At 41.7% G+C, this 545,885-nt stretch overlaps 13 protein-coding genes across 13 annotated transcripts; 7 read left to right on the top strand and 6 right to left on the bottom strand.

Annotated features, from left to right (window-relative positions):
* The first annotated feature begins 100,498 nt into the window (after positions 1 to 100,498).
* LOC118779082 (cadherin-4-like) lies at positions 100,499 to 321,925 on the top strand. Its single transcript, XM_036530960.1, has 17 exons — positions 100,499 to 100,685; positions 102,699 to 102,810; positions 200,723 to 200,746; positions 248,299 to 248,456; positions 256,408 to 256,584; positions 281,500 to 281,655; positions 286,358 to 286,502; positions 290,797 to 290,969; positions 297,268 to 297,405; positions 306,199 to 306,384; positions 308,860 to 309,113; positions 315,150 to 315,292; positions 319,210 to 319,443; positions 320,174 to 320,407; positions 320,851 to 320,990; positions 321,192 to 321,356; positions 321,678 to 321,925. Exons 1-17 carry the CDS (start codon positions 100,629 to 100,631, stop codon positions 321,882 to 321,884), a joined length of 2,703 nt encoding a protein of 900 aa, XP_036386853.1. The 5' UTR covers positions 100,499 to 100,628; the 3' UTR covers positions 321,885 to 321,925.
* Positions 321,926 to 341,575: 19,650 nt separating this feature from the next.
* taf4a (TAF4A RNA polymerase II, TATA box binding protein (TBP)-associated factor) lies at positions 341,576 to 357,740 on the bottom strand. The gene is made up of 16 exons (XM_036531088.1): positions 357,507 to 357,740; positions 356,391 to 357,359; positions 352,680 to 352,834; positions 352,176 to 352,295; positions 350,718 to 350,840; positions 350,453 to 350,575; positions 349,484 to 349,573; positions 348,838 to 349,074; positions 347,872 to 348,001; positions 346,564 to 346,678; positions 345,683 to 345,852; positions 345,478 to 345,608; positions 345,135 to 345,260; positions 343,798 to 343,854; positions 343,554 to 343,673; positions 341,576 to 341,785 (listed from the first exon to the last, which is right to left on the bottom strand). The coding sequence occupies exons 1-16, from the start codon at positions 357,736 to 357,738 to the stop codon at positions 341,618 to 341,620; spliced, it is 3,066 nt and encodes a 1,021-aa protein (XP_036386981.1). The 5' UTR covers positions 357,739 to 357,740; the 3' UTR covers positions 341,576 to 341,617.
* A 2,295-nt stretch (positions 357,741 to 360,035) lies between these two features.
* On the top strand, positions 360,036 to 363,844 carry LOC118779018 (protein LSM14 homolog B-B-like). The gene is made up of 8 exons (XM_036530841.1): positions 360,036 to 360,156; positions 360,410 to 360,573; positions 360,704 to 360,836; positions 361,761 to 361,949; positions 362,308 to 362,385; positions 362,527 to 362,688; positions 363,275 to 363,413; positions 363,679 to 363,844. Exons 1-8 carry the CDS (start codon positions 360,036 to 360,038, stop codon positions 363,842 to 363,844), a joined length of 1,152 nt encoding a protein of 383 aa, XP_036386734.1.
* Positions 363,845 to 364,796: 952 nt separating this feature from the next.
* Positions 364,797 to 369,043, bottom strand: LOC118779187 (proteasome subunit alpha type-7-B). Its single transcript, XM_036531155.1, has 7 exons — positions 368,807 to 369,043; positions 368,218 to 368,344; positions 367,997 to 368,121; positions 367,606 to 367,728; positions 367,088 to 367,207; positions 366,254 to 366,316; positions 364,797 to 364,964 (listed from the first exon to the last, which is right to left on the bottom strand). Exons 1-7 carry the CDS (start codon positions 368,900 to 368,902, stop codon positions 364,878 to 364,880), a joined length of 741 nt encoding a protein of 246 aa, XP_036387048.1. The 5' UTR covers positions 368,903 to 369,043; the 3' UTR covers positions 364,797 to 364,877.
* A 406-nt stretch (positions 369,044 to 369,449) lies between these two features.
* Positions 369,450 to 377,202, top strand: LOC118779578 (calcium-responsive transactivator-like). Its single transcript, XM_036531746.1, has 11 exons — positions 369,450 to 369,599; positions 370,788 to 370,864; positions 371,055 to 371,139; positions 371,642 to 371,786; positions 372,342 to 372,527; positions 373,152 to 373,316; positions 374,728 to 374,829; positions 375,307 to 375,399; positions 375,799 to 375,921; positions 376,055 to 376,182; positions 376,590 to 377,202. Exons 1-11 carry the CDS (start codon positions 369,531 to 369,533, stop codon positions 376,614 to 376,616), a joined length of 1,200 nt encoding a protein of 399 aa, XP_036387639.1. The 5' UTR covers positions 369,450 to 369,530; the 3' UTR covers positions 376,617 to 377,202.
* Positions 377,203 to 380,689: 3,487 nt separating this feature from the next.
* On the bottom strand, positions 380,690 to 394,181 carry LOC118779019 (cadherin-like protein 26). The gene is made up of 17 exons (XM_036530842.1): positions 394,118 to 394,181; positions 390,347 to 390,469; positions 389,778 to 389,927; positions 389,293 to 389,437; positions 388,658 to 388,821; positions 387,995 to 388,126; positions 387,155 to 387,337; positions 385,520 to 385,839; positions 385,213 to 385,355; positions 384,660 to 384,884; positions 383,815 to 384,036; positions 383,221 to 383,342; positions 382,752 to 382,859; positions 382,321 to 382,410; positions 382,125 to 382,166; positions 381,780 to 381,866; positions 380,690 to 381,222 (listed from the first exon to the last, which is right to left on the bottom strand). The coding sequence occupies exons 1-17, from the start codon at positions 394,145 to 394,147 to the stop codon at positions 380,995 to 380,997; spliced, it is 2,514 nt and encodes an 837-aa protein (XP_036386735.1). The 5' UTR covers positions 394,148 to 394,181; the 3' UTR covers positions 380,690 to 380,994.
* Positions 394,182 to 403,984: 9,803 nt separating this feature from the next.
* LOC118779020 (cadherin-like protein 26) lies at positions 403,985 to 414,529 on the top strand. Its single transcript, XM_036530843.1, has 15 exons — positions 403,985 to 404,014; positions 404,108 to 404,139; positions 406,024 to 406,108; positions 407,802 to 407,946; positions 408,270 to 408,442; positions 408,945 to 409,076; positions 409,633 to 409,815; positions 410,132 to 410,436; positions 410,595 to 410,737; positions 410,874 to 411,098; positions 411,599 to 411,820; positions 412,289 to 412,410; positions 412,772 to 412,873; positions 413,432 to 413,518; positions 414,024 to 414,529. Exons 1-15 carry the CDS (start codon positions 403,985 to 403,987, stop codon positions 414,243 to 414,245), a joined length of 2,208 nt encoding a protein of 735 aa, XP_036386736.1. The 3' UTR covers positions 414,246 to 414,529.
* A 1,961-nt stretch (positions 414,530 to 416,490) lies between these two features.
* LOC118779913 (dysbindin-like) lies at positions 416,491 to 435,647 on the bottom strand. Its single transcript, XM_036532246.1, has 4 exons — positions 435,367 to 435,647; positions 419,027 to 419,176; positions 418,576 to 418,719; positions 416,491 to 417,332 (listed from the first exon to the last, which is right to left on the bottom strand). Exons 1-4 carry the CDS (start codon positions 435,407 to 435,409, stop codon positions 417,070 to 417,072), a joined length of 600 nt encoding a protein of 199 aa, XP_036388139.1. The 5' UTR covers positions 435,410 to 435,647; the 3' UTR covers positions 416,491 to 417,069.
* A 30,535-nt stretch (positions 435,648 to 466,182) lies between these two features.
* Positions 466,183 to 467,717, top strand: LOC118779933 (ataxin-1-like). The gene is made up of 2 exons (XM_036532270.1): positions 466,183 to 467,023; positions 467,180 to 467,717. Exons 1-2 carry the CDS (start codon positions 466,373 to 466,375, stop codon positions 467,576 to 467,578), a joined length of 1,050 nt encoding a protein of 349 aa, XP_036388163.1. The 5' UTR covers positions 466,183 to 466,372; the 3' UTR covers positions 467,579 to 467,717.
* A 3,098-nt stretch (positions 467,718 to 470,815) lies between these two features.
* Positions 470,816 to 476,350, bottom strand: LOC118779022 (interferon regulatory factor 4-like). The gene is made up of 8 exons (XM_036530845.1): positions 476,177 to 476,350; positions 474,757 to 474,946; positions 474,547 to 474,614; positions 473,232 to 473,340; positions 472,518 to 472,628; positions 471,787 to 472,173; positions 471,372 to 471,490; positions 470,816 to 470,970 (listed from the first exon to the last, which is right to left on the bottom strand). The coding sequence occupies exons 1-8, from the start codon at positions 476,348 to 476,350 to the stop codon at positions 470,893 to 470,895; spliced, it is 1,236 nt and encodes a 411-aa protein (XP_036386738.1). The 3' UTR covers positions 470,816 to 470,892.
* A 6,173-nt stretch (positions 476,351 to 482,523) lies between these two features.
* On the bottom strand, positions 482,524 to 499,987 carry LOC118779023 (bone morphogenetic protein 7-like). The gene is made up of 7 exons (XM_036530846.1): positions 499,588 to 499,987; positions 489,232 to 489,424; positions 486,694 to 486,842; positions 485,338 to 485,535; positions 483,910 to 483,983; positions 482,780 to 482,890; positions 482,524 to 482,673 (listed from the first exon to the last, which is right to left on the bottom strand). The coding sequence occupies exons 1-7, from the start codon at positions 499,985 to 499,987 to the stop codon at positions 482,524 to 482,526; spliced, it is 1,275 nt and encodes a 424-aa protein (XP_036386739.1).
* An 8,702-nt stretch (positions 499,988 to 508,689) lies between these two features.
* On the top strand, positions 508,690 to 515,635 carry LOC118779346 (mRNA export factor-like). The gene is made up of 13 exons (XM_036531406.1): positions 508,690 to 508,762; positions 509,365 to 509,477; positions 509,646 to 509,750; positions 510,205 to 510,297; positions 510,541 to 510,627; positions 510,762 to 510,848; positions 511,387 to 511,458; positions 511,973 to 512,080; positions 513,245 to 513,351; positions 513,596 to 513,671; positions 514,111 to 514,308; positions 514,615 to 514,700; positions 515,347 to 515,635. Coding segments are annotated over exons 2-13 (1,104 nt in total). The 5' UTR covers positions 508,690 to 508,762; positions 509,365 to 509,393; the 3' UTR covers positions 515,348 to 515,635.
* A 2,689-nt stretch (positions 515,636 to 518,324) lies between these two features.
* LOC118779986 (RNA-binding protein 38-like) lies at positions 518,325 to 534,804 on the top strand. The gene is made up of 4 exons (XM_036532368.1): positions 518,325 to 518,861; positions 523,551 to 523,674; positions 526,125 to 526,179; positions 533,517 to 534,804. Exons 1-4 carry the CDS (start codon positions 518,652 to 518,654, stop codon positions 533,812 to 533,814), a joined length of 687 nt encoding a protein of 228 aa, XP_036388261.1. The 5' UTR covers positions 518,325 to 518,651; the 3' UTR covers positions 533,815 to 534,804.
* Positions 534,805 to 545,885: the final 11,081 nt, after the last annotated feature.

The following is a 545,885-nucleotide window of genomic DNA, read 5'->3' on the forward strand; positions in this document are numbered from 1 at the left end:
TCATATATAGTGAAGAAAGTTTTAAAGAGGTGACTCTTAATAATACTAATACTACTTATGGTAATAATATGAACAATAATACAGTGTAATGAAACAGACTGGGATCCAGATGCGGTTACAGGTTTTAATGACAAAATCCAAAAACATGGTCGGGGACAAAACAGGTCTGCAACAGGAATCAGAAGCACTCCAAACCAGAATCCAAAAACAAAAAGGCAAGGTCCAAAAACAGGCAAGAGGTCAAACCACGGTGGAATGGCAGAGAGCAGGCTTGGTAATGAATCAGGGAAACAATACCTCACAATGAGGCAACTGAAATAGAGAGTCCTTATAAAGGCAGGGCTTGAGTGAAGGAATGGATCACAGGTGGGCTTGAGTGGGTGTGGTTGAGGCAGGCTGAACTGGGCGTGGCTGAGCTGACTGAACGGGTTGAACTGGGCGTGGCTGAGCTGGCTGACTGGGAGCGGGTGTGACATTAATGGGTGGAACAGCATTCCAGATAATTACTTGAAACAGCATTAGAAAATGAAAATTAGAAATTATACAGGTAATCTGACCTTGTGGGCCTACCTGATTCATTTTTATTGAAAACAATAAGGTGTGGAGTAATTAATTAGTTTGATGGCTATGATCTTGTTTCAACAGACATCTGTAATCATTGCAATTAGAAGAAATTAAGAATTAATGTCTTGAGCTTAATTAGTCAGAGTTTTCATTGATCATTTATTTTTAATATATCTAAGTGATTAGTTTTGATTTGATTCATTGTTCAATTAACACCTCCATATGCTGCTCTTTAAGGCTGAATCAAAAAGGAACTAGGAGAAGTTCCTGGCTTGCAATGCGTTTATTTTCACAATCACAAAATAAAGCAAAACAAATTAGCATTTGCAGTTTAGCTGTTCACAAGAGCAATCAATTAAGCTAAAACATCTTGCATATTCATGAGACGTGTTGCGTTTGGCATATGGAACTTGCATTGTGAGTCATCTGCTCTTAAATGCCAAAGACGCATGAAAGCTGAGGCTGATGAAGATTTTCATGCCCTATTAAAAAGTGTGAGGGTAAACTTGCATACAGCAGATGAATGTTGGTATGTGCCACCCCCTCACTTCCTGACCCTGAGACAAATATGAAATGTGTTAAGTTTGCTCTGCAAAATAACAAAGTAAAAAGTGAACTTCCTTTCTTTACTGCAAAACTCACTCTCATCATAATTCTGTGACGGTAGCCAAATGGAACGTCGCCTGCTGAGCCAGATTCTTCTGAAGTTTAATTTTTTTTTAATTCGGTGAGCAAACGTTTGCCACAGTGTGTCTGAGGGATTAAGCACAGTAAACGGAGATGAGAGGCCATGCTGTGCTAGGGCTAGTGAAGAAACTTGAAACAGCACCCTTCCATATCAAGCTTTTACCTCTAGTCTCAGCACCTACTCTGCTTGAACGTGATCGGTGGATATGGGGAATTCAGAGTCCGGAGTGGCTAACATTACTGAAAGATCAAAGGAGAGTTTCTCCTCCTTGGTACAAATTAATTTTAGAAACTTATCTTATACCATTGACTGTGACTCCATTGACTCTCTCACAAGCAGTGACCCAGTCCTATAGCTGTGGTGTGTGCATGTTGTTAGAACTTGTTGTTAGAACTTGTTGTCCACTTGGTTGTATTATTTATACCAAAATCTGACAGTTCTTTGTCAGGCCTGTGCTCTGAGTTTGCCTTAGATGTGTGATCCAGTCCAGTTCCCTCTATTTGATAACAAAAAGGCCTTGCCAGTATCAGTGAATGGTCATATTTTGTTCAGTGATGAATAAAGTGTACGGAGAGCTGCTTTTGTTGCTGAGTGCCCCTCCCTAATGATTTTCATATCCACTGAAGTCCCATCAAATGAAAGTTTTATAACTGAAGTTTGGCAAGAAAAGGAATTTTTATATCTGTGCCCACTCTCCCCAGCCAATGTAAAACAACTAATGGTGAATATAAAGCTCTGACTAACATCTCCTGTTTACATGAATTACTTAGCAGACATCCTTAATATTCACAGGAGCCGACAAAACATATATAGGGTCATGTACTGATACAGATAGAATTACATACTTTGATGAAGGGCCCAGCAGTGACCCACCTAGGAAACAAACAGACAGCCTCCCCATTTGAGGCTTACCGTCTTAATGCTGAGACACTTAACTTAAATTGCCCCAGTGCACAATCCGGAAGTATAAACGGCCATATGCAAAAATTTAAACTATAGTAGTTACCATGGAGACAACCACTTGCAAAGAAATGATGGAAGATTTATGTCTGTGATCAGAAGACAGAGGGAATGAATAAATGAATATGTGTTCAAGTTCCAGGCATGGCCTTCATCAGTCATTTAACCTCCACCGGTAGACAGCATTGTGCATTGCATTAAATGTGATGTTAACATTAGCACATTAAACCTGCTGTACCTTTGTCTTTCCTACTGTTTGTGCATGGCTGGTGAAGTGAATGTTTAATTTCTGAGATATTATGTAGTTTACGCCTTCATTTAAGTGAGTCTATGTTTGTGTCCGTATGAATGCACTAAGTATGCATGTGCTAGTGTGTCTGTGTGTCTTTGTGCAGGTTTGTCACAGTGAAGGTCCAGAAGATGCTTTGAGCTGCAGGAAAATGAAAGAGAATAACTGTGAGTCAGTTAATGCTGATTCTGTGGAAAAGAGGCAGATGCTGTGAATGAAGTGTATCCAGTGCAATGATGGAACATTTGCCCTTGGTGCAGGTCTCTTGTGTGGTCACTGCTGTGGAGACTTCTCCATAATGGTTTATAATAGGTAAAAACACAGCATATGCAAAGCCTGGCAAACCATACTAGACTCAGACAGCCTGATGATACATTATTAGTGTTTTAGTAAATTATGATATCATTAACATACAGTGACATATGATCATTAGTAATCACAGACATAATAATTCATAATGATTTTTTTGTAGCTATTCAGAATTCAATCCTTCATAATTGGTTATTCTGTCTGAAGAATATTTTCATTTCCTAGATCATTCCATCCTCACTCAGATTTGCTGGGAATGATTTTTCCAAAATAATCATACACAATAAGAAAAATTCTACACGATGTGCCACCCTGGGTTTCTGCAGGTATGATGTTGCATTTTACATTAACAATAGCTAATCTCTGACATAGGTGTTGATATCTAGCATTGGAACATATGGCTAGCTAGGTGATCTATGATGAGGACATGTGGATAATTGTGTGATGACGCCTAATATGTCTGTGTGTGTGTCCATAAGTGTGTATGTGTGTGCGTGTATGTGTGTGTGTGTGTATGTGTGTGTGTGTGTGTGTGTCTATAGATGTATTGTTGCAGTGTAAGTCATGTTCTATACTGCAGTCCCACTTCCTATTATTACATAGCTCCAGCTCGCAGACAGAGGTTGTTTCCCTTAGTGACTACCTCACTTTTTAATAGTGAACAGGGCAGAGTGGGGCTACATCATGCTAAAAGGCTTTCCACCTCCTCCTTATGATAACAAAGTGACATTTAAACCCAACACCATTCTATATTTATAGTCCAGACGGTCTCTTTGTGGGCTGAACTAGATTCTCAATCTGATGTTCAAACATTTACTATTAGTGCCAAATTATTAATTTAACTCCTTTGTGCTTGACATTTACATCTGTTCTTTGCCAAATGAGTTTGGGAAATATTTGGGTACTGTGTCCATTAAGGTGGCATGGCGTTTCAATACCAGCACTGGTACTATGATTTAATCATATTATCAATTAAGTCGATTGAAAACCTTTTCTGGCTATGTCTCATTCATCATCAACACCTACAGCTGATTTCATTTTGATGCTTTGGCATCGAAGAAGGGGGATCACCTCATAATGCCATTTCAGGGATTATTCATGCAAAATGATAAAGTACATACAAGCATGTGTGAAATGTATTTTGCAGCTCATGCATCACAATTTCAAGTAATTTACCTATTTGATATGTATTCAAAGTGCAATAGTATAACAATAACCTTTTGATGCTAGAATAGATTTTGGGCTCATAGAAGGCTGCATTAAAAGGCTTCAAAACCATGCTTTTACTTACTTACCATGTGATGCTAATATTTTTCAGCTAGGCAGTTCATCAATATATCACAATTTCTAATATATCATCTACTTTTGTATCCTTTGGTCACTTTTGTTTTTTTTTTGTAAAAGCAGGGACTTGTTCCAGCTAATCTGATGGGAAATGCAAGATGCCTTGATGAGCTTTACACCAATCCTTAAGCTTTCACACGTACCCCTGTCTTCTGTCTTACAGCTTTCACACCTCTCCTTGTCATCTGCCTTGTAGCAGACCGCTCACTACTCCATTTGTGAATGTGAGAGGGCTGTATATAGCAGATCAAAATGGCAATAGGGCAATGGCTGTCACCTCCTGCATGTGACATTGATCGGAGTTGAGTCTGAGATGGCTTCGGAATACTGTTCCAAAAATCCTTTCCATAAACCCTCCAACATATCTCTCTTCATTGGTTTTTTTGGAGGTTGGTTGTAAGCCACCTCATTCTTGTGACCACTGATCAGAACTTTCTGGAAGCATTTGAGTACTGTCTTCTGAAATAAGGGCTCCAGAAACCAGCCTCCAGAACATAGCCAAAGCTCTAGAAGGAAACACTGCTCAGTGATGCAATTGCTATTTGTGGTGCATAAGAGCAAATGGACAGAGAGGGCATACAGACTGTAGATTGTAGAGATTGTGCCTGTGTGTGAGTCTTTGGCAGAAGGTTAATAATATCAGCTTAACCTTAGATTTACCTCGCTTGAATCTTAATGACCAAAACCTATTGTTTGAGCATTAAAATACTGTAAAGCCTGTATTTGCCTGTGTTCTCAGTTTAATCACATTGTGAGAGTGTTGTCTATATGACAGCAGCCAGGTAAATAACAATAAGTTTACCTCATAATATTTTGTTGAACTATAGCAAGAAAAAAATAAAAGTGTACAATGCAAAAATGTAGGCTTGTGCCATATTATATGAAGCATGAAGAACTCTTGCTTTGTTACCTAAATATGTTTTGGTCAAATGAAGGAGGAATCTCAATTAAAAGTTCTCTCGATAAGTAAACATTGTCTTACAGTGGACATTGATCCCATCTTCACTCATTCAGCACCATTTCCCTGTGGCCTCTGTGTCGCTTCTTTGTTTCTTCAAAGTGAAATCATTTGTGAAAGATTATAGTCTGCAGGATCACACATCTCCTTGGCCTCACTTGTTTTTTTATACTTCCATTGCCCCTTCTTTAAAGTGTTACTCTTGTTTCTGTAATTATATATACTAAGATGGTTTTTTCTACATTAGCTGATTTCTGAAGTGTTTTCATATTTTTAGTACTTTAAATATTACAAATAACTCTATAAGAATAACTCCATTAAATCAAAACACATCATAATCCATAACACAGAGTAACACAACACAGAAAATAGTTTCTGTATTTTCACGATACATTAGGCAAATGCACATGGTATGCTGCTATATAAAGCAGTAACAACATGGTCATAGAGGTGTTTTGCATGTCTTATGTAGGCCTTATAACCAAAAAAGGTGTCACCAAAAGAAAATATAACGGATGAAAAGGGGTGTTCAGGACATTTGTTTTTCAAGCATGTGGTTCCATCTTGCCTGCCTCAGCACCTCAGGACTTTAAGACAATTAAGACAGATTCTATTAGTGACGGACAATTGGGAAGAGTGACAGGTACTAACATCCTTGTACACACCCTGCCTCACCCCTGCAGAAACAGGGATAGGCTCTGATCTATGCTCAGGCTCAGACGCCATCTTTCAGCCTAAGGAAGCAGGGTGACCAGAAGACAGTACTTGCTGGATGCGACACCCGTCATGAATGTCAACATAATGTCTTAGTATGTGCTACTCAGAAAGCAAGCAGCACATTTGAATACGCCCACTCCCTGACATATCTCCATCCCCCCACCTCCAACTAAAATGGAGTGATCAGGCAAATGTTTACCACACAAATGTTTGTTCATTTTCATCATAAAGATCAGACATTGATGAACTTCTAAGCCTCAATTTTAAAGTCACCAGTGTCAAAACTTTGCTTCCTAGCCATCTCATGTCCCACTTTGACAGTATGGCATGTTGAGGTGCAACAGCGGTCTCTACCAATAAATTGTCAGCTGTATTCTGGGCTGTGTGTTCCAGCACGTCTTTATCAAAGATTATCAGCCAACACTAGCTGACTATGCCACTGGAACAGCTCAACTACAGCAAGAAAGAGAAGTTGCAATGTTGCAACAGCACATGAACATATGGTGTATTTGTACATAATATAATATGAGCCTCTATGCATCATGGTATCATATTCTTATGTCTGTATGTGTGTTGTCCCTTGAGGAGATTCCATGTCCATGTGAAGCCATAATTGTTGTGTACCATTTTCTGTGTTAATGATTGCCTTAAATGCAGTAGAGCCTTCTTATTTCCAGGCATTAAATGAAAAACATCTAGAATGTCTCTTTGCTTTCAAAGGAAGAAAAAAATCTTTAAAGAATCTGACGAATCTCCTTGTACGTCCAACTGTCTTCCATTTCTTGAAGAACTGATGACAGTGAGATATTGAAAACAGGCTGACTATTTTGATCATGCAGCCGGTGTGGATGGGTTCTTGCTTAGGTGGATAATTGGGCAGATACTGACGATGACCATGATTGCAGGGGCAAGGACGGGATGAAGTGATTAAAGCCTGATCCATACCTGCTGTGAGTTTAGCCCCCAGCGTGATGGATGTGCCTAGTCCTTAATTGGCTCTGTTGCGTGTGAAAATGTTACTTCTTTGAACTGGAGGGGGGGGGGGGGGGTGAAAAATGATGTCACCCCTCCTCATTGATTCTGTCCTGAACACCCCACTGGCTGGCACAGGGTGGAGCTGGGTGTGAGTGAAGTGAAGGATTGGATCCCCCTCCATGCTGTGCAGTGAAGAGCTTGATTTCCCCACACTGTGAAGAAACACATTATTAAATGAAACGATTTAGTATAGTGCCATTTATCTTTTGATCTCAAAGCCCTTTTCTTTAGTAAGGGTGAAGGGTAGCACTGTGGTGTGGTGATTTGGGAACAGGGTTTATAAATGCAGCTGGTTGCAGGTTTGAATCCTTGGTGGGGTACTGTTTTGTAGCCTCAAAAAGCAATTAGCTAACCTGAATTAGCATAGTAAATATGCATGTGAATAAATGAATAATATAGGAAAATGTCAGCTATTTATGTTACTGGAGCATTCGCCAAACAGATAGTAAAGATAAAACTACAAATTAGAATTAGAATTACTGGGGGACATTAGAAATTAGTTCATCTGAAATTTATGGTTTGACATGCAAAGGAAGCATTCATTACATTTCCAACATGAATACTGCCAAACATGCTTTAGGAATGAATATTAGGCGGTATGCCTCCGATCAGTTTCTTCATTCTTCACAGTGTCTGTGGTCAGGATTAGGTGTGGGTAAGCTGATCCTGGATCGATGGCTGAGAGAGCAGGCGCCAGGGCTGAGACCCACTCTCCTGTGAAGTGCTTCAGGCAGATTACTCAGAGTGATGAAACCCATCACCTTATTGGGTTTGCAATTGCTCTCTGTGCTGAGGACTGCTTAACTGTTCCAGTGGCTGACTGTCTGAATGGTTAACTGTCTAATCCCTGCTCTTGATAAAACATTTACCCCACAAGGTGTTTGCTTTTTCTCTGTCATCATGTCACCCAGATGGAAGGCAAGAGACTCCTTGTTGGGAGCAAGGGCAATGGCAGAGGAATAAAATAGCAATAATCATATAATTTCAGGGCCATGACAGCACATCCAAAACTACAGGCTGAGTACCTGGGGACATTCCCAAATGGCTGACTAATGCAACCAATGGGAACTTCTGTGAACAGATTTAAGTGCTGAACATATCCTAATTTCACTGCTTCAAGGGCTCCACAGAGGTGAACTACAACCAGAAGAGTGATGTTTGTTCACTTCCAGTAACTTTTTACATAGTAAACAAACCCTGTCAAACAGGATGGTCAAAATTGATCCATAAAGTTGCCCTCTGAGAGGGGGAGGGGACTGGTAGAACAGAAAATCTTAACACATGGTGACTACAACATTACTACAATGTTGTTGCAGTGTTATGACACAGCCATGATTCTCCAGCTGCCTTCATAGCATTTTATGAGTAAGCATGGTTCCCCTCACTGTGGCCAAAGTTCCTAAGTGGGTGTTAAAAACAGAAAGATGCTGAGACGCACACACACAGTGCTGAATGGATGTCACCATATTACTGCTGCTTGGAAGTGTTACCAATCTGATCTTGCCGCATTAAAATGTATTGCAGCGCTTGATGTCCAATTATACGAGTGACAAGACAGAATTGTTTCTGAATTTATACAAAGGAAAACATGATTAGATCATCCTCATGCCACATCTCCAGGGACCAATCAGCAGATTGCCATGCGAACGGTGTACTCTGTAAGCCAGTAATGACTGGAACGGGAATGAAGTGATACTGTGTTATGTGAATACACTGGGGGTGGGTGGGCTATTTGTGCTTGGCTTGAGGAAGAAAGGATGCCATTTTCCCTTCTCTGAAGCATATATTTCACAATCCATATTATTGGTGCCACCTTTGCCTGAAAGAAACTGTAGGTTTTGAGTTTTTTTGTTACTGGTGTTCGGCCAATCCAATGATGTTCAGCTCCTGAACTGTGTTAGACTGAGGAAGGCATTGCACTTTCTGGTGCCACCTCAGAGCTGAAGTCTCCATTTGTCACTCACTGTAGCTGAAACATGCCCAGCTGAGTTCTGACTCCCCCCAGTCCATGCACCCGCACCACACTCCGCTGGCTTACTTCCTCTGTGCCCCGCCCCTCCCCCAACCCATTCAAAGCCACTCACACTGTAACTGTCAATTGCATCCAGAGCAATAGCTAATGCTTACAATGAAAATGGATCAAAGGTTGAGGACGTTATTAATGTATTGTTTTATAGTTTTCAATCAAACACTTAAACCTGTCGAATGTTGCATCCATTTATTGGTTCAGTCGGCATGCTGAATTATTCATTGTGTAATTAAGTCACGCAACAGCAGCGATCTCTTTCCATGTGGGACAGATTCTTTAATCGCTGTTTATCAGACGGGCAGATGTCCCAGATCCTCTTTATCTCAGCGGCATTTATATGCCAAATCCTCTACTTCACTTCAGCACCCCACTTAAATGGAGCAATAAGTGTGCTGTATTAATTATGCTGATACTCACGCACACACACACACACACACACACACACACACACACACACACACGTATTCACAGATTCAGGCACGCACATACAAACATATACACACACACCCACACAAGCACAGCAATGCATACACACACAAATGCACACATACACCCCCCCCAATACACATGCTGAGATGTACACACACACACCATAAACCACAAACATATACACACCACACACCCCATGCCTCACGCACATTTTCACAAGGCTTCACACAAGTCCATATGCTTTGATAGGACAGGGTACTGAACCACTCATCCATTTTGTGCTTCTAAGCAAAGGGTGAAGAAGAATAGCTCCTTTGTCCACTCATATAGCCAGCAGAATGCACTCACATGTCTTTTTCGTGTCAATACATTTTCTGGTTAAAAAAAAAAAAACATTAATAATTATGAGCATGTGAAATAAATCATCTAATTCCATTTTTTAAATGTTGATGCCAAATATCTCTAATAATACTTATTGATTGACTTTTTCTGTCAAATATATAATAAAAAAACTATATTTTATTTTCCCCAAGGGAGGTATTCATATGCAGCACTTATAAAATACAATCCATATCTGAATAATAATGTGTATAGGTACATAATGTGTATATTTTACAGTTCAATTTACATAAACGGCTAGCAGCATATGCAATAGGCGGTAATTTACTGTGCTTCCAAAAGAGCATCCATAACTCAATAGTCTCTCAAAAAGCAATATACAAACAAATAATGGCTCATAAAGCAAACATCCAGTATAAATTTTACAATTCATGTAGTCTGGTTCAGACAGCATCGGTAACTCCAATGTAATGAAACAACTCATTTGAATAATAATAAATCAAATAATGAGAAAGGTATATATTGTATAACACACAAAAATGATTTAAGCATACAAGAAACGGCAAGCTGCTCATATGTACCGTGAGGTATAAATTCTTTATCAGCCACTTGAAACTTGAAAAATGTACATACGGTGGGAGGACAAATTGATGGAAATACTAAACAATACATGAATAGTCTAATTACTAGTAAGGACTTGGACCACCCTTTGTCTTTGCCAACTTCAATCATTCATGGAATGTCGTTCCTTTGATCTGTTATTAGTGTGATATTTGACCATTCTACAAAAAGGAAATCCTTCAGTACTTTGGGAGATGAAAGAGGTGGAAATCTACTCTGCACTTTAGGTTCCAGAGCTTTCCAATCAAAGCTTGATGATGTTTCGATCTGCCGATTGAGGAGGCCGTAGAGGGTGTTTGATTTGACATCCTGGTGTTCATGAAACCACCCTTGAATACGTTTAGTACTGCGTTGGAGGTATTATCTAGGAGTATGGGAATATCTTTATGCAACAATGTTTGCACCATTGGGTGCATGTGATCACCTAAAATGGCCATAATTCTATCAGGCAGAGTAATTATCAGACCCAATGACTCATGAGATGGCTGCCTATATCATAACAGATACACTACTATGTTTAACAGTTGGAACTGTTGCGGTGTTGTACATTGGCCTTGTTTACAAGGGGTTTCTGAATGGTAACCCTGCCATTAATATCAGCTTTGCGAAGCTCACGATGTGTAATTTCTGTTGACACTGGGTCACAGAGCTGTAGGTTTAGTTCTAGTGGTAATTTTTGAGGCTGGTGTTATGTGGTTTTTTTAGCAACTATTCTGTCAAGTGCCTGTCTATCTCTGTCAGTGAGCTTTGACCTGCGACTGGTGTTCATTGCTGATGTAGGTTTGGGTCAATGCTGTCATGAATTTTGACACTGTTTCTCTTCACACATGAATTAGTTTTGCTGTTTCTTTGACTGATGCATCTATAATTTGGGCACCAGCTACTTGACCTTTTTCAAAATCTGTTAGCCCTCTCATATTACTTTACAACCTCACATATTAAAGTTTTGATTTTGAAATACCTTTTATAGCAGGAACATATGTGTAGACTCCTTTTTAACTGTGATTTAGTTACTTCCAAATAAAAGTCTTTTTTCAACCACCTGTGCATGCTCGCGTGTGCACTCACACACACACACACACACAAATGATGAGAATGTCAGTTATTACATACTGTAATAACAACAAAATCAGTCCCACAGAATGTATTATGCATCTTTTGTATCCATTCAATCATCCTGTTTCTTTCCTGCCAGTTTGTTCTACTGTCTACCACTCTTAAACCTCTCCATTCTTTGGTGTTGTCTGTCATGTGATGCATTTCAGCACGGTAATGGGAGTCTTACAGGAAAATTCACATGTTGTCCGTGTTAGAGGGCAGATGAGATCATTGAAAAGTGTTTGATGTTATGTGCACTGACTAAGCACATAACATTAAAAATGCTTATTTAGCTTTATGTGTCCACTGCAAGACTGTGTGAAAACTATTCAAAATCTTCTCATTAATAACACATTAATACCATACCCTGTCCAAAACATGTAATGTATTTTTGTTTTTATTCCTTATTTGACTTTCATTTCTGAAAGTATTTATCCAGTCTATTGGCTTGACTGGCTGGGTGCCTTCAGAAAGACGTAATGTTTTCAAGCAGCTTGAGCTCATGGAGCTGCATCACCTTTAAGGCTATAAATGCAAATGCAGCCTTGAATAAAACTCCAGAAAATAAAAATCCAGAGCATAAAGCCAAACAGAGCTGAAAACCTATCATTTGCCCTGCTGTGAAAAAAGGTATCCAGCATAAATGTACAAAATACAACCCAGTAGTTTATGTGATTATTTTCTGTTAGACGTAATAACATGTATGGGTGTTCTGTCTTTATTTACCAGGATCGATCAGCCTGTGGCAGCATTTCTGGGTGAACGCGCACGATGTGGAAAATTGAACGAGCTCGAATCTGACAGCAGAGCCAAATTGAACACGGCCAACTTTGAACCTTCTCAGTAAATCCAAGCTTGTCTGAAAATGGTACACAAGCCTATTTGTTTCTTTCGCTTGGGGACATAACAATGCGGGGTGCATTCATGGCTACAGCCCAGTTGAGTCAACTCAATCTTCACTAGCCACCAGTCAACTCAATCTTCACTAGCCACCAGTCAACTCAATCTTCACAATCTTCAGCAAGGGTCAGTTTGAGAATACCCACTAGGTCCAAGCAAAATGGTGCTCCAGAGAGGTTCAGACAGTAAAAAGCTCTTGTTATTAGTGCAGACTGAGCCCTATGACTGGGGTCCAAACTGGCTGTATCATCTGCCCACAGCAGTGAATCAAATTGGCTTTGTCCTGCTGGGAGTAGGAGTGGGTAGGTTGGCCAGGGCTTGCTCTTGGCTCTGCTAGCACCTTGTAATTTACTCAGGTGTCTCTCAGTAATTAATAGCATTGGATTCATTGGGTGTTCAGGAATAGTTTGGTCAATTTAAAAATAAAAAAAACAATATAAAGGATCCAATCAAAATGGCCAAAATAACATAAATAAATAAAACCTTTCAAATTAAAGATGAAAAGGAGAAAGTTACTATGTTGTAATATGGTGCCAGACAGTGGTACAGACATTTATAAAGCTTGAGGTTTAATTATCTGTTATTTCCTTAAGTAATTAATTACTTGATAAGAAGAACATGCGCAATTCTATCAATTTAAGCATAGGGGCCTGTGACACTGGGTGGAGTCACCCCTGTTGCCCTACGGCAGAGCCTTAAAACGTTAGCAATAGCACCGCATTTTCAGCATTACCAAGGTTCGTTCAGTTGCATAACATGCCTGCAACTCTATGACAGTGATGGATTGCTGTCTTGTAGCGCAGTGGAAACAATGAGGTGATGATGGAAGTTCATTAGCGTATGTGATGGTGAGATTGAAATGACCGTGATTAGAGTACACACTGGTGGGAGAGTAGAACTGACAGCTGATTGGGAAATTCCTCATGGTATGCTGGAATGACCCAGTGGGCAAGGAGACAGTCAATATCAAATATTAAGCACAGAGACTGACCATTGGAGCTCCTCTGTAAATTGGACAAAAGCAATCCTGACATCTCTTCACGACTGTATCCATAGAAAAGCCAAAGGGTACTTCATTACTACAAAAGCAATAAAGGGATAATTGAGGGAAATTTGACTTGCTTAATTAATCTTTTGCCAGTTCATAATAAACACTTGATTTTTACTGGGTTCTCCATTCTCTGATGTCTGTGCCTTTTGTATGACCAGGTTGAATTTCTACACAAGGAGAGAAACTGCCATTTTTTCGTTGTCTCACTGATCAAAGATTCTTGTCTTACCTCACTGGAGAGCTTGCCCTGTCAACGTGCGTATTTTCCCCTCCTTCGTTTTTTTTGAAGTTCTGTGGAATCCCACCAAAGCAAACATTTGTTAGACTGCTTCAAACACTGATACCTGTTTGTGCTCACATCAAAACAAATGTCACCCGGCACTTCTGCAGATTCTGCACTCTGTCATCAAGTCAATGGAGGAGTGACAGCAGTTTTATCACACCAAACCAAGCTGCCATTTAGGCTAAGCAGGAAACACAAGACTTTGGTGTGGGGGTAAGTTGTGGGGGGGGGGGGGGGGGGGGGGTGTGCGCACGCTTATTGCTACACTAATTTTTGAAGCTACACTGCCTCTAGTACGAAGTTTAAAAAACAAAGTTCAGAGACAAAGGGTGATCAGAGAACGGTGATTACATTTGTGTTTTGTATCTGCGTCTCTCTTTCTCAGTCCCCACACGCGTGTAAGTTCAGAGCACAGGGGTTTCAAAGGAAACTTGGGGAGGAGCGCTCACCGACTCAGAAGCGCCCTGACGTGACCGTCTCCCTGCCTGCTGCCATGTTTTGTTCTTCTCATATTGCTGTAATGAGCATCACGCTGTAGCTACTGCCTGCTAATGAACTTCATTATCAGCACTGCCTGCCACAGGTTTCATTTATGTTGCCCAAGAGTTTGAGTTATTTATTTAAATGCTACCTCTGTTCATTTATTTCTGTATTCCAGCTGGAAAAAAATCAATACTTCTGTGACAACACAATCCGCATCCCAAAATGTGTTTTGATTTAGTGTGAGCTATTCGGCAATTATAAAGTTATAAATAAGCGAAGCGAGACAGGAACATAACAAATTAGTTTTATTGTAATTGTGACTTTCTTAAATTGCATATCAACCTCCTAAGTGAGCCCTGTGTCCAACCTTGACTCTCCTTTGTGTGTTTTTTTTTTCTAGTGTTCAATCTAATTTAAAATGGCAATGCAAATTTATAGAAGTCACACATTATCAGCTTTTCAGAAGTCAAAATGACATTCTAATTAATTCACTCACACTTTCAATTTTAGCTTCAGGCACAGTGTTTATAATCCCTCAGCTCAGTCTACATGGCAGGTGATTTGGTGCTCTCAGTTAAGTCTTTGGGATCAATAGTCTCTCATTAGATAAAACAAAGAAAGTATGACAAGAGCAAATAAACAAACACAGAAACATATGCTGCCATTTACAAAAGAAAATAGATGTAGTTATGACAAATATATATTAATATACATTATTATACTTCTCATTCTGGTGGTGGACACCTGTTTTTGGTATGATTTAAGATGCTTATAGTTTTTCATAGCTGTTGTAAACCTTCATAGAAGATCATCTGCTGGAGACACATTTAAATCTACTTTGGAAGTCACCTGTAAAGTGTTTTAATGTAAGCTAACAGTGACCTTGGAGAAGGACAGCTGATGAGAATGCAGCAATAAGCTCTGTGTGGGTCACTGAGGCTGTCTAGACCCAGGGAAGAGAACAGCTGGCAGGCTCCAAAGGAACATGTGAGTGCAACAGGCAAAATCGGTAGCACTTACTTGGCTTCATCGTTGTGAGAAACTCAACAATTACGGGCAATAGGTGTAGACTGCGCTGTGTGTTTTAAGTAGATGTTACATGGGTCAGCGAGTGAGCGAGTTTTGAACCTGGGTTCTCACTGCTCACTGCCAACCCCTTACGGCCAGTGTTGCTGCCAGTTGAGCTAAAGGCAAATTGCCCCTAGCCTGTCGGCAACAACGCTAGTTAACCAGGTCTCAGGGAGTGATGTAACCGCTGCAACCACTCGGCTACTTGCTACCCGCTACCCCACAGGCTTTACGCAAGGCTCACACGAGCTACTCACTTACGCACATACGCACCTGATAGGGAATGATAAAATTTAAGTGCAACTGTTCAGCAGCTGATCTGCTGCTAAACGGATTTAGTTCGTCAAATGAAATCAAATTACAATGACTCTTACGGAGCCAAAACTATTACCCATGATTTGTACAGAGGCTTAGAAGAAAAGAAAAGAAAAGAAAAGAATTTTCCTATCACCAAAATGGGGTGCAATACTGGTGAAAGAACTAGAGTCGTATGCAGAAGGTGAGTGAGTTCAAATCCCATTGTTGTCAAGCATTGCTGGTTTTACAACTTTGACGATTCTGCCAATTCAGGAACTATATAAAATGTGGCTTCCTTCCATATGTCTTCCATTGGAGCTCAGAGAAGGCATGAGGGTCCAGAAGATAGCGCAAGGCAGCTGCTTTTTTTCTGCAACATATTCATCTCATCGGCTGTTTGAGTTGTGTGTGTATATATTTTTTTATTAAAATCGACTGCCCCTCAGTTCAGATTCTTCCCAGGGCAAGTGCAAGCACTGTTAGAACAGAGCGGTTAGGTTGCCATGGAAGGCCCACGTTTTCCAGACATTGTGAATATGAGGAATGAAAATCGACAAGATAATAATTTTACGGTGTGGAAAAAATAGTCTGGTCTCATCTGCATCAGAGTGACTTAAAATATTGTGCTTACGGGGGCAAGAGTGCTTAAATTTTTGACTTAAATATTCATGGATTACTTCAGCTCAGTCTGGGAGCAGTAGGCCCATTGATAAAAATCTGGTTCAGGTGTTTAGTGCATAGTACAGCAGAGGGCCTCCTCCAGGGGGCAGCAGAGCAAGCAGGTTACACTCACCTACCTGTGTGAGGAAGACTACACAGTGGGATCCTGCTCCTGGTAATGCAAGAAGGAACTGCCTCAGGCGCACGCCTCCCTACATACTTAAAAATGGAGGAGGTGAGGGAAGCAAAGGAAGGCGAGAGTTAGGAGATGGAACATTCCAGCACATCCCTGAGAACATGTTATCTCTGCAAGCAGGTTTGTCTAGAGGGAGGAGAGCAGAAAGCAGGTTCTGGGGTTTCTGAGTGTGTACAACTCAAGCATGCTAATAGACCAGTCCTCACACACAACATGGCTGGATTTACCTGTATAGAACCAGAGGGATATTTGCTACTCAAGGCCTGTATGTTATTATCAGGATGCATCCTTAACCCTTTGATCTCCAGTGACTCGTACATGCATCATTAAAGAGCTTCATGCTTTCACTGTTCATTTTCTCATGTCCATTTTCACTGGTCTTTTTTTTGCTGTTAATTTAAACTAAAAGCAAGAGTGACATTCTGTGAACCATGGAAATCCATCAGCGAACGATGTCTGTGTGTGTGTGCGTGTGCGTGTGTGTGTGTGTGTGTGTGCATGCTTGTTTCTATTTTTGTGTCTGTATCTGTATGTGTGTGAGTGATTATGTGCGTGCATGTGCATATTTGCACACACATGCATACATTTAACTCTTTCACCTCATGCCCTCCTGCTTAACTTTTTATTGATCCAAATACATTAGGAAAAAAAAACATAGCTTCAGATCTGATTGAAATAAAGAGAAGCCTCAGGCTTAGATGCTACATGCTGGAAATGTCACATGTCACAAGAGAGAAGCACGTCTTCAGAGTGGCGAGGCTGAGAAAAACCAGGGCTCCCTTCCTAAGCGTCTCTTAGGGGAATAAAATCACTCTACTTCCTCAGAGTAAAATAAAATCTTTCATTATCAGGAGCAGCATGATAAATCACATGGCAATGTCACGGATCATTCTCCCTGTCTGCACTCATCACTTTGATTCCATGGCTGCATGGAAGTTATTCTTTTAGCTTCAATATTTAAAATTGTTTCCTTTTTTACAGAGGGTGGGGGGGGGGGGGGGGGGCTCATAATTAGTGTCAGCTAACATAACCTTGAGAATAGAGCCAACAAAAGATTTCCCTGAGCGTCTTAGTAAAGATAAGAAAAATTCATCTGGCTTTCCAAGAAAAGGGTGGAACTGTTTGTGTTGTATGGAATGTATGATCCCACATCACATAATATGCTGTTTTCCCTGCATATTACAAGAAACACCAGGTTTCGGTGCTGATAAGGCAGGGCAGAGACAATTTCTTCTCCTGAGGGGTTCAAAGTGACTACACCAGTGGCAAATGGACATACTGACTCTGTATGATTTCACCATTGGCAACACAGAAGCTCTGCAACTGCATAAGGCTATGCATTCTTCCAGATAAACATCACATCAACAGTGAATAATCAAAGACAAAATCTGATTGAACGCTATTTAAATTACTCTCTAACAACCAACGTTATATTGTTAGAATTAACTAAAAAATTATTTGCGATGGACAGGGAACTGATTTTTCTGTTCCTGACACTTCACAATGAAGACATAAAAGACAGGGCAAATACCATTGAATTATTTTTGCTTTAATTCAGGTCCTTCAGAACATTTACAGTCCTTAGTGCCAATACTTACCTTCAATACCTTCTGTCTCTATGAAAACATTTTATAATAAAAAGGCATTCCAATAAAAACTCAAACCAACTGCAAAGCTGGTCTTATTGAAGGTTCAAAAGTAATACAAGACTGTATATGTGTGTGCTTGTGTGTGTGTTTCTATGTCCACAGGTGAATGCCTTGCAGAATTCAGCTGGTGAAGCTGCTTTGGTAATGACTTCAATTCACTCTAATACTTGCTATGCATACACACTGACCGTAACTCTGGTGCACTAAACACACATTCTACCAGCCACTGTGAGGAAAGAAAGGGGACCAAGGACTTAGAACAGCTCAGAAGTGTTCTTTCTTAAGTGCCCAGATTTATCATAAGCACAGATAAAAATTATCCATTCACATTACACAGTAACCCATCCTACGCTAACATCCTACACACAATGCTTTATAGTGCTCAGAGGCGCAGAGCAAGAACACAAAAACTGCAAAAAGTGTCAGCCCTAAAAGGAGAGAAACTCTGGTGAAAAAGCAGGATTTTGTAAGGATAAAATGAGCCACAGCAGAGAAGGGTTGAGAGTAAGCAGGCACTGGAGTGCATTTATTCTGCCTGCCTGACCGGTGTCAGCGCACTGCAGGATGAAGTGCTGGGTATTTGCGAGGTGCTTCTCAAGTCTCTTGTGAGTGATGGCACCTCTTGTGGATCTTTGGGCTTGTTAAACCCTGTGGGAAAAAATGGTTTGTTTGCCAAAATCAAGGAAGCTCTCAGCTTAGACACTTTATCAAATGCACAAACTGCAATTGGAGGGTGCTTGTCGCATCAAATTATAGTCTAAGGCAAGCCTGCGGAAATGTTTGATAAATCATTCGCTAAGGTAAGTAAGGTTATGCATTTATAAACTTTCAATTCTTTTTTTTTCCACTGACTCAGCATTTTAGAGAGTCTGTTATGATTATAGCGCCACATTTTTATCTGAGCCACCCCCGCCCCCCACCAAGGTCAGAGAACTAATTAACCTTAGTCTTTGCACTGGAGCAAACCGCAACAGTGGAAAGTCCAGATTCCATTATTTGAGAGTGTGCCTGTATTGGATGATACAGCAATAGAAAGCAATAGAAAAAATGTCCCTCCTATTGCCTCTTTGAGAGATTTCACTGTTGATTTGGGAGTCTCTGGAAATGTTCTTGTCAGAGAGCTCTTAATGCATAAGCTCTAACTGTATGTGATTAAACTGCATTTATCCAGTAAGTCCCTCTCTACATAACAGGTAATTCATACACTCAATTTCTGAAACATATTTTGGACTGTCTCTGGTAAAAGGACTAAGAGCGTGTTTTTTGAGGTCTGTACTGAGGATACGGCTTCCTGTTTTGACCAATCAGGTGCGGATTTCTATGACACTAAACTTATGCTGTCTTTCACAAACAGATATTTAACTCACTACTTAATGACCAAGGTAGGTCTGTTTCATGTCATTATCTCTCTGTCTCTGTCTTTCTCAAATAGGCTTAATTCAAATACTAACCTCAGAACAGTTTGGCTGGTGTATTTGCTTAGGGAGGCACAGCTGTACATTGCAGTGCAAAACAGCATTTGTCCCATGCTACTTAAAATAAGCATTCTCGTTTTAAACAATATAACAGGTTAAACATTGTTATACCAATCTGGTGTTGTCCAACCCCATTGTTTTTGCTCTATTCTTCACTTTAGATAACCTTTAGTCAATTTAGTTACTTCCCTCTGCTGCCATACATATAAAAGTATTTGTTCAATTCCCAGTTCCTGAAGAGGGCGCCAGAGATGCCATATTATAAAAACAGCTGGGGCCAACAGTCCTGCTGTGATAGATGAAAGATATGGAGCACTTGTACTGTGTGTCTGTGTGCCTCTTTACTGAACCAAAAACTATTAAAATTGTTTTGATACATAGCATTTTCACAATTGTTGTCACAAAGCAATGGACAGAGCATGTTTTGTAGGGAAGTTAAAGTTTAATTAATAACACTAACATAAGTTGAAAACAGGGGAAAGGTTGGAAATTTATTCCCTGACCCTGTAAAGAGGTGGCAGGAAAAGCTTCAATAAAAATCTGAACAGGATATAAATATGAGCAAAGAAACAAATAAAATTAAATTTTAGAAACCAAATGACTGGATCCATCAGGTGACTGAATAAATCCTGTGACCGTGGAGGATGGCATGTGGCATCCTATTAGGGCAGGGGTGAGGCGATGAGGCATTGGGGATCTGAATTAACTGAATGCCTATTAGTTGGAGAGATTTTGGCGCGCTGTAATATGGCTGATGAATTGCATCAAGCTATCAAATTCCTGGATGGCCCCACTGGGAAAAGTCCAACAGGAGATGCAAACATGTTCATCCGCCTCACTGTGAACACACTTCCCGTGTCTTCTCTGCACAGTGAGGATAGAAGGGCAATAAAATATTCTGTGCAGTCTGGAATCAATCTGCTTGATTTGAGGCAGAGTTCGCAGCGGAGATGAGGATCTGGACTCACAAGACCAACTCACCCTCTGTTTTCTACCCAACATTCGGGCAAATGAATCAGTCAACGGCCAGCAGATTTCTCTTGTCCGTGTGTGCAGCTGCCAAGATTTTAGTTCTGTGCACTTGCTGCTGGAGAATTTCCAAGAACCGTAATTACACGCAGGCAGAGGAGAGCAACAGAAAAAATCAGGCACTGGCTGCCTACCTAACTGTCAATTAATCAATGAATCAATCAATCAATCAATCACTCAATCAGTCAGTCAATTTATCTATTGGTCTATCTATCTATCTATCTATCTATCTATCTATCTATCTATCTATCTATCTGTCTATCTATCTATCTATCTATCTATCTATCTATCTATCTATCTTTCTGTCTGTCTGTCTGTCTATCTGTCTTTTTCAGCAATTTCCAGTCTGACCATCTATGTAATTATCCTTCAGTTTAATTAGCTCAATCTGTCTCTCCACTTCAGCCAATGTGGCCATCGTGAGTGCCATGAAAGGCACTATAGAAAACTGCAATCAATTATTGAGATGATTCATAACAAACTGGTGATCTGTGTTCCTCTGCACCCCTGTGATTCTCTGGCTTCCTATATATTCCTATGGCTTTGATCTGGTAAGCTGTCAATCATTTTGTAAGGCTGCCATGGAAACTAAAGTTGAAGTCTAAAATAGCACAGTGTAAACATTTGTCCTGATTAAAATTGCTGAAGGGATGGGAGAGAGTGGTGGCCAAGATATTGAGAACACAGGATATTTAGACAAAAGCTACACCACTGTGAAGCTTTGTCTTGCCAAATTATTTACCAAGTTTCATGCAACTTTATTAGATGCACTCTGAAACGCTGAGAGAAATAGGAGTGACTGCTTGATGTGAAATATACTAATGTAGATTGGATGCTCTAGCCCTGGCATAAAAAAAGTGTAGACTGCCATTGGACGGCTAGCAAGAGCTGCTCTGTGCTCAGTAAAAAAAATATATATATATACTGTATATATTCTGATTAATGCTATCAAAAGCATATTTTATATCCTGCTATTGAATCTGAGTTGCAGCCTCGCAATTTCAATTAACTTTGCTGAAAAGGTCACTGTAATTCCCTCCACTGCACTGTATGGGTTGTTATATTCCCCTGTATGAGTGATGAACTGCCTGTGAAGACAGACAACACTGTGTGAAAGATGAATCCAGTAAACAATGATCTGGAGATGTAGATCTGTAGAAAGATAAAATGTCATATATCGATCATGGGAATGAATTCCAGTGGCTCCGTGGCCTAACTACGATACTGTATGATTATCAGCACAGAAGAAATTGCTGTGAGACTCAGCACAACCTCGTTATTTGCATCATGGTCAAGCGGACTTGGCATATTTCAGTTACCACAGGTTATATAAGAGCTTATATTAATAAGCACATGAGAAAACCAGTCCAAGAAAACACATGAGATCAAATTTTTTCTGCTTTGTAAAGCTTTTTTTGATAAAGCTTTTTCAGTCAACAAAACAGCAATCGAGACAATTCATCTGATCAGCCACTTTGAGTGAAGTTGTTGCAATTAAAAAAAATCACGAAGAATGCACGAAAAGCTGAGGAAAAGTGTGCTGGGCTGTCCTTTAATTGATGAAATCTCTGTCCTTTAATCTGTGGAGCTCCATCTTTTGAATGTGTTTTAAGGAATAGGGATATGATTAAACAAGCGGCGATCAAAGTTTCCCAGATTGTGTGGATGGAACTCGTCCTTCTTTCATCGTTGTTGTGAGGAGGCTCGTGGCTCAATTAAGGGACCGCAGCTCTGGGTTTCTGAGGAGCGGCTCATGATTGCACCTTTGAAAAGGTATTAGAATGCAGTGAGCGTTTAGATCCACAACACTTAAAACCAAACCCTCAACAGCCTTGCTAAGGAGGTGTGGAGGGAGAGAGTGGGCCGGGGGAAGCGAATCTTTTTGTAATCCTAAATAGCACAGACATTGACTCAAACTGCACAAGTTTCTACATTGAACCGAGGGATTAAATGCAATGAAACTTTTTGCTTGTTTCTGATCTTAACATTTATAACAAGTTTAAGGCCCATTTTCTCCTCAATTACTTACTCATGGCTTCATCTTAAACGTGAAGAATAAAAATTTGCAATTTATGAAAATAAAAACATGAAAATGATTATTTTTACAAAGTTCATAGGTATTCATTTGGCAGATGGTCTCCTCCAGAGTGAATTATAAAACCTGCATTCAATACGGTTACACGTGTAGCTGTAAAGATACTGAATCATTAGTGCCATACTTGTACGTATGTAGCACCATTTTTAGAGGCAATCCCACAATAAGTGTGTGATAAGGTACACAAACATACACTACAACCGCCATTTTCAGCTGTCAAGCTTCTACTACAACAATCTTGTACTGCCACAAAGTTTTCACCAAGTGTTTTGCCACAGCAAAGGAATACACTATTAGGCTGTTGAAGATATCATTCTATTATATATTCCACTATACTACTTATTGGCAAACATAGGATAAGGATGTTTTATTGTCATTCCTCGACATGTTGTGCATGACAGGGAACGAAATGAGGTACTCAGGTCCCGGTTCGGAATAATTATGATAACAATATCAGGAAGAAACATGTATGGCAAACATGTATGGCAGATCAGTGAATGCGGCACTTAAAGTACCTAAGAAAACAAATTAGGCCATTGTCATGTTGGCAAAGTGTCACAGCTGTGCGGTCAAGATGTGTGCTGCCTAGAGGGACTCCAGCACGAAGAATAAAAAACTCTAAGGAAAACAATAACAAGACTCAACCATCACATTGAGAGAAAGAAGAAGACAGTCAAACACAAGTGCTGAAGATGAAAACAAAAACCCCTCTTTTTCACTTGCACTGTTCAACTACTCTTTGGATCTTACAATGCCCTAAAGGGTACAGAAGGGTCCCCTTAAAAAGGAGATCATACACTGAAATGTATTTGTTTGGCACTTGAATAAAACCCACAGATGTCAAGACTTATAAGATGGAAAGTCAATTTAGGGCATGTGCATATTGCAAAAATATTAATATTAAACAATTAACAAATATTATTATTAAATATTAACAAAATATTAAACTGGTACTGATATCTCACCCATGTTGCCTTTAGTACAGCTTTAAATGTATATTACTGCGGCCTTTCACTACTGTTACTGAGATGGAAGGATTTCTGTGAACAACAGAGTATAGAAGCTCCAGCAGAAGACCCCAGACACACAGAACAGTCTGAATGGCCTTTCGTGCTCTGCTGCATGTGCTGTAGTTGTTTTTCCAATAAGAACAAAAGAAAACAATAATAAAAAGAACATACCTCTTTGTTTCATGATGCACTGAAATATGAAATATGTAGTAACTCTGGACTTTTGTCTTTTCTGCAGCTGAAACAAACAAGCAAACAAAAAAGAAACCACGTACGGATACATGCTGTCTGTTTTTAAAGAGAGGCCAGGAAGGATCAAATGCAGGTGTGCAGAACCGACCAGGCTGCTGTTGATTTTGTTGAGAGCGAGTCTCAGCAGGGAACGTGCAGTCATGGGTAGCACACGGGGCTGAGCTGGTGTTGGTGGGTGTGGATGTCAATAAATCGCACATGCTGTACTTATGGATGTTGCATGCCCTTCACTCATCCCCCATGAAAAATCCAGAAGCAGACATGTCTAAAGTGACACACCTTTGGAACTGTGGATAGGGCTGTGTGGTAGCCCCCCCCCCCCCCCCCCCAAAAAAAAGCACGAGAAAACGCAAATGTACAGTAAGACTCAACTCATCTGAGACAATTAAAAATGGCTCAAGTTAAGAGTTTCTGCTGCCAGATATCTTTGAACAACTCCAGTGCACATTCCATCTGCCTTGGGGTTATTCAGCCAGAAAAGGAATGTGTTGGTATCTTTTCTAATGACTGCTGTGCGTAATTTACATTCGGCATCTGTTTTTCTGAAGGTTAGCTTGTCTGATTTTATGCCAAAAGCAGAATCTCTGGAAAATTACATAAACATGAACACATTTTTACTCTTACTTCTGAAAAAAGATCTGATAAAAAATATTCTCAAACTTTTAGAGCAAGAAAACTAACATATAAAATACTGGTGCTGGCTGACTTCTGATATCCTGAAAGTACAAACAACTGAGAGAATCTAAGGAGCCTCAGAAAACTTTTAATTTTATAATCTAATAATGTCATCTCATTCATTCTTTGGCTGGTCAGTTCTCCATTGGTATATCACAGTAATAGTCCAGTCCTTAAAGATCACCCATACACATCTATACTGGAATCAAATCTTTTCCCCTGAGTAGAGGCTGTGACCCCTTGCCCCCGGCCCCTAGCCCCTCCTATACTTTTAGGTTGGGGGTTGATAGGTTCATATGGCAGGATAACTGGGTCTTCTGTCTCTTTTTCTTTGCTGCATCACCAAATCCTTTGTCTAGGGCTTTCTCATGAAAGCTATATTAGCTATAAAAGCAGCAGGAATCTGTAATTAGACCACGCTTCTTTTTTTGGAAGACAAAAGGTCAGGGGGAGCTAAGGAACAATTCTCACCTTTTTGGACACTGTGTTCTACCCCTGTGGATTTAATTGGCTACAAGTAATCCTGATGTGAGTCTGAGTGAGATTCTCACTTCTCCTCTTATCTAAAGCCAGCACTCTGAATCTCTAAACCGTTTGTCCTCGAGGTAGTTTGTGCTCTTACCTCTATCTTTTCACCACTTTTCCACACCAGTTAAGCCACTTTGCTGTGGATTTGCAGAAACAAGACGATAGTACAGTAATGCTCCAGAATGGGTGAGTGGGAACAGGGAGGTGCGGCTGGTAGGTCATCCAGTGAGATAGGGGAAACATGGCTAGGACTTGGTGAAACAGGAAATACCAGACCATAAATCAAGTAGACACTGTATTCAGATGTAGCATTTCTTCATACAAAGGACTTCATCAACACCTCAATGTCCTTGCACTAGACTTAAAACAGGTGATGATGGAGATGCAGAGAGAGGCAGATACAGACAGAAAGGAACTTCATCAAAGTGAAATAATATTATGCCTTTTAGAGCTTGGATTTATCTTTGACAGTTTTATGTACTTGACAGAAATCAGGAGGAGACACACCACAATAAAACAGAACATTCATTTAAATGTCATCTTTTGTATTTTACAGCAAAAATTTTTCCCTCTGGGTGCTAGAAGTTTTTATGGGGGGGTTCAGTATGTCAATACAACCACCCTTTCTGCATAATACGTATCCCCTATGCCTAGTGATCACCATATGATAATGCAAATCACTAATGAAAATTCATCAGGGGGACATCTGGTTCAATGCCTTCACACATCTGAATGTATTTTGTATTTATATAAAGGTTACAAGTATCTTTGGGCTATATTTGAAACATATTGTATGATACATTTTATGCCAGTTTAACATGCTGTCATAATGCCTAATGAAGTTGTTTTTATAATTGAAGAGTTTACCTTCCTTGTGCAGTCATGGATAGAGCCCTTGGTCTTTCTCAACTTTCTTGTTTCCTTGCTTGTGCTTCAGCCCTCCAGCACCAAGAGGCCAAAGTAGCCTTTCTTCAAGCCACTTGTTAAACAATTATCTGATTGCACCTCCCCAATCAGCTAAGTTGTTGAATTAATTGCGACGAATTAATTACAAATGACAACAATGTTTGGATCTGACACTATCAGATTTTGAATTCAGTCCAACTACTTAGAACCATGGACAGCGCAGATGTATGTAAGTTGTTGTGCAGAGGTGCACTGGAAACAAGCCTTGGAGGCTGTCATAAGCTTAATTATACAAGTTGCATTACTGGACATCTGCAACTGGAGGGTGATTCATGATGGCAAGGTATGCTGTGCCAGCAAGGATGACTTTCAAATTGTGAGTGATGCATTTTACTTGCAGAACAAATACAATATATAAAACATAACAGTCTTTCTCATCTGTAGATTCATCATGATTTGCGGATATTTGCTCTTATGAACGCTGTAAAATTATGAATGACAGCAGATACTGTTGCGCTCTTTTGCTCAAAGATATGATCTTTGTTCTGGATGTTCTTGGCATTCCTTTGTAAGGTGGGAACGGGAGACGCCTGACAACATATGGACTGTGGCATACTAAAATAAGGGACTGTTGCTCAAGTAAGCATTCTTGGGCCATAAAAGACAAGGAATGTGTCCCCGCTCCTCCACACCAAGGAACTATATGACAGGATGGGTCACCAGGGGGTAGGGAGAGTCAGAGGGCACGGGATCTTGATGATCCCAAATCCCTCAGGGACCCTTCCTCCTGACCAGTGGTGAAATCCCAACCTGCAACTATCAACTATTATTACTGTATATTCTGTTTGGTTCAAGGTACACATGTCTTGTTTGGTCTCATTTTGATCCATACAATGCGAGTAGCAAAGGGGTGATAGTTCTATAACAGTAGAGGGTCTCCTAACCCTTAGTCTGAAAATCCGCTCAGCAAGATGAAAGAATGAACACCAATGCACATGCCCCAAATAATGGGACAAGAATAAACACCGGCACCAATCAATAGCCAGATAAGGAAAAAACCTAGTGGGGCTCGGTCCATGACCCCACCTCATGTGCTGACCAACTCCTTATGGTTTGGGTATATAAAGGGAAAGATTTCTTCACTCAGGGAGCCTGTCAGAACGGCCTCCTGCGCATTCAGCGTATAGCCATGTGACTCCGTATAGGGAGCCCGTCAGAACGGCCTCCTGCGCATTAAGCGTATAGCCATGTGACTCCGTATAGGGAGCACCGTTAGCACGGACTTCTGCGCATCAAGCGTATAGCCACGTGACTCCGCATTGGTAAGCTGTGTATATTTGCCATCATTTGCACTCTGCCATACTGTTTACTGTAATGCGGGAATTTCTACTTGATTGGAATACTTTTAATTGGAACAGTTTGGATTAATAAAAATATTAGCCTTAACCTTGTTTGTGACTTCTCATTTGGCCATTTCTAACGACGCACGTAGCAGGATTCGAGGTTTTTCCGTATGTTCTTGCCGTACCGCTCAAAACCCACTGATACTTACGCTCATAGTCAGTCTTAAATATTGCACTATTCTGACGAGTCTGCAGTCCCTAGGTGGGCCGCCTAATGTATATTCTATAACTTAGAATATAATACGCCACATTTAATATAATAATAATATTATATTAAATGTGCTGGTACGGTATCCTACGTCGTGGACTATGTAGCCTGATCACCTACAAGCCAAAGCGAACTAAGAATTCCTGGGATGCTAAGTAGAATTGGGAATTGGGGAACTAAAACGCAGGTTGGAATAAAATGGAGTCAGATTTGATAGGCAGATTTTAACATCACTACTTCCAAAGACGCAAACGCACGCATCTGCCTTCAACAGCCACCACTTCCCTCATTGGTTGTGACTGGCTGTCCTACACCTTCTTGGGACTCCTTTTCCTTCCTCCTCCCTGTAGTACAAATCATTGCTTTTTGAAAGAAAAATGATTTAATAATTAGTTATGTGACTGTGCTGACAGATAGTTTTGCTTTAACACTATTGATAATTGACTGCCTATGGCGAACAAGGAGGATAATGATTGAAATACAAGTTTAAATCCCAGAGGGTCATATGGTTGAGAAAAAAATTAGGGCCTAGTCATCCAATATTCTGTATCCCATGTTCTTTGTGTAGGAGAGTGATTGTGAATAGCCATTTGTGAATAATCTTGAGGTCCACAGATTTCACCAACTGATTTCTTCATATTTATCAATGCAAATTTGTAGTTTATTGATTTGTCACCATTGTAAAATGTGTCCAATTACAAGTGGAACATTAAAAATGTCCAAAGACAGATACAATAAAACAGTATGTAATAACAAAACAGCTTAGCACAGTCCACAAGTTTCTTTTACAAAGCATATTAATATGTACAACAATAATAAAAAAAAATACTTGCATAGAAAAAGGTCTTGCAAGAGGTCAGGGCTGTTCTCAGAACTCAGTTTAGAAGAATAATGTGCAGACTAGTAACCCTGTGGTCATTTGTGTTTTTCCCAGACAGGTTCTGACCTCAAAAACAAAAACATCAACACAAAAAAAATACTCGAACACAATCACCATCTGTATCAGGCCATGTCTGTTTAGAACACAGCTAATTATATCACAGACAGCCTGACCTATGTATGTGCGTGGACGAGGTGCAGGAGAGGAGCAGGAGAGGGAGCCCTAATTGGCAGCTCCTTGTTTCAAGTGTAATTGCACTTATCTATAGGAGCACTTCCAAGGGGCCATTCAAACTGAGTGGATTAATTGAGAAAGGCAAGATCAGCAGGAAGACTGCAGAGCAGGCCTCAGCTCAGCAGTCTAGAACCCTAAGTCAGTCTTCTTTGTGTTACATGCACTGTGTACTGTTTATTTTACTTTCTGTCATGTCTATAGGGATATATGAGACCCCAAATAAGTCTGTTATAAAATAAGGATATAACAGCAACGAAGGCAAAGAGGAAAAAGTCTTAATTGAGAAATCATTCACCTACGCCAGACAAATATTGCTATATTGCTCCAGCAATACCCATATCCATTTTTATAGATGAGCGGGATTCTGGGATAAGACACAGAACCCACCTGTTGTGTTACAATGCTAGTCATGTTGCGAGGGAACTGAGAGATGCCATATGCAGGGATGTACAGAGCATGTGAAAACACAGAGCATCTCTTTCGCACAAGTGCCAATTTGATAACCAATGCAATATTTTCCCTTTGCTTAGCTTTGATTCACTTCTATAATGTCATGTCCACATGCTACCTTTCATACACTGGTCAGAAAAAAACACACCACCTAAACGTACAAAACACTGACCCCTGAATGTGGCTCACAGACACACAGCCTCCCTCAAGCCTACTGTATAGACAGGAGAGATGGGGACAGAAAGGGAGAGGTAAGGGAGTTGTAGGCAGAGAGAATAGAAAAAGAAAGAGAGCGGAGGGAGATGTAGAGAGAAAGAGAGAGAGAGAGAGAGAGATAGAGAGAATAATTACTGTGCTGATAGCTGATGATAAAGAGGTCTAGCAGGATACCACAGCATCTGTCTTTGATCAAAAATTGAACAACACCAAAGTGTCTGTGGAATGAATGAACTCGTGCATTCCCCTCTCTCACAAACATGAGCGAGTGTGCCCTTTTAGCTGTGCATAGGCTGCCCATCAATGTCTCTCTTTGGCAACAGCGCAGAAAACAGATTACCCGACGTGTGAGTGAATGGATATGGAGATTGTGGCCTGTGTCTGCGGGGTGGGTGATACACGCCGCAGGGAATTAAACACAGTCCAAAGGAGGAGATGAATCTGCACTGGCTGACTGAGAGGGTGAGAGAGAGAGAAAGAGAGTTAGAGAGAGAGAAATTCTATAAGACGGATGTTACTTCCACTATTTTTTTTTTTTTTTTTTTTTGATGCAAATACACAAAGTACCTGATGGCACTTTACACTGTTTTCATCCAGGCTAAAACCTATAGCCTTACTGCCAAGCCTTACTTGATTTTTGAATGTAGACCCCATGTGCTTATATTGCATAAGAAGTTAAAAAAGGGGCAAAACATGTCAACATTAGCACATACTATATGCAAGAGGAAACGATTACAGAATTTACAGAGAATAATGTGATTGCAAGTCCCAAATTTAGCTACCTCACTGGTTAATATGGAAAAAAAATGTAGAAAATGGTAAAATGGGTGAAATGGAAAAGTATAACACAAAGCATACAGCTACACATGCTGTCAGTGATAAAGTTTACATAGCTCTTGGTGGGTATATCTGTGGCACACTTGTATTTTTGGAGAAGAAATGAATGAAAAAATGTTATAGTACAGAATTGGACATGAAGCTTTTGATAGCGTCTTTATATTCTCAGAATGCTGACCAGGGCCTTGCATGTTAACCCTCTTCACAGCTTTGGAAATGCCACACCATGTCAGAACACTGCCCGCTACCTCTACCCCTGTCCTGCTTGTAACCACAAACAGGTTCATTGCAGTGATGAGACTCTCACAGTTGGTTCTTCATGGATTTGACAAATTAAAAAAAAGAGGGATTTAAGAAGCACTGGGGCCAGGGAGGAAGCTTCTATCATGTCAGTGGAAAAAAAGGGGTTAAGTCACCTGTAATGGAGGTGCTGGTGTTTTTTCTGCACTTCAGGGGACCTACGTTACTCAACCTGCACTCAACCAGAGAGGCGGAAGAACACTGGATGTGACGTGCTGATAGTTTTGATTCCTCTAAAGTAGAGCATTGTGAAGAGTAAAAGTGCTTTCAGGGTCAAGGGGCTCTTAACCTGATGTTTAGTTTTTCACTTGAGAAAGGACTGAGTGGATGGAGACACATCCCATCTCTGATGGGCAGAGCAGTTGTGTTCATGCTCTGTTTTGAGCTTCTGACAGAAGCATCGACTGTTTTTTGGTATGATTTTTCACGGGTCTCATAATATCCAACACATAACTGCATATCTGCCTTCACCTGGGGACTTCTCTAATTTGAACTGCACACTTGAGCTCGTGTACATGGTGTTCAGGCGTAACTGGCCTGTGGTCTTCCCTTATCTCCACTGTTATAAATGAAGACATACTTCATAAACGGGGAAGGTTGGGCCCACTTCACTGCCTTTTCACGTAACCCCCATGTGGTTCTATTTCACACATACATATATATGTTACTTAAAAGAGAATATATACCTTCCTTCTCCTGGCTGAACCATACCATTCCACTAGATAATCTGCTTAGCACATAAACTCACACACTGCTTGAACATTCAGCATTTGACCACACCCCCAAGCCACTGAGCCACACTCATCCTCCAGTCAGGACACGCCAGTCAGCACACACAGGGATGCGCTGTATACAGGTGGGTTGTGATTCATTGATTTCAATGTGTTGCAGCACCGTTCAGGTCTCAACAAGAAGGTCTAAATCAAATTCACTGAGGTGATGTCATCAGCACACCACACTGAGGAGTCTGACGGCAGGCATGATGACGTGTGCCCAGCAGCCACAATGCATCGGCGCTTAAACACTTGTTTTGGTCTGTATTGTTGTGTGAGGAAGTCATACACAGCTTTCCAAAAAGTAGAAAAAAACAGAAAGTAGATGAAAACAGGAGAAGCAATTCTTTGATGTAGCAATATATTGCTGAAGAGAAATTCAATGACATTTGTGGTGAGGTCAGGCTGTCCCCATTTCGCAAAACAGTCCCTATGGTAAACAAAGCACATTACGGCTGAATGAATCAAGCACTTACTTTACTTCATTATCAGAATAGCTCCAGTCTTTTTTCTAAACGGCTTAGTGGGAGAGAACTCATTAATCATGATTATTAAACCACAACAATATGTCTAATGTAGGTGTCCAGAGGGACTGCAATCAGAATACAGGCTATACCTCCCATTAAATAACCTTGTAAAATATTAGATGCTCCTTAACTGACCCCTAATTTATTGTTAAATATTCCCTAAATCACCTCTAAATCATTCCTTAATCATGTCTAAATAACCATTGAATCACTTCTAAATCATGCTTAAATCATTCCTACAATGCACACCGTCCCATCATGCTTAAATCATTGTTAAATCCCTCCAAAATCACCTCAAAATCATTCCTAAATCATCCCTGTATCACCCTTATATCACCTCTAAATCTCTAAAAAACCTACAAAGAAAATCACCCATAAAAATCCCCCAAATCAGCACCAAATCAACCCTAAATCAGCTTTAAATTATTCCTAAATTGCCCCTCTGTCACAGTGCTACAGTGTTAGATGTGATCCCTCTCCCTCCATAGAAATCCTTGTCCTTAGTTAATATTTTACATAAATATGGCTTCAATTATTGACAAGGCCTGTGTTCATTTGAAACAGCATTTTGAATATATCTATTATGTTGTCTTTTGAAAAAGGTCTGCAGCACACTGACATGGAAGTCTGTACATAAATAATAGTTGGCACGGTGTCTATGCTAACTATGATGTCCATCATGAATTAAGTGTCTCATTTATATTGGGTGACGGGGGGAGCATTGTCACCTAATGCTCTATCTCTGTTTATATGACTATTTCTCAAGGTTTGACTGAATACAGTGATGTGCATATCCAGATTTTCAGTTGCAATGAGGCTTAATTAGTTGTCCAGTTAATTTTCCTAACTTCCCTAATATCATCTTGATGTTAATCTTTATTGGTTTCTTGGAAGCTTCAGTGGAACGATTATGTAACATATAGATTATTATGTCAGACTGTGCCCCTGCAGATGCACAATGAGCTGCTGGACTCCTGTGTCTCTCTGGCCTTGGTTGTTTCTCCCTTTCACCTGTATGGAAAGATGAGAATGGAATAAAAACATCCACTTCTTGTTCATCCAGCTGCACCCTCATCCCAAGCATTCTCGGCATCAGTGCATCATAGAGACCCCCTTTCGTTGTACTCTCGGAGGGAGAGAGGAGACTCTATGAATATGTATGTATGTGGAATTTTGAATATATCTAATATACTGAGGATATGTTAGTATTATAACATGTATCAATGGCAGTACTTTAATTTTGGACAGTGAGAGAGAAGGGAAGGGGCACCCACACCATAAAGGTCTACTTATCCACTGACTTGTTGCACGGACAATGGCCTTGTTCCGCTGGTTAGACAATAGGGTGATATCTGCCTAGAACAAGTGAGGTTCAGTTCCCCTCCTTGTCCCCTCTTAGGGCCCACTGAATTGTTCAAACACAAAGTGTCAGCAATCCTACTGGGAAATATACATTTAGTTCACTATAAGGTACACATGAGATAAGAAAGAGATAATAAAAATGCTTGAATAAAAATGCTTGATGCTTGAGTTGTGCGGTGCATGCACTTGCTGGTCTGGGAGTATTGTTAACCAGGTCTGTCACTATTATTCATGTAACTTGGGTGGATACACTTCTGATCTCTTGTGTTAGACATCGCTTTTGATAAGAGTGTCTGCTAAATTAATGTAATATAAAGATGATAATGATAACACAAGGATATTCAAGGATATAATTTACTTGTGATAATTCCCCAAGCTCTTCACCATAAATAATTTCACGTTGTCATTGGACACGTTCTGGCGAGGAGGTCATTTAGTTCATTATCAAACAGTGTGTTCTCAATGGAGCTTAAGGCTTTCATAGTTAATATCCCTCCCTGTGTGCTGTGGTTTGAGAGTAATAAATATGTCTAGCCCCATCCCCCTGGCTCCTGCACAGTGGGACCTGCACATGGACGGAGTCACGTGTTGGTGTTTACAGGCCTGCATGCACTGAATGCTCTGACCTTTGTATGAGATCACTGCACGTACACACTGTGTGTGTACACGTGTGTGCCTGAGTCTATGTATGGGTGTGCTTGTATGTCTGCATGTCTGTGTGTGTGTGTGTGTATGTGTGTGTCTGCGTGTCTGTGTGTAGTCATAGGCGTGTGTGTGTGTCTGTCTGTTTGTGCGTACGTGTGCATGTGGGTGTGTGTCATTTTTTTTCCCCTCACATTGCTTTTCTTACTGGTGAGGAGGGAGAGATCATGGCAGCAACAAAAGTCATTAAGAGATGGATAAAAGGTAGCCGCTGTCATCTGTGCAGGAATAAAGGCCCAGAAGGAGGCAGCTGGACCCGCTGCCCTGACCACAGAGAGAGAGAGAGACTGCTATGCATCGCCAAGCGAAATGCCAACATGATCTATCTAACTTTCACAGAAGCCTCCGCTGTGGACAACCAGAGCACTCGCGCTGATAATCAGATCTATCATACCGCTCTGGAATAATTGCTGTCAGAGGAATGTCCGTGAAGCCTCATACCCTAGTCGGAGGGGTCTGCGGCTGATGTTTATCTTCCCGTTTCTTTGCTCCCACACTTCAGGGAGGTGACGTTTTATTGGTGGCGGGGAAGTCACTTTTTAGAGTGCTCCCCGTTCAGTCTCTCTTTTCCAGGGTGATCATGTTCTGAATAGGCCTTCCCCTGTGTGTGTCAGACCTAGAAGTGGTTTGCTGAAGCTGTGAAAGTAAGAATTGGCCCTGGGGGAAGTCTTTGGAGAGGGTAGAGATGGATGCGGTTTGGTACAGTGCGCATTAGGAGAGGCTGTTAAAGCCACTCATACTACTGTTCGTCATGAACCCAGAACAATGCAATCAAGACCCTCTAATCTGACCCCACGTTCGTGTCTGGCACACCTGTGCTGCCATGGAAACCAGATTATAGAGAAGGGACTCTGGAAAACCTTGCAGAGCCATGTTGTACATAGCTAGAAGTCAAAAGCCCTTTTTTAACCTGGCCTTAACAGAGCAAGTTATGTTTTCCTCTATGAAAAAATGACAGAGGGGAAACATTTGGGAATGGATGCAAGGAGTCGATGTCAACACTGGAAATTTAAATCATATGATAGTGTCCACTGCTCTTCATTACCTGGAAACAGCATGGATGAGTAGGAGCCAAAAGAATTTATTCTGCTGCTTTATATTAAGGTGCCTTCACAGAGAATGAAAAGCATTGTTTGGTGACTGGGGAAAGGTGATTTTGCAGAATGCACCTCGAATTTCCTCTTGTAACATGTGCATCTCAGTTGTGTCCTTTCTCTGTATTGGCTCTTATGTGGTTGAATGACCTTCCTGTTTGGGTCATATTCCATCGCAGACTGAAGATTAATTTCTTCAGGCTATATCTTAGCCCCCCTAACCAAGTGTGACATTTTGTGCCCTTACGTATAATTATATATGTAGTAGTTTTCCTTCAGGGTCTGTGACCTCAGCATTTGCCACTGACACTTATTCATATGTAGTTGTTCTGTTTGTGCAACTTTTTCATTCATTCTACTTTTATGTCTGCTTCCAGAGCTTTACAATTTGCTATCACCACTACTACAGCATGGTGTTGGTTTTTCTAAGTGGCTGTTGGTTAATATGAATGCTGATATCTATGAAATCAGAGAGTTTATGTGTGCATATGTGTATGTGTGTGTGGCATACATGGCAGTGACATGTGTGAGTCACACAAAGCTAAGTGGCACTATTGACTAACTCTGTTCTTTCAGACAATTTCTTTGTGAAAAGGTAGATGAATGAAATGAATGAAACTCTTAACCGTGTGCTGATTACAAAGCCATTAATGAAACACTCCTCATTAAAGTGCTGCAATAAAGCTTCTGTCAGTGTTGTGATGAGACCGCCGTCTGATTAACCTTTGCAGTGTTTTAACTACTGGTAGAACTGCTTCATGTGTCATCATCAAAATAGATTTAATGCAATGTGTGTATCAGCACATTGCACAGTAAAGGGTTCAACACAATCTGGGGACAGACACCCTGGTAGCCGGCTAGCTAACTGTATAATCAAGACTCAATAATCATACTCCCACATTTTTTTTTTTTTACCTGACATTATAACTGATGCAACTGGAGTCATATCCTAATATCATCACCAATGAAATTGGAGTCATATCTGACAACATAACTGATGAAACTGGACTCATACCTGACATTTTAACTGATTAAATGGCAATGGCAAAATAACTGATTAAATTAAAGCCATATCTGACATTCTAAGTGGTAAAACTGAAGCTCCTGGCAGCAGATACATTCTGCATATTAGACTGCATTAGACTGCACAGCAAACAAACACACCAGGAAGGAACTCCTGTATAGCAAAGGACATATAATGTCTGGTGCCATTGATTGCAAGATGATCCATGACATCAAGCAGTTCAAACATGAGTATGATATGAAATATATCAAATATGAAACATGATGAGTCCTTTGGAGCCAAAATCCATTGGCTGATTATATAAAATTGCATTCAGTGCATTGCAGTGGTTTAACTTCTACAATCCAATGCAACTGGTGGGTTGATGTTCAAAGTCAAGTACACAGGGAGTGCAGACAATAAATAGCTTCTGTCTGGTCGCACTGACCTAACTGCTAATTGAGTTTTGGTAAATGACAAGCGAACTAAGAGTGATTGAAAAGTCACAGTGTGAAACGATTAGATTTCCGGTCCACATGTAGCGGCAAATTAAACGAACTTTAATTTGTTTGCAAATGAATTCAGGTTTGATTGCATTTTTCCTTCTCTGAAGTGAACCAAAATAATGGTAATAATAAAAAAAGTTTGCCTGAAAAACAAGGCACAAATCACTTGTGCTCACCAATCTGCGGGTCAAACCCCCCCCCCCACCACCCGCCCCCAACCTGTCATTCAAAATGCCCTGGTTGAAGTAACATACAACTGTAAAAGGAAAAGTGTGGATTGAATCAACTGCATCATGCTCAGAGATCTGGAACCTCGCTTGTGTGTAATGGAGATCCGAAGCAGCCCCTCTGCTACTTCGTGCTGCTTTGAGCTCTGATTATGCTGGTCATACATGGCTGGGCAGTGATGGTGTCATGTCACAGGACCTCCAGGCTACCATGTTCCTCTGTTGCTAACTGCTCTCAGCCGCCTCTTTAAGCAAGCCTAATTTTCCTCAAGGATTGTGACTGCTGCTCCGTTGGGAGGTCTCAGCTGAAATGCCACACTTTGTATTTATTTATTTATTTTTGTTTGAACGTCAGAACGTTGAGCTCTTCAAGAAATGCTTTCGGGAGAAATTCCTCAGATCCGACTTGCTGCAAGCATTAAAGTAATAAGCAATAAAGAATGCTTGCAACAGTGATTGAGGTTGCCCTTATGTCAAATGAGGGAAGATTACTCAAGCGTAGACACTCAGATAAAAGGCTAATAATTTCAAAGAGAATTATTTCTCACTTTTGCTTAGGCTTCAAGCAGGCTAATTTTTATAAAACACTCTGTCTCTAATATCTTTTCACTCAGAACAGAGTCCCCAATTGACTCCATAGATGTAGGGATGTGTTAATTAAGTTGTTTTTTTTTTTTGAGGATCGAGTTGAATGCTTGAATCATACAGCTTTGTAGTAATCTTGACTCTGATTTGGAGCCATACCCTGAGGAACAGCTCCTCAGTGTTTTCCCCTTTTACACAGTCTGGAGGCAAAGGGTGGATGAGAACCCTGGGCCAATGGGATGACAAAGCAGGGCTGTTATGCAAAACTGGCAATTGCAAATTTCTCAGGTTGATATGTAATTGCCCAGGAGCTACCAGTGTAGACTGACTAAGCTACCGTTTAGACTGACCAGGACATTTAAAGCACTACCGTCAAATTTCTATTACCATTATATATATATATATATATATATATATATATATATATATATATATATATATATTTTTTTTTTTTTTTTTTCATTTTAATACTATTATATCATTGTATTATGAACAACACGTTATGAATAAAGTGACAAGTGATGGTGGACAGACATTGTATTTATATATCATGTCTGTTTCTTTATTTGACTTTTGTCATTTTGACATGCTAACACAACACCTGTCATGCTGTTCTGCATGTTGTGCACAAGACTGCACTGATGTGTTTGAGCAATATATATCCTCACAATGCTTTGGAATTCCTTTAAGACATTGATGACCTCACAATTTGGATCTAGTACATGCTATACCTTGCTGATGTGATTGCATAGGAAGTTGTATGCTGCTGATTAGTTATTTTGACGACAGTACAGAAGCTCTGCTTGTTGAAATGCAAAACATGAGGAGCAGGGCTTCAATAAATTTGCTCAGTCTCTCAAATCCTAAGAGCATAACACCACAGGCAAAAATCTATTTAAAGTTTGTTCACATTGTTAACAGTCATTCTGAACTAATTCAAATTTAGCTGAGGGCTGTCAAAAAGTTGTATTAAATTTTACAACAAAAGTAAAAGATATGGAGCCATTTTCTTTGCGATTTATGTCCCCTGACATTTTAATAGAATCCACGTATAAAATGCTGTGCTTATTGTATGCGTCCTGTAGTTGAGATTTAATTGAATTGTAGCCTTAGCTCATGGAGATTAAATGGGACTCAGAGACATGGTGTCTGGGAATTAGCATGCAACTTGAGTCTATGCCGGATTGACTTTTTCAAGCTTTTTTCTGCTGAGTGCCTGGTTCACACATTATTATAGTGATTACAGACTGCTGTAATGATCATGGAAATGGAATGAAATATGCAAAGCTACAGTACAGCTATACCAGAGATGGAAAGAATCTGAATCTTTGTTCAGATTGATATGGAATAATTTATCCAGGACAGAAGCCGCCATCATTCTAGAACATGATGTAGTAATACTTGCCTCGTGCTTCCATATGTGGACAGAACAGATCTATGTAAATCAGTCTGATCAATGTCCTTAATCCCTGTATTCAGTCAACCCCAGCAAGGTGTCTTCACATAATAATCTGGTGCCATATTACAACAAAGTGATTTTCTCTTAAAATGACTCACTGATTAATGGAATCAAAAATGGATGGATTAAAAAATCCCATAACGTTTTTAAAATTTATTGTAATAGTACCAGATTTATCTGGAAAGTTCTTTTTGGTTTCTGACTGAATAGCACAGACTTAGGGACTTTGGTTTCAGGTGTTCTGTACAAACAAAACAAGAACTTACAGCAGCACAGCTTTAGAAAAAAAAGGTTTAGACAGATGATCCTCCGTGTCACAGGACATTTACAGATGAGTTTGTTGAATTTACGGTACTTTCACTGCCATTCTTTGCTGCCACCCAGACAACCAACATGTTACAGGTACCCCACAGTAAGGATCACACTGCACCTTTGACAGGTCTTGTTCAACACACCTCACATCTCTGCTAAGTGAAGGCACATAGAAGAATACTGGAGCTTAAGGGGTAAAGGCTTGATGGCACTTTTTTCCTCCAGTGCCCCTTATTAGATCGTATGGAATGTTGTACCACATCATCCAACAAGGGGGCACAAGTGCAAATACCTTTCATGTAATGTTGAAGTGTCAGGAAGGTGGATTAAATTACAGGTGACAAGATTTAAAGGGAGAGATAGCTCAGACAGTTTCCACAAATACAATGTACCAGGGTAGCATTCTAAGTATAAAGCAGGATTCACTTATTTCCCCTCCTGCAAAAAAAAAAAAAAAATCCCACTGTCTTAACATAGCCCACTTTATCTAAAATAATTAATTTCATGAACAGTTGTTTAATAATACTTGTCAACCTTGTTGAAAAAAAATGAATTAAAGATCCTATCACTGTGCTTGTAATGAAAAATGGGAATGGCTAGAGAAGCAATCTCTGGCTTCACTGACAGCCCTCTGCAAATCAGCTTAACTGGCTGCTGATGAAGTGTAATATGGAACCATTTAACATACTGCACTGTGCTGCCTGCTGAATTCTGTACACCTCAGGAGTCTTTAGAATCGTATTCTATAGGAGACAAGGTGATCAGAAACCTAAGATGCCATGGTCTGGTGTCAGACATCACACAGACATCAAACAGATTTGGCGAATTCAGGGACCACCAAAATGAAGAAAAGAAAATGTGTTTGGCTCAGATTTAAATGTTACTGTTTTTAAGTACAACGTTCAGGACAAATATGACCTCAATCCATGCCCTGATCTTCCAGAAAATGGCAGAGAAACTGCTGTCACGATACAATGTATCATCATGGATAAGTCAATATAATGAAGGTTTTTTTATGAAATATACAACCTGTCTTTTTAAGAGTGCCTCAAATCAAATTTTAGGAACACTGAGGCTTTCGTTTAGTGTGTTCTAGTAGAGCACCCTTAGTTCAGTGAGTGCCTTGTTTTCTTTCTCCAGATGCACACGTTAGAACCCTTTCAAGGGCACTTTGGTCTGTCCTGAATATACCATACAATATATAACTTGATGTGGAGTCAATCAAAACTTGTTCCCAACTGACAAATAAATTTACTCCAAGTGTTACTTTTTTCACTTCAGAACAACATCTTTGTCATGCATTTTGGCGATTACAGAACTCACCAAGGTCAAGGTTAAGGGCAAATGCTGATTGAATCAAGTCCTTTCGGTAAAATTCCGCAGCTGTTGCTGAGTCTTAGCCAGCCAGCTCACAGATAGGCACAATACCCCTGTGGAAGGAGAGAAAATCAAAAAGTGAGGGAAATAAAAGATATAAATGATGTAAAAGGTCCAGCTAAACCTTTATACTTTCAGCAGATGTACTCGTTCAGGCATGTCCCTTTTAAATGACATTGTGCCAGCTGAAAAAACAAGTCTATGCCTATAATGGTTTCCCATTATATTCTGATTCCTAAATGTAAAATGCTGGGTCATCGAGCCCTGGTGCAATTTCCTTTCTTGTCTTTTTTTCTTTTTTCTTTCTTGTCTTTTTTTCTTTTTCAGATTTCTCACACCTTGTCCTTTAAAGTGCTTTATTCAGCAGCCTGCTTGCCCCCAGGTTATGCTGCTCAGAATGGCAGCTGCATTAACAGACTGAGGCCACTGCTGTAGCTGACACTAGCTTAAACAGGGACAGAAGTGCTCCTTGCATTTAAAAGAACCTTCCATTTAAAAAAAATCTAATGAATAAAACAATGAACACACCTGTTTATAAATTTTTAATTGCATTAGAAAGTCTGAACATCAGTATCATTGTGTAGTCATTCCTCACACTTTCTCATTTTGAACTGTCACATTTAGATTGAGCTCATACAACCATGCGTATATATCTATGATTTCTGTGGAAACAACATGTTTTTATATATATATATATATATATATATATATATATATAAATGAATAGTTAAAGATCATGTTATCTGGTTGGTCAGTTTGGCGTTTCAGCTCTGCTGTTATTCACGATAACAGCACAGCTAGCCTTGTTTTTTTTTTTGGAAAATTGCCTAATCACTTTACATATTAATCCTCAGTCAATAACAAACTGTCACTCACCGAGATACGCAGTAGTGGTGCCCGGTGTAGTCAGCAACTAGCGTCTGAGACAGCGTCTTGACATTTAAAATCAAAATCACTTTATTAACTTCAGTTAGCATTCACTATAAATACTTAACATGTGTTGCTCTTGGCCAGCTGCTGTTGCTATGCGTCTTTCCTCCAATGACCACAGCTAACTGCATTTCTGAATCCAGACAATCAGTGTTTGGATGAAAATGCTCTCTGTCACTGGATTACAAACCAAAACTATGTTGGTGAGTGGCCGCAAGGCATAAAGCTGTCTTCAGAGGTACTCTCAGTAACTTAAACTGACAGTTGACAGCAAGTGTTGGGTTTTAACAGCGTTGAGTTGTTGACAGTGGATGAAACTGGGGAGTTAGTGTTAGTAGGAGAGGGTTGTAATCAGAGAATTTATCATGCGTTCCTTAGTTTGGCATGTTCATTTTTATGAATGCTTTCTTTTTTACATCACAGAATCACATATGCCACTGCATATGAATAGCACCCACATCCCTATCTTGTCTCCCAGTGAGGGATACAGGGACTTTGTAAATCAGAAGGGATGGCATATACTGTAGCTAATACCCTATAATAACTAATCAACTCAACTAAGCTAATAACATTTTTTTTAGCATAAACTGAAAATGCCAGGTAGTTCCCAAAATGCCTTGCAAAAACTGAAAATGCAGATTATTTCATACATTTTATTTGGGTTTTTGATAACCAGAACACTGTCTAATTCAGGTTATAGATTTTGGAAAAAGGTGTTCTCTTGCCATAGTCAGAATACTTCAATATTTTTGTTCATGACTGTTCATTAATGTTTATTAATGTGTGTATAAAAGTGGTCATGTTTCTGTAAACTTCCATTAGAAAAGTGCTGACCACACATACATTCTTGAGCTTCTTGTTACCCATAAGGAGTGCTCATGAATGATAAATTCTAATCCTGTGTAAAGGTTTCTGAACAAGTATCTCTCTACTGATCAACAACCTGCTCCAATACACCAAACTATGGACCAGTTCAGTTCAGAGGAAGTTAGATCACAAAAGGACATCTTCCAAATTAAACATTTACTATAATTTAATGAAAGACCATACATTGAAATTGAAATTTTGAGTGCTCTGTAATGTTGTCCAGAATGAGCTATTCCTCCAATATAATCTCAAAGAATAGTAATGTTTCCCCAGGGATTTATTTAGCGTTATTAATTGACTTGTTCTCCGAATACAGACCTCAAGTCTTTATTGAACTGTTAGAGGTTTTTGCCATTTTGCAAAATTGAAGATATGACAAATCAGATTCCCTTTTGTACTGAAAACATCTGCTCCTCTCCCTTTGAACCATCCAACATTTGAATCATTTGTCCTGATTACTGCTGATAAATTATCTAAAACTGTTATGTATTTGAATACCTCTATTTCACTGAATATCTTTTCAACTAGGCTACTTAAAAGAGTTTCTGAGACAATACATGAGGATATTCTCACAATCAGTAATAGTTTTCTTGCCACTGGGTTTATCCATTCATATTTTAAAGCTGCTGTGATTCAACCACTTCTTAAGAGTCCTAACCTTGACAGTGCAAACCTAAATAATTACAGATTAATTTCAAAGCCACCCTTCCTAAGATTTTAGAAAAAAAGGAGCTTTTATCTTTTCTGACTGCCTATTGAAAATGTGAAAAATCTGTTCGTGGTTCGTATCACAGCACAGAAATTGCACTTGTGAGAGTTGCAGAGATGCAGATGATCTGCTAATGAATGCTGATGGTGCGAACTGCTCAGCTTTAGTCCTCCTAGACCTTAGTGCTGCTTTCACATCATTGATGCTATCTTGTTAAATTAGAAGCTGTCTTGGTCTACTTGAAAATGCCTGAATTGTTTCTATTCCAATCTGTCTGACAGAACATTTCCTGTCTTTACTGGTGATCAGGTGTCCTTGTCTGCTCCTACCACCTATGGGAGCCCTCCTCAGGGAGCCACCTTAGGTATAGATCTAACAAAATGGGGGGAAACAAGTCTCCTTATGTGTTGTAGATCTCTTTTGTGGTATCCATTTTTGAGGATCATGCACAATGCTCCCAAGGGAACAAAAGGTCTTGCATACCACATACTTCATTCTCTTCATCCTCTGTTCCACCACACCATGCCACAGTGCTATCAGAAATAAAAGTACCATACATCACCATGTGAAGAAAATGGCATTAAGCAGCATAAGCAAGGCTGTAGACCTGCAGCATACTGCTGTCTGTTGGCTCCTCTGAAGCTGTCACCTCATTTTACTTTTATTCAGACTTTTAAAACTTCCTCTGTGACCCGTATTATCTGAAGCAGGTTTCACACTTTTTTTTGCACTCGCAGAAACCTTGATTATAATGAAGACTTTTGTAGCGAGTGCTCAAACCCACTGTTGAGAGGATTGCTTTGTGAATGCATTCTGGCAAAGAATAGAGATTGCTCGGTCCTAGAAGTTATCAGTAACATATTCTGATACATGACTCAAACTCAGTCATTAATTTGATTAATTTTAGAATACCTTTGGAGGATTTGCTGAACCTTGTTTGCTTTGGCAAATATCCATCTGTGCATGTAAAGAAAATGTGAAAGTATGATTAGTAGGCCTATGTCTGTCTATTTGTCTATGTGCCAATCCATCTGTGCATCTGCAAGCAGTGATCTTTGTAAAAAAACACACCCTATCTCTGCTAGTGCCACCATTAGAACAGATACTTTGACCAGATATTCAACTCTGTGTGCTTCACATTAAAGGTTCTATCCCTGCCACTGTTAATGTTGGAAGTGTTTTGATTCTGGTTCATCATGAACGTTCATGAAAGGACATAGTCTAAAAATGCAGGAACCTCCTGACCAGCCAGACCCTTATAGACAAGGAACTCAGGAGCTGAATATCTGGTCATAAAACAGAATATCTATGGCAGGACCATTTGGTGGAGGAGTAGCCTTGGTCATTGTCCCTGCCTGGGGTTCATTTGTACATGATCTTGGTTTACATTATGCAGGTGCTATTATCAAAGCCTGGCTTCAGGGGGAAGTAATGATGTTCAGTGAAACAGATCGCTCAATTTTCCTGGGCTGCCAACATCATTCACTTCAGAACATTTTCCTTTGCACACCTGGTATGCATTTTTCATATTGCGTTTTCTCTTCCAATGTGCAGTTATAGAGTAGAAATGAAAGAGGTCGTCAAAGAGATAAAGATGAAATACCAGAAATGATAAAAAAATATTTAGCTGAGAAAGGTAAATGAGGGACAGAGAAAAACTGTCCTATTTGGAGCATTAAATAAGATAATTTAAAGAGGATTAAATTCTGTTTGTGGTCCCTCTTTGTTTAAGGAAATACATGGTATTCTTAACTCCTTTAGTTTCTATCTGTCTATCCTATCTATCTCTAGGCAGTTAAAATCCTCTTTATATGCAAGTTTAATTCATGTTCAGAGTAGTCATGGATATGGATATAAACATGATTTTCAGCATTGATTCAGGAATCACTTTGAAGCACATAGCACTATTTTCTCATACACTCGTACACTCCCCACACAACCCTCATCTCCCCAACACACACATACACACTCATGTCTATACAAACTTAAATGCCATAGCATTTAATTTTACCTGGCTTTATCTCCTGCAAAGGAGCATAGTGTATTTTGTTGATGCTGGGAAGCTCATACATTCTGTAATTAGCAGTGATAATGCATCAGCTGGTGCTGACGAGACAGATTCAAAGATTGGTAGATTGCCAGTGTCGAACTGGCAGGGAGAAGATTCTTCTGTTAGGAGACACCGCTCTCTCTCTAGGATGGGGGAGTCTCCGTGGGTGGGTGTTGAGGCAGTGCTGAGAGCCCTGGTGGGTTGCACTTATGGACTCCACAACCTCCAAATCAAATATTTATGGAATGAGTCTGCCCTCCTCAAGCTTTTAAATACTCTCGAAGAAGAGCTGAATGGAGCTTCTCAATAATGTATGATGTTTGGGTGTAAAATATCACAGAGGTCAAGGTGAGAAGAATGGACTCATTCCCTACAGAGAAATCACAAATGCAAAAAAAAAAAAAAATAATAATAATAATTATGTTTACTTTCTCATGGACTACCATTTTGACATCTTAGGCCACATGTCAATCAGTTTGAGTTGGCTGCCATTCCAGTACTGCCCTGTGGTAGGCAAAACAGCAAATATGATTAACAAGATTAGATTCAACCTTAACAAAACCCCCACCATGGACATACAAGTTGGACAAAACTTCCTACCATAATTAGATTTGTGTTGTCACATTTTTTACAGATCTGTGCAGACAAAAAAGTGATGGTCTTTATGACTCGTATGAAGTAAATGCAGGCATAACTGAACATTTTAACTTACGTTGTACTTCAAAGTCTACAGCCTGATCCTCCCCACCAAGGTTGTGACCTAAACCTGCCTTATAACCCTCATTGTGCAAAATGACAATTTCATACTTAGTACTTCAAGTGCAAACTATGAGACTACTCTCACCATGATAAATTATGCTTATTATCTTTAAGTGATCAAAGTAGCTTGTTTTTTAAATGGTTTTAAATTTCTGGCCTCACTTAATTGAAATGCTTGAGTTGGTAGCAAACAATTTTTACACATTGTAAAACAAATTTCAGTCATACACTGGAGTTCACCTTGATCTCTCCCATGCCAGTCTATTCACAGGGCTGACAACAGGTTGTCACAGTGGAGGAAAGGGACTCCATTGCAGTTACCTGAGCAGAAGATTGTGAGGTGAGGGGGGAACATCATTAGTGAGCTGTGATTTTCTGAAATGATTAGATGTAAATTCTCACTCCCTCCTCCTTGCTCACACCACCCACGGGACAGCATGGGAGTTGACCTTTACCCTCTCTACAGTAGCCAATTTCGACAGGAGGCGAACTGTTGAGTCTGAACTCTGGGTACCAAAAAGACGTATACCTGAAAGGAATATGAGGTCTCTCACTGGAGTTTGCCCAGTGAAATTGCTCGAAGACCAAGGAATAGACTGCAGCGTGTGAGGGGCATTGCTTTGCCTTTGGGTGTTCAAAGTGCCCATCGCTGTAGATCGCTGGACTCATGTCTCATTTCCTACCTGTCTGTAGTCATAGGTTCATTTATAAGGCTTGCAGCACTATGAGTCTCCGCTGTATCGCTCCATTGATCTTCAAACACGCCAGTGACCTTGAATGTGTGTGGTATATCTTAATACTGCTCTCTCCTCTATGGGGGAGGGAGGGAGAACAGTCTGCTATAAAAGCAGGAATCAAACAGAGTGAAGAGCAAGAGAGTGTGAGAGAGAGAGCTATTGGTGGAACTGAGAACTGTTTCTCCATTCCTCTGATCTCTGGAAGATTCTGTTGAGAGGTCGATGTGACCCATCGATCGCTGGGATGAACTGGATACTACAGAGATATGATGTTGAGTCATCCAGTACAATCCTACATCAAGAATGAATTCCCCCACATCCCCACCCCTCTTATTCACTGTGGATCCTGATGGTGCAAGATACATCCTAACTAACGAAATCTGCGATAATCAGGAAATGCAACCAAAACATCGATATTGACTGAACCATAATTCTCAATGCTCATAAATTTTGTTACAGTGCAACTTTGCCTATAGATTTAATTAAAGCTGGGGGGTACGTAAGACAATTTGGCAGTTTTGAATCCAATGGTGCATTTTCATGGTGTGTCTCATTAGGATGGCAGTAGCATTCCTTTTCTCATTCTGTCTTCCTGTTTTCAGTCCAACCTAAGTATCATAAGCAACAGCAGATAAAGAGGTGCAAAGGAATGATATTCAAGTTGATATAAATTGTGGTCAGCATCCGCCATCATAAACCTTATTTTCTTTTTTTATGAAAGGTGTTTAATCATCCACAATAACAATTCTACAGTGCAAGTATTTCCAAATGAAAACTTGACATTCGTGCTTGAAAACATTGTACAGAAAAATGTGTCGTAATCTTCACTAAGCCTCCAGCGAACTCTTTGCTTGCTCATCTGATTAGAATGTGGATTGGGCCTCCATCTGCACTAATTCATTGCAGTACTTTAAAAAGCTCTTTTTACTGTCTCACCAGCATCCTTTCAGCAAGGGACCAGTGAGCCGCCAGCACAATGAATGTCTGATTTCAACTGTCTTTGACTAAATGAATGCCAGTGATTTTTGATACAAACACATTTTTAATAAATTTTTTTGTGATCACTGACCTCACTGCACTCTACAGACAGTCAAAGTTAATAGCAAATGTTGATTTGGTTCTAAGTTAAATATACGTAGTGTCTTAAAAACATTTCCACACCATTTGCCCCCTACACACACACAGTATGAAGCACATGCATAAAAATGTGTAGAAATGTGTACAAACTGAATAAATACATTTTAAAAATGAAATGATCTAAAAGAAAACATTCACATTCTACAATGTTTATTCCCCCATCAGGCAGATAAATCAGTGTTATACAGGAGACATTGATAAAACTGAAACTTTGTTGGACTTTGGCTGAAATCGTGTTGCTTGGCAGTGTAATAAAGTTGCATTAAATAAATTTGGTTTATGAGCAATGTTAAATTTATGATTCAATCCTCACTCAGTGGCTCAAGATGATATTTATGCTCACGTTTTTCTCTTAATACTCCCACATGATCATACAGTAATGTCCTCAGAAATATGTTTCATCTCTTCAGTCCTGCACCATTCACTGGTATTTCATAAGAGGTGCACATTTTTATTCTGACGATCGCACAAAACCCTTTTTCACTCTTAAAACAGGCTCTTAGAAATGCTGTTAGACCCCAGAGATTACTTTAACTCACTTACATTTTTTTTCATCTACATTTTTTTATTTTATTGCTCAAACCCCCATAGGAGTGTTTCTCCCTCTTTCCCTGAAAAGAACAGAGAAATAGTAGACAGACAGGGCTGAGGCTTTAGGATCACAGGGGGATTTTGCTGACTCCAGAGGTGAATCTGCAATGAAAGGGCCTGGAGGTCGATTCACAAAAGTGTTTGGAGAGCAGAGGCTGGCTCTGGCACCTGTCAGATCACACAATGTCCTGCAGGGCTTCAGCGATCTCAGAACTGTGGGGCAAGCCCACAAATAAATGGTCACTTTCAAATTTGAAACAGTGCCAGGGTGCAGTACATTACTGTGACAGAGCCCAAAAATGTCAGGTGTTTAAAATGTTTTGATTTAACCTTGTCTAGGAAGTCTGATTGAGATGAATAATCTGATTTCTGAGGAAGACCTGGTCAATTAATTCAAAACACAAATTTCAGGCAGTAAAACTAAACTAAACTAAAAAAAAATAGAATATACAAATAGCAATGAAGAGTAAAATTTACAGACAGGTTACATACACTTTTGAACTGATATCTGTGCTTCTGTGATGTCACCATCAAATGCCAATCATGTCTGGTCAAAGGGAGACTCTGATGATGCTTTAGATTCTTGTGGTAAACATCTAGATTGCACTGATATGTGGTGGTAATCTTCCAATCACATTATATTATATTGAATATTATCTGTTGGCAAACACAAGGCTACGGAAGCCGAGAACGGCTGTGCCGTTATCTTGAGATCACGAGTTAATTATTTTGTTATCTCGAGAAAACGACCTTTGTTTTCTCAAGATAATTTATCTCGAGGGTTAATTTATCTCATTTTCTCGAGATAATAAGTTAATTACTTTGTTATCATGAGAAAACAAGCTTTGTTATCACGAGAAAACAAAAAGTCGTCCTACTTATAATGTTTATCAGAGATCAGGAGTGCCATGCCAGCATGCATAGATGGCATCTTGACAACTGTAGCAACTGATTTAAGCTGAAAATGTCAGAAGTACCCATTATTGATCAAGGCATCAGACTGTACTTCAGTCAAGGTCTAAAAAAAGGCAGAAATTGCGTTGTGTCTTTCTGTTAGAGATAGCATTCAGATCCTTCCCGACAGTGATGACAGCGATCTTGAAGGCTGAAATCAGGTGTGATCAAATCAAATGAGCCAAACACTCATTTTCGAGTTCTCCATAAATATCCCGCGATCTCGAGAAAACAAAAGTCATTTTCTCGTGATAAATTCTTATCTCGAGAAAGTGGGCTTTTGTTTTCTTGAGATAATTAACTCGTTATCTCGAGATAATGGCATTAAAAAAATAAGTGCAAGCATGGCCGTTCTCAGCTTCCGTAGAAGACTACCATTGATTATGAAAGTACTTATGTAAACAGATAGTGAACAATAGCACATATACTTAAAATTTTAGACATAATTTATAAATATATAAGTATTTCAGGTATATGGAGATGTTTTGAATTAATGTCAGGTTTTAACTTGCTTAATATTCAAATTCTTAATATTTAAAAATAAAGAAAATATTGTCACTTCATGATCAAAGTGATATACCAACAACCAAAATCTTTTTACTTCATCTTCCCAATGAAATCATACCATTTCATGGTAGATTCAGTAGGACAAGTGGGTAATTACTCCAAGGTTCACTCCAGTAAGAAATGAACTCTGGAAGTGAAGGTCTGGATTGTCATTGCGTCTGTATAGGAATGCCTAGGAATTCCTTACATATAGTATATGTCTGAAGTAAACCTGTATACTCTTTCATACCTGTTAGCAGAAAATAATGAAAATTTTGTCAGAACATCAATGCAGTCAAGTCAAGCAAAGAGCTTTGGTGTTCTCATTCCTTTTCTCTTTCTTCAGAGCTTCAGACCTACAGTACTCGGTATTTCATGTGAAATAATAAAATTCACAGATATGATGGTTGTAATGAAAAATTTCATACTTAATAAGAGTTCAGCAGTAGTCATTACAAGTGATCTTGGATCCTGCTTGGATCCTTGGATCCTGTGTCATGAATGATATATGAACTGATATGAATGCATTTGAATGCATATGTTGTGTTTTACGGTGTATGGTGTTCACAATAAAGAAGCATTATGTGTTACAAAATTACAGCTTATTTACAGCTTTTATATTCATTCATAGGCCAATGCATTGACTACTCACATTATATTACCTGAAAAACAAAACAAAACAAACACAAAACAGTAGCCAGTGTCATTCAGAACATTGAGAAACAGAGTGAATGCACTTGCTTCCAATGGGTCTTTTTTCACTTTTAACTGCCTTCATATGTGTTTAGCCTTTTTGTGGTTTACAAACATCATTCATCATGGCCATATTTTTTCAGTTTTATTTTTAAAATTACAGCATTTGAGCTAAGCTAATGTAAAGCTAATGTATGTTAAGTGGCATCTTGGATGGCTATATACCATGTTGTTGACCTGTATGTCACACTTTTCAAATCATTGATATTCTCAACATAGATTGTAAATAGACTCTACAAATTACTGTATTTTTAAATGAATCTCACTGGATGAAACTGAATCTCTGAAGACACGCCCGGGAAAAAAGCATGCATTACCTCGTCAGAATTTGGAACTCACATATTCTCCAATTTTTTCTTTTTCTATTAACATTGCACTCTGGCTCCATAATTTTTCAATGATATCTCGGCAGGGCGCTGAGAAGTAGAGACAGAATGAAATGTCCTTATGTGGGGGAAGAGGTTTAATTTTAGATGTGCAAGATGCAGTTCTGATTACATATCCCCCTGGAGGTGTTATGAACACCAAAGTCACTTTTTAATCCCATGATTACATTATTCACAGATCTGCAATAAAGGGCTTTCAGGCAGGTCCAGTTTCAGTTATTCAGACTACAGAGCTCTACAGAGCACTACTCATACTGGATTTCTGTGAGCATGAAGGCCAAGTTATTTGATCGGCACAGACTCTACATGAAATTTGTATTACAACATGATTGATTCCTGTCAGTATTTTGATTCACTGATTCGTATGCCAATGGCATTCAATCAAAATATGTCAACTGATAGATTCTGCTAGCGTGTATGTATGAATGCTGCAAGGGGGAGAGAAGTGACTCATGCCTACTTATGAACTACTGAGTCAGAGAGATTCGAGCAAGGTTATACAGAGGCGTGCATGTCTCTTCTGTATTGAAGTAAGTTACAGATTTACAAGGTTTGTCCATAGCACTGCAGTTTTCTTATGATCAAAACAGGAACTACCTTTACGTGTGCTATGGGGTAGAAAAGTTTTCAAACATAACAAACTGAAATGTTAACATGAAGCTTTAATTTTAATTCATCTTGGGACCTGAGTCTGAAACTGACCTGTGCCATTCGCCAACAATTATGGGGAGTTTGTCATGGGGCAACACAATTGACTGAGGTAGAGTGGGCTTTGCCAGTCATGGTTCATTCGACTCACCACCGAGGCACCCTCCAGCGACATGTGAGGAGCCTGAAAGTTTATACATAAAGAGAAAATATTCCTGCTGATTAGCTCAGAATGTCTCAGCATGCTGTGATGCACATGGTTTACCTGGACAATTGATTTATTGTTATTATTAAGTTATTCTTTCATATCATATTTCACATATCCTGGATGGACTCACTCTATTAACCTGGAGGGGATCACTAAGGACCTCCTGTGAACGTATCCTTCATGCTCAAAAGGAACACAATAAGCAGACGTAAACAGATAGATGGCAGACAGAGTTAATCAGAAAGAAACAAGCATGCTTGAAATATCCCTTTGTCCTGTCAGAGTCTCAGAGTTATTGACCATTTTAAATGTCTTTCTTTTCCACTGCCAGCTGCTCTGAGACAAGTCTGTCTCTCTCTTTCTCTGTATCTATAGAGTACTACAGCAGACACATGGCTTACATGTCTCTGATACACAAATTGGCACACAATTTCTACAATTGCCCACATCAAGTATTGTAGTATACTTGGCTTTTGTCAGAGTGCACAAGTTAACTTGTGGTAGGGCTTGGAAAGTGTTATACTCACACTCACTGGTCTGGGAGTGTTGTTAGCCTGGTCTAACACTGTTGCTCATTTAAATTGAATGGCTACATTAATGTTCTCTCATGATGGAAGTCTCTCTGGATAAGAACATCTATGCATGTAATGGAATGTTATGTATTCAAAAATGGGGCTGCATAAAAGTTTGAAAAAGGAGGAAGGAGTATGTCTGAAGTAGTGAACATACCTGTGAATGAATAACCAAATTCTCCTGATGATTTGAAACTGAATACTCAACCAACCATTTACCAGTGACATCCCCAATACATATGTGCTGAGTTTGCTATTGAGCCACTACTCAAAGTGAAATGACCTTGTCACAACGATTTGTGTTACTGAAGTACTTACAGGACACAGCAAGTTTTCTTATAGTACACTCAGTGTAACTGCAGACCCTTCACATACATATTGAGTTATACTGTGTGTGCTTCATTTCTTAGCATAAATAAGTTTCTTTCTCATAGATTGACCCCGAATTTAAATGAATTTTTCATACAGTATGTGTTTTCATCAGCGCTAACCATGAATAATGCAGATTGTAATTGGAATTTGAGAGCAGACATTCTGCATTGACCCTGGGAAAACTGAATGATTATGCTAGTTGTTTTTTTTTTTTTTTTTGCTTTGCAGTTTGAAATTGAAAAGCTTAAAAACGGGAAGTCATTTATACATTTTACTTCCATTCCCCTTGCAAGCTTACATTCCCTCTACTAATTAAACCGAGGACGAGATTTAAATTTAATAATTCAGTTTAATTTGATGTGTCTCTCTGACTTTAATTAGAATGCAGCAAAAATATCTATTAAGGTGATTCTCTTTCTCAGGCTGTCAAGCAGGTCTCTTCCGTAATTCTCTTGAGGAGTGACAGAGACGCAAAGCGAGGCACAGAGAGGAGGGATGGAGGAAAAAGAAAAATGCTGATGATCTGCTCCTTTTCATTTGGAATCCCTCACTCTTGGGTGTTGCTGGTGCTAAGTATCAGATGAAGATTAGCTGGATATAAGTTGGGTAGTAGGGTATAACCAGGGTGTAAATGACCACCAGACACAGTGTCACACAGTAAAAAGACTCAGATCTGCTTATGCTGACATGTACAATAGATGCCTTACTCCGAAGCCACTCCAGATCAATTCACCTCTGAACAAACAGGACTTGTTTTCTGTTGTTGATCCATTCACAACATTTTAACTGCTCTTAGTATGTGGCACACAATAAAATACAAGCTTGAAATGTTACAAATTATCACCTATATTCATTGCAGTCCAACAGAAAGTACAGTATGAATTATAAGAACGTGTCTACGTGTTTTGTGTGTGTGTGTGTGTGTGTGTATGTTTTAGATGCACCAGCATTTGCATTTGCTATGCAAATGAGCACTCTAATCATGTAATGATAGATGCACCATCTGGTTTGGGGAGGAGCAGAGCTGGCAGGATGGGTAATCCCAATATCAAACAGACCTTTATGCCCTAGCAGAGGTTGGAGACCTGGTGGCTTCTGGTGTTTCATAGGATGGCACTGGATAACACTGCCTGTATACATGTAAGAGTGTGGACATTGGCTGGAGAATAAAGAGTTAGCTAGAAGTGCTGATCTATTAATGTGTGTTAGGGCCAAACAGTTCAGCAATAAGAATGGTGGATTATGGGTACTTTTCTCCTGTCTGTGGAGGAAGGCCAGTTGAGACGTTCTTCCTCCTCCTCCAGCTCACAGTACCTCACAGAGCAATGCATCACAAACTCTTCCTTATTGGTGAAACCGGAGGCTCAGGGAGGTGGAAGTAGAGGACACTGGTGTCTCGGATGGCATGTGGAAACCCTGCAGTGCTGATGAATACTGATGGATCTCATCTGTTTCATCTCCACGTGCTTTCCCCCATCAGCTCCTCGTTCAGCCGGAGGGTTTGATCCAGACACTTCCAGCCTCCCTCTGCACCTAGCCCTCCCTGGCAGAAGTGCTCTCTTCATGTGTGGCATGGGAAGGAGAAAGGCTCCCTGCCACCACCACATGCTTTTTTGCATCCTATTTAATATTTTATTTCATATTCACAAGCCCTGACAGATTGGTGGACAGCCTTTGAAACTGTGTGCATCCCAATCTAGCAATCTGCTTATCTCTACACATTGATGTGCTATGGCTTTAGTGTACATCTATGTAATCCACAGGACGGCTGTGTCTTTCTGTAGTGACAGAATGCTGCATGACTGCTCTCTGTCTGTGTGAATGAGCTGCACTAAAAATGATCAATACTGCTTCCAGTGCTGCCCGAAAAATGCCGTCTCAGGAAAGCTTGTAAATGATCATTTTACTGCACGTCTTGGGGTTTAGGATTGTGATCAAATTTACCGGTGAAGATATAAAGTTTTAAAGTGCTGGCGGTGTGTTGAGAGACAGTTCAGAACTTGGTCCAGTTTGCAGTAGTTTCTCCTCCGTTGTCCCTCGATGTTGAAATGAACTTCCACACTCCATCCAATCTGCTGATCTAATTCCCTCACTATCTTCAAGAAACACCTGAAGACACAGCTCTTCCGTGCTCACCTGTACACCTGAAACACTACATTTCCTTATGTATTAAACTTTGTTTTCCTTAAAAAAATTAAATCCATGGTTTAATGAACTTGTATCTCTAGTATTTAGCTTGTACCTTGCCTGGCCATCAGTTGAAAATTGGCCATGCAGCGTTTCTAATATTGTTGACTTCTTAGATGGCTATTTGTTTGTGTTGTACACCACCTCACTTGTTAATCGCTTTGGATAAAAGCATCTGCCAAATGAATGAATGAATGTAATGTAATGTAAATGTAGTTGAGAGTACCTCCATGAAGGGATATATATCCTATCACACATTGGGCTGGCCTATAGCCTTCCCCATACGGTAGCATGTTCTTCCATGTGAAAACTCCTCCCCCTCCAAGTCTCAGCCATTGGAAGCCTGGAAGACTTTTAGTCCCCAGTAGTCTTTCATGTTGTGCAATGTCTAGATTTTAACAATGACAAAAGCAAGACCAACATATTCGTATTGGCTGAAAGGGTTCGGAGAATGTTGAAAGCTATGAATTTTGATAGGGCATAAACAGCTCTGAGAGAGTTTTTCCATAATGTTCAAAAGTAGAATTATGTTTTTTGATTAATACAGCTAGCTGTAATATTTGTTAGTTTTTTGTGAAATGAAAGCATGTTTGAAGATCTAACAGGTCTCACTCAGATGTGTTTCTCTACCTCAGCATCTAAGGCAGGGGAGAAAAAAGGGAAATTAAATGCCACTTGTGAAGGATTCTGAGCCTCAGCACATTGTTCCATTTGTGTGATTGGTTAAAGGTAACGCTACCACTAACGCTATCAAGGTGAGAAAACGAGGATTGCTGTAGTCAGGAACAGTACGATCCAACAATGTTTGAATTACCTTTTTCTCTTCCAGAAAAGGAAGAATTTATGAGGAGTGGGGAGTGGGGGGGGCTGAGGATGCTGAGGCCAGTGTCTTGTTTGGATGATGTTACATAAAAATGTTCTTGCCTGCATTATATACAGTCATCCAATAAGGTTTTTTCTGTTTTTTTTGCAATGAGTTATAGATCTGTTGTTGGCAGGGTGTGGGAAGATGAACCCTACGTGCAGAGGCCAGATAAGGCCAAATTTACTGCTTTCACACACAAACAGACTGCGGCTCTTGAAGCCATCTCTTGAATCGCCACAAGATATACAATGAAACTGCCAAATAATTTCTTCATACAATGCTCACATTAAGAAGTGATCATCTATTCTAGAGTGAGTAATACATATTTTCTCCACTCCTGGTCCTGAAATATGTGCTTTGCATATGTGCTTTAAAGGCCTATATCTGTGTTCATAACAAATTGAAACTGAGATTTTGCTGCTGTAAAAAACATTTCATGATGCATAATGGTCTCCTTTGCATACAGAGTGTAATCATCTCATCCCTGTAAACATATGTAATTGAGTTTTTTTTAAGAGGTCCTAAACCAACATCACACTGAAGAAAGAAGACCTACACTATGTAATAACATTTTGGTTGTTTCAGGATGGCTTAAATGGTTTAGGACATCTACCAGTATATGCCTGGAATATGGAGCCCTGAAAAATGTGACTTGTTGCTTATAGTAAAAAATCAAGTGTCAATTCATCACTCTTACATTGGAGATGTGAAAGATTTACATTCCTGTGGAAGGAAATGGAGATTTTTCCACTGTGATGCTAGCTCTTTTTTCAAGGTCTTTTTCCCAAAAGGCATACCCACTAAACTGTATTGCAAGAAACAGCTTGTCAAATTTCAGATTTCTGGTGAGGTTATTCTTTGCACTAGAAATGTACTGTTATGGAACCACACTGTGGGGAAATAGCAGTCGATGGAGATAAGGGTACATTGCATTCTTCTCAAATGTTTTACTAGGAGGGGAAGAGGAGCATTACATTGCATAAGATTTACATTGCAGTCTGTTTACAGTTTAAATGCTGTTACAAAATGAATTTCCAGGCCCAGAGGACACGTGGGTGACACTGCTGGTTGATCTCTGTATTGATATTAACTGCTCCTGCCCATTTGTCTCACTGATTCTTTCCTGTTTGTTTTACCTATACTAACATACCTGACATTCTAAATCACAGTTTGAACCAACATTTCTACAGAACAACTAACAGTTTGGACCATTCTTGGTTGTTGATGTTTAAGGGATGGGGTTCAGGTAGGGGATGGGATAATACTGATGTTATTTTTTAATCCTCAAATAAAAATAGTCAATTCATTTTTCAGTGAGCCTTGAACATTATGCATCTTCTCTGTGAATTATTTTCCTACTGCAGTCAGACCCAGCGGTGAAAGGATTTGATTTTTTTACCCCCCTCATAAGCTGTGATGTGATGTTGAAAAACGCTGCAGACCAGCAAGGTTGCAAATATCTAATTTAATCCTTTCAGGTACTTTCAGATGAGTGAGTCATTCCACTATGGGAAACCTAGACAGTAAATTATGGACATGCATCTGTATAAAAAAAACATTCCTCTGCAGGTTTCTGTTTTGGGTTTTAAAACACCATTTTGGTGCATATTTCCTCTTACTGCATACTACACAAAAAAATTTGTCATCTGACACTATGGTCTATTGTCAGTGGTCACACAAGGTGTATGACAAATAGTGTCTGAAAGTGTCTATTGCAACATGGTGCAAGACCTTTACACACAAGTCTTTACATACATTTTTGTTTGTTTTATTTATTTGTTCATGAGTTAGAAATCTACATTTAGGGTTGAAGGATCAGAGAACCAGGATGACCTACACAGCTTATAGTTTATGTATTTTCCAGCTGGGTATTTCCCTTCAGCATTTGGGACTTCAGCCTAAAACCTTCGGGCTTTTTCCAAAACCCTCTCTGCACATGATTTAATGTGTATGTACAGTAGATACATAGTACTAACAAATTAGTTACATGGTATTTACATGGTAGTTACCTGGTATTTATGTGCTGTAACAAATTGACATATACAAATCTCTTGTGAAAAGTATGTATGCTACTTATCCATCTCAATGTCTCAAAGCTATACCATTTTCAGAGAGCCTGACTGATCCCAGTTCTAGTTCTTATCATCTTAAAAACGAGCCCTGTAACAGACATTTGGCCTACAGTGACACGGGTACCGCTGTTTATCTGATTCATCTCGGAGCGCTTGATATCTTCAGTGAGGATCCTGGGGGGTTTCATACACACGACGATGTCATCATGCTTGCCAAAGGCTGAGATGCATTTAAAAAGTCATAACATCTTCCATGAGTAATGCCCCGATAGTGCTACAGAACCGCTCCAAAGACCTCAAGGAGAAAAACAAGTTCTTACCATCAGGGAGACAGGATTCACTACGGAATCGTCCCTGGGTGAACTCAGGAGAGCCGTTCCTCACAGAGGGGAGCTGCTTCTGAGGGGTGATGAATGAGATTGCATAATGTTTAGGAACAGCAAAGCATGGAAACCAGGATGTAACTCTACCTTTATTTAATGCTGACTGGGCAGATGAATTGATCCCGGAGGCGGGCGGGGAGCAATGAATATTCTTGATTACAAGTCCAGGAAAGTGATAGCAAAGATCCTTCCCCTTGCAGGCTCATAAATATATGACATCTGCTTTGGGAAAATTAATGACACAGATGATGAACCATGCACTGCTGTCCTTTTTCCAAGCAAAGGGTGAGCAGTTGGTCCTGTAGCATAAGAGGCCTCAAGAACAGGAGCTTAAAAATGGAAGAGCAGCTGAATCTTCACATATACTGCAACTCAGAACTGCTGTTAAAATGCACAGATATTAGTACTATGAACTGGCACAAGGCCTGGTCTTGTGGTCCTTATAGATGGAAGTGTTTTTTCACTACCCACAAACAGGTCTAACAATTGTAAATACCATGTAGTTGTATATACATGTATATATATATATATATATATATATGTACACAGTAACTACACTGTATTTTATTACAGTGTAGAGACATTGTAAATATATAGATATTAGACTCACAGTAATGTACAGGTACTATTTTATTTAATTGAGAAAGTATTGCAATGTACACCAGGTTTTGAAGAAATAATTATTGAGCAGGAAGTTGCTTGAAGCTTTATGTTAAATTATCAGATGCTTGGAGGGCTTTGCACAGAGGTAGGCAACTGTGATCAATCTAATTATGTCTAAATCTTCCATGGTGTGACATAGGGAAGGCCAATGTCAACAACTGGCTGTCTATCAGAAGAAGCTGTTGAACAGAACAAAGCAGTAATTCAGTTAACAGGTGTAAATTGCTGTTTCAAGCTCAATAAATGTCAGATGCTGTAAAGCTTCCTTCTATAATTATTGCAGAGAAAGACAAATTTTTAGAAGGGAAATATAGTTATGAAACATTGATGCCAGCCAAGAAGAGATCCAGAGTCAGCACATGACAAATTGACTCAAATGAGCAGAATAAATAGTTTATTCGCATGGACATGCATGTTTACTGTACTGAGAAAAAGAGAGAAATGATTTCCCATGTATCTTTTTAAATCCAATTTTCCAGGATAGCAAAGGTCACGCTTGAGCTGCTAAAACGATTATGACCGCTTAATGTCTTGCCATCTCTGGTCTTGTAATTTTTTGTTGCAGTTGATGTCTACTTTTTCACAGCTGGTGTGAGCAATTTTTGCCATAATGAGCTAAAAGGATACTGTTTCCAGCAGTTTCATTGCATTCTTACTATTTCAAGTATTATTACTATCATGTTTATTATTACTACTATTATACTGCTTGTCAGATCTACTTGGTGACTTCTGTATCTTATGATTTAATCCTTTTTTCTACAGCTGGGAATTAACTGACGGCTCACTCAACCCTTCATCCAAATTTGGGATGATGAAATCAATAATTTATTTTTGTTATGTTGCTTGCATTTTTGCTCTGATTTTGGAATGGCCAAAGAACCACACCCTTCTCCATTCCCCACTGTGCCTCTCATGCACGGCTAGCACTGAGACGATGCACTTGCACTGGTCTGATACACTCACCAGTGATGCCGATGCTTATTTTCACATGGCATGCTACAGGAGTGGTAGCACCATTTCGAGTGCACCTTTCACCGATGACAGGCCAGTAGCGCAGGGGTGCATGGCGAGTCATTAGGAGGCACTGTGTTGGGAACTCTGGTTGACTTACACTGTCCTGGCAGGACAGCGTTACTTATGTCCCACTGCTGCAGACTTCCAGCGCCTGGCCAGTGACAGAGCTTTGGATGTAAGCAGAGATGTGTGGGCCACATGGCTCAGCCTGTACTCCAAAGGAGCTCACTTGGTGACTGAGCCACTGGGAGAGCCAGCCCACTGATTTCTGTCACTCTGTCAGGTGTCCTTCGTGTCTGATCTTGTCCTCTAGGTGAAGATTTCTAGACCAAGCTTGAGTAAGCAGCTGATATCACTGGACTGTAGTTAGAAGCTCTCACCATGGTAACGTGATCATCACTCTGACAGCTTGAGGTAAGATGACGATAGTGAAGGCAGGGAACTGACATATGTTTAATAACAGCCCTGTGTCTGTTTCTGGTAAGTTTCAATAAGGACCACCCACCAGCAGCTGATTTATTTTTACTTCATTCCATCTCAAGGGATTTCAGCACCTCAGATGAAATCATTTTGGTTATGAAAAAAAATACTTATAACAAAAACATCAAAAAGCTGATTTAAAATAAAAAGAAAATTTCAGTTTTTTTTAGTCAACATTATCTGGAAATGAAGAACTAAAGAGCCTTGAAATAATTTTTTTTACATCTGACACAATGAAGTAAAAAGGAAATCGGCTGCTGCATGGGCTAAGGCTGGTTCATCATAAAATACTGGTTCAGGATCATTAGCAGTTTAAATGTAATTTTCTCCTGCCTTCCATCTGTAGCAGCATGGGTGCCACTGCCACGTAGAACAGGTGGATGTTCAGATGCGATTGCAGTGAGCCTTAAATTCCCCAATACCAAGAATGATTTCATAGGCTTGTAGTCTAGCAAATGGGAATAAAATCCTCTGCGTATTTAGATCACCTCTGAACAAAATATTTGAGGCAGTCACACATGTTCTCCAGGAAACAGCAGGTCCTATGAATAAAGCCATGGGTGAACCTTGCTATGACAGCTTTGTGAGTCACACTGCATAATGGTTTCTGCCAAATAAACAAGTCAGTAAAAAAAAAAAAACAGCTGATGGATGTTATTTGTATATTTGACCTGGGGATGTGGTATAGTATTTACAATGCCAGTGGCAAAGCTGTTAGGCTTTCAACCAGCAATTTTAGAAAATGGATCCTTTTAAGCCACCTGACCTGATAGTGAATTCATACCGCTGGAGACAGCTCTAGCCCTTGTAAACAGGCAGTTATTGTGCCACTACAAACTGTAGTTCTCTTAGCAGCAGGAGAGTGTCACCAAAGGCTTCATTTCTGTGCCTCAGAGAATCTGGCTGACAAATGTTGGGCATTAAGCTTAGTAACAGAAGTAATTAAGGTCAAACCACGTTGCTGTGGCAGCGAGAGATTAAAAGTTGTCTTTTGAAGCTCATAACTCATGGCTGTCAGACCCAAATGCAGAGGCCAACAGATCGCAGAGACGTGGAATTTCGATCCTATCTTTCACATAAGCTCAATGCACTGTTGCAATGGAGGGCTTTTTTTTAAAAGTAGGAGGATTTACTTTCATCTGAGATATCAAATCAGATAAAAACTTGTGAAGACATTATAGTTATATACTTAAGGTGTTTTCTGCAGCTAGCTTAGATGCCAGGACAGGTGGTGGAGGAACAGTGCATTTTGGCCACTATCAGACATTCCCTCTGTCCGCAAAACCTGGGACACCTGGGGGCATTGGACAGCTGCAGCCTCACCTACAGACACATGCACAGCTCAGAGGGATTTATCATCTAACCAGGTGCTGCTTGTTGCCTTCAACAGACCTTTTATAATGGCAACACTCACACTGCCTTTGGCAAAGAGACATCAATGGATACAGCCACTGTCCAGCCTGTCAAATCCATCAATTTCCTACCAGAACATTGGTTATCTTTCTAGCTTTCGCCCCTACACACTGTGGCAGGACTCACTATGTGTAAGCCTGTATGATTCTTCATAATTTCCTGGTTTTAGTTGTTTTGTTTTGGATTTGTGTCAACTCTTTAAGGGGAATTAAAATGGCCCTTGGCCAAATTATTTTATAGTGAGCCTTATTATTGCTTAAGATGGTGGTCACACCTAACACTGTGACTCACTAGTGAATTCCATTAAAATAAATATATCAAAGAAATGCTAAACATCCCTTAAATGAAGAAAATCACACATTTTTTTCACCCATGGCATGATGGTATTAAAAACCTGTGTAGGACCCAGTAACACATGACCTCAGGTCTCTCCACTTGTTATGGATATATTCACATGCTATGATGGAGAGGTGAAAAAGTGAAATGATGTTCGGTTACACAGGAGAGGTCAGTTTCCATGTGTTCAATGACAGGCTTGTTCTAGTCATTGCCTAGCTTTCTAATACATCATTAAACTGCTTTTAATGACCCTGCCATTTACTGTTGGCTCATTGGCTTGTGATTCAGTTATGATATGCTATAACGTTTTGTGTTATATGTGGGGCCTTGTATCCAAATGAAGCCTTTGACATTAAAGTCTGCTATTCAGCCCAATAGTCTCAAAGCCTTTACAACAACGGGTTGCCTGTTCAATGTCTCATATGAGCACTTAAAAATGGATGCAATATGATTTTGCTCATATTAATGAGCCTTCTGGGTTGATTCATACTAATTGTACTGAGTGTCTCTATAAAGTTACATAAAATACATAATATACACTAAAAATTACATATACTACTAGAAGTTTTACAGCCTGTCAGGTTCAAAAATGATCCTCATTTGTTTTTAAATGTTTTTCCCCTTCAGAAAACACTCCCACTGAAACATAATAATCACTCTTTTGGAGACATGACTTCAGAAGTGCTATTCATTCTGCACAGATATTTTTGCCTTTGATCCTTCTCTCTTAAGTGAGGAAGGCAAAGCTGTTTCAGACTGCTGTTTCAGTGATAAAATGAGTGTTCTAATGCTTTCATTCTATTTGCCTGCTTTTGCTCAGTCTAATTAGGTTCTCAGTGAGCCCCGCACCGCTGGCATTCTGGAATAGTCTGACACAATAAAGGGGATGGCCATGCACATGCAGGAGCATGGTGTCCTGGACAGGACTCTGAGTGTTTCCTGTGCCAGGTGATGTCATGGAAACAATGTCAGTGTGTTGAGGGTTTTACTCTGTTGAAGTCAAATCTTGCCTTGCTTGTCAAAGGGTGTTTTCTTCTGCGTGGTGTAGGGGGGTGAAGGCAGTGTGCTCTTGGTGTGACTAGGGATTTGGGGTGGGGTGGGGGTGTCCAAAATGGGTGGGGCTATCGTGTGTCATCAGTGCCTCACTTGCTGGAACAAACCGTAATGTGTTGCTATGGAGAGCAAACTCCTCGTTTGATTGGCTCATACGAGTTAGCATATGGGAGCACCACCCATCTTTGGGTTCATGAAGCATCACTCTCCCATCAGCAATATGGTTTTGTTTTTTCAGCTGGTGGTAAGTGACAGTGCCCTTTCAGCAGATCTCTCCAACAGGATGATAAAAGGCTTTGTTTACCTGAAATAGGAAAATGTTCTGTCATTATGTGCTCTTGTCAAAAGCATCCAGTATCTTTCTTCAGTGGGCTCAACCTTGATAACCCATTCATTTCCATGGCTGCCTAAAACATTTAGGACAAGGCAACATAGTTTGTGAACATGTTAGGACAAACACTATTTTGTACATTGTTTTGTTTATTTTATTGAACATCTAACAGCTATCAGTTCTTTCCGCAAAACTATTCTATCACATTTTTGTGAGTATATTAAAACACCGCATGGCTGGAACATAACGGACTAGCAGATGCCAGTAATACCGAACAAAGAGATATGAGTCAACCTAACTTGTAGTAAAGAAGCTGTAGGTTTTCTTAATATAGTATTTCTGCATACTCTGAGTGGTGCCATGGGAGACAAAGACAAGAACAGAAGCTAATTGTGGCAGAGTGTGTTCACACACACACCTGGAATTCAGAGAAATGAAATTATTCTCTCCCCTTCCACTGTGAGCCAGTGTGAACAAATGTTGAAAGGCAGCTTGTAAAAAAGGTGATTTCTGTTCCAATACTGAGCCCTGCATACTGAACATAGAATGCCCCCCCCCCTTTACTGTAAGCAAGAGACTCCTTGTGGGGATATTTATCTCTGTTGTTGTTTGAGCCTTTTTATTTGTGAAAATGGATTTAGAGTAGGTGTTATGCAGAGCCACGTGTTTTTTTTATGCAATTCTGATGCTTTAATCAAGTTATCTCTGCCCATTATGAGCAAATATAAGTGGGGAATTAGCATCAAACCAAAGTAAAGAGATTTTAGGATTAGTGGAGATCTGTGGTAGTGGTTATGTAGTGGTTCCTTTTGTTTCCTTCTGGGTGAACCTGATTTGTCACATGTAAGATAGGCCATGCTGTAATTAAATACCAATTTTGTAAATGTGGTCTTTAATGGAATGAGGCAAGAATTCACATTTTCACATTTGAATACTCAACAATTGTCTTAATTTGAAGACCACCGTTGATTTTTATTTTGTGAAAATGCCAATGATTTGACCAGATTACGGACAGGTGCAGTTTTGGGATGTAGTTACACACCTTACTCAGCATATAGACAGTGGCAGACAGACAGATAGAGGAGCGAAGGTTTATGGTATATAACAACATGCTGGAACAACCATTACATGAAAATATAGCATTTACCTGGAATGCATATGTGTACTATATTCCATTGTACTGTAGAAGTCCAGGTGTGAACTGAAATTCAGATCCCAGAAATTCCTAAAAGAAATGGAAGGCAGGCTCACTATTTCTAAGCTCCTCTGAGATTTTTGAGTTGCTCTGAAATCGCTCCATTAATCTGCCCGGTGCACTGTGCTGATGCCTTGAACTGTCAGTTCTCCCTGGAACTAGGGAACATTTAATTTGATCTTCTTTTTTTTAAAACATATAAATCTCCTTTTTGTTCAGGGAATATCTGGCAAAATGTAGACCACAATGATTCATCTGTCACTCTGTTTTACTGGCCAGGAAGATCCCAGATGCTCTGTCTATTGTGCACTTCCTTCTCTTACAGGGTATGTTTAAGCTGCACACCCAAGTGGTATGTTTTTATATAAAAGGAGAATGATCATTGTGTGTGTGTGTGTGTGTGTGTGGGGGGGGGGGGTTGTGAAACCAACATAAGAAATAAGAAAGGAGGGGAAGTCAAAGAATGAGGAGTGTTGGTGACCAGTCTTCCTATAATTACGCTGCAGAGAAAGCCTGCAGTTTCTCTTGAAAAACCACAGCAAGTGAAATATCCCATCCATTATGTAATAACCTAAGTTTATGCAACCCATAGATATTTCTATCATATGTTTCCAAAAGTCACACAATCCAAGAAAAAAAAATTGTCTTTTCATGTTCACATCGTAAATACCTTACCTGTCACCTCGCTTTCAGTTCTATGCATGACACAGAGGAGACTAGCAAATTCCACTCCGTTACAACATATTCTTCATTGAAATGTGGTCATCAGGGATAACAATTATTAGAGACAGAGGGAGGGAGAGAGAGACACACAGACAGGGAGAGAGAAAGAAAGAAGGCAGGCAGAGGGGGGTGGGGTGGACAACAAGTGTTGGTCACTGAAAGGTTGTTGAGGTATTTTCTAACATGCTGAATGTGACACTGAGAATAATCAAAGTAAGACATGTATTTACCATCCTTGTCACGCAAAGTGTCCTCTTTGTTGGACAAGGAACAAATGTTCAGAACTGCAGGAATAATGCATGTCAAAATACCATAACTTATCAACAGCCTGCAATCAGTCCAGCAGTTTTGTAGAATGTCCGTAAGCCTAAATGCAATTTGCGTCCCGGAGATGTCCTGTATTGTAGCTTGCAGATCAGCACAGCTTGTTGCAATCGAGCGTAGAGTAATCTGTTCTGTTTGAAAAGCTTTGTTTGCGGTGATTATGTGATTATGTTTTTGTCTGGGTAATTTTACACTCGGCACGTACCCAAACAGCTGCCTGGGATAACACCAACAACTGTGTTCTTGCCTGGTGCTATGAAGATGATTAAGGAAACACAACACAAATGATAATTTTTGTCGTGTTCCTAAAATAATTATTTAATTTTATGAGCTTGAATTATTATTATCTAGCAGTAGAAGGAGGAGTGTCAACAGCAAGAGCAGTAATGAAATCTGTAGTACTAATTCTAGTTGTTGCAGTGTTTCTGTTGTCGTTGTTATATTTCAGAATCAGGATCAGAATTAATGGCAAAGCATGTTTCTACATAATCAAGGAATTTGACTCCGGTTCAAGTGTCTCTCGTAGTGTTTCCATGGAGTGTCAAAAGTGACAGCAACAAACGCCAAACACCAGTAGTGTTACAACAAAACAACCACAGTAGTGCAGGACACATACATGGAATAAGTATGGAATGAAGAGAGCTCTGAACCGAGGCGGCCGACCGAGGCGCCGTAAATGGACAACTGTCATTTATTTGCACACATTTGCAGCGCACGTAATTTGAGCTGATACTTAGGTAGGTGTGCGGAGTGAATGGAGCGGAGCGTGAGTGCAAAACATACTTTAAGAAGTTAAATATTGGAAACTCAAAAGAGTCAAAAGACTGTAGCAAAATTACTGCAGTAAATTTTTGGGGAAATATTCCCGATGAGCTAAATCCAAACCGAGCGGGGCGATAAGTAGCCTAATTCGATCTGAGAGGAGCGGTTATGGATGTTATTGAGCGCGTATCATTTTAATTGAATGATCTGTTCCGCTCATATGCTCTAGTATCCAGACTAAAGTAAGCCCATTTTCCTTTCTTTTTGAAACACGTGAGATATTTTGAGGATCGGAGTATGTACTGTAATCCCCAGCCAGCAAGGGGGGGATACACACACATATACTGTGCGTGTGTGTAAAGCCAGAAGGCTACTTGTACGCTATTAGATTCAAAGAAATGCAGATATTTGCAGTTGAATGTATTTATACAGCTTGTCTCCTTCCTACCTTTCATCTCAAGAGCTTCTTCCAGAGGGGAACAAACAGAATGTGCTCAGATTTGACATGAATATTAATCTGCAATCTTCACCATCAGAAATCAGATCAATTTATTCATATGATTATGAAGTGATGTTAGCAGTGAACATTGAGTGTAATTTATCAAAACACATTATCAGCCTCTTCATTTTTTTTATTTGTCTGCATCATCATATTAAATTCTCCTCAGATCTGATTGATATCATTCTGTCTGCAATATGTGTATAAATCCATCTACATGTATTAACCCTTTCAAAAAAGAACCACAGATCACAAATAGGAAGTGATCACAACTGCAAAACATTGCTTGTTAAGTTCTTGAATATATTTTGTGGGACACAGGGCATCTATCATGTATAACAGAACTGTTTGTAAAAAAGAAATAAAAAACAAAATGAACAGCAGAACTGCAGCCAAAAAAGGCTTAAAGCACAGAAGGCCGTCATCTCCTTTCTAATTAAAGAAATGAGTGAAGATTGAATATTTTGGAAACCCACATGTATGATTATTGATGCAAGAAAATGAACTCATTTTGTTTTAAAACACACTTCATTTCACTGAATCTGAGGTTTAAACACATTTTACAATGTGTAATTACAGCCCTATTCTTTCAGCAACACTTCTCATTAATACTGTTGCTGAGCTCAGCTGGGTCAATTTGATTTCTCTCTTTTGATATTCAGCTCAGTTCTTTTGAAGCTGGCGAACTGATCACCCTCAGAGAGTGAGTACGCTTGGGGTGAGGCTCCTGAAAGGCTTCCGTCTTTGTGAAATGAATCCTGAGATGTCTGCGGTGCATGTGAAAGGTTATGTCTGAGCTCCACCCACTTCATTCCATTATGACCCATTGAAGAGAGGTGGAAGGTGAAACTCATCGTTCACAAGTGTCACGTTGCAGCTGGTGCTGCACAGATCAGCTGGACTGTGTATAATCAAGATGGGCAGATTATTACATGACTGTATCCAGATAATTTACAGACCAGCTGATATGCTTCTGATCAGCCCCTATGATACTCATGGTTTTCACCAAACTGAGGTTCGGATGCTTCTTATTGGTTCTTGTTGCCTCTGAAAAACATGGGATCGTTCACTTCTGAAGGGAAGGATAGACTTTATTCTAGAGACACTAATGATTTATCCTGAAAGACATCACTGCAACATTAAATTAGAATTACAAGGGTTGGTGAATGGTGTAAGTGTTGAGCAGATGGAATTGTTACCCAAAGGCTGCACATTCAGTACCCATGTTAGGGATCTACTTTGTACTGTTGAGCAAAGTACTAAACCTGAATGACTTAAGTGAATATAACAAGCTGCCTGAATAGATGACATGGAAGGTATGTAAGTTACCCTGGATACAGACAGTGGCTAAATAAATAAATAAATAACAATAATGATAGAAGAGCTCTTGCATTTGTTAACAGGACACTGTATGTCATATATACCTGAGACTGGTCTGCTCCTACAGCTTTGTTAGCCCATGCCATACACCCTACCTACACTGTGTCTCACAAGGCAATTGATCATAAGTGTTATGCCTGTAAATTAAAAAAAAAAAAACAGTCAAGCAGCCTTTTTGACATGTGTTCCATAATTTAATACCCTGACAACTGATAATGATCTGAAGACGACAATAAAAGCTTCTTATATCATTAAATTTTTAGACTGGGAGTATGTGTGTGGCAGAAGAATAGGCAGTCAGTAGGCTTTGTCCATACCATTCTCTGTGGACAAATCCCTAGAACTATCATAAATAGTAATGTTCCAGAGTTTCAAAGAAGGACATATAATTTAAACCTAAAATTAAATCTGCTATCTGTCTTCTGTGGAGCTGAAGAAGTTGGCACATGTATGGTTCAATCACATTTTATTTATTAATGTTAGAAAACATTTTGTACATTTTATCAACCATGACCTGTTTTTTTTTCTGGAACAGTTAATAAACAGATTGTGAGTGTAAAGTAAACAGGTAGTGACATTTCTGTTTGGTTGCTGGTATACCACTTTGGTGGAGAAGTGACTGTACATTATTTAACCATAAATATATATCCTAAAAGCTCAGTAACAGCAGACTTTAAAACAATGGTTTTTATCTGATCTATATGTTACTTGCTGGATATTTGTCCACATGCAATATTTTACAAGATAAGTAATGCTTATATAATAGGTGTTTATATTTCTTTTAAGTATAAGCAGGCCATTAAAATAAAGGGTGTTCTGGGATTCTTTTCACTGTAGCAGCAGTGGTGTTAGCAAGTTTCTGGCGCAGTGACAACCACAATCTTAGCTGTGATCATTAGTTTTTAAAGGAGATAATATGGCCTGCTCACATGACTCAAGGTGAAAATCATGATCAGCACCCTAAAAGTACCGCTTAAGACAATAAGAATATTTCTTTGTTGGCCAAGCAAGGTACAAAGGTCTGTGCATGCTTCCAAACTGCTCATGTAGTAAAAGCCTTCAGAACGCATAATGAGTTCACCAGTGTAGCCGGCAACAACCCTGCACAGACACGTTCCAGCCACTGTGTGTTAGGTACAATAGTTTCTGCAGTGCATGCCAAGATGAACATAACGGGAGTCCCACGGGGAGACATGCACGGAGCTGGCACTGGGAGTGGGAAGACACAGCCATCTGCTTCAGCAGGGAGCTCTCTCTGTCTGCCTCATACTCGGACATACACACCCAGCACACCTCTCCCCTGTAGTGTATCTCACTGACCCGCATGCGCTCCAGGAATAATGCTGCATTTTCATGGTTCCTCCAGTATGTTGTTACAGTATATAAAATATGATGTTGGCCAAATCATCACCCTCTCACACATTTTTACCAGGGGTAACAGAGTTTTCTAAAGGGAAAAATGGCCATTAGCCATGTCCCTCTGGATTCATGACTATGTCCTATCTGATAATTCTCAGGTTCTCCAAGTCTAGACAATAAACAGGATTGCATTATTACAGAAAAATTAAAATCAAAGGATTGATTCTGAGAACTGAATTCATCCCTGCCAGGTAACAATCTTCAACCTTCTGTGGGACTATTTTCTAAGCCAAGCCTGTATGAATAACAATAATAATAATAAAAAAAAACCTCATGTCGATTGATGTTTCCATCAGACAAGGCAGGGAAAATTTCACATCTTGACATTAGGGCCAGAAGATTTACAGTGGCTGATGGTGGGTTTTTTCTTCAAAGATAAAATTTAGTAAAATAACAATCTATTTGACTTCAGCAGAAGTGAAAAATGTGATACTTAGAGAATTTTTCATTATTGAGAACAAAATGTTCTCAATAATTGTTGATTTGGGATATATCTCAGTAAGTCATCATCAAAATAATTGTGTGCTACTGAATTGGACAGATAACCTGAGCATTTTGCTGAATACTTGCATAAGACCTGTCTTCAAATATATGTATCTTTGTAAAATACAATCAAAGCAAATGCTAAACAGTAATAGCAAGCACACAAGCACAATATATCTTGTAGTATACAATCCCTTAAAGGCAACCCTGCCCCATCTCTGGGTTTTACTTCAATGAGCAGATTATGGCAGGTTTGAGTCATATAATCCCAGATACAGACTGAAACTAGTTAATGACTCTTAACACCACTAGAGGGCCAAAAATGAGAGTGAGCAACAAATCAAACAGATGCTAAGTTTTATTTGTTGTCATTAGTCTTCCAAGCCCTATCTAGATGTACCTATGCTGAAGACCACTGGGCAAAGGTTTGCTATTGATTATTTGCATGTTGTGAGGGCTGGAGCTTATACTGGTACTGTACAATTCTGTGCTCCACACAGTACTACATTTTACTTCAAGGACATAATATTCCCATGATATTCACCCCCCCCCCCCCCCACACACACACTTGAGTGCATGAAAACAAACACACATACACACAGACACACACATGGTATACATAATGTAGACATAATCTACACATGTAGATACCCACAGGCACACACATATGACACACATACAAACACACACACACACACATACATAAGCACACATGCATACAAGTACATACATAAGCATATATGCCACACATACAAACACACACACACAAAACAGTACGCATACACAGACATGCACACATGCACACATACACACGCACACACAAACACACACACTTAGAACTGCAGCTCCACAAATCCCTTGCTCCCTGCAGTGACTACAGTCTAACACTCCCGCCACTGCTTTCTGCTAAAGACAGCGATTTGCAAGCCTCTGTGTTGTCGACAAAGTAAAACAAAAAAAGAAAGGGAGAAAGCAGGAAAGAAAGAACCAAAACGTAGAAGTGTATGTTCAGATGTATTTAAAATAGCAGTGAGAGAAGTGGTGCTCCTCAGAGGCCCCCAAGCCCAGGAAGGTCCCCAATACCCCACCCGCACAGAAATAAAATGCTGCTATCTTAATTCAGCAGCTCAGATCTGAATGCTCAAAACTTCCCTCTGTTTGAGTCAGCCATTTCCATGGAGAAACTGGCTGCCTTGCAAGGACTCTCAGGAGAGTGGAGAACTGCATTAGAATCATCAGATGTATGCACATTTACGATTTGTGGAACATCCCGACGCCAAAATGACCCCCGGTTTAGTGGCATTATCTTACGCCTGCGTTGTTCATCTCTCTCTCTCTCTCTCCCTCTCTCTCTCTTTTTCTCTCTCACTCACTCTGAGGGAGCTGTGTGGATTTTTACCTCACTGAAAAGAATACTGTCTGAATAAATCAGGGCACAAATGCTGTATTCTTGTGACGTGAACCTGAAATATTCATGCAGCTCACCAGGTACTCAGAGCTTGTAAATAACCACATTTCTTTTGCAACTGCATTGAGCAGTCCCATTTCAGCTGCATTCAGATGTATAGAAAGGGCACCGCAGCCTGTTAATTTAAAGGTGTGCGCATTCATCACTTCCCACCACAGTCCCCTCCCACCTCCCATTCCAACCAGGATGTGTCTTCGTCTTTCTAAAGAATTTTGGTTGTAAAATGCAGGCCACCACACCGTGATGTTTTTGTAAGAGGAATCGCAGGTGGCAGGGTTTATTCTCAGCTGGGGCACTGCTCTGTTGCACCCCTGATCAAGGTGCTTACCTGGAATTTCTTTAGTAAATATCCAGCTTTACACATTGATGCTATGTACAGTGAGCTGCTCCGGATCAGGATGTCTGCTGAGCAAATAAATAATGTATTCATGTTTATGGGTATCATTATCTTTCATTGGTCACTGGGAAACTGGGTACTGAAAGTGAAAAGTCCTCACCTGTGATCCAGTCTTGGAGCGAATGGTATCTTTCATCCTCTCTGATATCAGAAGTGTCAATAATGTGTGTCTTTTGGTGAGGTATACTTCACTCATCTTCATTTGTTCATCTTGAGCTTGAAGGTTATTTTTATACCTTATTTTGTACCTTTTTATTGAGCTGACTATAATTACCAACCGTGCTGAATGATATTGACACCATGCAGATGTTTGTTCTTTGTTAAGTAGTTTCATAATTTCACACCTTACTTTGTATCACAGCTAGTGTGAAATTGAGATGAAGTACTGAAAATAAACTCAAAAGTCTTAACATGGACTTTGTCAAAAAAAAAAAAAAAAATTAAAAAGAAGCTTCTACTATTCACTGGGATTCACAGTGTAGGTATGCAATGGTAGGCTTTTAGACTGGTTATGAAAAGTTCTTTTCAAGAGCTACAAACTATACAAACTATAGCTACAAGCTACAAACAATATCATCTGCACTCCAAAGCATCTGTCCAAAGTGTCTGCCTCTGACATACTGATAGATATATCTCATGTCAAAGTCTGATCTACCCTAAGATTAACTGAAGGGAAAAAGGTATTATTTTCATAGTATTTACAATGCAGTATATGAATTGACTGTGTTCCATAAAATTCTGAAAATAAACAGAAGTCAGAGCATGAGCCTTTCACCATATGCTTTGAAAAGGTTTGGCACATGATGGAATGGGGAGAAAAGGTAAAACTGAACAACCAGGATAAGGTAATAGCATTGGGTGAGGTGGTTCTGCGCATGGTGATCTGGCTGAAAAGATCTTGAAATTACAAAGGCTAATTCTACCCCTCATCCAAAAAAACGGCCTAGTTTTCTTGTCAAGTGTCTCTTTTAAGTTTCTTTCATTTGAGACTACCACAGTGTTGTTTATGTTTCATATTCAGCTCTCCTCTGAGACTTAACATCTGGGGTCTCCAGACAAATCGATGTAATAGATTTTTTATGTCATTATACACAAAACAAGACAATATTATTTTCCTCTTCCAGACAATATTGAAAAGACGATGAATAGCTTGTCTGTTTTCAGTTCTGTAATCAAATGGAGGTGTGTCCACTCGATAAAGATTGAGGGCATTTATTCTACTAGGCCCTTTTATACATGGAGCAATTGGAAAAAACTTAAGGGCTGGATACTTATCCATGCTGTAACCCAGCTCTTAATCAGTGGTGCTTTAGATTCTTTGGTGTCACACTCTCTCTTTCTGTCTGTCTTTCTTTGTTGGTGCTGATTAAATTGAGATGTTTCATGGTAGCGTATTATATATACTTGAGGGATTTGATTGCCCTTTCTGTGAATGCTTTGTGGTTTTGTGTGTGTGTGTGTGTGTGTGAGAGAGAGAGAGAGAGAGAGAGAGAGTGAGAGTGAGAGAGTTTAGCTAATGCTGGTATGTGTGTCTTGTCTGAGAATAATCCTGGATCAGGACCTGTAGCGTCATGGTTAAAGATAAATAATTAAATAAATCATAAATACATTCTTTCTGTAAAATTCAAAGACAAGATACATTATTTACACGTGCTTATGCATTTGTGTATGTCTGTGTGTGAGAGAGAAAGAGCGAGAGAGTAAATACCATCAACATTATGCATGTGATGTATAGTTCTGACTGGTCATTTGGAGATGCACGGGTGTGAAATATGATCTGTCATATCTCTCAATATCCCGGTGAGCACTGAACTGAAAGAACCAGCCATAACAAATCAGCCTTGCACCCTGACAAGTAGGTAATAGTTTTTAATATTTCCAGCCTGGTCAAGCCAGCCTAATAATACAAGATTATAACTTTCTCTCCACTTATTCTTTTAGGTATTGTTTGATGGTGATTAAAGGCATAATATGAATGTTTTATTTTACAAAATAATATACAAGGAAATAGCCCTGCACCTGCTTGTATTGTGTGTCAAACAGTGCTTGCAGTGTGCATGTTGAACTCTTATATTATATGCTTATATTGCGCATGTTCTGTGCCTGTGTCATATAGCATGTATCATGTATGATAATTAGGTATGTGTGACGAGGTGTAAAATGGTGGTATACTATCACATTATGTTGGTCATGTTCCTGTAACCCACCCAAGTTCTGCTGAAATCAGTTGCCAGCCAACACCATTACAAGATGTTTGAATATTTACTTTAAATAGGGTGCATTTTCCCAGACAAATAATAAACAAAATGGCGAAAAAGACATGAACTTTGCAAAGCTTTGGATCGCAACAATGTTTGACACACAAAAGCAGACAAAAAAACTCATCAATCATTCTGAAAGAAAATATTCATAAAAGAAAAAGGGTACATACTTGTGTGCATCACCTTGCTATTCTAATTCATATTTATATAAAAAATAAAATTTGTATTTATTTATATTTAGATTTCTGTTTCATGAAAAAGATTGAGCAGTCCACCATGGCCTGGGCAATGCCTCCATATCTTTTAGTGGTAACATCACTGCACTGTGGAGCGGGTTCTGTTGCCCTGCTCCAGAAAATGAATGCTTTCCTTTTTTGCACCTTAATAAGTGTTTGTTTTTTTCCACCAAAACAAAAAGCCATTTAATTTGAATATCATAGTTTATCTGTTATTTTGGCCATGGCATTGATACGATAAATCCCTTCCCAGCGGCGGTCAAGGTGAGTCGGTTGGATGATGTTGCCTTGATGCTCTGAATGACATTGAAGGGAAAGGCCACACCCCCAGCTCCTGCCACCAAGTGCCGTGATTGGTTAGCTGTGCTGGGGAGATGGAGTGAGTTCATTGGGGGCTTTTTTTATTGATCTCGAGGAGTTGCTGAAAAGGAGCTTGGCCCAGTTTCTGTGTGCACATCTCTAATCGAGCGCTGCCTGTCTACAGCTGTCATCCTGAATTCACCCTGTGCTCTCCCTCCTCTCACAAAGCCTGACAGTTAGAAACAGCAGCGGGCAACCGGTCAGTATATGTAATGGGTTCCAATACCAAATCCTGGCTGCCTTCGTGTAAATCACATTACTTTGTAGTTTTTATTCTGTTTGTAAGCAGTCGCTTTTCAAAGGTTTTGCATTGTTGGAAGCTGGAGTCTGTATCTCCCTCAAGCTGTGGACATTTCTCACCAGGGAAGTCATTTATTTTGATAAGAAAGGGATTCATCCCCAAGTCATGTTATTTTCTATGTGGTGTCCACAGCTGGAAAACTCCATGAGCAGGCCTAGGAGAATGCAATCATGTTAAGCTGTAATACTATCTTTTACAGATCATTATCAATATCAAGGCTTGAACTGTACATAATGATAAGCACAAACTTTATTGAAATCACTGTTGTGCAACTAGTAGTTTTGTGAAAAGGGTGGCAGTGTAGCATAGTGGTTAAGGAGCAGGACTCATAACCAAGAGGTTGCTGGTTCAATCCCCGCTGGGACACTGCTGCTGTACCCTTGGGCAAGGTACTTAACCCACAGTTGCCTCAGTAAATATCCAGCTGTGTAAATGGATAACATTGTAAAGAACTGTAACCTATGTAAGTTGCTTTGGATAAAAGCGTCTGCCAAATGAATAAATGTAAATGTGTTGTTTTCAGCGCACTAGTTTTGTGAATGGAGAAGGTAAAGGTATTGGTTACAATCATCTACATATAAAGGCCGAATCAGAAAATTGTTCATTTGAAATTACTCACTGCTTCATGTGAACTATACCTGGCTGCTATGGAGCCAATAAATCTATTTTAGTAGGAAAGCTGTACAAGGACTGAGAAACATTCAATTCATGTATTTCTGTGTGTGCTTACTTACTGTGCATAAATATTTATATTAATTTACTGTCTGAAATGTAAAGAAAGCAGGACCTCAGTTCCACAGACCAGGAGGAAGAGAGGCATTTTCCAGCAAGAAGGTGTGGAACATGGCACACTTTATGGCAGAACTCCACTGGGAGAAGCTCAGCAATCATCAGAGATTGGTTCCCGCGCCTACCAGAATAATAAAGCAGGAGCCCATCGAGGGGCAGACGTCTCGTCATGCTGGTGCGCTCTCTGTTCTGGTCCTAATGCTGGGCCGAACAGCGGTGGCAGGAGGACTGAGGGCGTGAGATGAAACGCGTGAGATCTGTGAGCTCTGGCGCTTCCACAATCAAAGGATGTATCGATCAGCGGGATGAATCGTGCTGTGTAAACCCTCTGAATCCAAACTCAGCTGCCCCTTTCACAACAAACGGCAATCAAACTTGCCAGCGATTTGCCAGAGCTAAAAAACTAGCTTGATCTGTCGGTCACCAGATCGAGCTGCTGTGGTACCATTCTCATGTGTGGAGAACAAAATTGTGTGTGAATAGTAACTTCTAATTTTCTAAACAATAAAACTTTTTGAATTTTCATTTTTTCCTAAATCATTTTTTTTCAAATCTTGCAGACATAGAGGAGTAGATGAGTTGGCTGTTCTAACAGATTGTTTATTATGCTAATGCAAGCCTTTTCCCACTGAAATCTTCAGAGGCAGCTTTGAACAATATGAACAAATGCAACAAAACAGATAGATTAATAAACTTAATTAAGCATACAAAATAAAACACAACATCCACTTTGGGACTTAATTTTGTCCAGATAAAGTGATAATAATACAAAAGATGGAATTTTTCAGAAAATTTTAAACAATACACTAAACATTGCTATTCATAGCAGGCATGTTCTAGATATCCAGAGAATACCATACTGTACCAATAGTAAAGACTTACACTGTCTGAAACAAACACATTAACATGTAATAAGTAAAACGTATAGAGATGTAGAATAAATTGCAGAATCACAAGATCACGGTAAATTGTCAATACTGTATCGAGAGAGAGCACAGTTTGCTCTGCAGTCTGAAAACAGTGAGGTCAGAATCTGATATCCCAAACTGTGAATGGTTAATCTGTAAATGGTGTGGGCCTCCAGTATATGTATAAGATGGCTTGTGAAGGATTACAGCCACCTATCTGGACATACTCTTCGCTGACTTTAAAAAGGCTTTTAGAAGGTGCAGCTTCCAGCAGTATATACATCTGGAACAGAAAATGCAACCAGTTTCTGATGTGTCATTTTATGTGCTTATGCACAGTAGCAAAACACAGATGGATTGGCCGCACCATTCACACATTACAACAAAATTGGTTGGTTATAAACTGCCTGGGAGGCAGGATGGAAGTTTGTTGGTAAAAATCAGCTTGGTGCCACCTATGCTGCAAGTAGAATCCTTTCACACCAGAATGAAGTTAGCTTTGCTAGTGAGGCGGAGCTTGTATTTAGCTTGCCTCTTCTGTATTGTAAACTAGTACAGATAAGAAGTGCAGCAAATCACAATGACAATACCTAGTCTTGACTGAAATGAGTGGCGTGGGCTCCCCAGGAGCAAATAGGTCACATTTCTATGCTATTTTGGACATGCACTCAAATGACTTTTTATTTCTATCTGAATCCTGGTCATTTGTCAGGCGACACACCCTTTAACTTCTTGACCAATCAGAGATGAGGAAGATGTGGCTTTTGGCCAATTTTAGATTCTGTATAAAGTCAACATTACAGCTGAAACAGCATAAACAGCGCTTTCAACAATTACTCCCCTTCACATGCAAATAGAAAATGTCAAACATGTTGTGAAGGAGAGCCTTCACCACGTCTCTCTAAATGCTAATTGTCAATTGTGTGACAATCAATTTGTTAATTGTGTGCGCCTGACAATGTGTTGTAAGGGAACCATCCTATTGGGTAACAAGCCACACCTTGCTAATGGAAGCCTGATTAAATACAGGTGTGGCTTGAGAGCAGAGAGGAGGCTCACTTTGACCCTTCTGTTGGCTTGCATTGGCTGGTTTCTTTGTCTGTTTATATATATATATAAAAAATATATATATATGTGCAGCATCTTGGTATGTGTGGGAAGTTTCAATATCTTTGTCCAATGATCAAAACAGACACAACAGTGAACTATTCCAAAAATCAAATGAAGTGAAAACCTCACTCATATCGACTCTCAGACAAACACAGACAAAACACATGGTTGGGATAATGTCACAGTTACAAAGACTTCTATTGAAGATCATTTTGAAACCTCACATTGAAATCATGTTGCTAGACCTACAGTACGGAAGTTTGGACACACCTACTGATAGAGGGGTTTTCCTTTTTTTGTACTATTTTCCACATTTTAGAATAATAGACATCAAAACTATGAAATGACCAAAAAAGTGTTAAACGGATCAAAACTTATATTTTTGACTCATATCTTATGTTTTTTCAGTTCTTCAAAGTAGCCAAAATATTTTTTAAAATGACTTTTTTTTTTTGGAAAGAAATTCATACATAGGGATCAACTTCACTATTTATATTTGTTTAAAAAACAAACTTCAAACAATCTTTGGATCAAAATGTCTTTGAATGCATGGTTCCCATTACCTTAATTATCTGTACTAGTGGCATTACATCTGTTAATTCTGTTATCCCCTCACAGACTCAAAGTGGATTTACGAAAGGGCGTCGGTCCTGTCATCCCTGGGACGTCTTGTACTGTTATAGAATGCTAACAAGTCAGTAGGAATGGCCAGCCCTTGCTTGCCAGGGGAGATGTGATGGATGCATAGAGACATACTCTCTTTCATTTTTCATATCAAAATGCATGTCATGTGATGATGGCCTGACAAAGACAAAAACCTTTTAATTTAGAGTTCTGTGGGTATCGTAGTAATGAAAAAGAATCTTTTGGTTCTGGCTGTGGCAGGAGACATATTGGAATGCTTTGTTGCTTCCAGCTGTAGAAGGATCCCAAAGCAGGGAAGGTATGCATGGAGACAGATGATCAAATGTGTGAGGATGAGAGACAGAGAGAGCCATCCACTCTCCTGATCAAAACACTGGTGATTAAAACTGCAATGGTCGACAGCCAATTTTAAAAATCCAAGACATCTTTAGTGACACAACACTGCATTATTTAAATTATATCTCCCATTTGAGGGTGAAATGTGTCTCTAATCCTCTTCTAAACAGCCTTCCTTTCTGGAGTTTACACTCCAACGTTTGTCTCGCAGTTCCATTGCACTCTCGTGAACAAAGCATACGTTCAATAATCTTAAGAATATTTTAGGGAATGACATATGCACTTCTAATAATATGGATGGAAACCTATGAATTGCTCTCTGTAGTTGATAGCAGATTAGTTTTTTTTAAATTTTTCAATCTGAGGCTTTTGTAAATTATTCCAGTTCCTTCCCAATGCTGCCCTACCTTGCTCCGCCTTGCCCTGGCTCCAGCTTTCTCTTTGTACAAATGCACTCAGATTTGGAACGATGGCAGTTCGTTTGAAGTGTTGCTAAAAAAGGGCGTTTGGGGATATCTGCAATGGCACAGCACGAAAGCAGCTTACATGAAGTGTGAATCAATGCAGGGGGTGACAACACCACACCCGATTCCATTATCATGGCGCAGTGTGTGCGGCAGTCAAACCCAAACAGGAAGATTAGAAAAATGTCGATAAGAAATTATGATTGATTAGTTGTCTCTGTGAAGGTTGGATGGAGGGGCTTTGTTCACCAGCAGGTGACCCATCCAGAGTGCTGGAATGGGGGCATCCATCCCCAAATCACCTCTTTGTTATGAACAGGCCTCTCAGTCATCACCAGCTGAGCAGAAAACTCCACACACCACAGCACTCACAAAGACTTCAATTACTGCTGGCCCAAGGGATCCCTCTAATGTTTCACGCACAACTCTGGCCCTTTTCGAGAGCGCTGCTCTGCACAATTTGTTCATTTGAATCCCTGGAGCCCGTTTGTTTGAGCATTAATGAGTGTTTCATCCGTCCCTTTCAATGCAATGTATGTTGTTATTCTTTTTTTTTTTTTGGTCCCTCTGAATATGATTAAATGTTTTACATGTGTACTCAAAAAAGATAATGGTTTTCAGTAATGGATGCATACTGAGTGCTGAGTGTTTTGCAGCAAAACAGACTCTTAGGCTATAAAAAGTTTTTCCTCTTAGGTCTCAGTTTGATTAAAGTGCTAATTACTCTGGTTTTCTTGAGTTTCTTGTCAGTGCCACTCATGCATTTGGGCAAATATAAAATATATGTGAAAACCTTTGAATAAGCATTTAAAAGAGCATTCAAAAGGATGGTGAGAGAATGAGGAGTAGTGCCACTGCTCTCCAACAGTATCACTCATCAACAGCATAGCTTCTCAAACTGCTAGCTACCTGCACATGTGTGCGTGATGATTTCAGTGTTCAAGGTGACTTTGTGTGCACTGATGGCTTTAAAGGCATATATCACAGCAGCTTCCTGATATAAACACCCGTAAATATTTATTCACTTGCTGTGCAGACCCCAGGAGAGGGTCAAACACTTGTGTAATGCTGCTTTTTAAAATTCAAGTCAGCTGTATACTGAGCCTGTGAAGACAGTGTTGCTTGACAAGGGGCCCATCCAAGCGTTCCTGTGAAGAGCTGGTGTGCATTAGCACGGTGTCGAGAAAATAAGGGAAGGAAAAAAGAAACACTCAAAGGTGCCACTCGTGAGAACGAAAAGAGCGGCCGCTGCGGTTCCGAGCCACTATGACACTGTAACATGAATATTTGATGCTCTCAGCCGCAGAACTGTAATAACAAGGTAAAGCCGAACTGTAGCACCAACTGTTTGCTTGGATGCCGTGATTTTGATTTGATGGGCCCGCGGTTTTTGTCTCCCTGTCCCTGCTCTCTGTGCAGTTTGGCTGTCAGATGTGGGTGAGCAGAGGCTGGCTCTTTCTGTATCCTCTACCCCCACTGGGATGGCGTTGGCGGGTGTTGGCAGGCCGCGGTGTCACTGTGTCGGTGAGATCAAACAGACAAGAGGTTTGGGAGCTAGGAGCAGCCCAAAGAGCGACACAAAGAGAGAGAGAAAGAGAGAGAGAGATGGGGGGAGGATTGTGAGAAATAATCGGGAACTGTGAAGCAAATAAGGAATCAGTATTTTGATATATTTCAGTGTGTCTACTCCAAGTATGGGGGAAGCACACAGCACCATTAGCTGCGCAATATGTGGTATTGTGCCATAGCCTGAGGGGCAGTGAGTAAATAACTAGGAAAACATTAGTTGTTGTTGCCATTATCATTATTGTTGTTAATATCATTGTTGCACAATTGTTTATTTATTTATTTTGAAATTACTTTTTCCACTACCTGTTATTGAATGTGCCATTTTTTATTATATGCTTTGGAAACACCTTGTGCTTGCCATGAAAATAATCTGACATGAATTGGAATATGGGTTGGCCATGGTACTTGAACAGTCTGGAACAGACCTGAACACCATCTGTATGACACTGAATTTGGATACGTTCTCTACGCAGATGACCTGGTCTTGCTGCCTCCCACAGAAAATGGGTTTTAGCAGAGCCTGGCTCTGTTAGAACAGTACTGCCAGATCTGGGCCCTGACAGTAAACACAAAGAAGTTGAGAAACATGGAAACACTCCCCAATAGAACACCACCAACTACACATACTGGAGTCTGACCATTGGTACCTCAAGGAATGCTGTTTTGTTGAGCAACAGGCAAAGGCTGTGTATTTGAAAGTGAGACACATTAATGAAGTATGATACTATTGACTTACAGTCTATTCACTTATTATTTGTTTAGCAATAGTGTATTCTGTGTACAAACGTTTGAGTTTGTTTATCTTGGACAGCATGGATATTGTGCTAACCATGCAGCAGTCATGCAGAAAGACAGAGGGACACACAACTATTCTCTCAGCAAAATTAAAAAAAAAATCCACTCATTCCAGCTTGTTATACCTTTACCTTCCTCCTCACAGAGAGAGAGAGAGGGAGATAAAAGCACACAGCAGCTTTTTCAGGTCTTTATAAGACAGTCTCATAAATTAACACTCTCTACTCTCTACCCAGCATCCTCAGGGAGAATCAAGCAAGCACTTCCAATGATGCATCCATTCTCTTCCCTAAAAATCTCCATCCTAACACCTAGCCCCTGTTGTGAGGGCTGTGCCAATGCCATTGGAAATTTGGGGTCATGACCCTACAATCAGCTGGGGTCTGTCCCTAATGACAAACATGAGGTGAGGCTATGATCCAGCAAGTCCCCAGAAGTGTGTCTAAAATACCATGCAAAATAGTTTATACAGCTTATTATTATTATCCCTGTAGGACCTCAAGACACTTCAAAAGCAGGAGTCTAACACCAGGCTGAAAAGGTGGGTCTGAAGTCAGGATAATAATGTCCACAGAGTCCAAGTCTCTGATCAACCTTGTCAAAACTTTCCAAGGTATGGACCCGCGATCGATTGCCAACAGTCTCCAGGCGAGTTCTGGAGATGGTTAACAAGCCAGTGTCCTTGGTATGGGGAGTATGAGTTGGGGTACATGGCATAATGAGATCAGACGAGTAGGATGGGGCTCTGCGTGCTAGCAGAGGAATCTGAAAAGAAATCAATTCTAAAGCAGAGTGGGAGTTTTCATGTTTATATTTATAACATACATATCATATACAGTGGTGACTTGTGGGTTGTAAACCTGAGGAGGCTGGGGAGGGGGATTTTTGGCCAAATCACTCTAATATGGTTAGTCTTTGTGCCCTCCAAGGGAGGATATTTTTAATTCTACAGTTAGGTAACAAATGCAATACAGTACAAGCTCATTTAAATCAAATTTAATTAATCTGCATAAATATTTTCCCATGCATTTTGAAATGCTTAACAACTATGCAAGCTGAAACCATGCAAGACCAGGGTGTCAGTGGCAAGAAAAATGGAAAAAACACCCTTCCACTAAAGGATGAAGGAGGACAGTAACACAGGATTCAGCTCTTCATCTGAACACAAAACAGCTCTTACCCATTTCACTCTGACAATTTGATAAGCATTTTAGTGTTTACCTTTTGAGGACAGTCCAGCTTTCTAGAGTTCCCTATGTACTGTTCCAGAAATGGAGTAATGGTCTGTCTCTTGCTCCTGTGAATTGTGTCTCCCTTGAAGTGAATGCTATCCTCCCACTCCAAACTGCTTGCTGCTAATAAAAACAAATACTGAACAGAAGACATGAAATCAAATACGGCAAAAAAAAATGCATCCATAAAAGTAAACACTAACAGCTAAGCATGGAGACCATTCGAAATATCAAAGAATCAATGAAACCACTTGAATGATTACCAGAACATTTACAAAGGATAAGATAATGGAGAGTTTGATTAATTCCTTATTGTTGCCTTCATTATACCTCTAAAAATTCTATTCCTCTTGCCCTAGCAAGGAGGATGCACTGATCAAACCTTTCAGAACTGCCCTATTTTAACTCATTTTTGTGACTTAAGTAGACTTAAGTTAGCTTAGTGACCATTCTACCAGAAGCCACTCCACCTCCTTATACCCAGAGGAACTGAAAAGAAGTATTTCTAAATCATGACTTTTCAACCAAATAAATAGCAGGCTTTGGTATTTGCTCTAATTTAAAAGTGATTTTTCTTATTCATAACTAATGGATGCAAACAAGTCACGTAAAATCCGATCTTCATTCCAAAATAGTTAGCTAGCAACGTAACTAGAAGTACCTAAGCAGTTAAGTTAGCCAGTTAATTACAACATAATTATAAAAAAAAATGAAACCCAAGAAAGCACACACCAATTTTTCAGCCTTTCAATTTAGCAAAACTGAAACAATGATTTCAGCTCTGCTCTCCAGATAAACTATTCTCACGTATTGACTTCCAGCAAATTTACTATTATACAAGGCAGTGGCCCTTAAGTAATTGATGAGGTATCATCAAAAATTATGATTGGTTATCAATAAGGTGTCTGAACTTGGGCAAGATCCATTGGTCTTCATAAGGTCCTGTTTTAATGTCCCTGGAGGATGGGCTCTATAAAAATGGGTATGACGCTTTGCTTCTGGGCAGGGCTAAATTCTCATCTCCTCTGAGCAGTCCACTCTGACGATACACAACATTGTATTGAATAAACAATATTACTTTTCATTTCCATGAGTCTGTTTTTTGTTTTGTAAACCTCTGTACTCATGGTGCATGTTAACATTTGCTGAAGCAGTTCTCAAATGTCCTTGTGAGTGGAGAGGAAAAAAACTTATAACTGTGCAGGTTTTTTTATTGTTTCAAAAAGAATGTATAAATAAAGCAAACAGAATCCATATCTACAGAGGCCTCTGTGGGATCTCACCCCTCTATAAACCCTTAAGTTGACTGCCTTTCTCCACAGTGCTCCATTTCATATGATACACACACTGGAAGTTTAAAAGCCTAATAATAATAGGCCCTAAATTATTAATCGGGCACACTGAGGGAAAAGTGCGGAACACATAGATGTTCTTCACCAAACTGTAAGGGGCTCAATAAGGCTAGGACAGGTGGGGCTGTCTCCCCCTCTCTCACTGCCTGACCAGGTTCTCCCTGCAATACTGTACACCTGGAGTTTAATTCCTCACAACTGAAGATAACTCCAAACTGCCCCCTGTTCTTCACCCAACCCCCACTCCAAAACACCCACACATACACACACACATTCTTTCAGTTCAGTTCAGTTTAAATCAACTCAATAAAATTTCTTAGCATAACAGATATAAATCAGAATTGCCAAAGCCGAAGAAATTTTCATCTGTCTATCATCTGCTATCATCTGTCTATCAATCAATCAATCAATCAATCAATCAATCAATCAGTCTATCTATCTATCTATCTATCTATCTATCTATCTTTCAGCTTTCCCACTCTCTCCTGCTCATTCTCTTTCTCACCCCTTATCTTTCAAATGCATGCACGTCCAGATAAGATTCCTTGTGGAAACTTTTAAAGAAGATGACCGTAAAAATGACAAAAGTAGTAGTTGTTTGCGTCAATTTTTTCTTGTTTTGTCCTTTCTCGAGTCCATTCGTCTTTTGTTTATATTCCTTATGATATGACAGCTGTTTAATAAAGAGCTTTTAAAAGCCAAGTCTCTCCAACCCCCCACCCACCCGAGATAACATGTAACTTTGGAATGCAGCAGAGAGCAGATGGCAGAACCGTATGTCAGTCCAGCAGAGTACACAGCTAATGATGTGATGTCTCCATAAATACCTGACAGCAGGTAAAGCCGGTGCCGTCTCGGGCAGATCTGCAGTCTGCAGCACTGTGTTTCTCTCAGGAGAGCCAGGTGAGAAGCCTCTCTTTCCGTGGGGCTTCCCCAAAACTCACACCAACCATCTGGGACTTGCACAGATTGGCAAAATATTCTTTTCTGCAGACTTTCCCCCAGAAATTGAAATAATGGCAAAATATATTGGCACTGATGTCACCACAACTGCACTATATTCTAACAACAATAAACTACCAGTGTGTTTTGTTTCTACTGTTGTTAATAGGTGAAAGCACTAAATAACACAGTGAAATCAAGAGCACTGCAGGTAGGGTATCTGTATCCTCAGCTAAAGGGCAAATTAACTGAAAAGCAGCAAAATGAAGTGAATGGAATTCTGGTCCATGTAAAGTGACCACCAAGTGACCGAGATATAGCACTTTCCAACTAGTTTCAAGACCACTCGCATTTCCCTAGTCTGAAACAAAGAGAACCTAAATAAAAATAGTGTTGGTTTTAAAGTACACGATGCAAATCGTGGCCCGGTAAATTCGGAGGGAATGCACAGTTCTGTGTGCTGTGGATTTAGATCAGAAATTGTAACGATGGTCTGGCTGTATTTGTTTTTTTTTTGATGAATGGCCTAGCTGCAAATCAACCACTAGTATGGTTCTCCTCAGTGTGCATACTTGGGCTCTCTGTCAGCAAGCCACAGAGTTCAGATACACTGGAGAGGTACTCACTTTGAGCCACTAAATCTTTCCTGTATGCCTTTACAGTTTAATTTGTGACATTATAAGCCAACTCATTAATCTCAATTTAACTAGATATGTTTTATTGGCTTTTTATTGACAAAATTGTTTACAGAAATAAACATACAGTAGACAAATATGCATTTACAATGAAGAAAATATATTACAGAGGTAACACTGTAAATGCAATAATTAACTATAATGGTAATGTACGATAGTTAAAGACTATAAACAAGTATTGCAGAACTGCTTACTGTGTCTGTCTATTTCATACTTCTCTCCCTGCCTTTGTTTCTTTGTCTACCCCTGTATCTCTGCCTCAAGCTCTCTCTCACAATCCTCACATCTCTCTCTCTTTCCCTCTCTCTCTCTCTCCTGGTGCATGGAAGCTCCTTAAAATGACTACTGACTTGAAGATGTATGAGTGTATACATTAAAAAGAGATTTGAAATGAATGACTGAATATATACATAAATAAATATCACAGAAAATTTTGACTGTTTTTCGATGGTGCAAAAAAGGACAAAGAATCTCTCTCCTGCTCTTGCTCTCCTTCTCGCGCTGTCTTCAGTGGCTGGGAGACAGCCATATTCTGCTGTAGAAAGCATTTCTTTGATTGTCAAATGCTGAAAGGAGATCTACAGCCACAATTATAGAGCTGTCAATATTTCAGATCTACACCTGTTTGGAAAGAGTGAGTCTGATTGGAATTTTCAAAGGGATGACTCACAAGACTATAGATACAAAGCAAATAGATATGTTCCCTGACCTAACAACAACAATAAAATTTACCCTTATTGGATGGGATGAAATCTGTTTTTCAAATCCAAATATAGTTGTGTGTATAGTACCAGATTTTCATATTGTATCATGAAAATCAGCTGTTTCTTGTTTATATGTCCATTCAGAACACTGTTAGGCTTACTCCACTGATGTCATCAAGACACAATATTCACAATACTAGATGTCAAGTGGTGCAGGGTGTCATGGTATGAGTGTCATAGAGTTTTCAAAAAAAAAAAAGAATTTATTTCAATATTTATTTCCAGCTATTGACTGGTCTGTTCCACTGCTTCATGAATTCTAAAGGAACATTTTAATAGGTTCAATATGACATTCAGTCATTTCACAAAGGTGCAATTAAGCTTATTATTTAACTTATAGATGTAGCCAGTCATTTTTCAAAGTTGCAATTAAATTCCTTCACTGTGAGTCAGTTACATGGCAAAAATGGAATCTTTTGAAACAATAATTTCCCTTTAAAACCACATAGTAACATTTAGATTTTGTTAATGGATTGAAAATAATACCCATTGTGTTTGATGTCTGCATTAAATCCAAGAAATGTGTGCAATTTTTACTGTTAACAAATGACACTTCTGCCTTCCTTTTTAAGCAGTGTTTTTGTTATCAGTGGAGCTATCAGAACTGTGAAAGCAGCCAAGGTCTACTGACAGGGTGATCTCTCTCCACTGGTTCCTGCTCTAAGTGAAACTGTGTAGAGATGGTCTTGTAGCTGTGGCCTGTAACTTGGAAGAGAGCTGTTCCCCGTGAGCAGCCAAGTCCCATTAGCTTCCGTCTCCTTTGCCAACAGCTCAAATCCCACCTTATGCATTCTGCTACCCATATTACATATGAATTACAGCTCTCACAATTATCATTCAGAGTTCACTCTCCTCCATATGAGTTTCAAAATGGCACATATAGTAATATAATATATTTACATGTACATTTAGTCACTTGACAGACACTCTATGGTAAAGCAAAAGTAGAACATATATTTTAGGACTGAATGGGACTACTGATTAATTTAAATCAATCTGTTGCATTGCTGGACTAATTGAAATTCCATTCAAAGATTTTGGAGGGGTATTTTCAGATAATCCCTTCGCACTTAACCAAACCTGACAAACTGGTCCCATCTGTGGCTATAAAATCACACTTACCACTTACTTTCCGTTTCAGCAGTTCACAGCATTCCATCTACCCCTTTCCTTTCCCTGTTTATGTTGTCCAAATGGGGGGGGTCAACAACCTCAGCCTCATCCAGGTGAGTTCCCTTCTTTGGACTCCATGTCAGATATAAGTATTGCTATAACCACATCAAAGGCGATCTTCACACTGATTGTATGGAAATTCATATGTACAGAAGCAGAATTAGCACAATGTATCTTTAGCCATAATATGGCATCACCCTCATTTTGCAGTGTATATTGTTGAATGATTTGGTTACTTCATGCACAAATCACCAGCACTCAGGGCACTCAGACATTGACTTTGACTGCTGAGGTTGAACTGCAATGTAATTTCATGTGTTTAGTGCTGATTATAGTCATAGTTAGAACATGCAAAACAGTTGAATAATCAATTGCATTTAATGACCGTAGTGTGCAACACAGTTATGGCGCCATTTCTGTTATCATATTTTGAAAATGCAAACACATAGCTATACTCTTGAGCATCTAAATTTCTACACATCATTTTCTTCACTTTTGACCTGTATAGGCTTAGAGTGGTGGGTTCTCATCAAGTATGTGTGCTGATCAAATATGTTATATATGTTCACCATATTTTGTTAGAATGCACTTATAGGCACATTAATTATTAATGAAGCACATTAAAAATTTCTACATTGTTTTTCTTTTGAATTTTGGGTAATGCATTTCTTTTTGAATCAACTGAGCCTATATAACAAGGAATGTTAGCACTTCTAGTATTGGTTTTACAAAAAAGGGTTTAACTCAATGAAAAAGTGTTTTTAATATGACCTGCAGTATATAGACCTCACAAGGCTGTGTGAGGTGTGCTATATCAGGCACTTTCACTGGGGTTGTTACTGGTTCCCTTTACATGCCGTCAAAGCTCAGAATAATCTCACAGTGTGCCCCCCCCCCCCCCCCCCCCCCCATCCTGAAAGATGCAAGAGTCATGTACGTTTAGCAACATCTATACAGAAATGAAATGCCCCCAGAACCTTTTGTTCTGTGCACAGCCAGTGTAACCTTGTGCTCACTTTGTTTGCTTGTTTATTAATTCATTTTATGCCGTTTTTTGCTTCCACACAGACGTGACTGAATTAGTCCTAATTCAATGTATATGTCCTCTCTCTGAATTATTAATCCTGTAGTTTTGCACATTATTGCATTTCTTAGTTATGTGTTAACTTCCAGTGCTGCCATAATTAATATGTGTTTTCCTCTTCTCCCCCTGTAAAACACACCATGTATTATTCATATACCTCATATTAAAAAAAGACAGTACATAGTGTAAACAGGCAGAATCCCAGATTTACATTTTACTGTAGTTAAAGCAACTAAACTGTGCTGTTTGTGCCAGACTGACTTGTGGACAGCCAAAGTCAGTTTCAAACCTGTGGTAAAGCAACAGGATGACGATAAAAACACCACGTAAACCCAATGGATCTCTATCAGCCTAATGATAAAGGCCTGCAGCAGGTTATCTGTGTGTAGACTGCTTCCCAGATTAAATAGGCGGTTTGTGTGCTGCTTGTTTATGCATTCTTTTATGTGTCCCCAGGCAGATACGCTTACTAATGACATTGCTGGCTTCCTCATAAACTCTTCTGGACACAGTTGGGATAACATCATTTGCACACATCACAAACATACTTACACACACACACACACACACACACGCGCGCACGCACACACACACACAGTATTGCACAATAGCTGTTCCTTGATTCACTGCAGCCCTCCTTCTCTCAGTCTCTTTCTCTCTCTCCCCCACTCTAAGTCGGTGTCTTGCAATTTCTCTTAATCTCTCTTTCTTTCCCTTTCTCCTCGTCCTCCCTCAATTTTGCAACATGGCACCATGCTCATTTTGGGACGATATTGATGACAGCTTATACATAACACAGTCAGTGTGCAGATTTCAGTTATCCCAGGCTCAGTAACTCTGCAGGAGTTTCCCTGTACTTAGTTAGCCCGCTGCTGTCGGAAGCAGTTACTGTGGGTTGCCTTATACTTAGTTACCCTGGTACGCTTAGGAGCAGTAACTCTGCTACGAGTTTCCCTGTCCTTAGTTATCCCTCAAGAGCAGTAACTCTGCTCATTGTACATTTCTTCCCCAGGGAGATGTCTGCTGCCTGGTCCCTGTGGAGGTTTCCCTGTTGTGAGGGGTGGTGCTAATGAGCCTACCTTAGGAATGCTGTTTTAGTGTGGTATTAAACTGTCCTGTTATTCACTGCTCTTCATTTAGGAATCAAATTTGAGTTCAAACGTTAATAATTTCCACGATTCTTTCATCTTTTCAAAGATGTTGTCTTGTAAGTGGAAATAGAATTCCCAGACATAGAAAGGTAAAGAGAACCTTGTGTATTCAGAAATTACATGGCTAAATCACCTCAGCACAACACAGTCTGGATTAGATGCAGGCGTTACACATATGATTACTACATAACAAAACAAATTAAATTATTGCATTGTGAATATGTCCCAGAGATGCAGTTAAAATAAAAAAGGATGTGTAATACCAGCTCTGGGGCAGGGGTCATGTGTAGTTGCATCTGGCATATTTAGGTAAAATATCATCAGACAATTCAGAGACGACATAGACAAGAAATACAGCTGAATATGCAATGTCTCCATTCTACACAGTGAGTCAAAATTCAATTGATGTAAAAACCCTGTGACTCTGTGTTGGCCATTGAAGAGTTTAGGCCTTCTTGGAGTTTCTGTCAGAGCCACCTGTTATATTATTTGCCTGCTTTCCTTCTGAGTCAAGTCACCACCAGAATAAGCCCGCTCACGATTTAGCATCATTGGGACAATGAAGTAGGTCCCCTTAATCTGAACTGTTATGGCACTAAAGTGAATAACCTAAAAATAGTGCCATTCAGACATTATACTCTCTTAAGACTCTCTTCCTAAGTCTCTTCCATATGACTCTTTTTCAAGACCCTTTCCTGATCTGTCCGTCCATGCCAACAGAGAGAGATGGAAGAAAAGTGGTCCCGTTTGGTAGCAGTAACAGTTTTTCAGATAAAACTGCAGCCATAGCAATATTACACACTCATAAATTAAGATTAAGCATACTGCACTGTTTCAGGCACTTTACGGAAAACCTTGTGATAAATGTCAAAACCTTCTTTCAGATTGCTCCAGTTTCTGTGACCATAGCAGCTCCAGTAATGTTCCATCCAAAGAAACAAGGTCCTGAGCTGGTTTACTGCATGCATAATTCATTGTGGAACAACGTGTGTAAATGTATTCATGTGCGGCTAAACAGTGACAGCTTGAGTGGGACGGTGTCATTCAATGCAGGGGAAAAAAATGCAAGAACATTGTTTTACAGCATTACCCGAAGATTGAAAAAGGTTCGGTTGCCGGTTGACTGTTAAGCACGGTAATACTGTGGGCTTGCAAGACTTCCTTCTTTGTGTAAGCAAACAGGCTGTCGTGACACAGCAGAGGCTTCTGGGAGCTCTTGGGATGTCGCACGTGAACGGAGTGATGCTAGGGCCTTTGTGTAAATAGCCTTTGAAATATTCCTCGCATTAATGTGGGGGTGCTCTGTGCAAGCTCACTCCATGTCTGGTCACAGTTTTCAGTCCTAGACTCTTCCAGAAAAACCGCAAAGGCCTGTGCCCTGAGTTAATTTCATTTCCTCTGAGGAAATTGCAGAGTCCACGTACTGAAGCACACGTAATTTGCCGACCCAGAAACTAAACTATTTGCATGCCTGGCTGCCTCTTCACAGTTAACTTGTTCCTGTTATTTCATTTTTGAGACTGGGCTTTAACTACTCCTGTATTTCCTCCGTAGCTGTATCATAAGGTTCAGTTTTCCATTCCAGGAGTTCATGGATTAGGCTGCTGTTTTTCACAGAATACATTGATCTGAAACACTGTGGACATTCCATTCAGCACAATTTCCTCAAATCATAGACGTGACATTAATGGTTTTTGCGTTTACGTTCAGTGTGGGACATTGGTTAAATGACATGCTGTGCTTCCAAGAACAACAGATTACTTGGTTTCATGCTGAACATAGGATCAAAAAACATGAGGATAAATATACACCAAAATTTTATCTTTTTAGTATCCTTCACTGTTATGAGGGCTTTATGCTCCCATGCTTCATGTATTTTGCTTGTGAATGTTTTGATGAAAGGCGGAGACAGTTCAATTTACTGTCAATTCAAAAGGCCCTGTCTTAAATTGAAAAGTTAGACATCACATTTAAGATGCATGCCTCTTTTCATTTGTCCCAGGTCGAATTTTAACAACGAAGGTGTTCAATTTATTATTTGTCCTTCCTGTCCAATTACAGCCACAAGGAACATTTTTGACCAAATATATTAACAAATATACAAACAAACACTTTTAAAATAATGCCTTCCTGTACTAAGTGAGCTATTGAAGTTGCTTCATGTCATTGTTATGTTTTCATTGTAAACATTTTTGAAATTAGGGTCAGCTGGATAGATTGTGTACAAGTTTTCAATTCATACACAAAATGTACTCCTACATGACACACATTCCTAATGCAATGTTGTGGATGCCTTGGCTCCTTTCATAATAAAATGAGATTAATTGCATGTGATATCTGACAGAATGAAGAAAAGAGGGGTCAACATCATTATTATTGTTATTATTTACCTGGAGGACACACTTATGAGGGATTTTTCACCGTCTAGTGATAAATCACTAAAGGTACTATCTACACCTTTGGGGGAGCCACTCAGTCAACCAGTCAGCCAGCCAGCGAGCAACACTGCTGTTTCTGGGTCTGCTTAATCACACTCAAAAGTCTGTTGAATGAACACCTTTGCTTTATCTTTATCTTTTTATTAGCACAAACAAACCTCCAATAGCACATTTCTTTCGCGAAGGATTTATGGCAGATTAACTGTGGAGATGTCAAATAAAGGTCAGTATTCAATTAGCAGCTCATTCAGACTGAATTAATTGAGAGCTCAGCTGGAACGAACACCAGCCTTCACAGCGGGTGCAGGGGAGCAGGGCTTAGAAACAGTGCTCTGCGACAGGTCCTGCAGTCCTTCCGCGGTACTTCGGCTCCATGAAGTGGAAACCTGCAGTTAATTGAGGGGTTGATCAAGCAAAGCAGACCCACATCTTTCAAATCAAAGTGACAGTCTTGTTCATCAATCAAAGTCAAAAGATGGGCTTCCATCCAGCAACGGATATGTATAATCAAAAGGTCAGACACGGAATTTCTTTCCAGTTTTTCTTAGGGAAATGCATTTAATTTTATTGATTAGTCATATACGCTTAATTGCCACATACTGTGCAGAATAACAAAATTAGCTGATCATTACATTTTTGCATTCTTCCTGTCTGTAATATGTAGGCTGACCTCAAGCAACTATCTTTTAGTTTGCAGAGAGATATTGCTGCATTAAAACATGGCACACTGTGTGTATAGACAGTATCTATTAACATTATTCCATCAAATGACAAGCTTCCCTATTTTTGTCCATCAGTGAAACTGCCTTCTCAATATTTGATTTTAATTTGCCCTTGGAAATGAGAGAGGCTATTTTTGTGAAGTATTTTTTCAGGATTTGCCATTGGGTGCTTTCCTCTTTAGGACTGAATGGTACCTTTGGAATAGATTTTCTTGATATAGAATCAGGAGAGAAGAGATGCACAGCTTTCCTGTTGACTGCTTCCCATTGTGCTGTAAAATGTCCATCATCTTTAATTCACTGGCTGGTTCTCTTTTATTTTCAGAAAGAGGAAACCAGGTCTACTAGACCAAGTTTAGTAGATTTGGAAGTAAACTTTTAAGGAATGGCAATATGTGATATTTGAAGTGGAACTTAGAAAAGTCTCCACCTGATTTGATTTCTTTTTTTCATTTCCAGGGTACATTGGCAGTTAAAGAATATTTTAACATTAAGATTAACATGGTGCCATTTTGAAATATTACATGCTTTGCATTATATTGCAGTTGGAAATAATCTGAAATTTTATAATGACTTGTCTTATCATTTTAAAAAAGGAACATTTTAGATGATGGTAAGGTTTTCTGAATAAGCTGCTTTGACTTTACCTAGGGAATGAGGATGGGGATTTATTCACACTTTGAAAAGGGTGCTGCCTCTGATCATGTTTATTGTCATTGCGCTCACACAAACCATAATCTTTCAGCCTTCCGAGAGACCAAACGCCGAAAAGAGCTGCCATGTCATTACACGGCTGCTTTCATCAATCACAAGGAACTGGCACTGTGAGGTCTCCCCCCCATCCCTGGCCCAACCTGCTGGGGACAGCACTCCTCTTCGGTCTGGGTATAGGTTACTGTGTGTGTCTCTTGCCTAAAGCCTGTGCCTCTCACACCGCTTCTGTTGATTCTGCTATAAGAGACATGTCTATTCTGTTCTTTTATTTGGTTCTACTCTATTTCTTTTATTGATTCAACCCCATTGTTTATTTGGTACCTATTCTATTTTTTAGTTTGGTTCTATTCTACTGTCTTTTCTGGTATCTATCCTATTTGTTGCTTTTAATGGTTCCACACCATAACTGTAATATGTAATATGTTGTTTCGTTTGTCCCGCCTCTGCTGTTTCTTTCAGTTGCTGTATTGCAGGGTGTGTGTTTGTCCCTGCCAGCACCTGTGTGCTGGTTTAACAACAGAGAGATTTGAACAGACTGACATAGCACAGCTGAGAGCTTGTTACATACACCCATGCTGGGACTTTCTTCGCAGTAGGTGGGACTCCAGCCGCAGAAGTAATGACAGCAAGCACATGTCACCCCAGGCAAGTGACAGCCATTCATAAGCTCTGACCATTAATCAACATAATGAGGACCTGATACAGCTGGTCAGCTCTTAGGAGGATCTCTTCTCCTACACAATCAATTAAAAAAAAAAAGTCTGTCACATCTAAACTCCAGACTCAAGGATGGATGTTGATAATAATAATAGCAAAGTAAACTTCATCTTTGATGAGTTCTTGTGTACCGATAAATTATTCAGCAAAGCTCCTTCCTTGCTTTGTGCTATTTTATAACTTCTTAAGAAACCCTGGTATCAGTGGGTAAAAAGTAAGGGGTAAACCAAAGCAGAGGAAATTAACTATTAACACAGTGGAACCCAGAGAATCTGAGTGCAGTGTGATCTAACACATGAAGGAATGCATTTTCACTTTGACTTTAACTGAATGATTTCAGGGTGCTGTTCCTATGATGAAGTGGACCAAGCCCTGGAGTTATCCGTGAGGATTTCTTTGTGTTTTAACGGGTTGGATGATGGCTTAGTCGGTTTGGGAAGGCAGTGCAGCTTCTCACCTGTAGAAAGGAAATTACAACTCAAAGCTTAGGTCATTAGTGGGTCACTGATCCCACTGAATAATATTCAGTCTTATGGTATCCTTCCTTTGTTTGTGTTTAGTGTGTGTGCACAAGAGAAATACAGACAGTGCATTGTGTGTGTTTGTACTTGTACATGCATGTTTGCTTGTGTATGTGTGTGAGTGTGTGTTAGTTTGTGCCTGCATCTGAGTTTGACTACGTTTGTGTGCATGTGTACACTTTGTGAATGCATTTACACCTGTATTTCAACGCTAGTAATAAGTAGTGGCACTTTAATAGTACTCTAATCTGAGGTCAGATCCCAGAGCTGAGAAGGGCCAGCATGAGACAAACAAAGTCCACACATGAATTTCGTACAATAACTGGCATTAAAGTGCATAACGCTATTAAAGTGCTCACTGAAGGGATCACTGCCTGCCTTTACATCTCAACTGCTTCATTAGCATTTTTTTTAATAATTAAGGATTTGATTCAGTCAACCAGAAAGAGGAGCGAAAAAGCATTACAATTTAATTTTTTTTTCACAGTGTCAAGTGCCATTTTGGTGTGACTGAATGCACCCTGAAGGTACATGGCCAGACATTCTTTATTTTTTCTCTTCCTTAGCTTGCCATATGTCTGAGTACTTCATTTGAACTGATCTGCAGATTTATAGGGAGGCACACAATGGCATATAGGCTTTGCATCAGCTAATACTCACACATTGAAATGGAAAATGTACCCCAGTTTCAGACCCAATGAAAAGTGTATTACATGAGCAGAGAATGCAATTCAGGAGAAGCAACTAGTTTATTTCTGCCTACAGTGTCTCGTAACTCTGCCCCTGTTAAAAGGAGAGCAGGGACTCGTTTGGACGGATTGGTTCCATAATTTAGTGTGGCCTTAAACAAATCCATTTCAAGGACCCAGATGGTATTTTTATTAGGCGACCGCCAGATACTTGAATGGAATAATTTATTCACAGTCTAACTGTAAGCAGCACACTCCTGCGTTTGAGTTTGCAGAATCTCCAGCTCAGGAAAGGTGTTGCGGCAGAGCATTGGAAAGCAAAAGTACAAGAGCCAAAATAACCTCCCAAAATTAGATGATGAGTCTATTTTTATGTTTTTGGTGTGCTCCATCTGATAGGAAAACCCCTGTGTCCTTGTGACTAAATGCCAATTTGACTTTGTTTAATGGGTATCGTTTTTGACTGAGAGCACTGCCTGATCTCCAGCCCCTGCCAGATTTGCTCTTGCACAGTTACATGGCTAACAGTAGACTGTGGTGGCAGCAATGTGGTACATGTGGCCATGCTTTCATCAGTGTTCCCTTATAGCTACATGACCTATGATGTGCAATTATCATCAAGTTCTCAGTTCACATCAAACAGAAGAAAAGCAGTTGACCATTTCTGGGAGAAGGAGGCCATATCTTCACATGAACAAGAAAGCCTGTTATTGATTGTTTGGTGTGATTAACAAGTGCGTTACTTTAAATGAGGATCACCCAATATCAGTGGGTTCACATTTTGCTTATTTTTGCACAATTTGGTGACACCTCTGTGCCACCATGAGCATGTTAATTGTAACAGATAGGATGGAAAAGAGTTAGGACCAGTTTCAAAGCCCTTCCTCATAAACAGTTACTTTTTAACCAACCTATTTGTTTTAATGATAACATGACTTAATGTGAGGAACACAAAGGTAACTCTACCACATCAGATTCAATCAAGCAAAAAGTGCATCAGCTACCAATGGGTGACCCTTCAAAGTAGCACATTATCATGCAAAACAGTAAAAACAGGTTTAGAACAAATAGCACGTCAGAGGTAAGCACTTCACTTCTCCAATTTAAAGCTCATAAGCCTCCATTTACTGACAATAGCTGGTGATGAGGTGGAGCTATCCTTCCCACGTCACAGTTATACTGCAACAACAAGAAAAGGAAAAAAAAATAGAAATCAAACTGAATTTGAGCAGTACAGGTGTGTTGATAAAGACATGCCTGGACTATGTTAAAGGATCATGATTGTTGCTGTGAGTAGTATAGAAAGTTCGTGGGATTCTCTCACAGAGTAGCAATGGAACAGTGGTTTTCTTGTGCAGCAACATTTAGTTTTTTTTCCCAATTGATTTTATGTATTTAACTTTGTATATGTATATAGGCATATTCTTTCTCTCCCATTTTATCTGTACAATAATCAAAGGTATGTATCATACTGAACACCTGCACATCCAACGACCTACAGCCTTGTGCCACATCACACCCCTGGGTGTGTAGTTATTTAGTGCGATGTAAACCTTGTCATGCCTTAATGATTATTTATTAGCCACCAGGCATGAAAATGATGGAATAAGTACGCAAAACTGATCTTTTTCTCTGTGTAACACTGCATGCAGTACAAGGAAAGAGTATCATGCATTATTGGTTTTTTTTATGGTGATGCCACCCTGTTGTGTCAGTTACGTGTGCTAAATGACTTTGATTGAATGTTCCTTACCAGAGGTTTTTAACCAGGTGTTTGTGAATGTTGCTGGTGAGAACACACCTTGGACCCCTCTACTGTGCACCACACTAATGCATCTCTCTGGTGCTAAACTGAGAGGTGAATACCCATTATGTAATAGCTGCTAGCAGGTAATTTTTCCAGAGCACCTTACATAGCTTTCTACATGTTATTCATTCATACAACTGGATATTTACAAAGGCAATTTTGGTTAAGTACAGTACACTACCAAGGAATATAAAAGGTCACCATGACTATACACTGCAGTCCATCTGATAGGAACTGAGCCTTGGATGTCTGGAGCATTACTGTTCTCAAGAATCCCATCCTTGGAATAAGTTGAAGTGTCAGAGCTGGGAAGTAGTCCTGAAAAGGATGCAGTAATGTGGACTGCATATTTAGTGTTTTTATTAATTTCATTGTTTGAGAACAAACTGAAAGTCTGTGAATCTCTCAGCAGCTATTGAATAAGTTCGATGCCAGTATTTTCAATAACAGTGGACCTTGGGGGTACAGATAAAAACACAATGAAGAATGGATGTGATCATATCCTTAATTTTTGACTACAGATGCAATGGCTCTCTGCCAACTTTTAGTTAGAACCAGTAGGCTGAATTTTCAATCACTAATGTGCAGAAGTTCAGTGAAACCAACTGTTGCCAGCTTGCCCATAATTTATTCATCATTATGTTTTTTGCTGTTTGCAGCACAGTAAGTTATAAGAATGCATTTGGAAAAGGGAAACTAAATTCTTCATCACCACACAGCTCTGTTAAGGTGACTTATTGGAAAAGAACTGTGAACAAATATATTGATTGGTCAAGTATCTTAAGTAGCTGATGTCCCCCAAACATGGTCAATCCTGATATAACATTGCACAATGACTCTTCCACACCATACACCACTGCTTCCTCAGGCTCCATTATAATATGCCACTTTTAAAATCTAGCAACATTTCCCCTGTAGTATTTACATCAATGCCTTTAACTTACACTACCCCTGGACTTTCAAAACTAAGAATAACCCTTGATTTGCTTAGCTCTTCCCTTAGATCTGACGATCTTATTACATTGATCGTCAATGTAATAAGGTATTGTACAGGTATTGTACCTTCCAAACCCCCAATTGTACAGTTTTATCATTTGCAGTAGATGCATTATATCCACAGCTAGTGACAGCATAAGGTTAAGATCACATGACAAACCAAGAATATGTACCATGATGTGCAATGAAACTGAGGCTTATGCATGTCTCTCAGAATTGCTGCCTTTTTGAGTATATGCACATATGAGTGTATATGGTACATTAAACACAATTTACTTGAAAAAAGTGACCATTTATAACTTTATAACTGCACCCTGTGCTTGTTTAATGGCCACAGTCGTGTCCAGGGTTATTTCTTCATTGACATAATGAGGCAACAGGTATTCTTTCACTCTGACATGGGGTCAGGAGAGGTGAGTTTGTACACGTTCAAGCACTCTAACCTCCTCTACTCCATGGGTAAAAATGGAGCTGACTCTTGGCATGCTCTCTGATGGAGAAGAACAAAGAGACTGGGGATGATTTTGGCTTCTCTCCTATCTTCATGCACCCAAACAACTCTCCTTCTCCTTCCTTCACAGGGATCCAGCTATAATAAGAGTCCAGCCATTACTACTTCAAATTTCTCAGTCTCTCACCTACTCCTAGTTTGTGTTAGCCACTACCATTTAAGTTTCATACTTGCTTTCAGACTTGCTTTCATAGTGGTCAGCCTCATCCAGGTTGTGGTGCTGTGCTTCATAGTCATAATGATCTGGAGTAGCTTAGCTTCCTACAGTCTTGGCCTCCTCTTACCTGTATCTGCAGGAGGAATACATTACCATGAAAAAATGAATAGAAGCCATTTTCCAGGTACAGGCAGTTCCTGTGAGATGGTCGACACTGATACACTGTCATATCCTTTTGATGGGATTAACCTCTCGCCACCGTCAGATGTGGAAACCAACCCACCAATAAGAAATGTCATTTCACTGATGACCTGGTCATATTGGAAATAAGTATGTTTAAAGAACAAAATTTTGTTTAAATCATCTCATATGATTTATCACTAAAAATCCTATAGATGCACGTTGTACTGTACTCAGAAAATACAGAAATTCCACATGACGGTAAATTATAGTAAACTCATATGGACAATGTTTGGTACGGTTGAATAAAATCACATTTTCAGGCGCAAGCTATTAGTATAAGTGTGACAGGCAACTGAAAAGAAGCCTTAATAGTAGCTGCAAAATATCTGCTGATAGGAAATGAAATACACAACCGATTTCTGCTTCCCTCAATTGATCTCTTCACTAGGGGAATTTGCAGGAACATGATTGGCTCTTTGCGAGCACATTTTCAGCCAAATCCAACTGCATTAGAGCCGCCGCACTCTGTCTATTGAAATAAGCTGGTGAAATAGCTGTAAGAGCGGTAAAGGAAAATGGATGACTCGGTTACTTCCATACTAAGAACCTGAAAATAAAGGCGATTCCGCTGACGATGTGAAACACTTTGGATTTTACGGCGGACTTGGGATAAATCAACCGGAATCGCGTTCATTCTCAGGCCCTTTAAGTGGGATTGGCCCGTATTGTACGGTAGGAGGGGTTGTGGTGACGCTGGCTGGCTCGTTGGTACTGAGATGAACAGCGCTTTTCGCCTGCAGTTGAGAAAGAGACAAGTCGGGACGGTCTAACAGAGCGCTCTTTATTGCACACAGAACGCCGCAGGAGCATCCACGAGGAAATAATACCAACAGCAAAGAACACGCGCCGAACCACAGCTAGACGTGCAGCGGTCTAAATGCAAACATGAAAACTAGCTTCGCTATCTTGCTGACGAGCGCCTTATTGCTGGGCACATCCAGGGTGCGTTTTCTTTTACTATTACACATACATATATTATTATTTATGTAACACTATCAGAGTAGTGAAGTACTCTTTGCAGGAGTATACCGGCACTGCGCTGCCATAGTATGGCGTTCAGCCGCAACTTGCTAAGAAAATCTGCGCTTTTTGGAGTGATGCATTTTATGCTATAGAAGTACTCTTTTGTGTGAAGAGTAACGACAGTCGTTTGCTTGTCAGGTTTGTAACGTCAGACTTAAAAAGTCTTTCAGACGCTCAGCTCGGATTTGAACACAAACCACTATCACTGAATGGGAGCCAGGTCACATTTCATGTAGATCGCTTTTTAGGTATACTGAAATTGCAGTGGTGTGCTGGTATCACAGAGCACTCCACTCCATCGTGCGTACCATGCAGATTTCCGTGCATTTACTGTAATTATGATGCTGCAGATTCTTTATGAATTTAATTACAATCAAGGTAATCAAGAACCTTCATTATGTGTTTGACAAGTGCTATTGTCACCACAATAATGGTTTATATTTCGCTGGAACTTATTGGCACGGCAAAAATATAAGATACACCATGTAGTCAGCCCGATTGTGTGTGAATTCTGGGTGTAGTATTTGCGGTCAATTAACCATCAGTTTGTGTTATTGGTATTGGTGCCAGTGAGTGTTTTTTGCAGGTAGTTATGATTATTTTATATCACGCACTTCTGCATATATCATTATGATTATAATTCGTAGCATTATTCTAAAACGTAAATGTTTATACATTTTTGGGAGAGTCTGAATTCATTTTGTTGCAGTTTGAACGCGAAACCGTTTTAGTTCAGTGCAGTGTTCCTGTCAATTAATCACGGCTTTCAACTCTTGCGGCAATCGCTGCTTTGCGGCAGCAACAGAAAGGAGTCTCTAAAGTCAAGGTTGACTGACCAAACAGTAACCACCCGTGTTTTACCATCAAATATCGTGCGCTCCGAGGTCTCGAGGTGCTGCCTCCCCGTTTTGGCGCACTCATTCAGTATTGTGGTTTGTTTCCTATTCGGTACATATCCGTGCTGTTTGATGTTAGCGTAGAAAGGTAGCGTAAATTCCCACTTCATGGGTTTTCCACACCAACTCAATGTCGATAGTCTTCCTTATCTTAGAGAGATAATTGATTAGCTATATCTGACAGACCACCTCATCAAGTCAATTGCAGAGCCAAGTAACCTGATTACAGCTTTTAAGTCATACTAAGCCTCTGCAACCTGGCTCACTGGAAACTCGCAGACTGGTGTGCAAGCATGATGTGGGATACACTGCAGGCAGGAAAGATGGTTAACTTCAGAGCTAAATTTCTCTGCCTGGGTGGTTAGGGACGCGGGTCTAATTTCTCTCTGGGCTCAACATTGGTGCTCCTGACTCCCGAGGTTTGAGTGTTAGGAGGATGAAGCTGTGAATGTTCCTGTGGATTGTTTGTACTAAAACCTGAAAGAGTCTCAGTCTGGAGTGACTGAATTGTATGTGATTGGTGCACTGACATATTACATGAGCCTTGCTAAGTAAACTGGATTCATCATCATCATCGTCATCATCATCATCATCATCATATTTTTAACAATAATCATCTTCAGCATCATCTTTATCATTATAGTCATATTTTAACCATAATCAAATTCATTATTATACTTGTCTTAACTGCCATAATCATAATCATCATCATCACCACCCTCATCATCACCTGAAAGTTTTGACACAATTATACTTTAAGAGACCATATTTTGTTTTTGAATGTTGCCATCTTTGTGAGTTAATGAGTGGCAAATAGGTGTAGTAATTGTCTGTCTCCTATTCCAAAGCACTGGCTCTCACTCTTGGTTTCAGCTGTTGTCACATAAAGGCTGTGGTCAAGATCAGGATCTGATAAACTGATCTCAGATCTGATGTTGGACTGTAAATGTTTTTATGTATGTATACAAGTTTTATATTATGAGTGGCTCTGGATCAGGAATATTTCCTAAGTGGTAATGTATTTTCTTTCTTGCAGGGGACTAATGGAGGTCTACCATCTAAACCTGCATGCCGACCAGGATTTTCAGAAAGTTTCTATTCGGTGTTTGTTTCGGGGGATATACTGCAGAGACGGAGTGCTGTCAAAGGTGAGACCTGCTGTGGGTTTAATGTCATGAACTTGCTGAATTTCATTCTCACAGAGCGAATACACAATGCTGCAGTATCTTTGATCGTTGCAACAGAAGTGCTGGAGTGCTTGCTGTGGTGAAACGAGATGACAAAGATTTTCTATATTTTGACCGGATATTCAGCTTGGTTCTCTTCACATTGAAAGTTCTGTTGCCATTGCTGAAACGAAACATGCTCTGGGCTGAAGCTCATTATAGACACTTGCAAGGGTGTGGTCTAAAACAAAACCTTCAAAGTCAGCATAGGAGTGCAGACAGCACCGGAGTTACCAATCTGCTCATGATGGAATATCTGTGGTGGTGCTGTGATGCAATGGAAAAAAAGAGGAGCTGTAAACAGAGGCTGTGTGCAAAGGTGTGATACGGAACATCGGCAACATTTACAGTCACTTTATTACTGAACAGCTGTAGTGTTACTCCATGGGTGAAGTGACAATGTTTGAATCTATTCATAATCGTCATGAGTAATGAATATGAGTGTACAATGTAATCGTAAGCATTAAAGAATACAGTTAAACAATAGATGGCATGGACAAATATGCTAACAGGTGTTTGGTACATCTTACAGTGATGTATGTCAGGTCCTGCGCTTGATTATGCGGTGTATGATGCATGTGCATATGTTGCTTTTCTGGATGCCGTCAGGCAGTGTGTTTTTTATTATCTGACTGATAACCTGTTACCATAATTAAAGATTTATTTTTGATGAGCTTAATATTAGCATTACTGAGGTTGAGTGATTTTGCTTATCATTGAATGCCCCTAAAACACAGACCTTTTATCCTACTATAGGCATATGTCCATTGATGATATTATAATTCTTCGCTTACTACAGCTTCAGTTTTCAGGAATGAGAGTTAATTTTCTTTCTAACTGCATTGTGTGGAAGGAGTGTTTTGTTCTCTAAAGGGTCCAAGTGGTCAATTTCTACATAAAGACAGGGCAGGTTTTGGTATATGAGGTTAGATTCATGGAGTTATGGCAACTGGTATATGTCTCTCACCTTTATCTTTTTTTCCCCATGCACACAAAATACAAAAACAGACAGTTTTGTTGTAGATTGTTGTAGATTCTTTGTTGATTCCATCTGTTTTGTGCACATTGATTTGTGCATGGCTATGGTGGTCATGGTTAAAGGGAAATGTGCTGATTTCACCATTTAGATTGAACTCCACTTCCTCAGTGCAGGCTGTCAGGAGAGTAGCCCTCTGTGTCTCATTAAGAAGTCTGTGTATTGATACATACGGAAAGGACAACTGGCCTAAAACATTTAGAGAACGCTATTCATAAATAAACATGGGTGTGACATCGAGCTTCTCAGTGAAGTGTTGTGAATATTTGTATGCTGTGTGGTCATTCACATAGTTGGTTAAAGTGGACACTTATTTTTCTCCATGTGTTAGGATAACAGAGCCATAGTGTCAACATCATCTGTATTTATGAAGTTCACTTATGGCAGTTTTTTCCCTTTCAAAGGCAATTTGAGGGATTTGCAAAGATGCAGAAATATCTGAGAGGCTGTGTTAACTTTGATCTATTACTGTGACTGAGGAGAAAGTGGTAGTTTTCTGGGGAATAATCTACAAGAGGAACATTTAACTGCTCATCCAGCAGCAGGTTTGTTGTTACAGGGTACTTCCTCTATTCCTCTGTATCATTTCTTTTCCCTGAATTTGATATTCCAATATTCTGTGTCTCTCAGGTTCAAATATCTGAATAATCATTCTCATCCCCCCAAGTACTGCATAAATTCCAGTTCTGTGATTGTAAATGTAAATAATGAAGTGTACTGTATTGTAAACACTGACTCATTGAAAAGAGATAAGATCTGCATTCCTTTGCACTCTTGGGCAGGAAAATGAATAATACCAGTGAATTATCAGTTATTGCTTGCAGGACTCATGGTGTCTCCCTTAGAAAGATAAATAATTAAGCTGGATCGTTCTTCATATTTTTTGTTAGACCAACATTCAAATGCTTGTTAATTGAGTAATACATGAATAATTAAATATTGGATCTCATCCTCAGTGTGGATCTTGTTGGAGGTACATCCATGTGACCTGTGTCATGTGATCCAGCTGTGAAAGGCTTAGTGGGGGGTTGTTGGTGTGAGTGGGTGAACAGGTTCACAGGAAGTGTGGTTTGAAGATTTGACAAACAAGAACACAGCATGAGTGCCTCTGTAAATAAGCTGTATGTAACCTGTTTGCTCATGCATAAAGCAGTCATTTTGCTGAAGTGTGGTGGTTCTATTATTCATTCTTTTACATGTTCACTCTTACCTTGCAGACGATAATGGATGTGCATGTGCTTGCAGGTTTGAGTGTGTTTTACATGCAGTGGTTTAGATTTATTGGTTTTATCTTTCTGCATGAAATTAAGGACACACTATATGAAAGCTGCACCTGTAAGCCAGCCTGCAGCTGCGTTACGGTCCCCATCGGAAACTCTGCAGGCGCTGGCTGGGGTGTCGGTTGCGGGTGTCGCTCTGTGATTTATGTTGCCCGCCCGGCTGATGTATAGGCCTGCAGAGACCATGGCGAAAAGGGAAGGGCTCAGGGCAGGACTTTAATAAGAACCTTGTTTAACCTAGAACCGTCATCCTGGGGAAAATAATGGGTCAGACTGAACGTGATGTCGTTGTTGCTGACACTGAAGCGGCAACCCTGATGGATGCAGGCAGAATTGGGGGGGGGGGGGGGGGGGGGTTACATTAGTTCAGTGTCTCATGGAGCACTGATGTACCATCCTTGAGGTTTAGGATCTCAGCACTGTGTCCTGGGGGGGCTTGCATTGATGGGCTGGTGAGGGGCAGCAAGTTTCTTGCCTTTTCGTGTGTCCTGCCACAATGGAGGCTAACCTCTGACCCCAGAACAAAAAGTGCTCATTCCCATTCCAATGAAGGCTTCACCTCTGCATCGCCTGGTGACTTCTCTCTCCTCATTTAGGGCTTTTTTATTATGTGAATCTGCTGTGAGGCTTGTCATGAAGAGCATGCAGATTTGATGTCCTCATTTGCCTCTGCATGGAAGTCAAAGCCTGGTCACACCACATGGATCCAGTCGCTTAACCACCACTTTCCCCACGGAGCATGTTGGGTAAAGCCCGTTAGGTGGCTTTTCCTCGGTGCACACAGAGACTGCCATATGCAGTCAGTACATGGAAGCGGTGTGTAACTGCATGCAAAGCAATGTACAAAGAGCTACAGTCCTCTGTGAATGTTATGGGCCATAAAAAACATAATGATGGACTTGTAAACAAAAGGGTTCAGGTTTGTGTCTGAATAAGGCAGTGCCTTTTTACCTTTGAGCAAAGTATTCTCAACCCTAACTGCTTCAGTACATATCCAGCTGTCAAAATAGTCACCCACATGTTTTATGTGGATAAGGGCATTTGATAAGCAAGCATAATAATACTATCGTCATCATCATCGTCTGGAAAACAGGCTTCACTTCAATTTTCTTCTTATGGGTGCTTTTGTGCTAGTGACTGTTGTAGTCAACACTGCTTCTACCCAACACTGGTCTTACTGGTGTGTGATTGCCTGGTCTCATTTGATTTCTGCCACACAGCTTGGTGCTCTGTACCCATAGAGCAATCCACTGACTCATACCCAAGTCACTGTCTGGTATAGGATTTTAGTGTGGACACTCTGTGTGAAGATATCAGTCATCGCAGATTAATTTTTGCCGGTAAACCTTGATTTGGGCACGACGACACCCTCTTTTTGGGTGCTCAGTCGCCACTGTGTAGGTGCCTGTTCGTTTCATGTCAGCAGCGGTACCCCGCGGGATTCTTGGGAGAGGCGACTCAGCAGGGTGGATTTGTGAAATGGTGTGAGTTGATTTGGTGTGACGTGGTGGTGGTTTCGTGCAGTCTCCTGCTGTGGTGAGGTTAGCCTCGATAGAACCCCTTTTTCCCCTGTCACCCATGCAGTCATGCATTCAGAGCGAGGGGACATTTAGATGGCTGCACTTCCTAGTGTAAAACATCACCTTGGACTGTCTCCTTGAACAGGCATCTAGGAATATGGATAGAAGGTTTATACTGAGCAGTAAACTAACTGATTTGACCTGCAGTTTCTCTAGGATAATGGTTCTTAAAGTTCCTGTCAGCATGCATTTTTTAGGGATGCACCGATATATCGGCTGTACATCGGTATCAGCCGATATTCACCTTGTTGACTGCCATCGGCCTATCAGCAAATAAGATGACATTCACCAATGGCAGTGGCTAATGTTTATCTGTTGTGACGCATCAATTTTGCACTGGCTAAATGTTGTGTTGGTTATTTGTGGTTTGACTTGGACAACAGTAGCCTACCCAGCCGCATTTTCGGAGAAGATCCAATAGGTGGTACTATAATTAGCCTTATTCACATGGCGGCCATTTTGCTCTTACGTCACGCTCAGAGTGGGAGCAGCGTAACTCTTCAGTCAGCATCTATAGCAAAGAAGATCCCTAAAAGAATTCAAAAGAGATACAGTTGCTGGATTTAAAGTTATATCCACTAATGAATGAATGACCTGGAACACTTAACGCTAGCTAGTTAGCTAACTTAAGTTGCTAGCTAGCTAGCAAACAGTACTTAAGATCAGAAGTCAATACCTTGGCTTGCAGTACGAATGTTAAAATTAACTATTTGTTCATAAGAGACACAATGAAGCTGTATTGGTTTGATAGCTAGCAAAGTGCATGAAAGCCAAATTAGCTAGCTAGCTACTTGCACATTCAGCTGAAAAGTACAAATACCACCTTACAAAGACAAAACACATAAAATAAAATAAATAAAACCAATGTAGAAAGCTAGATAGCTTGCTAGCTAATTTGGCTTTCACGCACTTTGCTCAACTGTCATATTACTAAGAGCTAGCTAGCTATCAAACTAATAAAGCCTCATCACATCTCTTCTGACCAAATAGTAAATTTTACCACAGACACAGCAAGTAACCTGTTCTGACAACCGAAGTACTCTTAGCTAGTTAGCTACCAAATTAACATTATAGTTTGCTAGCTAGGTAGTCTGTAATGAGTGTTTTAGCTAGCTAGTTAGCTAAGCGCACCAGGTCTTTCTTTAAACATTGGTATCGGCATCGGCTATAGGGGTGTCTGTGGGGTGTCTTTAGTATGGCAAGAGGATGGCCAAGGCAGGATCAGCAAGAAGATACCTGTGAGTTTGTTGAAGAATGTTTGTTTTTCTTGGCTTGGTTAGTACTTGGATGGGAGATCTCCTGGGAAAGCAAGGTTGCTGCTGGAGGAGGTATTGGCAGGTAAGTGGAAGGGCTGGTCTTCCCTCTGGGCTCAACAGGAGACCATTGTCTCTCTGCAGTGAGGTTGACACTGTGCTGTAGGATACATTGTCTTTCAGATGACATGCTAAACCACCATTAATGATCCCATGGCACTTATCGCAAAGATTTGGGGGCTCCCCTTTGTCCCTGCTACATATAAATGTAATATCTTATTGTTATTGTTGAAATTGGTAGTAGCAGTTGTAAGAGCCACCAGATGTGGCCAGTGTGCTACCAACAGGAGAGGCAGGTAATATTTTCATACAGTTAATTATACCATTCAATGATTATTCTGAACCTCTTTTAATTGTTTTGTACAATTAACCAACTAGCAAGTTGGCTGAAGATCACCCAGTAACAGCTGATGTCTTTTTCTTGGTTGCATCCAGAGAAGAATTGTGTAGAATTGTGGGTTTGGTATTGTGCATTTCACACAAAGTCATTTTATGTATGAAGTAATACAATGTTTAGCTGTAAAGTTACTCTAACAAGTAAGTTCACAGCCAAACACTGATCTGTAATGATGAACTGTCCTCAACTACAGTTGGTCTTTTTTATCATTTAAATTGCTTAAACTGAAATGCACAAAAGTACTGTTTTAACATAAGATAAATTTAAGCAGAAAGGAGTGAGCAGTTGATGAGGGATTGTTACTCAAGTAGGCAGGCTTGTGACTGCAGCTGATCACATTAAAAAAGTTCAGTGCCATTATCAGGGAAAGGGTGAATCCTCTCACTTCACTATTTGTACTTCTCTCACCACCTCTACAATCCACTCTAAGCAGTTCACACATTAACACAAAGCTTGTGCATTTTCATTTTCTACATTCTCTTCCATGGCGTAGGATACTGTATATGATTTGAATATTCCCCGGTTGTGAATATTTAATAAGATTCTTCAGCATTTGGCCAGTTGTGGATGTGAATCTGCCATTCTGAGGTTCTGAGGTAAGGAGACTCAGATCCAGCTGAACAAGGCCATTTGCAGTCTTTTCCTTACAATAACTAACTAAATGATTGATACCAGTTTTTGGCTTAGTCACCTATTTCTTTTCATACTTAAGATACATTGTTTTTTCAGTGAGAGTGCCTTTTTAAAGAAACTGGAACAGGTCTCTTCCCACCTGTAGTTATATGTCTCCAGCCAGCATCTCGCCTCCCTACCAGCCTTCATTATATCCATGTTCTTACTTTGGCAACATTTTAATTACCACTCGATCTGTTTGTTAAGAAAGAAAATTGTTGGGAGGCAGGCAAGGGAAGTGATGAGTCAGCTGTGAAATTCAAGCTTTTGCTTACAAAGGAAGTGATAATAAACTGCAGAGACATTGGCAGCATTGCACTGAGTCCTCCCCTTGCGCTGATTCCTCCTCCTTCCTGCACTGACTCTTCCTCTACTTCCTATTGTTAACCATTCAAAATGATTAAATGGTGATATATTCACAGTTTTCATGGTCATATTCATATTTCTGTTAGTATGATGGTGCTGGTGATGGTAATTCCTCTTATACTTTTTAATCCATTCTGATCATACTTTGTCCAATGCGTGGACAACATCCGTTCCGCTTTCAGAATATTAGCTATTCTTCTATTCCCGCAAGCAAACAGGACAGTAATATTAGAAACGATACCTGATGTGGTATTTCACACACTATCCCAACATTTCTTTTTGACATTGATTTGTAAAGACATTAATGTTGACCCACATCGGCATTAGGAGTGTGCCCCAAATTCTGTCACATGTCTGGTCAATATCTGTATCAGTTGCTATCTTTTAAATCCTCTTAAAGGGGATCTCTTTTGTAAATTAAGTAGGACATGTGATGTAAGCATGTGATCGCTTCACAAGGCCATAAAACCTCTTTATAATCTGTCTCGAACTCAGTAAATTATTCTTTGAATGACCACTAGGATGCCATGTAGTTGAGACATACTGGGCCTAAAGTCAGAGGATGGGATGGAGCCCACCAACAGTGTGTGGATCATTCTCAAATCAGACAGTATTGCACTCCTGGTCAAACTGAGAAGATTTTTAAATATCTACAGAATGAATATTATCACTCATCATTTGCAAATAATAATCTGTTGAGTTATTGTCAGAGTGATTTGTAACCTTGCGTTTTTAGTGTTCAGGGAGCTGTCCTCACTCTGGGATTTCAATGAACGAGAAGAGTTAGGAACTCAGACAGAAACAGCTTTGCAAATCAAAACCGCTGCAGTTTGTTAAATGTATGTGTACAGAGATAAAGCAGAACAGCACTCCTGCTCGGGTGAAGTTCAGGCAAAAGTCTGATGTTTGTGTGCTCATGATGTCACCTATACATCATCTCTGTACCAGTCACCCCATTATCTCTTAGTTGTCAGGGAAGGTGTCATCCTTCATTTGAGTCCACCCTGCCAAAGTCAGTGTATGTACATGCAACTGCAAAATAACAGTCTTCAAATGACCAACTACACTTCTTCTAACAATTCCATAAACAAGATAAAATAAGGGAGGTGCACGGTCCGGGCACCCAGATACACAGTGGTCAGCTTAGCAAAGACATGAGCGCAAGACGTCTGATCCTAAAATGCCCCTTTCAGTTATTAAGAGTTTACTTTCCCAGGTTTGGTGAGAATACAACAAATGCACATGAGAAGGGCACATTCAGTGCCTGCCCTTGGCACTTTATACCAGAGTCATGGCAAGAACTTTCTTTGGAAAAAAGCAAAAAGAGCAAAACGCATACCAGCTTCTTCATTGAAGAACTATTACATTTAGATAGACTGTAAACAGCCCAAAGGCATCCTGGATAAATGAAGAGATGACTGTGCTAATCGATGCTGTACAGTGCACTTGAACAGGCACAAATGATGTGGTCTTCAATGCAGCCGTGAGACTTGTGTAGCACTCTTAAAAAAAAAAAACCCCAGAGCAGATGATTTTTGTGAGGAAGAGAGTGCACTTCTCTGTTGCTGGGCTGTTTCTCTCCACGATCTGTCCCTCTCCACCCCTGAAGCTCCAGACAGTGGCTCTTTATTGCTGAAGGAATGGAGATGAGCCCTTTCGTGGTTCGCCTCGTGATTCACTTGCGATTCTTTGCTTCTCTTTTTCAGCTCAAGGACACAAGTTGCTGGCAATGGGGATGTTAGTGGTTTATGGCTTTGGGTCAATTCAGTGGGCTGCATTCTTTCACAAATATCTGCTTATCACTGTTTGACAACCAGAAAAGAAATCAGTCCTGTGCATGTACAGTACATGGTAAGGCTTAAATACTCAGCTCTGGTCTTAGAGGGCTGAAGCATGTAGAGTGGTACTCAACCCTGGTTCTGGGCAGCTGCAGTGTTTAGAGGGCTACTCAACCCTGTTCCTGGAAGGCTGTCCTGTCTGCAGGGCTACTCAACCCTGATCCTGGAAGGCTGCCCTGTCTGCAGGGCTACTGAACCCTGCAACCCTCAACCCAAGGGCCACACTTCACAGAGTCCATAGGCTTTTATAAAGTGGCAAATGTTGATTCTAGTGCTAAATGATGAGCCCACTTTATAATGACAAGCACAGATTCACTAAATGTCCTGTTATTATATTTTTTTTATACCTTCTCCTTTGTTCATCCCTTGTTGGAATTGCCAGTTGGGCATTACCCTTTTCATTAAATTACATTGTCATTTAACAGATGTTGTTATCCAGAGCAACTTACATAGGGTACAACTTTACATGTTTTCTATTCATACAGCTGGATATTTACTGAGGTGATTCTGGATTATGTACCTTGCACAAGGGTACAGCAGCAGTGCCCCAGCGGGGAATCAAACCTGCAACCTTTTGGTTATGAGCCATCCTCCTTACCTCAACACCATACTGCCACCTTTTCTCAACACAACAACCTCTGCAATCATGCAGGAGTGAAGTAAGATGAATTCAATGCTTGGATATCCTTGCATACAGCCAGCAGATGTCATGTGAACAACTTACAGGCTCCTGATCAGTCTCAGGGTGCCTGAGAGTGCTGAGATGAGGACTCCTCTGCCCTGGCAGGGACTGCTCTGGGCTCCTGACATGGCTGGGATTGAACCTGGGTCGTGAGGCACATCGTGCAGTCCCTCTTCTCATTATTGGACTTCTTATGTTCTTATGTTGCAAGCCAAACCCTTAAATTAAGTGGTGAAAGTAAACCTGGAGAAAAGTAACGTGGCTTCCCTCCTTCAGTTCTGAGAGCATTAGTGATGTATTAAGAACTGGAACACCTGCTGTATTGTGATCTTCCAGGATGGGAGTGTATTCATTAAACACTCTTTTCTGTGAAATATTTTTGTTCATCCCGCTCGGGTGCTTTGACTTCTTGAACAGCAGCCTCAGTGCGTGCTGTGTGTGTCTGTTAGGTGCACAGGACCGTCAGCATCAGACTGACCTCACTGGTCAGACTCTCAGTGCAATATGGGAATTCAAGAGAGATGAAGTCACTCATATCCCATGCAATACGTTTCTTGAACCCCCCCTCAATGCTCCACCCCCTCACCACTCTCAGTTGGGAATAAGGAGATAGAGCCTGTGTCCTTTTAAAGCCCAACCCTTCTGTCCCTAACACCCTGAGCCTGTGTGCTTTTAAAGTCCCCCTCTTCTCTGCTCCAACCCCCCACCTTCTGTCCTGATCTATGGTTGACATTTAAGGGCCCATCTCAGAATGTCACAGTGGCTTTACCGGAGCGCCCTCCGAAAAACAGAATGTTCATTTCCTCTCTCATCTCTCCTGCCACCTTTCACCACTGGGCACAGGACCTGCAGGACTTGATCAAGCCTATTGATAGGGACAGGCTGACACTGAATTTCTAATGTAGAACACTTTCTACAGAGCAGGAAGGCTATAGACAGTGGTTCAAGTAAAGTACTCACATTTTGTGATTGAATTTTATGAACAGAACTGATGTTGCCCAACTTATTTTAACTGCTTATTACTTGATATTTTTATTGATAATTACATTGTGATGTGTAGTACAATAATGCCAGTAATTTGTAGGGCCTGTACTTTTCAAACAATCAGTGCATCATGGCCTGGCATAAATGATGGACCGATGCATTGACTACTCAGTTTTTTTAGTACAACAAAGTGACTTTTACAACGGCCTGATGGTTTTAATTGAATCCAGGCTTCACTTTATTGTGATATAGACCTGGACTAATATGGTTGATTTTTTTTTTTAATTTAATAGCAGTTTCCCTTCAGATGACTTGGTGGTTTTGATTGAATCATAAGTCGATGAAAGCATCAGCTGATGCTAAACTTTTGGGTTAACAGACACTGGGCCTCTGTTGGAATGATGTTTGGTCATTCCTAAATCGGGGTTTGCGGGGTAAATGCGCAACTGCTTTCACTGTATCAAAAAGCAGGTTTTACAAAAGCAACCTTTTTCTTACATCCCATTAGTCTGAGGGAATTCTTTTCCTGCTTAATGGTCTTCCAGAAACCTTATTTGCACCTTGACGTCTTTGGTTGGCACACAGAAATAGACAAAGGAGTAAATCATGACCATGCCATTAACATGGTCTTCAGAATGACATTACAGACCTGAGCTCATAGCACAGTGATGCTTCATGCTTTCAACCTGCTGTTGATTTTGGTAATAACAATAACCACTGGATGACTCGGTGACAGTGGTGGAGCTTCAGCTACCAGCTTCATAGTCATTGCAGTTCCATTATGACATTCACTTTTCCCTACTATCTTCCTCCCAGCCCCTGCTATTTTATTGTGTTAAAACTGTAAACTGTGAGTGGACAATGTTTTTTTCTTATCTGGCACTGTTTATATTAGTAGTACATGGTACTTGAATTATGCTTGTATCATGGTATAGCTTTCATATACATGTTTCTAAGCAGGCCAGGAACACTAGAAATGCTATGTTCTGTACCAAGTAGAAAGGTTGAAAGCACATTATAAGAAAAATTATGTATTTATGTAATTATGATCATTTTTGTAATAGATGTAATTGTGAATTTGTTTCAAAGCCAAGCAAAATGTTCATGCTTGGGTAATACCAGGACTTTCAAAAGAACACACTGTTCTGAGAGTTATCCTGCTGACAAATTACATGTGTGCTGCAGAACGCACGTCAGAGTTGCTGTTCCCCTCCGTTCACTTCCGCTCACCTCCCCCCGGCTCTGTTTTTGAGTGTTGAATCAGTGCTGCGGGCACAACTCTGCACCTCCTCTCAGGAGTCAGACCTGTGGCACTGCTGGATATGAGGGCAGTGTGTGCTTTGTGTCTATACCATTCCTCTTCAGGGCACTGGGAAGGGACCCTCACTTTGGATGGCAACTCTCCCTGATGTCTCCCCGACCCTGGTTCTCAGAATCTCACACCGCCGTGCTGTGCTCCATTTCCTGTTTTCTGTGAAGCAGGAGGCTGTCATATTTGATTAAGAATTTTTCAGAATCTGTGAAGTCAGTGCTTCACAATTTGACTGTGGTCATGTTTTTTGTGTTGTGTGGAGTTGTGAACATAATGTTTTTGGTGGATGTGTATTGGTCGGGGCAAGAAGGGACATTTACCTTCTTGTTGCTGGATGCAAATGACTGAATTTCCTGTATTATGTGTGAAACCTCTCTGTGATAGATAGTGACCATTCTCAGGTAGAAATGCATTTGATTGCTACAAACAGTGCTGTCAAACAGGATTAGTGATACAATGTATTTATCAGATTTTGCCAATGATAGTAAAGGGTTATCATAAACCGTTAGACAAATTGTATTTTACTTGGCTGAAACTCACACAACTGAAATGCAGTATGCCGTACCATTCAGCAGCTTCCTGATCTACAGCAACAACAGCAGTGCTGTAGCTACGATGAATGCACTGCACGATCAAGTTACTTGTAATATCGCTGTGGAAATTATATAAAACATTACTCTGCTTATTTTGCTTCGTAGATTTTGTCATTTAAGGCAGTGATTCCAGTAATTATGTTTTACTGCTAATTATGACAAGTACCACGGTCAGAGATGTAACATTACTTTTGCACATAAGATCTCAACCCATGACCATGACTTTCAAGCCTGATTTCATAGACTGGAATATGACTTCCAAATTTAATGATGAATTAAAGTACTGTTGCTTTTGCTGTGAAGTTTTAAAGCATGGTGCAGACAGAAAATGTTACACAAACTAATAATACACATTCATGTGACTGAATTTTCTCTTATTGTCTATCTCCATATGGGATCTGCCTCCTCTATTTTGGACTTTTCAATAGTCTAGCACCCCTTATCTCCCTTGGGGGCTTTGGTTAAAGCACTTCTGTTTATATTTCAGTTTTGTTTGTAGATATTTGTCTATAAACACACTGGTCTCCAGCCAGCATTATTTCTCAAAAAGAATGGAAGCCAAACACAAGCGTGATTTATTTTGGTGAACAGTGCCACAGCTCAGTTTACGTAGTTATTTTGGCAAAAGGCACCGTTGCTAGGCATTATTTCATCTTTTGAGAGAGCCTGCATAGTTCTTAGGCCTGGAAAATCATCCTGAATAAGCAAAACCTCCCATATTGCTCTTTGCTGATGTTTCCTGTAAAGGATGGCAGCAGTATGGTGTGATGACAGAGCAGACCCTGTAACCTAGAGGTTTCAGGTACACAGGAGTCAGGCTGTGTGCTTAGTCTCAGTTTGAACACGAAACAGGAACCCCCGCGGAAAGAACAATCATGTGAACTTTTTATTTATTTTATTGTTTATTATATTATTATATTATTTATTTATTTTATTATTTATCAATGAAGAGCATCATTACCAAGACAATCTTGCCATAGCGGGTCAGGGCATGGTGGGTGAGAGATTTGCTGCATCAGATTTGGCCACTGGCCATTATAATCTTTGCTCTCAAAGAAAATGGACCATTATTTAAAAGAAATGCACAAGACCACTCTCACTTTGCTGGAATGATAAATGCATGGTATCTCCTGTGGTTTATCACATTAAAACTGAGTGGCTTTGTGTGCGCCTTGTGTGTGTGAGTGTTTGTGAGAGTGTCTGCTTATATTCGCTGCATTTACTGCATTATCAAGGCCTGACAAATGGATGAGCCAAGTCAACAACACCAGCAACAATGACCATTGAAACAGTCGAAGGACGCCACTGCCAGGTGGGAAATGAACAAATTATTCTGATTTGCTAGATGCCATCATCAGATAATAAGGCTTAAAACACTGGACTTACACTGGTTTTCATTAGACCTATTGAGGTGAAGATTGCGCTTCACAACACAGCTTTCACAACACTCACACACATTCTCTCCCCCCTCTCTCTTTCTCTCTCTCTCTCACACACACACACACACACACACACACACACACACACACACCCTACAGAGTCCCCTTGGTGCGATCTTGGTAAAGGCCACCTAGAGGTTTCATCACAGTCTGCCACAACTGGCAATCTTTTTTTTCAAGTACACATTTTTCCCTTACATTTTAGTTCTTGGTTATTCAAGAAGAAAGTTGAATTCTTCCATGTAGAATGATGGCACGTGGGACAGGAAGTCTGCAACGTTCCAATCTGAACCCCTGGAGCCCAAAATGAACAGTGAACAGCGAAGAGGAGTGCTTCAGTCTGTCAGTGTCTACTTCTTCTCTGGCTGTTTGAATGCACTCTCTCTTTTTCCCATCACTCACACTGAGCCCCTCTGTAGAGAAATATATTGAAACCACTGGAGCCCAAAACTTATTTCATTGTGATTCTGGCTCCACTGTGCAGCAGAGAAACAAGTGATGATTGTTTTATATTGAGACGTGCAAGCAAGCAAGGGTTGTTTCATATTGAAATGTGCTGGCAAGCCGTGATTGTTGGCTGCAAGCAGGCGATGAAACAATGGTATCACTCACTCACTCACTCACTCACTCACTCACTCACTCACTCACTGAGCAGCTCCCTCAGGAATGGCAGTACATTCATGTTATCACAAGATGGCAAAACCTCAATATGTTATTTTAGATGGAGATGTCCTTGCATGTTATGATTATTTTATACACTGTCAAGGTGTAATCATAATAGCATTGATAATAGCATATTGTACTGTCAGTAGTATTTGTTGCAGTAGTAATAATAGTATCAGTAGCAGAAATAATATTACTACAAATAATAATAATAACAATAATCACAATCATCATAGTTGTCCTAATAAAAGCTTGGTAGCCTAATGAGGTATGAAAAAAATCACCTGCATCAGAAAAACTGCAACAAATATGTAATGTCTGTGTAGGGGTGGGGCAGAGATGGAGCAGTTTTTAAGTTAAGAATTTGGTTTTCTCAGTGTCTGGCAATGCTAGCTCCTTAGTTTGTGTTTGAGTTTTAAAACGGTATACGTATAGATTTTTATTGCCAATCACCTTCTTTTTTTCATGGGTGGTGCATTTGCCAGCATCATCACAGCCTTTGCATAGCCTTGCTAGTACATTTGCCACATAGTACACGTGACTCTTTGACCTAGCTGTGGGCGATCTTGCTATTTTTATGAACTCAGTAAGACTTTGAAGAGTGCCTGCCTCTATGATTGCAGGAACAAAGAGCACTTTAGCAACACTGTTACCCCCCCTCCCCCCCGCACCGCCATCCCCGCTCCCCCCCTCCCCGCCAACCCCCCCGCTGCGCCGTGCCACAGGGGATTTTAGAGCGTGTTCCTGGATACGGGCACATCTCCACAGATGCTGTGGCAGAGTCTAGAACAAGTAGGGGCTTTAATCTTGAGGGAGAAAATGGAGAGACCACAGAATAATGTAAAATAGGAACATTCACCAGCCAAACAAGGCTTCTCAGAGATAAGTGTATGTACATGTACAGTGATTGAGGCAATCAAAACCATAGATCTGAGTTCTTTACCTTGAATCATTGCTCTCACTTATTCTTATTATTGTGTGTTTTCAACAGGGATATTGAACTTCAAGTAAGAGTTTGACTGTGTGTATGCTTGCTTGAGTGCATGCATGTATACAGTGGTGTGTGTGTGTGTGTGTGTGTGTGTGTGTGTGTGTGTGTGTGTTTGTGTGTGTGCGTGCGTGGGTGCTTACATGCATGCACGTACTTGCTTGTGGCCGTTTATGTATAAAGTGTTGTCAGTATGTGTGTTGTATTTAAGGCCACATTAAAGGTGAGTATATTATATCTTGATGCTTATCTTAATTTGTAATTGCGTGTTCCATATATAAATGTTAGTTAAAATAGCACATTATGCTTTAGAAGGTGATGACAGTGGCAGTCCAATAGTCTTCTTGTCGAATACACTGTTCTGATGTCCTGCTGTGTGAAGTGAATTGTCTGCTTTATTTAATTTGTGACACATTCATTTTCTTCACTGCAAACTCTGCATCTTTAAATGATCATCATCATGGCAAAGGAATTCTACCTGAATACATTTTGTTCCCTGCTAATTACAGTTTCCTGTAATTGTCAGCTATGCTTCAGCAGCCCTGTTTGTGATATGTTTGTGAATAGTGTCCCACATAATGTATTTTTCTAGATGGCCTTGAGTCCTTCAGTCATTCAGGATGTTTGTGGCTTGTTTGTATGAATACCCACAGGATGAGATTATGAAGTCATCCCATTCTCCTCATCCTAGATAGGCAGAATTAAGTTGTATTGTAGGAAACTGACTTCTGTTATAGTAGGCTGATCATGCAAATGATGTAAGCATGCAGACACACACACACACACACACACACACACACACACATACACATACATACACTCACACAAGCACAAATACCCATGCATGTTCTCACACATATTTTATAATATATTTTATTTTATAGTCTGTTATTTTAATACATTTGCTTTCATGCTTCATATTTATCAGATAATTCCCCCCCCCCCCCAAGCCCAACCCACTCTAAATAACTGCAGTATTCTTCAAAAGCTGTTACACCCTTTACCTAGTACCTAGATACTTACCTAACTAACCCTTATCACATCATGAAGGCATCCTACCAACTTTCATACATATAGAGAGGTACTGTGGTTCCACTCTGTCTGATTTTTATCTCTCTCTCTCTTCATCTATCTTTGTCTCCTCTTTCACTTCTTTCGGGAGAAAGAACCCTCTGTTTATCAGTCACATCTTAGATGTGTAGATTTCTCAAAATTCCCATATTAATTAACACCAACCAATTTGTTCATTTAATTGAAGGAGCTGCAGCTGATACTGGTGTAATTTGCCCTAGGGCTATTTGTGGGTTTCAAATGAAAACACAAACAACTGAGAGAAGCAAAGACGTGCCTCTTAAATGTCTCCTTTATTAAGCATTGATTTGGCTAAATCGTAAATGAGAACTGCAGTGCAGGGAAATTGAAAATCTGCAGGGGAATTTACTAGCTAGGTCTCACCACTCTGGAAGAGTCAAGGTTGTTCTTCCTCCATCTGTTTTGTCATTGCTGTTAACCTGTCGGAGAGAAGGTTGGAGAGAAAGAAAGCAGGAAAGATGGCATGAGGGAGCGAGAGAGAAGGATTGCGTTATTGGGTCATAAGGAGATGTATGCATATGAATGTTTCTGCTGTAATTGTCATGCCAATGAAGCTTATTGAGTTGAACTGAGCAAGAGTTAAAGGGAGCGAGAGGGATGCCCTTGGGTTCATTTGCATCCACTCATTTTTCAGCAGGCCACCATTACAAAGACTTTGATCAGCGAGGGTCAGCTGATACAGGTATCAAGGCAGAAACACTGAACCCACCTACTCGCAGGAAGTCAGCCAACAGCCATTCGCACAGACATGACAGAGTATTTTCATTTTTAATTTTTAATAGCTATCTGTGCAACAGGACAGAGTGCACCTCCATAATTACAGCACTGCTTGCCGCATATACTGTGGCTCTTTTCCAACTGAAAGTATGCGAACGGCATAGGAGTCCATTTGAATAAATTCAATGTCCAATGGCACAGAGGACTATTTCAAAGTCTCTGAAGATATGTTGTTATTCCCAAGCTTATTCCTAAGCTTCGTCCCTCCTTCATTCTTTATGTATTCATACCCATAAAAAAGAGGGTCTGTCAGTATCTTTGATCCTCTTTATCTTATGATGCACACTAAGCATAATCTACCTGCCAGGTGAGCGCGCCATTTCTTTCTGGCCCTCTGCCATCAGCTTTCATTGCCGTTTGGAGAAGCTGCCATACGCTTCACTGAATTCCCTCCTCAGTGGCACATTTCACCCTCTCATAATATGCAGCTGTTATGCGGCAGTAGGAAAAAAAGCCATTTTTATGCCTTTCTGAGGGAGGAAGAGGATTCACCAGCTCCACTTAATGCAGTTGCCTTCGTAGCAAAAAGATAATGGTTTGCAGCGTTGAGCTTTGCAGTCCATTGTTTAGAGTCTTCAATCAGTCTCACTCAGCCACACATCAGCCAGGTAAGGAGCAGGTCTTGTAAACCAATGGTTGCTGGTTCAGTTCCAAGGTAGGGCACTGCTGTTGTAGGCCTATCCTTGAGCATTTCCTTCAGTTAGGCTGTTTTCACACTTGGTCTGTTTTGCTGGTCCGAACTCAAGCGCGATTATGATGTGGTGTCCTTTCACATTACATTTTTTGGTTACGAACTCTGGTCCATTTACGTCATCAACACGTAAGGAACGTGCAGCTTTTATTTACCAATGTTGCTATGCAACGATGCAAAAGGGAGGTTTACTTCCTGGTTTTAGATCGGATAGCTTTCACACCAAATGCGAACCGCACTGGAGTTCAGGTGAGCTGTACCCTAGACCCCCGTTTTCTGGAGGACTTGGGTACGGTCCCTTGGTGCGCACCTGAGTTCGGAAAACAGCTTTCACATCAGCAAAACAGACCGAACTAACGGCTCAAGCGGACTCGGGTCCGCACCAAAAGCTCTAGTGTGAAAGCACCTTTAATGCCCAGCTGTCTTAACATAAAATATACCGGTTGCGCTGGATGAGGATGCCTACTAAGCAAATAATAAAGACGATGCAATATGAATATAATATAATATCAGCTTACCTATCAGGCTTTAAAACCAGTGGTCATGTTTGTTTCACGTCGTCTTGGACTGTTTCCTGAGTGTGTTAACAGATCAAGCTGAGGGTGTATGTTTGTCAACCATAGGCATTCATCCAGCTGAAGAGCAAAGCTCATCTCAGTTGAAGGTTAAATGCTCTTCAGCCCCCTGCCTGGAGGGCCGCAGTGTCTACAGGCTACCTTTCCAGTGAGGCACTTAAGCTTATGATTCAACTAATCACTGTTGACACTGAAGCAATTTAGCTTCCCTTCTGTGAGTGTTAGGGGTTTAAAGAGAGCTGGGAAATGTGCCGGGTCTCACCCCTCCAGGGCTGGCATTGAGCAGGTCCAGGTGAAGGTGGTCAAGAAGAAGCTCAGTCTTCTTGAGCTCATAGTGTGTCATTCAACATGACGGCCTTTTTAAATCCTCAAAACAACTTGTGTATTTTTAATAATAGGTATCAATTGCTCGATAATGATCCTATAATGTAATATGCATTGTAATAATTGTAATATAATGAATGCCATCATCTGTTTAAGTTCTCGTGAGTAATAGCTAATGTGTATTTTGTCCATCTTTTTTCTTTTCTACACAAGCCACAGGTGTGACATACACACAAATGCCCTGAAAAAGGATGATGGCAAAGTTGTGCCAGCAGCTTTCTCAAAGTGAGGCATCCTCATTGCATCGTGTTTCTGTTGTTGGGTCTTTGGGCTGTTGAGTTCAACTGTGAATATTCATTTAAATTCTCGTACCCCTTCCGAGGGTGAAAGGGACATGTTGGACCCTGCAGCTTCCTGTGAAACTCATTTTGCGCTTTGCAGGGGTTCAGTGATGTGTCGAATAAGGACACCTTGTGAAAATGCTGAACAAATGCTATTTCTGCAAGGCAAGTTTTGTAAATTAAAAAAAAGGATCAACATGCCCTGAAAAGAGCATGCAGACTTAGGCAGAATTCCCTGGCCTAGGATCACAGCAGTTCTGAATTTCACGTGCTCGAGAGCCAGAGAAAAGCTTCAATGATTAATGTGAAATTGCACCTGGTCTCAAGCAAGCACAGAACATGAGCTGCACCAGAATGATGGGTGACAGGTAGGGCACTGCTGTTCTATCCTCAAGTGAAGTACTAAACCGGAATTGCTTCAGTAAGTATCCAGCTGCATGACATGGATAAAAAATAAGCTGTAGAAGCTAGCGTTCATGTTACATATAAATTGTTAAAAGCACTTCACACACTGGATGCTGAATGAAATTATGACTTCTTCTGACAAGGCTTATTTAGCAAACTGAAATACATCTTCTGTGGAGCAGTTTGTTGCCTAGTTAAGTCAACTATTATCTTATCTTCTGTTAGCTCATGTGTAACTTGTGATTGACTGCTTCCTGTATCTCTGTCCTGATTTGTACTTCACAGATGCTAATGATAGATAATGCATTTCCTTCAGCTCCTGTGCTTTCTCCACTTATTCAATGTAAGTGACAAACTTGGAAGACATGACTTTAAGGACAAAAGACACGTACGATGCCTGCGTATTTCCTCCCTTCTAAGGATGTGCTGTTGACACCGCCTTGGGGCCCAGATCAGAAAAAGCCACAGCAGAGTGTTGCAGCTGAGTGTCATCAAGTGAACTTGAATGATAAGCTAAAACTGCTTTAAAGAAAATAACGTACACTGGCCTACTTTTATTTTCACAGGGTTGTTGACTTTATTAAGTTTAGCATTGTGTGTGTGCATTAGGTGTGTGAAAGAGAACTGGTACTAGCTGGTATACACTATACCAGCTGGTATACACTATACCAGCTAGTACCAGTTGGTGGGAAAAAATCAGCTGGTACTGGTAAGAAATGTGGACTCCTGCGTTAAAGCCATTGTTTATTAAAAGCTTCTGAGACTTATTTAGCAGAAAAGAATATATCTTTTTAATGTCATTAAGTTTTGCTGCATGAATATTTAAGCTAATGTGAAATGAACACATTCAATTACATTAAGTGGTCGATATTTTGAGGCGGCGTTTTTATATCCCTTTGCGCTGGCAGTGTCGCCAGGAATTGTGTCTGATTCATCTCCTCAATGAAATCCTGTTTCCCGCGTAGGGCACTATATTAAAATTCTAATTTCAGCGGGGTTGCTTGTTTGCAGCAGAACGTATGTAAAAAAAAAGTAGCATTTTTTGATAAAGCTTATTGACTAGCTTATTTTCAGTACCATGCTTCCTGACTGAGAGTTTGGAAATAAGTACACTGACCAGCTGAGTGCTTAACTGTAGGACAGCACCCTATGGGGAACATATAAATTTGCTGGGAATTGAATGTGATGCAGCAATGAACCATCTGGGGAACCATTTCCCTGTGTAAGCTACTCAAGAGCAGTGATGCAGACAAATCAGAGAAGTTCATATTTTATCATTATGATCGTTTGTTCATGATTTCAGATCATATCAGATTTCAGCTAACTATGACCCTACCATTATCATTCTTGTTTCTGAGATTAGTTTATCTAGAGAGCAAAGATGTAGAAACCCATAGCTGGCTTGCTCCATCTCATTGCAAAAGTTTATTCATCAAACAATGTAGTTAGCTTGCTGTGTTTGAAAATCTGCCAGCTAACTTTATATTTGACGCAGTAACCCTATAAAATGTGAAAAAGGTGCATGTAAGATGGCTAGTTATCTGTGCATCAATGCATCAACAATGACCTATTTCTAAGATAAATATAAGATAGTATGAGCAGCAATGTGGGTGGTGAGAGTGTACAACTGAAATGCGTTAAAACTGCTTGGTGATTTTCATTGTATTTTATCTAGTTCACTTGTTGTAACAGTTGTGGCTAATTACTTGACCCTTCAATACCTTAAGCAAGCTATGAAAACTTATAAGTAACTAATGTTAGCTAAGCAAACTAATATTAGCAGCTTGGCTAGGACTGGTAACACTACCAAATCTGGCCAGCTAGAGCATTGTGATTGCACTGACATCTTTGAAGTGATGTAGAATTAGAGGGCCAATTAGAACTAGAGGGAACTGATACACTTGGATACTCTGAAATACATTCTAAAATACTAATGTGGAGCTATAATAGTGTAATAGTCTGCAATAAAGTTCTCCATAGTGTTCTGAAAAGCAAATTGAGCCTGTCTTTTTGCACTTCTGCAGTGTAGGCCTGTTGTGTTGTTTAAGTGTAGGTAATCATGCCATAATCATTATAAAAGACTACTAAAAACTGAATAATACCAATCTTACAGTATAAGTAAAAATTTGAAACCACTTGTACCTCTAGTGGCATCTATATGAAAATGTATTCTTTTATATCTTGTTTTTTTTATCCATATAAGCTGGTGGACCACTTGGAAGAACCAGTCTCTCACATTTAAACTTGATGCTTGAATGAACATCATGCAGTAAGCACTCAGCACTATGCAGTATGCACTCTTAGAGTGTTGCTCTGAGCAGGCAGTCTGGGAGAGGTAGATTACTCACTGAAGGCAGGAATTCATAGTGCTTCAGGTCTTTCATGTGGGGAGGGTGACAGAGATTCAGGACCCCTACACATTATTGCCACAATCCTGATCGAGCCTGGGCTAGTGATTCTACAGCTCTAATAACACCCCTGTTACAGTGCAACAGACATCAGGTCTATAGGACTAAGGTAACTCTCTAGGACTGATATGCTGTTCTGTTGTAGTGAAATACATCCCAGGACTGATGATTCCTCATAGGTAATAACTATTGTATTACAACACAAGATGTTCCAGGACTGGAACTCTACCAGACTAATTATCATTCTATCACGGTACAGGGTGCACCAGGACAGACAGGTTTGGCATGTTCTGAATCTGAGTACAGGAAGAGCAGAATAAACACTATGGAACTGTAGATGACAGATGTGTTGGTGGTGGAGGTGAAGCAGGTTTTTGGCTCTAATATTCAAATTCCAAGGTAAATAACAGGTTTAGGCCAAACTTTGTCCATAGCCTCACTCAGCACTGGCCTTTGAATAGCTGGTCAATCAGGTATGCAGAGGAGCTCACCTCCTGTGCCCCTTCTCCCTTTCTGCATGAAAGCAATCACAAATCAAGTGCTTGTATGTTCAACATATGTTAAGACTGAAAATGATTTTTTTTCAGGCATTATTAGTCAATCAGAGAAGGTGTTTTGCCCTGTTTATTTACATTTCACATTTTTGGTGTGGTTGCGGTGTTTGCAACTGGACTTAATGATTGTTTGTGTTAATTATGAAAAAGAGAAGTGAGATGTTTATGTTTAGCTATGATAGTGGGTTGTCAATTAAATTTTTATTCTTTTCTTGTGTTTGTACCTTGTTCCTGGCATTGAGAAATGCTCACCATCTGTTCAGAAGCTAATGCGTCACTGCTGGTGCTCACTGTGAGTGGTTCTGATTAGCTAATGCTGAGTCATATTTCTGAGTAATGGCATAGTGGAAGTCACAATGGTCCCATTTCATTGTGCCATATAATGCTTAGTACAACTTTGTGCAGATAGGAGATGGAAATCATGCCATAGGCTGTTACTGTGTTTTTATGAATGGTTTAGTTAATCACATCAAGATCAGGTGAATAGGATGAAACAGGTCAATATCCAGTTTTTTTTTTTTTTTTTTACTAACTTAATAGTAATGCTAGCCCCTTGCAGATTGAAGGTAGGCTGGCCAATCCTAGTTGCCTGTGCCAGCAGGATTTAATTACCAGAATTGTCTAGACTAATCATGACTTCCTTGTTTGGGCTTGGGATATATATTTCTCTTACCTCCATATTAGACACCTGCCACCACTTGATGCACAGTACCTCTTTGTCACATCCAATGGTTGTGTAATAAAAGTCTAATTGGCTGAGGGATCATCATGATTTTAAGAACTGGGACTTGACTCAGATTTTCAAGGGTACTTGGCTTCATGATGTTAGCAATAGGAACCACTGCAGGCAGGAGCCTTACACCTTGGTTGGGCAGCTAGTAGTTGTTGACCTTAGGCACTTAATTAAAGGTCAGATAATATCAATCACACTATCTAGTTCCTGTCTTTTTCACTATAGCCACTTCACAGCTTTTTAATGGGGTTGTAGATAAAGTTAAGGGGATAGGGATTATGTTATGGATGAGATAAAGGTCAGGATTAGATACATTTTTATTTAAACTTAAACCTTCTATGTTGTAGAAGTTATTCCATGCCTGATGGTGGGGATTAGGGTGAGGATCAGGATTAAGGTGCAAACATGAAAATAGGAAATCACTGTTATCTGTGGGACACAAACCTGCTATGCTGTTGTCCCTTTCTTGCTACAGTGAGTCTGAGCAGCAGGTGTGTTTTTAGCTTTACCTGGTCCGAACGTCGCATTTACTTTCACGTAAGACGTGCAAGCAACAGAATGTGCATCACGATCCAGCCACGGGCTCCACCCTGCAGCTGGACTTCCCCCCGCCTCCTCAATAGTTCCACTCTCTTCAAAAGGCTGTGTTCAGACGTCAGTGCGCCTGCCCTCTGAGCTTAAACATCAAATCGCGCCTGGAACGCGGGTCTCCCAGCTCCTGCTCCCGCAGCCGTTGTTGTCAGTCACTGGCGACCGCGGGTGCACTTCATTACAGAGCGGATAGCGCTCGCTTCCAGGGGTCCCCGACATCTGACAGCACGCTCGTCCTACAGTTTGACAAAGAGGTATTTTTATTTATTTATTTCGTTTTTTTTTTTTTTTTTTCCTTTACTAGATCCATTTCTGCGTGACATAGCCCAAACGACTTGGCCTAGAAAAACCAAAGGCAGTGAGGGAGCCAGGAGCTGAGTACCAGAGTGAATGGCAGAGAAGGGAAGCAGTGACTGAGGCAGGGTGAAAGCTGTTGCTGCAGATTGTGCCGGAGGTGGCGCACCTCTGTAGCTGCTGGGGACGAGCCCACGCCACCAGCAAAGGGAATAAGTGGCATGAAATATGCTGATGGATCGCAGACAGGTGCCGTAAAGGCGCCCGAGGGGTGCTGGGGCTGTGTGATTAAACTGGAGCTGGATGAAGTGTTCGAAACTCAAAGACCCTCTGTGAGAGACGGGAGCCTTCCGGGACAATAAATACGCATTAAGTGTAATTACTCGTGCGCTTTCTAAAGGTTGTCTCAGCAGTATCGCCATAGAGGTTTCTGCTTGTCCTTTTATTATTATTTATGAGGACGGCGAGCAGTTTCATTTCACATTACATGCAGGCCGCTGCTGAGGAAATATCTTTTCCCTAAACTCATTTGAGTGCAAAGCTCGCCCAAGTGGGTAATATTATATCATCCGTAATTCAAGTCATATTTTCACCAGCATCTGAGTGTTCTCTCACTCTCCCTTCATTCAGTTATTTTCCCCTTAAATGCAAACTCTTTCACGCAGGCACAATGCTCAAACACACTCACACACACACACACCCAAAAAAACACATGGGCAAAAACACACTGTCTCACAGACAAGCAAGCACACACATGCACACACACACACTCGTATTTCTCTCTTGTTCTCTCAATAAACAGAGAACACACGCAATATAAAAACAATATCGAATATTCCGCAGACAGATGTTCAAACACCAAAGAGGATGCCATTTTTAAAACTGCCTGAAGAAGGAAAACAGTCTGGAGAGAGAGAAACAAATACAGTCCCCCAAAAGAGGAGGCGCATCTGTGAAAGAGAGGAAGAAACAGCTTAAGTCTGCACTGAGCCTGTGGCACTTCTCCTGAAAGGCAAGAGTTCATTTCACACAACATTTATATGCTGCGCCTATTATTGATACTGTGTTATTTTTGGAGGAGAAGCATGATTTACATTCTCGGTTTGCCACCTCTTTAGATGTCAGGAATGTTCTTGCAGTCTTTGACATCTCTGCGTAGTACTGCGGAGCCTGTGATAAATATGCATCACTTACAGTGCTATTGATTTTCACTTTTTAATCGATTTCTCTTCAGAAAGAAAAAAACTGATTTTCAGTTCAAAAAGTAAGTACTGTAAGTCAGAGAGTAAATAAGAATAAACAAATTAACACGGGCATTTTTAATTTCTTTCTTTGCTCTCTGGCAGTATGCATTTTCCTGTGATAGGCTGTAAAGAAAGACTACAGGATAATGGATAATTGCTGACAGATAATGGATAACTGATAATGACACAGGAAATGGAGCTGTGCTTTCTGACCTATTTGCGCTGTACTTTAAAGTCTGTACTGTAAGGCACATAGGATTTTGCAGTGACTTTTGTAGGTATGAAACCAGCCACTCATCCCCCCTGCACATCCCAGTGGCAGCCTCTGATTTGTGCCTTGAAATGCCAGGGATCTGCACTGGAGACAGTTGCCATTCACTTGACAGATGCTCTTGAGATTCCTGCAGATTGGGAAAACTGCAAGTACAGTCTTTAACCAGTAATAGACTTTTTTGACAAAAGGGAATTTGTTCAAGAGGAAACACAAACGAAGGTGTAATGTAATGTAATAATGGAGTAAACAAGTAATTAATATGCTTACTTGTGTTTATGCATCTGTGTAATTCAGTTAATATGTATGTATGGGTATCTGCGTAATGTAATAAACACTGGTGCAAATATTAAAATCCGTAAATGGTAAATCTATGAATGGTGGCAGTCTTGTGTACTTTCAGTGCACTCAGATGTTTCTTGTAAAATACTTAATGCCACTACATGGCTGCCTACACACATAGCACATGCACACGACTAATTCAGGGCTTAATTACCTGCTCATGAAGGGGTCTCTAATTGGATTAGGCACACACTGTGATTTGTGAATGGTCCTTCCAGTCCCATTTTGGCACATTAGGAGGTGAATTTAAAGTAATTAATCTAGACTGAGTTTATCACACTACTGGAGGAGAGGGGCGGAGCTGTGCTTTCTCGTGTCTCTATGCCAAATTGGCTGATTCCAGGAAAATCTTTTTGTACCACCATAATGCCATTTTCAGAGGTAGGTGGGTGTTCATGTCCTCTCTACCTGATTGGACAGAGCCAAGATACCAATTGAGTCATGAGAAGCATACAAGCAAGTTGTATTTGCAAACACAGCAAAATCATCTCTGCATGGCTGCACTTTACTAATTAGACTGACATTTAGCACTAGTGAAGCATTGACATTTTCTGCAGATTTTAAGATTTTTTTTTTCCATTTTTACATTGTTACTATGGCATGCACCATGTTGAGTTCACCTTTACCTTGAGGGCCGCTAAAAGGAGCAGATCCGTGCCTACTCCTCACTCACATTCTGAGTGGATTTGTGTTTAATGTTTCCCAGCCCTGATTTTGTTTGTTTGTGTGTGTGCGTGCGTGCATATCTGTATGCATGTGTGAGTCTGCATGCGTGGGCCAGGTGTTTTTTATGGTGCAATGCCATAAAGCCGGGAGGGAAAAAAATGAAATTAAATTATTTCTTTTGTTCGATCAGGAGACACAGTAATTTTCCATGTCACAATGATCTGTCTTTCTGCCCTAACACCCAGCCTAAAAAAACATTGAAAGTCTTGATCATTCAATTACCATGCCATTTAGCCTTTGGCTGATATTCATGTCTCAACATCCAATTCAGTCATTAGGCTTTTGCCAGCCGATATCCTGGACAGAAGGCCACAGAATTAGCCGACAAATTTATATGCATGTCACACATGTCCACTGCTTGGTTCAAGCTGGAAAAAATTCAGAACGATTCTTCAGTTTTGATAGAATCTGCAATAATAACATATATTTGCACGCATGTATACATTTTTATTATTTATTTTTGCATGCATGTGATTCTGTGTGCTAGAGATGAGTGTGCTACACTAAAAAATGTTGAATGAAACATGATGAAACTGTTGTAGGATCATGATAAACTGGCAGTATAAAGAGAGCCTTTGTCTGGAAGAGTGGCAGTTTTAGTAGCCACTAGCCATGCTGTGTGACACACAAGAACATTGTGCTGCATGGTGCCTATGAAAACAGAGTTTTAAGTCTCTCAAATGTAGTGTTGGTCACAGTTTAGCAAGGTCAGCTGATTTTAAATTGCCTGATGCAAAGATGCTAGGCTTTTTTACATACTGCAGTTCACATTGTGCTCTTGCTTTCTGGATGAGTCACCCTTTCCCTTCAGTGTTCCCGAGTGCACTTTTTTTCCCAGCACTCAGCTGAGGGACCGATGATCCCCCACAGTTCTTTGACCTTCCGGGTGCTGGCATCTGTACATTTGGTCAGAAAGAGAGGGGTCAAATCCTGACCAGCTCATTTCCCAGAAATCTGGGCATGCACACAGGCCTCGTGGGGCCCCCTGGGTCACGTGCCTGCACAGACGCAAAGCTGTCCTGGGTGCCGCTACTGAGTGGGACAGGGAAATCTGAATCTGCTAATGGATGTGAAGTGTCCCTTCTTGCCTCATATAGCTGAGTGGAAAGGCGTGTGGTCCTGTGTGGCTCAGATCAGAAGCGGAAGACAGAGGACGGCATGGATTGCATTCCTGCTTTCAGAGAATTCTGATGGGCTACAAGGCTTTGTCATTTTCGTTCTTTGAGATTTGGTGTGTGCGTGCATGCGTGTGTTCTGAAGGGAGGCTGTTTTAAATTGGGTTCATCTCTTACGCTTTTCCTCTTGGACAGTGTCTCAGATTCTCTCCATAGGATAAATTACTTTTAAAAATATGTATTTGCTTGCTTTGTGTCTTAGAAAATGAAAGCAATCTCAACACTACATCTGAAATATTATAGTGTCCCATCTGTTTTAGAAGTATTTTATTTCTGTAACACACTAGAAGATCCTGGGGACTGGAGGAGAGCCAGGCACATGTTGCCTGAAAAAAAGTGGGATGCAATGTGGAGTAGCTTTAGAAGCCAGCTGTGTTAACTGATAGCATGTAAAAAATGAGTTTAATTGGCCCTGACAGAAAGGCATCTGTTAAGCAAATAAGTAAGGTAAAACACAGGCAAAGGCCTCTTGATAAAGCAGCAGTCAGATTTGTAACCAGCAAGTTGCAGGTTCAAAACCTCACTGTTGCCCGTTGTGACTTTAAGTGAACGTGTTGTAAGTTTGTTGCCAGCATCCAGTCACTTTGCTGTCACACACTTTATGAAACACTTAACAATGAGTGGCTGGGCTCTGCTGTTCAATACATCTGTTGCTCTCTTCCTGTCTTGTTTATAAAAAGTTATAATTTGTGGTTGTTTTTTTTTCCCCCAGAATCATTATACCCACACTCCTGGTCAGTCCAGGACTGCAGTCACAGCATGAAAAAAAAGGCCATTGTGACAGAAATGTGATTTTCTCTTTAATTGGATGGAAGGTACCCATTTTGTTCCTTATTTACAAGAACAACCAAAGCACTTTTCCTCCCTGCTTGGATTGTTAATGAATGAATGAAATTCAGCTGTCAGCCAGGATTGCAAAGGACACAATGGTTCCACCCAGATTAGCAGACACAAGAGGTCTTCAATTTACGGCAGCTCCCGGAGGGACTGCTATTCAACAAAGCGTTATTTATTCAACAAACTTTTGGCGCCCTCTACTTATGCTGTCATCTTGTTTATCTCAGAATTTTCCCGGCACAACTGAAATAATTGTCTGGGTTTTAGCTTGCACACACGCACACACTCACCCACTCTCACACACACACACACATGCACAGAGGACCTGTAAAATCGCAGCATTGAGCGTTGTTAAACACTGTCCTAAAAAGTACACGCCATTCAAATAAGGACTTGAATACCAGAAAGAATTTTTTGAAGTGTCAGAAACACTATCTGCACACGTCTGTGCAAACAGTGTTCTTTGTATCTGGACTGCTGGTATTTGTATTCCAGTGCATCCTTTTGTCTGACAGTCTTTTCTTCCATCTTTGTCATCTTGTATTCGTGCCTCTTATCTCTGTTTGCGGGCTGGCTCTGCCTGTCAACAAGGATTTCACACCCATGTCAACACACACACACACACACACACACACACACACACACACACCCTGTTTCTACAGCCCTGTGCAGAGATTCTTCCCAGGGGCAGCATGAAGTGTGGTTTCCCCTTCCACACCAGCAACAGCCCGGTTCTCCTGGGTTTATTTAAAAAAAAAAAAAAACAGTCTCCTTCTGTTACAGTTAGCGGTTCCACGCTGCCGCCACACGTAGCTTTCTCTGCTGTGCCAAGCTGAGCTTCATTCCATTTCTTTGTGACTCCCACACTGCAAGGGTAAAAATCCATTCAGTGTTCTTGCAGTGACTGGCATGGACACACAAGGCAGCAGTCACAGCTACCCTATATGAACTTTTGGTTGGTTGGCCTCGGGCAGGTGGGATGGACTGAAGGGGAAATCAGGGATGCACACTAAGGACTCCTGAGCTGAGTTTTGCTTGAATATAGTATGAGTATTGAGTATAGTAGGCAGTATAGCATATCTGGGTCCTCTCTGCCACTGCAGACTCCTCTCTGGTCTTCCTGTGACAGCCTTTCTGACACCATCATCTGGGAAAGATGAGTCCAGGCTCTGTAATCCTACTGGAAGTTAGATCTCTAGACCAGATTACAATGTATTACACACTCTCTCTGACAATCACACACATACACAGGTGCACACCAGCACATGTACACACACACACACACACACACACACACACGCTCTCTTTGGAAAAAAGTCAATGGCTCTCTTTTGAAACAAGAAATGAGTTTTTAGGTGTTTCAATTCTGCACTTCTCTTACTACTTTTCTCCCCTCTAACCTCCCCCAAAATTAGTCAGCAGCACCAGCCGTCATGTTGAATCAAGCCATGGCACCATGGCCCATGTGGTTACAATGAGAACTGCTCACCAACACAAAGCCTGTTTGTACGCTCTGTAAAACCAATGTATTTTGGATTGAAGTGCCCTTCCCCTTGCTATTGTGCAGTGCTTTGATACTGTGTGATACCGTGAGGAGAGAAAAAGAGGGGAGGAGAGAGAGATGAGTATCAGTGAAAGGACATCTACTCTTCCTCTCCTACAGAGTTGGATTAGCTTTGTGGGTTCTTTTCAGCGTGGCCCTTGTGGTTTAGATACAACCAAATCATTTAAAACTTGCCACGGATGTCAATTGAATCACTTGTCAGTTCTTGCATGCTCATTACTTTTTTGTCACAGCCATTAAGTTCACCAGGGAAGGGAGGAAGAACATAAAAGTAGGAGAGGCCACACTTGCATTTTATATCATTCAAAAAAACAGCAGATTATAGATAGATCTGCTGTGGCTAGCACTGTGTGATTGTTATGGAAGTTGAAGCTGCTGATAGTGCAAATGAAGCCTTTTAAAGCCAGACTGTGGTATGAGACATTGTGATTACTCCTTCGTCTAGCTAATAATACAGCAGTGCGATAACCAGAAATGAGCAGACATTTCAATTAGAAATCTGGAGAGCCAGTTGGCTGGGACAGTGTCTCTGAGGTACTGTTCAGAGGCATTTCTCACATAAACTGTCCTCATGCCCTTCAGACTCACTGTTTAGCCTGGAGGGTATCAAGATATGTGGCTGGATTGGGTACTTACTCCTTTGCAGATCATTAAACAGAAATTAATTTTTAAAAGCTTGCGGTGTTGCTCATTAGCGAGACTCATTCCCTTATTTTAGGGGAATTTCCCACGTGGCAGCAAGCCCACCAGGGTCTGATGAGCTCATTCAGCCGGGATAGCTGGGCGGGATAGGCGCCTAGACCCCCCCAGGGTTCTCCATGGGGCCACTTCCACTGGGAGAAGATCAGAGACAAACTTATTTGGCAAACTGTCTTTGTCACTTGTGCTCTCTCTGTTAAAGTGTCACCCTGATCAATTCAGTTAGTAATTGATGATATCAGCTAAATAATCCTGTGCCGTCAGCGTCATGCATATTCCATGTATCTGAGTCAGCAAAAGTGGGTCAGGCTTTTCTGCCCTCTCCCTCTGTGCTGCCTCATACGGGGCTGCACTGTACTGCAGCTGGCCTCTGCCCTCAGCTGCCCAGGGCAGATCTGCTGGTTTTAAGATATGGCCTTGTCTTCTGAAATCAGGATCAGTGCCTTGCAGCACTGTTCAACCAATCCTCTTAAAGCTCGTTTAACACGGGCTCCTTGCCTAAATGTAATGGAGCCTATACTGGCAACAATGTGAAAAAGAGGTTGTACAACTTGGATATCAGTATCTCCAGCTAAATGTAGGGGGCAGTGCTGAGCAAGCAAGTTGTTTGTATATCTGCCTCAGTACCTACAGTCAGCTCCCACAGTGAGCAAGACCAACAGCTCAGCTGAGCAGGGACTTGCGCTGCCTATATTCTCCAACTGTATACATTGAAATACCACATTTATCATTATTTTTGAATAGAAAAAGCTTAAGCTTCATATATATTCCCATTTTAAGTCAACTTTTTTTCAGACATTTAATGTTATGTTATATGACATAAAAAAGAGAAAGTAACAACAGAGTAATTAAAGAAAGTAAATAAATAAACTGGGTCACACCTTAAACAGTGTTGCTTATAAAGGCTTTATGAAGCATACGTAAAGCCTTCACAAACACGACATAATGCCTTCAGTGCTAAATCTGATAACGTCACGTTATACCAAATGTGACATAACCAAGAATGTCACCTAGCTAAAGGCTAAGAATGTCACATTTGGTAAACCGTGTTGCATAAGAAAGTGTTATGCCTCCCTTTATGTATGACATTTGCTTGTGTATGGTTTAGAAAGGCATGATGTCGTGTTTATGAAGGCTTTATGTATGCTTCATAAAGCCTTTATAAGCAACACTTTGTTTAAAGTGTGACCATAAACTGAACATTTTCTTCTGGTATAGTGGTATAGTTTCATGTGACTGCTTCTTTTTCCCCTCAGTGAAAAGACATGATTTACTCATTTTGATAAAGATCAAAATGACTCTCTTGTACCTGAAATCATAAAACATTTTCCTGAAATAAAAAGAAAAGGCAACAGAAGAACTCTGTGTTGTCATTTTATGCCTGTTGAACATCTGTCAGGAAGAAAGGGATGAGTACAAGTAAGGGAATAATAATGTCCCTGACTTTGGCGCTGTGCTGTAGTGTGGATGTGGTCTGTTTGTCCCTTAAGCTGTCTGTGTGTCTTTGTTGAAAAGGCACTTTGCGCTGCTGACGTGCTGGACAGCTTTTATGATAAAAGCATGAGGGGAGTGTCAAGTGGTCCTCCGAGTGTGGTGGTCCCACCCTCTATCTCTGTCTGTCTCCCTCTCTCTTTCTCCCTCCCTCCCTTTCTCGCTCTTTATCTGTCTTTGTCTTTTTCTTGTACCGTCTCCTCTCCAGCCCCTTTCTGTTTGTTTTTGCCCACTTTCACAAGTCCTCTATTCTCCCCTTTCAGTAACTCCATATCCCTTGTTATTTTTCCTCTCTCTTCTTTCCTCTCCCTCACCTTTGTGCTTTTCCTCATACACACTCTGTCACCCTCTGTCTCACTATCTCTGCCCCCCTCTCTCTTTTCATTACTGTCAGATTGACCGATTGAAGCCAGGCCTGGGGACAGTAGGACCAGGTCAGCACAGCAATGCTATTTTGGATGACCAGGTTGTGTTGTGCACATCTGCTGGGCAGTTTCCTGCTGTAGACGTGGAAATCAGGAACAGACTGACAGCACAGGCAGTCTCAGAGTCTGACCAGGACATCCGACCAACGAAAAGCAGAGATAGCAGTGAGCCTGATGAGAAACACAGAAATAGGAGGCAGGTGGGGCATTTTGTGTTGCCCCCCCCCCCCCCCCAAAAAAAAAAAAAAAAAAAAAAAAACATGCAAAGAAATTTGTTGAAATTTGGAATGAATATTATCATGGATCCTGTGGAAACAGAAGAGAGAGAGCTTGTGTTGGCTGGGCATGGCTGAATATCTAGTGGTTCAGACTGAACCCTCCTCCTGCTCCATGAGGCAAGGTCACATCTGTAACATGCCTTTTGTCTTTACAAATGAGACACGAGTCTCTACCAATGATAATGAAATATTCTTGCTAGAAATGTCACTAAAAGAGATGTCTCTCCTCCAATCAGGCAAGGTGTCGCCAAGCAACAAGACAGAAATCACACCAAGCTGAGTGATAGCGCAGAACGGAAACGAGTCATGTGATGGCAGCAGGGGCAGTGTGCAAGACATCATTGATAGTAATGTAATATGACTGTATTTTTCTCAGAACCGGAGAGCATTGCACCTTAGTACATGTGAGAGTTCATCTCCTTGATGAGCCTTTACCCCAAGCAGTCTGTTCTGTCAGAGGCTTGAAGCCTTGCTTTTGCCACCCCCTATTTTTTTGGTGTCTATTTAAGACTTTCTGCCTTCCCTTTTATGGGATTGTATTTTTTAAATATGCACATAATTGCTTACAAATCTATATGATTATGCAGCCTTGTTAGTCTCATATTGTGGACATTAAAAGGAAAGACTTAAGTGGTAGGGACCTCAGTGGTTTGCCTTGCTTTTGTTAAGATTAAGCCATGGAGTAGTGTTCCACAGTAGAAGAGGGTTTTTCTCCTGTATGAGGTATGGTACCTCCAGATTGTCACAAGTAATAAACATTGTGAAGCATTATATTGGTTCCATGACAAAAAGTTCATGTTGTGTTACAACCTTTCTGAAATTTGTTGAGGCTGGTAAAAGATATTTGTGCTCTAGTATAGTGTACTAGTTTTTTTTATTTTTCAGTTTTGCGTCATTAATTGCTTCTAATTGCTGTTTATTTTGATAGGAGCTCTGGCTTCATCCACACAGCAAAAACATTTAAAAAGGCAAGAAATTCTACAAATGAAGAGGAAAGGATTCAGAAAGCTTCTTGACATTTTGTAATTACGTCACTTTGCTATTTTTAAGCAAGCATCTGCTGGCTTAAAGCACAGTCAGGTACGCTGGGCCAAAAGAATGGATTTTACATATTTTCAGTCCCCAGAGAGACAGTCAGTCTCACTCGCATGTTCCCAACGGCTTTGGCAGGTCTGAGAGATTTCCCTGGTGTGCAGGAAACAAGGCAAAGACAAATAGTGTGAAGGCAGAATAATGTCGTGAGTGTGGAACTGAGGATGAGACTCGGAGGTTTACATTCCAAGTGGGGCGCTGTGCCTCTGCTGAATTTGCTGAATGTCCAGCTTTAGAAGTGGATTGTATGGCAGCTGTATATGTTGCTGCCAAGAAAATCAATTTAGATTTAAAATAATTAACAGCAGAAGCATGATGATTTTTTCTGTCCTATCACAGTAAGAAAGTAGAGAGAGTAACAAAAAGAAGAAGAAACAGAAAGAGGAGGAGGACCTTGCTGGAACCATAGGGAATTGGCAGAGACATTATGGAGTGAGGAGATACAGAGTATGCGGAGTAAAATGAGCTGCCTCTGTCAGGTTTAAAAATGAATCCAACTGAATTTGTTTCCCCTCCTCTTGTCTGAACACTGGAAAGATCCCTCAGGCGCAAGGGGGACTTGCAGACACCCGGGTGTCTCACGTGAAGTACGAATCTCTCTGATTTCCAGGGGAAAAAAGGAATCGCTCATGCGCCGGGACAGTTTAATCTGATATTTTTTTAAAAGATAAAGCACCCAGGGGTGGACCAATGGCTGCCTGTGGAGGAACGCATGCAGGTTGGTTGACTCAGCAGTGTGTATTAAGACTAAAAAAGAGATAAGCTGTGGGCCAAAGTTTCATTCTTCTGACTATTACTCACAGACAGACTGCCACCGTCCCCCCCCTTCTCTCGATCCCATTCGTGCACTGTCTCTGCTTGTCTCTGTTTCTCCCGTCTATCTCTTCCTCTTTCTTTATTTGATCTGTCTCCCATTTTGCTCTTTTCTCTCTCTTATTCCTCCTTTCACTGATCGTGTAGGATTCCTGTCTTGCTTTCACTTTTATCCTCACCCCTTCTCCTTTGCTTCTTTCTTCTGTCTCTTGTAGTTAATTTATAATTTCCTCTCTTTATATCCCACGTTTTTGTTGCTCAAACTCTCCATTCTCTCTCTCTCACTCTCTCTCTTTCTCACTCTCTCTCTTTCTCTCTCTCTCTGTCTGTGGATGACAGTGCGCCTTCAATCATGGGAGCAGGAAGGATCAAGTTGCAGAGAGAGTGTGAATATGTGTGGGAGAGGGGAGTGGGGTGGAGGTGGGGTGGGGCTTGATACCTTCCATTAAACCAAGTGGCTACCACTTACTGACATTTTTGTTGTTGTTGTCTAGCTTCTGTATGACAGTGAATGAGTGTGCAAACTCTCTTTGAACTCACTTATCTCAGAAGGTCGGCAGGAAGGTGAGCATGGCTTAGAGTCAGATGGGTATAATGTCCCCCCCTCCCAAATCAAGCACTCAGTCTTAATAGAGCTGGTTTTGACTGACACACACAAGTGCCTCGGTGCTTAGCCGGGTCATCTCGGAGAGAGAATTCGATCATTTGAATAAAAAAGGAGAGGGAAAAAAATAAAAGATGTTAGCTGAAGAAACTCTCACAAAGTCTTTTTTATAGGGCTTATTCATAAGGGCATAGGTTTAAGGATCTGTGATCTATTAAAATGAGCATACCAGAGATGCAGACAAAGAGCAATTGTGAGGCAGAGGCAGCAGGAGACTAATTTCCCAGAATGCAGTGTTTTTTTCCCACAGCACTGTCATTTTTCTTTGCGTGCCAAGCCTTCCCTGAAGTCCCCCCCCCAATCACCCAGACACATTTATGTGTCTGGGTGATTGAAAATGAATAAGTAATTAAATAAATAAATCATTGTCATCATGAAAATCATTTCATCTTTTGCACAGACAGGTAGACAGCATTTAAGTTAGTGTGAGGAGGGTCAGTAATAATGTATGGATGTGTTATGTGATATGAGCAGAATCCAGGCAGACTGCTGTGTATTCTTTATGCAATCACACAACTTCATTGCTGCCATGGCAAGTCTTTCGTATTTAATGATGATAGCTACTGTGCATTTTTTCCACTGTTTTCTGTGACGCTCTTGGGAACATGCAAGTAATGTGAAATCAACATTCTGGCATGTGTGAATGAGGTAGAAAGTGAGCTTAAGTGGTAAAACCCAGTGTGGATATTACTCTGTTGTAGAGGTAGACTCAGAAGAAATTTGAAAGCTTTTTTTTTTATTTGTGAAAATTCTACTTTCTTTCACAACATGAAAGACCCAAAGAATTCATCTCTCTATTAAGTAAAACACTGAACAAATTATACATACAGGTGGTCCATTTCCTGGAAACCCTAACGAAAACCAGGCTGTCCACACCATAGATGATGAATTCAATTATTCACAAAAAAGGCTGCATGATATTTGGGAATGGATGGTCAATGGACTGGTTTTTGTCCTATAAGGCAAGTGAGACAGTGCTCACATGCAAAGGATACAATAAATGAATCCTCAGGTTACTCATAAGCATTCACCAAAGGAAAACAGCAGTCTCAAATAATAAAAACTAAAAGACAAAATAAAAGATCAAAACTAAAAGACTAAGGCGTTTGCTTGCTCTTTTTATAAATATTGTCATTGCTGGGATCTGCAGACCAGATTGCCGTGAATCAGGGACTATCTGTATTCATGTGTAATAAATACCAAGCAGGTTGTCAACTCTTTCAAAACAGCTGTGGGCAAAGATTTTATGTAAATATAATGGGTGTTTTAATCACAGTAAAAGCCTTAAATATTTCAGTGCATCAGTGAAAAGTTGGATTTTTAATTAATCTACTTGTCATTTCTCATGCCATCAATGTGTGTTTGTAGCTCATCGGTTTTATAAGCGGCATGTTCAATAATGTAGGGCTAGGTGACCGTTTGGATACAAAGCATGAAAGAATGAAAACTGGCACCTGGGCTTGGCGCTTCACCGTACATTTGTAAGTGGAACCTCCCGTAAGACTGAATTCACTGTTGTTTTTGTCTGTGCCCCATGAATCATTTATGGAGAGTGTCATATTTGCTTACACAGAATGGAATAAACAAGAAAAGAACAGCATGAAGGTGCAAAACACTACGGTAGCCTTCAAGGATGGGTCAGCAACAGTGGAGGCCAGGACAGGTTGTCAGTCATTGCTATTGTGGCAGTGCAACTCACATGACACATTTGTCATGTAATTTGTGTGTCAAGTTGAATTAGCCAATAGAACTTAAATTAACCCGGCCTTTTTTGTTTGAGGATTGCATACCCAGCGGAGGCCACACAGACTCTTTTAAAAACTCTGATAACCCCTTGAATAAAAAGGAGAGTTGAAAAGCCTTTATGGTTATGGATAAATAATCCCAATTTATCTTCTCCCTCTGTAACAGATACTAGGTGTTTATGAATCTCTTTTTTAACTGCTTCAGTTTCAACTTTAATGTGAAATACCTGCTAAATCAATACTTTGATCTCTGCGGTGTAAAGTACCTGCTCCCAAAGGCAGCCTGTCACTGCTGCTTCAGCCTTTGATGTTGAACATTTCTGATGTTCGATGCACACGTCTGCAGGCTGCGTCTTATGTGAGTGTGCTACAGTGTGTCTAGATTTCTCACAGTGAAAGATTTGCACCTGCAGATAGATGTTTTGTAGATTGTTAATCTGAAAATAGGCCAGATAGGCCATCATAGCATTACAAATATTACATTTATGAGTTATAACAATATATGATTCTGAGCTTAGTGTTGTTTTATATTGGTGTTGGTATGGTTGGTATTTTGAAAGCTCTGTTAGTAATCCTTTTTTTTGTATTCACATAACATGCTGTGCTGCTGTTGTGTGTGATGGTGTTACCTTTGTTAGTCGCCTTTGTTGTGGCTTTACCGAGTGCTTAGCAGCACCATTGTGCCTCAGTGACAAAAAAACGCTGTCAAACAAGCACAAACTTACAGTAGCTTCCCTTTGTGTTTTATTCAAATGAATGAAGCACTGCACTGTGCACAGAATACGTGAAATATGAAATTAATCTTATGTCTGATACCTGCCCTGCAAATAATAATAATAATAATAATAATAATAATAATGATAACAATAATATATCATCATCATCATCATCATTATTATTATTATTATTATTATTATTATTATTATTAATAGTAGTAGTAGTAATAATATTGTTATTATTGTTATTCTTGTTATAATTATTATTATTTATACCATGTTAACCAGAGGGGAAAAGTCCCTTGTTCACCTTTTATTCCAGCAACACTCAAAGTGAAGATGGTTGTAGATGGTCTTGCAGGAGACATTCAGACATAGTCTCAAACACTAATTATCAATGACCCGTAAAGTTGATTTTTAGCCTGACGGCAACTGAGAAGTAGTCAAGCCACCGTCAAATCCTAATTGCATTGACTGGCTGGGTGCCTCCTTTAAAGATGATTAATTATTTTAACCATACTTGGTAAATGATTACTTTATAATTTACAACTCAGTGGGTAGCCATTCATAAATGGTCACCCACAGAGTATAAAGTACTTCTTGAATTTTTTCAGGCATTAAAGGGCACAGTCTGGAGAAAGAGGCTGAGCCACCAATGGGTAGAAAATAATAATTTGAAAAAAAAAAACACATTTTCTTAGAAAATGATATACAATCAAGGTGATTGAAAGAATGAATATAGTCCTCTTATAGAATGGTGTTGTATACCTGCTGTTACATAGTAATTAATGGTCATTTTAGACAAGATTTTGAGATGGTTCACAAAGTGAATAGGGTAGCACGGGACTGGCTTACATAGTGCAAGGTTGTGTGGGAGTGTCACGAAGTAAGACTTAAGTCTTGCATGTCAGTTTCTAATCTGGAATCTGGGGACCAGCAACCAGGTCACTAGAAGCTATCTTCAAATAGAGGAGTAATAGAGTATTTGTTCAACAATTCAACCAAGAGGGCACACATTAAATTATAAATCCAACACCTAATCCAACACCTAGATGTTTATATCTTTAAAATACAACAATGGGATTATAATAATAATAATAATAATAATAATACTGCATCCACAGTGGCCAGGGACTGTGTTTTTAAAATCCCACTAAGCATTTTATTCATAATAATGATGGATTTGAATCTACTGCATAGGGGCCTGGTCACTGACACTCCTCAGTAAATCCATCTTGTACATATTTTAATGTCTGCAGACAGATGAATACCTTTATTACTGATGTGCTGCTCGGGTGGGCTTGATGAGGTGACATTAATCACTGCTGTCTGTGAAAGATCATTTCTGTCATGATGGAGAAGCCACCAGAACTCTCTCTCTCTCTCTCTCTCTCTCTCTCTCTCTCTCTCTCTCATTCTCCTTGAATATGAAGTTGTGTCAAAAGTTGTTAATAGTACAATTGTTTTCATTACCATGAATGCAGAAAACAATGGTAGTAGCATTGATGCAAATTGTTCTTGGTAGTTTTTAATGCAGAATGAAGTGAATTATTGGTATTCCATTTTCCCCTTCAGTACCTCTGCAGAGGATAGGATGTTATGTGCTATGCAGCCAGGTAGGAATGGTACCACATATTTGATTATTCTGTCATAAAAAAAAAATCATCACTGAGATCACAAATCAATGACATGATTATATCTTCATCTATACATAATTACTGCTCTTCCCAGGGAGTTGTTTAGTTCACAAGAATAACTTAAGTTTCCATCTGTCATTTGGGGGAAAAGTGTGGTTTGATCATTTCAATATTCAATCTGGGCATCCACAGAGTATGAAAATATTAAATTAATAGACAGTCACATCCATAAATGGGCATATGTGACCCTGTCCTATATGTTTGTTAACCTTTTTATATGTGTTCAAAGAAAGTGCTGTTAAGGTGCCCTAGAAACAAAACTAGAAACAAAACTTTTGAGTATTTCCCAAGTAAGTGTTTACCTTTTGTACAGAATCTGCTTTGCCACTTTCCAATCAGATTTTCATCCTGCAGTAAGTACTTCAAATTTATATAGCACAAATGGCTGTCGTTCACTGTTTATGATTCACTGTGAAAGCAATGTCCAAATGAGGTATATAAATTTTATGAGATTTTCTTTTAATGGTGAAATGACTGACACTTTGACTGACACTGGTGATGCACTTGTAGACAGGTCTAAGTTCATGCTGTGTGCAGTGTCCTGTGAATTTGACTGTGTTTACCAGTGTGAATTTGTATAAGCTGCTCTGCAGCCTATTTTTAATTGAGTACAAGGGCAGCAGTGGTAAGAAGCAGGGCTTGTAACCTAGAGGTTGCTGGTTGAGTTCCACACTGGCGCACTGCTGTTGTGCCCCTGGGCAAGGTACTTAACCCACAATTGCCTCAGTAATTGTCCAGCTGTATAAATGGATAAAATTGTAAGTCGCTCTGGATAAGAGAGTCTGCTAAATAACAGTAATGTTATGCAGAAAAATCATTATTTGGATATTTAAATTAGATTTTTTTCAATTGGGCAACTGCTCTTGTTATTTGGATGCTTCTCACTAAGGGGTTGTAGTAGAACATGACCTTATGTGGCCCCTATGCTCCTGTGAACAGAACCTACTGTGAAATAACATTATACTCCTACTAAAAAAATAAATAAAAATGAAAATAAAATTTTTTTGCTTGGCAGCTGCTATTATCCAGATCAGCCTGCGTAGCTTATATTTGACATTATCCATTTGCACAGCTGTATGCTTAGTGAGGTGGTCCACAGTCATTGCTGTACTTTGCTCAGGGTAGGAAGGGATATTAGTAGCCTGTCAGAGTAACAAGAGTAATAGTTGTGGGGAGGGGTGGTGGGATGGGGGGGTGATAATGGCCTGTTGAAGTGAGGAGGGCAATAGTGGTCTTTTGTGGTAAAGAGGGTGGTGGTCATGTTTGTTCAGGTTGAAGAAGCAGTTAAATGTCTGAGGTGAGGATGAGCTTGGCCATGGTGTGTCTGTCGAGGTCAGTATTCACGATGTGTGAGCTGATGGAGAGCCAGTCAGTGGGATAGAGGCTGTATGTGATGTAGTAGCAGGTGCTGCATTTGACTCTCTCTCTTTATCTCATATTCAATTTCAAAATGCCTTACTGGCATAAAATACTGCACAGTACACATTGTCAGAGAATGATAAAAATGATATATCATAAAATACAGTAATAAAATAAAATGTAGAACATTTAAATACAGAAAATGAATAGATGTTTCGCTCTTTGTTGTGCTTCGGTGATGTCTCTCTCTCAGCTTCTCTCTCTGCCTCTCTCTCCTTCTCTCTTTCTCCCCTTTCACCATCTCTCTTCCCCCTCCCTCTATCTGTTTTTCTCTCCCCCTCTCTCTCCCTGCAGGGCGCTGCTGCTAGCCTCTCTTATGCAGTTATCACATTGTCATCAGACACACAGTGAAATTGACATGTCATCAAGTATCCGTCGCGCCAATGATTTTAATTTTGTTTTAATTCCGCTTCTATCCCCCCAGCAGCTCACACACCCCTCCGCCTGTTACGTGACTTCTCCTACTGCATGGAACCATGGAGCCACTGGGCGTCCCTCTCCTCTCACTCGATCTCCCATCAGTCCTATTGTTGAAGGGAATTGGGGTAACCCAGGAGAGTGTCTGCCAAATGAATAAATAATTAATAATAATAAAATATATATACTTCTTAGATTAATACAGGCTCCCTTTATCGTTGTAACCTGGATCATTAGGTGGGGACAGCCTGTACATACAATTGATAAATAATATGTACTGTATTACTCTATAAGTGTGTACTTTGGTTCATTCTGCACTGCAAACATACAGTACATTGGTGTAATGCATTATTATATGCCAACAGTGTATGATAAATGTATTCACAATTAATATATTTGTGTAGGTGGTTAACATATGAACTTATTAAATAATATATAGCTTGTTTCCAAAACTCCAAAACTTTCCAAAACTGCAGTGCTTATTCTGAGCTGTTTGATTCAAGGCAATTTCAGTATGTTCATGCTCTCATTGCTTGCAGAAAGAGCTGAATCGAAACTGGAAACAGGATATTTCAGCATTTCTTTAATGCAGGCCTCCTCCACCTCTGCTCAGAGTCTCACAGAGGGAGTAAATAGGCACTGATTGGCTGATGCAGTATACTGCCTATTAACCTTAGCCTAACTACAGCTATCGTTAGAGCGGCTCAGTTTGTTGGCTGTGTGTCTCCATTTTGTGGAACAGGCCTGGCTCTGTTAGCTGTTTGTGGCTGCTATGTGGAGATGCCTATCACCTGGAATTAAGAGGAGCTTGAGAGCATCATGTGGAGGGCTTTTATTTCAGAGTCTGCAGCTCAAATGACCCCCATGAGGGGGGGGGGGTAGACTTTACCTGTTGGGATCAGGAGCTAACCCTGGGGTGTGTGTTTCCCTTTGTGTGAGTGTTTGAGTGTGTGTGTGTGTGTGTGTGAGAGAGAGAGAGAGAGTGTGTGTGAGAGAGTGTGTGAGTGGTCTTTTATATTCAAATGATTAGGTGCTTTGCAGAATTTCTTATTCAGGACAGCTTCCAATGCTTTCCTACTGTACATCTTCCAAACCTCAAAACACACATGTGTTTTTGACCGGAAGCATTTTAGTCTTGTTCTGCTGTCCATAAACAGTGATAGACAGGGTCATTTCATGTGCATTTGCACTCTCTGGCCTGTCTGTGCTCAAGCTAAAACCGCCACCGTAGCCAGGCGAGATAAAAAATTATGGACAGACTATTTCTATTTGGGGTCCCCATTCGGGATAATAGCTAATGGTGGCTTGATTTTTGTCAGTGCCTGCGAGCTTGGATGCAAAGACCGTGGATAAGTCTCCATGACAAAGCGGCAGGAAAGAGAGAGGAAAGGTAAAGGTAGGTAATGGTGAAGGTGAAGCATACAGCTGAATACATGGTGTTCCTCACATGTCAGCAGAAGAGACAAGAGGCAGCTTTGATTTAAGCCTGCCTGCTCTTTGCTAAACCTCACGCATTAATGACTGGAACCGCCGCCTTCCCAGTAGTGCGTGGTTGGTGCAGGGTCTCACACAGTGATGCAGTGTTGTACAATCTCTGGGCCTGAGGTTTGGAAAGGGAAATCAGCCAGTGTTCCTCATATACACATGTATTCTCCATGTATCAGAACATGAGCACTGGCAAAAAATAGCTATGCCACTCAAAGCATTGATGTCAATGTGGCAGTAGATTGCAACAAATAATTTAGGCAACATTACCTCACACACTTTACAGACATTTTTCAAAATTCTGTTTTGAAAATAATCTGTACTAAAACACTAAACCTGAAAATGTTTGGCCATTTACATCTGTTCATTTGTCCTCAGTCTGTTTTTAATTTTGTTTGATTACCAGCTGTGACAGTTTTAAAACAGGATCTTCTGTCTGCAGGTGCAACTGATGTAGTAGCATTACCTTTGTGTTCTTCAATCATTTTACTGAAGAACAAAGGGACTGGGGCTACAGTATATTATTACTTTGATTTAAAAGAAGACACTGGAAATTGGTCTTAACCTCATTCTAATATTTTAGTTCTGATTAAATTACTTCTGCGAAGGGAGTTTTTAGCTTCTTAAGCATCAGCCATTTCAAGCTCATGAGCCTCCAGAGTTTAGTGGGAAAATTGTTCACACTCATGCTGCACAAACATCCTCATAGTTGAAGAAGGTCAACCTTTGACAGAAACATCTGCATTGCAGTCTTTCCCCTTCATATTTCATCTCTAGTGCGTAGCATTAAGTAATGTATACCTCACTTTCATACAGATTACGATTTAATTCTTCAAATATACACTTGTATCATTATTAAAACTCTGCTGTGGTTTGCATGCATGCACACACACACACACACACCTCCTCCATTCTGGAACATCTTTAGTATGGATAGAGTAACAACAGTAAAGGTAGCACTGTAAATACCAAGTTGCAGATACATAGGTAATCTGAGAGTTCATGTTTGATCCTAGCAATTCTCCTGCATTTTGTGGAAAGGGTAGTTAAATCTCACCTATTACGAAATGGTATACAGAGGCAGCTGAGAGCTGAAATATCACTGAGACAATATTGAAAACAATTTTCCTCCTTATTGGATATGATAGCTGCTGGGCAGTTGCTGAATGAATGGAGACTGGCCAGAGCAGATGTGTTTTAGACTGGCAGAGATGAAAGACAGCAAGCTTTTACTGCACCGACGGTGAACCCATCAGCAATCCGCCCTGACACTTGTACCCCTAGATTGAATCTGACAACTGGAAATGATTTCTAAACACTGAGGAACGGGAACCCCCTACTTCCTGTCCAGCAGGCGCACATGCACATGCACACACAGGCAGACACGTACGCATGCACGTACACACACACACACACACACACACACATATATACACACACACATATACACACATACACACACGCACACACACACACACACACACACACATATATACACACACATACACACACACACACACACACACATATACACACATACACACACACACATATACACACATACACACACACACACACACACACACACACACACACACACACACATGCACACACACACGCACACACACTTTCTCTCAAATTCTCAAAACGTGTATAGGCATAGACATGTGTATACACATACTCTGTCCCTCTCTTTCTCTCTCTCTCTCTCTCTCACACACACACACACACACTTCCCCATTCACTCAGGTATCACAATTATGTTATCTGAAGTAAGGGCGAATCATTGGTTCCATGTCACTTCTTTCTCACTCTGATATTGACTAACCCACGTTTTTAAGGAGGCTCATGCCATGCGAATGGCAAAATGACAGCCACTCCATGAATACCCAACGCCCCCAAATGGATGCCTATCACTCATGTCACTAATAGTCAACAGGGTGTGGAAGTATCCACTTAGTCTTGTTTTGTTGTATTTTGTGATTCAGGTGAAGGTCTGTTGGGAGTATAACCCCACCTCTGCCAAGTGCTTTAATTAGTGAAATATGCACCCCAGTAGGAGAGCTGTAAAGAGCTGAAATGGGGCCTGTTTTATTGCTCTGGTTGTTGCATGTGCCCTCCTTCAGAGCCCTACTCAGGGAAAGAAAGGGTCCTGTAATTGCTGTGCATGTGTGTTTGTGTCATGTCTGTTAGTGTATTTGCATTAGCCTAATGCAATGGGGTACATAAACATCTTGTTTGTCTCTTTGAGTATCAGTCTAGTTTGGCTACCCTGCAGTAGAATTGATTTTTTGCCCACTTGTACAGTTAGAATTGGCATACGTGTAATTTAGAACACTTCACAACATTTTTTTTTTGTTTTGCTTTGTGCTGGTTTTGAATATTGGCACCATAGGTAATTGTGGCCCTCAAAACTTTTTACCATGCAGTAGTCTAGTAACCCAAGTAAACATTTATGTTATGTTATGTCTTATAATAACCATGCAGTAAATGTGTGATTGCAAAGAATATTGACCTTTTTATATTGTACGGATTCGTGCTTGGTTCCCATTTGTCTTTCTGTAGTCATCAATGCACTGAGACTGTTGGAGATTGTTTGAGCTCATTGGCAGGTTCCTGAAGTTTTAGTGTTAGAGATAAAGTAAAATCTAAAGCCTTTATCTCTGCAAATCAATGTACTCAGTGGAACGTAAGGACTTTAAAGCACTGTAATGCTGCCATAGCAACCGCCATAAGCCAATTACACAATTTTAGCTGTTCAGTCTACAAAAGAAAAGTTTATTTCACATAGAGGAAGATGATGTGTTGTTATCGGAAATTATATCTGAGTAAGGAAAGAGATTCTGAGACATATTCTGAGATTATCAATTACTTTTTTACACATTTTCTGTGGCCAGTTCCCTATCAAGGCAAATTGGTGTCATTGTTTCTGCGCACTTGTTTGTGGCTGAAGTTCCCTGTTACTTTATTCTGTTTTTTTTCCACCATTTCCCTTTTTTGCATGATGTGCTTGTGGTTGTAGACATCCAGTCACCTCTCCTGAAACCCAGACCACACCCACCAGTGCCTTGCTTATGGCTCTCTGTCTGTCTCCTTGGTTGCACCATGAACATTGCTGAAAGAATCTAGGTGTCCATATATAGTAGAATCATACTAGGAATTTTACGTGAGGTTTCTTTAAGATCCCAAATATATTCAGATCATAATGTTTTATTTCCTTTTCCCGTAGAGCATTTGATAACGAGCTTCAGTTCTCTAATGAGATGCTTTTTAATAGTGTTGTCTTTGTGCATTAAATTACACCATTCGACATTTATTATATCATTGTGAAATTTACTTTAAATGGTGAGTATTGTCATGAGCTGCAGCTCAGAGCTTTCCATTAGCTGACCAGGACGATAAATAGTGATATCTCCTCTCATAATATAGCACTTCACATTCAGCATCTGTCATTCCTCTGCCTTTGTAGATTTGTTTCATTTTCTTCATCAGATATATGTGGTTTTATGCAACTGTACAGTTTTTACAATATCCAAAGTGTCAGTGTTCACATTAATGTTTTGATGAAGATATCTGGTATAATTCTGTGTGATGGTAATTCACAAGAGAGGACACAGAACATGCAAATCGGGGTGCCTCACGATGAGTCGAAGGCCAAACTCTATCACGGTTCAATTTCTTTCACAATTTCATTTTAGGCAGCGCGCTAATTCACTGTGAACAAGCCTGTCACGTTTAATTACTCCAGAATCGGGAACAACTTTGTTTCAATCAGCACTGGAAATTTTGCTGTTTGTGAATGTACTGCAAACATACATTTACCTTGAGAACAACTAAGTAACTGAACAGACATAATACTATACTTGCAGGGTTTGGGAAGCTATAACAGCTATAAAGCAGCCATGTATGACTTTAGTAGAGAGCTTACCTCATTTACTGCAGATAAGATGTGCCTTTTGCTCAACTATGGGAATTTTCACTTTTGGATTTAACTTTGGTCTATCAACCAAAGGTAATCAATTTAAACCTTGTTGGCTGAGTTCATGTTCTTCGCTGTTGACTTCAAAGGTCTGAACCGGAAAGTCTCATTGGACCTGAATAGATTAAATTCATTTCATCCATAATGTCTCTCCTTGCTCAGGTGGCCCTTTTTAACTAATGCTGATTTTTTTTCTGTTTTTCACTTGTCTTTGTCACTAACAATTGTGCACTCTCTTCAAAGGCAGAAAGGATAAGGGGAGGTGTGTGACCTGCTAATAGTGTAATTCACCCATACTCCAAAGTAGGAACAGTAGCGCTTTGACCCTCATTAGCCTTAGGGTTATATATAGATGTGTGCCCTCTGCTTTTAGAAAGGGACAGAGACATTAGCTCCCAGTGGAGCAGGACACTGAAGGATCATGGTTCTGGATTCTGTGACTGCCATGCACAGCAGAATGCCATTGTTTCATTAGATGTGAAGGAGGGGGTCCTAAAATGAAAGAGGGAAGAAGAATAGAAGATCATGGCCCACGGCTCCCTTCCTGTCTCTCTCTCTCTCTTTCTTTACTCTGCCCCAGTCCCTGTCTCACCTTGTCTCACCCGAGGCTACGTTTCAGAGGAGGGAGCGTGTGTCGATCTGAGGAGAGAGCTGCGAGAAGGCTGTAGACATTGAGCAGGGAATCAATAGGCAAATGAGGTGGAAAAAGTCACAGTCTCACCTCAGGGGTTTTCTTTCTGTGAGTGGGCCTCCTTCTGTGAGTGCATGTTGGTGGGGGGGCTTTTGATTTGTTCCTGTTCCACAGCTGGCAGCTGCCTCATCTTCAGGTCAAAAACCTACCTGACTCACTTTTTGGACATGAGCATCATGTTTCTTTTTACACTGTGTGTGTGTGTGTGTGCGTGCCCACGTGTTTATGGGTGTGTGTGTTTGGTATGTGCATACATGCATGTCATGCATTTCAGGGCTAGGAAGCCAAAGTCTGTTAGATCCCTCCAGCTCTAACAGACATCTAACAGATGCATGGCTGCAACATCATGGGAAGAGTATGAAAAGAAAGTGATGCCACTTGATTATTGACAATATTGTTTGTATGTTAAATGCCTTTTTAAATAAGCCTTTACTCTCCCACAGGAGTTGTGTAGAGCACAGTCCTCACTTCCTACCTCCCTGGGGCACACGACACTGGACCCTGGGAAAGAGTCACCTACCACCACCTCCCACAGACATTCAAACCTGTATTGTTGAGTGCCTTAAATTTCCATAGTTTCCAAACTCACTGCCTTGTGTCCAGCTGGTTTAAATATATATATATATATTCTGTAATGATATTTTGCTGGTGGATTATACCCCCCATAATGCACCTCTTCAAGCAGACCTAGAAGGACAGTGTGAGAAGGTCAGAAAATATATGGTGTAGACATACAGAAAATGTCACGGTGTAAGCACTTCAGATTGAGGGCAAGAGTGGAACAGCTGCCTAAACCTCCATTTTCGCCCAAGGTTGGAGGACAAAGATGTAGGTCTAAAGGTTGAGAGTGTTAATGTCTCTTTCTTCTGCTTCAAACTTGAGATCAAGACAACCAGTGCATGTAGGTGGAGGTCCAGGTCCATACAACATACATTTCAACGTGCAGCATCCTTGAAATGCATACACATAGTATGTGTGTGTGTGTGTGTGTGTGTGTGTTTGTGTGTGTGTTGCTTACAATCTCTGTGTCACTTGTGTGTGCTACTAGTTTGGTTAAGCAAATGACGTTTTAAGATAAAGAAGATAAATAACCTTTATCTTGTGGCTAACCTTTATCTTTGATTGTTTAAGATCAGTACATGGTACAAGTTTATGTATGTCATATGTATGTTGGTACAGTTGTGTTACATGTTATTGTAACAGCACCACAACGGCACTGAATGCCACTGCGGGCAGCAATGGAAGAGGGCCCTTTAGCCTGAATGCAATGGCATTCATTTGTAAGTTTTTATTTATTTATTAAGTTCAGTATAAACGTTGCCGTCGCCTGCCTGCCAGCCAGAGCCTTCCTCGACCCTTGAATTCACTCAGCAGCAGAATGTAAGTTGCCCAGGTGCCCATTAAACTGTCAGCTGGCCACAGCGTTGGAAGTAATATGCTTCATTGTCATACCTTTTCATTTGGTCTCATGGAATGTCAAAACATCAGGTATGTTTGACACGCAGCTCCGAGGTTAAGAGGGAGGCGATGTTGGGGAGGGAGGTGGTAGTGGAGAGGCGGCATTCACGAGAACATTAGCACCTTTCTCAAATTTAATGGTTTATATCAGGGTTCAAAAGAGTGCAGCCAACTGAAAAGCCAATTTCCCTCCTCATTTTTGCTGGCTGATTAAACTGGTCCAGTTAAGCTTCTAAGGCCTTGTAATAACATGGCTCACCAACCTGTTGCATGCCCATGTAAAGTGACATACCGTATTGCGCTGTGACCTTATCTTTGTCAAACAGGTTTTAAGGAGCTTATTGAATGCTAGCAAGAAAATATTCATTACCCCAGACTTCTTTTGAAGGCTCTTTCTTTTTAATATTATTATGTCTCATTGCCCCTCAGTACTCAATTAATTAATGAAAAATGGGTAACGTTTCTGTGTCTCCATATTGGTGCCCCGTGCCATTTCACTAAAACCTACAAAATACCAATGCTGCTCCGCAGTTTGATACTCAGAAATACTACTGCACAGTCACAGAGCTGATTTTGAATCAACACTACGATGCACGTTGATGTTCAGTCTACACGTGTTTCCTGAGCTCTGGGTGGAGGAATTCTCCCTCTCCAAGGCCCTTTGCTGCTGTGACGGTTTGCGGGGTGAGTGATTTGAGGGAGAGGGAACGTGAATGGGTCAGTTAAAGCGCTAAAGCCACTCTCCCGGAAGAGGAGGCCGAGGCAGTGGTCGAGTGTCATGCTCCAGTGAAGGTGTGAGGATTCTGCAGGTTGGCAGCATGTGCAACAGCAGGATGCGGGGGGAGTAGGGGAGGCTAGCACAGAGATGGCGAGATGGCGGGGGGGGGGGGGGGTCATGTCATCTAACCTGCGGTAGATAAATCCAGCACAGCGACTGGGACAACTTAACTGATGAATTCACTCCTAATGTAGTCTGGCATGAAGGTTCATGACTCTTCAGGCGTTTGAAGGTTACCTGCAACCAGCGTTGCCCGTTCGCTCAGGCTACCAGTTCAGCCGAAATGTGAACACAGAAGTCTGTCTGCGAAAAGGAAAGGGACCTGAGAACACAGCAGGATCTCTGAGTACTAACTCAAGAGAAATGACAGGTGGTATTACCTTAAATAATCCTCCTTTGGGTACTGTCGCCTCACCTGGTGTTTCAAAGTGAACAGGGTTGTCTGCCAGCGGGATTATGTAACTAGGCTGTCCCCAATTTCTAGCAGTACTGTGACCTTTGAGTGGTGAGTTTTTGTTGCTTTCTTTTCCTCTGCTGTTGATGATTATGGTCATTATCACAGTTGGTTGTGCTTTGATGGGAGAATGACCACTGGAAAGCGCTGTTGAAAATGAACAGAACATGATTGTTTTAAAAATTATTACTATATGATTTTATATTTTTTGAACCAGACGTAACAACTTTCATTCATTCGCTGTGGACAGTTGCAACTTTGTATCATAAAGCTATAAGCCATTTAAAGAGATGACAAGATCTTTGGTGTTGTCAAAAAAATAATGTGTGTACCCAGCAAGAGTGTCCTCTCACAGGGACTGACATCATCCAGTGCGATTCCATACGATTAGCAGCAACACTCAGCATTTTATTCCCTCTTGCCATTAAAATGGAAGCCATCTTGCCTAAATAGCAGCACATTATAGCTGTCAGAAACAGCCAAATGATTATCACAGCATGAAAGCTAGCCCCTTTCTTGACATTACTGTTGACACCTTAATGAGGACCCTAATCAGAATCTGTCTCTGAACTGTGTGCGTTTAGAAAAGGGAAAAGTGTGTGTGTGTGTGTGTGTGCTTGTGCATGGTAGTATGCATGTGTGTGTGCCTATTTGTATGTGTCTTGGTGTTTGTGTTCATATTGTGTGTGCGTGTGGGCGTATGTCTGTGTCTGTGTGTGTGTGTGCATGCACCCATGCTCCGATGAACCCACTCAGCAAGGCCACTGCTGAGTTTGCACTGCGTTGTACATTAGCATTTTTCAGAGTGAGGATTTTTATACATGAGCACTTGCATTCAGAGCATAGGACGAGGGTCTTTCATATGCCCCTCAGCAGCATGATTATCCTGGGGTATGCAGCCATGTGCAACATCTTTAAGGGCCCTGTGCCATTCTCTTCATAGCTCCTGGGAGATTGTTTCATTTGAATACTCACCATGGCACGACTGCTCCAAAACTCATACTTTAGCCACTACTGCTGCTTGTGAGATACTGCAGGATTTTTACTTCCTTAGCAGTGATGGCAAACCGGCCCCTTACTGTAGCTATAACGCCCAGCTTTACTGTGGACATTGTCTGTAGCATTTCCTGCCTTCTGTTCTTTACTTAACAGATTGTTCTGTTGTGTAGAAGGAAAAGATGTGCCTGTGTACTGTGAACTGCAGTTTGGCTGTGACCCATATTGGCCTGTGTCTCACTGCTCCTTCCAAAGTAGAAATTAATTCTAGCCACAAAGCTAGAAAAAAAAAACAAAAAACAAGCGACTTTAGAATGTCTGAATAGGTGAGCGATGCAGGTAGATATTGGGTGGTTTGTGTGGGTGGTGCAGAAGCTGCAGTAGACAGAGATTGTAAGTTCCAGAAACTGTTCATAGTTTGTCAGTCTCGTTCATAGTCCAAAGCAGGGTGAACCCAGCCTCACAGCTGCTCCTTCAGAGAGGTTAAAGCAAAGGGCCTGGAGTTGTTAGAAAGGTTGTGATCGCATTTTCTGAGAGAATTTGGCAGATCCACTGCCATCCTCTCTTCATTTCTGTTGTGTGAAATGGCTGGTACACAAGCAAATGCCCTGGAGAGGATGCCACTGTATCACATAGCCATTACCCACAGTCCATCTCTTCTAATGCCAAGCATAGATTTTCACACTGTTTGTAACATCTGTGGATTGAACCTCCCCTGGAGTGTGCGACTCTAACCACAAGGCCACTGTACGGATTCAGATCAGGGTTGTGGCAGATGTGCAAGTCTCTCGCATCTGGAGAGGGAGACCTGTCTCATGTCCTCTCTCCACCCCCCCACGGGGCTTGTCATCACTACTATGTCCTGCCCTGCTGGCCTTTCCCCGTCACTATCAGCCATGAACAAGTTCACCTCTTGGCCTCCTGGTTCCCTGGCTCTCTCTGACCCCCTCTCTCTCTCCCAGTCATGCCCCAGAGACTTCTCCATTCCAGTGGCATCTCTCTGCATACCGATTAGCTCAGGACTCAGGAACTCTCTACTCGGGGGAGGGCAACCGTCCAGAAGTGGCGTTCACCTGACGAGACAAGCTACACATATACATTCATGGCAGCGCACACCTTTGCTGCCTCATCTCTTATGCACACGTTTAGCCTCCTTTCCCAGGCCTAATTAGAATCAAAGATGCGGCCCTCGGCTCAGCGACCTGACGGAACTGATATTGGGGAAGAGGAAGAAAGAGCCGATGGAGTGAGCCGATAGGCTCCTTTCCTCTCACCCCTGCTGTCTCCCTGCCGGTTCACTCATGGGTGAAATTAAGAAGCGCTGGCCAGCCAGGCAGAGCGAGCCGCAGTCCACATCCAGAGATGGAGTCCCGCTGAAGTTAAACACAGCTGGAGATCTTCCTATATGCTGCCACAGAGGTTAGAGGAAGGTTACCAAAGCTTGCATGTCCTTGGTTAGCCTATAGGTACTGCGTGTGTGTGTGTGTGTGTGTGTGTGTGTGTGTGTGTGTGTGTGTGTATGTTTGAGCATGTTTATGGGTGTGTGTGCGGTGTGTGCGTTGAAGCATTTTAGTCTTTAGATCAAAGTTTCTTTGAATGCATGTTTCCCATTATCTTAATCATAATGTAGGGTGAGACTTAGAATAAGAGTCTGAGTTAGAATGAGGGTTAGTGTCACCTGATGTAGCTGCCTATACTGTATGGAGACAGGTATTGCTTTAATGTGAGTCAGCAGGAGTGACAGCACTCAGTTACTGCTGATAACCACTGAGAGAGACAGACAGACAGAGAACAGCACACAGGAAGTACAGCACATCAATGTGTGGGTGTTTATAAGCAATGAAATGAATGCACTCCTCCCCTGTCTTCCTCTCTATGTTCCTTTCCACTTGTATTTTATCTTCTCTCTGCAGTTCCTCATTTGTCTTTTCAAATCTGCTGTTCTGTCCTCACTTCTTTCTTTCCTTCCCTCCCTTCCTCTCCTCTCTTCCCCTTTCCTTCCCTTTTCTCTTCTGTTTGGAAGCTAGGAGAGTGGGTTAGATGAAGCTCATGTACTCCTGAACACAATGGTATAGCCAAAATAGCCAAACCCTGGGGATTTGGGGGTGGGGGAGCCCAGGCAATTCTGCTTGAATTGGCTCAAAGTGCTCCATGTGGGCAATCATTATTTTCGTTTAAAGCTGCGGAGTGCATTCTCTTTCCCTCAGGATATTCTAACACTTTCAGTTGCTGCTCAATTTATATGTGTGTATACACAGACACACAGACACAGATGCACACACAGACATATACAAACACACACACACACACACACACACACACACACACACACATACACACACACACACAAATAATCTATTTAATGAGTGAAAGATCATTTAAAACACCTCTTGTTTGAGTGAAGAGAGATGAGATCATAACCCCCCACGCGTGCGTGCAGGCACACACACACACACACACAAACACACACGCGTGAATACCCAGAACCCACGCTACAGTACATACATACACTTCATCTGCTGAGACACTGATACCACAGCCGTCTCTAATCTCCCTTACTCTTCAAAAGCTTCTTCAATGTCATCCCTCTTAATCCGTCAGGGCCCAGTTTTGCTACATAGCAGCGTCTGTCTAATCACCTCATGCACTACCAGGGCCACTCTATTACCAGTGTGTGTCCTCCTATACCACAGGGATGACCCTGTCACCCACATAGCCGTGTATAATTACCTCTTATGCTTTACTACCTGGACCACTCTGTTTCCCCCAGAGAAGTGTGTGTCCTCATAAAGCGTATGATCACCCTGCATTGCACACAGCAACCTGTGTCCTCACATACTTAAACACAGTGGCATAGCCTCCTAATAACATAAAGGCTCTTGTATAAGGACTTAAATCTATGGTTTTCCAAAACATTTACTCTCAAACAGTCAAGACTGTGCTGACCAATTGGAATTCTGTAACCATCCTAACCTTGACCACAGTATATTTAAAGACAGAGTATTTCTAAAGAGATAATTTATCTCATTAATAATAAGCAGACATAGCAGCATAAAAGACATGTTTTAAATATTCAGAGTTTTACTGAAGTAATTCAAGTTGAAAACCTTGCTCAAGGGTACAACAATAGTGCCTCACCTGGGAATGAAACCTGTGACCTTTAGTTCACAAAGCTAGCCACTCTAGCACACTGCCATATAAAAATATCAAATTTATGGGTCATACTATGTGAAATCATCACCATGAAGCGGTATCTTGGTGCAGCATGTTGACCGCAAGGCATTGTGGGAATGGCAGTCTGTCTTTCTTCAGATGTGAAGAGGCAACACTGTTCTACCTTTGGAGCTTAGTTACCTATTGTTGGAGTTTTGCAAAAGGAAAAATTTTCCAATTTCGAACTGCAGGACACCTCTGAGAGGAGAGGGAGGAAGAACGAAAGACTTGATCTTCAGTTCAATTTTTGCAAAATCCCTGCTGTGCTGTTCTCATATAAAGCGTCCAGAATTCATCATGAAAGAAAAGAAAGAAGCTGTGTTTCCCAGCTTTCCAATGAACTTTTTTTTCATTATTATTAATCTGGCCCTTGATTTCGTACAGCAAATGGGCAGATCTGAAAGATGAGAAAATGAAAAGGGAAAGAATTTTTTTTTAATGAATTTCTATTTTTGACCTCTCCATCTAGCATTGAAGGCTATTCTTGCTTAGACGTGTGAGAAAGCAAACGTCCCTTTCCCATCAGGAAGATAGACATGCTGCCAGAGGAATAGTAATTATAGGAGAGCAGCAGTTGGTTGCTCAGGTGACAGCTCTGTTATTACCTGAAAAGTGATTGCTCCGATAGAGAGGAAATGATTATCAAATGTGTTTGGGAGGGGGTCACATTTGACAAGATGCTTCAGTACATTAAGTGAAAACAGGAACAGTGGGAAGGACATTCATTACACATGAGATTTACCACTCATCTGCCGTCCGATACATGTTTACCTTGTTGATTGGTCTGTTTGGGTTGAAAGAAATGATATTCCTGTAACTTGTTGCACAGATGTCTTTGAGAAAAGAAATATATATATATATATATATATATATATATATATATATATATATATAATTGCTTAAATGTGACCCCCTAACCAGTAAACTTTAAGTATGTACAGGATATTCTTTCTTGTATTTTAAAGTGTGGTGGTGCTTTTGAGAATGTTGCGGCCTCTTTTGAAGACATTTATCAGCTAATCCCTGCAGATCTTTATTGCTGTACTTGTTTGGCACTCCCTGCAGGTGAGTATGGATTCCTGCCCAGAGGAAATAATCAATGCTGCCAGCAGTGCGTTCTGACCCTCTCTGAGTACAGCATTGGCTCAGTCTGTGACCTCTTTACCTTTTCCTTTATTTGATAAACTATTAATGAAGACCTGTTTTTAAATTTGAAATGCTGCTAGAGGGCATAGATGATTACATTGTAACATGAGCAATAGATTTGCAATTGGACATTTTGGATAAGGACATGGCTTTCTAACCAGTTGGAAGTTTGAAACCTGGGGGCAGGGGTTCTACCCTTATGCAAGGTCCTTAGTCTGAATTTGTTCAGTAAATATCCAACTTTGAGTAACAAAACATACTGTATTTTGCTTTCTGTGGGTCCAGACCAAAAATGTTTGTGATAGTGTTATTTTGAATGTTTTTTCTTTCTTTTAACTTAACTTCCTCGGTCAAGTTATAAATCACAATAGCCTTTCTCCTCTCCAATGTACAGGAAATAAGAAGGCCTTGCGCCTGAATTAATGAAAGTCGTTTAGAAGAGGCAGGGCTTACAGTGATGTACTGTATCGCAGTGTAGTGCTTTGTTTCTTCCTTTATTTATTTACTGACTGCGGCGATAATAACATGCTGCCCGCTCTGTCATTGAGTGTGGTGTTTTTCAAACACTTGTGAAAGCTAAAATTAATTCCATGAAAGCAGCACCTCCCCTCTCTTGTGGAATACAACAGTAATGCTTGATACTAATGTCCAAACACATGGCTAATTGAATCCAGGACCATGGCTTTCCTATCTCTGGTAGCCCCTGTGCTGCAGCATTAATATATGCTTGTGTGACAGTGTAGCATTAAATCCCTGATTATACCCAAGAATTTAAGAGACCTTTCACCACACAAAGCTTTTTCTCTCATCCTGGAAGTTTTAATTAATAAGAGTTTGCATCTGATCTTGATAACTTGGATGCAGTAAATACGTGTTCAGTGTTGCTGTGGGTGGTCTATGCCAGTGTACGCATTTGACAGCTTTAAGCCACTTATGATTGCAAAAGATGCAGATTATTGCATCTTGTATTTTGATGAACAAAAGGCCGCTTGGCCTATTTGGAGAATCTCTGGACCAGCTTTAAGAGCTGACCCTCTCCAGTTTCCTCACCTTTACACAGACAGATTTAATCTACATATCAGTTACATAGTTTAATTGTTTGATGACCCCTGTCAGTCACCCCGTTTTTATAAATCCTAAACAGATGTACCACTCTGGCAATATATGAGAAAGAAAATGTAGGTCAGTTCTGTATTTTAGTCATTTATTTTTCATTTAATGGTCTCTAATGATTTTTAAGAATGGCATCCTGGTTTTCTTCAACCATCCACTCAACCAATGAACCAAGCAACCAGTAAACCAGTCACTCAATCATTCTGTATAATTTCATAAAACACTCATAAGAGAGGGAATATTATGGAATGCTTCTAATGGAAACAATGAAGTTGTTGAGGATACATTATATCTTTAAAAGCAAAGCAATGATGCTTTTGCAATAGAAACAAAACTCCTCAGAGTGATAGTACTCATTGGTGTCAGTGGTGAGTTATGCCACATTATCGGCAGATGGGATACCTTCATAAGCTTCATGAGCTTTTGCAAGCGTTTGAATAGGAGCTGGAGACTAGGGCTTGGTTCCCAAGATGGCAAGTAAGTTCTTTGACTGCTTGAAAACCCCAGATTACCACACTAAGCCTGGGACCTTGAGTGAAGGCAATATGAGATGTGAACAGGAATGCTGAATCTATGATAGAAAGAAACGGAAATGAAAAGTAAACTAATGCCCACAGCTCCACAGTGTTATCAAGTGTTCAGAGCAGAAGCAGAGGAAAGCAGACACGGGATCCAGAATGGAGCTGTGTTGAGGTGCTTGGCAGTGATCTTGAAGTGAATTTGCTGCTGAAAAGTATTTGGGAGAGCAGTGTTATCTGGCAGTAGGGACGTGAAAAAAACAACCAATATACCACCCTCCATCCACAACCCCACATGTACTAAATGGTTGATAGTAGAGCTGTAGCATAAAATATCATAATTCAGTCTGTGTTAATGTGATGTTGCGAATTGTGGCAGGTAACTGTCTCCAAGGTTAAAAATAAGCTCCCTTCAGCTGGCCAAATTGTATCCCTACCAACAAATGAATCCATCTAGGACCTGACATAAAACAATGGTTCCATCCACTCCGGTAATATCTACAATCACACTCTCTGTTTCACCATGGTCTGTAAATTACACATCATCTTGTACAAAATACTTCACAGAATCGGTTACATACAGAGACAACTGTGTCTAATGGGATCTGCTGACCCCCAGCTATGCCAACATCCAGCACAGACTCAAACATCCACTGTCATGTTCTGGAACCTCCACATCCACCCTGTGCTGTATCTCAGAATCCCATTAATACCCTCCATCTGTATTCTGGTTACCTGGACAAGCCTCTATTCCACATTAATAAGGTACCTCTTTTCTCTTTTGTCATTGCCAAAAAAGCATCATACAAAAACGTGAAAGCAAAACCAACACCTTCAACAACTATGGGTATCAACTTATAATTAATCACATCCTCAGGGAAAAAATCACTATGACAACCAGCCTGTCTGAATTTTAATAGAACTCGGAGTCCTTTATAGGCCCACCTCAGCATTACAATAGATTAAATCAGATTTATGGTCTCTGAAGTACATTTTGGTTCTGTTTGAGGAGAAAAAGAAAAAGAATACAAAAGTAAGATGTGCAATTTTTTCTATTTAAACCCTGTTTTTTGATGTTTTTTTTTTTTAATATAATCTTCTATCATTATGAATGTTTTTGTTTGTGTGTGTTGATGTGTTTGCCTGTGCTGCCTTGTTGCTGGGACTGAGGTTTGAGTTGAGCTAGTTGCTGGTGGTGTTGAGAAACCAGTTATTGGGTGTTGGGGCCACATTGGAGAAGGGTCACATATGCTGGTACCACAGGATAGTCTTGGTGATTCAGAAGTGAGCTCTAGAAAATGATGGTTACCATGTTTCAAAGGTAGGGTGTACAGCAGGGTGAAAGGGTGAGGTATACAATAGAGTGGTCTCCCGTTTTCAGAGGGGAGGGTGTACATTATTAGTCACTGGGCAGTGACCGCGTTTTAGAGATGTTTCGGAGATGCAGAACAGCAACCTGACATTATGCCAGCCCAAAAAATAAGCAACCTGAATCAGCTGTGACCCAAAAGGAGAAAGGTCTGTACGTGTCCAGCAGTATTAGCGCTCCTGTGCTTGTGTGATCGTAATTCCTCTGGATGCGCCGGTAGAGATGAAGTCCTGTAACAGTAAACGTTTCGCTGCCCTTCAGTAAGCCTGCCATTCATCTCGCGGTCTGAGTGCAGCTATTCTACCCTCTTTCTGAGAGTATGCCTGCTGCCGCTTCTCTCTCTCTCTCTCTCTCTCTCTCTCTGTCCTCCATGCTCTCCTCCCTCTCTATTTCTCCATGTCCCCCCTTTCTTTCACTGTGCCACCCCCCATTGTAATTAAATTCAGCAGAGATTTATCGTCAGAGCAAACAAAAGCAGTGTTGCCAAAACAACGATGAACAATATTAAATGTAAATAAAACAAAAGTACACACATGCGCATCTCTGTTTTCCGTTCTCCCTCTCTTTCAATTCAGTTTAATTTGAGGAGCCTTGCTGACATGATTGGAACATAAAGGCACCAAAGCTTCATCAGTAATGACACACAATAAAATGTTACTCTTGACAGGTATGAAAGCAGGATATACTTCAATATATCCACCTGTCTCTTACTCTAGCTATCTTTTCAAGTGTAGTTTCAATAAACATAGTAAAACATACAAAGAAACTATACTGTTACATCTTAATAAATCATATTATGTGGTATTGAAAAGCTCCTGCTGATGCATTTATATAAAAAATTATGTATTTATATAAATCTCCCGCTCTCCCTCTACCTCTCTCTCTCTCACGCACACACGCACACACATGCACACACACACACACACACACACACACACGTAAGCGCATATTCAGTCTTGATAATATTTTCAGAAATGAAGCCTGCTGTTTGACAATAAAGGCAACAAAAATTAAGCATTAATTATTTAATACCATTGAATTTCACAGTTAATAAAGGCAATTACATGTGTTTACAGTTTATACTCCACTCAAATAAAGCAAATCACCAGCTGTATAGTGTGGTCTACCAAGGTCTAAAATCATCAATCACGCACCACCGTGCTGCTGAATGCTAACCACACTGCCACCTCTGAGAATGCCTTGCTTTTAAATTTCACTGTTTGAGCAGAAGCTTGATTTATCATTTAGCACAATGCTCTGCAGAGGCATATTAAAAGAGAGGTTTCTGTTGAGAGCATTTACACTCAGCTTTTACGGGTAATTGCTAACTGTCTGAACTTGCCAACAGAAAAAACGCAAAAAGAAAAATCCATTAGCAAATCTCAAGAGGCTACCTTTACGAGTTTCCCGGTGTCTGTGGTGGTTTTAAAATGGTTTGTTCTGAGCAATAAAAAGATTACTAAAATAAAGGAAATTACATGTAAAACTTGAAATAAAGGCAGATTTAGAATTTCAGTAGTTGTAGAGTAACTTGGTCAAAGTGGCTGTACTTTGCAGACATATGCGCCTTTGTTTTCATTTTTAGAGAACAAAAGTCTTTTTTGACCTTGTACCCTTTGACTGGAGTGAAACTACTAGCTCTCTAAAGAGAAGTGTCTCTTTTTGTGTCTTGTGTAATTGCCTGTCTCCTTTTGTTCTGAGGGTGCACACATTGATCTTGTCACACATCGCAGTAAAACTACACTTGCTCTCTCGCTATTTATATTCTACACACACCTAGGTAAGGTCGTACACCAAATAAAGAATCGATAAGAAGTCAGATTGAAGAGTAGTTTTGTGAGGCTATAGCATGCACAGTAGGGCCGGGCACATGCCAGTTGCATCAGTTGATAATTGCGGTCTGGAGAGGCATGAATTATGACTCCCTGGGGGTCAGATCGCATAGCACAGCACTCTCAGTCAGAAACCACCAGCTCCCTCAGTGTGGTCTCAGATAGATGCATGCATTCCCGAGCAAATCTTACACGCGTGTGGTGATGCCCCATGTGACACTTAGCTAACAAGTCTTAGACCTGGGAGATTTAGTTCATTGCAGAGGTGTTTGGAGGAAATTGGAGTAGCTTCCTGCCAAGCTGAACTACTTCTGTGAAAAACTAGAGTGACTGTTCAGGTCTGCTATACTTCTCATCCAAATATGTACAACATTTGTTTTTCAAAACATTGTTTTGAAGGAAAATGAATGATGGGAAAAGACAGGAATACCTGCTGTGCTTTGAGTTCTGTCTGATAAATGACAGTCTCCATTCTATCAGATGACACAGTTTTTACACGCGGCATGTCGTCCGTCAAGAGGATGCCATTTCCTGCTGTGAGGACCACTTCTTTCATAAGCGTGGGTCTCTTCCTAATTATTACGGCCAAATGGAAATCATTTCTATTTATAAGGCTGTTTGAGGTGCTCTATTGGTTTGTGCATGATAGGCGCATTGGCTCCTGGAGACCCCCGGCATCCAATCACTCACTCACAGCATTTAGGCAGCGTTTACTATATATGCACTGGCACAGTCTGCCATTTTGTACTACAGCTTGTAAATTTTATGCAAAGCTTTTTTACAGTCTGTGATTACTGTTGTTACTATTGACAGTTGTTGCTAGTGACATGCTGGTTGGTTACCTTTCGTCATATCCTGTCCAATCATGTTCTTATCAGAAACCTTTGAAAAAGGATGTGAGTACTGAGTTGGAAAAAGTCCCAAGCTTTTCCATATTCATCGCAGTAATTAGCCCATATTGAAGGCTTATTACCATAATGTATTACTCGCGCAAAGAACCCACTTGAGAAAATGTCATTTCGAGACAGATAATTGAAGTGTTTGGAAATTAATGATACTTTCTCTCAAGGTTAATGCCCTCTCCTGGAAGGAGTGCAAAGCCTTGATTCACTCTAATAATGAAACCAGTCACTGCCTCTCAAAACAATGATGTGCCATTCAAACAATTAAAACTTTGTCAACTCAATAATATGTATGTGTGATTACAGTATTACAAAATACTCTTGTTGTTTATAAAAACTGAATATCAATGGCATCTACATCAACATGACTTTGCATCTAACTGAAAATATAAAACCTGAAGCTAATAAAGTCCTGCCCCCCTCTGTCCATCTGGGGTGGAAGTCTTTACCTGAAGATGATGACAGTGTCAGTCAGCAGAGGGATGTCTGACACACTGAACAGAGATGGATTGGAGGTGGAGTATGGTGTGAGGATCTGTGGATTCATTCTCCCAATCTGATAGAGGGAACAGAATAGTATCAGGACATGTCACCTGTCTGGCATAAGGATAACATTATATATGTTTGATATATTGCCACACATACCTCTATACAAATATCCGTGCATACATTCATTGATGCTGTGTACCGACAGTTCATTCATGTTCAATATGTGACCTTAACCTTGTTCTTATTTCTATTGTTACTACTAATCATTTTTGAGTTATACATCCTGATTAGTCAACTGGAATCATACTTTCAATCTTTTTTCCTAACTCAATGACCATGATTAAAATTTCATTTAGAATTTTAAAATATGTGATCATGCTAGAGGAACATTCAATTCCAATCGTGTAAGTTTCTACAGTGTGCTTGGTAATTAACATGTGGCGTTTCCATGACAACCACATTTAATATTGTTTCTAATCAATTCATTGCCTCTAGACCTGGACTTAACCATTTAGATCTGCATCTCAGTCTTATTGTTAAAGGTCTCTCACTGAAACGTCAGTATGAAAGTGCTTTGCAGGGGTGACTTACCCAATATTAAATCAGTTAACTGCAACATCACTAATGAAGTACACTCAGGTCAGTATTTGAGTACTTGAAATGAAGTACAATTCAGAGGTTTATTCTTTGTTTTTAGTATACATGATGGCTAGCCCAAGACTCCTGCAATTACACACCATTATCAACTGATGATTTGGAAGTGTGCCTGAATGCAGATCTGATCACAAAATCATTACATACACAGAAAGAACTGGACCTTCATTTAGTGTTTGGAGGAGAAACACAAGGATTCGCTATTAGATTCTTCGGTCTTTTGCACCATGGAATATTTCAATATGGGATGAATTTCAGCACAAGGCTGCAGTGGTTCCTGGTGAATGACTGAACTTCAGCATTGTTGATACATCAATATTGATAATGGAATTCCTTGTAATTTCTTGTAAATTACAATGTCTTGTAAAAGCAGGGAGATGATCAGAAGCACCAGAGCAGATTACACAAAGTTTTGATTTGGTTTTGGAATCAGAATTGATTTAGATTTTTCATTCCATCAATTCCATCAACACAAAGAATGGGAATCAAAGCTACTCCAAAAAAATCTAAGTCATCCATCCCTCCTCAGAGGTACTTTGTCATTAGCATGTTACATTTTATAGACTACATGCACATGCACATGCACATGTATATGTACATGTCATCAAAATTTCAATAGTCACTGAATTTTTTTAATAAAGAATATTGTGGAGGAGAGTAGAAGAAAATGCTTAGATTGAACTCCCTACTGGTTCCAGAATGGGAACAAGGAAGATAAATATACAGTTCCAGAACTAAAACAGGGCAAATAAATATGCAGTTCCAGTTCTGGAACTGAAACAGGACAGATAAATATGCAGTTCCAGAACGGAAGTAGAATGATGAGATCTATGGTTCCACAATGCAGACTCTTGTCTGGGTGCAAACAGTTGGGAAAGAGTCATTTCTCTTTCATGGCCCTTGTTATGTCCTGCATCACCGCAGTCTCTGGTCCATACTCATGTTTCATATGTGTATATGGATGTATGCCTTTGTGGGATTACTGAAATAGTTCATATGAAGTCACATTATTTCAGTGGAGATAGAATCATTGTCCTCATCCATCTCTGTCAGACTGAATACGTGCCCATCATGTGCTCGCAGGGAATGGACTGCATTTATTCCCTCATTGAGAAAAAAACATGCGGTGAGGACACTCAGCAGTGGATTCCTGTAGGGCACAGACGGACTGTCCAGCTCCCTCTTTGCAAAAGGTTATGGTGGGGCTGGGGGGGGGGGGGGGGTGCCACTCTTTCAGTAGGAGGCTTTGATTGTGAGGAGGGTGAGTGAAGTTGAAAAGAGAGACTGATAGATGGAGCAGTATTGAAAGGCAGACAATGACATCCATCTACAATGCATCTGATTCTGAGAATGCTTCCTTCATGTTATACTCTGCAATCCTAAAAAAAAGCAAAAAATCAGCTCAGAGAATGACCTTCACAGGAACTTTGATGTACAAGTCCAGAACAAGTCCTCTGTGTCCGTTTTTATATACCGAAAATAATCCATCAGTGACAGATCTTTGTTAAGCAGAGGGTATATCTCCATAATAATAATATCACCAATGTGCAACTCCTAATAACTGTTTGGATTACGAATCGCACAATTACTCAGTGGCTCTTATTTATCTATCGGCTTTTAAATTTAGCTTGAGGTTGTTTTAGGCATATGCATATAACAATAACGACAATAAAGATGAGAACTTCATTCAAAAATACATCTTTTAATGAATGGTTACTAGGTCTAATTCAGTGAGGGCAGTTGCTTGCTGGGGAGTACAAGTCTGCTTCCTTTGAAGAAGGCCATCCATGGTAGCATTACGAGATCCAACAAACTTGTTCGAATTAATTTGAATGCAACCTACATTGGGCACACACGCATAGACACGAGTTGTAGAAATCTTTCGCAATTTAGGAAGTATCAAATTCTCCAGTGTTCTATAAACTTGTGCACTCGGCAACAGCACTATCTCCAGCCATAAACATCGCCATGACAACGATGCAATGTTTAAGCAGAGAATTCCTAAACAGCAGATGGGCTCTGGTTTAAGATTGTTAAGTTAGGGCACATTTGGAATGTGAACAGGATCGTTGTGAATGATAGGTTATTATTTGCTACACTGTGTGTTCAACGTCATTAATAATTTCTTGATCAAGAGAAAATGTATTTCAAAATAGAAAAAATTACAGCTCATAACGTGAAGTAACATGGCTTTTAAAATTATCATTACCTATGCTAGCTACCTAACTAACTTGATGAAGAGACGAGTCTTCATCATCCAGAGAGCCAACGTGCCACCTCTTCAGATGCTCGAGCATAACTGATGTGCACCCATGCCAGGCAAGGTCAGGTTTGCAAATGTTGCAGTTCACAACCTTCTTGGCAGAGTTAACCCTTTCGCGTGTAGTCACATCTGTGTGATTAGCTGTTTAATGCGTATGCTAAAACCAGTGCGATGAGAAAACTAGATTGGAAAAATTCTAGCTAATTTTAGCTTTGAGGAAACAGCAATTTAACATTAAAAATTATAGCAAATGCTAACTGAAAACTATGAGAAGCTTAATAACACTAAAGAAAACGAACCATATAACGTAACACGCATGCTACATAGCATAAAAAATAAGTTATGTGCAAAAGGGTTAAGAGTAAAATGCTGCATGATGTCACCAACTAATCGACAATTAAGCTCGTTGGTAACTAATTTGGTCCTAGATTTTAGTCGACTCTGTCGACTATTCCTTGCACCCCTAGTTTACAGTCTTACAATCGATCTTGAGCCAAATGCACAATAAGTCAGAAACCTCATCTCAGACCTCAGTCTCAGCCCATCACATGCAAAGGATTTGTTGTTGTACAGCGTCCATTGATTGTGTACCCTGTAATTGCTGGCAGTAGCACAGCTTTTACGTCTGCATTTAGATTGTAATTAGTGAGGCTGCTTGCTTAATTTGGGGAGCTTTCCAAGCAAGTGCTTGTTTGTAGTGTTTGCTTTTTGCTTTTTTGTTTGTTTTCATGTTTTCATGCATTCACGGTCTGTTTATATACTCTTGTGCATACGTACAGTATATGAGCGAACATGTGTGCATGTAAGAAGCTATGTATGGATGGAGATGTGCTTATGCATGTGTGTGTCTGTCTGTTTGTCTGTGCATGCGTTTGCATGTTTCTCCTTGTGCTTGTATGAGTGTGCATCAGTGTGTGTGTGTGTGTGTGTGTATGGTAGTGTATTTCTCAGATTACTCACTGTCTGGGGAACTAAGATAAAGCTGTACTTTAAGGACAGTGGTCAGTGTGTAATGCTCTGAGTGCCTCTGCCCTCAGGTCCTACCACAGTGTGTGCAAAGGCAGTTCCTCATTAAAAGGGGGGGGGGGGGTGACCAGCTCTGCTCACCTGCTCCTGTTACCACACTGACAGGTGCTTCAGCTCATACTGGTGTCCACACACCATGAGAAACAAGATCCTAAACCAGGCGCCGGGACTAACAATCTCAATGTGAGGAATTTGGACTGTGTCTCAGCTCCTCTGATTGGCTGGCTATAGCTGCAGGGGAGGATAGGAGACTGTGAAACGAGGGAAGATGAAGGAAAGCTAATTAAACCAAATGCCCTCTTTATGCTTCAAAGGAACTAAGAACCAGTCTAATAGTAATTAAGCAATTGTAATGTTCATACATTGAATAAGGATCGGGTAGACTCAAGGAGAAAAAAGGAAAGTGTGTATTGCATTACAATTAGAAACAGCACTTGGGCACTGTTGTCAGGATAGAATGTCTATGATTAAATGATTCTGTGTGTGTGTGTGTGTGTGTGTGTGTGTGTGTGTGTGTTGAAATGGTGACTGTGTATAGCCTATACTTGTAAAGGTGTTCAATTAGTGACATTGGAAAGGGGAGCTCCCTGAAACAAATGCTGGGAGTGTAAATAAATAAATAAGTAAAAAACTATAATTAGCCATAAAATAAATAGCAGGCAGTCATGCAGTCATAAATAATTGATGATGACAGTTTACACAAATGGCCCGTATCTGGGACATGGCATCTGTGCTCAAGTTTAAGTGCTGACTCGGTGAGAAAACTGAAAAAGTTTGATTTCTGTTGCTTTCCTCCCAGCATATAGCATTGGGTCTGAATTGTGGGTTTTTACACAAATGCACATTATTGATTCTCTGTGTACCAATGGACAGTTGCCACAATGTAAAATACGGTCATGCTTATCTGTGTGATAACAGTTCTGGTCTGAACAAACACCAGAATGCTGATCTTTCACGCTAGAATGATAGCTTTGTTGTAGCAGAGGCACGATCCAAGAGAAGTGCGGTGTGTGAAATGCACGTGGGTGGGCGAACTCACATTAACCCCTCACCGACTGGAGTGAGTGGAGGTTTTACTGATGGTGACCACCCTTTCACGGTATTGTTTTCGGCTTGGGGTGAATGCCATCAGTGCGTGCTATTCATAGCAACCCATGAGGCTGGAGGGCAGAGAGGCAGAAGGGTTTGGCTCTGCCAGGAGGGCAGCTGCTCGTGAAGAAGTCTTGGATCTCCCTCCCCACCACTCCCAGCTGATCTCTTATGACCCGCCTGCCATCACCATGGTGACGTGGCATCACTCTTGCACTCCTCACCTGTGTGGTTGGTTGTCATTGTTATGTACTGCATTAGGATTAGTATGCTGCAAAAAATGATCTGCTGCTGCCTGGGTTTTCAAACCTACACTCAGATTTAGCCTGCAGGAAATATTCATCCATTCTTATTAAAAAAATAGATTAGAAAAATATATATGGAAATCTGCAGTCAGTGCAGATATACTGTTTCTGTTTGATTTAATTGCAAATATAGAGATCCAAAAATGGCAACAGTGTAGTATAAAATAAATATATATATAAAGTGTCTATGGGGAAAAAAATGATGCAAATGAAATCTAATCTTCATGCAGTACATGCTCAGCTGTGTCTGTGTGTAAAGGAAGCTATTGGTTTGCCAGGACTACAAAATAGGTTTATGCATAGTGTTTTGTTCCCCTAAGGGGATGAACGTATTACTGCCATCTTGTACAATTCGTTGTACTCTTTCAAGTTATGTTTTTCATTATCTGTGAACATTTTCTTTTCCCTGCCTTTTGCTGTGTCCAACAACATTACGCAGGGCGATTAAATGAAATGTCAGTGCATGTATTAATACATCCTCAGAACTGGCACGCGGGCTGAGCCCTGCCTGCTGATCCTATCAAACAGCTCTGGGGACTCAAACTGCACGGCCCAGCTCGTCAGATGGACCGTGAGGGAAGTGCCCCGTGGTAAGCAGAGTGCAGTGTTGGGCTACGGGACTGATCTAATGGAATATGGTGGGTGGGGTACTTATCCATTTTTTGGAGTGTTCTTTTATGATATTATATAAGAGAAAACTATGATATTTCTCAGATCAACACGTACAGTGTAGCCTATAAAGATTAGATTGGGTCAACTGTGGTGTTTTAGCTCTAAGGACGATGTGTTTTTAGCATTGTTCTTTGCAGCGGCAGAAATCATTTTGATCATTTTGAATCATTTTGAATGAAGACAGCAGAAAATCAGTGGCTTGTGCATCAGTTCAGGCTGGTCAAATTATTTTATCGGGGGCACACAGTAACAGACTGTGATTAGCCGAATGAAGTGCGAATAGAATTTCCAAAACCACACTAATGCAGTCCATTTTCTCAGGCTTTATACTGTATGTCTGGGCAATTAACTACCTGGAACATCACCTAATTGATGTAGTTCACTTGTTTCTACCTGTGTATATACTAATGATACATGGTACATATTGCATGATGTTGTGTAACGAAATTACACCTAGATGAAAGCTGTTTCTCGGATGTTGTCTATGACAAAATGACATGTCAATAAAGGATCTATAAATTCATCTCTAAAAGGAAGTGCATTCATTTCTTTGAATGACTTCTGCACTGCTTCGAAGGTTCGCTGAAAGAAATTTGTCCAGAAAGGCATTGTTTTTTTGTTATTATTTGCTGCACAAAAAAATAAAATGTAATTCACGGACGCAATTTCGAAAAACAGCATTATTCCCTGTGTGTATCTCGAGGGGTGCTTCTTTTGAAGTTGTATGTGCAGATTATATATGGTACTGCACAGTAAATGGATATATGACATCAGGGAAGCTCTTTTGATGTGCCAAGTGGAGAGTGCCCGCAGGTGTGCTCTGCCTGGAGCTGGTGGGGAGATGTGAGCTTTTAATGCTGGACGCTGCAGGTATGGTGCAGGTGCATGGGGACCTCTGGAGCGCTGCGCAAGGTGTGCTGGGAATGTGATGAGCAGGATTACTTTGAACGCGATAGAATCAGTCACAGGGTGGGGGGCACACTGGGCAGGGGGGGGGGGCTGAAGGGGGCCGCCATACACACACACACACACACACACAGACACAACAGGCACATAACATGAAGCAAAGTCCGTCCTCACAGCAACAAGTTAAGGTTCCCGTCATTCTCTGCAGTCAAAAGTAATCATTACATAATTCTGATGCAAATGGCCTTGCCCATACTTAGAGCAGCTTTGTCAGGGGCTTTTTCACTGGTTTGGAGGAGCATGCACGCTGTTGAGGGGCTGCGTGTGTATGGATGGCTGATGATTTCAGCCAGGGGGAGCTCTGCTTACTGCTGAGTCTGCTCTGTACAATTTGAAATAACTATTCCTTAGCTATACCTAGTATGTGCTGCTGTAGGGTTTTGTAGGAAGATGTTCATATATGTAGATCCAATGTACTGTGTTGCTGTTTTTTCTTAGCCTCACTAGCACTCACTAACTCCTCTTTGGGCACTGCAAGTGTGTTTAATCATTTCAGGCCCTGCATTCCTACCCGGGGATAGGTGTCTGCCAAATTACTAACTCTACTACTACTACTAATAATAATAATAATAATAATATGGCTATTATAGTGGTAGCTAAATATTTGAATGGCAGTGCAAGGCTGCTAAATGCCCATTTGTTCTTTCTTCCTAAAAGAAAAGAGTAATGCGTGTCAGCGGTAAATTCTAGTCTAATAGATGTAATGGATCTGCAGGAAATGAGTGTTCAGGCAAGTAATGGTGACAGATTTGCAGTAATAAAGGAGATCTGCTTTGCTGATCAGTGAGACACTGTTGTCACCATGATGCATGGTGCTTCCCTGTTGGATGTGGGTCCAGGCATGGTCTGGGGAGGGTGTGACACCCCTCCACTTCATGGTAGGAATTCCCTTTGTTTGTTATCGGGGGAAAAAATGAAAAGCAATTGATCAACTGCTGAGAGGAAAAGGAAAATTATGAGCAATAAACTGAGGAAGTGCACTTGAATGGTGCCTGTGGTGTTACCAAAAAAGGAGGAAAAGATGGGTTAAGTGTGAAACTGGGATGAAGCTGGACGGGGGAGGCGGGGAGATAGGTTGACGTTTGTGTGTGCTGTTCAGAACCCTCTGGAGTCCCCATGGATTGTAAGTTCCAGATCCGCATTGCTTTCATTCTGCCCTGATGTTAATCTCAGGTTCCATCGGTGATCACATCTCTAGTGATTTCTCTTGTTAGAACTCTTGGATAGTCCCAGGCCTTTGTCTTTCAGACTCTAACCTAATGAAAAGAAGTGCTTGTCGAGAGTATGATCACGCACAGTAAGAAACAAAACATGAAGAACGGTTTTACCTATAGCAATTGAAATGTATCAGTCATTGCTGCTTTCATACAATGCATCATAATACAATTGTTTGTGTATTATTGCTAAGAATAGTCAATGATGTGAATACTTGTATGCTGTATTCTGTAATATGACTGTACCCTTACAAATATATACATATATATATATATATATATATATATATATATATATATATATATATATATATATATATTTACTTCTGTTCTACATTTTTACATGCCTTATGTTTTGAAAGGGTAACAGTGTCTCCCTTTTTCAGTAATGAATGCAACCCAGAATCTGTGTAAAAATACAACACCCAGGGCATGGTAGCTATTCTTTGTAGCCTGCAGCTGCAGCAGGCTGAAGATAGGGAGTGCTCCTGGGAGTTTAGGAGACTTCATACGGGTCTAATACCATTATCAGTGCAGACCCCCTGCCAGCAGAAAGGGGTTCCCTAAAGCCCAAACACACACTGGCATCAAAGCGCCGCGTTACATTCACCGCAGGCCCGTCCTGCAGGTAAGCAGGAACAGTTCACCTCAGGCTTCTACACAGATAGGAAGTGGCATCCGGAACTGGGCCCCTGACTGAGAGACTCTCTCAGTCTCTGTTTTTATTTCACATTTTTCTCTTTTCCCCAACATTTAACTGTTTTTGAACTCTTTTTATGCGTTTGTAGCTAAACCACATGATAATAGTCAGAAGGTATGCAGCTGCTGAGAGCATTTGTTCTGTCTTGATGCTGCTGTGTTATGGTGCAGGGTGGACACGTCGGAGGGATTCGATTTGGCTCTGCAGAGAATGAAAGGGTGTTGATGGTGTTCTCTCCCTCTTATTTGTGCCTGCGAAGGACATCCTGCTCTGGTCTTTGCTCTCAAGCATTATGACTTGGACTGCAGGGAAACTTTTTTTGTTCTGAACAATGTTTTTTATTCACACAAATAAATAAGTAACCTATTGTCAAAGACACCAACAACTGCCTGTTTCCTGAGCACTCAAGAGTCAAAAAGTAACCTTGAGTTTATTTGGCTTAAAAATGTTGGTGAAGTCTTTCCACCAGACATTGCTGAATAATATATTTATCCTTTTGTGTTAAAACTGCACTCTTACTGGGAGTTGCATCAACCCCCCCCCCACCCTCCATGCAGGAAAAGAACAAAGACCACGGCGGTCGATGAGGTGTAACGCACATGATGTAATTATACTTCTTCACTTAATTGCCCTAAGGAGCAGTGTGATTGCCAGCAAGGGATTAATTCAATTTAAACTGATTACACCTGACTACATTACTGTAGTTGATTAATCATTTTCCTGTGCTCTTGTAAAAAACTAAAAACCTTTGCTTTTTTGGTGAGCCTGTATTACTTACGGTGCCACTTAAGACTCTGAAAGGGTGGTAATGGGGGGTCCAGCTCTAACCATACAAATGTGGACGTTTCAAGGATGTTCGATAGTGGTTGAAAGTTTTGTATGTGCTGTGAGCTGTAAGACTGTGGATTTTCAGTTTTTCTCCCTCTTCATCCCATCTGGTGTGTGTGTGCGTGCATGTGCATGTGATTGTACATATGTGTGCATATGTGACTGACGTACAGGTTCAGCGATCTGAGCTGAGCGTCGCTATGGCTTTATTCCAGAGAGCTCTGTGGAGGATATTTTAATGAATAATTTAATGGCCAAATTATTGAATTATTAAGATCCAGATGCGGTGTGGAGTGCGGGTCCTCATTAGCGCACTTCCACCGGCGTCCACAGCAGCATCCTGACACCAGTTGCCGTCACAGGTTGAAGCCTGCAGGACACAGCCTTCCATTATCCCACAGTGCGGTCATCACAGTCTGAGCTACTTTAACCTTTCGCTCCTCAGCGGATGCTTATCCGCACTGCTTGGCATTCTTAGAGAAGCGCCTTGGAGACGTGTCAAGGTGAAGCCAGGTTTGCCATTGTGCGCATTCTGAAGTGTTCTGGGGTGCTTCTGTGGCAGCATGCTGCATCTAGGCGCGGTGTGGAGGTGGGGGCGGACTCATGAGGGACGGGTCTTTTGGAAATGGCCGCCACTGGGCACATGAATCACTGCTTCCACTCCTACACATTTTTTTTCTCCTTTTCCCCTTTTTCTTTTCACTACTAATAGAGCTCCTCATTAATGAAGTGATTTTGAGACACGGGACACACTGATTTTCCTGTTAGGTGTTCAAGTAAAGATGAGGATGTATTCAAACACAATCCTTTCCTTGGAGCGCCTGCCACATCCCCGTTCAGTTCCCCTCCCTTCTTCCATGTATTTAATTAAGCGGCCATTCACAACTTAAGCTCTTTCCTATAGACTGTTCCAGTTTTTGAATAGGAAATGGGTATTTGGATGAGGTGGAGAAGAAAAAAGGGGCAGAGAGAAAAGGAGATTGTTTATCCCGCCATTTTAAACAAAAAGACTCACTGCTTGCTTATACTAAAGTGGGTGTGGTTCTTTCGCACTGGAACTGAACTCTCTCTAAGAGGAAGATGTCTGTAGTTTGAGTGTAGTTTTGACATTGTCAAGTCACACAAAGCATTTAGAAAATCATGTTTCAACAGGTCAGCATAGGTTTCAACAGACATAGCAAGTGACCTGAGATGAATAAACATGCATATTTCAGAAATGCATTATTTAAGTACATTGTATTAAACAGAAACTCGTGTCTGCAGACATTCAGTATTATTCAAGTTATTTTCCAGACACTTTTTATTAAGGTTTCATTCATCAATGATTAATCCATTGTTAAAGAGTGATTAACATTTAATGCAGTGTCTGCTGCACAGCAGGCAACATGTGTCCCTTGCAAATGACATGGGGAAAAGCTATGCAATAATATCAGTTTGGTGAGTATGAGTAAATGGTGTTGGCTGCTCAGAGGAGGCGAGAGAAGCTAAGCCTTCTTTAAAAAATATTCAAAAACACTTTTTTAATATTCCAGCTTTTCTCTGGTTACATAATTAAAGATGCATAAATATAAGACAGTATTGCATGAGCTCAAAGTTGTCATTTTGACTTGAAATGTTTGGTAAAATAGCGGCAAATATTGAACATTTTAAAACCCTGTGTTGTCTAGCTGGAGTCCATAAAAGCCATGCTTCCCATTGAAATCTGTTAGAAAAGTGGATTTCATCTGAAGTCAATGAGATGCCTGTCTGTTATTGAACAATAGCTTGATGTCTGTTTGTACAGAATTTGTCCTGCAGGGCTGTTAACACAGGACCTTATGAAGGCCAATGGATCTTGCCCAAGTTCAGACACCTTATAGACAATCAATCTTGCCTTTTGATGAGTACTACCTCCATCAGTTAATCCCCAGTGCCTTGTATCTAAACATTGGAATTTAACTCCTGGTTTTATACCTGTTAAATTGAAATATTGACACATTAGAATGTATTTTCTAGGTTATGATTTTTTTGTTTAATACAATTACAGTTGTATTTAGTTAACTAACTTAGCAGCTGGCTTCGTTTACTTTAGCTAGCTAGCTAGTTTGGCAAGCAGACTAAGGGTAATTAACATACTGCCAGCAGGACTGTGAATGGAGAACATAATGGATCTGATTTTATCTGACTTCTTACAATCCATTAGTTATGAAGAAAAATTTGTATTAAATTACAGTGTAGAGCAAAATCAGTATAGGTTTGTGTGTAGACTAGAAATACGTCCTTTCAGTCCTTCTGGTATAAGATGGTAGAGTGGCTCACTAGTAGTATGGTTGTTAAGTAAAGGTACTGCTGGCCCAGTCTACTTACATGATCAAGAATGCTGTCTCTAATTTTGAAAGAGCTTGCAAAAGGCATAAAAAGGTAAGAGTATTACTTCATAATCAGAGCAGTCCAGAAAGCTGCACTGTTCTCAAATGGCAAAAAGTAGTGTCTGTTTTAAGACAGACGCTGCTAACCAGTGAATTGTTTTGGCAACAGCAATGTAAAGCTGTTTAAAATTAATATATGCTGATTATTTTAAACGAATGTTTTAATTGATGGAACCAATGTATAATGTTTTACCTTTTAATCAAATTAAAATGAGATGAATTGGATGCCATGTGATAATAGAGATAATAGAACAGTCAGATACCACAGTCTGTCTTCATCAAAATGAGTGTGAACCTGAAGTGTGCACCTTAAGGAGGCATGACAGTTATGATTTATGATTTATCATTTATCCGTTGATTCAATGGAATATTTACTGAGGAAATTTGGGCTAAGTACATTGCTCAAAGGTGCAACTGCAGTGCCACACCAGGGAATAAAACCTTCAGCCTTTTGTGTTATGAGCCTTACCACCATACCATACTGCTGTCACATGACATTTAAATACAGTACGCAGAAAAAAAAAACAGAATAAACAATAGAAAAAACAGTGAGTATATTAGGAGATAATATAAAACAATTCCACGTGTAATAAAGAACTCTTTATGACAACGTTTTCCCGTCAATGAATATTCCAGAAGGTCAGCTTCAAACTGAGCTTGTCCATATGTACACCTTAGCCCATACCCTGAACTTTTGCTCACATATAAAGTCTTATTTAACAGACCCTATTCACCCAATGAGTGTGAATGTGTTTATGTGTTGTTAATGAGCTACACTTCTGTAAACTGCGTGAATTGGAAATTATGAACTGCAGGTAAATATTTTGCAGAATACGGTTATCAAAAGCAAAAGTGCAAAAGTTTCTTAGATCGTTCAGAATAAGACACTATAATTAGCTCCACCACATTCCTCCAAGCATACCGCGAAGGCTGTAGTCTTACACTCAGTCAAAATCTGAGATCTGATTAATAATGAATCATGCATTCTGGTTTCTGCTGAGTCATTACAAGTCTGAGGGAACGTGCCAGCAGTTCAACATTCAAAGAACATGCTGTTCTTTTATTGTGTGGTAGTGGGGTGGTGAAAGACAGAAATGGAAGAAAACAAGACAGGGAAAGAGGAAAGAGAAAGAGCCTGAAAATAGTAATAGAGAGGGGAAAGGGGGTGCGGAGAAAAGGTAGAAGAAAAGGTAGAAAGAAAGAAAAGAAAAGTCAGAGGAGGAAAGAAAAAATAGATGGTGAGAGAGGGAGAGTAGAAAGAGGGAGAAGGGAAGGGAAAAGAGAGAGTGAGGGATGAACAGAGAGAGAGAGAGGAGGTCATGTAGAGAGTAATTAAATGAAACAGCATCATCAGGGAATACATTCAGTTCTGATTTCAGACACTCCGATGTCCCCATCTGTCTATCATGTTACTGTATGTTACAGATGAGACTAAACAAAGCTCATTGGATTACTCCTCCGTCCGCAATGTGAAATTGACATTGACGCGGAACAGCAGAGGATCTGCCCTGACATACACTCTGACTCATCCCTGCCAGCTTACAGAGCCTACATACACACGCGCATGCGCGCATGCACACACACACACACACACACACACACATATATACACACACATTCTCACGTACACATGCACATACATACACAACACACTCTCACTTTCTCACACACATATATACTCTCTCATACAGGGCACATTTTAATTCTTACTGGTATCACATATTCCCAGCAGCAGAACCTCTTCCATCCTATTCTGGACACATCTGTGTACAACTTGAGTTCTGTTTCTGTATGCTACACCTTAGTGTCTGAGTGGCTAATACCAGTACTAGAAAAAGCAATTACCCAAAAACAGGCCTATCCAATTACTAAAAACTACTGCTTATTTTAAAACAGCCAAGATGGGGCAAATTGCACGTTCTATTCTTGTTGTAAATGTAAGGACTCTAGTCACTTTAGATGGATAAACTGCCAGGCTATGTTCATATTACGCTGTAGATGCCAAGCACAGAACCATATAAAGGAGTCATTCACTTCCATTCCTACATTTTCCTGGTGACCAGAGTGTGAAGTTAAGTTGCCATGACAATTGTCAGGTTTACACGCAGCATTGCAAATCACTTTGTGGGTCAGGCTACACTACAGGAAGTCTCCAGCTGAAGTGAGAGAAAGCAAGTGGATGGAGGTGGAGCACAGGATATATGAGGCATAAATCAGTCCAGGTTATTTCCAAAATCCAGTGTTTTTTGTACCAGATACTGCTTCCCTGTTTAAAATGTGCTGCCACCACAGCCACAACAAATGTCTCTTCCTTTTTTAAAATGGGATTTAAGGCTATTGAGTCAGGCTTCTCGAGGCTGCTGTGTTGAGCATGCTTCCTTTCTTGCCAGCTCATTTTGATGAAGTCATCAATTAAAATAAGCAAGTCAGCTTGTGTTCTCTGTGCCGTGTTGTTGGTACTAACCTTGACTGGGTTACACATCACATGTACAAGCTAATGAGAGCTGGGTTTGCTTCTTGGTCCCCCTCTTCTTTCTCCATGGCGCTGGCCAGTAGGGGCCTGCTGTTACCTCTCCCCTGGCAGTCATTTCAGCGTTTGAAATGATCGTGCATACAGCAGGATATAGCTCAAGAGGGGTGCCTTTGTGTTCATCTGTGCTTTGTAGCCCAGCACTAAATCTCTGATATGTCTTTGAAATGAATTTCCAGCCACGATTTGTTATTTGTTTTTTGTCTGTTATTATCCTTTTGTTAGCTGTTGAAGCCGTGCCGGCATCATTGGCTTCCACGCTGGGCTGGTGGGATCGTAGATTTTGCTCTCGCAGCTCGAACGCTGAAATTGGCCGCGTTCTGTCAGAGCAACGCACGCTGCAGCGAGTGAACGCATTCCAGGGAGCGAGAAGGAGGCCTCCTGATGGCCAATTAGTCAATTAATTGCCTTTCAAATCCCATTTATAATCCCGTTCAGAGGAAGAGGCACATTTCCCCCCCTTGCTTCCCGCGGACACCCGCCGCGGTCTCCCTTCTCTCTCAATCAGTGGAAAGGGAGCTGCTTAATTGTTTAATTGCTAAGTGCTGGCTCATTTGCCTCTCAGAATATCCTGTTCTGTCTGTCTAATCATCCCCTCCCTGCTTGTCGCTCTGAGCTCTAAATGAATTCAGCCTTGTGACCCCCCCATCCAGCTTCTTGTATCATGAACCCTATACCCCCCCCACCCCCCCTCCACACACACATACACACACACACACTCCAGTCCGCAGGGTCATGGCTGTAATTGACACCAAGCATCACATATTTGCATTCTGTCATCTCTAAACGTGGCTGACACCTCTGTTATTGGATACGGCTTTTATCACAGCCCTCTGCCATCTTCCTGCTTGATTCACTCTCTCCCTCCCCCACTGTAATGTTTAGCGTGACAAATGCGTAAACGGTGCCAATTTGGAGAGCCTGTGAGATGGACAGCCCCGCGTGTGTTGGGAGCAGGCCGCCACGCCCCCCTCTCGTTGACCCGGCGGCGCGGACGATTGCTTCATGAAGCAATTTCTCAAGGCATCTCTCTGCGCACTCCTTTGTGGGCGCCTGCTGAATTCAGCACGCTCTGGGAATGATTGTGTCTCATTTGGAACGAGCTGACTGATTGATTGCTTGCCATGGTAAAAACGATCAATGTACACCATGTTCACTAAAAAAAAAAAAAAAAAAAAAGCAAGGGGCCCGCCACGGTTGACGACATTATGTATTGTTGCTGCTTGTATTGGCTCTGTATAAAATGGAGCCTGCCTTTAATTCATTACCACAGCGTGCCTGAAATTCAAGAGAGACCATGGGTTCACCTAATACTGTGTGGCACAAGTTATTTGATCTTCAACGCAGGTACAAAACAAACTAACAATGCAGTGTGAGCGTTGTGACGAATGTGTGGACTAGGAGCTAGCGCTATGTCTGAGGATAGCATGTAACGTTCTACCCTTCACATGTTGTGACATGTGATCAAGCCAACTAATGAGCCAGTTTAGTGTTTATAATAATTTATTTAGGAGCTGTGCAGCTGTTTTGTGGTGTAATGAGTGGAAGAAACAGATCTTGGCTGCTAAGAAATATTTAGTTGTTGGCCTAATAACAGGGTAACAACTGTTGCATTATACACACATAGAAACAAATTTGGAACAGAGTTGTGTGGTTTGTGTGATTACGCAGGTTATCTACATAACTCATTTTGTTAATCCTCACCCTGCCTCTAACCTCAGCTCTATCCCTGACCCTAAGTCAAACTTTTAAAATGACCCCCAATCCTAGATCTAACCGCAAATCAAGCCTACTCTAACCAAATTTGACCATAGCCCTTGTATTTCAAAAACTCATCTAACAGTCTGAAACTGCATAGCAGAAACACTACATTAATTTGCAATTACATAGTAATTACATATGTAACTGTAGTATAATAGCAAAAGTAAATGTCAATTTAACAGAAAGTCTGACATGGCCAATTCACAAAAGGGTGGTGCAGAGAGAGCCCTATGCAGATTGCACAGTGTTGATTCTGACTTTCACATAATTACACATCACATTAATAACTGTTGGGAGCGCTAACACGTTGGCACCGGTGTTCTGGTGTCTCAGTGATGCTGTAGATCCAGATAAGGGTTGCAGCTCCATGGGAGAGAAGCAGGAAATGTGCTTTAGGTTCTACACCCCGTTCCCACCCCCTCCTTCTGGCTGCTGTCTGGCTTTCCGCCCCAAGGGTTTGATTTAGATGAAATGTCAGTGTTAATGGAAAACGGGGCAGAAAACGCGGCGAATAACGGCAAGCATGGCTCCTGCTGCAACGCGATGTGGTGGCAGCGGTGGGGGGCGGGGGGTGTCAGCCGGGAGTAGGGGGGCTGGTTGTTTCTTTGTGATTGCCCTTATTAGAAATTCATTGACTGGCTGTGTGATATTTTGCTTTAGTGAAGGTATCCCCAGGCGAGAGCATGCAGCTTTTTTGTAGATGTTGATTGGAAGAGGGAGTCAATTTGAAGCTGGGTCCCCCTGTGGACGTGGAACAAGTTGAAGGTGACGGCACAGGTGGAGGGGACCGTTCTTGTAGTGTAAGCTGGGGAGACAGAGATGGAGAACATGGGAGTAGTTGACTCTCTTTATCTCCCTCTTTCTCACACACACACACTCTCTTTCTCTCTCCCCCCCTTCTCCCCCCCCTTTCTCTACCCCCCCTCCCGTTCTCTATCTCACTTTGTCCTTCTCTGCCTGTTTCTCTTTCACAGATAGCGTATCCAGGGATCTCAGTCCATTTTTATGGTATGCAAAATTGAGGAGCAATCTGAGAAGAAAAGGAAACTATTAGTTTCTCATTTTGTTTTACAGATTATGAACACTTTCTGAAAAGCTCTATTCTGCAAGGTTCAGATAAATTAAAAGCCCAGTTATGTGTGAAGAGTGGCTTCTCTGATTTCAGCATGTAATTGCAATGTCTGCCACACGTGAAACAAACAGTTGAGTGCAGGTTCACTATCACAGATTTGTGACATGTGAACATGTGACATGCATACAGATAAACCTTTGCAGCGTTTTATGTCTTTCTGTATGCCATTGAGTGCATCTTTCTCTCAGCTGTCTAAATGTGCGCTTAATGTCCTTAAGCATGGGTCACATATTTAGAAATCTGTCACTGCCTTCTGGTATCACCATGACAAAAGGGGAAGGCATCTGCCTCAGTGCCAACTGTGTCACTGTTGTACTGTACATAAGCTCCATTCACAGGACCTACAGCAGTGTGCTAACAGTAACATCCGGTGGAGAAATGGTCCGTATGAAGCAGACAACGTGACTGTAGACTTTGTGGAGGTGACACATCCCTGGATGTTCCCTGGATGTTTCACACATTTCACCATTTTGCCGTTTCTGAATGATGCTCTTTTATAGAGAGACAGAGTGACAGACAGGGAGGGGTGTGCGATACACGGACAGTGAAGGGACCTCCTAGATTAACACTCTTGAGAAGAAGATTTGAGCTGACAGACTCGGGGTGAGAGCGCTGGCTCTGGCCACGTCCTCTCGTCACACGCAGCGAAAGGAAGACCTCAGCTGTGGAGTAGGTAGTGGGAACGGCTCACCTTCACCTTTCCCTATTGCCAAAGTCATCTCCGAGCCCCGACACTCCCACCCCACTTCCCTGGTTTACAGCGCCCAGGGCACATTGCCTACCTCCACGCTACAGACTCTAATCTCATCCTCGCAGCGGCGGAGACTGCATTCAGAGTTATGATAATGAATCTACGGCCATTGATTTCCCGTGCGCCTGAAGCACTTTCATTGGACGGCGCGCTCAGCGGCAGGGGATTGTTGATTAAATGTGCTGTTTATCTGCTCCGGTAATAAAGACGGCCCGGAATCGCGCTGATTGTGTTATTGAATGGTGTCGGGCTCTGCTTTATTGTGCAGGGGGGGTGGAAATGGATAAAGGGCAAACAGGAGTAGCCCCTGGGAGAGGAGGCTTAGCCTGGCCTTACATGAGCCTTTGAGTAATAGTCAGGTACGGCCTGCTGCTGGAGAGCGCTGCAGCACGCCGCCTCTGCAATCCTGACATCCTCTCGGCTGTCAGCACCGCAGGGCGGCCTCACCGCTGCTCCAGCCGCTTTGCTTCCTCAGTTGCCAATTAACATTTCCGACGAAGGAACACTTCTGCTCAATGTGTTGCTTTCAAGGGGCATGGGACCATCCTGCTGCTGGGAATAGCATTGCACGTGCACATGTTATTTAAGATCAAGCACACCTTCTGTGAAAGCAATGAAGATAAAGATCGCAAATTAGTATCTTTTAATCTGAGGCATAGACTGTGAATACCTACCATGAATCTCCTTTCTTGAGAATATACTTTTTGTCCATTAATGTTACTAATCATTCTGATCAAATGTCTCTCTCTCTCTCTCTAGCTGACAGCAAAGTTTGGACTTTTGCTGTCCTCCTGCTGTTGCTATAGAAACCAACTATGGGAATGTTGTCAAGAAATGCCTTTTGTTCCTATATAGAATGACGGTGCATAGTGACAGACATGTCATTTTTACTGATAGAATTCAGCGATTTTTCTTGTCACTTCTGACCTCAATCTTCCTGAGTTATTAATGTTGTTTTGCCTCCTCCCCTTCTGAAATATAAAAGAAATATAATTCAACGTATGTCAAAAAGGAATATATTTTCGGTGTGTGTCAAAATATGTCACTCATTACAAACACTTCAAAAATAACTTCCAGCTACTAGTTTTGCAGTGTTTGCCACATATTAAACTATTACCTGATTGAGTACAATTCCATTCATGGTAGCTGATATAATACATATTATTGGGTTTTGACAATAATGATATATCATACTGCAACATAATCTGTAACAGTATGGATTAGAAAAAGAAAAATAGTCTTACATCTGGAATATACTGTATACAGTGTAAATCAACCCAGACCAGCTGAGAGGAGTTCCAATCACCAATTCCCTGCAGGTGTAAGATGGTTTTGTGAGGCAACCTCAAACATTTATGGGAGGAAGTGCTGTCGACTATATTGATCTTTCACTGGATGGTGGCCATACTTGCGAAAAAACACAAATGTCTTCAGATATCAGCAAACCAAAAGTTTCCTATTGGGAGTCTGTGGTTCTCTAGATCTTGACTAATGAATATATGTCTGTATCTCCCCTAGCTTTACCTCTGTCTGTCAATAAGGAATCTCAGTGCTATAAAGCTGTGATTCCGAAATACCAGGGGTTTCAGGAACAGAATAATTGGATCAGTATTACTTTCCTTTAGAGTGACCTTGTGGCTGTGCTTTTGCTTCATACTGTCCATTTCCAGACATGCAAAAAGTTTAACTGGAAGACATGGAATAAACCCCCCAACATACACACACACACACACGCACACACGCACACACACACACACACACACACACACACACACCGGTCTTTGCACTTACACAGCACAGCAGCATCTTAGGAGAAGCAGGCCTGGGTCTGGATTCATTTGAATTGCCTCGCCAGAACTGATAGATTTCATCTGAGGCTGAGGCTTATTACACATTTTGGATGTCAGAGCTACTCAGTGCCATCTTTACCCTGTCCCAATCAAGTGAGAAATAAGTGCCAATTCATCCAGTGGGTCTCGGTTTTCAGTGCCAGGTTACCCAGCAAGTCTTATTTTGTATTGCCGGTAACCCGGCAAGTCTTATTTTGTATTACCAGGTCACCCAGTGAGTCTCATTTTGTATTGCCAGGTCGCCCAGCGAGTCTCATTTTGTAGTGCCAGGTCACCCAGTGCGTCAGAGTTTTGAGTGCCAGATCACCCAGCGAGTCTTGTGTTACCTTTGCTGATCCACTTTACCCAGAGCAACTTACACAGTTTCGCATTTTTATATGTTATCCATTCACATAGCTGGACATTTGCTAAGGCTTTCGGGTTAAGTATCTTGCCAAAGGGTATGTCAACATTGCCCCACCTGGGAATCGAACCAGCAACCTCTGAGTTACGAGTCACAGATTGAAGTGATGAGTCTGATGCAACTCCTCAGGGCTCTTGACTGCCAACCCTGCAGGATAAAGTGCAGAAGCAGAGGTCACGAACATCCAAAAAAAATCACGTAAGCACACACACACACACACACACACACACACACACACACACACACACACACACACACTCACTCCTCAAACCTGTTTTCTCTGTAGCTTATGTTTTGGTGAGGCAGTCATTTTTCTTTTTTCTGATGGACTTGATCTGCAGTGAACTGGAGCTCTGGTGGAGCAGGAACAGCTGAAGCAGTGCATACTGTTTGTTGTTCAGGAGGGAGGACAGGCACCGCACTGCAGGCCTCTGGAAACCCAGCCGTGTGATAGATTACCTTTGTAAAGTGTCCAATCGAGATCATTTGAGATCCAGGTTCAGGCAGGCAACACCTACATACCCCCATTAGGTGCATAACAACTTCAGTGTTATAACGTCCACATCTTCAGATGTATGGGTGACATTGGCCAGGGTGGATCTGGTGGTGATGTGGTGATGGTCAGAAATTCGTTCCAGTTCAGAACTAGATGATGGTCAGGGGCTTAAAGGAGCTCTGGTAGGGCAGAATAGCAATAGTACCTTACTGTGTGGTCCATTCTCACATGTCAAAATGTTGGTGATTTAAAAGATGCATTTTAACCTCCATAAAAGTACCCACTATTAACTTGCCTGTCTTGGTCTGCTACATGGACAGACACTGCGGATGGGGGGTGTCAGAATACTGCCTGCCTCTTTGGAAATTCATTGTGAATAAGCACTCTTTAACATCATGGGGTCTGTTCTGAAATATTCAGAATCACATGAAGCTGAAAAGATAGTGTGAGGGTGAAATGACACTCTCTGGACATTGTTCCTGCACCATTTACCACCGGGGAAGGGTGTGTGGATTATTAGGAATTACCAGCCAAGACAATGTTCACAATCCAGATGAGGGATGCCTTTAAAAACCATTTACTATGGTCTGATTGTGTTATTTGTATTTAGCGCTGGAAAAAGCATGGTGCACACAGAGACAACATTTCACAGAGCTGCTTTTTACTCAGACACTTGTGTTTCATGGACACCACTATACTGGGCGAGTATTGTGCTCTATGTCACTCTCACTTCTTGTGTACACAGTGCCCCAGTGCCCTTTTAGAATGGAGAGTACATAAAAGACAGTCAATGTGTATGCACACACACACACACACACACACACACACACACACACACACAAATACATGTTTGCCTACACAATGGGATGCAGCCACACTCACACATAGGCATGCTTACATGCACACACATACACATTTACACTCCTGCAAACACTCACACACGCATGCTTGCGTGTAATTGACGCCCATGCGCCCACACACTCGCACTGACAGCGGCAAGGACTCCACTTACTGATAGCGATGCTGATCTCTGTTTTAGCCTCAATTGAGGTGCGCTATCAACAGAAAACGGATATTTCATCTGTCTTTCTCAGCCATGTCATGAGGCGATGTCTTTTTTTTTTCTTTCTTTTTTTAGCAGATCCCTCTTCTTAAGAGGGCAATACCAAACAACATTGCTGCTGTTTTTTTTGCCTGGTAAAGAAAAGAGAGCTCGAATCATGTTTAAACAGCCATCCAGAGTTTGCTCAGTGATATATTTAATAGAAAGCTGTGAGCCCGGGGACAGGCTTGGTTCAGGAGCAGTGTTTGCCCAAGTTATAGCCTGAATGTCATCACCACCCACCCCCACAATGAACAGGCTCTCTGTTGGGGCAGCAGTAAGGCACAATTATTAGGGGACTAGGCTTGCAACCAGAGGGTTGCAGGTCCAAAATCTGGACATGGCACTATTGCTATACGTGTAAGCAAGATATACAGCCTTAACCTGCATCAGTAAGCATCCAGCTGCATGAATAGATAATGTGTCACATGTCAGCCTTATTAGTCACCCAGGTAAGCAGGGCCACACTCTCACAATCAGATGCAGGCAGTGGGAACACTTCCCATTTCACAGTGTATATGGCATAAGCTGCTTTCATCTTGAAGTATACAGAAGCTAAAAACAGCATATGTGTCTTAGCAAAATTAGAAAAATTATATAAACAGAAGAACTACTTCATTCAGGATTTTAATTTGCCTGAAGAACAACGCAATATGCACGTCAGAAATATCTCTTTTATGCGTGAAGGTTGTTTCTCTGTTTGTCTGTTTCATGAAGGTGTGAACATTTTTTTTGTTCTTATGTGTAAAATAGTTCCAAACAGAAAAGCACTTCATCCCCGCTGTTAGAACAAATTCAAACCCTAATATCTAATATCTCAGCCCGTTTCCCTGATTTGTGTTCAGATTTTTTGGTAAATGAAATGAAAGCAGTCATTCCTGAGCCACAGCAGGATCTATGATGGAGTGAATGAGACAGGATAGGCTGTTCCTCCATGCCCCCCTGGCATGGATGCCCTGATTGGTGGAGCTGGATGCCATTACTATGGATCAGAAATGAGCAGGCTGGAACCCTCCTCCCTCGTTCACGGGAAAGCAGGCCTAATTTCTCAGAAGAAAGTGACACCCAGACAACACAATGCCACAATGCCACAATGTGTCATATAGGTCTTTGGTGAAATCACCGGTTATGATATTTCTGTGTTGGATTGGGGCAAATGGAAAACTTAACAAGGCTGTGCTTGAGTCTGTTCTCCTCTGTGTGCTGAGACCGATGAGGAACAGATGTCATAATGGAGGTGAGACTTGCCATTTCTCATCCGAGTCAAAGTGACAATGATGGCAGAAAGTGCTGGCCAAAGTTGTGGGGATAGAGACAGCGGTGGGTGGGGTGGTTCTCCCTGTGCATGAAATGTCTGCAGGTCAGATGAGACACAGACATCTGACCCACCACATTACCATCCTGCAGCACTGAAAAGGACTGTGGAAACAATGAGGAGGAATACAGTAGTTCAAATAACATTGCTAATTGTTTGTGTCGCCATGGGGAAGAAGCAAGAGAGAGGACAAAAGGGAGGAGGATGAAGGGAGAGGGAAATTGAGGGAGAGGATTAGAGAGGGAGAGAGATACTATCGGAGAGGGAGGGGGTAGGGAGAGGGGGAGGTGAGGGAAGAGAGAAGGAGAGGGAGAATGACAGAATATCAGAGATAGAGAGATAGGCAGGATGGAGAGAAGATGATGTGAGGGAATGAGGGAGAGAGAAGTATCAGAGGGGTGCATGAGTGAGATTGAGAGTGATAGAAGCAGGGGGAGAGGGAGAAAAATGGACAGAGAAAGTGAAGGAATGAAAGCAAGGGCCAGCAAAAGAAGGACTGGGAAGCAGAGGAGCGTGGAGCTGGAGCATGTAAGACAGTGTCCTTCATAATTATCATTAGATTGCTCCTCTCTTGCTTTGGCAGCATATGTGTCTTTGTTTTGCCAATGAACAATCCCTGATTGAATTGAAATTAGATGGAGATGAAAAGCCACAGGAAAATAAAATGAAATTAAAGCAGAGCTGATAAGGCTCCAATCATTCAGCCAGATGGTCCATCTTCTACCTGCCAGCGTTCTCCATGTTTTCTTGTTCTCTAAACAAGCATTTCTTGCTATTAACCATGCTGGTGTTTTTATTCTCTCAAGAGCGTTGCGCAGATGAAATATATGCAGACCTATATCTGTGAAACAAAACCCCTGCCATGCCAATACAATTGTAATATGCATAACTACAACTTGTACAGTGTGCGTAAAGAAGACTACAAAGTAACCCTTGTCCACAAAGTGGCTGTACCCTTCTTAGCCTGGTGATGAGAGGTCTCAGTATTTCATTATAAAAGCAAAGCATTATAATATGGCTCTGTGGCAATCACAGAGCCATATTATAATCAAGCAATCATCATCTTTTCTGAGGTGTAATGGGGTGATGAATCGGGGGTTAGGAAATCTGCTGGGGAAATATGGGGTGAACTGAATCTTCGCACATTTTGGTGCTCCAGGAAGGAATTGTTTAATTCATTGCTCCTCCCCTTTGCCTGTACTTTCTGGGATAAATGTGTGGCCCTGCACCATAACCAGCACAGCATAGGTAAATGTGTTCCTTTTCATTTAATTTGCATGATCTTTTTGGTAGCTGAAGGTTAGATGTGGAGGTCTGATTGCTTAGGCAGGGGCAGTTAGTGATCACATCAAATGACCTAACAGTGCTTCTGTTGACATTCCCTGAGTAACTTACCATACTGTTGTCTTTAAGGGAAAAAACAAGCTTCTGTTATGTGAGGACTTATGCAGTATCAGTAAAGTTAATCCAGATGGATGGAAGGGACACTTGCTGTCTAAGTTCTATTAATATACCCAGGGTTGTTATCACAGAATAATCCAGTGTCAGAATAGTGACGCATGACACAAGAGCTCTGAAAGGTGTTCAGAATACAACTGTATGGATCCTTGCCACCCTTTATTAAACCCTGAGGTGCACCGCCACTCTATGTCTCACTGTTTTTTATGTCTTAATGTTCACTTAACAAAGCTAGTGGAGTTTTCATGTTTTTTTTTTCAAGTTTTAATTAGGAAAGTTGTACGTTTTACTTTTTTTTTTTTTCTTTTTTATTTTCTGGCATGTTTTTCTAACCGCCATTACTGTGGAGGTAGCGAGGGCCCCCTAGTTAACAAAGACTGTCACAAGTACACTTGTGCAAGTGTACATCTTTCCATTTAGCTTTTCAAATTCTCTGCACCTCTCATTTCACCTGGGCTTTGAGCTGCTCATTGCTTCCATGGTGCTCCTCATCCATGATTTCAGCCTCTCCTATCAATATTCATCACAGACAGCCAAGGACCCCTGCATTAAATAACAGATAATTCAATGATATCATGCATTTTTCCGTTTGTTCAGTGAATGCAGGTCTGTTTGCAGTGAATCAACTTTTCATATTCAAACTTTAGCGCTCTCTCTCTCTCTCTCTCTCTCCCTCTCTCTCTCAGTACCCCCTGTTTCTCTGTGCACATACAGGAATCAGGAGGAAAGCATATAAAAATATGTGTTACTTTAATGTTTTGAAATATTCTATTTGTTATTCAATATAATATGATAAAGCTGCATTAACCTACAGCATTCCATTGTCTGCCCTTTGTGTTCTTAAGGCTGAATCTAACTGAAGGTAGCCTTGTTCTTTTCTTTTTCAGTTAACAATTGCAGTATAACATGTTAAACTGACATTAAAACAGCTTCACCAGGATTTCACAGATTTTTGTGATGGAAAAAGGGATAATTTTGTAGTGTTATTTATGAAATTGTGTGACTTATTTAGAATACAAATGGCAATTTAATCTTCTTGTCAAAAGTAACATTTATTTTACTAATGCAACCACAATAAGGTCAGTAGTCAGCTGCCAAGCCACGGTTATCTCTGCTAACATCATGGCCTTTCAGTAAGATAGCTAGCTGGGATGTGAACAGACAATGTGCACTAGTCAGTCATTGCTGAGGCTCTCTCTATTTTTTTTTACATATTGTGTAACATCTCACCTTGATTCTCTCCATATTCACTACATTTTTTGATACAGTCACTTCAGTCAATGTTGTCTGCCTCGGTGTGGCATTCTTTTACTGTGCTTATAGCTGATATCAAATGTTAATCCACAGTGGATTTCTGCTTGTGTTCCAGTTTACAGGTTCATGTGAAACTAAAAACTTTCCCTTACTCTTGAGCAAAAGACAAGAATTTTTTGGAAATTGTTTTGCACATTCTTTGGCACTAATATTCAACGGCAAGTGGGCAATATTCATGATGAAAATGACAGGTGAGAGTGCCAGCCAGTTACCCAGCTGGTGAGGAGCCGATACAGGGAAATACTTTTTATTGGTAGGTAGCACTAAAAAAAACAAGCACACCATTTTTGCTTTAATGCCACAGTACAGTAAGTTATTGCTTGATTACCATCTCCTGAGACACTTTTGATCAAGTTATTGCTTGATTACCATCTCCTGAGACACTGAGACAGTGATCATTGGAGTATGCAGTCACTGCAGTGTATTTCAGACATTTCCTGATTTTGCAGATTTTTTTGCTGCAATCACTGATAGCGGAATCCTGGAGGACCTGTTAAAGGAACTTCTGAGTGTGTTGTGATGCAAGACAGGAAGGTAGCGAGTTAGGGTCAGGGACTGCACTGCAGGTGGGAATGTGTTTCATCTCATCTACTCCCTCTAGTTTCTGTTCTTAATGTCTGCCCACCTCTGGTTTTTCTCCTGACACACATGAAGCGTGTTGCTGAGGCATGTAACTGAAGCGCATGGCCGACACGAGGCAGGGATGACAGTAGATGAAGCAGCAGGTACTTCATGTACTAATGATCGTTCCAGCTGACATTTTCACCAGGTACAGAAATGGCTTTGTCAGACAAACCTCTTTCCTGCCTCACTTTGTACAGGCGAGGGCAGATGAGACGCCGGGGTAGAGCTTTAATCTGCTAATGAACCCCTTGGTGCTGAAAAGCAGCGCTTTGTAAAAGTATGTTTGAGTTGCATCTGTTGGCAAGAGCTTTGATATGCCGTGTTTGTTCACACTCTCCTCCACCCCTTCTTAAAAGAGTGCAACGGGCTCACAATGACTCCCCATGGGGTGTGCAACAAGGTCACGGTTTCCTAGTTTTATGCTTTCCTGTTTTATTTTTCTGTCGTGACTCCAATCGGAAATTTCATCTGACTGGAAATTTTAAAACCACTGGACTGATGTGATGTAAGTGTTTGGTTTGTGTTTTTAAAGGAAGAACGGTAGGTTTCCACTACACTGTTAGATGTGGAAACAGGGACTTGACATCACAGCCAAATGTGAAGATATTGATTGCGTTTGTGTGAAATGTCAGTATGCCGAAGTACATGGTTGCTTGTTGAAAAAAATTTGCCAGATTTGAGCACACAAACATAAGACTTACATCAGGACAACCTTCTGCTCTACTATGAGATTACACTTGTATTGTCTGACATTATTATATTAGGAACTATGCATCTTGTGTAACTGTACAGTAATAATAATATCATTATAAAACTGTATCAAATAGTATTATTGCCTAAGTACATAATATATGGTTGTTTAATGGTATGAGATACATATAAATATAGTGCATATAATGTGGCTGTCTTCCTGTTACTTTCCTCTTCTTTGTGCTGTGAATATTATATATCAGTTTTCTGAGGCCACACTAGGCCAAACGTGTTAAATACAGTTTGTGTGTAGGATTGTGGGGGAGGCATTTTTTGCAGCAGCATATGCATTTCAGTTGTGGAAGTAAATGTTAATTCCTTCTTATTGGATGATGCTGCCTCTGAAGATTTTGATAGGTGGAGTCTAGACTTCATTTCACCTTATTTCTTCACTTACCTCTGAAGATTCCTAAGCTTAGCTGACATCATCAATGGCAGAGAAGGAAAGTTAGGCTATAGGAGAAGGCAGAGCCCTTGTTGCCCACTCCCTCTCGTGCCTATTCCGTGATATTTAATCAGACAGTGATTTCAGGCGTTTACCAAGAGCCACTCAGCTTTTCAAAGCCTCCAAGGCCTCTCCTGTACCCAGAGTGAGGCTCTCCATTTTAACGAACATCTGGCACTGTCAGGATTGGTTAATCACAGCTGGGGATTAACAGCCCTTTTCTGTGTGTTTACAAAGTGCATTAGGAAGAGTGAGCCCTGTCGCTGCTGAAGCAGTTATAAACAAGCATGCATTAATGCACATACACATGCGCACATGCATACACGCACATGCACACACACACACACACACACACACACACACACACACACACACAACCACCACACACACATGTGCACCCACACACAAATGGGTTGCCGTGTCTGTCTCACTTTTTAAATGATCCACTGCCATCCTCCACCAAGCCATCACTTTGAAGAAACAGCACATTTCTCTGTAAAACATTAAAGAAGGAAAACTAAATCTTAATCCCCCTTTTATGGAAAAAGAAGATTCCTCAGGACCACAATTTCAACAAAGTCAAGTTGGGAGTTGTGGTTCAGGCCTGGGCCTGAAACCAGAAGGTTGCAGGTTAAAGAACAGGGAGGGAAGATGCCATCGTACCCTTTAGTAAAATTTTTAGCTGTATAAATGGGAAATCTATAACAAAGGAATGCAGGTCACCCTAAATAAGAACATCGGCTAGGCCAATAGGAATACAAAATGTAATAAAATGAACTACATATTCTGCTCCCCAAGTTATTGATATGTGGTGATGCTTCTGGAGCAGTTGTATGGATCAAAGGTGGTAGACTGTTTAAGGATATGCCGCCACATGGTCTTCATTACTACTTCAAAGAGACTGAATGGAGCATTTAGCTAACTGGTCATATTTGCAAAAATATTAAAACATGACATTAAATGGCGAACATAAAAATGTGTTTGAGATCTCATTGTCAAGGACATACCTTGGAATTTTGAAATCCATTCATACGTTTGTGTGTGTGTGTGTGTGTGTGTGTGTGTGTGTGTGTGTGTGTGTGTGTGTGTGTGTGTGTGTGTGTGTTTGTCTGTGTGCACTGGATCTGCATCCATCTGAACTCCAGCTGGGCCATCAAGTGGCTAAATGTATTGAATGAATATTGAAATCACTGTTAGATTTTAGTGCTTATCTTTGATTGGGGGAGGCGTCATGGCTTGGCTTTGTGCGAGAGACGAGGTTCAAGTGCATATTGAACTGGTATAAAGCCTTATATTAAACAAAGTGGAAACTGTTTTTGAAGTGGAGATTATCGTTTCATGCGTGTGATCTAATCAACGGCGGCTCACTCTGCGCCTAAGAGCTTGTCAGCGTTGATTCAGGAAAGATCAACATCAAGTAGCCAAAGCTGGATATTTTCATCATTTCTACCCATTGGGCATAAACCCCTTAGAGCAATCACTTAAGCAGGATAACAGCAGCACGGATCTGCAGCTGAGCTGTGGCCAAGGCGATGAAACCCTGGCGTTTCCCTCCCAAGTAAAGCAGCCCACTCTACCCTGTATCATAGCGTGTAGCGTACCATAATTCCCACATGATCAAACCCATGCATATTTTATAGGGCAGGGATTCATTCCCAAATTCTGAGAAGTCCATATTCACCCAGTCGTGAGCTTTATTTAACATGTGATTGTCATTGACATCTGACATCTGAATCTTGATAGGCTTAATAAACCTAAGTATACTACTGTACTACTACTACTTGCTGTCACAATGTGTCGGGTTACTTAAAAATGCATTTAAAAATGTTAGTTATGGTTTTCTGAGTTATAATGACAGTAATAAGAAAGGTTCAGTTGATCACAGTTTCAGCAGATATCCGAGAGCAAGAGAAGCCTTTATGCCATCTCTTCCTACAGGAGAGAAGACAGGACTGACAGAATGGCAGGACAGGATTACCTCACCTCTCACTCTCCATCTCTTAAGACTGTAGAATTTCCTGGATTTCCAGTTGTAATAAATTTGTAATCATTATCAGTTAGCTATTAATTATTAATCAAAATGTATAAAAATGATTTATAGTAGTGATTGGATGACAAAATGCAATATGTTTTGTTTTGAAAACATATCAGATAAATGCAGAGAAAGAAATGGAATAGATTACAGGATGAATTTAAAATGAGTTCAAAATGATTTTGGTGACAATTCAACTGGAAACAATAACAACATGATGCAATGCACTATTGACATAGAATTTGCCAGTCTTCCCTATATTTAAAACCATGTATGCAGCAAAATGCAATTTTATACACAGGTGCACAAGCAGACAGGCACTCTGCCATGCGGGCAGAGAGGCATTCAGGCGCACAGCCACATGGCCATTGAAGTGTGCATGCATTAAAGTGTTCATTAAAGAGCTCTCTGATGGCTTCTGTAAAAATGTTTTATAGTTATCAGATGTGTAGGGCAAGACTGAACACTGCCAAGCAGCGGTGTCTGAGTGTGAACCTGAGTCCTGATTTGTGGGGCTGAGATCCTTTCTCTGTGACCCTGAAGGCTCTGCCCTCCTCACACTGCCCCAGCCATTCTGTTCCGGTGCAGGGGCTCTTTTGGGTGGGTATGATTGCACACACGTGTGTCTGTGTGTGTGTGTGTGGGGGGGGGGGGGGGGGCTGCTGTGCAGTCTGTGGCTTAATGCTCCATTAGTCGCTGTGGGGCTGTAGGTCAAGCCCTGGGAGGTGCAACCGGAGGTGGGGTACAAACTCCTCACCACACATTAAGGCTTATCTTTGTAGTCATCTTTTGGGACTGTGGGTAATGAGGCAATAACTGGACAGACATTACTGTGTGTTTATCTGTTAAGCAGAAACCCTCCTCCAGGGTTTCTCCCACAGCTTACATTCTTTTTACATTTACTTTCCTTTGATACAGCTGGATATTGATGGAAGCATTTCAGCTTAAGCACTTTGTTAAAGTATGAAATATTTGAGGGCTATGAGATTTCAACCTGCACCTTTATAGCTGAAAACCAGTTAACCTTGTAACCCACACTTAAGCTCACAGCTTAGCTTTGCAGTCTAACTGATGTCAGATCAGTTTCAGCACGGATGCTGGGCCAGTCTTTCAGTGATGTCTGGTCAACCTAGCGCTGATATCTGATCAATCTAGCACTGATGCCTGAGCAGCTGGCATCTGCTTAGTGTAGCTCCAACCCCACGGCAGTTCTCTGAGCAGCTTGTTTGACCCATGTAGGCAATCCGGCAGGGGAAATCAGATGCTGATTAGAGCGCTGATGGTGACCATTTGGAGGGGCTGTTGGCAGAGGAAATTAAATTACTCCTGCAGTCTGGGTTGTTTTTTTTTTTTTTTGCTGCTGATTCGGCCAATTTTGCACCACCTTGTTTCCTTGACAAGTCTGTAATATCTCTAAATCCCAGATCTCTCCTGCGGTCTGTAACCATCTGATTTAATTGTGCTGAGCCTATAGGATTTTCTTATTGAATCTATCCTGGGCTTTTTTCTTCATTTTTAAGCGTATTGATCCAAGTCGGCGACAGATTGCAGCTGAATTGACAAACAGGTCTGTGAATGAGAATGATAAAGACGCTCCAGGCCCAGATAACGGCAGGTGGACTCACTGCTTATTGTGTTACAGAGGTCGCACGGGTATATCTCTGCTTGCTGGCTGTGTTATCTGTGCGTAAGCTCAGTGTACAAGGCAGAGAAACGGATCACTCGCATGCAGTGTAAACATCCTTGTCAGTTCACACAGGCGAAGGCCGCCTGCATAAAACAGTACATAGACTGTCTGCCTCAGTATTTTTGAGAGTCAAGTTTAATATAAAACATTTTTGATCTCTGCCCGGATTTTCACTGACTGCCCTGACTGAGAAATGTATCATTTGCAAAGCGTGCTCAATCAGTGTGTAACGTGCGGGTGCGGCTTGCATACGTGCGTAAAATGCAGTCCAGCGCAGTCGATATATCCCGTCATCATAACGGAGAGCCGCCCTTGAGTCACTAAATCCCTCCTTTGTCTTTCCCGCTAGGTTGTCATTGTGCTTGACAACCGTTGCCAAGCAAGAACAGCCTATTACGCGCGGTGTTGCTGTTCCCCTTTATTGTGTCTGCACTCTGTGTGCAATAATTAATCGCAACAGTGCCATAATGCGCTACCATAAATGTTTTCTTTTTCATTAACAGACGACTCGTTAGGAAGTAATGAGCGGAGCCTCGCTTGGCATTCCCTCTGTTACAGCACCAGGAGGAGTGGCACGCCGTGGTACATGCTGTAGCGCCTTTCTGATTCCTTCCTAATTAAAGCTGCATTTTCCTCTGAGTTGAGGCAAGTGCTCCTAATGCATTCTGGTTATGAATAATTGATTGTTTATGCGAGTGTTTTGTTGTGCACTTCTGCCTGTGATTCATTCCACAAAACACGTTAATGCAACAAATTTGGATTTTGTTTTCAGATGAAAATGCTCACACTCCCTGCAGTGAGGTGCTTTGTCATTTGCATTCTGCAGGGATAGAAATCACACTGATTTGTACATGTGTAGACAAAGCATGTGAGCATTAGGGTGTACAGGCCTGTGGGCATTAGGGTATTAGGGCATAAAGTTACTGAACTTGAAAGACAGGCACATAGACACATGCACACAGGTATGCAGGTGAAGGAATATATGTAATTGTGTGTGTGCGTGTGCGTGTGTGTGTGTGCGCGCACACATGTTTGTGTGTGTGTGTGTGTGTGTGTGTGTGTGTGTGTGTGTGTGAGATGCAGGAGCAGAGAGGCCTGCTCTTTCTTTTGGCTGCTGTCACATCGTTATGCTGTTTGCACACAGCCTGGTAGGCTTTCAGGACCGTGGACAGCGGCGACCTCACAGACAGGCACAGGCACCTCCAGTTCATTTGTAATCAACTCATGTGCTGTGTGTTGCCTTCATCAGGTCTTGTGTAAAGGGAAACCTCTGTGGATATAGCGACTGCATGGTTTGTCTCTTCACAGCCAGGCACTCCGTAAGTGCCTTTTTTGGTTTGTTTCCTATTTATTGTTCCTTGTTTGTTGATTCCGATGAGACACAAGAGCTCATTTAAATGTTTTCTTTCCTACAGCTTTTTTTGTGGCATCACAGGTGGGTTGGTATGACCCATCACAGCCAACTTGGTATGACAATTTTGCATTTTAAAGGTTTTCAGAACGTTTGTTTAAATTTTACGTTTTAAAATAAGCTTAGTCCAAATTCCGCTGGCGTGATTAATCAAGGCTCTTACCTTCAGACAAGACCTTAGGACCTCTTTGTACTGAACTAAGGAGCACAGTTTATTTGGTTAGTAAACCGGTGCCACATGCACCTTTGCATTAATGCTCCAATGCAGCACGTTGAAAATGTCCCTGTAAAGTCAACTCCTTCTAACTCCTTCCAGGATACAGCTGACTCTTTTACCACAGATAACAATCCAGCACTTTAGAAAGCGGATATTTTCACATGATGAATCAGAGGGGAAAAATAGCTTTGGCCTTTTTTTTTCTTTGGGAGATGTGAAGAGGGGAGATGTGCATCACACCTTTCAGAGAGAGTCATTCCTGACATCATTGAGCCATTACTGTTGTGCGTCTGAACTGTCGTGGCAGTCCTCAGAAGCACCTCTGACAATTAAGCATGATGAAACACAACCACACACAATAAAAACTGCAAACCCAGGGGAGACTATTGAAGTGAATAATTAGCTTACTGCACTTGCTTAAAGTGACACATTTATCAATAAAGGAATTAATTAGATGTGCTCTGAGGAGAGTTAACATATTTATTCAACACATTCTAATTTTTTATATCGTTTTGACAGTAGATTTCCCAGTGAGTCTGTTTATTTTAAATAGAAATATACCAGCAGAACATGCAGAGCAATACATCTAAACTCAAGAGAGTTGTAATTGTGTCTTTAACCATCTACGGGTGTGCCTGGTTTCAGAAGGGCTCTGACCTGGGTCCAGACACAGACGGAAGACCATGGCTGTTGTTTACAGAGAAACACACTGAATTCGCTTGAATTCAGAGCAATTTCCCTGTGCCACCTTAACCATCCTCCAACATAAGGCCATGAGCAGTTCAGCAGTCATATTGGTCTAACTTGAGTATTGCAGTGTGACCATGATAATGTGAAAATGCTGTGTATTATTGATATGTCTGTATGTGTTGTATGTTTGCAGAGGGTATGAGCACGTGTGTTTGTGTCAGGTGCACCACGTGCTCATTGCATCCAACATAATTAGACAAAGGCAATTTACGCATTTGACAGACCTGTGGCTCTACAGCCTTGGTATGACCCCTCAAAGCTAGACTGGTATTGTCTTTTTTTGTTCTCTCTCCCTCGCTGTGGCACATAGTCCAGGTGGGGAGTTAATTGGACCCTTCAAATAATGGCCAAAAACAGAAAGTCCAGGTGTCACTGGCATTCCTCCCTAAGTGCTGCCAGTGCGCTCCAACTCTGTGTGCAGTGGATGAGCAGCAGGACGGGGACACAGTGGGGCGGGAGACTCAAAACTCCGCAAGAGTGGGACTTATTCTGTGCTGCCTGCTGAAACCAGGATCATCAATGCAAAGTAGGCCAGGGAAATGGTTTCACTTCAGATTTCACGGCGTCTCTCTCAGAGGGCGCGGACAGGACAAGCCAGGTCTGAAACGCCATCAAGAAAGCAAACAGCCCCTCTCTTGCTCCCTGACTGCGTCATCTTCCTTAAAAGAAGGAGGAAAGTCTATTTTTATTGCAGTGACTTCCTTTAACAGGGACGAACAGGCAGAATTGTTATAGCAGATTGTTACAGGTCTGGAAATGGCAAATTCACGCAATAAAAAAGGAAGAAATTTTATTGAGAATCAGGACAGGGCAAAGCAGCAGATTTTGTCTGCTCTCCTGGTGTGAATCTAATCAGATTCAAAAACACGGTTGCCATCTGTCCATTACGATGTGTTCATTGGCTGCTGTACTCCCTCTGCATCATCAACATGTGTTGTTCCCTAGATGTAAGACAATTGCAAGTCTGAACAAGTGTTTACAGGTTTTATTGAATAAAAGCAAAGCCTTCTGAGAGCTTTTATTTCTCTCATAACTCCCCACAAACGTTCTGTACCAAGACCAGTGTATAACCAGTGGCAAATTACCTTGTCCGATGTTCCATCAAGAGGTGGATCTTTGTGAAGTGGCTAATGTGTTTCTACGTCACATGCATGCAACAGGGTGTGACCGGGGGTCTTGCCTAGTACAAAGTGGGGGAAGTGTGGGTATATGCACACATTTGTCACAGTTGCAGATGTACTTATTATAGACTGCAGTTTTCTGTGACCATGCGGGCACCAAGTAGTTTAGGAATCCTTGTGGTATTAGATGATCTTCCCAAGTCCATTTCTTCTATAACCTTCAAACTGTGGTTCAGCCATGGCTCCTGACATGAAAAGGCATGTAACATCAGTGAAACTACATATTATATCAGGTATTTCACTTTCTTACTCTGCAGACACCTTTATTTGTGCTGATTTAAATAGTTTACATCACATTTACATGACTGGATATTTACTTAAACTTTAGATTGATCAAAGCCGATCTCAAGATGATGAAACCATCTCTCAGACCTTGGCTGAATTTTATAATCGCCTCATTCCTTGTGCTCTTTGTTTTAGTGAAGGTCATTGTTTTTTTAACAGCTTTAACAGCAAGCAGCAATTTGTTTTTCATGAATAAAGTTACAAAACTAATGTTCTTTTTTCCCTCTTTTTTCTCTTCTTTCATGACAGACACCTTGGGAGCTTCAGGGGAAGGTGAGTACAGAGTACAGTTCTTTCAGTTCTTTTGGGCCTGCGTGTTGCTGAAGTAAGGGTGGTGGGCTGGGTGAATGTGACATACTCGGAAACTTGTTTTATACAGTGGTTAGTGCTGTGCATGTTCATGGTGGCATAAATGGAAAAATTATTTTGTGCTTGTAATTTACATGTTCATTTAATCATTTGGCAGACACTCTTAACCAGAGCAACTTATAAGAATTGCGTTCAGTACAGTTAGACAATTTGATGCACGGATACTGAATCATTAGTGCCATCTTTGAAATTAGGTGCCATTGTGGGAAAGATTTCCATAAAGCACAGACCATATTATACCTGTTGCTTTTTGAGGATAGAGAGAAAATCTCTGTAAGAAAAATAAATTTAAAACTGCCAGGAAGCTGCCCTCTGAATGAACTCACTACTGAAGCGTTGGCCTCACTCTCAGACAGCTGGGTATTGATTTATTTTCCCAGCATGCATCTTCTCTCTGGCCTAGTTGGCAGGCTGCCCAATGTGACCCCTTCCCAATGTGTCCTGCTCACACATGTATGTGACATCACGTACACGTCCTGAAGAGAGTCCTATCTCTCTCAGTCGAGGAGAAAAGCACAGAATCCAGTCTGAGGCAGAGAGGCACTGACTTGTTGATATTTTTCTTAAAAAGACTAGAATCAGAAATTTGAACTAGTTATTAGAAAGAATATGAGAGCTAGCACATTTGTTATTTTCATGTTGGCTACAAGTTTTTTGGAGACTGTTTATTCTAGAACACAGGCGATGGCATGATTTGGGAAGACCGGGCAATGATGGCAGGGTTTGTAGGGAAGAGAATGGATAGCTGTCAGGAATTTTAATTTTTGTTTTTATCTTTGCTTTATGTGGCAAATTTTACTTCACCTCAGTATGAGCAGAAAAAAACACCAGAACAACCATCACACAACCTGCTGCTGCTGCATGGTGGGAAGAATTCAGCCAGCATGCAAAGAATGATGCTGCTGACTGGTGCTGTGGGTGAAATGTGTGCCACAGGAATGGAGAGCTTTATTCCCCCAAATGCCCATCCCCACCTCTCCTGCCTGTCCCCTGTGTCTGTAGGACTCTCAGGTGACCCAAAAACACACTCCTATACATGTGTGTGCATACACACGCTAGCCAATTGTCACGCTGGCATGTACACCCGCACACTGACACACATGTGCACGCACACACACACACACATGCACGCACATACACACACACACACACACACAAACACTCTATGCTCTGGTTCCCTGCAGAGAGAAAAAGGTGGCCCCATGTCAAACACACCGTTACAGCAGAGCGACAGTGGTGTGCATCCATGCGTCCATTTGGATAAAGGACAGGGGGTGCCTGAGCAGGGAGCAGGGCTTTGGGGAGGGGAGGTGGGGGTTCTGGATCATCTGCCGGAAGCCTGGTGCTCCATATGTTTCTGAAGGAAAGAGGCATAAATAAATGCCGAGCGCTCCGTCACGACACACCGGCTCTGTCTACACCAACAGCAAACAAACAAACAGCAACGCAAACACAGTGTTTAGCGGGCCATCTGCCTCTCTCAACTGCACAGAGGAGCACGGGAAGGGACCAGGAAGGAGCGTTCCAGCTCTGCCACTGCCATCTGGAATGACCAGTGTCTGGATATGAAGCAGATGAGATGCACAGAGCTGTGTGTGTGTGTGTGTGTGTGTGTGTGTGTGTGTGTGTGTGCACGTGTGCACGTGTGTGCGTGTGTGCGTGTGTGTGCGTGTGTGTGCGTGCGCATGTGTGCATGTGTGCCTGTGTGCGTGCCTGTGTGTGTGTGTGTGTGTGTGTGTGTGTGTGCGTGTGTGTGTGTGTGCGTGCGTGTGTGTGTGTGCCTGCGTGCGTACGTGTGTGTGAGTGATGTCTGTTTGTGTTTGTGTGTTTGTGTGATCAGATTCGTGCTCAGTCAGTTTGTTTTTTTTTTTTATGGATTTTTTATATGAACTGGTTATGAAAACATTAAAAAAGCAGAACAAAATCACCTATAATGTTCCTTGTTTTCATGTTCACTTCTGGAGAGTGGGGCTACAGTCAGTGAATGCAGGTTTCTGTCTCTGTCTGTGTATCTCTACTTCCTTCTGTCTCTCTAGGAGATGTTTCATAATTCAGTTCTCAAAATGACAGCGATGAATTTGTCAAATTGAATCAAATCAGAGCTTCACCGAGCTTCATCTGTCTTGAGGGTTCTTCAGGGGGCTGTGGGAGTAGTTTAGCCAGTGCAGGGGGGAGGGGAGTGTTAAAGAGTAAAATAGGGAGAGCCCACTTCATGTGAGAAAGGGAAAGAAAGAGATTTGTCTTGCTAATAAAGCACATTGTATTGAGTTGAGTTGAATTGAATTTAGACAAGGTAGTGAGGACTAACTGGCAAAACTATTCAGCTTGTATGTTGTCAGTAATGGCTTGTGGCTTGCAATTGTTCCCAGGCATGTTAGGAAATGGCTGGAATGAGGAATCTTTCTTAATCCACTCTGGCTTCTTTCTCTTTCTGCTTTCTTTGGTAAAATAGTATTTGGACATTTCAGATAACATCATGTGTGTGGTAGATGACCAAAAGCTTTCTCTATTAGTTGAACTGGTCACACCTGAAGCCAGAGAGCATGGGGGTAATTGCACTAGTACAAAATGCTGAGATTCACTGGTTTTAGTCCTCTTTTCTCTAATATCAAAATCAATTATGGATTTCTACCAACCAGGAAAATAGATCAGTTCCACCAACAATTTCCTCCATCAAACTGTGAACTGGAAAAGGACAATCTGGCCATTTCTATTAACTGGTGTTTTTCTGTTGTGTACATAGCTCATAATATCCTCTATCACACATCAAATTACGTAAGCAGAGCATGGTGCAGAAGTTTCTTATTAATTTACACCGACACCCACATGTAAACTTGTATGTGATCCTTAAAATAACTCCAGGTTACAGAAAGCTACAGAGACAGCAACAGAGAAGCAGAGACACAGAGAAAACAGCCAAACCTGGCTTATCTCATAATAAGAATAAAGAATTTAAATTGTGCTATTTCTTGTGCAGTCAGTAAAGATTCAGTCCTCTAAAAGCAAGTCAGCCCTGTCAGAACTGAAGCTGTGCAGATGCTGATTGGACATCCTGATGATCAATTCATTGCAGCACAGCCTGACTGGGCAGCTCTCTGACACACTGCATGAGCTCCTCCTGTAACTCATGTGTGTTTGAATTAAGGGCCATCTGGACCCTCAAGGTGCAGTTCTCACACAGTACCCTTCGACCCAGACCCCTACTCTCTGGGTATGTGCCATTAAAATTACATGACATTTATATATATATTTATATATATATATATATATATATATATATATATATATATATATATATATATATATATATATATATATATAGTGTGTGTGGAATGTGTACAAAGGGAATCAGCAAGAATATGACTCACATCCACTAACATGCTTTTAGCTCTCACCTGTAGTTGATTCAGGTATTAGGACACAGTCACTCACAAAGTGTGCAGAGGGAAATAGCTTCGAGACAGGACGGAAATTAGACCGGTGACTCACCATGAGTGAATAAACACCAAAGACATATGTGATGTGTTGTCTCTGTCTGTGGTCACACAGTGGGTCCGCTGAACCCTGATGTTAGAGACAGCAGCGGCTGATCTCTGCGCTGTTCAAGAGGGAGGCAGCTGATCCCTCTGCTGTTTGAAACAGAGGCGGCTGGACAGAGGGGACTGTGAGTGAAGAATGCTAATGAGGAGAAGTCTGAGACGTGAGGAATAGTGAGGGGAACGTGACTAACTTAGTAGGACTGGGAACAGAGGATGCTAGTTAACTTGTCTCTGAATGCCTTCCTGTTCTTTTTCATATTTTTTTTTTGACTGAAAAGAAAATGGTGCTCTGTCTCCACTTCTTTGAGTTTGGGCTGTGCACAGTCTGTCTTCTTTGGGTAAGCCGGCTCTGCTCACGGCAGCCGGTAAACTGTCAATAATTTCTATAATAAAGTCTTTTTTCTTTTTTTTTTTTTTCTAAAGTGGTCAGGCAGTCTGCCAAAGTGGCTTGTCTTTGTTGTGCTGGATGAAAGTCTCTGTCCGCTTTTGGTATGTTTGCCCCAGAAAGTGATCTAATTTTGATCTAGCTTGCATTGTGATATCATTTGCCTTGTGCTTTGTATGTAATTTGGTTGGCGCTGCCTTTTTGTCACTAAGAGGTAGTCCAGATCAACTGTTTGGATGGAATTTCTCAAACCTCAGGCATTTGTACTTCAAGACATGGCTGAAGACATGGTCAAAGGTCATTGGCCTCAAAGGAATGCTGGTGGTGGAAGCAGCGGTGGAGTGCTCAAGTCTTATCTGATATGACATACCTGTACTGTCCACTGAAAGTTCATATCCTGTCACAATAAATACCAATCTAGTGTTTCAGCCGTGGCTCCATGGAAGGACAAAATAAAATTATGAATATATAAGAACATGGTCGTTTTAAAAATCACAGTATCTCTTTTACATTACTCATTACATTACATTGCTTTTATAAAACTATTTTTACGGGGAATCACACCAGCAGACTTTCAGTTTCGCAGTCTGCTCCTTACAACTACAACACTCCACTGAATAATAAATCAAGAATCTAAGTGCAAACCATTGCCTGATATAATCTGTCTAAAATATGACAAATATGTAGGGTATGTATGAAATGCACATCATCACTGGAAACGTATAAACTTATGAGGGAAAGTGAAACTTCCACACATATAGAAGCTTCATCTGCTTCCTTTCTAGCAAATCACTGTTCCAATGATGAAGAATCCAGTTTTGAAGCTAAATTTTCATAGCCAATGATAGAACAATAATTTTAATATCAATTGAAGAACAAAATTACAGTTTGTCAATGCACACTGCATGGCTGGAAAAAGTGTGGCAAAAAGAGAGGCCAAACACCACTAATTGTCCCTGTTCAATAAGCATTGCACACTCAGTATCAGGCCCGGCACTGCACCATGTGTACAGAGTGATAGGGTAATCACTGCAATCAGTCTTCATAAGCGTGGGCCTTCACCGGGTGTCTTTAGTTTCATAAATGCAAGGGCAGATCTTTTTAGTGTTATGTTTTGAGAGTCAAATCTCCTGCTCAGTAAGGCAAAAAAAAAAAATCCTCTTGTGTCATCACCTTTCACAGTTCAGCAGCGACGTGCGGAAACGGCTCTCCGAGTCTCCAGCAGGGTGTCAGTAGGAGGACGCGAAGATTCAGAGGGACCAATGAGAGCGCCACTTGTTAAAGCTGCCCAGGCGAGAGGCCTTTCTCGCTCTGGCCCTGCTGTACTCCGCGGACTGCTCTCACAACCTCAGCGCTGTTCCCTTCCCAGCAGCCAGTTCAAGGCGAGAGCACTCTGAGGGGCTTTGCCGCGCAGACCGCTCACTTCATTTGTCTCCGAGTATAAAACCTCTCCACTGTGTAGGAGACAGGCCTCATGCTGTGATATTCTGAGGCACTGGATACTGTGCAGTTGCCTTCAGAGAAATGAATGCCTTGTGGGAACCGTAAAGCAGCGGCCTGTTCTTGTGGCTGGGGATCATGCCTGAGCAGACCAAACACACAATAGTTATTGACTCAGTCTGTAATATTGTCATTGAACAAACACATACATCTATCTGATGGCCTTCATCATTTTAAACATGGTCAGTATGGTTACTTTTCCCATGGTTACTGTTGGAAGGCAGGGCAGTCTTTGTTAGACAAGCAATGTAAGTGAAGTTGAGCCAAGGTCTTGACTCACAGTGGTCATTAAAGGTCTCTTGGCACTTATTATGAGTGCATGGTGTACCCTCTTGTCCTGACCAAAATCCCTGTCTGGGTCTTAATATCCATCTGAGCATTCTGTTTATTAATTGGCTACATAAATATCCTGATCTCCACATTTCAGTATAATGCAGTGCAAACATGGCTGCCATGGATCACCCAGCTGGATGCCAGTCATCGGTGTTAGTTAGGTCAGACCAACACAAACGCACACACATACACACACAAACCGAAAGTGCTTTGAGATTCTGAAATCCAAAGAGGGAGATGTAAGGTGAAATCTCATTAGTTGTCATTCTCACAACAACTAGTCATTGTATATTTTGCCATCATGTAGACGTTATTCAGTATCTGGCTGTAAAAATGGATAATCAGTGAAGGAATCTAATCCAGGTCTGATTCTTTTCCAGGAGTCATTAGTGCGTTCACCACAGATACAGCACGGAGAAGAATTCAGATTGGCAGATACATTCATTAGCGCACATTCAAAGATGCATAGAGTTATTGGTTCCTCTGCCCACTTTTCCCTGAGTCATGGCAATTAAGCGGGCGGACCGTTTCCTGCACCTGTGTCTCAGCTCTCGGAAGCAATGTGCTTCTGCGCTTAGAGAGATGTGAGAGGAGACAAGGCAGATGGGCGGGTCTAAAAACGCGCAAGAGGATTTTTCAATGCTTCATGTTCACAAAAGCATTAAGACAAGACAGAATTGCGTGCAAGTGCCAGGCAAGTTTGCATTGCTGCATAATGGTATGGAAATGTATAGGGTCAGGGAAGGGATGCAGGTAGTATTTGGGTCAGGTTTGTGGCGAGGGTCATTCATTGGGGTCAAGTGTGTGGCGAGGGTCATTCAAATAATATCTTTTATCTTTTAAGCTGCATATTCATACTCTGAATTAATGAAATTTATGTGTAATAATTACAGTACTGTAATCAACACTATTACCTAAGCACTGTAAAGATTAGTTTAGTAGATGCCCTCATCCAAGGCTGCCCAATAGTTTAGAGTACATATTAGCAATTGATACGGCTAGATATTTACTTAAACTGTTCTGGGTAAGTATATGCCCTCAGGGCACAACTACAATGCTCCAAAAAGGATTCAACCTCGAATGCTCTCCTCTGCTTCCTCTATCAATGGAGACTTTTCATTTATGTTCAGGAAATGAGCAAAGATAAATTGCAAATAGGCAAAACACTGTTTTCAGGTAGTACAATCAGTGGCAATTTCTGGGCCCTTCTGTTTTGAAAGAGAATATTTTTATTCACTTTCTGGAGAGACAGGTTGAGAATTTCTGCCAGGCATAGATTTGAACATCCAGACAGGTACTGTAGCAATCAAACAGAGAGGCAAGATCAGATTCCCAAAAGGTTCTGCATGATGTCTGTGTTTGTGGATATATGTACAATATGTACACAGGAGACCAAAACTGGCAAGACACTGGCTTTCATGCTTATGGATTTATGTCTTAATAGTTTGGATGAGATTGCACAGCTACATGCTCTCCTGAGTGTATAAAGACTTAATATGATTGTCCAAGTATGTGCTATTGTCACTATACATATTAGTGCAGGGAGGTTCAAAACACACATTTCAGATGTTGTTTGTGGTGTAGAAATGCACTTTGAAAAATCTACAGTAAGTCCAGTAAAATAAAAACAATAGATCCTGGCTGCATGTACAGCGTCTCCGTTGGTGCAAAGCCACAGGGTGCGTTAGCAGGAGGTAGATGAACAGGAAAGAGAATGTGCCCCCCCCCCCCATGCCTCTCTGCATAGACCCTAGTGATTCATTTGAAATGAACCATCACATTACAGCACAGAGACTCTTCTCAGCAAATCCTCACACAAATTACAACACTGAGACCATTATTACAGCCATTGGGTTCTGGTAGTTCCAACAGTTAAATTACAACCTTTACAATTCTGTACATGTCTCCTGAACAAAAGAACCTCTTTTGGTATTTCTCGTCTCGTGTCTCCCTGGTGAGGAGGTGCATTAGACCAAGCAGTTTTAAAATCTTATGGATTTGTTGGACTGGACATGGAATTATAGGATGTTTGCAGTTGCCGCTCACAGAAGATTGTGCTGATGAAGAGGCTGCTTGCAATCATCATCGTGTCTCACGATCATAGAGGGCCCGAGGTCTCATTCCTTATTCCCAAAGTGGATTTTCACACTTCAGACGCTGCCTGTCAACTTGCGCTGAAAATCCTTCGCTTTGCTTTTGTGTCCCACATTCAGTGGCACATCTACTTTGCAACTCTATGCGCTCTGTACCATGGTCCGTTAAGTACAGATATGCAAGAAGAGGCAGTGTTCCTGTCAGTCAATATGACAGCCTAGCATTTGTGACTCCTTAATGATAACTGCATTCATATGGAGCTAAGAGGAAGCATAAAATGGAGCAATTCATTTCATCTCTGTGTTTCACCTCTCATTTTAGGATGAAAGTACAGGTGAATTCAAGTGGCAATGTGTCAATTCTATTGACCATTGGACATCAGTGTGGTGTGATTGTAAGGGGCAGTCTTGCAACGCAAAAATTGCAGATTTCCATCTAGACCACTGCTGTTGTACTCCTCAACCTTACCCAGATTGCTTCAGTAAATATCCAGCTGTTTCAATGAATGATTTGTATGTAATTGTCTATGTCTGGTTTTGAGTATGTGCTAAGCAAAATGTTATATTGTAATATATAATATAATATAATGTAATATTATAAATTATTTTAAAAATAGTAGGTTTTGCATGCCATCTCCACAGTCAAGTGGGATACTCAACGATCCTTTAATTGGTGTTATTATCGCTGGCCAAAATTTTAACTGGTCGTTTTTTGAAAGTTTAAATTTTCCCTTAGGCTAATGTGATTAGAATTATGAATCTCATAAGTCATATAACTTCATTTCTTTAAAACACTACACTATTTAATCTGTACAATCTCTGTCCTACTATATATGTATGTGTAGATTCTTTTTCCAGCAATAGCCCAAAGGTCCATTTTATCGAATTCTGAACATTAAATGCAACAACGCTCCCTTGTCCTTTGCATAATTATATTTAAACTGATTAAGTTGCCACTTTATGTTCTATAGTACAGTTGTAGTCCCTGATAATAGTCTGGAGGGAAAGTGTGTGTCCTGACCTGAGATTTTAAATGTCTCTAAAGCAAAAAAAAAAAAAAAGAAGAATTAAGTGGAAAGTGGATTTCATATATGAGCGATGTGGTGTCCTTGGGAGCTGCAGTTCATTTTCATGGTTAAAATGGGGGACGGTTGCGTTTTCCAGGACCATTGTCAGGACCAGGTCATTAGAGGTACCTCATAACTCCCATACAGAGAAGATCGACAAGGTTGTACTACAACTTTGCAGCTGTTTTCTCCTGCAAAAAAAAAAAAAATTTTTCCATGAGACAATGGGGACTTTGGGGAGTTGAAGTTCTATGTCCTCCTCAGGCATAGATTGAGTTCAGTTTAGCTGTTCCACACAAAGAAAAGATTATTATCCCAGCTGGTGCTTTCATCTACTGTTTAAATCGTTTTTTTTTACTCCCAAACTGGAGAAATTAATGTACTCTGCTGTCCAAAAGAATTCAGTTCTGCACAATAAATAAATAAATGCAAATAAAAACAGATGACTATTGAGATACAATTTAAATGTATCCGTCATAAAAATATATCGTCCCCTGCCAAATAAATCTCTCATACAAGGCTACTTAACAGCACTTAAATGAAACAATTTCAATATTATTCAGAAAGCCAGGTTGGACCCAAGCTTGAATCTTCTGCTGTTACCATTTTATAGGCAAAGATCAGTAAGCTTGCATTTGTTTCCTCTTTGAGTGACCTGAATGAGTAGTACAAGGATGGAATGCATGTAGTCAGGATTTCATTGTTTGTTTTGGAATGCAATTAATGAAGAGTACGTTTTGCATAATATTCCACCATGATCGAGGCTTGGCAGGGAATGCAGGTGCCTGAAACAGTCATGCTGACTCGATAGGGAAACATTCAGATAGCAGAGAATCACAACCGGGATTTTCTGTGAAAATATTCAGCACATGGAACATGCTTGGTTTTGACCCAAAACCCAGATTTTATCTTGTAAGAGCCATCTACTTAACGTTGGCCCTGGTACATTGGGGCAGCAGTGTGGTGTAGTGGTAAGGAGCTAGGCTTGTACCAAAAAAGGCTGCCGGTTTGGGCAAGGTACAGTACTTAACTAAAAATTCCTTAATAAATGTCCAACGGTATAAACAGATATCATATAAGTTACTCTAGAAAAGAGCGTCTAGTTAGCAAAAAGCATGGGCGTCAGTTTGTTTTGAAAAGTGCTGGGGACAACAACGGGTTCGACATGTTCACAACTAACTAAAATGGTGGGGACGAAATGGGCCACGACAAAAAGTGGTTGGGACATGTCCCCAGCGTAAATGACGCCTATGGCAAAAAGTACATTGGACCAGACACTTCAGATCTGGGTCAAATTTGCAAATGCTCATTGACTTATTCAACACAGCACAGTATTAATTCCAGAAAATATCCTGTATACTCATATATTCTCCTAATATATTATTTAAAGTGTTTCTCTGGGGCATCTCATAAATTGTTCAAATTGAATATGATATGTGAAGTGTTCTGTGACATTATGTCAGATAAAATGTGACTGATTGATTGTTTGTCTAGTTTGTTGGTTGGTTGACTGATTGAATATTGAGTTAACTGCCGATCATTTGAAGAATAGGGCACTGTATTGTTACTGGTGTAGGGGGCGGTGTTCAGAGCAAACACCCGCAGTCATCTGGGCAGCCTGTTATTTCATGCTTCTGTTCTTATCTGTTCTAACCCCCTCATCTCTCCCCAGTAGCTCAATCAGGGATGAGGACTGAGGCTCCTTAAATTAAATATTAATCAGCTAATTAAGGGAGGGACTGGATGCACCCTTGGCTCCTGGTTCTCAAGGCCTCCTTCTTAATATTAATGTGAGGCATATTACTCTTTTACCAGCGAACTTCCCAGACCCTTGCACAGTGGACACAGAGGGTGCGAGCTGCACCAGGACAGGGTGACATGCAGGGTGCCAGGAACATTAAAATGAAAATGATTTTTAATAACAACATTTGCAACCAGTGAGCTCCTCCATGTGTCTGTGAAAGAAATTATTATTAATTTATACATCACATATCTATACATATCTATCTTGTAATTATTGTTGTTCATTGTCCTAACAATCCTGAACGAGTATGTGTTTCACTGCATGCTTTCTGTGTGCATGTGGCCAGGATATTATGCTGTCAGTGGCCGTGGTGCAGCAAAGTACTGTCATGGTACCAAAGTGTAAAGTGAGCCGCCATGAAGGAGCTCTAATGATCTGAGGATGAGGATGTGTACCCCCACCACACCTACCATGATGAGGTCACCCACATCTTGCATGACTCTTACAAGGATTTCCCCTACAGTGACAGTGTGGAATTGTGATTATGAAGACACCCTTGTAACCCACACTGCTGTTATACCCTTGGGCAAGGCACTTAACCTGAATTGCTTCAGTAAATATCCAGCTGCGTTAATGGAATAAACGTGGAACATTAATGAAGAAACGGAAAACAGGGAATCGACATCTGTCACCCTGGATAGGGTTGTCTGATGCTGCTCAGCAAATAATTAATGAGATGTAGCAACAGCTGAAGGTAGAGAGCACAGGGTGTTATGTGAGGAGCGGGGATGATACTCTCAAATCCTTTTTTTTGATTTGTGAGACACATTTATTACTGAGAACATAAATAAGACCAATACTGGAAAAGCAATGAACACATTACTGGAGTCTTTCCTATAATTCTTACTGTTCCTGAGTGGAGATGAAACCATACCTCCACCCAGAGTGAGCTGAGAATGTTCATAACCTGAAATTGGGGTGCTGATTTTTGTCTCCTTTTAGCTCCATAGGGCTGCTACAATAGTAATTACCTTGATCTAATCATTTTTCATTGGCTGTTGGCAGCCACATACATAGAGTTTCTGGTTCACTAACATGATAATCAGAGCTGGTCAGATCCAACACACTGCACGAACTGCTTGCAAAGCATGCAAAATAATCATCAATCATGTTAAATTCCTGCCAAATTGATCCAAAATCATGTACAAGGCATAAAAGCTTAGTTAATTCATTAAGAACTGAATTAATTACGAGCTGGAAGGAAATCCAGCATTCGCAATGTGCGCCCAGTATGAATTTGGAGGAAGGCAGTGGACAGGTAGGGGTTGTGTGAAAAGCTCTGGCATTCAGCCCACCTCTCATCAATATCTGAGCATGTGAAGCCATTATGAGGGACCAGCAGGGCCCGGAGCTCTCAGCACACGAAAGCAAAGGGTGGCCTGGATGACCTCAGCCAGCGCGTGCTACCACCATGCCTCGTTACCCTTGAGACATGGGCGAGAGTGTGTAACATCCGCTGTCTCAAGAAGTGCAATGCACCGTCTAGGCAAGAGGAGAGAAGATTCTGATTCACGTGGCCTCCACTTTTCTGTGTGCCCCTGGATATCCCAGCATACATCAGCATCAAATAGGCACATGCTGTAGAACACTGACATTTTTGCTGTAATACAGGCATGCAGCAGTCCGTCCTGCACTAGAGTCTGCCTGTTTTGCCATTTTCAGCACTCACTCTGCAAAAAGCTTGTTGAACATGTATCCTCAAGGTGATGTGGATGCATGGACACATCTGAAACTCAGAACATCAACCCTTCTTTTGGTTGGATTGGGGAATAGGGTGTGTATTATGATATTGACTGAACAGGCATCGCATAACACTGGCAAAAGTGGTCCATCTGCATTAAGGTAAATGATATGCCTCATATTATTTTTATCCCTTGTCACAGAGTCCCTTGTCATCTGCTAAGACAAAGGTTTACAAATGAAATACAGCCCCTTTGCTCAGGAGACCTGGCTAGTGGTTAACAGGAATTAAGAGACTCAGCTTCATTTAGAAAATAGCTCCATGCTCAACCTCAAAACTCTCCCATGGCATTAAAGTAACAGGAGTTTTTTTTTTTTTTTTTTTTTTTTTTTTTACTGTTTGTTTTGTTTGAAATTCTCTCTGTTTAAAGTGCTTGACAGGGCACTCATTATCTGCCTTGAGAAAGTGAGCCGAAGGAAATTTCCCCAGACACCGCTCCACATTTGAGGAGCAAACACAACAATCACCCCCCAAGTGCATCGTGGGTAGGCAAAGAGCCCAGTCAAAAATAATGTTACTCTGCGTTCACTGACTGCCTTTGTGTTAAATAACTTTAGTGTCCTTTTAGAAAGTGGCTTTTTTCAAAAATAATGAAGCCCAGGGGTACTTATTCAGCAGGTAAAGCACTTAATAAGGCAGTTTTATTGCAGTTTTGTTAGTTATAGCTGCAGTTATGCCCCATCTCTCTCACTAGCTCCATTTTTCTCTTCTCTGTTGGTGTGCATTGCTTTGTCTCTCTGCAAAAAGAGTCAGCACAAAAGCACAGGACCTTGCAGTACCTCACCAGAGTTGTGTCCATTCTTTCATCATGAGAAAAGCTAATTTTTTTCTCTCTTTTCTTGTGTCTTCATGTGAGACAATTCTCATTTTTTCTTACTTATGAAAAAGCTGTCTGTCAATGGTCAAATGGATGTCACATTTGCCGCATGTGTTCATGATGCAGAGGGGCATTTCGGGGCCTCCTCTGGTCTCTGTGGAGAGCTCCAGCAGGAATCCTCATCACTGACATACACATCCTCTTGCACAGTAATGGACGGACCATTGTGGCTGAAACAGTATCAGACGAAAACCAGTTCCTTTACTCCAGATTTGATCCATCTCAGCATCCCGTCTGACTGTCCAGTACAGTATATTTTCCTCATTTTCATTGGTCCTCCAAATTCATGATGAAAAGAAGCGCAACACTTGGTTTACCAAAAGGATAAAGAACAAACATTGAAACTGCCACTCCACATGTGCACACACACATGCAAACACACACACAGAGGACCAAAAGTATTTCCAAGTGAAAGGCATAGCTCTGAACTAGCATTAACATGGGCAATAAAATCAATCACTTGTCCTGTGACTCCATTGGTCAGAAAATGTTGATAGGCTGTCCACTTTGAATTCATGTTGTTCTCCATGGCTCTATTTCTTGGAGGCTGACACTGGTAATTACAGCATTTGGTCTTCATTGGGGTAGCTAGCCTTGGATGTTTTGTCCTTCAATACCCACCTTCCTGAATATTCAGAATGCAATAGCAACTTAAAAATTTCAACATTAATCACTCAGAGTTGATTTTCATTTCAGGACATTGAACATCTTTGGTATAATAATGTGAACCAGGTGGACTACTTCTGTTTCCGCCAAATTTGAGCAATGCTCCTAAAGCTGCATGGTATTGGCAAGAAGAAGGACCAAATAAAAGCCGCCACACACAAGCTGCCACAAAAATTTATGACAGGGTTTTTAATTTTTTTTTTCTCTATGGCACCACCATCTCTGGACCCTGGAGATCCCTGCAGCAGGGATTAATTAAACAACACCATCACCACCTCCAGCGCTGTGCTCTGAACACATGCAATTAAGCTGTCATGGGAAGGTCAACAATGACATTAATGATCAGTGTTCAGCTCATGGTTAAGTACACACAGCAAAGTGCTGAATGTGTCAATAGCACCATAGATGCTGTACTCAAAGTGTCATTCCCTTACACAGGCCTACCGTTGCTGTTAAATGGGGATGCTAATAGTCTGTCTAGAAGGAGAAAGGACAATTGGGGCTGGAATAGTTAGTGGGAAGTTTAAAGTAATAAGTAAGAAGCCAGTGATTTAAGTACATGTACAGGCACCTTATATTCATATAAATAGTAGTAGCAGTAGCAGTAAAGGTAGCAGAACCTGTACCAGTAGCAGCAGTACTATATGTAAAGGTCATAGAAGTGGTAGTACCAACAGCAGCAGTAATGGTAGCAATAGTAGGATTAGGGACAGTAATAACAGCAGTAGAAGTTGTTGCAGCATTGCTAACCCATATTAAACATGTTAATTGGAAGTCTTTATTGTGATGTCGGTCTGGTTGAGATTGGCCGTGGCAGTAGGAGCGATAATGTTTCTGGGTGTGGCAGAATCACTCTGGAAGTTAGGGGCTGGCTCAGCTTGCACTTGCCATCTCCAGAGATGTTCATTAAAACGGCACGCTGCTTCTCACCAGCAACATGACTCAATACATCTGTGTGGGGGCGGGCATCTGGCTTTCTCCCTGCCTGACTGACGCACGTATGCTGGAAATGCACTTAAGAACACTTGCATGCATTCAACTACATACAAACACACATGTTTACTCACAAATCCACACAAGTAAAACACACACAAGAATAGACACACTCACGCATGTACCCATAAGCACATTTAAGTGCATGCGCACACTCACAGATAAACATACACAGCTCCTGGCAGTATGGCATTCGTGAAAAATTAAAAGCCTATTAATTTGGCTTTTCTGGCACACAGTACCTTTTCTCCCTTTTCATCAGTTTCTCCAGTCCTTGATTTTGTCATATGCAATGAAATTGAAAAGAGCCACCTGGCTGTTGATCTGGAAATGGTGCTGGTGTTTGATCCTGCTGACTTCAGTTCACTGGCTCTCTGTTTGACAGAGTCCTGACCACATGGTAGCCCAGGTAGATGCCTGTTGTCATGGGGTCATCTATACAGAATACTGGTCAGGTGGTCACCACCAGGTAAATGAGGTCAGTGCAGGGGCTGCCATAACACCTGGCCTGCAGCTTTTCTCTCTGCTCTGATTTTGCATGCATCTTACTTGGTGGAAAATTGTCATATCTATGAAATATTTTGAGTGGAAAAGAGGCAAACTGTAAGGTTATAATTTTGGGCTGGCATATTCCTTGCCCTGCCTTCATCTTTTGATGAAAGGAATGAATTTTTGAGGACACATTTCTGCATCTGTCAGTTTATGTTAATAGCTCATTCATCTCTTTAATATAGACTCATGTAGTTTTTGATCCAGGAGAAAAGCAAAGCAGCATGTAGCGAAAGGGCCCTTGCCCCAGCTAGGCTTCTTAGGAAAATCAGTGAAAAAGCACATGACCACCCTTATACTCTGTCGCACTCAGATAATGGACATCTCAGTTGGTCTCACCAAAAGGCAGATAGTGCTGGAAGTGGATGTGCTGGCACAGTGGTTTAACCATTCCGCTATAATGAAATCACATTAAGCATGTTTTGACTAATCAGCCAAGCAAAGTGCTAGACATAAAACACACATGCAGCTTGTCGCAGCACTTACCCCCCACTGGCTGGTTACAAGCTCATTTGCATTGTTTTAATCTGGCGCCTGTGTATGGTTTTAAAATCCCATGAAAGAGGCATGGCACAATTCGTCTACGTGCGAGCCTCTGACGAGCAGATTAGTTCACATCACGTCTGATTACAGCCCTGTGCTCCGCAGTGATGGAGAGACTGTGTGGAAAATGCACATGTCTCGATGGTGGTTTGTGCAGGGATTGCTAATGAGCTCAAACGGAACCCTCTGCAAATGCTGCTATGGAAATGTCCATTCCAAATGTGAGATATAGGATGAAAAGGTAGAGTATTTCAGTGGGTCAAAATCTCTGGCTTCAAGAGACTTTTTAGCTAGGCTAACATATGGATGACTTTTTGTGGAGTTAATAATTGCAAGGGGGCGGGGGGATCTCCAGTCATGTATTTTTTTACAGGCTTTAACAGTTTTTGATTTATTTAATTAAGGAATCCAGCTTAGATGTTGAGCTCCCCCAGGTCTTTACATTGCTAAGGTTTCTGGAGAACATCACATGGATTGCACAAAGCCAGACCACCAACATATTTCAAAGCACCAGCACTGTCCCCCAAAGAGCTTCTTTGTCGATACAGTTACTCTGAGTGTTAGTGGAGTTGTCGTCCGACATAAAGGCTGTGAATCGATTGGCATCTCCGGCCTTTTGCGAGCCGTCATGGAGTTTAAAGGCCAGAGCATACTCACTTCCTCTTTACATGACTGGCAATGAAAGTGCAATCGTTAGACTTCCAAATCTACGTCTTTCTCCCTCTCACCACCCCCCCCCCCCTTCTCTCCTTCTCTCACTCTGTATCTATCCATAGCATGATAGCTCTCAGCAAAGGGCAATTTCTCACTTTAAGATCTGTGACCTATTAACTCTGAACAATGTCTCTTAGAAAAACACCTGTCAATAAATTCTACATGCTCTCCCCATCGCTCAGGCTGAACCGGAAAGGTTGCAGGCTGAATAAAGAGCAGATAGGCAGCTCTGCTTCAGCCGGACTGAAGGTCACGTTATTAGTGTTTTTAAAGGTTACTCTCCAAAAGAAACCGCACAAGGTAGAAAAGGGAGCTGAGACTGGCATTTGTACACATTAGACGAGTCTTCCTGAGATTAGCTTTGAAAGGGGCTCATGTCTCTCTTTGCCTCCAGCAAAGATGAGTATCTCCAGTCATGCCTTTCCAATACTTCTTTTTCAGTTGGAACTCCAGCGTTTTTCCTTCAGTAATGTCTATATATAAAAATAACAACCTTGAAGGAAAAGAACTGAACTCGTCAGTACAGATCACAAACAGGGCTTCATGTAGCACCAGTGTACTGCAGTGTGGTGTGGTGAAAGGGATAAAGAACCTAACTTTTCACCAAAGGGTTGGGGGTTCCAGTCTTCAATGAGGCAAAGGCAGCTAAATTGCTTCAGTGGACATTCAGCCTTGTACATGGATAAGATGTAAGATATGAGCTATTTAAGCTGGTTCTTTCTATTATTGAGCAACGCTTTTCTTTTTGCTTTTCTATTTTTGATTGATTGAATTCAGGTGTTAGTGTATGCAAAATAATCATCATTCATTTATATCCCAGCACTGTTTTTCACTCCACCCTTGTTTTCCTTGTGACTTCCTGTTTTGCATTATGTCTTGCACCTTGTCCTCACCCCTTGTGCCCTTTGTGTCTTGTCCCTATGGTCCTGAAATGCATTGAGTGTGTGTGTGTGTGTGTCCATTGATACAGCTGAATGAAGTACAGGTACAACAACAATGCCCCACTGGGGAAACCTACTGGAAATGTTTGGAACTGTTCCACTTCCTTGTTACATTACATAATTGTCATTTAGCAGACATTCTTATTCAGAGTGACTTACTTAGATAACAAGTTTATTCATTTAAACAGCTGAATATTTACAATTGTGGGTTAAGTGCCTTGCCCAAGGGTACAACAGTAGTGCCCCAGCGGGGAAATGAACCAGAACTTTCCGTTCCGCTATGCCACACTGCTGATATTATACCACACTGACCGCTTCTTCCATACTGTCAGCAGCCTCACCTTTCCCAGACACAATTGTGAGTATGTATCACCAAATCCTGAAATCTTTATGCTTAAAACCTATACAATTCTCTGATCCTCTACTCAGTCCCCATGCAGTTAAGAGGTAGGATGAGCGGGCTGAAGTAAGTATGTTGAGCTCTGCCTGTTTCCCCAAGTAGATTATTGCCACAGACACCACGGGAGACTGTTGTAATCCAGCTTCGAAGCCTCTGCTTTAAAGCTTATACTGGGCTTTGCTCTTTGTTTTACACTGAAGTCAACTGCAATAATAGCGCATACAGAGGGCACCTCACTTGTTCCAGGACTGGAGCTTAATTCAGTCTCTCACCTGGCCTCTGTCTGCTGTACGGTTGTAATCCCTATACTACACACCTTTGTTCTGGAATGACCGGAACATTATAGCTATTACATGCAACACTCTATTCCCTCGACACCTTCCTAAAGGTAATGATTGGCTCCATCCGGCACTGGGGGGAAAAAGCAGTCTGTATAGCAAGGCCGTTACTGATCTGCTCATTGCCATGCAGAAGCACCTAGTGTAGCTGAAGTTGTGTTAGCTGTGTTCAGGATCTTTCTCAAAATGGCCATTCATGCAGAATGGAGATTAACACTTCAGCAAAGCCTCTGCTCTCTGACACAGCAGAAGGCCTTGCGTGGCAAGCTTCAGGGCTTGTGCGGTCCAAATGAATGCAGAAGCACAAGAAATGAAATATCCGCGCATGTTGGCGCCTGTTTCAGCCGTGCGACATGCATCACTGTGAAAACAGCATCTCCTCCTCCCCTCCACACCGTGCTGGGTCTTTTAAGCCACCGTGAAACATGGCAACCATGGAGACCGGGCCAGTTTCACCTCCACCAAAATGCCATGCCTAATCGTTACAGTCTGAAGAATAAATTTTTAATAAGCCTGTGCAGAAGGGGTGGGGGGAGAGGAGGGAGAACTCATTCTCTGATGAAGTCATAGTCCGACTTCTCTCTCTGTCTCAGTTTCCTGTTCCCTCTCTTTCCACATCAATACAGCTGTTTCTTCTTTCAGCTTTTTTTAATATATATAATAATCTGGTGCACTGCTTCTCCCTGCTGGCCTTTGATTGATGGCTTTACCCGTGCAGTGTGTAATTCATTACTTTGATGTGAGGAGTCTCGGACGCTGCAAGCAGGGATTTCAGGGGAAGAGCGAGGGGGATGGGGATGGGGAGTGGTGGATGTAAAATTGAAAAAAAAAAACATTCTACACAAGCAATGTGGCTCTTGTCCGCTACGTACACTGCATAAAATGAAAGCAGACATGTTTAATTACTGCACTATAGCCTGCCTATGCCACTACTACTAAAACTACTAAAATAGACTTTAGCTGCTTTACATAAAGACCAGTTCCTTAAGTCTAGTTATCTTTACGATGAATGTGAACGCACTGAACCCAAGTTTTAGCTGCTGTCACTGTTGAAAATTTAGCATAGAGAGTTTGAAACATTTAAATTCAGAGCTGGGGGTTGCCTGTCAGAGACTACGAGGAAATGCTGTCCTGACCTGTCCTCTTCTTCGCTCCCCCTGTCAAACTGTCACTTAACTTTATCACACCCTTCTCTGTGGTGTCCTGTAAAACCCATAACAGGTTTACTGGGGTGAAGGGCTTCATGAATATCTCACTGCAGCGAGTGGTACGGCAACACTGGGCCTCATTCTCAGCGCCCAGCATCCTGGCAGTGTGTGATAGAGGAGGGAGGAGGATCCCTAAAATAAGCTCTGTACTGCTGTGTCCTCTATGGGAGGCCCAGTTACTGTACAAGGTGCTCTTGTGATCACTGCTCTGCTGGAGGTCCCCTGCACCATTTGCTAGACCATTTTTTTCTTTTCGTGCCTATCCTGAATGAGAGCCAATCCTGAAAAACAATGAGGCTTGAGAGCAGTGAGTCTTCTTTCTCTTTACCTATTTTACAACTTTTCTGTGTGTCCTGGCTATGAAAGCCCGTCCTGTATTCTGGCTCTGAAGCCTGTGTGCTGTTTCTGAAGCTTCATCCTCTGTGCTGCCTCTGAACTTTTATCCTGTGTGTCAGCTCAGAAGCCCAGTTCTGTGTGCTGGCTTTGAGGTCTCTTTGTTTGTGCTGGCTCTGCAGCCTCTTCCCATGTCCTGGCTTTAAAACCTTTTTCTCTCTTTCTGTGTGCTGGCTTTGAAGTCTCATCCTGTTCACTACAACTAAATGGACTACGGTAATTTCTTTATGGGAGTAAACATAGTTTTTCATACCTGCACCACATTTTGCAATGGGCAAAGCCTGTCAGAATGTTGTTTACAGTGTGCTGATGGGTTTACTTGGAACATCAACAAGTAAGTACATCAACAAACACATCCATCCCTGCTTAGAAATTTACTCCATTGGAAATAACTGTGGGAAACTGAAGGTTAAAGAATGATAATTATTTCTGTACTACCACTACCCTGTTAAACAACATGATAACACTGTCAGAATTTTGATAAATCCATTCCTGACCTAACAATAATTTTACTTTACATAGCAAATCTAACTGGTGGAATAAATTTTACAGAAATTAACCCAGCAAAATGTGTATCGGTGGGGCTTTGCCTGCTGACTGTGTGTTTACCTGTAGTACAGAGACCAGAATAAACCAACTGTCTTAATAAAGAAACAGGCAGTAACGTGGGTTTCATGAGGGGTGGAGGGGCATCTCCTTCATTCTGCGCCAGGCCAGGCAAAGTATCGATGCAATCTATATTTGTGACAGGTATTGTGCTGCCTGCCCACAATCCTATTGCCTATTGACAATTTTACAAATTTCCATTTTGTGCAAACAAGATTTTGCTTAGTGCTCCAAACAGCAACGCTGCAAGTGCAGCAGTCGTGTCTAATGGATTTTTGTGCCCTGTTATGGCTGAACACGCAGAATTGGGTATTAAGAGAAAGGACATTGTCTTATAGAGCTGGGAAGGATTGCTAGTGCTTTTAAGGCTGGAAATGTACAGTTACTTTTTTTATTTGCAGTTTTCAATGAACATTTTTTTCTGCATTGAAGTCCACCATCTTTGATCCAAAGCCTATTTTTCAGGGGGTGTAGTCTTAAGAGCCTTTTGTTGGGATGTAGGAGAGCCATGTACAGATCAGTCAATGCAGGGGAAAAAATAGCATACTCTTTGGGTTTTATTATGAGTTTGTATTTCATAGAAGGAGACAGACTGCTGATGACATGGCATATATGTCAAGAGCAAAGACATACATAATCAAATGTAAATTGTGGGTCTTTGGTCAGTTTATATTTGTCAAGCTTCACAAAAAACATATGCATTCATCATTATCATCATTATCATCATTATCATCATGGTCATCATTGTCCCCACTGCCCTTCCTTCTTTCTTTTTTATTTAGTGGTAGTAGTTGTCCCTGTAGTATTCATTTATTACTTATTCATGTGACAGACATATCCACAGAGGGATAGGCCATGATGGCAAAATGTATTCAGTGCACCTCAGAGGATATCAAGATAAATAATTAAATTCAGTGCTTCTCAGAGGATATTCATCACAGGCACAGAAGTGTCAATGGCACAGTGATTGAAAATTAAGCAGTAGGTGAATCAAGAAGTAGACAACACATAAAGGATATTAATAATTTCTTGTGGGCACTTTTTATAGGCATTCTTTCTTTGTTTGCAGCCCTTCTTCTCTGATACCTCTTACACTAGACAGTCTGAAGGGTGTTTGCTGCAAGGATGTATTCACATTCGGTTCAATGTCTTTCAGCATAAATGCACACAAGCATGCACGGAGAGTGGTGGCCGCTCTGGCCTGCCTTGAAAGTCAAACTGCATGCACCGGTGAAAAGAGACAAAGGGGGGTAACAAAAGAAAAGAAAATAACAACAGAGAAAACAGGAGTGGAAAGAGTACAAGGAGCCGGGCCCCCTGACTGACAGGGCGAGGTAAGATTAATGAGCGCATCGCGGGCTGCCGTTGCGAGGGAGACCGAGCCCCGCTGATAAGTGCTGACGCAGGCGAAATGTCCCTCCTCAGAGAGCAGCACTGGAAGCTGCCGCGTTCTGCGCTGCTTCAGGCCGCCTGGAAAGGGGGACAGCTGAATTCCTCGCTACCTCACAGAAAGGAGCGGGGGCATGAAAGATGTTTTTTTCTTTGAATAAGCAGGTTCCACAGATTTTCAGCAAGCGTATGTATGTACAGAACAGCTGCGAGCATGTGGACATTATTACATTGTGTATGAGACAGAGTGAAGTGAGCGTACGAGCATCTGCTACCGAAAGTGAGCTCAGTGCCCTATATTCTAAACAATGCGCTGTAGGTTTGCTTGGCGACAGTGAACTAACTATGTCTCTTGTTGTTCCGCACAGACAGAAAGGGCAACTGCTCTATAGCAACCTGCAGCAGACCTGCCTCTGTTATATACAGCTGTTGACGGTTGAGGTAACATTTAGGATTTAAGAGCTGGTGCAAGACTTATGGCACAGTAGGAACAGGGTTGGAGGTTTTTGTGGGAAGCTATGTTTGATTATACAGCACACAAGCATATGAAAACAGTCACATTCCAATAGTAACTGATATAGTAGTAGTAATAGTAGCACAGTAGACAAAAAAAAATTCTGGAGAGGGACAGTACCACATACAGTGCATGACTCATCCTGTTCTTACCTACACAAGCTCCATATAGTTGTGTAGTAAGGAGTCTGATTCATAGGTAAGAGTAGTAGTTAAGGCTCAATAGTTCCCAGGAGTTGCACTGCACTTTCTAATTTACTGCATACAACCACAGACTGGGGGAGCGGGTTACTTTCCCACTCTATGTCATCATTGACTACACACGCTCAATAAAGCTCACAGGCAGCAGAGGGAAATTTGACCATGACTGCACTGAAGAAGAGAAGATTGGATGATTTGTTAAAGGCTGTGGGGTCTGAGAGGGGGAAAAAATGTTGTAGCTTTGCTAGACATCTTGTCCCTCTCAGGTGTTTTGGTTAGCATTTCTCACTTGTGCAACTTCACAAGGAACTGGAATAATCGGCCTCTAGTTTAAACAGTGGGACTAAAGCTAAGCTCTGGGAAGATATTTTGATATAAGTGGTGTTGTAGAGACCACATGCAGTCTTGAAAAGGGAACCAAAGAATCTGAATTATAAGCACTGCTTCTAAAGGGTTTTATAATCACATTAGTGTTGATGATTATTAATTATTCCTTTCATAACTGTTTACTCCTTTGTTGAACATTGAGTTTAATAGAGCTCTTTGAACTGTTATTTCCTCTGTACTAACAGTAAGAATAGATTTGATCATGTTTATTCATGCATAGAATAGTTTTCCCCTTCAAAGTAATGTACAGTTGTGAGAAATCTAATGCAATTTGAACATTTGAGAGACAACAACACCTATTAAGAAATGGCCACGTCTCTATTATATCTATAATAAAGAAAGTCTATTATGTACATATGTTACAGTAATTAGTTTTGAAATGGTAAAAGGGCAGTTGTCAGCGATGAAATGGTTCATACACAATGGATCTAGGCATTATAATAATGTTTCTTACCGCTGAAGGATTACTTTGTAATCGGCTCACACACCCCGCGCGATGCCGGAATTGTTCAGCTCAGCTCGCTGTTGATTGTTCATCTGATTTAAAGAACATGACTTTGAGCGAGCCGCCATAGGTGCTCATGCGCCAAACACCATTCAGCCTTTCCACGGGTCTCATTGTCACTCTCTGCACATTTGAAAAAGGTGTAAACACGGCTCAGAAACCAGCCCGTGGGTTACTAAACTGAAGGGGATGGAGCTCTTTGCGTGTAGCAAGTAATTGCGCGCAATACACAATGCCGACTCGCTGCAGCTCCTCTGTAATCAGAATTGTATTCATAGTGTGATTTTCTTTTTTTATTAAATCCATCACATTATGGTTATTTGTAAGTTAGGAGACTTGCGACAAAAGAGAATTCTCTTTGCGGTGAGTGTGTGCGTTTCCATGAGAACGGCCAGATTCTGTGTCTTCTGTGCATGTGTGATTGCATAAATTTGTAGATACAGCACTGTGTGAGAGTGTGGAGGTTGGAGAAACTGCCCACAGTTATTCCAAATAACTGAAATGACTGGTATTACTGTCTTAAACACCCCAGTGACATACATTTTCAGTTTGTGATTATCAGTTCCCTGTTACACCCTCCAGCAGATGAAAAGCAGGGGTCCAGACTGCCTGGTTGGAAGTATGTGGGTCCTTGCAGTTAGCTCCTCCCAGGTCAGGTGAATTGATGATGGCTCTAAACTGCTGTGAGGTCAGTTGTTCTGGTTGAGTTAGATCACGCAGGGCTACTATGAAGCAGGGCCCACAGGGAATCATAGGAGGTCTGCAAGGCCTCTGAGCTGTTGCATCGATGTTTCCTGATGCTACCTGGTGCTGCAGTCAAAGAGTGTGAAGCCATTAAGTGCACATTTGAAGTTCCATCACCACCTTGGGGTGCACGGCCAGCAGTAGGTGCACCAAGAGCACGTCACACCATGATATCCAGTGAGGCCCTCACTGAGTGGGTTGCACTGTGGCTTTTCATCCCCTTTGACAGTTGGATAATCAGGAGCTAGGTTATTCTCCTTTGCTTTTTATTCATTTGCATAGGCAAAAACCTGCTTTTTCCATGTTCCAAAGCACTGGCCAATCAAATGTTGACCACAGCCCAAGTCCCTCTGAAGCCCGTTCATCACAGTTTATCTTCTAGAATCCTGCAGGAGGCAGGAAAGATCTATTCCATGATCCAATAACTGCAGAGGGAAATAACCAGGCACACTTTGTCTCTTTGTGGATCTATTACATTAGACAGATTAATGACAATAGTATTGATTAATTTCTTTCTGTGAGCACAGCCAGTGAGGTTTACTACCAATTGACATCAGCTGAAATTTCTGTATGCACCTGCATTTTCATTCACACAGAGCATCTGGATCCTATTTTTTGTACATTGGTGTCCAATGCTTTTTATTAACAGTCAGAGTGAAGTGTCTGTGTGTCAGCATTTATCAGCCTGCCACAGACTTGGAAGGATAGACGGCAATTTAAAGAAGGCTCACCAGCAGCAGAGTATGGGTTAGAATTGATCCATTTAGCACAACACATACCTGACTGGCCTAGCAGCTCTGGTAAAAAATGCATCTGTACTATTAATGGGTTGAAGCCATAAAAAGCAGCATGTGTATTTGCAATATCACTGACCTGGAGAAATACCACTGCAAACATTTTTATATTTATGCGAATGCTATTCTTATTAGCCTCATTAATAACAGCCGTGAAGATAATTAAATTTGCATTGATATAGTTAATAGAATGACCTTTATAACTCAATCTTCAGGGCCCTAAAGAAGCCTGCTAGTGCAGTTGAGTGATTATGGCTATAATTAGTGGAGATGTCAATTGATTTCACGAAGGTAATTATGCCAGAGAGCTGGACAGATTACAGATTGATCCTCCCCCCGGTGAAGTGTAAATTCTCTGTTGTGATATACACAGACACGCAAGTGAGCTGCTCCATCGCCAGTAAGGAAGGATTATAGCTTAATAAGGGAGTGGTGGTTGTGGGGGGTGTAATGAAGAAGACAGACCGGGAGATCCGGAGACTGATTCCCAGTGAAAGGAGATATCATCTTCAGTAAAGCACTGTGCTGTCTTTATAGGATTAGGAGGTTTGTTGGCCTATTGGGATCTGCAGCCCTCCATCTGAGGCAACATGGTTTCAGGCAGTGTTTTTCTTTAGAGAAAGAAACACAAAGAGCAGTCGGAGCAGGGCTTCAAAGGGGACTTAAATTGTCATGTCGGACAGGGCAAATCACGGCCATGTCCTCGTCAGTTAGGTCATGGTCAGCTTCTGCTCCACCTGCTCAGGACAACGGGTAATTAGTCTGCCAGTACAAGGAGGTGATCGTGTTCCAGGATGTAATTTCATGTCTGCTGCCTCATGTTTACAGGCCTGGTTTGATAGTGTGCTTGCTGGGTGGGGAAGTTACTGGCTTTATGAGAGAACAGAAGCAGAAGCAGAGAGCAGTGTAATACTCGCTGAGCACATGATCCACCTCAAATGCTCTCAGGCCTCTTCCCCCCATGAATGGCTGGTTTTCACATGTCCCATTTCCCCTATGACCTCACTGGTTATTTTAATGATAGTGGTTGCAAGGGGTGATGACCCCCCAACACCAGTGTAACCACAGTTCTGGCATTTGCGCAACTTGTTTGGTTGAGAAGGTGGATGAGTAGGGGATGACAGGGGGTCATGTCTTAATTGGGAGGAATAAGATGCCTTCCTCACTAATGGGAGATTTTCACTGGGTTAAAAAAAGAACACTGAGATATTCCATTACAGTTAAAGTTATCTTCCACACTACCCCCACTGTTGCCAAACAATTTCTCTCCCAGCTTGGCCTGGATTGTGTGTTCACTTGTTGGGCGATTTCTACTCCAAATGGGTAAGAAGCCATCAGCAGCGTTGCAGACAAACTCATGGAACCTGCTGTCAATCTCACATGCTCTACACGATTTTTGACATGAATGCCTACTATGGCAAATGCGACTACAGCAAATTACTTCTCACAGGTGTACTTTGGCACAGGAGTTGTGTTCTATCTGCCCTCAGAGAGTGACTGTTTCCACGTTGTGTCAAAGAAGAGTGTTTCCAGCCTCTCCTGCATTCTCTGCAGTCTGTGACTGGGCTGATCCGGTGATCTTTTCAGATTTACAGTCCTCAGTTTCCTTTATAGTGTGGTGTGATTGCCAGACAGAAAGGAACTGCATAGTGCAGATGGTATTGGACCGTAGTCATGCCTTGCTTTCTCAAGTCAAACGTTATCTGGGCCTCAAAAGCCCACCTCTTTCTCACAGACTCTATTGTTCTGTTGTATCAGCAATGTCGCCTTTCCCTTTGAGTGATGCAGTACAGAGCACTGGTGAGTCAAACCGCCATTGTCACCATCAGGTCAGTGGAAATTATATTTCGTCTTTTGAAAATCTGAAAAATACGAAAAGAAAAAGAAGACTGCACTGGCATGAGGAAAGCTCTTGGGTGAGAGCCATTCACCCCGATGTGCTAATGCGTCTCGCTGCAGTTCAGCTCCACCTTTGAATCGAGTTTAGTGTCGTCGTTGGTCTCTCGACAGACATAATCGGATTCTTGAGTGCACAGGCACTGGGGCAGGGCGGGGACCCACACCTCCATTCGTACCGGATTCATACACAAAAAGCAGTCCTCTAGAGATGATTTCTAGCTAGCTGTTTTGTTTAATGAGAAGAATATAAAAGTTTAGTAAAGACCCACTCAGCCTGGGATGTGCTATATATCCTTTATATATCCTCCACAAAGGATAGGTTTTATTTATTGGTTGTTTTATTTATTTGTGTTATTATAGCTGTAAGTTGTGGATGCTTGTGAGGTACATCTTAGGGCTGGCTGATCTCACCAAAACATAACTTTGCTTCAAGTTAATAGTGTATAATATTTGTAACATATTCAGGCCATTCAAACAGGGGTTATGATGCTGCATTAATCCTGTATTGACATTTTTTATTTCCTGTACAAAATCAAACTCAGATGTAATTGCACAGACTTTCCTCCCTTGGCAAGAAAGATGTTGGAAAGAATGTTTTGTTTCTGTAAAGTAATAAAGGGTGAATTTCTTAGTTCACTGCAGTGGTTCATCAAAAGTGCATGTGCCTACACACCCTCCTTTCATTTCAAGAGTTTGGTAGAAAGTGGTGGGGCCAAAGGGTTGTATTCTCTATTGACCTCCTCCTTTTCCTCACTTTAAGGTAGAACTCTGGCAACATAGTGACATAGTGAGAATGGGGGTTCAGCTGTAATTCTGCATAACCAAACACTGGAGCTGAATTATGAATCATTTGTTGCTCCCATTTACAAAGAGCTCATTCAGAGAACTCTCCACAGACTGCACAACAAATTGCTTTTTGTCAGCAATTTATGAATTGTTTTTTTTTTTTGTTTCTTTTTTCCTGGTGGTACAGTTATAATTGGCTAGATATTATGATTGTGACAGTTATTGATTTGTTTATAACTAATGCAAAAAAATGGCACTGACAACCTCTTTTTGACAATAATCTGTGTTGCTGAAGAAGTCCAGTGTGTGTTTGTATGCTTGTGTGCTTGTATTTGTGTGTGTGTGTGTGTGTGTGTGTGTGCGTGCGTGTGTGTGCAGCTCAACATATCCCCCCCCCCCCACAATCCACCTCCCATAGAAGGCGACAGCAAACCATGGACATGTGCAATAATGTCATTATTATGTGCAATGCAATGCAAATCTTCCTCTTGTGCAATAATATGGACACCATGTGCACCACACTTTAATACAGTACAGAGTTATACAATAATACGGGCATGTGCAATAACAAGATACTGTAAATCTATGTTTCACACATAACAACTAGGAGTACTTTTCCTGTCACTGCACAGACACTTTACTATTACTATTTATTTATGTTCCATACTACTCTGCATATTCTATACATCACACATTTTGTATTTTGTATTTATTCTTGTTGTCTTTTATTCTTACTGTATGTTTTCACAACACTGACACCGGGGAGCAACTGTAATTTCATTGTCCTGGACAATGACAATAAAGCTCTCTTATGTCTTATGTCTTATTTTGATGATGGTTTAAAACACACTGTAAATCTGTAACACTAAATTGAAGTGCACAGTCAAAAAAAAAAAATTGTGAAATGTGTGCAGAGAAATTGGGAGGCAGAGCTAGCTATCACACGTTGCTCTAACAACGTTTCAGTGATTTTCTCACACATTCTCGCGTGTCGTGATGGTACAGGATGTTTGTACGGAGGTCGTGAGGACACTGCGTGTCAGCTGAATACATTCATCCAAACATACTTTTTGTTCTGTTCAGCTGAAGTGGAAAAAAAGACGTGATGGAAACTGTGGAGATAAAGCAATAAACTATCTGCATTTTAAAAATCTTTATCCAAGCTTGGTAATGTGGACAAGAGCATTTCCACACTGGTGGCTAACAAGTGATAGCGGATGCAGTAGAGTGCAGATTCACACACCAAAAGCAACACCAAATGGCTGCACAGCCATCATTGATAGATGAAAGTATGTTCATGCTAATGACTGCTGAGGAGAGAGCTGGAGGTTTTTTTTTCAATATAAATGGAGAGAGAGAGAGTTTAAGCCTCCTTTATTTTGACAATTAAACAAGGAACTCAAAAGACATTTTCCATCATTTAAAATAAACAAAGCTAAAGAAAATAAAACCTAAAGAAAAATAAATACATTGAAATTGATGTTAAAATAGCAGCAAATGGCGTGATGCAAAACCTTCAAAAAGAAAATAACCAAGAATAACCAAGAACAGAACATGAATGCCACAACCTCCATGAGTACTTAAAATTATGCTTCAATACCCCATCCTCAGTAACCTCACAAATACACTCCTCAAGTCCCCATGGCTGCCTGAAAGAAGCCAAATCATATAATGAATGATAACTGAGCTCATTTTTTAGCCTTGATGAAAGCAAACATTTCAGTAGAGTTGCAGGATCAGTTCAACCCCTCCCTGTGCTTTTGTGTTTTCAGGACATCCGTATTGCCATCTTGGCTTGTCCAAACAGAAAAATCAGAAAGACAGTTTTCCTTCCTCTGCACCTCATACCTGGGACCATATATAAACAATCGCCGTGAAAGATCTGACTCTAAACACTGACACCACCCACTGACAGCTTGAAAGTTTCTCAGTAAGCACCCGCGTTCCACAAGCTGAAAGGATAGTGCTTCCCTGACATGACAAAATGGGAACCCCCCCTCCAAACCCCTGATCCAGGTGTGCCCCCGCAACTGTTTGTAGCTGTTAACCTATGTCCAATCTGCCACTCAAGATCTCCCAACCATTTGTGAATAGGGCGCTTATACAAGGACCCCCTACTACATTTTGTGGGGAAAAATTTACCTTATGAACTCCTGCCACTTAGAATCCAGCAGCCCTTCTAATATTTGGGAGTCAGTCGCCTCTACAAAAATTGTTTAAAGGACTTGTTTTCCCATGCCACTAAAAACACTGAGCTGGCACGGTAATGCTGAGGAGTGAGGGAGAGAGCAAGAAAGAAAGTCAGAGGACCAAAAAGCTGATTACCTACAGTACAGAGAAAAAGCGACAGTTTCCAGAGGGACCTTGAGGTTTTTTGAGCACTTAAGTATTTACAAAGACCTGCCTCATGGGAGTCCCTCCCTTTTTCTGAAAATAACAAACATACATACACACAGGAACACGCACACATGAACAGTCACACACACAAAAACGTGCACACACACACACACACAAACACGTGCACACGCAGACACATACCCACACACATATACAGTACCAGCAATAACAGTACAGGTCATTTGAACCCCTTGAGGGCTTTTTCACTCTGACCTTTGCTCTGTCCTCTCAGTCATCTTTACAGGCATGTTGGGTGGTTTGCGGAGCCCCATATGGAGTCTGGGACAGCAGCCATAACCCTGCAGTCATGTAGCGCAAAGCATGCTGAAGTGGCCAAAACAGAAGTGGTCTTTTGCAAATGTCCTGCCAGCCTTTAAAATCATCATCATCATCTTAATCTTCATAACCATAATAGTGATGATAATAACAACCCTTCAAGCAAGCTTAGTGTGGAATTCTTTGTTTACCACTGGAAGTGTTAAATTCAGCACTGGGTGAGCTCTGTTCAGCGGAACATCTCATGACCATCCCAAACATATGGCCTGAAAGCCTAGCTCTGAATAGACAAAGCAACCCAGGGACAAATCTGCAAAACCTTTCCCATAGTTATGTCCATGTGTACAAATGTATATTTACAATTTGAGAATTTTAGAATTTTTGGGTTGTTTAGCACACAAAGATTATTCACTGCATTGCAGAGTTCATTAAAAGAAATGAAAGTTATTTTTAAACATCTGACAGTATTCTCTATAACCAAAAATCATGCTTGCGTGTTTCAGTACATATAAAAGTAAGTGTGTCTGGATTGAGATTGCATGGCTTCATTCATAGACTCTGATCATGTTCGACCTCCTTAAGGGTAGCGCCATGTATCACGAAAGATCACTAGCTGTTGCAGAATGGCTGTAGGCGATATGAAATGATTACATAGCACTGTGAGATACAGCGGAGCCTGAAGGCAGGGGCTGGGTGTTTTAGAAGATATTGCAATAATAAACCAATACCCTTAACCTACCCCCCACCCCAACAGTTGAATCTGTGGGAAAGCCTTGGAGCTATAGCATGTGTTGTGAGATAAAAATAATAATTAATAAATAAATAAATAAATAAATAAATAAATGAAATGCTGGCAAGATGAAGCAGCTGAGAGCACTGTTTGCTGTTAAATTCTGAAACCCTCATTCTTTCGGTTTCATCATGCAGTTTTTTCATTGTGGTTGTGAGAACACATGTTGTACTCATTCTAAATTTGAGGTGTCATTGATTCCACAGTGCATGTCCTTTCTCCTGAACTGAAAGCAGGACTGACAAAGTGTGTGTGCGTGTGTGTGTTTCTGTCTGTGTGTGGTTCAGTGTGTGAGTGTGTGTGGCGCAGTGTGCGTGTGTGTGTGTACGTGCACAGTTGTGTATGGGTCTGTGTTTGTACATGTGTACCTGTGTCTTGCATGCCTGTTTTTGCGTGTGTTAGAGAGACAGGGAGTGAAGGAGTGAGACCATAGTCACAGGAAGACTGCAACTTCCCCAACATCCACCTGATGTGTGAAGTTCAGTTAAGTCAGGTCAAAGTGAAGTGCTCACAGCAACAGTGATTTCAGGTGAGGAAGAGGTGTCGCACCATGCGTTTTTCAGTTCACCACTACGTCTCCCTGAAGTACAGAGTTCAACAATTACATTACATAATTTAAACATTCAATGTAACTAACAAGTCTGAATAAGGGTTAAATAAATGTGGTTGTATAATGAATTTAAATACCATTCATTAATGGTATTTAATACCATTCATGTAACTTAAATCAATATTCAAGTCTTTTGTCAAGATTTCAGTTATTATATCTTATGTTCACCAAATTAGATTTAGCCTTTAGTATTCCATGCTTCCTTAAAGCTAAAATCATCTAGTATAGCCTCAGCAGTGTCTCTGGCTCCTTCCAATGGTGGGAGGCTGATGTTACCAAAGCTTTGGGGAGACTGTAGACAGCAGAGTCAGCAGGCAGCTGATCCAAATCACACTACCTCTATGTGGTAGGGGGGTGGGCGTGGGGAGATATGCTTCTCTGCATCATTACGCTCTTTCTTCCAGCTCTTTCCGTAGGAGAGCTGTATTAATCACGGCCTCGCCAGCGCCGTGATCTGTGACCTCATCTCTTAATTGCTTCCACTGCCTCCCTCCGCACACCTTTTTGTCCTCTTTTTTACCCCCTTTCTTTTATTACGCCTCTGCCGACAGCACCCCGGAGAGAAGACAGACCCACAGATAGCAGGGGGCTGTGGGCTCCCATAGCTTTCGCTGTCTCGCTGCACTGTGCTTCACCGCGGTGAAGCGGCTGAGTTTACAGAGGCACTACTTATCACCGCGCTGTGTGAGGGACTGGCACTCGTTTGGACATGCTCGGTCGTGCCCGGTGCATCCCATTGTGCCTGAAACTTTACTGGATACTCTGTGTACTCCTACTTTTTAAGTTGCTCTGTACAAGACCTGAATAGTTAAATGTAAATGTAGAAGCAGCAACATGCATGCGTACAATATAACTATAATATGTGCATTTATGAGCATCCTCTGGCTGGCTTATATTTGCATCTTGTAGTTTGTATAGGATTGCTGAATGCTGTATGGTATGAGTTTTGACATAAATAAGGGTACTTTGAAATGTCCCTGGAGCAGGCATTTGTGCCTCTGTTTGAGCTCAGCGTACAAACACCGGTCCCCATTGTCAGTGAGGGTGCTGTGTCAGCTCTAAAAGGGGAACTGCAAGCATGCAGGTGGGGTTATCAGCTACTGCACGTACTTTTAGCATAACATGTATACATCAGATGGGGACAGGCTGACTTTTTACAGATAAAGGTGACAGTGTCCTAAAACTCAGGTGCCGCTTCTCAAAAATGAAGAGAAAAGTGGAAGACAGAAGGCAAAGAGACATGAAGCACCTCGCTGTAAATTCACCTTAATCATTCCTCAGTGTAGGCGCAGTGTCTACTCTAAGCAGTCTCACCACTCCCCCTCCTGTGTTCAGGGAAGGAGCTATGTCTATTCTAAGCACTGTCACCATTCCTCCTCCTGGGTTTAGTGTAGGTGCTGTGTCTACTGGAGTTGCGCCGGGGGGTGTGACAGGACATCCACGTTTAGATTATGGTGTGAATATAAACGCCGCAGTGACATGCGTGTTCCACAGTGGTGGCTCGGGCCGGCTTGTGCTAGTGTGGCCCGCCTGGCAGAAACAGCTATTGGCAGGCTACAGGTAGGGGGGTGTGGGGGGTGGAGGAAGGTAAGGAGGGGATACCTAGGCTATGTCTAGGTAGAGGCTATGTCTCCTGGAGCAAATTTCAATTGCCTTTGGAACTGGACATTGTTAGGCTCTCTCTCTCTCTCTCTTTCTCTCTCTCTCTCTTTATCTCTCTCTCTCTCTCTCACACACACACACACACACACACACACACACTCATTTCAATTACACTCAGTTCAGATGCTTTATCAGCATGATGTAAGGAGCACCACCAAGACTATATATCAGAGACATCAACCAGTTAAAAAGACAGAAATGATACTGAAACATAATAACTGTAATAATAATACTAACTATTTGATGCCATTTTAGTGTCTCTCGGGTGCTGACAGGCTTACGCAGATCCCCTTCTCTCCTCGGAGATTTGGAAGTTTCTCCCATCAGGAAGGAGTTGAAATTTGAGACAAATTCTTCCAATTTTGCTGAACAAAAAATCTCTTCCCTGTTCATACTTTTTGCATTTCAAAATAGGGTGCTGGTGTGCCTCCAGTACCGCCTTTCCTCTTTGGACGGCTTGTCAATGTGCTTGCTGACTCTGTAGTTTGTCAGTAATTTTCTTAGTTTTAATTTTTGCTGTGGTTAGATAGTCTGCCATGTTATGTTCTCTTTTTTACGGCCAGATAACACACCATTTTGCTTTCTGCTTTTGTTTGTGTTTCCCAACGGGTAATGTAGTTGTGTTTGTGTTTTGTTATAATTGAGGTCACTCTAATTGTATTACTCGCTATTGTGGTGTACTGACGTTATTTAGAGTTAGTGGGCATTAGGGCTGTAAGCTTCAGGACCAGCTGATTTAGGGAACGCTTCTTTGGTCTCAGCTCTTAGCATCTCAGGGCCTTATTGTAACTATGATTGCTCTCTTACCTCACTCTCACTCTCTTTCTCTCTTCTCTTTTTTACTCAAATCAATTCAGTATGCTTTATTGGTATGACAAATGTTATTATTTGTATTGCTAAAGCAACAAAACATTCATATACAAAATACATAAATGCTACACAGAAATGATAACATTCTTGACTCCATTAAAACAGAACCCCTTGATTCTTTTTCTCTTTCTCCTTTCCCTAACCCATTGTGCTATGGATAAAGGTTAAAGTGGCCTTACAAACTACTAAAAAGCATTGAGAGAAAGGCTCCGGTCTGACCGGTATGATTTGGCTAAAAGTTTTCATCACGTCCACAACTGAAATTGTATTTGCAACCTCACACTGATAAATCACCTCCTAAACGTTGATGCTATAATGTGTCTATAAACATGAGGTTGTAATGAGGAGAAATGTTGCTGGATGTGTGACCAAATGTTGCCTTGTATTTCCTTTCTTTTCTTGCTTATTAAATGTTTTTTCCTCCCCTCTGTATTTAATACCCTGACAAAATAGCTGTGCAAAACCACTCTCTGAATTGATAGCCAATGACATTATAGATAAAATTACAAACCTGTTGTTGTAGGGAAAATGACAAAAATTGACTGGCTGATTGACCTGTCCACATCATTAAACTTTGTTTGTTCTTATGAGAATATCCACCCTGCACAGTTACACAGACTTCGAGAAGTCTCTCTTCCCCTTTCCCTAGATGTCTCTCCTTCTCCATCTCTCTCTAAAATGTACAATCACAAAGAGCACTGAGGTCCTTACTGTCAGTCAGGATGGGTGACAGGGGTCAGCTCCTTGTGGAATACACGTCTCTTAAGCGCTGCTACAGAGAACGACCGGTCAAACACTGACCCACATTCTGCACACGGAAGGCAGGGGTCACATCCTAATCCACTGAGCTGCTCTGGTTTTGCCAATACCCTCCAGCAGACCTGCCTCAGAGGACTAGGCTGCCATGTAGGGTCAGTTGTCTTTCTGGCCTGGTGAATGTGTAGAGCTCTCTGCTGCTGATACAGATGAGATGAGGGGAATGAGAGTTTGATGAGTGGGGTTCATGGTCAGCTGAGAATTTGAGTGTGGAAAAATTAATCGTATTACACGTCTGGATCCTTGCTGAAGCAAGTCAGGGAACGTATCTCGCCCATGGGTACAACAGCTGTGCCTCAACTGGGAATCAAAGCTCAGGGAACCAGAAACATTTAGGTTACAAGGCCTACTCTTTGCTCTTTACCACTAAAGGACACTGCTGAATTCACTAAAACACAAACATTTTACTGAATTTACAAACCTTACAAACAGATTCCATTTAAAACAATTCCAGCTAGACCACACTAGTGTAAACCTGGCACTTAAAATCATGACTGAAATTTTCCATTAGTCAGCAACTAATTTTCCATTAGTTAACACTAAGCTCTGACAAGTTAATTGAATTCATAAGTAGCTAAAACCTGAAGACAAATGGTTTGGTGATGAATGTAAATGTATGAGGGAAAATTAAGGCAATAATCAAGAGTAGTTGGAGAGTAATCTGAGAGCTGGGGTTTGAGGGTGTGGTTCACAAACTAAAGATGAGAGTGGGTGGGGTTAAAAAATTGGACTCATTTGCTCCCATAAAATGGTACTATTTTTCAGAAAACATCACTTTTTTAAAAAAGCATTTATTATTACGCATGTCCTTGGACTGTAGCTGAATCATTTTCACTGATTTTCTCTTGTTGTCATTTGAGTTTTATTTCTCTCATATTATAACTCATTCACCATTGTCCACACTGAAGAACACCGCTTCCATTGGACATAACTGCAATTGACAGCATTTATGATTTCTCTTATATATTGCTGCTTATTAAGTTCCCTCTCTGAACATTTGATTGCTTTTCACCAGGCAATTAAAGCTCTTCAAACAAGACGGCAAGATTTTATTGTTGTTTTATTTTCTTTCTCATTATACTTTACTTTTTTCAATGCTTGTAAACCTAGCATCTGGACAAGGTTTCAGGTTTCAATGGTGTCTATACAAGCACATGCAAGTGACCATGAATGACCCTCTAGTGGACTACTTAAACTTGCTTGCTCACCTGGTACACACCACTCAGTGTAGCTTTTAATCATTTTTTTTATTTCTTGTTTGCTGAACAAGATTAGTCATCCTATAACTTTGTCTTAATTATCTGATTTAAATCTGACCAATGTGGAGCAGTGAGCTTATGTACTAGTGGTGTGTGTCTGTGTGTATGTATTTTTGTATGTGTGTGCAGTATGTGCGTGTGTGTATGTAAGCATGTGTGTTTGTAGTATATCTGTCTGTGTGTGTATGTATATATGAGTGTGTGTACCTGCTGTATATGAGTGTATTTGTGCACACCCTTGTATTTTTTTCTTGTCTAATTTGATCCAGCATTTGAGTAGCAAAGGCTGAGGGAGGGGTTGGGGAAGGGGTCAGACTCCATGCCACTCCTCTGGAGTTTGTGTGAAATAGAAGGTATCAGAAACTTTTTGTCCCAGTCAATGCCATGCTTCAAAGTAAATTTAGAAAGCCTTGGCAATAGCTTCTCACTATTCTTTTTGATGTTTTCTTTAAATATTTTTAATGTTTCCAAATATTCATGGAGTAGCTATTAGAGGACTTGACAGGCATGGCTGAAGTCCTACCAAAAGAAAAATATCTGGATGTTTGCATTGGACTGGGATAAAGAATGAACTTGATTGGTTGGATAGGTGGATTTCCCTACAATTGTTTACCAAGCTGCTGTAACTTGACATGTTACTATTTTACACTATTATTTGGAATGATATGTGAACTTAAAATCTTCAGTTCCAAAAAGATAAATAAATAAAAAATGTGTTGTGTGAAGCAAGGATGTGCTACATCATATTCCAAAGCATGCAGAGTGCTTTTCAGTCTCAGATTGAAACTTTACACTCCTTTCAGATGGAGAAAATCATAGAGCGGCCCCTGTGATGTTAGTGTGCATGGTCTGGGCAGTGCGTTGTAGCTTATCATGCCTCTGACGCCCGCGGTGACAGAAGCTCAGCCCACACTGAGTCTCGCAGTCCAGCATGGCGTCTTCCTCCTGGGAGAGACGTGCGGGTGGGTGGCAGTCTGTACTGTGCAGTGAGCACACATACATATTCACTAAAAATACACAGACACACACACACGCACACACACACACACACGCACATCACACACACACACACACACACACACACACACACACACAAACGCATCCACTCAAATGCAGACATACTCAAATATACATACACACACATTCATTCAATTATACACACACACAGACACACATACACTCATATACATGCAAAAGGATATGCATGTATGCACACATATTTTACACACACACACACACACACACACACATTCACACACCAACACACACACACACACACACACATTCACACAACAACACACACACACACACACACACACGCAGCCTCTGCCAGTGTTTTCCAGGCACAGTTTGTTCCCTCATCATTGTGAGCAGACGGCCAGCAGAGGAAATGTGTGGGTTTTGGTAAAAAGAAGGAAAGAGAAGCAAGAGGATGCAAAGTCCAACTGTTAACTCTCACGTTAGTCATTCCATTTGAAAGCCCTTTTTATTGTGACTTGTGTTGTTCTGAAAGAACACAGCGTGGAGGACGTGCTCTGGCTCACTTTCTGTTCAGCGTATGTCGCGATTGTTCACGTGCTATAAGCAGGATGTGGTATGTTTTGGCCTAGCTTTGAAGGAGTCACAAGTGTGGGTACAAACAGTGAGCACTTCCACAAGTTCTAACTCTATTGTTATAACAAAATGAATAACCGCAGTGTAAAATATGTTTTCATTGATTAACCCACTGCAGATTTGTGTGTGAACTGAGGAGGGAAGGTGCCACAAACTGCTTGCGTTTAGGGTGTCGTGCTGCAGTTCTGTCAGTGAAGTTTCTTATGTGTGGACTGCTTGTATTAGGAACAGTAACAAGAGGGGCAAATCCAACAATTTTAAGATGACACCCTAAAGCACAACAGCTGTGAGAATCTGAGCATTAAAATGTGCGGGAGAGGGATTGATGGGTTGAAATCAAGATCTAAATAATGTGTACTACATTTCATGAGACCAGACCTTCCATCAGCCACCTCCACAACCTTTTCTCAACCTTTTACAGTCTCTGTGACTGTTGAAGGCATTCCCAGATTGTTTTTTTTTTTTAAATATATATGTCACACTGGAAAAAAATATAATGTTGCACATGAAAAAGTACACTATGCATAATGCATATTATACAGAACATTGCAGTGATTTTCAGCTATGTGGAGCGTAAAGCTCCACACCAGAAAAGAGAGAGCACACTGTGGTCTGCTATAATGAAAGCAAACCAAAAAAAGAGTCTTCAGAAACCAGAAAAAGATATAAACAGAAGCAATTCATTCGTAAGTCACTGCTATAGTCACCTCTTCTTCCGTTCCATGTTCCCTACATGCCTGCCTTCCTTTTGAGACAGTAGACATAAGAATCTCTCTAGAGACAGGTACAAGCAGCTGGACAGGCACAGGTGATGCACAGTTTCTCCAAGCATCACAGAAGACCTGCAGATTCTAATGTGACTGGGACCTTCGGGGTTAACGAGTTTACCTTCCAGTTTGCCTGTATGTTTGTGACTGTTTACTGGCTTAGCTAAAGAGATTAGGAGATGTTTTGTTCACTTTGTAATACATGAATCACCAGAAAGCCAAAGAGCAGAGCTTATAGGCTTGTAAAGTCACTGCTCATTACATGTAATTATGAAGCAATGAAAGCCAGATGGCTTCATCTTGGAAATCCAGGTGGAGGCACACAAACAGCAACTGAACCGAGAACTAAACTGAATTTTGTCCTTGTGTCTCTCTTTCTTTGTCTTTGTTTTCTTTCATATCCTTATTTTTTTTCTTTTTTGTTTATTCATTCTTCACTCTTCACTCTTTTCTTTCTTTCTTTCTTTTCCTTAGTTAAGTAGATCCCAGCAGTTTATACTTGTATGTCAACTGTTATTGGATCAAATGTGATGAAGCAGAACTGCCTCATTACTCAGGAGTGAGTGGGAGAGATTCCAGGTTAGCTGGACTGTGTTTTAATGGGATCTTCCTTATTACCACCTCCAAAGCTGCAGACACATGCAGCTGATCATTACTGCTGGACATCTCACGCCATAAACAAACCACTCAGCTTCAAAGCTGTCTTCCCACAGTAATGTAGCTTCATTTACTAATGTTTTGGCAATATTTATCAATATGTGTTCTGCTATAGAACCTTTTCTAACCATGGGTCTGAGCTCCACGTTTGAATTAGACAGTAAAAGCCACTTTGTAGCCTTTTCCTGTAATTGAGCAGGAGTTTGTGAGTGTTTCAAGAAAGAACACTGACCCTCATCTGATTGCATATTTACATAGCCATTTCAGCTAAAGTGCGATTTGCAATGTGAATCTGATATGAAGCACTCTTTATTCAATTGAAAGAATTAAAGTACCTCATAGGTCCAGTAGAGAATGTGGGAGGGACTTTTCTGACTGATTGCCCATTCATGTTTATTCAACCAGTCATATAGCCACCCCCATCTCACCCATCTACCTATCCCATACTCTATAAAGTCTTCTCTGCAGTGAACTACCATGATTTCCTACACAGGTGAGTGGTGATGTGAGGTATTCTGGACAGGTGTGGCAACAGCCAGAACCAGTGAAAATGCTGGAATAGCAGAAACCCTAATTCCCCCCTCCCTTGCCACACACCTTCGATGGACCCTTTCTTAAAGCAAATGCTGACAACAACACATCCCTTTCAATCTGAATTGTAAACTAACTTTCCCCAAACGCCCCTCTAACAATAAAACAGAAATTGAAAGTATAAACGCGTACTCAGAGTTTGGATGCAAGAGCTGCAGCAGTTCATCTTGAATAAACAAGATCCTATTTCTGCATCAATAATGTATAGCTCTGGACACATGCCCAAAGAGTCAGTGAATCTGGCATTCTTTTCTGGTTGCTTGCACTTTTTCAACTTGGATTTGTGTATTACCAAGGACTTTTGAAAATGCTAAAGTTCAAAAAGAGAAAGTGGGGCTGGTTATAATACTGAGCCTGTTAACCAAAACAAGCAATAATTGCTCAGAGTAGTTCTGCAGGGGCCGAGCGTGGTTTCGGTGGAGGAGGAGTGCAGTTCATGGTTAAAGTTGGAACTTTTCCATACTTTGCTGCAGAGTTAGCTCCGGCTGGAGGGTTTACTGCTTATGATTACTCGTGACTTGACGAGGTTTACCCGGGATGATCCTGTGCTTTTGCTACATCCCGTCATAATCGCCGGAAAATCTGTCTCTAATTGCCAAAAGAGCCTGCTGTCTCTTGGAGCTTTGTGTTTTTTCTCTTACTTTCTTTATTTTCTTATCTCTTTTCTGTCTTCCCCTCTGTCTTTCTTCTTCTTGTATGTTGCCTGTTTATTTTGTAATATAAATATATAAATCACTTGGTTTACCATTTGGATATGATATAAAAAGCCCTTAATTTTGGTGTGATGTTGAAAACCTAAGAAAGTGTAAATGAATAATGTGTAATAATGTAATCTATTGTGCATGTAATATGTATGTTTTTTTTTTATTTTTGATCATCACATGTGAGACCTTGGACAATCTTGACAGCTCCATTCAATACTGAATGCTCGCAGTGGGGGGGGGGGGGGTCATGGACAGGTGCCCCTTGCTGTCATCTTCTGTCGCTACATGCTCATTGAGCCCAGCCGGCACCCAGCACAGCGGGGTGACTGGACCCCGTGGCAGAGACCTCTGCCAAACCCCACGGCCTGGGGCGCATAGAGACGTCTGCCAAACCACACCGCCTACACATGCCTCTCTGGAGCTGCTCAGCCGTGGCTGAAGAGCCTGGGAGAGGAGCCCAGGTGCATCCCCTCGGCCTCATTACAGGTGGAGACACGCACACACAGGCAGCCTTTCACCCGCACAGGGGCCATTCAAGCAAAACTCACATCTGCACCTAAGCTGAAAAAACAACAGACAGGAAAAAGGCTTGGGCTATGCTGAGAGAGGGTAGTATATGACTAACAAATTATATCAACATGTCCAAGAGGGAACGCACATGCATTTGGCTATGGATGTCTTGTACCCTTATGCAACTGGTTGTGGATATATTTTACCCCTGTATGACTGGTTGCAGATGTCTGGTCATGGATGTCTGCTTATGGATGTCTTTTATGTATAATTTATTTCACGGAAATAGGACAACCTAATGGGATTTTGTTACAGTGCCCTTGGCTTAATTTTGGATTAACTCTGTAGGCTTTCTGCCTAATGTTTTTTTTCATTGTGCAATCAACCCTTAATGTAAGTGGCATCATCAAATCATATGAAATGGAGTAATGGTGTTAGCCTTTATTTGAATACGAGCGAAATCTGGAAAAATGGATAAGTACCGCCATGAATTGGAGACAATGTGTCTTTATTTGACTCTGGGCTGTCAGATTTTTGATGATACATCTGTGATGCACCAGGAAAGAGGCGAGTCTCAGTGGCTCGGATACGGAGTCTGTTAAACGTTTGGACCCTGTCCTTAATTATCACAAGCTGTTGGAGGAGATGTAAAGTGGGCCTGGCGAGTTCTGTCCTCAGCTGGCATGATGACAAACCCTCAGATCCTGGCTTGCCTTCATTGTGAAGGTCTGTTATTGGAAAGGATCTAAACGGCAGCTCTCCACTGGCATCTGCCATACGGCTCTCTGTCTAGCTCTGTTTCTGCTGACCTGCCTTAGCTGAAGGTTAGCTATACCTGAGGTGTCACCACAGTCAAATAGCCCACGCCGATAACCCATGCCTCCACAGGTATAACAGCAGATTACCCTGGAGTTCAGGTGAATCAAATGCAGGATCAGATGTTGTCTTTTTTTAAGCACAAACTACTATGGAAAGAAAGTTTTTTTTTTGTTTACCCCTAGTTAGGTAACAGTCTTGTTACGCTACTGATACATTAACCTGCTGTGTTGTATGGTGGGCTGCAGATACAGTACTATAATTTAATTACAGTACTGTTTTATTCACCAGTATTTCATGGTTTTGGTTTCCAGAGCTAAGACTGAATTAAGAAAAGCACAGGCTTTAGGAGTTTATTAGTAAATACAAGGTAAGTGGGTGTGGGTGATATCAAAAAATATTTTGGGGTCAGCAGTACTTGAACATTAGGTGGCACTCCATCAGTTTAAATTCAAACTGTTACATACATCCTGTTTTTATTTGTGTACCCACTGTCCTTCAGGTTATGGATGGGAGATATATTTAGCTCTCAGGCAAGCAATTTTCATATTTTCCCTCTCCGTCTAGCATATGGATTTTTTTGGATGGCAGGAAGGAAGATAAAGTTCGAAACTGGTTCCAAGTATTGTAGGAACAGCTTGTTATGCATTTATTTAAATATTTTGAGCAGAATAAAAAGTGAATTTCTCTCATTCTCCTGGGGATTACAATGACCGGACAGTCCTTGCTCTCATGTGTTGTAAGCTTACTTTTTTTCTTTTTTTCAGAAACTGATCAGATTTCTTTTTTCCTCTCTTTGCCTCTCTGTCTCAGTTAAGTTTTATGTTTGGTTCGCTTTTTTAGCATAACAAACCCAAATTTGTATTGCCAAAGCATTATACACACATGACATAAGTAAAAAATAACAATGCTACTGAACAGAAATGATGAACAACAAAAACATGTTATTTATGTTTCTAATTATGATTATTGGAAGAGTGGGAAAAAAAACACAAAAATTCAAATTTACCTACATACAATCTCTTTGGAAAATATTCTGACAATTTCACCTTTTGCACACTTTTTGATGTTGTTTGATGATCTAAAATGGATTAAATGTATTGTTTTGGCCAAAGTCAATCTACACACAATAAACCATAATGACAAAGCAAAAACATTTTTTTGGAATTTTTTCAAATTTATTAAAAATCAAGCTTCTATATATTTTCAAATATATAGGAAATATATAGAAAATATATTTTCAAACTGAAATATCTCATTTACATAAGTATTCAGACCCTTTGGTGTTCCAAATTGAGCTTATGTGCATCCTGTTTTCTTTGATTATCCTTGAGACATCTCAAGGATAGGAGTCCACCTGTGGCAAATTGAATTAATTGGACATGATTTAGGAAGGCACACATCTGTGTATATAAGGTCTCACAATTCACAGTGCATGTCTGACCAAAAACCAAGCCATGAATTCCAAGAATTTCTCTGTAGACCTCCACAATCAAATTGTGTCGAGGCATAGCTCTGAGCAAGGGTATAAAACCATTTCTAAAGCTTTGAATGTTCCCAGGAGCTCAGTGGGCTCCATCATTGTGAAATGGAAGAAGTTTGGAACCACTTTCTTTCTAGAGCTGGCCACACAACTAAACTCAGTAACCAGGCAATAAGGGCCTTCGTCAGGGAGGTGGTCACTCTAACAGAGCTTCAGAAGTCCTCTGCAGAGATGGGGGAACCTGCTGGAAGGAAGACCATCTCAGAAGCACTCCATCAATCAGGCCTTTAAGGTAGAGTGGCTAGACAGCAGCCACTCCTGACTAAAAGGCATATGACAGCCCTTCTGGAGTTTGCCAAATGGCACTTAAAGGACTCTGAGGGCATGAGGAAAAAAATTCTCTAGTCTGATGAGACAGAAATTGAACTCTTTGGGCAGAACTCCAAGTACAACGTCTCGTGAAAACCAGGTACTGCTCATCAGCTGGTTAAAAGCATCCCTATGGTGGTGGCAGCATTATGCTATGGGAAGCTTTTCAGGGACAGGGGTTCACAGACACTCCCCATCCAGTCTGACTGAGCTTGAGAGGATGATGATGAGAGACTGAGAGAAACTGCCCAAATCCAGACACACAAAGCTTGTAGAGACCCAAGAAAGCTTGAAGCTGTGACTGCTGCCAAAAGTACTGAATAAAGGGTCTGAATACTTATGTAAATGAGATATTTCAGTTTTTGATTTTTACTGAATTTGCAAAAATTGCTAAAAATGTTTTTGCTTTGTCATTATGGGCCATTGTGTGTAGACTGACACCAAAAGAACACATTTAATCCATTTCAGATTAAGTCTATAACACAACAAAGTGTGCAAAAAGTGAAGGGGTCTAAATACTTTCCGACGTCACTGCAAATATGGTGGCATGTATATATAACACATGCTCACATGTATTTATACCACAAGAGATATGTCATGAAGTCTCTCTCTGCGATCCCGTTGTCCATGCTGTCCATTCCGGCAGTCGCTGTTCCCACGGTGTTCGTACATCCAGGTGCCCTCCCTCTCAGCAGCGTACCAGCAGGCCTGGAGCCAAAAGTTGCCGCAGCACTGGCGGCATGCCTTCGCAGGAGGCCAAAGAAAACCAGCCGAAATGAACAGCCGCCCAGGGGACACGTGTGTTCCAGGGCCACAAAGACAGGCGCACAGGGAGGGCTCGCCTCTCCCTCTGAACAAAACGATGGGCTGTAATCTCTTTCCAAAGTGGAGCAGAGAGCACCATGGCTGAGGTCCTTTTAAACAACCATAATTAGTTCATTCACCAAATTCAAAGTATTTACTCAGAGCTGGCTTCCTTCCCCTTTAGGCTGGGTTATGCGTCTTTGCACAGTAAGCCAAAGCTGACTAAAAGGAATGTTGCAAGCAGTGTGTCGTTGAATACTGTACATATAAACCTCAACATGCTTTCAGTAGTAGAGATGCTAAGAGGTTGAGCTCAAATCCACAATGCTTTACATTGACAATAGATGATTTTTTTTAACCTTTCATGGCCTGCTGAGTGGTTGTGTGGCACAATATGTGGCGTTATTTCAGTTTAGAAATGAATTGTTTTGTTTAAGGAGTGATTACTGCAAATGCATGCATTTATTATGAAATGAAAGGAAAATCATCTTCTTGCATTCAAAACTGCACATCCAACCAAAGACGTGGTGTACAATGGGGAAATGGCTTTTCAAAAGGCACAGCAAGCTGTGGGTGTACAGCAAGGAGAATGAATTTTGAAAACGTATAGCTGCAGTGGGTTAAGATGGAATGCAGTTATGAGCGTGGCGTCTAATTATTCATTTTAATATTCAGTTCATTCAATTGTTTTGTGCTACCTTGGTTGAAAATGAGAGAAGGGAACATGCAATCTGTCTGTCCTCCAAGACGAATACATGAATTGTAAGGAGTTGGACTCATTTTCTCTTCCTCATGCCAATGATAATGATAGAGGAGGAACAGCAGCCTAATTGTGTCTGACACCCGCAGCTGTGGAATACATTCTGGAAGTTATTTGGCCGATGTTCTGAGAATCATCTGACAAAAGCTTGATAATTGATTAAAGCCTGTTGTGGAGAATTCTGTGCATTGCATTCTGAAATAACAAATGCATCACGTCCATTCATCTCAAGCCATTTGGTCCATGGGAGATTTGTGAAATCAGTATATCTTTGGATCAATTCCAGGAAATGATAGGGAAGAATCTTGGCTGGACACCCCACTGAAAGAGTGGTAGTAAAAATCTAACTGTATTAATCTGTAAAATCCAACTCTGTCTGTCTCAGTCTGGATTCAGCTATACACTTCTGTGAAATTCTTTACAAATGCTTCAGATGCACTTTGACCTGGGCAGAGACCACCCTGTCTCAGGTGATTTCCTGATGTGATACTGAACGTGGTCAAGCATAAGTGGCTGCATTTATTGTGATGTTGCGGAATGACAAATTAGGATGTTTTTGTTTGCATGTTTTGGTTCACAAGCCTGCCCTGACGGCTGCTGTTTAATCCACTACTTTGATGGAGTGTGTCTTTTGGCACGCGTCGCTCAGTCAAAGCTGGGCCCCGCTGGCATATTGGGAAGTAAGTGGGCAGAATACCAATGAGGAAATACACTGTCTCCATGTCCATACAGCTGCCATGCTTACAATCTCTCTCTCTTTCTCCCCCTCTCTCTGAGCACTTCCTCACACACTGCACTATATTTTACAGAATGAAACAAGGTCTGAGTGTCATTAATGCACAATCCTCATGTGTCAGACCAATGCTGTTGAAGATGCCATATCCCCATACTTTTAGTTCATCTTACAATCACCCTTTCTCCTTTCAAATGCAATTTCAGACTGAATTCAATGTGTGTGTATGTGTGTGTGTGTGTGTTTTGGATTGTCTCTTTGTTCCTTTGTCTTTTATTAAGATTAGAGGCTTGCTTTAATTGAATGTGTTCAGCATATCTTAATTACCTGGGTTTATTTTGATGGGGGTTGTTTTCACTGTTTCTTCGTAATTATCTGCATATTAGCCTCTTAATTTGAATCAATGCAAGGAGCAGCCAGCAGAACCAGGGTTTGACTGAGTTTTGTCTTTCCTTTGTGAGACTGTTGTTGTTAATTGGAGTTTTTCATGTTACTTCAAAATAGGGCCATCTAAATTATTTTCCATTGACATGGACACAGCAGACATGCATACTGAACTGACTGAGGAGGCCATTCGGCCTTTTTGCACAAGTATGAGCGTGAGTGTGTATGTGTGTGTTTGTGTGTGTGCGCGCACGCACAAGAGAAGCTGTTTGGGCTTGTTAGTTCCCTGGTTTATTTAGATGGCTAATGTACAGTCTTGACTTGAGTTTGCCTGTAGCTTTATCTTGCTTATTGAATTAATTATTTTTGGTATGTTTTTAGATCTGGTGAATTTTATAACCACTATGTTCTGAAGCTTTGTCCAACTTCACGGCCCTCTCTCTCTCTCTCTCTCTCTCTCTCTCTCTCTCTCTCTCTCTCTCGCTCTCTCTCTCTCTCTCTCTCTCTCTCTCTCTCTCTCTCCCTCTCTCTCTCTTTCTCTCTCTCTCTCTCTCTCTCCCTCTCTCTCTCTCTCTCCCTCTCTCTCTCCCTCTCTCTCTCTCCCTCTCTCTCTCGCTCTCTCTCTCCCTCTCTCTCTCTCTCTCTCTCTCTCTCTCTCTCTCTCTCCTGCTTGCAGCGAGCTGTGAAGAGTGTCAGGAAAAAGATGAGAGCTTTGAGAGCAGCGTTCCCAGCTTCAGCGTGCGGGCAGAGATGCCCAGCGCATCAGGGCCAGAGCAGCTCACAATGACCACCCGCAGCAATGTGGACTTCACCCCCTCTCCACCCATCACTCAGGTAGGAACCCGCTCCCTGCTCCACTCAGACTAAGATAAAAACACACCCTCCTCCAGCTGAATTTATTACACGGACTATCTGCACCATTATGACAACATGTCCTGTCAATCTGAAACCCTAAACCAGCACCTGCCTATATGCCCCACCCTCAGAAATAGAAGTAAATGTTGTAATATTCACGACAATAATCTCTTGGTCGGATGAATCAAGCATGTACACTAGCAGACAGTCACTCCACAGAAGACACAGGTTGGTGAAGTATGTCTGACCAGACCACATTCAATTATTACAATTGAATTGACTAGTAGATGCCTCTATGGAGGGAAACTTCCATTCCATAGGAATACATATTATTCGTTTACACACCTGGAAAGTTTAAGTCTTTTGATCAAAGGGTACAACAGCAGTGCTCCAGCTGGGAGTTAAACCTGTGGACCTCTGGTTACAAGCCCTTAACCACCAAGGCCCTCTGCCATTCTTTATTCCCTACTTTGCTTTGCCCAGAAGACCAAAAACACAATGGCACAATGGCATACATGGTAAATGTCATGATGAGGTGTATGCTGTGACTGGTTTTAAATCAGAAACAGCCCAGGGTGTGTGTGTGTGTGTGTGTGATTGTAAGGCTGGGAGATGACATCCCCCACCCCCTATGCCGTTATAATGAAACCCATGGAGTAATTGACATTGATTGAGCTAATGGAATGTCCCGTTCTCTGCAAACGCTATTGAAAAAGCCGGTGCCACAGTTGCGGTGTGTAATTATGTTCCTACTTTCCCAGGAAGCGAGAGAGATTCAATAATATAGCCAGAATAATTGCTTTTTTTTCAAAATCCCGGTTATTATTTTATCCATTTGAGAAAAAGGTATGTGGCAGAGAGTTTCAGTTTGATCGATTTTTTTAAGCTCATAATAATCCGCAGGAGCACGGCTTCCTTCGTAATGGTTGCTGTCAATCTTGTCAATACCTTTTTTGTCAATAATTGCATTGCTCGAGTTGCTTAATTCTTTATCTTGTAGCCTTCGCCCATATTTCACTCAAGGGTCTGTATCAGACAATGAGTTGACAGAGGGGTGAATTAAACTGGTATTAAGTAGAACCCCCACCTCTGCCTCAAGCATGAAAGCCCCTGAAATGGAAGGATGGAGGTCCATCTAGATTCCGCCTATATATTCTGGGCTCCTGCTGGGCAGTGAATTGCTGTAAATTTTCAGTTGAGTGTCTGATTGGCTAGACCCAGCTGGTTTATTTTCCCTATGGTTGATATTGTTTTGAATTGTGAAGACAGAGAAGGTAGGAAAAATGGGAGAAAAGGGTTATAGGGGTACAAAAGAGAGGGAGAGAGCAGGAGACAGAGGCCTCATGTCCCCTGACCTGCCTTTGCTGTATGTTCTTCTGTGACTATGTACAGCAGTCTCACCTAATATTCAAGTCTTGCTGCCCCTGGAAGTTCTTTCTTGAGACCATCTCCGGCTAAAACAATGAAAGAAGGAACAAAAGAAAAAAACAAACAAAACAAGCAAAGAAGGAAGGAGACAAACCTGTATGCCCGTCTCCCAGATGCAGGGCTGTGTCCCCCACATTCAAAGTGACCCAAAAATGACAAAGAGCGAGGCAGCGGAGCAGAGACTCTGGGGAGCCCTTAAACATGGCTTTAAAAAGCACCCCACCTCATAGCTCTGTGTTAGAATGACTTTCTCTCTGTCACGGGGGTAATAGCTCTCCTTCATACTGCAGCACAGAGCTTCAGAGGGATTCGGTATACTTTTTATATACCAAATCAGGTGTGAGCAGGAAGGAGTGTGCACTCTACAGCATATGCCCTCTCTTTTCATAAGGTACGCTAAGTTAGGCAAACTAGTTATGACCAACTGTGTTGCTTTGATGCAGTCGTACCTTAAGGATCCGGCTACAGTTTCATAAATAAAATCTTTCATAATCTGGTAGTTTCTGGCTGCAGTCTGCTTAGCCAGGCTCTTTGCAGTGTAAGGCATCATTGAGAAACTAAGCTTTGAGCTGGGGATCAGAAGTTTGACAATGTTGGCGTAGTCTAATGCACTCCCAGACAGAAGATGGGATCAAGTGCGCTGAATCATAGTGTTTGGCTCTTTAATGTGTCAATACAGGTATTGTTTGTTAACCTTTATTTTGCTTTCTCATTTGGGTGATTCAGCTTGGGTTCAGGTGGCCCTGCATTTTAGTTGTATACCCACAGTGCATTGTGGACCATTTGCAGATTTGCTCAGCGCAAGGAGCATAGCTGTTTTACGGGCTCTGTGTCCATTTTTTAAAAATACATTAAAAATATGCCAATGGCTTTTGTTCCACATAGACACATTTTGCTCCAGATTGTCAGTTTGTGTCAGTGAGAGAAAAGATAGCACACGTTGGAATGTGTGGCATCCTGGTGAAAACTGAAGCAGAGAACAAGCTGCTGTCTTGGCAGACCTATGCACAACCGCAGACCCTGTCAGAGAGAAGTGTAACATTAAAAGTGCTGTAAAGATGTATCATTCACAGGCATGTTGTTAGATAATAACTTTCATTTTTAATCAGCGTGTGATTTAATGAGAAACATGGACTGGCAGCTCTGATTTGTTACATGGGCTTGTATCTTATTCTTTTGTCAGTTCAGTCCACCGTTTACACATTTATTATACATTGTGCACTGGTGTGTGCATGGTACTGTGTCGGCACAAGCATTATGCTACGTGTGTGTGTGTGTGTGTGTGTGTGTGTGTGTGTGTGTGTGTGTGTATGCTCTTGTGTATGCAGTCACGTATGTGTGTGCGTGTATACTTATGTGAAAGTGTGTATGTGTCTGTGCTTGTGTGTGTTTGCACGCACTCACATATGTGTGCATGCGTGCAAGTGTGCGTGTGTGTGTTTCTGTGTTAAAATTCATGTGTGCAGCATTAAAGCTTCCTCCCATTAAAGTTGATGGAGTGGAAACAGAGGCACCATGGCAGAGGGTTCCATAATTAATTCACTGAAGTTATCACACTGCACAGGTAGGAGGCTAAAAATACCCTCCTCTGATGTCACGCTGCCTTGGCTTGGTAGGAGAGCTTTATCACGCCCTGCTGCTTTGTGGCCTACACATTGGAACATTCGTATGGGCTTATTTCACTTATTTCAGTTCTTCCTGAACCTTCTAGATTGCCTTTTAGAGGGCAAAGTGCCCCACTCCAGGAAGGTTAAGGAACCTCGACCAGGTGCTGTGGATCACAGCCTGACAGATTACCACAACTTATGCTGAGCAAAGCCAATGCAATCACAGTGCAAGCACTGTCCTTCAACAAGACAGCAGGCCTTCTCATGCTCATTAACTCCAATCAGTCTTTATTAATGCTGAGTAACAGGCAGAGAGGGCTGTAAGTAGCCTTTGGCATGGACTCAGCTGCGGAACTAACCCCCAAACCTTTGGGTGTAGGGATGGCGTAACTCTTGCTCTTTTTTCAACTAAGTGATAGATACTATACTCTCCTCCCTGCTTTTGGAATGTAGTTTAGTGAGTGTGTGAAGGAATATCAGGACACAACATTCAGTCATCCTTTGAGCGCTGAGATTTATTTGCTGTATTTTAGCGCTGTTATTTCCAGGTACCTCCTGCTGTAGGGCAGTCATGTCCTCCCCCTTCCCTGGACTCACATCCAGGTGGCGTGAACCTAAAGATCTAGGTCCCCCCTATTTCCTTTCTTCTCTCCTCTCTCCTCTGTCACTGGTGGAGGGATTTAAATAGAACACATGGCATTGTTGCTTCATTAAGGGGAACAACAGCTGTACACAGCCAACCTCAGATACTGTGCATGTCAGACAGAACTCCAAGGAGTCAAATAATGCTTCCTTCAAAGTCTTCCCTGTGACACCCCTTAAGAGGCATGATGAGAGTGAATATGAAGTGTAATATTAAACTGAAATGTGAAACGGTGACACTCCGTGAATATAGCTGTATGTGTGGCAGGGAGACGAAAAAAGAGCCAGAAGGGGAGAGTCTCTTCGCAGTAACCAATAGCGATGCAATATTAAATATGCCAGAGCCAAAGGAAACGAACAGAATATGATGTCTGATTATAGCAATGGCTTCTCTGCTGTGCGGTGCCCATTTTTTGAATAATAACATCCAGATGCAAGCAAAGCCATGGGCTGGCAGATATCAAAGCATACTAGGTTGGGAGGAGTAATGAGCCAGCTGCCTGGTAGCACTGAATTCCAAAGGGAATTTGGGACGGGTGTTAATGTCCCTGTCACTAACTCCTATGTGCTATGGCAGGTGGATGGGAAACACATGCAAGAGACTGGTCTGTTCATGTAGCCCTCTCCCAACACGAAGCGTATGTTCTCGGTAATTGCATGTTATTGTCGTGATGAGATGCTGGCAATTGTGTGCGGGCTCCTTTCCAGTTTGGCAGCGAGCGAGCAGAGATGTTTGTGCATGCCAGCATGCGCCTATGAACTCCGTTGTCAGCACTGCTGATATCGCCGGTTGGCTGACTGACCATAAATCTGAGTTGCAGAAAGTGTCTGTAATGCAGGTTCGCTTGACGACAGTGAGTGACAGAGATGTGAGAGCTGCGATAAGTGTTGTGTGGCAGGGTGGCCATTGTGACAGGAGGTGATTGGACAAGATCATCAGGTGAATTTTAGAACAGTCATTTTTTCTGTTTTTTTTTTTTTTTTTTTTTATTCATTAACAGAAAAATGAACATCAGTGTTAGGGTTGGTATTGTGGTGCGGAAAAGAAAGCAATCGGTGTTAAAGGCTTCTTCTACTCAAAAGACTCACTGACAGTCTCTTCATACAGGCCTGACAACAGCAACAAACCACACCTGAGTTGATTACAACACAGCTGAGGCGTGCATACTCATGAGACTCCACTCAGTTCAACTCAAGTAGGAGCCAATGGAAGAGCTCCCCAAGTCATTCTGGCATTGACACTAATGGGACAGTGGACAAAGGGTAGTAGTGATCCTGAGCTACGCTGTCCATGGTCCTGCAGCATTCCTGGTCTCTTGAGGCACCCTGAGGCCTGAGCAGAAAGTGGTGTATGCGCCCTTCCAGCCTCTGTGCCCCCCCTCTCAGCACCACAGGCAGAAGCAGAGAGGGTTTCTGCACTGCTTCCCAGAGCTGCAGCGCACAGAGTGGGCTGCAGATGAGTGGGGCTTGAGGTAATTTGACAAGCCCTCTCTCTTTCATTACTGCTGTTTGTCCCACTTCCCATGAAACGCACACCTCTGTTTCCCCTACTGTGAGTTTATCAAGAGTACTCTACCAGCCCTCCACCCTAACATCCTCCCCACTGTGTCGTCTGAACTCTAGTCTAACTGGCTAATCCCAATCTAAAACTGCAGCATAGGACACCTGCATGAGTAAACCTGGAATCAGTTGTTTCTCACATGTGGATGGGCCCCATTTACCTGGATCTGCAAGTATTGGTTGGCTGCCTACAAGCACTCACCTGCGTTTTAACATGCTTCCAAAGCAGTCTTGGCAGCAGAACAAATGTGGATGGAAGAGAAATTACACCAAAGCACATACACAAAGAGACACTATGAGAGAAACCAATATCAGCATCTGACAACAAACATTTCCTTCTGTGGGCGCAGCGCCAGAAGAACAATGCTGGCTAAAAGGACCACCATTTCACTCCATTAACACACAGTACAGTCAAATGGTAGTCATAGTTACCGAGGTATTTAAAATGAAGGTTGTTTTCCACACAAACACACACGCGCACACACACACATGCACGCATACACACAGATGCACTCAGCATTGTCCTGTTGTATACAGTATTGCTTTTAAGAAGTAAATAAAACTGAAAGTCTGTCCTTATGGCATGAAATTGGTGAGGTCACATGGCATAGGATCTAGCTTTAAAACATGCCTATATTCGATCAAATCCCATGCTGTTTCTCTCTCACCAATCTCCTCTTATGTTCTATTTCAATTGCACTTTCCTTGATGATTCAAACCTTTTCCCTTTGGACATCCATCTCATGATGTGAAGTTTTTATGGGCAGCAAATAGCTGACGTACTGTATCAGAGAGCCTTTTTGTGGGCCTCCTGTTCAAAAAATATCCTTAATGTTTTTTTTTTTTTACAGAGCAAAACATTTCAACTGTCATTTCAATTGTATTGTTGTACTGCATTGTGAATGAAGCAGCAGTTGATCCCTGAACATTGGCCTTTGCTACCCTTGCCCTACGCAATCTTTGTGTCTTTAGCCACTAGTCTTAAACACAATGCACGTCCCATCAAATGGAACATTAGAAGTGTAATAACATTAAAGCACAGCCTCTGTATGGTGAATGTTACATCTCGCCTAATATAGCAGTGAATGAGCTGTCAGCTCCTCAGCAGATTGTGAATGAAGGACTGGTGACTTCGGCTCATCTGCTCAGTTCAGCGTGAGGAGAGAAAATGTGGAAACAGCTGATTCCTCTGGGAAAGCGCCGTGAACAACACGTGTGACCCTGCCTTTCCGCATCCTGCTGAGCGTTTAACCTGCGTTAGATCGCACGCGCTGCCACAGACGGAAACTCCCGAAGCCCGGCTGAGCTATTCCTCTCAGCGTTCGCCAGGAAACCAGAAGCAGGAAAACAGCGTGCGCTGAACCCTTTTGAGGAAGGTGTCAAACTGAACCGAGCGTTTTCAGAGGGGTCCTGCTGAGAGCTGTCACGGTGTTCTAATTGGGATGCGTGTTTAGCACTGACTGAACACGCTTTATGTATGGAGAAATCCTGTCAGCGTGAATGTCGACAAAGAATCTGTTTGATCAGGACTGTTCTTGTGTTTGTGTGTGTGTGTGTGTGTGTGTTCTTTTTATTAAGCAGTTATTAGAGCTTTTTTTTTTGTTTTGTTTTTTTTTTGTCAGGTCCAGTTTAGATTTTGTATAAAAAATGCCCTTGATGATATACACTCTGATGCGTGTCTTACTAGACCCTGGCTGAAAATGTAACACGAACCGCTTACTGCTTTGCCTAGTTCAGATTTATAAATAAATCGTTGCCATGTACTAAAACACATGCTGTTATTTCCATCATCTAGATGGGACATAAAAGATTTAAATCTGATTGGTAGATATGGAAAGAGAGGCAATTCTATTGGTGGGATTCTGCTGGGACCACAAACTGTAGCATTCTAACAAAGATTTTCTTGCAGTCGTAACAAGGTACAGTATGTACAGAGAGTCTCTGTAACAAGAATATATCAAACTATGTACTTTACATTCTATCCCTGCATGTAGTGTCTTAATATTGGAACGCTTAACTCCTCATTATTATACAGTAGGTAGAGACAGGAAATACTTTGCCAAGCTAAGGCGGAAAGCTGAGTGCATAGTCTCCCAGGTTATAAATGATCTTTGATAACAGTGTTCATGTGCTGTGAATTTGAGAATGATGTGCCCTTCAGCCTGTGTTAAACTGCAAGCTTCATGACCACTATTCCTGAATGTAAATAGTGGCCAGAGCTCTTAAGGAAAACCAGGAAGGAATGCTGCGTGCATAGTCATGTGCATAAGATTCCACCATTTAGATCTTAAGGGACCTTGTGGGATGCCAGAGCCACCCCCATGTTAAAGCAAATTCTCATTTTGTTAGGCAGGGCACTGATAAATCCTGTAGCATGATGGGAACATTATCATTATTGTCTCACAGCATCTGTACAGGGCACAGTGCTTGGATGAGGTCCTCTGTTTGTGTTAGCAGTTTTGTAATTGTGCAACTGGAAGCATGACTGTAGAGATGGTTATCTGTTCAGGCATGTGTGATTGTTTTTGTCCCTCTTGTTCTAATGTATCCCACATAGGTTGCTCCACTTGCTTCTTGTTTTTTTTTCATCAGGTAAAGAGTGGCAAAGCCACCTATACCATGCTGATATACTGTACAGCCCTAGCCAACGATTATCTGTTTTTTATCCTTGTTTTTTTTTTTTCTTCTTTCAGGCCAGTGACACCGAAGGTGTTTCCACTGAGCCCCAGCCCCGGCCCAGTGTTGTCACATTTCCATGGAAACCAGCACAGCGCTCCAATGGGCTGAGGCGACAGAAGAGAGACTGGGTCATCCCACCAATAAACGTGCCTGAAAACTCCAGAGGGCCCTTCCCCCAAATGCTTGTCAGGGTGAGTGACAGCGTGAAGGGAGTCATCTCCTTGCTTTACTTGCATGTCATGAGGGCTACTGCTGCAGCACAATGGCATTGGCACAGTATGAGCAAGTAACAAAGGATGATTGAAAGACATCAGAATGATTGTTAAAGACACAGAATGATTAAAAGACATCATAAAAGGAGATATGACCTTAGTTTATTTATGAATACACACATTATTATTATTTATAATTATTGAAAATATTTTCTTTAACTACTATGAAGACCTCCATCTTCAGGCTAATCTTTGATCCTTTGTGGAATCATAACTCAAATCTTTCTCTTACTTGTGTGGTCTTCATATTACTGGGGGCATAATGCATTGCATGTTTGAATTTATTGTAGTACTTATTTAGTTACTGTAGGTGTCACACGTGTTTGAATGTGGCTGGTTGTATTCAGAATGTCCTATTGTTTCTGTGACTTTATTAGGTGCATTTTATTCTTTTCCTTTGTAAGTCACTGCAGATAAGAGTGTCCGCTAAAAGCCAGCATGTAAAATGTAAATGTCATGCTATCTATAACAGTGAGGAACAGAGATAATTGAGCTTTGTCTCATTTTCAGCTGATTCCAGAACAGTTGAGCCCAGCACTCTCGGAACTCGTCCAGAGAATATTTCCGTTTGTTTAGAAAAGCTTAAACAAGCGTGTTTGTCAGTGTGCTTTTGAAAGGATTCCAGAAACGCCCTCAGTGAAGATTAGCATGGCTTGTTTCCCTCTTTCTCCTCTCATTATCATGTGCTTTGCGGGTGATTATTAGCTGCCGGTGATGTGATTACTGCACCACCACAGCAGCTGTGGGCAGACTTACTCTGATGGAGGTATGCGCTAAAGAGGGAAGAGAACTGAATTTACATAAACGAATCCCCTAAACATAGGCCTCTGTAGGTGTAAGTCTAAAGGCGCTGACTCAGTGCTCTTACTCTGTGAGTACTACATCATTAAAAATATATGGCGCATACAAACATAGCTATTGTATGACACAGTCCCTAAGTTTTTGTCCCTGACCTTGTCCTAATGGCAAAACACTAATCGAATTCCTTTGCCACTGCAATTCACAGAAATTCACATGAATTAATTTGCTTTTGAATGCATATATTTTTGGCCTAAACAGACTGCCTGTTATTGCACTAACTGGACAGGCATACAAATGCACATTCACCCAGCACATCCCCTCTCTGACGTATCCTGGAGAGGAAGTTAGGAAGTCAAATGCTCCCAGAGATAAATGTAAACTAAATTTGTTTCCATTCATCATGTGGCACTGTTTACCTGCATTGACTCCCCAGAGTCCACTCCAGTGAGATTAATGGAAACCTTGACATCTAAAATATCAGATAAACAATATAAAGCAAATCAATGGAAATCAAATTAATTGAAATACGTTACTCATTTTCACTTTGACAGATGGCACACAGCCAAAATAAAATAAATACTTTTTCATTCTAATGATGGATGGTAGTCTGCGTTGAACTCATGTCACACCCGAGCTTGGGTAACAAGCTGCCATGTTCATTGCCCTGGTCACCACCACCATCACCATATATGTCTTAGTATTCTACCTGTTTGTACAGTGTGATACAGTGTACAGATAGTGTTTACAGAGTGCTGTCCCATTCACTTTATGCTACTTTCACAGCCTTTCATCTTGCATTGCCTTTACATTCAAAGGGAGATAGAATGGGGAGTAGTAGAAGTGACTAATACCATAACAAATCACAGCTCTGTTAAGCTGCAACCTGTAAACTGCAAAGAGTAAAAAAAAGGAGGAAAGAAAAAAGCAGGTACCTGAAATGATTGAATATGAGACAAAACAGAATGAGACAGCACTAGAGAGCTTTTAAAATTCTCAACAGAGTTGTCATAGCAGTGTGTCATGTGAATTGCCTGTTTGGTCAAACCTCAAAGACATCCATCAGATGGGAAAATATTTATAGCAATTCCCACTTTAAATACCTACCCATTGTCTTTATTCCCTTGTTTACGAAACTGGTTTGATTCTGGTTTAGCTTGTGAAAATGTTTTTTTCCCCCTTGTTCTTACTCACATGAAGTCCTAGGGGTAAACATTCACCCTATGTGCTCATGCCAACAGATTTAGAATCTGGCTGCAGTTCTTTTTTCTTTGCAAACAGTTTGAAAGTTAGAGCTGAGAGCACAAGCTCCAGCGAGACTTGCTCATACATCAGCGCCATTTAAAACCACTGACTGGAGGGGGGAAAAAAATCAAAGAGCATTGGAGTAGGACGCAGCAGATGTCGTCCTATCCTGTCCTTCATACAGGGCCTCCTGGAACTAAAGGAGGCTCTCAGCACACAGATTCAAGATGGTGTTTTTTTTTTGTTATATTTCAGGTCTCTGAACAATCTTTTATGTCTGAGTACCCTGTAAGCCACCAAATTAAGTTTTAGTTGAAATTACTGCTCACTGGTATCCAAAAAGACTTGCTCAAATGTAAGCACCTGCATATCTGAATAGGAAAAATGTATATATGTGAATGAGCAATAGGGTGTTGCTGTGCCACTTCACATTGGATACTCCTGCTACCCAGCAAAGGGGAGGAATAGTACTCTTGTTCTGACTCTTGCTCTGACTTCTGACCTTCTGCGGGGGACATCCATGTTGTCATTGACTCTGCTCAGCTCCTTTAACCCCTAGAAGTGGAATGACACCAGTTAGCATGAGATACATGAAAGAAAGGCAAGAATTTTTTTCTTTACCCCCTATGTCAATGTGTACATACACATACGCTCAACATTATTGGCATTGTAGTTTACTTTGTAAACTCCTCACAGTACTGTGATTCATTTTATATTACATTGATGCATTTTCATATTGTGCTGATTTTGATTTACTTTACATTCAGTTTCTCTCCAGGAAAGCCCAGTGCAGACAAACACCTGTTCTTTCTGAAACCACTGCACTGTGTATTTAATTATGTTGTCAAGGAGCTTTGAATGCAAGGGCTTTTTTAACACAGACTTTTCATTGTGAGTATATGTGTGTGTGTGTGTGTGTGTGTGTGTGTGTGTGTGTGTGTGTTTGTGTTGCTATTTGGAGATGACCTTAATCATGGCCCTGGCTGTGGTAGAGAAAGCCTCAGTTCCATTTGACATGGTGTGTTGTAGCTCTTCATTATGTTTCTTGTGACAAGTTTCCTTGATTTTCTGTTGTGGGTCTGACCAGTGGAAGGTCATGATTTGGCAACATGGTGCAAACTGGGAGTGTGCTCTTCTTTTCCATGATCTCAGATCTTTTCTTCATTTCTCTACATTTACTCATACAATCTGAGGAGAGGTTACACATTCTTCAGTGCCAACATACTCTGTCAAAATCAGAAAGGGGGTAGTTTTTGAAAAGCTCTCTCTAGTTCACAAGGTTGATAAGGCTGACGGGTTGGCCAAATTTTGAAAGAAAAAGTGAAAATGAAGAAGGCTGGGTATCAGACATAAGTATGCATTTTTTGTCACTGACACCATTACCAAGAGTGCAGCCCTATTCTACACTAGGGCTGCAACAATAACCGCATCACCTCCATACCACGGTATTAGGAGGTGTACCACGGTGTTGAGCCCGTCACCGCCATTACTGTCATAAAAGCTTTTCCCTTATATGAGAGTGCTGCCATCCTCATGTAGCTTTTGGCTTGGTCTGTGGCCTTGTCTACACTTATCTGGATATTTCTGAAAACTCACTTATCGGTTTTGAAAAGGATCACGGCCACAGTACACGCTTTTTTTTTTTTTTTATCTCTCCACACGAGAACGAGAAAACAATTCTAAACCTCTGCACTGAGCATACACACAACATTTGCAAGCGCATCACGCCATTGTAACCTTCTGGTCGACTGACCAATCAAATCAATCGAGAGGACTGACAGAGGAGAAGCGGCTTGCGAGTCTGGTGTCAACAAATAATGGTATGGAGGAAAACATTCAATGTATGATAACCCCTTTCTATATCCATGTTTATTAATTATAATGCATAACAAAACTCACGTAACATGCTTTTAAATGTGTGTAATAACTGTTTCTTTAGTTTTAAGTTAATCAAACCAAATATTTAGCATTTTATATGGTGTTTGAAATGCACGCCATGAATGAAACTATACTACAATTAGCCTAGGCGATGGCCTAGAACTGAATCGATGGATTTTTGTCTTTTGAAAGTGATAAAACAGTAGAAACAATATTTGTGCACCAAATGATTGTATGACTGTTTAGGTTAGGCGTATTTGTTGTTTCAGACTGATATTTCTGCTTCTGTTACATGGCTACATTTGAAATTGCCAGCAGCTGCTGAGCATAAGGAGTTTAAGGAATTAAAAACTGTGAGTAATTTATATAGCCTATTTTAAAATAGACCTAGTGCCCCCAATTCTGGTAATTCTGGTTACTGCAAACAAGACACGAACAAGTCTGCGATGGATAGTTATTTGGTGTAACAGTTCATTAGTTGAAATAGGGGGTGTCCTAGTATTTTTATTTTTTTTTTAATAAAATTCAAGCCTGAATTAGCCTATTTACAATAACACGAAAATAATTGTAGGCTTTAAAAAAACAAGAAGCAACAAAGCCAGTAAACGGTTTGACCTATCTTTGTTTGTTCTTTTTTCAGTGCTTTTATAGTGGTAGTGACAGTAGCGGTAGCAGCGATAGCGGTATCGATAGTACCACTATATCGCTTATTAAGGGACAAGTAACGTCAAATGAATGACTAATTAAACACAGGGGGGTTTGCTTGAGGTATTACCGCAAACCGCAAGGTGGCATTCTTAGAATACCGCGGTAAGGACATTTCTATACCGCTGCAGCCCTATTCTACACATTGATACACACCTGAGTTAATGACCCGTGCAGCCAATATGCACAGTGATGGGGCACTCTGTCATCTGACAAGGAGTCGAGTGACAACCATCATCCGTTCATCTCTCACCAGGAGTAGGCCATCAGTTTCCACACACACACACACACACACACCCGCACATATGAACACACGGATACACACACACTGAAACGTGCACAATCGTACATGCACACTCTCTGCACTGGTTACTCTGTGTTCTTCTTTGCGAGTGGTGTTTGGTTGTTTTGACTGTTGAGTTGTGTAGGCCCATATTGTGCAGTTGTGTTTTGCTATGCTGAGTCCTGTTGTGAAATGTCTTTTGAAATCTTGATTGAAAATCGCCAGAAAAGAGCAGGGGAGAGAGACAGAGACAGAGTAAAAGAAAAACTGCCTTTGTGGTGCCATTCCAGTACAAAACTGTAAATAGCTACGCATATGCTTTGTTGTTATCATTTTAATGCATCAATAACTTGTGAGTCATGCCAATAAAGCATAAACAGAGAAGTGGAGTAGGAATAAAGGAGTCATTTCTCTAAATGCACAGGTGTATTTGTGCGTGTTTTGGATTTTCTGTCTGAAGAACAACCATCAGTAATGAGTTAGTCATTGATTTTTTTAAAGGCTTTCTAAAACAGTTCATTGATTTGTACCCTTTTTCTGCCAAAGTTAATGGCTGAATAACAATCCAGTCCTGGTTCCTTTCTTCACAGAAGACAAAAACGAACACCCTGTTTACAAACAAGGCTGGAATGCATTTCTGATCATGATTGCATCCATCAATGATGTGCACACAGCCATACACATCTCAGGCTTCAACTCTCTCCCCAGGCCTTGAAAAGAGAATGGCTTATATACCCTTCACCTCACAGGTTATTCCCAAAAACCATACAATTCACCACATCACAGCAATATCTTAATGAGCACATAAAAAACAGACAGCCACGTTTAAATATACACAGATGACACATAGACTGGGATTTGATCATCAGTGCATGAAGCAGTATGTGCACAGGTGCATGCCTTTTCCCTGTAACTGTCACCCTATATGCTGCTATGTACACAGCCAGGTAAGTTACCTGCTTCCACTTTTAATGTCTAAATGCAGTATACCTCACCCAGCTACACAAAGTAGTGCGGAGTAAAAGCCAGCACTATGTCCAGATTCACATTCTGTATGACGGATTTCATGACCCAGTGTGATGCAAACGGATGTGCACTTTTCTCTCTATATGTGAGAAGGCCAGCATTTCACGGGTATATAGGAAATTTCCACATTGATTCGGCAAGTGTCATCTACAATTTATGTTGTTAATGGAACACAACAGAAATCCCTAGGACCATGTTCTTTTTCCAACATTTTGTCAAACTGAACAGTTTGATCCATAGGAGAAGATGTTAAAGTAAAATGTGGCACTAAAGCACGATGCTAGTGCTAAGCTGCATCATCACATGTAGGCAGGTAATATGTCTAAGTAATTAAGAGTATTGAGTATCAGAGCACAAATGCTTACTGTAGTACTGACTATTCACCTCAGTGTGTGAGTGCTCAACCAAGGCAGTCACTACTGACTTCTCTGTTGGTTATTTTGTGCTACCATTGTGATTTGTGTTACAATTTTTAGCTGAGAGAGAACAAAAAATGGCCCACATATTACTGCCATCATATCTCATATACAGTTGCAGTGCAGTGGAACTATTTTATCTCCCCTATTTATGAAATTTGCTTTTAACAGAAAGCATATAACTAATAAACATAGACACAGCCTTGTATTTTACATTACATTAACAAATGACAGATATTGCTGAAGGGATGCATTTTGGCAAGCTCTGGAATGAATGTATTGTGTATAACAAATTTCTGAACCATTGCCAGCTGCAAAAAGAATCACAGTGTTCATTTTGTGAGGGGCATCTAGTGCTGCGGCTTAAAAAAACGCTGTCCCTGGTCTGTTCTTCAAAGATAAACAACCTCATTCCACTGTTCCTGCCAATTCCATCCATTAAAAAAGAAATGTTATCATGAACCCCAATAAACAAAACGGTGACAGGCAAGATACTGAGGGGAGACATTAGCTACTGTAACAGCCCACAGCAAAAACATGCATCTGTCATTCCAAATGCTTCGTAGCTGCTTTTCAAAATATGTTATGCAAAATCGATGTAGAAAAGTTAACAGTTGTAGCTAAACACCCGTGTCCCACAAGCCTTTGGCAAACGTACGTAACCCAGAAGGGGGGGATTGTTAGTCTGTGGATTTCCAGTGTGAAAAGTACTTATGAATCTCTTTGAACCCTTTATTTAATGTGTAACTTCCATAGCAGTTTTAGAGATGCTATGTTGCAGTAATGCACTGTGTGCAGAATGCACGTTGTCAGAACCTATACAGAATCGTCACATAAGCACAGCACAACAGTGTGCACCAGAATTACTGTGTTTATCGAGAATCCGATGCCCATCTGTGTATACACATGAATGGCACTTAAAAAGTTGTCATTGTATCAGTGTAACAACACTGTAATTATTTTAGAAATGAGTGTGTACCAACGCTTCTCTACATAGTAATCCATAACGGACATAGACTTAAAGCGAAGAGTTGTTGGGGTTGTAAAAGTACAGTACATCAGCCACACAACTCTGAACCTGTTTGTTATTATATGATTGTTTTATAACAATACACTGCTACATGATCATTCTTAAAGTCCATCTCAGAGTTGCTACACTAGAAGGTCAACTTAATATAGTGTTAGCAAAGAATATGCCCCCTCTCTCCTGTAGTCGGAGAGAAGAGAAAGATTGCGTTGGGTTTGTTTTTTGTTTGAGAGCATGGTTCTTATCTGTGTCTCAGCAGAGGAATTCTGGGAACACTCCCTGTGCTGTTGATAGTTGAGCCTGTTTCAAAAAGCACTGATTTTTACAGCATGGTTTACACTCAGGGATTACCGAAATCGCATTTTCCCAAGGCTTCAGAAGGAGCCAGGTTTCCCACAAATCAGAAACCACTCTGCGTTCAACGGACAGAGATTTAGAGGCCACTCTCAAATGAACCCCCTCTTCTGGAATAACAGCTTTTCAAACTCTTGTCCAGCTGCTGATGATCAGTTACTTTCCCCTTGTTTGTGTGTGTGTGTGTGTGTGTGTGTGTGTGTGTGTGTGTGTGTGTCTGTCTGTCTGTCTGTCTGTCTGTCTGTCTGTTCCCATATGCCTGTGTGTGTGCGTGTGTATACATGGCAATGTGTGTGTGTTTGTGTTTGTGTGTGTTTCTGTATAAATTATGCAGAATTTATATAGCGATGTTATCCCCAGTAATCAAGCAGATCATAGAGCATAACAAAGGATATTATTGCAGCCTGGAACTTTAGTTCATGGCATGTACAGTCCATATTTCATTACAAAGGGACTGATAACTCATAAACCCACAGTGTTAGATCCATGGAAGCAATAAGAATGGGGAAAGACAGGGGGATATTCTGATACAGGATTGCCATAATTAAGACACACACAAGCAGGAAAGAAGGAAATTGCTTTAAGACTGCTGATATGACTGACTTCCACAAATCTCACAGCCTGATAGAGCACTTTTGCACCTGGGTTCTCTCTCTCTACCAGAACTCTGTGGCTAAACATAGATCTACATCCCCCAGGAACATCCCTGGAGTTGGGGCGTGCTTAACCACCAAGAGTGAAGAGCACTGGCAAATGAATAAATGTAAACACATTTCTTGCGTTTGTGGCTCACACTTTTGTGCACATGCATTTTTTGGTTGATAAATGGTAAGACACCCAAGCAACAAAAGGGAATGAGTTGGGAAAGGAGAGTGTTTGACAAGATGCCAGGTGGAGAGAATGTGAGTGTTGAAGGCCAAGGCTGTTTAAACTTGGTTTTCCTCTTCTCATGACTCTAGGGGGAACTGTGGCTGTTTCTATCATTGCGGATGGCCACTAAATTGTGTGGAATTAATGTAGGGTTTAAGATAGTTGGAGCAAAGAAATGAAAGTTCTTTATGGTTTTGAGTTACTGTTTTGAGTATGAAGAGATCCTTAAAGCTGTCTGAAAGTTGTGGGTCAAAGCTCCGGATTTGGAGTAAATGATGTCTGAAGCCGTGTCTGCCTTCTGTGCTTCCAGTCTTCCATGAAGCCTGGCTTGGCTCCAATCCAGACTGGAGCTGCTGGGGGTGGGGGCTTTCATTCGATTCATTCAATATTGCTGTCCTGTCTTAGATGTGACCAAGAACAAATCCTCATACAGGATTTCACAAAATTCTGCCATTCCAGGAGAATATACAGAGAGATAAAATTTTGTTTGGTGTTTTATGGTGGTGTCTATATGTTAGAAAGTACCAAGACGAAGTCCTCGCAGATACATTTTATGTGGCAATAATGTGATTGAAATAGAAATGTAATCAGACTCTTTATCTAGTATTAAAAAGCATCTTTACTTTACATGTATTTAGTTGAGTTAGGAGCCATAAAGCACAAACTGTGCTTGCTGAATGTTGTTCACTCTTAAATGTGTTAAGTGGCTGAGCCTTAGGTGAAACCTGAGAAGGTGGATTTGTGACTCTAAGATCCATTTAATTGAGCTGACATTGAGACAGAGGGAGATTTGGGGGCCGAAAGGAGATATTCGAGAATAGTAGCTGCCGTCCCGGCCACAGGAGACAGCTGACGTGTAACCACTTACTCTCAGATCAAATTAATAGTGCCACTGGTAAAGAAATAACCTTACCTCATTAATAAAAGACCCCAGGAAGACCAGCAAAAAGAGAAAGAGAGAGTGAGAGTGAGAGAAAAAAGTTACATAAGCAAAGAATAAAAGAAACAAAAATTTAAAATCACAAAGAAACAAGCAAAAACACCAAAAAAGAAAGCACAGAGACATTCACATTATCATTATGCTCCTTGAACAAAAACACTTCATAATAAATCGCCCAAGAAAAAAAAATAGAAAGGAAAACAGCAGAGAGAGAGAGAGAGAGCTCAGAAACAACGTGGGCATAGCTGTTTAGTGGCACTATTTTGAGGTCACACTGTTAGGACAGGGAAATGGCGCCATCAGGGACGGTTGGAAGTGTGTGATGTTAGAGCAAAGAAACGTTGTACGGGAAATGGACTGTCTCCTCACATCTCATAAACACGGTCTGCCAGCTGTCCCCTCATGCAATAACTGTCTCTACCAAAGCTTTTATATTTAATCACCTGTCTCACACTGACCAGAACAGCCAATAGCAACCTCAGGGCGACCTCATGGGACTCCCCCAAAGCTCCTAGATGCAGTGCATCCTTGATAGAATGTGCAGGAAATATGTAACTAGGCCTAGAGTTCAGAGAAAAGACAAAGATTTTATCTCACAGTTTCTGCTTATTTACAGTGACACTACACATATGCACACTTTAATTCAGATATTTTTTTGAAATACCTACAAACTAAGGAAAATTCAGTTCAATTAAGCAATCAGTCTTATGAATACAATTACCACTTTCCTGATATAACTGGTAGTCAACCAAAAATCTGACTTCCTGCTAATATTAATTAAGGTTAAATTTGTAATAATGAAACATAATGATAAAACAAAAATGTGTGATGAATTTTCTTAAGAGGCCAATATATTTTTTAGTATTGTTAATCTAAACTGGCCTCCAAAATGTAATTCTAATGGGAGCACTGATGAAAGCATCACACCCACATTTTCCAAGGAATTTCTGGGTATCCCCCTTCTGTTTCTGCATAAGCAATGACCAAATTAGGACAAACAACTGCACTATGTAGTATAACAACAAGTAATACTATAGTCTAAACTCATAACTTCATTACATTGCATATGACATTTTTAGTATTTGCTTAGCGTATACCATTATCCATGGAAACGTAATTAGCTTACATTGCTGTTTGTTTGTATAGGGTGATTTGTACTGAAAGAATATAGCAAGGTATCTGAATCAAGGGTACAACAGCATTGTCCCACGTGGGAACAGAACCTAAAACTTTATTTGTTGTAAGCCCTGCCCCATTTCTCACACGTGTAAAGAATAAACTAGAGACACCTAAATGAACACTGTAAATCATCCCTGAGGGACGCCGGAATCAGAACAGCATGGGTGCCTCTGCGGAGGACGAGCAGGTGTTCATAAGGAATAGAAATGACTGCACTGATAAATGGAGTGTCTGAGTAAACAGAGAAGTCGTCCTCATCTGTGGAACAGAGGTAAAGAAGTGCATTCAGAGAGAAAAAAGAAAAAGAGGGAAGGAGCATGAAAGAGTAAATAAAGACAGAGACTCGGACTTATCAGAGGAGGGTTGTGCGTTGGGAGTTGTACATTAGTTTTAGGACACCATGATGACAGCCTGATATCTGCTCTGTTCTCCTCTGATCACCCTCTTCGTCTGTTCTCCAGCTACAAAGTTGTATTCCTGCAGACTTGTGTTTCATAAAGTTTAAACATCCACCAGAACTAGGGGCCTCCCAGAGGAAGTCATAATATTTCAAAAGCAAATCAAAAACCAAGAATTAAGCAGGCGCTGTTGGCTGCAACTCCCCAGTTGACTTTTTTACAAGTGGAGCCTCTAGTGGTGAGCTACCCCTACTGCAGTGACCATAGTCACTGCCAGTCAGACACATTGCCATTTTTAGGCTGCTGCTTCCTATCGCAGCCAAAAGGATGAGATTAAAGACTGAATTGGAAAAACTGAAAAAATAGATCGTTCATAACAATTCCTCTGCAAAAGATTGAATTGAATCTGTACAATTGTGGTTGAAGTCGTGACATTTAAAAGTCAAACAAAAAAATTAATTCCAGTATAAGCTGTTTGCTTTCGCTATGTTTTTTCTGGCCTCTAGAAAATTGCAAAGTTGAAGAATGTGCCTGTCAGAAAACAATTGGATCCAGTTCTCTTTATTTTAGCACATGACATAAAGCCCTCTTTGTCAAAATGCATTTGTGTAACTGTAATGCAGGGAAAAGAACTCTTAGTTTAGTAACTCTCAGTTTAATTCTTGTGAGTGTAATTACGCCTGTCAGTTGTGCTGTCCAGTGCTCCCTATATGAAATTGGTAAGACTTTCACTTAATTTGACAATCGGCCCTTTGTTAAACTTAAAACAGAAAAATGTAAATGTAGTTTTAAATTATTCTGTCTTGAATGTATTATTAAATTAAATTACAAAAATCTATTGTGTGTGTTGGAGAAAATGCAGATAACTGTGTTGGAGATTAATTTAAATAATGAGTCTCTGTGTGACTGGTTCATTGCATGTTGGGTAGAAATATGTAATATTTTCAATTACTAGTTCAAGTTAAGTCACGTTATTTTCTTTTCTCAGGGGAACAATGTCAGTGCTTTATTTGAGAATCAGATTTGTAAATTTGGGGGTTCAATCCCTATTCCTTAACTGCTATTCCACCCAAACATTTTTACTTTTCATTTTTTTCACTGCCTACTGGTAGACCACCTGAAAAAAAAACACTGTTTTCACTTGACTTATCTTCATTTCTTGGATTGAGCTTTACTAGGAGGTTCAGACGGGATCTTTGGTGATTCACAGATTGAATAGCACAGGTCTGGTTGGCTGCCAGACACTGAGACAGGGGTGAAAGCAAAGTGACACAGCTGTGGATCTCTGCCACGATCTGTTTCCCCTGGTTTCTGTTTCTGGTCCTGGCTACCAGCTCTTTATTATCGAGACATTCGATACCCCTGCTGGCACAGCTTCCCTTGCTCCCACTACTCCTTTTCCTGTGATAAATGGGCCTGGAAGCCTGCAGAAATGGATGAGCTACACAGGACTGACGCCTACAAGCTAACACCCAAGCATCCTCTGAGCGTTAACTCTATATACTACTGTTACAAGGACATTCTCTATTAGCGAGGATGCCCTTCAGCCTCCTTGCTACAACCACAGTCCTGTATGAATACGTGGAGCACAAAACAGAAATAGAGAAGCCACAGACAGAAAGACAGAGAGGACAGACAGACAGAGAGCCAGACAGGATTTAAAAGTGCAGCAACAGCACAAACGTCTGTCTCCTTTTCCAATTGTGCATTATAGATGTTACCATTGTGAAAACCATTGTGAAAACCTTTGGGATTCACAAAAAAAGAAATAATTTAATGATACAGCTGTCTCAGGGGGGTGGTGATCTACTGCTGAAAAATAGAGACATTCTAGTCTCTGATCCACGAACGAGGAAAAGCTCCCTCTTTTATGTGCCAGTATTATGGCGGTATTTTATGCTATTCTTCCTCCTGCTTGGGGAGATGGAGGGAGCCTATTCTATTATTATGATCAGGAGAAAGCCAGCATAATTTTCCAGAGTACTTGCTATTCAGAATGTGGCCTTTTTAAAAATTGTCCCACTAATCTAATAATTGGAAAAAGTATTCACTTCTTAACTTCGATTAATATTTGCGTTTTTCTCTCCCCCCCTCCCCTTTCTCTTTGCAGCACTTTCTTTCATGGTTTTTCTGACTTCACAACTATGAATAGATAATATGTGTATAATAGTATGATTCATAGAGTGTATACCCCTCACATTCAGTGCTCTTTGAGCAGCACAGTAGAGAATTAATGTTTGTGTTTGTTGTGCTTTTAGTACATTTCAGCAGAGGATTAGTATGGTTATTAGTGAGCAGTAGTGGTAGTGAACCATCAGTCAAAGGCAGAGCAATCCACCCATCTGTATATGTCCACAGTGTTTTCCCTCCAATGATTAGGGGTCATAAGCAGAGGGAAGGATGTGTACAGGCCACATCCACAGATTCAGGAGTTACAGTGTCCTCCATATTTATTCATACCTGTGATTAAATAGGAACAAACTACTAAATATGGCAGAAAAGATATGTATTAGACTTATTGTTAATGACTTATTGTCATTTATATTTTTTCAGTGTTATATTTAATATATATTATATAATAGCATTTCCCAGAGCTAAGTCATATTGCTCATAAGTTATTAATTTTAATCCTGAAAACAAAAAGGGTCATATTTACATTGACAAGATGTTTCATGTTGTGTTTATGAGGTTCTGTTATTTCTGATGTGGAAATTTTCCACAGGCAGAATTGCTCTAGGTCCTTCAGGTTGACCTTTTTGCGTGTGTATTTGTATCTGTGAAGACACTTGACATATGCACACAGACACACACACACACACCACAGACACTGTAATATGGACAAATATGGATTCTGCAGATGGATGGAGTTTGGCCCCCCAGAGTGTGTACCCTACCCCTGTGTACCCTTCTGATCATTCCTCTTGCGCTTGCTCAATTTTTTTCCAAGACTTTCTTTTAACCTTAAAGAGGGATAATTGCATATTAAGTCCAACAAAAGCCTGTATGAAAGGAAGCAATTTCCTGGTTTGATGGGAGTTTAGTTGGGTTTATCTGCAGTTGTCCTCGCTATCTCTGTCTCTCTTTTCGCTCACTGGTATTTTCTCGTTGGCTCATTCTGTCAGTGTCTTTCACACTGGAAGAAAAAAACTCACAGGAGGGAAGGAAATTGATCATCATGCTGTCAAAGAACTGGGTGAAGACAGCCTGGACAATACAGCTTGTCGATGCACAATTTTTTGTGAGTGAAATCTGGAAGCACCTACGAGAGAGTGATGTACAGCGCAGAGGATAATTTACCTCAAAATATGAGATATAATAAATCAATGTGATGTTAATATACATATATACATACATGCACACAGAAAACCTCAGCGCTACACTGTTACTTTATAGATTCTAGTGAATACATTACTCAAAGACTGTTTATTTAGTCTAGCACTTTTTAGAGTGGAAACTGGTGTAGAGCACTTTGTAGGATTTAAGTACCACCACTTCCCCTTCACTTGCTATAAAAGTACTAAATTGCACCCTATGAAACTGTTCATTTTAGCTAGATCCACACAGAGGGACTGTTATGCCATGGCACAGGACAACCTCTTCATAAATGGCAGACATTGCTAAATATCTAGTAAATATAAAATGAGTTGGCACTCGTTTTCCATAAATGGGCAAATTTAGTCTCAAAGAGTGATGTCTTGACACAGCATTGGGTAAGGATCTGATAAACTCCAAGGTTAGCTGCTCTAATTGTACTCTTGAGCATGGTATGCCTGAATTGCTTTAGAAAGTTCCAGGCTGTATACTGTAAATGGATAAAGCGGACAGCATGGACTATGTAAGCACTTCTTAGGCAGAAAAATAATTGCAAATAACAAATGAGATGCAGCAGTGCTGAAATGAAAGTCAGTACACTCCCCCTCTTTTTAGACTAATTTGGTAGCTTTCAACGGGTGTCTCTAAGACAAGTCTCTCACATATTTATGGTATCAGCTCGCTACAGTCCACATATTGTCATTTTGTCATTTTAAAACAAACTTTTAAGCCTGCAGTAATCCTCACACAGAAAGTGTTTGTAGCAGACACCTACAGAAACCTTTATAGACTTTCCACATGGGTGTTCTGTCCGCTATAGGGTTGTACCAACCCTGCAAGAATGAAAAGTGTTCATGCAGTAAATATCAGCTTTTGCTCAAGTCATTTATCCACACATATGTAACTGATGTCTGAGGTCTTTGAGACAAGGAAACAAGGAAATGTATATTTAAAACCTGAACGTTTGAAAACCAAATCAAATTTGTGTTCATGCTTTGGCCTGAAATGGATTGGATGGAGTCTGTTTGATCCATTTTGGGTATAGGACTGAGCTCTAACTCCTACATGTCATATCTACATGTCATTCCCCAGGCAGAGCACATTTGCTGTGTTTGTTTTGTCATTTGATAACTTTGTCTAAGTATGTCAAAGTTAAATTTGACATAATAGGCTGTTAGTCCAGTATGGCCTCTTAATTTGTTTTGAATAGCCTCTTTTCTGTTCTTTAACTATGTCAAACTATCAGGCGTTTACCACACTCTGTTTATTATGGCATAATCTCATATGATTGGATTTCAAGGCCAATGCCCCAGGAAGTTGTTGTTATTGCTCTCCCTTTGTGTATATTTATGCCTAATTTATCAATTGTGTACTCACAATTGTGAGTGTGTGTGATTAAGTGAATGTCAGTTGTCTTGCAAATGTTGAATGTGCATTTGAAATCTCAATGCTCAAAAAAAAAATCTCAGCCTTCAAAACAAAAAGGCTTGTGAGACATGAATCCCAACAGCCTTTGAAGAGACACAATGTGCAGGATCAAAAGGGAACATAACCAAAGTTTAGAGAGAAGACAGACTGAAATAATTTAGCACAAGAGCGTAGCCGTCACAATACAAAAGGAACAAAGTGGGAAAAGACGCCATAACACAAACAGCATGAAAGGAGCAACCAGCAGATACCTCGTGGAGAGAGGTATCCCTGCAAGCTATGTGAGAGAAGTTTGAGTGCTTATGATATTAGTTTTAACTTCGACAGTGTTCTGACTATTACCTAGAATGCATCTGTCATGTCTCCTTTGAATGATGTGGAGGCTGAGTGACATGCCACTCGGATGCAGAACTTTGCATTCCTTTCCCACCCCCTCATGTTAAGACGTAGCTGCTTGAATTTGTTTTTTGGGGAATCGATGTCTAATCTCTGCTGCGTAATGCCAGACTTCATGAGGGCAGGTGTCAGACAGTTTAATATATGCAGCACTGCATGTTTTAGCATTTGCTGCCATGGAATAGACATTTAAAAGATGGTTGGAGTTCAAATTTTGTGTGGCCCTTTTAGATTAATAACCCTTAATTTGTTTATTTTCTCAGCTCTTGTTTGTGCAGTTATTGTGAATATCCCATTTAATATCCATTGACCCATACTCTTTCATCTGACTTTTTAAGAGATGCTGTTAATGAGAAAATATTTAGATGAAGAAATCAGGCTGTACTGCTACACTGTCACTGTTGGAATATTGCTGACTGGATTGAAGCTAAATTTACCTCAGATGAAGCTTCATGTCTGAAAGGGTATCAGAGATTCAAGAAGTGTTATTTTGTCATTCACACTGTATATGAAAATATGAAAGGCAATGAAAAACAACATTAATCCAACATGTACTGAGTGAACCTGAGAGAAAGCTGACTATTGATCATTTGAAAGAGTGAAACCAAAGTCTTTTTTCCTGTTTGCCTTTTATGATATATAGTGACTATATGTTGACAGGCACAATATCATCATAACTATTAAAAATTTCTTTGACTACAGACTTAATATGTAATATAGACTGCTATCAGAGTGTGGTTGAGGAGGCAGAGTCTAAACAAAGAATGTACTTTGTAGAATGTACAGGTCAGGGGAAGGTGTTGGTTTTAGACTCATGGGATAGCTTTTTGAAACAATTAAATGTGCTGTTTTCTCACTGCTATATGCACAGTATGCCATAATTATGCCACAGACAGAAAGTCTGTGGTAATCCAGGGAGACAGCAAAGGAGTGACAATAATAGAGAGATGGACATTCATTTAAAAAACTCACACATTTTAAACTCTCCTAAGATGAACCCATTATCTGTGATATGTTTACAGGAAGAGGCAGGAGTCTCATCTGGGTGCACCGTAGCAGACAGAGGAAAGAGGGCTCTAGAGAGCAGAGGTAGCACAGGGTGATGGCACTATTTTTGTCCTATGGAATCTGCAAAATGCCCTTTTTGGGGTTATCTTCCTGTTTTTATGGTCGTGAGGCATGTCGGGATCGTTGGTGGGATGTGGTGCAAGACCTGAGCTTTTAGACACTTTTGATTTGAGATTACTTTTGCTTGCTCCCTGCTTCGGTCTTTGCATGTCAAACTTTATATTTCTGTCAGTGACCAGATAACACACACACATACACTGAAACAGAAACACATACACAGGTACAGAAAAACATGCACTCAGAAACATACTTACACACACACAGTCACTTTCTCTCTCAGCGTGAGGTCCTCAGTGATGAGTAGACTGCTGGAAGCAAGCAGGCTTAATAAGAGGAGCGAGAAGGAGAGTAATACTGTGTCACTTTGAATTACCGATCCCCTGCATCTCCCGGGGAGCCTCTGTGTACACAGCTAAGTGCCTCAGAGGAACGCAGCAGGAGACGGCGCCCCCAAAGGGCAGCGTCTGGAATCTGCACAGCGGGGTGGAGTGTTCGGTGAGAGGACATATGCCCCCAGTGTGAGGCGTGTGTCCCATGGAACAGGAGAGAGCCAGCATCCTTCACTCTGTTATTCATTTTCTTGCCTGCCTCCACAGTTCACATTCTTACATATTAGCCATGTACTCTCCTGACGTAGTTCAGGTTAAGTACTCAACTCAAAGGTTAAGTACTGAGGTTAAGTACAGCCCATGTGGACTTCCCTGCCTGGCAGTCAAAGCTGCAACCTTTGGGTTACAGGTCCGGCCTGCTGAACCGTAATACCTCTTTGCCGAAAGGTTTTGCTGTAGGCTACAGCAGTTTACCAATGTACTCACAGACGTGAACATAGTTTTAGCCTATTTTCATTTTCAGAATTGGCCAAGTGGCACAAGCACAGAGAGATGGAAAGGCACAGTCCAGTCCTCCATTACTTGGGGAGGGGGGTAGATTTCATGGCCTATGGCTGAGGTCTTTCCTCCTGCACAAAGACTTCCCTCAAAATTTCCTCACATCCAGGGCTGTCATGGACACTACAGGCTGTCCCCTGTTTTACCACACAATGCAATCCTGCAAATCCTGTGGTAAACCAGGACTCAAATCCTATTTTCCCCACATAGTCAATTTTATAAGCAGAAGATACATTCCTGAACAGGGACTAGAATTCAACACTTTCACAGAAAAGTGTTGATAAATTTGGGATTAAAGCACAGTGCACCATAAATATGCAGTATTGTCACACACACTTGGTGATGGCTTGGGGAATGATGCCTCACGAAGAACAGCACGACACAAATCCAAGTCAAACGGACAGGTGTTTTCTTACAAGGCAAGCGAGACAGCGCACACATTTAAAGGATAAAATAAATCAAATTTCTTCAGCTCCCTGTCACAGGTTCACTGAATAAAAACCACAACTAAATGAAAGATGACACAACAAATGAAAACTAAGACCCCTGATGTGGGGAAAAAAAAATCTTTGTTGACTTTTCAGGCCTTTTAATCCTTTACTGTTGTCATTTCCATTTTTTTCTTGTTCTCGTTCTCACTCCCCAGCCAGTGTCTCATGGCAAATCACAATTTTGTTTGTCATATAACAATTAATCGCGTCACTTGCGTAGATGCCATACAGCGGATAACAGGGAAGCAGGGACTGTCTGTAACTGACAGTCATTGGGTGCTGAAGCTTATGGAGGAACGTCACATGTGACGCGAGGAATGCGAGGAAGGTCTCCTGTATGTGGGTTTGTCCGGCTGCTCACAGTGGAATATGAGCCTGTGAGTTACGGGAGCACATGCTGCCATGTCTCTGTGTCTGAAATGCACTGAGTCAGTGTTTGGTGGCAGGAAACGTCACTCCTGTCAAACACATGGCTCTCTTGTGGGAAGGTTTTCCGGGAGCTCATAATCAAGGGTGACGGCTCTGAGGGTAGAAGCATCACTTTGCGGAGAGCTTGGAAGGTTATTTGTTTATTTATTTACTTGCCAAATGAGGAGCGGCTCCCCTGTCTGTCACATGCCCACCCCCGTCTGTCCCATGTCCCCCCATCTGTCCTCTATCCCCCCGTCTGTTCTGTGTCCTCCCTGTCTCTAACCATCAGGAGCTGACACTATAGTATTCTTCTCCAGCACAGGCATACGACTCCCTTTTACATGCTGGATCTCCTTCCAGCCTGACTCCGATCAAGGTTTCAATTGATCACCGATTATGATTTGGCATCACTCAACACATACCTGTTCTAAGAGATATGTGGAGTTGGAGGTGGATTTGAGCTAACAGAATGAGATGAGTTTAGGATCATGTTTTTATGTTTGGTCTTTCCTTTTAAAAGAAGTATATACACATATATTTCACATTGTAAAAGCTGCACTAACTAATGTATTGTTTTTAAAGATAATTGAAAAGAAAATAAGTTCAGGCGCACAAATACATTTTAAGTCAGTACACAACTCAGGGCACACAACTCAGGTTCTAGCCATCACATGTCACATCAGGGCAAGCATGTGAAAAGAGTCATGGCACAGACAACTTGTTGCATGTAACTGTTTAGATCTGTCAAGTCCATTTTAGCCAGAAGCTCAATCAAATCTAATTGATTAGGATAAGCTGGAAATAACATCATGTAGATGGGTTCCCACTGGGTTCCCAATGCACTGGGAGGCATTTCAACTATTAGTTTCTTCTTCCCTGTCTGTGAGCAAAGCCTAAGGGTATCTCCTTCGTGTGCTGTGGCTTTCGCTTTTTCTTGTCTCACTTGGTCAAGATACCTTTGTCCTCTATCCTCGTCACATGTGACCACACTGGAAGTTTCTACTTTGTTATTTCCCTTTGAGAGAATCTCCTTCCCTGTCTTTGTGGGTATATGGTTAATGCTTCCAGTTACTTCCAGTTATAGTCTTTAAAACACCAGGTTCATTTGCTCCATATACACAACACTTCAGCAGAAGAATGTAAAGCCTGTCTGCTGGGGGAAGGGTTCTCTTCTGCAGCTGCATCATTGAGTCACTAGTAAGGAGTGGTAGCTACAAGCAATGAATGTGCACCTTAAAAAAAGAAATGCGATATAGACCAAATAAAGACCAAAGCAGTGCCTTGAGGAATGAACAGATGAAAAATACAAGGCAAAACTCTGGTTCCTTTAAGGACCTTGCGTAAGACTGTGTGTGAGAGAGAGAGAAACTCCCCCAGAGGTGTGTTGCTGCAGAGCTCGGCGTCGAACTCCGTCTGCCCTTTGGCTGTTGTGCTTCAGCTCATCTCCTGGAAGAACAACAAACGGGGAAAATCTGTGACCCCAGATCCCCTTCCTCCCAGGGGTTTAAAAGCCCGCCTCTCCCGCTCTCTCCCGTCTGAGGGTGGTGAAGTGTGGAGAGTGGGCGGAGTAGCAAGGAAAGAGGACTCCAAGCAAATACTACACATGGTGCTCACATGCTGCATTACTCAAAGTAAAGCCTTTCAGTGGCTCTTCAGATCCAACCGCCAAGCAGCTCTCCCAAACAGCCATTTCACCTGTGTGATGTTGCTTTTGTTGTTGTTTTTTTCACTCTTTAAACTTTGTGTAGCCGCAGAGTTTATCCTCGTCTGACCCTACTGATATTCATATGTTTGGATGGATTTTTTTTTTACATATGGATTATGGATTATATGGATTATAGCAAAAATTATCTGTGTGTGTGTGTGTTTTTTTCTGTGATTTTTAGATTTGATGTTATTCTTTTAAAAAGCCATGGTTGTCTGGAGTTGACAGAAAAAAACATCTGTCAAATACCCCGTCTGACAAAATGTAAAATAAACATGGCATTTGAACTCCTTCTTAATAGTATAATATTACATTTGTTCAAATGAAGTCATGAATAATATTCAGGCAATTTATGTTCATGTCAAAAGCAAATACAGAACTCTAACTGCTAAGGGAAAAAACAAAGACGAGTTACCAAGGGAACAATCAAGAAGGACATTGAATTGAATTGCACTCAATTCTGTCTGTGGTATTCTGCTCTCCCGTCCCAGGAGAGGCAAATGGCATGATAATTTCTCATTTGATTCACTGCACTCTGCATTTATGCTCTGAGGTAACTAAGCTCACTGATAAGGTATCCTTTGAGACCAGGCAAGTTGTCAGTAATGAAGGGAATGGTGCTGATCCGACTGCAAATAGGTCATTTAACTGGCGCCTAGTCTGCAGTCTCAGAGACTTTGCAGTTTCTTACACCTATTTCCTGAATTTTACTTAATTTTGAAGTAGAGGAGAGCTTTACACAAAAAATACATGTATCAGCATTCATTATTAGCACTCCACAAAATGACACAATTTATCATCCGGTACCCAAGGGGGAGACAAGCAACTCAGTCAATCTGAGCTTCATCATTCATTCAATTCATTGATTTAAAAAATCACTAGTCTGAGAGGTACTTTGGAGTGCAACATTTTGTCTGGAGTGGCTTTTGAACAAAATAGATAAAAAAAACAGTCGGAGAGAGCAGCACTTGTGACACGGCGCTTCTCTGGGGCATACTCAATCATTGTATTACAGGCATTTTACAGCATTAGCATTTTACGTGTGCAATACAAAGAGCATGACCATGGCTGATCTACACTGTGTAAAAGTTCACAGAGCAGTAAGGTACAATGATGTGTGTGTGTGTTTCCCATTTGGAATATATTTTTATGTGTCGTTTGTCATTAGAATACCTTTTTAATTACTCAAATCAATATGGACATATCATCATCCATAAGCTCGTTCTGTGTATGCAGTGCATGTGTATTATGTGCAGTGCATCCTAAATAATGAAATATTTGTGATCTGATTGTGAAAAACAGAAATCCCTGATAGTGACTGGCAAGTGGTCCTCCACAAAACATTATACTGAGGTATAACCAATCAAGCTTCATGAATTATGGATCTGAATCAATAGGGGGTCTTTGCTGTAGAAAAGGAGGCACTTTGATTGGTGGGCTGGTCTGATGCCTTGTAATACACGCTATTCGCCTAATCCACAAGTTCCTCATCTCACATCATTTCATACAAAAAAGAAGAACACAGTCTCTGTGTGTTTGAAACAATGATGATAAAATGAAGAGTTTGATTGGCCATGGAGACGATATAATAACATGGTGCAAATATCAGGTCCAGGTCGGGGGGAATAGACAAGGATGGAGAATGGAGGTGAAATTAAGAAAACTGTATCATGTCCTAACTGGAAAGGTTTTATGCAAAAATGTTGCCGGCTGACAGATTGAAGTAATTTCATTTTTTATGCATGATCTCTAGCCCAGAAAACCCACAGAAATTGCAAGGGAGGATAAGCGTTTTTTCCAGTTGACTGTGTAATTATTCCTCTTGCCTCCAAGCAGTTGGGGATATGTATATTAATTCTCTGCTGTTCAAAAACCCTCACAGCCCCAAAAACTCAAAGAAAAATAATTAGAGAGGAAATAGATTGGAATGGCGAGTAAAACATTGGCAGAATGTTCTCCTTGTGACAGCACACTGGAACCAAAGTCCAGTGTCTGTGCAAGGGAGGCAAATTAGTACTGGTTCTTTTTCCAATAACTGGCAGCAAAAACAAGTTTTGAACATTATTATTGGTTGTTTCCAAAAACTTGATATATACCTTATCCAGAACACCATAGTATGCATGTGTAAAATATGACAACATCAAGGTAATTTTTTTTTAAACTGCTTGATTTGTTCTCAGTGGTGACATACACCTATTCATCACGTTCATATAGACAGAGCCAAACTGTTACTGTTTTCTGTAATATACTCATCAGTGACGTTGATGAGCTTATGCTTTAATATTGACTAGCTAGTTTTTTTTACATGATTCTATGAGAGCTATGGGCTGGAGACACACAACATAGACTCCATATTATCAGAAAGGGGGATGTAGGAGGCTGTGAAGATCAGGCTACATTAGGCTTTAACATCAGGTCCTCCGGCTGATGACACAACCTCATGATGATAATACAGACCTCGCCAGACCCCATTAGAAGCTAAATGGACAAAATTCTTTAAAATGAGACCCAATTACTCAGTTCCTGGAACTGCTTCACAGAGCTGCACTTAAAACTCTAAATTGCTCTTTGTTAAGCTCTGGAGAGCTGAAAAACACATCTCTCTCCGAGGGGTTGTTCATTCGCTTACTTACATGAAGTGGGGCAGAATGCATTATTGCTTCTATGATATGTTCCTACCCACTGCAATGGAAGACCAGCGTTTTGGTCATATTAGTGAGGAGAGGGTGCATTTGTTTAGCACGTGGTAGAGATGGGCACTTTTTGTGAGCGCACGCTGCACCCATTTTGTACTCACATGTTCAGACAAGTCAAAGTGATGGTAGACAGGGTTCACAGCAAACGCACACCTCCACATGTTCCTGTTTTATTTATTGGATGATAGCCTTTGATATCACTGTCCAAAACTGCAGCATCTGTGAATTCCATTATTGGTACCCAGAATAAAATCACCCCCCCCCCCCCCCCCCCCCCCCCACCACCCATTTCTCCCAAGCAAGACAATTCTTTCCCAGGGTCACTGTGCCAACAGCCTATGGGGACATGACTCTCCCTGTACCTTTAACTGGTTTATCAGAGATGACTGCCGCTCTAACTGCCAGGCTGCCCAGCCTGCTGAGAGTAATATGTCCAGATCATTGTTTTAACAGTCTATGTGCATATGAGCTGCTTCAGAGGAGCAGCACGCTTCATTGGGTGATGATTGTGATCTCAGTGACGTGAATAAGGCCAATGCACCGTGCACAACAGCATCAGCATTGCTCAGCAGGGACCCCAGGTCCCTCACTCAGACATTCAGGAAAAGCCCAGGTATACTGAATGAGCCACAAGGAATTGAAAGACATCCAGAATATTTTGTTCTTGTGTGTGTTTCTGTGTAGGAAAGTGGCACAGCAGACACCTATTAAAAGGTATACAGAGAGATGTCATCACAGTGGACACAAGACTTTTGTAGAAGGACTGACCATGCTATGGGATGCGTTCATTTTAACTGAAGGGAAAGGTGCATGCTCCAAGCTTTCTCTCTGAAATGTGTTTACATTAGATTCTACAAGCATGTCATTGGTATGGTGTGTGGTTTTGCTCTGAGGAGCTGAATGATGGGCAGTACAGATCTCTGACACATACGCTGATTGGTACTTGATGGGTGTCTGTGGTTTCATCACATCCATTTGTCAGTCATGAGACTCATGTGTTAAGGGGCCTTTGAGTGATGGATTAAACAAGCCACATCCAGAATGAAACACCAGCTTTTAGCTGAAGAAAGGAACCAAACATCAAGAAGCACATCTGTGCTTTAATCACAGCAATCACCGATTGCACTACTAATCATTCTTCTGCCAGTGACATTATAAGTGTCATAGTTTGAACTTATCAGGTATGTGCAGGAGATCCTTCAAACTGACAAACCGGTTTCTTCTTTCTCACCATCCTGGCTTCCCCATGTTTCTCCTCCAGATCCGTTCGGACCAGGACCGGGACATCCAGATCCGCTACAGCATCACAGGGGCTGGCGCTGACCAGCCACCCAGTGAGGTGTACAGCATAGACCCGGTGGCAGGAAAGATGTTTGTCACCAAGCCCCTGGACAGAGAGGAGAGGTCCTCCTACCATGTGAGTACGACAGAGGCATTGTGGCCAGTGAAGGCGTTAAATAGGAGACCGTCATTGTGGCAGTCTCTGCATCCGCATCCGCTGTAGCTTCAACAATAGCCAAGATTCAGTTCTGAATGTTCAGCACTGCGAGCTCACCATCTGTTCTGTAAATAGAAGCATGAAGCATATGTCTGGCACAGAGAAAACCTTCACAAAGTATTGCAGGAGGAGATTTCAGATTTTGTGGTATTCCATGTGCAATGCTGTCAATCAGGATGGTGTTGCCATAGAGATGTAGAAACATGTCAACTCATCTGGGCTGTCAGTGTCAGTGAGAGGCGTATTTTGTTGTTGTTGCTGTGCTTTCCAATATGGTTTTAAATCATGCTCAAGCCAAGCCCTTTGACATGGGGGCTGTCTGTTTACCCTGTCAAAGTCAGTGACACAAATGCTGCGGCTGGAAAACACGCTTTTCCATTTGTTGCACAGTTCACCTGCACAGTGTGTGTAAAGCATATATCCTCTCCTTTCAATAATTACAAACACATAATAAACACGCTCCATGTAACATAAATGAAAGTATAAATTGTTGTTTGCTTAGCAGACACTGTTTTTCACAGCAACCTATATGGCCTATATTTGAAGTATTATCTTTTTATCAGTCTGGGTCTTAACTGGAGCAGTCCTGGCTCTATGCCTTGCTCAAGTGTATGACAGTGCAGTCCCACCTAGGGCTGCCACCAGGGGCGTAACTAGCAGTAAGCAGGTAATGCGGTTGCATTGGGGCCCTGTGAGCGTGGGCTACTTATCAGTGTAATTGGGCCCTTTAAGTATATATCGTGCAGAGTTGTCTGCTTGATGGTGTGTCATTCTTAATGTCATTGACCAAATAAATAATACAATAGGATATAACAGTGATACATAGGCCTACATATATATTTGTATGAACTCATGGCTACATATTATAGTTCTAAATGAAGTTTTCAAATAAGTGGGCACTCAGAATTCTGGGACATGGTAATTACAAACATGCATACTGTGTGGCCAAAACAGTACATTGAACTTGAGCTAGCTAAATTTCCACACAGTGAAATGGCGAGTCAAGAACCAACGGAGTACGAGTACAAACATAAAAGCGGGTTTCAAAAACAAAAATTAAAAGAAACTGCTGAGAAACAAAAAGCAAAGCTTCCAAAGAAAAGGTAATTTCTCTAAAAAGAAAGAGCAGGAGATAGCAAGCAATATTGTGAGTTCGAGCTGGAGCAAGAGAAATCGATGCTTTTGCACAGCGAAAAGCCCGGAAAATGCACCTATGATGTAAGTAGAGCTTCTTTCTATTTATTTGCAATGTTGTATATCTGTGTCATGCTGCGCCATCTCCAACAATATTTATCATCTGTTGTGGTGCGCCGACACCAGATTTTGTCAAGTAGCCTATCACTATCTTGATTTGACTTGGGAAATGCTAATGCATTCCATCTTCCATCAATAATATATATTAGGCCCACGCATAGGCCTTGCTCTTTTCTCTCCTTTCCTATAATGTAAGGTAGTCTGTTGCCTATTACTAGTGGTCTAATAATATAATTGTGGTGTCAACTGTGCAGTGCATTTTGCTGTTGCCGGTCATTTTAAAGCTGCATGTTCAAAATACTTCTCCCGTTCGCTATTGACATTACGTCACCACGCGTTCTGGTTAAGTGAGATGGGCTGGGGGCCCGCCTTGACCATCCTGTATTGGGGCCCAGTGTTGGCTCGTATGCCCCTGGCTGCCACCCTCAGCAACACCGTACTGCTGCCTAGAACAAGTAAAATGTGCATGAATACATAAATTGGTTGACCGCAGATGTCAAGTTGTAAAAATAGAATTCTTCATGTTTATGAATGGCCTTACAGGTCGAAGGATCTGGGGCAATCTATTAGCTATGTTGTTGGCCGCATTTTTTTTTATTTTTTTTTTAGTTCTCTTGTCAGCTCCCTCCCATTCAAGGATCTTGTACAGTTTGTGCTGTTTGTGTATCAGGTGACTGGCAGAGTTGGTAGAAGCACTAAATGGGATATTGATTCAGAACTGAGGGATAGAGGACAGGCAGCAAACACATGTGATGGTCGTTAATGGGTGGTAAGGTGCTAAGCACTCACACATTTGAGACGGTTTTTTCCTTTCTCGATTTTCATGATGTCTGCAGGTGGAAATGGGTGTTTGTCAGTATAATGAAAGTGTAATGCATGTTTGTAGGTCAAACTTTTACCTCTCAACAGAGCAATGAAAGAGAACAATGACACACTTTCCCTCAGTGTGGAAAATACATTCACACTGTCTCCTTGTTATATTGAAGTAAATAAGTTCTTCAGGGTACCAGTGTGGTTAAATGTCAGTCAAGAAGCTATTAGCACTTCATAATCAGGAATTTGCCAGTTTATGTGCAATTACATGTTATACACATCTTTTTACAAATTCATTAACATAGAGCAGGAATTTTTGCAAATAGGTAGACAATCTCAATAACTCGTAGTCCTAAACCTAGCCACACCCACTCCTCACCATAACTCCAAAAGCAATCCCCAACCCAGATCTAAAAAATCACCCATAAAGCCTTGTAATTATTCAAATTATGAAGCAGTCCCTAGGACATGTTGCGGTAACGTAGCACTTACACATTCACAGTGCAATTACTTTCTACTTTGTATTAAGTGTGGTCAAAGTTTTAAATGCAAGTAGAGTAGAAAAAAGCATGGCCTCTCACTTTCATCTCCCAAAGCCTGAAGGTACATGAAATGCCACTTACTCCACTGAAGTGTTCAGTGTCTAATCTTTGTTTCCTAAGTGTGCTGTTTTGCACGGTCCAGAGCAGTCCGATCTTCTCAATCCCTTTATGTCTCCATAGTGTCCTCCTCTATGTTTTATACTTTGGAAAACAGAGTTTAAGCCCTTATGCACTGTAGAGCATGGTAAGTATCATGTAGTGCGTTAATATAAGAGCACTTCTGTGACCTTTTTCTGTTCAGCCACTGCCTTCATCAACAGAATCATAACATCTGAAACTGAACATTGAAATTGTTTCTGGAACGGTACAATGAAAGTCAAAATCCATCATAAGGATCATAGAATTTTCCCAACTGGCGTGAATGTGTAACATTGTGTTCGCTTGGTTATGTTTTTCTTAGTGCTGGCTCAAAGCACAGACACAGGTGATGGCCTTCCCTGATAGCTTTTACTCCAGTACAGAAGTATGCTTTCCCTTTCACAGTGCATGGGCCTTTAACTTGTAACATTATTGAATTACTGGATCTGTTGGCGGGACTGATACCTTCCTGATTCTGCTCTAGAGAGTGATCATTGTACTCACTGCTGGGGTGCACTCCAATTTCAAACGATGCACTGGGAAAAAAGAAAGGTGAAATTAACCTTAGCGAGACCCACTGATGCAATTTCTGTAAAGCAAAACACTGGAGGTGTTCTGTGCCATTTGTGAAGAAGTGAGCTTAGATTGTATTTTTCTCCACAAGGCCACAGAGAGAAGGACCTTTCTTGTGTCCAATTCTCATAGATATTATTGGTGTAACACCTTACATGCTCTTTCCCACTGAGGCTTGCGGTGGGAACCTGAAGATGTCAAGTACAGGTTATATCCTCTCTATCGTCACCTGGCTTTTGTGACATATTCCAGTGATTCATAGCATCACATTAGATTGGTTTAGAGACATTCAGTCACTCAAGGGTTCAACAGTCAAGCCAGCAACCTTCTGGATAAAAGTCAGATTTCTTGATGAGTGTGTAGCAGGCTGCCAAGCTAGTTCCCTCTCCCATATTTTTCTTGCAATTATTTGGGGAGCTACATATAAGCTGAATGTGCTCAAGACAATTACTTTTTGCCGGAGAGGCTTCTGAGAAGCTTTCTGAAAGGGACTGTCAGTGGTGGCAGTGTTGAGGTCTTGAGAACCCATTAATCACAGACTGGTGATTATGATGTCATGAGACCTCACATCAGGAATTTCATAGATGGAGTTTGATAAACACTTCAAACTGAAACCAAACAATTTTTATTAATTGTTTAATTGGTTGCCTCGCCTCAAAACTGACTCAGTGTTATGAATGAAAAAATCTGTTGAATAATTAATGAAATGTTTTTTTTTGCAATATTTTCATTTTTTATTTACTATTATTTTTAGGATCATCCCAGACTTCTTATTCTGTGGAATAATGGTCTTGGGTCAAGTGATCATTCTTCTGCTAAACCCACAAGGTTTTACCAGGAACAAGGGAAATCAAGTATTGATATATCCAATCACTACATTATTTAGCACTAAATTATTAGTTTGCATAGGAGGTGTCCTTGTATAAGGGGACTTAAACACTTTTACAGCATTATACAGCACACACATACACACATGCACTTGCACATGCACATGCACAAACACACATATATACATGCACACACACATACCATCATACACATACATGCATTCATACATGCATGCACTCATGCAGACACAAACCCACACAATCATGTGCACTCATATACATGCATACATACACAAATACACACACACACAAGCACACACACAAATTCTATCTTCTGGAACCTCTCATTAGTATATTGGAATTGGAAAAAAATAATTCTTATCGACCGTGGTACACAGCTGATTGGATGACTCAGTATCTATGGCAATACTTAGCTTGTGTGGTAAACCTGTTCCCCTCTGTCTCTTCCTGCAGCTCAGGGCCCACGCTGTGGACATGAATGGGAACAAGGTAGAGAACCCGATTGACCTCTACATTTACGTCATCGACATGAACGACAACAGGCCTGAGTTCCGCAAGCAGGTCTACAATGGATCCGTGGATGAAGGGTCAAAGCCTGGTGAGATTAAGAAGATGATGATGATGATGATGGTGGTGGTGATTAATAATAGAGATGGTGATTATGGTAGCAGCGGTGGTGGTGATTATAATGATGATGATGAGAACAAGAAAATGGACTTTTCACACATACGCTGGCTTTTAAAAATAACTGCTCCAAAGCACCAAGTCATCCTTCCAGTGTCTAGCTGTTGCTTTATGAGGGAGCAATACTCTGAGAGCAGGGTCCGTGGAGTGCCACAGGGTAGCATTACAGCTGTCAATCACTTAGAAAAGCTGAACTCCAAGCTGCTACAGGAAAATAAGTACCACCCTGGTCATCTGGGGCTCAAGAGTGTTGTGCTCTGGACTGACCTGCCACCCCCACCCGAGGCTCTGCCCGAGAGAGCACTTTTTGCTATTATGATTTAACTTGGCCTCTTGCTCCATGCGCTCAGCATGACAGCTTTCAGGATTTCTCAAACAGATTCTCACCCTTTCCCCTCCCCCTGTTCCACACCCCATTGTTCTCCTTACTGTATATGTTTGAGAATCTCGGTCCATTCATGGAAGTGGGTTTGTATTTATCTGAAAGCAGGGCTGGAAAAAAAATGATTTCTGTGGAAACTTGCAGCGTCCCGGTTGAGGACTTGCCTGATTGAGTCGATGGGGGGAGTGCGTCTTTTTTGTGCTGGTTGTGCTTCTGGAAACTCAACTCTCTGAAGGTTTCATAAAGCATAGGAGACTCGGTGCAGTGGAGCATGTGTGTGGCATTCTGTTCCTTTGTCAACGCTGCATGGTTCCATATTGTCTCAGCGGCTAATTAGGATGGAAAAGACGCTTCTCTTTGCTATTGGGGGCACAAATCCTTTTTCTGGAATGTTCTTCTTCACAGATATGTGACACTTTGTGATATAGTGATTTTTCCCACCAAAGCTTAGCGTAGTGCACCTATTTCTCTATCCTTTTTCCTGATTGTGTGACACCATATCTTAATTCGTATGACAGAAGTACAGGAGGATGTTATAGAGTCAGTGATGAAGAGATATAGCTGATATTCAGTCTGAATGGAAGCACAGAATTCTTCAAACCTTATCCTTATCACTGCCACCGTATGTTGTATTGTGAATCAAATTGATGTCACTTTTCCCCTCTTTTTTTACCATTAATGATCGACACATTAATCAGGGATACAGATGTCCAAATGTAATTGAATTGCATTGTACTGGTACATGACGTTGCAGGAAAACAAAATCCTATTAAATTTGAATTGGAGGAAAATCTGATTAATTCAGCTGCAGTACATGCCAGCTAAAGACTCAAGGAGGATACTGGGATTTTCATTTGATACTGAAGCCATGATGAAGCAGTAGGGATCTTCAGGTGAATGTCACCTTATTCTAAGACAAAATTTTTAAGTGACCCAGCAAGACAGATTCATTCCTACATAAATATGGCTTGCTCCATGTCAAGATATCCTCCATTTTGAAAGGGTAATAATGCTGTTAATGTTTGACCTTCTGCACGACATACTTCGATTTATGTTAGTTGTCTGATAGAGTATTGTACTGTAAGTCATAAACAACTCTGGGTGTAGGCAAAGAAAAAGGTACATTTTTAACAATAGATAGATGACATGTAGCCATTATGGTTGCACCCTCGCTCTGAAAAGTTATTCTCTCATTGGTAAGCAACGGCCCAAGGCTGAACCACGCACACACACACACACACACACACACACACACACACACACACATACACACATACAAATACAACAGGAGATTATGAGCATCCTTGCTAAATTGTGGGTTTTGGAGATTTGCTGATCCGTAGCTGTTAACCATAGGGAGAAACCCCCAGAGAGGCTGCTGCTCTGGCCAGAGGGTAACAGTGTCTCTCTGCCCACCAGGTGGCAGGCAGAAACCAGTTCTAGGCAAGGTCTTTTCCAGAGATTACACTAAAATGAGACCAAAGGGAGGTCAAGAAAATACAACTGCTTGCACTCACGCTCAATTTGTTATCACAAAGGGGATTTTTCTCTCAATTTTTCTTTTACTCTTTGGAAATTTCACTGCCTGTGAGAGAGATTTATCAGAACTGGTGAGTTCCTTTTAACTGCTAGAGGGATCTGTGAGAATTCTCACAGCCTCACAGATGTGTAGTTTAAGTAGAAACAGCAGGGAAAAGGCAGGTGTATCCATGGGTTTAAGGGGATAAAATGGGTTGTCATTTTGAACCGTCGAGTTTGTCTCTCATCTGCAAACACAGACCTTCATCACTCACACTGTTGCACGTGTTGCCGCCATGTGGTGGAGGTGGAAATCGCAGCCTAGCATTCATTGAACACTGCTGTAAGATCACAAACATTTTGAACCAAAGGCAAATATGGAGACTTTTTACTTTTTTGTTGCTCACCGCATTTTGTACATGTTTGACAGCCTTACAACAGTCTGTTTACCACAGAAGTTTCATGTACTTAAGATCCCCTTTTGGGTCATTAAATGTTTCATACCAAATTACAAATCGCAGAAGCATTGCAGACAGACTTTGATGGGAGCTGAAGATAAATGTACCGTAGTGCAGCCGGCAGGTTGGAGGGCAGATTACTCAGACAAAAGACAAACAGACAGAGCTCTGTGTAATTTTACACTTCCTGATTTTTATGAGTCTTGTCACAGTTTAACTGTGAGGATGATGAGGTGTGAATCTGGCTTATTGCTCCGGCTTGATCTGTAGTTGCATTGGTGCCTGAGTTAAAGGCCCACTGCGGAACACTGTGGTGCCGGCATGCCTGAGATGATGCTGTGTATCCCCCTTTAACACTCTGTCTGCTGGGTAATGGGAAGAGTCTCTTTGCCTTTCTTCCTCTCTCCTCCCGCCTTTCTCCATTTCCCTCTCTCCTTCTCTGTCTTTCTCCCTGAGTCTTTCTGCTTCTGTACCTCTCTCTGTCTGCCTCCCTCTCACTCTCTGTCCTGTCTTTCTCTGTCTTCCTTCCCTGTCTTTCTTCTGCTTTAAGTCTTTCTGTCCTCATTCCCTCGTTCTCATCTAACTCTCTCCCCCCCCCCTCTCTCTCTCTCTCTCTCTCTCTCTCTCTCACTGGCCGTAGCTCTACAGACCTGTCCTTAAATGATCCCACATTCCTAGTACACCCATGTGACTCTTTGCATGACAGGTGTGTGAATAATAACTTTGAATTTTGAGCTCCAGCGATTTCAGTGAAAAGGCACTTACAGAGCAGAATGTGTAATTTAGGGGAATGCGAAGTTAACCCTTTCAGGCAGCACGCTGCTTCGGAAGTGCACACACAAAGACCGTTCATTAAGCCGTGGAAGGAAGATCTGATCATTGACAAATCATGATTTTGCATCGCTTTCTTTGTTTCACCAAAAAGAATGGCTGTGCAAACAAAACTGTGGCCCGTGTAAGAGGCAAGTAATTGTGAAGCTTATCGTTGTTCTGTTCCTCGTCTTTCCCCTCTTTTTATATTCCTATCCTCAGGCTAGTGGCAAATCTCGCTCTGCAATGTAATGAAGTTTGAAATAGAATTCGCTGTCATGATTATGCTCGCGACGAGCATTGCTGGTGGAATGATGGCAGTATCTCTAGCAATTAGAGAGGAGCAGAACCACCTGTGGCAAAGGGAGCATCCATAGTGGGAGCAGGACTTTGCTCCCAGCTGGACTGAAGGCCTCAGCCTGTGTGTGATGGAGAGTGACAGAGAGGGGGAGAGGTTAGCCACCATCCTGGCTCTCAGGCTGGCTAATTGCCTGGCCCAATGCCTGAGCCTGGCTGTCAACTACAACTTGGGCTCCTGCAGGCTGAAGACTGCCAGCAATCAGAAGCCCTGCTTGGGGGTGGAAGACGATGTTCCCCTTCCCCTCGCAGTGTGAAATTGCAGTGTGTTTACCCATAATTGTGACACAAACGTGGCAAGCGGCAGCCCATTAAGGCCTGGCCCGTAGCTGAAGTCTGTGGTGATAGATGATGGAGAAAGTGCCGGTCAGAGGTCTCCTCTCCAGTGAGACACAGCTCATTACTTAATGTAACCAGAAAGGATATGTTCATCCAACAAGACCGTAAACAAGGTGCTGAGAGGAATGTGTGTGTTTGTGTGTGTGTGTGTGTGTGTGATAGAGTGTGTGTATGTGCGTGTCTGTGTTTGTCTGTGTGTGTGTGTGTGTGTGTGTGTGTGTGTGTGTGTGTGTGTGTGTGATAGAATGTGTGTATGTGCGTGTCTGTGTTTGTCTGTGTATGCCTGTGTGCCTGTGTATCTCTGTGCACATATGACACCTACTATTTTTGTTCCTGTTCCATAGGCTCTACCGTGATGAAGGTGACAGCCAATGATGCTGATGACGACACCACGGCCAATGGGATGGTGCGTTATCGAATCCTGTCCCAGACTCCTCCCATCCCCATTCCCAACATGTTCACCATCAACAGCGAGACAGGCGACATCATCACCGTGGCCGCAGGACTGGATCGTGAGGTGGGTATTCCAGCAGGCTTTGCACCCTGACACCCAATTTCCATCTCCCACCTGCAGGGGGAGTCATAAGCTACAGATATCTCCATAGGAATGCTGCTTTAATGGTTTGGATCAATATCCCCCTTTTTTCCTAACGAGCCTGAGTTATCGCGTAGGAGCTCTTTTCCCTGCATACTTAATGAGTGACACACATCCTTCTTTTAGTGTATCCAATGCATGTCTTTAGCTCAGCGGATGCCTTGATAATAAGCTGTCAGCATCTGTCATGGACGACGCTCACCAGCGTTTATATCACACGGACTGTTAAGCGGCAGACAACCCACAACCGTTATGATCCTGAACTGCCGCTGTCTGTGACAAAACTGTTAGCAACTTGCCAGCTTGACACATAGGACCTCTGTGCAGTATATTCTTGCAGGACACTCGCTGCACTGTGTTTAGCTGTGCATGCGCATATATATGTGTCACACATACAGTGATAAAAACAGAAAGGTAGGGGTAGTGAATTTAAGGAAAAGGAGTATATGCTGCATCTGCCAGTGTATCAGTGTGGAGGGGCTCGCATCTCTTGGGGTCTACCCAGCTGTTCCTGACACAGCTGGACTGCGGAGGTGCACGCGTTTGACTGCAGCAGCCTTGCTCTGGATAGAGGCGGATAAACTGGAATGAAAACATGGTTGTTTGGAACAGAGTTCTTACCGATTGCTTTACAACTTTCGGGCAGCTGTTTGACACAGAACAGGAAGAGACTATTGCGCTCGCCTTTTAGATACCATTGCCACTCATTGTTGTGCCAATGCTTCAGCAAGCAGAAATGTGGCATTTCCACACAACCACTCCATAAACCACACGTAGTGATGACACAAGGGGCACCTAATATGTTGGACACCTAGGATTAAGGAGCAGGTTTTTTAACCTCAAGGTTACAGGTTTGATTCCCTGGTTGAGTGGTGCTGTTATATCCTAAAGCGAGATGCTTTAACCTGATTTGCTTCAGTGAATGTACAGCTGTATAAATGGATTCTCTGAGTTGGTCAGAATAAACAAATAAAAATGTTGTGCCAGAAAGTGTTATTTAAACAACCAAACAAATGATGGACCACTCAGTCAATCAATTAGTTAGTCAAATTTGATTTGATATAACCGTCTTAACACAGTGAGTATGACACAACACTTCACACAGTGCATTGCATCAAAGTAATGTGAATTAAAGTGTGTAAACATGACAAGAAGAGTAATGGTCATATAACTGATCAGATGACTGGTAAGTATGTAATGGTCATATTACTGATCTGCTCTTCAGGGGACAAAAAGCCACAAAACAGGCAAAGACATAGGAAATGTCCCCTTGGTCCCCCGGTGGCAACAAAACCATGAAGGAAAATGCTTTGATTCAGCGTTGGGCCCCAGGCCCTGAGTGCATGTGACACAGTGGTGTGGAGCCACAGAATCACAGCTGTGAAATAAGGGCAAAGACTAGGACTGCAGCCACCAGGTGGCAGGTTCTATTCCCAGATGTGGCGCTGCGGTTGTGCCTGTGAGCCAGGTACCTAATTGCTTAATTGCTTTAGTATCACAGTAAAATATCCATCTCTTTCAGTGGCACCAATGGAAAAAAAATGTATGCTGTGAAAGTTGCCCTTGAGAAGCATGTACTGTATTAGAGCATATACTTTTAATTCTAGACTGCACCACGCTTATACATTGTCTCATGGCCTTTTGAGAATAATTTTGTTATTCTTTTTAGTTGTATGACTGTATTCAAAATTGATTAAATGCCAACAAGTGAATCATTGCTGGTGTTACTGTTAGAGACTCTTCCAGTCGGTGGGTTACTTCAGTAGTGTAGCACTGCATTTTAGAAGGTGACATACCTTCACTCTGACATGAGAAATTGAGATATAATTAATGGCTGCAAGGGAGTAACACATAACCTTCCACTATTCCACACACATGAAGTATACTGTGTTGACTCACACAAATTTGACTCATTCGGGAAAAAAATGCATTCATACTTAATTTCAGTTACGGTAATAAACCAATTAACAGTAGTGTGTGTGTTCCTGAATCTGTGACAATCTATGACATCTTGCTAAGGACAGGGGGTCATGGAAGGTTTAGTATTTTTTTACACACAATCAACAATTAGACAATTAGACACACACCACACATATTTACAGACATAAATTTCATCAGCTGCACCTAGATGGCCCTTGATGACTCTCGATGAGAGGAAATTGATTGAGTGTGTGCTTTTGTAATGAAGTTTCAACAGCTTGTACTCATTGCACATTTTGTCTGCAGGAGCTGGGTTATGGATATTGCTATGGTAAAAGAGCCTTTATTGCCTCTGAAGTCAAGCATATATATGTAGACACTCAGTTATATTGATTGTAACACATTGCATATTGTCTGTACTCTAGAGACAAAACAATGAACCTGCAGTGTCTGCAATCTGCTTCTCTGAACTGAGTGAAACTTTTTTCTTGTCCCTGGGGTTGGATGGCGCACAACTGAAATATTGCTGGATTTGGTTTGATCAGTCCATTTGGAGATTACTCCTTTAGAGATAATTTCATCTGGCCATCAATCTTCTGCTGTCAATTCCTGAGGGCTCCTCTGTGTTTGTTTGTTTGTGTGTGTGTGTGTGTGTGTGTATTTTATATGAGTGTGCCTGTGTGTATCTGTGTATTTTATATGTGTGTTTGTGTGTGTGTGTTTGTATGTGTACGTGTTAGATGGATGTGTCTGTGTGTATGTGTGTATTTTATACACCAATGAGCCAGAACATTATGACCACTCACAGGTGAACTGAATAACGTTGATCATCTCCAAACAAGGACACATGTCAAGGTCTGGGAAAATTAGTTGGTAAGCAAACAATCAGTTCTCGTAGTCAACGTGTTGGATGCAGGAGAAATGGGCAGGAGTAAAGACCTGAGCAATTTTGACAAGGGCCAAATTGTTATGGCCAGACAACTGGGTCAGAGCATCTCTGAAACGGCAAGGCTTGTGGGGTGCTCCTGGTCAGCAGTGGTGAGTACCTATCGACAGTGGTCCGAGGGGGATCAAACCACAAACCGGCGACAGGGTGTTGGGTGCCCAAGGGCAACGAAGGCTATCTCGTCTGGTCTGAAGTCACAGAAAACTTTAATGATGGTTATGGGAGGAATGTGTCACAACACACAGTGCATCGCACCCTGCTGCATATGGGGCTGCGTAGCCGCAGACCGGTCAGAGTGCCCATGATGACCCCTGTCCACCGTCAAAAGCGCCAACAATGGGCACTCGAATGTCAGAACTGGACCTTGGAGCACTGGAAGAAGGTTGCCTGGTCCGATGAGTCCCATTTTCTTTTAGATCACGTGGATGGCCGTGTACGTGTGCGCCATTTACCTGGGGAACTGATGGCACCAGGATGCACTGTGGGAAGACGACAAGCCAGTGGAGGGAGTGTGATACTCTGGGTAATATTATGCTGGGAAACCCTGGGTCCGGCCATTCATGTGGACATCAATTTGACACGTGCCACCCACCTAAACATCGATGCAGACCAGGTACACCCCTTTATGGCAATGGTATTTCCTGATGGCAGTGGCCTCTTTCAGCAGGATAATGCGCCCTGCCACACTGCACACATTGTTCAGTAACGGTTTGAGGAACACGATGAAGTGTTCAAGCTGTTGCTCTGGCCTCCAAATTCTCCAGATCTCAATCCGATTGAGCATCTGTGGGATGTGCTGGACCGACAAGTCCAATCCACAGTGGCTCCACCTCGCAACTTACAGGACTTGAAGCATCTGCTGCTAATGTTTTGGTGCCAGATACCACAGGACACCTCCAGGGGTCTTGTAGAGTCCATGCCTCGGCGGGTCGGCGCTGTTTTGGTGGCACACGGAGGACCAACAGCATATTAGGCAGGTGGTCATAATGTTTTAGCTCATCGGTGTATGTGTGTTTGTGTGTGTGTGTGTGTGTGTGTGTGTGTGTGTATGTGTGTATTTTAGATGAGCGAGTGTGTGTGTGTGCACGTGCTCTTGTGTGTATGTGAGTAATGCCTCTACGCTCTATGCGTACGTGAGAGCAGCTCTGAGTCTCAGTGTATTTGAATGAGATTGTAAGTGACAGTGTAATCGCTTCGGTCAGTAGGTGACTGACAGAGTGGAACACAAACTGGAGCATGAACACCACAAGAGCTCTCTATGTGTACACAGACAGAGGGAGAGAGGGAGGGGGCAGAGGAAGGGGAAGGAGAGGAACAGAGAAAGGGAAAGAGAGAGAGGGAAAGCAAAGGGGGGCAGTGTGAAAGAGAAAGGGGGAAGAGAGAAGGAGAGATAGAGTGTGAGAGAGAGAGACAGACAAGCATAGGCAGACAGACAGGGAGACAGAGAGATTTGAGCTTGTTTTGTGGTTAGTGATCTCACTGGGCCTCTTTACCTTGAGGAATTGTGGGTTGTGCATAGTAGGACAGTGGTGAGCACTGGGGATATCCCTCAGACAGTGTCGCAGTTATAGTGGCTAAACAGGTTCTTTTTATTCTTGCATTGAGAGTGCAGAAAAACCACATCTATTACCCCTGCTGTGAGTTACAAAGACATGCATTGCACTTTTTGTTGAAGAGTTATTTTCTTTCTTTTTTTCCCCATAATCCTTTGGCCATTCAACACTTTTGCTGCATTCATCAGCCTCTGGATTCCCCTTCTCTTACCCTCATACAGAAAATCTCTTTATTACCTCTTTTTCCTTTGTACTGCACAGATTAGCGTCTCATGGCTTGGGGCCATGCTGAAATCGTCTGTTCTGTCCAAGTGGAAAAGATTGCTTATGTCTCAGAGTGACCCGCTTTAGCCGAAAGTGAGATCTGTAAAGCAGATCTATAAAACTCATTAGGCCCGCTCGTTTCCCGCGCCGCCTCGTTAGCGCGGCTGCATTGAGAGGGATTAGGAGGGCGTTGGGGGGTAAAATCACCACCCGGGGCGGGGGGGTTGGAGTGTCAGACTCTGGACCCACGCCTTGACTGGAGATGCGTATCCATATTGGATGTTCTGGCTCCCCTCTCCCCCCTGCTGTGCATACAGTGCCACCTAGTGGTCACCCATGCTCATTCTGTACCCTCAATTCTGTCAGTAGAGTTAATTACTGCCCATCTCCCATCGCCCATCGTCTTATGTGCTGCATTCACAGACATCCCCTAAGGTAAAACCACTCCCACAATGAATATCTGCGCTTGTCTCAGACAGAGCTTGCATATGCGATGCATATAAGGAGTATTATCATAAAACAAATGTTTGTAATTGTTTTTACCAGCTGCTATTGTACATTAAGCACTGGTGATATTTTATGACTGTAACAGTGTTTTTGTGTTGAGTTTCCGTGTGTTGTCTAATGATTGTATGTGTGTGTGGAAGTGGGTTAAAATGGCGGTCTTCATCATGGACAGGGCAGCAGGGACTGTTTTACGCTGCAGACAAAGAGAGGCCTGTCCGATGTGCTGGATGAAGGGAAAGTTACAATTTTCTCCTGCCATATTACATCCCGGGGGTGATGCTGTCATATAAAGCACAAGCGAAATCCTGACACGGGCAGAGATGTGCACTGGTTTCACAGTTTCACAGCCACCTCTGTCCCCTCTGTGATAAAAAGTCTGGGTGCTCGCTGTGTTAAACGACCAGACGATGGTCATTCACTCTCAGTAATATTTTCAGAGTGGTGTTTCTGATTAAAGTGGCAGCGCTCCCTTGAAAATGACTGAAGACCTTGGTATAGCATGGCCTCAGATCAGCGTCAGTCAGATTGTAACCAGTGCACCTCCTGCCTCTGCATCATTGCCTACCCTGCACCAACACATCCTTATGTAGCAGGAAACTGTCAGCATTGTAATGTGCACTGGGAATAATCGGCATACTAAAATATCTATCTATCTGTCTATCCGTCTGTCTTGCTATCTATCCATTGATCTATCTATCTGACTGCCTGGGTGTCATGTTGAAGCGTTGACACTGTTTTCCTGGTCATTTCCTGTGCAGACAATGTTGTCATTTCTAAGCATATGAACAAGATTGTTGAAGATGTGCATCTGGATGGTGATTGTTATTCCCTAGGAGTAGGAAGAGTCTTATTCAAGGTCGAATTCAGCAAAATTCAGAATTCACTAAGTAAATCAAATGCCCTCCCCTCTCCACTTCCAATCTGTACTTTCATATACTGTGTGTCTGCTGATATCGCCATTCATTTATTTATTCTTACAAAGTAGATTTCATCCCTTGATAGTGTGAGATGTGTGTGCTCTCTCTTGCAGAGAGTGTCCCAGTACACCATCATCGTTCAAGCCACAGACATGGAGGGTAACCTCAACTTCGGCCTTTCCAACACAGCCACCGCCCTCATCGCCGTGACTGACATCAATGACAACCCCCCGGAGCTGACCGCCAGGACGGTGAGTGACAGTCCACATGTTGCTTTGAGGGCTCCAACAGAGCGGTCAACTGAACCAGGCATTGACCCCTCTCTTTCATGCTGACCGTATGCCAACTATGCGCATGGTATCTCCAGCAAAATACTTGGAGTTACTTTCCAAGTCCTTTTTTTTAAATTTCACGTTAACTTCTATGAGTGCATGAGAAGCACTATGGATCCTCACGAACCTTAGCTGCAGTCCCTGAGTGATGCTGTTTCTCTGCTCTACACATATGCAGAGGATCTGGTGACCGATATGCATGCTCAGCAGGCTTGATGTGTGTTGCTCATGCTGTGAGCTCCAGGACCATATGAATGAGCCAATAATGCCATCTACAAGCAGTACTAGCACTACCGCCACATCGCTGTGTCCTTACAGCCACAGAGAAAAGTTGTGAGAACATTGTGTGCTGGCAGGGGGAGTTCTCAGTCAAGACTTCATTCGCAGTGCTGCTCTGTGCCGTCACAGGCTTCATCGAGGGTTCTGCACAAAAAAACACCCCATAACTTCTTTTTCAGTGAGGTGTGAGCTCTGTGGTGGCAGGACTTTTATGTGCCTGTTAGCAGAGTCTGCTGTGTTGTTAATCCCTCACTGACATCTCTCCCTCTCTCTCTCTTTCTCTCTCCTCTCTCTCTCTCTCTCATCAGTCTGTTGGTCTCAGTTTTGAGGTGCTGAAAGATACCGAAAGAGGTTCGTTGTGCATCTCAGTGGTGAGGTGCTGTTACTGAGGGATGTTGGCTGTGTACAGGGCGCAGGGTTCTGGGCACCTGTCTCCTCCATGGTCGCGTGGGAGTCACTCCTCAACACTGTGCAAATGCAGTGTCACTTTGCCCACTGTTGCAGAGAAGGAACTTGGATAAATACAGCAGGCCTGCCTGATGCACTTATTGTCAGGCAAAGCACAGCATGTTTTCCGCTAACTCAAGCTGACTGAGAGTCTGTTTATGACCCAGCACACTGGGGCTGTGTCAGACTGCCAGAGACGAAGGCCGCACACTGAAATAGCACTGAAGGGTGGGGGGAAAGTGTCCACAGCACTCAATCTGTCAGACAGAAAGAGATGCCCATCATTTCATCAGCAGTCATCACAGTCTGAGAGAAGAGTGGCAGCAGGGATGATAATGATAATGATAGGCACTCAGTTGCCTGAGGTCAGAAGTCATATGGTCACGTGGCATGTGATCACAGGGTTGCCTGCCAGAGTCACCGGGTCTGTGTGCGGTCTCACTAGTGCTCTTGTTTCTGTTGCTGCTGTGTTTCTGAGCTCAGTCTGGGGGGAACGCGGTCTCTCAGTGCTGAGAGCAGACCTATCTGAGCGCTGGATGCAGGGCCAGGTGCTAACACCTTCTTGCAGTGGTAATGACACCTTTCCCTCCACAGCTCACCAACACGGATCAGTTCACCAGTGGGAAAAAAAGAAGAATCGGTCAGTTGGGTATCTTGATGGTTCACATGAAACAGGCTGTGCTAGCCTAAAGAGGGAGGGGGCACTGATGTCACTTCCCTGACAGCTGGAAGGGGCAGAGGGAAAGGAGGCGGAATGAGACAGAGGTTGGAGCATGTGAGGAGAGGAGGGTGCGGGGAGCAGGAAGAGGAGAGATGCTTGGGAAGAAGAGTTGATGAGGACAAGATGTGGAGTGCAGTTAGTTTGTAAGCAATGGGGACTTCTGCGACTGAAGTGAAGGCAGCGGAGGAAAAGACTGTGGGAACGGAGTGGTGGGCAGAGAGAGGAAAAGGAGGGAATATGGGGATGAGAGATTATGGGATGGGGATTTTATAGAACTGATTTTATAGACAGAGAGAGAGAGAGAGAGAGAGAGGGGTGGAAGAGACAAAGAGACAGGGATGGAAGGATACAGAGAGATGGATAGAAAGACACAGATATAGATCTTTTCTTCTTTCTGTCGCTGGCGGTGTTTCCTCTAGCTAAATTCTGTATGCCAGTCTGTAACGAAGACATCGAAGACAGCTGGCTGCTCCCTCATCCCTCCAAAGAGCTGCTGGGCCCTGACGTGGGAATCCCACTCTCTCGCATCACGCTTCACTCCATCCACTGCGACGCCGGCAACTGCGAGTTTACATCTCTCGCCCTTGAATTTCACAAAAAAAAAACCCCTGCTATCGTTCCAGGCGGATGCTTTGATCAGAGGCGCTGGCCGCCACTCTGTACTCTCCAGCGCACAGGATGAGGTGCTCATCGGCGTCACGCTTGGCAGACGTGAAACGTTCAGATTGCAAGCAGCTGTTGTCGCTCTTATCGCTGCGCTTTTGGCGGGAAATTGTGTTTGAAGACTGTTATAGGTGACTATCTCCAGGTACGATGAGCCGCTGCTGATTTAGCAGGCTGAAGGGACTTAGAGGGCCGGATGAAAGGATGAAAGAGAAAGAGAACTGGACTCGTTGTTAGCCTGTTCCATATATGCCCCAAAGCGCAAGATGTTAAAATGAGGTTATTCAGTAACAGGCTCCTGCTCAGAACACCTCATCCATGAACTGGAGTGGTAAAGTGTACGGTTACACTGGTTTGTTCTCTATGTACTCAGCTGAAGCTCCTGTTTTGTCTCAGGTCAAGAATCTGGTTAAACTGGGGAAGATATTTGGTGTGCATCTTTGGGTTGAGACAAGTGTATTGTTCAGTTTTGCACTGCTTCACCTCTTAGGTGAAAACCTCTGTTTTAATACAATGGCACTTCACATAAAAAAGACCACAAAGCGTGGTCTTCGCTGTAAATCGATTACTGATTTTCACAGAAGCCATATTTCAGAGTGTTGTAGATGAAGGTGAGATGAGGTCTGTGTGAATGAAGAATAGGATCTGTTCAAATATACATCAGGACGAGTAGGCATAGTGTAGTAGATGCCACTCAGTAGATGATGTGTTAAGAATAGCTTTATGGTGACTTACTCCTTTGTTGTGAGCTTTCAGACAGGAGCTGTGACTATAAATGGCAGTGACTCTGTGGGCTGCTATGGTGACTTGGTAATGCTTCATTAGAATGAGTCACAGTCTCTGTAGGATCATTGCAGTATGTATCAGCTTATGATTGACCCCCCCCATGACACCAACCAAAGCAGGGAGTGCTGGCGACTTGTCCAGCTGACATGAGATGTTCTCACAATGTTCATACACAATAGAAAGACAACAATAATATTAAGAAAATGCGAAACCGTTTTTAATTGTCTTGCCCCTTTAAAACTTCACCTTTGTGGTGTGGAGTGATACAGCAAGAACCATGATGGTATGTTATCCTCACAATGCTGCCCAGGTATATAACATGCCTTCCAGACCCATGGGAGATAGTCTTCTTCTCACCCCCCTGCTGTTGCCAAGGGACCCCTCCATTCTGCATGATCACCCGGCTTGGTTTCATATCTGTTGTGTTGCCCATGGTTTCTACCTTCAAGAGCAGGAATCCATCAGTAGCCTCACAGACCAACATAAGGACCAGCCCCAAAATAGATTCTGGTAAAGCTCTTGTTGGCAAACTGTCACAGGCAATCTTTGGCTTGGGAGAGGTGTTAACTGAAGGTGTTCAGTACATTACATTATATTTTTTTAGCAGACACTCTCAACCCGAGCAATTTTTGGTAACACCATATTTAGTGGCACTCATTCCAGTGAGGTTAAGCTGTAAATAATTTGATAATAATTGGTGACAATGATGAGTAAATGCATACCATTATACATTAGCTACAATGTAATTGCTATTTTTAGGGTTCAACAAGTTAGATAATTTGTTGAGTGAATCAAAGATATTTACATACTGAAAATAATTATGTAACAAGGGTGTAACTACATGTCAGGATACATACCAGAGTAACTACATTGTTATTATATACAGAGTAACTACACTGGTATAGTGCAACTTAATGTGTAGTGTAACTTTATGTGGTCTCCAGTTATACACCTTGGAATTTACTCTGAGGCAATCTGGGTTAAGTACCTCACCCAGGGATGCAACAGCAGGGGCTGACCCAGGAATCAAACTAGCAACTTTTAGGTTTCGCAGGCTGATTGATACCACTACACCACTGCCTGTGTTATCATCATAATGTTGCAATTTGTATGCGTGGACTGTTCCATACCTTTGTTTTGATGGGCATTATTTCCTCTTTTCCTGCTCAGTTATTCAGCACCCCTCCTTTGTCTCTGTTCCGGGAGTAGCAGCTTCTTTTAGTGGAACAACTCTTTTCCTCTGTCATTTGAGTCTTTCTGTGCAGGTGTTCCCATGGTGCACAGCAGGGGAGCGAGAGTAGAGAGGGGTCCAGTAGGCTCCCTGGTATAGCATGTCCCTCCCGTAAGAGTCACAGCCCCAGAGGCTTCTGGGAAAGCAGCAGCAGAACCACTACTGTGAGAAGATTCCCAGTTGCCCCTGGAGAAGTGACTTCATTACCACCCAGAAGCCCTGTCATTTCTCACTTCTAGCTCATAGTGAAAACTGAACTGCAGCCGAGCTGTTTTGTAATTATTTGTGTACGGCAGGCCAAAAAAACAATCTTTTAAACATGCACCATAAGATGGCCTTAGGGTAGGGAATCTAAGAGGATACATGAAGAGGGGCTTTTTAACACGTATATGAATAGAAGCTAATATAAAAGCATGCATAAGGGAACAATTCTACTTGTAGAATGACTCACAGAAAAGTATTCAGAAGTCATCAAACTGTGTTTAGAGCAAGTGAAATTCCCAATGCGGTGTTTTGATGATGTGACTACCACCAGCATCATTCACAGTGGATACAGACAGAGGTGATGAGCTTTCAAGGAAGATGAACATACACCGTTGGGTATTTTGCATAGTGTTTGATGGCTTAGACACCAGGGGCTGATGCAAGCAGTGCAGTCAATCAATCAATCAATCAATCAATTAATCAACTCACATTTGTTATTTTGGCAATTACATCGTCAGAGTGTTTTACAGAGCTCTGTTTACAGAGGCAGTCAAATAAACAGAAACAAAAAATCTAGTCATACTGAATAGGAAAAACTGAAACTTCCTAGACTAAAAGTGAGGTATGAGGGTGAGAGGTATTCACAGTGACAGCTGATAAGTGATGCATGCCACAGTAATTCGATTATGCTGTTTATTTTTTGTTTTTAAGACATGCGGACATGCTGAGTCAAACGTGACATCTTGTCTGATAAGACTGCAGGTGGTGCCAGTTTTGTAGATTCTCTTTAGTTATAGTTTAGTTAGTTAGTTTAGTATAGTTTAGTTATAGGAGAGGTTAATTAAATGGGTTGTTAATGTAGATTTAAAGACTGAAACAATGGTTTATCCCCAAATTCAAACAGGCAGGATATTCTTCTAGAGAGGGCACCACCACCTTTACCCAGTACCTTGTGATTGATTGATTGATTGTTTCATTGATTGATTGAGTGATTAGTTGGGCAAGAGAGGAAAGCATAGCCAATTAAACTGGGCGATGATTTGCCAGCCAGCCAGGACAAGAAAGCCCCTGCTCTTTGTGATAAGTGCCATAGATTGTTCCTAAGCCAGAGTGAATCAGAACAGTGAGTACATTGTTTGTTTTACTGTTCCTGCTGTAACTGTTGTTGATGCTTGTGTTGTTTGTCAGTGTTGGTGTTGTTGTTGGTGGCATGTACATTGTTGCCATTTATCTGGAAAAGAACCTGTGATTTGCAAGGCAGTGGATATCAAAGATGTAGAAGAATCCAATTATTCAGTTGGCTCTGTACATTTAAGCCTTCAAAAGGGTGTATCTCTCATCATTTGCAAAGTATCCAAATAATGGAAGCTTTTATGTTTGCCCTGGAAATGGTAGGGAAAAGAGAATTAAAATCCCACACGGTAAAGGAATCTGCATATTTAATCAGTTTACTGTTTTATCACTGTCATGTGGCTGTGGGGGGGTGGAATCCAACTCCACCAGGATAATTAAGCTATTACTGTAAACAGCAGTGGGCAGAAATGCTCATAAAGGCTTTAAACATCACAAGAGTTGTGGGGCTTACTTCACACAGAGATATGTGGCAATGGGAGTAATAGACAATTAGACAGGGCTGTGTGCGGTACATGAAGACACAGCCAGTCGATCAGAGCTGTTTTGGTATGTTCCACATTCCTCAGGTAAACACAGTCAGATATAGGTGTGTGTGGTAGCAGGAGACTGTCAAAGTGAGTTCTATAAGATAACTTTGCCTTCAGATTTATGCCAAGTTTATTCTGTACACTGATCAGTGGCGGCAGGTGAGCTGGAAACAGGGGAAGCCCGAACATTACCTTTAAATCTATCATTACTTTCAACCTGTTCCCCTTTATCCTCCTTGATTAACAATAAAACAAATCATTCACAGAATAATTGACACCAATCATGTAATTAGAATAAATCGTTATGGTCGCGAAACACCACAGATTGTCTAAAATTTGTGTGCTATTGTGAAAGCTACAGCATGAGATTGTTTAATTAACAAGGATGGCTATTTGAATAATTAAGTGGCAAGTAATCCCAAAGCTTTCTCTTAAATGTTTCACATTATAGCTTTCTTATGTTACAAAATTCAAATAACAAAACAGAGCTAAATTTAGTTAAATTGATTTAAATTACTGAGAATAAACTTTTATTAGGTTGAGTGCACTGAACAATAACGTTTAGAACACAGACCTCACAAAAGTTGTGACGTGTCATGAGCATTTAACGTAATTTAAATCGATAAATGCCATCCTTGTTAATTAAACAATCTCACGTTGTAGCTTTCGCAAGCACACAAACTACAGTCTGCGCTGTTTCACGAGCATAATAATTTACTCTATTCACGCGATTGGTGTCAATTATTCTGTGAATTATTTTTTTATTGTTAATCAAGGAGGATAAAGGGGAACAGGTTGAAAGTAATGATAGATTTAAAGGTAATGTTCGGGCTTCACCTGTTTCCAGCTCACCTGCCGCCACTGACACTGATGTCTTGAAGAAAGTTTCAGTATTCTTCAAAATTGGTGGAATAAAAGCATAACAGTCAGTAAGCAGAAATAGGGTATCACATGCATGGAAAGAAAATCATACCCCCACCCCAAGCTTCTTCATGGGAGAATAACTGAAATTTTGGGATGAATTGGAATGCAATTGTATGGGCATCAGCCTTAGCCTACAGCCTGTTAACTCATTTAACAAAACCCGGTACAATGCTGAACCTACTGAGACCATTTGCAAGAAATATCCACTACCAGCCCCTGTCAAAAGCTTTTTCTGTGCCTGCGCTTACATTTCTCTCTGTCTGATTCATGCACATAAAACATGGCAGTCAACTCAGCTGACATTCTGTATCTCACAAAACCACTGAACCTGTGTGAAATAATGATTGGCTGAAACTTTTTCAAATCTCATAGCTGGGACTAACGCTGAGGTTGCTAGCAGTCGATTTTAATGAGGTTTTCCGGCCTGCACTGCTAGGGTCTTTAGTGTCTTTATCCATTATAGCTTCATTAAAAGTGTCCCCATAAAGCCTCTGTTTTCAGTTCTAGTGCACCTCTCTTAACATCGGGGCTAACATATCTATATTCTTCTTTGATTGGAAAGAAGCCATCTAATCCTGGAAACTTTGCCAGCTTCATTAAGGCAATGGCTTCCCTGACCTCTGATTCTAATTATGGCATATCCAGAGAATCTGCCTGCACAGTAAATTGACAGGGCAGCTCTAATTTTAAAACAAGTGCTGAATTCTCCACAATCAAAGGTAACTGATTCATACAGATTTTCTTTTTAATGAAATCATTGTAACGTTGTATTAATATCCTGTGTTCTGTTTCTTACATCTGTCCTTAATGGCTGGGATGATAGAGTTAGGGTTTTCCTTTTTGAGCATGGCAAATGTTTACCTGGTTTACAGTCAGACAGAGTGGCCACAGACGGTCAGACAGAGCTACGTGTGGTAACCATAGCTCTAAGTTCTAAGACAAAGCTCTGTATGCTACCTGTAGCTGTGTGTGGAAAATTCTCTGATTCATGTTTGACTTTCCTTTCTTAGAAGGGAGAGAAATATGACTGGTGTGTGTTGTCAGCTAGTCATTCGTGAAATGGTGAACACATGTGTTGCAGGTGCCGTGAATGCACACTGCTGACCACTTACACAATATTAAAGAGGCAACCATTGGTCACTCATATCACAACACTATAACTTGTGTTATGCAATGGATTGATTTCATGTCACTATATTCCCTCCTTAGAACACCATTTTGGTGCCCACTATTTGAAAAATATAATATATGTATTTACTGATTGATATTTTCTCTAAAATAACCATGTACCAATTATCACAGTGACTGGTGTTATGTAATGGACTGATTTTATGGAGATGTAGACCTCCCTCCTTAGAACAACATCTTTGGTACCCACCATAAGAAAAAGACACACAATCTTTGATAGAACTGAATGAGAGATATGGTTTCACTGCATTGTACACCACAAAGCATAATTTACATAACTGAAATATCTTCTCTAAATGACCATGGACCAGTTACATCACAGGAAATCGTGTTCTGTCACTGATTTAGTTTGTCTAAAAACAGTGCTCCCTTCCAGCAACATTATGTTGACATCCCAAATTAGAAAAAAAACCTATAATAACTAACAAATACACTAGGAGAGATATGAACTCAATCTCACAGTCGGAGCTGAATTGTGTTATATTTATAAGGAAGGACCACTGTTCTCATAAAACAAACAATAAATATATTTCAAAGCCAGCTTTATAGGACGTCCGGACTCCATCTTCACTTGTGCCCATTCCCTCTGTCTCTCTCTCCTCCCGTAGTTTTCTGGGGAAGTGCCAGAGAACAGGGTGAACGTGGTGGTAGCCAACCTGACTGTGAATGACAACGATCAGCCACACACCCCCAACTGGAATGCGGTCTACAGGATTGTGAGCGGCGACCCGTCCGGTCACTTTACCATCCGCACCGACCCCATCACCAACGATGGGATGGTTACCGTGGTGAAGGTGAGTTGCGCCAAGGAGGGAGGAGCCGTGTGTGTGCAGGTCTTACCCCACCTACACGCGACTTCCATCTCTTCTTCGGTTCAGTTCAGATCAGTTCTCCTAGCTCATACTACTGAGCAGACTTATAGACAAGACTTAATGTAGTCTTCAACTCTGTCCCCAAGCCCCTGCAAAGAGAATGGCTACAATACCCTTTGCATTACAGGTTACCCCTTACTGGAGCATACCACCTTTTAGATTGGTAAATTGCTTTTAAAGCCACATAATTCACAACATCACAGCAATACCACTTTACAATCAGTATATAAAAGCAAGCAATAGCAACAAAATATATAAAAACAGTTTGTTCAAAGTATTGTTAAGGGTAAGTAAGGGGTATTCTTCCCTCTGGACCAAGAAAATATAATACTCCAGTGCACAGATGGGGAAACTGTGTTAGAGGAAAGAGAGATTTGAGAAAGGGTTTGGAGGAGAGGTTAAACCGATGTCTTGATTTACTGTCACTACAGTGATACTTCGTGAAAGAACAGGGGTGTTCACTCCAGTGTCCTGGTCAAATTCTCCAAACTGATCTCTTCATCATTTCCCTATACTTGACTGGCAATACAATCACTTGCATTCTCTACCTGTTTCTTTTGTTTAATAAAGCTCAGACAAAGACAGTCAGAGAGGCTGCAGGGCTCATGACACAGTCAGCAGCGGCCATTGACACCTGCTGCATTCTCAGACAGTGTAGCCATACACTGCAAATAGAAGCGCTGCTCAAGCTCAGGACAGAGAGAGAGCTGCGGGTTTTCAGCGAGGTTCAGTGGTCTGTTCACTTCCTGGGAGGGTTCCGCGAGAGGTTAAAAAAAAATCTATCAACTAGGGTAATATGCTGAAGACCAGCAAATGGCACATTGTTATGCAGAAGGCAGAGCGCATTAGCTGCCTTTGAGAATAGCAAAATTGGAAAGCCGGGGACATGACAGCGCTGTTGACAGAGTGAGTTAAAATAGACCTCTCTGTGTACCTGTTACGCAGTGACCGTGCATGTAGTGTGTCAGACCTTTGAAAATGGCACCCACTGGCTCTCTTCCCTCAGCACTCAGCATTAAAGGGAGGGAAATGTGAGTAATGGCTCTGCAGTAGAGTGGTGTCCTATCCAGGGTGTGTTTTTGCTCATATTTAAATGCTTTAATAGAGGAAAGCATGGCTTTATGACCGCATACTGAGCTGATTGCGATAGTGCATACCTCTGTCCAGTAAACCACCAACTGAATTCACTCAATTATTGAAGTGAATGACCAGCGACAGCTAGAAATCAGATCACCAGGCCTGGCTTTGCCAGAATTCAAACATGCTGCTTGACTGACAAGATTCAGCACTGTACAGATCCACTGTTTTATTATATTCTTAGTGTTTTATTTATATGCTGTTCGTTACATCACTGCACCATTTCTTTCATAATACAGTGTAAATACAGACATGGCAAGATATTATTGACATTAATGAATTAAAAATGTAGCTTTAATCAAGATATCAAGAAAAGACATGTCATTGTAGAAACATAGTTAGGCTACGTAAATATGTCTTTGTGCTTCCTTGGATTGATTTTATAGACCAGCCTGGATAACAGTTAACTAAATTAGTGCACAGAGCTTATAGCACCTCTCCCAAACCAAAGATGGCCTGCTCCAATGAATTGTTTCCATGGGACAATCACATGGCAGTAGTGAATTCTGTTCAGATCCATGGGTGAGTCTGTGTTTGAATCAGTTCCTACCCTGGTCAAGAGTCAAAACAGAAATTTCACTGGCTGGGGGATTGAAAAAAGAAGGGCAAGAGATATGGGCCAACAGGCAGTAGGAAAAAAAACATTTACTGTAGAGCAATGCCACTGTATTTTTATTTTACACCCCTGCCAGAATTTCACTTTGATATGGAAAGCATATAATGTTGCAGGGTCTAGGTTATAACTCCAGGTGGAGTAGTACACTGACAACAGATACTTTATCTTGGCATTTATGGTTTCATTAAAAATCTAACTGAACAAATTGGCAATGTGTATCAATGTTATGTAAGATGCTTGGGTGAGGGCCAGTGACAAGCAAAAAAATCAGACATCATCAATGCTTCACCTCTGAACTGTTCTCTGTCAGGGTCATTTTGTTTTTCATATCACTTTTCAGTGAAATCGCCTTACTTCAAATGATCTGAATTTAAGAGATTTTGTCAAAATACAAAGCAAGCGGTATTTATATATTTTTGACAAAGCAGCCCAAGAAACAGTGGTGTCACTACTCATTCATTTATTCACCCACTCACTCAATCCCCCCAATGCTAAGACAGTACTCTTACGACTAGATGGTGGAGTTTATTGTGAGGAGATCCACCAAAGTGCACACAGCCCCTGAACAGTAGCTGTTGTTGTCTAGAATATATTGTAAACTTTCTGTCTTTTCTCTCTCCCTGTGTCTCTTTCTCGGTTTGTAGCCTGTGGACTATGAGATGAACCGGGCCTTCATGCTGACAGTAGTGGTGTCCAACCAGGCCCCTCTGGCCATGGGGATCCAGTCGTCTCTCCAGTCCACTGCAGGGGTCACCATCTCCGTGGTGGATGTGAATGAGCCTCCCATATTCCCCTCCAACCCTAAAGTCATCCGCTTTGAGGAAGGCGTGCCCCCAGGCACCACACTCACCACATTCTCTGCCCACGACCCCGACCGCTTCAGACAACAGACGGTCAGGTATGGTAAAGCAGCCGTAGGCATGGTCCTCCCTACCCAGTGCTCTCTACTCTCGCATCCCGCATGCATACACACACACACACACACACGCACACACACACACACACACACACACACACACACACACACACACACACACGCACACGTACGCACACACGCACACACACACACACACACACACACACACACACACACACACGCACGCACACACACACACTACCTGCTCTCACTCTGCACGCACTATGCTCAAAACACACACAGCCATACACACACTCACACAGATACGACACACAGACACACACAAACCTGCACCGACAAGCATACATGTGGATACGTTCTTAATGTCTCACACACACTCATGCACGCACAAGCTCAGGGAACCAGACAATGGGGTAGAAGACAAAGAGCGAGAAAGAAAGTGAAAAATCCATCAGCCTTTTTTGTTTCATTTTTATTAGTGTGTCTTATTTGCTGGAGATTTTCCGCCAGAAGTGTGAGAAGGTTGGGTAGGATGTGGCATAGTTAACCCTGTCAGCATCGTGTGGGAGCTCAGGGCACCCCCTGCTCCCATGGAGGGCCCTGAGGCAGCACTCCAGCGGATTCATGGGAGTGTGCTAGTGCTGCTGACAGCTGTCTGATCCCGCCGCTGTGGGGTTTGTTTGCAGGTAAACATGTTCCACAGCCAATCGTTTAAATGGGAGGGGAACAAGATCGATGTACTTGGCAGACACTTCGCCGAGTACCCAGAAAGCCTATTGTTTGTGCTTTAATGATCCCCATTATACAGTGTCATTCGGGCGTGTTACTGTGTGTGTTAGCAACACTTTATGCAGAAATAGATGTTTAATTGAGTGGGTCCTGGTCATTAAATTGTGTAGAGTAGAGCTGGTGCTTGCAGACAGATATCCTCCTGGTACCAAAAGCCTTTCAGGTGATTACGTCTATGGAGCCTTCATACCTGTTTTATCACATCAGCTGAGCCTGTTTTTTTCAGCTGAAAACACCTGCAGCAGTCCTGCACTGTAAGATCTGGGGTTGAAGTCCAGCGCTCCCCTTGTTCCTTCGAGAACTGGGGTGGAAGGTCAAGCTATAATGAGCAGCACATTTCAACTGTTCTTGCCTTTTTTCGCATCCTGTGCTTCCCTGCCGCTCCCCTTGCAGCTGGAAGGTCAGCGTGGATATCTGATACATGCGCCAAACATAACCCATGCCCTGCTCTTCAGTATGTTTTAGCAAGACACCTATAAAAGATTTTCATCATGTGTATGAAGCATCAAAAAACAGAGGTTACAACAGACTTCCTCATCTTGGGCTCAGTGGTAAACAGGCAAAGACACATGAATGATAATTTTTTTAGTGCAGTAGTGTCAAAGTACTGCTACTCAACTGGCCATTCCCCTCCAGGTTAATACGCCTGCTCTCCTCATCCAATCCCATCATCTGCTGCTGGCACCTCCCACACTAGGGCTCTCAATCGCTCATTAGCTGATTACCCCTGGTAATGGCATGGATGGAGGAAGCAGCAAAATGGTGTGCGGTGGACAGGAGGGAGGTCAGCGCATACACACACAAACACTCACGCAGTCAGCGTCCCTCTAACCGCTCGCTTCCCTCCCGTACCTTGTTTATTTTCTCAGGGAAGAGGAACTAAACCAATTTGCCAGCTCATTTCACAGCGTACAAGAGTAAATTGGCTGTACATATTGCTGTAACCAGCTTTGCCAGCTGGTAGCTCCTCTCCCCCCCCACCTCGTGCCAGCTCTGGTCAGCTGTACTTGCGACAGCAGTGTGGAGGCTGGCAGACTGGCACCGGGCACCACCTACTCGTCACCAAGATGGTCCAGCGGGTTCTCGGTTGTCCATTCTCATTCCCCTGCCACATAACTATAGGGCCTCACTGATGTTGCTGTGGATTTTGATTGGCAGAGTATTTTACTGCTTACAAAAAAGGCTCTCTTTTTTTGCCTTGCCTGCTCTCCTCTGACAACTTCATCTCCCATGGCTCGTACGCTGTTACCGGCCGCCCTGTATGATTGTGAAGTGTCTGGTTCGTGGGAGCTGAATTGCGGGCTGTATCATTAGCGAGGAGATGGATTCTGCCGTTTCTCCCATTATCTCCCACACTCTGCGCAGCACATCATAACCTGTGTCAGCCTCCTCTCGCACACTTCCACGTAATTAATCCCATTTTCTTCTGTGTCAGAGCCGTCTTCCAGGACCCCTCCCCCGCACGGGGAACAAGCTCCTGCACCTGTATTTAATTCAGCGCCATGTTCACCCCTGCTCTGCACTTCTGTACCTGTCAGCGCCTGCTAATGTGTGGCCACTGCGGCATCAGTAAATGCGAGCCAGAAAATAATTTCTTTTCCTGCAATCGGTATCAGTCCCAGAGAGCAGGCTGCGATTTAAAGGGAAGTAGATCAAATAGACACTTACGTCAAAGACTTTACTCACGAAGGCAACACTTCTCAGGCTGCCAGCAGTGCCTCAGAAACTGAGTCGTGTTCTTTATGGAAAATTCCATGCCAGTATCAGGGGGTCAGAGGGAATGGCTTCTAAAAACCTCAGTTAGGAAAACACTAGAACAGGGCAGCAACTCCACACAGCCTGTAGAGATGTAGAAATCAGGATGCTCATGGACTGTGTCACGTGCTTTACTTTTGGATGCAATGACCAGGTCATTGTTCCAGCTTCTGCATTTCCATCATGTGATGAATGCCAGTGGGTGGCAGCTAGCTTGGACACATGACACACATACTTCACATTGGGAGAAGCTGCTGTGCTGGCTCTCTCAGGACAGGGATTTGTGGGCAAGGGGGAGAGAGGCCTGCTTTTTGGCCCTCGCTCAGTCCTTTCTCCTCATCAGACAAATACAAGCCCTTCCATTGCTCCCTCCTTCCTGCCACTCCCAAGCAGGTATGGACCTTGCCCTCTGAAAGTCTGACATGATGTAGATACATGGTCTTCTGTTAGCTCCTGTCTGCTGCCAGTCCCACACCAGGGAGATATTTGGGGCCTTTCATCATCTGGTGTCTCGTGCCAATTCCACATGAGAGATTCCAGTTCTCATGCCAGACCCACATCAGGCAGAGAAGGTGACAGCTGTATAAATTTCAGTGGCTCATTTTGCTGATATTTAATTCACTCGTCTATAGTGCTCAGCCTCCACTCCAATCTGAGGTGCTGGCCTTTCGCAGAATGCTGAAACTCCAACAAGAAAAATAGACCACACACACTTGATAAGTTATTGCTGCCTACATTAGCCTGTGATGTCAGGTGGTGAAGGTAAAGGAAGAAAAGTCTGAATGTGAGACATAAGAGATACGAACTGCTGCATGCAAGAACTACTGAAGGCTCATAGTGGGGATGTTCACTGGTTCTTTCAAGAGAATGAAGGGTAATCATCATTGTCCACCCTCAGCCATGTGGATGTTCAGTCATCCATTATTAGTTCTCCATCTAACCTGCTTTAAAAGAGACAAGTATACAGACCTTGTTGAATGGCTGAAGTGACTTATTACTAAACTTTTATGCATGTTGCTTGATGTTATATTGTTTATTCTCCCTATTCTCCCAGAGCAATTTAAATAGCTTCACTTTTCCACAGTATCCATTAAACATCTGTGTGTTCATTGAGTAGTTCAGGTTAAATACCTTGCTCAAGGGTACAATGGCAGTTCTTACCATGAACCTTTAATTGGAGCTCGAAATTATGTTTTAAGCTTTCTGGAAGTCAGTAAGTGTTTTAAAATGAACCTTAGGGAAAGTGTCTATTCAGGCTTTAAAGGGCAATTTATTCATTCCTTTTACGTCCAACCAAATACTCTCCCAGAATGTTATCTTTGTAATAGAGCCACCCTAGCTGCCATGGAATGGAACAGGAAGCATTGCAGGATTCACTTGCACTTATTGAACAGCAGACACATGAACTCTGTACCAAGTGGCCTGTCCTGTTGATTTGCTTCATTTCCTGTTTTGATGTCTCTTCCTTTGAGGATAGGGTGAGGTGAAATAAGGCTGTCTCTGCAGTGATTCTAGGCTTAATTAAAAAGTGCTGGACTCTTAAGGTCAGTGCTTTGGTGCTGCCACATTTTTGTGCAAGTTTCCCGCAATGCTGTGCAACAGTATCCTACAGTGCTGTGTTTGCTAATTATTTCAGCAGCACTTCTGTCTTTGCTCATCTCTCTGTTGAAGTCGCATAGCGTGTCATCCCCTAGTGCAATCCTTGTAGTCAAGGCCCTGCAGAATGTGCTCAATATGCGCAGTCCTGGCTGAAGCAGATGGAGACTTCTGTCTGCGCTCAGCTGCGCAGTCCTCTCAGCAGATGTCCTGGGTGAAGTGTGCAGTCTGCATTCACCTGTGCTGTCCCTGCATCACTCACATAAGTCATGTTTGTCTGCCAAAGATTTGTTTTTAAGAATGGCCACGCTCCTGTGGGAGGTGTTCAACTCCTGCCGCAGCAAATACATGTTTATGTTGCCAGAAACATTTTCACAAACATTGAAATCTGTTGTATCCGTCAAAATGTGAAATCCGTTGCATCCCTCAATGTGTATACGGTCATTTTAAAATACTGAACAAAGCCCAGCCGATCAGCAACAAGTGCAGCCTGCAAGGTATACCCTGTCCAACAAAAATGCAGCCTGTAGCTCTGACTGTTCTGCTGCATCAGCCTCCCACCCACTTCTGGACAAGGAGCGAAACACTTTAATTTAGTCTTTTGCACATCTGACACACAGCAAGGGATTAATTACTGGAATCGCCGTTCCAACAGAACGGAGATACAAGGATTTGCAGCCCAGGATGCAGCAGGACTGGCCCGTTAATCAGCCCATTTGTTTTTTAATGCTTGAAAAATGAATAATTACGTTTCACATTCATCATGTAATACACTGAGAGCCAGCGTTACGCTTGAGGGCCATTAGATTCTAATGTACTGGCTGTAAGTTTTATTATGTCTCCAGTAAGGACTGTTTAGGGAACTTAATTAAAGAGTTGTCTTTAACAGCGGAGACCTGACACTCTGGGCACTGGACCGTTCTGTAGTGTGTTTAATCATCGCGGGGTTCTGTTCCTGTTTGAATGTGCGCAGACAGAAGAAGACTGCAAGTGTTTTCAGAGCAGTGAGAAGGGGGCAGGTATCCATCATTTTCAGTCATGCATATATGTGACTACAGCAACATTTTACAGATCTCCTGCATTTACTCAGGCCTTCATCAGGCAATCATATGAAACAGTTACATACGCACTCACTACCATAGCTGCATAGCATTAAGCATTACAGAAATGGATTTCTGGTAAAGATCCTATGAGACTGTCCTGTTTGTCAGATTGTTTCACATCACAGAAGCTTAGATGAGCTCTGAATCTGGCAGGCCTTCAGGCTCAGAAACCAAACAGGAAATGCAGGAAGTGCTGAGATTTAAAAGGAAAACCAGAAGCAATCCAATTTAACTGGAAATCAGGAAATGATGTGGTTTATGTGGAAATCAGTAACTGCTGGCAGTGTGGTGGAAATCAGGAAAGAACTGTTTTTTTGACTGAATCTGTGTGTGTGTGTGTGTGTGTGTGTGTGTGTGTGTGTGTGTGTGTGTGTGTGTGTGTGTGTGCGTGCGCGCGTGTCTTTGTGTTCCAACATGCACCTCAGACTTCTACCATCAATACATAGTAATATGTTATTATTCTGTCACTGCAGCAGGCCCCTGGAAGTCCAGCTGCTTCTTGGATCTCACTGAATTATTTAATAAGGTTTTTCAATACAATATGAACTTCCAGAGATTCAGTTTTAATAACAGCAGACAGCCATACCTAGGCCAATCAATCTACAGAACTTACTTTTCACATATCAGTTCACTTTTCATATTATGAGTTCCTACAGAAGTGAATTTCAGGAAAAATGCCTACAGAAGCATTTCATTTCAACTCAAGGGTACAACATCCAGGGTACAACAACCTGCTGCTTACAACCATGCCACCCTGGCGTTATGGTGCATTCTGGGAAGGTTAGTCAGCTATGTCAATTCCCCTCATCCCCAGGTACTCCAAGCTGTCAGACCCAGCCGACTGGCTGAGCATCAATGCCACCAATGGTCAGATTGTCACCATAGCCCTCCTGGACCGGGAGTCCGTCTATGTGAAAAATAACATGTATGAAGCCACCTTCTTGGCAGCAGACAACGGTAAGCCCCTTGCACCCATTTTCTCCTGGTATGCGCATGGGAGTGTGTGTGTATGTGCATGTATGTGTTTGGAGACTGTTGTTCATTTCAGCTTTGAGCTCTATAGAATGGATAGAACCTTTGCTTCACTTGCACACTTGCTTTTGAAACAAATAGTGTAAAAGGTTGCTTTAAAACAGAAAATGTTCAGCCCGACAAACTTCTTCCCGTTTTATTGATACACATGCATGGCTGTGAGCACGGTTTCTTTTTCCACCATATCAAATAACTTGGTATCTGTTCCACTTGGGCTAACATAACAGACAAGCGAGGCTGCTTTTCTGCAGCACAGGCAAACCATTTTTTTGGGGGGAGGGGACAGCGCTCAAGAATAGCTTATCAGTGAGTGGCAGTGTGTGTGTTTATTTAGCTACTTTAGGGTTGGCATCGCTTTGAGACGTGATTGACGTTAGCGGCGTCCATCGCGCACTGCTTCCTCGTGTTTTTCGGAGGGGAAACGATTAGACTGCAAACTCATCAGGCTGCATTACCGTCAGACATCTCTCGCCTTTTTATTTTGAGTACAGAAAGTTTCAACCGCTGTCAAACTCTTCAAAAGGGCTTGGCGTTGAAGTTTCCCGTTTCGGCTTCAGCGTTCCATTGGCTGCGTTTCCATGGTGATGATATTCGGAGGGGGGGGCGACACTTGAAGCGAGCCCTGTTATCGGTTTGTTTGAGGGAGGAAATTCATTCGTTTACTCGTCGTGTGGAATGCAGATGTGACGCGTGTTAACAGGCGAATTAGCACAGCGGCTGCAGACGAGACCGCCGCAGTGGGTGTGTCAGACCGTGATAATGCGGAAAGGATTATGATAATGGGAGCCGAGGCGTGATGGCATTTGGAGAGAAAACACTGCCAGAGAAATACATTAAAATCTCAACCATCAGACTCATAATCCATTCTCCATGGTATTTAACTAGACACGTCACTTGCTCCCAATCTACCTATAAATAGTGCGAACAAAACTGAACTTTTCAACAAGAGAAACAATGGGAAAGTTTTCTCCAGGCATCTCACACAGCAGTCTGTAGCAAGCAAACATTTAGAATGTACACCCCTCCAGGAATGGAGGGTACAGCACCATTTAAGCATTAAAGACAATGTAACATCAGTGTACTTTGTAAAGCCATAAGTGCTTTTTCTGATGGCTGATGATGAACCTGCTTAATACCTGCATGAAATGGAGAGATTGCAGATTTAATTCCCAGGTGAGGCATTTAACCTGAATTTCCTCAGTAAACAACCAGCTGTACAAATGTATGATATACAAAATGTACTATGTAAGTTGTCCTGGATAAGGGTGTCTTCCAAGCAAATAAATAATGCAATGCAGCGCTGGCTGCCCGCAGCTGTGACAAACGTTTCAAAGGAACATAATCCGACTCACCCCCATGATAGAGAGCTGGAGAGCGCTGCACTTGCTTTAAAACCAGTGTGGGGGTTCTCTTGCATTCATGTTTAGACTAGATCTGCTGTTCCTTACCCCCTCCTTATCGTGTTCCACTTGCCTGCTCTGATGCTTGGTTGGTCCTCTCATAGAGCACACTGTTGTCCAGCCCCAGTGCTCTGAACCCATCCATATATGCCATTTTTCATTCCAGCTCTCAACTAAGTAGGTTTGATTGGGCTGTTAGCTGAACACTGATCTTTACTTGACACCTCTTCATTTAATATGATATAAATGATATGTGCGAGCAAACTGCAGTTGGAGATGTGTTTGAGCTAATATGAAGAGAAAGGTTTTTATTCAAGATATTTTTGTTAATATCTGCACCTCAGGAAAAAAAATTAATGCTGCTATCTCAATTAAGCATGGCACATTATAATTAGTCATTAAATTACTTCCTGTAAACCTCATTGAACAGTTAAATACTCTTAATATAGATTAATAGCATGCCAGACATTTCCATGCCTGTAATATATAAGTAAGAACTGATATTTGTTATGTGACATCACATGTAGAATAGCTTTTATTCGGTTGTACAGTGAAAGCTGTTTAACTGAGAACTCAGCTCAGACCATTTGTATCCGGAACCAGGTTCGGGAAACTGTGTAATAGAGAGTATAGAGAAACAATATAATCAAACCACATAGTCACTGTCTGATATGAAACTAGCCTACATCAAAGTGGAATAGAGCAAACTCCTAGCTCTGTCTTCAGTTTGATCACACACAATTTATCTGTAATCTGTACATATATTGAGCCTCCAATTTTGTCCCTCTGTTAAGTATGCCAGAGCAGGAGTGTGGTGTAGCAGTAAGACGCAGGGCTTGTTACCTAAAGGCTGATGAGCAAAGGCATTTAACCTGAGTTTTCTCAGTTTAGTTAATACCTAGCCATGAGAATGACGTGTAAACTGTGTAAGCTGCTCTGCATAACAGCCTCTGCTATACAGCTTCTGCTAAATAATGTACTCTCAAATGTACTGTGTACATTTCAGGGGCGTAACGAGCCAACACCGGACCCCAATGCAGGATGGTCAAGGCGGGTCCCCAGCCCATCTCACTTACCAGAATGCGTGGGGACGTAATGTCAATAGCGAACGGGAGAAGTATTTTGAAGCACGCAGCTTTAAAATGACCAGCAACAGGAAATGCACTGCACAGTTGACACCACAATTATATTATTGGGGCACTAGGAATAGGCAACAGACTACCGAAGACAGTATTAGGCTATGACTATACTGCAAATGCTAGACTAAAGTGCACACCAACCTACCGTGGTTTGCCTGCACTCTTCTCCGCTCCCACATGTCTCAGGCTTCAAATACATGAAACATTAGCCAGTGTTTCTTGAGTAAAGAAAACTCTGTACTTATTCAAATAACCAGTTCTTTATTTAGCCTTGCATTGCAGCTTTTGCATTGCAAACAACCAGAGACTGTCTCCAAACAGCTGCCTACTACTGCTGTGTATTTTTCTACAGCATAGCTAGCCGCTATACTTCATTTATCATCCCCATTTCAATAAACGCTAGTCTCCTCAGCAAACACTTCCATCTATTATCAAAATGTTAACATCTGAGCTAAAATTGACAAACAGGTACACTGCATAGTTTTACCTGAGTTTGCAACCTAGGGCTACTTTGAAAACATTTTATTGAGCTATTTGCCTCAGACGAAATTGCCTCATCACTGTTTACCTTCAGCTCTGCTGTGTGCGCCACTTCGTTCAGGATGGAGGCCGGGTGGAGCTATGAGGTTTTGCCGACAGTTTGAGGATCCAATGGAGTTACAAGATTTAGCCACAAGCTCTTTTTAATACTTTTCATTGGTTAAATATTTGTAAAACCCACAGACAGACGTAAAGGGTGACCAATAGCATTGATTTATGAAAAAATAAAAATGACGAAATATGGAGATACGAGGCTTCCCCCCGACAGCGACGATATACTTAAAGGGCCCGGTTTCACTGATAAGTAGGCCACGCTTATGGGCCCCCAATTGTCACCGGCCCCAATGCAACCGCGTTACCTACTTACTGCTAGTTACGCCCCAGGTACATTTGGCATGAGAGAGAGTTGTTCTCACAGGAGCAATGGACCAATTCCCATATGCCTGTCACACATTGGCTTAGCCTCTGGCATTTCCACTTTCCGCTGTCCGCGACAGGTGACCTTTGCTGTCTGCGGGACAAGGGCTGACCTGTAACGCCGTAGCGCTGTCGCATCATTGTTTGAAAAGGGCAGCTGGCAAGCTTATCAGGACCACACAAGGCCTACCAGCAGAGAGGCTGATGTTTCCCTAATTCCATATTGAGTGGTAATTGCAGCGCTTAGGTGCAGCAGGTTTTGGGACGTGACCAGCCTGTATCACGGTGGAGACCTGTGTGAGAGGCTCGCTGTTTGTCCCTTCTCCTCATCCCCTCTCTATTGCAGGAAATCCTGTCGCCAGCGGCACAGGCACTCTTCAGATCCACCTGCTGGACGTCAACGACAACGCCCCCGTCCTGCTGCCCAGGGAGGCGCAGCTCTGCAAGCGCATGAGGCCGGGCAGCATCAACATCACGGCGGCCGACGCCGACACCGAGCCCAACGTGGGCCCCTTCGTCTTCGAGCTGCCCAGCTTCCCGCTCAGCGTCCGCCGCAACTGGACCGTTTCCCGCCTCAGCGGTGAGCCACACCCAGCATGCTTCTCCTCACGTTCACAGCCAGTTTGAGTCAGGGGGTGTGTTCTGTCTGTGCAAGAGGCCAGAGCCGGGCTTCCATAATTTTAAATCTTTTGACAACGGAACATTAAGAAATTGCCATTAGTTTAGGATGATGTCTGACAGTGATTCATGTAACACAGTTGCTCTTTCTGACTCATCTGTCTCCTTGACCTGTCAGACAGATGAGGAGATACCAATCAATCAGTTGACTGAAATCAATCAAATTTTATTTACAATAGCATTCCTCCCAAAAGAATTTGTTATATTGCATAGATGTAAATATGTAGAGATATAAAATGAAATGAGTATAGAAAAGAGCTACTATATGTTGACAACAATGGAAAAAATAGATTTGCATTTCAAAAAAAGTCTGTACATCTCTGAAGACAACAGCAGAAAATCTCCCCTCTGTCACCAAATAGTACACATAAACATTTGTTCTTAACATACATTTTTGTAGGCTGGGAAATTCAGACAACCTACAAAGAAACTAGGCCACAATGACACAAATATACATGAAACAACAGGAACTGAAACAAGAGAAAACTTAAAACTCATCTTTTCAAGCTGTATATCTAGTCTACATCTCTCTCTGGAACTGCTAGGCATTGAAGTGGATGTCGTTCATTTGTCATTGAGCATTGGGTGGTTTGCTGTGTGCTGTATAGAATGCCGGTCTCTCTGGTCTGCAGGTTACCATGCTAGGCTGAGACTGCGGATTCCCCACCTGGAGATGGGCATGTACGACGTCCCGGTGATCGTGTCTGACTCGGGGAACCCGCCCCTCACCAACAGGTCCATCATCCGGGTGAAGGTGTGCCCCTGCGATGAGAACGGGGACTGCACCTCCATTGGAGCGGTGGCAGCCGCTGGCCTGGGCACCGGCGCCATCATCGCCATCCTCATCTGCATCATCATCCTGCTCAGTGAGTGTGCTCATTAACATGCACACAGTCATATATGCGCACACTCAGACACTATCTCTTTAATTTACATTACATTACATGGCATTTTAGCAGACACTCTTATCCAGAGTGACTTACGTGGGTTACAGTTTGTATGTGTTATCCGTTTAAACAGCTGGAGATTTACTGAGGCAATTCTGGGTTAAGTACCTTGCCCAAGATTACAGCAGCAGCTCCCAAGTAGGGAATCGAACTTGCGACCTTTAGGTTACGAGCCCCGCTACTTACCACTATGCAACACTGCTGCCCTGTACTGCCCTGCTCCTATACAATAATATGCACACACTCATATATACACACACCCACTGTGTTGCTGTATTGCTGTGTTGCACTGCTTTGTTGAAGATCTGCATGGGGTGTTGCAGTGCTGTGATGTGTTATGATGTGCTGTGTCTCTGTTCCAGTCCTGGTGCTGCTCTTTGTGGTGTGGATGAAGCGGAAGGAGAAGGAGCGTCAAACCAAACAGCTACTGATCGATCCGGAGGACGACGTCCGAGATAACATCCTGAAATACGACGAAGAGGGAGGGGGGGAGGAGGACCAGGTCAATACATGCACATGCACGTACATGCACACAAGCTCACACACTTACATGCACACAAATGTGCGCATGCGAACACACACGCACATATACGCAAGTTTAAACATATTCATAGCAGCATGCTGGGGTATTACAGTAGGGAGATGAAGGGGAGAGCTGGGGGAGGGTTGCTTCCATCTCAGCGTGTCCTTGGTGTGTCTGCAGGACTATGACCTGAGCCAGCTGCAGCAGCCTGAGTCTCTGGACCACATTATCAGCAAAGTTCCAGGGGTACGGCGCGTGGATGAGAGACCCGTGGTCCCCGAATCCCAGTACCCAACCCGACCTGCCTTGCCCCACCCTGGAGACATTGGGGACTTCATCACCGAGGCATGTAACCACACACATGCGTATACGCACACACACCCATACACATATACACACCTTTACACACATCTACAATCTCACACACCATACAAACATATGCACAACTGCATACACATCTGTACATGCACACACAACCACACATACACCTATGCACATACATAGACATGTGCACTCATACACATATACACATATAAACCCCTGCACACATGCATACACACAAACACGCTCTAATAGTACATCACACTCAACCATGCTCTAATAGTGTCCCAATGCAGCATGACCCTCAGAACTGGGAGAGTAAGAATAAGCCTTTTTCCCCTGCAGGGCCTGAGAGCGGCAGACAACGACCCCACAGCACCACCCTACGACTCACTGCTGGTGTTTGACTACGAGGGCAGCGGTTCCACAGCCGGCTCGGTCAGCTCACTCGACTCGTCCAGCAGCGGCGAGCAGGACTACGACTATCTCAACGACTGGGGCCCGCGCTTCAAAAAGCTGGCCGACCTGTACGGGGGCGGGGATGACGACTAGGCCGAGAGCACGCCCCTCTGACCACAGACAGATCCCAAACTGCACCGACGAAGGGGAGAGGCCCGCTCCCTCCCACTGACTGGATTCCAAACTCTTCTTTTTGCTTTTTCTTTCTCCTTTTTTTAAAGTGGTGAGTTTTCGGTTTGTTGTCTTGTTTCTGACGGTGTTGTTTTCGTTCTTCTGGAACCCAGTAGTGCGTGGTCATTCCTGAGCAGACAGCAGGGATGAGAGCGATTGCACGTGAGGAGGGGAAGAAGGAAGCCTTTTTATTGTTTGTTTGTTTTGTTTCGCTTTATCACTAAAGAGGGTATGAGATGTTATTCTGTCCTAACTTGAATTCCTTGCTGGGAACAGAAGCACTGCTGTTATAAAGTGCCTTTTGTGGTGTGCTTTATCAGATTCTTGCTATCTCAGGATTGGTTGCCGTTTGAATGCTTTTGTGATGTGCTCCTTCAGCTCTTCTCTTTCTCTCCCTCTCTCTCCTAATGACACAAAAATGTACCCCATCAGTGACTGGAGAAAGTTGAACAAAAAATTGGAAATAACTGTTTGTTATTTTTGCCTTTTTAGACAAAGGGGTGGGAGTAAATTGTGTGGAAAAACAAAGTGCATTGTGCAAGTCATACAGTTATGCCTTTCTATGGGATGAAATCAGAATTTTAATAGGTGGCCTGATTCACTCTCAAATACTTGATCATGTATGGATGAGAACCCTCCTGGCTCTGTGAGTGGTTATTAGAAAAGTCAAAATTATCTAATGTTTCTCTCCAGCACCACTTTGTTGAGGAGACTATACCTTGATCTTTTAAAAGAGCAAGGTTTTATACACAAAAAGAACTTTGGTATGCTCTGCGGAGTCGGGAATAAATGAGCATTTGATTTTGGATGGCGGACTGTGTTGTAAAATTAGTGTTGCTTCTGCACTTTGTAAAGTTTATGTAGGCATGATGCTGTAAGAGTAGTGAGACTGTAAGATTTGTGTCTTTCTGAAATATGGAGGCAGACACAAAGGGGAATTTTTTTATTGTTGATTATTGATTGTTAATATTCCAGAAGATCCTCTCTCTCGGTTAATGACATCCAAAAATGCATGACCCTTTTTCCACAAAGAGGTTTGGGCATGGCACTTGTTACTCTGTGTGAGAGATTGGGAAAAGCAGATGGCATAAAAGCTATGAGTTGAAAAAATATGAAAAAATTAAAAAGGTATAAAGGAAATGAGGCATGTTTTTAAGTATTAAGAGGAAGTCATTTGCTGTTCTGTTGGTGGGTCAGATGACTTCACTGGGCCCAGTTGTTCAAAGTTGGTTTTTTTTTTTGTTTGTTTTGTTTTTTTTTGTAAATTTTGCTTAGGTGTTGTAAAATTCTGCTACTTTGATAGCTCTATTGGCAATCCATTTTGCACCTCTTGTTGCCGAATGATGCATTTTTACAGAAACCCCTCTTCCTGCGCAGACGACAGCAGTGGAAGATTTTAGCACCGTTGCTGCTGGTGATGATGGCGATCAATTCTGAATTTTTTTTCCTTTAATCTTTCTTCATCCACTGAAGTAATGAATATATGCGTTTTAAAAATAAACATGAAATGTTTTTAAAATGCAGCAGCCCCCTTCAGATGATCCAGATGATCCCTGAAGTCAGACTCTCTCTATCTCACTAAGATCACTGTTCTAGCGGTAGGTTTGGTGCAGGTTTTGAGCCGTCACTCTCACTGTCCACACAGCACAACAACAGATACCATTAATTTGCCAGGCTAAAGACCAAGGTCCCAAGCCAAGGCAGCTAATCATATTATTCCTCTGGCTGTAGGTGGCAATGTCACCTTCTGTAGCAGATGCTTACAGGCTCCCTCTTACTGCTGAACTTACTGCTACATTAGCCATGCATGTTGACTAATCCGTGTAGCTAATACAGAAGCAAGGACACAAAAGAAAGCATCATTTACTGCGGAGTATGACATGCGGTCTGCTTCTCCTCTGTGAACCCATGTGTCCTCACCCACCCTGAACTCCCTCCATCTCAAACACCACTAATGCCTCACTGTGCCGCACATCTGTGCTCTGGATCGCAGACCAGTACTCCTTCAGTTAGATGAGTGGTGAGTGTAGATACAAGGGACAGCTAAGTGAAACAGGAAACACCTTCGATATCTCTCACCATGTTTCTCACCTCAGTGTTTTTTCTCTGGGTTCTTGTCCCACAGTTTGAGAGCAGTGCCTCTTGACAATTGTGTTTGATACATGATGTACAGTATCATGTACCCACCTATACCAGTGATGGGAGAGTGAAGCTTTATTAATGACAAAATGGGCTAAGCTATCAATTCTTCTTAGTGATTTGCTGATTTGAATGGGTGGCTCTTTGCTGTGAAGAGAAATGTGTTTGGTTCGTTAAAGTGAGCATATGGTAGCTACACCCACTAGAGGATTCATGAAGTCTCACTTCCCCATCACAAAGGCAATATCAACATGCACGACCTTCACTCAGTCAAATAAAGCAACAACAATGACATATACCACACAGAGTTGGTGATACAGCATATTGGTTTTTTTTCGATCAAATTTGATGTTCCTGTGCTTGAAAAACATGAAGCACCTCAAGCTTTGTTTTGAAGAGATTCTTTACCTTAAAGCTCAACTTTCAGAGAGAAAATTGAACCAAAGATTCAAACTATTTCAATACTGCATCCAATTTCAAGTAACACGCGGCACTGAGATGTCTCAGTTTCAATTTTATCTCGACCAGGATATCAGTGTTTTTTTCCTTTGTTTTTAATCTGAATTCCTAGGTCTGTGTTTTCAGACTCTTCTCATATAAGATGCATCTTACATGGTAAGAAATGTCAGTGATTCAGGACCATTTCAGTGATCATTTCAATGTGGCTGGCCCATTCTGTTATTCTGTTACCTGTAATATTAGATAATGCTGTTTTACTGTGTTCTATTAATCTGTAGGAATTATTATCATAGTATTCAATCAGTCACATATTCTTTTATGTTACTCTTCTCTGGAGTGAATGACTGAGAAGCTGGACTGTGAACATCTGCCCTGCTGAATCCTCTGGAGGAAAGGAAACTGAGCAAGGAAATCTGGTGGTAGTAATTAGTTAGCAGTGGATTAAAAGTTTTACTCCCTCCGGCAGTACAACTGTCAATTAACCAGGTGATTCATTCCTGAAGTTAATCTTGCCAGCTTGAGGTCCTGTAGTTCGCTGAAATGAAATGAGAATCACTTACCGTGAAAACGGAGACAGGGAGAGGTGGGCAGAATGGGGGAGGGAGAGAGATTGTAGAAGAGAAAAGGGAGGGCAGAGAGAGATAGATAGAGGCTGGGTCAGTAAGCCATGCCAGCCTCCCGATGTCTAATTCCACTTCATTGTTGGGCTCTTTTAAACTCACATCCTTGAATGATCATGCACAGCTGAGACTCCCTCTGCCTGTTTGAGGGGTGATAAAAAGTCCAGATTTTGCAGCATTTCGGTGACAAACACCGGGATGCTAAGCGTGGAACAAAGGGATGCAGGAGAGAGCTGAATGTGTGCTGATTAGCACAGTCTGCGCGCTGAAAGGGGGAGTGAGAGGCGCTTTGATCTCTGAGCAAACCGGTCTCTGACGCATGTGGGGGCTCAGATGAACGCCACTGATGAAGAGTTGTGAGGGGTAGCGTGGGAATCGTGCACCGTAGAACAACGGACACAACGGTGTTTAAGGGCACCAGCGAGACGAGCTGGGCTCAGTGTAGCGTGACCTCACTTTGCATCCTTTACATGTGGATTGGCACCTCGCCCCAGAGACAGGACGCAGAAGTTATCAGACTGCTCAGTGACAATATTGGTTAGGCTTGCAGCTATTTTGTTGTTGCTATTCTCAAAAATTGTCCATGCCCAGGATCTATATAGTAGTAGTGTCTTTTTTTTGTATTTACCTTAAAAACACATACAAAACATAATAATAATAATAATAACATTTAAATAACGCCTTTCAGCCTTTTAAGGTTGTCAAAGCACTTTACAGTGATGAGGGACTCACCACATGATGCACCAGGGCTATTTTGCACCAGAACAGTCACCACACATCAGCTGAGGTGGAGAGGGAAGGGCTTATTAACCCGAATACATTGGGGGATTATTGGACAACCAGATAGAAAGAGACTGATCAGTAATTTAGCCAGGGAAGAAGGGAACCTCCTACTCTTGGCAAGAGATGCCATGGGATCTTTAATGACTACAGAGAGTCATAATGTCAGTTTAACATCTCATCCAAAGGATGGCGCCTCCTACAGCACATTGTCCCCATCACAGCACTGGGGCATTGGTCTCCTGTTAAGTCCAGAGGGAAGACTGCCAGCTACTTGCCCACCAATAGCATTTGTAGCAGCAAACTGATTTTTTGTGGTCTCCCATCCAAGTACTAACCAAGGCCAGCCATGCTGAGCTTCAGCCATCTGCCAGGAAAAGAAACTTTTGTCAAAGGTCCATTAGTTCCTTAGTTATTGTTTTGATGTTCTGGTTGGTGGATGAGAAATTGTGACTCTTAAACAACTCATTCTGCAAACCTTGAAAGGGAAGAAATGTGTTCTGAGAGTCAGGTGCTATCAGCTGCTCTGTTTAATAGCTGCATGGTCTTTAATGGGCTGGACATGATTCATCTCAGCTGTATCAAGTGCTCAGCCTCCTTGTAAAGATCCTCTAATACTTTCTGTAGCTTCTCTATCAGTTGTCAGCCAAGCTTTAGTAAAGTGTCTTTTCGCTTCTGGATAGTTGTGTCTTAAGCTCAGTACCTAGGTCCTGCTCACTCTCTGGGCAGCATGGTGTCCCTAAAACTGTCATAAATGCAGTCAAGAGATAGCAACAGAACACAAACCTCTCAGCAATGGAGATTTAAATATGGCATCAAGATGCCTTGCATTTGTAAATCAGACAAACCTCTCCCCCATGATCACAGATACAGTAAGCCATACTGATTTGATGGGATATGAATATTTGATGGGAATCAATATTTGCTAAATATTAAAAATAATTACACAATATTTTAATATGAATAATAGTGCTACCTTTCACCACTCTGCTTTGTCTTGCATTGCCTCAGGTTGGTTTTTGTTTTTTTGACCAGACCATTATAAAGCAAAGCCTCTACAGCTCATTTAAATGTAGGTAACGTATTCTGGATGTGCCCGAGTGAAATCATTACCCTTCCCTGCCTTCGTCATTATGCCAGATCTAAGTGCTCTGAGAGACAGAAATTGAATTTGCCACAGTAGTTTGAACTGCATGTCTATTAAGGTGAACTTCATTTTTATGTCAGCCTTAGTTTGGGGAAGAAAAGGCTAATAGCATGTTCTCCTTTAGAATGATCACTTATGACAACGAGTTTTCCTTCAGAATGACCACTTAAATAAGGACCTCAAAAGACAATGGATTCGACCCAGAATGCATATTTGAGAAGCATCCTTTCCAATTACATAGGAACAGTCTTGGACTCATACAGTACGGCTCATTAAGACAAATAAAGGAGGTTTATAGAAGAAGAGAGCATGGTATTAACCACCCACTGCCTTCTTTTGTTATCATCCACAGTGTCTAATAGTTCCCAGTGTGTGATAGCCTGTCTTTGATCACTGTGGTGGGTTTCAGTATTTCCGATGACAATGTACACCAGCTACATGTAGCTCCCATTCAGTTTACAAAGTACCTCCTTGGACCTCCTAATAACTTCAAGACGTCTGCATAACTGTCCAACTTCATCCTGGTCATCCAATCAGACAGGGAATTGTGTGAAAGCCCCATTCTGTCAAATCTCCTCATACACAATGGTTATTACAGGTATGCTTGAGGTCCACTCACCCTGAGAAAATGCTCCTCCCCACCCACTCTCACTGCAAGGGATCAAATCATACATACATACCTGCCAAGCAGAGGTGAGATTAACATAGATGAAAAGGTTTGGGGTGTTGTGCTCACTCTATCTCTAAACCTCCTTGTTATGATGGGAATGAAGACTTCACTGGATTACCCCCTGACCATTAATACTGCTGAAATCCTTCACACAGACAGTGCACCTCAGAATTAATGTAGCCATACATAAAGCTCTTACTTTCTGATGCAGTACAGTACAGCTCCATGGATGAAGCCAACCCTTGAAATACATGTATGTATGTATTAGTAATAATGAATCAGGAATGCGTTGTATGTATATGTATGTCAAAATATGCATCATATACTGGATTTATGTCAATTATTGCTATTTAATTTAAATGTAAGATGCATATGTACATTTACTTACTGTTATAGGTAACAGTATATATATTCACAAGTCCTCAAGCTAACAGGGAGACCCAACTAAATATTCATTCAAGCAATGAAAACAAGCCTAAAATTAGTACAAAGAGAAGGAGGAAATTTATTAAATGTATACTTAATGTATATTAATGTAAGTAATGTATATTAAGTATACAATGAAAGTATACAAATACAGTATACAGTACTGTATATTGTAATGAGTCTGTTCATGTCCATTTAAAGGAGGGATTTTAAAAGCCAACTGGAGGGGTATCCTTAAGCCACAATCAAGGTCCGCTAAGTGTGATATTAAAAGTTTTTTGGCTGGAATGGAAGCAGAGACAGAGTGTAAAAGGAGGCTGTGCTTATAGTATCCATCCTTGTTTCACTAAAGCAACACACCCCTCATTTATTTTGTGTGTGTGTATGTGTGTGTGTGTGTGTGTGTGTGTGTGTGTGTGTGTGCGTGTGTGTGTGTGAGTGTGTGAGAGAGAGAATGAATGTGTTTATATAGATGTGTGCATATTTACACATGCTTGTGCGTGCATTTCTGTGTACATGTATGCACATGTACAGTATGTGTGTGTGTGTTTGTGAGTATGAGTGGTTGTATGCATGCTTGTTCTGTGCTTTTCAGTGTGTGCATGTGTGCATGCATGTACATGCATGTGTGTATGTGTGTATGCACATGTACGAGCATGTGTGTATGTGTGTGTGTGAGCCTGTGTATGCACATGCATTTGTGTTTGAAAGTGAGAAAGAGGGACAGGGAGTCTTCAGTGAAACTGCCCCCCTATGCCCCTGTGGCCAGTGAGGGAATTGTACCATGTCCTGACAGCTCCTGCGATTGTGGAGTTGGCCTTTAGAAAGTGGAACAAAGTTATATTTCTTAAGACAGCAGATCCCAGGATCTTACCCTTGAAGAGAGCAGAACACCCAATGGAGTAAGGTTAGCATTATGATCAATTTCTTCAACAAATTTTTTAACGGTTTTAAAATGATTTTAAAAAAATTGTAATGTTACTCACATCCTGTGTGTACATAATGTAGTAACTACGTGAAACTAAACAGATCAAGTTAGGCAAAATATACATGTACAATTGGAGCTTTTTTTGCATGTGACTTTTTATAACTGACAAAATAATTATATAACAGTGATTATTATCTTGAAATTTTAACGTGTTGCAGCCCGCATGACAGTGGTTGTCCTCCGGATGGAATTCTGATGTGTTCCATGCTCATATTGATTGAAGAGTAAAAAAAAAAAAAACATACACACACAATCATCACACAGTTACAGACATTTTTGTAAACTGTCAACAGCACAAATATTTTGTAATGTTGTTTGTACCATTTTGTACCAAAAAAAGAAAGAAAAAACACTGTTACAGTAAAAAGGGGTGAGAGCCGTGTTTCTGAGCGTGTGTTTGTTGTGCCACTGCAGTCATTGGTTCCAAAAACATAAACAGCCTTGTTGAATTCTTGTGTATGAAAAGAGTGGAGCTGGTCGACTGACGCCAGCTTCCCTGTGTTATAAATAAATTTCCCCTCCTTTTGAAACTCTTGGCTCATCTCCTTCTTTCCCAGCTGTCTCTGCAATATAGGTGTAAATCACATGGGACCACAGATGCGGCAGTAACATTTTTTTAAATGCTCCAGACTATACTTTCTTGGGGTTCTGATCCATTGTTTGTGATGCCATGCTGATGGGATGTTTTTGAAAGGAGCCAACTCAGCAACCTTCCTTTCTCACTGGTCCAGTGATGTCAGTAGCTGAATCCAACACAGAAAAGTACATCTATTCAGCTTGGGGCTCTTGCCCTGAAAAATGGGGGTTTCCTGTGTGTGCATGGAGTGATAAAAAGAATCCTATGCTGCAGCTACAAGGGGAGTAAGAAGCACTTTGCAAATGAAGAAGTGAAATGAAAAGAAATTCAATCGATAACAGACTTCCAACAAAGAACTTCAACTTATGTGCAAAAGTCTAGACAGCAAATGCTTTGCTGAGCTTCAGCTTACTCAGCAGGTTTCAACAGATTTCCAACAGCAGAAAGAATCACATAATACGACAAACTATATATTAACTTCCACTGTCCACTGTCAGCACAGCAGATCTGATGATGGACGAGCAAGATTCAAATAAGCAACCATAGTCTGTGAATGTCCTGAGTGAGAAAGAGGGACTAAATACTAACAAAACACTAAAATATGCATAATATTAAGTCATATTCAAAGTAATTAAGATACAAGAGACATATATTTGTTTGAGTGTACAGAGTTACATGTACAGAGTTACATTCGTCCTGATCTGCATCTGCATACCCTGATGAATAACCAGACTGAGAGCATTCATCTTTGTCCATATAGCTTGATCAAACAGAGTGCATTGCATGGATTTTGTGGCTGATTTTGAGAGCCTTTCTGATTAAAACCTAATCTGTCTTGACGTTTTCATGATTTCCCATTGTCAGCTGCTTCCTGTCCAGTGTATATCATTGCTGGACACCACTTCAATGTAATTGCCTTTGCATTTATCATGAGAATCACTCCAAAGGGTTCCATTTGTGGATGTGTACAGCAAATGTGCAGCAGAGTAATCAATATTAATGGCCTGACCTGAGTCTAGACGGATGTTATCATTATCAGTGCATAGGTCAATAAATGGGGAGACAGGCTGCCTTGTTACACGTGTATTGTCATGCCCCACCCAATCATCCAGCGCACATCTAAACTTTCAACTGGCTGTTACCTTGATCAGCCCATTTTCCCACAAGGGTCATGCAAAACCCCTTGAGTGGTATTATTTATTGGTGACTGACTTAAAGTGGCTCATAATGGAATGTATGTTTTTCATGAAAGCGCATACATGCACATAAAGGTGCCTGGATGAATATTATGATTATGATAGAAGGTAACAGTAATACTTTGTCTTACTAACTTCTATTGTACTATTTGTGATTTTATGTCGATCAAGCAAAAATCATTTGCACGCAAATGGGAAAGATGTTTTGAATCATTTACGCTATAACAAGTAGATACAGTACATGTATATACAAAGTTGTGACATAGCTATTGCACATCAGCTTTCATGGATTTAATTCAATTCAATTCAATTCATTTTTATTTGTATAGTGCTTTTTACAACACAAGTTGTCACAAAGCAGCTTCACATTGTTCCCAGGCCTGAGACCCCCTGAGAGCAAGCCTAAGGCAACAGTGGCAAGGAAAAACTCCCTATCAGGAAGAAACCTTGAGCAGAACCGGGCTCATAGGGGGGGCCCATCTGCTTCTGGCCGGCACTGGGCAGATAGAGTTAGAGACAAGTTATGCAATGTACTTCAAGACATTTAAAGTACATTGCATAACTACATTTACGATTGACAGACAATAGTACAATTTTGTACAATACAATTTAGTACAATATTGTGATGCCAATTTGAAAGTTACCAAAAAAAACCCCAGGAAATTTCAGCTTCCTTCCTGAATTTCAGCTTTGAAATAAAAGGGTGTTCAGGGGGTGTCAATGCAGAGATCTGCTTATCTCAGTCTGTGCAGTTGCCTCTTATTTTCATGTCCTTAAATACAGCTAAAGCATATTGTGGAAGATCAGGCCTTTTTGTTCTTGATTTCACTTTTTTGGCTTAAAGATGACTAATAAGTCCAAAAATGTCCATGGGCTTGCATTGTTAGATTTAGATTTAGATTTAGATTTAGATTTAGATTTCCTTTATTGTCATTTTATCATGCACTTGTGTACAATCAAGAATGAAATTGACCTTGACCGTTTCTCCTATACCAACAGTGTACATAAATTAATAGAGTTAAAACAACATATACAGTACACATACACAATGTTGTTCAATGCACATGGTATACCGAGAAAAGCAGAATATTAGCAGTATATTTGACAATAAAGGAGTGTATTGTAAATTGTCTTTGTGAAGATTTGGAGGGGAATAGCAGCATGTAATGTCAAAAAATTATCTTTTTGGTCATCTTACTCCAAAGACTGTCACCTAAAACACCTCAATCTTTTTCTTTATAGAGGGATCAAATGTCTCCCTGAAGTTAACCTTCATATATTCCCTACCTACAATATTTCTACATGTCTAAATACAGCATCTAATTCAATTCAATTCAATTTTATTTGTATAGTGCTTTTGACAACACAAGTTGTCACAGCTTTACATTATTCCCAGGCCTGAGACCCCCTGAGAGCAAGCCTAAGGCAACAGCGACAAGGAAAAACTCCCTAATTAAGAGGAAGAAACTTTGAGCATAACCTGGCTCAGAGGGGGAGCCCATCTGCATCTCACAGTCTTTGAAAGAATTCTATGAAATGAAGATGCACAAGCAACTGTTGTTTGAATGTCTGAAGACAGTAACACAAGTTTTGCATAGCTATGGCATAGGCCTGCAAACACAACTATGACCCTGCCTCTTTTGTACTAGATTGAATCCCACATGTATGAGAAAGTGTGTTGTTGGTACATAATAAAGTTATACACATTGTAGAGTATGTACAAAAATAGTCTCAGATTTATTTTTCTGTATTCACTCAACAATGGAAGATAATGAACACTGTTTTACATTATTTATTTCAAATACACTTGTCATGGGTGAATTATTTTTTCATAGTTTACTCTTTTAAAAATTGATGTAGCTTGCTATTTACTGAAACAATTCATGGCAAGTACTTTGCTCAAGGGTACAACAACAGAGTCTGACCCATAATTCAGACCCGCAACCTTCAGGTCAAAATGAGCACAGCAAGCAACTGGCCACACACATGTCCACATATCATTTTGTTTTTCTCTCACCTGTTGAGAGATATTTTTGTTTCTGCCTCTCCAAGTAATGGCAACACAGTGCATCTCTTCATTACCAATTTATGAGTCACAGGAGATGTGCATGCAGGCAAAGAGAACATCCTGAGACTGTTTCAAACTCCGAGTACCGAGTGAGCCAATTACTGCAAATACTCTTACTGTGTGTTTTTAACCGTGTGAGCCACCATGTATCTCTAAAAGGCCCGATGTCTTCTATAATATCAAACAGCACTTTGAGACAGTGAAAAGTGACCATGTGAATTGAGTTCTGTGCTGATAATTAGGGGATATTCACTGGACTATGAAAGAAGTTTGATTTCCAACTAAGCAAATGATGTCATGGACCAGGAAAAAGTTGGATAATAATGTATCTGGCTGTTCTAACCACTCCATTCTGCTGTTAATTTCCCATGGTCCTCTGGGGGACTCAGTTTCAAGCTGCCAGTTCTTGCTTCTGTGAAACTTTAAAAAGGGATGGGACAATTTCAATGAACTTATCTTAGCTTGCTGCTAAGAACAGTATTTGCATTGAACCAGCATAAGATTAGATAGACTACAAACCAAAGAGATTTCCAATCTGGCTTAGTGGGGATAAAGCTGGGGTCAATTCCATGTCAGTTCAGTCAAGTCAGGGATGCAGATCAGGAATACGCATGTAATTTTTGCTGCTCAATTCAAGAAGGAGTGTTTGGAATGAATGATCTGAGAGAGCCTTTGAGTGCAGATGTATTTGACCAGCTAACACACCTCACTGGGTTTATGCCATACACAACTTGTGAACTCGAGTTTGAAATGAAACATTTATAAAGTTCTGTTTCTATAGACGGAATTCGTAATAAATCTGGGAAAAAGGGATTACAGTGTGGGGTATACAAACAGCCTGTCATGTTTATGCCTCTTGGTTTCTTTAGGAAAAAGGATGATTCATTGTTTTGCTGCATAAACCAGCTTGTTCTTATAAGTCTTCAGTCTTTTTCTCAACATATTTTAGAAAGTACATCCTGGGGAGCCTCAGCTCATCAAGGGCAATCTGCAGCACATTTATTTATGTTTCCACACATATCACACAAATGATGCAGTGAAATATGTTGCACTTCCTGACAGTTACACTGACTAGAATTGGTGTGTTCGTCTCCATCGACAGGCTCCCCGCTGTCTTGGCTGGAGACTGCCTGGTCTGTCTCGCATTTCTTTTTGTCTGGAAATTTAGCTTGCAACTACATCTACACCTATCAATCTACATCAATGATATATAGACCGTGAAATAAACTACACAGTTTTACATTTTACAATTTATTGTACTCTGTGAGTCACCAAACCACACTGTTCCAAATGCAGTTACAGCTGTGAGTAATGCAATAAAATGAATAACCCTGGACTATTGTCCAAACGTGGAAAATTGGAAAATTGTCCGAATAATAAGAATATTGCAAACAGAGATGACATATTTCTTCATCCACTTTTTTCATCCATAATCTTTTCTGGTGCAGCTGCAGTGGTGTGTGTTTTTCTTCTGAAACAAAGATTTATTCACTTAAATTGAGCCCAGAGGCAAGACGCAAACCAACCTCTGATTTACTGCATGTACCTTCAAAGACCCCTCTAACCTGCCACCAGGGGTCTGTGATTTCATTCTGCTTCCAGTTCATCTTTGAAAAATGATCCCGTCCCGCACAGACACACAGAGTCAGACAGGCACGCTCCACCACTGATAGTCAATAACTCAGGGAGTCCTATGACCCCATTCCTACACTACCTTTCACTGAGACCCGGATCCACAAACAAGATGCTGCAGGTCTGAGCACTAAAGGGGATACAAGCTGTACAGGTTGGAGATTTTTAGCCTGATTGGTTCAATAAATATCTGTTTGAACAAATGGATAATGAGGAAATTTTCAAGCAAGTAGCGCAATGTAAAGAGCTACAAGACTTTTTTTGAGGACACCAGGAATTATCAGCTTGCCAGAGAAAAATAAGGTGGTGGGAAGTAACAATTCACCCTTTCCAGAACCATCTGCCTGGTCTGTGTGTAGTGCATAGCCAGCCAAATATTTTGCCTGGGGACATTTGAACAAAACTATCAATACTTTTTCCAGAGATTCACCCTCTGAGTGATTACATATAAAGAAATTAATTGTATCTTTATCTTTTCTGGGAATGGACCTCCTGGTGCCTTTAAAATTATATGAAAGAATGGTTGGACAAAAAGAATTTAATCAAAGACTTGACAGCATAGACACAACCAGAAGAGGGTGTAGCATAAAGCTTTTTCTAGCAGTGCTTACATAATTTCTTTGACCAAGATGACCTGACCTGGAGAAATGACTTGGGAGCTTGGTTTCAAGCCATTCATTCACTTCTGTCGTGGACACTGCTGTTGGACCCATAAACATTAAATCCAAGTGACAATCCAACTGTTCAATAAATCCAAAACTATGGTGAATCATTTCATAGTGGACTAATTTCATTTAAGATGTCTTGCAACAAAAAATTTACACATCAGAAATGGAGAAACACAAGGGAAATGTAAACTTAGTTCAGCCTGGCTGTTCATATTTTTCCATCACAAATGCTCTTTAAAGCTTTCTTATTACCCATATTAATGAATTAAATAACATAAATTAATTCACACATGCATTTTACAGCATACAATTATGTTCAACAGTATATTTTTTCAGTCTTGGGTGTGCACAGGCAAACAAAGCAAGTGCTAATGTCTAACTGCAAATGCCTGTGGAGCTGGCTATATAAAACAGCTATACAGTATATTCACTGTTGTTTTAGATACTATAACTATGCTTATATTAGAATTGCATACTGCAGCTATAGTTAAAGAAAAATATACAGCAGTGTTGACAGCACTTTTTTGTTTTCAATTTTAGCCATTGGCTCAAAGAATGTCATGAGTGGGAAACTAGTAGTCCAAGTCCTTTCCACAGGTAAAGCAGACCATTCAGAAGTCCTTGCTGATATCATAAGAAAGTGGCAGAGGAAAAAACACACACAAGCACCACAGCAGGCCATTTGAAGTAGGAGAAACAAAGTGGCCAATTTCCCCCGGAAAGGCTGCCCATTATGACAACACTCCCGTAGCCGAGAGACGTAACTAGGCAACCACATAGCTCAGAGTGTTCCATCACCAGCAGACACTAGGGACCTCATGTGAACCATGGTCTGAGAGAACCAATGCCTCTTGCACCAAAACCAAAATGTGGCACACAAAAAGAAGGTATCTTCATGGGTGGAATGACACTTGAAGTAGGGACAGATCATCAGACACCTGCAGTTCATTCTGCAATCCATGTGAATATGCTGCACCATTGTGCAAAGAAAATAGTTTGAGGAATAACGCCAACTCCAACTCTACTTTTATGACAGTGGCAATAGAGTCGAGTTGTACAATTGTGACAAAATGTAATCCAACAACAGGTCAGTGATGACAAAGGTAAGACCACAAGTCAACAACCAATAGCTGGCAAGTCTAAACTTAAAATGTTGCCCTTCCCAATTAAGACAGTGAAAGTTACCAGCATTTAGCAGTCAAGTTTTTTCTTAAATTCAAAGGAATCGCTTGTGGGCAGTTTTTATGCAATGCACATCAACATGTTCATTTCTATTCATTTTAAACAACCTACATAAAAGACACACAGGCAATTGTAGATTTTGGAGGCTTTGGATTGTACAAGACTGTACACATAGGAAGATATCAAGAGGAAAACTGGGTAAATATGTAAATAGGCAGAGGGAGGTAAAAGAAGATATGGGAGTTTAATAGATTATGTTTTTATAGAGACTCGAATCCTTCACGTTGGCTATAATTATCTGTCATGAAAGGAGGCAATATGGGCAAATCTCCACACAGACAAATCAAAGCAAACTGGGGGATCCAAAAGGAGGAGTTTTTGACAGGTGTGAAATAAGGATTATAAGCAGTGAACCCACACTTTCCTCTCTTGGAAGAACCTGAACATTAAGTTCCGACAGAATGCTGACCAGCTTCTCTTTTTTGGTCACTTGTGTCCAAATGTCCGAAGCCAATCAGATGCACAGGAGAACAGAACAAAGTTTGTGGAACATGTCTAAGTCAAGTAATCTATTTTAGGATATAATATGCAATGATGATATCTATGTTATATGTGTTTATTTGGTTAAAGGATTCCAGTATTAACATAGATCTACAGTTGTTTTTTTCTCCTTTCCCCAACAATGTTCTTTTGTTCCATTGTACAACCCACTATGTAACATGTGTTGATAGCGCCACTTAGTGGAGAGCAGTAGAGTGCAACTGTTAAACCCTAAAGCGAGACCGTGCCATTTTAGCAAAAAACTTACAAGATTTGCCAAGTTTGAGGCCTCATAATTGGACTTCCTTTTAGCAGCAAGATTTTTGTGACAAAACTGCATTTGAATCATGGATTCTCTCCTTTCATCATCATCGTGATTTCATCATCATCATCATCATCATCAAAATTTGCATGCAAACATTACATACATCATAAACATTACTTAGCAGATAATCTTAGCCTTGGCTACTCAATCTTATGTTGTAGCAAAAAAAAAAAATGCACTGAGCACAGAAGCGAATGAGAGTGCAGGACAGCTGCAGCATATGGCCGCTATTTGTCTATAAAACACAAGCAGCTAACAGCTATTCTAGGCTAATTGTTCAATTTGAAGGGATAAGCTGGGGCACAGGTTGTTTTTCCTGGTCCTGTAGTGTTTCTGTTTTAAAACTCTTCAGAGAGGTAAAAAAAAAAAAAAATCTTTACATTCTATTTTTGCCCATTGTCTCTCTGTTTTACATGCAGCTTGTTCAGTCAAACCTTTCATACAAGATGAATGCATGTTTTCCTATTTATGGTAATTGCAGTTCTCTGCTGGGTAATAATGGCATCTATTTAATTTATGTATTTATTCATATAGGACTGTTCACTCAAAATTCATGTAGTTTTAAAGACATAGCCAGTTAATGTCTTTATGATGAAGTGAAAATTGTGTTGTAAAATTGTAAAGTATTTTCCAAGCTGTTGATTGCACTGAGTGAAATGAGGTGTGGCAGAGCACGGGTGAACACCTGTGGGCTGTCACAAGACTTTAGTGTTAATGCATAAGACAATAATGTTAACAAGCAAATTACACATGAATAGGGCTGTTACTGAACATACATATATGTATTATTTTGACTATGTCAAGTTTAAGCTTACACCACAACCACACAGGATGAGGTCAATGCAAACACATATTCACATCTGGAATACAAACAAACAGCACTGCTGGCAGTCAAACCAGGAGTCCAGGTGACTTTACATAGCAGTGCCAACTGAAAAGCTCACATACTGCTTAAAAGAGAGAGAGTTAAAAAGAAATTAGAAAATAACAAAAATTAATAGTCCAGGAAAAGACTGGGAATCCATCACTGTGAGTGTGTCCCAACAATATAGAGATGTGTCTTTGCATCCTTCCTCATGTCTCTTTCCAGATTCCTCAGTGGTAGGAGGTACCTAATGCAGTGAGGGAAATGGAACATCCTAGTGCAGTTGAACTTCAACAATTTCATATGACATTTAGAAAGAATCCATTCCCTCTTCAGAACAGTGTTTTTTCTTTTTGACATGGAATGTGCGGTTGATTGACTATTTTGCTAGCCAAGTGTTTCATCCATAAAATGGCATTTTTAAAAGTAGATTTAAAATATTACATCACCTCTTAAGATCTTTTCAGACTGTAAAATCCATGTGATGTGTGTATTTCTATTGTGAGGTATAGCACTCTGAGGTATCTGCACTCTGGCTACTTATATGTATACACGTATACACATTTTTGCATTTCTGTAGTGATTGTTTACATGGTTGCAAAAAAGTAAAAATGCTTATAATGTAACGTGTGTGGTGGTTTACATCACAGATTCATGTCTTGTCTCCTTCCTTCCATCTCCTACAGAGCTGGAATCATCCTTAAGGAGAAGACTAGTTATCGATTTCTGGGTCACAGAGGATGCGAGGACGTAGGAATTGAGCAAAGGATGCAATTTAGTGCTATTGGAACACAGCCAATGTTTACATTTCTATGGAAACAGAGAGTAAAAAAACAACCGAACACACCATGCAGTGGAATTATACTGCCCTCAAGTGGATTTACCAGAGTTTATCACTTTAAAAATATGAATAATGATCATTTTTGATGGATTGCATTTATTTAGGGCATTTTAATTATCGATTCACTGAATACGGGTCCAAACATGTTATTCTCACCTTAGTGCAGGAGGAAGTCAAGCATCCCTACTCTGTATGCCAATTTATTACTTTTTTAGATTTTTTTTTTTCATCAATTGCTAACTATCCACCAAGTTTAAAGTCAATAAATGTGCAGTTTTCAGTTCAGAGGTTGGTACATTTTTCTTATTTTTTCAATGTTTTATGTTACATCTACCACCCTGCCAAATTTGGGCTAGAATACACACCACACATCACCTGAGGCAGTGAGGAGGGCACATTCACAGGGCTCCCGGGCAAGCCAGTGGTTAAGACACTTGCCTGGAAAGCAGACTGAGCTGGTACAAGTGAATTCACCTTTACTTTAAAGCACATTGAGGCACTTGAAAGGCCCCAGCTAAATGAGTGGATATCAGCAGATTAACGCCATCTTCCAACAAGTGCCCACTCCTGTGCAGTATGTGACTAACAGCCATTGGCTGCCTGGGAGTGTATTGGAGGATTGCAGTTCATCTTGCCTCAGCACTTCTGCAGGAGTGCAGAGGTCGTCGTGGTGAGATGTGCCTTCTGTACAATTGGCGACTCCAAATTAGGGCTGTAAAAAGGGAGAGAAAAAATTCACTGGGCATCCTCAGGGACCAATAGAAATGCACCTTGTGAGACTAAATAACACAGCGGGTTCCATCAATATTAAGAACCTCACAGAAATCTGGAGCTAAGCACAAAGCACAGCCCATATAACATAGCAGAGAGAGGCGATTTTTACTGATCCATTGAGGATTCATGGAAGTCTGTGACATCACGTTAAGAAATACATTTCACCATTACTTTACATTTGCACTTTCATCTCTCAAAGACAAAACAGTAGGACACCAAGACACGAGACACTACAAACATATTTTTCATTTTTAATGAGGGAGTTAATTCTCTTTTCAATCCTATATAAAACAATAGCAATTAAAAACTTTTTTTTAGGTAAAATATTTACATATAAACAAGTGACTGTGCAAAATGTACAAGAGAGGGATACATTTTATGCTTGAGGAATTATTTATTCTCATTTTCTTTTTCTGTGTAAAAGTTGAATGTGGAAGATGAGTAACAGTGACAGGCATTAGTAGAAAATACTGGTTTACAGGAAGAATTACAGCGGCTCTTTATATCGCAGCCATAAAACTGCTCTGTTCAGTGAAGAACTAGCATAGGATTACACACATTAGAAAGGGAGAACCAAATTATATACAATAATAAAATTCCATCGGTAGACAATTTCAATGCTTGCGAGAAAAAAAAAAAAGAACCAGTTGGTACATTTAGTAAAAAAAAATTTTAAAAGTTACAAAGTGGGTTGGGCTTCCCTCTGCATTATGGTATGATTGAAAGCATGTCTGTTATTAGACACAGCTCCTTCCAAGATTTTTAAATAATTATGTTTTTCTTCACCTATATGTGCCAAAGTTACACTAGCTACTGGCAATCAACCCCCCAAAATGATTCCTGGTCTCTCTAACCGAGAACTCTGCTTCTTTCTAGAGGCTAGATATCATGCCATTTACTTAGAATCAAAACATTTTCAATTTTCTTAGGAAAAAAAAAAACAGTGCAATTAAAGTGTATGTACTCAGAGAAAAATTTTCTTATTAGGAAAAAAACATGATCAAATGCCTTTGTCTAACGTAGCTTCTTGTCTTTAACATTCAAATGAAGGACAACCTCACAGCTCTGTAAGCCTCTGAACTTATGCATTGGCCTGGCCACCAAAAGCTCCTGGGACATGAAGTCTCACCAGGTCAAACATAAAAGCACAATGACGTATAAATAATAATATTTCAAATTCAGATTAAAACAATTAAATACACACCAGAAAGATGTTTAATTTAAACTGAGCTTAAAACCAACAAACAAAAACAACCTAGCAAAAATTAGTATGAGGAGATAGCTACTGTATGTATGTGTCTGGCTGAAACATTAACAGCTTGATTAATTACTCTGCCTTTTATGATCAGATACAAAGATATGGCTTATTCTGGCAAGAAGGCAACTCAGTAAATGAGGAGCAAACAACTGTTCAGTTAAAAGAATCCACAGGCCATAACAACAGTAATAAAATAATAATTATAACAATAATTATGTCGTATAGAAACGTTTTTGTTGATTTTATTTATTTAAACTTGAGTTTTTATATATATAAACAGAAATATAAAATGGTTTGAAGGTATTACTGTATTTTTGTACATTTGTTCATTTCAGGTTACAAAAAGGAGCTCTCTGTAAAAATTATAATTTTATATGTATATTTATATATTTATACGTTCATTATAAGAGAAAATTAAAAAGGTGAAAACTATAATAAAAGTGAATGTCCCATGAATGCCGAACGACGGTTGTCCTGCTGAGAGCCAGCCTCCAGGGGCGCTATTTGAGGAAGGCGCGGTACAGCAGGTGTGAGCGGCTGGTCTCCCGCTCATTCTCCATGCAGAAAAGCAGGTCCCTGAGGTTGACGCGAGTGATGCGCTGACGGGCAAATTGCCTGGACGCCCCGGTGCTGGAACTTCCTGCCAGTGAGGGACTGGACCCTGAGACCTGGGGGGACGGCGAGAGGGGTACACACATGTTATAAACCTCATTACTGCCTATGGAGAGGGAGAATGAGAGGGCACTATAACTGGGTTCACACAGATAGCTCCTAGTTCAGGCCCTGGCCTCACACCTGGACTACTGCCTCTTTGCTTGCCTTTTGTTGTGTGTGCGATCAAACCCCTATGACTAATCCAGAATGCAGCTGTACAACTTGTGTACAATCTCCCCAAACGAAGTCAAGTTACACCCTTCCTCACCTCACTTCCCTGGCTTCCAGTTATAGCTCGGAGCAAGTTCAAAAGCTTGGCGCTGACATACATGACAGTGAATGGGACAGCCCCCTCAAACCTTCAATCAGTCTTCAAACCATATGTTCTCTGCCAAGATCACTGTGCACATAACCATGGGGCAACTGCCTGTCCCATCCTGAAGTGGTCGTTCCTCTCAGACTCGATCCCTGTCTGCACTGGTCCTTCAGTGATAGAATGAACTCCCGTTGGGGACAGGACAGCGGAATCACCGGCCATCTTCCAGCATGTAGACCCACCTTTTCAGACTGCATCTCGGTTTCACCCCCTAACACCTGCTACTTGTAGTACTTGCTGTTTATTTTATATGTAGTATCGTGATGTGTTTGGATTCTGTGATCTAGTGATGTATGGTAGCATACTTTGGTTCCCTTGTCTGTCAGGTTACACAAGTTAACTTGTGGTAGGGCTTGAATAGTGTTATGCTCACATTCACTGGTCTGGGAGTGTTGTTAGCCTGGTCTGACACTGCAACTCATTCAACTTGAATGCACTTCTGTTCTTTCATGCTGGAAGTCGCTCTAAATAAGAGTGTCTGCTAACATAATGTAATGTAATGTTATGTAATGTAATGTAATGTAATGTAAGCTGCATCATTACCATCTCTTGAGAGCTGGTGCAAATAAATATTGCATGTAGAGAGCGACTGAGTGACATGAAAATATTCCAATTGTCATGGCAACACTCACGCCTGGTGGCAAGACCAGCAAATCAGGTGAGAATAGGAGCTGTCAGATTTCCTTTTAAGGATCTAGGTATGTTGCCAGTAAAAATTATACAGGCAAATAACTATTTTCTGAGAACCATCTGCTCTTGGGGTTGTTTGCAGTGTTTGGTATTTTTACCTTAAACTCATGATCACATTAGCCAACCTCAAATGTGTTCGTATAGCCTGCTTAAATCTCAGTAAAAATTTTAAGCAATTGTCAAAGCAAAAAGTTTTTCCAGTCCCTGAAATGAACCAAAAGTCAAAAAAATTAAAAATTAAAAATTATTAATTCATCCCTGACTCAAAGTTATAGATAGGGTGCACTGTATTTGGACTGCCTCACTCAGGTACCCCTCACAGCTCTTCACTCTAAGACAACCACCTGACAGCTAGGGCTAATTTATCTTTGCAGACACCACACCCTGGAGGCTGGCATGAGCTGGTCTTCACCTTCACCATTTCAGAGTAGTGATGGACAAAGTCAGGGCTGAAGAGCCAGACTTACAGATACAGCTGCTAAGTTACGCCTGACAATCCAGCTCCTTTGAAATTCAAACTGAGAAAGAAGGAAACGGTTCAGAAGAAAACTGCCTCTGTCTGCATCAGTCTCATGTTTTGTGTTTTGGTTATTAACGAAATGTCTTGTATATCTGAGAGGACCTGCTCTATAGCGTTTGAGTTAGTGATGAAATTTCCCATGAGTCTCGGTGCAGTCGTGTGTTTGAGGCGTCCTTGTTGAGGCAGGACACATTACCTCCGTCCCGGCTCCGCTGCCCGGAGAATCCACTTTCCGCTTCTTCCTGGGTCCAATGGCCGCTAATGCCGTCAGGTTAGCATCACGCTGCCTCATCTGAGCTAGCTCCTGTTGCTGCATCTGAAACCACAAACACACACATTCGTATATACATACATACACACATTCCTACATACAAACACGGACGCGTGCACATTCGCACGCGCACACAGACCTGCATACAAAATCATTGTCCCCAACATACCTCTTTGGCCTTCTGTTTCAGCCGTAGTTGCTCTGGGTCCTCTTGTCGTGATCGAGACTGTGGGTAGCCCACAACACAAGAATCAGAATACAGAAATCAACACATTGAGAAATCAATGCACAGTAAAAATCCCTGGCAGAATAATCAAAATATGAATGAATCAGTGTACAGTAAAAATATCTTGCAGAAAACAAAAGGCGAATCAATCAAAAAAAAAACTACCTCATGATAAAATAAATTACTCATGAGTAATTAAAAAAACTACCAAAATGAAAAACAAAAGCATAAAAATAACACAACAGAACATTTCTGTTAAATAAATATATGATTTACACCGGCAAAAAGGGGGGTTTAAGAGCTGGGATTTAAGACTTTAGAAGGTCACACATACCCAAACAGCCACTTTGTGATTATTCCTCCTTTAAATGAAATTGCTTTTCCACTATTTGCCACCAGAGGTCCATACTTCCATAAGTAACCAAAAATACACAGCTCACCACTGTGCCATTGGAAATAGATTACACCCTTAAAATGAGGCTTAGTGCATTTCAAAGGAATTGTGCCTCAATCAAATGTGTGTGTTTAATGAGTTAATGATGTTACAGTGTTAAAGATCCTGACTCTCCAAAGAACCGCCTCATGTACATTACATAACTAAAGTCTGGTCTTAGAGGGAAAGCCATTTTTGTTGTATGCAAAAAAGAGCTACATTCCACAGAAAAATATGGAAGCTGATCTTTTAAATGGCTCTGGATTGAGCTGAAGACAGAGACCAGAAAATTGTTACTATTAACATAAAAAATTTCCACAAAAACCAGAGGTTGCCACATACACACTAAAGACTGGAACAACAGTAGCAATACTGGCACAAAAAGGGTGACAGCACTCTGAAAATCTGTTTTAGTTCTTAAGTGTTGCTTTCGTAAATTTAATTTGAAACAGAGGCCAAACTAAACTATTTATGTAACTAAATGTAAAATAGGTTTCCTATTGTTTTGAAAGTGCACAACTGGTACTTGCAATTAGTACTTCTACACTAAATGCAGACTACCTGCATGGATATCTCATGACAACTGCAATTGCATTGGACTGGTGTGAAATTGTGCACATACCTTTTAAGTGCAAAGTATGCACTTAAAAGGATTAAGCCAGTCAATGGGAATAAAACAGAAGCAACTACAAACTCTCCAGTGAAGGAGAGCATACAGCTGTCCAATACGCTGCTATTGGGAGCTGACTGTACATCCATTTAGAGTTCACACTGTCCTAAGTGTAGTGGCCCAAGTGACACAGAAGGGCACAGCCCTAAAGGGGGCACTGCGGCCAGGTCTGCATACCTTGGCTGCCTTCATTAAAATCTCCCTCTCTTGCTCCTCCTTCCTCTGCTTCTCCATCTGGTCCAGCTGCTCAAAGAACTTTAGCTGAGAGCGCACGTCACTGACTTGCTCGTACCGGCTGTCCTCCTGCAAGGAGAGAGAGCGCTACCTTCAGCACATACACCCGTAGTGGATATATACACACACACACACACACACACACACACACACACACACACACACACACACACACACACACACACACACACACACCTACATCACACACATAAAAGACAGCCAGAATGTGCCCACAGACACAGCTGGGCTCATCCTCCTTCTATTCTCCTGTGCAATCCCGTTTTACCTTGAAGGAGACGTTTTTCTGCTGGGCGATCTCGGACACCTTCTCCAGCAGGTTCTGCAGCCTGTGTTGGGCTGCGTGGGACACCAGGTTCACCACCTCTGGGCCCAGCTCTGTGATCCCGTACTTTTTACCTGCAGGGACCAGAGTGTCAGTACGTGTCAGCCAATCAGGGAGGCAGATGCAGGGGAACAGAGCTACATCTCACCTATGTCCAGCACCCTCCTGTGCAGCGTGGACGTGTACAAGAAAGCCTCGTCCTTACAGGACCTGGTCACTGTGCCAACCAGCTCCGAATTGGTCGCCAGGATACGAGCGCTCTCTTCAGACAGGTTGACTCCCGCCATGGAGGCCACGTCATTAATGTCATCATCGTCCCTGGAAACAGAGATGGGGTGGTCTGTCATGAATTGATGCACCCTTGCAGCCCCTGTCTTTTCCCGAACATCAGCTTGTATTTAATGCTTTTTTCTCACCATGTCCTATTTACGGACAAAGACATCAGGTGTGTGGGGCCATTTACTGTGTAAATATAATGTTGCAATTGTATATTAAGATGGCCAAAAACCCAATTCTGTGAACTGTAAATTGGTTAAACAGCTTCAATCAATGAATTCAAAAGGTGCTATGTGTCTTGTGAGCCTGTATAGGCTGGGCATCACTTCCACACATGACTTGTTCATAAAGCAGTCATTCATTTTTCTGAGTTTTGGCAATGAACATTAACACACCGAAGACACCCAGTGAAGAGCTATTGAGATCAGGACACACCTTTGGTCGTATGACGGCAGCAGTACCTAATGGTGTGGAATTGCTTATTCAAGATGACACAAGTAATCCAGTGAGCACAAAGCCATGCAATATGCCAACATATAACAGAATTAGAATATCAGAATACAGAGCACCACCATGCCTGCCAGGCTGGGCCACTTGCAGCACCATGTCCTGGAGTTAGTAAAAGACAGTGTTAACGCTTGTGGACGCTGAATTCTCCTGTGTGAACCACATGTGCAGACCTCTGCTTTACCTTATTTGACCCTTACAAATAAATGAAGGAGCTCTGCTGATTGGCTTCTGTTCCCAACTGACCTGAAAGATCCGCCCCCAGCTTCTTTCAGTTTGTTCTTCTGCGCAGCAGTGACAAGAGACGCACCAGCTGGCGACACCTTGGCTCCAGGTAAGACCCCCTGCTTCACCGGCGGCACTGAGAAACAAAGGCAGAGAAAGAGAGGAAGGAAAAAAGAGACAGAGCGAAGGAGACAGAACAGGTAGAAGAGAGAGCGAGAGAAAAGAGAGGGGGAGAAGAGAAAATAACATCCAGGGAGAGAGAGGGGATAGAGGAAAACTTAGAGAGTTTTCCTCACAGCATCCTAAAATAAAGCTCACATCACCCACATGTTTCACAACCACCTGACAGTGAAGCCATCAGGCCTTATTGGAAGAAGTATTTTGAAAAATGATGTACTGTAAATAATGTTAACAAGGGAGCGTGTTCCATGTTTAGAATGTTCCTTGATTTTGAGGGATTTGTTCTGTGTTACCTGTCTGTATGAATATGATGTAAATTTAATCTGATGTATATTAAACTAATCCAGTTTTTATGACGAATAAGGATGCTCCATTTCTCTTCAATAGTCTTGTAGTTAAAAAAAAAACTTAGCAGGTACCTTTTTGAGAGGCTGAGATAAAGGGTCTCAATAACTCAGGCTTCCATTTATACAATCTAACCACAAGGGGCAGTGTTTCCCACTGTCACGTGCTAATCCATGGCAACAGTCTGAGATGGAACGGACAGTGTTTCACACATTCCTGTCCCCTCTGTAACATAATGGCTGATGTCCACAGATAAAGGAAACTGTGCTCTCTCCAACACACCCACAGCTTTCAATGAAGAAAGTGTGGTATGCTTTATCAGGGTTTATCAGAGGGAGGTTCAAATCACTCCTAGAGGTCATTCTTAATCATATAGCACAGTAATACCATGACAGGGCATCGACTGGGTTTATTTACATGAGTATAAAAAGAGGAATCTTCACTCGCACAGCACTCCTTTGCATTCCAATGCACTCTGTCACTTAAGTATGCTCTGAGGAAAGTTAGCAGTGTTTTTGTATGTTCTCGCTTTGCCGTGGCACTGCAATAATGTGCATCTGGATGTCTGAGCCCCCTGCTAACACCAAGGACACAACGACACAGACAAATGCAAAAAGACACACATATGTTCAGAAACACGGAAACACGGAAGCCGTCTCTACTCACAACCAATCTGCCTCCTCTCACTCTTAATCCCACTCCTTTCACACACAACATCATCCACTCCACTCTGCAAACCCCACATGACTCTCCCTATCCCCCTCCTTCTTTCCCACTGTCCCCTACTTCCCTACTCCCACTCACCTGTCTGAAGCTGCTTCACTTGCATCTGTGACTGGCCCAGCACGATCCGACCGTGGGGCTGTCGCAGGGTCACCATGGGCGTCTGTGCCAGAGTCACCTGGGGGGGCCGCACCTGGGACTGCTGCAGCATCTGCAGCGGACAAAAACAGAGACAAACTGCACCACATCTCCTTTTACACGCTCAACATTCTTACAATGCACACTGACCTGTTAGCAGAAACGTGCCACACTCTAATGTAATCTCATTAAAATACACTTTGATGCATTAACCTGTCAATCGTAACATGCCACACCATCATCATTGTCTCTCGGTTCATTCACTCCCTGCCCTCACACTGTACACTATCCTGTCAGCAGAAACACACCTGAATTACATCTCCTTTGACACACTCAGCATCCTCACACTACTTAATACACTGCCAGCACCTTGGCTGCAAAACACAATAATTAGATATTAAGGCTGTTGAAGAGTTCAAGAGGAATTAAAAAGTGTTTTATGACTCCTTGCAAGAACCACTTGGAATATAAACAGTTTTTAAAGGCCATAAAATTGAGCAGGTGGGGCTGCACCAGGATTTATATTCCTGGAGATAGAGATGCATTGCCCCAAAGCCAGAAAACTGAAGAAATTGGTTTTATGTCATTTTATTATCCTGGAAGTGAAGAGACATTTAGGATTTAGGGGTTGCAATTTGGGGAAGAATATCACGGGGACAGCAGGGTTTAGTTTAGCAGGGTCCTTCATTAGCTCTTGTCAGTCAGACAGACAGACACAGGCCTTCACTATGCGAACAAACCCTCTGTATTGTCCCTTTCCTGAATGACTCCCCCAAGCAAAACCAACTCTAGAGCTCATCTGGGTTGAGCGAGCAGTGAATGCTGGCGTGAGAGGATGATGTAAGGTTGAAGAAGCCATGTATTGACTGGTGCAAACTGGGCTATGATGTCTGGCTGTTGGTTGCTTACCAGCGGGGCGGGCTGGCCAGATTTGGCCTGGCCAGGCTGAGCCAGGCTGATGACGGGCTGGTGGAGGGTGCTGGTGACAGTGGCAGCGGCTTTGCCGGCGGGCCGCTGTGTGGTGCTGCCCAGCACCACAGTGGTCAGGGTGGTGGTGGAGGCCTGGGTGCTGGGCTGCTGGAGTTGGCTCTGCTGAATGAAGGCTGCGGAGTCTGGGGTCAGCTGCCGAAGCGCTGGGAGACTCCTCTGGAACAGGAAGGGGGAGGGAAGACAGGGGTGAGGAGAGGGGAGGAGGGAGCGACACTCACACACACTCCCTCCATGACCAGACCACACCCTCACTCACTGGCTGCATTACAACTCACATTTTCAACACAATTCAACTGTGAGAAGCATGCCAACTCAGGGCATGATACTTCAGGTGGCAGTGTGGAGTTGTCTTTGAAGAAGTGAACTAATAACCAGGACGCTGCAACTCCATATAACCAGGCCACATGCAACAAAGAATTGTTTCAGTCACCTCTGCTGTCTTCTATGCAACTAAATTTAAACAAGTGGTGTAATCACTTGAAAATGGCTGATCGGGGTGAGAGTACCTCAGTTTATGCCACAGAATATGAGATGGACCCATCTTTATTGAGGAAAAAGGACTTACCTTGAGGAAAGGCACGAGATATGGCTGAGGTGAGGAGTTGAGCTCCCGATATAACCTGCTGGTAAAATCTTCCGCTTCAATCTTTCCTTCCTGGACAGAAAACAAATGAGAATAAGAGTGTGAGAAGAGACTGCCCATTCATAAAAGTATGGGATTAAGGCCACTGCTCAGACACATATACACACATAGACACTTATTCACTGGGCTCCCATTCAAATATGATCTACATTTCCCTGCCTCTTCAAAGACTTGAAGAACAAGATCTTCAATGATTATGTTTTACTGTGGCAGTGGCAGTGACATTCCCATGAAAGTGGGGAATTCTGAAGGTGGAATTACAGGGGTAAATACTTTTTGAGACCCATTTTCCACAAGGACACATACCTGTGGATAATCTTGGCAGAAAATATCTGTCATCAATGATGTTGATGTTGGCAGCAGGCAGATAAACCAATAGCAAAAGAGGTGGACTCAAATTCATGATTTCCATTAACCGAACATTACCCACCATTTACCAAACGTTGTACGCTTTGACAGAATTTTTTTTACCAGATCTGTCATTTTAACAGGCAAAATGAGGACTTTGCAAATCATTTGCGTTTCTTTTAAATTTCCAGTTAGGATTCAATTATTGATGTTCAAAATGAATTTTGTGGCTTAAAGTATTAAAATTAATGAATACATTTGAACTCATGCATTGTTGCTGAATTATTGTCTTACACATTTCAGAGCCGTAGTGCGTGCTAGCACAACTCATTAGGAAATTTGGTGAATGTTATGTCAATTTAGACGAATTACCAAGGGTTTGTAAAATATTGTGCCGTCTCTGTATCATGAAGTAAGACCTTACTTTGGTGGGGGGACAATTTTCTATGGCATTTAAAGCCCGGTAGGATATTAACATTTTCCATGACTTTTCCATGATATGAAAACAATGTTCAGGGATTTTAAGAGTTTGTGGGGACTCACCAATAGGTTTTTCACCAGCTCTTTCACATTGGCTGTTGTCTCTGAGGACTGCTTGCCACTGGAGGCCAGTTTGATCAATGTGGACAGGAAGTTCTTGCACTTCTTCACGTTCTCCAAGGTTTCCTGTCCACAAACACAGAGAGATCACTGTTAAACCCTTTTTCTACTTACGAATGAAAATGCACTTCCTCACGTTGCTCCTGGCCACACTGAAAAGACGACGAGCAGTTGAGTTTAAAAGGGTGCAGGGGCCCCAAACCCGCACCGTTGTCGTGGCAGCAGTGGTTCCGGGACTTGCTGTCACTGTCCTCTGGGCAGCTCCCGGCTGCACGGGCACTGGGGTTCCGATGGAGGCGGGCGTGGCTGCCCCGCTGAGCACGATAGGATTCTGAAAAACATAATACACAGTCTGTTAGATGAACATTCAGCCATGTTTAATCATGCACCCAGTTCTCTACTCAAACGGAATTAACAAAACCTGGGGTCCACAGACTGATTTTTCCCAAAATTTCGCTTTTTTTAACAGCCTATGCCATTTGCCCAATAGAGTTTCAAAATGTTTAGAAGCAATGTAAATACTATAATTGCTGCAAACCATTTTAAATGCAACAGTAAGATCAAATAACCTTAAGTTGAAATAGTTTACAAATTAAGACAGATCTCAAAAGCATTCTGGCTACCTCCATCTGAGTCCTTTCTCTGAGGAAACTCAACCTGGCTCTAAAACTCCAAAAGAAAGATGCCAAATCTTTAGAAGAAAGTCTTCATCTTCCCCTTGTTCAAGCCTTCCTCTGAGCAACATCTAAAAAAGCTTCAGCTGTCTTTAAAAAGAAGTAGGCTTAAGTACTTTTCACACAAGATTAGATTACCGGGGGTCCCTAGAGGTTTTTGTTTAACTGAGAGTAATGATTTTTGCTTTTTTTTTTTTTACTAACTTTAATTTTGATGCCAACTACAAGTTTGCTTAGCAGGTTTTCCTGGCCATACTAGTAAAGTTCGTCGACATGTTGCAACTCTTATTACCATGAATATGACAGACATTTTGAAGACATAATTTAATGGATTTGTGACAGTACTGCTTTTCAGTTTTACAAATCTCTGTCCACTATGTATATGTCATGTTCATGGTTAAACAAAGTACCAAAGAATTTGGTTAACTGACTAAGGATTGACTGTCAATGTGTCAATACTGCCCAGTGACATAAGCATATTTTAAGGATGATGGGCATTTTTGTCTTAATAAAAAGAAAAGCACAAACACAAACAAGGCCACTTGAGAGAAAATCCAAGGCCTCTGTGACGCCAAGACGCCAAGCCCTTCAGAGCCAGCACAGGAAAGAGACAGCATTGGGATGCCTCCACAAGAGAGAACAAAGCTAGACTGCAATGCGATCTGCACCCACCAGCCCACAGCAATAGACAACCATCCAATCCTTTTAGCACAGATTCGGGTAGATACAATACCTGCAGCAGGACTGAATGGCTGTCTAGCCCTCAGCCCCTAAGATAAAGCCAGGCTTTCACTGAATCCACTGGCCATGATAATGGAAGCATGAGAGCACCATGGTAGAATAGGTGCTTTTTAATTCCACGTGACAGGGTGGGGGGGGGGCACTGATGGGGATCAGTAATGAATAAACAAGAATGAGGTCAAACTGAACAGCTACTAAAAGGAGAGCACCAGGAGAGGAGCCTAAGACACGCCCATGGCCCCGCTGGGTACCTGTAGGACTGGGGGCCGCTGGAGCGTGGTGGTGGCTTGCACTGAGGTCTGGGTGGGCGTGGCCTGCTTAATGATGGTGGTGGGTGTCACCTGCCTGGCCATGATGGGGGTCCCAGGAGCCTGCAAGGATTTTGAAGGGGATGGGCAGGGGTTAACAAAGCTCTTTAATTCACTTTCTGTGTCTTTTTCCACAACCTTAAAGAAGTGTCATCATCAGACTACACTCAGTTCAATACCCCAGGCAAACCTCCGCAAGTTGAAAGAAAATGGGAGTAGGATACTAACAAGGTATTCAGAGATTTGGACTGCATACACACTTGAAAAACGTAAAAATAAATAACAAATAATAAAATGTGTATTTGTCAAAAGGTTAATGATTTTGAACCTTTCATCTAAGAAACTACTCAAAGCTATCCATTTTTGGAATCCCACTTTCCCCAACACAGATGGGGGCCAAGTTTGCAGCCAGGAGGCGATGTGCATCACGATGCTAGACCTGCTTACCTGGACCGAGGTGATCTGGACAGGGGGGGTGCTGGTAGGTGTGGCGGGGCGGGGGGCCATGGCACTCTGAGACTGGGACTGCGCCTGCATCTGGGCCAGGGTCTGCTGGTGGATCATCAGCAGCTGGCCACTGTCGCTGCGCACAAGAACCATACCTGCGCAAACAGATGCAGACGGGTGTCAGGTCCGTGGCCTGAATGTTAGAGCACAAGACTTCCCTTCGGCTACGATATTTTGTCTTCTTCGTTCGAGACTAAAATACCTGGAAAGATTTCAGCAGCCACATATTTTCTTAAATTTTTCTGTTGAGAAGATTTAACCTTTTTTAATTAATATTTTATTAATAATATTAATGTTTTCTTATTAAAAACTCTAATCTCAGGTGAATTACACAGTACACATTTTACATAAATCCTTCAATTAAGATGGACACATACAGAAGTAGTCAGAGTCTGCTCAAGGGTAGTACAGCAAAGCCCTTTTTGAAATCTGATCTTACACCTTTCCCAGGCCCATTTCCCCAGCCGCTACACTACACTGCTGTCATCTGCTACTGCAGGGCAGGCAAGTTGCCTTTAGACAGTGGGGGTTGGAGAGGGCATTGTAATCATTGAAAATGTGATAAACTTCTGACCCAATAATTTCAAAGAACTACAACAGTCTTCCACAAACAAACCCTAGACTACCCCTAAACTTATCAAATCTGACCTCAGCAAAAAGTAGGTGTGTGACAAAATAGATGCCAGACAGCATGAGTATGCAATAAGCCATGTAAGGTGGTAGTTAAGGGACTTGACAGAAGATTACAGGTTCAAATCCCAGGTTGTCTGCTTCACCCTTGACCAAAGTTCTTGAATAGTTTCAGAAATAATATTTGCCTGGGTAATCTGATAATATGTAAAACTGAAAGCTGGGCAATGCCTTAAACAAACAATAGCTTCTGTCTTTGGGAACCAATTTCAACTGACCCTCAAAGGGTGTTCTTGCAATCAGAACACCACAGCAAAACGCGTACATACACGCTGGAACAGTCCACTGTACAGACGTTGAACACTCAGGCCCTCCACATCTGCAATCACTTACAGCAATGCTGGCCAAAGGCCAAGGCCTGGTAACCAAACACATCTGATAACAGGACAAACTGGTAGCAATTCCTAATGAGCTCACTGAGAAAGAACTGCTGTAATCTCCATGCTAATCAATCCCCTCGCGCCATGCCTTGCTGCAGGGAATTCAACGACTGCATCCATGCCAAAGAAGTTAACATTCCCAGAACTCTGCCTTTCAGGGTCTCCGGGATAGTTCAGGTGTCCAGACAGCATTGGCCGAAATAATAAATAAGGACACAAATCTCTCCTTTGTCTATTACAATAGCACATCCCACTGAATTAATCAGAAATGCATTGTGGGTAACCAGAAAAAATGCTGAGATTGCGAAACTAAAGTTATCTAGACTAAAGTTACAGCTACAAACTGTTATATCCATGTGCCTGAATTCACCTCATCTTTGGCTTATCCAGTATCAGCATGCATATCCTCATTGGTTCAGCCTGTTCTGTAGAAAGTTATCAGAATCTAATGGCAGACTATCAGGACACAGTGTCAAGTATTCTCCATTTGTCACTAAACTTGGATTTTTAAAATTTTAACAGATACAAATGCTTAAAATGGCTCACTCTCTCACGCTTGAAAAAGGTTACCTATGAATACATTGGGTTCTACAAATGTGTTACACTATATGAGTAGAATTCCTCCAAAGTTATTACAACTGCAATGCTGGAAACGCCAGAGAACTGCTTGTGTCACGAAGAGTATTTTCTTCCTCATAATAGGGGTTATAGAGGTGTGTACTCAGTTTTTTTTTTTATATCAATGTCTAGACCTTTGAGAGATCTATTTGGTGTCATGCTTGTTTCACGCAAAAAAAAACATATTTTATGATCATTAAAAACATTTTTTTACATTTGTTTGAAACTGCACTCTCAGTTTATCCAAAAAATATATACCCACCTTGTTTTCGGAGTGACGCCACATCAATGACAGTGTAACATTAGCAAATGATTAGTTTGATGGAACGGGCTGCAGTTAATACATATGACGGGTTACTTAATATTTAAGGAACTACATCTTCCGGTTTTGCAGTCTTATCACAGCGTGTCGTAGTAGCAAGAGAGACATAACAAGAGCAAGTGTAGGGTGACAGAAGGCTCTCATCTGCGCGTCAAATCCACGTGACTTCGAGGCGGCAGCGGCAAGGAAGAAAGTCTGGGACTTTCTCCGCGAGTAAAACAATAACGCCACGAATAACATTGACAAGGGTTGCGGCTAGACCACAACAGAGTCTAAGAATAACATGCAAATTGGAACCAATCAAGAGCCAAATGCGAAACAAGGGCCGTAAAACCACATCTATTTTCATGCTAAGTTCACGTCGCTAAAAACAACAAGGTTCAGAGGATGTGCAGCTCTAGCCCAGTCCTAGTCCTAGATGATGATAATTAGATGATATCTAAAAAGTGACTGACCAAAAAAAACCGCAGCCCACATACCGGTAACTGTTGTATAAATATGGCTGCCCTCCAAAATCAAAATTTCTGAGCCCTGTCATTTTCCATCTAAGACACTTCTAAGATTCAAATGACACGAAGGATAATAACTGGTGCTTAACTTTTTATGGCATTTTAACAACAGACCAGTAATACTGTAGTTGTTTAATGTTAATGACACTCAGTAAATTACTTTCTGAGACCTCTATCTGTCTATCATAGAGGGCATACAGCTAGCCATGTATTCATAACACATGAACAGATACTGTTTATGTTAGTTATCAAGGTATTTCATAACACTGGTCCAAGAAGCACATAGTGTGCGTGCTTTTACTGTGCAGTTTAATGAGTACTGATCTGTATGTGACGTCACCTGACAGTTATTGTTAGACGTTGAGAAATTGTATTGTCCGGGTGTTTGTGCAGAAAGACGCAATTAAAGGTGTTATCAAACATATGTTGAACTAGCATCTATTCTAACTTTGAGGCTCAATGACTCCAAGTAAGATGCATTTTTTGTTTGTTCAGTTAAACGCTCTAAGAAGTTCATTTAACAACTTCATACTGATCAACTGCATAAAGTACACTAACCCTTAAAATCAATTGATTCGGTGGACAATAACCAAATTTTAACATACTTTCAAAACCTCACTTCCTTCAAAAGAAATATCATCAATCCGTGTAAAATCCAATAAAATCAACGAACCTTACTGGGAGATTCAATAAAAACAGCATACAAAACATGCCTCAAAAACCAGGGTTGGAAAAAACAGGACTATCAATGGCTAATGAAAAGGAGATGAGATCACCTCTTCGATCGGTACTGTGCCTTTAGCAGGTGTCTGCAACTAATTTTGAAATGGGAGCGCACCAGTTTTTAGATTACAGATTATTAGACCGTAAATGAACACCACACAATTTGTATAACTCGCTAATGTAGTTAATACACTGTCCACAACAGAGCTTACTACCTTTGCTGCAAGTACGTGGCTTGCTTTACACGTGTCCCTCGGCTGTCACCTTCTATCAGCGCGCGACAGATAAACTTTCTTTGTTCGTTTGCTTTGTATCGAACTATTTATATAATCTACCACTGAACGCACACTGTGACTCGACAGATCGAAACCAACATGCATCTGCTTGTAGAAACGTGGTAAAAAGTTACCTGGGGGAAGCTGAATGTTTTGAATGTTTGTCTGATTCTGGGGCAGCCGCGGTGCCAACACTTGCGGAGCGATGGTTCGTATCGCGCCTGGGCTGGCCGCCACTGTCGCTGGAGTGGAAGTCCTCGTTACGTTCTGCAAAACCGGGCTCTTTCCGATTGCTGTCGAACCGGGAGTCAGAGGCTGCAGAGCGCTTTGCATGGGCTGGCCGAGAGTCAAGCTGCCTGCGCTTGCAGCAACACCGGGTGCCACAGTCTGAGGTGTCGTTTGTATGATTGTTTTGGGCGACTCTGCCTTACTTGTCACAGGCACAGAGGCGGGCGACTGGCTGCTGTTCAAAACTTGAGTCTGTAAAGGTATGCCCGACACGCCAGGGGCAGGCAGATTCGCTACATTGACGGCCGATGTCAAAACTGTAGTACTCCCATTTTGCGCAGCACCCGACCCGGTTGTTTGCATAGGTGGCCTCACAAGCGTAACGGTAGGTCCACTGCCCAGACTGGACGGCTGAGACGAGATCACTGTCGAAGTAACAACATTCTGTGCATTGACGAAAGACGCCTGGATGACAGTGCTGGAGGTCGGCGGCAAACCCGCGTTCACGGTTCCTTTTACGACCGAACCAGGTCCGTTGTTGACAACCGTGACAGCAGGTGCAGTATTGCTGCTGCCACTAACGCTACTACTACTTGATACTGGCGTCGCGGTGAAAGCCGGAACACTTCCTGAAGTGTGAGAGTTCATTACATTGCTCCCATTCAAAGTTTGCACGGCAGACGTCCCTATTTTTCCTTTGCCCGCTCCGTGGTTGGACACAGCAGTGACCATGGCACTGACAGCCACGGTCTTGCCCTGGCTAAGCCCTGCTGATGCCTCCGACCCAGCCGCTGGTGTGATCCCTGTTGTTGTTGCATCCATAGCTGAACTCTGGGACCTCGTATTATTAATAACACCCCCTTGCACTCCAGTCCCTGTACGAGAACGGAAACAAGCGAGAGTGAGGGGTTAAAATACAAGAGAACGTTACAATAACAAGGAATGCATTCATTTCTAGTAGCTTTTAAAACAGAAAGAAAAGGGAAAACAACGTTCACAACACTAGCTAGTAGCAACATTACCTGCTTTTGCCACCTCTTGTGCAAGTCCCATTTTGCTCTCCTGGACATTAGTATTACCTCCTACCCCAGGGCTGGCAACGTGGTTCCCCACTGCCTGTCCCCTTACCTCGGAGTTCCCGTGACCTGAGCCCGCAAGCTCAGACTCCAGGGACCCCACAAGATCGCTAACTACTTTCTCGTCCACCTCTGTGTTAAAGAAAACCTCGTCCAGCAGATCGGAACCCGCCGCCATCATTACTCTGCCGAGAATCGAGGGGGGGGTTCTTAGGCGGTACCACGCACGCGCGAATGGGGTGGAACGTCACCTTAGAGGGATTCCGGAGTGTTCTGATTGGTCACTTCCGTAGTTAAAGGGCGGGACAAATGGCTGAAAGCGTCATTAACGAGAAAGTACAGGATGATACAGCACCGTGCTGGAGGGAGCTGGTGGGGAACGAATAAAATACAATTTTACCATTACACTCGCTTTATTTTCTAACTTCGAACCACATGTCGAAGTGGGAATCGCAGGGCGTAATCTTTTTGGGAGTTTATTGTCGGTTTGAAGTAATGTTAGGTGCAGAAAATGAAACAGATTTTCTGTTTCGGCGCTTTTAGAGAACGATCTTTCCCTCCAAGATGGCTGCGTTGTTTTTGTTCTGTAGTCCGATGCGCCCCTTACGAAAACCGTAAGAGAGCGCCACACCTGCGCTTTCTGCCAACTACAAGTAGTGCATGCTGTCAAGATTGCTAAAGGGTTATCATTTTGCTGGATAACCACATTCGGTTTGATTAAAGCTCACGGTAAAATATCTCAATAACTTTGGAAAATATTGATACTAAAATTAGTCATCATTAATTCGCTGGGCGAGGGCAAGCGTGTGAAATTATGTAACTGAGCAAATGTTGTGCGGACTCTTGCGTACGTTTTGGGTAATTTGTACGGCTTGGTATTTATTGACGCAATTAAGGTTAAGTATCCCCATTATACTCCAGATGTACCATGAATGGGATCTGAACTCGCAACATTCTGGTGACAAATCGAATCCTTCAACCACTGAAGAGATTATGTGGACTTTGAATGTGTCGTTAACTGCAAGCAGTAGTAAGGAAGTGCTCTTGAAATACACCACGTCACGCTACGTAGTGTTTAATGTTTCTGTAATAAATTTGATTTCCTGAAGAGTACATTTAATAGAATTGTCTGGTCTGTTAATGGATCCATTAAGGTTTTCGTCATTGTTGTAATGATGTGACTATAAACTGAAAATAAAAGTGGTTTAATGTTTGTTTTTGTTTTTTTTTTTTTTGTTTTTTTTTTGTTGCTTTTTTAATTTATCCAACGTTTTTCATACCTTTACAACAGGTTTGTCAAGAACGCCATTGCAAAGTCTTGAGAAATTACACTTTATCGTAAGACATTCATGATATTGAATAAACAGATTAAACCCTAATTATAGAAGATTAGGTAGTAGGTCATGCTATATTTATGTCAACATTAGAAATTAAAACGTCTATACAATATAAGATTGCTATTTTAAATGTTTACGCAGAATAGGTCCTTTAAAACAAAGGCTAGATTATATACGATATTTTTATCTTTAAAAACTGGCATAAAGTATGTCTATGCATAGACCTGAATGAAAAATTGGACAACCAGTAGACTAGACTTTTACGTGCCATTCGCAGTGTAGCCTAGCTCTTGTAACATACAGCTCTGAGGATGTTTAAATTTGTGATGAACGCAGTTTTAGGTTAATTTGTTCGTTTTCTTTTATTTCGTAACGTTAAGTATTAGCGAATTGGAACAAAACTTCGAAACCACATCCTTTTGGAGAATAGGCTATATAAAGACCGTAAAATACAAAACTGATTATTTTAACATGTGAGTATTGACAAAGGGTGTCAAATTATCGCATATCCTCAATATAGGGTACCTATACTCCTGTATTCTGTGTTCTGAATATTCGGTGATTCCTCCTCGTTTTGTCCCGGCGGAGATCTAAAACAACACACATGTGGCGCTGTTGTGGCAGCCTCTTTCTAAATCACGGGTTGAACGCTGTTAAGTAAAGAATAATCGAAGGTGGCGCATCACAATTCGCGTTAGGCTGTCAAACAAATTGCTTGATTCACTGTTCTTGATCAATTGATTCACTCTTAATTATAGCCTATGGGAAGCGCACTATAGGCAACCCCAGGACAAATAGGCCTACACCATGTGTGTTTCTCGCGTTTGCCTAAAAAAGTCAAACGATCACTGCAAAAGACAGAGCGTGTAGAATATAGGCTACGTCCATAACAAGACCCATAATTTTAGTAACAATCAGACTTCAGCTGTTCTTCCACCAATACCCGACGCCTCCTAAATGAAAGGCGTGTCCACCAGTACGTTAAGGTTGCCTATAAAATCATTCATAGTTTCACATCATTGTCCGTGCGTTTGGTTCAGCAAACATAGGAAAAGTGGCATTACTGCCAAGCCACAAAACGTAGCCTAAAACTTTATTCTGCGACTACTGACAAGTCAGGTCTATCTTATTCCCAAACATGAGTACCGGAACGCCTTATATTGGCAGTAAAATCAGCTTAATATCTAAGGCCCAGATTCGATATGAAGGCGTTTTATACACCATCGATACAGATAACTCGACGGTTGCTTTGGCCAAAGGTAGGCTAACTGGTTTGGCCTTTGGATGTAACGTTGTATCGTTTTCATTTTAATTGTAGTTTAGTCAAACACGGCGAATGAAACTCTGCTCGCTACCAAACCGTTTTAGACGATGGTGTAATGATTACTGCAAATAGTGGCGTTCTTGGGTGATTTGGCTAGCTACCCGAACAGGTTTGCTGCAATTCACGTAAAGCCGAGCAGAGATAAACTCGTGAATAATTCTGGATGCGTTTCGTTTTCGTCTGTATAGTAAAATCCTTCGGAACTGAGGGGCGCCCCACGGAGAGGCCCGTGCCGCCGAGAGATGAGATTTATGAATACATCATTTTCAGGGGGAGTGACATCAGAGACATCACGGTTTGTGAACGCCCAAAAGCACACCATTCCCTGCCTCAAGACCCGGCAATTGTGCAGGTATGGCACAGTTATGACATCAACATAAGATGTGACATCATCAGATGCTGTTTTCCAAATAAAATGCCTTTTTTGATGTTGAAAAACAGTGCAATGTAATTTTTAAGGAAGTTATATTTGCACCTTCCAGTCTTCCATCGGCAGCTCGGCCACCTACCAGCCTCAGGTGCCATACAGTCCGTACAGGAAGGTGATGCCATCCTATGGTCAGCTGACTGCTAGTTCCCTGCTCAGTCCGCAGTATGCTGCTGCACTGGGCCTGGGTAAGTCTGGCCTTGATGCCAGTGATGACATCAGTCTGCTCTTGAGCTCCTGCCAGTAATCTCATTAATGAGGTGCATGCACTGGTGAGATTTTATACATATACTTCAACAAAGTGTAAGGGTGGTTTGCTGTTGGAACTTAGTGTGACACTGCTATTTCTTCAGGCTGTATGTATATGTTGCTGAGAGCTCAAGTGCACTATTTGCATATCATTTGTATACTGATGTGCGCACACATTTGTCATTCTCCCCAGTGCTGTTTCTCATGACTTTGTGGTAGATCTAGTAATTTGGCATTGATAAAACTTGTTGAATCAGCTTTGAAATGTAAAGGTTTTTTCCATCATATGTTGCCTTTTCATTAGTATTTTTTGGTTTTGTTGAACAGGAATGCATTATATTTCTCATTACTCTGACCCTTGTCCCCTTTGATATGTTTTAATGCAGTTACTTTAGTAAGATGGAGTACCTCAGTGCCTCTTCAAGTTTCTGGTACAGGCCAGCACAAGGGAAAGTTGTGTTTCCTTTAGTTTGCATGAGAAAGGAAAGGGTCTTGCTCAAGATAATGAATACGTTTAGGCACTGAGGAGTGCAGACATCACTCTACTTTAGAGGTGTAACTTATAAGGTGGAAAAGGGGATCTTGTGGGAAAAAAAAAACCTATTAAAGCTTTTCCTGGTTTTTGTCTTTAAGTGGGCCATTGGTCATGCTTCTTCTGTATGCAGACGTATTCATTAATAAAACAGGAAGGGAAGTGGAACATGTGTAAAAAGCCCTGTGCAATTCTAATTCTACCCAAGCCTCCAAATTTCGATTCCTTGTAGACTCCTAATGAGCCAGCTCTTGGTTCCTGTCGGCAAATGGTCAACCCTGGGCCCCATGTGCCCTAGTTTTTCCTTTGCTAGCCTGTGATTTGTTTCCAGGGGCGAGGCTTCATGGCATTCCAATGACACGGGCCCCTACGGTGGAGCAGGCGGTACAGACAGTGGCAACAGAAAATACTGCACAGAAAAAAAGCATGTCCCTATCTCAGCAACAACGGCGTGTATCCACCAGACCACCCCAGCAGGCTGGGCAAAATGCCCCCCATATACAGAGGACTGCACCTGATAGTAAGCAGTTGCCTTGGTGGTGGACCTACTGGCTTTGAGGGGAAAATGCCTGAATCACCTCTGAAACGACTGCATTTTCATGGATTGATCTCCTTGTGATTGTTGTAGTCCTGCTTTCTTTACCTCTCTCCTTCAGAACTAAATGCATGGTTCTGTGTGGTGTTTCATGAGGACAGCTCAGTTATGCTGATCTTTGTGTTACTATAAATGTCTCTGGACTCTGTAAAGGCACAATGCACAGTATAGTAAATCTAGTTGCTTAACATTTGGGGCAGTCTGGTATCATTCAGTTAAAATTCAGGGCATCATTAAATCAGTCATCGTTAGGGACCACTAAATTATTTTTTTTTCCCCAAAGACCCAGAGAGTCAGCCTGTGTCACAAGTCCAAAGGCAGAGCACTGGTGAAAACCAAAGGCCATGGGGGCAACAACAAGGTAAATGTTGAATGTATTCCCCCCCCCCAAAGCTACAAATTCATGACGTTTTGATCCAGATAAAATGGAACTATACAACTACTGGAGCTACAATTTAATCTTCTCCCTAATGAACATATTTTAGAATATTCTATTTTACAGGAAGTAGACGTTCCAGGAACCGTGGAAGAGGACAGTTTTTTGTGGGAAACTCAAAGCCCAGCACTCTACAGTTTGAGTCTGACTTTGATTTTGAAACCGCTAATGCCCAATTCAACAAAGATGACCTGGTGAAGGAATTGCAGGATAAACTGACCATAAAAGGTACAGTGGTCCCATGCTCTGTGTAGCAGGTTACAGTTAGCCAGCCAGAACATTATAAAATTTCACTTTTCATGGTTACCTATTTTCCTTCAAACTATCAGGGTGCAGGGAATGTGGTTACAAGTTAGACCTATTAGGAATTTGGGAAAGAAGCAGTCACTGCCTATTTCTGAGTGTAAATGTTTATAGAAATTGTGACATGTCCTCCATCGATCAGCATATCTAGATAACTGGTTCTAGACTGCTGAGAACTTATGCTAGTTCGGTCTGCTGTGCTAGTTCTTATAATGGTCAGAAGTGTAGTATTAGTTTTGAGTGAATTGATGGCTATGCATCATGTTTTCTTGAGGCAAGGGTTTGTGATCCTGCTGTTGTAGAATTAAAATCTGATGTTGCAGTAAACCACTACAATGAGGATAGCACCAGTCTGGTGCAAGGTATTTATGAGCTATATCTGACTAGAGAGGTCCCATTACAGTTGTGGTACAGAATCATGCCCATTGGCCAGTGTCCTTCCCTTGCATTGAATGGTAACAGATGATTTCTGCTGCAGTAAATGAAGAGGTAGCCTTGCCCTCACAGCTAGACACAGAGGACAAGGTGGACTCTGGTGTCGACACACACACCAGCGAAGAGACGGTGGAGGCGCACCCCTTGGGGCCAAAGTGTTACTATGACAAAGCCAAATGTTTCTTTGACAACATATCATCAGAGCTGAAGTCCAGGTCATTATTAAATGTTCTTTTCCCCCCCAATGGTGTACACTCATTTTAGTTGTATTGAAAACATGGTTTGTGCAAGTGCATTCTTTCCATTTTTAGGTGATTATTTCCTCTCTTGGCTGTTTCACCAGCTAGTGAGCAAACTGGTTCCTTGCACTATTCTGTAATGGGCACCATCGCAGGAAGCTACTCATACGGGAAATGATGCATGAGTGTGCTTTTGTGTCTCGTTCTCCTGTTTGAAGTGCTTTTTGTTTGGGTGTTTCAGAAGGACAACGTGGGCAGAGGAGCGGAAGCTGAACGTTGAGACGTTTGGGGTACCTGGCAGGTTCCTGAGGGCCCGAGGCATGCAGGGGGGCCTTCATGGCCGGAGGGGGCAGGGGGCAGCACAGCGCATCCCCCCCATGCAGAGAGTGGGGAGCGGAAGGCTATAAACCCCCCCCCCCCCCCCCCACCACCACCAGCACATTGTCTTGATTTTGAAATATCTTAAATTGGCTGCGTAACTTTCAATGAAAACCATCCAGCCGATTAATCTTATTGCCAATAGTTTTGGCACACTACACTCTTCTGATTATTTCTTTTTCCTTAGTTCTCATCATGCGCATAACCTGCCCAGGGGTATTTGGCAAAAAAAAAAAGAATTATTGTGGGTCTTTTGTTTAAACATATTGTGCTTTTCTTGCCTTTTGAAGGATAGTTTTTTTTTTTTTTTTTCCTCCATATATAGATGAATGGAAAATTGTTTTCTGACACTTTACTCCAAATGCAGTTCTTTGGTTAAGGTAATGTAAAATGAAATGGAAAATGCATTTTTGTACATCTAATACTGTAAGATTGTGAAAGTCAACAAATGTTTGTAACCAGTAATTTGGAGTGCACTTGTGGCATTTAAACTTTTGGCATTTTCCCACTCCATTTTGAGCAGGTACCAGTGCCACAGTAACAGTAAAAATGGCTTCCTACCTCCTCAAATTTATATGGTGGCAATTATGTAAGCACATTTTGTAAATACATTTATTTGAGCAATGGAATATTAAGTTTGATTACCTGAATATCTGCTGCCTTAAAATTGCCGTCTCCTCACAAGTCAAGTTTATGGAAGTTTCATTTTTGTTGTAAAGAAAATGTGGTGTTCATGTAACCTACTGAAAGTGACATTGTGGAGGAATTGCACACTGGTATTGATATGTATATTGATCCTTTGCAAATAAACGGGAAATGACTTGATGCTTTTTGCTAATCAAAGAACCATGATCTGTCCTGTTATTTTCACAGAAGCAAAGTTTGTTGTACACCCCTGATCTGAAATCCCCCTGTATGTCCTTGTAAATGTTTTTATGAAGGTCACAAAGGATCACCTGAGGTCACAAAAGCAAGATGCACTTGTAAACAACCATTTTTATTGAAAATTGGAGGCACATGTTTGGAAAGGAAATTGGTCGTAACCACCCAGGATGGAATGTTCTATGTTTTCTTCTTCTGTTTCTCAGTTTCCTCCTTTTCTTTCTCGATGTCTGAAACGTACTTTTCGATTTCCTCCGGGTCTAAAATCTGGGGGGAGAGGGAGAGGCCATTACTCACATGGTATGTGACACTGGCTGAAGTAAATTTAATATTTCACTCAGGTCCTGGAAGTGGTCATTTGAAGCAAGCTCTGAAGTACTTTTTCCCTCTGGTTCAAAACTTGTCTTCCTCAGAAAGTAATTGAGCCAACTGAGACCCTGTTTCCTGGCCCTGAGGACTATTGACTATGCTTATGTTCCTTGGAATTGGCTCATATTTGAGCTTTTAATCCTTATCTAGATTTTACCTGCTTTATTTTTGATCATGTATTTTTGTGCAAAAATCTCTTGTGTACATGTAGTTTTTATAACTACTATACTGTCTAGCATAAAGACTCAAGTTTTCATAAGGCCTCAAGCAATTTAACAATTTTAAGCTTAAAACTGCTACTTTACATTACATTCATTTGGCAGACACTCTTACAGAGCAACTTCCACCACAAGAGAACAGAAGTGTTTCCATTCATGTTAAATAAGCAATGGTGTCAGACCAAGCTAACACTCCCAGACCAGTGAAAGTGAGCACAACACCATTCAAGCACTACCACGAGTTAACCTGTACTAACCTGAAACTAGACAGCCTAGAAACTAAGGGAAGTCAAGTACATACACTGCCATACATCACATAGTCACTAGATTACAGTATCCATTGCACATCACGCTACTACACAAAAAAGCAGTAATACATGTAACAGGTGATAGAGGGTGCAGACTGAGCTGGAACTGAGATGCAGTCTGAAGAGGTGGGTCTTCAGTCTGCATCAGAAGATGGCCAGTGGTTCTGCTGTCTTGACCTCTGTGGCAAGGTCATTCCACCACTGGGAAACCAGTGCAGACAGGCATTGCGGCTGAGACTGGTAACCCCCTCAAGAAGGGACAGTTGCCCCAAGGTTGCAGAGCATAGTGATCCGGCTGGTACATATGGTCTGAAGACTGAATGGAGGCATGAGGGGGTTGTCCCATTCACTGTCCTGTATGCTGGCACCAAGGTTTTCAACTTGATGTGAGCAATAACAGGAAGCCATAGAAATGCGATGAGCAGGGGTGTGACTTGAAATTGAAGTAGTAATAAAGCTATTTGTAGAAAAATCCTTACCCTTTCATTTTTTAAAAGGCTTTCTTTTCTAACCTTTTCACTTTGTTAACCTTTTTAGGGGGAGACACTGCATTTCAGAGGAGGTGGGAGGAAAACCAGCATGCCTAGGAATCCTGAGAATACCTACTGTAAAATGCTGGTGTAGATGAAGTTTCAAAAGCAGAACAAACAGCCATACTAACCTTCAGAGGCTCATCGCGTTTCATGACTGCAAGTTCCATGTTCTTACTTCCAGACTGGACAACCTGGAAATGTTGAAAGAGGAGCTTTGAGACGGCAGTTACAGTCAATGCAGAGGATAATTAAGGCAGACACCTTTATCCAGGGCAACTTGTATTGCTTTATATATATGTACCTTTAAACATGTACTGACTTAGTGGTTAAATGGCTTCCTTCATAGTACCAGAACTGCATTCACCTGTGACTGGAACCTGTAACCCCTCCCCCATAATGTAATGCTATACCACTGCCTGTGCAGTGTAGTACAGTGTGGCACAGTAATGCCCTTGTGAGACTAGTGGTGGAAGTGTGTATGACACACTAGTCTCTGGACCTTGATTAAATACAAATCACAGGGAGCAGGCAATGTCTAGGGAAGATGAACTGAAAAGCTTGTATTAAAACAAAGCTGAATGTGTTGCAAGTGCAAATAAACAGAAACTTATTTTTCCAGTAAATATATTTTTCACTTAGAATATAATTGAATTAGAATTGATATTTGCATATCAAATATCAAATTACAATGCAACTATTCATAATGAAAAAAAAACAGTCCCACTTGTCTTGTCAAAGTTAGTGCTTGTTGTATCACATCCATGCATTTGTAAAGTCAGCTTATATTTGGTGCTTTTTAGGATTAGATTGTCACAGACAGGTTTGCAGTACACTATCAGCCCCAATGAGCTGAAGATTCATTTGGACATTTGCCTCAAATGCACAAATGATGATCTACTAAAGTTGCACTGCTATAAAAATTACCCAATTTATTAATCATTGAGAAGAAGCACATAAATTACCTCAAGCAGAGCTCTGATGACCAGCTTTATGGTTTCAGTGTCTGACTCCACATCCTCATCTTTGTAGTTCTTTTCCAGGAATTCCCTCACTGTCTTTGCTGATCTCCCAATGGCATTTGCCTATAAGAGGACAGGAAGTGTGAGGGGTCATTGCGAGTTCTGGCTCACTTACCTAGGCTCTACCATTTACCAACGATGCTGGTCAAACCTCTCTCTTAATTCTGTCTCCATAGCAGCATTTATCTCCAGTCTTGGAGAGCCAAATAAATCCATTTAATCTTTTTGAGTATTTAAATATCTTGCACAGTAAATGTGTGGGGTAGACTGGGTAAATTCAACCGCAACAAACCCTACATGGAATTTCTGGAGAAGCCTGCTGGTCTACAGCACTCAAAGCAAAAGCTAAAGCCTCACTAGAAAGGCAGTTTGATATATTCCTGGGCTGGATAACCTCCATTGGGATTATGGAAATTTATATGAAGCATTTACAGGTACCTCCCCTCTTCTCTCTGACCTACCTTCCACGCATGGTATGTTCCAGAGGGATCTGTCTGGTAAAGTCTTGGTGTACCATCAAAGTCAAAGCCCACGATGAGCGATGAGATCCCAAAAGGTCTACGCCCATTGCTCTGGGTGTACCGCTAGATAGAACACAGTGAAGAGTACACTGTGAACCAATTCCCCAAAAGTCACTGACCATTTGCCTATGATAAAATATCAGCTTTTAAGAGGGCACACAAAATTACTTGCAAGCTGTATTCTGTATATCTAGACTGTCCAAAAAGGACTTGATTTCTTTGAAACTGTTAATGGTGTTACGTACTTGAATTTCTCCAATTGCTTTAACTAGTTTACAATATCATCCAATGTCATAAGAGCAGTTCGCTTCCCCAAAGAAGGAAATGTCACCTGTTTGATGTTAGAAATGAAGCGTGTGATGTATTCAACAGTCACAGGATCTTCCACAGTCAACCTATGACTCTGACACTCCACTCTCGCCCGGTTAATGACAATCCTTGCGTCTGCTGTCAATCCTAAAGACAAACGGGTCGTGATTTTTGTTACATTATTTGTTTTTTGGCACAGTTTTTTCCCAATACATAAGAACGTGTAACGTGCACCTGGCTTACCCGCAAAAGCCATGAACACATTCTCATCCAGGGCACAAATCTTGCGCACAGTTCTGTCATCCTGGAGTTTAGCCACAGATTTCTTCTCCACACCCAGCACGACGATATTTTTGCCTCTAACTCCAACCTTTGAGGACATCAATTTCGGTTGATACGTTTGACCAAACGGACAGATAACTTCAGTTCGCTAGCAGTGCCTCACACAATTATTTTAGAGCATCCACTGGACCACACATATTTCTTAGACATAGATATTTTGGTAGACTGCAGATAAGACAGCGAATCAACTCAATACAAGCCATATGACACTGGAAGCTGCTTTGCTAGTCTGCCAGCTAGTTAGCTCGCTAACGTTAGCTACTGGCTAGGCTGAGCCATGTGGAAGAGTCAGAATGCTCATTGCTGACGCTAGCTAGCGTATATCTAAAGAATAAGTTCAACTTCAATTTAGCTTCGTAGCTGAGAACTCTTGTAACAATTTAAATTAGCGACAGTCAATTAACACACTCCATGACTGGCATTAGCTTCAGCTAAATATCCTGGTCAATTCAAGAAGGCGCGATTATTCTTTGTAACTACAGCTACTCACAGCTGTTGATCCCTTTTTGACAGCTTCCTGAGCATATTCCACCTGGAACAAGTGGCCGTCAGGTGAAAAGACAGTGATAGCACGGTCGTAACTCATGGTCTTGAAGAAACTATTTTTTAAAGTTGTACTGCCAAGATCGGATAAGCTAGCAAACCCGCTGCATGTAGCTAATACCGAAATCGAAAGTAAGTCTAGGCAAAAACAGCAAATTCATGCCGCAGCGCCTCTTCCGGGACTCCACACTTTTTGCTTCTGCCAGTGACAGCAACTCTTACAATACGTATGATTTATTGCGTGCGTGCCAGCACATTGCCTTCTTTTGCGCCGGAGAATGGACGTATTAGTTGTTGTGAATCAAGCAAGGTTTTAGATGGACGAGCTAGACGGCCAGTAGCTAGTAAACTAGGGTTGTACCATAAACTGGCAGAGGTATGTTTCTACACCTACACGTAATGAAATCGATCAAACGTCACTAAACAGCTGAAGAATGCATCTCAGTTTGTCTAATACTATAAAAGTCTAACGTACTCTTTACTTGTATAACCCCATTATCGGGTTTCGACATTCACTTAATCTATCTTTTGGATGAGCCCAAATTTAATTCAGCTCCCCCTGATTTTTTTCAAAGAACTGGACTCGTATATGTAGCTAATCGGGGGTAGACTATCCCATTAGAATAAAAGTAAGCGCTCAATATTTACAATATTTGTTAGAATAATCCGAAATGTCTGTTGCGTTTGCTTCGGCTCGCCCTCGAAGTAAAGGAGAGGTGACTCAACAAACGATACAAAAGGTAATAGTAGTCTTTATTGTGCTGCTAATTTGAAGGGTTTCATTCTAGATAGAGAATTGAGATATGTAGCTGTAGATAGTCAGGGAGGTTGTGTCGCTGGTGAATCAAGTGTGTCAGTGTAGAGAAATGGGCAACTAGTACAAAGCGAGGTGATGAATCATTTAATATAATAGCATTTATAAAACCGTTTGTTTGTTTGTTCATTGACACGACCATTTTAATTACACCTGACGTGCTGATCTTATTCGTTTATTCCTAAAATTGGAAATTTAAGCTTTTAAAAGCATAAATTAGCTAGGTAGCATATATATATATATATATATATATATATATATATCCGAAATAAAAACTGGCTCAACGGGTGCTCATGAATTTCAGAATTTCAATTTAATTCTGATTTCTGAAATGCTAAAATGAGGCAAAGAGCGCGTCAGCCAACTGACAGTGGGCTACACTACACTGACACATTATGTCTGTTGCAGACCGTATGGATCAGTGCTCTTCATAAACCCGCTTCTTCTGTTTCGGGATCGTAGCTGTAGCAGGGCTTTGTCAAAATGGTGAAATTGGGTGCTTGCTAGAGAGGGCAATGTGGAGCAGGATGGCTGCTCGCTATGATGAGTGATAATGGAAGGTGAAGTGTGCGTAGGGTGGCAGACATTTGGGAAAAGGCTGCTTCAGTGAGCGCCAGCATCAGGACCTTTGTTCCTTGTCCAATTGCAATAAAAATAACGACATGCAAACAGTCGCACCTGCGTCTTTTATGGAATCGTTTACTTTTTGATTGTAAATCATGGAAATCGAGAATTAGGTGTTGCTAAATTTAGGGGGTTTACACGTTTTCTGGGTTGATATTTTTCTGTGTAGAAGTGTGGCTTAAGTCATGGCGAATGAAGGTGGCTTGCAGGAAATCTGTGCCTCCTGGTCTATTCTCATCACGGCTTAGCTCGAAGATGCCTCCTGCTGCCAGCCTATGGAGACTCCGTGAATCCTCTGACCCAGATAATTTCATAAGGAGGTCTGACAGAGGAGTGGACCCGTCCTTTTTTACTCCATGAAACTTGGTTTAATCGCTCCGCACCAATCTTAATTGGTTACAACGATCGCATTCGTCTGCAGCAGTTTCATGAAAAACACCTGTGGGACAGTCATCAGGGTACTCACGTATAATTGTTTTTCTTTCCGAAGATGCTGGATGAAAATCACCACTTGATACAATGTATCATGGACTATCAGAGTAAGGGGAAAACAGCAGAGTGCACACAGTAAGTATGGCCGCAGTGCTGTTGGAAAAAAGTATTTCTTTTAATGCATTTCTATGTGTAATTCTTTTGATGTGAAACTAAAAAGGAAAAAACACGTTGGATTTTTTTTCATTTTCCGGAATGCTTGTTAATATCACACGCAATGACTTAGACTAATTTGTTTCCAATGTGCACTACTGCATTTTTGCAGGTATCAGCAAATATTGCACAGAAACCTCGTTTACCTGGCCACAATAGCAGATTCAAATCAAAACATGCAGTCATTGTTACCTGCGGTAAGTCAAAAGTCCTTTCTCCTGCAGTGCTACTGCACGTTGTTTGTGTTTATGGCGTACTCCGGCACCCTCTGTTGGCCCTTTTCGAGAATTACCGAAAGTCCTGACACTGGTTTAAGAAGGCAGGAAATTGTATTGATGACCACAACTGTACGCGTGCAGTTTTGTCTCCCGTTTTTCCGTTATTGTCTTAAGAACATAGAAGTAATGTATTTAAGTCTGGTTTTAAACACTTCACGGGTCTCTGGTCCGGCTATGATTCCTGGCTTTAATAAGCCGAACTATCCCGTGTATTAATAAATGCGCAAAATGAAAGTTATGTAACTGTGACTGTCGGGGGGGAAAACAATTTTATCTGCCGTGGCTTGGTAGACATTTTATTGGAAGCATCAGAATTTGCATGCTGCAGGTGTCGGTTCATTTATTGAAGGACACCATGATTTGAAAAGATCTGTAGGACATTTTTTTTAATCTCACGCTGTTTATTTTTGTACTGTCTCAGCCCCCCTCTCAGAGCATAAATATGGGCCCAGGGGGGGCCGGCCAGAGTGGGAGCAGCCAATCTCTGCATGCCCAGGGCAACCTGAATGAAGGCATGTCAACTGGCCTCCCACCCAACTCTCTCATGCAGGGACAGATGAGCAACGGTTTGGGCTTGTTTTTTTCTGATTGTGTTTCTGTCCCATCCAACATTTTGCCTGCCTGCCTTTTGCTCTGTCCATCTCTCATCCTTGTGGTCTTCTTTGCCAGTATTCCCCCCGTCTGTCTGTCAGTCCTTGTCTCTCCTCCTTAGCTTTTTAATGTCATACATTTCTGTCCTTGTTTTATAAATTCAGAGAATGTGAATGCATTTCTCTGATTCCTGAAAAATTGTATTGATGGCTGTAATTGTAATTGTAATTCATGATTGGCAATATGTCCTTATCCAGGGCAATTTATGGTCCACAGCTGATATTTTATATGGCTGGATATCAACTCCAGGTTAAGCATCTCCATCAAAGGCACAATAGCAGCTCCCGAACTGACATTCAAACCTGTAACTGATTCTGATTACAACTCAGGTTCCTCAACTGTTACACCACAGTGCCCCCAACATTTTTCAGGATCTAGTATCTTAGTGCTCAGTAATGGTGTGTGTGTGTTTGCATGTATGCATATGTGTGTAAGCGTATGTGTAAGTGTTCATATTTTTGTGTTGCCAGGCCCGAGTCACACATCCATGCAGCCATCGGGACAGACGCCACTCCCCTCCACGTCGGTCAGCATGCCGGTCAGCAGCCATGGGTCGGCCACAGGTTACAGTCACTCTGTGGTGTCATCACAGAGCCAGGGCCAGGCCATGGGCAGCTACGCCTCCCGCAGCAACCTGAACATGCAGTCCAGCCAAGGTGGGATGAGTGATGGATAATGCATATCACGACATCTGTGAGCTCGTCTGTTTCAGGAATTCAGCCTGAAGCTTGGCACACTCACACAGCCCATTCTTAAAGAGGTGTTAAGTGACCTCACGGCTGTGCGGTGTTACCTGAACAGCTGTGATGTAGCAGATTTTCAATCTGATGAATTATCCTTATTTATGTGGCCTGAATTAGCTCAACAATCCTCATTTACAGGAGAGAAGTCTATAAAAGAAATAAACTCCATTCTTTTGATGTAACTGATGTATTAGGAAAGTAAAGGTACATAGAAATGTGTTGTAAATTGGTTAGGTTATATTGTTTGGAATGCTTGTAAACATTGGAAGTGGTATCTTGAAGCCTTGCTTGGAGGTGATGATACAAATTTAAAAGTCTTAGATATGATTTCACCGGAGGCCAAACTCACAGCCTTCTAGTCAAAGAATAGACATTTACCCACAAGACAATTTAATAGGTTAAATTTCAGTATAAAGGATAAAATACAGATACAATCATTCAAATTAGCATGGTAACTCAAATTATTTAATATGAATAGAAGTGGCAGTGCACATTCTAATCTTTTTTTTTCTTCCAAAATTTCCCATGATGCTCCAGTCACGATGATGCACCAGTCTGCCAGCACATCCCACTACACCTCAGCTCAGGCTGGCAGCCAGCACTACCAGGGGCCACAGTCCATAGGCATGTTGGGACAGGGTAGCCAAGGCAACAGCATGATGTCACAAAGGCCTGTGGGATCCTACCGTTCCTCACAACAAGGTAAGAGACTAGTTCCTGGGTTGACTCCTATATCAGATAGCAAGGAACTACAGCAACTAGATATTGAGGAATGCACAGATATTGAAAGGGAAGCTGACTGCTCTAGCAACTGAGTATCAATGGGCATCACTATGGCATTTTCCACATATGTGCCAGACCTGCTCATGCCAGAAGTCTGTAAAGTTAGGCTCTTTCACAGAATCAGGGCCTGGAGAATTCTGTTTTGGCTGTGACCAGCTCACTCTGCTGGTCATAGCCTCCTTTCCTGCTTTAGATTGTTGCTTTGTGCAGAATGTTTTAATCAAGTGACTATATCAAATATGAAAAACCAAAATTTCAGATGTACCGAAAGAGGGTGTTCTGTAGCACTGAGATCTTGAATGATCTCCTGGTTACAATTTTCATATAAAACCTTTGTGAACAATTATAAAAAGACTGTAAGTTTGAAAAGGTCTGTCTTCAGTTTATATGGACATCTCAGTCTTAGTGAGAAAAAAGAATCCAGAGTTTCTGCACACTGTCCCACAGACATTAGAGGCTGATTTATTTATTTTTTTTTAATCTATGGCTTCCTTTTAAATTATGTCATAAAACAAATTCTGGGAAAGTCGTCATTCATTTCACTCATAGTTAAAAAAAATGCTTCATTCTCATAACTCCATGGAAAAAGAAATGAGGACGTTTACTTTGATGAGGGAAACAGGCAAATTACTGTACTCATTACTGTGTATAGGTGCCTCATGTCTCAGTCTCTCTGTACAGACCTCATATGTCAATCCTTTTTTGTTGAATTACACCAGTGAGTGCTTCCATGGTATCTCCCATTCCCATATGAAAGTCAGAACATCACCTCCCTCCAACACGCCCCCCTTCACATCTACACATTACATTATTGGCATTTAGCGGACACTCTTATCCAGAACAACTTACATTAGTTACAGTTACCATTTATCCAGCTGGATATTTACTGAGGCAGTTGTGGGTTAAGTATCTTGCCTAAGGGTACAGCAGCAATGCCCCAGCGGGGAAGCAAACCAGCAACCTTTCGGTTATAAGTCCCGCTCCTTAACCACTATGCTACACTGCTGCCCCACACCCACACCCACACCCACACCCACACCCACACCCACACCCACACCCACACCCACACCCACACCCACACCCACACCCACACCCACACCCACACCCACACCCACACCCACACCCACACCCACACCCACACCCACACCCACACCCACACCCACACCCACACCCACACCCACACCCACACCCACACCCACACCCACACCCACACCCACACCCACACCCACACCCACACCCACACCCACACCCACACCTACACAGTAGTCAGTTCATTGGGATTCTGGTCTTGCAAGCTGATTAACCAAGCCTGGTGTCGCCTGTCTTGCAGGATCTGCTCCGCAGTACGCAGGACAGGAGGAGTTCTACGGCGAGCAGTATGGACATGCTCAAAGCTCCAGCGAGCCCGTTAACCAGCAGTATTACCCCGATGGTACCACCACAAACTTAGCATCACCCATAGAGCACCACTCATTCCCTGCCCTCCCAGTGTCACCTGAATTTCAGTGCCAGCATCACTGCTCTTTCATTTGCTCATCTTCTCCTACATCTTCGCTTGGCAGTTTGTGTAAACTCCAAAGCTGCTGGAAATTTGTCTGCTTGGATCCTGAAAGCTAAATGTACAGCCAGCATGCCCCTTCCCTGATTGCACAGAATTTAGTGTGTGGAAAATTCAGATCATCAGCAGTTCCAGAATAGTGCCTGAAGAGTTGAAGATGTAGTTCTACAGTTTCTTTTGATGTCAATGTGTGTGTGTGTGCATGCAAGTGTTTGTGTGTGTATATGTGTGTGCTTGTATACACAGTGTATTTATATATTTGTTCCCTCACGCCTTTATTGCTACACCAAAATCTGCAGGCTTCATGCATCTGGTCTCAGGTCACTGTTTACTCTTTTGTGCCCCCTGCAGGTCATGGAGAGTACTCATACCAGCAGCCATCCTACAGCGAGCCAGGCTATGAGAGGAGCTTTGAAGACTCCTCACAGCACTACTATGAAGGAGGTACAGGAAGCTGTGGGACAAGGAATTAGCAGTACTGTGGGTGACACGTCTTTGACCTGAGCTTTTCTGCTTAGAGGAAATGAAGAGCATTAGAGTATGAGGGAGCCACAAGGGGGCAGACTAGTGCCAAAGCAGTAAAGTCTGATATTTGGCAGAAGTAATGTTAGTCTTGAGTAGGTCAACAGTGTGTGGATTGGGGGAGTCCCTGCAGGTGGGATCTCATTCACTTCATTAAAAAAGGATGTGGAACTGTCAGCAAGCTGTGACGAACAGAGAGAAAAGTCAATAATCTTGTGTGAAGTCATCTTAGTGTAGTAATGCAGTAATTATTGCATAGAAATCACCTTTTGGCCCCTCAGTGGTGAAGTTTCACTTTGTTTCTCTGTCCTGTACTCTTAGGAAACAGTGCACAGTACAGCCAGCAGCAGGCATCCTATCAGCAGGGCTCCAGCCAACAGCAGCCCTTCAGCCAGCAGCAGTACCCCACACAGCAGAGCTACACTGGGCAGCAGCAGGCCTATGGTAAGGACATATGCTCAGCCAAGCTACAAATAAGGACATGTGCATAGCCAAGCTACAGATAAGGACATGTACACAACGGAGTGTGTGGACTGCTTGATTCGTTGACTGATTGGTTGATTGATTATACCCCCAGGCCCAGGACAGGGAACCCCTGCTCAGTACTCCAGTTACCCACAGGGCCAGAGTCAGCAGTACAGCTCATACCGCCCCACCCAGACCGGGCCCAGCGGGCAGGCACAGCGGCCGTATGCATACGAGCAGGTACTGCCGAGATACGCTTCTGGAAATGCTTCTCATGCAGCACATTCACTGCTCTGTGTTTTTGTTTAAACTTTTCTGACAGCTGACAATTATGGTGATGATGCATATAAGAGTTACAGAGGTTGTGTCTGTCCATGTGTCAAATAAGATGCTCTATGTTGCCTAATGAAGTTGTTAGTTTTTTTTTCTACTTCCTTGTTTAATATTTCTGTTCTGCAGCATTATCACTATCAGTCTGTAAGATAAGCATATCTACTAAATGAATAAACAATAATAATAATTATTACATAGTAATAATGAACACCAACAACAGTTTTTATTATGCAGATGTAAATGACATCATCAGAATTCATTGTTTCTATTTACAGTACACAGTCTGTTAATGCTCATTTTCTTGATCTCAACAGGGTCAGTATGGAAGCTATCAGCAGTAAGGAGCAATGCGCTCAACTTACCAGCGAGAAGTTATGTTTTGTTTTTATTCATCCTGAAATTTTAATACTCTGAATCTTTGGTCCTGACTTCGGACTCATGGACCCCTGATTCACTGTTTATTTGAGTGAGTGAAGCTGATTTGTCCAGGAGTCAAGTGGAGTGGTACTGTATACCCATAATGTCCCCAAACCAACAACAATTATAAAAGAACAAATGGACAAATGGCAGCCTGACCTCACTTTGGAAGCTGAATGGGAAGCAGAAAGTTTTTATTTTTTTCTGATTATGACATCACTCTGCCCATTGCTGCAGGGGTAGGCAGGAATGGATGAAGGAGAAGACATATCTTCACTCACTCCCAGGCCCTTTTAGGGCTCTTTGAGTACAAGTAAGAGTTTCTTGCTCATTCCTCTTTCAATGTCATGAAAGAAAAAGATGGTTAAAACATTATTGAAATTAAGAGTAGGCTACTATAGATAAGATTTAATCTCTGTATTAAAACTATGAAGGAGCAGTCAAACTCAGGCCCGGGAGTTTGGGATGAGCCTTTTTTCAGTAACAGTGCTGCACATTTGATTGTAAATGGAAGAAGTACTCTTTCAGTGATGGTGGCTTTACAGAATAAGGAGAATACATGTTTCTTGTTTATGATTTTGTGCCTACAAATAATTTTATCTGTAAATTTATTTATTCCAATTACTTTCCTTCTCATGCAAAGCACTTTTAAAACCTGTTTTATGGTTTCTGTTTATATCCATGATTTTAACTCTGTCTTTTGGACAGGGTAATGCCTCATCTGCAAAACAATCCTTTTACATTATATTTAGCTTTTTATACATTTCTCTGTTACTGCTTTATAATCACATACCTTTAAGAACTCTAATACCTGCATAGCTCTCCATTCTAACATTCTGCATAGATTTATCACAAGCCTGTCTGAGTTAGAGGGATATTTTCAGGAATGGCAATAGATGTAGACACTGCTATCTGTTTTCTTATTAGACATATTTATCCAAGTTCACTTACATGGTTTTCATGTTTACATTTTATCTATTTATAGAGCTGGATATTTACTGGAGAAATTCAGGTTTAGAACCTTGCTCAAGGGAACAGCAGCAGTGTCCCACATCAATCAAACAAACATACAGACTTACAGTTGTAAAACCACTGTCTACAACACTACAGTACACCTGAATAAATACCCACTGCCAATGTTTTTTATATTTCTTTACAAAATCCTGTTTGCACTTTCACATTTGAGGGACATATATGCCTATAGTACCACCCTGAAATGTTCTACCTGATGATATAAACAGTGGGCTGCTGTACTCCATGACTGTATTTAGCACTGTGCCCTCAACAGCATGCTCTCACAGAGCATTTTGTAGCACAGCAGAGTCCAGAGACAAGGGCTCCACAGGATCAGGCCGCAGATGCATGTCATGAGTTGCCAGTGGTTGGTAAATTCCAAAAGGAGTTATACGAAAGCTTGCTTCGGATAAGGCCTGCTCCAATAGAATGTGTACCTTTTTCCAGTCTTGCTTTACAATAGTTTTGCCTGATGATTTTTATTTATAACAATAACACCCATTTCTTGGGTCCTGAAGTGTCAATTGTATTGTGTTTCCAAAGAAAAGCAGTATTACCCAATGTATATGTGGGTGTGTGAGAGTGTGTGCGTGTGCATGTGTATACGTGTGTGTATGGGGGGGCATTTACTTTACTGTTTGCTGATACGGTACAACATTAACTGCTTCTATGGTGCTGTATGCTTTTGTGTCCATTTTCTTTCATTTGTAAAGATTTTAAAATAAAATGTAGCATAGCTGCCATTATGGCCAAGTAATCATCATCTATTCATAACTGAGCTGCATAAGAAAATCCCGCTTGTTGATTTGGTAAGTACACAGGATGTGATATTAACAGAACTAATTTGAGTCATTTTTAATCAGTTTGTAATATTAGACAAGGGGACATTTACTAACTTTATTTGTGATGTCATAATAGTACAAGGGGACAGTATAATTCATCACCATGTGGATGTTGCAAAATCAGACTGAGATTGCATTATTGTGTTTAGCTGTCAGACAGCTTTAATATTTTACTCACTGTTCTGTGACAATCGTAGGATTCTATATACCCCACAGTTTGTGCATGTGACTTTCTTTCATCCTTGTGAATTTGATACAGGCTGCCATCTCTTTTTAAAAGTTGTTTATAGTGTAAACATCATTGTAAAGCAATGTGATGTGTGTGCGTGAGAGAGAATGAGGGGGAAAAAAGTTGATCTTAGGTAAAATACGAATGTTTCCTTTGAAAAAAATACTGTGTGGCATTATATGTGTTATATTGTTTTTCCCCTCTTTGTTACAGTTTAAAATGGAAAATAAATCAAATGAAAATCTGCCAGTTTCTACTGGTGATCAATTTGTAATGGAACCATGTAGTGGCAGTTTTGCCTGTCTATGACACAAAGTATGTCATTTCTTACAGTCCTCTCTCCACCCAACCAGCACCAAAAGAAGTCCACAGGTTCCAGATAATCAGCCTGCACTCTAAACAGAGAGAAGAGAACTTCAAGTGTGAAACAATTTGTTTACTGATGAGGATGTTTTCAGTAACATTTGCTAATCCAAAAGCCCCTTCGCCAGCAATGATTTTGAGTCCATAACAGTGGCACACAATTTGCTTCACGACTGCTTCATGACGTGACTGACATTAAGGATTCATTTGTCTAGGTAACAGGCAGGGTTATACAAAAGCAGTAGTTTATAATCCAGCTGTGTTAAAAAAGTCATGCCCCCCCTTCTGTGGTGGTTTCTGGAGAGGACTGTCCATCTGTTTAAACTCTGGAAGGCTGGATGATTGGGGTCCATTCCAGCTGTGTAGAAAAAGAAGCAGTGGACCCCTGTCATGTGGTCAGAGAGGGTGTGCATGTGACACCTGGCCTCTGCATTGTAAAGGGAGATTTCTTGCTCTTCATACTCCACATACACTTACCTTACCCTCTGCGGCTTCAGTGATCGAGAGCGGCATTCATATCCAGCATAGAAATTGCCCCAGGGCTGGAGTTCTGAAGTCCAGTAATCTTCCTCAGGGCAAACAGTAGCCTCTCTCTGTCTCTCCACAGATTCCTTAGCCACTTCCACTTTCCAGTCTTTATTCTTTCCTACGTGTACCTCCCAGCAGCGCTTCCCTGTGGGCACGGCTCATCACTGTAGCTATTCTAAGAAGGCCTGGTAATATTAGTTTTTGGGAAATGCTGCTAAAAACTGCTGCACCTTGTCCTCTGAGCCCAAACTTCCTGTGAGTGAAATCATGATTACCAAATCAGAATGGTGGGACAGGTGGGCAGTTTACTCGAAAGGGTTCTTAGGTCCTGTTTAAATGTGAATGGAAGCATTTTTGTAAACATGGATAAAAATTATATTTTGTACTGTACTCTGTGTTAGCATTGAGCAATATATTTACTGTAGGGCTGATTCAGCTAAGTAACACCTTCTGTATCTGCCTCTGCATCCAAATATTAGAAGATGTATTTCACTGCTGCAGGCTTACTTTCTCTTTCTTAGAAATGATCACTGGCTGCAATACATCACTGAAGGAGCTGGCTGTCTTCAACCCTTTATTAATTTACAGACTCAAAGCCTGAGAGGAAAACAATTAAAACTGTTACTTACATAAAAAGAAGAGGCTCAGACACAAGACCAAAACATACAGTAGTAAGGCAAAAATGTGAACAGTGCAGCTTACAGTAAATAGGAGCTGGTTTAGAACACGGTTATTGGAACACAGCTCTTACGGAAACATTTCCCTGCTTCAGTTACATATAAACAAAAACAACCTTAATTTCGCAGTGAGACCATAGCCTTTTAAAGAGAGAGGGAATGAAAAATGAGTGTTAGGACAATAGCATTAGTAATGGGACAGTAAGGGTGAAGTTATTTCAAGATGAAATATATTCAGATAAAAATGTGTGAGGAAAAGAGAAAGAGAAAAAAGTCTTGCATCTGGTTATTTTTATATTGCTTTCTCACCTGATGCTGGATATAAGCTATCTGTATTACTTTGTATCACAAAGTAATGTGAGTTTGTCGGGTTTCTTGTTTTTTTTTCCATTCCTTGCTGCCATGAAAATGACCATGGCTCACTATGTGTTCTGTTGCACCCCTTTGTAACCAATTCCTCCTTTGTTTGTTGCCACCCTTTAGTTAAGTTTTTTTTTTTTCCGTTCCGGTTTCCATGGTTCAGTAACAGTAAGTAGCAGTTGCATCTATGCTGCTCTGTGGACTCCTGCATTTCAGCCCCCCCAGGAATAACGGACAGCCACAGCAGGACCTGTTCTCTTACTCTGGTTGCACAGGTCTGTACATTCTCCTAACATGTGCTGGTGTTTGTCGAATGCAGTGTTGGGCTGGGACTGCATAGAGTGGCTAGTTTAAGAAATCTGGGGTCCAGGTCTCGAAGCTCATTTGGATCAAACTTGTTCCCGTCAATGGAGATGGCGTCCAGCTCTGGATCCGACTCTGAGTCTCCCTCATAAGCGTACTGTTTGGGGTCGTAATCACACAGCTCCTGTCCAGGTGCCTGGATTGAACCCAGCCTCTGCAAACGGACACAAGGGACAGACAGACACATACAGCATAATGAGGATTTTTTTTCCCTCCACTGACTTTTTTTCTAGACTTTTCTAGACTTCATAGAATGTCGACTGACATATTTAATGGGTTTGGTGAATTGAATAGGTCATACAATTTACTAAGGAATCGCTGTATCTGTGCTAAATCCGCAGTGCATTCATAATAAAAAATAAGATCTAATTTTAGGGACATCCAAATTACATATGGGACAATGCTGTTGTTGCATAGCAAGTACCCTATTTGCTCCAGTATGTACTCAGATGTAGAGTAAGAAGTGATAACAGATTGTAAGTAAAACAGGATCATTATTACTTTCCATGTGTAAGGGTACCTTCGTAACAATTGCACAAAATTTTAATGCAACTTTACCAAACACAAACGTATCCTAACTATCGAAATCATTAAAAAACGAAAAAGGGGCACCCAAGCGGAGAGCATGGCCCTCCAGGCAACCTCATATGTTGAGACAGCTGAAATGCCAAAAGGTGGAAAATGGACGAAAGTTTCTGGTGCACAACATACCTGATATATCAAAGATGTAAGGGCTTCCTTTCTTGAGGAAAAAGTGTTGTGACGCGAGGCCGAATATTTACTACTCAGCATCGATCCCTTTTTAACAATAAAACAATAAAAACAAGTGAATGTTAAAGTCCATTGGACAATACGATACAAATGTAGAAAATGATTAACTGCAATACAAATAAAAATCTCAACATTTGCTTCCGTATATAGTATTTACATAGAATAACGCATACCATTCCAATGAATAAAGGAGCCCCCCCTGCCCCTCCATATATATGGATAAATTACTGGATGCATATATATATATACCATATATACCATATATATATGGTATATACCATATACCTTATAGTGGTTGCTCTTGCTCTGTGAATGCACAGTCATGCTCTAAAAATGAAGGAATGAACAGAAACACAGTCAACCACTGACTTGAGGAAATTACAAGAACAGGCATTTGATTCAGTAATCACTGACAAGCTTCCTATCTGGAGCAGCTGAAACACTTCTATATTACTTATGTTTGTGCACATTCAAGCTGCACCTTGTATGTTGAATTACCACCATGTAGATCACAACACTGTCCCTCCAAGTTTTGGTAGAAATCTTGATAACTTGAGTTTTGATTTCCAGCCTGAAAGAAGATATTGAATAGAATATTTTAGTACAGATAGACAGATTCTATAGAGAGATAGATTTACAGGTAGAGTATTTTAGTCAAACTCAATTTAGACCAAGATCTGTACATGGAATTTCCATTGCAAACATACTCATATAGTTTTTCATGTTGGAGTCAGTTAACTGAATTTGCATGTAAATATTGTTGCCTCATGCTTAGCATGTAGTTCTAGTATTGTAGTAATCACCTCAGTGCTAATATTGTTTGAATTCTTAGCATCCATGTTATTACATTTTCCTTGAAAACAATTTCACATGTTTGATTATTTTAAGTAATAGCAGAGTTTGTTTACTTACATGCTGACTGATGTGGGTCTGTTGAAATACACCATTGTGCCCATAAAGACCTTTAGATATTTCTACATGGCCCTTGTCCACTTGGGACTCTTGAAATGCATCAGGAATCTTTGCATTTGAAAGAAAACAATGGCAATAATGAATATTGCGCATACAGAATGGCTGTACATATTTAATTATCATTTGTTTGCTTAACAGATGTCCTTACCTTAGGTGGCTTATATGGCTTTCACACATTAATACTGCTGAATAATTAACTGAAGCAATTCAGTCAACTATTCAACAAATATAACACATTCAAACAAGCTTGGTTGAATGTACGAACAATGGGGGAATAGATTATACAATAGTTCATCTTATTAAGAAATTATTTTATTTGTTATTTAATGCACAGTGGACCCTAATGTGCAGTGCATACATTTTCAGATCACATTATTTGACTCCCACTGAGAAGAGAGCTGAGAGTTACCTTGCAATCAGTTCCAGGTGTTTCGATGTTTGAGGGGAGAAGTGCATCTCCTGAAGCAGGGTAGAACGGGAAGGCAATTTTCTCTTTCTCACAGGACAGGAGAAGGGCCAAAAGCAGCAAAACTGAGGCAAACATCAAAAAACTCATTTCAACATCATACAGGAAGAGGACTTTCAGGTGCTACTGAATGGATGGAGAGCTTATGTTTTTATGACTGCAATGTTACAAACAAAAAATCCAAATGATGATTTTTTTAAAAGTGTACAGTGGTATTTTAGTAACTTTTTTGGTTTTGAAAGCAGCCCATGAAATAGTATACACTAAACTCCACCAGATGGCGATGCAAGTAGTAAGAATGTCAAGCGTTGTTTTCCGTAGTAGACAGCTGCTCTGGATTCTGTGTGGATGTCTTCGGGTATGGGTTGTCTGCACATTTTGCGTCAGATTTCCCAGCCACAATTTGAAGCTTATATATTTTAAGCTTAAATGTACAACTGACCCTTGATGAGCATTTGGGGTAACTTCCACCTGGAGCTCGTGTATGTGTGTGGACTTTTTGAGGCAGAGTTTGCATAATGCAGGCAGGTCTCTTACCAAGTAACGCAAGCAAGGCCACAAACATGATCCCGATAGCACCACCCCCAAGTCGGGAGCCAGTAGCTCCACGGAGCAGACAGTTTGGAGTGATAGAACAGTCACACACAGTGACAGAGAGGTTCTGGACTGAGGACTGCCCCTGCATGTCGTAGATCTTCAGCTGCAGCTCATGGTGTCCAGAGTAAACTAAGCTCTCCTTCACCAGGTTAACAGTGGTCCCTTTAAAAAAGGAGAGCTACCATTAAACCTACCTTTGTCATAAATCATGAGGCAATCAGTCAACTTTACTATGCAGTGCCTTGCAAAAGTATTCAGACCCTTTTTTACACCCTGTTCAAGGGTCTGTGTTCAGACTCTGTCAAGGGTTTTAATACTTTTTCAAGAGACTATATATATAGCAAATGTACACTATTATTAGTAAATAGTGTAAAATAATGGTATTTTTGAACAATACAAGGTCATAAGGAAAGGTTTATTACAAAGGGTTTCGATGTGTTTATATGACAGTCTTGACAAACCCAATTAACTACCAGCACCTGCTCATACCATTTTCTGTACAATTAACTACCAGAACTTTCATTTTCTAGTAATGATTAATCAAATACAGCAATCGGTAGTAAGTGCTGTCTCGTCAACTACATTCTGATTCAGCACCAGCAGCTAGGAAGCTACGAGAGGTCGTTTGACATGCCAGAGCATGCATGTGAGGAACTGACACATTCAGGGAACTGACACATGCAGTCAGGGATAAGACAGTCTCTTTTGTAACAGCTCATTCAAATGAAGTTACCATTATTGCAACTACTTTAGGTCTGTTTCAGGGAACATCTAAAGTGCTTTACCGTAGTTGGGGTCAAGACTCCATTTTCCCTCCACGTCACCAAGCAGCTCAAATTTAAAAGGGCTGCCATATGGAGCTCCATCCAGGTCATACGCGTTGATGGAGGCCACTGTGGCTTCATTCGACAAACACATGTCCAGTATGTTTACCTCCAGCAGGGGCAGGTTGTCATTCTGGTCCGTCAAGTGGATTGTAAACGTCCCTGTACCAGTCATGGGAGGCTCACCTGTTGGTCAGAACACATAGGTTTTGGATTCTGCTTGTTCATTCTCTCTTTGAATCAAATGGCACTCACATTGTATTGGAAGTTATTGGACACTTGTCTGTTGATGATGAAATGACAAATTAAAGGAATACATATTATTTGAAATGTTCATATTTTAAAATCATCTTAGAATGATATCTTTGAAGTAATGTAACTAAAAGTATTCATTTTCAAAATTAAATTAAAATGATGACTGTCACTGTGATCACACATATGAGACATCATTAAAAGTAAATCCACTTAACTGGCTACTCATACTGAATTAAAATTATTTTTTAATTAGCCTTACCATTATCTACAGCGTATATGGTTACAATGTAGGTGTTATTCACCACATGGACTGATTCTCTGTCCAGTATCTTAGCTGTTGTAATTTGGCCGGTTTTGGGGTCCACATTCACCCAGTCTCCAGGGTCATCACCCTTTACATACCTGTGAGAGTGAGGTAGAGAGGAACAATTTTTAGTTCAATTCAAAAGACAATACTTACATAACAGAGCATGGAAACAACGCAACATTGTTTTATTCATGACAAACAATTATTTCCATGAGAGAACATGAGTACAGTAAACTGATAACTGCAGTCACAGTCTTACACCAAGTCATGTATGGAGATGCCATCTGGATCAACGGCGATGCAGTTCGCCAGTGGGTATCCAATGTCAGTGTTTTCCTCTACCATAGCCTCCGTCACTGAGAATTTGAATTCTGGGGGGTCGTTGATGTCATCCACTGTTATGGTGATGTTCACAGAGAGAGGTGCAGGAACAGCCATATTTTCTGAGTTGCCTTTGATGTTGGTCACCTTCCACAGGCCCGTGGACGTCTTCCTCTTCACCTGGCAGGAGAAGTAAGGCTCCTCGTTCTCCACACTGATTGACAGGTGTCTCTCTGCACCCTCCTCGAAGTCCAGAGGCTGTGGTCACACAAACGTTGGAAGACTCTCAGCATAATTTCAGGACCCTAGAGTATAGCATTACTGTTGTATGCTGTAAATTTACTACTGGCTCCAGTGATAAACTAGCTTTTCCACTACTGCAATGTCCACTACAATAAAACTGGGTCTTAAATTACAGTCTCATTTTCCTACATCTGGATGGGTTTATGCTTGGAAAAAGCCAATCAATCCACTTTGAATCCAGCCATTAAATATGGTGGTGGTCTGTTATGGTATGGCAGCAACCTCAAGGGAGTCATTGAGTCCAATTGGGTCTGCATGGGAGAGTTATGGTCAAAGAATGCCAAGCAGTTGTTAGCAAACAATGTTTCCTCAAGATGTTCCCAAATACCAAGACAATATTGATCCCATATACATTGATGAATGGAATCAAAGGTGTTTTTATGAACACCTGGATGAACATAAATATATTATATATGTATAAATACACACATTTAGAAAGAAAGACTAAGGCAGCTAACTGTCACCGATACACTATGAGCACAGAGTAAGATACAGAGTTACATATGGAAGAAGCTAGTAGTGGCTATAGCTAGCAAGATAACTAGTCTGTATTGAATTGCGATTGTTCTGGAGGGAGTTTAGATATGTGTGTGTGTGTGTGTGTGCGCGCATCTGTGTGCGTGCATGCGTGCACGCATGTGTATGTGGTTCCTTTAAACACTGAATTAAAATTCTCTCAGGCTACTGTTCTTTCTTTTTGTCTCTTCTGAGCACTCATTAACTTTCACTATTAATAAGCTCATTAATAAAAGTGCTCATTCACCTTTATGCAAAAGTTTTAATTAAAAAAGTATTTATTTGATGATATTTATGGCAGGTTTTGTTGTTGCTGTTGTTCAGTGTAATTGTTACTACTCAGTGAAACTAGATTGGCCACACCTTCACAAATGGACCCCACAGAAGCTGATGAACACAAACTTTAAAAATAACAACTACAAAATTAGTGCAAACTACAAACTGGTTTTAAGGCCCAATGTTATAGATGCCCTCAGAATTGTTCAAGTTTGGTAATGTTGGTTAGGATCCAGTTAAATGTCCAACTTGTTATACAATGACTGAGTATCAAAAAGCTTAGAGATTAAAATGGCATTACTTGGGGCTATTCATGTATCAGCTGTAATGTCCTGCACATGTGAGTTGTGAAGGTGTGCTAAAATAAAAATAAAAAAATGTGAAGTATGAAATGTTGAACATGAGAAAACAACTGTAAAACAGTGCCTTTAATCCCACAGCAGAACGAGAATTTACGGAATGCAAAATGTACGGTTACCTTTATGACCGTCAGGATTCCATCATTAGTTTCTGGGTCAGTGTCAATCTTAAAGTGCTCTCCTGTGTCTCCGTATATCATGTATCTTGCTCTCCATGCCGCGGTGCTCTTTGTGTCTTTATCTGTGACATGCAGTCGGAGAAGAGATATCCCAGACTCCCCCTCTTTTACTCTGCCTGTCCCCTGAAATATGAAGTAAAATGAGAAGAAGCCAGTAAACCTTACAGCCAGATGTATTGTTTGGTGCCTGATATTTTTTGGCCCTTTCTTCCACAATTTTTCCAATTCAAATTTATAATCAAATAATGTGAAGGAGGTACCTGGGGGTAAACAAGCCTACCAGCCTGACTAAAGGCCAACTAGTGGAAAATGTGTGTTACAGTAAGGAACATAAGTGGGAAAAGTGCCAGGGTTCTACACCTTACAGTTGATTTATTGGAACTGTTTTATTTTTTGGTCATGAAAAATTTGGCCAAAATAGTATTTTTTTCTGCTGTATATTGTATGACACATTGGTACTGTATGTCATCCTTTACAAACCTGACAAATTTCACAAATTGTGTCTGAGCTTTAGAGCTTTTTCACAAATTCAGAAGAATTACTGTATGGTTCCTGCACCTTTGGTGTGTAGCCAACAAACTAAAAAACAAGCCCCTTTGATACTGAAAGATAAATATTTCCTTTATGTATACTAATGGGTAGGTCTGTTGTAAAAACAAATAACAGCCAGTACGCATTGCCAGAAATAACATTTCTCTAATCATTCTCTTGATAATTCAGGCAATAACAACATTTGTCAAAATGAAAACTAGAACCATACAATGCATGAAATTAGCTCACCGTGCGACCACTGATAGTGGGCATGTGGTTGTTTTTGTCCTGAACATGAACAATGACGGTGCAAGAGCTTGAGAGACGAACTGCTTCCCCATGATCTTTTGCTTCAACCACAATGGAGTATTTATCAGCTTTCTGAAAACAAAACCATATATTTACTCATAGTGTCAAATAGGAAAGCTGTTATAAAAGTTACTTTCATAGGTACAAAAGTTTACATATTTAAAAGTTCACGTTTATGTATTTAAGATTAGGACAGAACTGTAATGGCAGAACTAATTTGGAATCCTCTTCCCAGATGATTCAGTAACGAACTAGACACACAGTAGTATCCGAAGACTAATAATAATAATAATAATAATAATAATAATACACCAATCCCAGCCAATAAGAGATCAGTTTATGTAGGGGTGTTTATGTCTAGCCTTAGAGTAGATGAGAATTCATGGGTTTACAGCAGAATACATTGGGTACACTGTTCTGAAAACAGTGAAGAGGTGGCATGAATGAACATACATTTGTTTATTATTTATATAGCTTTAAATATGTGTCACATTCCATATTTGTTTTCAATGGAGCTTTACAATAAAATGAAAAAGTCCAAAATGACAAAGAGGTGTTTCCATATACAGGTTGCAAATACAAACTACACCAGTGTATTCTTACCTCATACTCCAAACACCCCCTGAAAGAGATTCTTCCATTATCTTCAATGAAGAACTCTACATTTGGTACATTGGGGGTCACAGAAATAATTCTGTAATCAAACGTTGAATTTGAGGTTTCTGGTTTGTCATGATCTATGGCCAGCACAGTAATTACAGATGTTCCTGTGGGCAGGGTAGCAAAAGAATGAAGCTTGTAAGAACATGTGTATATGATATCACATTTTAAATAAACTTCATAAATTATAATCACATTTTATTAGTTTAAACTTACAATGTTTATAAAATTAATATTAATAGCTGCCATAAAGCATGCAATGAAGAGCATGATGTTACCACTTATAATAAAGCTGTTTTCGGGGCAAAAGCTGTGCATTTTGAAAGCTGACAAAGACGAAAATCACATATGCCAGGTATGATTTCTTACATACCATGTTCTCTCATACTATGTCAGGTGTCATGGATCATTGCAGTTATTCATACATGCTTTATAATGTAGGTATGTCATGTGAAAGCAGGCATTGTGTTCACTTCATAAATGACTTACACCACAGTTAATGGAATCCATAACTTAATTTACAATTAAAATATTTTCCCCAGAATTAAAATCAGATGCTTTTTACAATAATTATTCACCTTGTATGTCTGATTCTTCAACTGAAGTTTCATACACATCCATCTGAAATTTTGGTGGGTGGTCATTTATGTCCAGCACATTTATCTCCACACCCAACTTGGTGTCCAGTTTCAAATTGGAGACATTTCTGGCTTCAAACGTGAGCTGCAAGGACATTTCAGGAAGATGCCGAATTGTTCAAGTTTGGTTTCACTGAATTAACAAACATTTCACCACAATTAAAACACAAATAGTGAGGCTTATTGATTGATAGAGGTGCACTCCTCAAAGGGCTCTAAAAATGAGCAAATATTCATTCAAAATTTCAAAAAAAAAAAGACATTTTGGTTAGGTGGAAGTGCAATTAAATGCTGTCTATTCTATTCTTTTCTATTATTACATCAAAAATATGCATTTCCATAACAAATATGTATTCAAAATATACATTTAGAATAGATTATTTTGTTAAACAAGTATCTGAAGATTGAATACTTTTTTTGCTTACTCTCAACACTGGATACTGCTCATAGTCCACTCTTCCCTTAACAGAAATGATTCCAGTGTCTTCATTGATATGCAGGATGTCCTTTGGATCTTCATCAACTCCACTTCCATGGAGTCTAAATGCCACCCGGTAATTGCGGTCAAGATGAATCTATGGTGCATTGTGGTACTACATTAGTCTGACTAGAAGGTTTGTGCATGTGTGAGTGAATGAGTGAGAGACATTATGTGTGTGTGTGTGTGTGTGTGTGTGTGTGTGTGTGTGTGTAAATGCCTGTATATTTGTGCACAAACAATGAATGAGCATGTGTGTCAGTCTGTGTATGCAGTTACATTTTACATGTTATTTTGTATATGAATAACTTCCAAATAAAACATGATGATTGACTTGGTCTCTGTACTCTTGCCAAGAGTATCATTGTTGCACAACAAAAGATTAGAGAAACGTCATGCATATTTGATGTGGCAGTTGTTTGTTCTTTTTACAACACCTTTGTTTGGAGAACATTTGTCCCTGTTCCATGGAAGAAATGCTGTCGGTGTGCATGTCAACTTCATCATTAGCCTTACTTTTCCAAGCACGTACGGGAAAGGCCCGGGATGTTCTTCCTCAATGCTGAATGAGTCTATGATCCAGGCTCTCTTGTGACGTGTTCTGCTCTCTGCAGAAGAAGCACCCACTGAGGCAAAGAACTGGAGGAGGAATCACTGTGTTAGTACAACAGAAAGATTCTGCTCACAGTCCTAATAACCAACAGCTCTTGCCTCCTGTCCAAATAACTGCATACCTATTGCTATTACTCTTAGTAACAAATGACCGGTTATCACTCTCAGTAACAACATCTCTCACAATGACTCCACACAGCCAATCAGCTTGACTGTGTTAGCAACAAATTTCAGGTTAAGTCTGATGTGTATTGGTCTAAATGTGGAACTACACTATCACATGTCTGCTCTTGTCCAGAGGTGTGAGGATAAATGGGTCAGGTGATCATGAAAATGAAACAAAAAATGATAATGCATTTCCCACAGCTCATAGATTTTCCCATAAGGTCTGAAGGATCTAAATTACATTTTTTTAAAAACACATTTGCATTTGCTAAGTACAAATGAAAATGTAAATATGCAGCACAGTCTTTGATCAGAGCTTATGGAAAAGCCATTCACCCTCAGCTGACAAGAAGTGTAAACAGAGTTTTTCACGTTTTTGTTTCTTTTGCACTTTTTTTTGGCATCAGTGGTTTCTGTTATGAAAATGACCATAATTATAGTTTGCACCACATATGTGGGCTAAGTCCCAACAGACTCATTATATATTATATTCACATTAAATTCTTGGATTTTTTCTGAATATTTTTTAAAAAAAGCTAGATGGTTAAGAAAGTTACCTTGTAGCAGAAATCGGCCATATCTGCCATATCTAAAGCGTATCCCCTCTGAAATGATTTCCGGCCAGACTAGGAGGTAACTCTGAATTGCAGTTTCTTTCTTTTCATGTCACTGACCTATGTGAAGTATTACATTTACTGGTACAAGTGTAGTGCAAGTAATGCCTTCTCAAATGTGCTTAGTAATGTCATGTTATGCAGTATGAGTGGCTACATTAATTTAGCCTTAAAGGTAATTGAGATAACCAATTTCATTAAATTTATGATGAACGGGCACTATGTTTTAGTCACAGATGTAAAAGGTGCTATTAGGCTGCTTCTATACTGAACTTCAAAACTGCTGTTGCTCGGTTCCACATGCCCATTATGTGGTAGGTAGGGATCTGAATGCATTCCTGAGTGCACAACATTAGATCAATTGCAACATTTTTCTCAGACTGTGTCTTACCCCTTTTTTGTTTAAAAAGATGCTAAAAGCTCAGTCTTGTCAAAGTCAGACATTTTCCGTTTCAGTGTGGATAAAGAGTTTAATGCTTTCACCAGAACTGTAAAAGATCAGCAATGTTGAATGTTTCATGATGATTACATATGACTGAGTTACTGTTACCACAGTATTTCTTAAATCTCCCCTCACCAAATAACAACCTGAGTAGCAAGAAGCTATCACCTTTCTCTTTGGCATTGTATTGGACCAAAGGATCACTAGTGCTTTGTATTGTCGTTATGGATTCTGTTAAAGAATGAAGATTTGCCTTCAGTGAGGATATACAGTAGGTCCAACACCAAATGATTTGTGTAGTTCGCCATTCTTTGCCAGAAAGAATAAGTTACCCCTGATGGGGGACCTACAGGAGACAAAAGGTCATTATTGAGGGTCTCTAAAAGATGCATTATTCACTTTTGAATGTGAAACATTTTTGAGAAACTAGATAAGGTGTGGGGTATGTATGTGGATCATGAAGCAAAAAAGAAGGATGTAAGCTATGTTCTAAAATGGTCATATTTACTCATTATAATGCTTTGAAGCATGTCGTATGTGTATAAGAATCAAAAAGTCTGGCATGGTTCTCGAACCTGCCTGCTATAACACATTTGCAACACATATGCCTATCCTTGCATAAGACAAAACTGCAATCCAGACATCGCAAGAATTACCCAATGTTTAAACAGCTGTTTTTGAAAGGATCCTTATAATTACATTATGTGCCACCTGGACCGTTTTTTTTTTTTTTCCATATTGACAATTTATTGTTGTTAGACATCAATACATCACCTTTTTAAAAATGAACAATTTTAGCACACTAACTTGAGGTCTTAGAGTCTTAGAGTAAAGTTGGACCTATGGACAGTGTTTATTTGGAAGTATTATAGCCTCAGGTTAGAGTAGAGCATATTAGTTGTAATAATAATTATAATAATAATGTATGTGTGTAGCTCCTTTCATTTCATAATCTCCAAGTGTTTCACAGAGAATTAACAGAAATACAGTGAAACCTGGTTTTTAAGTTAATTTATGAAATAAATTGCACTTTATGCATGTTCTTACGGCAACCAATGCTATTTTATCTAATGATATCTGTTGAGTGTTACTTTGTGACACCACCCATTGACTTTGCTTGGCTGCTCAGAATGTTTGGTATTTTTGGTTAAATCAATTACTTTAAACACATCTAAAGCTACTCTGGAACAATTAGCAGGTTTCCTGGGGATACAGTGTTTAATGAATCTTAAAATAAAACAAGTTGTGTGTGTGTGTGGGAGGGGGTAATGACATTTCAACGGCAGTACTACAGAGCACAGTGGTTTCTCTGTGGTTGTGCGGAACAATGCCATGAACCACAGGGGCTGAAGCTGGGGGTTGATATTACGTTTTCTAATAGAAGCAAAGTTGGAATTGTGTCGCTAATGATAAAGAAGGTCCCAATCAAGGTTAGATTTCTTCAGTAAATATTTAGAAAGTGGTAAGTGATTTCAACTAATTTGATATAAACTGTTAAAGATGATAAAACACTTGTATGAATCAAAAAAAAATGACAACGGTTAACTTAAAGCTGCGGTCAGAAAACAATAAGTTTAAAAATTATCTAAAGCAGTGGCAATTACCCCGTTAGCTCGAGCAAAATTTTGCCCGAGCAAAATGTGGACGCATTTTAACGTATTCAAATACGTGTTTACAAATTTACATTTACATTTATTTAATACATGTTTTATTAACTTGTTAATAAATTTATTATCAAATAAATGTGTTTCATGTGTATGGTACACTCGATTATTTTTGGTAGTATTCCTGAGAACGCGTGTTAAAATGCGCTGTTGGTACAGCCCACGCTGCACACAGCGCTTGGGTATCGAGTCTGAACTGCATTTCTACCAGTGACACCCCGTGGAAGTATCCAGAGATGTTCACAGCTGTAACGCATATCTTTTTAAATTTGGTGCCAGCAACTCCTGAAAGATAGCATTTTTAAGCCCTGTAAGTAATCTTGCTTAATATTATCAAAACGTGTAAACACACAGCGTATCTCTTTGTAATTTATCCGGGACATGCAGTGAAATGGACAGGAAGTTGTCAGTGAAGCACAAACTTGGCCCCGACTCGCTTCCATACATCTCGGCTTCTTGAAATTCATATGGGGGAAAAAACGTTCCAACTTTCACCGATGAGAAAGGTGTCACAACTCAGTTTCAAAGTAGCGCGATTTCTCACGGAATTGATCACCACAGAATTTAGGTTATCCACTCAACGGTTTAAAACAACTCATTAACTGCTTTATAATTGCTGCGGGAGAATGCTTTATCTGCAAACTGAGTAAAACTGCTTTTTGTCCTGGTAGAAGCATTTACTTTGTTAGGGAAGGCTGCACAGAGTACTGGGACAGGAATCACTCCCCTAAAACTAATTACTAATGAATTACATGGAAGTCATGTATATATTATTGTTACAACGACTTACCAGGACCACAAGCTTTATAAGAGATCTCATGATGTAGGCGCTCCAGACAGCTGCGATTCTCTTGCTTTCCAGAGAGGAGTAAAAGGAGAGAGACTGTTGCCACAGAATTTAAGAGGAAACCAACCGCCCGGAGCAACATAATTAACACCTGGCAACTATATGTGTTAGAGCGTGCGTACGTGAGCGAGTGAGCGAGTCCAACCGATTAATCGTGAATTAAAGGTTAATAAATAGATTAGATATAGATTAGACAGATAATTACACCATGCACGCAGACTATTATATATATATATATATATATATATATATATATATATATATATATATATATATACATATATGACGTTTACATATATGACGTTCAGCTTTTCTGAAGCTGACTGTCACCCTGAAATAACGGGTAGTTAGTATTTATTATCATCTTTTTGTCAGTCAGTATTTATTTTATTGCCTTTGAAGGGAAATATTCTGCATACAGGCAATAAATATTCAATCCCCATCAATACTGTACAAACCCCACCTTTGTACATGGGATCAGAATAAAAACAGCATCTTACATCATATGTGACATAGAATTGTGGGTTAACTATCTTGCCCAACAGTTGAAAATCAAATACACAGCAAATCCAGTCTTAAAATCATCCGTGAATGTCACAGTTCAAACTGGTGATGCAGCTCTGCCCTCATAGATAAAGCCAATAAATATCCCATGCCTCCCCTCTCAGTAGCTTCACTGTTTATCAAAACCTGACAAATACTAAACATCGATACAATAACAATTCAGAACAGACAGGACCCTCCCCTTGGGGCCAGGGTTGCACTTCCAACCAAGTATCTCTGCCAAGGCAGGCAGGTTACTCACAGTGCCAAACAAAAACAGCCATACCAGAGCAGTCAGTGACCCAAACACCAAGCCGTGAGGCCAACAAGAGAGCCAGGCTACTGGGCTGGCCGCAGCAATGTGTATGCCAAAGCAGGTGGCAGACCAAAACCAATGGCAGGGGAGCAGAAGGGCTAGTGCTCCTACCTCACAGTTCTAAACTTGCTAACAAGACAGATCCTCCTACTGCTGCCGTGATGTCAGTCTCAGAACTGGGTAATCATCAGTAGCAAGAGGAGTAGGCATCAAATTTCACAGTGCACGTGAAAGCCACATGAACCCTTTTCTCCCACCTCACCGTCCCCTTACTCTTACTGTTAAAATCTTCTCTCAGAATTTGGATGATCTCTTTATTGCAGAGAATTGAATTAGGAAAGCTTTAAAAGATATAGGGCTAGAGTGATCTTCAAGTCAGTAGATACTTACTCTGCAATTATCATTTTTTATTTACTTTTTTGTGATTATATTTTGTCAATGTCAGTATTATTTTATTAAGCATGTGTGTGTGCATATGTGTATATATGTACACAGACATACATATTGTGCATACATATATGTATATATAATGATACACATTAGAAAGGAGATATATAATATAGTTTTTTGTATTTATGTTATTTTTCTATCTCTCTTTTATAATGTGTATCATTTACTTTACTATCACTAAATTATTTGTATACTTTTAAAGTTACTTTGTATTGACTTTATATGTGGAATGTGATTGGACTGTAAGTTCTCAGTTCACGCTCTAAGTCTCAAGTCAAGTCATATGTCACATAAATGTTTGCTAACAGGCTCAAAAACAACAAAAAAGTCTGTTCAACTGTTCAAAAGATGGGATTTGATTGGTGAACCATTACTACTAGGTGACCAAACAGGTTTTGAACAACAGGTGTAGTGGGCAGGGAAAACTTGAAAATGAATGTAAATCACCTAATGTTTTTGTCTCTCAGCCTAACCAAGATTCGCCTGTGTATGTATTCTTAGAGGAACCGGAGGAGTCACCAAGAGAAGAATGGGCACTACACAGGAATCTGTTGAGTCCATGCATGTTTACATCTTCAGAACAAAGTGATGTTGAAGAGACTGTTGCTCTACCTCCTCACAGCATATTTTTGAAAGGTCACGGTAATTAGAGCAGCACAAAAGGTGTAACATCAAATCCAAAAGATGTAACTAATGTCAATACATGCTGTATGTGGCTTTTCCCTTCCAAGAAACCAGGTAGACAGGTAGGTAAACAGTTTTGTACAGCACCCACATACTGAAATTTAGAAAACACTGACTAAACCCAGTCTCAACCCCTTTAGTATTGTTTGAGGAGATCAGACTACACCGTGATCAGTCACTGTTCTCCCATAGCAGAGGTAAGTATAAGTGATGGGGTACTGCATGTGGCCCAGATTAAACAAAGTTGGACTGAGGGTGGATTAAAGAACAACCTCATAGGGAAAAAAAAACATCAGGTTCAAACCTAATGAGAGAGGAAAGCAGATTGGCATCAATGATGTTAACCATTGACTTTGTAAGAAGCAAATTTCATTATAAAACCAAAATACAATAGACCTTCATTTTCGCTTGCAAGTTCACCATCCTGCTCTGCTTATAAGAATGGGGTCAGACACAGGAGTGGCAGCAGCCCCCTAAGGCAAGTCAAGTCTGAAATCATCCGGTTTGTGTCTCAGGTCACATTCATGTCCAAGTCATATGGTTTGAATCCACACCTCTGGCTGCTGCTCCCGGTATAGAGGCTTTTGAGACTCTAGAAACTGATGAAGGATGCTTCATAAATCCAACCATTTAATTAATTTATCCATTCATTCACATAATGGATTGCTGTATGCACTAGCAGGGAATTTATATAATATGCAGCAGTCATCAACTTCTGCATTTCTTTCAGAAGGCCTTTTTAGATGAGCAGAATAAACTTCTGTTGAGAAAGAGGTTTTATCTGCTACGACATGATTTCCACTGTTGTAAAATTCTCATTCCTGGGTGGCTAGGCTACATCCTGACTCTCCCACTCTTATCAAACAGATATTTCTCCCCTCACTTTCCAGCTGCATTCTATGAGAAATCAAGCAGGTGGTCGTTGGCAAGGAAAGCAAGTGAGACAACTGCAGGCATCAGAATTACATAGTTTTACCTGCAGTATTATTTTATGCATCTTGAGAGAAGCAAGAGCAAAGAGCATACATGTCTCCTGTCAGGGCCTGTCAGCATGCTAGAGAGGAGTGGTTTCTGTTTTGACAGGATAAAGCCCCCTTCAGGGCAGAGACTCTGTGTGTGTATGTGTGTGTGTGGGGAGTGGGGGAGGGGGGGGGTGGGGGGGTGAGGGTGGCTTGGGGGTGTCCCACAAGCCTTTGCCTTCAAGAAGTCAACTCTATCCCATATTTGCCGACATTTTCATGTCTGGCCGCAAAGGTTTTCCTCCATTAGACTTGAGGATTCAATCACATCTTTTATAATTAGGTTTGTTACATTTTACAAGTGAGGTGTCACAAAGTGCTGGACGGAGCACATTTTCTGGAGGGAACCTAAAAACTTGAAAAACCAGAACCAATTAGGGACAAAAAATGTTACCTGACCCCAGGAAAAGGGTGCTGAGAGACTCCTGAGAAACAGTGGAACAGAGACACATGAAGATTAGTAAATGCCAATATCTATCAGTTCACTACTAAGTACAATAATTATCTGGTGACTGGTGGGATGACTATTGGTAGGCACTGGAGGGCTATGAGTGGGAAAGCGCTAACTAACAGTGGCCTGGACAGGAAAGTCACCGTATGAATTATTCAATCCACTATGTGGCTTGGGTTCTTGGTAGCAGGAGTTGGGCTGCAGATGAACATGGTTCTCAGATGACATGATGAATAGAAGAAGTGATGAGAAAAGGAAGTGGTGAGAAAGAGGAAAGGGAAAGAGAGAGGAGTAGTCAAAAGAGGACAATGTGATGACAAAATTTTGCAGGGATCCTCCTAAAGAAATTTAGGACTAGTAGACATGAAAGCAATCCATGAGTGCCTCACCCTTTTAAGAACTGGACCTCACTGAAACAGGGCAGGCCCACTAACTCTTAGGTGACAGCTAAGAGTGCTCAGAACCAGAATTTCCTATAGCTACCAGTTACTCATTCATCTGAGAACCCAATACAATAGGACATAGTACAAAGATTTTTAATCTACACTTGGACATTGAGATTGTGTCTGACTCAAAATATCAAATCAAATCCAATACTCCTTCAGTTAAAATACTGCAGGCATTTCAATAAGAGAGAGGCTCTGTGAGAGAGGGCACTTTGTCATTTTTGTGTGGGCAAAAGAATAAGTCATCTTGTCAAGAAACTTGACCTTCTGGTTTGCTACTATTTGCTGAGGAATTTCTGTGGTTTTATGGTTTATCTGTTAAGAATGTGTATACAAGTACTGGCAGTTACTGGGAGCTTTGTCTCTGCATTGAATTGGACACCGTAGTATCTAAAAAACTTTGAACTTGTCCTTGTGAAAATATATAAAGGCAAAGCTGTGTCACCTCAGAGCTGATCAGAGAGGCCCCCTGTGTTTTCACGGAAGTTAGCCAGTGGAGGTGTACACATATTATGCTGCACATTCGTTTTTATGAGAACAGGCTTGAGTCAGGCTTTAGTTTCACATTACATTGTTTACTTAACAGACAGCCTTCTCCAGGACACCTTTACCTAACTTTCATTTCAGCCATTTTACACAGCCATATTTAAACTGAAGGAATTCAGGTGAAGCACCTTGAACAAAGGTACAACAGGAGTTCCCCACCTAGAATTACAATATTGGATTACAAGCCCTGGTCCTTGACACTAGGTGACACTGCTGCCATTCTCCATTCGTCCGTTTGTTTACCAGGACAATTTGGCCATATATTATTTGACTATAATATTGACCTGTCTCAGAACAGTTACAGCAGCCACAACATGCAGGGCAGACAAACCTCAGACCTATGTTAGTGTAACAATGAAAATACTTACAAGTTCTGTTTCCTCATCTCAGTGTGTTTGACCGCAATGTCAGCTACATAGTCCTTAAATTATGCTCAAACTATTCTTGTTTTAATGCCTTTCACATTTTAGCTCAACATTGTGACATTGTGAACCAAATGTTTCACGGTGCACCAGGTGTCCAGTGCTCTCCCAGTATCCCATGGACTCAATTATAAGAAGTGCATTATTTTGAAAAGTGACTCAGGTACTGACTAATCGTGCTAGTCAAGAGTGTCAAACAATGACCAGGTAATAATTCATTCTTCTCACTCTGCTTTCCATTTGTTATCCTGTCTTCAAAATCCTGTACCCTGTAACACCGTAAATCTTCTGTAAAAGCACTTGAGAGGTCTGGAATTCAGTTTTACAGCCATGCAAAGCAGCAATTAAAAAGATAAATACTGAGAGATAAATACCAGAGCTGGCCGTCGCGTGGGTTGTCTCAGAGCCCATGGTTTCAGAAATGGATGACAACATTGATAATTGTTGCACTGAAATGTGTGTCTTGTCTTTAGAAAGTTAACCATGCTGTTTATGTCATTTTCTTCAAAGATTAAGGCTTGCATAAGTTTATGTTCATGCTCAATGGGGTCATGTAAAATATAACAAAAAAAATATATTTGTACAAAAAAAAGCACAACTCAACAAACATATATGGAAAGAAGTTTTTTGTATCCCCCGTTCCAAGGCCAGTGTGACAGGTGTAATATAAGGAGCAGGGTGAACCCAAATACAGAGAGCACACGAGACACAAGAGGTTTGGTTCAAAGAAAACAAATTTACTTTTACTGCAGATTCGCAAGATACAAAACAGCCTTGGGCAAAAGTACACACACTAGGCATGGCAACTCAAGACTGAGTAAAGACATTAACAAAGGGCAAGGCTTTAACAACAGGGAGCACAGGTGTTAACAATAACTAATCAAAATAGGTGAATGCCATTAACTAAACTTAATTTAACTAAATGAGACACAGAGAACACAGGAAGTTATATGGCCATCTGGTGTCCAACTGAGGAAGCAGCAGTTACACTCCGGACAACAGGATTTTCTGGCCTTCACATTTTTTAGCCTCTTTAACTTAAACCATGCACTTGCTCTTGATTGTTGCTCATTTTGCTAATTCTCTCGAAGTAGTAGAAGGATAAAGCTTTGAGAGACACTAACATGACAGCAATCCAATGTGATTTAACTTCTCAGATAACTAACACCTGTAAAAATCATGTATTTTCTCTCCTGTCAAACACACTCAGCACAGCGAGTTCTTATGGAGAGAGAGTCAAAACAATCAAGTGGGATAAAACAGCTTGACTTATTTATTGTTGGGATATTTGAAACAGTGCAAAAGATGGACATGATAGAGTGTTTTTGTATTATATAGTTCTCGGTAGTGGTTTACAAACTTTTTTCGTGTGACACAGTTGAGGAAAATTATTAACCTAACATAATTAGCAACATACATGACTTGAGTTTTCAAATTGTAATGCTCCAATAAACAACAGCTTCACCCACTTAATTAGCACTAGCTAAAGCCATTAAGTGGCCTATAACAAAAAGACTGCTGAGTTTCACCTGCACCTTGGTAACTTTCCCTTCAAGTTCACTCACAATTGATTAACATGAGGAGCATTCTCAAACAACTTAATTTTCCAGTTCAGGTTTGCCTCATTTCAAAGCAGGTTAATGTAAGTCAAGAGTAACTAGTGTAACTAGTGTAACAGTCTTGAAACTGCTGACAGGGAGAGTATATGTAAAGCTGTCTGTAAGTAAGGGGAGGGACAAAGAGAGTGTGTGTAAAGCTGGTAGTAATGGGGCAGAGAGTTTGTGTAAAGCTGTAAGTAATGAAACAGAGAGACTGTGTAAAGCTGTAAGTAATGAAACAGAGAGACTGTGTAAAGCTGTAAGTAATGAAACAGAGAGACTGTGTAAAGCTGTAAGTAATGGCACAGACAGACTGTGCAAAACTTTGTGGAACTATTCATTTTAAAAATCTTTTAGTAATGGAACAGAGAGAGGACATGTAAAGCTGTCTGCATATAATAGGAAAGTGTTTCCAGTGAATCAGGATATTAACAGTATCTCTGTAGTGTGTGTAGTAGATGTGTTCTGAGACAGCACAGCAATTCAAGTGCAAGTGATCCATCCAATTGATGCTGCATGCAACCAGATTTCTATTGGTTACACATCTGCTCCTTTTTAGTTAAATTCACTTTACTTGTGCTTTACCTGAAGCAATAGTTATGGAGACTACCTACTTTAGGGGTGGAAAATAGTGAAATGCCCTGCATTTATTTGTGGAAGACACTTTGGCATCTTGCTAACTAACAGGACAAAATACAAATCATCTTCATTTCTATGATAGTCTGTTGCTATATAGCTAATTGCTCTCTGCTTTATACTGAAGATTCAAGACTGTGTGGCATGGTAAGTCCAGGAACACTGAATGAACTGTATTATTCACCAGATCCCATTACAGACATACAGCTTTCTTTCCCTTCTTGAACTCTTTATGAACATAATGCTAGTGCCATCTAGTGACACTTCAAAATGGCATCACACTTCGGCCCTGTTCACACCATCTTTGGGTGATGTGATCACAAGTGGACAGCTCTAAGTACAGGTGTGAACGCACCCAAGATGCATTGAGGACGCATTGAGATCTGATCGCTCAGACCACATTCAGAGGTGGTCTGGGCCGCATATGGCCACATTCTTTTTAGCAGTGTGTACGCGAATGTGTCCTGGGCCACGTTGAAAGACCGCCTACTCACAGGGATTAAAGTTCTCCATCACTACAACGTGAGAGAGAATGGGTGCGGGTCTGACAGTAGCGCAAACTCATGGTGTCCCGTAGGCTATACAGCCACCGGGCTCACGGTGTCCCGGACAACAATATTTTAATGCTTCAGAAAATATTAATCACTGTCAGGTCAGCAAAGATTTGTGTATGTAGGTAAAGCTTAGTATCATGTCTTTTTGATGAAGTTACATTTTGGATTCACTGACAGTGAGTAATCTTTTCTGAAGCAAGGCTCTATTCGTGGCACTGTCATGCAAAATAAGCTGAAACACATTATTATACTAACAAAACACAAAGTTCAAGTATCCCTATGATTCTAAAGACCTGCCTTAAATTAACCCCGTACCGATTTTCAAAATTAAATACACATACACCCAGAACCGGCTTCCTAGCGCGTAATCCATCTCTTTGTCGTGATTGGTCATTTGGTGCGTGTACGTGTTTATTTGCATATAGAGCGGGGAAGTGAGATCCGATCACAAGTCGTCACTCGACATGCATGTGGAGCCGCATTCTAATGCTAGGTGTGAACTGACATACTTGGAGCTGTCCACTTGCAATCGGATCACCCAAGATGCATGTTAATGCCAGGTGTGAACAGGGCCTTCCTTAGCCGACAATAAAATTATAAAGCCCAAGGTATAGCTTAGCGGGCAGGGCTTTTTGTAACTATCTGCCGTTGAAGCAAAGCGTGGGACATGGAACTTCCTCAATCTATAAATTGGTGTACAAATACAGGACACAATTGCAATTGCTGTAATGTGAATCAACTTGGCCAGCGCTTCTCTGTCCTGGTCTTGGGGATCCATTGTGGATGCTGGTCTACTTTCAGGTTGCTTTCTCTTAACTAGGATTGATTAAGATGGTCATTGAACAGTGACTTGCATTTGATATTCCTTAAATAGTATCTGCTCTGAGCCCATCATACGCAAACAAGTCTATACAGAGTAGCAAGACAGAATAATTTCTGGGGAAGGGCAAAACAATGTCTGGGTTTTAATTATCACAGAGGTTTGGGTAAAGTACAGTACAATATATCTGAAGTAGATAATGAACAGGTTAAGCATAAACCACTACCTGGATCTGCATTTCTAAATAAATTTGGCTCATGTTCAGCTACCTTGGAAAGCACTCTTGCAGACTTAAAAATGCAGACTGACTGGCCTACCTTCATGCACTAATAAGCCTCTGCAGTTGATATAGAATGTGGCTGTATGTCTGGTTTTCGACCAATCAAAAAAGGCTCACATTACACCTCTCTTGGTCTCGCTCCACTGGCTCCCTGTAGCTGCCCGCATCATGTTCAAGGCATTGATGCTTGCATACAGGGCAACCAACAAAACTGCACCTACCTACCTAAACTCACTACTGCAAGCCTATGTTCCCTCCTGACTGTTACGCTCTGCTACCGAACAGCTTCTGGTGGTCCCGTCGCATTGCGGTGTAAAATCACCATCAGAGAAAGCAGTGCAATCTATCTTTAGGCGGTCCCGTCAGTATTAGCTATCTTACTCAGGCACAACTGTACTAAATGCCTAACACAATATCATGAAAAGCACTTGAAAAGCTTCCCATGAATTTCCTAAGAAGTCTGATAATTGTGCTCCCATTCAAAAGAACTGACTGAAGCTTTTTAATTGTTTGCTTTGGATCACTTGCTCTGTGGTATTCCTTCTTGAATCAAGTTAGCTGGAAAGACATCTAATGCATCTGTGTCAGTGAGACACCTGAGATTTTTTTAAAACAACAGTGTAGTGCTAGAAATACGCAAAATTCATTGGAAGCCACACCCAGATTGAAAGAGATGGGTAGGGCAGGCCAGCTAAACCACCATGATAAAATCACCATGGTTACTGTATTTACTTTATAAACCTTAGCACACAAAGTGCACTACATCACATTAGGAACCATTCTGTACTCACAATTGACATCTTTTTTGGTATCAATTGAGACATTCAGTTCTCACTTAAAATATGCTCTATGACTGTCAAAATATCTAAATGTTCTTATTAAAAACTGATTAAGTAAAGACAGTGAATAATTAGTAGAATCTGATGTGGTCTGTTTAAAATTGTGCATGTTTTTTTTTTCACCAAAATTCAACCCCACATCTTCTTCAAGAGAAAGGAAAGACAAATTCTAATCAGTTGACTTATCTGTTGATAGAAAGTTAAGTATGGAACCGGGACCGGGCGGAGTCCAGGGTGTACCGCACTCTGTATTGCCTGCAGGTACCCTGCTTAAAAATTATTGTATTTCAACTGCGCTTGGATCCTTTCATTTTTGGAGTCTGTCTCAGAACACATCTACTACACACACTACAGAGATACTGTTAATATCCTGATTCACTGGAAACACTTTCCTATTATATGCAGACAGCTTTACATGTCCTCTCTCTGTTCCATTACTAAAAGATTTTTAAAATGAATAGTTCCACAAAGTTTTGCACAGTCTGTCTGTGCCATTACTTACAGCTTTACACAGTCTCTCTGTTTCATTACTTACAGCTTTACACAGTCTCTCTGTTTCATTACTTACAGCTTTACACAAACTCTCTGCCCCATTACTACCAGCTTTACACACACTCTCTTTGTCCCTCCCCTTACTTACAGACAGCTTTACATATACTCTCCCTGTCAGCAGTTTCAAGACTGTTACACTAGTTACACTAGTAAGGGCGAAAGTGAGCATGCTTTGCCAGGTCTCTTTACTCCCTGCTCCTTGCCCTCCCTGCATGTGTGATCAAACCCCTGCTGCTCAGTTAGTCCACAACATCTCCTTTTTTTACCAACATTTCATACTGTTTTGTTAAAAACACTTTACATTTAGCACTTTGGAAGTCACTCTGTATAATGTTAATGTTGAAGGCAACTGAATTATTATGAGTGACAAATTTATTTAGAAATCTAATTGAATGGTTTTGCCATGTTTTTCACTCTGTTTGCCAAAGAAGAGAACAGGAAGCAGATGGCAAAACCACTAATTCCAATAGACCACTTCATAATTGAAGTAATGAATTCCTCAGTCCTCCTACATGATCCAGGTCTGTCATTGTGACATTAGTCCTGTCAAACAGGCATTATTGCATGTCTTTGAAACCCTTACCTGATGTTTATACATTCCACGGAACCATAATCTCTACTAGTGTTATGGCTGGGTGATGGAAACTTGGCTGAAGTAATAGATCTACAACAGGAACATGGCTGGCATTTTCATTTACTTGCATACATTTTATAGCCTTACATTTTTCCAGGTAGATATTTTGTAAATCTAGACTTTTTGAAGACAATATATAAAAGAAATGATAAAACATCAGGAATCATGTAAAATTTTACAATTTGATATCAAAAAGTCCAAATCACACTGATATAAAATGTATAATGTAACCACCTGCCTGAAATGATATTACTGTATATAATTAAAGAAACACATTCCCAGACTAAATCACTGACAGAGTCTGGTCAGCAGATCTCAGGTTTATTTATGTTTTATATTTTCATGCAGACTTTGCCATGAGGGCAGAAAGCCCTTGCAGCAGTGGTCCAAAAGTTAGAGAAAATATCATTCACAATTCTAACAGAATAAGCAAGAACTGGCAACCCTGTTGTAAACACCAGGTTTGAGCCCTGCTGAAGTATTGCAATGATCCCAGAAGGTGAATAGAAAACAGAATACACAGATAGAACAGACACAAATAGACACACCCACCGCTCTACCACATAGATGCACACCCTCACATAACCACACACACACACACACACACACACACACACACACACACACACACACATGCACACACTTGTCCAGTGTAGATTAGATGACAGTGTTATCTCCGGGTATTTTGGTTCCCCTTAAATTCAGAGCTGACACTCATTTATTTGACTCCTCTCTGAAGGGTCAGGAACCACACTTGGATTAGCTTCACCACGTTTGGATATAACATGAAGTTTGGCTTCATAATCCTTGTGCTCCTGGTGAGTCAGTCTGTGAATGTTTTTACTTTATGTAAAACAAGCAACATTTATTATCCTCTGAAGAAGAGAGTTATGTCTATGATAATTACAAAACAATTTTAAGTCATAGAGACAGAATTATTTCATTCACTTCTTATTGAAGTGATTCTTGGCCTGTCTGTGTTCTGCTCAGTATTCCCTAACAAAGCAAATGTTTCTATCAGCTCCTGGATACGCTCCATACTTCCTCTGCAGAGAGCAGAATGCGTCACAAGAGAGCCTGGATCATAGACTCATTCAGCATTGACGAAGAACATCCCGGGCCTTTCCCATACAAGTTTGGAACTGTACGTGTGAATATATCACTGCATAAATCTATTTCCCTCATGTACGTTTTCGGGTGTGTAGGGAAACAAGTTACAAATACTAATGAAAGGAAGGGAGAACCATATTCGGTCATTACAATGACAGCTTTAATAATGACAACACCTTTCATAGTCTAGTATGTAAAAATATAATTATAGTAAACATACAGTGGACTCCACTAACTGTCCATCTGCGACAATTTAATTTTCAAAGGTGCTTGGTTCTCAAAAATGGTACTATGAATACTATACAATACTATACTGTACTATGAATGCATAAAATGAGTCGTATGTGTTAAGTAATGGTTTTCTCTTATTTTACAAATGTTTTTACCTAAATCCTCAAACACTGAGCCAATCATATTTGAATTTACTGTATTTGTGTACAACATCCTGTTACATACATAAAATATGACTTTGTTTAGAGTGACACCATGCATATTGCTAGTTTGTGTATGCTGTAATACCCTAATGCAGTCCATGTCATCAAGATAAATTCTTTGAAACGTAAAAAAATACTCATATTTTAGTATCTCTGTGATATTTGGGTCTGTCAAACTGTCACATGTACTATTTGATCAAAAACTCCAGTCCAGTGTGTCAGCTGCTGTCTCAGTCAGCAGGGAGTTCTATGAACCTTCTTGAATATAGGTGCCCTGCTATTGCTTTCTTGTGTTTTCCTTTGTACTTGTTTCGTTCGCTTCTCTTTTAACTGCAACATCGACTGGCATCCAACAACTTGCCTAAGATATTCTGAGAATATACCAAAATAAGCTCCTGAGTAGCTTTGTGGTCAAGGCATTTACTCTGAAGGCAAGCTGAACTCTATGGCCCAGGTCAGATCTCGACTGTGTCACCAGCTGATGATGACCAGGAGCACACACAGCAGAACAAATTGGCTTCATTATACTAGGGGATAGGGGTGGGTAGGCTAGCCAGGGGCCAGACCCCCACTAATCATTTGGGTGCATGCATTCTGTGTAAACCTGGCACGCATCTTCTTCTGACTCATGTCTGTGCAAGCTTGGCATGGGGAATGTGGTGAAGCAGCACTTGGTATCACATGTTTCCAATATAAAAATACACTACATAAAAATACATTCATTCAAACAATGTATTTATTCCTTTTGGCTTCATTTAAAACAATGTTGTCAATTGAGCATTGTATTACATGTTTTGAATGAGCCCAAAATTATTCTGATTCAGATAAGCTGATTGTGCACAAGTTCATTACATGAGTGTTTAAACAGAGTATAGGACTGATTTTCCAAAGTGTTTTTGATCATCATGAGGTTAATTTTCTCACCAGTGATTTTTATAATGAGATTGCACTGTATGAAATTAACACTGCCCACAGTCACTGATCTTTACCCTACAATGCATCTTAGATTCATGTTGAGCCTCAACACCTTCAAGCTGTGAGACTGACGCTTAGTGGAGAAGGTGTAGACAAAGACCCAAAAGGAATTTTCGTCATTGACCCTGATGGAAATATTTTGGCCAAGAAGAAAGTTGACTATGAAGATTTACCAAACAAACAATTAGAGGTAAGCAAAGTATTTATATTCTGAAAATTATTAGTTCCACAAAAGATGACTTTTTTCTGGTGTATGCATATTGCATATTGTTTGTACCAATATATGTGTTCAGAATCTAAATTAATATGTCATTACAGGTAACATTTGAAGCAGTAGATCAGGAAAATAATAAGGCGATTACAAGGCTAGCAGTAATCATAACTGTGAATGACGTCAATGACAACCCCCCACGATTTAGCAGAGATGTGTTCAAAACATATGTTGAAGAATCAATGACCCAAGGTAACTTCCATCTGCATTTTCACATACACACAAATGCACACAGAGACACATCCACATACATAGAAACATGCACATGCATGTATGCATATGCATATTTTTATATTTTTATACATATTTTTTATAATCATGTTCTCTTTCCTCACAAAATGCACCCAGTAAGAAATCCACACCTTACTAATTTTATCCTTATTCTGAACATGATATTTTTCTTCCCTTCACAAAGTGTTCAAATCTTGCGCTGTGTGATGATTTCTGTATCTTAATTATTAACAATAAATATTGGTATAAAAGTATATCACACACTTTTTCTGGCCTTTCAACAGGGACAAATGTATCCAATTTGATGGCCGAAGATTCTGACAAGCCGAATACCCCGAATTCAACCTTTGATTACAGTATTACTTCTGTTTCACCCAATACACTCAATGCAGAATTCTACGTTGAGCAACAGCAGCAGACAGGTGTACTCTCTTTCAGGGGATGTTTGGACTATGAGGTGAAAACATAGCACTGCAATGTGTGCTTAGAACCAGCGGAATCATATTGATACATTTTGAGGACATATTATGAGCATGGATAAAATGTTGCACTTCATACATTTTGTAAATTGTTTAACTAACCATTTTAGTGATAAACATTATTCATGATAAAACATCCCATGATAATACTGCAAGTGAGGATAATAATAATAATAAATAATTGCATTTTTGCTTTAGCAAGTACATTAAAAGCATTTATTGAGTTATTCTTTACCCCAGCAATGAAGTTAAAACCAAATTAATATTAATTAATAGGGTTTGGAAGGATTAAGTGACAGACATTATACACAAAATGTCAGTCGTCTGCACTGCTTTATTTCAAAATCCATATTTCTGGCGTTAAATATGAAAATATTTGCAGGTATATTTCACTCTTTGACAGATTATTTTTAAATGCACTTTTGAGAATTGAATGTGCTCCCTTCGACACTATGAGTGAATCTATGGTTTTGTATTCAGAAAACTGAAAAGTACACTGTGGTGGTTGAAGCAAAGGATCGTGGGGAAGTGATTCGTCGCTCAAGCTCTTGCACGGTCATCGTTCATGTTCAGGACAAAAACAACCACATGCCCACCTTCAATGGTCTCACAGTAAGCTAAGAACCGTTGTATTTTCAAACAAATTACCTTTACATACCTTTACAAAATGAGAAATCAATTCTTCATACCATTTTACATGAATTTATGATAAAATTATTACCTTTAAAGCAGCCCAGATTTGAATCCTTAACTTTTCCCATATGCTGTAGCCTACAGCAATCTGAGTTATTTATTAAAAATCTAAAAAAAAAAGAAAAAAAAAAAAAGCTTAAGATGTAAAACATGAAATAAAGAAGAAAACCTCCTCCATTTAGAAGATTTGGCTCAGAATGTAAAAGGCATAATCCATTCTGGGCACACATATTTACTTATTTGAAGTATTATGGTAAAATGTGTGTCAAAAGCATGGGCGTAACCTTGGGTTGAACATTGGGGGGGTTGAGGTCTCCATGAATATGATTATTTGGGGGGGGGCTGTATTGGCTGGTTTTGATTATTGGGGGGGTTACAACCTCCCCATCCCCCCTGTAATTTACACCCATGGTCAAAAGCCAGCCAACAGCATTAGAGACATGAGGTTTTTAGGTTCCATGTTTCTATGTTTCAGGGGACCAGACGAGTAAAAGAGGGGGAGTCTGGGATATCTCCTCTCCGACTGCACGTCACAGATAAAGACACAAATGGCACCGCAGCATGGAGGGCAAAATACACGATACACGGAGACACAGGAGAGCACTTTAAGATTGAAACTGACCCAGAAACTAATGACGGAATCCTGACAGTCATAAAGGTGACCAAATATTAAATATTTTTACATTTACATTAAATTACATTTACAATATTTTTACATTCTATGAATAATTAGTTAATTAGTTAATTTAATACAGTTCTATGTTTAATGCGTAATTGATGCTGGGGTTTTCTGATGTTTATTTATAATCTGTTAACCAATTATTCATATCTAATAGTTTGCAGTACTATTTCAGTAGGATAAGCAAACTTATCATAGAATTCAGTAGTAAACTGATCACATACAAGAGTAATGCTATACTGTGGGGTCTGTAGGACATTATACTGAGAGTCATCTGATGTCTGTGTGACCACAGCCTCTGGACTTCGAGGAGAGTGCAGCAAGACACCTGTCAATCAGCGTGGACAACGAGGAGCCTTACTTCTCCTGCCAGGTGAAGAGGAAGACGTCCACGGGCCTGTGGGAAGTGGCCTACACTAGAGAAAAAGGGGGCATGCCTGCAACTCTGAACATCACCATTGAAGTGGAGGATGTTGATGAACCCCCAGAATTTAATCCAACAGTGAAAAAGATTTACGTAAAGGAAAATGTAGAGGTTGGATACCCACTGACAACATTCGATGCCATGGACAAGGACAGGTCCTCCTCAGGTGACCTCATGTAAGATGGTTAAGATGGATATTATTTTATACATTTTCTGTCAATGATGTGAGCAGATATGTGTTATGAAAATAATACTGACTGTGTTGTATACATGTTCTATAAAATAGTTATTGTCTACTAAATAGAAATTGTTCCTCTCTTCCTCACTCTCACAGATACATTAAAGGTGATGACCCTGGGGGCTGGGTGAAGGTGGATTTAAAAACTGCCAAAATTACAACAGCTAAGATACTGGACAGAGAATCAGTCCTTGTGGTGAATAACACCTACAATGTAATCATATATGCTGTAGATAAAGGTAAGCCCAATTAAAAAACAATTTGAATTCAATATGAGTAGGCAGTTTATTTGGCTTACTTTTAATGATGTCATATATGTGATCACTTAACTCAGAATTTTGAAATGTGCAAATGCTTCATATTTCCCACTGGCAGGTTCACGCCTCCTGACTGGCACAGGGACACTCATAATCCACCTGATGGATGAGAATGACAACCTGCCCCTGCTGAAAGTAAACACATTGGACGTGTGCTTATCCGACAAACCCACCATGACTCCTATCAGCGCCTATGACCTGGATGAGGAACCAGAAAGCACACCCTTTTATTTTGAGCTGCTTGGTGATGTGGAGGGAAAATGGAGTCTTGACCCTGAATATGGTAAAAAAAAAAAAAAAAAAACCACTTCAGATGTTCTCTGGCATGTTATTTCTTAATTGTGGTCATGGAGTCCTTGTTTGAACTGAGCTCAGTTGATCAGGTTACACGGAGTTGTAGATTAAACACTGACACTTTGACAGCTAGCCACTGAAGGAAGGAAATGTGTTGGTCTGAACGTGTGTTTGTGCTGATAGAAATGTTAAATATTACTATTAATATGAATAAATTACTATTAAAAGTTTCATTACATTTATTGTGTTAGTGTGCAGCATGAGATGAGAAGAAATAGATTATATGACAACAATATGTATATGACAATATAGTGAGATTAATTAAATATTAATGATTTTTTGGAAAAGTAATGTACGGCCTCAAACTAGTAATACTACAGCTAGTCAAGCTAATTAAATGGAGACAGTGGCCCTAAATTTGTTCAAGTCCAAAATTTGCTGTATTGCTGTATTGACATACAAATTAATAGCAGCTCTCATTTTCTGAAGGGACCACTGTTAACCTGGTGAAGGAGAGGATAGTTTACTCTGGACACCATGAGCTGCAGCTGCAGATCTCCAACATGCAGGGGCAGTCCTCAGTCCAGAACCTCTCTGTCACTGTGTGTGACTGTTCTATGACTGTAAACTGTCGGCTCCGTCAAGCTCCCAGCTCCCGATTTGGGGGCAGCGCTATTGGGATCATGTTTGTGGCCTTGCTTGTGTCACTTGGTAAGAGACGTGTCTGCATTATGCAAACTCTGCCTCAAAAAGTCCACACACATACACAAGCTCCAGGCAGAAGTTACCCCAAATGCTCATCAAGGGTCAGTTGTACGTTTAAGCTTATAATAGGTAAGGTTCAAATTGTGGCTGGGAAAGCTGATGCAAGATTTATGGACACCCCGTACCCAAATACATACACACAGAGCACACAGAGCTTGCAGCTGCCTACCACTGAGAACAGCACCACCACTTACAGCACCATCTGGTGGAGCTTAGTGTATGCTATTTCATGGGCTGCCCTCAAAACTGAAAAAGTTACTAAAATAGGACTATACGCTTTTAACATTCTGATGATTTGGAATTTTTATATGTAATATTACGATCATAAGAACATAATCCCTCAAACCTTTCAGTAGCACCTGAAAGTCCTCTTCCTGTATGATGTTAAAATGAGTTTTTTGATGTTTGCCTCAGTTTTGCTGCTTTTGGTCCTTCTCCTGTCCTGTGAGAAAGAGAAAATTGCCTTCCCGTTCTACCCTGCTTCAGGAGATGCACTTCTCCCCTCAAACATCGAGACACCTGGAACTGATTGCAAGGTAACTCTCAACTCTCTTCTCAGTGGGAGTCAAATAATGTGATCTGAAAATGTATGCACTGCACATTAGGGTCCACTGTGCATTAAATAACAAATAAAATAATTTCTTAATAAGATGAACTATTGTATAATCTATTCCCCCATTGTTCGTACATTCAACCAAGCTTGTTTGAATGTGTTATATTTGTTGAATAGTTGACTGAATTGCTTCAGTTAATTATTCTGCAGTATTAATGTGTGAAAGCCATATAAGCCACCTAAGGTAAGGACATCTGTTAAGCAAACAAATGATAATTAAATATGTACAGCCATTTTGTATGCACAATATTCATTATTACCATTGTTTTCTTTCAAATGCAAAGATTCCTGATACATTTCGAGAGTCCCAAGTGGACAAGGGCCATGTAGAAGTATCTAAAGGTCTTCACAATGGTGTATTTCAACAGACCCACATCAGTCAGCATGTAAGTAAACAAACTCTGCTATTACTTCAAATGATCAAACATGATGAACTGTTTCTGAGGAAACTAGAACTACAAGCTATGCATGAGGCAACAATATTTAAATGCAAATTCAGTTAACTGACTCCAGTCTGAAAAACTTAGAGTATGTCTGCAATGGAAATTCCATGTAGAGATCTTGGTCTGAATTGAGTTGGACTAAAATATTCAAAATTTCTCTCAGGCTGGAAATCATAACTTCTACCAAAACCGGGAGGGACGGCGTTATGATCTACATGCCAGTAACTAACAGTACATGGTGCAGTGTGAATGTGCACAAGTATAAGTAATATAAAAGTGTTTGAGCTGCTCCCAGTTTTGAAGCTTGCCAGTGCTTACTGAATCAAATGCCTGTTGTAATTTCCTAAACCCAGTATATATATATACACTGGTACAGAATCAAATGAAGAGATTTTTATTTGTATTGCAGTTGATCATTTCCTACATTTATATCATGTTGCCCAATGGACTTTCACGTTTGATGTTTCACGTTTTTGTTTTTATTGTTTTATTGTTTAACAGAGATTGACGTCTAGTAGTAAATATTTGGCCTCTCGTGGCAGAGCTTTTGTGATGAGAAATGAAGCCCTTACATCTTTGATATATCAGGTATGGTACACATCATGAGCTTGCCCAGAGAGCTATGCTCTCCACTTGGGTGCTAGTCTTTCATTTTTTAATGATTTTGATAGAATATGTCTGTTTACGACATGGTAAAGTTGCATTAATATTTTATGCATTTGTTCCAAAGGTACCCTTAAACATGGAACCCAATAATGGTTCTGTTTTACAAACAATCTATTATCTCTTCTTATTCTACATTTGAGTACGTACTGGATGAAATAGGGCCCTTGCTAGGCAACAACAGCATTGTCCCATTAGAACTTTGGACCCAATCATATGTCCCCAAAATTAGGGCTTGTTTTTTTTTTTTATAATAACTGCACTGCAGATTCAACATAAATACAATATCCTTTAGTAAATTGTATGACTTATTCAATTCACCAAACCCATTAAATACGTCGGTCAACATTCTATGAAGTGGTCTAGAAAAAAATCAGTGGAGGAAAAAAATCATCACTTCACTGAATCTGTCCCTTGTGTCCGTTTGCAGAGGCTGGGTTCAATCCAGGCACCTGGACAGGAGCTGTGTGATTACGACCCCAAACAGTACGCTTATGAGGGAGACTCAGGGTCGGATCCAGAGCTGGACGCCATCTCCATTGACGGGAACAAGTTTGATCCAGATGAGCTTCGAGACCTGGACCCCAGATTTCTTAGACTGGCCACAATATGCAATCGCAGCACGACACTGCATCAGAGCCAATTCAGATAGGGCTGGGTCTAACAGACTAAACACCGGACCCATTGGCATAGATCCCATCGAGCCAATCACATAACTGCTGAGGCAGTCAGAGAGCAGGAAGGTGTGACCTGAGGACCATTAGACTTTTTGTACAAAGTAAAGATTATTTGCAAGCATAGGGAGTATTTTCAGCATTTCCGTTTAAAACATGAAGGGACGCGACAATGAACTGTTCTAAAAACAAAAGAAAAGAAAACAACTGAAAAGCTTGTATGGCAGCTGTAAAGCTAATACGTAAATGACAAAATATAAACATGAGCACATGGTCATATTACTATTTACTTTTAAACAAGCCTTTATTTAAGCTCATAGAAGATACCACTGTTTCCCCTGTTATCACTATTACATCTGTTGCCTGCAGCGTGAGAAATATGGATTTAGTTTTACTTAGGCTTTCAGACGCAGAGTGGAATCAGGACACGGTTCGCTGCTCCTGTCTGCCCTGGTGCATTTCGCTCTATGATAGGGTAATTAGTCTATAGTAGAATCACCAGTCCTGGCAGGTATTGCAATGTAACAGAATAACTGGTCCCCAAGTATTGCCAGGCCAGGTGTGTATTGTACTATATAGAAAAGTAAGTAGCCCAGTAGAATCACCAGTTCTGGTGTGCATTGCACTTGTATGCATGGGTAATTATTCCAGCAAAATGAACAGCCCTGGCATGCATTGCAAAGTAATACAGTGGTTATTCATTCAGCAGGCTGAGCAGTCCTGGCTGGCTGGCAGCTATCAGTTTGATGTGCACAGGTCTTTACATCCACAGCAGCCCATATGCAAAGATCACAAAGACCTCATCCACCAGAGTAAGAGAGGGGATCCTGCTGTCCAGCAGCCGTCCAAACCGAGCCCCACATGCAGCAATTACTGTCGAACCGGGAGCTGCACTGCACAACTGAACATCTGAACTGAATGAAAGAAACCACACAAACTTTTTTTTTTTTTTTTTTTAATGAATGGGAACAAAATTACGGAAATGTGTTACTGTTATAACCAATGACATCATTTGCAATCTCCCATTCATGCCGCATACTGTGTGTCCTGTTCTTTAATATGTATGAATTACTTCAAATATGTGGGCGTGGAAATGCACTATATGCAAAGTTGTGGATATGAACTTCTGCTATGCAAATGAAAGCAAATGCAGAAATTTAATTTTTTTTAAATGAATTCTTTTTTATTTTATCAATTGGCATGTGTTATTTTCAGTAGAAACAGTGGATGGGGTGGGGGGAAAGTGTAATGGTGGGAGTGTGGGGTGGTCGGGTTTAGCAGTGGTTGGGAAGCAATGGGTGGATCCATGCCTTTTACTCCGGCTTTGAATTGGCCTTAGTAGGTCCATGCATCTGTACTTGGCTTGTGATATCAGGACAGGGTGATTTAGTCCTTAGTTCTTAATTCCTCCATCACCAGAGAGCGATTTGAAGTGAAATTGTGGTTATTTGTGATTCTGCACAGTGTAACACTACATGGACTGTGATTCTCAGTGAACTACTGCATGCAGCTCATTTGCTGATTTTCAGAGCTCAGCTCTTAGTTCATTGTGATCCACTGAACTGTTAATGTAATTCAGGTGTGTGTTTGTGCTGATAAAATTGACATAGTGTCTTTATGAATAAAGGTGTTTCTTCGTCTTAATATGCGGCCCTTATTATTACATTATACTGTATATTAATACACCTAGTTGGAGTTAGGGCCTGCAACAATCAGTTGAAAAATGAACAATTTTTAGTTCCATTCAAGCATGTTGAACAAATGCCTTTTATTTGATGGTTTTTATATGATGGTCACAAACACATTGTCAGCAATACGCTCTTATGGACGAGAATCAGTGGAGTGAGATGGCTCTGGGTGAGACAGGTGTTCCAGATGAGATGGGAGCAAACCCAGGGAATCCATGTCAGTCTGCTCACTCAGACAGCAAAGGTACTTTTCATGCAAATTTGCACCAGTACGTCAATGTCCTGTATGAACAAGCTATATCACTTGAGCTATTTCATTAGCAAGCAAAGTTATATGTCTTTTAAGAGGTATGTTGACAAAGCATGTTGAGTTATGCTTATTATGAACAGCAAAAAAGCATTGATTGACTAAAATTATACTGCAGATGAATACCTAACATGATTAATTAACTAACATGATTATACTGCAGATGAATGACTAACAGTGAGATCTTCAAAAGCTGACCTACTATCCATTTATCCATTTGGACTCCTGAACATGCTGCCTTCACTACCTACTTCTTTTTTCATGTTAATTACTCATTTCAAACTTCAAATCAACATTTAAAAATATATCAGTGCATGTCTCAACAATATTTATATAACAGCTGTCATCTCTGAACCTGGAACACATTCTCAGTTGGGTTTTGGCACCTGCTGGTTGTTGACAAAACAGAAAGGTAAAAGCTTTCTGGAAGCAATGATTAAAATCTTTTGAGCAGAGAAGGTGGGACATGGGAGAAGGATTCTGAAAACTACAGGGTCATGTACAGTAATGAACATGAACACAGAAAACAGTCAGCTCAACAGAGGCCTGGCCATGTGGTCTACCATGAGTGTCTGCAGCAGAGTTTGAGCGTGGAGGTCTCTGTCTGAGTGTCCCTCAGTAAAGCCTGCTTCCACGTTGCCACAACAAGGCTTTGAGCACTTTCTAACCTAAAAAACTGATCCAGGATCTGCCAGACCAAAAAGGTATTCCTAACCCTAACTATTGTGTGAGAAATATAAAAGCTGATCCAGGATCAAGGTTGAGGGCAGAATCTACCGTGAACTATTGTCTCCCACAGAGGTGGTGTTAAGATGAGACAGAAGGCTGCTCCTCCTGCGTGTCCTTGCCAGGGGGCGTGGTCGTCAGCAGGAGGTGCTCAGTGTGGACCTCCTCCTCATCTGATTGGGCGACAGGCGTCTCCACCCCTTCCTCGCTCGTATCCAGGCTGCAGGGGTCAGTGGAGGCAGAGGATGTTGACGACATGCGGGATTTCAACTCACAGCTTTCGGGCACCTGCAGTGAAATCTCGTCCTTGTACCCCTCCACATCGTCTTCATCATCATCATCATCTAGAACATGCAAAGAGTAGACTATGACATCTCTGACACAGGTTTTCAGCATCTGGCTGCTGTAATATATTTCACTTGAAAAGACACTCTGGGCCTATATTTGTCTGTGTACATATGTTTTTAATGTTGGAGTTATGCAAAACCAATGTTCGTATCTAAATAGAGGGCAGTGTTGTGGCACTGTTAGTGCACTGTGAGAACATACTAAAAGTGTACTGCTACAGAACCGGGGCTAAATAGATGTTCATGTGATAAAAGAATTACAGACTTCCATAACTTGCTTGAGATATTTAATTAACAAAAGGGCTCAACTGATATTCTTTCCTACTTCCATACACAACTCCACAGCAAAGAAAGTCGCATACAACTCCAGAATGCATTCACCTTCTCTCTCTTACTTTCTCTCTCTTTTCTATTCTCTATCAAATGTTAACAACCTTACAGTGCATGCTGAGGACTGGATGCAGAGATCTGTAAAATTGAAGAGATCACTGATCATTTCAACAGAAATCCTGAGGAATGATAATATCCTCATAAAATATACATGGCTTAGTATGTGCGCCACAGCCCCCTGAGCATACTAAAGGGACTCATATTGAGATTGTAAACATAACTGAGCTGTTGCTGGGAAACCAAGTATGCACTCACTTCTTCTGAATTCACTGGAGAGGGGAAATACAACAGTCAAACCAGTAAAGCATGAGAAACGAAAGTCAGATTTCCCTGCCCATGAGACAGTTTGGCACAATGGAGTTTGACCTCCACTATACTGAAAGGTATGTAAGATCTGATATGCAAGATATGTAAGCAGTGCTGACATCACAGATTTATTCCATCTTCCATTATATATATAGTGTGTTATTATTTAAAATAATAATTAACATTATTATGTTATTATTCAAAGGTTACTTTTCATTGGCTTGAAACCCTGCTCTGAACAGACACAGCTGAAAATATAACGCCTGGTTGATATCCATTTACCGTTTGTAAGGAGTACAGAAGATCATTTATTATCCCTTGCTAGCAACCTGCTACACAACACATGTCCCAAAAATTCTCAGTGAACTAGAAAGAGCTTAAAATCATAGTAAGATTGCAGCATGTCTGCTGTTTTTAGTTTTCATACAGTCCTGTGCCACACAGTTAAAAATTCTAGCTCAAGACAGATTGATAATTTAAACATGTATTATCAGTTCCATTGAACTAAGATACTGCAGTGAGTGTCCTTGGAATGGCTTCCCACCTGGCAGTGGAGAGGCCAGCACGCCCTCTTCACCCCCAGAATTAAGGAATACATCTAGGGCCTCCTGGTCTGAGATATCGATGTGTTCCATCTGCTCCAGCATGTCCACGTTCACCTCCATGGAGGAAATGCTGCCAATGGGGGCTGGGGAGGGGAAGGGGTTGGAAGAGTCAGAGTGATAAGATGTTCTCATAAGTTCTTATCAGTTCTTAAATATTCTCACAATGTAAGGTATGTGATCCTGCAAACAGATATTGCGTGTGTGTATGCGAAGTAGACAGGAAGGAAGGTATTAGAAAAGTGTGTGTTAGAAAAAGAGAGGTAGATGTGTGTATGTGTGTGTGTGTGTGTGCGTGTGTGTGTGTGTGTGTGTGTGTGTGTGTGTGTGAGAGAGAGAGAGAGAGAGAGAGAGGGAGAGAGAGAGTTTGTGTCCATTCACAGCTTCACTCACGTCTCTTGTGCTCAATCTGCAGGTGGGCAGTGGACAGGTAGACATCCACTTCATGCTGGAAAACATCCTCAAAGAAACGCTGTCTCTCCCGAAGTTTCATCTGCCGAGTTGAGTCCATGTCTGGGACCCTCTGGGCATGCTCTGTCTCCGCTGACAAATAGGATGAATGGGATTGGTCAGTCACAGAACACTCCAACTTGTATGTACAGGAGACTCTCACCATTTGCAGGGGAGAGCTTATAGAGAGGAAAGATCTACAAATAACATATTATAATAAAAATAAATGCATACACATTAAGGGAATTTGCTGCTGACATTATTACTATTTAAACTACATTATTAGAATTAATAGAAATAGAACAAAAGCAGAGAATTTTAATAAAGCAATAAACAAGTGAGTGTTGTGTATATTTATGCAATAATGCTATAAATGTGGAATATGACAATTAAATAGAAGGCAGCATGTGTGTGTGCCATTCTGAAGACGAGGAGCAGACAGTGACGCTGGGACCAGGAGGTGCTGCCTGGCACAATTATTCAAAATCATGAATGGCAAGAATATCCTGCGTAGTCAAATTTAGGCTGACACCAGGAGCTAAGTGGTTCTGTGAAAGTTCTGTGCTCAGCAGGTCTGTCAAATTCACTTCCTGGGGGGAAGATCCTATCTATAGTAGAGTTCTGCAGAAACCTGTTTTCTTAATTGGCCCAATTCATTTTCTTTGTGTAGCTTTTTTATAAAATGACAAATTGCAAATACAAATTAATATATTCCTTCCTGTTTTTACAGTATCTGTAATTGTTTTATTAGCTCTGTGCATCATAATTTTACAAATGTCATTATCAAGCTTTTTATTAGTTTTGCCATGGTTTTCTTTTTATGTGAATATCCATTACACTCGTCCATCACATACTTTTCATGCAAGAAACATTGGCCAGCTTCGTATTTCTCTCTGTATTTTGTACAGAAACACATGCGCGCGCACGCACAGACACACACACATACACACACACACACACACACACACACACAGAGGAGAGAGTTTATTACAGTGTTCCTTTGATAGTTGCATAATTCAATGAGTATAATTTCAGGAAAAAAGCTTTGAATCTGGGACATATGTCAGTTATTTTTCTCTACTTAATCATGTATTCTTTGCATTTGGGGCAGTAGTGTAGCATAGCAGTAGGGAGCAGGACTTGTTTCCAAAAAGTTACCGGTTAAATTCCCCACTGGGGCACTGCTGAATAACATGTAAAGAATAGATAACATAAAAAAATTGTAGCCTATGTAAATTGCACTGGATAAAAGCATCTGCTAAATGATGATAATGTAATGTAATATATTCTACTGCAGATTACTATAAACAATCACTGCATTACACTTCACAACCAACAGAGGGCATGTGAGTCTGTTATTACTGTCATTGATGGAAATATGTGTTGCTGACAGTCTTTGCTTTCCCAGGGGGAAATCCTTACATCCCAATCAATCATTATATGTCGAACTCAAATATGAGGTACCTTTGGATGGATGGATGAACTGATTGATTGGTTGGTTGATTGATAAATGGGATCGTGCCAACCATTGTGTCAACCACCTGTCATTTCTGCCAATGAGTGTAAGCAAAGCAAAGATTCAGCCACTCATTCCACAGGCCTACAGAGCAGTGCTAGGCGAGACTGTCTGTGCAAGCAGTGATGCTTGGAGAGACAGTGGGGGAAACCAGTATTCCAGACCTGCAAATAGCAGGGTGTCAGCATTCCCTTTGTCTGGCTCTCAGGGAATGTGCTGCACATCACACACTCACTCTGGGACAGCAGGACATGATCACTGTGCTTCAGATATATTTATCCCTCTAATCCATAGTGTGTTTGTGTGTGTGTGTGTGCGAGAGAGAGCGAGAGAGAGAGAGATTGCTGTCACTGTCCAGCTGTGTTATACAGACCAGGCTCCCAGTCTCTTGTGACCTAGCCTTCATCAGCAGGCCCCGGCCAAAAATAAACAACACCCACTCTTAGAATGCAACTAGGTCAGGTGGACAGCTCTGGTCCTGTCTCGAGTGACTGAAGGACAGATGTCCATGTCATCTCCAGAGCATAGGGGCACTTGGTTCTCAGCTCATCCACTGATTGACAATGACTGCCCAGTTTTTGTTCTGGGTGGCATGTAGTGATGGGAAATGAGGTAGAATCAGAGGAGGCTGAGACGTTTTAGCTGGTATTTGTTATCAGTCAGGTTTTGATTAATATTTGATTCATTGTCTTTTTTTAAGTAACAAGCTTGTCAATAAGGATCACCCATTTAACTACTGTTTTTAATGGACTGAGTCTGATGTTAGAGAATTTTTTTGTACTCTTTGCATTGAATTATTTTAGATATCAGGTACATAGTTCTGCTTAAAACACAGACCATCCCGATTAGATTTTTGTGTGTGTGTCTGTTATTTTTTTTTCTTAAAAATATAATTATTTAATGTGTACAAAACGATAATGCAATCAAGCTGCAATCAAATAAAAAGGAATCACCTGCTGAAGGATAATAGTTATTTGATTTTCCATTTTTGTTCATCATACAAAACATCCTATGACAAGCTTCAGGATGACTGGCATTTCTCTGCCTCTAGTTTTTTCATCTCACCAGCTGCCTCAGGAGCAGTAGGCCGTGATCTGTTTGGCCATGAGACATGAGAACATTTTTGACAAGAAATCCATTCGTCACACATTCTCATCGAAGGATTTTAGGTGGGGGGGGGGCTAATTTTTTTGCCCCTTCTCATACATTCCATCTGTTTTGAAGCCCTATCATGTGTCTCCCAGTGGAGATGGTGAGTCAGCGTTCCTGCATCTGGCATGCTGGGCCAGAGAATATCTGCATCAGGTTGTCTCTTCCGACCCGTCTTGCTGCATTGAAGGAAAATGTGATTCAGCGATCAGGACAGATTAGTCTCACTGTCCTAACCCCCTCCCCAAACAGGTATGGGATGAGGGAGAAAGAGAGAGAGGAGGAAGAGGAGACACTCAGACTGTCTGCATATGCATAAACCCCACATTGTTGTTACTAGTGAAAGTAAAAGCCCACAAAGAGGGGCTGAATTTCTCCAGGAATTCCTGGTGCCCAGGTTTGTTTATGTAAAGTAAACATTCATGTGAACTTCTCTGCTAACGTCCTTTTAAAGAGTTCTGACTGCAAGGGTGGTAGAATAAACACAAGTACTTTCCAGACTTGTGAGGTCTCTGAAACAACTTGAAAATTTCTTTGCCTTTCTCTTTTGAAAAAAAAGTTTTTGCATTGTGAATATGTCCATGGACACATTTTCCCTGGGATTTTATTTAGACCCTTTGTTCGATCCACATTTGTCCCTTTGACTCACAGTTACATGAGAGTATTACTGTTTCTCGTCACAAACAGCCAAAATGGATGAAAAAAAATTGTGTTTGTACTGCATAACACTTGCATGTAATTGCGAGGCAAAGTTTAGGAAAAATGTTGATTGAATCCAGGCCTTAGTCTCTGTAGGGTTCTAGAAACCTTGAGTGGATTAAATCAGGTTACTCTGAAAGGCAAAACTGAAAAAATGCTTTTTGCACAGCGCTAAAATGCGTTATGAGATGATATACACACCCCCCCACCACCACCACCACCACCACCCAGTATTGTCAATATGTTGAACGCCTCTGAAAGAACCATCAGAGGATTTAAACGTAATTTGAATCGGCAGTTAGGGATCCAGCTAATTGGATCAAGCTTTTAAACCCTGTCTAAATTGAGCATAATGTAAGGATTATTGGAGCAGGGCTGTGGGAGTTGATCACACGGCACTGCATTAACCAGCTGCATATTCTTCTGCTGAGAACACAGATAACACCATTACATCATGTTATGTGTTGGCACAGCAGGCTCCCTTATCCAAAACTATTTGCATACCTTACATTTTTGCATGCTATCCATCTACACAGTTAACTGAAACAAGGCTAAGTACCTTGTTCAAGTGTTCAATGGCAGTACCCCACATAGAAAGTGAACCTGTGATCTACATGTAACAGGCCAAACTCTGTAGCCACTCTTTTAACACCAAGTCAATATACTCTTGTTTGATATAGTGACCTGCATTTATTTTTTCATAGAGTTGTGCGTCACAGGAACCCTGGTAATAGCACAATCTGCTTAGTATATCTGCTTGTTTTCACTCTGCACAGTGCTGTGAATATCAGCAGGCTCCATCTGCAACCATAGACACTGACACTGATTAAAAATGCTTATTTTCCCACATGGCTGCAGAGTTCAGATGAGATATAGGCCTCATAAAATCATGCAAAGACTCTCTGTAACAGATCTTGAGTGTCAGAGGTACTGCCAGCCACACTGAGAAAGAGGCAGATGTAGATTTTCCGTAAGCTAGTAATTCTTACCTTCTCTTTTCTCAAAAGCCAGTATTCATCTCTGTAACATCTCTTGCTATTTATGAAAGTGTGAACTGTCCCTGCTGTCTTTTATGAAAGTGTGAATGCCTCTGTGACATGCTGTATGAAAGAGTGAACCATCTCTAAAGTGTCTCACATAAAAGGGTGAACCTTCTGTGGCATCTCTTAAAGAGTGAACTGTTTCAGTGGTGTACCTAACGAGAGAGTGAACTCTTCCCCTTGGTTTGTCTTGGACAGAATGAGGGAAGCATTGTTTGTCTCTGACTCACAGAGTTGCTGGATGTGACAGGCAGCTAGCGTCTGCATGATTTTGACTCATCGCAGTGACCCTCCCATCACTAGCAAGGAGGCGAGGTGGTGGGGGTTGGGGGGGTGAGGAGTTTCAGTGTCCCAGTTTCCTTGTAGCATCACTGCAGGGACAGCCTTATGAACACACAGCAGAATAAAGAACACTCTGTACTGCTGTTACAGCTACTTACCTTGGTTTAACCTGGTTCACCTCAGCACAGTTAACACCAGGTCTACCCTGAATCCCACGGGGTCTTACAAGGGATTGGTGGTGGGGGTCTGTTGTATTGTTAGCAAGAAGGCTAGCCTAATCCATACTCAGAGAGTTGGTCCTGGGATAAGTATTTCAGACTGGCGGGGGACTGTCTGGGTCTGGCTGACAGAAGGCCTTCCTGGATGTATACAGAGACATTTCTCTCTCTCTGTTTCTCTCTCTTTCTTTATGTCTGTCTGTCTCTCTCTCTCTCTCTCTCTCTCTCTCTCTCTCTCTCTCTCTCCCTCTCTCTCTCTTTCTGTCTCATTTTGTCACAGTGTCAGTGCTGTGGGTGTTAATGTGGATCCATGCCAGAGATCAGGAGAAATGTGTAATTAATTGAGACGTCTGTAGCTTGAAGAACATGGAGGGCTTGACACTGCTGTCACAAAGCCCAGACAGACTATTCTCCTCTCCCTCTCTTCTCCACTCCACTCTCTCTTTCTGTCTTTCACTCCCTCCCTTTGATACACTGTATTTAATATGGATGGCTGTAATGTAATGTTTGGCTCACAATTTCCAGCGAAGGCCAGCTGGCTCCTTTCCTTTTTGTTAAGTTGTGGACAGTAATATATATGCATATACAGGGTTGGGGTATTTGATTATCTATTTGTTGGAACTTTTTTCATCGACCGTAAGACTTGCTTTTTTTAAAGGATAGGTTTTCTTCTGGCAATGTTTAAAAAAGAGTGTTACTGGGACTTCTGCACGAGGGTTGGCACAGACAGTGGCGTTAACCTTACATAGTTAAGACTGAGCACATACGGCTGAAATAACATTCTGCTCTCCAGCCCGTGTGGGAACAGATTGCTTTGTCTGTTTTTCCTTTGTTTGAGTTTAGATATCACGGGATCCCTGTCTTAAGGGGCTTCTGAGGAAGAATGCTGGGCAAGACATGACAGCTATCCTATTCACTGTCCTCTGTGGTCTGTCATTGTTTTTGAAAGATTCTCTCTCTCTCAGAGGTCACCAATAGCACTCAGAAAATAGTTTTAGGTATATGAGCAAGTAAGGAAATGAGTGGAAAATGAAATTTCTGAGATCGGATTGCATATTCTGTGACACATCAACTTCTCTCTCTTTCTTCTGTCAAAATCACATTGGTTTCATCTGCCTCCTGGTCGCAGCTCATCCCTATGGAACCAAGCTCAGTCTGCTCAGAATTGACATTTCTATCTCAGTCATTATTGAAGGTAAGAGTGTTCTGATTTGCTGGATCAATATGAATATTCAAGAAGGGGTGCTGCTAAAGCCCATAACTAGTACACACCAGAACCTCTTGGTGGAAGTGCAGACACAGAAATATGGACCAAAGGAACCCCACAGGCTCAGTTCTACAGGGTGGCTGAATAGGGCACGCCCACCTGAACTTTCACCTGGCCCCACCAGACACTTGAATTCATGGTAACAAGTAACTGACTATAGTCTGAATAACTGTGCCTTTTCATTGTGATTTGGCTCCTCCAATATGCCAGCTGGCCCCCACTAATTAACAGAACTGGAGCCAAACCCCGGGGCCGGTAGTCTCCTGCTCCTGTTTAACAGAAACCTCCAGTGAGTGTGCATGCAGTCACACAGCCACACAGTGATGGGGGTCACACAGTAACATGAAGAGCAGGGATAACTTTTCTCTCCTCCACAGTCCTGCACCGCAGGCCCTCCGTGCTTGCAGCCATTACACATTTTTCCACTAGACATTGGTGGCCATTCAGGAGGCAAGGAAGAGGGAAACAGAAAGAAAAGGCTGAAACATCCACTGAAAAGACCATTGTCTGTGAGGTCTGGGTCCATTTGGTTTTTCTTACTGGAAGTGGCCAAGTTTTGTATTCTGGGGATTTTTGTGGTGTAAGTGAGAGAGCCACGGATTAGGGCTTGCTTCCAATGGAACTGGGAAGCTTCCATAAGTGTCAGGGGGCCCAGTGCACCCCCACAAACGCACACACACACCCAAATCCTCCACACCGCTGGAACAGAAAAGTGCCCCCTTTCAAACCAGGACAAAACTGTAGGTTCACCAGGGTGCAGGGATTGGTTGTGAACTGGCTCCACAGGCAGGAAGCTGGTTACAGGAAGCCCCTTATTTTACCAGCAGGATAAACAATGAAGACATTGCTTGAGTTGTCCCTGACGATGAAAGCTCTTCACTTGGGTGTAGCCATCTGGCCACAATCCTGCTGCTTGACTCAGTCTATAAGTGTGGGCTCAGAGACTAACACCCTCTCAGGTTGGCACGCCCAGAACTTTTTTTCAGGAAAGCATCCCTCATAAAGAGATTTTATTGTTTTAATGTGGAAGGCAAACACTTTGATTGCTTTGTCAAAGGCAATCTGTAAAACTCTTTTTTCACTTGTATGTAGTAATAAAGTTAGATGTTTACTGAATCAGGAGACACACCCTGCTTAAGGGTACAAAAGCAACCCATCACCAAGAACGCAAGCCTGCAACTCTTCTTGGTCCCAGGTCCCATCTCCTCATAACTATATCACAATGTCAACTTCCATCCTACCCGAAAAGGGTAAATAATCAAAAAATAATTCGATGAAGAAGCACAAATGATTGAACAAACTGTCCATGGTTGGGATTGCAGAAAGAAGCAAAATGTGATCATTATTTTTCGACAAAGAAAATACTACAATTGGTTCAAACCAGCTATCAATGATAGTGCATAACAGTTCCACTCAGTTCAGTGGGTGATGAAGCCAAAGTCTCTCACAGCTAGCTCAAGGGCTTGAAACTTATCCTGATTTTTGTGGTATTAAATGGCTCATGCAAATTCCTTGGACAATGTACCAGTCCATCATGGAGCCATCACCCACAAATAATCTCTTTCAAAGTAGAGTAACAAACAAAGAGACAGCAGATACCGATTTTGGCATATTTGTCATAACTTGGCTGGGAATCAATCCCACAACTTTGCAGAATTAGGGCGGACAGTCACACCACAAGACCACTGAATAGGTAAAGCTTACTGTCTTTGTGAATAGAGGTTTGGGCGGGTATAAGGGTGAAACTGAGAACAATCTCTGCAGAGGAGCCAGCGGTCTGTAGCTTTTGGATGACCTGGTAGAACTGCTAGTCTGCGGCTTTATTTCCCAGATCCTTAAATTCAAGCTAGCGCATAGTCACTGCCTTCTGTAAAACCCAGCATTGCTTTGCTCCACAAAGTGAAGACAGGCTGTCGATCAACCCAGAATGTGAAGGATCTTTTGACATTTGCCAATGGCTAGGAGACAGCCAACAATATAGCCTGAAGCTTAAAGGCAGCCAGATCTGCTGTCAGAGACTGAACCCATTTAGAGGGGAACAGTTTTCACTTAATTCTTACTCTTTTACTTTTAATTTTTTTGTAAAATGTAGTTTGTGCTCATGTCTGCCTCACATTCCTTTCTGATTGAGGGCTGAAGTAAGGGCAGTCATAGTGGATACACTGTTAATTTTGAGCAAGGCTGACAAACATGTGACATGTGACTAAATCCATTTCAACAGTCAGGGAAGGCTGACTGGTTACAGTTAGCTATTCTCATTGGAAGATCTGCTCCAAACAGACTTTTCTGCCTGGGCAGAGGACTGAATAGACATTGCCCAGATTCACTTGAACATCATTTGCTTGACTCAGGCCTGGGAACAACATTATTCATACGAAGCCAAGAAGTCATTAAAGAGTTCATTGGTTCAATGTGACAGGTTACACTGTTTGATCGTAAGAGTTTCCTGGTAATCCTATTCATGATCCATGGCTCTCTGCCATACTGATATTTAGAGTCTCTCTTTGTGTGATGATCCAGCCCTCTGCTATATTGATGGTCTTTCTTTGTGTGACATCACTCAACCGCCCTCGATCTCTCGCTCTCCTCCCTTTGTTTTGTGGCATTTGTTGTTGAGCTCATACTATGCAGGGTCAAAATACTTCAGTCCATTCTGCCTGTAACAATACAAACAGCGGTTTCACCAATAAAGTGACTCAGTGTTAAGGCTGTGTGCTTGTGTGTGTGTGTGTGTGTTTTGGTTGGATGATGTACAATTACACTTCAGCATTCTTTATATTGAGTAAACATGGGCTTCCCCTCACTGCTCAGGCTTCATTACAGACTGCTTTATTATTTAAATAAGAATATCTTTACAGCTTTACAGCACTTTACAGCTCTGACACCATTTCGTTTCAGCCTGTTACATTGCTCTCTGTTTCTCTTCTGAATCGTAAATCTCAGCAATAGGCTCAGAAGGGGACAGAGTTGAATTCTTCACTTGCCACAGGTAGACAAAATAATCACAATATCCGAGGTCATTGCATGCCAATGAAAACTGTCACGCTGATTGATCTCGGTCACACTATGGCTCCCTCGCCAAGACTACCTAATTATTTGTGGGTGGGCACTCGCTCCCCGGTCATTCCTGTCTCTACTTGGACAATGAATGGACACTTATCTGGGGAATGTGTCAATCATTCGTGCTGACTTTTCTCTTCATCGCAGAAGGATTTCATGGTAAGAACATGTTTAATGCAGAGAGGAAAAAAGAGGGAGCGAGTGCACAACCAGGCAATAAGCAGGAGCTCCTGGAAGAGCTGGGCCGAGACATTATGTCATGTGTTTTGGTCTGTGGAGGAGTGGAGATGTCTGCCTTTGAAACAGAAACCTGCCTCTCTTTCTGTGGGTGGATGATAAGACAGATTTTATTTCGCCCTGAATATTTTGCACACTTTATATGGAGAGGAGATAGAGAAGAAAGTTAATGAGAAAAAGAGAGAAGAAAGAGAGTGAGAGATCCGAATCTGAACAATATGCTTGTGCTCTCAAATTTATGTTGTTCAGACAAACTCTCTCAATACCTTCACTGCTGTATTGTTTTTAAATTAAAATAGAAATCCTTGATTTTTTTTTTTTTTTAAAGAAAGAAATCACAGGACATTTGGATTTTGAACTGTGGGTAAGTAGGGCATTTGCTCCATATTGGTTCTGTAAGTGTTGTGCTGGGAGTAACCCCTCCTCGTGCCTCAGTTCAGACTATGACTTTGTTTCTGCTCCCTTTGCAGCAGACAGGAGGAGCCTGTTGCAGATGGCTTGTTAACGAACTCTGGTTAATTTGATTCCATTCACAGATTTGTGTGCCTGCCTCTTTGTTTGCACTGAGAGCCACTGGAGTGAAAGTGGGGAGGTGTGGCACGCATAATGACAGTGCTGTCACCATACTTGCTGCAATGTGAACTTTCTCATTTCATTTCACTTCAAAAATAAAACCAAGGAACCATCCAGATGGATCATCCACAATGCCCCCCAGTGGCTCTGCTGTCCCTGGGGTCCTTGTTCCTGCCTTTCTGTGCTTATTCATGTGCGCAGACAGGATCTCACTCTCATCACTCTCATTCGTTACCATGACTGCTTAGCTGAGAGCAGGGTGGGGCCAGGGCGGGGCCCTGGCAGGGCAGCTTTTCCAGTTACCTGAATGTTAGACCGTGTACCTATTTGTTTCAGTCTGACAGGACATCACCTCCAGATGAGTATTCATTTGTCTGTATGTCTGTCTGACTGGATCTTATGAAGTGTGTGTCTGTCCATCTCTGCCAATGATTTGGAACTCCTTACTGAAGGATATTAAAAGAACTTGTCATTACAACAGTTTTTTATGGAATAAAAAAGTGACTAAAACATAAAGTGAACATAAAATGAATAAAACTATCAACAATTTTCACAATAATGATTTTTCAGTTAAGCATTTATTTTGGTAGTATATTTTAGAATTATATATCTTGTAGACATGATATATCTGCTCCATCTGCTCTTGGACTACCAATGAAAAATCACCTGTCAAGGAAGATTTTTTTTGTAATTGTATTGTCTCTGATAAAGAAAGTTCAGCTTAACCTCAAATTGAACTCCTAAATTTCCTCACAGCAACACCTGTCTGAAGGTCTGTCTGCCTATTTCCCTGCATGTCTTCCCATGAATCTCCTTGTGCGTCTAATTGTTTGGTTATCTGCCAGGTTTTTAGTCTGTTTGTCTGTTTGTATGTCAGTCTACCTGCCCTGCGACAGGATACACCCATGCAAGTCTGTTTGGTGATTCCACACCTCAGGGCACAGAGTGGGCCTTAACCCTGTGTGAAAATGGGGTCAGACCAAAACAGCTGAACGTGTTCTCACAAGCATTACTCTACTTCATACAGGAGGCAATGAAAGAATTCCTATGTTCTGAGCTCAACTCAGAAATAAAACATTAGCACAGCTTTAACTGAAAGTTAATGACTGTATCAGTTCACAAGACACACTCCCTTTCACAGTCCATAACAGGGAGTATACTGACTATCCTCCATTGTCTGATTCTAAACCCCTCTCCCTACCATCACATTCCACTGTCCAGCCTGCCACCTGACACTCAGTCCATCGTTGCCCTGTGACACCTGCAGAGCCACACCTTCCTGTCCCCTTAACAGAAACTGTCACACCTAGGTCTTTGCCATCATTTTCACTATTTTTTTTTTCTTTCCAGATGTATTATTTATGGATTTTCTCATCCACTCTGTGCCCTACACGTCCCGTCTGGGAACACTTCCAGCAGTGAGAACAGAGTGAATTATTAATGGTCAGGATGAGGAGGGGGTGAGGAGGGGGACCGGGCAGAGCTTGACACCGTCTCAGCTGCCTGCGTGGTGACATCATCATTATCTCACGCCACCCAAAGGCTCTACAGCGAGGCTTTTTGTGGGTGGGCACTCACTCCCCGGTCATTCCTGTCTCTGCTTGGACAATGAATGGACACTTCCCAGACGCTGGCATCTGGGGAATGCGTCACAATGGGGACAGTAAGTGCTTGGTGTCACAACTGGCCACCCTCCAACCCCTATGCACTCTAAGTGACATGCCCAGCAGAGGTTGGCCCCCTCCAATAAAGAATGATGAAAAGGTCGGGAGGTTGTGGCGAGTTTGCACTTTGGGGTTGGGAGAGGGTGTTGGGTGTCAGCAATCATCCCCAAATCCTACATCTGTGTTTTCTTGACAGAGCATTGGAAGTCCAGTTTGCCTTATGTGTGCGTGTATGTGTGCATGTATTAATGTGTCTGTGTCTGTGTTATCAGAGAAATAGAAAGCTTTTGTTGTACCAATGCTTCAGAGATAAAACTGGTTAAAAAAATCTCTGTTTGTGTCCTTCCTTCATGCACAGCATGTACAGTATGAGCATCTTTATCTTCTTGAAGAATTCACTGTTACACGTTCCTTTCGACTCACAGGGCCCAGATTCACGCCTCCTCGTTTCTGCAGGAGCTCTGCTCTAGCTTTTCTTCGTGTTTTGTTTTCCCTTTTTTGCACAGAGAAGGGTTGAGTGTGTCAGGTTCACTGCACAATCTTAAATTCCCAAATAGGGCCTTTTAGCACTCGCTTCAAGGGCAAATGTAACTAACAATCCATTCTCCCAGGTTCCCCATTTAGCAGGAGTGCAGTCCCACCCCCTCGCCTCAGTCTGCAGACGCCTTTAAAGCTCTCCCTCAGAGACATTCCCGGCCTCCCTTCAAGGACAGAAATGTCCCAAGGCCCCTGCAAGCGTTTGGACACAGACAGACAAATATGGCTCTTTGGACAGGCTAGTATACCCAAGAATCAATTTGGAAATAACCCTAATAGGTGCTTTCTAAGATGTATATGAGACAGAGCCATCAGTGGATTTCCCAACACATTAAACACGTGTGTTTTAATTCGAAATGGTTGACGGGCACACAGTTAGAAACTTGTAGCTAAAGAACTGTGATACATGGAATCTGTGTAGTTTCACTGCAGTTCCCTGTATTTATTTTTTATTTTTATGTATTACAAATAATTGTTTCAAATACAGTCTAGAGGAGTACAGCAAGGCAATCTGCACAATCAGTAACTAATGTATCCTTTTAATGGAGGGTAACTTCTCCCATTCAGATGGAGAGGAATGCTGCTGGCAAACTAAGAAGTCAATTTTAAAATCAAATCTTTGTTTTCACCCACCTTTGAAATTGACACCAACCGTAGCTACTGAATACACAGCAATGCAGTGCAAGGCTGTTCCCGCTAATTAGGGGAAACACAAGCCCCCGTAGTTTTCAATCAGGTTTAAAATGGATCAGAGATGTTGCTTTGTTTAGCCGCTGGTGTAATGATTTGCCATTTTTTAAAACTCAGTGAAGGTCCTGATCCTTTTGACCGACAGATGCTTTTGTTATACAGTAGCTTAAGTGATTTGAGCAGAAACAGTGATAAGTCTTCACACAGACAGTCAGTAAAGGCAATTTCTAACTCTTTGGGTACAATGATAAAGTAATTACAGACTTGTAGATATTAGAAGTTGAATTTAATAGGCTACATGAGGTAAAGGAAATCATGTTTTCACACTGCACTGTCTGATGATCATAACCTCTTCTTTCGATCTCGAATTCAACAGCTCGCCCTGCAATGCTGTTTGGCATTGCAAGAGGAACAAGCAATCAGCACTTTGCAGCCGATGAGATGAGATAAATCACGTAAAAGGAGGTCAGGCTGTGCAAACAGAGATATTAACAGCATGCAAAGTCCCATTTTGTGATTAAAAAGCATTTATATTGACGTGAACATGGATAGTTAGGCTAACTATGGCCTCATGTCCCTACAGCCATGAGTTGATCTCTTGAGTGTATCATAGGCTGATTGACAGAGTAATACCTGAGTACATTAATATGTCTGTCAGTTCCCACACGCCAAACCTGGTTAATCCCCTGTTAATGTCCGGCACCCAGGATAATCTTTCCCCTGCTGAGGACCTGTCCCACACAGAGCAAGACCTAATTCTGGCCGTGACAATGTCATGTCCCTGCCAAATATGATCCACCTTGAAGAGACTGTTCAGGTCAAGGAAGAACTGTTGCAGGAACACAAATCAGCAGCACAAAATGGTCCCGCTGCAAGTGGGTGTGGAAGCTAAGAGTACAGACACAGGCTGTGTCCATATCATATCATGTGTATGTGTGCTTGTATGTGCAAGTGTGTGCATGTGTACGTGTGTGTATATGAGAAGGGTACCCTGATATGTGTGTGTGTGTGTGCATGTGAATCACAGGGTTTAATCTGAGTGCTTAATAAAAACCCACTCTGAAAATGAAGGGTCACTTGGTCACTTTACTGCCCTCCTCCCCAGTCCCCGTTTGTCCTGGCAGGGTGGGTGGGGGTGGTCAGTAGCATGTCTGTGTGTTTTTTTCCCTGTGGTAGAAGCCCAACTACACTCAAGCTGTGTGATAGGGAGTGAATGGATTACAACAAACACTAAGAAAATAGAAAATACAATATGAAATCCGGGTAGAATGCCACATACAGGAAGTGACAGCCAATACTGGCTTTATTTCTGTAGGAGGTGCTGGGGTATAGGAGTGAACTATGTGTGTCTCCATATAGCAGAGACAAGCACAAGGCACAACCCCACCCTGCACAATCCACTGGGTGTCTCTCTCTCTCTCTCACGCATATACACAGAACAATTCAGAGGTACTGTATCTGTTGACTGAAAGGGTTCAGCTCCAGAGTGTTTTCACACCAATCCACACCGACACAAGGAGAACATGCAGACTCCATGCAGACATGGGCAGGACTGCGAACGGAGACGGCGGCACAGCCCTTTGCACGAGCCAGCTGCCAGCCGCGTTCAGAGCATTATCAGGAGCCAATCTGAAACAACACACTACTGCTGCTTCACTCCTTCAGCAAGTCTGCCCACGTGCAGCCCGAGCCAAGTCCTTCCAGCACTAATGGTGCGATGGTGGGAAAAGGGGCAGCTTGCAGCTGCTGTTCACCTGTCAGACAACTTGTTTATCTGCAGATGTGATGGCCAAAGCTGCAGCTGGATGTGCAGGGCAATCTATCGCTGTGGTCACACTGCACAGCCTCTCTCTGTGTGATGACTCTTGCAAACACAAGAGTGACCAACTATTCCAAAGTATCCAGACATTAACAAACTATTTTAAGGTATCACAATAGTAACAAACTATTCCAAACTGTCCCAACAGTGATAAACTATTCCAGGAGGCGGGGAAAGCCTTATGACCAGATGGAATTTTCTGTGGTTGTTTTTTCCAGGTTTGATAACATCTTTAGGGGAAAAAAGATCATTATGACCAGAACAGTTTCTGTGCATCTTCAAAACAAGTTAAGCTTCTTTTCCTATAATCAGCCAGTCCATGTTAATTGTGTGCAGAAAAGGAGAAAAATCACAAAAGAAACATTAACACTGCAAAGTACAGTGTATCCTCCTATAAACACAGACACACACACAAATCGATAGAGAGGGAGCTCTCTTTACATTTATCAACTCTTAAATCTTTTCACAACTGAAGTTCAGTACTGTGAACAAATTACAAGGCCTTCCAATTGCCGCCCTACCCCAGTGGTTCTTTACCAAGACAACAGTAGAGTAAGGTTTTGTTTGAAACAGAGTCTGGTGAGTCCAGGGCAGGAGGATGTCCCCACCATTAGCCGTATGCTGTAGAGCAGCATATGTCTATACACACATGCATTATGGGGAACCAGCATTACTGGTGTAAAAGAGCATGTAGGAGAATGCACACAATTATGCACAAACATACGCAAGCACACATACCCTTTATCTAGAGCAAGCATTTTCCCTCATGCCAGGGGTTGTAACTTGGTCCTGTTGTTTCGTTTTTTTTTTTTTTTAGCTTTTTCTCTAGAAGCATCAAACCACAGAGGAGCAGAAATATGATACCCAAATAAGGGAAAGAATTCCAAGTCATCTCAAACACAACAATCCCAGATAAACTGGCCCGATCCCACACAGGCTGTCTATTTCTGCATGTCCTCAGCTCTCACAGAGACTGCTGGTGCACTGAGAGTGAAGGAACCTGACCGAAAACTTAGACTTTAAACCCACGGGACAGCATGCTGTTTGGAACACTGCAGGTAGAGAGCTCAGGAAGGAACTTTTAACACCTCTTTATAGATAGCTATTTTTAGAGAGTAAAGAATATTCTGTTTCTACGTAAGATTGACTCTATAAGTAAGTACCTATGTTGGGAAGTTTTTTTTTTTTTTTCCACAGAGGCATTCAATGCAGTGCTGATGTTTATTCTTACCACTGAAAAGCAGACTCTGAAATCCACTATGCAAGCAAGAGTAAGAGTAAGAGTAAGAGACCCATGCTTAAATCCAGAAAGATATGGGATTGATTCTCATTTGGGCTCTCATATTGCACCCTTGAAAAAAGTATGCAACCTGGATTACTTCAGTAACTTTCCACCTGTCTGCTTAGACATAAAGAGTAATAAGCAAGTTTTCTTGCAAAGTAGGACAGTAGTTCAGCTGATGAAACAGTGCAGCCCCAGACATGCTCCGTCCATCGCCGACTTCAGGCTCACTGTTTCAGGTGCTACTCACAGGGCAGGCGTTTGCTGTGGAGATTAGACCCAGATGAGGTCATGATCCTGGGCGATGCCGATGAGGGCAGCTCAGCCCTGGGTGACGAAACAAGGGAACAGCTCTTGGATCAACTCTAGTCTCCTCCTCTGAGAGTAGGGGGGTGTCAGCAGCAGTAGGGAATCCAGAATCCACAGTATCTCATCTTTCTCCCCAACTCGCTAGGCTGAAGAGGCCGGGACACCACGCCGAACAGTTCACAGCTTCCCGCTCTCTCACATACAGCACTCCCCCTCCCTGTGCTGGACTTGGACAGAACTGAGCCGCTTTGGCTGAGGAGAGAGGGATACAGCTCAGTGGCACGTACCAAGTAAGGGGGGAGGGGGGGACATGTACAGCTGGTGGCTGGATAGTTAAAGGGAATGGGGAAGAAGCTGTTACATAATTGGGTGGAATGTACCAAGTTTTCAGAGAACTGGTCTTTGGCATTTTTGTCTTCCTGCTTTCAGGGTCATCTGTTGTGTGGGGAAACGTAACATGACAGAATACAAGACTGCTCGTTCCATTAATGGAAATAACACTGGTGTGAGGGACTGAAATTCAATGCTTTTTCAAACTTGCCCAATGGCACTCATCCTTTGAACAACTTTTCTCCTTGATTTATACATAATTTATAGATTTCCATTTTACTATTGCTATTTCAAAAAGTTATTTTTGGCAGAGATCATAACATTGAAAACTGATGTGTTTTACTGTTTTTTACGGTTTTACTGTTTTGGGAAATAGGTTGCCAAAATGATGCCAAAATTTTTTACAGTATCAATAAAAGAATGGAGAATTTATATTAATTATTATTATTATTATTAGTAGTAGTAGTAGTAGTAGTAGTATTGTTGTTGTTACTGTCTAGGTAATTTTAGGTAATAGGTAAAAGGTAATTTTATGGCTTTTAGGTGGAACTTTCAGTACGGCGGCTTCTTAGCCGCCTTTGTTGTTTTCGCTGTCCATGTGCTCATGTTTACTGTTTTCCCCTGTGTTCCAGCCCTGCCCTGTTCTCCGCCCTGTCTCCGCCCACCTGTGTCTGATCACCTGCCTGCCTGCACACCTGCATCTCATCCCCTCATCTGACTCGCCATATATATTCCCTGTTTGTTGAGTGCTCTTTGCTAGTTCGTCTCAGTCCTCCTGTTTCGCTACCAGCTGTTCTTTGTTCTGTTTTGCCTGCCCGTTTTGCGACCCTGCTTGTTCCTCTTGACCTCGATTTTTTTGTATTTGTTTTCTGGTTGTTGTTCGCCGTGATTTCCCTGTTTTTTTACTTTGCCTGTTCTGACCTCGTTTTCGGATATCGTTTGGATTCATTAAACTCGCCTTGTTCATCGTACCTTCCTGTCTGCGTCAGAGTCCCTGCCTGAGCCCCCTGACAGGAACCTTTAACCAGACAAACTTACAATGCATGAAATAATTACAATGAATACAAAACAAAACTGATATTTTGTAATAAGAAGAAAGTTCCATTAGAATGCATCAATAACAAATTACACAAGTTTTAATGGAGATACATTGGAATTTTGTAATTTGTATTGAATATGAACCAACAAATATCTGTCAGAGGGAAAAACGTCACAGGCAAGAGGAGCAGAAAGATATCATTTGTCAGATGTCAACTGGCTGTCAGGGAGCTGTGCAGTAATAGAGTAAATGCCAGCTAAGGCCTTTGAGTTTAATGTGCCTTCAGACTGTGGGCACAGGGGTTGTGTCTAGCAAAAAGCGCCTTGCAAGCATAAAAATGTCAGGATGCTTTTGGTTAATCAGCAGGATGGGGGCACAGAAGACAGGAGAGAGATCCAGGGTGAAGCCAGTAGTTTTGGAGTGAGACTTGACACTGTAGTTTGTTTAAATCTTAATAGAGGCACATCACTCAGACACCCCGAATGAGAACTCAGGTTTGTTGACAGTTTTCTTCAAAACTCCACAGAAAGAATAACATTTTTCACCTTATATCTAATCATTAACCATTGTAAATGTAGGCTGCCACTCAACACAAAACCTTATACAATACTGACACAGATACTCTATTTTGACTGGATATTCAATAGGAGATAATAGGAGGTTCCAGTGAGGTGTGTGTTTCCTGTGCATTCCGGATGTTCTGTTTTAGATCATATTCCATATTCAGCAAAAGCAGAGACCAAACCTTAAATGTAACATGCACAAAGCTGGCCATCTAGTAAATGTATAGAAAATCTGTAATCCATTATATAAAGCCCATATGATGAGCTCCAAGTGACCGCCATCTAGTGGTAACTGTGGAAAAGTGCAGTTTCAAAAAGGGCAGTGACTAATAGGCCCAGAAAGGATGGGGAAAACACACAGCACCGCTGAAGAGGAAAAGAAACACTTCCCTCCCTTGTGTTGTTGTGCTGTGTTTGTCATGTTGTCCAGACAACCACCGCCTCTGCTGTCTCATCCCATCACGTTGAGTGAAACACCTTGATCCTGATTCAGTTCTGTGCACTCTTCATTTCCTTACCGCTGAATGGGCGATGCGGAGACGGGGGGGGAGTGGGTTCTGTGGTGGCTGTTATCACTGAGGTCTTTGATGCAGAACATTACAATCTCAGTTGAGGTGTGCAATCAAGGCAATCAGTACTGGCAGGCTGAATGGAGTGACAGGCTGACCAGGTTGATCTTGGCAATGAGGCAGGCTGTAAGGCTGTATTCCTTCAGTGACTGAGGCATTTAGGGTAAGTGAGATTATGAGGTTTTTATTGCTTATCTCTACTTTGCCAAAGACACAACCAAGCCATCACCAGCTATTGGGCAGCAATCTGTCTCATCCTTTTCCTCAGGGCTCCTTAAATATCAAGACCCTATATGTCCTCGAGAATGGGATATCGCTGTTCCAACTGTAATCGAAATCACTGTGTCTGGTCTGCGTCACTTACCTTTGGCATTATATATTGTGGACGCCATCTAGTGGTACAAAAATGTATGACGTCACTGCCATCTCAGGCCCATGGTACACTAGAAAGATGTTAACTGAAGTGTCAGTCTACACATTACCTACTGGCTGAGAAATTTTCTTGGAAATGATCCAGTTCTTTGTGTGATTCCAGAGGCTATGACAAAATCATAAATGTGTTTCTGTGGGATCCAGGGTATTTTACAATCACATCAGTCAAAGGAAGTTCACTTTACCTGTAATTCTGCAAGGGTATTTGCACATGATAATCTGGAAACCATACTAAAGGGTCAGAAATGGCAAAGCAGGAAATGTGTCAAACTTTAGTGCCAAGTTTTTGTTGCAGTCAATGTGTGTGAGACATTTCTGACATTTGTGTGTTGTGTGTGTGTGTGTGTGTGTGTGTGTGTGAGTGTGTGAGTTCCAGTTTCCTGTTTGAAAGTGCAGAGTTCTCTCATTTTTGATACAAGTCTGAACAGCATCTATGTGGCTAGTGAGTCATCCCTGGAGTGTTAACACAGTATCTCACTCTTACACACAAACACTCTCATCAGCATGTTTATGACAGCTGTCAGTAAATACATGCATTGCTTTAGCAAGCAATGGCTCTTTTAGTGTGGTGTGTGTGTGTGTGTGTGTGTGTGTGTGTGTGTTTTGTGTGTTTCTCTCTCTTCAAACTGATGATTATACCAGGGCAAGATGTAATGAAATAACTTCAAATTCTGTCCTTTGTCTTCTTAATTTAGTACAGTACTGTTTCCACGGCCCATGACCTTTAAGCAATGTTAATTACACAACTAGCTAAACACTTAGATATCAACCATCAGGCTAGCTGAGAAAAAATCCAGAACTAATTCCAGAGGTAATTCCAGGTCTGATACTGCATACTTAAGGGCAAAAGGAAAGACAGATAAATGTCTGCGTGTGTGGTCATGACTAAGACAACATTCAGACAGAAGCTTCATCTGTACTCATTTTTGAAATAAAAAGTAAAGTTAGCAGCAAAGCCAATGTGACTGAAACTAACGAATATTTTGAGGAATGACAATAACATTACCTTCATTGCTGATGATGAGCAAGTTTACCTCACTATTAATCAATATCAATGTTGTCAAATTCACAACCCCATTTTCAACATCTTAAAAACTGGTGAGCACCTGCCGCCTAAATGACAACAGTCACATTAAAATGAAAACCTTCTACACCGCAATAGCCCAAACAAAGTACAAGTGTAAAAATACACTATTGATTGACCTCACTGGTGCAGATGTCATAACCAAAATTATGATGACAGGAAATTTGATTTCAGGGCTCTTTTGCAATACCTAACCCATTATGCAATAGTGCAGCACATGCCAATGTGTGCTGCTCCAAGTTAAAGTGTTGGCAAAGCATTCTTATTCAGCTGCCCTAAACAGAAAACGGAGTTATTGTAGTGCCTTGTCAGAGAACAGTAACAGGGCCTCTATTACACAGTAGATGTTCATCAATTCTTTCTCAGGTTTTTACTGCACTGTAAGCACAGTTAATTTCTAAATTACAAAGGTCTCGTATCATAAATTCCTTTTAAGCTATGAAAGTAGCTAAAAACAACCGGAATTTAAAGTGAAAACACTGGCAAGCTGCAGAAGACAAACATGAAAAAAATGCAATAACACGGACTCACACTCAGATAAACAATCTGAGCATTTCTGCTGAAAAAGGCGTTGTTCAATGAAACAATATTGAAAGTGGCGGAATCTGTGGTACAGGTTGCATGTATTTCAGCTCTCATCAGATAAGGTGCACGTTACGGTGAGAGAAACCTTCAGTGAATGAGTCACAAAGACAGAGGAATATTGAAGGCTCAGCTCAAATTCATCAGTGACTGATTCAGAGAGAAACGCGGAAAGCAGAAGTACCCCGCAGCGTACTGTGTCCCCGTTTGTAATCCAAACAACCTTTCTGTGCTGCTTCTTTCATGTTCCACTGCAACTGTTTCGACAGGAGACATAGGAGGAAAATACATCAGCACACTCATACGCACTCTAGATAAATAACATCTAATAGTTTGCCCTGTCTGATAAAGGTCTAAGAAAGCTGTTTCTGTCCAGTTTTTAAGTGAGATGTGGTACAGTTTAGTTTCACTAGTAAGGACACAAAGTGTGTGCGTGTGTGTGTGTGTGTGCATGCGTTCCTGTTTGTTTAAGTGTGACATTTACAAGCCTATTTGCGAACTCAGTCTCTCTCTGTGGGAACGACGAAGTAGAAAGCTGTCTGTCTCAGCCTTCTTTTTAGAATGTCCCCCTCCAACAACCAGGCAGACAAGAACACAAAAAAACAGAAACTAAAAGAAAAGCTTTGAATGTGAATAAAGTTTTCTCTTTGGATTCCCTCCTATTCTTCTTCTGAAAGCACAGAAAGCACAGCAGCACATCTTACCCTTTGTGCATGATATCGATCAAAGATCACAGCTGCATAAAAGGACAGATGTCAATATAGCTACGATATGTTTGTATTTCTACACTTGTTCTTGACTCAACATTTTTTGGGTTACCCTACTCCACACTGAAATTGGTTCTAATACTTGCCAGTGGTGTCACTTCAGAAGGATTCCTGGTGTAAGAAGTGTGAAAATGCCTTAGAAGTGTAAAAATGTTCCACTTTCAGGCCAATGCTTCATTCAGTTTCAGAAATAACATGAAACACTTTCAGCCATATCATTGCCAAATTAATAATCAGATCACCTGGGAAAAATGTGCATCTCATTTTGGTGTCTCATCCAACCTTCACAGCCAGCAGATAGAATTCTTAGGAGTATTACATTAAGAAATGAAAATAGCTATCTAAATACCTGTCCAGGAGCTTGATGAGGTCTCATACTGTTTCATTTACAAATGCACATGTACTCCTGCCTGGCATATAAACATGCATAATATCACTTATAAACACACCCAGAAATGTATATACAAAAGCACATACACTTCTTTCCCTCTGCCTCATACACACTCACTTAAATGTTTCACATACAGGTACTCATGAGGCCACCCACATCTGGCCCTGTGAGAGCCAGCTCCACTGGCCCCAGCTTACCACCAACAGTCACCCTCACAGATAACGACTTCAAGACAGCAGCAAAAACAGCTGGAACCTTGGGACTTGAATTGCTCATTTTGAAATGTGAAAATCTTGCTATCCGTGCACTCTGATTGAAGAAGCTCCTGGCCTACTTAATTTACATGTACTATACTGCCTGGTTGTCACATGAACATCCTGTGTGAAGCAGAGGTCAATTATACATGGGTTTTACAAATACATCATAAAATGTGAAGAATGTTAAATGATTAAATGATTATAATCAAAAGACACCAACTCAGTTAACCTACCTGGGAGAAGAATATACAAAGAGCTTTATAGATATATATGTGTGTGTGTGTGTGTGTGTGTATATATATAGACAAATGAAAATCAATTAATCTGTCTCCTTACATTTTTGAATGAGCCCCTCACTGTTCGAAAGAGAAATGCTGTCAGAGTGAGAGTGAAAATGAATGCTACTCTGTTGTATTTTTTTCTCTCTCATTGTCCGCTGCTCTGCAGAGGAGGCTGTGTGCAGGGTGAAACTGAAAACACCAGAGGAGATGTGACGAGCTCTTTAGATGTTTCATCTAGATAATCCACATTTGCATGTTTGTCTAATTCTGAAACTACTTGCCAAGACCCAAATGCCACTTGAGACAGAAAAAGTATGTTTCAATCTTGAACATTGCATAAAATTCCATGTGCTTGTTTTGAGATCTTATCACCACAAATACATCATACAAATACAGTTATTCTAACCGAATACGCATGTGGTGAAAAAAGAAAATAAACACATTTTTGTTTTGGCAGAATGCTCCCTTTCCATTGACCCGATTGTCTTGAATCTGCAGGTCTTATAATTAAAAGTGCTTGAATAGTTTCAGAGTTGTATGAAATGGTTACATTATGAAACCCCCCAAAAATCTTATCATACATATTGGAGCATGCATCAAGTGAATGGTCTGTAAGATCATTTGTAAAAGCTTTGTTCTTCTAAGCTGTTATACATTTTACTTACTGTTATACATTTTGTCGATCATAGCTGAAGAGCAACTTTTGATCTTGTTGTACAATACAATAAAACATTACAGCAGCTTTTCCTTCTAAAGCAAGATTCTTTTTCAATTTGTCGTCAATTTAAAAAATATGCTTATACATAGAGATAACAGTATAAACCTTTGATTTTGAACATTTTTCCTTCATTCTGAAAGTCTCGCTCACAAGAATATGCCTTTAGACATCAAAGCTTTTCAGCTTAAATTCTTTATATAAATATGATAAAGGAGTCTGGATGACTCATAAAAGGTTGAGCTTTGTGGCAAGAAAGTGCAACCTTTGGCTGAAAGGGTATTTCACAAGCTGCACTCCTCTATAGAAAGAGGTTGTACCTATAAAAAAAGGAGCGGTGAAAATTCCCAGGCATGAAATATTGCATTTCTGTCTGGTTTATTTGTTGCGAAATTGTGAGGTTCTGTATCAAATGTACTGTCATCTACCACCAATGCAAGTGTGCACAGTTAATATTCTCATACACCACATCAGCCTCTGTGTTTTGCTATGCGTTTACCACAGCACTCTTGGCAAAGTGCCTTGCTGTTTCGGTGGTGCAAATAAAAAATTGCTTTCCCTCATGGGGCTGTCCCAGCCGAAAATTGGCGCACTCTCTGTTCCCTCAGCAGAGCTAAGTAACACCCACATCAGTGTGGAAGTACTGCTACATGTGCTTGAAGTATATACATTGTATGTGCCAATTAAACAGTCTCACCCCCAACCTAATCAGACTGCACCTGGCCTTCCCTAACCCTAACTCTCTCCTTACTCTTCCAGCCGGCCTCTTTTCCTTTTCCCCTGTGGGTTCCAGGTGAGAGCTTGCCTTGCTGTGCTGGATGCGGATTTGCGGAGGGTGTGGCCAATCTGTCCCCAGCGCCTCTGGAGGATCTCTTCCTCTACAGGCCACTGTCCCGTTCGCTGCCACAAGTTTTGGTTTCTGATGGTGTCGGGCCAGCGGATCTGAAGGATCCTTCTGAGGCAGGTGTTAATGAATGTCTGGATTCTCTTCATGGTTGTTACGGTGGTTCCCCAGGTTTCGGCTCCATAGAGTAGCACAGGCTTCACGATGGTGGTAAAAATCCTTATCTTGATGTTGGTGGTCAGGTTCATGGAGCCCCAGACATTCTTCAGCTGATGGAAAGCTGACCTCAGTTTGCCTATCCGGACTCTTACATAGGCGTCTGCCCCACCCTGCTTGTCGACGATGCTGCCAAGGTGGGTGAAGTTCTCCACCTCTTCTAGTGCTTCGCCTTCCAGCGTGATGGGGGTTTCATCGGCTGCGTTGACCTTTAAAACCTTACTCTTCCCTCTGTGGATGTTGAGGCCCAGGCGTGCTGAGTTTTCCGCAACAGTGCAAGTCTCTGTTCAGTGTGGCATTTAATTGTAATGCCTGGCATCTTTTGTTCATTGGTTAATTGAGTTATTATTATTATTATTATTATTATTATTGTTGTTGTTGTAGAAGCACCTCGTAAGCCTTGTCAGTACAGGACTATGGTTCTTAAAGCATTGTATTATACATTGACAGTTTTGTTGCTGCTGCTTTCTCTATTTGTGGTCTTGTTGTTTGCACTAATGCACCTTGCTCTGTAAGTCATTCAGTATTGACGTGTGTACCAAATGAGTAAATGTAAATGTCAATGTAAATGTTAACCCCCGTTGGGGTTGTCCCAGTTCTAAAAAAGAGTATCCTCTGGTGCTCTAATATAAATTACAAGCAGTAGCATATGAGGAAGCCACTACACGTATTTGTATGGTAATGAAACAGGCCGAAACTTGCGGGGAAATCAAGCCTGCAGCTCACACTAACACACATTGCTGTTGTTGTGCAACTTCCCGACAGTCTCCACAACAGGCTTTTGACGTTCCATTAAGCAGGCCAAATGGGGACTGTCCCAAAAATGAGTGTCCTCATCTGATGTTGCAGTGAACAGAGTGGTGCTTTGAAAAAACTTACTTTTCTGATCATGTACAGCAAACCAAAAGTGATTAACCAGAATAGCATGCACTATATTAAAGCAACACATTGTGTGTGGTTGGACAGCTGTTGAGAAAGGAGAATGCCAAGTGTTGAACAACTAGGGCAGTGTCTGTTGTTTCGACATATTGAGGACTTACGAAAAGTGAACTAAAAACTACATCTATTATTTTAAGAATGTGACCTGTTAAGCTGTTTCTCAAATGCTTAATCATTTTGGATCACAGCTGTTTATCTCTTTTTTATAGTCAGTTGTTTGATCTATTTTTTTTTTTTATTTATATATTTATAGTCAATCTGTTCTAATACTACATTAGATCGATACAAAGCAGAAAAAGTACAAGTATGAAAAAAGTAGTAGGAAGAAGCCAACATTGCCCACCCAATTTCATCATACAAATTTTAATCCTTTTTTTCATTCTCCAGTCTTCTGTGTTCTTCTGAATTGCTGTCATCCCACCAGAAGCCAAAGAAAACTCCCAGTTAATGCATGCATAACACATACAGTACTTTATTCTTTACAAGCATAATGACAAATAAAAATACCCATATGTATTATTTATAGATACCTGTACAATTGGTTGAAAATACGAGGACTGTGTTTCAGCTTATATGATATTTAAGATCTGTTTGAAGTCATGTCCTTGACTTGCTGCAAAGGCTTTTTTTCCACACAAAATAGTGATCTTGCTGGGTATGCCAAGACTGTACAGGAATGTCAGTGGGTGTTTGCAGTGTAAGGGAACCAGGTGGGTGAACGCTTTGTGGTACATTCTCTTTCCTGTTGGGTTTGCATAGTGACTGAACAACAGACTGTTGCTGGAAGCATTTACAAAAGGGAAGAGACTTGCACTTTTTATACAGTGCATTTTTTTTTTTTTCATTTCCATTTGTGATCATTGTATCAAGTGTTCTTGTGTGAAACCGGTGACTTTCTGCAAGCTGCTCAGGAGAACACCATGGTGACAGTCACACTCGGTTTAGCGCGCGTGCGTGTGTGTGTGTGTGTGTGTGTGTGTGTGTGCGCGTGCGCGCATGTGTGTGTGTCGGTTCAGATGTCAGACTCTTCAGACCGCAGGTGTGGGAGTACTGAAAAGGCTGTGGTGATGTCAGCAGCTCCAGTCTCCACAAATGTCAGATATTAGCTGTTTCTGGAAGCAGCTGCTCTGGTGGGTGCTGCTATGATGTATGCTTCTGAGAGTGCGTGTGGGCAGAGCTGCGTGAGCTGACTCCGGGTCACCTCCATCGCTCAGCACTGCAGGTGGGCAGGCTCACCCCAGATGGCTTTCAGTCTCTCCCTCCAAATGCCACTTCACTGATGGTGCTCTGCATGAGTATGTGTGGGTCTGTCTATCTGTCTGTCTACTTGTCTGTTTGTATACACCACACATATACATGTGTAATAAACATGTAGAGGGATAAATAAGTAATTCCATTATGAATAATACTAATGTCAATTGGCAGAGTGGATCTTTGAGGCATCCTTGGTTTGATTCCTCAGTGAGGCCCTGTTGTCCCTGTTCTGCTATCCTTGCTCAGTTGAATTGGTTAAATCCATTCTCTTACATGTGATGTAATTTTATATTCCATTTATATTTATTATGGCTCAGCTATGGTATATGGTACAGCAGTTGGAAGTACAATGCTCCAGGATACAGGTAAAGTACACAGGCAAAGCAGCAAAACTGTTTGTAATGAGTTTGTAAAATAGCTTGACAGTTCATTACACTGAATGTCTCCAAAACCAAGATATGATTTCAGATTTCAGAAGATCAAACTCCACTGAACAGCGGTCCATAATTCATGAGAAACATGGCTTTGTTACCCATTACAAATACTTAAGGACAAATACTTCAAGCCAGTCTCCCACCTGTCTATCTGTTTAAATCGAGTCAGCAAGCTGAATGAACGCACACGCATGGGAGTGTAATTGTCCTGCATGACACCACAGGAATTCTAAAAGGCCGTGACAATATGCAAATGATGCAAAGGTTGCTTCTGGCATTAACCCTCTGTGGGAAGTCAGCCATTCCTTAAACACCATAGCCGCGCTGGTCTAGGCAGAATGCAGGACATTTTCCTGCTCTGCTGAGCGCAGTGCAGTGATGCATGAAGACTGAGGGCTCTGTAATACTGATGCCAGCATGCAGTGTGTAGCTGTCTGTAGGGTCTCTTTGCTGTGTTCATCTTGGCCTCTTGCCATAGGCATTGTGAAGAACACATTTTGAGTTTACACTGTACACTTCAAACAGTTTTTCATTTATTGTGTTTTAACATCAGTATTTATTTATATGCTTTACTTTTTATTTTTATTATATTGGTAAGGTATCAATAGCTGCGTGCTTCAGTGTAACGTTTCAGTGTAACGTTTTCATCAGCATGGGATTGACAGGTAATGTTTAACATTTAAACAATATAAACATAAGTGTGTTCAGGAATCGTCACCACGACAGGTGCCAATTAAGAAAAAATCAATTAAGTAATCAGCAGCCGGCCACAACTTTAAATGCTGAATTTTTTTTTTGGCTGCATGTCCAAATACACACGGTAAAGACACATATCAATTGACTACAATTTTAGAAACAACTTTAAAAGCAATAAATTTGGCAAAAGAAGTCACGATAAAATTATATGAATGCAAAATTTTGTCTGCTGTGCACACACTGATGAAGGTCTTTACATTTTGTTTTAGTACGCCACTTTGGGACCCTTGGCACAAAATAAAAACAATATGTCAGTGCATCAGCTTTAAATGCTTTGACGCACTATTTGGATTCTCCAACACAACGGGACTCCGCAACTCAGGAGTGAGTGGGTTTGTCTTTTTTGTTGTTTGTTTGTTTTAAGAGGAGAGTAAATCAAGCTCCAAAAATACCTGGCACAGTATCAAGGAGGATAAATTTTTCTACTGAGGTGAACTTGAGTACAGGGCTGTGGAGCATCCCTCATTCGTATGCTTGTTCTGCGGGTGAGATTGTGTTGCACTGCTGACTCACCATAAACACTGCAGGACTGAGATGACCTAGCACCCAGTGCACAACACAACAGTACATGATGTCATGTTCACTCCTCCAACCACTAGGGGACACTCATACCAGAGAGACAGAGACATATCATACTCACCTTTCCACCACTAGGGGCATTAATCACGTTAGCGAGACCCTTCACATCTACCCATTTCATTTCGCAGACGTTGCTATCATTGAATGCATTTTCCAAAGCCACCTTGATGGTATCTTGCCTATTCAAGGATTTTATCCTTTTTACCTTCTCCATTTTGAAGGTACATCAGAAATCCAGTCTTTGTATTGGGTTAAAGATCTTCATTAGTATGTTTACACTGTATCATACATTCATCTGTGTAATGAGGTTGATCATCTGTAACAGTTCAACTGTATTCTGTCTGAATACGCTGCTAACACACAGTTGCACTTCATCCACAGTCAAGTAATACAGCCCGTTTCCTCGGTCCAGAAACACTCACACAGTTGGTAAATACCGCTTATTATGCAAGGCACCCTTTCTCCAAGCAGCCCTAAAAATAAAGCAGCACTGTCAACCTAATATACTGCCACCAGGGAGAGGTCTTTTGGGCCTCGGTCTCATTCAGCATTCTGCCCTGCATTTCAGGCAGAAGGCAAGGCGGTGCTTTCTCACAGGCAGAATAAACGGCCTCTCTGTAGAAGCCTCGCACAGTGCCACAACGCAGTCCTCCCCGTAGGCCCAGCGCTGTGTCAGCACTTTCAGCGCGTCTGGTTTTCCTGCCTGGCGGTCTCCCCCCATGGCTGCCACAACGCTGCAGGAAGCTAGAGTTGCACTCTGCATCTGCATGATATGCAGGTCACTGTACCCCCTCCAATGCAACGTGACACCAGCCACTCACATCTTAGGCGTTAGGTTTGAATTAGATGTGCGATCTGTGCAGACTTGCAGAGAGACCCTGCAGTTTCTTCACACATGCATCATATCTTGGGGGTTGCATTCAGTGTAATTGCTGCAGTGGTTCTCACATATCTCAAAGTTGTTTGGTTATTACTATTATTATTAGTAGTAGTAGTAGTAGTAGTAGTAGCAGCAGTAGTAGTAGTAGTAGTAGCAGTAGAAGTAGTAGTAGTAGTGGTAGTAGTAGTAGTCATAGTATTATTATTAGTAGTAGTAGTAGTGGTAGTAGTAGTGGTTAAGGTGTAGAGCCCTGATTTAAATCTTTGACTTAAAGGTATGGGCAGAGGCATAGTAATAGCTAGACTGAACTAACTTCTGCATAGAATTAAAGGAGTAAATCAGGTTTGGACTGCTAATATTGGGACCTGCCACAAGACTAGCAGCTAAAAGGGGCACCTGTATAGAAAAGCAGAGGTTGTGAGTAACAAGTGAGTGGTAACAGAGTAGTCAGAAACAACATTTATAACCAGTGCTGCTCTGTGAGACGCTGTGTCTGAGTGAGTCTTAGTCTCATCGCTGTGACACTCAATTTGCTCAAGATGCCATACAGGAAATGAACCCACCTGACACCCCCCCAGGGCCCACTCTCTCTGCTTCCTCAGTCTCAGGCAACCACATGACACGACACTTTCTAAAACTGCTGCTAGCAACAGTGCAACGTTGCCGCAGCATCAGGGGAAGGTTGCGAGAACATTATGCCCTCTCAATTCCTGGCCGTTTCCCTTCCTGGGTGCAGAGTCAGTCTGTTTCAGATGGCTTTACAAGCTGCCTGTGGGTTCAGATTACCGGACGCACTCCCACCCGCCTCCCAGTCAACCCCCCCCCCCCCAGCACATTTGCACGAGTGGCGGCCCCCCCTCATCCACGTCGTGTGTTCGCAACCCCTCCAAACTAATCGTGGAGTTTTTCAGGAAGCACTATTTGTGGAGTCAAAACAAGCAGTTCATCAGCAATGTTAAGCCAGCATCCGTCTCTGTACCAACACCAATCTCTTCCTGCAATAGGAGGAAAAGGCAAAGCATGAGGACTGTGTTTTCGAGGTGAAAGCCAAACTGTTGTGAACCAAGCAGCTCAGCCAGGCATCACCCAAAATGATTTAACCACGGCCATTACCTGTATTAATCTGCACAGTTTTGTGGAGAACCCTTAAAACCACATTCATGCTCTGTATGTTAGACATGAAAGGAATTTTTAAATTTCTTTTCCCTGCAGTGAAAAATCAGTTTAAGAAACTGAAGAACTAGAGCTGTTTACAAGGACAGAAAAGACAGAACCGAGAGTATATATACAGAAACGAGAATGCTGTCTCATGCTTTGATTTCAGCTTCATAGCCCACAAAAGGCTCACAGCATTGTCTACAACAAATTGAGACAACCTTTTTGATCTGTGTCAGTTGAAATAGCAAGTGACTGATTCCCACAGAGGTGTAGCAGATGATTTAGCACATGCTGACGTCATGTTCTGTGTGGTAAACCATGAGCTGAGTATCTCTCAGGGTTTGTGTAATAATCTAGTAGGAAGGCTGTGAACTGTGTGACAATCATAAAATGAAAGGTAAGGCAGAGCAGATGAAGAGGTACTGTAGCTAGCTGTAAATTATCAGTAAAGATGCAACCCTCTTCATCATCAAGGCATGATATGACAGCCATATGTGTTAAATCCCAGCCCAATGTCGATTGGGCATTATTACATTGCTGTTCCTTTAAAAATACAGTAACCAACATTAAAAGGCAGTTAAAGTATGGCAACAGTATACTTACAATTTTAAATGCCTCAGGGCTTTGCTGCTGCAAGATTCTGATTGTACTACAGTGACTGTAATGACATGAGTTTTTTTCACAGAGGGATGTGCTGTTTCAATGCGTGTTCCAAAATCAACTTTCAAATTCCTGCAGGGTGCCAGCGGGGTGTTCTACCAGGAAAGGCAGAGGTGTGTATCTGGCCAATGGCGCGAGCCTGCACCCACAGCATTCCAAGCAACGGTGAGGTTAACGAGAGCCGCTTCTGGGCAGACTGCCAATGCAAGCAGGCAGCCATCCACCTACAATGAGCTACAAGAGTATCAGGGCAGAGTCACGTCTAATTATATACCCAGAGAGGAGGGGGGGGGGAGTCACGCAGGGCGAGCGAGCTGAAGAGAGAGAGAGAGAGGGTGTGAGAGAGAGAGAGCGATTGAGATAGAGGGAGAGAGACAGAGAGAGCGCAGTGGGGAGAGAGAGTTAGTGGAAGAGTGGGAGAGAGAGAGAGAGAGAAAGAGAGAGAGGGGGAGAGGGAGAGACAGACAGAAAGAGGCAATCTGAATCAAAGCTGGATGTTTCTATTTGCGCTGCTGTTGTCTATTTCAATGAAGATACATTTCTCTGCTCACCAAAAGGAGGCAACCCGGGGGGTAAGGAGCTTTACTTCTGTTACAGCTCTGTGTGTGTGTGTGTGTGTGTGTGTGTGTGTGTGTGTGTGTGAGAGAGAGAGAGAGAGTGTGTGTCCGTTTGTGTCACTTGAAGAGAGTCCTGCTGCTAATTCACAAAGTGGTTATATGAAAATGACTCCAGCCGACAGTGTCTGCATTAGGAGATGGGCCTGGTAGAGCCCAGGGTTTCAAACTGGCAAGAACAGGAAGCACTCCTTTCAGCGATCAGAAGAATAAATGTCTGTAAGGTCAAATATTTGCTGAACCTATCAATGAAATAGTGTCTTGTATGCTTTGATTTTCCATGCTAGTATTCGCGGGCTGTGTGCAGTTACAACGGGTCATTGCATGTAGAGGGAACTGAGCAACAGGAACACTTAGCACAGATAGCATGCTTTCCCCTGCTCTTCCTGTCTTTCTGCAATTGGGGGGTGTCTGAGCTCTACACAAATGTAGACCCCCACTACCCGGTTTGGAGAATATATTCCAAGGGGTCATTGAGGTTGAGTGGATGAGTGGAACATGCACCACTTACTCTGTCCCACTCACTACTTCTGACCATCCCGACAGCCCCAGCAGAATAAGATTGTCTCATCCTCTCTCGCTCTCCCCCTTGTTCTCCACTTCCATGATGTGGCACAGTTCTTCTGTTAGAACTTAACCGCAGATAAAATAGGCATGTAATTTAAAGCACACAAAAAAAAGTTTTGAAATTGATGGTTTCTTTGAGATATTACCTCTACTTCTAAACTCAAACTAGTGACTATCTGGTTTTACATGTTTACATGTTTTGTATGTTACATATAAGTGTCCTGTAAATGAATCCCATGACTTTGGAAACCAGAAATCTCCTTGAGTCTAAGAGAGTTGATTGGCAGGGAATATTCCCTCCAAGCCCTCAGCCCCCCCCCCCCCCCCCCCAAAAAAAAAAAACACACACGCACACCTCACTCCTTATTTTATATCACTGAGTAATGCTTTTTACAGTCACTTTTATGCTGGTCATCATTCAAAGGAACAGATGTTTAAGGGTGCTGATAGCATATGCAGAAGTAGTTCAATGATAACAGAGAGGGAAAAAATCAATAGTTTTTTACCCGCTGTTTGCAGGAAAGACGATTCATGGTCTGGTCATTAGAGTAGTTACCATTTTCATCCCATTGAGTGATCCCTGGGGGTTTTTGTTTTGTTTTTTTAGTGTTTTTTAGTGTTTTATTTAGATGTTTTCATTCAAGGTGTGGTCTGACTCACTTTGCCGAAATCAACCAAGCATAAAACAAGGTGCGATTCAAATAGCGCCTAACGTCTTCAACACCTGTCAGTCACAGGGGTGGGGGTGGTGTGTGTGTGTGTGTGTCTCACATGCTCGGCGCTGCAGCAAACAGGAGGATTGCTCCACCGTTATGTAACGAATACCTCGGTGGTGAATTCTATTATTGTGGGCTATAAAAACAAACGCTGTAATGTTCCTGCCGTCCCCCGCGTTCCCCGCCGAGCCCATTTGTGTAATGAGCTCGTACGCGTCTGAGAGGGGTCAGCCGCTCGTCAACCCGCTTATCAAAAATTAAATTCACAGCGCAGACACGGAGAGAGGTGTACAGGAGAACACAACGCGGGAGGAAGCTCTCATTCATTACGTCTGCAACGCTGGGGGAGGTGAAAGAGGGTTTAAGGTGTTGTGGAACCTGAGCCGTGGATAAAAGCACCAGTATCGCAGAAAGCAATGTAATATGCATATGTGCGAATCCTCCTGATGAATTCCTCCCCTCAGATCTGCCATTAGGTGTTACTTTTGTATGTGGGAGTTACTTATACGTGAAACCTACAGACTTCATCCCTGTTCTCTGGTTCATTGGGGAATGACTGTGTTCTCAGAGAGCAGACATACGTGTTTCAGTGTTCTCTCTCTCTCTCTCTCTCTCTCACACACACACACACACACACCAGTTTGTATGTATTTTTCATGCCTAATGCATGAAAGGCTTGCATAATGCATAGAGTGTAACTGCTGCAGCTCCTCGTGCGTTGGCTGGGCCGCTGCCTCCACTTGCCGTTCAGGGCTTTCACTGAGAAGAGCCTTCAACTGAAGCTGCTCTGCAGGGAATAAACGCACTGCACGGCTCCTCACTTTGGAGGGTGCTGATGGGGGAGTGTGTGGGGCGGGGTGTTTGGAAGGAAGGAGCAGGATGGTTGAGGTGCGCACATCTTCTTTTACAGACAAGTGGTAAATACCATACACTCGCAATATAATTATCACGCTTAACGTCCTCTCAGAACCAGTAAAGGGGCAGACTTGTAGTTAGTATGGGCAACACTGCATGGAACACCCTGTGCGTGAGAGAGGGATACACTGGGCACAGATGCTGTATGCAGACATCCACTGCTGTAAACTCAGATACTTTAAGAATGTGTGAGGTAATAGACTGCTCCATCAGTTTATGTAAGACATGTGGCTTTGAAACAGCACGCTGCTTTACTGAGGCAGAGCCCCCTTACCTGGAGGGAGATGGTCCTGTGGCGTGCACAGGGAAGCATGGTGGGGTGGATCCAGATAAGGGATGGGCCAGGACAGTGAGAGGGGCAATGTTGCTGCTCATTAAACTGTCTCTATCCTTTAGTAGCATGTGACCATGCTGGTTGCTAATGGTGTAACACATTAATCACACCTCTAACTTTCTATCTGAATTTTATGAGCTCATTGGAGAACTGAGATGTTTGGTCCGCTTGTCAACTGCAGGATTCTAAAATAAAAACAGGTGGCAAAGTTTAAAACAATATCTATAAATAATTCCCACAGAGTAGAAAAAGAGTATGGGGTTATACATTGAAAATTATGTATTTTAAAACAAATTTAAATTAAACTAAATGAATACTGGCAACATAAATCCATATGCAATTATGTTTAACTGTGGTAATTATCCATAGAGCAGGTTTGGTTGCCAAAAATAACATAATTGGTTTAAGTGACAGCTATACCAAGCCATAGCATACCAGATATTACGTCTACAGCAAATGCGAACATAATGGCGCATAAATATACATGTTTTAATTAAAATAATCTTAATCAAATACAACCTAATTATGTTATTGTATGTTTGTGCTGTGACATGCAGACCTATGTATTTTGGTGTGTGTATGCTTGTTTGCATTTCATTGTGCATGCTTGCGTGTGTGCATGTGCGTGTGTGTGTGCGCTTATGCATGCATTTGGGCATGCACACGCATATGTGTGTGCATCTCATGAAACGTGACTGCAGACCCCGTAGACTGAATGAGATCCTGAATCAGAATCACTGTCAGCTCTGGAAAAGCCCTGCCCCCCACAATGCTGCTTGCCACTGTAGGATGTGCTGAATACCATTGTCTGGATTCCAGGCCGCTGCTGTAGCTCCACATATATGGAGGGCTGCGTGGGGAGTAAGTGCTGGTGCTCTGTGCCTGCTAGCCTGTCCTGCAGGTGATTACTGCAGTCGTATCTTTAACAGCCTTTACATCAGATCCAGATTAAGGAGTCAACACCGCCCTATTTATACTGCAGGGGGGCTAACCTGTCCCCACTGCTGCCAGTGGGATTTCCACAGGCGGCTGATAGCTGCTCTCAGCCTGTTTTAGCCTCTGCCAAAACAGGGAAGGGTTTAGGGGATTACAAATCCAATGCCTCTCTGGACTCTTTCCTTGTTTCCAATTAGTTTTTTTTAATGCTGGCTTTACAGGTGTGTTTCCGTTATTGTTTGGCTACCACAACCCCCTGTAACTCGGAGTGACGGCCCCTTTCCCGCGTGCATGCGAAGCGTCTGCAAGCTGAGGGCGGTGAGACACGCAGAGAACAAGCAGCTCAGCTCATATCGCTGTAGGTGGGCTATCACTCACCTCATTAGTACCTTTCGTCTCTATTCAGAGGCTGCTACACGGAGGAATGTTTCAGAATTACTGCGCTTACGCTATGGTGTGGGCTGAAGGTGCACAAACAGGCCTGCACTTCTCACAGGAGGGCCAGAATATGAAGCCTCTTTGACCGACCTATAGAGGGCACCAGTGTCCCTACACTTTGCCACTGGCATGCACCTGAATCCACTACAACGCGAGTGTATATCAATATAGCATGTACAGTATAGCTCTGAGCTGAGAATTAATTTGCCATGTTCAACATACATTATATTTCTGGCTGAGGCACCATCCATACAACCAGAGATCCAGAAAAAAAAAAATTAAAAAAAGCCTCAAAAAGCAGGACCCAGCACATTGCCAGAACCAAAGCCAAATTACTGTGCTCTACCAAACTGCAGTAATGCCCACACCTGAATTTAATCCAAGGCTAATTAAACACACACCTGTATTTAATCCCAGGCTAATTAAACACACACCTGTATTTAATCCCAGCATGATTAAACAGGTGTGACTGCCTTTCATTCAAACGTGCACACAGCAACTATCACAGTTTGAAATGAAGCTGATTGAGAAAAATGAGCTGTTCTTAAAATGAAAACACTTAAATTCATACTGACATTTGGCAGATGCCCTTATCCAGAGTGACATTTTTACTGAATAATTGCTACATATCTATTAGCAATAATATTTTTTCTATTAATTGTTTTGTTGATGACACTTGCTAAACAATGTCTCATACAAAAACAAGAAATATGAATCTATTTCCTTCCTAAAAATGAGGATCCTGAAATAAACATTAATTCCTGTTCTGTCAGATGCAATCTGTGATTGAAATAGGTATAGTTTCTCAATACACGTGAAGCCTTCACATTCACACACTGGACTCCAGCCAGTTTTTAATATAACACATTTCCAGGAGTTCATCAACAACACCTTGTGTAAGGGGTCAGGGGTCAAATTTTCTATTCTTCCCAATTACTCTCATATGTCTTGTTTTTGCATTTTATTATTTCCCCTGGAAAAAGTAAGCTATAACATTCCATGTACCAGTCTGATTTTAAAGAGTGCTATAGAAAATAAAAGTTGATTCATCGATTTTTCATACAGAGAGTAAACTCTGTCTTGTGGATTTTTCCTTTTTATTTTAAATGACTGTCTATGATGAAAATGTTCTCCACAGCATGTGACAATTCTATTGGCCAAGTCCTAAAGTACAATTAAACTAGCAGATCTGCTATCATATCACACAGTATAATAATTTTTTGTTGAGGCTGTTTGTGTTAATCAATGTTAAAAAAGCTGTGAAATCTGTGTTTCATTTTCACTTCACATGTGATTGAATGCTTTAGTCATTTGCTCTAGTCTTTACATCGTAATGCGCAAATCTGTAGTCACTTGGTTTGGCTGAAGCAATTGAATAATTGGATAAAGAACATGAATAACACCCCTATCTTTAAGGTGTGGCTGAGAGTGAAGCAGGATAGTCCACATTTAATCAAACTGCAATACACTTGTGCTCTTAACTGATGAGATGGCTTATCAGATGTAGCCCCTCAGCTTTTTGGATGCTTTGGTTGTTGTACAGCTTTATGTACTAGTTCCACTCTCACGGTCTGATCCCCCCCCCCCCCCCGACTCCTTTCCTCATCCCCGTGTGGGATTTTCCTGAGTCTGGACCCTCGCAGGTTGTTCCCGTGGAGACAGGGTCATGGCTGTAACGCTTACTTGGCTGCTTACCCGGCCAACTCACAGATGCACAGATCCCCCCCCCCCCCCCCCCCCCCCACACACACCCCAAATGTTGGCAGCATCTGATGCAAAATGAATAAGATGTAAATGTGACAAGAAAGCACACCATGGCATGCGGCGATACCTCATAATGCTGTGAGACAGTATCACTGCGCTGCAACAATGGGGACACTGTAAGACATGGTCTTTGTTACAAAAATGACATCGTATTTGGGATGATTTTTGGTTTTTTTATTCTGGTCATTACAGAACCCATGGCACATACCGTAGGGTGAAAAATCTGGGGGAAATCTGATCTTACAAATTTGCATTGTTAGACACTATGAAAATGGAGGCATGCAATTTAATAATTTGGCAACATGTGACTATTTTGATATGAGGCATTGTATTTTGGGTCATTATTATGCTCTGCATCCACATGAGTAAAATAAAAAGATATTGGTATGTTTATATGTTTATACCTTTTCTCTTGTTCTTCCTGGGATTTTGCAATAATGGCCTTGTGTATGACTCTGGGTAAGAGTCAAAACTAAATAGAAATAATAATAAATAATTATATAATAGACTTCACCTAAATAATGTGCCTTTTATGGATCACAAAGCATTTTACAGTTGATGGTTGGGGTGGGGATGGTACTTTCCAACAATATGTAGCTCCCACCTTGCTGATACATGGCAGCCATTTTGCACAAGAACACTCACCACACATCAGTCGGGGTGGAGGGGAGGGATTTATTTTTAGTTTGTTAAACTGGAGGGATGATTAGATTGCCAGATTGAGAGAAGCAGAATGGGAATTTGGGCAGGACACCAGGGAGCCCCTACTCTTTATGATAAACACCATGGAAACCATAAACTGAAACCATAAATAAACACAGTCCATTCCTTCACAGTGATGATGAGGCTGGATAGTGAGGTTTTTTACTGTGAAGTCACAACAAAAAAAACATTGTAGAAAGAAGAGTAGAGGAAGTACATTTGTTTTTTTGATTTCCAAATCTGTTTTTTCCTTGCTTATTTTCCACTCTGAAAAGGCCAGATCTTCAATGTAGTCCTGAACATTCTTACTCTAAAAATACTTCATATTACACCTCTGACAGAGGGTGTACATTTCTCTTTTTTATTTAACAAAAGTAAAAATTTATATAACAATATAAAATAAAATCTAACAATAATATATAACAATAATAACCTACAATTTATGTAATAATAATCTATCACAATCTCACCAAAGAAAATTTTATTTTTTCCTACCAAACATCCCTCAATCAATTCCTTTTAAATCCACCATGTATATTCTCTAATACTTGGTCATCACAACTGTCATTATTTGATGACAGGTAGAACATATTTTACAATGGGAACACCATATGAAATCATGGCAATTCATTGTTATCAGTGTGACTAACTGTTGTCTTTGTGTTTCTGACTGCCATTCTTTTGAACTCTTAAGAAATGTACGTGTTATATAGAAATACAGTATAACCCAGACGGTTTATCACAAACCTCATGAAAGTTGGTGGGTTTGTAGGAAGCTTTAGGATATACGCTATGAGATGACCAGGGATCAGACATATTGATTTTAGTTTTGGAATTTAAGCAATAAAGATTAGGCCTATAAGCACAGATGCTGGTATTTATGTGTACATTTTCATCCCATATTAAAACACATCTACAAATTGGCCATTGAATTTTATCCATTTTGGTGATTATTATCTATGTTTTATGTAGAAATTAAATTGCTTCTGAGATAGCTTAACGTATTGACAAGCAGCTTTCGCTGATTTGTTCTGTGAAGGCTGTTCTTTAAAATGTGCTCACAGATTGTTACTACACCATTTCTGCACAAAATGGTTGCCAAAAGCCAAAAGTCAAAATTTAGCCTTTTGTAAAGCCTTTAAATTCTAGATTTTTGTCAAATGGGTTCTGCAGTGGTGCTGGTCCAGTGTTGTGTTGGTCCAGATGCTCATGGTTATATGTCCACTATATAAAATCCAATATCCAAACACGCTGAGTCACAGCATCCATCTCTGAGATCCTTGGACCTACCATCTGGGTGTAATGCAATCCCCTCACAGAAATAAACACACACCAAAATAAAAAGAACAAGAATAACCTGTTGGCTGTGTTTGTACCCTGGCCACTATTAGAATCCCTGTTTAAGAGTGGATGAATGTTTTCAATGGGAGATGGAAGATGGAATTCAGGCTCTTGACTTGCCTGTAGGAAAGGAGTGAAAAAATAAAAATGTAAGACGTGAGGGCTCACACAATACAGATGAATTACGATAACCTAGCTCTCCATCGCAGTTACATTAAAAAGCCACGTGCTATCAAGCAGGAAGCCCTTTTTCAAGTGGCCAGCACATTCTCCATACGATACCACTGTAAACACTTCCCTAGGCCTCAAAGAATTACTGCCTTTTTTGACTTATCGCTTGTAATGATATTAATGATAGTTGTGTTGTCAAACTGAGGAAAATGTATTGCTGTAAAGCACTGTAATCTAAGACAGAGTACGAGGTGGGGATGCAATCAAAAGTAGTCAAAACATAATTGCTAAAAATAAGAAGAGGAAGCCTATATTGTGGCATCCATTTTATGTAGGCGTTACTCATGGCACATCGCTGAAATGCACATGATGAATCTTAAAGTGCTACCTAAGTCATAGATTTTTCCTGCCTTTTTCAGCATGCTGGTGTGGATGATTTCTGCATTGATTGAAACCTTATTAAATTGACACTGTTCTCCTAGAGCACTGAATTAAGTAAGTTTCAAGTTTCGAAAGTTTAAATATGTCATGCTGCATTATATACTAAATGAATAGTAATGTGTAAATAAATCATTTACATTTCAATGTGAAATGATTTCCATCAACAGACAAAACCCACCCCATTGTGTTGTTTCTGTATTATATAAACATTAGCATTTATATATTTATATAGCATATGTGAATGTATTAACTGCCTCACATCTTAGTTTTGAATGTGTGAAGTTTATAGACAATTTAAATATACATATATATTTAATCATCAATATTGTTATTGTTATTGTTAGTCAGTGTTTATTCAGTTTTGTTGAGTCTTTATGATTTTTTTTCTCAAATCATTTTCATCATCCAAGATGCACATTGTTTTATTGAGATGCTTTATAAAGAGCTTGTGGCATCAACATTTTATTTTAATGCATTTTATATGTGAAATGTGTAGTATAGAAATATCACACATAATGCATCACCTTTATTAACTGCTTAGAAGTCTATATATGTGCATCATTTACAATTTACAACATGGTTCAGTTCTGTCACTTATAACCTCATACATTGTTTGTGTGTGTGTGTGTGTGTAATATGTGTATGTGAAATTAAGTGCAATAAAACCATCTGATCTTACCACATAGCCAAGAGACTCACAGTAAAACATGCCTGTGTATTTAGACTGTTCCTGTTTGCATACGGACAGCTTTTCCATTTGTCCCGTCAAATAGTTATGTAATTTAATTCTGCTGCCATGAATTGAATGTGAGCATTGATGTATATCAGTATTTTATGTGTCTGTAGATGTCTGTTTTCCTCTATAAAGGTCATTATATTGTCATGTTTCAGAATGCAAAATCAGGTAAAACCGATCGAGGGAGGAGTCAGCATTAGGGAGCCTTACAGATTCATATCCTCTCCTATTCAGCATGTTTTTCTGTCTTCTGCTGCATTATCAGAAGAGCATCAGTTGTTTCTTTCTTCTCTTTCACTAAAGGGTGTAGTCAACATTCTGGTTTGAAGATGTGTACTGGTCACTGGTATTAGCAGTAGTTTAGTGGGTCAGTCTCCATCGAGGAGGTGTATGTCATTAATTAAAAAAAAAAAAAAACCAATACATTACTTTTATGGGCACATCTCCCTCAATGATTTTTTTGTTGTCAATGTCCTTCAAAGAATCTAAGGGTTTTTCTGCTTAAAAAGAACTTGAAGTTGTTTATTGGTGTGATATTGCTTGATGAAAATGTTTTTTAGGAAAAATTTTTAAGGAAGTGGCTACCATGGTTTATGTGGTCCAAGTAACATTTTTCAGGTGTCATTATTGATCCTCTTTTCCATGTCCACTTTTTTATGTCCTCTTGAGAGTTAGTTAAGTTTTGCACTTGGTCCATTAACTAAAAAAACAACCAGTAATGTAAAAAAAGTGTTAGAAAATAATTCTAACTTGAGGGCATTATGTGTCTTGATTGTACAGAGTAGTGTCATGTATATAGCACCCATTCTGAATAATATCTGATGGCACAGGAGTTAGAGATGCAAAATAATTGTGCATTCAGTTGAAAGTGAATGTCACGGTGGTACATGTGTATTTTTTTCTTGATGAGCAACCAGTGGAGGGTAACAGTGAGGCATATATGGGTGTGGAGATGGGGGGAGCTATCAGTACAGTGGAATGGCTAGAGGCAACTAGTTAAACTAGTTCAACTAGGCAACTAGTCCACTTCCCCTGTCTTCCACATGTACATGACTGACCCTGATCATAGGGGCAAATCCCAAAGCAGTGAGACTCAACAAGGCCAAGGTTCTACATATCCCAGGACAGACCTCTGCCTTCCAGGACCTGACAGTTACCCAGGAAACCTCCATGGTGTCAGCCTACCAGACTGCTTCGGAATGACACTCAACAGTGAACCGACCTTCACCGAGCTCTTTGCAGTGGCCAGTGCAGCCAGAAGATACTATCAGTACAATACATTCTCAGCCCAGTATCTGGCCTTGACTCTCGCCCTCTCCCTCTCCAACATGGACTACTACAACTCATTCATTGCTGGCCTCCCAGCATCCGTGAACAGACTCCAGCAGCTGATCCAGAATGCAGCTGCAAGGCTAGATTATGATGTCCCCAAATTTTCCCATGTCTAACACATGATCTCTTTCCACTGGTTATTAGCAGCAGCTTGGGTCTGTTTTAAAACACTAGTTGAAGGGAAGGGGCGCCCCCTAACCTCCACCCATCATCAGACCCTACACACCAGCCAGGCCATTTTGCTCTGTGACTTCTTGATGGCTGCATGACCCTTTGTAGGTGTATGTCCTAGTCACGTCTTCTGTGTGTTGTGGCGCCACCATTGTGGAACACGCTTCCCATAACACCCAGGATAGCAGGGCTACTAGCTGTCCACCATCACAGACTGAAGACCCACCTCTTCAGAGCACTCTTCAAGCTCCTCTATCCAAGCATGAACTCTTCTTTTTGTGTAGTTTTACAGTACATTGAAATTTTTCTGCAGCTGATGTTGTAGCTTTTCTATGAGGTCTGCAGATTCTTATTTGAGGATATCTTGCATTGCACTGTGTGCACCAACGCATGTATGCGCTGGTTAGCTTAGCACTGTCTTTTTGGTCTGACACTTGTTTGAACATGGTCAATGATGTCCTGTACAGTCTTTCATACCACTTTATTAGAATGTGCTTTGTACCCCTGCTCCATAAATCACTCTGGATGAGAGCCTATTCTAAATGACCAAATTTGATTGTAAATGCAGTGGAGGTGAAAACAAGCATCTCTGTAGAAATGAGAGGATGGAGAACAGTGATAGGCCTTGAGTGTGGTGCAGTTTGGGTTTGAGTCAGCAGCAACAGCAGCCAAATACCAACCTCCTCCCCCTCCCACCATCCAGGGTTTGAGACAGTGTGGGCAGTGTGCAGTATGTGTGTCTATATGTGTGTGAATGTGTGCATGTGTGTGTGTGCATCCGTGTGTGTGTGTGTGTGTGTGTGTGTGTGTGCACGTGTGTGTATACACATTTCTGCAACAGCAATGTGGAGAAGTAGCAGCAAAATGGTCTGGACTCTGAAACCTGAGGTTTGCGCTTCGAAAACTTTGCACTGTATCTGACCATCAGTAAATCGTGTTGCTGAAACTGATGAGGCACACATTTATCGGCGTCGAAAGTCACTGCATGTTCTATGAAGACGTCTCCCTGTTAGCATAATAAATGGGTTCACACGAGCGAGTTGGGTGGATTTCTGAGCACAGGCTAGTGAGGAGCAGGCATGCGGGCGAGTGGGCGAAAGGGCGGGAGAACAGGGACTGGGCTGGTACTGCACTGCTGCAGAGACGAAAGTTTCCTCCTTGCCAGCAATTACTCACTTCCTCGGACCCATGTGCTGTTAGTCTCGGGTGAGTTCTAACAAACACACACACCCACACACACACACACACACACACACACACACACACAATCACAGGCATGCTAATGTTCACACACATACATGTACATACACAGACACAGTACCACACTCACTCTCTCTTATCCAGGGCACTGGGTCCAATGTGATCGTCAATCTGCATCTCTAGACTTAAAAACCACAGATAAGAGTTGTTTTTTTTTTCATAGTGACATTTTGTTACTCATTTCTCAACTCCCTGCTGACCTTCTGTAAGCGATATTGCGGCTGTGGGGGTGTACGGGTGGACAACAGTCTTCATGTTGTTCAGAGGTCCTGCAATAAGGTCGGTGGAAGAGAGCAAAGGTAGTGAGCGTCTGTGAGCGGTTTTATTTCTGCTTTTGTTACTTTTATGAGTAACACTGTAACGCCTGCTGCCTTTTGTGGCTTAGCCAATCACAGAAACCTGATGCCTTACAGTCTATTTATGGATTTAGTTACCATATAGAGTCACACTGCATGAAATGAGCGAGCCACATTGCTAATAATTTAATGCAATGTAGAGCAGAGCAGTCTCCTCACAAGAAGGAGCCAGGCTGATGATTCGGGGTATGTTTTGAACACAGGAAGCAAGAGCTATCGAAGACGCCGGTCTAGCATTAGTGCTTCTTCTCAGTCTGCAATTTGTCATGGTATTAATTGCTACTGCTGCTTGGAAATGTCACGTCGTGAATTTCAGAGACGATTTGCTGGCTGTGAATCAGAGAATCAGTGGCTCTGAAGTGGTTTCTCTGGTTCAGTTGCTCTCCGAGATATACAGTGAGGAGAGCGCAGCGGAAGTCTGCAAGTCCGCTACAGAAGGTGACCACATCCACTAGGTTTCAAGGCAAAAGTATGATTGGTTCACACTAACAAGGACCAGGGTCTTAAGCTTGGCAAGTGAATCCTGTGTTTTGTCTGGAAGTTTGAGACATGGTTTTGAGAGCCTGGGTTCAATTCCCTCTTGGACTGCGTCAAACAGAGTTTACTCTAATGCACTATCAAGAAGCATGACAGGAGAGGCATGAAGTCAAAGGGCAGACATTCAATTAAAGGAATTAAAAGATTACGTATGAACTTAGCTCAAACTGTTGTTGATGTTATGATGCTGTTATCATTATTGCTGGTGTTGTTACGTAACTGTCATTATCATCATAAAAAATCATAATGCATTTGATTTCTTTCAAGCCTGCAGCTGGACTGAGGCAGAATTAAGATACAGAACATTAAAAGTTAAAATCAAACCTGTAACAAAATGAATGCATTGTTTGAAGCTGCTTATATCTGTATGGTTCAGACTCTCCCATTTGAGGAAGAACCCACCTGTCAGTCTTAGAGAGATTTTCCACAGAATTATGATAGTGGTGGTAAAAATACAAGTATCAGTGAATCATTGTGCAGTTTTACCTTTCCATGGAAGCTGCACCCTCTTTCCACTCTAAAATATCCAAGCAGCAACATTCCATATTTTGTCTTAAAGCCTTCTAACTATACAACTGCTAGCATGCCAGCGCTATCATCCCATATATTTCATAGAATTGGATTCTAAATTGCCCTGGAAGTCAAAAACAGGAATGCGCCAACATAGTTTATGATCACTGCAGATTTCATCAGTCTGCCCTATCAAGTCAGTGATGAATGCAGCCTGTCAAATCATGCACATAATGTAACCAGATTCACTGAACTTTATTTCACAGAAAAAAGAGAACTCATGTTTAAACTTGTTGAAAGATCACTTCCTTTTCAAACACGTCTGCAAATACATATACCTCAGCTTTTTCCAGTGCATTAGTCATAAACTTGGATATGTTTATGACGTGGTCCATTCAGTGCAAGGGGACAAGTGAATGATGACTGCCAAATGAAATGACAGGTCATATGAAATGTCATCGTAACCAAATGAATGTTATTATACAACTGAAGCATATCCAAGGTGTTGCCCTTATCATAACTGTTAACTTAACCTGAGGTTTACATCAACTGCTCTTTGTTAGGTACAATATATACTTTATATTCCACTCTGCAAATGCTGTTGCTTCCCTCAAAATTTGACAGTAGACGCTTGAGGTCTCCATAGCATCTAATTGTACCATACTTTCTCTTTGGCCACATTTTGAATGTATGGCCTTTTTATTCTTTTATTTTTAGTAAGGGCAGAATAAATTGGTATCATTAACTACAACTTCATACCATACGCTCTGCACAGTATGCACACAGCAATCTCTATTTAAAGAACACATTGTCTATACTCAACCAAATAACAATAATAATTGAATCTCTGCAGCATTATCATATATTGCTATGTTGTCAGTTATGTGTCCTTGTTGCATTTGAGGTAATTAAGAGGGGTAAGCCAATGCCATTCAAATTAAAAGAAAATATATGACACATGCAATGAACCCCTGGGATAGGACAGGCTGTATGTAAAAAGCTGTTAACATTTAAAAACTTTCTAAACTTAGATATTGAGAATCAGGCCTGACTGTACCTTCATGCAGTGAAATCTTTCCTAAAGTAATTTACTTGCTCAAGAGTACAAAAGCATAACTCCACTCAGGGCTTGAACTTGAGATCTTGTGGTTATCAGCACAGTACAATAACCCCACACTGCCTTTAAGATCTTGGGCAGTCTCCTTAACCATATGCTTTTGATTTGGAGCAGAATACACAAGCGAGCTGTGTGTGAGTCATTTCAGTGCCCTAAATGACTCAGGATTCGTGTGTTGATTCCAGCTTTGAGGCCAGTTGGTGGGTGTGAGACTGCAGAACTGATAAGAACATTTTGTCTGCAGAGAAGCAGCCTCTGAAATGATAGTGTCCGTCATCCACGTACTCACTTATGGAGTGACTCCTCTCAGGTAATGACAGTAGATTTTCATTGACATTCTGTCTCCCTGCAGGTGAGAGGTCAGCCAGAGAGAGACAACTTTTGACCCACTCTCAATGATGCTGTGCCAAAAAATACCCTTTGCTCCCTGCCATTACCTCTGTAAAGAGCCTCATGTGACCTAATCGCCGTCCCTCTGGGGGACTGCAGGCGTCTGATCGGATGACCAGATGAGTTCCTCTCCGGGCCAAAGCAAGGAATGCCTCCCGCCAAAAAAGAGGGAGTCCCGGCAGAGCTCTGTCGAGCAGTGTCCTACAGACACCTTCAAGCGGCCCGCTCCATATGGGGAAAGGACTGGGGGGAGACGAGGGGAGCAGCACAGGGAGTCAGGTGAGGAGGTGGTGTCAAATTCACGTTACAGCAAAGATTTGACCCCGCCCCTGACTCCGCCTCTGTCATCCTCAGCCCCGCCCGCGCCCCTGCCTGCACCTGTGCCCATGTTCACTCTCCCCTGGAGCATGCCCTACCCAGGCCTGACGGCAAGCCCCTTCCTCTCCGATCTGAGAAGGGATCATCGAAACCCAGCCACATGGAGAGGACAGGGTGGCAGAGGTGCAGATTTTGGGGATTCGTGCTGGACCAGCCCCCTGGAGATTCGACATGCCTCTGTGCCTGCCCCTTATAGGACACACTACCCCACAGACGTGTTTACCTGCCTCCCAGCCAGTCAGAGGGACTATAGTTCCCCTGTTGTTGCACACCCATCGCTTTTCTCTCAGCCTCTCCAGTACCCACGGGACTCCCCCTTCCACAACAGGGCAGGTCTCTTGGCAAAGAGGCCCAACGGATTTGATCGAACTGATGGCTGGTACCCACACTCTGCAAAGTCATCGGACAGTCGAGGTTATGGGCACCATGAGAAGCAGGAGCCCCCTTACGGCAATGGAAAAAAGGGTTGTCTGGGATACCAGTCATCCTTGATGCGGGCACTTTCTGAGGACGCCCTAGACACACCTTCAGCTTCACAGGGCAAGGACCCACGGGCCCTGCCCAAAACTCCTGCCCCCAGTGCCTCAGGAACAAGGGCCATTGCATACAATCTCCCAGGTCCCCCAGGCCAGGCACGCATGTATTACGCCTTGACGCATACCAGTGCCATTTCACAGCAGCGCCCTCTATTGGACCCACAGTTTAGCACTCCAGATCTGGCCTCTCTCCGGGATTCTGAGTTTTCTCGGCTGGTGGAGAGCAAAGACCCAGAGGCACTGAAGTCACTGCAGCAAGGCCCAAATGAAGATCTCCCTTCCAATGACTCCCAGAGATTCACCTCCCCCTCTCCAGGGGGATATCGCCAAAAAGCAGCAACACCGACCCGCCTCAACCACCCTGATCCCTCCCCACCTCCCCCCGGGATTCCCATGGTCCTGCCTCATTTCAGGAGAGGCTCACTGATCGATCTTGGTGGTGGTCGGCTGAAGAGGGTAGAGGAACTGCAGACGGAGGACTTCCTGCTCTGTCCCAACCCGGGCCCCGATGTCCACCTGAGCACCTGCACCATCCTGCTCATCTCTCCTTCCCCTGATTCTGCTTTCACCCACCTGCAGGTCCTGCTGCCTGACCACAGCACTCAGGTGGGTATACACACAAACACGTACATAAAAAACACACATTGAGCTACTCACAAGCACGTATCCATGCATATAATGCATATATACATACATTCATGCACACACACATGTATGCACAGTGTGTAAACACATCTCTGTGTGGCTGTTGTCTTTCTTCAGGAGTTACTTGAAGTCTTGGCTGAGTACCCATTCTTTGTCCGCAACCGAGGCTGGTCCTCGTGCTGCCCCCAGAGAACGGCCCAGGTGTACGGGCTCCACTGCCACCAGCTCCGTGTGGGTGACGTGTGCCTGGCACTCATACCCACACCCGCACGCTCATCCTCCTCCTCCCCTCCGCTGGCTCCCCGCACACCCGTTGTACAGGGGGGCAAAGGTTTTGGCCCCCAGTACATCCACACCAAGGTGGAAGAAGAAAAGCCGCCACCCCGTTCCCCCCCCACCCCACCCAAGGAGTTGCCACGGACACGAAAGAGGCGCTGGTCAGCCCCTGAGCTCCAAGGGGAAGACACGACGCCACAAGAGTTACCTCACAGCTCCAAACACAGGAGACAGCAGTAATCCCCAAAACAAACCCCCAGCACTCCTGTGAGCTCCGTGTTTCTCTCTCTTGCGGTTGTGGTTGGTCAGCTACAAATACAGGAGGCAGAAAACTTATCTTTAAACTGACAATGGTCCTGAAGTTGTACATTGTGATTGATGAGCCTGCCGTTTTAAATGAGGATCACCTGTCTGCAGCTGATTCCTTTTTATTTAATTGCATGAAGGCATTGTTTAATGCAATGGCATTCACTATGAGCTCTTCAGATTTATATTATTTTGATTAAAATAAAGATATTGGGTTACGTTTTAAAAAAAAAGAATGATTATGATTATGACAAAGATATAATCAGGGATCAGTTTTCAACTTAGAAACAATTGCTTTTTTTGTCATTATTAGGTGACGTGCACAAAGGCAGAGCAATGAAGTGAAATGATTTCAGCTGCTAATGGCTGGTCCTTATTTAAAGTGCCATTCTTGTTAATAGTGAAACACAGGTTCAGGAAAATTGTCAGTTGTGGCTCACCTATCGCCACAACTTCCTCTCACTCATACCTCTTGTATAGAGACCAGTGACCTCCTCATTTACACTCAAACTCGGAGAGGATATGGAAATGCAATGCGTTCTCAGGACTGTAGGCTGTCATGTGTCAAGTGCAAGACTGATATGAGAAAGGCAGGGGCATGCCAAGGAACCAGACGCTTAAGCAACTGCTGGCACCAGCCTGGCAGCGCCAAGGATCGGCAGGGATGACATTTAAATGTTTATTGCACAAAGAGGGAGAGACTGCAGGTGACATGTTCTTTGATATGTGTTTACTTTCTGTTTTTACTTTCATAAGCCTATTAGTAACGTCTCCAGCAGAATTTGTATCAGTATGAACTCTGGGAAAATTACACACACACACACACACACACACACACACACTCGTGAAATACACAACAGTAAATCAATTTAATGCAATCTTTCACTGTATTATAATCCCTCTACTCTTCTAAAGGACAAAATGTGAATGTATTCCTCTAGTCTTCAGGGTGTGGATCATGTGAAGTGTGTATCTGATAAAGCATTGCCCTCCAATTTGTTTTTAACATTTTTTCTGAAAAAGGAAAAAAAAACACTGGTCTCTTTGGAAAATGGTGCAGTAGCCAGTCAAGGTGCTAACAACATTTTGGAGCACAATGCTTCGTGAATACTAATGCGTCCAGTGCTTTATTTTGTAATATGATGTATGTTTGAATGCAGGGAAAATATTCAGATACGGGTATTCTTTATTTGACTCCTACATTATTTGAGAACGTCCACACAGTAGTAGTACACTCTTCAGGGGATAATAAGGTCACATAAAAGTCCCTGATTCAGAAGCAGTATTCACAGTAACAGTGAGACAGCTACACTCTCACCAAAAATCTTTAATTTGTTCTAGGTCCTTATTAAAACACATGAGATGACTGCACAGCATTTCAGAGGCAAGACTGGCAATCACACAAGACAGTGATCGTGTGATTGCTGATCCTGACTTTTTAGAACTTTTGATTGGCATAAAGATGCATGTCAGTCTGACAGCTGTTTTTAAGAAACCTGCAGAAATTAAAGTTTTTTGTTTTTTTTTTTGAAAAAGATCCCTGTCTCTTTTTCTTTGTCGCAGATAGACCCAATAGCCTCCTTTCATTTTGTTGTTTTGTTTTGTTTTTGACTGAGGAAATAATGTGATTTTTGTTTTTTCTTTGGAAATGTTATGAGGATAGAATTGTATATTTTTTGAAATCATTGATCTGTACAATGATGTTTGCCAGATGTCAAAAAATCTATAAAGATCTTTATAGGTTTGTAAGCATATAAGTGTATTTCTTTTTTATGGAACAATTCTAATATACAGAAGAATAAGAACACAGTATGTCTTTATAACGTCTGTGGTTAGCAAATGACTCGTGGCTAGCAACATAACAAAAATACTTTCTATAATGTGCAATGGCTTACAGCACTCATAATTTGTTTATTAATATTAAAAGCCTTATCTGAGCAACCAATGCCTGAAATGTAAAAATCCCATCTAATTTTCAAGGAGAGAAACATGACAGTATGGTAGTTGCAATACCATTGCTTCTCCACAGAGAGGCAGAAAAGGTTAGATGAAAAAGAATCAATGTACTGTCTCCCTTTGCCCAAAGTGCTGCCTTGAAAGCTGTAAGGATTTACAAGGCCTGCAGTTCTCTACACACCTTAGACTGGCCCAGGAAAAGCATACATAAACATGGGCTATCAAGGATGCCACGCTAAAGCTATCTGTTGAGACTGAAGTAAACACTGCATTAGATTATATAATTATAAGGTTCATTAAAAACAAAAGTGATTCCATCATTTCCTCTATAAGCAATTAAATACAGATTAAATACATCTTCATCAAAATAATAAATTACCAAGCAACAATTATTAAGGTGCAATGTTTAAATCCTATCTGTCACTCTTTCCAAAAATATTGATCACGTTAAATACATTTACATTTACAACACAAACTCACAGTATGGCGGAGGAACTGATCTCTGAGATTAATCCTCTTTCTGCTGGATGGCATCCCACTCCACACTTTCTCTCACCTGGCCTAAGTAATGCCCTGCAACCTGCAGAGCAATGTGGACTAGGGTGTCCCAATCAGCAAAATGTACTTTCATCCGAGTAAAAAGAACAAATCTGTCGCTGGATTTCAAGACTCAACTTGAACTAGTTGCAGTCTGCTATTTACCTAGTTATCAACTGCCATTTGTCAAGAAAAAACATTTTATACCAATCAAATGTAACATTTAAAGTATTTCACTGATGAAACTTAAAGCTACAGTCTCATGTTAGAGGTTTAGTTTCTTTAAACCTATCAAGCTGTTTTTTGCATCCCATGGTACTTCCTGCAAAGTGATTTAGCATTACCTCCCTACAATTCTTCAGTTTTCCAACAGCACTTGTCAGCATTGTGAAAGATCTGTCCTGGGGAGGACACAGAATATATGTAGTGTTAAACTGTCACTGTCAGATATTGTGTCTGATGTTTTTCAGCATTGTTCAAACTACACTACTCTGACATTATTTCCAAATGTCACCGCTTATGATGTTTCCATGGTTTCATGCAGAGTTGCCTACAAATTAATTTAACATAGTTTTTCTTGTTCCATCGTGAGGCACAGCACATGGAGTCAAAAAGAGAAGAAACATTTTCTGAGCTGCTTCTAATAGCTGCTAATCTTTCTGTATGTCTGACCGCCTGTCCATCTGTCATGTCCTCAACTCAGTAAGGACATATGGGGTTTTGGTGGCATCTGTCAAGCCAGGGCGCAGGGTGTTCTACGACTCATCTCTGGGTCTGGTCTTCAGCACTAGAACCTCTTGCATCACCAGCTCTTTCACAAACAGGGTCTCCACCTGCTGGGCATAACCGTGTTACTGCAAGAGTTCAGCAGTGATGAGAAATGCAAGGCTTCAAGAACCCCTGAGTACATCAAGCCACCATGAGCTACACAAACACTTTGCTCTCAACAACAAAACAATATTACTGGTTAAGACACGATGGCTCTACACATGTCTGGGATCATCACTCTCCCATACTTAGTAGGGAGAGTGATATGCAGGTTGGCATATGAGGTCATCTGCTGGTGACATATATAGGTCCGACAATTTAAACTTCAGTTTAAAATCCAATGAAGGCATACATGTAATAATAATAATAATAATAATAATAATAATAATGTGCTACCCTCAGTCAGTATAACTATGCACAAGAGTGAATGAGAGGAGTGAGTGACATCCATGTCCAGGGTACTCACGTGAGCAGTGATGAGCTTCTCGGCAAAAGTCTTGCCAGGTTCTGGGAACTCCTCCCCAAAGCACAGGTCAACCTCAAAGCGTGGCGCAGGCCCACCCCTCTCCAGATACTGCTGAAACTCTGAGTGGGGCAGAGGGTGGGGGAGAGGAATGGAGAGAGCCAATGGGAGGGACCATGTGAAAGAGGACACATAGACAGTGAGTGAGCAAGTGTTAAAGTGAATGAGTGACTGTGATTGATTGAGACTTAATGAATGAGCGTGAATGATTGAGAAAGTGAATTAATTCAGTAAACACTATTTTCTATTCGACTCACTTCTGACAATCCAGTGAAATGCTGCTATGCCTATTGTGACATTTTTAGATATATTTAAATGCTTTCACTTGACCTGCACTACAGGTTTTCGTTTCACAGACCCTGGTTAAAGACAGCCATGTCCAGCAGCTTGCAGGTCTTCTCTCTTTCCAGCTTGTTTGGCTGGTCCTGGTTCCGAGCCTGCGGCCCGCTCCAGTACACCCGGCCCTGGCAGAAGCGCTTGATGAAGACACCATCGGGGGCCGCCCATACCAGCACGCCCCTCTCCAGGTGGGGCAGCAGGTGGGTCAGGGCTCTGCCGATCTTGGGCGGCAAATGAGCCACCTGGGGCGGGGGGAAATGGATCTGCTCCACTGCGCAAGGCCCGTAGATTTTCTCATTCTCCGCCTGGACCGTTCCATGCAGGATCCGGCAACCCTCTGGGGTGCTGGTGGTGAAGTCCTGGACTAGCTGGCCCAGGTAATACAGACGCACCTGCAGCCGAAAATCTGTGCAAACACCAGGAGTGACACTATCTCCTTCACACTCTGACCCAGTGGTGCTGTGCTGTTGTGTCTTTGAATCAGGCACTTAACCTGTTCTCAGCTACAGAATCCTGATGTTTAAGTGATTTATGAAATGCCAAAGGTATTAAATTGTAAATATTGTTCACTGCCCTGGATAACAGCACTATCTGAGCACATACAGTCTGCCTCTGGGAACTCTTTTACAAGGTGGTGATTAATACAGTCTCATTCACTGAGCTAGGACTGTACAGTGTTTGTGGCAGTGTTGAACATACTGTGCACTGCACAGCTGTCAGAGTTTCAAGATACTGTGAGGGTCAGGCTACCTGTGATTTGGAAGGCAGCTGGGTAGGTGACTTGTACTATGGCAACAGGGGCTTCAAGACATGCCTCTCCCAATGTTGAGCGCGTGCAGTACTTCAAATTCTCACGCCCCTCTGTACAGAAGATAAAACATTTCATCAGTGAGTACCCCATACAGTCTCACATTACAAGTGTGCTAGGGTCATTTGACATGAAATGACATGCTACAATGAGCATATACAGTAGAACCACCAACGTCTGCAAATTACCAGTAGCAATCTGAGTACTCATACTGACTGAGCCGTTTGGAAGTCCCCAAACATTAGAAGTATCATCCGACTGAGTACTGACAATGAGCCCCGCCCAGTGGAGATAAGCAGGAGCTGCTGGTTCTACACCAGCTCTGCGGTAAAATACATGATTTGGACTCAAAAGAATCAGTGAGCATTGAATGTGTAATGTGAGAAAAGATATCTCAATCAAGAAGCTATGACTAAAGCCTAGAGAGTACACATTAGAATCTGAGTCACAAGCTGGTCCATGTATGGAGCATATAGTTGCATAAATGTATAACATTTAAGCAGTAAGTTGTTCTGGACAAGGATGCCTCCAGAGAACATGAGTAGTGTTTAATAATATCTGACATTTCACAAAAGGAAAGAAGTATAATTCACTCTTTTAACTAAAAATCTATTTTATTTTATTTTCAAGTTGTATAAGAGCACAGAGACACTGACCACAGTCTGTGGGTTCAGTCCAGATCTTCCTGCAGGCTGGACTGCACTGCTGGGCCTGGCTGTCTGTCTTCTCCCTCCGTTCCCCATCCACATTAATGTGGGAGCCAAACTGTGGGGACAAATGGCAAGCAATTCCCTTTATAACTATGTAATAATAGCAGATGAGCCAAATTGGCAGGCTGTGCTACCTGTTATACCCACTACATTGCTACCTGTCTCCCACAATCACCCCAGGTGTTACTCTTTGCCTTTGTGTGGCCTGATTATAAAGCCAGCCAGCAGTACCTGTGGAGGAGGGGTCTGGATATTTTCTGGGTGGCCTGGATGTTTGTGTGATGCACATGTCACTATGAGATTCTTCAGCTGAGCTACCTGTAAGACTAATTACATTTACATGCACTCAGTGTGCCATGTAATGGTTCTTACCCTGGTTATGCTCATATTCCAACTGAGCTGTTTGAAATATTGTTGTTACTAACATCATAATATAGATGGTGATCAGACAGTACGAACAAGCCATGTAAAGGATGGGTATGAATTTAGATACTATTTATGCAATGTGGGAGGAGGGACAGGAAGATGCTGGCTTTGTACGATGATGTGTTTCTCCTTAGCACTTTTGCAAAATGGCCTACCCCAAACAATTACATCCCCTTCATTCCAAAAGTGTACGTTTTTTTGTGGGTCATGACAGCAAGCAAGTAACTGAATTCTTCGCAAAACCCTGAACATGTGGCACTTCAGTTTACAGGAGGAACAATCCGAAAAAGGTGTTCACAAGGCTCAATATTCCGTTTACTATCCCAGGGATATCCCACGCATCATTTGAGTTTTTCATAGTCGGAATACTTACATATTTGGATTACCAGAATAAGGCATATACATGACTCATAATCAAAATACTTGAATATTCAGGTTATAATGTTAATGTGCATGTGAGCATAGTCACATTTCTGCTTTTTATTTTGATTATTGTTTCCTTTTGTCTGACAACTAATATATTTGTTTTTTGCCTTAACCCAAGAGTGGTAATTGAATGGCCATTGGATAAAACCACTTCCTAGTAGATATGTTCTTGTGCAATCACCCCCTGGCATAGTTGCCACTCCTGCCACTTTGTTATGGCATGTAACACTGACTTGTGATGCAGTCTGGGGTTAACAAGTCATACATAACTCAAGCAGTTAATTTTATAACCTTAATAAAGAGAAACCAATCAGACTTAGCTAGGCAAGTCAAAAGCACTGGAGAATTAATAAAAGTGTATGTGCAAAACTTAGGTAGTATTATGCAGCCCTCTCAGAGAGGCTGTTACCTTTTGGGCTGGACCTCCTGATGCCCCTGGCAGACTTCCCACAAAAATCACAGGACTGTCAGAGGAATCTGAGAGGGAGAGAGAGACAGGGGATGACAGAGTCAGGGGAGACGGACAGAGATGGGGTGAGCTTATGGGTAAACATTATTTTGATGGTACATTTAAATGAAGAGAGGAGTTAATGTATATAAATTATGCGGGCTGTTGTACCCTTCCCCCTGTCCTCCTCAGCCTGGATCCTGTACACTTTGTAGGGCTCAGAGATGTCCAGCTGGCTCCGTTCTGGCACCTCCTGGAAGTCAGTGCTCTTGTTCAGGGCACAGCGCAAACGGGTTTTCCACACAGAGGGGTCAGCCCTGTCCTTCCCCTCCTGATACTTCCCCTTGAACATGGCCCAGGCCTGAGACATACACACACAAACATAGAAATGTTAAAATAAAATGTCAAAAATATAATAAATAACATCATATGGGTTTCCGTTATCCGGTAATTACCGTTTTTTGCCTGGTAAAATTTATAAAAAAAAAAAAAGATAACTTAAAAACTTATATGTGTGTGTGTGTGTGTGTATATATGTATATATATAATATTGTATAGAAATAATAAATAGATAATAATATTTACAATCGTTGTTATCAGTAATGGTCATAACTATCAGTATTACTATTATTATTATTATTATAACAGCTTAATTGCAACTTAAGTACAAAATTTAAAGTAGTGAAACAAATTATTATTTATATTATTATACGTGTTATTAGTAATAATAACAATGATAATATGAATAGTGATAATACACTTATGAAATACATAAATTGAATACATTTTCAGATAATGGTGGGTGACCTCAGCCTTCTTATCGTGCTTTAAATAATTCAGTCTTTTCTAGTTGCATTATTGACGCAATTGTTAAGAATGCAATGGATACATTACAGTGCAAATCCTACATCACTTCCATTTATGAGTGTAGTTCCACTGAAAATAAGTAAATTATTTTTAATCCTCTTCAGGGTCTAATAAAAGGCATCACTTTAAGTCCAGCAAAAGCTTTTTCAACTTTTTCCCCCAGTGAATCGCCGTTAGTTTTGGATCATCACATTGCTGTCAAGCTTCGCTCATAGCTTCGTTTTACAGTACACCAAATAAATTCATTTAAATTATTACTAACAGTAATAATAATAGCAATCCCATACTGGGTTTAACCCAGGTTTAGACCTGTAAACTACTGAATTGTCTGACTCCTGGAACGGCTGTTCCCATTTCATTTACCAAGTAGAACCGGTTCCAGTAAAACGCGGTGACCTCTTAAACCCCCTCCCGAGTTCACTGCAATTGGCTTTACTGAGTTTACACCCTCTAGCCTAGAACAACCGCTACACGATTTTTTCTTTGTTTTATTTGGAAACAAATTTTGAAAACGAATTTTACAGAAAGATGCGCAAAACGTTAGATATATCGCTGCGATAATAATGTCATAATACATAGAAATGGTTATGCTTCTTATCGTTGTTTTATTGTAATTGTTATTATTAGTAATAGTAGAAGTAGTCAACACCTTATTACATGTTAGTATCTTTTTGTTAGCAATACATCTACCATTATATAATTAGTACTATCACTGTTTTCTAACCTTGAAGAGTGCAGCGTCTTCGTGTTGGTTATAATCTTGCTTCGCAGCATGTTTCCATGGAATCCGAAACATAGTTTTTTCCTGGTTTTCCCATGTTACTCCAGCATATTTTCCACTCTCTATTTGGGCAATCAACCACTCTTTTAGGCGCATGTTCTTGTAGTTGCCTTCCATCTCTAAAAGGGCTGTGAAAATGCGGACAGTAAGATGGTTCGATAAGAATCAAAAATAATAATAACTACAAGCTGGTTGATGACGTCCAATTTTCCTTCACTTGATAAAAGCTCCCATTTCACAAACAGATTTAAAATACTTGACTTGGGATGTAAGCACGTGTCGTACCAAATGTTTAAATATCTCAGAGACTGTGACTATTTAACGGTGAACTCCAATGGGATTTTGCAGGTGACACAGGCGATGTCTCATGCAACACTAGACGTTTAAAAAAGAAAGTAAAACTCAATGTGAGAAAAAAAGCTTTCGGTTTCCATTTTTTGAAAAAAGCCGCTCAGAGTTCTTAAGGTCTGCTTACACTGGAAAGTCGAGGCAATAAATTCTTGACTGCCCTGAGTTTTATGTAAGCCGAATAAGAGTCATTTTTAAGTTACAGAGCATGTCGATTGTTATTTTCAATATGCACTTAGTCAGGAGATATTTTGGAATTTAAAAAGTGGATATTGTCGAAATGCAGCATATAATGTTCTCTTGTGAGGTGACGTTTTCGCGGGAAGGAGGGGTATACCGTCACTTTCCTAGAATAACTAGAGGAATGTTTCAGTGAGTCATGGAGGGATTTCATCGATATGCCACTGTGGTAACATACATTTAATTTACCGACTGTCGACAAAAAAAACAGCAGCACACGGTTGTCTTTGCGGTCTCATCAGTTTCCTTTCCATCTCGCTTTAAGTTTCTATTTCTACATAATTACGTAATGATGTTTAATAGCCCTCGGAGAAACCGTGTAAATTGATCAGGCTATATATATATATATATATATCTATAATGTATCTATCTGAAGCAGACAGACAGGTTTGTATCATTCAGACTGAGGCATGTTGAGGTGGGTTTGAGCTATTGCAGAAGTGCTTCTTTATTTGTATAATGCGTTTATTTTTCCATTAACCAGTCTTTAGCTTTGCTCGCTTTTGTGTGCGAGGGTAACTCCCAGGGCTGGAGTACCTGTGCAGATAGAGGATGGACACACACACACACACAGTTTGTCTCTGTCACCCCCAGCTCTCCAAACCGCAGGAGGCAGGATCTGAAAGTGAAAGTATGTCATGTAATAGTGTTTCTAGACCTTTCTGTGACCTTTGCTTCTGATATGCACACACTTGATAACAGGACCCTGTTTACACTTGGTTTTAAAATGTGTCTTGGGCGATCGGATCACAAGTGGACAGCGCTAAATACAGGTGTAAACGACCAACAAGACGCATTGTGATCCGAACACTCAAACCACTTGCCGAGGTGGTCTGGGATGCATTTGACCACATATCTTTTGTAGTGTAAAGGCTAATGCGTTCTGATGTGTCCCCGACAAGGACGTAACAGGAAAATATGTCATCAATGCAGTTCACTGTTTGGGGTCTTGTGGCTATTACAGCAGCGGTGAAAACCACTGCTTTTCTAACATTCTTCCTTTTTTGTCTTGTCCTGTGCTCTTTTGCAAGTCGCAAATGACTTTGTCCTGCCAATCTCAACAGTTGGAATAGCCTGCACATGTATATTAGTTCTTGAAACATTTTTGTTTTCTTAGCTAGCCCGTGCTAAACAAATCTAGTGCTTTTCTGGCGACAGAGACTGATGTAATAACGTAATAACGAAATCTGAACACAAGTGGTCAGCTGGACACCTTGGAGACGCATGATAGACACAGATGTAAAAGGTGATGTGTCTCGGCTGTCCACTTGTGATCCAATCGCCCAAGACGCATTTTAGGCGATCCGTATCGTGCCAAAGTCCAGTTTGTTTGACTAGTGTGATCACTCTGTACTGTGCCCAGGCACGGTACGCTGAACTATGCCCGGGCCCGCTTGAAGAGGTGGGCTCACGCACGGTTCACTTGGACTCGGGCACGGTACACATCAGTGTGATCGCGAACCGTGCCCGAGCACAGAACACGAACATGATGTCAATGATGCGACTGTCCCATTTCACCAAGTGTAAACAGGGCCTAGGATTCACATTATGAAGCAGTTCTGGCAGGAAACACTTGAATTGAGGACATTAGAAAGAGGTGTTACACTGACCACTCCACCAGGGAACTACAGTCACATGAAAAAGACAGCGACCCCTAATTAAACTCTACATCATGTAGTCAAAATGCTGAGAGGCTGCAAACTCATGTTAACAACATCAACATTCTGCTGACATTGCTACACTACCTACAGAAGGCCTGAGTAAAATGCTTTGCATGCATTCCTGTGCAGATATGCTCCTTGTGTTTTCTTGTATGTAACCAATCACCTTCTCACTCTCATTTAACTTGTGTAGTGCAGTGTGGGCTATTAAAATTCAATCAGTGCTAACTCAAATAAATGTTTGCATGTATGGCTATTCTCCACTTTTTTGAGCACATGTGTAAATTATCCTTTTGAGCACCCTTTCTGGCTGCCTGTTAATGCCATACATTAGACGGGGATTTCAAACTAGATAAGGTAATGGAATAGCAAAAAATACCCTGACCATGCAGTTACACAACAGGATGAAAAGCATTCTGGGGAGATTGACCCATGTGTCTTCAATGACTGAATAATGAGTTGCTGATTCAGGTGCTATTTATCTTAAAACAGCATGACCCAGAGAGGGTAATCAAATTGAACTTTTTCTTACCCAAGAATTAATCAATGTTAAATAAAAGTCAGTAACATATAATTAGTGGATTCATGAAAATTCACAGATTCATATGGATTCTCAGATTTATGAAGCACATGTTTGCAGTATTGCATGTGTGACTGTAGGTATGTGTAGCACTTCATCAAAGTCATTGAGTGTTAGTATGAGAAAGTAGAGGGTTATGGGACAGATCTGTGGAATTCTTTATCCTGGCAGGGTACAGACAACAAGGGCCTTTGATTATCCAAAAGGAGATGTGCCAGAACTGTGGGGTTTTGTAAATGTGTGAGGGTGGACAGCAGTGAAATTCAAGCACTTTAAAGTTATGCCTCGCCGATGCTTTTCAGATGGGATATTTATGCGTGGCTTTGTTTATTCTGACACTCAGCCTTGGCCACATTCGTTCTGTGATCCCCCCCCACCTGGTTATCTGGATCCACTTTAAAAGTATCTGAAGCTGAGTGATTACTCCTGCCGTGGTCTCGGTACACCACAGCCTTTTACGGACCGTTTGACTCCCTGAAACTATGCAAGGCATGGCAATACATCTGACTGTTTACTCATCACGAGCACAATACCGCCATAAATCCTACACATTCTTATCAACCATCATCAAACCCATCCGTACACCTGAATCGCCTCTGTAGTTCCTCCACTACCCATCACTTTGTTCAAAGACCCCCTAGGGAGTGATAAAGAGCCTGTTCTGGTTGTGTAGCAGTTGTTTTGGGCCATCCCATACTTGCTCAGTTCTTGCTCAGACAATCCAGATGCAGTTAAGACACAGGCCTGCCTGCCCGTGGCACTGACCTGTGACACTCCTACAGGCACAGGCAGCCCCTGAAAGAACAGGGACATGGGGAACCTGAAGGTCTGCAGTCAGAGACTGGATGGAGTTTATTACAGCAGGGAAGGGCTGTGTGTGGTAGGGCTGGGGGTGGGGCAGGGGGTGCACCTTTGACTATCCTCATGTTCTGCAGCTGATGCACATAATGGATATGTGAAAGGGAAAGCTCACATTTTGGACCCTGGTCAGCTTTCCAGTATCCCTCTGCCCCCTAAGCTTGGCAGGTTGACAGAACAGATGCCTGGTATTCTGTGTGTTGTGTAAGAGGGGGCAACAGAGCTCAGGGCCCTGTGCCAGCCACACAAGGATCCACCTCACCCCTCTGGGTGGAGGAGTGGCAAGAATGTGTGTGTGTGTGTGTGTGTGTGTGTGAGTGCTGTCATCCACTAATCATAAACAGTACTGAAGACCACTGCAGAGAGGTTCAAAGCATGGAATATGTCTGCAGTCATTACACCACTGCTCCTGGGAGGGGATTGTGGTAATGTATGACAGAATATCAGATTCAAGGAATATGGTTTAATGTGTTGAAGCACATTGAATGTAACAACCTGTATCAGTTATTGCCACTCTCATATATGCACATTCATGCACACATTGCACACTATATTTCACACTATAAATACTTAAAAGTATGTGTATAAAATTACAAATACCCCCACTGGGGTTCATATTTCAGCATCAGGAAATTTATGTAAAGCAGCCAATTCAAACACTGAGTACAGGACTAAGAGAGCGGTCAGGGAATTCCTGCAGAGCACAGACACTTGGAACAGTGGATTTTTCTACTCACTGTTTTTACTGGATCGTAGGAGAACTAATCAATCCACAGGGACATATAATATATAAACTTTACTCAGTGACCTGCTTTGGTACTGAAATGTTAAAATTACACAAGGGAGAGAAGCAGGGTTGGGCACATTGCCCCACTCTCACATGTTCTCAATAAATATGGTTTTATTAAATAAGAAAAGTGGTTTCTTTACAGCAAAAGGAAGGATTTCAAGATCCTGAAAGGTCAGAGGTACAAAAGAAGAATCTCTCTTTCGGCACTCATCAGCCCACAACCTTCTCTCTTCCTCACTGTTGCACAATGAATTATGGGTATTTCTAAGTGGGTTTTTCTACGGGTACATCTCTTTGAATTACTCTGATTCAAAGAAAAGTATCTTTAAAAAGTACTGAAAACAATTTCCTCTACATTTCCAATGTCTTTTGGGGTTGATGTCATGTTACATACCCTAACCACACAGAGCTACTTCTCCTAAAGTGACCAGAGTTAGGTCGCAGCAGAAATGATGAAGATACTTTAGTGGAATATTGTGGTACATAGTCTGGACTGAAGGTGGAGTTGCAGCTACTATTAATATACTTTAACTTAATTACAATCAATTTGTCAAGGTTTACAGGGCAGCAAGTGTTCAGGTGTGCAGGGGTTAGGAAGAGTGCACTGAAGTCAGTGTAATACATAAATAGTTCTCAAATCATTTGAGCACAAAGAACACCGTACCCTCCAGCACAGAGCTTTGCTGTCATAAGGAGAACAGCCTTGATGGATTGCATAAAGAGGAAATGAAACAGAGAAGAAACAGTACAAGGAAGAAGCAGTTAATGTCAACTTCCCCCCCTCCTCCCCCGGAGATCTCAAGGTCAGTGCTGAGTTGTCTTCTCGGGGGGGCAGGGGTTGCGTGAATGTCCATGTAACTGGAAGCAGGGGTGGAGGACATGGGATAGTGGGAATGACTATTTAAATCAATTGAAATTCTCTCAACTAAATGCCTAAAGTATGATTATTAGGTCCTGGCATATTACACTGTCCCAGTCCATGAGATTTGAGGCACCAGGATACCTTTTGGTTCTCAGTTCTGTACCTCTGTGTTCTAGACTTCATCCACCCCTTTAACCTGTAGCCAAATCCTAGCAGCCTGATTTTATAGGAAAAACATTTGGCAGAAAAATAGTTAACAGAGCTTTGGCCCCCATCCTGCTATGTATCAACTCTCAGATGCCTTTTTGGTGACAGTTCCTCCCTGGTAAATTATTACCTTCCTTCTGTGGTAAATTATTAGACCTGCTAACCTGATAAATTGTTTTGATTCATTTATAGTTGACTAATAGATTCTCTCCCTGGTAGACCAATAGACCCCCTCCATCATATATCTCTTACTGGTCAATTGGTAGACTGCCATCCTGGTATATTGTTGGGGTCCCTCTCTGTTAGATTGGTAGACTCCCTCCATGATAGATGGGGAGGATCACCCATGGTTGATTATATCAGTTCCTCTCAAGTACACTGACAGACTCCCTTCCTGGTGGATTGGCAGAGTCACTCTGCGATAGATTTATAGGGATTCTTAACATATTGGTAGAATCTTTCTCGTAACATTGTTAGTTGTGTTACTGGACCATGTGAGGATGTGTACAGCAAATGATGAATGGAGGGAGGGGTCTTAGTCCTTCCACATGGCTACTGTGAGAGAGCAGAATCTGAGCTGCAGCGTCACAAAGGTAACAGTGCTTGGACAGGACCAAGAAGCTGTCCATCAACCCATGGAGTGCGGAATCTCTCCAAGGGAGGGTTCTGAAAGGATGCTGGCCTCCGATTTCCCTCCTGCCCCCTTGCATCATGGGAATGAGAATGGCTCTAGAGGGGCGGGAACTAATGGCAACCGCAGGCCCTCACGACCATGTTGCGGTACTTCTTGAGGATGACATTGGAGCTGTCATCGAAGTAGAGGACGGAGATAGCATGGAGCTGGGTGGGAGCACAGCAGGGCTTGGGCACTGTCTCAGGGTTTATGAAGTGCACCTGTGGATGGGACAGACACAGGAAGTGGCAAACAGAAAATACCACAGGAATCATCACACAAGATAAAAAAGATACAGCAAATAGGAGGTTTACTGAAGATTCTCACCAGCGTCTGCACAATGGCATGATTGGTTGCGTTCATGTAGGAGTTGAGAGGAAAGGCACATTCACCCTCACAGTAGTATGCAGCATAGCCCTCCGGCGCAATTATCCAATCCTGAGAGTCATGAGACATGTGAGCATTTTTCATGTGATCTCCAATGCAACAGTTCACTGTCTCTTCTTCAAACCACATACATTTCCATGATATTTCATGATATTTCCAGCGACAATTCATTTTTGATTTCTGCCATTGTTGTATGGATTAGTCCATGAGTAATGAATAGATTTCTACCTTACAGTGGCAGAAACTGGCAAACAGTGCAACAGAAATGAAACTAAGCTAGGTGATTGCATAGCAGCAGCAGCAGGGGCAGTGTGGAAATCACCATTAGCAACAATGGAAAACCACTTTATTTCTTAAACCTTTTTTTAACCGCATGAAAATTACCGCTTGGCAGAAGCATGCTATGCTGTACAGCTCCAGATTCAATTATCTGAGCAGGATGAATGTCTCAGCAACCTCACTCTGCTGCTGAGCCACTGACTTCATTAGGCATCGTTAAACTGTCTCAGTTTACGATGCAGCTGCTGCCCATAAAGTAATCGCATGAGTAACTGCTCTAAACATAATTTGACTGCCTTGTACAAATAGCAGAGGTCCATAATACGGAAAGGAGCTTTTGCAATATGGCCCTACCTGGCTTGTTTTAGAGTAACTGTTGCTGATGAAGAAGAGAGAGGGCTACATCAGTATATACAGATGGAGGAGAGGGGACAAAAAGGGCGGTAGCAAAGGAAAAAGAGAACAAGGGGTAGACTGGTTATAGATTGGGGGAGAAACAGGCAGAGTTAGAGAGAGGGGGAGTATCTTAATATTTGTATTATTGGCTTCTGAACTTCTCAGTAATTATTGTTTATGTTTTGGAAATATGCACTTATTGTATATCATGCTAATAAAGCACTTTAAATTGATTTTAACTGAGTGAGAGGGAGACAGAGGGAGGAAGAACAATTGAATGGGATTGAAAGAGTGGGATTGTGGAAGGACAAAGAGAAAAGCTGAAGCCAGAAGCACAGTGAAAGAGAGGAAGAAGAAAGTGAGGATTGAGGGAAAATGGATGTGTGGGTCAGCACCTGCCAGCCCAGGTCCCTGAAGCTGACATACAGTTCATGCTTCTTGCAGGCCTGTTTCTGGTCAGAGCTGTTTTCTGGAAGTCAAGGGGAACAGAGACAGGGGAGGGGGTGTTTGCGTGAGAGAGAACAACTACACATGTGACACAGTCTGAGAGAGTACATTACACAATTAATACATCACAGCGCATAAAAGACAGTTACTCCCTAAGTGTGATCCCCCCCCCCCCCCCCCCCCCCCCCCCCCCCACACCACCACCACCTCAATATGGGATTGTTGATGGCACCTTGACTCTGTCACAAAAAAACAGGTCAGTGGATGTTTCAAGGGGCTTGTTTGATCTGGTGATGTTTTGATTGGCTAACCGTGTCCCATCTGAGATCTCTTTTTTCAGTGACAATTCAGTTGACTCCTTCCTACTGGAAGCCCACAGGAAATTAACTCAACTCTGATTGGAGGTCATTATGAAATGTGTTCCATAAACAAAATCCAGATGGAACCATTCCACACATTTGTGTGTATTGTTAATCTCTTGTGCATTGCTGCATAATCAAAGCCATCACTGTATAGACCACAAATAGTCTTTTCTTGGCTGTTATGGTTTTATATATAAACAAAAGGAGGAAGTGATGCAAAACAGAAGTATTAAAGATAACTGTTGTAGTCCCTACATAAACAATGAGAGTTGTGATTGCTTTGAGAAATACGATAGTCTTCTTGTGAAAACAATTTATAAATTTTACATTGTAAAATGGTGGTTCTACACAGGGTTTAAGGTTTAAAAGGGTCATTCCACGAAGGTTAAAGTGGTTTAAAGTTTAAAAGTGTGGTTCTGTGAAGCATTTAAAGTTTAAAAGTGTGGTTTCATGAGGGGTTTAAAGTTTAAAGGGTTGTACCATGAAGCACTTATAATTTTAAATGGGGGTTTCATGAAGGTTTTGAAATTAAAAGGGTACTTCTGGACTGTACTTTTAAAGGTTTAAAAAGGTGGAGATAAGCAGGGTTTAAAGGGAGGGAGGTTTAAGGCTTGGTCTAAAGTTTAAAAGAGTGGATCAAAGCTATTTTGAAGTTTAAAAGGGTGGGTCTGGGCTGGGTTTAAAATTTAAATTGGTGGCTCTTGGCTGAGGTTCGCCATTCAAATTGGAGGTTTTGGATCTGGAAAGTGGAGTCTTCGGACCTTAGTCATCATAGGGTGCAGTAGCACGCTGAAGAGACAGATGTGCTATATTGATACAGAGCTGCCATTTCCCCATTCCCTCCCTGCTGTCTCTTTGTGAGCTCCATTCGTAACTCAATAGAGTTAAGTGGACCTTAATGGAGCTGAACATCCACATTAGAAATTTTCCTGTTAACCCTACAGCTGTAGACTTTGGCACAGAAATGTGTTTACTGATGTGATTCTGAGGCCCCCTAATGGCCTGTCTTGGTACCTGCAATGTTAGCTGCTTTAATAGCCTCCTGGCCCTTTGGATTCTTGGATCGGTTGGAGTTGCGCTTATTATTGTTTGTGGAACGGATGCTGCGAATGTGGACCTCAGTGGCTTTGAAGAAGGCCACCATGAAGGGCTGTTTGTTCTGAGGCCCGCTCCGGCCGACCAGCCCCGCCACCCTAGGGTTCAAACTCTGACCTGCAGAGGGAGACAGTCAGACAAAATGTGCACTGTTCAGTTCCAGCTCATCCACAAGGCATTGTGGTAATTCACCAAGACAGCAGTGGTGACCAAATCTCATCCTGCGCAATATACTCCTTTGTGCTGATGACAAAAAAGCCTTTCACTGAAAACAGCAGTGTGACAAGCAGGCAAAGTGAGCTACAACAAGGATGTGTGTAAGTGTTTTCCCACGCTGTATGTGCTTGTGTGTGTGCATTTATGTGTGTGTGTGTGTGTGTGTGTGTGTGTGTGTGTAATTGTGTGTGCCTGCATGCATGCGTGCATCCGTGCATGCATGATCTCCTCACTGATGAGTTTTTTGTATTATCGTAGCACATATTTGAAAATGTGGTTTTTCACTTGTTCTTTTGAGCATTCTATAATCTGAAAATCTTTGAAGAAGAGACACACAGAGCAGAGCTGCCAGGGGCTCAGTCAGGTGCCCACTTGCCATTTTCAGGTGTATTCCCCATAATCTGATATAGTAAGAGAACAAAGGAACATGTTGTTAATACCCCTGGTAAAGGAAAGAGAAGTTTTGGAGATGTATCCCACTTGGGCTTGCTCATACATGCCCCCCAATCCTGTTTATCCCAACATGAAAGGAGGAACTCCTTACATTTCCCACAGAACACCCAAAGTGTAATACCCTCAAGCGGTTCCTGGGCTTCCCCCCAACAACAAAAAGAGAAAAGTTGCTGGCAATATGCTAAACCAGATGAAATAAAGACCTGCATTCTCCTATTTCTGCATGTGTGTATGATGGAGATACACAAGCTCTGCGAAGAAGAAAGAGGTGTCTGATGATGCACCTGTTGTGAGCTGTGGTAAGCAGATGTAGCCTCAGGTAACCCCCTCTCACACCCCCACAATGCATTCCCAACAGACAAAATCTTCCGCTTTGTGACTGATTAATTCAGACTTGCTCATTTAATCAAATGATCACATGCTTTGAGCATTTCTCGCTACAGGATCTCTGCTCGGTGTATTCCCTGCACATTCAGCTACCAAGCCAACTGGTTAATTAATGATGTAATTAACAGATAACTGTCTCACTCACTAGATCAAATCTATCTGAAGGAGCAACCCAGATCCTTCAATCAAAAAACCATCCCAGACTAAATCCCCACTCACCGACCACATTTTCCAGGGCCACCTGCAGGCCAAAGTTCCGGCTTGGGTTCAGAACCCAGTGGTTACTGGTTGCAGTGATGTCAAACACTAGCCATCCTTCCTCTGCAGCCCAGATAATTCGCTTGTCCAGGAGGAAGAGGTCTGATTCCCTGGAATGCAAATACAGACACCAACACAGGTAGAGGAGTTCAAAACTTCTTTGTTCACTGGGTTCTTAAGAAACATGAAACTGCTCATTGCATGCGTATAATTTACACACTCACACACACATACACTCACACACTAACACAAACACATATAAGCAAATGGCACAGAACACCCAGACAGAATCTCCATCACTAAAGTATTGTGACATACATGAAGGGTGTTTCTGCGGTGACCCAAATGCAAAACGACAAATAAAATGTGGAAGAGACTGACATCTGAATGACCACTGAGACAGTAGCCAGGAACAGAGAAGACCACTGAAGAAATGACATCAGTTGGTGTGCAAGCGTGGAACATAAAGAGGGTAAGTTTCGACTGCTGAGGGTATGAAACTGTACCATTTATTAAAGTGATTTTGTTGATGAGTAAGGTCATAAACCAGCGACAGCTTGTCAGTCAATGAAAGCCACACAGTAAATCTACTTAATGAAAGAGTGCTGACTTGAGATACTGAAGTATCACTTATCAAGGGATCAGCATTCCCAGACATGGCCACAGTGTGATCTCAGCTGCTCAGGCAGAGCCCATAGACAACACCCCACTCTAACACCTAATGTCTGGAGGCCTCTGGTAGTGTGTGACAGTCTTGTTGTCTTGTCATCTGAATCGGAGCCATGGTTGTCCCCCCAAAAAAACAGAGTTTTATTTTACCATGACACAGCCCCACTGTTTCTAGAATGCAGCATCAATATCGGCACACTGCCCTCGAGCATTGTAAGAGTGACAGCAGAACAAAGGCGAAGCTTGTCTGGGATGGCACTCACCACATCTCATTTTCCTAACAGATCAAAGCCACGGTCCCTACAAAGGGGTCAGCCAAGTTCCATAGACAGTGTACATCTGTCTAATGGCCACATGCAGTTCTATCTATATGACTGCACTATAATGAATACATCCGGTACCATCCATGCTGACAAAAAGACAAGAAAACAAGAGGCCACAAGAAGAACAGAATACCAAGATCTGGGATGGAGTTTGAAGCAGAGGAAACAGGTAACAGAGAGATATATCACACACATGCACACACACACACAAATACAGACAAACACATGCACATGCACCCACATACACAAAAACACATACATGCACATACACACACACACATATCGTACATACACACACCCCACTAAACACACTCACACATTCACAAACATGCACACATACACACAGATACAGAGAAGGACGCACCAGATTTGCACACAATCAGACATGCAGAACTTAACTGATCAAAAAAGGCATGAATCCCTAAACGTCGATAAAGCTTTCAAAGCTGAGGTGGAGATAAAGAAGAAGAGGAAGAAGAAGAAGCAGCAGATGAAAAGAGCGAGTGAAGTGGAGTAATGCAGACAGGGTCAATACAAGCAGGAGCTCAGATGAGGAAACAGTGGGACGCTGGGGAGCACTTCATCTCCCTAATTGACAACAACAGCTTTGTGAAGGGCTGCTGATTTCATAGCCGGCGAGTAACTCCACCAAAGCTCTCTGTCAGAAGTGTTACCCCCTCTGGTAAAGTGTTACCCAGAGGGGGCAACACTTTACATCCAGGGGACGTCTCTCAGATCCTCTCCCTGTCTAGCCCTTCCACCTCACAAACCTCTCCCTGACATTCCTCAAAATGTCAGGCAGCCTTCCCTGATGTTGCAGCAACATCATCACACAACAGCAACAAGTTAGCTTTGCAGGACATTGCGATATCAAATGTGCCTCATCTGTAATCACCAAATTATACACTGACATTAACTGCTCAAAAGGTTTGTTGTTGTTCATTCATTATTCAGATGTAGAGTGCTGAAGTGCTGAAGAGAGGTAGCTTTGTGTGGGTCACAGTTCTTTCAGATTCACCAAACACACCAAATACAAGTCTGTTTCAAAGTATTGCTGCTGATGGCAAATGATTGAGAAAATAAGAACATTAACCATGTTTCTTCCTTCCTAAAATAACAGAAAAAGACAAGACAAGAAAGACAAAAATTCCCCCAGAAAGAAAAACAAAGACTTTATTTGTAATATGACTCCTATTGCGTTGTGTGAAACAAGACACCTTCTCATCCTGGGAAGCAAGTTGGTCTGATTTTGACATTTGTGGTAGATCAAAAGGTTCCTTTGCTTTCTCAGCAATCAAACATCGCAGTGCATGAAATTAGCCACCAGAAGCATACAGATTTGCATACAAACCATCTTCTGGGCTATTCGATAAAAAAAAAAACATAAATGATCCCAAATAAATCCAGCATCATATTACAATAAAGTGACCTCTAGATTCAATCAAATTTTACCTACTGTAATAAAAAGAGTTCTGTGATTCATCTGAAGCGGGACATGTTGCCTCACCTGTCAGAATGCTCCTGCAGCACCTGGTAGAGGTTGATGTAGAAGGTCTCGTTCTCTAAGTGCTCGTGGACGTAGTCCTTATAGATGCGAAACTCAGCAGCTGTCACAGCCTCTCCCTCTGGGATTCGGGACAGATCGAAGCGGAACTCTCTGTGGTGCCTCCGGACAGGTAGGAACTCCTTATCGTGCTCCACTGAGACGGGGGGGAAGGAATAGAAAGAGGGACACCCTGTCATCACGTAACGGAACACACAACAGTGGAGAGAACTGACACCTCCTGCACAAGTGCTCTTGATGGTGCTGAAATCACTATGCGTAACCATCGTTAAGGTTTCTGATATGATTGACCCCATCAAGAGTGAACTGTTATCACTCCAAAAAAAAGCCTTATGGTCCTCAGGTATCTAACTGAGGAAGAAAGAAAGAAAAATACTTCGTGTCTTTTTCAGCATTCAAATTGGCTGGTCTGACTCTCATCTGGCTTTTATAAGGCCTGTTTTCATTAATAAGTGGGACTGGCAATGAACAATGTGTCCATACTTAAGCCTATAATGTTCAGTAAGTCATTTACATGTTAGGGGGTTTTGCATTTAATTACCTCGCTAAGGGATGCCACAGCATTGCTCACTCCAAGTTGAAATCCACAGATGCAGACACCAGTTTCTGTCTCTTCCAACATATTGCTGGAAAGCATCCACGGGGAGTAATTCTTTACAATTCTCCCTTTTTTGCAGATTGTCCTGTACTAAATGGCCAGAGCTGTTTTTGCACTGTAAACATGTCCTGTTGAAAAGGTCAGCCATATACAGTACAGGATCAGAACAATTTATTATGCAATTAACAGTCTTTTGTGGGATATACAATTAGTCTCCCTCTCTTTCTCTTGCCGGATCCTGCTCTCTATCGGCCTCCCCTTGTTTCTCCTTCACACTTGTCTCGTTTTCATTGACATGTATCCAGCTGCCTTGGTGGCCATGTTACTCTACTCATGTCTCAGTATCCTCATTTTACCTCACTCTAAAACTCTCTTTCTCTGCCTCACTTTCTTGACCTCTCTCTCTCTTTCTCTTTCTTTCTCTATCTCTCTCTCTCTCTGTACATCTTTAGATTTGTATCTCTCTCTTTGTTTCATAGAAGTAGTAAGACACAAAGCCTATGCTGTCCAGGCCAGGAAGGAGGCACAAAGATGTGAATCGGAAAACTTTTTCAACCGGCCGTACGATTGCAGAAGGGGTGTCCGTTCTTCCGCTATCCCGAGTTTCATTCAAATTCCATTTCCACTCAAAGTTACCGACTGCACCTACCAGGACACTGGACATTTCTGCCGCCATCTTCTCCAGTGTGAAACAACCAAGCCCTTTCAACAACCACCTCCTCTACGATTTTATTCATTGAGAATGGCACTGCCACACTCCGTACACACATATCGCTGTATGTACCGGGTTTAGCGGGGAGTTCTTTTACTGCATCTTCTCAGCTACACCAATTCCAGGATGTATCCGCCTATGCTAATTGTCTCAATATGCTTCACAATGACTGTTTTTGTGAGACTCAACAAAAGGCAGTGTTTTTTATCTCATTTACCAGGATTCATGAGAAACACATGCGGTAAGGTGCACACTGTCCAACGAAAGTTGGAAAAACCCTGAGAACTGCACACCAGTTGTTCTAGCAAATTTAATACTGTCAGGAATGTGTTGGAACCATGTTGAAACACAGTAAGTTGAGATTTTTTCTAGCTATAATATCCTCTGATGGAATGACAGGAAAATTTGGACATAAACACATTTAGATGGCAGGCATGCTTATATGACAGCTATGAACGAGTTACAATTATAGATTTTTATTTTATTTAAAATGGTTCTTCTGCAGTTAAGTCCTCCTCCAACATCAAGGTAAACAGAGTTTTTCTGTAGATCAAAGCCTGCCAGGGATGGACATGTGTTTAAAATCTTCTAAACATCCCAGCCACATTTCTGCTTCTTATTTAGATTTGAGCTCAATGACATTTTCTGTGTTTTTCTGTTGTTTCTTCTCACAGGCTACAGTCTAGCAGGTGCATTCTGTGATTTTTCCTCATTATTCATTTCTTATGGTCCTAATAAACAGAATAGAGCAGAACTTTTTTGCTATTCTGGGCAATTTTCTGCACATTCTCAACTACAACTACATTCTGATTTCTTTACTACACAAGGACAAATTACATAAACACACACTACATTACCTTAAACACTATTAAAACAGCCTCCTAAATGCCGAAGTTGGCAAGGCACTTGCATCAAGCCCTGTGGCCCAGGGTCAAGCCCAGTGGTGTCAGCCGACAGTCATCAGCCAGGGTCAGTATGTCACCAGGGTCTCCAATTGGTGCTCATTTCACTGTTGTGCCCCATTAGACTCACTGCACAGATTCATCGCACAGTACAGTGCTACTGTACAACTGCAAAGGATAAGCCCAATGTGCATTTGGTGATTCCACAACATGTATTGCAAAAATGGGAAAAGCTAGAAAAAATACCACTCAGACAATCAGCTAAATATACAACTGAGTGGGCGTTTGCTGTCTGGAAAGAGAAAACCTGATCACAGCTGTGGAACCAATCCCATTATACCCCTTCTTATTGCCCCTGTATCCCCCCTCCCACACTCTCTGCAATACTAGTCCATTCCAGCCTTAGTCGTGTGTTCACACTGATGTTATAGATGCATCTTCTACACTATTCTGAATGGAGCTGGGCTGCTGCACTTCAGTGAGGTCCAGCTTTAAGCATTAAGAGAGACATTGTTAATACCACTGTCCACTAGACTGGGGGACCTTTTGCCAACTGACACCAGGGTGGTGATGTCATTGTCTGTCATCAGTGAGCCCCTGCCATGTGTCAACTACTGAATAACCAAAGCAGCAGAGCTACAGTTTCAAAGCTAGACCTCTTTGATCCCCAGTCACCCACTGAGGTCTGAAAGTCTGAGACATACAAAAATTAGCACGGTAATGTCCCTGGACGCTTTCTGTGTCATGCTGGAGACACCAGCTGCAGTGGTCTGTGTGATCAGTCTGGCAGGGAGGGGGACCTCAATCAGGGCCTGATCATCAAGTCTCCTCTCTGAAGCCTACAGGGTAACAGGCCCAGTCAGCCTTTGTCAAATAAGTACGGTTGGGCAGGCCAGTGAATCAACTGCTTTCAAATCCCCACCACTCAAACCACATCTCCACAGCTTCCTGCCTTCAAAAAAAGGAGAAAACCAGTGAGACACATTTCCATTGATCTCAACACCAGTTCCCCCAGTCCGGGTGTGGGGTGTGGGGTGTGGGGGGTCTCAACGTGAAACCACTCACTCTGGGTTTGGATTTGAGATACGCACATGTGCTGACCACAACAAAGACGTATGAAAGCTCCTCCTGAAAGTCCTGCAGCAGCAACACAAACATACTCAAAAGGCTGGGCTCTCTGCAGGGTGGTAACAAGGAGGAGCCCTGCCCTCAAACTACCCATCACCCCAAGTTCCACGCCTACCATAATCTCTAACTTGAACAAATCATTTCCAGCATCCTGCTGAGAGTACCTCACCATCCCCATTTCTCAGACACATGTTCATTCCAAGTTCCCCTGCATGAGCTGTCCTAGATATCCTCTACAGCCTGGTGGTTGCCCACCCGAGAAAGGAGGCTATCCACCCCAGTCAAGTACCTAACCCCCACAACTTGGCACCCACTGTCTCCAGACAAGCAGTTACCCTCCCAAACCTAGTGGTTACCCTTCTCAACCCAGCAGCTACTCTCCTAAGGTTGACTACAGAGACTGTAATTTGCTTTCTTTGTCATGTCAATGTAGAGCAATTAGGACAAGCATAGAGTTTATCTGCACAATCCCCTTGTCTTGTATTAGCTTCTACCTAAAACTCAAACATACATGGCTAGCAATAAAACCATGTACTCATGCTGTGTATGTTACGTAATTACTGGTATTGTTGGATGGCAGGTTGTTTACATGTTACCTACATGACCAGACTGTTAGGCCACACTCTGCCACCTTCACACTCTTCACACTAAACAAAGCATTGCTACATACAATGTCCCCCCAACTTAAGGGGATAGCAGTATGAACGTGGGTCGTTGCATTATGGCAGCCAAAAATTACAAGTGTCACAACTGCAGCATTTTGGGAAAGGCAAGGAAGAGGTGGAGGATAATGACGCAAGGAAGGGGGCAATTGACTCAGTTGTGGCATTGTGGTATTTTGGTTGAAGAAACAGAAACTCCTACCCAGACTGCTTAAATCTAAGGTGGGGCTCTGCCGTCATACCCCTGAGGTTCTATATAAATATACAGCTGCAAAAATGAATAAAATGTCAGCTAAACATGTCAGCCTGGATAGGGGTGTTTGCTAAGCACATAAATAATGCAATAATGGTTAGTACATTATGAGTACTTTTAACCAGACTAAGCTGCAAACTCAGTCTATACTATTTAAACCAAGCGCCAACAGCCAGGATCAGCCATTAGGCTACACTTCCTGCTGGTGAATCAACTTCTACAGCCTTCAGACAATACTTGATTGGGTTGCTGGCATTTGTGAGAGCCCCTTTTCCAAAAGCTCCGCATCGAAATGCCTTGGACATCTTTAACTAACATGGTGGCATTTGTGTTTATGGAGGTTTCCGCACACCATGTAATGTCATTCAAAACGCCTGCCCTCAGAAGAACAGGATGTCTCTGTAGCAGCTGGAGACTTCGCTCTTTGGGCACATGCAGTCCACAAGCTGCAGAGTTCTACAATGACATCATAACCCTGTGATGTATTTATGTTGTTTTAGTGTCTCACAGCGCATGTTGGCTTCGAGGGGGGATGACCAAGGCTGAGCTTAAGTGCACACTGCACTCTGCCAGCCATTTGTTTGACCGTAATTACACGACTGGAGAGGAACCAGGGCGGTTTAAGATGCTGTAATTGCTCATAAGCATTTGGTGCGTTTACATTGGGGAACATTCACCTTGGCAATCTACATTTCACTATCCACACTTCTCCCAGCCCTGTCAGAGTTTAACATTTTAACTTGCCCTTTATGCCCAGGAACAAGATTTAGACTGGGGTGGGAATCTCTGACACAGGAATGCAACCCTTAAACCATGCTCAATATGCCTCACCTACCTCTTTCAGCCCGTGTAGAGAAAGTTTGGCGAGTGACACCAGACTGTATATAGGTGTCATATAACCCAGTGTCCAATGGTTCTGCCTTATTTGCTACTGCTGTTGCTAGGCAGAATTATTGCTTTGGAATGGACCAGAATTGTCTAATTTGGCAGCTGTTACGGCCATGGCCTCAACCCCATCTGAAAGACATGGGAGTTTCTATACAAATACTTTCAACCTCCACCCACCCACCACCCAAGATGGCATGGTCTCCACACATGATTTTTATTTCATTGAAGAGCGTACCGTTTATTTGGTTTAATTAAAGGATTAAAAGCAGGCCTCCAAAGTAGACTGCTTTTGAAAGCAGGAGACAGCACTGCAGCTGCTTTCGCACTGCAGCTGAAGCAGCCCCTCAGCTACTCCATGTTTTATTCCTCTTAACTATATCTACACTTAACTACATGTATACTCAGCTACGTCTATACTCTCACATCCTCTCACTTTTCAACAGCTGAAGGAGTCCTCTGCCTTGCCTGGATCGACATTTTACCCTTCAGTGTAACTTCAGGAAAAATATTCAAAAACTGGTGAAAAACAGTTCTGGAGTTCTGCAGTCATACTTACTACAGATAATTAATGTCACTATAAAAACTCCAAGTCTTCACATTTAATTTATGTAATAACAGCTTTAATGTTTTAACAAACAGGCCAACATTGCACGTTACACTATGGCAGGGTTATGTGTGAGCTAGGATGCTTCTCTCACGTGACATCTCCGCCCATTGTTCACAGTCTGCTATTGACACATACATTCAGTCCACTGTGAGGAAATCTGGCCATATTTTTTAGATGCAGTTCTGTTTCATTGACTTGCTGAAGCTTTAATGTCATTCTCTCTCTCTAGAAATCTATTTCTTGTTTTAACAGCAGCACAGCTGGTCCCAGGTTTGCTATTCTCACGTGTGAATTCAGGGAAGTCTCAGCATTTTTACTTGTGATATTCCCCCTGTTCCATCCCCATGAGCGAGGAGCCCAACACTTGGGCCCTCTCCCTGCCCCCAGGCCTCTGGGCGAAATCCACGCCGACACCTAGCACGTTCTCCAGCCACAGAGGAGATGATTTTTTTTGTAACCTTTATACATTGACTAATGTTGGTAACACATTGCAATAAGTGATTCCTCATACACCCTTCATGAAACAACCAATCCAACCACATTAAGTAAAAGAAGTTTTAGACATTTCCTTGAGATTGACAGGTTGTTTTTTCTACTGGTCAGATTATTTTTACCACAAAAGAAGAGTGGCAAAGTAAACTTTGCACCTCCTTTTGCACAAATCTCTTCCAGAATGTTCTTGCAGGAGCTTATTACCACCAAGTTAATCTTAGATGTTAGCAAGGTTTTGTAAACAGCAGAAAATATTAAGCACTGAGCAGTAAAAAGATTGGGTTAGTAATGAGATTATATAAGATAAAAATCCCATCCAAGCCCTTCTTATTGTCTCTTGAATGTGCTCTTTGGAACAGACATATTTTCAGCAATTTCATTTCACAGGAAAACCCTTTTACTGGGTGAGCAGGGAGTAAGATAATGAGTGAAGGGGACTACACACTCCTGTTTGAAAAATGGATTTTGTCCATGTCCTTTGAAGGACTCCCCTTTTAACTCTGAAAAACACTTGACAAAGATATCCCTCTGAAGAGAGGATACTCTGAGTACAGATGAACAACCAAGCCACCGTATGTTCGTCAGTATGAAATATTACTTTTCTTTCTTGAAGGTGCAACACTTGTGTGGACTTAGACACTGCTAAATCTGAGAAGTCTGAAAAAGACAAGGCCCCCAGACAGAGGCCTGACAAGACCCTATCTAAACACCCACCCATAAACATAACTGCGTGAGTGCACTCAGCCGTGAGCCCAGCCTTGCGATGCGATGAGGCCAGCAGGGTGGGGACGGGTGGAAAAGAGGAGGTTAAGGTTCTGTACACAGCTGCTCTGGACTGGCGAGGCGGAGGCACATCTGCGTCGGCCTCTTGCAGTGTCCCAGGGGCCGCCTGCGGAGCGCTGGAATGTAGGACAGCCCCGTCCAAGGAGCAAGTGTGCAACAAGGCTGCAGCTGCGCAGGCCAACTGCCCACTCCAGTGGGGGCGCCATTAAATCTCACATACAGACGTACACTCACACACACACATACACACACACACTCACACATACACACACACACACACACACAAACATACAGGCACACATACAGACACACATGCAGGCAGATACACCTATACATGCACATGTATATACTCACACACAAACACACACATGCATGCAGGCACACACATACACAAACTCCTCCCTTTGCAGACTCCTACACTATTGTATTAAGTGCTGCCACATGCATTGGTCTGTTTTACACACCTTTTTCTCACATTGCCATTTCTGGAGGACCCTACAAAAGAAGTCCTTTCTAACAGGTCCTTTGAAGTAGAGTTTCTACATTGAACAGCTTTACAATACTTTCCACTATTTTGCCATGATCAGTTATTCACCTGGATCTCTGCCTCTCTGTGTTGGGTTGGGGGTCTAGCCACTTTTGACCTCACAGAACATTACAGTAAAGACTCTGAATGGTGAATGTACGTGTGTGTGTGTGTGTGTGTGTGTCTGTGTATGTGTGTGTGTGTGTGTAACAAAAGACTTTCGCAAAATGAGGTTCTATTATGTATAGTAAATTGTCCAATTAGATAATTTCCACATTAACAAACACATGCAGGACCCTCTAAACAGAATGATCCATTGTTTCATCGCCCTGACTCACTTTCTGTGTTCACTCCCACTGCTCGAAATGCACAAGCTAGACCCAGCCACATACCTGCAGTCCCCTTCACTATGGAAAATGGATTACACCTTCTGAACAGCACTGACTGCTCTGAAGCATTTGCCAGCTGCAGTTGCACACATCAAAAGCAATGTAGCATTTCCAGTCAACAATTAAAATGCATGGATCGTTTTACGTCACCGTTTCTTTCAATCATTAGTGTCTTTGTTTAAAGTTAAATCCGTACAAGTTACATTATCATGTCACTCAGAAGTCATGAAAAACCAAAACAGTTTTTTTTTTTAATATAACTACTTTGTCTTTAATTACAAGACATATTGCAGAGCTGTGGGCCTCAGATAGATCACATACCAATGCCTGCAAAAAAAGCCCTGTTCAGTGTCATACGCTCTTGTTTCCTAACTGGAGCAAGTTAAATCCAGAGTCCACAACACATGCTACAAGGCAAAGCAGTACCAACCAAGGCAATGTTTTTATAGAGCATCTTTGAAGTAATCTATTTTGGAGAAAAGGCAGTCAGAGCAATAAAAACCTGAATGATGCCATAGTTTCCACTGGGTAGAGAACAACTGATGAATAACCCACCGTTTGCTGCCTAAATATCTGCATACTGCCACCAGGATGGGAATGACTTCATTCAATGTCTCAGATCCTCTAGGTACCTGTCTTCAGATTGGTTGAGAGTCAGGTCTCACTAGAAGCTGACGTTTGCCGAAAGGAAGTGCCTAAATATTGTGTGTAGCACACATAGGGGGGGGGATCATTGCCTGGCCTAGAATGACCCATCCTCATTCAGGGCACTTTATCTTTATCTTTCTGCAGTTTCCCATCTAAATGCCTAAACCTTATTCTTCACACACATTTAAAACAGCCAGTGCTTTCCACACTCAAGCCTTCCTAGTGGAGTTCCTTTACTCAAGTGCCCAACGGAAATATCCCTGCCTGGTTATTAACCCAACAACCCTCTGGCCACAAAATCCAATGTCCTCCTGTTCCACTGGTCAGCCCCCAGGTGGGCGGCCCCCAGTTGCTGTCCACGTTAGCGGTTCATATTGACGTTGGCAGGAAAGCCACCCCAACGCTCATAGGGGTCTCATGTCTGTTGTTTCACCGTGGTGAAACCAGGGCTGCAGTGCCGTATCCAAGGGAAATACAAAAAGGATTTAATTTTATAATGCAATCATGTTAGAGGAAGTCCCCCCTCCACCATTGCTCACAGCCAGGCACACAGAAAACGGAAAATGCAGAGGAAGGATCAGTGTTGCTGCATCTTCGCACACACAAGCATGCAGGCGCACATCCACACGCAAGCATGTAGGCGCACGCACACATGCAAGCATACAGGCACACACACATACAAAGATACAAACACATGCACTCACGTTCACACCTTTCTTCCTCTGTTATTTCTGGGTTTAAAAGACAGACACGCGCCAGGATTAAGGGTGAAAAATGAATTTTTGAAGCAGCATAACACGGAATTTTCTTCTCGTGCCTTAAGCAGATTTCTTTCATAAAGTGTAACTTCAAACGGACAGTTAACCAATTTCCCTTCAGCTACGAGATGGTCAAATAATACTAGAGCAGCAAACATCTTTTCCCCATCTGAGATGTTTTAACGAAAGAGGAGACTGCCGTAGTGCCGGCCACTAGCTCGCTGTCTGCGTGTGTTGGTGCCTCCCTTAATTTAAGCGGGAGAGCGCAGCTGCCGTGCGACAGACGCGCTTTGGAACATGTACAGTAGACTGGCGAAATCGCCACACACTCGGACACATCCATACGCATATGTTTTCTACAACCGTAAACATTCTCTGCTTTTACAACTACCTACACTGACAAAAACAAAACGCATTTTCGTTAGAAAAAAGATTAAGTTGACGACGTGAAATTTTGGAAGTTTACGTAACTAACTTGCAACAAAGACTGCAAGTTATATCACCTGTCGGTCATTTACAAGGAAGTTCGAACAAATATTATTATTAAACAAAAAAAACTATCATTATTTTATATATGCTAAGAGAGAGGGAGCAATCAAAACGTGTTACTCAAACACAAGGATTAATTTGTATGCAACATCAGCACTGATTGATCGTCGTGGGACTCGAGGGCATGTCGTGACCGGAGAAATTATTTTGATTTTAAACTTAAGGGGAAAAAAACATTCTCCCTATATATATGTGTGTGTGTGTGCATTTATGCATTTTTGTTACATTATTTGGCTCCTGGAAAACATCCTTTCCCGCGGTGTTCAGTTTTTCCCTTATACTTATTAAGATGTGTTAAACTGTGATCGCTGAAAAAGTATAGTTGGAAAAAGATGGGAGTTGGGAAGGCATGCGTAAGTGTTCAACATATAATAAGATATCTGAGAGACAGTGCAGGTACATACCCAGATTTACAAAGCTCATGACCATGTCGGCATCGTTGAGGAAGTTGTTGTCTTGCAGAGTTGCGATCGGGGGTCCCTGCGTTGTGAAGAATTGTTTGAATGGGTACGAGTAGCCCTCTTCGTCTCCTTCGGTGGACATAGCATTGTACAAGTCCAGCATGAACATCGGGGCTGCGTTGTGTTTCCCGTGGAGATGCGGCCGGGGCCGGTGCGGGAGTCCCAGGATGGACAGAATCTCGCGCTGCATCTCTCTGCGCTCCTGGCTCTTTAGACGTCGGTGGATGAAACTGGAGTGCACGTCATTGTGCAAAGTGAAATTCGTGAAAACTGTTTCAGTCAATACACAGTAACACCAAACGAGCACTAGCGCTGGAGCAAATGGATTCGAATGTAAATTCATGGCCGATGAGTAGCGCAGTAAAGTATATATGGATAGCCTACTAATATCCCATAACAATGTATTCAACAGCCACCGATCAGACTGACAACAAAGTGGTAAATGTGTAGACTCAACCAGCTCAGTGTGTTTATGATGAGCATACTGTGGGAAAGGTGTCTTTGTCGATGCATTTGTTCGTTATTTTACATCCAGAGTAGTGTCTGAGTATCCACTTTCCCGTGAAGTTGTTTCAAGACGCTCTCGTTGTTCTTTCCAGAACTGCTTCTCACGCACACCCTCGTCATCTCTTCCACGAGGCTTGCTCTCCTCGTACAGACAGCAACCTTTTAAGCTCTCTATCTGTAGGGAGGGGTAGGACGCAGCCGTGAGTGCCACTGACCGAGACGCAAAGGCTTCAAAGTGTGGAGCTTGTAACGACAATGAGGTGAAGAGCCTGAGGTGGGCGAGATACAGGTTTTCTCTCGTGACGTGTTCGCTCTTCTCTCTATGCAGTGGGATGGGTGGAGACGCCGTCTTTAAACGCGTTCAAAAATACCTGTCGTCTTAATTACCCATCTAGACGCTTCCTTTGTCTGCAGGCAATGCCGGTGACTGTTTCAACTTGTGCTGACTGTTTCGTTATTGATGTAGGCGAAGCAACTAATGCCTTCACGGGGTTTGATTGATTAGGTGGATTAGCTGAGCCTTGGGAGGGAGCAATTACGCCAACAGAAAAAAGACAGGGCGACTTAAATTAATTCACTGTAGTTAGACAACTTTAATCAGTACTTGAAAAGATCTTGCAGATAAGTACAGGTTTGCTAACAGGATTACGGAGGATGATGTAATTGTTTGGAAACTGCGTAGCTCGCTATATCACGCGTCTCTCTCCCGTGCCTGCCCTTCGATTGTTTTGTTTAATTTATCGGCCTATCATTAATGAGTAGAGTCGCCCAGCCCTATGTTATAGATGGATTCGACTTTCCTAGCTGTCTGAGCACGGTGCATCTACGCCTAGTAGGCCTGTTCAGTGTTTGGCAAATACAACAATGGAAAGTTCTCCTGATGCATTTGTGAAGCCAGGTTTTTCTGGGATGACAGAGATAAGGTACCTTGCCCAAAGGTAAAGCAGCAGTGTCCCGTTCCAACCCACAACCAGAAGCAGGACAGCCCAGTGCTTTGAACAATTCATTACATGTTTCATAACAAACAATACATAATGTATGTTATTTGTTTGTTTGGCAGCCATCCTTATAGGGTACATAAATAGCTAGCATTATGCATTATCCTTTCCTACAATTGTATATTTAAGTAAAGCAATGCTGGTTAAGCTTCTAACTTAAGGGTAAAATTTCCCATCTCACTTATGGTACCCTGAACCCCATTTTGAACTTGTAGCTTTCAGGCTACGCACCCAACCACCAGTCCACACTGTTTGATGCAGGTTTGAACAGGGCTTTTGAATGAAAACTTCTTCCAGACGCATCAGCGCACAGTAATGTGATCATAGGAGTGGAGCCCCCAGCACTAGTTTATGCAAACTCTCACACAAGAGACATAAACAGTTTGTGAGCCCGTTAATGAAGCTTCCAAAATGAGTATGTAGCACAGAGACAGTCACTCATGCACAAGCAAAATGTAGGTAATGGTAACATTAATGCACCGCACTGAGCCGGGCTGTGGGCACGGATTTAAACGTTTCCTCAGCACTCTTATCAAATGTGAATGTTTTCTTTAAATCGTGATGTAAATGATGATGATGGGGAACATGTTTGTCTTGACACTGTGACTAGCATGTGCATGCTCACAGAGGAGGAATAGTTAGGGGACCAGAGATTGTGGAGCAAAGAGGGCTGGGAGGGAACATTGGCGTTAATGACAGCCTGCAAGTTAGCGGATGCTGTCCTTGTTGCTGCATAGCAGGCCAGCACCAGAGTTTGGAATCTCATGCAAGCCATGACCACTAGCCAATGGAGGAAGGTGAGCAGAGGTGAGACAGGACCATTTTGGTGGGTTACAGACAAGCTGAGCCACAGCATTCTGGATAAGTTATAAATAAGAGAGGCACATGCGGGGAGACCAACAAGTAAAGAGTTACTGCAGTCCAAATGGGAAAGTAAGAGGGTCTGGACCTGGAGCTGGGCTGAGTAGGAGGTGAGAAATTAATGGATTCTACAGATGTTGCAGAGAAAAGAAATATGGAATCAGATACACACGGGGCAACATAAATGCACAATTTTTTTATTGTGACCAAATAATTGATTGATTGATTACATCTATTTAGTGGCTGTCACAGTGCTGACAGTATTTTGCTGCTCCTTCACCGTCTGGAAAACCAAACATCTCTTTACGGCCATATCTCTGTACCTCTGTCCAGGGTACTAACCCAGATATCAGGTATAGTGAAGATGAAGTCTCTAGTGAAGTCGGGTGATACTGCTGCCTAGTATAGATCCAGCACGTATTCTTTGCACTCAAAAAACTAAACAATACAAATCTCAGAATACCACCTCTACCTATTGTGCAACCTAGACAAATTCCAAATTCAATATCCACCCTTCCTGATCCAATTACAGTCTACAGAAGGGCCATGTTTAAAGGAAAAATGTCTCCAAGTCATTTTCCGGAATGTGGGGTCTGGTTTGTGTTTTTTTTCCTAGGTTTTTTTCACATCTCCACCTGCAAACCTTAATAGCTCTGCTCTGAGAATAAACAAACTCACACATGCATGCACACTCATACACATGTTCACACACATGCATATGCTCACACATGTGCTCACATACATACACTCAGATGCACATGTGCATACACACACATACGCTCTCTCTCTCTCTCTCTCTCTCTCTCTCTCTGATACACACACACACTTTCTCTCTCTCTCTCCATCATGTTCCCTTTTCTTTCAGACCTGCTGGAAAATATACATTAATACCTCAAACAGACCACTGCATTAGCATGACTCACATGTACAGTTCTGCTCTGCCCTGCCAGTTGAAATAAGACCCAGCTGCCTTGTGTTCACATGAAGCACATTCACCCCTGACCCTGTGATTTACATGATCAGCCACTGCAGTGAAGGGCAGCTGGATATTCATTTCAGGTGTTGCCTTAAATGCTGCAGGCTGAGCTCATGTGGAGGGTGACAGCAGGTGAGTAATGTCACAGAGGATACAGTAAAGAGTTTCTTCTGCTCTTTTACTCTGACCCTTAAACAAAGTGATGTGAGGTTAAAGGTCACATTCCTCCCTGTCTATATTTTCCGCACTGCCTGACTGTGCTCTGAAAGCAATACTCCGCACTCTACTCTGTTAGACACCCAGGCAGGTGGAGCCAAGTGTCTGATGTCACCATCCCTTTGTGACAATGCCCTGCCTACCAGTGGCAGATGCATGAGACACAGCTGTTTCGATGCCCTGCGGATTTCAACCACTCTGTTTGCTTGTCTCCTTCATTTAAACACAGCCCCCGTTCAGTAAGGGTTCATTAAACAATCAGGAGCAGAAGGTTGTCAGGGAAAACCTTGAAACTACAGAAAACACACACACATTACGAAACTCAAATGCATCACACTGAAAGACATTTTAGTGTATTTTATCCCATGTATTTTGCTGTTGGATTCTGCTCCTTTGACAGTAACATCTGATGTAGAAAACAGCCTAAATTTGGCTCTTGATCTTCCTGCTTTCATGAAAGGGGACTTTCTGACCTTGTATTTTTCTGTGTGATGTCAGTTTGATCTGTGGCAGCTGAAAATACTGAAGATTATGATAGTTGCTCTATGAAGGATTGATGATGATGAGGATCAGTGATGGCAGATATAATGGCCTCTTCCTCTAACCTATCTCGAGGCAGATTTGAACGTGGCCATGTTCTTAGGGTAGTCTTTCCACTCATGGCCTGCTGTAGTTTACACACAGATTAAGGCAAGCAGCTCCAGGTTAATTACATTTACATTATATTTGCTTAGCAGACACTCTTATCAAGCAATTTATCATCTTATACTGCTTACACCTAATCCATTTATACGGTTGAATATGTACTGAGACAATTAAGGTTATGAAGCTTTCCTTGTACAACAGCAGTGGCCCCCTGGGTATCGAACTAGCCATCTTTGGGTTATAAACCGTGCACCTTACAATTATGCCACACTGCTGCCTAGTACAGTTGGCTACCTAGTACCAGTAAAAAAACCTGAAGGAAAATCTGTTTCTTTTATATTAGAAAGGAAAAACAAAACTAAGGAAATGTTTTGTACCCATAACAGATCATGGGCTGTTGGCCAACAGCTGACTAGCAGTTACATCTGGCTCAAGAAAAAGCTTCTTTTTACTGGCACAGAAGACAAATGAGATGCTTGTCATAAGCATCTGATGAATTGTATAATTATGATTATCATTACTATTAAAAATAATTACTGTCATCATGATTACAAAATCTTTCAGCAGTTTGTCACATGAACAATTGATAGTGATGCAATGTATCTTGCACCAGAGCATAAAAGCTGGAGCTCACATGAGATGTCCGCTGCTCCAACCACTACACTACGTGTTGCCCTGAAAGCTCTACAAAACATAAAGACTTTATCCTCTCTGTTTCTAATGCACAGCTTCAGCTGCATGGTTCCACATCTGAGCTCACGAATGTCTGCTTTTTCTCCTTCTCCTACATTTTCCTCCATCAAAGCGTTCCCTCTGTAGCCCCTCAGTGCTGGGACAGTCCTGGAATTTCAGGGCTCTGCGGTGGTATGGCCGGAGGGTAGCAAAGGACCTGAAAATGTTTTGAGGGTCCTAGGTTTAAAGCCAGCAGTCTCAACTGCACTGCAGAGCTCTGGCCAAGCAGCTGCAAATAAACCTTAATTAGAAGCAGTTGTGACATATTTTAGAAATTAAAACTGCTTCCTGATTTGCAGGACAACGCCACTGTCACATTGTGTTTCACAGAAAACAAACATGTTCAGGATTCAAAGGCGGCTGTTGGATGCGTGTTTGTGTATGTGTGTATGCCTGTGAATGGGACAGCACATTTGTGGATGTCTCTGCATATGTGAGTATGCATGTTACAGTCATACATACAAGTAACATCCATTTCTGAATCCTTAGAGAGCAATAACAACAACATACATCTATAGCAGATATCTTCCCTGACATAAAATTAGTTGGACTGATGTAACTATAATAATAACTGATAATATTACTTCAGACTGTCTTTGTAAGAAGAGGATATCAAGGTCACAATGTGCTTAAAGTGTATCCACCCATCAGATCAATCAAGCATTCTTGCTTTTGGATTGCAGCCCCTTAGTTGTCCAATTGCCCAGTTACAATATTACCTTAATGTGGTCTTAATATAATTTTTAAAAGCGTTTTCCTGCCATGTGCATCAGACTGTGTTTTACATGTCAGATTCCCACAGGGGTCACGTTATTCCACCAAACGCATTCGTTTACATCTGAACCTGATCAAAATGTGACAGACAGCAGTGGGTCCCAGTAATGGATAGTTCTGTAATTGTAAAAAGAATGCAAACAGAGGTTTCAGACTCCCATTCATCTTCAATCTCTTATGGTAACGTTATTACTGAAATAGGGCAATGCTTTACAGGCTTATAAGCTGCTTTACTATATGACATATCTGTCTTTTGGACAGGCTAAGACAAACCAACAGAAAAATAGACCAATAGAAAATCCCTGCAAATGCCATTAGTCACTGTCTTGTGGAAAGAGATGCTGCAGGAGGTGCTAATGTGGCCTCATGTAGCCCAATGAGGTGCTACGTGCCCTGCAGCTTGGGGAAAATCTTTTAACTTACATCAGTCCTATGCTGACACCATTCCAGGCAGAGAGAACAGGTGTACTCTACATATATCTGCTCGACAAGGGAGGATCTTTGCAGCAAATGTTTTCTTTCCTTATCATCTTGTTAGGTTTACAGGAACAAAACATGGCTGCAATATTTACACAATTTCCTTTTCATTTCCTGATGATGATTTGTGAATCATATACAGCAGTGAGTTTAATCATTTGTGCTTGAGTATTTCTTACCTTATGTCTGTGTTAGACTCAAGGGCTACATGTTCTAATTGAATTAATGTCATTTGTAATTAAACTATGTTCTATGCCTATCCTGGAACTTGGAAAAAAAACACACAGGATGGTGGCATCAATTTAACCCTGACATTCAGCTTTCTCAAGTAAGCTGCATCATTGTGATGTGTCATGTGGTGGTCTGGTTTCAAAGACATTTCTTGGAGTGCAAAAAATAGTTGCTGGGAAGGCCTCCAGCTGTATGCCCTGAGCCCTCAAGCTGAAATAACTTCCTAACTATAAATAGGTGTCATTTTGATGAAGGCTATAAAATAACTCACAAACATTCAAAATAATTGAAGGAAGCAATCCATAGAAGAGTGTAATGTTTCCAATGTGTGCAGACCTCATGCCTAGAAAAAAGCCACTTTTGCATGATTCCACATCAAACAGCTGTAGAGCACATGGACTGTGCTGCTAAAAGCTGTGAATTCAGCATTCTGAAATTAAAATGCTCTCAAGATTCTAGTACTTACTGAATACTTAAAGGGTCCACAGCGGCAGACGATCCTTGGTCAATCTTTTACCATATCATAGAAGTATAACCCAACTGTGTAAAATAGCACACATTGTTTATTTTCCATAGCTGATACCGGGTCACTGTCTTTTTTGTTTATTTTTCTCAGCTCTCCATTTGTTTTTCTATTTCTGTTGGCCCTTCTCTGGAGTTCCACAGCATTGTGAACCCAGTCAAACACAACTGCTTTTCGTGTTGGTGAAAAGAACAGACTCATGTTGTGACGTTCTGTGAGCACACCCAGTGACAAACACACTTAGTATAGTGGTCAGGATGTTATTCTAGGTTGGAAATTCTTAACAATTTTTTTCTGGACTGCATGCAGGAAAATTCAGTTAACCCATCTGATTTTCTGGCTGCCACTTTCCGTGGCTTTCTACTGCCATAGCATCACAAAGCAAGAAAAGGATGCAACAAATGACTTTTGTCCAGTGAATTACAAAATACTCAGAATGATTCTTAAAGTGTGTGGTGATTACAGAATGTTTCTGCTTTGCGTAGGTACTGACATAATAGCCATCTATAAGTGTGGATGAGTGGCTGTTCCAGGCAGATTATTACTCATTCACTCAGGCCTATGAAACCCTTCTGCATAACAGTATGTAATTATTGTCTGCTGTGTGTGGGAAAATCCACTCACATTATTATTCAGGAAAGTACTCATTTGGATCTATTTTTTGTGTCCGTGTCCCTGAAACTGACGTGGCTGGCCCTCGTTCTGTCTGACATTCAGAGACTGGTGAGAGACTGCCCATTAGTTCACACACATGGGTTTAATTCCCAAAGTGACACATGGCATACCTACATCATTATCACTCTGCTACTGCTAGTGTTCACTATTGTGTATGCCACTGTATCATGCATGGTTATTCATTTGTCATTGCTTGACCCATTAATATAGGAATTGATTTTCACTAATTTCACAGGTATTATCTGTTGTAGTTTCTTCAAAATCTCACATGTTTAGGCTGTAAACCTTACTGTATTAGTCCTATAATATTAATATAAGTTATTAATATCCAAGGGCTTGATGACATGATCTTAACAAGTTGCGTTTGCCAAGTACATAAGCAACATTCTACAAGATATGAATTTCACACTAAGTGTTAAAAGTCTGTCTTCATTTATAACGAAAGAAAATACTAGAACAAGTATTTTGGTAGATGCAGCTGATACAGCAGCTAAAATAGCAATCTGGAATCAATAACCCTTCATTTACCTGCTGAAGAAACGCTGCCTCGGGAATTTAAAGTGATATTACAGCGCCCCGTAGTGGAAATATTTGGCCAGTTTGCTGGCAAAACTGTAAAATGTGTGGTTGCCAATTGAATCTTTAAATAACTAAAATGCAATCATCATTTCTTTTTGGACTTGCATTTTGCTGACGAAATGGGATGTTGTGTGACAAATTCCAACAGACTGCCCCTCGGCTCCCCCGTGTATGTGCTCCAAGACTCTCAGTTGCGGAGCTTCTATGCTTGATGAGGTGCCTTGGTACATGAAAAAAAATACTTCTAAATCAAATCGAATGATGTGCAATGGTGCTTTTGTCTCGGATATGAATTGGTCTTGAAGCCAAACCTTTGTACACAATACTGACCAATGTACAATGTAAGTGAACAATGTGTTAACATACAGCACACATCACAGTGCGGCAGTGTAGGCTAGCGGAAAGGAGGAACCCTCCTAACCGAAAGGTTGTTGGTTCGATTTCCCGTTGAGGAACTAGTCTAACCTCTCCTACCTAAACTAGAATTGCTTCAGTAAATATCCACCATGCTTAAATGAGTAGCATGCAAAATTGTACCCTATAAAAGTCGCTCCGCATAAAAACGTCTTCGACAGTAATGTGAAGGATAAACGTTAATTTGGTTTATTGCAACTCAATATCACTGTGTTGAAACTTACTTCAGCAACTGAACCTTGCAATTGTTGACAAAATGGCAGGATATATGACATGAAACACTTCAATGTATTTTAGGAAGCGCATTCCTTATACAAGCAGATTGATCAGCTATGGCTCAGTTATGGCCAGCTTTGTTGCCGACTTTCTGCGCCTCCCTTTGAAAGTTCGAAGAACTACAAGTTCCAGATAGTACCGTCCCTAAAAACGTCATTGGAGTACGTCAGGAGGTACTGTATGGCCGCCAAATTCACTGGTCTTACGCCGGTAAAATTGTCAAGCGGAATTTAGGTAAGTTAGGTCATTTAGCGTGACAAGTTAAATGGTGTAACACTGTCTTAGTGTAGTAAATGAGGGCTTAGTATATTTATGGTGTTGTCCGTTTTGTCACAGCAAACGACGTGTAACTGTTAGAGTCTGTCTAGCGAGTTACCCGCACAGGAGTCAATAGGGGAGCTCGTTAGGTAACGTTAGCTAGCTAGCTAGTGATTATCAGACAACAGTTTTGCCAGTGGCGGATAACGAACAATTTGTGGACTTTTGTCAGACACGTGTGGCAGGCAAACATATTTCAGTGAGGAGTCTGTCGTTGTTTAACATAAATTTAGGCAGCTAAACCTGTTAGGAGAGATACTCGCTAACGTTACCGAGCTAAAGCGACGTAGAAGCATTAGCCACTCTGGCAAGTGACGTTACCTAGTTTGACCGCATATTTCAACGCTGTAATTATAATACGTAACGTACAGCAAGGAGTACCGTAGTTTTTTCCAATGGTAGTTCATGGACATAGCAAAGAGGTTAAGCTCTATGTTGTTTACTAGGTAGATAGATTGCTGGCTGTATGTTGTTGCTGGCACTGGTTGAAGTCACGCCTTGTCGGTCTTTGCTGCTAGATCCAACACATTCTTAACACACCTTAACAATGTTTGGAACGAGTTCTGGTTTCGGGCCTGGAGGGACCGGTGTCTTTGGCAGCACAGCAGCGGATAACCACAATCCCATGAAGGTAAATGTTACAGATCTCGTTTTCAGGAGAGGGAGTCTTTAACATTCATCATGTCCAAAAATAAAAAGTAGCGTGTTGCTTACCGATGGGAAATTAGACTGTGTACTGACGAATATAGCAGTGGCACCTCTTGAATAATCCGAGCTGATTGGGGAATCTGTGTTGCAGGATATCGAGGTGACTTCCCCACCCGATGACAGCATCAGCTGCCTGGCCTTCAGCCCCCCAGCTATGCCTGGGAACTTTCTGATCGCTGGGTCCTGGGCCAATGATGTAAGTGTACTGAGGAGAGAAGCCTGTACTCTTGTTTCGTCTCCTCAGAATATTTTTATGCAAACAAACTGTTTGGATTTGCACGGATCCTGAACAAATACTTTGCAGCTATTAGGTGTAGACTTAGCCAGCTGCATGCCAGTGATGTAAGTGAAAAGCCACATCATCATTCTCAGCTGCCAACATTGGACTCATGTACAGTTGTAATGTTACACCTTTGCCTAATGTCAGCCCCCACAGCATAATGTGCTGTCTGGTTGACATGTGAGCCGTAGAGTACAGGGCAGCTCAAACCCTGGCTTCTGTAGGCTCTCAGACTGACACTGACATAGTTCACAGATTTTCACTGAGTAGTTTCAGAATGTTGTGTGGGCCTGGGATGAGAGAGATGTTTATTTGTCTCCTCAGTTCCAGTCAGGTCCAGTGGGTGATCCCTGTGCTTTTCTTGCGGCAGGTTCGATGTTGGGAAGTGCAGGACAATGGGCAGACAGTCCCCAAGGCGCAGCAGATGCACACAGGCCCAGTGTTGGATGTCTGCTGGAGTGATGTAAGCTTCCATGTCTCAGGGATAGAAACGGCATTCCCGACACATTGTTTGAGCCATTCCGGGTTTTACGAGGAGCAGTTAGTGTAGTGACTGGGTGACCTGTGTGTGGTAAAAGCTGGAACGGCTAAAAACGCTAAGCAGTTCTATTTCTGACCCTGTTGCTTTTTGTGGCTCATTTCATTACATCAGTCATCATGTGGCAGTCCAGGACCCGGTGTTGTTCTGTTTGAATTTAATTTGCAGGACGGGAGCAAGGTTTTCACTGCGTCCTGTGACAAAACTGCCAAGATGTGGGACTTGAACAGCAATCAGGCCCTACAGATAGCACAGGTATGAATGCCTTTTTGTGGTCGTAGATGCCTGCTTATTGGTATCAGATCTGTTGTATACATATTGAAATGGTCAAAGGTCATAATGTTATATGATGTCAGGTTTATGTTATCTTTTTCTTTTGTGTATTTCAGCATGATGGTCCTATTAGGACAATCCACTGGATAAAAGCCCCAAACTACAGTTGTGTGATGACAGGCAGCTGGGACAAAACTCTGAAGGTAGGAAGGTTGTTCAGTATGTGGCTGGATATTTCTTCAGGGCTTTCATTGAGGCCAGAATGTATGGCACAGCTGTGAAAGCTCACTCATTGTCATGGCATGTAATGTACAGTATGTATTTAAGGTATCTTGCCACAGTGATCTTGTGAGCCTTGTTGAATATCTGCTCAATAAATAATAATTGCAGTAGTAATTATAATAATAATAATCATAATAATGCATCTTCAGTGCGGGTTACCACATTAATTCACTCTGTACAACTCCACTTGCATTAACATTTACAGTGTCAGTGGCACTGGAGGAATTAACAGTTCTGTATTGGAAGTCAGCATCTTCGTTTCTACAGACTGTTTCAACTCTTTCCTTCTCGGTTAAATTGTACCTTATTTGACAAAGATGTTGTATTGTGAGATGTAAAGCCTTGTTGTTGCACTTTTTAAACACAAACACTGATTATGTTTTTTGAAGCTCCTGATCTGCCTTGTAGCCAGTGAGCAGAATCACCGCAGTGTTCCCTCTCACCTGTGCTCTTTGTCAGTTCTGGGACACGCGTTCCCCCAACCCCATGATGTCTCTGCAGATCCCAGAGAGGTGCTACTGTGCAGACGTGGTGAGGAAGAGCTCTTGTCTGTGTGTGTGCAGTCCATGCTTTACCTGTTCCTGTAAACCTACAGCACAGCGGCTCATCTTTCCTCTGTGTATAAGTTACATACCACTTATTGGACCTTTAAATTGCATGCATTTCAAGGGCTGCTAGGCCTATTATCAAAAGATTTTTTTGTTTTTGAAAATCTATCATTTTTATCATACTGTCAGCATTCAGCATATGTATTGGTCTGTCGTGCTTTTGTGAAACTTCATAGCCGTGTAAACACTGTGGCATGTCTGCCAGTAGTGTGGGTGGCCACATCCTCTTATTGGTTCATAACTCATCGCTTTTCTCCTCAGTGATTAAAAAGTGATGCTTCAGCAACCTTAAAATGGGTGGGGCTGTCATGCACTCCAAATGAACCTCTGATTTGACCCAGTCATACTATTCTGCTGTGTAGACCAATGTATTTTGATTGAGACAGCTTCACACCCCCCATTACTCTAATCTTCCTTCTCCTCTTTGTGTCGGACAGGTGTACCCCATGGCAGTGGTTTCTACAGCTGATCGGGGGCTTATCGTTTACCAGTTGGAAAATCAGCCCTCTGAGTTCCGCCGGATAGAGTCTCCCCTCAAGCACCAGGTGAGTTTGTTGTGACCTTAGCCCTTAGCCCCCATTTCTCTCTCTCTCTCTTTTCACATCTATGGATAACTCAAGGTGCTGTGACATCTCATCTTCATGTTGGGGGCAAGAAGCGTGTACCTCTCTCTTCTTTTCCTTTCCATGTCTTTCTCTTTTTCTTTCATACACTTTGTCTCTCTCGCGAACTCAGCCACTCCTTAGCTCTCTCTCCGGGGTGGCAGATGCCTTTTGAAAACATGTAGGACATCATGGTGTTGGAGCACATTGGAGTAAGTTTATAATAATACTGATTGGTTGACCTCTATCTTGTTTGGTGAAACTTAACTTCAAGTGGATATTGTGTAGCATATGCAAAGATGCCTCGTGACCATTGTCATGAGCATACATGATTATTAGCAGCCTGTAGAAACAGGTTTTTGTAGGAAAAGTGACATTATGTGTCATTGACATCATAGTGCTTATCATCGTACTTACAGCTTTTGAGTTGTCATGAGTTTGTAATAATGTTTATGTATTCTAATGACATGGGTTATGGCTATATTTAGAGATGATAGATGAATTATCAATGAAGACCCACTTCCTGTAATGCGTTGCATATTTAAACATAATGGTCTGAGATGTGTGCTTGTGGTAGTGTCTAAGAAAGAAGCTGTATGGTTTCTTTCTTCCAGGAGAATGGGTAATTCTTTGGGGTTCCAAGGTCTGTGCTCTTAGGTCAGCGTTCTTCACTGAACAGTGTTCACTTCTCGGCAAGGGGAACACAAGTCTCCAAACAGCCTTACACTGATCTATCTTACAGTTTGAAAATACTCATGGGATAAAGAAAAGGAGAAACCTAATTTGGCTTTAATATGGCATTGGGCAAATGTAAACAGTTACTTTGACTGTGGTCCCTGATCATTCCCCATCAGCTGCAGTTAGTTAATTTTCTTCTGTTCCACACACTCCTGAAAACATTATATTGAAGCCATTGCATGCTTGCGTCAGATTTGGTAGTACTTTCTCTGCTTTCTGAATATGTGCAGTGCTTTGAATTTAAAATAATTTTTTTGATGAAGGTGGTGTAAAACTGGTCATTTTAAAAGTGTTCCAGTGAGTCCTTTGAAGGGTGCTACTTACCTGTGCACTCTGACCCCTGACCTGTGACCTCTGTCTGTCCTGCAGCATCGCTGTGTGGCCATCTTTAAGGACAAGCAAAACAAACCTACAGGCTTTGCCCTGGGAAGCATTGAGGGACGGGTGGCTATTCACTACATAAACCCACCCAACCCGTAAGTACCCTAAAAAGGCCATTGCGATCCTGGATTAGATTGAACACACAGCCCATGTGCTCCTTACTTCTCTTCCCTGTGAATTAGTGTCATTCCTGCATGTCGCTGTGCCTGTTATTAGTTCTGCTAATAGCTATTCTATTGGCTCTGCACCCTTATAGGGATTCAGTGGTCTGTGTCCTCTCTCCCTGCCTAACCTTTCTTGCTGCCTCACTGTGTCTCTTTGTCTTGTTCTGGGGTTTAGAGCCAAAGACAACTTCACCTTCAAGTGCCACAGGTCCAATGGAACAAACACGACAACCCCGCAGGACATATACGCTGTGAGTGGAAGTAACTTTGAACAGCCACTCAGAGTCTGTATGCAAAGATCTGAGCTTGAGATGGATTCAGCAGTCTGAAGGACTGATCCTATTAGACAGGGTTCCCAGTGTCTTTGAAGTCTTTGAATATATTTTTGTCTTGGATCATGGAAAGTGGTCACAGAACCCACAATAAAAAATGTGTTCACAAAATGCATCAGTATTTCTTGATCAATAATGTCCAATAAACTTGGTGCCATTTGTTATCAGATCCACCAGTGTCAGTGGCTAATATTGCAGAACTAACTGGCCAGTTTTCTGGCTTCTGCCACTGTCAGAAGTTATTGGAAACCAGTTTTCCCTGCTAGGAGTGTATGTCTGCTCAGAAAAAAACATCTGAAAGGAATGTGATTTTATTGGTTAATCTGATTTAAGCTCCACCCTCTTCCTGTGTGGACAGGTGAACGCCATCGCCTTCCACCCTGTGCATGGGACTTTGGCCACCGTAGGGTCAGATGGTCGCTTTAGCTTTTGGGACAAAGATGCTCGGACCAAGCTGAAGACATCAGAGCAGCTAGACCAGCCCATCACAGCATGCTGCTTCAACAACAGCAATGGGAACATCTTCGCCTACGCCTCCAGCTACGACTGGTCTAAGGTAGGAACTGGGCATGGCTTTGTCACCTCTGCATGTACAGTTCGTTCTTTCAGACTGAGATACTGAAAAACCACGGTGGTCCTGTTCTTGTGTCTTGTCGATATGAAGTATGAGAACTTTCTTGAAGGTTCTGTTTTTCTTTGTTCATCGTTCATCATTGAATTTCTGTTTTGTCTGTGTTCTCTAACCAAATGGGGAAGCAAATTACAGTGGGAACCACATTGCAGCGGACAAAGTAATCCGCTCAGCCCTGAATCGATTCTGAATGACCACATTGACCACACCTCCCTTGTGCTTTGACTCCAGGGACACGAGTATTACAACCCCCAGAAAAAGAACTACATCTTCCTGCGGAACGCAGCCGAAGAGCTGAAACCACGGAACAAGAAATGGTGAGAACGAGCAGTCCGTTACCCTGGAGACGGTGTCGCTGAGCGGCCGCCTTCCTGACTTGCCTGCGGTCCTCTGAGTGCCATTGTGACAGTAGCTGCAGGGTTGCCGGTACCCCGTGGTTCGTTGTGTGTAGGAGGTTGGGATTTTGCTGTTGTAGGAAAGTGGCGTCACGCCACGACAGTCTGAAGCAATGTGCAGTTTGCAGCATGCCTAGGCTAGCTTGGGTCAGAGATTTTCAATGAAGTCCGAGTAAGGAGTCGGTGCGCTTTGAGTGGACTTCACTCCCTTGGATGTAACTTGTGATTCTGCTCAGATGATTGGCTGAAATAAATCAAGCTTATGCAGTTGTCTAACAAAGCTTGATCGCTAGATATAGTATGTGCGACAGCCAGAAATCCACTTGGGAGATGAACAGAATGCCACTCACAGATGTTTATTTTTTTAATTATATGAAGTAATCATGAACATGATTGTTCAGGTGAATGAGTGGCTGATGAGTATGATGCTGATTTCCTTGACATGAAATGTCATTATTTATATTTGTACACACTGTATGTTTCTGCTCTTTCAAGAGAAACAATAAAAAGTTATTTAAAAAAATACAGGATGCTGTGTTGACTAATCACCCCCCCCTCCTGTCTTTAGATTCTGCCAGCTGTGTCACAACTGTTGTGGAAAACTCGAAGGTCCACACACGCTCTGGGGACCTGCATTAATATGTAAATGCAGAAACCGTATTGACTCAAACCAGGACCAATGGCACGGCATTGCGTACTGTAAATGGACCAATCAGAAGGGCTCTTCTGCTCAGTATTGACATCAGTTGCGTGATTTGCAGGAGAATGGGAATTTTTGTCATTTTTGCTTTTTGTCTATTTTTATATATTGTTTCCATAGGGAAATTGTTCTCAACATTCTTTGCTTGTCACATGAAGGTGTAGTCCGGTATACACTAAATGTGAAATAAATAAAAACAGCTTTTCTGATGTACATTTTCTTACCAGTCTTTCTACATATGTGTGTTCTACCTTCCTGTCCTGCTGCCGGTGGTGGTGTCGTAAGTTTTACATACATATATTTAATATATGCATGCCTGTATCTCTGTAACAAAGCACTGTATGTGTGTGTGAGTGTGAGTGTGTGTGTAATATATTCCAGATCAGTCTAAATGTGTTTTCTGTTTTATAAGGTAAAATTAAGTTTTTCAGTGAGGTTGTGAGAGAGACCTAAATATTTGAAATCTATTTATTTTATCCTGCATCTGGGAAAAGTGTATGTGCGCATATCTCTGAAGCTGAATTACGTAACAATGTCAAATTTAAAATAGCCAGTTAGTAACAGCTTAAAACAAGACAAAAACTAAAATTAAATGTTTGCATTTTATATCTGCATTCCAGACCATCTTTTAAAGCAGATGTCCAATAGGGGGAGTGCTTTGCCCTTCCCTGCAATTTTTGCCATTTTAATATCAGATCCAGAGATATCCACAGCAAACACTTTACATTTGGAAGATAAGGTAGGTAAGTAACCAGAAATAAAAAGAACCATCAAGGAAATAAGCTTCATTTCCATTTGAATACCCATCCAGCCATCTAGGTACCTTTAGCAATTACTATTCATATAAAGCTAATTTTAATTACAGAAACCATATGCTTGGAGTGTGGCTCTAGTGCTTTCTTGCAGAAAGACGAAAAGTAGAATTGAGGGCAGAAGAACCACATGATCAAGGTGAAAATTATTCAAAAGAACTTGGAGGGACTAGGGGCAGGAACAGGACTGGGCACGTGTGAAAAGAAGTTGGAGGTCAGAGGTGAGAAGTCGCTCAAGAGGAGCACAACAAAGGTAAAGAGAGGATGAGGTGGTTCTCTTTACTGAGATCATTAGAAAGTGTCACCTTGGTGTGACTCCACTTCAGCAGACCTGGGTACTTAGTATGTATGTTCTAAGGTCCTTGTTTACACCCCTTTGTGGACGGGAATCTGACAAGTACATGTATCACATTCTGCCAGGGTTACAGCATAGGGTCCCTTACCAGTCACACATTCACGCTGTAGGAAAAGCCACCTTTTTTTCTGGCATGCCACACTGTTGTTGGTCCTACTTGTGAAAGGGGTAAAAGGGGTCCACCCACAACATATCCTGTACCTTACTCATTTTTTGGAGTATGAAAGGGCTCATTTGACATAGCCAATCCAAGAGCTCAAACAAGTTGTACCACTTCCCGTAAAACCTCCTTGTTCGATTAAACATGTCCACTTAGATGTAAGCCACCACAAAGTCTGGGAGAAAAATCCTAAGGAAAATTGGCAGGATTATGAAATGACACAACTGCAGTAGATTTGTACATTTTCCATCAACAGTTGTTTTTGAATTTATGCTGGACCCCAGGGGCAGGAGCAGCTCAGATCTAAATTTAAACCCAGTGACCAGGGAGTGATGTAGTTGGTTCTGCTCCTCTCTCTGACTCACTCCATTGTTAGCCCAACAGCTTGGGTTGATTGATGTCTGGTCTGCCCTGCAAGTCCTCACATAATAATATAAAAACAACATTCAGTGCTGTGTTTTATTCACTGTAACATCAGTGAAATAGTCAACACTGATGGTACCCTTACTGTAGAAGTCATACCATTACTGATTAGGATAATCTCTGTGTGGGCTCTATGAGCTAAATCCCAGAGCACACGTGTTAGTTTAATATGCGCTCCCACACCCATGCAAGCACTGTCGAAGTGCATTTGCTTGTCTTACTACTACCTGACTGGAACATAGAGTAGAGTAGATGTTATCTACACAGATACAAGTACGGTAATCCAAACTGTGGTGCACCACATTGAGATAATAAAAGCAGTCGGCCTGAAACGGTGTTATCTAACCTTTTACAACACCCCCCACCAGTTCGTGCAGACCGTTGTTTCCTTATCTTACATCCCCAACGTAAAACCACGGCGGTTAGTGATGTGACTGATGCAGGTTGCCCCATATGAATGTAATTTGCAAATACAGTGGGTGGCATTCTATGGCGGGTTCTGATCAAATACCTCACTGATTGCCTAAGTGGAAAATTATTGGCCGTACTTTTCCTATTCTAATCCGCGACGCGCATTAATCAAACAGCATTTTTTGTCGTAACACAGTGAAGTCGGTTTCATTGTGGTTCGCATAGCTTTAATAACAAATTAAAGAGGGAAGCATTAAATTACCACAATTAATGTATTCGACAAATATTTTTGACTTTCAAGACAAAAAACTCATGAATATGCAGTGCCACATAATTTATAAAATAACCACAAATGTTTTTTGACAAGTCAGGGATGAACGTGCGATTTTACACCTATTCTGTCATATTCAACCTCATATCCTGCAGGATAAGATAATCGTGTCGCATCTGACATACACAATTTAACTAAACCTACTGGCCCGGGATTGTATGGAACATTAACGTAAAATATGTCTTTGTGTCACTAAGGACAGAAGCAGGTGAAAGTGGAAAGCGCGGGGGGTGGAGTATGGGAGGGGGGTCTGGCATCGCCAGCAAAACAGATTGGGCAAGAAAAAAGAGAGGCGTGGATTGACGAGTCAGTATAAAGTCCTTTCCGGCACTTTTCCTCAAAGCGGCAAGACAAGCCACCTGCTTCGACGGACAACTGGGTGGTTCGCTGCTTGGAACAATCACTTGCGTACCAAGAGGATGAAATAGAGAGATCATATGGAATAAAAAATTAAAGATTACGCAGAAGGAGGAACAGAAATAGAAAAATAAAGCCTTTTGTACATCGGCGTTTATGAAACTTTAGCCAAATAGTTAGCTATCTTAAATGTTTTAAGAAATTGCACATATTAATAACAGTTTACTAACTAGCTTTACTGAAGCTAGCTGAGTCATTTGCCAGCTAGTTATCGTTGTTTGGTACTCAAGACTTGATAAATCAGTTGAGTTAGCTTGCTAGCTAATGCTGTTGCATCAGTTTGTAAACGGAGCCCTGGAGGCTATGCATCCAACAATTCAGAAAGACACTACTTTTACGAAGATATTCGTGGGTGGTTTGCCTTACCACACAACCGATGCTTCTCTTAGAAAATACTTCGAGGCGTTCGGGGACATCGAAGAAGCGGTGGTGATCACGGACAGACAGACCGGGAAATCTAGAGGATATGGATTTGTAAGTAACTTAGCCACGTTATTTAGCTATTCGTTATAAGGTGTCTGGCTGTAAGGTGTCTGGATAGCTTTTGACTAGCTATAGTGACTAGTTACAGTACTAACGGAGGGGTAGTCGTCCCCCCGTTTGCTGTCTCTTTAACGTTTGCTAGCTAAATTAACGTTAGCTAATTTCAGTTCGCACACAGAAGCTTGGACACAATGACCAGTTCTGGGAGGGACTCGGAATCCAGTTTTTGCTTGCTCATGCTTTATGTATGTTTCCAGAACTAATTGGCTAACATGATAAAGTTTGGCTAGCCTTTCTAACTGCATTGTATCATGTGCTAACTACGTTACATTACATTAATTTAGCAGGCGCTATTATCCAGTGACTTCCAGCACAAAAGAACAGAAGTGTATCCATTCAAGTTGAAAGAGCAAAGTGGTTTTAAAATTAGACTAATAAAATCGGTCATGAGAATAAGTAACTACGGCGACAGTGTGTGTTCATTCACTTTTGCTTAATGCATATAACCAGCATGGGTTCTATATTTTTGTTAATATTTCTGTGTCATTTGCAAGGCTTCATCGCAGATGGGTTACTGTGGAGCACATGGCTTTTAAGAGATCTCAGACTACAAGATACAGGCACCAATTGTTTTGTTACAGCTAACGTTACATGTCAGTCATTTACTTCACGCTGTGAATTGGTTGATTGTTACACAAAATAACGGGAAATCCTAAACAATACACAACTGTGTCGACCGTGGGATCGCAATAAATGCTGTCCAGCTAATTTATATCGTCAGAACAAACTTCCAACTTTACAAGACAGTTGACAATGTACAGTTGGTGTGCTAAAGCGTGAGAGCGGGGTGGTTTACAGTATTGAAAAGGTAGCTAGCCTACATGGTAAAATGAACACTTTCGGTTTTATTTTTAACACGCGTTTAGCCGAAAACCTAAACTTTGAAGGTTAGCCAAACCGTTCGGCCACGTTTCCTTCCGCAAACGAAAGTTCTTGTTCTGTGAAACGAACCAGAGCACGTGAAATGTGCAGGTGGTTCTGGCATTGTACGCACCACCTGCTTGTCACAATTGGCAAGATGTTTTTTTTTTCATTATTTGCAGATGTGTACCCGCGCACGATTATGATCATTAATTCTTTCAGTCATTGATCATGTATTGTAGCCTTTTGTAATAGGAATTTGTTGGTGAAGTAGTTTCCCTCAAAGAAATAAGTCAGCATTTAACATTACATTACAGTTTGTGTGTATGTAGGCCTATGCCCTTGAAAATTGTTTTCAATTCCAGCACCACGTCACATTTTTGTCTTTATTGTGTGTCAAAAGAGAATGTGCAAATGATCAGCATATCAGTTTATAAAGTACTTATTAACCAGTTGCTCCATCCACATCCAAGGTGTGTGACTATTTACATCTTCCACAAGATTAAGATCTGTGAAATACCGTTTTTGGTGTTTGCTATAAATATAAGAACAACGTTTCTTTGTTAATAATAACTTAAAGAAGTTAGTAATTGATTAGTTTACATCGTAGTTCTTTGGAAAGAACCTCAGCTCACTCTACAGTGCATAGTACGGTGTCAGTACCAGGACTGAGAATCACCGATTTAGACAGTTATTCCTTTGTTAAGCATGAAGCAAAATAAAATGTTTCTTCGAGGCACGCTTTTCTGGGCAATAGCCAGTGGTACAGTAATTAAGGTTTTTGTAGCTTAAAGGTTGCAGGTGGGACATTGGCCGTTGTACCATTGAGCAAGGTATTTAATCTGAAATGTTTCAGTACACATCCAGCGTCCTAAATGGACAACATCTTAAATTTGAGCCATGTAAATCTGAATGAGCGCGTCAAAGTAAATCAATAATGTAACGATGGAATTATAATTGAGCCTAGTTGTAATAAACCGCAATCCATGGATGGAAAGGAGCTTAAGACGTATAAATGCCGTCTTTAATTTCTTTTTCTTGCTGACTGTTTGTTCAGCTGTGTTAAAAGGGATCACATGAGCTGAGAGAGATAAGTAGATTATTTCCATAACATATGTCATCCGCTGTCCCTTTCGCTGTGTGAAATACACACTTTAAAAGCGTTACGTTTCTCTCCCTGTGGCCAAGGGCCTGTTTATTTACGACGCCAGCCGTACTTAGTAGCTTTTTTGTTTCTGCTGCGGGGACACGCGAAAAACAGCTGCCTGCGCTTGCTTTATATGGAGATTTAAAGGGGATCGCCAGAGTCCCGCAAAGAGGGACAGTAGCGCTCTGCCGGGCCTCTTAAGCGTTGTTTATGGAATCACTGCTGCAGTGAAAGTAGGAGTCATTTTTTTCCCCAAGATGGACTGCTCAGCCGACCAGCGTATGGGGTCGTTTCGCATTCCCTCTGTGCAGTTTCTGCTGTCAGATAAAAGGCAGTAGTTAACTTCCCCTTCCAAAAACTCTATGTGTGTGTTTTCCTAAACAAATTGTGTCCAAGCTCCCACTGCCCCGTTTGATTACATTATTTTACATCAGTAGAATTTAACTCTTAATGGGTTAAGTAAAGTATTCTTGTATAAAGACTCAATAAAACATTTTCTAACCTCTTCAGCTCTTTTAAACTCTTCCCAAAATACTTGAATGAAATAACAATCACTGTAAATGGTCCTCAGGTTTTTTGTGTTTTGTTTTTTGCTTTGAATATTCTGTACACTGAAACCTGATTCTATTATGCACCAATTTGTATATTTCCCAAAATGTGTGTGAGGTGTACCAAAATGGGAAAACCTCCTATGGAAATGCCACTTTTGAAGTCTCAGGTGAGGTCATTTTTGTGTATATACGCTTGCCCGCATTCACATTGAGAGCAGGTGGATCCTCAGACATTCTACACGGTTAAAACGCACTTCATATTTACATAACAGAAACGGGAACCCAGAAGTCGTGTCACTAACGGATGCTCTGGCTCATTTCTGGGACAACCTGTTTGACTGGCAGGAAAGTGGGTGTTTTGGGTTAGGAATGTTCTTGGTGGTCTCTACACTGTACTGAATCAAGTGCTACTTGTAAGAGCCTGCCACTGCCAACTGACAAGACCAGCTTGATGTTCTTGTTTGTCAAGGGAACTAGAAAGTCAGAAAAACCTGCATGACCTGCTTATCCACAGAAAAAGCACACACTCTTTAATATTAAGTCTCGCAGACCCTTCGGTTTCTTCAATAGAAGCAGATTGTCACCTGCTTGTAAAGAGGACACTGTGTAATTACAGTGCATCATATGTACTTGCAGCACCCTTACTGTGAGCAAATACAGAATCAAGCAGGAGATGTTCCTAACAGTTTGGGCTGATGTGCTTCAGTTTCTCCCTCGATAAGCTTTCTCCTCCCTAAAATAAATTCATTGTATATTATTCCTTAAAGCCTCCATCGAAAGCTGAAGCTGCCTTCCATGGAAAGCTTTGTTTGGTGGGTTGCTGACCAGCCATTTCCCAGGTGTTTGTTCAATATTACCCTCTATGTGGTTAAAAGATGTCCAAAGTGCATATGCAGTGGATGTAACAGCAGGATTACTTTGGCAACAAGAGGAGAAATTAAACGTCTGCCATGTTGCCCTCCTTGAGCCTGTGTTTCTTGGGAATGGAATCAGAACCCTCAATGCAAAACATTTTGATCCATTCCAGGTTTTATAGGTAGCAGGTGAGCGCACCATTAACAGGCAAATTCTAATCAGTACACTGACCTGCTTCATGTAAGACTTGGAAGGGCACAAACTGCTGTACATGCAGAGCACTATATCTACCTTGTGCACCAATCTACTCAAATCTTTATTTTACTGACTTCCTTTACCTGTAGGTGACTTTCTACACTAAATTGTCCAGGCCCAACAGATAGTTTGCCAGTCTGAGGTATGATAGCCAAGCCTAATGTTAGTGGGTTTTACCCTGCATAAGATACCATTGACAGAAAATGGATTTTGTTGTATTTACTCCTAGATAACATGGTCTTCATGCACCATGAAGTTTATTTTAGAAGATAAAGAATTTGCCTCTGCTGTTCACTGCATCCATATATAATCAATACTTTTCTACCGTGAACTTTTTCTGGTGTTTCCTCCAAAATCAGGAATAAGAGAAAAACAAAGCTACTTCCTCCACTATAAGCGAGTAAACACATTTACAGTAACTTCACACGTTTTTTGCAGAGAATCTGTATATAGGCTTATATGTAGGCACCATATGTAGGCAGTACAAGTTCAACTCAGAGGATGTTCGAGTCAGAATGACTTGAGAAGTAGGTAAGATTGGTCCTGTCTGAGGGCGTCAGGCTGTTCAGTGTTCTGCATTGGTGTGTTGATCTTTATCGAGGTGGATCAGCTGATGTAGTGGACACATTGAATAGTGGGCAGTCCATATCACATTAAGATAACACATAAAATCTGAAGCATATTTACTTATGTAATTCAGTGATGCCCTCAGACACTACTGAAATGCAAGCTGCCATGTTGAGCCACAGACTGGCACAGACACAGATGTTCAATATTATGACCATGTATTCAGCTCTGCATGCCTTCCGTCCTCTTAGCTTCCTTTCCTGAGAGGTTCCAGCAGGTAGTTGTAGTTTCTGGTGCTATGTTTCTGTTATGTATCAATATTTTAGACCATACACTCTCAAGAATGTTCTTCACAAACCAGTAAATCTGATCACTTTCTCTCAGGTGACCATGACAGACCGGGGAGCAGCAGAGCGGGCCTGCAAGGACCCCAACCCCATCATCGATGGCAGGAAGGCCAACGTGAACTTGGCTTACCTAGGAGCCAAACCCCGCAGCCTCCAGACAGGTGAACAGACAACACACTCACGCCTATGCATACATTTGCATGCAGTAAAACGCATGTACTCACAAGACATGGAGATTATTTTGTGCAGTGGCCTGCCTATACACACACTTTCACACACATACAGCATTCACTTAAACACTTGCGTTTTCAGTCTCACAGTAGGTAGAGTACATTTTAGAAGGAGTCTGTCAGTGCAAGAATTAAAAGGACAAGGAATTACAAGGACATTTCAAGTGGTGGGTCGAATGTTACCTGTCTGTGGCGGCACATCTATGCTCTCATAATAAGGAGAAAAATTGCCTTTTTTGTATTATTTGAACTTCAGACAATCACTACATTTGTTATGATTTAAACATGTATCACTCTACACCTTTATCCAATTTATAACACTTACAGGAACAGGTTTGTGTTGCTGGATCAGCAAAGGGACAAATACTTTGCTGCAAGAATATAGCACAAAAACATGGATCACATGAGAGAACCTCCATGTAAACAAACAAATTAATTGAGGTTAAGTAGCTAGCACTCTAAATAAATAAAAGTTGTAAGTTGAGGCTTGTACTGTGGAGATGTGGAGCGCTGTTCCCAGTAGCTGGGTGTGGCCACGATACCCTCACTGCATATTTTGTCACATGCATTTACAAGTTCACAAGTACTCAAAATCTCTCCCTTTCCTCAGTCGAAGCAGCAGGACGCTGCAGGGTTTGCGTAGATTACACCATGTTCTCATATCAGACACACATTCCCACGGGTCCCCTGTGTGTATGCATTAAGCATGCATGTTCCAAGGTTGGAGGTTTTTTAGGTATCATTAACAAGACCGTGTGCGAGTGAGGTGCGACGCGAGTGAAATTCCAGATACCTCAGACACATTCTTTTGCCTCCTAAATTGGGTTTTACAATTGTGGATTCCCACAAAGTTAACACCCAGAAATTTTCTCTAAATTTGACCAGTACTTCTTTAAATATGCCCTGAATTATGATCAAATGCAGTTTTTTAAGGATTAATTGTAAAGTAGCCTTCTGCTTTCTTGTCTGCTGCTAGAAAATTTACGGGTAGTCACCTCCCTGTGGATTCTGTTTCTCACTTTTAACTTTTAATTTACAAACAATATGGTTTCTATTGAATAATTCCTTCAAACATTAAAAAGGTTTGACCCATGTATTTGACTCTTGGACAATACAGCACATTCTCGCATAGTTTCCACAAGGTTGTAGCAACATGGCTGGCTGCTTCTGCTTTGTGTCTTTTTGTATACTGCAGAGCCAAGCAAACCCCTTGCTGTGTGACTCACAATCTGCTTATTACACAAAATGAATACATTTTATTCCTGCCTTGGAACAGCTTCACTCTGTTTTGATTTTGAGGTGATTTTTAGTGTTGGTTGCACTAGGCAGGTAGGTGCCCATAAAGTTGTGTACATACAGTGCACAATGTCTAAGCCATGTACACACACACACACACACACACACATACACATACATTTACTCACTGTTGGGGGCACACCTGTTCACAGTGCAATCACACATTTACTTTTATTCATTTGTGCATTTAGCTTTTATCCAGAGCAACTTAGAAGTGAGGACACAGGCCCGTATGTTCTGCACAGGGACACTCATACAGATTGATTACTGGCCACAAATCAGTGTGGGACAGTCTCAGTACTTACTTACCATCACCCTGTATTTGCATGTGCCCTTCTGTTCCAGCTAAGCAAGCTGCTCAATGTCAGTGTCAGATGGGTTTGGTATGAGGCATGCTGAACAAGTCAGTGCAACATCACTGTACAAAAGGGGCGACATGGGCTGGATCTGAGGCCTTGTCCTACGTCACTGTAGTGACTGGAATTCCCTTTGAACACTCACACTGCTGTGTTAAATGCAGAGTCCCCAGTTTAAACACCTTTAAATAAAGAACAAGATTATTGGCAAATGTCCTGTGGTGTAAAAATGGTCATGGCACCATGAGCGAAATGGACAAAATAACAGATGTAGAACAGTTTCTCAGGGGAAAAAACTCAGCCATTTCAATACCAATATCTCTTCATTCACAAAAGCACCATATTTTGTCCACATTTCCACCCAATTGAAAAGTATGAGTTAATTTATATGAGGTAAATTTGAGACCTATCCTGGAACTAATCTTCATGTGTAGACTCAGACTCACGCACATGGCCCTTGACAAGACAGACAAACGCTAAGAGATTGAGACGAAAAGGTTAACAGAGAGAAAGTGAAAGGGAGAGACTTGCTTGATATGGGAGCACCCCCCCCCCCTCCACCACCACCACCAAAATGTCCTCTAGCCGGAATGTCCTCTAGTGTATTTCTTAGAATTAGGGCAGTGCATGTCACCTTAACAGTGTCCTGCCATATTTTCCCAGTATAGTGTGTCATATCTCCTACCTTTGAACACAGTACACTCTCTAATGTCCTGTTGTCTCTCCCAGGCCTGTCCATTGGAGTGCAGCAGGTCCAGCCCGCGCTGATCCAGAGACCATACGGGTGAGTAACGTTGAGCCGGGGCACAGGGCTCACCCTTGGGGCGTTTATTTATTTATTTTTTTTAACGAGGCCTCTCATTAAAAGTGTCTGTTCTTGTGGTCTCTCAGGGTCCGATTCCTCTTTAAGAGCTTTCCTTGCTTCCCCCTGAGAATTTAAGTCCCTCCTGAACAGGGTGTCTTGCCGTCCTTTATTGCCTTGGCAGATGCTTCCATTTGCAGTGCCTCACAGACAGTTGATTACATTTCTGGAGCATGTTAATATAGACAGTCTGTTTTGGATGGAGCAGTCTTTTAAGTGGAGTGCCTCTGCACCAGGGCACAGACGGATTCAGTTCCAGGACCCCCCACGGTCACTCTTTGCTGATCTCATTAGCTGTGTGTGCGTGTGTGTGCTTTTACGTCTTTGTCTCCTGGTCATGGGGCAAAACCAACAAATTGCATGGCTTACATTATAGGCTGTGCATTTATTCAGGGCCACATGTGAACCATGCTAAGTTTGTCCACATGTTGTACAGAACCTCTGTCAGCAACATTGTTCAGGAATCCCCCACCCCTTCCCCACTTGCTTCTTTGCTCTTAGTCATATAAATACATAACACGTGATGTACTGTGTATATAAGTCTGAGGTTCAGGTGCTGAGACTGAGAACAAGGCCCCTCAGAGTGGCGCCTTTATACTGTTTTGCTCCCAAGAAAATGCATTTTTGTTTGTGGAAAATAAGGGCAGCATTGGCATCCTCTCATCTTTTTATTTATACAAGAAAGATTTGGGACTATCTTTAAACCTTCCTAAAGGGTCCATTTGCTCTCTGACACGGCCCTCTCCGCTTGGCCTGTGTTCCCAGTGCTGCTGTGTGGTTAGATGCTGCCAGTAGGGACTGGTATGTAATCAGGCCCTGGAGGGGGGATTCGGGCTGTACACTCACGCACTAATGACCAGGTAATTAGCACTATAGTGGCGAGGGATTTGGACTGGCTTCTGTCGACCTTCACCCCCCCCCCCCCCCCACCATGGCTTAGCTGCGCTGTAACTGTGCCACAGCGGCTGCAGCAGCATCTGTCAGTTGGTGGGTGCTCTTTACTTCCTCTCTGGAGTACGTCCACTTCCTGTCTCTCTGTTTGGGGTAAGACTCTGGGCTGTCTGCCTTCCATCTGCCCACATGCTGTCCGTTTCCCCTCAGGAGGGCTTTTGGATGGACCTCAATGTGGTCTTGAGCCTTTGTATACCCGTGTGCTTTTAACCCTCTGGTGTTAGTAGTGTGGCAGTCCTGGCTGAACCAGAAACTGGAGTTCATTGATCATTCAGAGAATTGGTGCATTTTACATCTTACAGCTGTTGAATGTGAAATCAGTTGGCTTTTCACCATGACCATGACCATGGCTCCTGGGGACTCATGAATAGTGAGCTGGTGCTGTAAAATGGATTTTGGCCATCGAGGGACATGCAGGGCTATCCCTCCAGTGCAGAAGCAGCCTGGTGAGCTGCCCAGTGGGGGTGGGCTGTAGAGAGGACAGTACCTCTCTCTGGCAGGGCTATATTGCTGGATGTGTCTCATCACTCTTCAGTGCTTGTTTACAGTGAGACTTCAGTCTGCTTTTCACCAGTCTGTCTTTTTTGTGGTTTCTTGCAGCAGCAAGTTGCTGAAAAGCCTGTTGATTTTCATGGTAGTTCTTTTTTTGTGCTTAGAAGTCTCTTTGGGTGAACTTCCAGGAAATGATTTAAAGCAGCCTTAGTTCGGGTCATGTTGATTTCTGTTCCTCAGTCACATTATATAAAATTGTAAAAAAACAGCTCTAAATTGTTTGTTCATACCATCATTCTTGTTTCAGCCTGTGTTGCTTTTCTGTGCTGAGCTGTCACTGGGATCTGTATTCGGCAGGGTACGTCTGTGCTTAGCTGTTATTGGGGCCTGTATTTGGCAGGATACATCTGTACCGAGGCGTCACTAAGGCCTGTACTGGGCAGATTAGGTCCCTGCTAAGGCTCATGCTTTTACATGCGGTCCGTTCATCTTGAGCTCAGCGGGAGACCAGCAACCACTACACACAAGTAAAAGTGGTAACAAATTTCGAACCTCAGAACTCTACCTGTTAGTCCAAGCTGCCTGTGTTTAACAGGAAGCACCTGGGCAGAAGAAGAATCTCACTTCCTCCTTGTTTTCCTGTATGTTGGGCAGCGAGGTGTCGCCGATCGCGTCACAATTGTATAGCAACCATGACTTCTGCTGTTTGTTTGTGTTTCTTAGGCAGTGGATTTTAGAGAGGCAGCAGGTGTGAATCCATCAGCTAAAAAGAGCCGTAAAGACTGGGCCAACCGTAGATGACCAGACAATTGTCCCAGAATGCCTTTCCAGCGTGGCGTGCTCTACAAGTTCATTGTGAATGAACATAGTCTGGAGCTGTTCCCTCTGATACTAATGATATCATTTTGCTCAGACCTTAGCTGCTGAGCCAATCAGAGAGCAGGAGCATATGACTTGTGGGCCATTAAAATTTCCGTGTGAAGTGAACATTGTAGCGGGAAAGATTACTGGCGGTGTTCAGACAATTTACTTTTCAAAAACAAAAGGAAGGATCCCAATAGATTAACTGAAGCATTTCAGTAAATTAAGGGCACTAGTTCATAGATACTTGATCATGAACGATAGCATCTGGTAAGGCCTGAGCTTTAAATAATAAGCTTGTACAAAGTGTGTGCCTGAACGGATGAAAACCTAACCTGACCTATTTAGTTAGTTAAGGATGGTTAGAGCAAAAGAGAATTCACTGATCATTTTTGGACATGCCTTGTAGTGTAACAGAATGGCAAATGTAATAAAATGGTGATTGTATCAATAGAATGGTTATAAATCCTGCAGTTCTAGCTCATTGCAGGCTTTTCAGTAGGTGTGCTGAGGGCTTTAGTTAAGTGTGAGAATATCCCTCTGTCTCAGAGCCAGTTGTTCCAATATCTGTTGCTCTAGCGCTGGTGTATTGTTTAATGAAACGTGTTCTTTCATGTTTGGCAGGTGTTCAGGGGGGTTGGGTGGGGGAGAGGTGAACACCGCCTGTTTGAGGTCTGCTCAGGACGAACGCTCTCACAGAAGGTGTGGGAGTGGGTGTACGTGAATAATTTCAGTGTATTCTGCTTTTCTCCTTGCACAAAGGGAGATGTTTGTATATTCTGCGTGTGCGCTTGGCCACAGCGGTGAAGAGCCTCTCTGTCACTGAGTTTGTCCCCCCTTGGTGACAGAATCACTGCGGTCAGCACTGAGGGGGAGGGAGAGGGCAGTCCGGGTCACGGAGGATGACGTTCTGTCAGGCTCTTGCATCTCGCTCTGCCATGCCCTGGCACCCCAGTGTCCTGGCAGGGGCAGGGGAGCTGATGCCTGCCAGGGCAGACAAAGTGTGATATCTCTCTCACTCTCTCTCTCTCTCTCTCTCTCTCTCTCTCTCTCTCTCTCTCTCTCTGCCATTCTCTTTCACTTTCTCCCTCTCTCTTTCACTCCCTGTCTCTCCTTTTTTCCCTCCTCTCCTCAGTCCTCTCACTCTCTCCTTCTGTCACCCTCTGTCCCATCCCCTCACATCCTGTCTCCTCTGTCTCTGACCTCTCTCTGTCATTCTTCCTCCCTGCCCTTTCTCTCCTAGCTCTCTCTCTCTCAGTGCTGCCCCCCCCCCACCACACATATACACACATACACAGACACACACACAGACACACACACGCACACACCTGCCGAGGAAAGAGGCCGCGTTTGAAGGCTTTGTACCGTTCCTGTTTCTGCAAAAGCAGCTTGCTCTCTCGCAAGGGGATTAGGCCTAGAGACACTGAAACCTGACGCCATGGTGAGGCGCCGAGGGGGGCAGAGTGTGTTAGGGAGCAGATGGGTGAGCCGGGCTTTGCTGAAACGGCATTGTCAGGGATTTTGTGCTAATTGGGAGTCAGTGCCAGTAACAGCAGCCTTCACCTCCACAGGTGGAAAGCGAGGGGGCGCATGAAATATTCACGCTCTCCTTTTGTGCCTTCCACAGTCACCTCAGGGGTTGGGTTGGAGAGCGCATTTCCAGAGTTAAAATGGTGTGTTTACTTATTTTATCTTTTTTGGCTTTGTTTTGCTTCCTGCCTTTCATTATTATGGTTGCTCTATCTCACAGCCTGCACCCTGCAGCCTGCACAACACGTGTTGAAAACTTCACTGACACCCCAGCCCTGTTATCTGTTCTGAAGTATTTCCCATCATGCCCTGGTGGGTGGTGGTAGTCAGAGCTCCGGTCTTGTCCATTGTGCATTGCTGTTGCAGGCCCTCGCTCTCCTTTGTGGGGGGGGGGGGGGGGGGGTACAAAGGCAGATTAAATGGTATGACCTTTCGATCTCTGGTTTTCCTCTCTCTCTCCCTCTCTTGCTGTCTTCTACATCTATAAAAAGCTCAAGGTGGTGTGATGTCACATCTGCATGCTGGGATAAAGAGGCACTGGCTCTCACTGGCCCGCTGTCTCTCCGTCTTCCCCTCTCTCTCTCTCTCTCTCTCCTTCTCTCTCCCTCCCCCTCTTTCCTCTTTCTTTCTCTCCCTCTCTCTCCTGGCCTTCAAGCTCCCTCCGCTCAGAGGAGCAGAGTCAAATCGGGACACTGAGCTGAAAAACAGCACTGCGCACTGTGTTGTGTGTGCTGTCAACATGGAGGACCCAGATCTCCTCTTTCATTTCTTTGTTTTCAGTTTAATTGAGGTTACTTTTTGAACAGCATCCTGTGTATGTCAGCAACACCTAGTCCTGTCTGATAACCTCATCCTTAGTGGTGTGATGTAACATCCTGCTGGTCTGCATTTTGACCGGGGTGTCTGATCTTCAGCTGTGATAAGGCAGAAATGGACAGGTTTCAAGCAAATGAAGCTGTTTAGAGTGTAGGAAATCATCTTCTGCATTGCTTTGTGTGTGGCTGTGTGGATTTGTGAGTTCTGTATGTGTGTCTTTGGCCATTTTAACTAGCTTCTGCTGGTTTTATTTGCTCCTTCCTGAAGATTCAGCGTGTCAGTGTCATGGTTTCAGAACCAAGCTTGTGTTTGTGTAACTGCATCTTGCTGACCAAGTCGTGCGTGTCTCAGTGATATCACATGCTGAACCTCGGTGCTGAGGTTAACTCCCCCATCTCTCCATTCCTACACCCCCCCCCCCCCCCCCCCCATCCCCAGCTGAAGCAGTCTGTCCAGTGGGGCATTTGAAGTCAGCAGGACACCTCTCTACACCAAGGGGGCATTGTGTCACCCGTCTCCCAAGGTGCCATCTGGGGTCAGAGAATGCAGTGCTGTGTGCAGTGGTTTGATGTGGAGTGGAGTGTTTTGGGGGGTTTTTTCTTCGTTTTTGTGTGTTGTGTGTGCTTTATTTCCTGTTCTAAGGTGGTTTTGACTGGGAGGGCATGCCTCTCTTGTTTCCAGCATGGCTTTTGGAGTGCAGTGGGGTGAGGCTGGCGTGTGATGGGTGTGTGTTTTAAGGTGTGTTTTTAAGGTGCGGGTGCCCGAGTCCTGAGGAGTGTGAGAGGTGTGCTGTGTCTTCACTGGCATGTCGTGCGGCTTGCTCACCCTCTAGCCACCTCCCTATGTGGACAAGATGCTCACATTGAAAGTGAAGATATGCCCTTATCAGGAAGCAAAAAACAGCCACCGGCTCACAGCGCTGCACACTCATCAGTGTAATACTGTGAGTGCGCTCACAAAGTAACTAAAAATGTTCCTTACAGATGAAGCTGGCTGGCTGTGTTGCGCATCCCCATGAAAATAAGGCGTGTTGTTCAAAACAATGTCACGCCTCAAAGTGTGGAGGTGGAGAAATGATCTGTGTTTATAGCGCTGTTCACGCATGCCTGTCCAACCACCTCCCCAGTCTCTGAGCATTTAGGGTTGTTTTTCTCAAGTCTGTGTGTGTATGTGTGTGTTTGGGGGGGGGGTCTGTCTGAGGGAGGGGGTCTGGGGGATGCTTGGTCTCCTGATCCCAGCTCTCTGTCAGTCCCCTGTCACCTACGTGAGCCATAGTGCACCCGATGGGATAGGCTCCAAGGCCAGGTTTAAAAATAGACCCGCCCCACTATCAACAGTGGGAGAGGAGTGGAGCCTGTGGAGCTGAGTGCACACGCTGCCGCGGTGCTTAAATGTAAGGCTGTAGTTGACCGTTGACATGTCTGTTAGAAGGGGGCAGTGAGTGTGGAAGCTGTCAGTGTGGGAAACGCTACAGTTGTCATAACACTCCTTCCCACACTCCCTCTGAGCTCCCACCTTCCATTGCCCTTATGAGTGAGGCAATGTAATCATTGACACAGCTTCTAGAAGGTTCTCCATTCGGTACATTTATGGCAAGAACAATGGCTGACCCCACTTCACTGACTAGTTTCAGAATTAAAGTACATTCATTCAAAAGGAGGTTTTCCGTCAGGAAAAGACTTACCTTTGTAGGCACTTGAAAATATTACAAAGCTATCCGTGGAAGACGCAAAAACTTGGTGATAATGGCTGCTGACAGGTTACTGTGTACTTTTTTTAATTACTATTTAATCATTAAATTATTATTAGCAAATTGGTCATAAGAAAACATTTTTTGTTTTAGAGTTAACTGTACCAGTACCAGTTACACTCCATTTAATTTCTTCTTGCCTTCTCTCTCTCTCTCTCTCTCTCTCTCTCTCAGCCTCTCCTCTCCCTGTCTCCCCATGGTATATTTGTATTGCTAAAGCTTTTACAGTAACTGAACAATGGTGTGTTTTGAAATGGCACCCAGTGCAAATTATCATTATACTTTCACACTAACAATGCATAAATGAGAACAGATTAAAAATGCTACCAACTAAATTAATGTACAAAATAAAGAACAAATGAGTATGTTTAATGCTGGTGATGTGTTGCTTTCATCCACCATGACACACTGTGCTACTGCCAGTACAGTGACACACTGTACTGCCAGTATTCTGAAACTCCCTAATTCTCCCAGGAGGAACAGGAGATTTTCCAAATTGGGAAGGGCTGAGGAGGTTTGGGCAAACCTGCGTAATTTAAGGGAACAAGAGATTCTTTTCTTTTTTTATACATCCTAAACTGGAAGGGGTGCTCCCTCTCAACCTCTTTACGCTGTCAATGAAAGAGCATAGCCTGTCTTCCTTGAGCAGCCAGGTCTGTTTGTGACAGCCCATTTCAACAGCAAGCAGTGCTGGTTAAGACTGTTCTCTGTCAGTGACATGTAATTGTATTTGTCAGTGTATTGCTCAAATGTTTTTTGCTATGGTCACTGCAGCTCTGTGCATTTGTATGTGCTTATCACCATAGATGATGCAGTTCTGTTTCTCACCTTCTCACTCTCCTTTTCTCTCTCTTTTCAGACTGGCCCAGCAGTATGTTTACCCACAATCCTTTGTGCAGCCCAGCCTGGTGCTCCCTTCCCAGGTGGCCTCGGTCAGCTCCCCCTACCTGGACTACAGCACCACCTACACTCAGTACGCCTCAGCAGCCTTCGAGCAGTACCCCTACGCCCCCTCCCCGGGGTTCCTGGGGTACGCCTACACTCCGAGCCCCAGCGCAGCCACGCCCGTTCACCAGTCCCTCCCTTCGGGAGCCAGCGTGGGCACCACGTTCCTGCAGTACCCCCCTCAGGCAGTCCAGCCTGACCGCATGCAGTGAGCCCTGCAGGAGGCTGCTGTCAGCAGCAGGAGGGGCGGGCCTGTTTGGGAGCTAGGCGTGAGCACAGGTCTCTGTGAGGAATGGCGGGGTTGGAGGGGTGGGGCATCGCACTATGACATCAGGAGAAACCCCCAGTCGCTCGCTGCGGGGTCGCATCAAAGGGCTTCCAGAAGCACACGGCAATGTTGTGTATTCTGTTTAATTCTATTATTATTGTCATTATTATCCTTTATGTTCTTATTGTTGCTATCAATGTTGTTGTTACTATTGTTATTCTTATCAATATTATCATCAATGTTATGAGTATGTTTCAATCAGTGAAAACCTCACCCTCATCTGTTGCCAAGGTCACACCCAGGTGGAGCTGTCATTAGTACCTGTAGAGTGGGATGGGGTGGGGTGCGAATTTGGGGGGCTGGACAGTGACTGCTTGCTGCACAGGAAGAGAGTGGATAGATGAACACTGCTGCTTAGGAGAACTGGAGGGGGGGGAGGGGGGGGACTCACTACATCTAATGCTGTAGCCCACCCCCAAACCTGCTCCCTCTCTCACCATCGAGCTCAGACCCCTCCCCCCCCCCACCCCCACCACAGCAAGAATGGCCCTCAGCGGTTAACCGCGAAGACGAGGAGTCACTCACAACACAGGGCTATGACCAGAATTTGACCACAGACAGACCGGGACCAAGTGGTCCTCCGGGGGCTAACAGGGTCATGAAGGTGACATCATCAGGACTGCCTTCTTTGAGGGTGCCTTAAGCACTTCACATGCCCCACCCCACCAGCCAAACTGTGACTGTTTAAAGTCCCTTTTCTACTCATATGAGACTTTGTTGCCAACGTTCTGAATTTCTCATTCCTTTTTCCAAGGGTAGGTTCACAGCCTCTTATTAGGTTATTGTAGATGGATGTAGATAATCACAGCTGATTTCAATATGCAATTATTATTTTGGGGGGAGGGGGGGTACAATGGGGGGAGGTGTGACCAGAGCATTGGGGAAAAAAATGTACAAGGTAGATGACACTGTAATACGTATGTATTTTATATAACTGTTAATCATATCAAATGTTGCTTTTTAAAAGGACATATTCATGTACGACATTTTTAATATTGCTGCAACTTAAAGGTATATTTACAGTATTTATGTTAAGATATTTAAAAAGATGTAAGTTAAACTTTTTCTCAATTTTTTTTTTATTTTAGAAGAAAAAAATGTGGTCCACAGAACAATGATCACTGACATTCCATTGTATCTGGAGTGTTTGGTCACAGAATTTCTTGGTGGATTCATGCAGATAGCTCACAGCTAACATCACAGATGTATGGAGGGTTTCTCTGTCACAGCTGCAGCTTGCTGCCACGACCGATCTTGGAGCGTTTCAGTACTATGTAATTTACATACAGTGAAGCCATGCCAAAAAAAAGGAAAAAAAAATAAAAGAATTTGTAAATACAAAGGCATTTTTATTTGGTCAGTAGTTAAAACTTTCATGTAACAAATTGAAAATATTTAGATAGAGTTTTGACTATGACCGGAGGGCTAGAGAGGTCAGCCGTGTGGGTTTGTGCACGCATGCCTGTGTGTGTGTGAGTGCATGCCTTTGTGTGTGTGTGTGTGTGTGTGTATGTGTGTGTGTGTGTGTGTGAGTGCATGCCTTTGTGTGTGTGCGTGTGTGTGTGTGTCTTCTCTTTTGTTCTTTCTTCATAGTGCAGGGTGTTCAGGAAGCTCTAAGCCCCATGGTTTGACTTCTGGGACTCCAGTTGTGACTGAGAACAAAACCTTGAGAAAGGAATCCCAGCCCGTCTGGAAGGAGGGAGAACTGCTGCGCATGTGTCATAAGGCCACAAACACTGTGTTTGTGGCTGCATTTTTTGTAGCGTTAGTGAGTCGGAGGTAGAGGAGCTACGCGCACGCCGCAGCCTGGCTCTTGGGCTCCTGCTGTCTCATTCTGACGCACACAGGAGACTGGGCGTTGTTCAGGGTGCAGAGGGTGAGAGGGTGTTATCGGGGTATGCCGCACGCTCGCGGGAATGGGGGCAGGGAGGGGGACAGTGTTTGCATTGCGGGGCCTCAGTTTTATCAGTTGTCCGAGGCCACTGCACTGCCACCTGCCAGGGACACATGGTGCTGACAGTGAGCTGGCCTGCTGTAGAGGCTCTGACTGTTTTAGAGGGGGTTAGGGATATGCCTGCTTGTTGAGGGGTTGTGTAATCACAGTGGGCTAGCCTGACACGTGCTCCTGCACAGTGGACTCTACTTTGCTGACCTTTAGGACCTGTCACGAAGAGATGCCTTCATATGTTTTGACATTTATTCATATCCACAGGCCTTCCATCCCCAATTGCTTTGTGGTCCACTGCCACATAATATTGCCCTACCCAGAGACTGGTAATTCTGTGTACAGTTCAGGTGCAAACAGCTCCACAAATACCACATGGTTTCCATGAGCAATGGCACGGTTTACGAAAAAATGTGCTCTTGTTTTGTTCTTGTCCAGAGACAAAGTGGTTGTACTAGCAGTACTTGGTGTCCTGTGAATAGAATGAGTGAATAGATGTCTTTGTTAGAAGGAGCCTGGTCTGAGGGGATGGGGTCTGTGTGGACAGATGAAAATCCAGTTGAATTGTCATTGTGTTCATAAAATAATATTTTAATATATATGCAAGACAATAGTGCAAAGTTAAACTGCTGTTTGGTTCAAATGTGGGCAGTGTGGTTTTAGCACACATGCCCATCCACACGCTGTACAGATGTCCAGTCACTTGCTTATCATATTAGAAATCGCCTCATTTTTGTGTTGCCATGGTAATTTCTTGCTTACATTTTGATATGTCCTATGTTGCAAAAGGAGGAGTGGGTTGGCCCATTGTCTGCTGCAAACTGGTATTCTTGAGCAAGCTGGGACTGCCTGTCTCACACGTGCGCTTCCTGCTCAGTATGCAAAGCCAACCGTCTGAATAGAAGACGTCCACATATGTCACAGAAGCATAACATGGGAGAGTAACCGCTCTTCTGTTAAAGCTCTTGGTGCGTATGTGAACAGGCCCTGGGTAACAGTAAGAGGTTGCTGTGAATGGACAGTGGTTAGAACTGAAGTGAGTTGGGCGGTAGCGGGGAGGCTGCTGCTGTGTGCGGTTGACGGGTTCAGCTTCCGCAGTCCCAGCAGAGAGCATGGCGCTGAGTCATCACCCAACACGCTGACTCCTCAACAAGGGAGCTGTCTGGCCTGTCCAATGCCGGTACAGTCCTGTACATACTGTACACAAGGGAAGCCCACAGGATTGCTCTGATTGAGATACATATTGTGACTCAGGGCTTAAAACGCTTCAAGACTCTTTCTGTCATCTACCCTCCCTTAAATTGTCCTCCAAAATTTTTTTAAGCAACCACATTAACCAGATGGTAACCCATGTTGGTTAGTACTCTTCACTTCAGCTTTAGTTCTAATTGTCATCAGTTTTTTGTGATGTACTTTGACAAGGTTAGAAGATGACCCCATCAGGTCATGTAGCTGCATTTTTGAAGTCTTTCAGTGCCCAACAGGGAGGTTCCTTCTGTGTTTACATGCATGTGTGATGACACCAGAGCAGCAAGTGAAGTTTTCTCATGCTCCTGCCAGGGCAGAAAAAGAGTTGTGCTTTGGTTCAGTTTGACCTCTGATTGGAATTCAGCATTCCAGTTTCATATGGGCTCTGTTGCAGTAGAAGTGGGGAAACATGTCCCTCAGTATATTCCTCATATCTACACAGCATTCTAGATGATTGGACGGTTTACATAACTCCACCAATCACAGCAAGCAAAGATGAAATCGAAGACATCGCATTGTGTCTGGTGGACTGATGTCATAAGTATAAGGTCTTTCCTCCTTGCTTCCACCTGGGCACTGGTAGATTTGGTCCGATAATACAGCCCCCCCCCCCCCCCCCGGTCTCCTCCCAGCCCAGTAAGCAACCTTCCAGCCTCTCCACAACTGGTTCATCTGTGCCTCAGCCCCTCTGGGTGCCAGTAAACCTGCATGGAAGATTTGTATTTACAGAAGATAAAAGCGGGTGGATGTTAGCGAGCTACTGAGTTGCACTCCTGTAACCAATGCACAGTCAAACCTACTGTATATGAGTGTGCATGTATATGAGTGTGTCTGCACTGGTGCGTGCGTGTGTGTGTGTGCACTCACATCTGTGGTGTGAACCCACTCGGGACGTTAGTTGTTTTCGCCTCCTCTCTCAGATCTTTAGCGTCTCCCGTCTCGTCTGCATGCAAGCACGTAATTCGATCTGCATGCAGCTCACAGCATTAGCATCTGGGGACTGTGAGCAACACATAGTCAACAGCTTCAAGTGTTAGGGAAAGAAAACACTTGTCCTTTTCCATGATCTACTTTTCAGTTTGTTTCAAACCAAGCCAGCCTATGCAACTCTGACACACTACAGACACACTACAGTGCGTAGCCTCTGTGTGGAACATTGAAACACAGTTGCAATTTCTTGACACCCAGAGTAGTGTGCGCACTATGGTGTAGAGGGCTTCTCACAGGGGTGTGTTGGGTGAGGGCTTCCCACTCTTGTAGATCGTTAGAAAGAGCTGCATGCTTTTAATAAGCAACACCCCTCAACCTCCTGTAACAACCACAAGATGACCTCTGCTACTACAGCTGGAGATGGGAAAGGGTTTGTGTGTATACTGCATGCGAGGGAAAGGTGGGGGGAGGTGAGGGGGCTTCCTTGATTCTGTGCCAGATTTCCTTATCACCAGGCACCATACAAACACACAGGGCAGGGCCCCACCAGTCACCCCAACCCCCCCAAGAGAGCCCCTATCTGTCAGCTGAAGTGTTATCCTAGAGTGGCAGGATCTGCTATGCCAGATGCCTACCAACAGCTGTCCCTACAGCCTGACACACACACACACACACACACACATATATTCAGTCAGTCTCATGCTCACATTATAGGGCTGCATGATATAGCCGTCACGATATATCGAATAGCTATTCTTAGCGCAATAACCGCTATCCCCGGTATGTGGCGTTAGGTTTCTTCCCGTATGTTTTCCCCTTTAGTCATACCTGCTGCGGGAGCACACCTCCAGTTTTCCGAGGCCATGTGAAATGATTCCAGGGGAAAAAACGCCACATACGTATCTATTCAATGTTGATATCACAGCAACAGCACTATGCTGCTTCCATGTGGTAGATAGAAACACATGGCTACAAAGATAAAGAGTGAAAACATATGCTATGTGTCTTTCAAAGCTAATGGGCAAGTTAACCAACATATAGATACAAATGATATTTTTCTGCCCCTGAAGCATTTCACTGAACTTTGGAGGTGTGCTCCCGCATCAGGTATGACTGAAGGAAAAAAAAATACCGGAAGAAACCCAACTCCAGATACCAGGGATAGCTGTTATTGCGCTAAAATAGCTATTCAATATATCGTGACCGCTATGTCGTGCAGCCCTAACACATAGTCACACATTTACGGAAGTGTGACAGAAAAAAAACAGTATAGCAGAGGTGTGAGATTGTTGTTGATGAATGCCCGACCCTAAAGAGCTGCAAACAGCCCAGCCTTATTCCCCTGCTGTGTTTCTAAATGCATGTGCCTTTCCTTTCAGCAGACTTAACTGCTCCACCAACGGGCAACTCTTCTTCACAGCAGTGTGTTTCTGTCAACGACACATTAGTGTGGCTGAAAACAAAACTGTTTTTGAAGAAGAAGAAGAAAAAGAAGACACCCTTCTCAGTGCAGCATGCATTTTACATGTAATGTGTTATTCACACAGCTCATTGTTTACTGAATCAATCCAGCTGAAGCACTTGGCTCAAGGGTACAGCAGCAGCGCCCCACCTGGGGTTAGATCCTGCCGCCCCCTGGATACAGGCTTGGGGACGTGACCACTGCTGAACGACTGACATGAGCACCACCGCTGTGCGTTTTCCATTGTTTGGGGGGAAATCTGCTGGGAGGAAGTCCCCTCAGACAGATATGCTTCGTGTGTGTTTTTTTTTCTCAAGGCTCCTCTCACTCCTCTCACCTCCCCGTTCAGCTGCGCTGCAGACAGTTTCACTATCTTTTTTCCTGCCCTTAGTTTTACTTTTTATTCCAATCTGCGGATCCTGCATTGAGAGTTTTGTTTCCCTTTCTGTGTGTAGCTGACACGTGCTGTTGCTGCGTTTGTCACTGAAAGACCCTGCAAACCACGTGCGTCTCTAGGTGCCCTGCGGATGCTGGGCTGTCAGCGGTAAGGGGAGAGAGCTCTCTTTAGCAGATAAGAGGCCATGAATGCCTGTCTGGCTGCTGCTGTGTCCCTGCACCTCCTTCACAATGACACCGAGCTAATCATCAGGCAGTCCCCTTATCTCTCCCGCTCTGCCTCCTGGCTTTAAATTTCTTCTGCACTCCCATGTTCATTCTGGGCTGTAGCCACAGTGTGTCAGACGCTCACTTTTTTTTTTTTTTTCCCTGAAACACTTTGAGACTCGTGTGTGAGTGGGTCATGAGTTGCCCCCCTTAGATCAGGCCCAAGAGACACACAGACTTTGTGGGAATGATACTTTGACAAGGCGGGGGAGAAGGCCATACTGAAAGAAAGGGGATATCCCACAGGACATGTCTGCTGATTCTGTCTCCTTTCCTTTCGTACTCAATGACAGGCCTGGCTGCATAGATAGAGCAAGCTGCCAATGCCCAAAAGCCCATCCCAGCAGTAGGATCTGGTTGAGGCCTGATTCACAAGAGAATACAGACGGAAAGAAAGTGTGAGAGAAAAAGGAAAAATGGAGAGGGGGGATAGAGAGATGGCTTTGTCTAAAAGCCCACCTTAGCATGAGGATCTTGTTGAGGCCTGGTTCCTGAGAGATACTACCTGCTGTGCATGGTACTGCTCTGGGGTGTGGTGCCACATCCTATCTGCTGCTTGTAGTTGCTCATTATTCTACAGCACACACACACATTGTGATAGACTAAAGACCCACTGCTGTGAAGGGAGTGATTTATGTCACAGAGGGTCTGTTCATCTACTTCAGTTCAGAGGGCTTTCAGACTCTCGGAAGTATCTCTGTGTGTGAATGATCTTATTTACCAGCCAAGGAAACATTCAGCTTTAGGGCACAGGGTAAATTAAGGATCCAAGCTAGGTTGATGGAAAAACAAATGCCAGCTCAAATTGCTCTGTGGATTTGGGGAGAGAGGGATGAATCACAGGAGGCATGGAGTGTATTTGTGTGGCAGAGTTGCTGAGAATAGTTGTATGTGTGTGTGTGTGTGTGTGTGTGTGTGTGTGTGTGTGTTTGATGTGGATGTTTGAGTGAGGTGATGGAAAGTAAGACCGGCCTCTAATCCTTCATCTTTTCTTCTCCAAAGAGAGTCAGAGGGGCAGACAGACAGCCATAGAGATCACATCACAATCAGTCCTCGATCCTTAGCTGTCAATCAAGTCACACCTTCACTTTACTGTACATACACTAAACTGAAATGACTCTGTTTGGCCAGGTCAGCCCAGTAATGCTCAAACACAGACACACATACAACGAAAATGAAAAGTCTCCAAATGTCCATAATTCTGATTATGTGCTGTCCCTTTTGAATAAGTTCAGAAAAGAGAGCTGTCTTTGTGGGCACTTTTAAATTCGTCAGTTTGACACCTGACATTGGTGATATTTAACTGCGCTGTTCTTCCTGTCTCTTATTAGATGAGTTTGGCGGGCAAGCTCCACTGGTGATTGAGCATGCCAGGTGAGTGTCCATGCTCATGTGAAGTTCCTGCCACGTGTGGCCACACAGGGAAAGGGAAGGGGACAGATGGAAAGGGGTTGCTGGGACACAATGGTCCCATTTTTCTTTCTGCATGACCTTTAAAGCTGACCGATGGCCCCATCTCTGATTTACATTGGTGGGAGGCGGCTGTTAGGACTATTCCTTCACTGATGGGGTTTTGAATTTCAGGCTGTTTCTTTCATTAGCCAATCGGACAATGACCCTGACACACATGACAAAGCAAGGCAGGTGCAGGTTTTCTTCTCTAGTTATGACACATAAAAGTTAGGCAGTGCACTCCACTTAAAAGAAATACTGATATAAGAATCAGTCATATATAGTGATCAGAACAGCGGGACAGAATGTTTCCTATATTAACACTGTTTAAGAACCCTCCCTATGAGAAACAAGTTCTCCTGGGATGACATACGAAGAAAAAGTATGGTGCTTTCTGTAGATAAACAACACAGAGATTAGTCTTATTATTGACATGCAGCTGTAGAATTCGGTATTCCATTGTCTAAGATTCCAGAAGCCCATCATGACCCTCCTGAAGACTGAAGGGGATGAAAAGCAGAAAGACACCTGCAACACCAATTATTGTGGAGACACTCAAAAATGAACATGGATGAAGTTTTTTAAATTTAGTTCAGGACATTGTAGACTACACAGAGCCAGCAATTTGCACAATGATATTAACATAATTAATGAAATCATATTGTTATTTTTTATTTGATTTACTTAGGGATGGGATGAAACACTATACATTCAAGCCTGTTTTCCTACATGTTTGAAACGTGTAGCTAAAGACATTTCTCACTTAAATATGAGACAGACACATCAATTTCATGTATTCATTTGGAACGGAACTGCTGATAAGAATCTGTCTAGGCTCATCCTTTTTATAACCAGAGTGGACTGTGGTTGTTTACTCTGGGCCTCCACCCTCTGGGATAACTGTGGGAGAATCCTTTTCTGTAGTGGCCTGACGGAAACACCATGCTTTATTCAGGTGGGGAGCGGTCTGATGTCTCAATGATTCTGTTAGGTGGAGCTGTGATGGGAACTGTACAATGACCATGTGTCTGTCATATGCAATATTTACTGAAATTACAGACTTTTCTGTGAGTGTTCTGTGATGCTCTTGGCCCAGAGGGAGAGACATTGTTTCATTTGGACTTCCCTTTTCCAGTTCTGGTTTTCCAATGACCTAAAACAGTGAATATCCATGTCAAACATCAATGTTATGAGTCTTCACTCCTGAGTAACTTCCCAAGTTTGCCTTATTAGCTACTGTATAGACAAATACAAGCATGTGTCCTTGTTCAATTTGTTGAATGGATCAGTGCCTTGATTTAGAGTTGCTTACTTGGATTGAGCTTGACCTCTGCAATGCCATGTGCATAACTGAACATGAGCAAAAACAACAGTGGAACTGAACCAGGTTCAGTGAATTATCGCCCAGTGATCATTACCAAGGGGTGGTGACTGGCTCTCAAAAGAAATAAGGCCATCATTTTTGGCAGTGACCAGCAGCAGCAATGCTGCGGTGTTGATCATGGCTCAGCTCACTAAATGAATCAAGGGGGGAATTTGCTAAGTATTTGTTTAGAAAGAGAGAGAGAGAGGAGGGAATGGGGGAGAGATTGTTATTTGTTATTTGTTTAGCAACGAGAGTATACTTGTCATGCTATTAAGGCCAAGTAAATTGAATTGAATTGAGAGGGGCACTCCGGTTTGACACCCTTATTCAGCTGTTCTATCCTCCCACTGTCTTTAGCCAGAGGAATGATAATTCTCCTTAAAGTGGAGAAACTCGTGGCTCCCCCCTCAGCCCCAGTCCTAAGCTTTATCTCTCTCTTTCTATTTTTTCTCTTTTTTTCTCCCTTCTCCTCTCTCCCCTGATCTTTCCTATTTTAGTATGATTTGGTATGTGTGTTCTAATGCTCCCCCCCATGTATAAAACCTCAATAAAGGAAGTATTTTTTTTTTTTTACATAAAGAAAAGCAGAAGGAGGAGGAGAGGGCTGAGGGACTCTGACATGCCGGCGGCGCAAGGCCAGGGGAGGGATCCTCGGCTGAGAATCTCCAAAGCACTTTATAAGGACAGGGAGAAAGAAAAAAAAGAGCCCTCACTGGGCTATTTATAGACGGCATTCATGGTGCCTTTTATTCTGCCACTGTTAAGAACCTCAGAGGAACCACGCGGTCCACTTCACAGGAGCCCCCGCAAGGACGCGAACGGCGCTAATGATGTCGAGCAGCGAGGCTCCCCCCACCGCCCCGCTGCCTGTTGATTAGGTTGTTATCATTATTGGCGTTATCTGTGAGACGGGGGGGCAGCAAATGAAGGCCTCCGTGCGGGGACGTGTTATCAGCCCGCTGCAGAGAGAGCAGGACTATCGCCACCTTCCAGCCCCAGGACCTCCGCAGTCTCCCACAGAGACAGACCTGAGCTCGGCTCACAGCGTGTCGGCGTCACAGCCGTACAACACAATGTAAGCTGTCACATTAGCCAGCACGTAATTATTGTTCGTCCAACCAGCCCCTTCAGTATTGACTAAATGGTGTTTTTTCCGTAGTTTTTTCAGCACATGATACCTGAATTCATGTAGGACTGTTCTTGAGTGATAATGCAGAGATAAGGGAGATCCACATGAAGTGACCCTGGCGTCTCCACACTACCCTCTTTTTCTGTTCCTCTTTTCATTTTTGGTCTCCTTGACTCCCCTGGCAAGTGCGAGAGCACTCTGTGTTGGCATGGGAGAGGAGATGTTGACTTTGCATAACTGCAAGGTACCCAGACCCCCTCCTTGCTGTGGGTAATTGTTTGGCAGTGCAGACTGCACTGTGTGCTTGACCTGTGTGTGTGTGTGTGTGTGTGTGCCAGTGTGTGCGCATAACAATGGCTGTATAACCAGTTGCACGCCGCATGCCTCTCTTATCAGCACTGCTCCAATTGCCATCCGTCCATAACACATTTTTCTCAATCACTTTGACCTTTGCAATACAAACACTGTGAAGCACAAACAGTGGTAAACACAGCCAATGTCCCCGCTAACCGTAACCATGCCACTGTTGCCTTATGTATGACCTCTAGTTACTGTGCTGTGAGCAGCTTGAACCCATCGCCTCTCCCCTGGTACACGCAGACACCAGCAACGGGAGGGGCTGTGTCAGTCCCGAACACAGAGGGTTTAAGGGATGGGCTTGGAGGTGACCAATCGAGGCACGCTCACAGCTGTAAAGAATTTTTTCCTGGATGCTGGGAGAGCCGTTATGATTACAGCAGGCGATAAAGTTACAGTCTGACACAAGTACAATTTGGAAAGGAGAAGACAAGCAAATAAAGCAAATATGGACTGATTTCTCAAGACTAGCTTTACATCACCGCAGACTATTTGACAGCCCTTCATTTCTGTTGCCACGGCAACATTTTTTATCAACTGAGGTAATAATGCCACAGTCAAACGGCGAAAACTCACTGTGTTTCAAACAAGCAGCACACTAGGGGAGTGTTCCCAGATTGGTATTCCAAGCCATTCATTCATTTCTGTTAGGAAATATTCATATGCCTAAGGCAGACATGAGACTGTGTTAGTGTGTGTGAATGTGTGTGTGAATGTGTGTGAATCTGTGTGTGTGTGTTTATGGGCCCATTTCATTCAATGCACTGTGTGCCAAGACAATTGGTAAGTTGTCTTTCGTAGGACAGTGTATACAGATTTGGGAGATTCCATAGGTGTTTCTTTGATTAAAGACCTGAAGGATCATGACTGTTCTGAAGGCTGTATTACACGCTGATCATTGCACTGAACTGGGCTGAGCAGGGGAATATCATGTTGGGTTACGTGATAGATGCATTTACTCTGGACTTTTTGAAGAACTTTTGAAAAACAGAGAAGAAACCACATCTGCTCTGTTCCCAAGAGAATGGAAGTGAAATCTCTGAAATAGCCTTAAGAAAAAAAGATTTCAATTTGCATGCCCTTGCAAATCCACAGGTAACCAAACAACAACTCCAACTGCCACACAAATGATATGCAAAACAACACATTCAATGCAAGTCTAGATTCTACTCACAGGAGAGGGTGGTGGGGGGGTGGGGGGGGGGGGGGACAGAAGGTCCAATTTGAACAGTGAGTAATCCTCTGAAAACAGGATGCCTGTCTTTTATAATCATTCCAGATGCAGCCCACAACACCGACAGGAAAGAGAAACCAGAAAATCTGGTTTGCAAACTTTTCATTTAGCTCTGTGTGTGTGTGTGTGTATGTGTGTGTGTGTGTGTGTGTGTATGTGTGCACACATG

Source organism: Megalops cyprinoides, chromosome 6 (genome assembly GCF_013368585.1).
Source record: "Megalops cyprinoides isolate fMegCyp1 chromosome 6, fMegCyp1.pri, whole genome shotgun sequence".
Taxonomy (NCBI): domain Eukaryota; kingdom Metazoa; phylum Chordata; class Actinopteri; order Elopiformes; family Megalopidae; genus Megalops; species Megalops cyprinoides.

Bases quoted from the DNA above. Each gene is read 5' to 3' on its own strand.
- LOC118779082 (XM_036530960.1), top strand. From the start codon at position 100,629: ATGAAAACTAGCTTCGCTATCTTGCTGACGAGCGCCTTATTGCTGGGC. The intron at 256,585-281,499 runs GTGAGTGACAGC...TTTCTCCTCCAG, and splicing joins TCCCCCAAATGCTTGTCAGG to ATCCGTTCGGACCAGGACCG. The intron at 297,406-306,198 runs GTGAGTGACAGT...CTCCTCCCGTAG, and splicing joins CGGAGCTGACCGCCAGGACG to TTTTCTGGGGAAGTGCCAGA.
- taf4a (XM_036531088.1), bottom strand. From the start codon at position 357,738: ATGGCGGCGGGTTCCGATCTGCTGGACGAGGTTTTCTTTAACACAGAG. The intron at 345,853-346,563 runs GTCAGTTGGGAA...CTCTGTTTCCAG, and splicing joins GCTGGGGGCGGATCTTTCAG to GGACGATGATGACATTAATG. The intron at 345,609-345,682 runs GTGAGATGTAGC...TGGTCCCTGCAG, and splicing joins CAGGAGGGTGCTGGACATAG to GTAAAAAGTACGGGATCACA.
- LOC118779018 (XM_036530841.1), top strand. From the start codon at position 360,036: ATGAGTACCGGAACGCCTTATATTGGCAGTAAAATCAGCTTAATATCT. The intron at 360,574-360,703 runs GTATGGCACAGT...TGCACCTTCCAG, and splicing joins AAGACCCGGCAATTGTGCAG to TCTTCCATCGGCAGCTCGGC. The intron at 360,837-361,760 runs GTAAGTCTGGCC...ATTTGTTTCCAG, and splicing joins TGCTGCTGCACTGGGCCTGG to GGGCGAGGCTTCATGGCATT.
- LOC118779187 (XM_036531155.1), bottom strand. From the start codon at position 368,902: ATGAGTTACGACCGTGCTATCACTGTCTTTTCACCTGACGGCCACTTG. The intron at 368,345-368,806 runs GTGAGTAGCTGT...ATGTCCTCAAAG, and splicing joins TCAAAAAGGGATCAACAGCT to GTTGGAGTTAGAGGCAAAAA. The intron at 364,965-366,253 runs GTTAGTATGGCT...CTCTCCCCCCAG, and splicing joins AACGCGATGAGCCTCTGAAG to ATTTTAGACCCGGAGGAAAT.
- LOC118779578 (XM_036531746.1), top strand. From the start codon at position 369,531: ATGTCTGTTGCGTTTGCTTCGGCTCGCCCTCGAAGTAAAGGAGAGGTG. The intron at 371,140-371,641 runs GTAAGTCAAAAG...GTACTGTCTCAG, and splicing joins TGCAGTCATTGTTACCTGCG to CCCCCCTCTCAGAGCATAAA. The intron at 371,787-372,341 runs GTTTGGGCTTGT...TTGTGTTGCCAG, and splicing joins GCAGGGACAGATGAGCAACG to GCCCGAGTCACACATCCATG.
- LOC118779019 (XM_036530842.1), bottom strand. From the start codon at position 394,147: ATGAGATCTCTTATAAAGCTTGTGGTCCTG. The intron at 388,822-389,292 runs GTGAATAATTAT...CCCTGCCCACAG, and splicing joins TGAAGAATCAGACATACAAG to GAACATCTGTAATTACTGTG. The intron at 381,223-381,779 runs GTATGTTGTGCA...GTCCGTTTGCAG, and splicing joins TTACATCTTTGATATATCAG to AGGCTGGGTTCAATCCAGGC.
- LOC118779020 (XM_036530843.1), top strand. From the start codon at position 403,985: ATGGAACCGGGACCGGGCGGAGTCCAGGGT. The intron at 408,443-408,944 runs GTGAAAACATAG...TTTTGTATTCAG, and splicing joins GGGGATGTTTGGACTATGAG to AAAACTGAAAAGTACACTGT. The intron at 413,519-414,023 runs GTATGGTACACA...GTCCGTTTGCAG, and splicing joins TTACATCTTTGATATATCAG to AGGCTGGGTTCAATCCAGGC.
- LOC118779913 (XM_036532246.1), bottom strand. From the start codon at position 435,409: ATGACCTCATCTGGGTCTAATCTCCACAGCAAACGCCTGCCCT. The intron at 418,720-419,026 runs GTGAGTGAAGCT...TCCCCTCCCCAG, and splicing joins GCAGATTGAGCACAAGAGAC to CCCCCATTGGCAGCATTTCC. The intron at 417,333-418,575 runs GTGGGAAGCCAT...TGCATGTTCTAG, and splicing joins GCTGGCCTCTCCACTGCCAG to ATGATGATGATGATGAAGAC.
- LOC118779933 (XM_036532270.1), top strand. From the start codon at position 466,373: ATGCGGGCACTTTCTGAGGACGCCCTAGACACACCTTCAGCTTCACAG. The intron at 467,024-467,179 runs GTGGGTATACAC...GTCTTTCTTCAG, and splicing joins TGCCTGACCACAGCACTCAG to GAGTTACTTGAAGTCTTGGC.
- LOC118779022 (XM_036530845.1), bottom strand. From the start codon at position 476,350: ATGGAAGGCAACTACAAGAACATGCGCCTAAAAGAGTGGTTGATTGCC. The intron at 474,615-474,756 runs GTACAACAGCCC...TCTCCCTCTCAG, and splicing joins TGAGGAGGACAGGGGGAAGG to ATTCCTCTGACAGTCCTGTG. The intron at 471,491-471,786 runs GTCTGTGAAACG...TGCCCCACTCAG, and splicing joins CATGGCTGTCTTTAACCAGG to AGTTTCAGCAGTATCTGGAG.
- LOC118779023 (XM_036530846.1), bottom strand. From the start codon at position 499,987: ATGAATTTACATTCGAATCCATTTGCTCCAGCGCTAGTGCTCGTTTGG. The intron at 486,843-489,231 runs GTGAGGCAACAT...TTTGCATTCCAG, and splicing joins CTGCAGGAGCATTCTGACAG to GGAATCAGACCTCTTCCTCC. The intron at 483,984-485,337 runs GTACCAAGACAG...CTTGACTTCCAG, and splicing joins TAAAGCAGCTAACATTGCAG to AAAACAGCTCTGACCAGAAA.
- LOC118779346 (XM_036531406.1), top strand. From the start codon at position 509,394: ATGTTTGGAACGAGTTCTGGTTTCGGGCCTGGAGGGACCGGTGTCTTT. The intron at 512,081-513,244 runs GTGAGTTTGTTG...TCTGTCCTGCAG, and splicing joins AGTCTCCCCTCAAGCACCAG to CATCGCTGTGTGGCCATCTT. The intron at 514,309-514,614 runs GTAGGAACTGGG...CTTTGACTCCAG, and splicing joins CCAGCTACGACTGGTCTAAG to GGACACGAGTATTACAACCC.
- LOC118779986 (XM_036532368.1), top strand. From the start codon at position 518,652: ATGCTGTTGCATCAGTTTGTAAACGGAGCCCTGGAGGCTATGCATCCA. The intron at 518,862-523,550 runs GTAAGTAACTTA...ACTTTCTCTCAG, and splicing joins AATCTAGAGGATATGGATTT to GTGACCATGACAGACCGGGG. The intron at 526,180-533,516 runs GTGAGTAACGTT...CTCTCTTTTCAG, and splicing joins CTGATCCAGAGACCATACGG to ACTGGCCCAGCAGTATGTTT.